The sequence below is a fragment of the Cnephaeus nilssonii genome (assembly GCF_951640355.1).
Source record: "Cnephaeus nilssonii genome assembly, chromosome: 14".
In the NCBI taxonomy this organism is placed as follows: domain Eukaryota; kingdom Metazoa; phylum Chordata; class Mammalia; order Chiroptera; family Vespertilionidae; genus Cnephaeus; species Cnephaeus nilssonii.
Genome location: NC_137085.1, coordinates 22,084,225 through 22,660,940, shown reverse-complemented (window position 1 = coordinate 22,660,940; position 576,716 = coordinate 22,084,225). Strand labels below are relative to the sequence as shown.

Below are 576,716 nucleotides of genomic sequence, written 5' to 3'. Positions count from 1 at the left end.
AAAGTTACTGATTGGAAACAACAGTGTCTGTCTTGTCAAGACAAGCCACTACCTCACTCTCACCCCCATTGAAATCATGGGATGACCTTGAGTGCTGCCTTGGCTAAAGCTTCAAAAATGACTTACCATTGCTACATTACAGTCCAGCAGAGTCCAATGGATACAAATATGAGCCACATATATAACTACTAACTTTCTTTTATTTATTTATATTTAACTCTATTTAAAAAAATCACTTACCATTGAAACCAGTGCTGTATTTGACCATGGTCTCTTGTGTGAGCACACCAAGTAGAAGCAGGAGTAGCACTAGAGCCACAGGTGCTCCTCATGGAGCTTTTCTATTGTTTACCCTAAGCATTGGCAAGACAAAAGAGCTATTGACTGATGCAGAGATGTAAGAGATACTGAGTTCAAGGGCATGGAGGAAGCCTCTATTTCTATTCCCCATAGCCTCCAGCTCAGTGCTGAGCACAGAACTATTACTTAGTATTTAATATTTGATATAAGACACTACCAACTCTCTTCAATAGTTTGCTTTAAAAATCTTCTGAATAAAAACATGAGTAAAACAACTTCTTTTCACTATTTGTTAATATTAATAACAATAGGGAGGAAAGCAAACCAGTTTTTGTTTTCTTTCTGAGAAGGCTTTCAGTAGGGCGGCTTATACACAAGTTAGTCTCTGTTGCCATCTAGTGAAAATAGAGGATTATAACAGTATAGAGCTTAAATTTAAACTCCATCTTTTTGAAGGGATACCTAATTCAAACTATACTTAGAAAAATGCAGGAGTACAGAGTTCACACCAGAGCTGCTTTCTATTTTACACAGGGCAGGCAAGTGTAGCCTTCCCTTGCTTGTTATCTTGTGCCAGTTTGCAGGAGCATGACTTTTGTGATGAACTATGTATTCATTCTATTCAGCCACTGCTATCTTCCAGGCACTACACTTCCAGAACTATTCAAAGGTCCGCCCATTTGTGTTTACTCTGTTCACTAACAGGCCTCCTTCTGTCCTTTTGGATCCATTACTACTACCTTTCATCTCTCTAGACTTTCTAACCCCTGGCTTTGCCCCATGTTCCTGGTTCAGGATGAAAAACGCCTTTCATTTTTTCCCAATTTTTTGGCCACGTTTCTTTGGCATTTCTCCTCAGAAGTTTTTTGGAAACATGATCTTTTAAAATATAACTTCTATGTCCGACTTAGAAAACCCTAACAAACCAAAAATTATACCGGAAAACAGAAATGATACTACTTTGAAATCCTCAGGCCATGAGGTCGGGGACAAGGCAATGCCATTTTTACTTTTTCAGGAAATGCAGTGCAAACACAGTTCTGTGCACTCAGCTGTCAACCATGAGCACTGTACCTGCCTGACGCATCTGTTTGCTATTGTCTCAGTTCAAGAAAGGTGCCAGGAAGTTTATCAGGAGGGTATGCTCACTGCCACCTAGAAAGAAAACTCACTCATACTTAAGAGAGCTGGTCAGTATGGATTTGCGTGGACAGATTACTTCACAGAACCCCCTACTTTCTTCTACCTCCAAGTACAAGCCTTAATACTAGACCCCAATTAAATTCCTGAAGAAGTATAAAATAGCCAGATGCCAACAGACCATACCCTCTGCTATGGGCTAAATTTTGTCTCCCAAAATTCATATTTTGAAGTCCTAACCTCCAGTATCTCAGACTATGACCATATTTTGGAGACAAGGTTTTTAAAGAGATATTCAAGTTAAAATGAGCTCATTAGGGTGGGCCCTAATCCAATAGGAATGGAGTCCTTATAAGAAGAGGAAATTTAGATACACAGAGACACCAGACAGATGCATTCAGAGGGAGGACCACATGAACATACACAATGGAGGCAGTCATCTGCAAACCAAGGAGAGAGGCCTTGGGGCATATCTCCTCAGAGGAGAAATTAAGCCTGCCAACATCTTGATCTTGGACTTGCAGGCTGCAGCACTGGGAGAAAATAAATGTCTGCTGTTCAAGCTGCCCAGTCTGGGTATTTTGTTACATCAGCCTACCAAACTAATACATTCTCCTCTGCACAAACCCTGTCTTGGTCCAATGCTCATCCCCCCTGGAAAACATGGCTCCATGGAGTCTTCAACCTGAGTAACAGCCTTACTGCTTAGAAGATGAAGTTGTCTTTCCCTTGATTGTAACTCTTCTTTGGGGAGGTGTAATGATTTTCAGTCAGACGTGTTTAGTTGAGGATGAATTATTGTCTTCTCTAGGGGAGATCAGTAAAGCATCAAAAACAAAACAAAACAAAACAAAAAACTCCCTCGACCCACATATTCATCAGGTCACTTCCCTCACAGTGTACCCATGCATAGGGGCCACCTGCCTCAGTGCCCTTTAACAGTACGTCTTTAATGCTGCTCCCAGGAACTTCTAGAACATGTCAAAGTAAAATATTAACTAAGCACCTGCAAGAACATGTTATGATCTCAGCCGAGAGCTCGTTTTCCTCATTTACACATGTTTTTTAAATTATGTTAACAAGATGTTCTAACTGCCTGAGTCAAGTTATACTGGACAGTGAACACCAGATGACGTTGTAATCCAAGTAATATGTATCTCTGTCTATCTCTGCTACAGAAGAGCAGTTGCAGTTTTAGGTGCCTGCAAAGGGAACCCATGTCTTGCTTGATGAATGGAGGCTTGCTTGATGAATGGAGTACTAAGGCTTGTTCTCTGGGCTGTGACTAAGTTAGTTTAGAGAAGAGCTGGAGGGTGGGTATTTTAGAGCTGAAGATGACCAAACACTTTTTAGCTTGCCTGAAATGTTTTTCAGACTTTGAAAGAGGGCTGAAATTAGCAACTGGGAAGAGAAAAACACTTCATTTTATACCCCACTGAGTTGAAACTCCTCAGTAAACCTATTAAAAATCATTTATTTCCTTTTTGTAGATTCTTCTGCCATGGCTGAACATAGCATATCATTGATCCACATCACCAACCATTTTGACACCTAATTTCGTCCTTGTTTTATGACCAAATTTTTCTCTTTCCTCTTGGTTTTAGAGCCAATTTCCTAGCTAAGAGCTGTACTCTTTGCCAGTCCATATCCACGACACAGAAGCCACTAGTACACACACTGCCTTGCTCATGATGATGGAGTATCTCAGAGGGTTACAGACGGCCACATAGCAGTCAAAGGCCATCATTCCGAGGAGCAAACTCTGTTGACCCCATTGCAAACCCAAAGAACATCTGCACTGCACATCCAGAAAAGAAAATGTTCCTTTTATTTGAAATTAAACTCGCCAATATTGAGGGAACAGAGGAGGATGTGTAGCAGATATCAAGAAAGAGAGGTTTCCCAGGAAGAAGCACATGGGGGTGTGAAGACGGGAATCAAAGATGCTCACTATGATCAGAACACCATTGCCAATCAGAATCACTGGATACATAACCAGAATTAGAGCAAAGTAAATGATCTCAAGTTTTGGGTAACCAGAGTCCAGAAGAATGAATTTTTTCACAAATGTTTTATTTGTTATATCCATGTCCCAGCTTTCAGGATATCAAAAGAAGATCTAACATAAAATATTTTCACTGCCAAGCAACAAATGTAACAGATGTCTTATTCTAGGGTGACATAGAAAGAGTGTTTTCTTTAACTTCTGTCATCTGCTCCTGACATATGTTGTTGTCTTCAACAGTGTGTGCCCAGAATACAATTATCCTGGGATATTGAAAACCCTCTGCCCTGTGTCTAATGTGTTCAGATCTACTAGGATCAGAAGCGAATTCAGACGCAACCTTTCTATTGATGACACCACACCCTAAGTTAAGTTTTCTAAGAAACCTTAGAATATTTCAGACAACAAACCTGATTTCTTCATTTAGTCAGGTTCAGTGAGGGAGTGGTGAGGAGGCAAAATACTGGAATTTTGAGTCTGTGTTTAATAGAAATTTTAAAAAATGTAAAGCAAGTTTGGTTATGAGTATTTGTCTACCTGACATTCTGTATCTCCTTTGAGTCAGTTAAATTGTGTGTTTTTATAGGGAAAACATTTGATTATAGTAAATTAAACCTTGTACACTGTAATTTAACATCTGCTCAAAGGTAAAGTTAGTTGTTGATCTCATAGTTATAGCCCGTTCTTATTATTTTGTTAGTTCCTATTGCAAGATCAGTGTGTAGGCCAACTATGCATAAATATGATGGAGAACCTTTGAAGAACAATAATAGTCATTCTTCATTTGTTTTATTCTGTGACTTCCAAGTTATTTGTAATTTATGTACCTGAGAAAACTATAATAATGTTTAAATATATTTGTGTGTAACACTTTTGATTTTACAAAACCCAAATTATTATTCTCATTATCTTTTTTTTTATTCAAATGTTAAAGACAGAATGTGGAAAAAGTGATCCAGTCTGTGAGTACTTCTTACCATGATGGAAGATTCAGGGCTGTGGGACTAAATGATATGTCCCCGAACACTCCATTACCTATGAAATGATTCTACAGTCACTCTATACGGCTTCCTAGGGTAAAGCAATGTTCCCCCAAGTGGGGTCAGAAATTGGCCAAGGGATGCCTTAGATAGGGACAAGAGTACTCTGATCGGCCCCAGCATGAATGCAAAAGAAGATACCAAATATGGCTTACCAAGAAACGTGGTGGTGATCCAGATCCAGCCCCTTTGGGGTTCAGGCCTGGAGAGCCTGTTGGCTTCCATTTCCAGAAAAATGTAATGACAATGTATCTTGGTCCACTTAAACCACTTTTCTTGCCAGCAGCTCCAAGCCTTGCCCTTCTAGGCAGAAATCCCCTTACCAGTTCAAACCCACCTTGAGCCAGTTCTGTCTTGTTGCCTTTGTTCTTCTCGCAGAAATTTAAATTGGTTACTCTGTGTATTGTATGAAAGAGGCAGGAGGAAAGGAGTGTGTCTGTCTTGCTTATCCTTCTGCACTAGAGCCTAACAAAGTGGCTGCACACCTTGGGTTTGGGCTAAATTGGTGAAGGTATACATAGAAAATTTTAATATACCCAAGTTATTCGTTTGCAGCAAGATCTGATGTTTTAAAAACTATCCTTCAGTCAGCACTAAAATAATGCTGCTGTATATAGACAATGCCAGTACAGAAGGTCACTCATTTGTACTCACATGAATGGATGTAGCATGAGGTGAGCTTAATGAAAAAGTACTTGGGGCTTAGAAGAGAAAGGTCTAGGTTTAAGGTTCTTTTCTTCTAATACATAGCCTCGGTTTTCTTATTTGTGAAGTAGTGATAAAAATACCTGACTTACTTTTCTCCCAGGTTCATTTTGAGAAAAATTCAGTAGCATATTAAAACTGCTTTATGAATTAATGGGCATTATGTAGAAATAACAATGATAATAAATCATAGTTATTTGGTAACAATAATAAATTGGTAGCCATATTTTCTCACATTATTCACATTTTGAATCCATATTTAATAATAGCTTAAATTATGGAATGAAGATTGCAGTTTCATGGTATTTAAGACTTACTTTTTGACTGATAATTATTCCCACCTCCTAAAAGAACCAGTTACTTTCTTCTTAGTATTTATGTCAGCATTCTGAATTAAGGTCAGGTTCAACAAACAATGCCAGATTCCACAGATGTGGAAGAATAAATATTTGTAATGCAACAGTTGTAATTGCTCCCCAATTCCCAAAGCAATTTAAAGTTGGAAGGATAGCTCTGTGGAATGAAGAAACTTCAGGTGTGTCAGGGACAGTGTCCCACAGACCCAATTAAGATGGCTATTAGGAATACACTGTGACCGAACTAAAGCACAAAAATAAAATGACATTCTCCGACCCATGCACCTTGTGGAAACAAGAACAAATGTTCACCAAATTAACTTTATAAAATGTCAAAGCTTTTTAATCCAAAATATGCTTACTAAAGCAAAGTTCATTCAAAGTAAGTTCTTAATTCAAATGATAAGTTCCAAGGTGAAATGCTGGAACTGGAAAATGGTCTGGATATCTATCATAAATTAAACAGATATTTGTTGTGAATTAAATACATTGCCATTTAACTTTTTTGCTTACTTTATCTTCATTCTTTTAGAAAGGTTAATGTCATGCAGAATACTATCATCAAGCTTTTTTGGAATGAGATGAAATACAGATAATCAATAATATTAATAAATTTATAGGGCAAAAGTGAATTCAAATGTTTAAGGCCAACAAGTAAACTAAAAATAATCCAGAATGGTTAGTTTGGGGCATGAATTCAGATAGATAAATGGTATATTATCAAATTAAAGTGTTTCAAACAACTATTAAGCTATATTACAGATATTAACACAGATTCTGGCTGTAATTTTCCAAAAGATGCTATATTTCACTGCAAAATAGATGAAATCTGGAGGGCCATTTTCAGAAGGCAGGCCCATGCCTAAGCAGGAGACTCGCCAACTATGGACTATGGTTCCACATACTAACCCAGAACCAGCCCTGTTCCTCTGTGGACTTGGCTACAACACTGTTTGACCTTGATCGTGCCACCAGTACCATCTGCCAAAGGACCCATCAGGAGTCATGCCTCCCCATGCCACAGGTAACAGGCTCACCGACTTCACTCCTGGCTGTGGCCCTGAAGTAGCCATGACCTGGTGCCAGCTGCTCTTAGCCAACAGGAGCATTTGTCCAGGGACCAGGCAGGAGACACACTCCTTCTGTGCCCCATGGCAAGCCCGCCAACCTCTATCTGGCTGCAGATCCTGAACTGGCCTATAAATCTGTTCCAGTCCCTTGCAACTTCTGGCTGGGAAACTCCCTGCCCACCAGGGGCCCGCCTAAGAGATATGCTTGTCTAACTCCCTGGAGGTAGACCTGCTGACCTCAGTTCCTCTAGAAGGATCTAGAACCTGGCTCCTTCACCTTTGCAACCAGAAAGAAGTACTGTTCGCACACACTTTTTAGTCTGTGTCTCTGGAGGTAAGCCCTTAACCTCTGTTCTACTGCAGATCTTGAAAGGGTACCATAAACTGGCTCCAGCTCCTCACAGCCACAGTCTAAAAGTGGACCAGCCCAGGGCCCTGTTGGGAACCCTCCCAGCGACCCGAGAGCTACATGCAGCAGTGCACTTGATAAAAATCCCACTGTCTGTGGACCCTAAAGCAGACCCTTGTCCTAAAACTAGCAATATTGACCAAGGCCCTGGAGGCAACCTCATCCACCTGGGGACTTGAAAGTATATAAAATATGCACTTCACTGCTAATGACAAATATAAATATATACTGCAATGGTGGCATGTAAATCACTTTTATTACTAGTATATAAAAGATAAAAGTAGTATGAATTAACTGAAGCATAATAATCTCTATTTTGTAGAATTACTGTTTATAATTCTCTATTTTTAAATGATCCCTTGTTCTATGTAGTCAACTCTTGTTATTTTTTAGACAGTAATTCTGCAAATTAATGTTACTTTTTAGCTTGAGTGAATAATAGTGAAGATAAACTTAGCTGTCTGACCTTGCAGGCTAGCCATCTGATGTAAGGGGCTGATACTACTCCCATACTCTGTGCTCAAGGTTACAAGCTGCCTGCAAAAATAACTTATACAGAGGTCTTTGTAAAGTCTGCAGAAAGTCTGGAAAAAAAACCTTATTTGGGAGACAAAAGGGCTGGAAAGATATAAAAAGGGAAAACTTCCTCCATATTTTGCTCAGATTTGAAATATTTCTTTGAGCCTGCATGCGTAATAAACAGTGTAACTCCATTTCTGTTGGCATTGCTTGGTTTTTCTCTGGTCTTCTGTAACATAACTAATACCACAGAAATTTGTTAATAGAAAAACAATACAGAAACCTGATATCAATTACATGAAAGGAGGGAATAAATTGTAAAATTGCTGCATGTGATTGTGTTATGTTCATCTGAAGAGAGTAGTAAAGAGTAAAGAGAGTAAATCAATAATAATAATAAAAAAAACCTCCCAACAAAGAAGAGTCCAGGACCAGATGGCTTCAATGATGAATTCTGCCAAATATCTAAAAGAAATTAATTCCAGTCCCTCTCAAAATCTTCCAAAGAATTGAAGAAGAGGGAATGCTTATACAAATGCAGGGCCCCAGGGAGGAGGGAGGAGGAGAAGCACTAGGAGTTCAAAAGCCATCATCCACAGGGTCTGGTACACACCCTTCTGTACAGAACCCAAAGCAATTCCAATGGGACCCACCCGGAGGAGAGAGGAGCAGCTGAATGTTTTCTGCAGTGACAACACTTGCATTCTGGCGGAGCAATGGCAGAACAGCAGAATTTAGTGACCACATCATTTATATAGAAACCTGGGCCAACCCAAAGGAGATGGATTGGCAAAGAACGCAGCCTCTGCGTAGGAGATATATGGTCATGTTGTGGCTCTAAAACAGGAAAGAGTAAAATTAAGAAAATAAAATCAGCCCTAGCTGGTTTGGCTTAGTGGATAGAGCTGACTGACGCCTGTGGAATGAAGGGTCCCGGGTTTGATTCTGGGTAAGGGCATATACCTCGGTTGCAGGGTCAATCCCCAGTAGGGGGTGGGGAGTATGTGTGCAAGAGTCAGCCAATCAATTATTCTTTCTCATCACTGATGTTTCTATCTCTCTCTCCCTCTCCTCTCCTCTCTATAATCAATAAAAATATATAAAAAAAGAAAGAAAATAAGATTAAAGCTTAGCTATCATAATGGACCAAGAGATTATGGGAAAACTAGATGGAAAAAAAAAGAAACACTATGATAAATTTATTGAAGAGTTTCAATACATTGGAGAATGAAAAAAACCTGATTTTATTTCCTCAATCACTGTTTTTATCTCTCCTTTGAGAACATCTCAGACAGATTTGAAATGTTTCTGTTTATTTTGGCATAAAATACCTTCTTCCCTCTTTTAGATAGTTCTCTGCTAGTCTGCAGTCTTGAAAGTTCAGCAGGTCTTCATTCATGACAACAAAAGCCAAAAGCTCTTTTTTTGCAGGCACCCAAAACCTTAAGAGTTGTTTTGTAGCACACCCTCACTTGGCTTGCATTGGAAAAAACAGCTTTCCCATTCTTCCACAGGGACTGCAGGGAAACACCTCTCACCACTCCGTTGTGCACTCCCCAAAAGGTAGAAGTTTCTTCTCCTGGCCTGAACTTTTCTTTATATAGATATGGAGGGAAAGACAAAGGAGGGTGTGGCGTATTAGCAGAGTGACTTTTATGGGGTGATATCCAGCTCTTGTAATTATTAGTTTTGGTAAAAGAGGTGCTTAGTAGTAACTTTTAGTCCTCAACTTGGAGTCTTAGCTTCAATTCTGAATTTCTAGGGCACTACAAAGCTGGTACTATGCTGAGTCCCTTCTCCAGTGGAACCTGGTTTTAGTCATTTCCTTACTGCATGGTAAGATAACTATGGCTTACAAAGAAAGTCCATCCAATATCATTTAGGTAGTTTGTGTAATTACAGATTTTGTACTCTTGTCTCTCTACTTCCAAAGCTGTGTGTGATTGTTTTCTACAATATTTCCACACAGTATAACAGAAACACTTATTTTAGATATCACCAGGAGTGAGACGCTAATAGAATTCATTGTTCTTGTGTGATCTGGATCAGAGCATATTGGAAGCTGGGTTTATAGAGAACTATATTTATCAGTAATTCTTGCTGTACAGGTTTAGGGAAAGAGAAGAATAAAAATATTTCTCCTTCACTATGCTTTCCGCAAAAAGGTTCTTACTGGTTTACCTATGAGTCCATCTTTGTGCCTATTACACACAGACTTATATTTTCTGAATAGAAAATATTTATTGAATAGATTTTTTGTTCAGCAGATATTTCACAGCAGCTTTTACATCCTTATTTCTCAAGCTATAGATTATAGGATTTAGCATGGGGGTCACTACCCCGTAAAAGAGGGAAATAAGCTTGTCTGAAATTTGCAACTTGTCTTCCCTAGGCCGTTCTTGAGACTTGGGTTTGGCATACATAAAGAAGATGGTTCCATAAAATATGATCACCACAGTCAGATGTGCTGAGCAGGTGGAAAAGGCCTTATGCCTCCCTGTGGCTGAGTTCATTCTCAAGATGGTGTAGAGGATGAACATGTAGGAGAAAAAAATGACCAGCAGTGGAAGAACCAGGAACGCCATATTGGATATCACCATGGTGATAACATTGAGGGATATATCAGCACAAGCTAGCTTAAGGACAGCTAATATTTCACATGTGAAGTGATTGATGATATTATTCCCACAGAAAGGCAATTGCATGGCAAGAGACGTTTGCACCATTGAGTTAATTCCGCCGGAGAGCCATGACACAGAAGCCATCAGAACATACACCACCTTGCTCATGATGATGGGGTATCTCAAAGGGTTACAGATGGCCACATAGCGGTCAAAGGCCATCATGCCGAGGAGCAAACACTCTGTTGACCCCATTGCAAACCCAAAGAACATCTGCACTGCACATCCAGAGAAGGAAATGTTCCTTTTCTTTGAGTTTAAACTCACCAGTGTTGAGGGAACAGAAGAGGATGTGTAGCAGATATCCAGGAAAGAGAGGTTGCCCAGAAAGAAGTACATGGGGGTGTGAAGACGGGAATCAAAGATGCTCACTATGATCAGAACACCATTGCCCATCAGAATCACTAGATACATAACCAGAATTAGAGCAAAGTAAATGATCTCAGTCTTTGGGTATCCAGAAAGACCAAGAAGTAGAAATTCTGACACAAATGTCTGGTTAATTTTATCCATGTCATCTGCTTTCAGAAGGAAGATGCAATATAAAATGCATTCACTGCCAAGAAACACTTGTAAAAATTACCTGAACAATTCATTTTTTAAGAATGGATTACAAGGAGTATTTGCTTGAAGCTCTACCATCTGGTTATCTTCAACAATGTATGTAACTAGAATACAATAAAATTGGGAAAGATGGAAGTTCCAGCACCCAATGCCAATATATGAATATCTACCTCTGATCAGACACAGAAGTAATATTTCCTGCTGTTGAGGACATGACCCTGGGTTGAGATTTCTAAACTCTTGACTAATTACTAATTATAAGCCTGACTTCTTAATCTACCCCAGAAAGCAAGCAGTGGAAATGGCAAAACACTGAAAATTAGATTTGGAATTAAGAACGATGGTCAAAATTTCACAGCAACTTTGATTTTTTTGGTGCATATTTCTTTCTCAGCATGCATACCTTAGGTTAGTCAATTTAATTATAGATTTTATAGACAATTAATAATAACTTGAATGACATTAACTGAAATTTAACATGTTTAAACATAGTTGATCTCATATTCCAGCCCCTCTAGGTATCTTCTGTGAGACCATTGCACATATCAGCTCCACATGAATGTTATAGATAATCTTCGGAGAATATTACACAGTCTCTTCACTTATTTTATTCTGTAAAATAATAGGTAAATCAGAGTATATCTTGATAATTTATTCATTTAGTTCAACCTAAGAAAATTAGGTTTAAATATTTTATATAAATACATATGTGTGTATATGCACCACTTTATGATTTATGAAATATAATCTTTTATATTATTTCCATTTTTTCAAACATAAAAGATGGAACTTCTCCAAAGTTAACAAGGTAGCAAATAAGCAGAGCTCGAAGCTCCTATCAAGCCTAGTTCACAGCTTCACTAACTTTCATTACATATGAACCATCTGGGTATCTTGAAAACTTTAGATTCTGCTTTAGTGTTCAGGGCAGCTCCTGAGATTCTGCATTTATCCTGGGTGCCCAGGTGATACTTATGCAACAGGTCTGAACACACAGGTAACCTACACCAAATTGGTAGATTATGTAGATTTTTCCGATCCAAATAGATTTTCATTTGCTTTATGATGGATGGGCATGCCATCCTGAAAAATGACAAGAACATATTTTTTTGTTTTACAGAAAGCTCCATATTCACATCATGTTTGTAAACATCCTAAAGAGAAAATATTATTGAAAGACAAAGTTTTTTAAAGTAGGCTAAACTTTGCCAGATCTTTAACCCAGTCATATTGTCAGCACAAAAGAATAAATAAAAGAATAAAGTAAAGTGCCTGCCATTACCAAGCTGACAATTCAGTTGGATACAGGAAAAGTACATATGAAAAGATATTATAAGTATAATTACATTATGTAACTGAAACTGTGGAAAGTGAAACCCTGGATAAGAAGGAACTACTGTCCTATATATATATGACATGCGTTTAACATACTGGAATAGTCTCTCAGGCTAAAGTGAAAGTCTAGTTTGAAATTTTGAGCTCCTAATTAGAGCTGCAGTCTTTTCATTTTAAAAATGGTGATAAAAATATCTGCTTTACTTTTCTTGCTCGGATATTATACGGAAATAATGAGATAGCACAGGAAAATTGCTTTGAGAATTATATTAACAGACATTTTATAAATAATAATGAAATAATAAAATGATTCACATCTGTATTTTGCTGACAATGAAATGAATATTAAATAACAGCCTTACTGTAGATTGAAATACAGTTTCATGTTATTGAAGACTTACCTTTCTGATAAATTATTCCCACCTCCTAAAAGAACCAGTTACTTTCTTCTTAGTATTAATGTCAGCATTCTGAATTAAGGTCAGCTTCAACAAACAATGCCAGATTCCACAGATGTGAAAGAATAAATATTTGTAATATAACAGTCGTAATTGCTCCCCAATTCCCAAAGCAATTTAAAGTTGGAAGGATAGCTCTGTGGAATGAGAAAACTTTTGGGTGTGTTAGGGACAGTGTCCCACAGACACAAATAAGATTGTTGTTGGGTATAAACTGTAGCTAGACTAAAGCACAAAAATGAAATGACATTCTACCCACGTAACTTTGGAAACAGGGGCAAATGTTCACCAAATTAACTTTATAAAATGTGAGAGCGTTTTAACTCAAAATATGTTTACCAAAGTAAGGTGATTTCAAAGTAAGAAATTACACATTCAAATGATAATTACCACCCTGGCCGGTTTGGCTCAGTGGATAGAGCGTCGGCCTGCAGACTCAAGGGTCCCCAGTTCTATTCCAGTCAAGGGCATGTACAGGGGGATGTGCAGGAGGCAGCTGATTGATGTTTCTCTCTCATCGATGTTTCTGACTCTCTATCCCTCTCCCTTCCTCTCTGTAAAAAAAATCAATAAAATAGCCCTAGCTGGTTTGGCTCAGTGGATAGAGCCTACGCCTGTGGACTGAAGGGTCCCGGGTTCGATTCTAGGCAAGGGCACATGCCGGGGTTGCGGGCTCGAGTGCAGGAGGCAGCCGATCAATGATTCTCTCTCATCATTGGTATTTCTCTCTCTCTCTCCCTCTCCCTTCCTCTCTGAAATCAATAAAAATATATTTTAAAAAAATCAATAAAATATCTTTTAAAAAAAGAGAAATATTTCAAATGATAATTACCAAAACAAAATGCTAGAATTTAAAATGATCTAGCTTGGCTGGTGTGTCTCATCAACCGAGGAACCAAGAGGTCATGATTCCCAATCAGGGCACATGCCAGGATTTTGGGCTTGATCCCCAGTGAGAGGGAGGGGGTGTTGGAGGCAGCTGATCTATGATGTTTCTCTCTTATTGATGTTTCTATCTCTCTATCCCTCTCCTTTCCTCACTCTCTAAAAATCAATAAAAACATATTTTAAATGATCTAGATATTATAAACAGATATTTGATGTGAGTTAAAGGCATTGTCATTTAACAATTGTCTATGAGTTATTGTTTTTTGCTTAATCCCTTCACTTTTTCATCCAGCCCACAACCCCTGCTCCTCTCTGACAGCTGTCATTCAGTTCTCTATGAGTCTGTTTCTTTTTTTTTTTAATATATTTTATTGATTTTTCACAGAGAGGAAGGGAGAGGGATAGAGAGCTAGAAACATCGATGAGAGAGAGACATCGACCAGCTGCCTCCTGCACACCCCCCACTGGGTATGTGCCCGCAACCAATGTACATGCCCTTGACCGGAATTGAACCTGGGACCTTCCAGTCCGCAGAATGACGCTCTATCCACTGAGCCAAACCGGTTTCGGCAAGTCTGTTTCTATTTTGCTTGTTAATTTATTTTGTTCATTAGATTCCACATGTAAGTAAAAGCATGTGGTATTTATCTTTCTCTGACTGGTTAATTTCACTTAGCCTAATACTCTACAGGTCCATCCATGCTATCACAAAAGGTGAGATTTCCTTCTCTGTCACAGCTGAGTAGTATTCCATTGTGTAAATGTATCACAACTTTTTTATCCATTTACTAGAGGCCCAGTGCACGAAATTAGTGCACGGGTGGGGGGGGGGAGGGTGTCTCTCAGCCCAGCCTGCACTCTCTCCAATCTGAGACCCCTCGAGGGATGTTCGACTGCCCGTTTAGGCCCGATCCTCCAGGCTGCTGGCTCCCAACTACTCGCCTGCCTGTCTTCCTGATTGTCCCTAACCGTTTTTGCCTGCCAGCCTGATCACCCCCTAACCACTCCCCTGCCAGCCTGATTGATGCCTAACTGCTCCCCTGCCAGCCTGTTTGCCCCTAACTGCCCTCCCCTGCAGGCCTGGTCACCCCTAACTGCCCTCCCCTGCAGGCCTCATCACCCCCAACTGCTCTCCCCTGCAGGCCTGGGTCCCCCCCAACTGCCCTTCCCTGCAGACCCGGTCGCCCCCAACTTCCCTCTGTCGGCCTGGTCACTCATAACTGCCCTCCCCTGCAGGCTTGATCACCCACAACTGCCCTCCCTTGCAGGCCTGGTCCCTCCCAACTGCCCTCCCCTGCTGGCCTGATCACCCACAACTGCCCTCCCTTGCAGGCCTGGTCCCTCCCAACTGCTTTCCCCTGCTGGCCTGATCACCCACAACTGCCCTCCCTTGCAGGCCTGGTCCCTCGCAACTGCCCTCCCCTGCTGGCCATCTTGTGGCAGCCATCTTGTGTCCACATGGGGGCAGGATCTTTGACCACGTGGGGGCAGCCATCTTGTGTGTTGGATTGATGGTCAATCTGCATATTACTCTTTTATTAGATAGGATAGAGGCCTGGTGCATGGGTGGCAGCCAGCTGGTTTGCCCTGAAGGGTGTCCCAGATCAGGGTGGGGGTTCCCTTGGGGTGTGGGGTGGCCTGGGCGAGGGGCCTGTGGTGGTTTGCAGGCCGACCATGCCCTCTGGCGACCCAACCGGAGGCCTTGGTATCTGGGATTTATTTATCTTCTACAATTGAAACTTTGTAGCCTGGAGCGGAGCCAAGCCTTCTGCTTGCTCTGTGGTGGCAGCCATTTCTGTTGGGATTTATTTATCTTCTATAATTGAAACTTTGTAGCCTGGAGTGGAGGCCTAGGCCAGCCAGGGCTGCAAAAGCTTGGCTTCCTCCATCATCGGGGGCAACCCTAGCCTCCTGCTCTCTCCAGCTCCATGGCTGCCGCCATTTTTGTTGGGATTTATTTATCTTCTATGATTGAAACTTTGTAGCACTGAGTGGAGGCCTAGGCCAGCAAGGGTAGGTGGAAAGCTTGGCTTCCTCTATTGCTGGGGAAACCCAAGCCTCCCTCCTGCTCTCCATGGCTGCAGCCATCTTGGTTGGGTTTATTTGCATATTCGCTCCTGATTGGCTGGTGGGTGTGGCTGGTGGGCATGGCGGAGGTACAGTCAAATTGCATATTACTCTTTTATTAGATAGAATATCATATCAACACAATGTTATATGTCAATAAAAATTCAGAATAATGCCCTCGCCGGTTTGGCTCAGTGGATAGAATGTTGGCCTGGAGATGGAAGGGTCCCAGGTTTGATTTTGGTCAAGGGCACATGCCTGGGTTGCGGGCTTGGTCCAACGTGCAGGAGGCAGCCAATCAATGATTCCCTCTCATCATTGATGTTTCTACCTCTCTCTTCCTCTCCCTTCCTCTCTGAAATCAATAAAAATGTATTTTAAAAAAATTCAGAATAACACAAAAACATAGATTCCAAGTTTTTCTGGTTTGAAGAACAGAGAAAGAGTTTAGAGAAAGAGGAATTGAGCTCTAACTTCTTTCAGAATTCTTTTTTTTTCAATGGTCCTTCAGTGAAAAGTACCACTGTAGGCCAAAACTATAGACATTAAATCAACATATAATTTCATAGTAGACAAAATATAGAGCACATTTGAGAAACTAATGGATATGGTAAAATTGTCCATCCGCCTACAAGTGTATATTTTGTGTGTCCACCATGCTCAAGGCACATCTTTTTAAAAAAAATATTTTTAAAATTTAATTATATAGAGAGAGGAATGGAGAGGAATAAAGAGATAGAAACACTGATGAGAAACATTATTGATTGGCTGCCTCCTGCACACCCCCCACAGGGGATCGAGCCCACAACCCAGGCATGTGACCTGATAACAAATCAACCCGGTGATCTCTTGGTGCATGGGTCAATGCTCAGTCATAAGCTACATTGGCCAGGGCTCAAGGCACATCTTGAGATGTTGCTGTGATAGAGAAAGTAAAGCAGAAAGTTGTCTGCCTTTAAGTAGTTTTCAGCCCCTGCAGGAAAACTTGTTGCATATACGTATTATAGGCAATGAACAATATCTTTTTGTTGCTCAGTTACTCATTCTTTAAAAGAAAGATAATAATAGTATCTACCTCATGAACTGTAATCCTATCTAATAAAGAGGGAATATGCTAATTGACCATCACACCCTCACAACAATGGCAGCACCCATAGCCAATAAGGAGAAAATATGCTAATTGGCTGCCACGCCTTCAAAGATGGTGGCACCAACATCCACAAGATGGCGGCGCCCAGTCCCCTCAGCCCCGCCAGGGCAGCAGGCATGGCTGCTCTGCACGCCTGCCTCCGAGTCCCCCAGTCCTCTCAGCCCCCCAGCCACCCAGGGCTGGCCCGAGGCGCAGGCAAGCCTCAGATTTTGGCTGCCCAGCTGCCTGGGGCTATCCCAAGGCGCAGGCAAGCCTCAGATGTCAGCTGCCCAGCAGACGCCTGAAGTGCAGGCAAGCCTCGGATGGCGGCCGCCCAGCCAACGCCCAAGGCGCAGGCAAGCCTTGGATGGCAGCTGTCCAGTTGCCCAGGGCAGGCTCAAGGTGCAGGCAAGCCTCGGATGGTGGCTGCCCAGTCGCCCAGGGCCACCTGAGGCTCAGGTAACCAGGACCGGCCAAGGCTTGTGCTGCCGGCAGTGGCAGCAGGAGAGGTGTGATGGAGGTGTCGCCTTCCCCTGATTGTCGGGTTGCCTCCCAACCCTGAGGGCTCCCGGACTGTGAGAGGGGGCAGGCCAGGCTGAGGGACCCCCCCCCCCCCAAATCCAGTGCATGAATTTTCATGCACCGGGCCGCTAGTAAGGATTATATAAATCAATAGTATATATCTCATGTAAAGTGCATAAAATGGCCCCTTCTCCCACTCAGTTGGTATTGTCTGTTATTAATTAGCATTAGATTACAGACACCTGAACAGAATAACTTGTAACATTTAGAGTGACTAAAGAAGAAATATGTAGGAGATTAGAGAGAAATTACTAATTTGAAAAAGTAGGCTTATCTGAAAAAGCTTTAACCAAAAAATATTGAGAAAGGAGGATTCATTTCTGGGACAAAAGTTGAGTTTAAATGCAGACCCTTGTTATTAAAGATAAATTGTTTTTTATACAAATTTACATTCTGTTCCACATGCTTTAACTCTTACTTGGATCTAGAGGGAAAAATAAAGTTTAGTTTTAACTTTTTATTGAAATTTCATTGTTAGCTTAAGTTAATAAAATCTTCTAACCTAACTTTCCCTGCACTCATCGCAAAGTGGGGGATGCAATATTGGAAAAGCTCATTTCAGGTTCTCATTGTGAGCAAGGGGGCAGTGCTGCAAGTTGATTGCATCAGCTGAGGTCATAAAAGCTGGATTTGAGATATTCCCCCCCCCCCCCTTCTTATACTGGCTGGACAACATTCAGCAAAATATTTCAACTTTCAGAGTCTCAGGCTCTACATCTGTATAATAGTAACATTGTACTAACTGATGGTAATATTCTGAGAAAAATTGCAAATATTTGAAAATTCTATGCCAACAAAGGCAATATCTATGATTAATCATAGGACATTTTCAGATAATTTCAGGAAAGAAAAAACAATACTTACTAAAGAGTTTTTCTGTTTGAGTTTTTAAATCTTCAAATACTATGGTGATATAGACAGTGATGTAAATGTCTTATTTAGGTTGCATTGCAACAAGGATATACCAATTATATGATATAATTGGATCTAACTGCATTCTCCCTAGAGTTTTGGAAAGTTTTTAATTTTCCATGTTTACAGTCCTAACTTTAGTTTGCTGCAAATATTGGACCACTCCCTGGGCTCGCCCAAAAAAGAATATAAAATGTCCTGCTGTAATAATGGCTGGTCTTTTTGAGGATGTTTCTGGAGCTCAAAATCAAAAGAAACAGTTAGATAACCACAAAGTCCTCAAGAATCTACGGGTTATCATCCTTCCCCCCGCCGCCACCCCACCCCCTGAAACTAGAAACTCTGGGCCTGAGAGTCAGAACATTTTAAATAAACTCATCTATCCATTTACCTGAGGAATAAACTGGTAAGTACAAACTGGAAGAAAATAATGACAGCACCTGGCTTATTGTATAAATTTCACTAATATCTCCTCACTTTGTCCTGCAGATTATTGCAAAAATAGAATTTCTTAAACTTGTAAAGCGAGACAGCCATTAAGAAAGAAAACTGGTCTCAAACCAAGGAAAGGAAACCATTCCTCAGAGGTATATAAATGACATAATATTCCATCTTCTTTTCTTGTAAATATTGGTGTTTTTTTAAATTAAGGGTAAGATATCAATCTATAAGTATGTCTTTGATTTGTTCCTAAAAAAAATGTGTGTTCCCGTGTAAAATATTCACTTTAAATTTACATATAAATTTTATTGTGCTATAAATCACAATATCGATTCCTTTTTTAAATGCTTTTCCAGGGATCTATTTATGTTGCTACATAAACATCTGGTTCATTTGCTTCTCACTCTGTAAACTGTTGCATAATGCATGCTCACACGTAGTAGAAGCATTCCTCTAATGATGGACATCCAGATCACCTCTAACCACTTTTTGCCACAAACAATGCAATTATGAGTATCCTTATGCTATTCCCCTTATAGTCCTGGGCAAGAACTTATTTAGGACATATTCTCACGACTGGAATCACTGGGACCTATTGAACTTTAATACAGCCAGAGAGTTTTCCAGCATACCAGTGTACACTCCCACCAGATTCTACCTCCCCACATGCTTGCCAATGTTTGGTATCATCTACTACTTTTTCTAGTAAAAATGAATGATATCTCATGAACATTTAATGAGCATTTTTCAGATTTTCTAAGTGTGAGAATCTCTCCATATACTTGTCAGCGACTTAGAAAAACTCTTCTGTGAATCACTGATTTCTATCTTTTGACTAACTTTCTACTGGCTTAAAGCTTTATATTTTATAAGTTTTTTTCTCCACTATAAGTTCATATGAGATTTTCTAGTCTTTTATTAATTTTATACTTTTTTTCTTTACATGTAAATTGTTAATCCATCTGGTTTCCACCTTTATGTATGGTAATCTAAGAATCTAATTTTATCTTTTCTCATATAAGAGCATTTTCCTAACATGTTATACTAAGCTGTTACTTCCCCATTGCTTTGGGGTGAGTTTTATGACATGTTATTCCCATAAAGCATGTGTCTGTATCCGAGATCTCATTTCTTTTCCACCAGACTATTTAAATGGCCCTGAACCATTATCATAATATTTTTATTACTGTGGCTTACAGTGTGTTTCAAATATGGATGGTCCCCTTATTTTTCTTTTATAAATTTAATTGTTCAAGTTGTGTACTTTTATTCTTCCATATAAATTTTAGAATGAGTACTCATATTCCTCAAAACAAAATTAACTAAAATTTTGAATGTATTTAATTGAATATATAAATTAATTTGGGGGTGAAATGGCAGCCTTATATTTTTATACCATTTATTAACATGTTTACCCTTTCAATTACTCAGTCTATTAGGCTGTTATAATTTTTAAATGATTTCTGTAAATATTTTGCTCATGCTTTAAGATAAAACACAGGTGCTTCATATTTTTATTTTTATCATGTTAATTTCCATTATGTTTGCTAGCCATTTACTGCTAATATAAAGAACTATTGATTTTTCCATTGATCTTACATCCAGACTCTTACTAATTTTTTTCTCATTAGGTTTTATAAATTTTTCAGTTTCCTTTTATTGCTACTTCTGCCATTTTTTATCTTGTGATTTTGAACAGGATTACCAACTCTATGTTAAATAGTAGCTTTAAGAATGGGCATCCTTATTATAGATCTTAATTAAAATGTATAAACTGTCTTAATTATTACTAAACTAGGGCCCAGTGCATGATATTCATGCATGGTGGGGGTGTGGGAGGATCCCTCCGCCCAGCCTGCACCCTCTCCAATCCAGGACCCCTGCCAGCCTGATCGCCCTAACTGCTCTCCCCTGCCGACCTGATCCCCCTAACTGCTCTCCCCTGCCGGCCTGATCCCCCTAACCACCTCTGCCTCGGCCCCCACCACCGTGGCTTTGTCCGGAAGGATGTCCATTCTAATTAACATATTATCCTTTTATTAGTATAGATAGTAATTTGCTGCTGGTTTTTTGGTTTCCTTTTAAGATTAGGAAGTTAACTTCTGTTTCTGAACTTCACATAGTTTATATGAAAATTATGAATTAACCTTTACCAAATTTATTTCTTAAATCTCGTAAAATAATTGCTTTTTATTTTCTTCAGTCTAGTCATAATATGATTTACTAGTGATGTTTAGCAAATATTTAAGAAAAGCTAATAAGAAAAATCCATATGCATACAATAATAGTTCTTACTTCCTTGGATTGTTATGCATAAAATCACTTAGAAATATATATGGCATAGACTAATCAATACATATATTACTATTTTATTTTATAATTAAAATTATTAAAATGTAGATTATCAATATTACTCCATACTTAATGCATTGGTGTTCAAACTATGCCCCTTGGGAACCAAATTGAGGGAGGAAGAGTGAATAAGGTACCAAAAGATCGTGCTTTTTCCTTCCCTGCAAAGCAGTGTAATTTGACCAGAAAAATTCTCCTTTTAGTTTGTTTCCTATATTATGCTTCCATATAAATGTTATTTGCTAAAAAACAATGGTTGCATGTCACTGACTTAATTAAATGTATACATTTTTAATAAAAGTACTGTTATTACAGTTGATCCCTAAGTTATAGTTCTTACATAAAGTGAAAATAAACAAGTTAGGTGTAGCCTACAATACACAACAGTACATCACTCTATTCATTATTAAATTGACTTTGTAAATACTTTCAACTCATTTCTATTAAAAACATTTATTTATGTATGTATGTATGTATGTATTTGAACACAAAATTCCTCATCAAATTGAAGTAGATACTGGAGTAATATAATTATACTAGAGGCCTGGTGCATGAAATTTGTGCACTGGGGGAGGGTGTCCCAAAGCCCAGCCTGCACCCTCTCCAATCTGGGACCCCTCGAGGGATGTCCAACTGCTGGCTCCCAACTGCTTGCTGCCTGCCTGCCTGCCTGCCTTATTGGCCCTAACCACTTCTGCCTGCCAGCCTGATCACCCCCAACCACTCCCCTGCCAGCCTGATCAATGCCTAACTGCTTCCCTGCCAGCCAAATTACCCCTAACTGCCCTTCTCTGCTGGCCTGGTCACCCCTAACTGCCCTTCCCTGCCAGCCTGGTCGCCCCCAACTGCCCTCCCCTGCAGGCCTAGTTTCCCCCAACTGCCCTCCCCTGTAGGTCTGGGTTCTCCCTAACTGTCCTCCCCTGCAGGCCTGGTCATCCTCAACTGCCCTCCCTTGCAGGTCTGGTCCCTCCCACCTGCCCTCCCCTGCTGGCCTGATAGCCCATAACTGCCCTCCCCTGCTGGCCATCTTGTGTCTACATGGGGGCAGCCATCTTGTGTGTTGGAGTGATGGTCAATTTGCATATAACCTCTTTATTATATAGGACTAGAGGCCCAGTGCATGAAATTCATGCACATGGGGGAGTGGGGAGTCCCTCAGCCCGGCCTGTACCCTCTCACAATCCAGGACCACTGGCTTCTAACTGCTCACCTGTCTACCTGATGTCCCCAAACCACTCTGCCTGCCTGCCTGATTGCCCCTAATCACTCCTTGAGGGAAGGTCTTAAGGGTCTGTAGGGTTGGGGTGGCCAGCCTGGGCAAGGGCCCGTGGTGTTCTGCACTTTCCAACCAGGAATGTTTTAATAGGCAGTCTCCAAAAATTTGAACTGGAAAACCTAAAACTTAAGAGTGCTCAGATTTCAGGCATCAGGTGCTATTAGCAGGATTTCTATCCCAATTAAACTCTAATTCTGAGCTCTCAACAGTCTGGACAAACTGCCCTTCACTATCTCCAAAGTTTCTTATTCGTCACTATCCCATTTTCCTCTGCTTTCAACCAAAGTAACAAGAAAAACCTTTAATTCTGATCTTCCTGCCGCAAGGGAACAGCAAACCTCAATCGAAATAATTTCCTGCCAGAGGTCACATCCAAATACTGTGAGACTGAGGACTATAGGGCTGACTATGTACATGCGCAATAACAGGCTCATGTTCTAGCGGTAGGTGCCCAGGCATCCTCCACAATCCCACAATCCTCTGGTTGTATACTTCAGGTTTTTCTAGATCCTCTGTAAGTAGTGTTTCCTTCAGTCGCATTCCAACTTCCAGGGCCTCTAGTTGGAGAGGATATTTCTGTTCTTTGACATTGATAGCTGTTTACTATTTGGAATCAGTGAAGTTTCGGGAGTACTGCCGCTGCCATGAACATGTCAGACCCAGGCGCACTCATGAAACAACCGCCCATTCAGCCCACGGCTGGCACTTTCCCGGTTCGCAATGAGAAAAGTACTGTGCTGAGCCATTTTCCAATCAGATCTTCCTCTTCCTTCCCCAGAACACTCCAAACCTACTCCAGGCTGACCACCCCAACCCTACAGACCCTTAAGACCTTCCCCCCTATTTCTCTGACTTTCCCCCATCAAACTCATACCCTACTGTGTTGCCTAGGAGTGCCCCTAACCGCTTCCTGGGTGGCGGGGTCAGCTTAGGCGAGGGGCCAGGGTGTTCTGGTCTCTGGTTGTTCTGGTCATTCCACGGTTGCTGGGCTTTTATTATATCGGATGTCCTTTCAATAAGGCAACTGTCCTCAATGAGACTGTATGCATATATGTAATGACTGCTTATACCACCAGCACAAACATACTGAGCTCTAGAAAGAGACTTAACCACACAGCACTGCATTATGATTTTGATGGGCCCACGACACTTTGCCTTTATGGGCCCTTTCTTCCATGCAATAATATTACACTTTATATTTACATTGGCATGAAGACAAATATACTAATACTGTGTATTAAAACTTAAAAATTCATTGCTTTATTCAGATTTTAAAAGAAATAAAAACATTTTCATTGTCTCCTAACAGTATGGTAGGTCTACTATGCCTGGCGGATAAATCAGCCTTGTAGCCTTGGGTCAAGCATTCAAATACATACAGGATTCTGTCAGATAATATCAATTACTGAAGTCAACTGAGAATAATATGTTAATGGGCAACTAATATTCATCTCCAGTGACAAACGTAAGAGAGAAGGGTGAGTGTTCTTGTAGAATGGGGAACATGCTTCAAGTCCAATGCATCAGCTGTAACTGAGCGTGATGATGAAAATGGGTTCAATGTTCTCAGCATTATAATTTATTTTGCGATGAGCTAAAGAACAGATTTTTACACCATATCCCCTGCTTTTACAATGCTGACCTCTAATTTAAATTTAAAGCATAGTGTGGGAATCCCAAACAAGGCACATCTGTCTGCTGAAAACTATGGGCCGCTGATTTGCAGTCAATGTATTAAGAGGCAGAGCCAGTGGAAATGACAAGAAACTGGTTTGGGACCCAAACTTCCCATAATCAAATGTGTTCCCTCTTAACCCTGAGAAAATCAGATTAGGATTCCTGCTCTAGTGGTATGGGTTTGCAGTGTGAAAATAAACAAGTTAGGAGTTATACTGTTGCATCCAAATATAGAACTACATACAGTAACAGAATACGTTTCTTAAAGGAGGAACTCTTACCTACACTGTTTTAACAAATTTCTGTTCTATCATCCAGAGAGTCTGTTGGAGAAATGGTATGTGATATGGAAAGGACCAATGACTCCATATTGACAGAATTTGTCCTGGTTGGACTTTCTGCCCACCCAAAGCTCCAGACAGTCTTCTTTGTGCTAGTTTTGTGGATGTACCTGATGATCCTGCTGGGAAATGGAATTCTCATCTCAGTTATCATCTATGATTCTCACTTGCACACCCCCATGTATTTCTTCCTCTGTAATCTTTCCTTTCTGGACATTTGTTACACAAGCTCCTCTGTCCCACTAATTCTTGACAGCTTTCTGACGGTAAGGAAACGTGTCTCCTTCTCTGGGTGCATGGTGCAAATGTTTCTCTCCTTTGCCATGGGGGTAACAGAGTGTTTGCTTCTTGGCATGATGGCACTTGACCGCTATGTGGCCATCTGCTACCCACTGAGATACCCTGTCATCATGAGCAAAGGTGCCTACATGCTTATGGCAGCTGGGTCCTGGGTCTCTGGGCTCGTGGATTCAGTGGTGCAGACATCTCTCGCAATGCAATTACCATTCTGTGCTAACAATGTCATTAACCATTTTGTCTGTGAAATTCTGGCTATCCTGAAACTGGCCTGTGCTGATATTTCAATCAATGTGATCAGCATGGCAGGGTCAAATGTGATTGCTCTGGTTATTCCATTGCTAGTAATTGCCCTTTCTTACATTTTTATTGTTGCTGCTATTCTGAGGATCCCTTCCACTGAAGGAAAACGTAAGGCCTTCTCCACCTGTTCAGCCCACCTGACAGTGGTGATTATATTCTATGGAACCATTTTCTTCATGTATTCAAAGCCCAAGTCTAAAAAGTCTGTTGGTACAGATAATCAAGACATCACTGAGGCCCTCATCCCCCTCTTCTATGGAGTGATGACTCCCATGCTCAATCCTCTCATCTACAGTCTTCGGAACAAAGATGTAAAGGCTGCTGTGAAGAACATGCTGGGAAGGAAAAACGTCTCTGATGGACTATAAATGAATACTGATTTACACTATGTGACTCGCCATTCAAAGCTGTGGCAGACACAAAATTCAAATGGAGAAAATTACCATGTGAAAACAAATTTACTATCTCATTCAGAACCATACTATGAACATATTTGGGGCCCTGACTGGGTAGCTCAGTTGGTTACAGCATTGTCCAAATACACCAAGATTGTGGGTTTGATCTCTGGTCCAGGCACATACAACAATCAATGAATGCACAAATAAGTAAAACAACAAAGTTTATTTCTCTCTCTCTCTTTCTCTCTCTCTCATAAAATTTTTAAAAAGCAGGTCATTAAAAAATAATAAAATATTTTGATTTGGTTGCTGTGGTTACTATAAGTTTTTGTTCTAAGTGCAGAAATAAAACATACTTGTGGTTATAAAATACTATTATGGACAGACTGTAAACTGCTTGTGATTATGGATGCCTTTGTTCTTTGCTTGTGTTTTTCCGTTTTCTATATATGCACATGCTAACTTTAAAAAAATAAATGTTACTTAAAAAATACTATTATGAAAATACAAAACGTTGAAAATCTCTTAGGAAGCCCCAGCAAAACATAATTATTCTTAAACCTTCAGAAAACAATAAAGGCAAAAAGTGTTCTAAAAAGGAGTTTATAACCTAAAGTTACATTATTAGTTAATTATTCAAGTGATTATTAATCAGCACATGATATATATTCATTTATATATATATATATTCATTTTTAATTTGTTCATTTATTTACTATTTCTGTCTACCACACATATAAGCTTTCTGAGAGTATTCTGAGAGTAGGAACTTGTCTATTACCCTATATAACATTGCAAAGGCCTAGAATAGAACTTGACATATAACAGATGCTCAATAAATATTTTTCAATAACTAAATGAATCACATCTATAAAACTAGAAATGTATTTATGTCATATCTGAGGTGACAATAGTTATTCAAAAAGAAATCTGATCCAACTAGGTTGTAATGAAGACTTCTTTCCCACTCTGCATTGAATCACACAGCTCCTACGCAGAAGGAGAACTAGACAGAACTGATAACTGACAGAAGCTGCAATAAAAGGATTAGAAGTGGTGAAAGAGAGTCAAGTCATTCAGTGAACTGAGGAGCTGCAGGGTTTTGGGGGGATATGACAAAGATAACTTAAAATTGAGATGATTGTTATTGCTGAGGAGTGCAGCCCTGGGGGGGGGTGGAGCAGTGCTATTGGAGGAACTGAGTCACATCTCGTCCTTTGAGGAATCTATGGGAGTTTACGTTTAGAACACAAATCTGAAACAAAAGTCTTTAACTACTTCTAAATTGTAAAAGTAAGTCCATAATATCTTCCTTTCTTGTTAGAAGGTAATTATTGTTTCTTCATAAGATTAAATAAGTTCGTTCATGCATAGCACTAAAAAGTGCCTGAAACATACTAAATTCCAAAAACATTGACTGTTTTTTTATTAGTGGTGGGTGTATTTTAATGGGTCATAAAGCTTTGAGTATGCACAAGATTTTCATCCTTACTTTTTATGGAGCAATTTTGATGCTATTAAACTATTGTCTCTGAGCTTCAAATCCGCTTTGAGTTGGGATTCTCCCTCATTAGCTAGCTTCTGTTGAATTCTTACAAAAGAGTTGCTAGAGAGAGAATGGAAGGTAAGTTGGATGAAGATAAGGGACCTCCCTGTGTGTTTCTTGTTCCTGACAGCATCCGGCCAGCTGTGGTTCTTCACCATGACAATGGCAACTCCTGAGCTGCTTCCAGCATTGGTTTCAGTTTTCATTTCTTCTTTTCTATAACCCAGAAGCTACCAGTGCTACCTCCTCAGAGGTTTGAATATGTTTCTCAGCTTTTACTTCTGATTAATGAATAGCCTGTCAAGTCTTTAGCCTTGAAGATCTTTAAAGAAATAAAACACACAATTCTCTGCTTGAGAAATTTAATGAATGAGATAAGAGTGTAAGCAATAGATTTGGTTGGGCTATCATTTTCAGGCACAACTAAATAACAGAAGTTAGTGGGCAAGATATTTGTATTTCTTTTGCAGTTGCTTTCTTATGTCTAAAATGTAGATTATGAAAGCCTCATTAGTATACTCTAAAATAACATAATAATCATCATCATGTGAAAAAAATACTGAATAGTTATAGGAGACTCTGAAATACGTGTGAGAAGGAACAAACTTAGGACCTTGAGGAAAATATATCTTTTCTTTCCTAATGCATACCTAGCACCTACCTAAGTTCCATTCCTGGCACGTAGTATGTTATTTCTATAAATACTAGAGGCCCAGTGCATGAAATTCATGCACGGGGGTTGTGTGTCCCTCAGCCCAGCCTGCACCCTCTCCAATCTGGGACCCCTCGAGGGATGTCTGACTGCCCGTTTGTCAGACATCCCTCTCACAATCCAGGACTGCTGGCTCCCAACTGCTCACCTGCCTGCCTTCCTGATTGCCCCTAACTGCTTCTGCCTGCCAGCCTGATCACCCCCTAATCACTCTCCTGCCAGCCTGATTGATGCCTAACTTCTCCCCTGCCAGCCTGATTGCCACTAACTGCCCTCCCCTGCAGGCCTGGGTCCCCCACAACTGCCCTTGCCTACAGGCCCAGTTGCCCCCAACTTCTCTCCTCTGCCGGCCTGGTCACCCCTCCCCTGCAGGCTTGATTGCCCCCAATTGCCCTCCTTTGCAGGCCTAGTCCCTCCCAACTGCCCTCCCCTGCTGGCCATCTTGTAGTGACCATCTTGTGTCCACATGGGGGCAGCCATCTTTGACCACATGGGGACAGCCATCTTGTGTGTTGGAGTGACAGTCAATTTGCATATTACTCTTTTATTAGATAGGATTATTAGATAGGATAGAGGCCTGGTGCACGGGTGGGGCCCAGCTGATTTGCCCTAAAGAGTGTCCTGGATCAGGGTGGGGGTTCCCTTGGGGCATGGGGCGGCCTGGGCGAGGGGCCTGTGGTGGTTTGCAGGCCAGCCACACCCCCCGGCAAACCAAGCGGAGGCCCTGGGATCTGGGATTTATTTATCTTTTATAATTGAAACTTTGTAGCCTTGAGCGGAGGCCAGGGCAGGCCAGGGCTGTGAGAATCTTGGCTTCCTCCATCGCTGGGGGCAACTCAAGCCTCCTGCTCTCTCCAGCTCTGTGGCTGCCGCCATTTTTGTTGGGATTCATTTATCTTCTATAATTGAAACTTTGTAGCCTTGAGCGTAGGCCAGGGCCAGCCAGGGCAGGAAGCCTGGCTTCCTCCATTGCCAGGGAAACCAAACCTCCTGCTTGCTCCGTGGCCACTGCCATCTTGGTTGGATTAATTTGCATACTCACTCCTGATTGGCTGGTGGGCATGGTTTGTGGGCGTTAGATAGGATGTTAAATTGATGCATAAGTAAATAAGTGGATTAAAAACTTCAGAAGGGCCCTAACAGGTTTGGCTCAGTGGATAGAGCATCAGCCTGCAGACTGAAGGGTCCCAGGTTCGATTCTGGTCAAGGGCATGTACCTGGCTGCAGGCACATCCCCAGTAAGAGGTGTGCAGGAGGCAGCTGATCAATGTTTTTCTCTCATCAATGTTTCTAACTCTCTATCCCTCTCCCTTCCTCTCTGTAAAAAATCAATAAAATATATTTTTAAAATAACAAAAAATAAATAAAATAAAATCTTCAGAAGGGTATATATAGTTTTCAAAATAGTTATCAAGATCATATTGATAGTTTTCAAAATAGTTATCAAGATCATATTATTAGATCCTCATGATAACTGTTTAAGTAGTTAATATTTCCCCAACATTAGATAAAAGAAAACCTAGTTCCAAAAATACAGAAATATCTGAAGTCACAAACAGGATATAAAAGTCTTTGATTTGAACAAAACAACTGACAACTTTAACAACCGAACTAGTATGAAATACAAATTCTTCTAAAGTGCATATAAAATATACACAAAACCTGGTATTTTGTTAGACAGAAAGCAAGAATAACAAATTTTAGAGAGAGAGATAGAAACATCTACCAGTTGCCTCCCCCCATACCCCAACCGGGGTATCAAATCTACCACTTTTGGTGTACTGGACAATGCTCCAACCAACTGAGCCACACAGGCCAGGGCAAGAATCAGCAAATTTCAAAGAAATCATATTAAATATTCTATATTATTCCAATTAAATTAAAAGTTATTAATTAAAAAAACTCCATAACCTGAGTTAACAACTCTAAATGACTAATGAGTAGCCATGATATTCAAAAATATTTAACAACTTCTATGGCAAGTACTCCAATAAATCAGAATTGAATGCCTGCCATAGTAATGTATGCCAGCTCGATTTCAGCTTTGCTTTATAGATCAGAGAAAAAATTACAAAGAAAAATATTAAAATCTCATGCAACCAGACCTGAGCTTGTACCCACTAGTACCACAATACTGGTTGTTTACAGTTAGTAGTCATGCTGATTGATAGAGAGCTGTGACACAGTCTTTGTAAAAGATACCCAAATATCAATCCTGCTAGGAAATGAAAGATAATTGTATATAGTATATTAAATTTTAATAGATATTAAAAAACCAGTTTTTGAGGGAAATTTTCATTTTTAGTTTTTTATAGGAAACAGCTTCTTAATGAAGAGAGAATAAAGGAAAGAAAAAGAAAAGGAAGAGAAAGGTAAGAAACTATAAAATTTGAATGCAAAGCCAATACACAAGGCATTGTTGCTATATATTTACATCTTATTTTTATTAAATCTTCACAAAAATGCCCTGACCGGTTTGGCTCAGTGGATAGAGTGTTGGTCTGTGGACTGAAGGGTCCCAGGTTCAATTCTGGTCAAGGGCATGTACTTTGGTTGCGGGCACATCCCCAGTAGGGGGTGTGCAGGAGGCAGCTGATTGATGTTTCTCTCTCATTGATGTTTCTAACACTCTATCCCTCTCCCTTCCTCTCTGTAAAAAATCAACAAAATATATTTTAAAAAATCTTCACAAAAATGTTGAAAAGTAGATCTCCTTGCTCTTAATATATAGGTGAAGAGACTAAGACTCATAGAAGTTAAGATCATGCAGGTTCTAAGTGGTAAAGCTAGTTTTCAAAGCATGGTCTTGACTATGGAGACATTATTTCCTCTAGTAAGAAGGAAAATACCTGAAGTCCAGCTACACCCGAATCAGGAAAATTTAAGATATTAGAAGGCAAGAAAGTTAATATAGCCAAACTGAATTTAACCTCAGAATTTCTCCAAAGTTGTTAACTGGATATATAGGTGAATTCAGAAGACTATGACTGAAATCTCACCAGCACATCTATCTTACTAATCTATAGTCTATGCAATTAATTTAACTTCTCTGAGCCTCAGATTTCCTATTTATAGTGAGGATTAAATATGCCAGCTCAGTCATCTACTCATGACAGCACTTCTCTCACTCTAAAGAAAGGGTCTTAGTTTGAAGAACCAAAGAGCCAGGGGAATAGGGAAAGTTCAACTAAAACCACGGTTGCTCTGGTGATAGTGTAACTACATCTACCAGGCAGATGTAGTCTAGCCATCATATGAAATGGAAATTTAAACACTAATGATGGAAATTTAATTTGATGCCATAGATGGTGTGATTTTTGATGCAAATGTTATAGGTAATACCTTTTCAGGATATGAGAAAAGGTATTAACTCTATGTTTATATATATATATATATATATATATATATATATATATATATATATATATATATATATATAATTGATTTTTTACAGAGAGGAATAGAGAGTTAGAAACATCGATGAAAGAGAAACATAGATCAGCTGCCTCCTGCACACCCCCTACTGGGGATGTGCCCACAACCAAGGTACATGCCCTTGACTAGAATCGAACCTGGGACCCTTCAGTCCACAAACCGATGCTCTATCCACTGAGCCAAACTGGTTAGTGCTGTACTCTATGTTTTAAGGAAGAAAGAAGGAGGACCACTAAAAGGAGAAGCAAGTTGCAAGAGATAGAAAGAGAGGTATGGAATGTAGAGTCACCAGGATCACAAAAGGGAGAGCCTCAAGAAGCCTAAAAGGGAATATCCTAACTCTAAGAAAGGAAATTGGAGGTATGACCACTGGCGATACCAGAGATGTTCGAGTAGAGAAGAGGGACCATGACCCAGTTGGCTCAGGAATGGCTCCTGGAGGGCAGGCTAGAGAGTCATCAGTGGTAAGGCCAAAGCTGTCAGAGGATAATTTTACTGAGCCCAGATAGAAAATTATCATGACTGTGTCTAGACAACACCCATGCGTTTTCAGAGAAATGGGAAAAGAAAGGAAGGGCCCTCTTCCCTGTTGCAGATCAATTAAAATGAAGCAAACATGTCAGTGAGTAATGTTTTATGTAGCTCACGGAAGGGAATACATTCAACATCACTTAAGTTGCAGATACATTTAATTCTCATAAAACCCTGAAGATATATGTGATTTTCTACAGTAAGGAATGTGGAGTCCAAAAAAAGTTACACAAATTGCCCTGGGTCACATAGCAATAAGTGGCACAATTAAACAGACTCCGAAATTCATACATTTCCCATCACCATTATATATATATATATATATATATATATATATATATATATATATATATATATATATATATATATATCTGCTAAAAGACCTTCCTATCCATCTCTTTAGCAAATAGAGAATGATTTTCAGTTCTATATGACCTCTGATGCTGTAAAACACAATGGTTCCAAGGAGTCCAGTCAGCCTAGGAAGACATCATTTCTTTTCTACTTGTTATCTCATAACCTGGTAATCTCCTCCCACGGGAATATAAAACACAGTCAGATATTTACATCTAAGCAGAGAACTACATCTCAGAGGGCTTCATTAAAAGTTGACTGACTTACTTCTCTCTGATACCAAGATACAAATAGGTTACATAGGGATGGGATCCCATGTGCTTGCAACTAAAGTCAAGCTTGTTAAAGTAAACTTGTAACTTTTTAACAACATTCCCCTCAACACATTTTCTGGAGGGAATCTGAGGATGTTCCTAAGAGAGTCAATTCTCCTCCTTAGTCACAACTTCTATGAAAGAAAAAAATGTATGAGATCATCACAAGGAAATTCTAAAAGTGGAATCATTTTATTCTGTGAAGAGAAAGTAGTCCTCTATGCACTTGCCATCACCATGTCATTCATAAAATGTAATTAGATAGAGTAAAGAAGGCATATCCTAATGAAAACATTGCATAGAGGGGGTGATAAGCTGATGGGAAAGGGAATAATATATAGCACATACATTTTATTTAGTCAAATAGAATTTAAAAGAGTAGTCACAGTCCTCTGCCCTCCATATTGCTTTAGACTCAATTTGTTTTACTCAAGTGCATAGCAGTGAAGATATTTGAGTTTGTGACTCCTAGAAGACTTAAAGTCATGCAGATGGTTCATTTTTGTTCTGGGAAATGAATTGAGGGCCCATATAATTAATGTTGTGATTTTTAAAAAAAAAAAATACAGTTTTTGGAAATAGAATGATCTAACTTTTAAAGTACAAAGTTATTTTTTCTCCAATATTCATGGGTAAGGACACCATAAAGGAGAATCCTGAGTAGGATTCCTCCTACCTGGAGTAAAGTTCAATCAGTATTAAGATGTTTTTCTAACTCTGGATTTAAATAATCTATGATAACATTTAAATATGGTACAAGTCAAGTACTTAGGTCAGGGCCATTAAGATGATAAATGGCAACTAAACAAAAATGGTAAACAAATAATCATATTAATCAGCACACGTTTGAAATGCACCGGTCATCATATCCATTCAGAATCACTGTGAGATAATTAAGACCCTCAAAGAGCAACCTGCTCTATCCGGGTTCTTTTGGAGAACAACGAATAAACTATTTGCTCATCTGCATCTAGATATGTGAAATTTATTACAGCAATTTTAATATACGGATGCCCAAGGTTTCTAACAGTAGCTATATGATCAGATATCTATGAGATGGTTCAGTGAGAATATATCCGTACTGATTATAATACAAATGTGAGTAAGGGCACTAGGGCTGACCAAACCCCCTTATCTTTTTTGTTGGAGATTTCTTACGATTGCTCAAATTTGCAATGCAATTTTAGAGGACTCAAACTTGAAATATGTCTCAAATAAATACGTCATTTTTAACATTGCCTAGCACTCATCAGAACTACAAATGTATCTATCTGTCCCTTTGGCATCTGATAGCATTGGACACAGACATGTGTGGTGAGAAGGGAATCAGCCCATACTTACCTGCCAGGGCCTGTGTTCCTGTCTTCCCTTTTCTTCACCCACACCCCCAAGCCACACAGAGTTCCAGGAATGTAGGATGAGCTACCTTAGCCCTGGCTGCAATCAAACACCCAAAGATGAGCATGGGAATGACAGCCTAATACTTGAAAGTATGAATTCTGCTTTTTCCAAATATTTTGTTTTAGAGGAACCTGTGAAACATATGAAAGTCAGAATGCAACATTTCCTCTCATCTTCAGGAAAAAGTTACTGTCTAGAAGGAAGTCCTTATAAGATAGCAAGTGGTGGTCATTGCCCAGTTTACTATAAATGTGAAACTGTGCCCTAACAAGAGATGATATTCAAAAGAATATTTAACAAGTAAGGCATAGGCAACAACAAATCGTAACAGAAGCACAGCTGAAATGACGTTAGGCTGCCAGCAGAGGGTGGTGGTTTGATCACTATCACAGTTTAAGATGATCCATCCTGCTGCTGTTTGAAGACTAGACTGAAGGAAGGCAAAAGTGAAAGCTGATAGGCCAACAGGAGGTGTTACTGAAATGCCACCTTAAGCAGGAGCTCACGACTTATTGGAGCTGTACATTACTCAACTTTGTCTCCCACAGCCTTTGGTCTGCAAACATGCCTGCTGAGTTAAACTGACTTGAATACATTTATCAGGAAAAATGAGCTTCCTCTAATGTAGATGGAATTATTTTATATGACTTACCAAGGCTTTGTGTAATCAAATTTAGTAAGTTATATAATTTTATCTCATACAAGCAATCAGTATTTTCCCCAACTCATTAAGAAATAGATTAGATTCTTTGGTGGCAGTGGCTCATTTTGATATTCTTTCTATTGATTTTTATAGCTTCATATTGGAACACAATTACGTCTATTTTATTTACCTAAACCAACTAAAAGTGATTCTTTTTTGTATCAACAGTAGGCAAATTGTTCTCAAACTCACTGATTTGTAATTAAATATAGTAATGTTAACCATTTTTTATGGAGGGCCTATTAAATACCAAGAACCATGGTAAGTACTCTTTACCATGTAACAACCTTGTCAGCAATCTGTAAATACTTTAAAAGTTGTCACAAGAAAGGCATATATACTTATTTTTTCTTGTTTGAAAGGGAAAAATGAGTTGCATATAGAGTTTTATATATAAAGAACATTCTAATAATGACAATTGTGCCCAAATAAGCTGTGTGGCCTCACTGGGTTTGGGGAGAGAAATAAGATGAATGTCAAGCATACTTAGATGTTTTCTGTCATCTCATAAGGATTATAACTAGATTAATTTAAAGATGATTTCTAGCTCTACGATCCAATAATTTAGACTTTGACTATTTTACTGGCCCAATTGTATGTGTATGCATTTAATTATCTTTATCTCCACTCTCATAAGGATGAAATTTTAAAAAATCAAGTCAGCCCTAACTGGTTTGGCTCAGTGGATAGAGCGTAGGCCTGCAGACTCAAGGGTCCCAGGTTTGATTCCAGTCAAAGGCATGTACCTTGGTTGCGGGCACATCCCCAGTAGGGGGTGTGCATGAGGCAGCTGATTGATGTTTCTCTCTCATCGATGTTTCTAACTCTCCCTCTCCCATCCTCTCTGTAAAAAAATCAATAAAATATATATTTTTTTAAATCAAGTCATAAAAGAAAAGTCCATTCATATATTTTTAAAATATTTTTATTGATTTCAGAGAAAAAGGGAGAGCGAGAGAGAGAGAAGCATCAATGATGAGAGAGAATCATTGATCGGCTGCCTCCCCCACGCCCCGCACTGGGGATGGAGCCAGCAACCCAGGCATGTGCCCTGACTGGGAATCAAACCTGGGACCCTTCAGTCTGCAGGCCGATGATCTATCCATTGAGCCAAACCAGCCAGGGCAATATTTTTATGGATCATATGAAAATTAAAATAACATGTCAAAAATAAGGAGGAAATCCACAAGTTGGAAAAGTATTTGCAAAAAAAAATTGGAGCCCAGCCAGTGTGGTTCAATGGTTGAGTGTCCACCTATGAGGTCACAGTTCGATTCCTGGTCAGGGCACATGCCCGGGTTGTAGGCTTGATCCCCAGTGTGGGGCGTGCAGGAGGCAACCGATCAATAATTCTCTCTCATCACTGATGTTTCTATCTCTCTCTCCCACTCCCTTTCTTTCTGAAATCAATAAAAAAAATTATAAAAAATTGGAGAGAAAAGTGTTAATCTATGAAGAGCTTAAGCAAATTAAAAGGAAAACTATCAAATTACCAAGAGATAGATAAGCAAAGGATGTGGATAGACAACAAAAGAGAAAATACAAGTAACAAATAAACATGGACTGCCCTGGCTGGTTTGGCTCAGAGGATAGAGTGTCAGCCTGCAGACTGAAGGGCCTTGGGTTCGATTCTGATCAAGGGCACATGTCCAGTAGGGGGCATGAGGGAAGCAGCCAATGATTCTCTCTCATCATTGATGTCTCTATCTCTCTCTTCCTCTCCCTTCCTCTCTAAAATAAATAAAAATTAAAAATAAATAAAATAAAAAGCCTTAGCTGGTTTAACTCAGTGGATAGAGTGTTGGCCTGTGGACTGAAGGGTCCTGTATTCAATTCTGGTCAAGGGCACATGGATTTATAGAAATAGAGAGTAGACTGGTGGTTTCCAGGGGTTGGGGTTGGGGGGAGAGGGATGAGTGATGGTGGTCAGATGGTACAAACTTCCAGTTATAAGATTAATAAGGTCTGGAGACCTAATGTACAGCATGGTGACTATAGTTAACAATATGTATTGCATACTAGAAAGTTGCTATGAGAACATCTATTTCATACCTAAAAAAAAATTAAAGTTGCTATGAGAGTAGATTTTAAATGCTCTCACACCAAAAAGGCAACTACGTTGAGAGGATGCATACGTTAACCTTATTGGTATTGTGATAATCACTTTGCAGTATGTACATTCATCAAATCATAACATTGTACACCTTACACTTATAAAATGTAATGTAAATTATTTCTCAATAAAGCTGGGGGGTGGCAAATTCTTGAGGAAGAGTAACTTTTCTGAGAACTTTTGTACATATTCTGATTCCAGACCCAACTTATTTTGAAGCCATAAATACACAGACATAGTCAATGAATACTCCAAGAAATGTATGGAAGTTATATAAATTTCCAATCACTGGGTTGTGCACCAGAAACTATACTGTACCTCAACTCTAATTGAAAAAATTAAAAAAGATATTATGTTAAAAAAAGATTATCTTTATGTAAAAATAATTGGGTCTTTGGAATGTGCAGAAGTAGAGACTTTCTCTCTAGGGAAGCCTAGTTTCTGACTCACAACCTTAGGGACTGAAGAACTTTGTAAAAGTAAGTGCTAGACTGACTTCCAAAAGAAGCCGAGTCTCTCTCGAGTAAGTATCAACTTCAGGGCAAATCATGGAAAACTAGAGTTACATCATTAACCTTTATTTTTAATGTGTCTTATTTCCTTGACACCCTCTTCAGAAGATTCAAGTTTGCCTAACTATGGCTAATCTTTTCCGTGTGTGTGTGTGTGTGTGTGCGTGTGTGTGTGTGTTTAGGAAGGAGGAGCAACCTTCTTTAAAATTGAGAATTTTCTGGTCTCATCTAAAAAATGCAAATGAAATTCAAATTCCTGGGGATTTTTTCTATTACTTTATAGAGTGGATGGTGTGGATGACTTACAAATCCAGTCACAAGGTAAGATAGAGAAGTTTTATTAAAATTATCCCAAAAGAAAAATACCCTATCAATAAATACAAAAATTTCTGAGTTCAGGCCATCCTTAATGGTAGGGTTTTAAAATATATATATATAAAGAAAAAAATACAAAATCCCAGGCATCATCTCCAAGACCAGGATATTCTTTGATTTTTTTTTAAAATCCCAAAATAGTTTATGGAAGAGACTAGTGAGGAAGAGAAAGTTGCTTGCAATATTAACAGACCCTTATAAATAATGGGCTAATGACTACTATATTTGAGTATCCAATGCAATAGAATCTTAAGTAAAAATTATCTGCAGCAAGACTCATAAACTATGCTCAATAAGGGTTTGAGAAAATATGTAGTTAAAGGTGTTAATGGTAAAAAAAAAATAGGATTGGAATAAAAAAAATATGTAACAGAGGGCAGAAGTAAGCACACCTGTAAGTCTGAATCCCAAGTGGCCAAGGCTAAAGAAAAAATACTAAAAATGATGGAGTTCTCATTTATTACAAAGCAAATTCTGCTACCCTGGACCTTAATTCTCTCCACACTAGACATGAAAGGAACTTGGGGCATGTTTTTCATTTGAATTTATCATTGTGAACAATGTCTTCATAAGTGGAAGACAAGGTCTTCAATGTTTTCAAAAGAGGTAAATATATTTTGTGTGTATAATTATCATATGGATCCTTGCATTGTATTAAATTTTATTTTATTATAAGTTTATGAATTAGTAAACATTGTAGTATGGTGGGAAATGGAAGCTTGGGGATCATATAAATAAGAGTTTAAATCATAATTGTAGTATTTGTCAACTATAAGATATTTAAAATTGTACTTAACCTTTAAAAATCTCAAATTAGTTTCTTCATAGGTAAAATTTTAAGATAATATTTGGGCTACTTTGAAGGTTAAATAATAAAATTTATATGAAGTGCTTCATACTAGAACATCACATGTCAATTATTCTTCTCTTTGTGAGCTAAAATAGTACATCTTTCCTTGTGGCATATTAAATAAAAGATTAGAGTTTTCAAAATCTATAAATTGAGAGTTGGAAAATCCATTAATCTTTGTGTAGTATCATCATTGGTCTTAATTGATATTTTTAGAAAAGTTGGAGAGGATAACTGAGAATTTAGAGTGCAGATGGTATGTGTTTTTCATAGAAAAATCTTAGTACTTTCAAAACTAGATCTTAAGTAGCAAAGTCAATTTAAAAAAGCAAAATAAAAAACAAAGTAAGGTAGAGGCCCTTCTAGAAAGCTAGAGTTTGACTTCTGGCTTGGATTAAAAAAAGGTCACAAACTTTTGTAATTCTATTATAACACTGAAACAGTGACTGGATGAAGGCTCAGCATTAAACCACAGAATGGTGATTTCATATAAAATACTAGAGGTTGGGAGAGAGGGATTGGAGGATGGCTAGGATCCAGGCCAGTTCAGCCTTTACAAATAAGAATTTCATCCCTTAGGGACAATTCTTTTCTTGGAATCAATGGTCTGCAATCTCTTTTTATAACACATGATTAAGTCAAGAGCTCAAGTTTTCTTGGTGTACCTCCTAAAAACAATAAACACTGTTACCTGGAGGATTTTGAGGGCAGGGATTATAACTGTACTAGGTCCACCAGAAACAGTGCATTCCTATCAATAACTGGACATCAGTACAACTCAAGCTCACTGTACAGTCTCTAGACACCTAAGACAATCAACATTTCTTATACTGTTTTAACATTTTGTCTGAGTTCATCTTCCTAACATAATTGGATACCTGCTTCAGTGTTTTTCTCTTTTTTATTATTTTTTTATTTTATGCACATCTATTTTAGAATTTGGGTAATTCAGAAAAGCAGAAAAAATATCTCTAAGATAACCATTAATGTTTTGGATATTTCTTTCTAGTCTTTCTATTCTATCTAGGTTATCTTGGTTGAGGTTTTGGTTTTATAGACAATGCTGTAATTGTTATTTTGTTTCTTAATCATTTTAACATAATTTAAGCATCATTTTTCTATTTATACAAATTTCTCATAAATGTTATATTATTAGGTGCATAATGATCCATCAAATAAATGTACTAAGATTATCTAACAATTACTTTAGCATTAATCAAAAATAAAACTGTTTAACAAAAACAGTATCTAATAATGGCAAAGAACTAGAAAAAAATTGAATTATCTAATATATAGATCTCATGGAAAGTAACTTACTAGAAACTCAAAAATCTTAAAAATCTTCATTCCCTTGTTCCCAGAAATCCATTTTAGGGAAGTAAACGTAAGTGGAGAAAGTATTTCAGACAATGATATTCAACAGAGTGTTTGTAGATTGCTTCTTAAAAGTTACTCTAGCTTTATAAGAGTAATGAAAATAACTTCCTTTATACTGTCCATTACCCCTTTCCCCCCACTTGAAATCATTAAATCAGATTGGTGGTCTCTCTTATAAAGATTTGCCAGTGATTTTTTTCCAGCAACTATCTCAGGGCTGTTAGAATAGCAAATGCACACCATAATTTTTTTCTGCAATTTCCAAATAGAAATCAATTTTCAGGAGATGTTTCTAAAAAAGAAGAGGGGGCATTTGATCTGATTCACATATTGTCTGAAAAATCTTCAAGACAGACCCCAAACAACTTATGTTCCTGCAAAGCCTCTACAAGAATTTTATTCCTAGATTCAGAGTAGGTTGATATCCGCACATATAGGCAATCAAATTCCAATCTTTTTGTTTTATGTTGCACATTAAGTACTTGATAAAAACTGGTGATGAAGACAATGTTGATGATGAAGACAATACTGGAATAATTAAAGTAACAGAGTAATGTAAATTTAGAAATGATGTTAGGATAAAAAAAGGTCACAAACTTTTGTAAGTCTATTACAATAGACTCATTATAATGTTGAAGAAATAGGATTTTAATTTGCAAAACAATTTCTACTAGCTTTACAGATAGCTTTTCAATGTATTTTTTACTCAATCAGAGTTGCCACTCTATTACAAAATATTAGTATATTACATTACATTATATTAGAGTTTATGGTGTGATAGATTTTGCTATGCTTAACAATTCTTGGGTTTTCTTTTTTCTCTCATTGACTAGGAATATTACATTTTTTAATTATTTTTTGCAGTACATAAAGAGTTATATGATTATGATCTGGTTATTGGAAGCTGGACAAAAAATTAAAGCAAATTGAAGTATATGCTGGCCTACCCAACCCTTCTTACCCTCTTTGTAATGTGTGCCTACAAAGTAGGGTTCAGCTTGATTTATGTGAGAGGTCTCATTTCCATAGCCAACATGTATATAGACATTCTATTATGCTGATTAATATGTCTCACTATTATAAGCTGGAGTTTTTATGGAAAGTAGCATAACATGTTGGCAATTTACTATACCAGAAACACAGCCATTGTCTGAAAACACTAAGTAGAAACTAATCCACTGGATCGATTTTCCCCCATTAAGGATATTTTTAAAGCAATGCAAAATACCTTGAGGATGAAGAGATGTCTTCAAAATTATGTTCTTTAATTTATTTGCTATAAAGAAGGTCATCTACTAATATCTACTCTTTCATTTTCTCAAATTAAAGTCATTTGCTCCATGCTTTATGGTACACAACTCAGGTGCTTGAGCTAACCTCGAATTCCTGTTTTGAAAAAATATTGATCCTAATTACAAATTCAACACATGGAAGAGTAATGACTTTCATATGGGCAGAAATAAAAAAAAATTGTATGTAATTTGGTTGACTGTGTATCTAAAAAAATCTAAAGAACAAAAAATGTATTGCTACACACTAACACAGAAGTCTCACATCCAACTCTCCCAAAGTGTTCAGTTTTGCATTGTCTACTATTCAGTTCTACAAACAAAGCACCAATGGCACTCTGCAAAGGTTGTGGAGAAAGATGGTCTAAAATGCCTTACTATTCAAGTGAGTTGTGCAGAGAATCAGCATCAGCAGCATCTGGGAACATGTTAATAAGTGCAGATCTTAGAAGTCACATCAGGCCCACTGGTTCAGAATCTTTTACCAGGATTCTCTATGTGATTCACCTGCACTCTGACAGTTGGAAGCACTCCACAAGACAGGTAGCTCTCTCCCTCAGTTGCAAATTAGAATCATCTGGAGCATACTACTTAACACTATGCCTGATTCTCACTCCTTAGACAACTTGCATAATTTGGGGACAGCAATAAGCAAGTAGTTAAAAAGGGGGAGGGGAGCGAGGTAAAGTAAGAAAATGCAAATTTGAATAAAAAGTATGTTTTTATATACATTTCATTTACTATGTTTTTATACATATTTTGCCTCTATGAATTTTATTTTCCTTAGAGAATTAGAGTAATGATAAAATAAGTATAATGTATGAACATATTTGTAAATTATAAAACCCTAAACCAATTGTATTGTCAATGATTGACATTAAAAATAAATAGATATTTTTAACAGGTTAGCATGCTCTTTCCAAAATACTCATATTCAAAATGGGGCCTGTGGGTCCACTGAATCAGAGATTACAGATGTTTATTCAAAATTCAACTACTTCTTCCCTACCTCATAACTTGTGCATTACACTCTCAGGAATAGACTCCAGAAACCTGTATTTTTCATAAGCTATCCATGTAATTATTTCATGTCTTCAATCCCTTGCCTTACAAGCTAGAAGAGGAACTGGAAAAGCTAAACTCACAGCTGTTACCACTATTCCAGCTAGTGCTGATACTTGTTGGCCCTCCTACAATGATCTCTTCCTTCATATGTTAATACAGTACAGACTCATTAGATTAACTTGTAGTTTTTTCTAGATTACTCCAGGTATAAAATAGTGAAATGGAATTGACCAATTGGACAGAGATCGAATTCATTCTGCAGGGACTTTCTGAGTACCCAAGAGCTGAAAAACTCCTTTTTGTGACTTGCTTGGTGATGTACCTGGTGATCCTCCTGGGGAACGGCACCTTGGTCCTCCTAACTCTCCTGGATTCCCGCCTCCACACGCCCATGTACTTCTTCCTTGCTAATCTCTCTTTCCTAGACATTTGGTATACATCCTCCTTTATCCCCTCAATGTTGATACACTTCCTATCAAAGAAAAAAACCATCTCCTTCACTAGATGTGTTGTGCAGATGTCTGTCTCCTATAGTATGGGGTCCACAGAGTGTGTGCTCCTAGCAGTGATGGCATACGATCGGTTTGTGGCCATTTGCAACCCTCTGAGATACACCATCATCATGAGCAAGGCTCTTTGTATTCAGATGGCTGCTCTCGCCTGGGGATTGGGCTTTTTCAACTCACTGACAGAAACTATTCTTGCAATACGGTTGCCCTTTTGTGGAAAAAATGTCATTAATCATTTTGCTTGTGAAATATTGGCCTTTGTTAAGCTGGCTTGCACAGATATTTCCTTGAATGAGATCGCTATAATGTTGGGTAATGTAATATTTTTGTTTACTCCGTTACTGTTGATTTGTATCTCCTACATTTTCATCCTTTCTACTGTACTAAGAATCAATTCAGCAGAAGGAAGAAAAAAGGCCTTTTCCACCTGCTCAGCCCACATAACAGTGGTGACTGTGTTTTATGGGACAATCCTTTTCATGTATATGAAGCCAAAGTCCAAAGATTCTGCTTTTAACAAATTAATTGCCCTGTTCTATGGAGTAGTAACACCCATGCTCAATCCTATCATCTACAGCCTGAGGAATACAGAGGTGCATGGAGCTCTGAGAAAATTGGTGAGTAGACACTGGTTCTGGAGGAAAGGATGAGAAACTCACATCTTTGAATTCATGCACAAAACAAGCTCATAGATTGGAGGCAAAGGTTTTTAATACAAATGCAACAAAAGAAATAAAAGTTATATGTAGAGTCACAGAATTTGGAAATAAATTTCAAAATAATAATCTACCTTCATCTTTTTTATGAAAATGTTGGAAATAAATTGCAAAATAATAATCTACCTTCATCTTTTTATGAAAATGACAAAAATGTAGGGACAACTGGTCTAAGAAGTAAGATTAAACTTTTAAAAATAAGGAAAAAATGAACTTGAGCTTTTCTAAGAAAATCCAGTACATATGTCTACTTAACAAGTAAAACACTTATTTTTCATTCCCCTTTTTGACAGAACTATTTGAGTTCATTTTTTTCTGTTTGTAATTGGTTCCTGGTTTTGAATTTATTTTCTCACTTGATTGTCACAAACAACCTCATGATACAGGCATTGCTGTATCCATCTTCCAAATGAAGTAACCAAAGCACAGAGAGGTCAAAATCAGTTTTCCAAGGTCACACTTCTAGGAAGTAAAAAAGTCGGCATTCAATCCTGAGTTCTTTGATTGTAAAGTCCATGGTTTTCCATAATACCATATCACTACCCCTGCTGCAGTAGTTACTAGATTGACAGGCATTAATATGTAAATAAGAAAGATATTTTTTCTACAATTTTTTACTTTGTTAGCAGGAATATGTAGATAATTAGAATAATATGCTTTGTGATTTTAATTGAGAATCAGGTTATCATATATCTTATTTTATACTAATGAGGATTCAGTGGAAAGGATGATACACAGGATTTTTAAAATTAATATCCATTCCCATTTGAACATTGCTCTTTACTTTGTTCACAAACCTTTTTATTTGTCATGATACCCCTATTACTTCTTCAATTCAGAGGTAGTCTATGCATTAACATTAAAAGGCATTTTTAAATATGGAATATACCATTAACCTTGACTCCAATATCACTTTTTCACTGTATTTTAAAAGTAATGCTAACCCCATCTTGCTATTTAATGTATTAAAATAAAAATTATGAAATATAAAAAATCTAGTCATAAGATGGTCTTCTTGACAGTTTAGAAGATTGAGTTCGCAGTTCCTTAAGAATGAATCTGAGACACCGTGGGCAGAAAAGGTGCCCGCAGCTCCAGCCTCACTTCCCTTTGTCAAACCCACCCCAGCTCCTGCAACACAAATGCCCAGCACACCACGGTTTGTGGGATACAATCCATACAGTCATCTCGCCTACAACAACTACAGGCTGGGAGGGAACCCGGGCACCAACAGCCACGTTGGCATCTTCTGGCATTACAATTCCAAAACCCCCAAGCCACCAGATAAGCCGCTGATGCCCTACATGAGGTATAGCAGAAAGGTCTGGGACCAAGCAAAGGCTTCCAGCCCTCACCTAAAGCTGTGGGAGATTGGCAAGATTATTGGTAGCATGTGGTGAGATCTCATTGGTGAAGAAAAACAAGAACATTTAAAAGGAATATGAAGCAGAAAAGATAGAATACAATGAATCTATGAAGGCCGACCATGATTCCCCCGTATATCTTGCTTACACAAGTACAAAAAGTCATGCAGAAGCCTCTTTAGAGGAAGAAAGGCGGCAGAGGCCATCTCACATGGAGAAAGGAGAACCTTACATGAGCACTAAGCCTGCTAAAGACTGGATGATTATGATGATGTCTTTTCAATGAAGCATACAGCCACCGCTCGTTTCCAGAGAAACCACAACCTCATCAGTGAAATCCTTAGTGAAAGTGTGGTGCCAGATGTTCGGTTGGTTGTCAAACAGCTAGAATGCAGGTCCTCAAACAACAGGCCCAGTCCTCAATGGTTCACCAGCGAAAACTAGAAGCTGAACTTCTTCAAATAGAGGAGCAACACCAGGAAAAGAGGAAATTCCAGGAGAGCACAGATTCATTTAACAATGAACTTAAAATGTTGTGTGGTTTAAAAATAGAAGTGGATATAGAAAAAAAACTGCAGCTGAAATTGCACAGGCAGAGGAACAGGCTCGCAAAAAGGCAGAAGGAAAGGGAGAAGGGAGCAGCAGAGCAAGCTGAACACAGGCAGAGCAGTGTTGTTCCTGAGGAAGAACAAGCAGCTAATAAGACCGAAGAAAAGAAAGAAGATGAGAACATTCCAATGGATATAAAGGAGACACATCTTGAAGAAACGACAGAAAGTCAGCAGACTGGTGAAGAAGGCACGTCTACTCCTGAGGACAAGGAGAGTGGATGGGAGGGGGGTGGGCAGTATGACCGAGGAAAGAACCAGTGATAGTAACACTGGCTTGGAGAACAACTGTGCAACAGTGGAGGAGCCACCACCAGATCCAATACCAGAAGATGAGAGAAAAGAACAAATGTTGCCTTGTTTTATGTATTCTAAATCCTTTTGTAAATGAAAAATTGTTTTTAGTTTAAGAAAAAATACTAGTCATATGCAATAGAAGAATGAGAGATCCATGGCGATCTAGTGTGTGTGCTACTGAAGATGATTCAAATCAGGCAGAGCAAACCATAAGACTAATGCCTGTGATCCTGTCAGAAGCCTTAAGAGGTCTTCACAAGTGAAGGCATCCTCATACGCTCATAGATATTTGGTGAAGTCAGTTTCAGAAAAGTACCCACTTGGAGATAGTAAACCCAAGGCCAAATAACAGAGAACATTATAAGGGATGCAAGCCTTATTTAGGAAGGCTCCTGATAGAAACAGAGGTTTGTGAGTTCCATAGATCATATTCACCCTGCCCTTAATGCAGGCAGTAAGGTGAAATCTCTGAGGTAGAATAAGTGATTATGACTAGATGGAATTAATAAGCTTAAGTCTTATCACTGTGTTTGCTGTTGCTTACATTCACTGCCACTCTCCTTTCTGTTTAGCTCCACTCTCTCACCCTTCTATTAAGGATTATCATAGGATAACGATTGGTCAGTCCACTGACCCCAATCTATCTACCAGTCTTGCAGTTGTCACCCTTTAGACAGACTAGATAAACCTTTGATATGATTTTCTCACATGCCGTAAAGTTAATCCCAGAAAATCTCCCTCCCGTCCTTTTCTTCTACACCAATGGGCAGCCCTCAACCTGGATTTAAACCATCACAACAATCCTACTGACTCTGGTGACAACTCCATGATAAATAGCAAATAAGTTTCGCACATTAACCTTGCATTTAGTCATCTGGTCCAGAGGGGATCTACGATACTATGAAAGCTGCTGGGTGCACATTTTTTAAAGTCCTCGAATATTGTGGTATATACAATAAGATATATTCATATGTTTCAATAGTTTACACCAATTTAGTGGGGTTGGGGTATTGTAAATTCTCTAATATAGATACCATGTCTTTTCTAAGTACTAATGGGTTTATTTATACCTGTGGATTTAAGGAACCAGGTGTCAGGAAAAAGCACAAACAAAAGAGTGCTAGTAGTTTCACTGAAATACCCTGTGGCTTCTTGGAATTCACAAAATAATGTCAGCACTCTAAGACCAACATAACACTAAACTCTCTATTTTTCTTCCAGACTGGCACTCCTCTACCCCACTTCAAGATACATTTGTGCATACCTTTTACATTTGTACACAGACATTCACATCACACACATACCTGTCTGCATGAACAAACATACTTATACATGTAAAACACAGCCACGCATTTATAGAATATGAAATTATTTCCATTAAATTTAGCTATGCTGAAAAATAGGTTGTATTCGTTTGCTAACTCCCATAACAAAATACCAGAGATTTGGTGTCTTAAACAACAGAAATTTATTTGCTCATAGTTCTGGAGGCTAGAAGTCCAAGTAGGGTGTTGGCTGGTTTTTATTTCTTCTGAGGTCTCTCCTTGGCTTGCAGATAGCCACCTTCTCCTATGCCCTTTCCTCTGTGTGTGAGCATCCCTGGTGTTATCAATGTGTGCCTAAATTTCTTCTTCTTACAACAACACAACTCAGGTTGTAGGAGGGCCAAAACTAACAGCCTCATCTTAACTTAATCACCTCTTTAAAGAGCATATCTCCAAATGCAGATACATTCTGTGGTACTTGGAAGTTAGAGCTTCAACATGAGAGTTTTAGAGGAAAACAATTCAGCCTAAAATAGAGGTTAATCATAAATTAGCTTTTAAAATCTATAAGAGTTATTATATTAGTACTAGAGGCCCAGTGCATGATTTAATCATGCACCTGGTGCACCAGCGGGCCGGCTGTCCGCCGGTGCACCAGGCCTTCCGAAAGCCTCCGGCGCGGCGGAGGCTTTCGAAAGGCCTTGTGCCGGAGCAGACAGCCGGCCAGCTCCCCTGCTTTGGCTTTTTATCGCGGGGGAGCTGGCCGGCTGGCCGCCGGTGCACCAGGCCTTCTGAAAGCCTCCGGCGCAGCCATGACACAATCAGCTACCCCGGCCACCCTGAGTCCCGCCCTCTGCGCCTCCTGCTGGCCCAATCGTGGGTGTAGCGGAGTGATGATAATTTACATATTACCATTTTATTATGTAGGATGTTACATGTACATAATTTTGAATACTCAGTATAATAACTTTTAATGTTTATTTCAAAGTTATATTTATACTCTATAACCCAGAACAAAAACTGAAAATTTTCATCATAAGACTTATTTGTATAAGATTTCAGATATGTCTACTTAAAATATATCTATATTATCTTAGAGTCTCAGTGGTTAGTCAAGAAAGAGACTTGGGAAATCACATATCTCATTTAAAATGAGAGCCTGCCCCCATTACCCCAATGTTCTGGTGTGTACTGACCACTAAATATCCCTTAATGTTTATCAATATTATTTGTTACTATGGATTAAAAGAGCACAAAGAGAGTTCCTAATTAGCAATTTTCTCACAGCCGCTTTTACCTCTTTGTTTCGTAAACTATAAATGATAGGATTCAACATGGGAGTTAATCCAGCATATACCAAAGCCATAAACTTATCGATTTCTTGTGAATCTACACCGGAGGGCTTCAGGTACATGGAGAGAGCTGTCCCATAGAACAAAACCACCACAGTTAGGTGGGCTGCACATGTTGAAAAAGCTTTGCTTCGACCATCCACTGAGGTGATTCTTAGGATGTTGGAGAGAATAAACGCATAAGAGATACAAATGAGAAGCATCGGCATAGGAAGAAGAAGTACACTGATCACCAGCATGATTAACTGCACTTTGGAAGTGTCCCCACAAACCAGTTTCAGGACAGCCAGAATTTCACACGTGAAATGATCGATGATGTTCTTTGCACAGAGAGACTGATGTAGCACAGACACAGTTTCCACCAGGGAGGTGAGGCAGCCTGCCACCCAGGAGCCAGCTGCAATCTGCACACAGACCCTCTTGTTCATGACGATGGGGTATCTCAAGGGGTTGCAGATGGCCACATAGCGGTCATAGGCCATCATGGACAGGAGCACACACTCAGTGGAGCCCATGGCAAGAGAGACATACATCTGAGTGGCACATCCTGAGAAGGAGATGGTGTTCTTCCCTGAAACAAAGTTTGCCAGCATTGGAGCAAGAGCAGAAGAAGTGTACCAGATGTCCAGAAAGGAGAGGTTGCTGAGGAAGAAGTACATGGGGGTGTGGAGGCAGGAATCCAGGATGGTGACAGAGATCAGAACAATATTACCCAACAAAGTGACCAGGTACATCAGCAAACACAGCACAATTATGATGATTTCAACTTTGGGGTAGTGAGTAAATCCCAGAAAAATAAAATTTGAAATGACTGTTAAGTTTGTCTTGACCATTTTATTCCTTCTTGTTCATCTGTCATAGTGAATAAAAGTATACATTGTATATACTTAAAATTTTAAACTCTACCAACTTTTAAGGGGTTTTTGTTAGGGGTACTTTAAGAGAATCATGATCCTGGCAATACCTATTTATTTATTCATTCATTCAACAAGTACTGCACACACTATAAGTCACTGAAGATCTAAAGCTACTCCCAGGCAACTCACAATAAAATATAAAACACACTCAAGTAAATAAACAGTTATAATGAAATGACATAAATATGCCCCAGGGTACCAGGCAAACATGAAGTAAGAATCATAATTCTATGTTGGGAGTGCTCAGTGAGACAGTTTGAGAATTAGTTTAATAAGGTATATTGGACCTACTCAAGATAAGGACCAGGGGAGATTTCTAGGCAAATAAAAGATGCAACAAGAAAATATTTGGTTGCATTTCATAAAGCTGCAAATTGTGTAATATATTGGATGGATATGCTACACACTACAGAATATAAATAGAAGATAGACAAGTAAGTTTCCACTCACTGTAATACTAACTGATTTCTCTCTTCAAGAAGGCATTTTTGTGTGTGGAATAATCATGAACCTGTACTTTCTTAGAAAGAAAATAATTTTACCCAACAAGTAAGTATTTTATAATGCAAATCAAATTACTTACAATATATTTCACAATTCATCACATATGGCAACACGCTTAAAAACTTTCCTACAAGATAGAGTTCAAATGAAAACAAACACAAACACACAAGCCTCACATGCTCATCATTGCCTACTCCTCCAACCTCATCTCCCAATACTCCACCTCCTTACTCTGGTCTGAGGCAACAACCAGCTTACCATGCCATTTTATATTTTTATGGCTTTAATTTGCAGTTTGTTCACCTAGAGTGTCCTTCTTTTCTAACTCCAATCTTGTCTTTCTCGAATATTTTATCCAGTCATTAAAAATATATGCCATTGTCTCAAGTACACTTTATTCTTTGTACATACTTATGTGTCACACTGAACCACAATCATATGTGCACAACCACTGGACTGAGTTTCTCAAGAGCTTGTTCCCCACAAAACTACCAAGTAACTCGCAGTTAAGATTTTTAATGATACAATGCTACTTTGAACTTGGTAAGTTTTGAATACGTGTTAAAATAAGTGGACACTCAGCATCCTCACCGTCCTGACTGTGAATGGACACTCAGCACCCCCACAGAACATTTTCGCTATAGTTCTATGTCAACATAAAAGCCTGAAGACTTAACTTGTAATTTACTTTTGCAATAAATTATGTGCAACATTCAAAAAAGCTAGTTTCCTTAAGAAATAAAGATGAGCTCTTATCTTTAAATATTTGATGTACAGTGTGTGTGTATAGGGTTGGGGAGGTAAAAAAAATAACCACTTGTACTCGCAGAAGTAGAAATGTTTTCCAAACAATCATTTTCTGCAATGGAGCACCATCTTCAGAGTGTGAGATCTGGGCTCTCAGTCCAACCATGCTACTTACTGGTGTGCAAAATTAGGCAAATCGCTTGATTTCTTTGAAACTTGGTTTTCTTTTCTTTCTTTTCTTTTTTTTTTTTAAAGACAGACCCACTGGATCATTTCCCCAGTGGATCTTGTCATGATGCTTTTTAAAATTTATTTTTTATTTTATTGATTTCAGAGAGAATGGGAAAGGGAGAAAGAGACAGAAACATTAATAATGAGAGAGAATCATTGACTGGCTGCCTCCTGCACGCCCACACTGGAGATCAAGCTTGCAACCCGGGCCTGTGCCCTGACAGGGAATCAAACCGTGACCTCCTGGTTCCTAGGCAGATGGTCAACCACTGAGCAACAAAGGTTGGGTGAAACTTGGTTTTCTAATCTGTACAAGAAGGGTAATCATTCCTCCCTTGTGCACAAATCAGAGATCTAGATGAACTACTTTTATATTCTCCCTCCATCACCCCCTCCAATTCCATGGCTTCTCTAAAATTTCCAACAATCACAAGGGTCTATGATTTCATGGCCTCCCTGGCCTGCAGAACCATAATTGTCTCTATGCTGCTCCAGTGCTGGCCCACACTGACTCAGATTAAATAACTCTGCACCTCTTCATAACCCATTAAAATTTCAAACAACAATCCATAGGTGAATATGAACACTTTACTGATTCACCGGGAAGGTGAATGCTAGACATTTTTGGTCTCTGAAGTCTGTTCTGGGCAGCACACACCCCTACTTCCATTGAGGGTTTCTCTATTGGTCTTTCCCTAGCCAGCATGCGGTCTTCTTGCTCCAGCTCTGGGTCCTATCTTCCCTCTCCTCTCACTCTCTCCACCACTCTCCTGCTCTCCCTTTCAGAAACAAAACAGTGAAGTCCTCTCATGCATATTGAGTCCCCACTCCTTCCCTTACCCTTATCTCACATGTTTGCCAGATTCTAGATCTTTTCTCTTTTTCTAAACATGATTTCTAACTACAGTGCTAAAATAATTAAATGTTTTCCTGCAAACTCCCCCTCGTTAAAATGTCAAAGCCAAAGTAGACTTGGAGAATTTATAATCCAACACTCTCAATTTTTTTGTTTTTGTTTTTTCCTTTTTATTGAATTTATTGGCATCACATTTTAAAGTTGACAGATGCTTGGAGGGGTTTAATGAAATGTTTAAGATAAACGAGAAAAACTAGGGCATAATAATGCTAAAAATTCTATGCTACAGGTTGGGGTAAAAGTAGGTTTACAGTTGTTCATATGGAAAATAATACAATAATTAATAAAAATAATGTAAGAATAAACTTGTTTTGTGCACTCACAACTGTAAACCCACTTTTGTCCCACCCTGTATATTCATGACTCATTTCTTCAATTCAATATTTTCCTACCAATTAATACTTCTTTTTAAAGTATCTCTATTCTGGTTTCCTGGCCTACCTGAGACTCATTAACAAATTCTGTAAATACAAGAATACAAAAAGTAGATGGATAATGTCAGTGCCCATTTACCTCAGCACTTGTGATGAACATCTTCCTTTGGTCAATGTATGCTTCAACATTTAGACTTAGTTATCTTCAGCACAGTCTCTTATGAATCTGATGCAGGGCTCCAAAGAGCAAAAGATTCTTAATGTTTTAAATTACACTAATACTTTACAAAAACTATATTCAAGTCAGCCATGCAGAAGTATTTTTATTCAAAATATTGCAGTGAGAAGCAATATGGATACTCATAGTTTGCAAAAATTCAACCCAAATCTTGCCTGATTCACAAAGTCTCAACATATATAGTTCCTATTAATTAAAAATTTAAAAGTAACTTCCTAAGAGAAGTCAGGACATGAAGATTTGTTCTGCCAAAATCACCACCTATAATCTGCTCCAAAAAAAACTTCCAAAGAGTTACCCATGGAACTAATATTACTAATATCTCTTGTTGCTCTTAGGGACCTTCCAACTCCCTTAACAATTTAATATTGTGATTCAGAAGCAAAGTTAAGAAACTTTCCAGTTCTCAAGGGTGTGATTCTCCAAGTTCAGGACCAAAATAAATTAGGCAACTTTAAAAAATTATTTTAAGTCATTTGGCCCAGTAAAAGACCTGGTTCTTGAGCAGCATTTGAGTAAGCAGAACTGGAAGAGACTATTTGCCCATTCCATTCATTCTATAGATTGCCCTTGAATTATACAGCAAACATTGCAATTAATAGAACTATAGAAATGCCTTCCCATGTGGCCTCTGAGCTTGTAAAGTGACCCATTTATTTTCAGAAATCTCTCCAAATATCTGTTACCTGAGTAATAGAAGATAGACATTCTTACTGAGCTTTTAAAGTGAAGAGAGCATTGATCAATCAGATAAGTTATTACTATCAAATGTTCCATGAATAAACTAAGTTCCTAATGCAATGTTTGTGATTCTTTATAAAGATTATATAATAATACCTGATGGTGCAATTCATTAGAATGAGTATTGGACTTAAAGTAAAAGAGTTATGGATTGAGTCCTGGCCTGTGTGGCTCAGTTTGTTGGAGCATCAACCTGTGCATGGAAAGTCTCGAGTTTGATTCCCGGTCAGGGCACATACCTAGGTTTCAGTTTCGCTCCCCAGTTCATGTGCATACAGCAGGCAAACAATCAAAGAATATCTCTCATATCAATGTCTTTCTATCTCTGTCTCTCTCTCATCCTCCCTCTCTAAAATCAATGAATGTTTTTAAAGTTATGGATTGAACCTTAGCTCAACTACAATTAGCTAAGTGATCTTATACAGTTGTGGTACATTAATTGCATTAATGACCCTGGTTATTTGCTTCTTCCTAGGTCCACCTAGTCTGATTTCGGCCCTAGGCACTTGACCTGGTTTGGTCATATAATGCAAGTAGAAACTTGTAAAGCACTTGCACAATTAAGTTAGCCCTCTCCCTTCCATCTTTGCTATTGTCATGAGAATATGTCCAAGTTAGCCAGCTGGAGGAATTGGGTCACCTTAGGTGAGCCAGCTGTCAGTCAATCCTCAACAAATTAGTGAGTCCCAAAACAAGCCAACCCACAGCTGATTTGAGATACAAAGATAATCTAGCAAAGATCACCTGGCTCTAACCCAGATAAACTATTATCTCATAGAATTTAATAAATGTTTATTTTGGTATGCCACTAAAATTTTATGATTATTATGTTGCATCATTGTATCAATGTAACATTGACATAACAATAGATACTTATATTACCTATCCAACATTGACTCACTTGGACCTTTACCCTTCTTAAAAGAATCACAATTTTATTCATTTTTCTATCCTATTTTCTATCCACAGAATGTCCTAATTAGTTCAAGTCCCCTACCTTTCTAGAAGCCTTACATTTTTTACCTTTGATAAAGACATATACAATCCATCTGGAATTAACTTTTGTATGTGGTATGAGACAAAAGTCAAGATTTATTTTTTACTATATGAATACTATTTGCCTCAACATTATGTATTGAAAAGAGTCCTTCACCATTGCACTACAGTGTTACTTTTCACATAAATTAATTGACCATTTTTCTATGGTTCTGTTTTGGGCCTCTTGTTCTGTTCTTAAGATCTATTTTTTTATTGACTTTATTAGGGTGACATTAGTTAATAAAATTATATAGGTTTCAGGTATACAATTCTACATCATTTGTATACTGAGTGGTCAGATTATTACGATCTCTGGACGCATAATAATCTGGCTAATCAGTGTGTGCGTGTGTGTGTGTGTGTGTGTGTGTGTGTGTATTAGAGGCCCGGTGCACGAATTCGTGCATGGGTGGGGTCCAGCCAGCCTGGCCAGGGGGAGGGGACATGGGCAGTTGGCCAGCCTGCCTACTGGCCAAACTCCTGGTCCAGGGGACAATTTGCATATTAGCCTTTTATTATATAGGATATACAATGAGTGGCCAGATTATTATGCGTTCAAAGATCATAATAATCTGGCCACTCAGTGAATATTGTATTGTGTGTTTACCGCCCCAAGTCAAGTCCCCTTCAATCACCTTTACTCTCTCCTATTTCCCCCCAATGCCCCTTCCCTCAGGCAAGCACCATACTATTGTCTGTGTCCATGAGTCTTTTTTTTTTTTTTTTTTTTTTTTTTTGCTTAAACCTTTCACACTTCTCACCCAGCTCCCAGCTCCCTCCCCTCTGTCTCCATTTTATTACTTTATATCAGGGGGTCCTCAAACTTTTTAAACAGGGGGCCAGTTCACTGTCCCTCAGACCATTGGAGGGCCGGACTATAGTTTAAAAAAAAATATGAATAAATTCCTATGCACACTGCACATATCTTATTTTGAAGTAAAAAAACAAAACGGCAAAAACACCCACATGTGGCCCGTGGGCCATAGTTTGAGGACGCCTGCTTTATATTGTTCATTAAATCCCACATAGTGAAATCATGTGGCACTTGCCTTTCTCTGACTAGCTTATTTCAATTAGCGTAATACTTTCCAGGCCCAGCCATGCTTTTGCAAAAGGTAAGATTTCCTTCTTTTTTTATGGCTGAATCATATTCCATTATGCTTGGATACTTGAAACAGATTGACAAATATTAGAAGGAAGGGAGGTGGGGGAGAGGACTGGATAAAAGAAGGTGAAGAGATTAGCTAAAGAACATATATGCATAGCCATGGACACAGACAAAGTATGGTAAAGGCTTGGGAGTGGAGGCTGGGTACAGGCGGGCAAAGGGTTGGTAAAGGGGGAATATCTGTAATCATGTTAACAATAAAAAAAATCAAACGTAAAAACCATCTTACAGGTAAATCTAATAACAAGGTAGGTTAATAACAAATTCCTCTTGGATTAGCAACATACTTCATGGATAAAGAGCCACTGAGACAGAGGAAAATTGTAGCTCTATATTACCAGTGAATATTTGACTCAGACATTATTTACATTTAATTTTCAAACAGCTTTAAAAATCAGTTATTTGGTCCCAAGTCCAAAGAAGTTAGATCCCACGATCAGAAGGTCTTTGGAAAGAAGACTATCACAGATATATTGAAAGCAGAAAAGAATAATAATTTAATGCTTCATAGTTAAAAATGAACAAAAAGTTATAAAAATACGAGTATTTCGGAACCAAAACATTTAATAGATTACAGCTACATAGACAGAAGAAAATCACCATTACATATTTGAATAAATTCCAAATAAAATACTTCAGTAACTACAGTATGAAAATTTCTAATTTTAGCTGAGTTTTAAATATCTGAAACCAGGTTTCATTCTTTGTTGTAAAGAAAATAAGAAGTATGAAACTGACTTTGGAAATAATTGTATCAAAAATATTTTAAGGTTTTAACACTTAGTATAACATTTTTTGCCTAGAAATTTCTCTTCCTATTACACTATCCCTCTACTAGCCCTCACAATCAAGCTCATCATTAACAACAACAAACTATAATCACTGACTCCACTGCCAAAACACTGAGGTTTACTTGCTTTCATTATGCACCACACCAAGAAAGACTATTTTAAAGCTTGCAAGCATTGAGAGATAAATTTGACACAGTAGCAAGAACCTATCTTTCTGACTCTTTGATTTCCTCGTTGTGATTATAAAAATTACCTGTTTCCCATTTACTTGGTAAAAACTTTTCTTCTAAGTAGATGTTTTACTGCCTCCTTCACATCCTTGTTTCTGAGACTATAGATTAAAGGATTCATCATGGGAGTCATCACTCCATAAAACATGGATATAAGTTTGTCAGTAGCATCCAAGTCATCTGAATTGAGTGTCTCTTTAGACTTGGGCTTCATGTACATGAAGAGAATGGTTCCATAGAATATTATCACCACAGTCAGGTGGGCTGAGCAAGTAGAGAAGGCTTTGCTTCTCCCGTCAGAAGTGTGGATCTTGAGGATGCTGGAGATGATTAATGAGTAAGAGATGACAATCAAGAGCAGGGGCATCAATGTGAACAATGTCGTGGCCACAAGCATGATGAACTCATTGTCTGAGATGTCAGCACAGGCCATCTTCATGACAGCCAGAATTTCACAGGAAAAATGATTGATGACATTATTCCTACAAAACGTCAATTGTACCACAAGTGTAGTTTGTACTGCAGAGTTGATAACCCCTGCAAACCAGGACCCAGCTGCCATGGGCACATAGGATATCTTACCCATGACAACAGGATATCTCAGAGGGTTGCAGATAGCCACATAGCGGTCAAAAGCCATCATGCCCAAGAGCACACACTCTGTTGTCCCCATGGCCAAGCCAAGGAACATCTGCACCGCACAGCCAGAAAAGGAGATGGTCTTTCTTTCTGAGAGGAAGTTCACCAGTGTGGAAGGAATGGAGGTGGTAGTGTAGCAGATGTCCAAGAAGGAGAGGTTCCCCAGGAAGAAGTACATAGGGGTGTGAAGGTGGGAGTCCAAGATGCTAATTAAAATAAGGGTGCCATTGCCCAGAAGGATGACCACATACATTATTAAGATTAGCACAAAAAAGAGTCGCTCAAGCCTTGGGTAACCAGAAAGCCCCTTTAAAAAGAATTCCACCAGAATGGTTTGGTTTTCCCATTCCATTTCACTTTTTCTCTTTTACCTGTAAAAATTCAAATATTTTTTAAAATAATTATTTACTATGGTAACTCCAAGTTCACCTATGCATAAATATAAAAGTCTTCCATGAACCCAATAAGAAAGAAGAAAGAAATCAGGGAAGGAAAGAAGAGAAAAAAGTAAAGGGAGTGAAGAAATAAACAATTTAGAAAGAGAAGTATGAGGGGGAAGCTATTGTATCAATTACTCTTTCTGTTCCAGCAACTTCATACATTTCCTCATTTAAACGCCACAAAAATTATCATTTTAAAGATAAGAAATATATTTAAGCTAAACAAGAGAGTTTATTTTAGCCTGCAGTCATATATTTAAAATTAACATATAGCAAAGATCAGACTCAAGCTCAAGCTTGCTTGTCTTCCATAATTTATTTGGTATTTTAATGAGCTATAAAAGCAATATGGAATGCATTATATCAGAGATTGGGTTAACTTGGAAAGGCAATCTAGGTCCTGGGTCAGGGAAACTCAACAGTAACCCACTGCATAATAAAACACTAAAATAAGTGTATCAATCTAATGGGAGAATGGTTAGCAATAAACCCAAGCAATGTTTATTGACTGCCTCATTGCCCAAAAAACAGGTGCAATTTATGTAAAGCCCAATAATACGAAGTCTTTTTGTTACAACGTAAATATACGTTTTTGGTGAGATATAATTTTTAAATTTGTATTTTCTAAATAATTAGACAATAAAATTGATCTTTGACTATTTCAGTATTCAGTTCTATGAATTTTAAAACATGTATAGATTCATGTAATTATTACTACAATCAGGACATGAAACTCTCCAATCACCATAAAATCTCCATTGTGCTCTCCCTTAATAGCCACCATTCCATCCACTCATAAATCCTGGAAAAGACTAATATTTTTCTATCCCTACAGTTGTACCTTTTCCAAAATGCCATATAAATTGGAAATATGTGACCCACAGGTGTCTGGCTTCTCTCACTTAGCATAAAGCCTCTGAGATTCATCCAAGTTGCTATTGCTGAATAGTATTCCACTATATGGATGTACTATAGTTTATCTATTTACCTGTTGAAAGACATTTGGGTTGTTTCCAATTTGGGGGAATTATGAATAGAGCTGCTGTAAATATTCATGCCCAGATTTTTGTGTGAACAATTTTCATTTTTCTAGGGCAAATATCCATGAGCAACATAGTGGATGATATGAGATATACATACCTAAATTTACTAGAAACTACCAGTTTTCCATAGTGGCAATCTCATTTTTGCACTCCAAGTGTATGAGATTTCAAGTTGTTTTCCATCCTCATCAACACTTGAAATTGTCAGTATATATATATATATTTCTTACACATCCTAATAGGTATGCAGTGATATTTCATCATAACTTTTAGTTTGCATTTCCCTAATGACTAATTTTTTGTGTAATTTTTTCCCTCTTTATTTTCTCTATAGTAAAGTGTCCTTCATATATTTTGATCATTTTTAATTGGGTTGTTTGTTTTCTTATTGTTGAGTTTTGAGAGTTCTTTACATATTCTGACTACAAGTCATTAATCAGACATATAACACATATTTTGTCTACAAGACTGTGATTTGTCTTCTCATTCTCCTAATGCAAATACATTTAGTTGCCATTTTAACTAGTTGCTTCTTAAGTACAATTGAAAGAAACACTATGATCAAAAGGACATCTTCCAAAAGTTCATTGACACCTCTTATCCTGGGTGAATCCTTGTGGAAATAACTACTGTCATCATTCAGGGGTCAGAAAAGGTAGGTTTTGCATTCAAAAAGCTTGACTCATAAAGTCTCAGGCCATTCCTTTTAATTTTTCCTCAGAAATAGAGCTTGCCCACCTTCTCCGCGCCCCCCCCCCCCCCCGCCCCGCCAACTTACACACACTAATTTATAGCAACATCCTTATTCATGGACACAAAATCCATTGAAGGTGTTCTAATTCATTCACAAAGCAAATAGGCACTTAACATGTAGACCATTTCTCCTTATTCAGCAAACTTGGCAGAAATTTTAGGTCTGAATTTAATCCTTTGGGAGTATTTCAACTAGCTTCTAATTACCTATATTACCTTTTGTCATTATTAGGGCACTTCAACTTTTATTCTATTTTGTCCTTATTTCAATCAATTCTACCTTTTATACTTTGAGATTCTTTCATACCCTAAAAATATGTGCTTCTTTTACTCTGAGTCCCAGATCACCTTCTTAATGCTAGCCACCCAAATCCCAATTCCCTGGTAAATGATAACTGAAAAGCAATTTCACTGTCTCACAAAGCAAGCTCACTTTGTCTATTAAAAAGAACATGTATGTTTTACTGAAATTGAGATTTTTACTGACATATAGATGTGCTTTAGAGCAAGTTTTTCTACACAAAGTTTCTATAAACAATAGAAAACTTCTAGCATGAAGTCACAGGATGTTAAAAATATTAAAACTCAGTAAACACAATTACCCCCTCCACAGCCCCAACCACAGAGAGGAGTAGGCAGCTATCAAGCTTGGAGGGAAACTTGCTGTGAGATGGCTTTCACAAGTAACAGAAGCTCAAACACCACACTGCCCAACAAGAGGGTGTGGTGCAAGTCTTTGCTGCAGAATCAGCCACAGGGGACTCCGCCTCCTATTTCCCCAATTCTGCTTCTTCCCAGCCCTATCTTGACTGGGGGCCTGCACCAGCTGTCAATTCAGGCCACACTTCTCCCCTCAGTCCTCACTGAAAGCCTTTGTTCAGTGGATTGGATCAATGATAGGCCTCTGCCTTTGTGCAGAGCACATGGACACACACTCTACATGGTTTCTATATGGATTAAATCTGTCTATGGCCAAAAATGACCTCAGGAGTCACTCATCCATGGTCCTTCTGCTTACAAGGCCAGTAGCTAGTTATGTGACATTGTGCAATTAACTTCTGTCTCAATATCCTTACCTATAACAGGACTTTAATAGCATCACTGGGGTGTTCTGAGGAGAGTTAATAAAACAATGCATATAAAGCACCTACCATATGGCAAGCACTATTTTGGTTTCCTTCATCTTCCCTTGACTTACTCTTTTTTCAAGTCCTTTTACACTTCTGTCCCCAGGTTTATGCTCTTACAAGAGTACCTTTAAATTTTTATAATCAGACCTGTTAGGTATCTCTCTTCTTACTCGACCAACCTACTAATGTTCATGACATCTATGATATGACATGGACGCATATTATACAAAACTCTACTCACTTTGCAATGAAGGGCATTATACAACTATAGCAAAGGCCAATGCCATTTAAAATATGGAACTCAAGGGGTTGACATTGTTTTGAAGAAAGGCTATTTCAATTCATTCATCTAAAAGTTAAATGAAAGTGTGTGTGTGTGTGTGTGTGTGCGCGCGCACGCATGTGTGTCATATATTATGTCTAAAGTCACCATAGGAATACATTACCAACAACAAGAAAGAAGAATTAAAAGTGCTCAAAGTAATTCCCAAAATACTCATGCAAACATTAACTATGAAAGTCAAAATTATTTCCTGTTAGCTAAGAACTCATTGTTCTTCACTTCCTTTTTGCACAGATCAAAAGATGTATGCAAGAGCCAGTAATGAAGTTTTCCAAATAGCATTCTCAGTGTAGAGGCCCCAGGACAGGGACTGTCTGCTCATGATTAGCACTGGACATACATTTGCTAACTGAACCAAAGGGAACTGAGTTAGTGCTATGAGGTATATTGTTACAGAATCACAACTTTGGTGACACCAGCCTCCTTTACATTTTGGATCAAGGGTACAAGTCTGCTGCCTATTTTACAGCAACCTTATTGCACCAGTGAGAAATGACAACATTAGACACGAAGGCACTTGTACTGACGTAAGGAACCAGTAAAGTATATTCTGACTAAATGAATCTCTATTCCCTGTAAGATAAATTCTAGACCTAAATATCCATCTTTTGGATATTTAAATTACTTTGTATTTCAAATTACTTTTTGGTCATATTTTTTCATTTTTTTTCTTTATTTTCTTACTATATCGAAGAAAATCCTCTTAGAATGTTTTTAGTCCTATTCTCTTTAGACTCTCTATGGTAAAAGAAATATTCTATCCCAAAACGCATAGCCTATTTCAACGCGCTTCATTGGACTGACATCCCCTTGGATTTGTTAGTAGTATGTTTTCAGCAATTACCTCTAAATGGAAGGTCGACTCACCTCCTAGGTTGCAACACACACCAGACTGTTTTGCCTTGATCTTCTATTTGCAGCCTTTTGTACAAAATTTTCTATGAGGTTGATGAACTTCTGAAGGTGTTACCATTGAGGTGCCAGAGTGTCACCGGACTTGTAGTCTGGAAAACATTGATGGCAAAGTTACTATTTCAAAATTGTTTTAAAACCTATACGGTACAACCAATATTGATTACAAAGGAAATGTATTTTGGTTCTGCTAGTTCAAAGTAAGAGGAAAATGAGTCTGAGAATCTGGAAGATTTCATTTGCCCTTCCAGCCCAGGTTGAAATATTGCTCCATTCTGAAGACCCAGGAAATTTTCCAAAGAATCTTCTCCAGGCTCAGGAAGGCCATTTAAATATTTCTTGCTCTCAGGGACTTATGCAATTTTCTAAGCCATAACTTCAAATTGCTTCAGAGGAAAGATGCTCAAAACTTTTGAAAACTTCAGGAATAATCCCTAAAGACTTAATTATATTAGATTCATTACTGTATTTCAAATAACCAATCGGAAGTCTTAAAGACGTGTCTTATCCCATTCTCAGTCTAATCTCAGATACTTGCTGGAATCCTCACTCCAAACATATTCTAATGGCTTTGTCCAGACTTTTGTTCATGCTACCATACCTTATTGACAATATAGTATAAAGACCTCATTCAGCTACATTAATTCTTGGTTATAAATAATAAGAATGAGAATAAAAAGTTATGTGGTTCTAGGTGTTGTTATAAGCATTTTTTATATATTGATATTTAATTTGAATTTGTTAAACTAGTGAGAGAAGACAAAAAGGGTTTTATTTTACAAAATAATCTAAAAATAATTGCATTTTATTCAAACTCAGAATTTTCATGTGTTTGTGTGAATATGAGTAGCATGTTGAAATTCATAATAAATTCAGAAATGTGGGAACCATACAATGAAAATGTAGGAAGACATTGAGCTATTCAGTTTTCCTATTGTAAATCTACAACCTAACCTGTAACTTAGTCCCACTCCATACTGTAGGAATCCCCAAAGAATTCACCTAAACAGATACACCTGTCACCCAGATTAATTGGCATAAAATCACCATCTATCTAATTTAAACAATTACAAGGAGCTCTCAATCATATTCTATATCTACAAGTAGTGCTCTCCTTTTCTTGAACTGCTTCACTCAAATAATGAATGCCATTTGTTCACCACAAAACCACTAATCCAGGAAAAATAGAGTTTGACTAAAGGTCTAAAAATAATGGTGGGGGAAGGGGGATCATAGCACTGGACAGGAAACAAGTTAAAACTGGTGTTCAACATCATTGTTTCTGAAATTCAGTGACCTGGTCACAAGGCATTGCTTCCTGGACATCTTTCTAACCTTTCTTCTCAAGAGCAAAGTTCTTTCCCCAATCTTTCTAAGCTTTCTTCTCAAGAACAAAGTTCTTTTCCCATTCCATCCTTCCCCCCAAGTCACAGGGGATCCTCAAAATCCTATATCCAACATTACTTAAAAGAAACACCCAAATAAATCACATCAGAACGATGTTTCAAGGAATGAAATTTTTTTTAGTTTTCTTGGCAGAGAAGAAATTTAATTAATACTTTATTCAACCTATTTTATTAATGCTAGGAAATGGAGATAATTTTATAAATCCAAATAAGGCCCCTCACCAATTATTTTTTAAAAGCTATAGTTATCTGTTATGACATCACCTAGGATGTAGAAAATATCTTAATGGGCATGCTGTACAACTCAGAATCAATGTGTAATCTCCAGGCCTAAAGTTGCTTCAACAGTTTAAATTGAGATTTTCCTTTTTTTTTGTTTGTTTTACTATAAGTTAATTTTTCTAACATAATTAGGTACCTGTTTAAATTTTTCTCTTTTTTTAAATTACAGTTTTCTGTTATCCATATGTATCCATATTTATTTTTAGAAATTTGGAAATTTCAGAAAAAATACCATGGTTAATTTTAGGGGGATATATCTTTCCAACCTCTATAATGCATGTTTCCTTGGTTTAGGTTTTGCAAACAATGCTGAACACTAGTTTTTGTTTTTCTTTCAGTTAAACATAAATATTTTTTATTAATATAAATTCTTCAAAAATGTTATTTAATAGTTATAAATGATTGATATACTGTCATGATTTCATAATTCCCCATCATCAAAATAGACAAATATGAAAAACGAGTTCAAATGATAGCATAACAATGATGGCAAGATTATCTAAAAGGGCAAGTTCTATGGGAAATAAATAAAAATTTGTTACATACTAGTCTTATTTTTTTTTTCATTTCCTTTATCCAAACAGATTATGGCACTCCATCTTGTATAAGAAGACAAAGATGCAGGAAACATCTCAAAGATATTCAACACAGTATTCTTTTGAAGGACAAAATGTTTAGAATTCATCAGTTCCTTCTTAAAGGAGTTACTCTAGCATTATGACAGAAATACAAATAATGGCCTCTACTCAATTAATTAGATTTTTTAAGCATCAAAAGAGATGGGTGGCTTCCTATAGAAATGTCTGCAAGTAAAAGTTTTTGGCAGCAATCATTTTAGGGCTGAGTACCAAATATACTACCTTAGTCACAGCATAAAATAATTACTTTCTCAAAATAATTTCTAAATAGGATTAAACATTTTGGAGAAATTAAAAGAGAAGAAATGGCATTGGACCTGATTCATACCTTCCCTAAAACAGCTTCAGTGTAGACTCCAGACTACTGATGCTTATTCAAAGCCTCTGTCAGAGATTTATACACAGACTAACAATAGGTTGATTATGCTCCTGTGGTAAATCAAATTCCAATCTCAAATAGTACTGAATAGGAGTATATATTGGCCTATCCACCTCTTCCTGCTCTCTTTGTAAGTCTGCATAGTTTGGCACAGCTTGAATTGAATAAGAGTCCTCCTTTCCATACTCAATACGATTATACACTTCCTTATATACCGACTAAATGGCCTGAGCATTGTTTCCTCAGAGAGCCACATAAATTGTTGGCAAATGACTATCACAAGGAAAATCCTATATCACCTCCACAATCATTATATTAAAATATTAAGTAGTAACTCATCCATTAGATCGATTAATTTATTTATCTAGAGATATAGTTTGTAGCTATGGTAGAATACCATGAGGATACAAAGCTGTTTTTAAAAGGACATTCTGTATTCTTCAAGGAAGGAACAACCTAAGACAGGCACAGTCGCCGTGGGGCCATCAGGAGAGAATTTGGGGATCAACAGAGGTGGGGCACAGACCCTCACCCCCCCAACATTGCAGGGGCCTGAACCCTAGCCCCTTCTGAGGGAGGTCTCCTGCCCCCATGGCTGCTTCATGCTTCCCATGCCCAGCTCAGATCAGGACCCAGGTGATCGACAGAGACTTGGCCGACAGCAGTTGCCCTCTCACTCCAACAAGAATTGTTTGAGTTGTCTTGTACCCATGGTGTGGGGAAGTGGGTTTATGATATCTAAATCCAGCCTACCACCAGGAATGCTCAGGACCTACTCAAGAAGGCAAATAATCCTTTACACTAATATTTACAGGGTAAAATAAGATTGTTGTTAGAGTAATAAATTTGACAGTAAAAGAGTAGTCAAGATTTCAGGCAAATTTAAATTGGCTAGTTGAAACAAGCAAATATGCTAGAAAAATTAATTGTACTGGACATAAAGGTGTTCCTAAAGTGTTAACTAAAATTTTTATTGGTAGTTCACCTCATGATAAAATTGCGCACCATGTAATGAACCTAAAACAGTAATATTATAGTGCAAAAAATTAAAATTTAAAAGCCATCAAGACTACATTATAAAATTTTCAAAAGCCTCCTAACATTTAAATCAAGAAAGGGGGGGATAGTAGAAGAATACCATGTAAGGAAAAATATCCTGTAAGTAAATTACATCTAGAAAATTAATACTTTAGAAAATTAATTGTAAGGCTAAAAAAGCAAGGCACCCATGAAAAACACACAAGGTGTCAAAACAAGCCAGAGGAAAATCATTTGGGCAAAAAATGAAATAGGATGCCAAGTCAAATTTATAGAAAATATTTCTTTATTAACTTTTGGTTGAGAATATGATTGTATATTTTCAGAAAACAACTCCGAGACCATGTGGATTCCAGCAACAGAGAGGAATCGACAGGACTACTCCAGCCATGAAGACAGAAGAGAAGCAGTCCAGAGATGGAAGACGCCTACGTCGCCTTGCCATACTAGCAGTTAGCAGCTGGGCGTCACTGCAGGTTGCCAAGGACCAAACCAGAGAGAGTCGGACCTGCATTACCACCATTTGTCCACCACCCAGAACTGAAATGTCATTGCTGACATGTACACATAAGGAACTGTTTGACATTGAAATTGGGTCTCAAAAGAACTGTTGGCCTAGAAGGAAACTCACTACAGACTGATTCATTTGCCTGTCAGCATAACTATTATTGCTTTTCTCATTTTCGGTTCTTATAAGTATATTTCTAATAGCACATGATCTCACTCATCTAGGGGAAATAATGAACAACATAGACTGATGAACAAGAACAGACCCAGAAACAAGGAGGCATGGATCAGACTGTCGGGCCTCAGAGGGAGGGTAGGGGAGGGTGGAGGTTAAGGGGAGAGATCAACCAAAGGACTTGTGTGCATGCATATGAGCCTAACCAGTGGTTAAGGACAACAGGGGGGGTGGGGGCATGCGTGGGAGCGGTGTGGGATGGGAATGGGGGGATGAGGACAAATATGTGATACCTTAATCAATAAAGAAATTTAAAAAATAAAATCAATTAATCAACCTCAAAAAAATAAATAAATAAAGGCTATATACCAAATGAAAAAATAAAAATAAAATAAATAAATAAAAGGACATTCTGTGATTCATTTACTCTAAACAGGAAGGTCATTTGCTAATATTTATTTTTTAATTCTGTTTTCAAATTGAAGACATTTGCTTCATGCATTTTTATGAAAAACTCTGGTGCTTTAGCTGACCCAAAATTTATTATTTTAAAAATATTGGCCCTAACTGAAAATTCAACAAGTCTAATTACTTTCCTATGGACAACCTATATGCAATTTGGTTGCTTGTATATCTAAAATCGTGAAGAACATGAACCCATTTGCAATAAACTACACAGAAGTCTCACCTCCAAGTCTCACTAGAACATTCCATTTCACACTGTGTACTACCCAATTACCACTCTATACACAGTTGAAGCCGCAGTGATGCTCTCCCAGGTTTTGAAGAGAGACAATCTAAGAGGCCTTGCTACTCTGTGTGCTCTGTGGAAAAGGAGCCATCAGCATCACCCTGTAACATGTTCACAAATGCAGAACTCAGGATTCACCTCAGCCCTAGTCTATCAGAATCTGTATTTTTCAAAGACTCCCGATGTGGTTTATATATGCACTAAAGTTTGAGAGACGCTCATTGATTGAAAATCATCTGGAGAGATTTACAGGAAGATGTTGGGTAAACGCCTGTACTCACTGTCTCCCACAACCACATCTAAATTACAACTAAAAAATGATAATAAAATAATTAATTAATTAATTAATTACAACTAAAATACAGAACAACCATCATCCAGAACATCATAAGAGAGAATCACTGATTGGCTGCTTCCTGCACGCCCCCTACTGGGGATTGAGCCCACAACCTGGGCATGTGCCCTTGACCGGAATCGAACCTGGGACCCTTTAGTCCATAGGCCAACACTCTATCCATTGAGCCAAACCAGCTAGGGCAATGTGTGGCTTTTTTAATCAGGAGGTAGGTCATCTCTGCAGAAGCCACCCAGAGGAGTAAGGGGTCCCAGCCCCACACCAGACCCCCAGCCCAAAATCCCAGAGCTGGGAAAAGAAGTCCCTACAGGCAGTAAGAAGAATGGGCTGTAAAAACCAGTGCATACTGGGGCTCGGTGACACAAAGGCTGCTGGAGACCCAGCTGTTTCTCTTAAATGGCAGGCACCACGCACAAACTGAACTTACAAGCTCCCACTTCCTCTGAGCTTCAGCACTAGGGCAAGGTGCTAGGGAACACAGACACATACGAGGAGGAACTGGATTGTCTGGCATGAGGGCAGGAACTCAGGATGGCTAGCTCCCAGACAGAGGTGCTCTCAGGGATCATTGTTCCTATGCTGGCACCACCCCAGTTGCAGAGCTGACTGGCAGCCATTTCTGTTTGTTCCACTCTGGTGATTCCCTAACACCCCACCTCATCCAATTTACAACTTCAACCAAGCTGTATGCAGATGAATGGCCTTTCCTTGCTCAGGGTAAACTCTCTCAAACAAGCTGCAACTGGATCAGGGATCCCCAAACCTATCAATAAAAGGCCCAAAACCCAGCACCAGCACCAGCCTGCCTTGCTTCATAAGTGGGCCTCATCTGGGCACTTCCAAACCTGATACAAAGAGGAGGAATCTGCAGATCTCTCTGTATCTCCTGCTGGGTGGCCCCAGACAATGGCTGACTTTGCACCTCCCTGGAGACCCAAGAGCCAGTGTACCTAGTGGTCAGTATCAGACCATACCAGATTACAATTCTACACATCCATAAGTGACACACGCAAGGGGCAGACTCATTGAGCACCAAAGCCCCACTGAAGCAAGTTCTGCCCCATAAGGGTGTCTCCTGCACAGCAGCTCTCCCATTGTAGTCGCAACTGGTCCCCACAGCCAATTGGCCTGGAGGTCAATTCCTTCCAGTGGCATCAACAGCAATCAAGTCTCAACTACAACAGGACTGTGCTCACAGCCCACAAAGGGGTGCACCTAGAGCTCCCAGCTCAGGTGACAGGGGAGGCTGAGCCACTGGGCTCTATAGAACACCTACTACACCAGGCCACTCTACCAACTCAAGGAGACATAGTGCCAGAAGCTAATTCCAGCATATCATAAATGCAAGAAGTTTCATCAAAAGGTTGATGAAACTTGGAGATTCAGCAGGGCTGAATCACATGTTATTGCCTGTTGGAAATGGCTGAGGGCATTTCCCCAAACCTGAAAAGGATGCATAAATGTTCGCTTGCTGCCAGACAGCTGAGGGCATTTCAATCTACATGTTATTGCCTCCTGCTGGCCAAACACCTGAACAGCCAAAGGCAGTCCCCCCAATCTAACAATGCCTACTGTATACCAAACTTACCTTTGATATGTATATCTATTTTTCCTTAGGACAAATTGTGTTAATAAAGAACAAGGGGTCTGGAGATTCAGGAGGACTTGGTTTCTTTAGCTAAGTCTCCTCTGGCTCCCCAAAATGGCTTCCAAAATTATGTTTCGTCTCTAGATTCCTGAACCCTTCTAGATGCTGGACAAGACCCCCCGCAATATAGCAGCTCTACCTAATACATAGAAACAAACACAGGGAAGCAGCCAAAATGCGGAGATAAGGAGGCATGTGGCAAATTAAAGAAATGGACGAGAGCAGACTACTGGATATAGAGTTCAAAACCATGGTTATAAGGTTACTCAAGAATCTTCTAGAAACCTCCAAAAAAGTGGAAAAGGACTAGTTAGAAATTAAGCATACACTGACTGAAATAAAAAATAATATACAGGGATTCAACAGTGGAGTGAGCAAATCAAGATTTGAAATATGAGGGAGCAAAAATCACCCAACCAGAAGAGCAAAAAGAAAAAAGAATAAAAAAATATGAAGATAGTGTAAGGAGCCTCTGGGACAACTTCAAGCGTACCAACATCCAAATTATGGGGGTGCCAGAAGAAGAAAGAGAGCAAAATATTGAAAACCTATTAGAAGAAATAATGACAGAAAACTTCCCCCACCTGGTGAAAGAAATAGACTTACAAGTCCAGGAAGCACAGAGCCCCAAATAAGAAGAACCCAATGAGGACCACACCAAGATACATCATACTTGAAATGCCAAGGGCTAAAGACCAAGAGAGAATCTTAAAAGCAGCAAGAGAGAAGCAGTTAATTACCTACAAGAGAATGCCCATACGGCTGTCAGCTGATTTCTCAACAGAAACTATTCAGGCCAGACGGGAGTGGCAAGAAATATTTAAAGTGATGAATAGCAAGAACCTACAACCAAGATTACTCTACCCAGCAAAGCTATCATTTAGAATTGAAGGTTAGGTAAAGAGCTTCACAGACAAGAAAAAGCTAAAAAAGTTCATCACCACCAAACCAGTATTACGTGAAATGTTGAAGGGTACTCTTTAAAAAGAAGAAGAAAAATATGAACAACAAAATGGCAACAAATACATACCTATCAACAATGGAATCTAAAACTCAAACGAATAAAAAATCTAATGAACAGAATAAACTGGTGAATAAAATAGAATCAGAGGCAAGGAAATGAAACAGACTGATGATTCTCAGAGGGAAGGGGGTTGAGGGGACAGGAAGAGATTAAACAAAGATCTTACATGCATATATGCATTACCTATGGACAAAGACAATAGGATGGCGAAGGCCTGGGGTGGGCAGGAACCCGGTAGAGGGGGGCAATTGGAGGGGAAAAGGAGGACATTTGTAATAATTTCAACAATAAAGAATTTTTTAAAAAAACAGTTAAAAAAATATCTAGTATGCAATGCTTTCTTCCTTGTTGCATTATCCCTTCTTTCCCACTGTCCCCTTTCATTTGTTTCTTAGAGATGGCCAAGCCCTTTCAGTTTATTCCATTTAAACTACTCCAAATCTACCCATTACTCTGTTCAGCCCAATAAAGACCTAACATATGAAAGCAAACAAAATATCCAGCTTAAAAGGTAGAGAAAGGATAAAGTTATTAATATTATTTAACATTTTTGTCCCCAATTTATGTGTCAGTCTATATCCCTCAAGACTGTGTGCTTCTTGATCATGTTTTGTTTTTGTTTCCAAGTTTTTTAGGTTTTTGGTATCACCAAAAGTTAGCACAATGCCTGAGATAAAATAGGTGGTCAGTAAAAACTGGTTGATTGAATAATCAAAATAAGGAATAAATGACTGAGTGACTGACTGAACAGAAAGCTCACATTCTATAGGAAATTCATGTGACTGAAAAAATGCTTATCTGTAACACTCTAAACCCATTATCACCATGTTCCCAGAGAACTGTGCAACCAAGTTCTTTAGAAATTAAGTAATTTTTTGAGTCATTTATCAGTAACAATGGTTTTCACTCAAACATGCCATGGTTCATCCCTATTAAAAATAGCTTCATTTTTCTACTCTTGTCTCCCTGTACCATGTACACAGGCCAGGCACCTGATGCCCTAAAGTCCTCACCCTTTCCCTGTAAATGATCAAAGATTCTCCCCAATAAGAATCATTTAATGTTGAGTTCATATAGTACTCTGCCCCTTCACAAGGCACTTTCAACTTTCTTCCTAAAAAAAAGATGAGACTAGAAAACTAATGCATGTAGAGGATAAGAGGTTAAGTTAGTAAAATAATATTTTCCTTTTACACAGTATTATAAAGTCCATCATTCCTGAACTAAATTATTTTATCCGTGAGAAAGTAGATGGTTGGGATGAGAATCCTGTTAAGGTCGCCGAAGGAGGAATGCATGAGGCCAAAGTGGTGAGGGATTATAAATTTATTAGATCATCTGGATACCAGATGGGCTAAGCCCCAAAATGGTGCCAACACCCAAAGATGGGGAGTCAGAGGTTTTTAAAGGACTCTAGGCAGGCTTTTTCTGGGTGGAGAATTCTCTGTGCAGGTCCGGATTCTAGGAAAGTCCAGAGGGGAGAATAATCATTTTAGCAAATGGAATGTGGTCTAAGCAAGTGGAATGTGGTCTAAGCAAGTGGAATGTCCATTGTGAAGTGGCCTAAAGGTCAGTTCCCAGGAGAGGGGGCATTGATTCAATTATTTGATCAGACCTAACAAATCCTTTTACCCACAAATTTCTGTACCTTTTCTCCTTAATCCAGTCATGAAGGGAAAAGGTAGGACCTAGATTTCTCTCACATTTAAATACCAGGAACAGAAAAATGACTTTCAGGGATTAATGGTACCACCAACTCTTATTTTTGTTTTGGAACCTTCAGGTGAGAAGGAAACCTGCATTCAGAGTAAAGGAATTTTTTAATTAGCATTCACGTTCCCTGTGGGGAGCATTTCTGACACAGTATATTCTTCACAGCTGCCTTCACATCTCTGTTCCTCAAACTATAGATGAGAGGATTGAGCATGGGTGTCACAACTCCATAGAAGAGAGAGATGATTTTGTCTGTGACTTGTCCTTTGTCTGCACTGGAAGAGTCATTAGCCTTGGGTTTTGCATACATGAAGAAGACGGTTCCATAGAATATAATCACCACTGCTAGGTGGGCAGAGCAGGTGGAGAAGGCTTTGCGCCTTCCCTCTGCAGAAGGAATCCTCAGGATGGTGGACATAATCAAAACATAAGAAACAAAAATGAAAAGTACTGGAACAACAAGGAAAATCATATAAGCAACAGCCATGCAAATAACGTTTATTGAGATATCAGCACAGGCCAATTTTAAGACAGCTAAGATTTCACAAGTAAAATGATTAATGACATTATTCCCACAGAAAGGAAGCTGCATGGCAAAAGAGGTTTGCAACACAGAATTGACACTCCCTGCAATCCAGGACCCAGCAACCATGGGCACATAGGAAGTCTTGCTCATAATGATGGGATATCTCAGAGGGAAGCATATAGCCACATAGCGGTCAAATGCCATCATGCTGAGAAGGACACACTCTGTGGATCCCAGAGCTAAGGAGAGAAACATTTGCACTCCACATCCAGAGAAGGAAATAGTTTTCTTTGAAGTTAAGCTGCTGAGAAATAGGGGAATAGAAGAACTGGTATAGCAAATGTCCAAGAATGATAAGTTACTGAGGAAAAAGTACATGGGGGTGTGCAGGTGGGAGTCAAAGACACTTACGATTATGATGACTCCATTTCCCAGCAGGATCACCAGGTACATACATAGGACCAAAACAAAGTAAATGGCCTCAAGCTCTGGGTAGCCAGAAAGCCCCAAGAGGACAAATTCTGTCACAGAAGATTGATTGGTTTTCCCCATGTTAATGTTTTCTTTCACCTAAAGGAATTCTGTAGCAGCCAGAAAGTACATGGACCTGTTAAAGCAGTGTCTGTAAGAGTTGTCTGCATCCTTAAGTGGCTTCCTTATGGATAATATGGACCTAAAATGGGATTAGTGGATAGGATAAGAATGTTACTATCTTCTAAGCTAAGATCAGTTAGACTTTTACACTTCATAAAAGAGGCTTTAGCTAAAAAACAAACAAACAAACAAAAAACAACAACACTAAAAAACAAACAAACCCTTGTTAAAGACGATTCAGACGGCACACTACCAGGTTAAATTATATTATGTATCTCACATTATGAATTTGAAATTATTTTGAATGCAATTTTACTATAACATTTTGACCAAATCTAAAACATATAAAGTATTATTGGCCACCATTATATATATATAAGTTTTTCCTCTACAATGAATATATTAACCTTAACAAAAATCCCTGTTCTTTAGCTACTAAAACAAAATAGTATATATAAATCTTGTTTCAATGGTAACAACCTCAGTTTAGAAGAGTTCTGTGATTAGGAGAACAAACCAAAAAGATATATTTTTAGAAAAAGAACTTTTGGTTCTTTCTAACTTGAAGGAAATGTATACTTGCAATCTCTTAAGAACATTAATTACTGGCATTAGTGGTGTTTGTAAAAGAAAACATTTTTAGATAAAATTGTTATTCTTTGTCTTTTCCAGTACAAATTGGAACATCTACGTAACTATCCTATCTGATACACATAATGAATGGCGAGTTGTTCTCAGAATAACTCTAGCACGCATTTCTCCGTCTAGAGCCAAACCATAAATAAATGTATAATCTAAGAATTTAAGTGACAGGGGATTTACTCTTTTACTTCCAAGTATGAGAAAATACATTTTATCTTCTCCTTGCACAGAAATCAGCTCCCTCCACTCTAACCACTGCCCTTCTGATCTTCCTCTCACTGCATGTTCAGACTACCCATAATAAAAAGGTTTAAGTCACTCAAAATATCATTCAGCATTAGCAATATGTTATAATTATTTGTATCCCACCTCACTGGAATATAGAGCATTTCTACATTAAAATGCCAGAAACAGAAGTCCTACTATTTTATGAGATGGTTAGTCTCATACGTTTCATCTCAATAAGTTCAGTAAGATAACTCAAGGAACTATCTGCTTCTCAGTTTTCATTAACATTAAGTATCTGCCATTGCTATTGCTAAAAAATAATAATAATTTACCAGTGACAAAATAGCACTGACTTCCAGTAACGATGAAAGGTGGGCTCTTTACATTCATTATACTAGGAGGCTCCTTTAAAGAACCAGCCAACAGAGTACCAGAGCAACCTAAAGTTTGTGCTGCTCTGCGGATGTTCCTAAATCCCAAAAGCAATTTAAAGTTCACAATGCGGATTGAATAGAATTTAGAAACTTTCTGGTACTTTTGGGATGAAGTCCCTTGGAAGCAATTAATACAAGGTTGCTAATACAATTTAATTGAAGTGTAACTCACAAAACAAATAATTCTTCTGACTTTACACTGTCCGGGAAGAACGAAGTTAAAATGGCTACCTAGGTCAAATGGTCAAGATCTGGAAATTAAAACTGACTATATCTGATAGAGAGATGCGTTAGTAATCTGTGACACTTAAGTCAAAATGATGCTTTGTTCTTAATAAATTATCTACTGATATCCTTTATTTTGACCTCTAAATCCTGTAGTCTCAGCGCCCATAAACTGTTATCACTGGTCACTCTAAAACAGCCAGAATAATATGCACAGTCATTTTAATTTTTCTCATTCATGTCCTCTGTTCAAATACAGGGTGGGGCAAAAGTAGGTTTACAGTTGTGAATTTGTGAAATAGTTTATTCTTGTATTATTTTATTATTATATTATTTTCCATACAAACAACTGTAAGCCCTACCACCCTGTATATACACAATACCCCAAAGTTATCCAACCTGTCCTTCAGTCATGCCCACATTGACATGAGACACACAGAACAGACCACATCAACAATTTCCATGAGATGAGCAAACCATACTTTACTTCTGAACAGTACAAGAAGTTCCGATTGAAGTGGATAATTATGTCATGACTATCTTTTGAAATCAATCATTAAACATGAAGTTTATGAAATACTCTTCAGCATTAAACAGTAAAAATCATTATGTATACTGTTAAAAAGAATAGAATAAAATTAGAAAACAGCACTCCTTTTTGTCAGTGGATAATAATCATAAAAAGTTGTTGAGCAAAAGATGCAACATAATCTTGAACAATATGAAAGCAACTTATGCCATGAAAGATGGTATTCTATGCTTCAACAAATCAAGTTTGAAAACCAATTCTCAGAGTTCTTAACTTTATGCAAATACAGTTTCGGTATACTGGCTTGCAATGCAAATGTTGAACATGTTTTTTCATTAATGAATGTTCAGTGGACAAAGGAATTAAATAGTTTTGATGTGACCACAGTAAAGCTATATTACAATGCAAATATAACTGCAAGAAGTTTTATAAGCAAATTATGTAAAACAAAATAATGCTAGAGTAGAGCCAAATAATTATAGAAATATAATTAAAGAGGTACTTAATATAGATACTTATAATTTATTTCCGATAAACAGCAAGTAATTTTTAGTACAAGTATTTCCTATGCAATAATTTTCTTGTATCCCAGTGTGCATATGTGAAGGCAATTAGAAATAATTCAAATTTAACTGGGCGTCATCTATTTTTATTTGCTAACCTGGCAAACCTAACTTCCTGTGACTGGGACTCACATGAAATCCAGTCCAAGCCTGGGTTGCCCACCTGTCATCATTGCCAGTTCTGGCCTTTCCTAGAACGAAGGTATCTAGGAACTACTGTGAGACAGTACTGTTTTTAGAATTTTTCAATGAGAAAGAAGAGAAAATATTTAGTGTATTTCTCTAAGCCACTCTGGTAGACACAGAATTTATTCTATTGTCTCAAAGGTACCTTCCCACCACATAAATATGACTATAGCTTCAACACTCTACCCCTTTCCAGGACAAATATGGTACGAAGAAACAATTAGGATGAACTTATTGAGACTCATGATTAATTACTGTGCTTCAACATTTCCAAGCCCTAGTCTATCATCTTATCTCCCTTCTGATTTCATTCATTCAGTGTTTACTGAGATCATCTTGTTCCGGAGACTCTGTCTGCTTCTTCCCTAGATACCATGCATCACTTTAGTCCTCTGCCAGGTACTACAACCCATTACAAGAATGGCAAACCAATGTCTAGGGCAGTGATGGGCAACCTTTTAAGCTTGGTGTGTCAAACTTCGCCAAAAAACTGAGCATAACTCGGGTAGTGTGTCACTTTGAGGAAAAAACATTATTTCGCGATATTTATAGTTTAAATAACATAAATGTATAATTGTTATATATAATTGTATTTAATAAACCAAAAACTAAATATTTAACTTACTTGCTTAGTGACTTCTTTGTTCATCCGTCAGTCAGTTTCTTTTGTTGGTCTTGATATTATTTAGCTTGTGTGGGGTGCCGTGAACTAAGATAAGTGAGGGGGAGGGGGAATTCTTTAACTAACCTGCCTATTAGTGACTTTTTTGTTGCTGAATTTCATTGGCTAAATCTTCAATTGAAGGTTGGTATTTTGTACACTTCAGGCCCAAGCAAGTGCTACTAACTTCATCTGTCAATCTGTTTCTTTTGTTGGTTTTGATATTATTTAACGCTGAGAATAAGGCCTCACAAAAGTATGTAGAGGGAAAAATTGTGAGTAAAGCCATTGCTATATTTTTCAGGGTGCTAAAAGTGTCTGGTAGTCAGTTCCAGGCACTCCAAATTTCCTGTTCGTAGTGGCACTCCTCTTGATTCTCCAAGCGGCACCTTTCCAGATTCTCAAGCTTTGACCTCAAGTCAACAAACACCTGAGCCCAGATACTGTCTTGAAATTCTGCAAGTTGCATCTCCAAATCATCAATTTGCATCCATTGGAAACCATTTAATTCCAAACTACTGTAGACTACTACATCAGGATACTTAATTATTTTCATGGTCTGTTCTAGACTTCTAAATTGACTAAATCTATCACTAAACTGGTCAAGTAATGAGTCTAAAACATGCTGGTACTTCATATGCAAGAGTTCCATTTCATTTTGTACAGCTGCACTGGCCTTCTCAAAATACTTTGTTACTCGAGGAAAATACTTATAAGTTTCAGTTTCTACATCTCGCTTGAAAATTTTAACTTTACTTTCAAAACCTTTTATGTATCCAAACATAACGTCAATACTTTTGCCAAAACCTTGTAACTTTAAGTTCAGTTCATTAATATGAACAGAAAGAAAAAACATCAGGGTGTTGACCCACTTATCATCATTAAGCTGAGGAAAGTTTCCCAGATCCTAATCGTCAAGAAATACCTTAATTTCTTCAAAGCACTCCACAAAGCGCTCAAGAACTTTGCCTCGGCTCAGCCATCTTACATTATTGTACATCAGCAGTCCACTGTAGGTGGAATAAACCTCCAGTAAAAGTGCCGAAAATTCTCGCTTGTGAAGGGGGCGAGCAGCTATTAAATTAACTATTTTTGTAACAACTTACATTAAGTCGTTTAAGTCGGTGAATCCTGCCTTGGCACATAAAGCCTCCTGATGGATAATACAATGAAAAGGCACAATCGGATGTCCAATAGCTTCTGTAAACCATTTGACAAATCCGACTTTTTTCCCCACCATATTTGGTGCCCCATCTGTCGTCACTGACACAACTTTAGAGATATCAATGCTTAGATCACGAAATGTTTGTATAACAACCTTACATATTTTGCTTCCTGATTTACTTGTTGACACTGATACTAACTTTATCAACTCTTCTCTCATTGTGAGACCATCAGAATATCGACCAATAATGGCCAACTGAGCATGTGATGTGACATCAGTAGTTTCATCAAGAGAGATCAAAAAATATTTACACTTCCTTATGTCTCTCTTTAATTGATGTTGTACGTTTGTGTTCAGTCTCATTATTCGGTCTTTTATGATATTTCCACTGAGTGGTAACTCAGATATTCTCTTAATAATTGCATCTTTATTCTGCATATCGTGAAATAGAGCTGGTGCACATCTTAGGAGAGTTTCTTTAATAAATTCTCCCTCACTGAGTGCTTTTCCATGCTGAGCTATAGAGTGAGCAATGCTCAAACTTGCAGATGTTAAATTTGTAGAGCCTTTCATAAATTTAAGGGTGGAATTAGATTGGCTCTTATAAAGGTGTAGCTGACTGGAAATGTATTCCTTCCTTTCATCCTCACTTTTTTCCAAGAGCTGGGAATGATTAGTTTCAAAATGTCTATTTATATTCCATGTTCTGCTTATTACCGTTTCAGTACATAGAACGCAAAATGATCTGCCATTTTTTTTCTATAAAGCCATACATCTCAGTCCATGTCTCTTGAAAGGGTCGGCCACTGCTACTACCACTTCCTTTATTAACCTTAGTTTTTTATTTTTTGGGTTCTCCATCAGGGGGGGCAGTGACAGAAGATAGAATTATAGATGGCTTGTTAGGCCTGCAGGCAATTAGGGGTTAACTAGCCTAACTAACCACAAAATGGTGCATATAACTGTCTTTTAGGAAAGGGCAGGGTTAATAAGGATGCACAACAGTAATAGTGGTGAAATGGAGTCTGCACTATGGAGCAAGATGGTGTTCCTTATGTGAATTAAAATGGCTGCCGCTATTTCTAATGGCGGGAAACGGCACCCATAGCACGCCACAAACCCTTCCCTCTCCCAGCCTCCCCCTCACTTATCTCAGTAATGATGGATTAGAAATCCATGACACCCCAGAACAGTAGATAATGGTTGCTGTGGTTAACTGTTATTTGGTTACTGGTAATGGCAGGCCCCCAGAGATGCATCCCCCGCTGTGTTCTGCTGCTCCCTGCTCTGCCGGCGGAAGTGAGGGCAAAGATCCCGGCTTAACGGGAAGTCCCAGAACTAGACGCTCTGTGCCGGACTTCTGTTGTTTTGGCCTACAGACCTTCGGCACAGAGTGTCTAATAGGGGAGGATGAAACATTTGCGACTAGTTAGACACTAACTCCAAGACTCTAATCGCAAATGTTTCATCCTCAGGAGCAGCAAATGTTTCATCCTCGGCATGCGGCCGCCTCAGCGGCCGCGTGTCATCAGAAATGGCTACACGTGTCAGTGCTGACACGCGTGTCATAGGTTCGCCATCACTGGTCTAGGGTCTTAATATCTGGGATCAGCTCCCCTACTGCAAACTGCCTGACTATTCTTCAGAGTTTGCCGTGGCTTCTGCCTTCACAATGCTCTCCCTCTTGCTGGGCCATGCATCAATCCTCACTTTCACCTGGAGTGGCTGGCACACACTTCTCTGGTTCCCTAACTCCCAGGCCCCTCTGTATCTCTTACTTATATGGCATTCACATGCCATCTTCTTATCCCTTTATGAGGCAGCTGGTACATCTGTCCATTTCAGTCTGTCTAAAGACAAATTAACAACATAATTAAGGACCAGACACTTAATTTGGCTCCAACCTCTTCTGTCTCCTAAAATAATTTACTCAAACATGGTTACCGTATTTTCCGGCGTATAAGACGACTTTTTAACCCAGGAAAATCTTCTCAAAAGCTGGGGTTTTATACACCGGAAAATACGGTACCTATATTCCCCCCCCCCCCCCCCCCCCCCCCCCCCCCGCAAGCCACTGTCCCAGTCCTGGAGCTGAGAGTGAGTACCGTATTTTCCGGCATATAAAACCCCAGCTTTTGAGAAGATTTTCCTGGGTTAAAAAGTCATCTTATATGCCAGAAATATGGTATATTTTATCTAAATTGTGAACAAAATTTTAATTTCATAATAAGCCTAGAAAATTTAGTTTCATCACCTTGAAGTTATATAAGAGCAATGTTTCATACATTTTTTGTTGAACGAACACAGAACCTCATCTAGATCCTCAGGCTAAAGTTTATCAAAATGGTAAATATTCACCATAGTACAGCTACATTATGATCAGTGTATTCACTCATTTCATCATAAGAGTCTCTCTCACAGACTCATAATCATTCTCTCACTTGCTTGTAGCATGTTCTCTTAACAGGAGGGCTTTGTACCTGGCAGGAAAGAATCTAGAAAGACATAACATGACAGATTGTAGGGATAGTCAAAGGCAAACAAGTAACTACCAATTAATCCATGATATAAAGAACAGAACCAGGACATCAAATTGTGATTAGTTCATTAGAATTTAAATGGGATATCCCAAAGCCAAGCAGTGAAAGGATCAGAGGTGTGATTTAAATTAAGAAAAACAACAACACAACAATTAATGTGATTATGTGGTTAATAGAAAGAGATGGAGGCATGGGAAAAATAACACAGGACAATCTAATGTAACTCAGTTCAAAGATAGGTCTCAGTAAGAAGGCTGTTTATTTCTTATTAACTTTTTAATCTAATTAACCATTCAATAAAAAGGTGATATAGCCCAGTTCTGAAAAGAGCAAACTAGCATAATCTGATTTCTTCCTCACTCAAACATGGAAATGCCATAGAAATAAGATAAAAAATGTATCAATCTGAAGAACAGGATCTGTTCTAAGAATTTTATCTAATAAAAGAGTAATATGCAAATTAACCATCACTCTACTACACCCACAAGCCATGCCACCAGCCAATCAGGAGCAAGTATGCAAATTAACCCAACCAAGATGGCTGCGGCCACGGAGAGAGCAGGAAGCTTGGGTTTCCCCGGTAATGGAGGAAGCCAAGCTTTCCGCACACCCTGGCAGGCCTAGGCCTCTACTCAAGGCTACAAAGTTTCAATTATAGAAGATAAATAAATCCCAACAAAAATGGCAGCAGCCACGGAGCTTGAAGAGAGCAGGAGGCTTGGGTTGCCCCCGGCGATGGATGAAGCCAAGCTCCCACAGCTCTGGCCTGCCTTGGCCTCCGCTACAAAGTTTTAAATATAGAAGATAAATAAATCCAACAAAAATGGCTGCAGCCACGGAGCAAGCAGGAGGCTTGGCTCTGCTCAAGGCTATAAAGTTTCAATTATAGAAGATAAGTAAATCCCAGATACCAGGGCCTCCGCTTGGGTTGCTGGGGGGCATGGTTGGCCTGCAAACCACCACAGGATCCTTGCCCAGGCCGCCCCATGCCCCAAGGGAACCCCACCCTGATCCAGGACACCCTTCAGGGCAAACCAGCTGGCCCCCAGTGCACCAGGCCTCTATCCTATCTAATAAAAGAGTAATATGCAAATTGACCATCACTCCAACACATAAGATGGCTGCCCCCATGTGGACACAAGATGGCCTCCACAAGATGGCCAGCAGGGGAGGGCAGTTGGGAGGGAACAGGCCTGCAAGGGAGGGCAGTTGGGAGTGATCAAGCCTGCAGGGGAGGGCAGTTAGGGGTGACTAGGCCAGTTGAGAAGGGAAGTTGGGGGCGACCAGGCCTGCAGGGAAGGGCAGTTGGGAGGGACCCAGGCCTGCAGGGGAAAGCAGTTGGGGGGGACCAGGTCTGCAGGGGAGGGCAGTTAGGGGTGACCAGACCTGCAGGGGAGGGCAGTTAGGGGTAACCAGGCTGGCGGTGGAGCAGTTAGGCATCAATCAGGCTGGCAGGGGAGTGGTTAGGGGGTGATCAGGCTGGCAGGCAGAAGCGGTTAGGGGCAATCAGGAAAGTAGGCAGGCGAGCAGTTGGGAGCCAGCAGTCCTGGATTGTGAGAGGGATGTCCAACTGCCCGTTTTGGCCCGATCCTGGTAGGCTCTTGCTCCTGGTAGGATCGGGCCTAAAGAGGCAGTCAGACATCCCTCGAGGGGTCCCAGACTGGAGAGGGTGCAGGCTGGGCTGAGGGACACACACCCCTGTGCACGAATATCAAGCACTGAGACTCTAGTAAAACATAAAACAAAATAATAGAAGTGAAAGTCATTTGCTACATCTACATTTTAAAAGATCAAAATTCCCTGAGTCTTGTCCTTTTCTAAACCTTGAAGGTGGATGGACACAAATAGATGGGGAATTACTCAGCCGTGACCAATTCTTTCTGGTAGGACTTTCCCAATACTCAGAGCTCCAACTTTTTCTTTTTGTGCTCTGCCTCAGCATGTTTGTGGTAATCCTCCTGGGAAATAGCCTCTTCATTATCATCAGTATCCTAGATTCTCACCTTCCCACCCCCATGTATTTCTTCCTTGGAAACCTCTCATTCTTATACATCTGTTATACATCATCATCCATCCCCCCCAATGCTCATCATGTTTAGGGATAAGAGAAAATCCAGCTCCTCAGGTGGCAGTGCTCTGCAGATGGTTGTCTCTCTTGGTTTGGGCTCCATTGAGTGTGTACTCCTGGGTGTGAAGGCCTATGACCAGCATGTGGCCATCTGTAACCCACTGAAGTACCCCATCATCATGAACAGGGTGCTGTTTGTGCACATGGCTGCATGGTCTTGGATCATAGGCTGTCTAAAATCCTTTGTGAAAAAAGTACTAACAACAGCATTGCCTTTCTGTGGGAATAACATCATTAACCATCTTACTTGTGAGATTCTGGCTCATCCTAAACTCATATGTTCAGATATTTCCATGAATGTGCTTATTATGACAGTGGCAAGTATTCTTGTATTGATGACTCCTCTACTGTTAATTTTCATCTCCTATGTTTTCATCCTCTCTTCCATACTGAGAATTAATTCTGCTGAAAGAAGAATAAAAGCCTTTTCTACCTGTTCAGCCTACCTGACTGCAGTCATTTATACTATGGGTCAGTCCTTTTTGTGTACATGAAGCCCTAGTCAATGAACTCAAAAACATCTTGATGAAATCATTGGACTGTCTTATGGAGTGGGAACAGATCAAATCTTTTGTATTCACAGATGAAATCAAGGGAACTTATCTGCTTGTAAAGTTCATATTATTTTCAAGACAGAATGCTCATTAAAATCTTCGGAATAGTGTCTTGTCTAAGATTTCTAACTGTATATAGTTCTGCCCAGGGTCCCATAAGGGTGCGTGGTTTTTCCTCAAGATGAATCTCTCTTCTCTCTGTGATCTTTCTCCTCTCTTTCTCTCTCTCCCTCTTTTCTTTTCTCCATTTTCTCCTCCTTCTTGTCCTTTCCTCTCTTCCATCTACTTCATTTCTCTCCCTTCTGTTTTTCTGTCTCCTTTTCTCAGTCATTGTGATTGAACATCTATTGTTTTATTTTCCAGCATCCCCTCTTGTAGTAAGATTGTATGTTTTTTCCTTTTGACAATTAAACGGTCCCATTAGGAACACGTGGTACTAGATGGGTATGACCCTACCCTCTGGAAATAGTGAAAAGCGTGGAACAAAAGCTTAAGCAATTAAAGAAGCAAATCGCTCTGGTCCAGCGATTCATTTAGCATAGCAAGTGAGTCCTGCCAGGCTAATTACACTCAACCCAAGAATGTTGTCTCTCAGAAAGAGATGAGAAGCATTCTTTCTACTACGGTTGCTAAACTAGTCCACTGTAAATGTGGAGTCAATCTTTACCAACATGTGCGAAGAACCCGAGAGGCAAAGGAATATTGAATGATGGAGGGAGGGTGTGTCTGAGCCTATTATTTTAACTCCTTGATCCAGCTGTGTCTAAAGTTAGATTCAGAATTATTCTTTTTAATTATACTAAAGGCCCGGTGCACAAAATTCGTGCACGGGGTGGGGGAAGGTGGTTCCTCAGCCAGGCCTGCACCTTCTTCATTCCGGGACCCCTCAGGGGATGTCCAACCAGCAGTCGGACATCCCTCTCATAATCCAGGACTGCTGGCTCCTAACCACTCGCCTGCATACCTATCTGATTACCCCTAACCACCTCTGCCTGCCAGCCTGATCACCTCCAACTGCCCTCCCCTGCCAATCTGATCGCTTCCTAACTGCTCTCCCCTGCCGACCTGATTGCCCCCTAACTGCTTGCTCCCCTACCGGCCTGATCGCCCCTAAGTGCTTGCTCCCATGATGGCCTTATCGCCCCTAACTGCTTGTTCTCCTGATGGCCTGATCACCCCTAACCACCTCTGCCTCAACCCCTGCCACCGTGGCTTTGTCTGGAAGGAGGTCAGATGTCCGGTTGATCCAGTCTAATTAGTATATTACCATTTTATTAGTAACGACTAGAAGCCCGATGCATGAAGATTCGTGCAAGAATGGGCCTTCCTTTCCCTGGCTGCCAGCACTGCCTTTCTGCTCCAGCCCTGGAGACGCCTTCCTGCCTTCCCAAGCTGCCCAGAGGCCCTGAGCGGCTGGGGCGGTGCAAAACGCATGCACTGTCGCCATGGTGTAGATGCAAGCTTTCCGCCCCGCCCCCCGCCACTCAGCACCTGCGTATGCAAATTAACCACCATCTTTGTTGGGTTGATTTGCATACTCACTCCTGATTGGCTGGTGGGCATTGGTCAATTAGCATGTTACTCTTTTATTAGGTAGATTAGGTAGATGAGTCAATAAAACACTAGTTTTGAGTTGAATTTTCATCACTTATACTCAATCATATGGCCCTAATTAAAGTATTCCTTTGTGCCCTGCACCCCTCTCACATTTGAGGCAAAAACTAAAAACATGAGGATATATTACCTAGGTGGTCTCAAGTTCTCTAGCCTTCCTTTAAGAACTAAATAATCTAATTTCTAAACTGCAGGTATTCCAACCATCTCCCTAATAATTTCTGAAGAGTGATAACATTTTCCTAGTTTTTGGTGTGCATGGGTATGTTTTCTTTACGCCACACTACTGTTCTAAATTTTCCCTCTCTGGTAATGTTGTATGCTCTATGTTGCGTAAGCTCTCAACAGTACCTTTTATCCACAAAGAAGAGATATTGAGTCTCCTACATATCCACATTCAAAATGCCACTCTGTGTAATAACTTTAGTTAGGCTTGAAAATAAGATAGAGAAATTATTATCAGTTAGAAAAATAAACCAATATTAAATATTACTGTTCTTGATATCTTTTAGCCATCCCCATTCACAGGGTCCCCCTTAAGTCCATTTTCCTCTTTAGCTCCTGTTCTGCTACAAGATTGATAGTGTCTACTCATTTCCTTCTTCCATAAAAATCAGCACTTCTCCCAGTAAAAAAGAATGAATACCTGACTCAAAGCACCCCTCAACATGGTCCTTCCCAAAGTAAAGAGTGAATTTACCCCAAAAACAGACTGCAGCTTCTACTCTTAGAGCTACAAGAAAGAAATTCAGGGAGTTTTAAAAGAAACGTTTGTAATAGATCAGGCCGAGTCCAACAAACCCAGTTATACATACATGTAATAACTTGTTGGGCTTATAACTTGACACTGATTAAAATAAAAAATTAGCCCAGCTGGTGTGGCTAAGTGGTTGAACGTCAACTTATGAACCAGGAATTCTCGGCTCAATTCCCAGTCAGGGCATATGCCCAGGTTATGAGTTAGATCCCCAGTGGGGGGGGGGGGGGGGGCTGTGTGCAGGAGGCAGCCAATCAATGATTTTTTCTCATCACTGATGTTTCTATCTCTCTCTCTCCCTCTTCCTTCCTCTCTGAAATCAATAAAACTGTATTTTTTAAAAAGATTTACTCTCTTAGCAACTTTAAAAGAAACAATACAAGAAACCAAGATGGCGGCATAAGGTACACACCTGTATGTGCTGCCTCTCATAACCACACCAAAACTACAACTAAAAGACAAAATAACTATCACCCAGAACCACGGGAAAGCTGGCTGAGTAGAAGTTCTACAACTAGAAGGAAAGAAAAAAGCACATTGAGACTGTGTAGGACGTGCAGAGATGCGGAAAAGCAGAGGTACAGAGGCACGTGAATCAGGCTGACGACTGGGTGTGCTGTTTTTTTCAATCGGGAAGGAGATACAAGCTCCCGACTGCTCTGAACTCCAGTTTCCGGAGAGACTCTGGGGACCCAGACTCCTACGGGGAGAAGCTGGTCAGGTCGGAAAATGAGGGTAGCTTTCTTGCAGAGGTGCTTGTAGGAATCATTGTTTACCACGCTGGGGCGCGTGACGCAGGGAGGAATGGAGACACAGAGACAGCTGACTGGCAGCCATCACTGTTTGCTCCACCCTGGTGATTCCCTGAGACCCTGCCCCACCCAATTTACAAACCTACCCAAACTGTGCACAGCAGATTTTGCATAGGAATGGCCTGCCCTTTCGCAGCTTAACCTAACAAACTGCAGCTGGTTCAGACAGGCCCAAAACTTCCAAAACCCAAACAAAGAGGAGAAATCTGCAGATCTCCCTGTAGCTCCTGCTGGGTGGCCTCAGGCATTAGCTGAATTGCACTTCCTTGGAGATTCAGGAGCCAGTGTACCTAGTGGTCAGTGAGAGATGACACCAGATTTCAACTCATCACATCCATAAGTGACACACTCAAGGGGCAGACTCAGTGAGCACCAAAGCCCCACTGAAGCAAGTCCTGCCCCATAAGGGTGTCTCCAGCACAGCAGTTCTTCCATTATAGACACAGCGGGTCCTCACAGCCAATTGGCCTGGAGGTCAATTCCTCCCAGTGTACAAACAGCAATCAAGGCTTAACTACAACAAGACTGTGCACACAGCCCACAAAGGGGTGCACCAAGAGTGTCCACCTCAGGTGATTGGGGAGGCTGAGTCACTGGGCCCTATAGGACACCTACCACACAAAACCACTCCATCAACACAGGGAAGCAGCCAAAATGCAGAGACAAAGAAACATATCACGAATGAAAGAAATGGAGGAAAGCAAATTACTGGATATAGAATTCAAAACCACAGTTATAAGGTTACTCAAGAATCTTCTAGAAACTTTTGAGAAACTTAGTGAGACCTTCAAGGATCTTAATGAGAATGCCAAAAAAAAAAAATGGAAAAGGACCAGTCAGAAATTAAGCATACACTGTCTGAAATAAAGAATAATATACAGAAATTCAACAGTAGACTAAAGGACCCCAAGAATCAAACCAAAGATTTGAAATATGAGGAAGCAAAAAACACCCAACCAGAAAAACAAAAAGAAAAAAGAATACAAAAATATGAAGATAGTGTAAGGAGCCTCTGGGACAACTTCAAGTGTACCAACATCCGAATTATGGGGGTGCCAGAAGAAGAGAGAGAGCAAAATACTGAAAACCTATTTGAAGAAATAATGACAGAAAACTTCCCCCACCTTGTGAAAGAAATAGACTTACAAGTCCAGGAAATTCACAGAACCCCAAACAAAAGGAATCCGAAGAGGACCACACCAAGACACATCGTAATTAAAATACCAAGAGCAAAAGACAAAGAGAGAATATTAAAAGCAGCAAGAGAAAAACAGTTACCTACAAGGGAGTACCCATATGACTGTCAACTGACTTCTCAACAGAAACTATGCAGGCCAGAGGAAGTGGCAAGAAATATTCAAAGTGATGACCAGCAAGAACCTACAACCAAGATTACTCTACCCAGCAAAGCTATCATTTAGAATTGAAGGTCAGATAAAGAGCTTCACAGACAAGAAAAAGCTAAAGGAGTTCATCATCACCAAACCAGGATTATATGAAATGCTGAAGGGTATTCTAAGAAGGTATTCCTCTAAGAAGAGGAAGAAGAAGAAAAGTAAAGATAAAAATTATGAACAACAAAGTGAAAACAAATACATATATATCAACAAGTGAATCTAAAAATCAAGTGAATAAAAAATCTGATGAACAGAATAAACTGGTGAATATAATATAATCAGGGGCATAGAAAGGGAGTGGACTGACAATTCTTGCGAGGGAAGAGGATGTGAGAGGTGAGGGAAGAGATTGGACAAAAATCTTACACCTATGGATGAAGACAGTGGCGGGGGGTAAGGGCATGGGGCAGGGGTGGAAGAATTGGGTGGAGGGGAGCTATGGGGGGGAAAAAGAGGAACATCTGTAATAATCTGAACAATAAAGATTTACTAAAAAAATTTTAAAAATAAATAAAATTTAAAAAAGAAACAATACAGCATAGTCACTGTGGGAGATCAGTACGAGTCATCCTGGATTACAGGAGAGCAATTAAAATAAATAAGCAAACTCTAACTATTCATTCTGTTACCCTGTAGCAGTCACTTAGCTTCTGTGAGCTTCTTTTTCATTGTTTTTGTTTTTATCTGTAAAATGGAAATATCAACTTCATAAAGTGAATGAAAGAGAATAAGAAAGGACTAAGTAAAAGACATATCCATCACTTCTCCTACATTACATCAGGTATATTAAAATCTGCTGTTATTTTGTCTGTGAAACAGGCATCATTCACATTCTGAGAGAAAGACCAATAGGAATGGGATTTATGATTTGAGAATTTTAAGTAAATATTTACTAAAAACCTCTTTAAATGAGAGGACAGCTACATAGGACTGAAGAAAAACTCAACATAGCAAATAAGGGCCTAACTCTCATTAAGGAAGTAATCATAAAAAATACTCTAGTAACATGAATCTATCAACATTCCTCTTTGAAAAAACTTACAGGCTCAGAACCAATGAATATTCAATAAAAAATACTATGAAATAGGATTTATACTGAGACAGCCTGTAAAGTTATGACTTTTCACTGTTTTCAATTTTTATTTTGGGCTGAATGGGAGCATCAGATGGCTCCAGGGGAGTTGGAAAATTGGGATTTATAATTTTTAATGTCCAGTGTCTTTATATGAGAAAACCATCTTGAGTATGAAGCCTATTTTTCAGAGTACTATTAAGCTATCTTGAGACATAAACGTAGAATGTTTTTCAGATGGAATTTTCATCTGAGTAGTGCTGATTTTCATAAACTATGTGTCTGTCAGCCTTCATAAGACATAGAGGGACATTTGAACTTAAATCATGAAGTGTGTTGGGGAAAATCCTAGGCGATATCCTGAAGGACCTAACAAAGGGCAAAAGAGATTATAGATCCACTGTGTGTGGACACAGCCTACAAGCCCCTTACATTAATGCTCTGGTCCTCAATACAACATTGAGGATAAATGAAACAACAAAGTATAAAGATGCTGCAAAAGGAATCAATGATGGCCAAGGAAACCTAAACAAATGAAAAAGTGAATTGATAGGTCAGCTGCTGGGTATCTGGGACAACATGTGGAGGTGAAGAGAGCACTGGACAATGGTGTTCACTTCACAGAGGAACTCATAAAAAAAAAGTTATAAACTAAGTGTACCAGTGCTTAAAGCTAAATAATGTCTAAACCTATACCTACAAAAGAAACCAGATATTTAGTAACACAAATATAAAACAAGTAGCACAGGCCCAGAAATACTTCTCCCCAACTCCAATTGCAAGGAATAAGAATTATTCAAAACAATAGACTTAGAAAGCCTATTTGGGGAAATGATTCCATTTATTAATGAGAAGTTTTAAAATATCACTGGCTCTAAATTTATTTTCAAATGCAAAACATAAGAAAAACCAGTTACTATAGGATATCTAAAAGGAGATATCATGAGTACACATTAAACTCATATGTTTGTGAGTTTTATTAATAATAACAATTTGATTTGTTGATAGAAACGTTAAATAAATTCTGCTATACTTAATATTGAGCTGCTCACAAACCTTTCCTGCTATTTATTCTAGTAAGGCTTGCAGCAAAGAGGCTGATACAGAAGTATTACAACATGATGACAAGCTCAAGAAGCCTCCAGTCTTTTTTCCTTCCCCACAGCATTTAATTCAATATTCATTACACAACAGGAACTTCCACAAATACTCATCTATATGAGAATGAAACTTTTTTAGGATTATTGATTGAAAACAATTATTTTTTATTACCAATTACTTTATTAATGCCCAGCTGGTGTGACTCAGTGGTTGAGCACCAACCTATGAACCAGGAGGTCACGGTTTGATTCCTAGTCAGGGCATATGCCTGGATTGTGGGCTCGATCCCCAGTGGGGTGTGCAGGAGGCAGCCAATGAATGATTCTTTCTCATCATTGATGTTTCTATCTCTCTCCTTCTCTCCTCCTCTCTGAAATCAATAAAAATATTTTTTAATTATTTTATTAGTAACAAAAAGAAACAAATCCATAAACATTATGATGATAATTCGCCTTTACTCAAATGTTTCCAATACATAATTCTGTATCACACCCACATGCACAAAAGGAACTGTAAGCTAACTCCACTCTAAATAACTAAAGGTTCAGTTATAGGAACTCAAAACAACAAAAATGGACCTCTGCACATTTGAAACCTAATTAAGGAAAAACTAATCTATACCACCATCTAGTGGCCTCACAATATAGCACTAAGAAAGCACTTACCCAGGATGTGTCACCAAAATACAAGCTTCCAGCTGGGCTAGCACTGGATCCACCTCTTCTGCTTTCTTCCGAAGATTTGCACGAGCCTGACTTACGAACAAAACCAAATAGGAACACCATTAAGTTGAGTGTTGCTTCTGCCCACATCATATAATTTCTTCCACCCTTTAACTGACACCTATTTGTTATGTGAGGTATAAAAACACATCTTCACATTCATCAAACCAAATGGACAATAATAAAAAATTTGTCAGAAAAACCTCACCCACTTTAATTAAGGGTATAAGTATATATAAGACAATTTGGCACTATTTAGTAAAGATAGATACATATTTATGACGCAGCAAGTCCACTCCTAGGTATATATGCTAGAACAGTGTTTGGTAACCTCCAGTACATAGATCCCCAAGAGTCTATGGATAGAATTCAGAGGGTCTGGAAATTTGGATGGAAAAAAGTTACATCTTCATTGTCACCAACTTCTAACTGAAAACAAGCATTTCCTTTGACTATGAAATATAAGCAATAAATCACAATATTATTAATAGGACCTGTGACTTTGTGGCCAGTAAATAACATAGATATTGTCAAATTCCATTTAGAGTTGTTGCAAATATCTAAAATTATTATAGCTGTTAAGTCTAAGGATAGATCTTGTTATTTAGTACCTTAATAAAGAAGCATGTCTATTTCTTTGTAAAGAATCATTTAGTTATATACAAAACCCTATGTATTTATTAACCATATAAAACTATTAGGATTCCATAGACTCACAAAATTTCAAAAGGGTTTATGGCATACAAAAATGGTTAATGGAAACAATAAATATCTACTTAAAAATTCAAAATATCTTTGTCGATAGTAGTCAAATGAACAAATAAAGATATATACATACAATGAAATTGCATACAGCAGAGAAATGTATTAATTACTGTGACTGCATCAAAATACGTGACTTTCAAAAACCTTATGTCAAAGCTAAAAATCCAGTGACAGAATAATAGTCTGATTCCATTTATAGAAAGTTAGTATTCTGATTCCAAAATAGCCAAAAGCAAAACAATATATTATTTATAGTTACATACAAATGTAGTTGAATTTTTTAAAAAATGAATGAAATTATTAATATAAAATTTGGAGCCATGGTTACTTGAGAGAGGTTAGGAAGGGTATTGTAGGGAGGAGAATGTGACCAGAAAGAAACATGTATTGGATTTCTAAGTTAGTGACAGTATTTTTCTTAAGCTTGATGGCAGGGGCACAAGCATTCACTTTATTCTTTTCCTTAAAAGTGTACAGATATATTATTTATATTTTTTCACCTATGATAGGTGTTTCTTGTTACTTACCTCCTTAGATAGGCAACCTCAGTCCACTCAATCTAAAATAATGACCCTATTGTTTTATATCACCACATTACCCTACTTTAATAAGCCAGACTTATCTAGCTTTGGACTACCTGTCCTTTGGACCAGTTGCCAGAAATTTAGAATATACACAATAATTTTCAAAATGCTTCCTCTAGGTATCTTCCAGGCAGTTTAGGGATTTTAATTTTTTTTCTGCCACAGAAAAACATTTCTTTTTAAATACTGTTTAGAGGCAATTTTCCACCACAAACCCCAATGTACCACTTAGCAACAGTGAACTTGAGAAAATTCTCAGAACTTCACCTTTCTAACTTGGAGACAAAGCTTAACTCTCAGAGTTTGTAAGATAATTAAAACCTGTGAGAAAGTGAATATGACACCTAGCAGCACTCACCAACATTTTTCCTAAGTTGCAGTTACAAAATTTAATCTTCACTGTTAAATATTTTCATCTTGAAAATTCTGCCATTTTGCTGGCTGGATGCTGTTGATGATGGAGCTCCACGACGGCAAAGCCACAGAATAGGAGAAACCTGGGTCCTTAATTCACCACGTGGGAAAGAACTGCCTACCAATGAGGAAAACACATTTTAGTTTCTTAAAGAAATAAAATCCTATTGTGTTTGAGACATACATTTTGGCATCTATTTATTACAACAGTTGAGCCTATCCTGTTGAATATACTCTTTAAAAGTTGAATCACGTTCATGAATACCAGAGACAGCTGAAGGGATCAGAACCAGTCCTGAACATAAAAATTAAGCGAATGGCTACCTAGAAAATACTGAGAGATCCAGCCTCCTTCCCTCCTCAGTTATAGGAAATTGGCAATAGGGCTTATAACACACAGATGGGACCATGGAAGTTTCCTCACAGGGGTAACTGACTAGACCAGTGGTCGGCAAACTCATTAGTCAACAGAGCCAAATATCAACAGGACAACGATTGACATTTCTTTTGAGAGCCAAATTTTTTAAACTTAAACTTCTTCTAACGCCACTTCTTCAAAAGAGACTCACCCAGGCCATGGTATTTTGTGGAAGAGCCACACTCAAGGGGCCAAAGAGCCGCATGTGGCTCGCGAGCCGCGGTTTGCCGACCACTGGACTAGACTAAGAGAAATGACTTACAGATAACAGACAGGGATATTTCCCCTCAATTAAATAGCCCGGTCAGCCAACTCCGCAGTGAAACCCACTATTTGTCAGGCCCCACCCATACTAAAAGAGTTTTCCAAATTTTGCCTACTTCAAAATATGAGCTGATAGCCAAGGATCACAACAAAAATATTTTCGGAAAAACACTAGCGTGTAGGCAGAAAACAGATCAAATGATAGAAAACATAATAAAACATAAAAGAAACAAATAATGCATGGAGAAGACCTGATATAATAATTAAAAAGTGAACACCTATAATGAACGCCCTCATAGACAGAAATACTGAATCCACGAAACAAAAGAGGATATTATTTCTAAAAAGAGAGTGAGAAATAAATATTCTGGAGAAGGGATAAAAAAGGAGATTTTGGGAATAAATATTGTGAAAGCTGAAGTTTAAAATTCAATAGATGAGTTAGAAGGTAAAATTGTACTTTACGCCAAAAAACCTAGATCCAAAAAGTAGAGGTGTAAAATAGTGGAGGCACAATAACATGCTGACAAGAAAAAAGTCCAAGAAACACAATAAAACTTTCAGGATTGAAAAGTGTCCAAATTAAGAGGGTACACTGAATGAGGAACAATGGATATTGTGAAATTTCAGAACACTGGGACAAAGAGAAAAACATAAAAGGTTCCAAAGGGAGAGAAACAAGTCACATAAAAAAAATAGTATTCAGAATGAAACAAAAGTATACCTAGAAGCTGTAATAAAATGGAGAATTGCCTTTAAAAATAGGAGGAAAAATTATTTTCAATGTAGAATGTTATACCTACCCAAAATATGAATCAAGAGAGTTGGCAGAATAAAACATTTCTAGAGATGCAAGTCTCAAAAGTCTAATTTCCATGTACCCTCTCCTAAAATTAGGAGGAAAAAGGAGATACAAAATCTTAGAAAGGTCCAACCTAAGGCAAATGAGATTCCCCAGGTCAGTGAAAAGAGATGCATCTTAGAGAACTAGACCACACTGGAGCAAGAGAACAAAGGACTCCCAAAAGATAACTCTGGGTGAAACTGAGAAGCTGATAAATGAATTTAATCATATTGAGAAGAAAAGTATCTTTTGGCAAAAATAGTAACAAAATGTTGATTAATAAATGATAGGTATAAAGAAAACAAACAAAAAAAAAGAGGAAGAAAAAAATAGCCACCCTCCTATTGATTAAGATCATAGATCTAAGCTAGTGGTTGGCAAAGGGTGGCTCGCGAGCCACATGCAGCTCTTTGGCCCCTTGAGTGTGGCTCTTCCACAAAATACCACGTGCGGGCACGCACATACAGTGCGATTGAAACTTCGTGGCCCATGTGCAGAAGTCGGTTTTCGGCCTGGGCGAGTCTCTTTTGAAGTGGCGTTAGAACACTCAAGGGGCCAAAGAGCCGCATGTGGCTCTCGAGCCGCTGTTTGCCGACCACTGGTCTAAGCCACTCAGCAGTGACTTAAACTAGAAGATGATTTCTCATGTAAAAAAAAAAAAGTCCAGAGATGGGCAGTCCAAGGCTCCTACTATGGTGCTCCATGGTGTCAGAACCTAGGCTTCTTTTATCCTGTTGTTCTGCCATTTTCAGCATGTGGCTTCTACTTCACCATTCAAGAATGTAAGCCATGACATCCACATCCCAGCAAGCGGAAATAAGAAAGGGACAACGAGGGGAACAAACCCTCCAACACTGCTTTAAGATCACTCACAGTAGGTCATAAACACACTAACGTCCCATTGGCCAGGACTTAGTCACATGGATGGATCCAGGCGCAAGGGTTCTATTACTAATTTTTAAAAACGGGGGTTGAGGGGGCAGAGACTATGGATATTGGAAAATGGTTAGCAGTCTCTACTCACTCCCTCCTGCACTTTCTCCATATTCTAGTTTGTTTTTCCTCGCAGCATTTATTATTCCCTGACATATTCTCTCTCCATATGTTTATCTGTTTCCCCCAACCTGTAAGTTCCAAAAGGGCAAGGGGCTTTTTGTCTTTTGTTCACCTCTGTATCACAGTTTCTGGATAAGTGTCACAAGCATAGAAGGGATTGAATAAATATGGCTTGAATGTGTGAATGCATTAATACCATGTTTGCCTAACAAAATACATTTAAACATAGAGATCCCCTCTGGGCACGGATGATGCTTTCTTTTGTCTTGCTTGGTTAGAAATGAATGCCAATCGACTGGAAAAACGGAAGCGCCCCCTCTGAGAATTACTCATTTTAACCTTTTGCACTCGGATGTCGAGTGTGACTCGACACGGTTAGCATTAGAATAAAGGAATTGAGAAAAAGGCAAGCGAGTGCAAAGGGTTAAGAAGCTTCCCTTCCTCTGAACAGGTGTTTCAAAGTTGGCACAAACCACAGGCGATGGCCATGCAGGAATTCACCCGTCTTCACAGTGTAAGCAGGTTTGTTTCCGGGTGCGGTAACTACTATAATTCTGTGTTTAGTTATGTACTGTGTATAATAATGTGATTAGTAAGAAAAATGTGAACTTTAATATAATGCAAATTGATGTAACAATGAACTAGACTTCATGGAAGCATCGTCAGGTGTGGGAAAAGAACCTGATCCTCATTTTCCAGGCAATAGACATATCTACGACTTAAAATATCAAAGAATGACAGAAAATGCCAGGGGGGGGGGGGGGGGGGGGGCAGGGAACAAGCCTTAGAAGAAACGCCGAAATGCTGCAGTGAACTCTGGGGACCCATGATAAGGGGCAGCAGGGAGGACAACATCAAGAGGTCTGCTGTTTTGCTTTCAAGGCTTAAAAACTATTTCATTTCAAACGATGTATGTTTGAATCTGACTTTTTCCGCATCTAGTTCGGCGCCCCCACTCCTCTGAGCCCCGAGAAACACAACCTAGGTCATGATGGGGAGCCTTACAGGCAAGTTCGAGGTGGAGGGGGCGCCGGGAAGGGTGCCCTCAGGAAGGACGGTGAAGGCGCCGGTCTTCGCCTTCATGTGCATCGTCCCGGGCAATGCCCTCCACGACTCCGAACGCACCGCAGGACCCACGCGCGCCCCCGCACTTCCTCGTCACACTCCCCGCGCGAACATTCACGAATTTGCGCCGCTGCGCCAAGGAGCCGAGGTGAAGGAGCCGAGGTGAAGGGGCCGGAGGGCGGCACCGGAGCGACCTCGGCGTTCAGCCGGTCCCGCGTCACCTCTCACGTTCGGGGGTCAGGGGGTTTTGGAAAACAGAAGGGCCCCCCCGCGGTGCGTGGCGACACCCGCGGCGGGGCCCGGCGGACGGGGCGGACCGGCCCGCGCACCTCGAGAGCGGGAGGCGGAGCCAAGCCCCCGCGCCCGCGCGTCCGCCCCGAGCCTGCGTCCGAGGGCTGTCCAGGCGCTTCTCCAGGTCGCGAAGCCGTAGGAGGAGGAACCCAGGGAAGAAGACCGGCCGCTGCCCCTCGCCGCGCCATGCTGGTCCTCCGAAGCGGCCTGACCAGGGCCCTGGCCGCGCGGACCTGGCCGCCTCAGGTACGGGGCGCGTTGACGCCCCCCCGCCGTTCCCCGGCGGGAGGGGGAGGGACGTCTGCGGGCCGCGCGGGACCCGCGCATGCGGCCACCGGGCTCCCAGCCCAGACCTGGGCCCGCGCATGCGTGCATCCTGCACCGCCAGCCCTGCAGCCCACTGGGTGCTGCCCTGGAGCCCCAGCTACTCAGGGCCAGGGACTCCTAGCCAAGGCAGGTTGGGGCAAAAGTAGGTTGGCAGTTGCTCATATGGAAAATAATATAATTAATAATACTCTGTGTTTTGTGTATTCACAACGGTCAACCTTTTGCCCACCCTCTAAAATGAACTCCTTTAACCGTAGGTAAGTAAGGTACCAAGTAGATTTTTGTGATTCAGCCTTAACTGTCCGGAATTGGTCTAGTCTGTAAATCTAACCAGAGATATTTTTCCTTTTGATGTTTATACTTTTCTCCTTTCTCTGTGGCCAGGATCCCAAGGGGTTTAACCTAGGGCAGTGGTCGGCAAACTGCGGCTCGCGAGCCACATGTGGCTCTTTGGCCCCTTGAGTGTGGCTCTTCCACAAAATACCACGTGCGGGCGGGCGCGCACGTACAGTGCGATTGAAACTTCGTGGCCCATGCGCAGAAGTCGGTTTTCGGCCTGGGCGAGTCTATTTTGAAGAAGTGGCGTTAGAAGAAGTTTAAGTTTAAAAAATTTGGCTTTCAAAAGAAATTTCAGTCGTTGTACTGTTGATATTTGGCTCTGTTGACTAATGAGTTTGCCGACCACTGACCTAGGCAATGACTTTCTAATGAAGGCTTAAAAAGAGCCATGAATGGCCCCATTCACCCAAGATTAGCAATACAGTCTTTATCCTTCTGATTATCTACTGGGGAAGGGACAATAATTATTGCTTACAACTTTATTCTGAACTCTATTAAATGTCGTCCTGCTGTTCTTATAAGTGAACTCGAAATTATTGCTGCCGAAAATGAGATGGAACTTGAAAGATAAGGGAGCTGGAATCACTCACAAATCCTTCCCCAGCATAGTTCTTCTCCTTTGTGACACGCAACAACAATCACCGCCCCGGAAGCACACACACACTTATCTCACTGCTGTTCAACCTTTCACTGGGCTTCCCCCCGTTTCGGTTTCTCCTACAGAAGGTACAACGTATGTACCTGTTACAGGACAGAAAGAGTTTGTCCACCCCTTGCTAGCAGAGCCAAGAATTGCAGTGGAGAAATATTGTCTATTTTATTATGAATGGCAACATCCAGGAGAACGGGAAGATAATGTTCAAAAGCCCGAACTCCCAGATGGCATGTAGGGCAAACTCACAAGACACTATGGCTTTAGGGGTTCCGCGTCGTGCTGGGAGCTTGTTGGCCAGAAGTGAGATAAGTCACATCTTCAGGTCTTGAGGACAGCTCTGAGGTTTGTTTGTGTTTTTTTTTACACCATCCCTCTGCCTGGTCCAATGGGAAAGTAGCCAGGGGGTGGGTGGTTCCACCTTAGGGGTCAGGACCTGAAACAAAACTTAGGCAAGATGTTATCTTTAGCCAGAGGTCTGGACCTTGTGACCATTAGTCAGGTGTGGACTACTACCTTCTGCTGCCTTACAGGTTGCTAATTAACCGGGAAAGGCCAGGTCTCTGAGGGGGAATAGACAGAGAGATTAGTTTTAGAACTAAGACTTAAAACTAAATGTTATCAAACTCAGTTTCATACCTTTGACCACGTATTTGTTTTCAAATACAAATTCCCTGAGAATCAACTTAAAAAGCAATTGTTACAAATACCCCCACTGTCCCATTTTCCAATATACTTGATCCATAATACTTTTTAAACTATAATACTAGGCAGTTGTTTATTTGTATCACATTCTCTTATTAGAATTTAGTTAAAATGACACAAAAAGCATGTCATCCAAAAGTAGGTGCAGCTGCAATTGTTTTGGGTGGGAATACCTGCTTTCCAAGGAAGCTTAGACACTTGGGCAATAGGAACGTCACTTTAGTAGACAACAACGGAATGAACTAATATCGATCATTCAAACTATAACATTTTACACAATCAAATAAAATACATAGATAATTATGTGTTTTAACAAAAAATATAGGGTGTCCCCCCAAAAAATGTATACACACTTTAACAGCTGATAGTTCAACTGATGTTTCTTTCTTTTCAGATTTAACCCATTGGAATTAATAATTAGTCAAAGTATGTATACATTTTTGGGGGACACCCTGTATGTCAGAGAAAGAAGTCCACTGATTTCATTTGACATACTAGATAGTCAGTATAATTTGTCCATAATTTACTTTGCACCAAAACTTTTAATAGGTAATGCTGATTCATCAGCTTCAGAAAATTGGCACATAATAACAAAAACTACAATAGGATGGATTTGTAAATGCAAATGCCATTTCCAAGTGTATGCATACACCTGTGCATGTACACACACATATGAATACACAGAGGATCATTTCTAGTAGGGCATTTCCTACCTAAAGTTCAGTTCACTCAGACTTAGGGGTACTAAATTAGAACAAAAATTTATATAGTGAGCATGTAACTAATACAAAAAGAACCAATGGTTCTTAAGGGATATTTCCACCAACCTGGTGTAATTGGATAGATGAAATGCCCTTCAGATTCATCTGTAATTAAACCTAATAATGATTCAGACAATTCCAGCCTGTTGTTTTTTCCTTTACAGCATTCATAAAGAGTTTTCTACTAGTAAACACATTTTTATCATGTCTGCCAGCATATGTTCATATTTTATAAAGTTCACTTAAATGTATAACTGTAACACCTAGAGCAGGGGTCCTCAAACTTTTTAAACAGGGGGCCAGTTCACTGTCCCTCAGACCGTTGGAGGGCCGGACTATAGTTTAAAAAAAAACTATGAACAAATTCCTATGCACACTGCACATACCTTATTTTGAAGTAAAAAAACAAAATGGCAAAAACACCCGCATGTGGCCCGAGGGCCATAGTTTGAGGACGCCTGACCTAGAGCATCAACTAGAGATAGAATATTGGCTAAATAAGGTAAAACATGTGTAAATTTATTAGAATCCTAACTGTAGTTCTTGAATAAAGGACTGATTAAGACTCCAGTGCCTCATTATGATTAACTTTTCATGAAAAGATGGCTAATGGTGGACCCCTGCCAGGAAACAGTAGCTATGTATTTACCATACTCTGTTGACATCTCTTTAAATAGTTGTTTATGGAGAGATGAGAATAGAGGTACAAGCATGAACTATGATAAGTCTAATGAGTGTCCCTTGTTTCCAAATTCAGATTTGGTTGTAGCATAATATTATAAGCCCTGCCTTCCCCAAGTATTTGAATTTTCCATATCTCTTTTTAGGTGTACTCATCTTTTGCCACGGGACCTAGACAAAGCGATGGAACATTCTATGAATTTCGTACCTATTCTCTTAAGCCTTCAAAGATGAATCAGTTTCTGGAAAATTTTAAGAAAAACGTACATCTTCGGACAGCTCACTCTGAATTGGTTGGATACTGGAGTGTAGAATTTGGAGGCAGAATGAATACAGCATTTCATATTTGGAAGTATGGTATGAGTCATCAGCTTAAGTATTCAGTACAGATTTTCATTCTGTTAGTTGTTACATGTGTCTTAGTTCTTGGATCTACGTTACCATAAATACACACAGGTTAAACTTTAAAAAAGCAGAACAACAACAAAAAACCATTGGTTACTCCTCCCAGTGCGAGGTATACCTGACAGCCTCTTGCTCAAATCCTTGTGTTACCATAAATGGCATCTCATATTTCACATAATAAAATTGTGAGCTAGATTTTAATTCTCAGAAAAAAATTATAAAATGGATTATTATAAAGATGATTTCTGAAAAATTTAAATCAGTAATTGTAAAAGCCCAAGTGGGTTAAGATCATAAAAGGAGAGAAGAGTTCTTTTTATTTATTATTGAAGCTACAGCTGGATGTCAGGATTTTAGTGGAAACAGTTGAGATATTTAGGAGCTTGAGGGTGGGTAGGAGAGGTTGATGTGGATGATAGTTAACTTCTAGGCATCACCCAACTCTGAGATTTAATAATTTGTTATGTTTATGAAACCACTTTTGTCATTTGTACACCCCAGGGTTTTAGGGGATTCAGTATTATGCTGCGCAGAGTTCTCCCGCTATGGAAGGTGACCTACCCCTGGTTTAGAAGAGGAAAGAGACTAGGTCAGTGGTCGGCCAACTGCGGCTCGCGAGCCACATGCGGCTCTTTGGCCCCTTGAGTGTGGCTCTTCCACAAAATACCACGGCCTGGGCGAGTCTATTTTGAAGAAGTGGCGTTGGGAGAAGTTTAAGTCTAAAAAATTTGGCTCTCAAAAGAAATTTCAATTGTTGTACTGTTGATATTTGGCTCTGTTGACTAATGAGTTTGCCGACCACTGGACTAGGTTATAGGAATCCCCAGAATGTTCGGTACTCCAGTGTCAAATCTTTGTGAAGTGCACATCAAGACTTGATGATATCCAAAGAACTTTTAATAATTTCATTTAGTGTTTGGTCATATAAAGTACTTTATTTAGTATGAAAGGTGCTCATTCTCTACTTGACATGGCCATTGGTTAGGGGTTTTCCCTGTTGTAATAGAACAGACCCAATCAAAACACAATTTATGCATTGATGTGCAAACAAGTAGAACTGTGTTTCATTTAAAAATTACTTAGGGTCCTAGTTTAACTGACTTAAGCTCTGAGGTAGATGTTATTCCTCACCCACAGCATAAACCATGGAAAACTTTTACTATCCGTCTTATGAGGCCCTAATAGTAAACATAGTCCATATAGTTAGTAAATACATATACCTGTTTGGGTAACAAACAGAAGAGAAATAATACTGGGTAAAACACTAGGTGGCAATAAGTAAGATAATCAGCATTATTTCTTTGGAAGCTATTTGTTCAAAGAAGATGAAGCTGTAAACTTGCATATTTTTAAAGATTTTTTTGTTTTGAGAGAGAGAGATAAACATCAATGTGAGAGTAAAATATCTATTGACTGCCTCCTGCACAGCCCCACCAGGAATTGAGCCTGCAACCCATGCATGTGCCCTGAAATCGAACCAGCAGCCTTTTAGTGCACAGGATGATGCACAACTAAGGGAGCCACATCGGCCAGGGCTGTAAACTTGCATCTTAATTTCATTTATGTTACATTTAAGACCTGACCACCATCACCATCACAACCACCAAAGGAAATAGTATTTTCCTAAACTGGCAATATAAATGTCTCAAAGTATTAAGAATAGTTAATATAAATTGAGCTGCCAAACACTGTTCTCAGCTCCTTTCATGTATTAATTCATTTCTTCCTCATAACAACCCTGTAGGTGTAGATATTATAGCATTATCTCCATTTCACAGATAGATTCGGTAACTTACGGAAGTCATACAACTACCTACTAAGCGGTAGAGCCTATAAAGTCCACTCTATGGTGTTATCATTAACTGTTTCCATTTCGACACCCCTTTTAGGCCATGAGAAACTTGGGATAGATGTCCCATCTCTTTGGTGAGGGGAGGGGTATCCCAGTGATTTAACGCAGTGTTCCTATGTGGCCTTGATGAACGTGTGCTGAATTGAATACAATCCAAAACAATGTCTAGATCAGTGGTTCTCAACCTTTCTAATGCTGCGACCCCTTAATACAGTTCCTCATGTTGTGGTGACCCTCAACCATAAAATTATTTTCGTTGCTACTTCATAACTGTAATTTTGCTACTGTTATGAATCATAATGTAAATATCTGTGTTTTCCGATGGTCTTAGGCGATCCTGCTAGCGGTTCTCAACCTGTGGGTCGCGATTCATTAACAGCAAAATTACAGTTATGAAGTAGCAATGAAAATAATTTTATGGTTGGGGGTCACCACAACATGAGGAACTGTATTAAAGGGCCGCGGCCTAGAAAGGTTGAGAAACACTCATCTAGATGATTTTAAATAGAAAGTTTTTATTTTTCTTACTCCTTTTCTTCCCATAGATAATTTTGCTCATCGAACTGAAGTTCGGAAAGCCTTGGCCAAAGATAAGGAATGGCAAGAACAATTCCTCATTCCAAATTTGGCTCTAATGGATAAACAAGAGAGTGAGATTACTTATCTGGTACCATGGTGCAAATTAGAAAAGCCTCCAAAAGAAGGTAAGTCCATTCCTCCTAGTCACTTTGAGTTTTGATGTATAAAATACTAAAGATTTGAAACTATAAAAACTAAAGTTTCTTAGGGGGAAAAAACAATAAGCCATTATTTTAGAGAGTAATATATTGTGATTATAGATGTGAAATGAATTTGAGCTCTTAGCTTCTCATTAAAACAATGAACATTAGCAGTGTTTTTCCAATTTGGAAGGAAAAAAAAAGCTCTTAACGTTTAGGTATGAATATAAAACGTTGCCATGGTATGGAGAGTAAAGGTTGAGAAGTTGGGGATTTAGAGCAAACAAGTATAGACAGTGAAGGATAATATATGAAATGTTGTCATAGTTTAGTATTTTAGTATTTTTTTACACAAATTATAGCTACTTAACTGTATCTTTGCTTATAAGACTGGCTGGGGGAATGAATTAAAGTGTTAAGCTCTATTACTATATTTTAACTTTGTTGTTTTCTTATTTCTCAGTTTGAACATAATTACTAAAGATTTGTCTTCTTGCTAATTTAACTTCCTTGTAGACTTTAAGGAAATACTATTTACCTCAACCTAGTTTTAAACAAAGGTCAGATTTTTTTAAAAGCATAAACTAATTTTGTAGTATCATCTTAGATTACAAGAGATTTGAAAAGTCTTATTTGGCCTGGCCAGCGTGGATCAGTGGTTGAGCATCGACCTATGAACCAGGAGGTCACAGTTCCATTCCCAGTCAGGGCAAATGCCGGGTTTGTAGGCTCCATCCCCAGTGTGGGGTATGCAGGAGGCAGCCAATCAATGATTCTCTCTCATCATTCATGTTTCTACCTCTCTCTCCCTCTCACTTCCTCTCTGAAATCAATAAAAATATATTAAAAATAAAAAGAAGTCTTATTTGGACCCTTGCCCACTTAGCTTTCAGCATTATCTAAATGAACTAAGTGGCTTCTAGAACAGGGTCAAGTCTTGGTTCTCTTCCTCTGCGTTGTTTATAATTCTTTAATAGTTTTATAATTTTTCCCTTTTTCTTCTCAAATCTACTTGTCCCCTAGTTCCTTTCTCTCTATCTGCCCCATTCCTCTTACCACAGATAAAATGCTTTCCAAGTGTTTACCTGGATATTCAGGAACAATACAACTGTCTCCTCCAATTTTTTAGTTTTTTATTTTTCTCTCAAAATCTCAGATACCACTTTGGGTCCATTGTTTGCTTGCTGTTCCTGTTAGAAATGGAATCCTAAAGAGGGAAATTATACAAACAAAAAATGTATTTTCTCTCAGAATTGGAGGAAGAAGGAAATATAGGTCAGAAACTACTTTTCTTATTCATTTCTTACCTGAAAGTGTAGACTTGGGCAGCTCAAAATTCTTAATCCTCTAACAAATTCTCAATATTTGCTTTATTTTATAGATTAAAAATATTTCAGATAATAGCTTGCTATAGCTTCCCTTTGGTTTTGTATAAGTTTAACAACTGACCCTTAAACATGGACAAGGACTTTCTAAACATAGAAGCAAGGAAAAATAATGCAAAGAATTCATAATGTGTCCACATAAACACATATGATCCTTGAAATTTGTATACATATGTTAGCCTCCCACTGGAGCCATACTCACCTGATGAGAAATTTCTTGAATATCTTTTGTAAAATACTTATTTTTCTTTCTTCTCTAGGAGTCTATGAACTGGTTACTTTTCAGATGAAACCCGGTGGGCCTGCTGTATGGGGTGACACATTTAAAAAGGCAATTAATGCCCATGTCATTCTAGGCTACTCAAAACTAGTTGGAGTTTTCCACACAGAATATGGAGCACTCAACAGAGGTACAGTTGTCCACTTCTTCTATGAAATTGCAAAATGTATTGGTGAACTACTAAGTCGCTTGGGTCAGTTTGTCTCACTTTTTCATTCTGGCATATATTTTAATTTTTATTGACAAATTTTTAAGTTTTTCTTTTATTTTAAAGGTTGAAAAAAACACCTGTTTTACTTCTTGTCTATATAGAATGTTAACACTTTATGAAGCCTGTTTCAAAGCTGAATGTTGTTTTCCATGGTACATCAGAATGATAAAATTAAAATCTGCAAGGAGCCTCAAGAAAATATCTGTTCTTTATCTCTTTTTTCCCCCTCTAAATATACTTTTATTGGTTTTTTAAAAATAACATTAGTTGGGGGTAGAGATATTGCCTTAGAATGAAAAAATATTACATATTTTTAAAATACTAAAAACATGGACATGCCCAAAGGGAGAAACAAACCTTTTCCACCACTGTAAAGATAGTACTGTTAACATTTTGGTTTTTGTATTCCTGTGTTACTCATATATATAAGAAGACCAAAATGTAATCTTATATATATATGTCAGATGTAATGCATATGCATGATTAATAATGACTCTAAAACTCTGGTGTGAGGCTATACATATAGAAGAATAGTAATATGCTGAGTATAAATCCGCACATCATTTCTGGAGGACAGTGTATAACACGTACATTGTACACATATAAGTACATATTAGATATATTCTTTGGTCCTCTCAATTTGAATTTTGGGAGTGTATTTTGAGGAAATAATCAGATCCATACTGTTTGGCTTTGAATCCCAACTCCACCACTTATAACTTAGTGATGTTGAAGGAGTTACTCTACCTCACTATGCCTTCCATTGCTTATCGATAACAACCTACCACCTAAGATTTTTATGAAGCAGATCTGGCACAGAATAAGCACAAAATAAGCAAAGATGTTAGTAGCCATCTTTGACATTGTTAGTATTATAGATACACATGTAGGTGCTACTCAAAGGAGGTTTATATGCCAGCATTGTTTACAGGAAGGAAATATTGGGAACAATGGTAATGGCACATACAAGGTATGTATATAATGTACTTATAGTACACAGATAGACATATATGTCCATCATATATATAATTTATCAGTAAGACCCTAATTTTATTTTGCTCACATTTTTTAAAGAAAAAAAAAAGACTAAGCATTAATAGAGGTTTTCTCTGGGCAGTTAAAATTATGCTACTTTTTATTTTCTTCTTTGTATCATCCAAATTTTTCATAATAAACACTTTTTTATAATATTGTAAGGTGATTTTTTTAAAAAAGTAAAATGGAGTAGGAAGGAATGAAACCAGGGTCCAATCTTGATTGTCAATGTCTTTAGTTGTATTACTTTACTTCCCCTGTCCAGCCTTCTCTTTCATCTATAAAACCAGCTTTGAATCAGTTTATAAATGTCTCTCCCAAATCTGTGACCCCTCTGAAATTGATCACTAACATACTCAGTCTTCCTTTTTTGATACTCACTTTTTTGACTTAAAGAATAAGATTTGACACATCTGATTAACTTTTCTGCATTTCTTCTTTGTAGCCACGCCATAGTCTTTAGAATCTGTTTCTGGTTTCTCTCTGTAGTTCATGTTCTCTGGTGGAATGAAAGTGCGGATAGTCGTGCAGCCGGGAGACATAAGGCTCATGAGGATCCCAGAGTCGTGGCGGCTGGTAAGCCATTTCACTGGGCATTACTCTTAGGGAAAATATGATTTAGTCAGTAACTTTATATGCCTTCTTATATGATGTATTTTTTTCCAGTTCGGGAATGTGTCAATTACCTAGTGTCTCAGCAGAATATGCTTCTGATTCCTACATCGTTTTCACCATTGAAATAATTTTCCACTGAAATACAAAGCATTTCAAGAACTGTCTTAAGATGTGTCTGCTAATGGTACTTAAATACTCCCAAGGACGTCTCTTATTTGAAGAAGGTGGTAAGTTAATTCGCTATGTCTCTGCATTTTTAAAGCCACCTCTGTTCTTTGTCATTGCCACCTCAGAAGGTAGTTCTGTTCATTGTCCCTCCCCATGGCATTTCAGTAGCTATACTGTAGAAATAGTTACCACTATTTATGATCTTGATTTTTTCATTTTTTTCAAAATATCTCTTATTCTCTATTTTGACTACCCTTTGCTTTAAAGCATTTTCTTATATTTAAATGATGTCTTTACATTTCTATGCCTGACCGTATTTTAAAATTATTTACATGCAATGTCTGTATTTTCAACATGTCTGTTTTTTCTGAGATTTAAAAAAATATTTTGCCCAGTAAAATTTATTTTGTAATAGCAAATGGGATTCGTAAGAATATCAGATCAAATGTATTTCTTTACCTTGGGAAAGTGCAGTATCATTGTGTCATCTGTGTCAATTATGGTTTTCACATTAATTGTTAGTCACTCTAATTTGGAAAATAATGTAATTCTCAATGTTAAAAATAACTTCAGAAGACTTGTTTCATATGCTGAAATGTATACATGTATAGTTAATTTTATTAATTTTGTTCATTTTAGTTGACTAACAAAGATACTTGGGACATCTATTTGTTTTAAAAGAGATTTTGTGGTCATGGAAATGCTTGCCCTAATAAAAGCCTACATATCCATTCTGGGTTTTTTTAATTTGCATTTTATATTTATATTATCTTCTCTGGAGTTTTCACTGTGTTCCTGTAGGGTATTGACACAGTAATATTTACCAGTATAATTGCGAGTGTTAAGTTCCATGAAACCAGCATGGTGGTAATCCCAGAAGGAGGGTTTCATTAGTATCACCACAGACATGCTAGGGTTTTCCTAGACACGCGTGAAATTTCCATTTTAGTTGAGTGCCTCTCAGCCTTCTAAAACTAAGTTTGATACTTCTAAGTTCCCTTGATTGCCTATATTTACAGCTGTATTATTTTACATTTCTAAGATATATTGGAAATAAAATCGTAAATTATGAGTTGGCTAAGGGAAATCTGAACAACATTCAGTGTGTACGGTTTCTGATTGAAGAAATGTCTAAAGGATTAAAAAAAAAAAACAAGCCCTGGCCAGTTTCTCAGTGGTTAGAGCATTGGTCCACAGCCTGAAGGGTCTTGGGTTTGACTCCGGTCAAGGACATGTACCTCAGTTGCAGGCTCTATCCAGGTTCAGTCCTAGGCCCCGGCAGGGGGGCGCATGTGAGAGGCAACTAATCAATGTCTCTTTCTCACATTGATTTTTCTCTCTCTGTGTCTCTCCCCCTCCATTCCACTCTCTAAAAAAAAAAAATCAATGGAAAAAATATCCTCAGGTGAGGAGTAACGACAGCAACAAAAAATCAGAAAGGTGAGATGTTGCTTAGGTGCAGCTTATCTACATATATAAAAGCCTAAGCAATAGTCCGACCATTTGACAGTCTGACTGGTAGCTATGACACGCACTGACCAGCAGGGGGCAGACACTCAACACAGGAGCTGCCGAGCTGTGGTGACTTGGCAGCTGTTGTTCTTGGGTGATGCACCTGGAACCAGAGAGGAGGGAGCCCGATTCCGGGATTCATCACCCAATAACTGCCCTCTAGCAATCTGGGACCCCTTGGGGGATGTCTGAGAGCTGGTTTCAGCCCAATCCCTGCAGGCCAGGCTGAGGGACCCCACTGGTGAATGAATCTGTACACCGGACCTCTAGTACCTTTATAAGAATTCAACCTTGGCTGGGTGATTCAGTTGGTTGGAGTGTCATCCCGTGCACCAGCAAATTGTGGGTTTGATTCCCCATCGGGGCACATACCTAGGTTGCAGGTTCAATCTCCACAACATCAGTGATTCTTTCTCTCTCTCCCTTCCTCTTTAAAAATCAATAAAAACATATCCTTGGGCGAGGATTAAAAAAAAAAGACAGGAATCCAAATAAAAGCTTTATAATCCAGCAATTGTCATGTTTTCTGCTTTCCTTCAATGCAAGACTCTCTACAGTGTTGTATATATTTCACCATTTTCCCTTCCCTACCTCTTATCTTCCCTGAGCCCAGTCCAGGAAGGCTTACATCCTTGTCAATCACTGAAACGACTCTCCTGAGGGTCACTGAGGACCTTTGTGTTACCAGATTCAATGGTCTCTCGCTGCCTTTAGCGGGCTCACCTCCTCAGCAGTGTTGGTCACAAATGACTCTGCCTTCCTCACTTGATTCTGAGCATCGATCTATGGCATCATACTCATTATTTTCCTCCTCCTCACTGGCCAGTCCCTCTCTTTCTTTTGCTGGCTTCTCTTCTAAATGTGATATGATCTGAGAGCTCAAAATATATGCTCAGTCAGTCCCAAAACTTAAATACCACACACGTGCTGATGATTCATACATTTTTATCTTTTTTCTTATCATTGCTTCTGAGTTCCAACCTGAAATACCAGCTGCCTTTTTAACACAACCACCTACCTCGTTCGGGTCACAAACCAAGTCACTTTGATAGCTCTCTTTCCCTCAGCCCCTACTTGCAGCTTGTCAGCTCCTCAATATTCCTCTTCTTCCCTGTGTCTGTTGCTTCTAGCCTCCATCATCCTCTTAGCCTTCCTACTGTCCTTCCTCCCCATCCAGCCAGCATTCTTTCTGAAAACAGATTAGGTCCAAACACACACACACTGCAGAGACGCTGCAGTCTCTCGCTCCCCAACTTGCCAAGCTTTCTCCCACCTGGCGCTTTTGCACCAGGTGTTCTTCCTTCTGGGAATGTTCTTCCTGCCCACCTTCAAATGCTGGCGCCTCCTGCTCCTTTTAATCAGATCTGAGCATAAATGTCACTCCTCACTCTGGGGGGCCATCCCTGGTTGCTCTCCATCGTTATCCCGTGACCATGTTTCATCATCTTGGTACTGACTGCTGCCTGAACTCATTCTGTTTGTCCACACATCCATTGTGAATGTGAACATATTTTCTGCACTGAAATTTAAGTTCATTACAACACGAATTCTGTCTTCTTTGACACTGGATCCCGAACCTAGAAAAGTATCTGGCACACAGTAGAGGTCCATCAATATTAGTTGAATTATCGTAGAATGATGCCATATGGATCAGGATAATTTTAAGTGATACCCAGCTTCACCAAGAAGAACCCTCTGCCAGTTACTAGCTGTATAACTTGGGACAAGTTCCTTGTCGTCTGAGCCACAACTTACTCGTATGTCAAATGGTGCTACTTACGTCATAGGGCAGGTATCAATTGAGGATTAAATGAGGTGCCTGACAACGCAATAAACAGTTGGAAAAAGGTAGCTAATTTTCTGTTATACTTTTTCATATTTAATGTATTCGTTAGTTTTCCAAAGGCTCCAGATTTGTTTTTCAATCTGTAAATGTTTATATTGGCTTTTCTCTGGATAAGAGAATGTTTTGGTCAAAACTCATGGGTAACATTTTCATCTAAATTAACTCTTCATTTTCCAGTAGTTTGTTCCTCTCCCTCCATCAGTTGCATAGAAGCCGCTGTAATGTGACCTCTGGAGGTGGGGGGGAGAGGGGGGCGGGACGGGGAAGACAAAGTGGGGACGCTTATGCTGAGCAGTCAACCAGAGTTCACATCCGTGCCTTCGGCAGAGGACTGTTCAGAAGGGTCACAAATAGAGCCACACCTCCACTGCGCTGCCTGCCAGGGGGTGTCGGACAGGCGTTCTTCCAGGACCAAAATAAGCAGACATTGTTTCTGAGACATCAATTGCTCACGAACTGTAAAAACTGATCCACACGGCTCATCATAGCACCACGCGGTCTCGGGTGCAGACGGCACCGCTCCTTTCACAGGAGAAAGGGTCTCTGACATTAGTCTCAGTGTCCCTTCTCGGCCCACATCCTTCTCCTTCCCCTGCGCGCTCGCCCTTCCACCAGCCCAGCACCTCCCGGGTACACTTGCCACAGGGTGTCCCTGTATTTTGGCTGAGTAAACAAGAGAGCCTTCAAGGCTGCCTTTGTAGCTTTCTCATCGCCACATGGAGAAATGAGGTTTTGTGAAATAGGCTTAGCCTCAGAGGGTTTGCAGAGATCACCGCTTCATCACCATGAAGTAGGACATGTTTATCGAAAAACCTTTTAAACTTCATCTCGGTGACTTTCTTAACTGAATCGTGAAAATGCAAGACACCCTTTTTAAAATTTCCGGGTAGTCCCCTCAGTTCTCTTTTGTGGTGACTAGAACATGGAGCCTTTTCTAGAATTTCTACTTGGAATCCAAATTGCTTTAACAGTAGGTGGTGCTCCAAATGCACAGAAATCAATGTGTATAGATCAATGGAACCGTCACAGCTTTATTTCTTCGTGACTCATTACAACACAGAAATATGCTTTTAATACTTCATATAAAGTTATAGACAATACAAATGTTTTTCTTTTTTTCCCCCTTTTAATGAAAATGATTTAACTTAGAAATCTATTGTGAAACTTTTGTCTAGTTTTGCAATTCTCAGATATTCCAGTGCAAAAATAGATCCCATTACAGACAACATAAAGTGCTTGGAATGAAGGGCCAATGGTAAAGAAAAAGCACAAAAACATAGCTTCATCCGAGGGTATAGGAAGGAAGAATAGAATACCTAATCCTATGTAAATAGAAACATTCTATAAAAGGGATGCAACAATTTTAAAGAGAATTAGAGCACTACTCTATATAGTACTATATTATTACTAGTAAGTAGTAACAAGGGTACAAATTAATATTTCAATGTCAAAGTGGTTCAATATTATATGACACATGGCTCTTTGGAAAAAATCTTTCCTGATATATACAACCACACAAAGAAAACATAGACAAATCCCTTTAGTTACTATACAGTGGATGAATAATGTGCAACATTTAATAACCACAATGCATTGCTTTCAGTACAGATAATGAAATACAGTAGTTTGAGGTTTGGTTGTTTGTTTTTAACAATGAACTGAGCTGGGCATTTAGGTATAGAGGGCTCTGTTACTGTCTTCTTTTGTAGTTTTCATGTTCACAGTTGTTCATAACGTTTCCAAGATGTCCAAAAAAGGCAAAAGCAGAAATCTTTGAACACTTGAGAATTTTCTGAAACTCACATAGTTACAGTTCCACAGGGAATATATAGAGATTTTACTTGAGTAAGAATTGGTAAAAATGTTTACTATATAATTAGGTTTACGTAGGAAAACTCAAAAGGTTTCTATTTGGATAGCCTAAGAGGTAACAGTATTAATGAAATTGATGGTAACTGTAGATTGTTTCTAGCTTCAGAAGATATCTTTTCAAATCTATATTGAAACGTCCTTTTTTTTCCAAAATGGTTCAGTGCCTTTTGATGTTTTTTAAATATGGCCTTGAAGTCAGAGTAATTAAAGCAATGAGTTGCTTATGGATTTGACATAGGAGAAAATTCAAACATGATTCTATTAAAATGGGAAAACAGAAGTTTGATTCTGAGAAAAATTACACGAGAAACTAAATTATGAGTTTTACATCATTATAGATAGCATAAAATACATTGGATGATCTCTAGTATTTGGAAATATGCCTTCATTACTTGTTTATCATTTTAGAAAACAATATTGGCAATAATTTCTTAAAATCATTTTCTTTTCCAATCAATAAGTTATGTGATAACATTCTGTAAATTTTAAAAGGAAAATAATATAAATTAAAAATAGATCTGAAATCTTACACCCTTCGAGTTAACCAATTTTAGAAAAAAGTGACAGTGAAAGACCAATTGAACTTCACCAAACAGTGGTTCCCTCCTATTTTTGTTGTCTCAAGACAGATGACATTAAGCAGTGGTAAAATAATATTTTTTTAAGTATTTACTACCTAAAAAAATAAGACTGGTTGGAAAAGTCTGACATATACTTCATGTGGGGGCATTTGCTGCTTTTATTTATTTTTCCGTGATAGGTTAGTGATTGAAGAGATGAAAAATTTGAGACTGTATGAATGAGGTGTCTAAGGTCTTCAAAGCCAATGCTTTGAAGAAGGTACTCAATGTCATAAGCACAAATTGTCTTGTTCAACAACTTTTAAAACTTGCTGTGTTCTCCGGAAAAATACTCATTGTTCAAGTCTTGTGACCCTCGTGACGTTTAAACACTCTTGGCTTTTGCATTGTTGCTATTTTCAGAAAGTGGGCTGCCCCGTTGCCTTCCATCGGGCTCCCACGACCACAGCAGAACCACCTACATGTATTTGTAAACCACTTAGCTGCATAACATGGCACAGGGGATCTGAGACTTGGTTTCTCCCCACCCCATCTATCCAGCCATCCATACTCATTCAGCTGTAACACAGGCTCCAAAAAAAAAAAAGATACAACAAAAACCTTGATTAATGAGCTGAGATTATTTAAAATGATAGTAAAGAAACTTAAATGTAATGTCATGAGATCTTGACCCTCACGCTGTTTTCTGGTCACGAGGCACCAGTCAGGTGGTCACCACAGGCCATATTCTAAGGTTTCAAAAGTCACTGGTAGAATTTAAAATTCCAAATAACATTAAAAGCACGAAGACTTTTGTCAAAATACAACTCCACATTTTCATACTCCAGAAAAAGCCAGAAATACTACTACATTTTGCTGAACAAGATCTTGAGATGCAGTGTACCGTGTTGGCAGACAATCGGGACGAGTGGACACAGGCCTGCCCAGGTTCAAACGCACCATCGGCACCATCTCCTCCATCCCTCACCCTGGCCCCGGCAGCTTATCTCCCCGATGAATTGGGTGCTGGTTCTTACCAGGACCTAAGTACATTTAAGGAGTCCCAGCAAGATGACCCTAGAGACCCATGGCTCCCAGCGAGGGACAATGTAACAATGAAGCCACTTGTCTGGAGCCACCCGCAATTTGCATGTTACCACCAACCAGAGCAGCTCATCAACGAGGGAATCAGAGCAGGACTTTCCCCCACACGTGGCACCATTTTTGTCACCTGATATTTGATGATGTCGATAAGACTCCGAGTAGCACAGCTTTCACCGCCCTGGTGCTTCAGGCTTTCTGAACACCACTTGGCACTAGCAATGCCGGCGCACTCGCTGCCCTCCGCGGAGGAGGCACCGGGAAACCAGTCTCCCGGCATGGCACGGTGGAATGAGCGAGGGTGTGCATGCATGCCTTCTGATGGGGGCAAAAAATCACTGGCCATGATGACTTGATGGATTGTTGTTGCAACCCCGGTGAGAATACAAAGGAACCAAAAAAAAAAACAAAAACAAAAAAACAGTATGATTTCAAACCCATATGTCCTCTGGGTTCCATACGAGAGGTTCACATAGACATAAAGTAATACACTAAATTCAAGTCTTTTTCCCTCGAGAGCCATAGGAGACGTCGGCTACAAAGGCACTGCCCCCGGCATGGAATTCTGTGTGGATTGCATTGAACTGCATTGCATTGAAGAGGATCAGTACAGTATCCAGTTTACTTCTTCCCACGGAAGCGTCCGGCTCTTTCCTCTGGGCTCCTCACCCGGCGCGAAGGAAGGACAGTCCCTCCTCTCTTTCAGCCACCCTGCAGGCACAGGAGTCTTCACACGTAACTTTCTTTCACTTTCTCATCCTTCAGGAAAGATGTGAGAACTGCAACGTTCACTACTGTCTGGTTTTTGTGTAACGACAGGTCCTTTAAGGGATCGTCGTCACTTTGGTCCTTGGCAAAGTTTACAAATACCTGTCAAGAGAAAGATGGACCTTTATCGATACCCCTCGACTTGCTCTCTCTTTATTTTAGTCGTGTTTTTCCCCTCTGGGGATAGTAGGGCAGGTAGGAGAATACGAGACTGCATAAACACATTAACTAGAAAACGGCTTGAAAAAGCATTAACCCTTCAAAAATTAAAAACCCTCTATACTGACCCCCACCTCACCAACTGCTCAATCATCTATTTGCTTTGGCTTATACAGGCGTGATGGAAGGGAAGAGGGACAAACATGAACACTTACTGAATACCTACTAAGTGCCAAGATCTGTTTGCTGTTACTTAAATGGGATAAGGCACCCATAGCAGGTACTCAGTAAATGGTAGTTATTAAGATGATGATTACAAGCTATTCTCCTAACTACCCTATGCAGTAGACAGCACCATCGCCCTTTTCAGATTCAGAGAGGTTTGGTAGAAAACTCAGCTAGCAGAAGAGGGGGAATTCAAACTCGTCTAGTCTGTACTGCTCTAGGGCCCAAAATGGGGCAAGGAAGGGAGCAGGACTCCTCTCCCTAGAAAAATAAATCCATTGTTGATCTTCCACGCTTACTTGGTCAAGTGTTGTCTGCGAAACAGAGTAGTCCTCTATGTGGAGGCGCTTCTTGCTCTGGGAGAGGATGCTGAAGATCCTGGCCAGGGACGACAGCGAGGACGGGAGCTGGTACTGCAGCATGTTCCGGTGCTTCTCCTTCAGGACGCTGCCCGGGAAGGCTAGCCCGAAGAACTCCTGGACAGGCTTCAGGTCCGGGTTGGACCCTGCTATGCGGACAACTATCGTATACCCATCTCCAAACCTGAGAGCAGAAAAGCAAAGTCCAATTGGAGGATCCTCAGAAAACTTATCAAAAGAATAATTAAAATGAGAGGTCCCTGACAGACCCAGAGTAAGAACCAGAGAGAAGGAACTAGTCACCATTTACTGAGGACCTGCTCTAGGTGGGGTACCATGCTGAGGGCCTTAGACACATGGCCTCACGTCACCCTCACCTGGACCTCAGAAGCCTGACAGTTGGGACACTGACACCTGGGGGGTAGCCACTCCCCAACACAGCGCTCACAGTGGAAGGGCCGGGACGTGGACCCATCCCGTTTTTGACTCCAACTCTCTGCTCTAACCAGACTGGCATGTAGACATTTCTCTCTTTCATCTATGATAACGAAGCGCCTATCCCTTAGGAAACGGACTCTCGGAGAGCTTCAGTAACTTGCCCACAGCACACAACCAGTGAAGGTGAAGACACGATGTGAGTGCAGCTCTGTTTGACTTCAAAGCCCTCATTCTTCCCACCACACCATGTTGCTCAATTTGTTTCCCTTTAGTTTAGAGCCACCATTCAAAACACTCACACAAAAAATAAATAAATGCAAGCTTTCTCAGCAAGGTGCTGCCCCAGAGAAATGATCTTTTTTACCTATTTTTCAGATGTTGGACGCTACCGAGGCACCTGAACTTGCCATTGACCATAATTGCCATCCTTGTGCAAAGAGCTTCACATTCTTCCATGCTGTGGGAAAACAGAACCAGGTTTCAGCTTAGGGTGATGTGCCTCTACCCATTCGAACATCACCAGGACATCTGGCATTTCAAGAAATGTTCCCAGCCTCCTAAGGCATAACGGCGTCCTGTTACAAACACAGAACGATGTAGGGATAACCCTGTGCACTGCAGTGCCCTGTTCAATTGTGGGAACGCTAGAAACAACCCAAATGTCTACAAAACACAGTACAATTAAATTGGACTACTCTCCAGCTATAAGAAATGACTTGGAATAATGTTCACAATATATTGTTGAATGCGCAAGAGCAGTATTACACTAAGCTTGCATTTTTGTTTATGAATCACCCACACAGGCACGCACACTTGTGTACATAGGTTTGCGTAAGGAAACAGCAAAGATATATTATTGCCCAATGATAGTAACAGTTATCTACAAGTGATGCAATTCTGACGATAATTGTTTTTGTCTTTGCCTTTCTGTATTTTCTAAGTTTTACACGGTGGTCATTTGTATCAATTGGAATTTTTAAAATCACACAATGGAGAAGCCAGGCCAGGCCTGCGCTACGGACCTGTGAGAGGTGAGCACTACCGATCTCCCCTCCTTGATGATGCTCAGGGCACAGTTCCACAGGAACCGCCGGGCCTTGGGGTCCATGCCTGTGGTCGGTTCGTCCTGTAATTAGAATAAAATGAATCCTATTACTTGCTGACAAATAAACATCGAGGACAGATTTGGGGTTAGATGCAGAAGCACCTCTGAAACAGCCTAAATTTTAACTCAACCATGCCAGTTACTTATGGATGGCCCAAGAACCAGACCTCACATACCAGAACCAGGTCGTTTTTATAAATGTCTCCCTGAAGCAGGAAGCTCCACCTAAATTTATCTTCAAGATTATTTTTTTAGAGCGAGAAGAAGGAAGAGAGGGAGAGAGAGAGAAACATGGACATGAGAGTGGAAACCTCAATCTGCTGCCTCCTGCACACGTCTCACAGGGGATCCCGCTGCAACCTGGGCACGTGCCCTGACCAGGCATCATGCTGTGCAACCTTTTGGTGCACAGGACAATGCACAACCAACTGAGCCAGGGCTCCGCTTAAGTTGTTATGAAATTAAATTTCTCCAAATAGACAGAAATGGGAGGAAAGAGCCATTTAGTTTCCATTCTCTTTCAGGAAAGGGCCATTTAGTTTCCATCATCTTTTCATGACTGACAAATATATACTAAAAATGCTCTTTGTCTGAAATCTCTACTGAAGTCAGTATAAGGTTTTGGTAAATAAAATGCCTTCTCTCCTCTTTTTCTTCTAGCTCACTCCAGCTCACCCCGTGTTACTGTACTTGATAGTCGTCGAGAAACAAATTTCAGGTCCAAATGCCTGGATAACATTAAAGCCTCAACCCCAGGCCTCTTCCTGCAATAACGTCAATGCTCTTCTCGGTAGAAGATAAAGGGTCCAGAGCCACTGTCCCGTCTAGTCTCCTGTTTCCCATGTATCTACATGCAGGGAATGAAGGCTCAGGTGCTAGTTGGGGGACCTGGAGCTGTGCCCACACTCTCCATTCTCAGGGGATAAACACATAGTCGGTAAAAAAAAAAAGAATGTTCCAGCGAAAAGTCAAATCACACAGGCAGCCCCAGCCACACTTGTCAGGGCTCTCCATGCCAGAGAAACAGGCCCGGGAGCCTCTCTCTTGGGGAGCATCGGAGGGCCTGGCAGAGCCACCCCGGGGTGTGTCAAGGAGAGGAACAACAGGCCCCCCTCTGCTTCCCTGAGGCCGCTCTGCTGTTCCTGGTCGGGGGCGGGGAGCTTGTCACTGGCGAGCCGGTCAGGCAACATCCCTGGACATAACGGGGTTTAGAAAAGTGATGTTTCCATTCGGGCCAGAACAGTTTTCACTGAGTCCCACTCACCAGGAACACCACAGGAGGCCCGCCGATCAGAGCCATGGCTGTGGAGAGCTTGCGCTTGTTGCCGCCACTGTAGTTGCCAGCATACTTTTCTCCGTACTTCACCAGGCCCAGCTTCCGAATCGCCCACTCGCCGACCTAGAGCAATAAAAAGCTCCTTGACATCTGTCTGGTTTGGTAACGTGACCATGTTTGCTTCCACTGCACTGAGTAAGACCAGATTCTGTCATCATGACCTGGCAAGAGCCACAGAGCCTAAGACAGGGAGAAGGGCACTTCCTCCGTGCCCTGCAGCATGGGCCTGCCCACAGCTCCCCACCCCCCATCCCCACCTTCACCCCACCCACCCCCGCCACCACAGACTCCCACCATGAAAGCAGGGGCAAAGAGCCAGCACTCCCCACCACTGTGTCCAGGAAGAAAGACAGCATGAAGCCGAGGGTCATATGTGAGTCAAACCACACGGTATATTGTCAGGATGCCAGCTGAGGCAGGCTAGCTTGCTGCTGCCCACGGTACCTTGCCAACTTCCTTCTCTGGGACGCCCCTCAAGAGGGCAAAGAACTCCACGTGCTCTCTCCCAGTCATCAGCTCCGTGATGGCATCGAACTGCGGGCAGTAGCCCATGTTTTGATGTACTTCGTGGATGTTTGATAAGATACTGCAAAGGAAAACAAAACTGGTCAGGCTTGGGGCATTTGGAGATACGCTGGTCAGACGATCCTGCCTAATGTGCCTATAGAGTACGCATGTGTGTGGCAAAAATACCAGTGAGCACACCTGCTGTAGGAACAGCCTTTCTGCCCCCAGGATGCCAGCCCCTCCTGGCAGTCAGGGTTCCTGCCTCCATCCCGCCCAGTCCTTGCACCTGGCTCCCCCAACAATCTGTAGGCTCGGTCCCATTTTAGAATTCCTGAATCCATTCCAACCACAGTGCCAAGTGTATGACCAATAACCTAGTCACACGAACTTGACTTTGTGGTCCAGTCCTTTGTACCAAGTGCCTTGTTTCTCCAAAGTCTCCTTCATTCAGATCCAGAGGAGTCCCAGCAACTCCGGGTGTGACCTCCCTCCGCACTCTGCTGCCCCATACATGACGCGGCCACAGCATGTTCCAACCCATTGGCCCTGCTCAATATCCCACCAAGGCACCCTCCTGGTTTGTAAGGCGACAGGAAAAAATACATCTGCAGACACAATCTGACATATATTGGAGGGTTGGCGGTGAGGCACTATAAAGCCAGGATCGGGTTAAGAATCCGTGACGTGGGAGAAGCTCAGTGTCCACATCCAATCTGATAGCTGCACTTCAGCCCCCGGGCAGCCCTTGAGTGTGCCCTTTCGGCAGCATCCATTCCTCTCTGCACGTCTAATTAGGACTCCCAGATCCACGCTTTTTCAGAACTATGACTGAGGAGCCCATGGACACTCCCTGGCACTCACGGCTACACTGCCCAAGCCAGCTCTTCCAACCAGTCCCTGTGATCGACCTTCGTGTGGCCACTTATCCCCTCCACTGTTATCCGCCCCAGGAGCCCGGTGCTAGGAACACGCCTGGGGGAGCAGGTGTGCCGCCTTACGGCTGCTATTCTAGAATTCTGTTCTCTTTAAACGGCCTTCACACGGCTACGGAAAAACCGCGCAGAGACAGAGGAGGAGGTCCACAAGTACATTAAGTTCTTTCTTTTCCCCTCAATTTTATTGGCCAGTAGCCCCCGTCCATTATTTTCAACTTGTGAGTCATCGCCCACTAGTCGCTTGAGAAATAAACTGATTGGGTCACAACGAGTATTTTTTAATGACATGGTAGAGAGAAGAGTAAGAATTATCAGAGTGTACTATAAGTAGTAAGAGGAGGTATTGTTTTATGAACCTTTATTCTGTGCTTGTTTATGCCTTTGGATTTACTGGGTTTAGGTGTAAGATGTATTTGCTCGCATGGGTCATGGTCAGAAAAGGTCAAAAGGCACTGCCCTGTACCAATTGAAAAGCCTAGAGGAGCCCCACGGGTCTCGAGTCCTCCAGGTGACACGGTCTCCGGGCTTCTGACGTGGAGCTGGACTCCCACTGATCAGACTGCCCAGTGACCGGCACATTCTCAGGTGACAGCCTATCGGCGGCCCCCAAAACTGAGACAACTGTTAGCGAGGGCAAGTGCATACCCTTTTGCCTTGTAGGATTTTTCCCCAAGGAAACCACCACAGACGAGTACAAGGACGTACTTACAGAGGGAAAAGCAGAAACTAATAAATGTCCAACAATAAGAAATCCAGTAAATAAAATTCTACATCTTAGAATATGTAACCCTTTTGGAAGTAGTTATACTCAGTAACAATGAAAACTAACTTTAAAACTCTAGATACAGTATGATTCAAGTTTATAGTCCATTTATATGTATATAAAAATAGATTTGGGGTGATGGGCATGTTCTAAGCGTGGATTGTGGTGATGGTTGCAAAACTCTGTAAATTTATTAAAAATCATGTGTTGTGCTCTTAAAACAAGTAAGTGTTATGATATGTAAATTTCACCTGAATAAAGCTGTTAAAAAACAATGAGACGGAAAGGAGAGACAGAGGAGTTATCTCCAGGGACTGGGATTAGGCATGATTCTGCGTTTCTTCTTTACACCTGACTGTATTCCACCATTTTCATAAACTCTATCTATATAGTACTGTTGTGACCATAGAACGTAGGACGTATTTAAATAAGTAATAAAAGTCTTCGTAGCAAAACGCAGACCCGTTCTTTCCTCACCTATTTTTGTTAAGGAAAGCGTCTCCTCTGGTAACAGTGCTGTCTCCAGTTAACATCTTGAAAGTTGACGTCTTCCCAGCCCCATTAACTCCCAGGAGCCCGAAGCACTGGAAAAGATTAGGTAAACTGTGTAACGAATTACGGAAACTCTGAATCTAAGTGACCATTACGAAATATGGTCACCTCAGCTTAGCTTGTATATAGCATGACCCCACCATTCTCAAATATCAATGAAGAGTCAAATATTTTCTTTGTCTTGAGAAATCACATGGTCACTTAAACAGGTATTTTATGACGGGATCATTTTACTAGTAAGTGTGGGCGTATTCTGTAATATTATCTGAGTCCTTAAGTTGAGGCCAAAGTTACTGAGTAAAAAACAGTAATGAAAGCCAACTTGTCAAATTTCACTAATCTAGCTAAAGGGCATACAAGAACACAAACATGAATGAAACAAAGAAAATATAATTTCAAAAAAATCTATTTGAATTTCATCATCATCTTGAACAGATCACAAAATCACATGCTGGGCATGCATGTTTTTCTTACACTGCCTGAGGTTATCCAAAATCATTCTCTTTTGACATATGGGGTCCTCATCCCCCCAATGACTGATTGCTTCACAGAGACACAAAGGGAGAAGGAGCCTTTAAAAGCCACTTTGACCCCTTACAAACATTATCGTTGGATTGGGTAGAGGCTGTCTGAATTAACAGGGATAAATACAATGTAGAGAAAGTGCCTGTACCTCTCCAGGAGGAATGCCAACACAAATCCTGTCCACAGCAGGCTTCCTCTTCCTTCTATACACCTGCAAACACAATGCAAAAGGTCACGAGCCACAGTGACTCACGGCGATCCCAGGCGGCTATGGAAGAGGGAACGGCACATCACGGGATAAACTCATCGACGAGACTAAGTCACATATAAGATGTGCTAAGAGCCTTGGTCTTTGGTCTGTCTCTGTGGCAACTGGCTTCTGAATGACTCTAAAGCTCAAAATACGGGTGAATTTCTTTTTATTTTCAATCTAATATTTCACAAAACATATTGGTCGTTAGTGTCTACATAATACTTCATTTATTTAATATACAAAGAAATTATATATTTTTTTAAAATTAAATTCTACAGGGTAAAAAAAATCTGTAATCGCAACATTGCAAATATTGTACATAATACAAAAAAAAGTGGACTTTGGGGACTCTAGCACCTAGAGAGGGTGAAACAGACCTTCCCTCCTGAGCAATGGAGACAGAACAGCTTTGTGGACCATGAAACTCAAATCAACCACTCAATCGCCCTACTTAGCTTTGACTAGGTATACAACATTAGTATGTTTTAGTAATTAATACACAAATAAGCGTGAAAAATAAATACACTAAAAAATGAGAATGCGCATTACAAAGGTATTCTCTAATGCAGAAGTCCCCATGGTGTGTTTTAAATAAAGTTAAGTTGACAGAAGCTGGGTATAGATGCGCATTTTGAGAAGCAGGCTCCTTTTACTAAGCACGTCACCAAGAAGTAGTTCCCCACATTAAAGCCAAAGCAGTTACAGACAAGCTGTCACGGCCTGTGCTCACTGCCTCACCTTAGTCAGCTCCTTGATTTCCAAGATGTCATTCTGGCCTCCCCCGTCGAGAATCCTCTGCCTTTCCCGCCTGACATCTTCGTCCTCGTCATTCAGAGGAGGAAGCTTTGCATTCACAGGTCTTAGGGGGGAGAGTTAAGAAAAGTCAACCTTTCCAGCGATTTTTCAAGATAAAGATCATTTCTAAAGCAGTCCTATAAGATCCACTCTCCAGTTCCCAGGACTGGCGGGGTTGGGGCCCGGGGATGTCCACTTTATGAACACAGTTTGATCATCTGCTCTGAGTTCAATTCAATCTAAACGCCATTGACAAGTATTTCCCGGTGCTTCTTCTCTGTGACCCTCAAACGGGGGCTCCAAGAGTTCTGAGGAAAAGCTCACCTGGGCCGGATGAAGAATCTGTACTGGATCAGAACAGTGATGAGGAAGAACACCGCCCCCTCCACGGCCATGGCGAAGAGGTTCCGTCCCACCAAGTCCCACGAGAGTGGCGAGACGAAGCGGTTCTCCCCTGGTAGACACAATGCAGAGACCCAGTCAGAATGGAAGCACCAGAGACCACGGCCCTTCCTCAAATTCACCCCTCTTCCTGGAACACCAATGGGTATCCCCCATGACAAGGAGAAAATACATAAGGGAGTGACCACCGTCCAAGCCTGATTTAGGGGAAGTTTGGGGGAAACATACTGTGATTCAGTACTGATCAGAGTTTCAGAGCAAAACGTGTATTAGATCTGTAGCATCATCTAAGATATGTAATGTCTCTTTTTTAACGAGCTGCCAAAATCCTTTGTAAAAAGGCAGCAATCCAGGGTAATTTTTACCATCAGTATTTTAACAGATTATAAGTTCCCCAAAGAAAGATTAGAGAGCACTTTACAAAGATGCCCCTCTCAGTAGCATGTAATGTAACCTAGTGACTCAATCAAATCACCTAGTTTTATATAAATATTCCTTCAACTTCCTTATACATCTCCTTTGTACCTCCAAATTGGAAAAAAAAAGAAAGTCTCTGCCCTAAGTCCCTTAAATAACATGACCCATCTAACTGACATGAGCCTGCGGATAAAGAATAGTAATGTGGCCATAGGACAAATACTTCTAAAGACCCTAAGGTAGAAAGAGCTGCAGTAATTCCCTTTGTATAGACTATGTGAAAGATAATGTACGGCCACAGCCCCAGACCCATGCTTGTCCTAATGAGCCCGAGTTTGCATCTTTCCTTGGGATTCGCTGCCTGTGTACCACATTCTCAAGGCTCTGGTTTGACTTTTGCAGTGACTTTGACAATCCCAACCAGTGGCATTAGGCACTGGATTCAAGCTAAACGCAGTTTTCTCCCTACCTCCGAAATAGCCCTCTCACTTCTCTCAGGCACAAATGGTCCTGTCATAAGACCCATCCCACGACCAGCTGTGCCCAGCCCTGTCAGTCGGGGGGGGAGTCCTATGCCCAGCCACCAGCCTCGTTCTTGAAACAAAGGCCAGAGTCGCAAGGCCCGTGAACGCTGCCACCTCTAGTACAACGCCCTCCGACTACTGCTGGCACTCACCGAACCTTTCCAGGGCATCAGCCATGGCCTGGTTTTTCACCATGTCAATGAGCCCCCGTCCCAGGCAGAAGTGCGGGAAGATCAAGAACACAGACTTCAGGATATCATTGATGTTATTCAGCTTCTAAAAAAAAAATAAGACAGAGGGAGACTGAATGTCATTGGTGGTTTAAGCAAAAACGTATCCAGGTCAGAGGTATGGGCGTGGAGAAGACATCCGGTTCCCTGAGGTCCAGGTGAGCCTTTGATTTCAGATCCCGGTAAGCAGCAGCAGCCGTAGCTGATGATATGCAGCTTAATAAAACCTTTGCTCGCTAGAAAATTTGGAATGATCCTATGAGTATGGAGAAATATGAGCCAAGTTGGGAAACATGGCTATGTTTAATCAGAAGCAAATCCACCAAAACATTTGCTTAGCATTTTAAAAGCAAACTGCTCATGTCTGGGTCAATAGTTCAGTTCCAGGATTTTGTGGTCATTTAAACAATGCTTCTTGAACACATCAAGCCAGCACTAGCCAGCTATCAAACAATTAAGTTGCTATGTGCTGGATGCACGTGCTAGGACACAGGTGAGGCCAAGGTCAATAAGAAATAGTCTTTGTTCTGAGGAAGAGTGACAGGAAACAGGAAATTACTACACAGTTGGGTATGTGTTGTATGGAGCATGAACTGAGGGCCCTGGGAGCACAGGGCAGAGAGAGCACCTCCCATAGGGAAGGGAAAGAAAGGCCCGCATCGGAGCTCAAGCAGGAAGGGTCAGCCAGACACTAGGGGCCCCTGGGACAGAGGAAGGGATTTTAAGCCAGGCCCACAGGAGTGCGGTGGGTTGAAGGAGCAACTCGGCTGAGATTGCAGCCTCTTGGGGAAGAGGATGCACCTCTGGAAGGTCCTAAGTAAGTGCCAAGTTCAGGTGTTGGGACCAAGGCGACGACAGGAATGGACAGGGACCCTTGTTTACGGGATCTGTAACTGGAAGAACTGACAAGGTGACCAGTTGAACGTGGGAAATAAACAAAAGCAAAGCACGCAAGATGACTCAAATGTCGCCAGCTCGGGGGACTGGGTGGATGGCAACGCCATCCAGTGTGACAGGAAAGGCAGAGAAGCAGTAGGTTCCAGGGGGAAAGATAACCAGGACATGTCGAGCCTGGGGTGTCTGTAAATTATGGAGATGGAGCTCTGCACCAGGCAAGTGAGAATGCAAGGCTAGAGTTCCAGGGAACCTTCAGAGCTAAAGGCACAGAATTGAGAGAGAACAACATACAGCACCGAGAGATGCTGGTAAGAGCCTCCGGAAGGAATGGTGCCAGCCAGAGACGGCACCGGAAGTGGAAAGCAAAGACGGAAGGTGAAAAAAGATCGGAAAAGCGACACGTAGGCAGAAAGGAGTATAAAAGAACTTGCCGAAGGAAACGGAAAGGTTTGATGAGAGAGCTATAAGGAAAAGGAAGCCGAGGAAGAGAGAACCGGATACAGGACAGAGTGGTGGGTGGTGTGAAACCACAGACGCGTGGAGTGGGATCATGATTTAAACACTGTCCCCCGCTCCCGGAGATGCTCAGCCCAGCGCAGCTGCTCTCCCTGCAGAACTCACGTTGTCGGTGAAGAGCTCCAGCACGAAGGTGGCCACGCTGCCGTTGATGCCGATGAAGAGGTTCACGCTGGTGAGGACCACGTAGGCGGTGCTGGGGATCTTGAACACGAAGGAGGCGGGGTACATGAGCGGTGTGATCGACCACCTGGGGCGGCACAAAGACAAATGTCCACTGGGTGTCCCCCGCCTTCCCTCTGGCATTGGGCACCGTATGCCTCACCCACTGCTGCCACCCACCCAGGGGCCCCTTACCCATACAGCAGGAGCAGGAGGGCTAGCACGGGCAGGTTGGTGGAAGACACGTAGGACTTCTGCTGGAAGCAGATGAAGATGATGATGACCAGCGTGGCAGGGACCACATAGTTGCACTGAAAGTGAAACAAGGAAATCGAGTTCGCCCCTACGTCAAAGATACAGCACATCCCAAGTCTTCACTATCGTCGGACAAGAAAGGGCAGTGAACATATTGGAGAATAACTCTGAATTAATAAAGCCGCATAAACTACTAATCAATACACTGAACAATACATTTTGACAAGCATTTTACCCTTGGCTGATTTTATAAACTGAATGCCCTTGCTGTCTTTCCAAGAGCTGAGCCAAGGTGTCACGCTCAGTAAACTTACTGAACAATGGATCCCCGGTCAGAGTAATTTCAATTTCCCAGGCAGCAAATAAGCTTCCATTACTCTTCCCAAAGATGACTGTGTCAGTTTCATCATTAATGCCATGTTACAGTCTGCCCAAGTTCAATCTCACATATAATCTATTTATGAAGTAAGTGCTCATAATGTGAATGTCAGAACTGCTTCATCACACTGAGAATAAACTTAGAGTCTGTCCTGACAGAGTATCAAGAATTAAAATGCACAAATAGGGAGCACCTGAGATCTGGCTTCCCAGCCTATGTCGTGTCAGTTTGACACAAATAAACTCATATAAAAATTATCTAAAAAAATAAAAATAATTTTTAAATGCACAAATAAAGACCTGACCACGAGACAATTGTGAGAATTCATAGCTGGCAGAACAGAGCACAGGGAGGGATGTGCGAGCAGGCTTGTCAGATGCAAGAATTTGCAGCTTCAGACCACAGGGCTCTGCTTCAGTCTCTTCTACTCAATGTGTTTACCAACAACTTAGATGAAGACATGATTTGAGCAAACTTCAGAGGCTCGAAAGCAGGGGAGGGACAGATGACACACAGGAAGGTGAGTGACATTCCTGAGTTCGGGACTTGGTCTTTCATCTCTGAAGCTCCTGTGTGTGGTGGAGTCAGACACGCAGTGAGCACTCAGAATGTGTTGACTGAATAAAGTAATTACTGGGTCAAGATAAAAGCAAATGGACACTAAACAAAATGCAGTTGAACAGCGATCAACATAAAGTTTGGGCTCAAAAAACTCAACTGCATTGGTATAGAGGGAAAGAGGCCCGTTTAATAATACCTGTCAACTAGAGATTTCAGTTCACTACCCAACGGCTGCCAAGACAGTGCTACTTCCAAAATGCGATGCCCTTGGACTGTGTAATAAAGTCAGGGATACAGATCAACTCCCTCTAGGCTCATAGCCACTCAGACCGCAGCCTGAACACAAGGCTAATTCTGGGTTTTACTTTTCAAAAGGGACATTAACAATATGGAGCATGGCCACACAAAGGCAGTGAAATCAAAAGAATGACACGTCCGAGAGGCTTGCTCATCATCATCACTCACACGGGTACTGTGCTTTAGAGATTACACAATGAGTCCTCAGAGATCGTCTTATCCGGGGAAGACTTGGGTTCAGTGAAAGTTGTCTTCACTTATCTGAGGGGCTATCTGGTGGGAGAAGCATCACGTGTGCTCTGTATGGCCTACAATTAATGGAACTCAGAGGGAGACATATTTCAACTCCACTTTCCGAGAAGTGGAACTTAGGAATTATTTGAAGTCCTCCATATTGGTCTGAACAAAAGCAATGCATTGTAGCTGGCATGAAAACGTATTTGCAATAGGTGGATAAGCTTCAGGTAAAATGTGTCGAGTTTTCAGATGACAGACAGATTTCCTAGTAAGACAAAGAACACCCTGTACCTATCAGACAAGTTACAGGCACTGGAGTTTGGACTGGCTTCCCCGTCCATGTCTGTTTGAAGAGTTTTGCATTAGGGATTAGGTGGTGGTGATACTAACTGCCGTCAGAGTGGACAGATTTCCTCTCGGGTGTGGGATGGGCGCTGTACTTAATGCTCCTTAAGTACACTGCACTTAATTACAATGCCTCAGTCATTTTCTTTCTCATTCATCTTCAGATGAGCAAGGACACCGTAACAAGAGCCAGAGGCTGTCATCCACGCGTGGCCCCGCCCGAGATTTACGCACAGCAGCACGGCGGCGCCCTTACCATGTCCCAGACAAAATTGGAGAGCCAGTAGATGACGGGCTTCACCCCGCTGATGAACTGCAGGTGCTTCGCCTTGCTGACCCGCTCCTGGATCAGGAACACGACAAAGCTGGCTGGGACGAAGGACATGGCGAAGATAACACAGATGGACACGAGGACATCCACCGATGTGGTCATCCTGAGAAAGAGGCAGTGAGGACATGAGGGGCCACTGATGCAACTGAAGACTCCATCAGGAGGAAACACGGACACGGACACACACACACACACACACACACACACACACACACGGATGCACGCACACAAATATCTGAGCATAGCCCAGGGAAAAAAATAACCTGCTCACCAAATATTTTATTTTCAGGGCTAACAATTATTATTTTCAAGTAAAAAAAATAAAATAAAACAAAAGCAAAAACCCTCCTAACCTGACAATTCCAATGCAACACTCATTGCACTGAGGTTACAAAGAGCCAGTGTCATGATGAACTATTAATGGGAGTCAGAGTGGCCTAATGACCTTATAAGAGCAATTAAGTTGTGAATTTTCACTCACAAAGGACAAGTGTAGATTGAACATTAAATAAAGCAGAAATTTTAGTGTGATGCCATTCAAATAACTTCATTTCTGGCTGTAAATAAATTTGAAAACACCAGTGTGTGGCCTATCAGTCTAACACATCTATCAGATGCTTAGAAGAAGAGCGGTCTTATAAGCTCAATAAACAGGGTTTAATATAAATTACACATGTAAATGTTATATAAGCTTGGTATAAAGATCCCAGTGACATATATTGATATTTTATACAAGTTAAGCAAAAATAATAACTGTGCCATGCCCCTTATACCGGAAAGGGACCCAACATGTGTTGAATATAAACCAGATGCTAAACTTGGCAACTTACATGAACTGCCTCATTTAACACCATACATCTAGAAAGTTTAGAAACCAGATTCAAACTCAGATCTCCACAATTCCAAAGGCTCTATACACTTTGCCTAGTGTGTATTGGCTTTAACCTCGCACACATACACACAATTCAGGAATTAAAAACACAAGCTGAGAAAAGTACATTTCACCAAGTTTAAAACCAGCGAAAGACAGTTGATGGCGGGCTTCTGCTTTTTTTATTAAACACTGTATTGATGGCCAGTTAAAATATTTGGGAGATGTTATTAACAACTTACATGAATCCACTAGATGTAATGGTTTTTACATATATGAGTCATTTATTTATCTTTGGCACTTTAATCCCTGCCAGCCAATTCCTAGACTGATTATATTCTGTCCAGACCCTGGACCAACCCAGACATACCCTAATGTAAGTGTTTCCCCAGCTGTTATACAAAACCAGCATCAGGGTTCCTTCCTCCATTCCACCATTACCCCCAACACCCTCTCCTGCCCCCACCTGGTCCATGGAGACGTAGCTACTTACAGAGCCACTTCCGAGAGCTGCTGCTTGGTGAGGTTCAGGGGGTGGTTGAAAGCAGTGATCCCGTACTGGCTGGGGTTCGCCCCCTTCTGCAGGTTGGCCCGCAGAATGGCGTTGTTGATGACATTCAAGAAAGAGCTGATGGCATGCCACCCCTTGTTATTGAACCACACCTGAAATAAAACACAGAGGTACAAGGTAATGCTCCCAAACCCTGTTCTTGGAGGTGGGTGTGCCGCGCGCGCCTGTAAATTTCAGAAATCTCAGTCATGCACAGAGACAAAACATTATGGTCAGAGAACGTGGCGAAGCAGTAAGGGCAACCAGGTGTACCAAGCACTGACCGTGTGGCCAGGCACGGTGCCGATTACCCTCTATGTTTAACTCATTTAATTTTCATCACGGCTTTGAGAGAGCCTGAGTACTGTCTCCATGGGAGAGGTTAGGAAACTGAGGCTTAGAGGTCACAATGGTCCGCCTGCTGTGTCCAGGGGCAAAGCAAACTCTCTGAATCACTGCATTGCACGTCCTCGCTGGTGAGGCTACTAGACTGCTCTCTCTGCCGTGCCTACCCAATCAGTGCGCTCAGGAGCTGAACAGAGGGTTACTGTGCATCAAGAAGCTACTGGAACAAAGGGCTTTACCTTGACATTGTTTTTCGTGTCCAGTCCTGTCATGAACCTTCCCAAGCTGCTGAGAAATCGTTCCGAAGAGCTATCCTGTGGACGACAGAACCTGCCTCAGCTCAGACGGCTCGCAGGAGCAGCAGGACAACCTTAGGACGGGCACCATGACTACCTTGTTCATTAAAAGAAAAGCTGAGCCGAAACCTGTTTGGCTCAGTGGATAGAGCGTCAGCCTGCGGACTGGGGGGTCCCATGTTCGATTCCAGTTAAGGGCATGTACCTTGGTTGCGGGCACATCCCCAGTAGGGGGTGTGCAGGAGGCAGCTGATCGATGTTTCTCTCTCATCGATGTTTCTAACTCTCTATCCCTCTCCCTTCCTCTCTGTAAAAAATCAGTAAAATATATTTAAAAAAAAAAAAAAAAGGAAAGCTGAAGCCACCGAGCAACGAGGGGCCAGAAATCCAAAGCACCGATGTTGCCATGAGCCACGAGTCTCAAAGGAACCACCGGGAAGCCCTGTGACTCAAAGTCCCAAGACTCCCACGTCTGTCTCTAACTCAGGGGTGGGGAGTCTTCAAAATGTTCCCCTGGCGTCATCCTAGGGCCCAGGGAAACCCTCGTGAGGTCTGGGCCTCAAAACAGAGATACAGACTCGAGGACTATCCCTGCGTCTGTGATCCCAGCGTCCCCATCATCTGACCCCCTCAATTCTTAATTAAAAATGGGAAACCCCAGGCACAGAGAAATGAAGTGAATGCTCAGTGAGTCCTAACGCCTGCTGAACACTTACAGAAAAGGATTCGTTTCCTGTTTAACAGTGACCACTTTGGAAAAGTATGCTTGATGTGAAGTTTGCTTACCTACTGGCTAAATTCATAAATTTAAGTTACTGGGAGAGACCTGGATTTGTCTTTGGTCTGTGCTTTCAGATCCTAACTGGTCACTGAGTCCCAGCTCGGTGCTGGCTGGCATAAGACGCTAACTACTCAGGACGACTTTGTACCCAAGTCTTACACAATGAGGTGCTCAGTGATCGGATGCCCCTGCCAACTGCTCCCCTGTACCAGCAGCTCTGGGCCCCTTTCTGACATGTCCTGGGAGGGACACCGTACCTTGGCCAGGTTCAAGTGTTTCTTTATTTGCCTGATGGCATCGTTAACTTCTTGACTTGGAGGAAGCGCGTGAGAATTGCTGACGCCCAGGGAAAAGCCGCCGTACCTGGAAGAACAGCCTGAGGTTAAAACACAGACAGCGCAGGGCACAGGACCCTGGACACCACATGTTTCCCGCAGGCGAACTGCTTCCTCACAGCAGGACCGAAGTTAGACCGAGAGGAAGTTACCACGGGACTCCTCTAGTGGATTCCGGCAATCTCTTCCCTTACCCTTAGGGTTCCTGCCCAAGTAGGAAGGGTCTGGGCCTGCCTAGAGACAGAAGCAGCTCCTCCCACCCTGGTGCTCAGGCCTGAACTTGGGTCTCAAGACAAGCAGATGGGCCCAGCCAGTGTGGCTCAGTGTTGAGCATCGACCTATAAATCAGGAGGTCACTGTTCAATTCCTGGTCAGGGCACACGCCTGGGTTGTGGCTCAATCCCCAGGAGGGGGCCTGCAGAAGGCAACGAGTCAATGAGTCTCATCATTAATGTTTCTATCTCTCTCTCCCTCCCCCTTCCTCTCTGAAATCAATAAAAATACATTAAAATATTTTTAAGTAAATTAATTTTAAAAAGTCAAGCAGACAGGAAGTCAGGACAAGGAGTGAGGACACGGACCAAGAGTCCAGAGGTTTACCATAATGAGCCCAGAGGCCTGGGCTCGTTCCTAGCATGAGGACAACAGGAGGGGCCCCGTCTGCTCTGTTCACAGTTCTGTGGGGCCTGGCCCTCAGGAAAAAGGCAAGGAGGAAAAGTGGAAAGCAGTGTCAAAGAGTCACATTGTGGGGCAGCCACACAAAGTTGCCCATTTTTCATAAGATGTTAATGAACTTCAACGATTCTTCCTTCTTTTCTTCCCTGATCCCACCTGTTCCTTCAAATCCCAGAGGGACAGATGGGTTGAAATACAGTGAGGATATATGGTGTTGATGCGTCTTATTTCATCCAAGAGAACCCCTGGGAATCTGGTTTGGGGGCAAAGTGTAGCTAGTGGAGGTTTTCCCCTCACGACATTGTGCTTCCTGTTAAATCGCACCATAAAAAAATCCTCTGTGCCTCCTCGAGGAGATCAGTGTGCCCGGCATTCACATGCCTCTGCAGCGGCAGCTGGCGCTGAGCAGAAACACTGAGGGCAACGCAATCCCAAAACTAACAACTTCCCGGGGCCCACGATTCCTGCATCAGAACCACCCTCCTGACCGACAGGAGGTCCAGGGAAAGCATGGGAAGAGGTCAACTCACCTAAACTCGTTCACCCAGATCTTGTTCTTTAAGCTGCAGAAACCAGAGACAAACCAAACATCAGTTCAGAGCAACACGGATCCTATTCCTGATGACACAGAAGGAGTCAATATCTACCTGAGGGCTCAACAAAGGGATGGAAATAATCCTAGGATCAAGCTGATGGTGTAAGTTTTTGCCAATGGGAAGAAGCCCTAATCGGCATGTCATTTTTCCTCCCATTCTTAAAATCTTATGCATATGAAAACCATGCCTTGGATTAAACCAATTCAGAAACCAATTTATAGACAAAGGTGTGATCAAACTAGAAACTTCTAAAATTCAAAGTCATGCATCAATTAGGGATGACATAGGGAGAGGCTGTGTCTCTTTGTTGGAAACTCACAGTCGCTGTCATTCAAGCACACCCTTGTCATTTAGAGCCACTGAGGACTCCGAGAAGCCCAGCTGACCAAACCAGTGGGAAGCGGCAGCGGGTAAATCAGGGTGGGGAACATCCAGCCTGCGGGCCATCTGAGGCCCACAGAATCACTTGGTCTGGCCCTACCAAGGCACTGACTACCAAGGAGTGAGTCAATTAAATGTTTGACCAAATATAACAGGCTCATTTTTAAGTGGATAATTTTGTATGGCCGGTGACTGAAAGATGTTATAAATATCCAAATGGCCCTTGGCAGAAAGAAGGTTCCCTGACCCTGAGCTACGTAGTCAGCGTTAGGCTGCGAGGCCGCAGGAAGCTCCATGGCTCTTCCCCACTCCACGGCCCAGGCTGCCATGCATCCCAACCATGAGCGGTATTTATATTTATCATTCATTTAGTCCTCACAACAAACTCATAAGAGCAGCATTGCTTTTACATTTGACACACCAACTGAGGATTTAAAGGGATAACTGGTTTCTGTTCGTCAAACAGCTAGTTAGTTAGTGGCAGAATTAGAATTTGAATCCAGATTTATTTTCATTCTGGAACCAGGTAAACTCAATCTTGAAGCTGACAACCAAATGCTCATAATACTTCTCATCTTGTCTACTTTGAAAGTGCATCCTAAGCTTTCAAGACAACATCAGGCAAAAATATGATGTTTCCCCCACTACTCGGCCTACTATCTTTAGGTCTTAAATTCCTCTGATCAGTAATGACAGAGCAAGGACTGAGTTTAGCAGAGAATGACCTTTTGGCTATGATCTGCACGTATGTCTTCACCAGGTAATCCGAGATGTTTCTCCCCGTCAGGTTCTGAAGGATGTCCTCCGTGTTCTGCTTTCTCTGTTGTTACAGAAAAACCAAGCACATGCTTTTATGGACCAGAATTGAGACCAAAAGCAAATCAAGGGCTACATTGACACATGTCCCTCAGAAACACACCACTAGGCCCTGCCCACAATGCCCAGGTACCCCAAGCCAGCCCCCAAAGACGGATTCCTTCTACCCCTGACTCAGGCCATACACTTAAGCCACTCCAAAAAGTTCCCCAGGAAATTATTCTGGAAACCATAGACTGTACAATCTATTCTTCACAGTCACAAAGGTCTTTAGGGAGCAGCATCACTGACGATGCTTGGTGAGTTCTTTGTTCAGTGGTGTCACACGGATGAATAGATTAGCTATTATTTTAGAAAGACGCAACCGGAACTCACAACCTGGATGCCGATAAAGCAGCAGACAGCTTTCACAAGGAAGCCTCATCCTGAAACTGTTCTCAGAAAAAAAAAAACCAGCTCACAATTGCGTCCCATGCTCAGACTCTCAGAGAATGTCAGACTTAACAAGACCCTCAGACAGTGATGGGCCAGCGTCCCTAAGGCAGAGCCGGGGAGAAAGGGGGGCCTGTCCTGTGACACCCCCACTCTGGGAGAGGGCACCATGCGTGTCTCCCGTAGCCCATCGGTCCAGAATGTTGTGTTCTGGTTTTAACGCAAACAAGTCTCTTCAAAATAAAGAAACAGGCTAAGCTCACTCAGATATAGGAACAAGGTGGTTCAAGCCTCCTCTCCTCAAAACTCACATGCTTTTCCCTGTGACAAGAACTAAGGTCAAGATTGAAAGAGACACTCCTGATATGTCACCCCGTCCTTCTTCCCCAGCACACCCTGCGCCCCTGCCTGCTCAGTCACACCTGGTGAGGGACTCACCTGTGGAGGAGGCAGCCCCCCGGCCCCCAGGGGACACACGGGCAGCATCTTCTTGATTTTCTCGCTGCTGCACTGGCAGGTGGGTGAGGGGTTCTCCATCGTCCAGTTCCCGTTCTGGAAGAGGTCCGTGATGGTCTGGGGAACGGGGGCCGTGGTCCACTCCTCCTCTCCCACCAAGCAGGGCACGTCTCTGCACAGGGAGGACAGCAAGGCCAGGTCACCCAGAGGGCCTGGGTTTCCTGTCGCCTCAGGGGCACAGGATCCATCAATAACACCTGCAGACATGCATCGACCCCTCCCCATCGATTATCCGATCCCTCCAAAGACTTGTAAGCTGTGAGCTCACTTCACCGATATGAACAACGGAATGCAAAGAGGGCCTAGATGCTCATCTACGGAACTCCAGTCGATCCAATCCACCAGCATTCAATCACTCACCCACGTGTTCACTCCAAAATACTCAATGAGCATCAACTCTGTGCCAGACACTCTTCTGCGTATTTGAGAGTCTGGAGTGAACACGAAAAGTCCCTGCCTTCATGGAGTCTGTGTTCCCATCGAAGAGTTAGGTGATGATTAAATACCATCTTAAATGGGAAAACATGTAGCAAAATAAAGGGAACGTGACTGGTAGGAAAGGAGTTGCACGAAGAGGTGGTACACTTTGGCCAGAACATAAAGGCTGAGCCAGGGAGAGATTTGGAGGGAAAGAATGTGACAAGCAGAAGCAGCAGGAAGCACCGGTGCAAAGGCCCTGAGGTTCCTGTTGAAGGAGCAGCGGGGGGACAGTGTGGCTGGAACGTGATGAGCTATGAGGCAGAGGAGGAGGCAGGAGCCAGATGACACAGGCCTGGAAGGGGTCTCAGTTTTATGCTCAATGTGCTGATTAGCTGTAGACAATGTCAAGATTCACTTTATGTTTCAAAACAAGTAGAGAATTGGGGCGGGGAGGGGGGGTGCGGTATTAGAGCAATTGGTACATAGAGAGCTGGGTTGTTGATGCCCAACTCGCGCTCTGAATTACTGTGAGATCATCAACACATCACCTGCCCTCTCAGGGCTTACTTTCTCCAACAATAAAATAAAAACATAGAATGACTTGTTTCAATAAGTCACATTTTCACAAGTCATTTCCTATCCCTTCCAGTTCCAAACTTCTACAATTTAACGCACAGCCACCATCCAAACGAACGGTTCTGTGGACTGCGCTCTAGCTCTCTGTGCGGTGCCCCAGTGAAATGGAAACTTCCAGGGAAGCCCGGCTCCCTCCTCAAGTTCCCTTCCTAACACCTACACACAAGGAGTGGCTGAGGCAAAGATAAATGCCCCAGGGAGGTGGCCCCGCCAAACGTCCCTCCTGTCCCTCCATTCCACTACTTTCTGAAAAACCTGAGAGTGCCCGGAGTGGGGCCCCCACATCTGACTGCCCCCAGCACACGTTCCATGTTGCTGGGCCTCACGGCGGGGAGTCCTCTGATGTCGGGGCCCTGCCTCTCCTGTGCTGTTGGCGAGATCTCAACCCAGACTTTGCTCCCACGAGTCTTCCCAGACTGGCATTGAGTCCACACTGCTCAGCTGGCAGGAGCTGCATCCATCCACCTCTATCACCATCTCCTCTCATTCTTCTATCTCGCCTACAAAACTGTCAAGTGGAATCTCCTCAAAAGAATCGTGACATCCAGATAGGATGCCTCTTGGTCCTTCTCCACGTGAGTCATCTTGTTCTTTAGGAGCTGATAATATTGGCTGCTAGCATTTACCACCCAGTAAGTAGTAACCAACATTTAGTAAGTATCCAATTAATAAGAGATAACAAGTACACAATCGCTATACTTGGAAGCTGCTCCAAAACCCTGCACACCCAGGTACCGTGCTCACTGGTCCGTGACTCTGACGGGGTCTGTATCTGCCCTTTAAAACCTGGGATTGAAGTTAGCCCTTTCCCAGTATTTCTGCACCTTCCCACACTCTCCACAACTCCTCAGTGTGTGGTAACACCCTTACCTGCAAATTCTACCTGAGCCTGGGAACTTGGAACCACCTCTCCCCTCCGTGGGCTCCCAGAAGCTCACCTCTGTCCACTGTCTTTACTCACAACCATCGCTGGATGGACCTTCCCACATACCTACTTCGTCTATGGGTCTTTAACGGAATTTATCTACATACTGTCTCTTTTTCTTCAAGGATTTTGAAGGAGGATACAATAAAAATAGGGAACTCTAAAAGGAGAAAATGTCACTTTTATAAAACCCCATCACCTTTTCAGCTGTTAAAGTCAAGAAGCTGACAACAAAACTGCAAATTCTATATATTGGCATCCTGTCTCTGCGTTTAGGTACAGGATCTGGGGGGGAGGGAGGAAGGGAAAAGCATTGGAGCAGTAAGTATAAAGTGCTATTTAAATTAAATATTCATTTATAAAGCAGTAAACAAACATCTGCAGTAATTTGCTTTGCAGGATGTTAGGATATGCTCCTAGCCTGTTATGTATGTTCCTAGATGGTCTTATTAGATTACTATATCAGCTTTTTGAACATTAAAAAAAATAATGGGTTGTTCATGCCCAACTCGGTTCAAAGGGCAAACGATGGTAGTCACGGTGTGGCATACAACTGATAAAAAATGCAGTGCACTCGAGACCAAACCAGGCGGCAAGCACAGGAAACCAGAGCGGAGGGGTGCGTAGCTGAAAGGCACTCACGGGATGGGGTTCCCCTCCATACAGCGGGTCCCGAAGCCGGGCTCTCGGGTGAGGGCATTCAGGAGCTCCTGGGTGCCCAGGTCCTCGGGAGCATCGTTACTATGGGAACAGAAGAGGCAGCCAGTTCAGCGATTCATTAAAACCATACATTTGAAGGAGGAAACTTTTTAAAAAACAAATGCTTTATTAAGTAATTCCTGTGTGCCAAGCTCTTAAAACAGCAATGAATAAAACAGAGCCCACCCACAAGGAGCTCAGACTTGGGCCATACACTTGATATCACGGTAACATACAGCACTCCAAAGTGGGGCTTGTGTAAATAAACTGTATGTACAGAGGTGTGCGTATGTGTGCGTGCACATGCGTATACACACATACACATTGACATACATATTTTAACAAAAAGCAAATGAATTCATTGAGGATCCATATTTCAAAAATACTTCCACAATCACCCAGTAGGTACAGACAGCCAGGATATTACTCCAGGTGGACTTTACTGGCTGCATGTTTGCATGGACACCGGATCACACAAACAGTAAAGGGCTCAGATTACAAACGCAAAGCCAGTCCACGCTCCACAGCCCTGGGCAATCGGCGTCAGCAGCTGGGAGAGGAAAGAATAAAGTGACCTGCACTAGGTAGGAAGGTGGGGTCACAGAAAGAAAGACCGATTCCCATGTTTACATATTTTTTCTGTCTTTTTTTTTTTATATAGCTTCTCTTTTACATCACTGAAACAGATCTACTGCTTAACTGCTTCCCAGATCTACCTGTCTACAATTACTAGAGGACTAAAGAAAATTTTTGTGTAAGGAGATGGAGAAATTCCTTGGTCCTTTTGTTTGAAGCACTGGATTGCTATAGAGTAGCTGGCATTTTTGTCCAAAGCACAAACAATAGCTACTATCCACAACTAAAAAGTCTAGATAATAAATGCACGCATTGTACTGTGCAAAAAAACAAGAGCGTTGACAGTGTCTGGAAGCCCTGTGTTAAACCACAAAATGAAAATCCAGATGTAGTACAGCTCGATCCTAGATGTTTTGCAAGGGCTGATCATTTACATAAAACGCACGCCTGTTCCTGACAACAGCGGTAGGAAGAGGAAAGGAGCTCAAATGTGGCAACAGGGGACTGACTGGCTTATTCCTTCAGCCTGTGTTCACTGCTGTTCTTGGCATATACTATTAGTGTGCATAGAGGCTTCAGCCACAGCTGGTAAAACCCATTCCACTGTGTGATTCTTGAGCCCGCCTCCCCCGGCCCTCGGCAAAGCAGACACCGTGGTTTGCTCGAGCTTTCCTCTCTCCTTGGGCGTAGAAGGCAAACACATACCTGACGAATGTGTACTGTTCGTTGTACATCCAGGGCTGAAGTTCCAGGCTGGGGTACTTGCCAAAGGGTGGCACGATCAAGCTGAACACCAGGGCAATGCAGACAAACACAGCCGGCAGGACAATCTATAACCAGCGGGGAGAAGACAGTGTTAGAAAGGCAGCCACGGGACAAGCCTCCCAGACCAGCCGGCACGCAGGTGAGTACCAGGCCCATGGCCAGACTCCACCGAGGCGCTGTCGGAGGGTTGGAAGCACGGAGCCTGAAAATTAAACCTCTTCCCTCCAGGGCATCCCTAGAAGCTGGCAACCCAAGGCCAGAGGCTACGGCCACCTGGCAGAGGCATCAAGCTGAGAGTAAACAGTGGTCACAGGTCAGAGTAACTCAGAACTTTGGGTTCTACCTTCTGCCCCTGAAAACCTTGGAAAGACCACGCTGGGCCAGGAGCCCAGCTCAGCTCAGAGGAAGGACAGGGAGCCAGAGACCTGAAGCTGGTTCTGTCCCTACAAGTGCATCCATGAGAAGTCACTGCCCCCTCTGGCCTCAGTTTTCTCATTTATAATCTGTAGACTCAGCTTAGCTGACCCATTCAGACTCATATTGTGATAATAAATTTAAAAAGCCACTCTCCACATTGTCTCCATTGAAAGGGAACAGCAGCCACTGTCTCCCCCACGGCCTCACAAGTATAATTATCTAAGTCCTTACTCAACCACCTCAAACTTTACACTCGTACCTTCTCTGAAAACAACGACTTGTACATACTTTGTAAGTAAACTCTAAGCTCCTTCTACTTATTCCTGAGAAACGTATCCTTAAAAAAAGAACTTAAAGATTCAAATGATACCCATGGTTTTAATGTTCTGAGGTTTCAACGCTAAAAATTATCACTGAGTGAGTAATTCCATGGGAAAGTACTGTAAAGAGAATTACTTCATTTAATGACCATTACAACCCTAAGTAGCAGTGTCAATATCACCAATCAACAAACAAGGTCAGTGAGGCTCAGAGAGACGGAGAAACTTGCCCAAGTTCACTCAGCAGAACCAGAATTCAAATCCAGGAGGGTATGCTCCATTCATACTCTATATTACCCACACCGCCTGTGGGGAAGGATCTCTGCAGACTCCTTCTCTATACTGGATTCTCTAGAGAGCAATAACGTTATCCCCTCTAAGCAAGTGAGTCAGCATGCAGACGCTGCCAGGCAGGCAACAGTGTAAGGAGGCTTCTCCATCAGTAGTTTCCGACTGGTTATCTTTCCTATCAGTTTGCAGTTAAGCATCATTTAGAGAAAAACCAAGTTTCCAATAAGTTGACATGTCAAGTGCATCTGGTCATATCATCATCGCTCAAGTTATGAAAAACTTCGTCCTAGTTATGCTCTCCTCTTCAATAAGTACACACACACAAACACATACAGTAATCACTAATGTGAGGCCCATTCTAAGCACTTTCTCATTTTAATTTTCATGACAACCATGGCACAGGTACTATTATTATCCCCATTTTACAGATGAGGAGATTGAGGCACAGAGAACTAACTTGCCAGCAGATCCGTGAGTGGCGAGAAGCAGCCCTGGGGTGGAAATACAGATAATCTGGCTCCAGCCCCCATCTCACATCCTTGGCCTGCCACAGCCCTGCTCACCTGAGCGAAGAATCCCTTCCGACTCCGTCTGGCAATCAGCAGCCTCTTCCACAAAAGGGCCACGAACTGCTGCTGAGTGAGCTTCCAGCCCTTCACCTGGTAGGAGCCTTTGCCATCCATCTCGCTGAGCAGGTCTGTTTCTCTGGATTCTGCAAGAAGCCAACATGAAGGTCACCTACTATCTGAAGCACTCCTTTCTCCCACACCTGCAGCAACCATCTTGGAGGTTGAGTTTGAAGGGGAAAGTATCTCATGAGTAAAGGACTTTCACATCCAAGAAAATGCTAGGACTCCCAAGTGTGCAGCCACAGCAGGCTCAGCCTTCTGTTCTCATCTGAGGAGAGCAGACAATGAAAGTGCCCGAGACAACGAAGAGATGTGTTCACACGTGACTGGGCGTCACAGCCCGTTGTTCAGATGAATCAGGTCATCCTCGACTGCTTACGGAATACTCTATGAAACAGGCTGTGAACACAGGCGGACACACTGGAGAACACACAATGGCCATCTGTCTCCCACCTATTAGACTTCTGGTACAAGGTAGACACAGTCAAGTGACCTAAGTACAGACAGTGTCTGAAGTCAGGGAGAACAGGAGAGTCACACTCTCGCAGGAGCAGGGAGAGCCAGACAGGTTTCTGTTCTTAAACACTCCATAGAAATGCTCGTCTTCAACCAATGATTTCCTAACTGTCACCTTACCAGTATCTGCTTGATTTCTTGCCTCCCTTTCTCCATCCCAGTCAAACACACAGGGAGACACACTCACCCCAAAAGATCTAAGTCTAGGGCACGGGTGAGTCTAAAAGCAAAATCACCTCTCTGGGTCTTTCAAAATCATCCACGCATTCAATGAATACTTATTGATTCAATAGCTCAACACCTAAGTATGCAAGAAACTGGGATGCCACAGAAAAGATGCTAAGTGGACTCAGAGAATCGATGGGCATCTTGGGAGGAGGACCCCAGCTCGGTGAAGGCAGTGATGAGGGTGGGCTTTCTCCTTCAGGCTGGACGGCAAGGCCAACACTGGGAAAGGGAGAGTGGCTTTCCTCCTTTTCCCACTTCCCTTGGGACCCTGCAGGCATCTACCATCCCGGCCACCAAAAGATAACCCCAGAGAAGCACACACGAGGGAAAGTCACTTTCAAGATGTGGAACACAGATCTCGCCCACACGAACCTGGGTCGATGTCGGAATCATTGGGGTCCACAGCGTCGTCCTCCGTGAAGGGGTGAAGGCAGCTCTGCCTGTCCCCGAAGGCCCGCCGGTTGCGTCTTGCCGGCAGAGTGCCATCTGAAGGCGAAGGGAAGGAAGGCCCACGTTTTATTTTACTTATTACAAAATCAACTCTCTGCATCTGTAACGAACGTATATACTAAAGATGGAAATGCCATACAACAATTTAAAGGGAAAGGCCTAGCCCCCGTGAGCTGAGCAGCCTGCGGGAGGCACAGCCCAGCGTGCAGCCCCCAGAGGGTTACCTGAGGTCTCGGCGTCCACTCCACTCTCTTCAGCCACTTTGAGGAATATCTGGAAAATAAGAGAAAGTGAGAATATTATAGGCTCCGTGTGATGACGGCAGCCACCGCTGCTGTGATGATTACATTATCGAATGGTTGCTAGGCCCTCAACGCAGGAAGGAGAAGCTTCACTTATTAATGCCGCTTGGTCAGAGTCACTTGGCAGAGAAGCCTTTTTTACCGAAGAACACAGCCTCAGTGGCGAGACTGTCAACCCAGACAAGACAATGGTTTTCACATTAAAGCTACGGCCTCAGGACGCTGCAGCAGAAGAAATGCGTTCCCCACCGACAGAGAATGAGCCCAGTGGCTTCCTCCAGGCGTATGGCCCCAAGTCTTGGAGTGGGCTAGAGCCGTGACATTATCCAGGACAGAATGACCAGGAGACGGTGGGTTTCCCTGCTCCTGAAATGCTGGGGCAGGGATCCAGACACCAGAAGAGAATCTCAACTTGACCAATGATTTCCAAACGGATCTACAGACCGCTGCCGCGGAAGCACGCAACAGAGGCACCGACAGCAAGGACTTCCCTCCAGAAGGTCCGATTCGAAGCCCTGCGGCTGAGCCTGGGGGTTCTGATCATCGATGATATCCCCAGAGGACTCGGCTGCACAGTCAAGCTTGGGACCACTGGGCCTGACAACTTTATATCCCTTCTAGCCCTCAAGGCCTGGCTGGGATGTGTGTCCCAAAAAGGAATATGGGCTCTAAAGCCCAAAACCCCTTTTCAAATCCTAGCTCAGCATCCCTGAGTGTCTACTTTCTCATCTTGTTATGAGGGTTAAATGGAGTTACACTGACTTAAAAAAAAAAAAAAAAAGACACCAAGCTTGGCACTTGGCACAAACTGAGTTTCCATGAATGCCGGCCACCTCCTGGGCATGGCCGTGCCGCGGTCACACCAGGGAGCAATCCTAATACTTCTTTCCCACTACCGCCCACTACAAGCTTAAAGGGTTCACGGGGCCTGACACCGCCCAGGTGCCAATGACCTCAGGACTCCGTGAGCAGTTCCAGGGTAACCTGCTCCCAGTGGAAACGCAGGCTGCGTGTCTGGCCTTCGGCCTGCTGGCCCTGCTCTGTTCTGACGGCTGGGCCCTGAACTTACTTCCTCCAGGGTCGTCTCTGAGATGCCGTAGCTGGAGATGCCCAGGTCCGAGAGCCGGTCGTCGATCTCGTGGAAGAGTTCCACAAAGGCTCCCTCTTTGGCAGCTTCGTAGGGCAGCACATAGGTCAGCTCATGCCCAATGTCTTCCACCAGCCGGGCCTCGGCCACGTGCTTCCGGATGAGGTTGGAGATGATGGAGACATCTGTGGGGAGCAAAGCACACAGACGGCTCAGCCAGCGCGGAGGCCCCACACGGAGGGCCGGCCATTCCCTGCCTTCTCCCTCTGCCTACCCCTCAGAACTCCACTAGCCACGCTCTACACCTGTCTCAGACTCCTAAGTCATGCCACATGTTCATCTCTGGCCGCGAGTTCCTGGGGGCAAGAACTATGTCTTTGGAGCCCCCAAACCAGGTCCATCGTAGGTTCAGTGCATGGGTGGGTGGGCGGATAGACGGATGACTCAGCTTGAAAGCCTGGTTTCTATTGCCTACGCTCTAGGATTCTTCAGTGGAAAACTTGACTAAACAAACTTGAAAAGATTCTTCACCCTCCCCTAGAAAGATCCTTATATCTATCTCAATAGAAGCCTAATCAGACAGTCCATGGAAGGAGTCTCCTCCCTGGAGAATGCTGGCGATGAGGACCGGGCAGGGAGGGCCGAGGTACAGGCTTCTGTTGCGTCCTCACCACTGGTGACACTGGCCCCCACACCTGCTTCCAGAGCAAACCCAGCAAGCTATTCCCGATCTCCTGGGCTCTCAGCCTCCCTAGGTCCTGAGCTCTAGTCCCTCCCCAGTGGCTTGGCCCTGAGCTCCGTATCCCTGGTCTCCAGTGTCCAGCCAGATTCACCCCCCTCAGGGATCCCTTCACCCCCAATCATCTCAGCTCACTAGAGCCCTACCCTGTCAGCTCCCAGACCAAGCCCCAGGCTTCCCAGCAAGCGTGAGGCCAACCCGCCACCAAGCTGCACCCTCGCCCACAGCCGCCCGGCCCGGCCCAGCAGCAAACCTTGAGTCAGCGCCACCAGCCTCTGCACCTCTCCTCCTCTGCCTCCACTCTGCCCAGCTGGGGGAAGCTCAGGCACCACCTGAATAAGAAACCCCAGAATCCTTACCGATGGTCAGCGTGTCACTTTCATGGTCGCTGCCCAGGCCAGCATCAGAACTGCTTTGAGAAACACTGTCCTCCTGATGGCAAAGAAGGAGGTGAGAATGGGTCAGGGACCAGGCAAGGCACAGTCACCACCACCTTCGCCAGGGAGGGCTCCGAGAGGCTCTGTGTGTGAGAACTAGATTGGAAAGCTTCTCCCGAGAGGCATGCAACGGGGCGGCCAGGCTTCTGGGCCACGGTCCGACGTGTGTGCCGAGGGGATGGCCGCCCTCCTGGAGGTGGGACGTCAGGATGCAGCGCCATCCACAGAACCACAGCCACCAATGGTGCCGTGAGCAGACCCTTGGCCGGCTGAGCATGGGAGTTACCTGGCTAGATGTCTAGTCAGTGCTTCTCAAGCTCTCATGTGTGTTTAATCACCAGGGCACTGTGACAAAATGCAGATTCTGAGTCGTCCTGGGGTGGCCCAAGTTTCTGCATTTCTAACGAGCTCCCGAATGTGATCCCAGTGCGGCCGTTTTTAGACCACACTTGGGATAGCCTGGCACTAGGGAAAGGCAAGTGGACGGGAGCTCCAGGTTAGGATGTAAAGGTTTTAGGTGCCATGGGTTTCAGCACGTTAATCTCAGGCATGTACTGTGGTCCAGAGGAAAACGTACTTGGTTATTGGGTTCTGGTCCCACCTCCATTATTTAACTTGAATAAACTACCAAGTCACTATCAGCCTCCCTTCCCTCATCGGGGACAGTAATCACAGTATCTTATTCCCAGGGTTACTTTCCACTTTGAGATGATGTTTTTTTTAAAAAAAGAATGTATAAGTAACAGCAAACGCTACAAAGAATTATCATCATCATTTTCTTTTGTGCTCAGAGTCTGCTACACTGAGTATCTGGCATGAACTCGGTGCTCACTCAGTAAATGGCTGCTGATGAAAAGGTGAGGTCACTGCGATGGCCAGGCCATGACAGGAACAGCAGGGCCTCCTGCAGCCACGCAAGTCTCTTTTCTCCAACATAACAGAGTCCTCTAAGGACCTCCTCCATCACCCAGCCTACGTGCTTCCACAGGAAAATGCAAAAGGGACTCAACGGAGCTCGCATTATGGGACCAGAGGCCTCCCGAGCCTTCCACGTATGCGGTATGATGTGATGCCAAGGGAACCACGGCGCCAACGTGGCCGAGTGGGTAGAGGGAGACAAGCCATTCTCAGCCAGCAAGTCCTGACCCCCCGAACCCGGCCAGCCCCCGCACCAGCCCCGCACACAGGCGGCAGCTCACCTTCTTCAGGTACGACACGGTGCTGCTGCTGTTCCTGCAGGAGCTGAGGGAGGACTCCACGTCCTTCTTGACCAGGGTCAGGTAGTAGCCGGTTCCCATCTGGTTCTTCAGGAACAGGGAGGAGCCCACGCAGCACAGCTTCCCGTGGGAAATGATGGCGATCCTGTCCCCCAGGATGTCCGCTTCATCCATGTGGTGTGTGGAGAGGATGATGGTGCGGCCTGTGGCACAAACACAAGGACCCGGGACAGGTGAGACCTGTCGATGGGCACTGACTGCAGTGGCCAGAGCTAAAAGGTTAGCAGGGGTAAGCATGGGAGAAAGACCTGGCAGCCTGGTGGCCCGGACCTCTAGATGCCCAAGCTGTGGGCAACAGCTACCGCATCCTCATAAAAATAAAAATGAACATTTGGGGGCGACGACCTGCCAGGCAATGTGCTAGGTGGTCTATATGCATTCTCCTTTAACTTAATCCTCCATGGGGTAGGCTCTACTGTTATCACAGGTAAAGAAACTGAGGCAAGTCAACTGACTTCTCCTAGGCCTCAGGGCCAGCCAGGGCTGGTTCCAAAGCTTGTACTCCTCATTGTCACCATAAGGTGGCAACCTTACACATCAGCTAAATCGCTAAGGAGACTGCCGATCAAACCCACTCATTTATTCATCCACTCTTTCGACATACATAAATGTAATGCACCATATTGGGGACAGGGATGAAAAAAGACACAGCCCCTGCTCACAGGGACCTCAGTCAATAGGGGACACAGTTATATGACACGTGGGTAATTTTTTTACTATAGTTGGTGGTGGGGCTGTGGGAGCCCAAAGGAGATGCCCTTTATCCCGTTTCCCTTCTTCTTGCAGGCCCCTAGGTCATAAAGCATAAACTTTAAGCATCCTATAAACCAGGCCTCCCCCTACACACAGGGGGGCGCACAGCTTTAAGAAAACGAGTTCTGCATTTTCCTTGAGAGGCAATTCTGTTGCTCTAGCAAGAACAGCCATTAGCTATGGCCATCCTCCTCGAGCCTCTTCCTCCCTTCTTCCCTCCCAGCCCACAACACAGGATAAATGCACATCGTTTACCTTGTCGGTATTTCAGCAGGAGCTCCCATATTCCCCGGCGGGAGTAAGGATCCACGCCGGCTGTGGGCTCATCCAGAATAACAACCTTAGATCCCCCAACAAAGGCCAAGGCCACAGACAGCTTTCTCTGCATTCCACCTGCAAGCAAGAGAGCGGGAGGCTGAGGACAGTGAGCCAAGGCAGAAGGGGTGAGAGAAGAATGGAGGAGGCACGCAGAGCATCCGGGGACAGGCCAGAGAGAGAGAGAGAGAAGAGGGGAGAGGGGAGGGAAGGCAGCTCTAGGCCTCACCTGACAGCTGATTGGTTTTGCTTTTCAGTTTGCTGGGCGGCAAACCGACATCCAGGGCCATCTGCTCCATGTCCGCTTTCACGAACTTCTCGGAGAGGCCTTTCAGGCGGGCGTAGAACCAGATGTGCTCTTCCACAGTCAGCCTGGGGACAGAGGCAGCTCAGCCCGGGCCCTGCAGGACGCTCCGGAATACAGGGCCCTCTCTGGAACCCCGCCAACCAACCGAGAAGCTGGCTCTGCCTTAACCGAGAGCTGCCCCCCCTGAACTTCAAAGGACCTCAGACCCCCCAGAGAAGGGAGCCCCTGTGGAGGGCATGAGCGCGAGCTGCTCACTTCACCTAAGAGGAAATTGGGGCCCAGAAGGATAAAGTCCTTGGCCCAGGTTCCAGAGCCCAGGTCTTTCTCTGCTCCACCACAGGGCTCCCTGGGGGACCTCCTATTGCTGGTGGGGCAACCCAGCATCGGGGAGGGCTGTGGCAGGAGAAAGGATGGGCCCATCGACCCTCCAGAATGACAGCGATGGACAGCACCATTCCCCAATCCCTCATCCTCTGGCTGGGCTGATGGAACATCTCCCATCCAACAGTTTGCCTCCTCCTTTTCCTAAAATTGAGGGACAGCCAGGTCTCAACATGTCCAGGCAAGGACACCACCAAAGAGCATAAGACGCTGAGGTCCTCCTCCGCCCCTGACTCATGACCCCACACATCCAGAGAGGCTCCGCCCTCCTGGGCCGCTGGTACTCACATGTCAAAGAGCACATTGTGCTGGGGGCAGACCCCCAGGTTCTGCCGGATGGTGTTCATCTCGGAGCGAATGTCTTTCCCCAGGATGAAGGCGGTCCCCGAGGTGGGAGGGAACAGCCCAGTCAGGATGGACCTGAGGACAGAAATGTTCAAGTCCAGGAGTCAGCGTGAAGCCCCGCCTCCCCAGAAACGCTCCATTCCCGGCTGCACAGCCAGCACAGAGCAGAGGCCTCAAGCTTCCCACCCCCGACTCCTTCCTAATGGACTCTGACACCCCGCAAAGCAAACAAGCCTTCGCGTTAGTGACTGACTACGAGTGGGCCACGTATTGAAAGTGACCGTCTCAGTATGAGCATTTTTTAAATGAACTCCAGTTTGCACTGGAAACTAGTTTCGGACATGGATTCTGCATGCCTAAGATCATGAGCACATAAGATGGATGAACAACAAGAAAGTATTCGAAGATAAAAATAATTTTGTTTGTGTGAAGCGGTAGGATTTTTGTACGCCTTTTAAAGATTTTCTGCCGTGTTCCTAACATATTGGCTTTGCATTAAAAACAGATAGAATAGGAAAAGGCGGGCACCCCCGGTGACATGTCCTTTGCAATGGTTGAGGGGCCTCATTGAAAGCCACGAAGGCTAATTCTGGTGTTTCCATGGCCTTCGCGCCCTTTGGGAGCTTCCCACTAGAAGGTCCGTGTAGGTCCAGGGAAGACAAGCATACAGCCAGCTGCCCAGCTGCTTCTCACAGCTGCTTAGAGACAGAGTTCCTGGAAAATGCTACCTCCCTCCAACGCATCTAATCTTCCTTGTCTCACATTTCTGGGGAAAGCAGCTCCAAAAGAGAACCTTGCTCAGAGCTGTCAGAACTTCACCTTCCAAGCACACTGCCGCGAACTGAAGGGGAATGGTCAGGAAAAGGCCCCCAGACTGTTTTAGGCTGAAATCAATAATACATAGTAAATCCAGCCTTTGGAAAGCACTATCTGATTAGATAGCATTTTTACACTCATCCTCTCCTTGTGTGTCCTGCCCTTACCCCAGTGACCAAGGCAGTGTGTGCTTAGGGATGAATTTCTAACGGTGCTCAAGGACCTCCCTGGGGCTGATTCTGAGAGAACCACACCCTCTTACATGGTGGTGGTCTTCCCGGCTCCGTTGTGGCCCAGAAAGGAAGTGATCTGGCCCTCATAGAAATTCAGGGTCAGGCCATCGACAGCCACCTTCATGCCATCTCGGTAAACCTTCATCAGGTTCTGAATGGACACCCCCAGCTTCAGGTGGCTGGGTTCTTCCTCCATGCAGACTGTGAGAAGACAGGAAACAGGAATGAATGCAGAAAGCAATGACGCGTGGCCTGTGAAGACCAGCAGCTGGGCTTGTACTTTAAGAACTGTCCCCTCTCCATGCCCCCTTCTGGTTTCCCAGGAAGGATGACGGGCTATAAATACAGGGGTGCACAAAAGCAGGCTAATGATAAAACATAAATAATACAATAGTTGATAAATAAATAATAGTACAAGAATAAACTCCGTTTCACGTACTCACAACTTATAAACATACTTTTGCCCACCCCTGCATTTATTTAGGGCCCATTTGGGCACTGGTGTTGGTGTTGGGAACACAGTGATACAGGAGGATCAGTCCTGTAGGGGGAAAAGACCTGACAATCAGTTAAAATATAAGATGCTAAAAGCCCTTTAAAAAACACATTTGACGTGCCACGGCACTTGTGGTGTCGCCATCTTGTGGAATACTACTCAGCAATGAAAAAGAACAATCTGTTGATACACATCACAACTTGGATGGATCTCAAGGGAATTATACTGAATAAAAGTCCAATCCCCAAAGATTACATATTGTAAGGTTCCATTTATATAACATTACGGAAATAATAAAATTATAGAAGTGGAGAAGAGAATCTTGATTGACAGATGTCGCAGGATGGGGAGGAAGGGCTGCGGCTATGAAAGGGTGGCAGGAGGGAGCTTGTGGTGAAAACACAGTTTTGCATCTTGACTGAAGCAGTGATTACATGAACCTATACAAGTGATAAAGCTGCACAGAACTAAACACACACACACACACACACACACACACACGAGTGCATGTAATACTGGTGAAATCTGAAGGTCTGTGAAATGGACCAATGTCAATTTCATGGTTTTGAGATTGTACTATAGTTATGTTAGGTGTCACTACTGGAGAAAACTGGGTGAAAGGTACAAGTTTCCTTTTGTAACTTCCTGTGAGTCTACAATTATTTTAAAATAAAAAGGGTTTTGGTTTTTTTTTTTAATGCTATGAAATCTCAGAGGAGGAAGTGACTGACTACCTGGAAAGCTAGTAGGGGTCCTCGGGGGAAGGGATATTGAACTAGATCTTGAAGAGCAAGTAGGAATTTAAAAGGCGGGCAAGTTGGAGAGTTCTCCCGTGAGAGAAAACGGCATGCAAGGCAGGGAGCTGTGGAAGAACGTGAGACGTTCCGGCAGCTGTGAGCAGCTCCAGGTGACGGATACAGAAGCTAGGGGTAGAGAGGAGGTTGGGCAAGAAGACCAGGCTAAGGAACGCCACACTTGACCACTGATGAGGAGGAGGAGGACGCAGAGGGGAGCAGCAGAAGAGGGACTTATGAAAACTGAGGAAGCCACAGTGAACACACAGAGAGAACTTCCCTCCAAGAACCTGAGCAAAGAGCCCAGAAGGCAGAGCCTTTGCTGAACTATAGGCGTCACCACCCGCAGGTCAGAAGCCACGAGAGGATTAGGCTCTGGGTAAACGAAGGTGAGAACATTAAGAAGCACAGGCTGAGCCCTGTGGCAGCCACGTGGTGTCAGCCTACACTGGTTCCTACAGCTATCACCATGGCCAGGCAGGCAGTGAGATGATGGTTCCACAATCACAGTTGTATTTCTCTTCCTGCTACTTATTAGGATAGCGTGAAAAGTGGAGGGGTGGTGGGGAGGGTGGAGGAGGAGGCTTAGAGTCACTTCCCAAGAAGCCAAGAAAAGCCCCCTCAGGGACTCAGATGCTGACTCTCTGACAAGTGGACAGCACTGACACAGAAGCTTGGGAGAACTGGGGAAGGGACAATGGAGTGGTTTTAGACTCTTGCCCCCCGCAGTCTGTGGGGACAGCAGCACTTACTTTCAGAGGCGCCCTTCTGGCTGGAACCAGGATGGCTCTTCTCATCGCTTTCCTCACCTAACCAGTAGGACTTGGTGCAAGGAAAATACCAGGGCCTGGGGATTCCATACTGGCCTGAAAGCAAAGCACAGGCATGAATCAAGCTGGGCCACATTCCAGCATTCCTGAGCTATCCCAACCAGACCCTCTCTCTCCTTGCACTGCCTTCCTTGGGAGACAGGGACGGGCTGGAATGGGAGGGGGGGAGGGGAGCTACCATTCGATGAGACCTACTTTGTATGACATAAGTTTGCACCTCTTTGAATCTCCCAACCACCCCATGACACAGCTATCGTCCCCATTTTAGAGACAAGGAAACTGAGGGATCATTCCTCTACCCAAGATCACTCAGCCAGTAAGTGGAGGACTCAGAATTTGAATTCAGATCTGTATGATACAAAATTGCATATCCTATGCAGGAAGTTCAGGTAGGGGTAATAATCATTTCACGTATACCTACCCACCTCCCCTTAGGGGAAAATTAGAAGGTGAACCAGAAAGAGTTAAACCTTGCTCTCTCAGAATTTGATCTTACACGAAAATGTATCCAAGGCAGGTCTTGGTCAGGGAGATTTATTAAGGGAAGTAGCGAATAAATTTTTATGAATGCTAATTCGATTAGATCACAAGCCAGGGCTGGGAGCCAATGCATTTGTTATTCACAAGCTGTGCTGAGAAAACAGAGCCTCCACCAGTGGTAATTCTGGGGATGCAGAATGAGAGAACTGGGTCAGCTCTGGGAGCAATCTCCTGGGCCAGCTGACCCAGAGTAACCCAACTGGGTTCACCTCCAAGCACCGACACTTACCAGCTGTGTGGCCACAGGCAATTACTTAACTTCTCTGAGTCACAGTTTTCTCATTTGCAAACACTGGTTATAACAGTAACTCCTTCATTGTAGTCTTATGAGGATTTTAAATGAACCAAAGTATATAAAACACTTTGGACAGTGCCTGGCACACAGAGCTCAAGAAATAAGGGCTAGCCAGCTGGCGTGGCTCAGTGGTTGAGCATTGACCTTTGAACCAGGAGGACATGGTTTGATTCCCGGTCAGGGCACATGCCCAAGTTGCAGGCTCAATCCCCAGTATGGGAGCATACAGGAGACAGCCAATCAATGATTCTCTCTCATCATTGATGTTTCTCTCTCTCTCTCTCTCTCCCTTTCCCTTCCTCTCTGAAATCAGTAAAAATATATTTTTAAAAAAGAAAAAGGGCTATATCGGTAGTAAGAGTTGTACTTTTAGCATCAGCTGCTTCTCCTTGGTCTGTGTTTGCCATAGGTCTAAAGCCGTAGCCACTTTCCAGGGAGCCCCCGGCCCTGCAGAAGTCCCAGCAACAAGGGAGACAAGCTCTTCAGCGACAAGTCGCCTTTCCCTAGCAGAAGGCTAAAGCAGGGCGGAAGCTCGGCGTACCTGGGAAGACAGCCTCGATGTACCACGTCATCACCCCATAGAGGAAGGCGTCAAACAGCATCATAGAGACCGAGGTGGTGAGGTTGAAGCCATCTTCCTCCACGGGGCTCTCGAAGAGGTTGTCCCACTGCACCCCAATGCCCTGCTCCTCGAAAAGGGCAAAGTACTCACAGCCAAACCCAAAAGCCACGGGGGAGAGCAGGCTCTGTGAGAAAGAGGCGAAAGTCACTTATCCATCTGTCTCTTTTTTCTAACACTTCCAATGTAAATTTCACCTGGAGAAATTTGAATGTACAAAGTGGATCAATTATAAGACATGGAAGTAGTCATCTACAGGGTCCCTCTGGGAGGGGGAGGGGGTAGCCTCCTTGGCAGCATATAAAATGATTCTATTTATAGCCACTCATTATGCGCACACATTTCGGAAACGCGATATGATGAAGTGTAAAACTTTTAGAATTTTATGCTCCCAAAGATGCCCCAAGGGCTCAACAATCCTGCGCCCCACACATACACTCATCCATCATCAAGATCCTCCCGAGCCCTCTGCTCAGCAGTGATGCCTCATGTCAGAGCAGCCTGCCTGGGGCCCCTGATATTTAAGGGTCCAAACTGAGGCACCTGGAGGTGACTCTTAGAAGTGATCCAGGGGACAGCTGGCAACTCACCGTTACACGGGCTTACACACCCTTGAAGGCCCCTCCTACCACGTACAAGGGAAGGAAGTGTTGAGGGCAGGGATCCGTTTTTTTCAGTTCAGAAAACGTTACTCAAGTGAAACCCCATGCTGGACCCAAGGAGCACAGAGTCAAGAAGGAGCCACCTGTGACCTCAAGAGGTTTCAGTTCTATCTGTAGCTGTGACTTATGGTGAGCTTACATGGGGGTGGAGATAAAAGGTGGAAACGGCATCTGCTGTCTAAAGGGGCTCCCCAATGCCATTTACCCACAGCTAGGTGTATGGTACAGCCTGGCTCTGAAAAGTTCCATCTGATTCAATTCGACCATTCGATTCACTGAGAGGACTAACGGTAAACAATTTCATGAGACGCAGCCCCCGCCTTCAAGCAGTTTAGAATCTAGCTCTGAGGTTCACGTCCCATTGGAAAGACTCTCTGAGCCTGGATTGCAGCACGGAGGTGAAGCCCAGGGGTGGCTGGGACAGCGGCGACTATAGAAAGGCCAGAGTCACTCACCGCGAAGAGCTTGAGCGTGAAGCCCACGTAGTCCTGCCAGGCCACACACAGGACGTAGGGCAGGTACAGCATGAAGTAGATGATGCCCCCGCAGGCTGCCGCCAGGTTGGCCCGGGAGAAGATCGTGCTGATGAGGAAGCACTGCAGGATGGTCACCACGGCGAACACGGACAGAAAGACAAACACCACGCTGGGGTCACTGTAGGGCAGCAGGTTTCCCAACTGCAAAGGAAGAAACCCAATAAACGTGCTGCTTCTTCAACCAGCAAGCACATCCTCGCATGACCTGCGGGAAGAAGCAGGGCTCATTCCCTCTCCGCTTAGAGACGATATTGAGGAACGGTGCTGTTCGTTTTTCTGATGAAGAAACCGAAGCCTAGAGAAGGGAAATGACTAACCCAGGACCACACGGCAAAATAGTGGTCGTCAGGACCAGAACAGAGTCCAGGGTTGATACTCATCAAAGGTTTATCTCAACAATTTTGTTCTTTGTTTCTCAAAGCAATCTGACCTGGCTTTTTCTTTTAAAGGACTATGACTCCTGGCACCAAGAGAGTTGTGAGAGAGATGGCAACCCACACGACTTCCCCCTCCAACAGCCAAGGAAAATGGCCAGGCAATCCTAACATCCCCCTTGACAACCGGCCATGGATCCCACACTCCCACAGTCACCTGAACTCGCGTGGACCTTTACGTTTATCTGCAGGAGTTGGGTGTACCTGAGCAGGACCTGCCAGCATGCAGTAGTCCCCGAGCAGCGCCCATGCACCTGCCACAGGACCCCCACCCCCGCCAGAGCTCTGTCCCTCACAATCAGGTCCCAGAGCATGAGAGGGGTTTGCTTTTAGCAAGAACTGCTCTGCCACAGGGTCAGATGACCTCAGTGAAGTCCGTAACCCTCCTTGGCCTCATTCCCTTGTACGTTAAGTGGATTTAGTGAGGATATACTAAGACAGCACCTGTGATAAGATTTAAACAGTGCTTGGCAATCAACAAGTGGGCATTTGTAATGAATAGTAACTAGTATTACACTGAATGTTAGTTCCTATGCCGTTGCACTCCCCCCTCTTTAAAAACATTTATTTTTATCTGATGGGTCCTTAACTGAAATGATTGTGGAGAAAGAAAACTGGCCTACAAACGTAATGTATGTGGTGGATATAGAACTGTGCCCAGAGTCCCATGGGGGGACTTGCCTGGCTGTCAGCGAACAGCCTCCGGGTACCAAATCCTCTGGGTCTGTCACTGCTGCAGAGAGCACCTGGCCCTGGGGAACACACACGTTCAAGGACTAGATGAGGGGCCTGGGGCCAGGGAGGGAGGCCTTGGGGAACCGAAAGAGCTGGACATTTCAGCTTCATGAGGGACAACTCTGACAAGCATATAGGCTCCCAGTGCCCATGGGGTTGGCCTTGCATTGCCATTCAGTTCCTCCCTTTGCCCAGTCCTGCATCCTCCCCAGGGATACTGATCCCTAATGAATATTCATATGCCAAACTGTTTCAGCCTCTGCTTGCAGGAAACCTAACCTGTAACCATGTGTCCTGCTGACTACAGTTTCTAGATATTCCAGCGGAAGCACTGCCCAACATGAGTAAGGCAATGACCAGCTTTCAAATGCTGCCATGAACCTCTGCCCAGCAGACAGCATGGCACAAGGCAAGTGTGTACTTACCTGGGAAGCAAGCACCCTGAGCTAATGCTGCTTAGCTGCTACTCAGCTGGGCTGACCTTGGGAAAGTCATTGTCCCTGCCGGGGCCTCGCTTTTCCCAACTTTAAATTGGGGGCATTGCAGGAGATGGCATGTCTGACCCCTTCCCTCCCAAAGAATATTTGCTTTTCTCCCCGTCATGCAGCCCATGCTGGGAGGAGCCAGGGGGCAGCCTTACTTTCAGGATGACCACCAGCAGGCTGGCGCTCACGAGCAGAGGGATGAGGCTGCTGATGAACCAGCTGAACCAGAGGATGCCATTATCCAGGCCCATGATGCGCATGGTCTCCTTCAGCCGCGCCTCCTTCTCGTACACGATGCCCTTGATGATCACAGCCACCGAGTAGATCCAGGCCAGTGTCATGAAGAGAGGCATGGACCGGCTCATCACCCTCAGGAAGCTGGGGCCCCAGGGAAGGGAGGGGGGAGAATTAAAGACAAGTGTGAGTCAGACTCATGGGCCAACGCCTCCAGGCCTGCATGCAAGAGAAAGCACCTCGACTGAGCCAGAGATGGCAGGCCCTCTGCACCCGGACACACAGAGTGCTCACTGCATGAGCAGTGCAATGCAGTGATAAAAATCAGAGCAACAACGTATTGCCAAAATAAACTTCTTTGGGGGCCTGCTTTAGTAACTAGGTAACTCTGGGATGTCATTAAGCTAAATGTGGGTGATTTAAAATGACAAAAAACAAAAACAAAAACAAAAAGTCCCAAACTCATTCTCTCATGAACGTTCTCAACATCTCCAAGGTTATCTCATCGCACTACTGACTTGCCTTGCACAACCACTATGACCGATGGTGCAGAAACACACATCAGGAAGCTCTTGTCAGGGGTATTTCCAAACGAGAACAGGAAACGCAGTGAAGCAAATGGGACACAGAATCTGGTCCCTGAAAACGGAGGTCCAAGGCCCAGCTGTACCCCTTCTGCACACACGGCTGCGAGTCAACAGCAAGGCTCTCACTGCCTCCACTCCCAGCATCCTCATCATAAGACATCCTTTCCAGAGTGAAGCTGGGCTGGGGGGGGGCGGGGGGGGCTCTTTGGGAAAGTCTTCTTTGGGGAAGTTCTGGCTAATCTTTCAGAAATTAAGAAACAAGATAGTTCTGGGTGACATGGCAAAGCTAGAGTGAGCCACGCAAGGAAATAGAATTGTCCAGTGCAAAGCAGAGAGCAAACCCGAGGAGAGGCACCCTGCTCCTTCCGCACTCTGATCTCTACACACACACACACACACACACACACACACACACACACACACACACCAGCAACAAAAGAGCACAGACATTTTCCAATTGGGAAGAGGCATCGCCTATTTCAGAAGCCTGAGCTGATTATACTTCTCCCCATGCTCTTTCACACAAAAATCATTAGATCCAGAGGCCCAGCTCCCACCATGAGAACTTGGCAGCATAGTAACTAAGCACTAAAAGATTATCTTAAAAGTCTAAGATAAAAAGGCCTTGTTCAATTTTATTTGGGTTGTTTCAAAATGTGGTTTCCCAATTATGGAGAGGAAGGAGATATGTTTGCACACAATGAGCTTTTTTCTAGGTCTGGAACGCTGTCCCTGTGTTTGGGGAATGTGTGCATGTGTTTGTCATGACATTTTAAACATGCAGATCAGGAACTTTTAGAGATAAGTTACTTAAATGACTCTTGGGCAGGAAAGAGGTTCAAAAGAGTAGAGTGTAAAAAAAAAAAAAAAAAAGAAGTCCTGGTAATTGTGGACAAGAAGGGAAGGAGGATCGACAGTGTGTGCATGTGTCCGTGTCTCTGATGTGACTCAAACTGTCAACTGCCTACATCTGGCATCTCATTTCCTGAGATCTTCACAGAATTTCAAAAACAACTTATGACCAGTATCAACACCCACATAAAATAAATAAAATCAAAGCGCTCTTTCCCCTCCCTGGGTGTGTGCGTGTCTACACGCCACTTGGGGACAGTGTCAGCTCGCTAAATAAAGAAGGTGGCTTCCTGGAGACTTACATGTCATCAACGTAACAGGGGTAGGGCATCTGCTGCACGTAGACCCCGGTTTTCTTCTCGGTGCCCGTCAGCACCCGGATGATCGCCTGCTCCACCACATCCTGCAGGTAGGCGAAGCCCCCCCAGACGTACCGCATGTCCTCAAAGGGGTCCGCCCGAGGACCAGGGTCCCAGTACCTGAAACCGAGCCGCAGGCTTGGGTCAAACATTTCGCAGAACCACACAATAAAAACGCAATCACCCACAATCCCATCACCGCTGCCAGCCACTGTTTTTATTTTTGTATCTTACCTTCTGGTGTCAGTTGACATGTACACATATTTTTAAATAGATACCAGAAAACGCATACCACTTGGTTTGTTTTCCCCCTCCACTGAATACCTAACATCGCATCTAGTAGACATACCACAATTTACCTGACCACTCCCTTCCATACTGATTGTTTGCCCCTTTTTGTAAAAAAAGGATAATGCTAACTTGGGGAACCCAAAGTCTATTTTTCTCCTTTTTTTTTTTGTTCTGTTGATATAATTCCTTGGGATTAATTCCCTTGAGTGAGAATGCTAAATCAAAAGATAATAATGTTTTCTAAAAAAAAGATAATATTTCATGACCTTTGAAATAACTGTCTCCATCAACAAATGTGGCCATTGCACCAAAATTATGCCACCCGTTTGAGTTTCTACCAAATTAGTGGGTAAAAGTAAGTACCCCTAGTCATCTTAGCTGCTCCTGACTTCCCCAGGGCTGGCTGGTGTGATGGGACTCAACTCACCCATCTTTGATCTTATTCGTCCTCTCCACATTGTCAATGTCCATGCGGATCTTGTACTTGACGTGATGGGGCAACTCAACACTGTCGGGGGGAATCCCAGTGAACACGATTCCAGCCCAGAACTTCCTCTCATCCAGCAGCTCCATGGACTTGTTGATGAGCCAAACTTCTGTTGCGATGGGTTCCACCTTGTTCAGGTTGACACACTGAAGGAAGAACAGCTGCCATGAGAAGTCTGGTGGCCAGAAAAACAAGCAGTGGCCCAGGCAGACCTGACCCTGAGAGCAAGAGGCTGTGTGGCTTTTTTATCCTCACTCTACAAATCTTCCCTGGAGCCATTCTCCAATATGCAACTGAAATGGGTCATATTTCTTAACTGAAATTTAGAGATAAGTTACTTAACTGACTTTTGTGTGGGAAAGAGGTTCAAACAATGACCATGCCTCCTTTTCCTCTATGTTTTCTTAACAATTTTGAGTCATTAACAACTAACCAAATAAATAAACTTGTCCCTATTAAGTGACATCATTTTTAAGACTAAATTTTTTAAAATGTAATCTGTCTGATTAGATTTCAGGTAAATTTCATAGAAACACTCATGGGTCAGACAGAAAAAAAGCTCGAGTTAGACTTGTTTATTTACGTATTTGATCATTCAACTGACATTTACTGAGTGCCTTTTGTACACCAAGTCCTATGTTAGGTTTGAGGACACTGCTGTAAATAAGTCTGTACATTATTCCTAAACATCCCTCCAATCTGACTTACTGCACCATCTCAGAGGGGGAAAACACAGCATGGCCTTTTCTAAATGCTCCACAGAACAGACCCTCACCTCCATGAAGCGACCTATGGTCTGCACCGCACCGTTGGTCTCATTGAAAGCCTCTCTCCAGGTGTACACAGAGCCGTTCTCCGACTGCACGTCCTCTGGGTACTTGGCCAGAAACGCCACGATATCTTCGGCTGTCCAATCTAAGCCGGCCAAGCGCTGTTTCCAGAAGTGGTCATTGCCCCTGCTGTTCAGGAGTGTCTGCCATTTCAATGGGAAATCACAAGCAGCAAACATTACAAAACCCTTCACGTACGTGGTCTCCTTCATTTATCTTCACAGCAAACTGCGAGTTAAATAACAGTGTCCCCATTTTAAAGATGAGAATGTTGGGGTTGAGCAATAAATGAATACGATTTTAACCAAGACTAAGTCACAATGCTCATAGCCATGGAGCTGAGACTCAAAGCCAGACCAGTGTGAATGCAGAGTCCCTATGTTTTCCACTGTACCAAACCACCTAGCTTAGCAGCAGTAACCACAGCAACAACAGTAATCACACTTACTCCGCACAGTTACTATACTGAATTATTTATCCGCTTTGCCTCACGCAACTCCACGATGAAGGTACCTTTAATAGCTCCCATTTTACAGATGGGAAAACCTACATTTAGAGCCGTCAAGTCCCTAACATAAGGTCCCTAATAAGTAGCAAAGTTTAGCAAAGTCGGGATATAAAACATGGGCTCTCTGATTCTACTGCACCTTCCCAACTGCATTGAATTACTTTCCTCTCTTGAGACCCCATCTGATGACTCCTCATATAGACCACATCTCTAGTGTGAATAAAGACAATCCCACTTTTGCTGATTAGTCTGGGAAAATAATACCGTTATTAAGCCAAGTAAAATATGATCTTTCCCAACTGCAAGACACATGGGTCATGATGCAAAGGAGGCCTATCTTCCATTTCTTGCTCCCTAGCTGGTTGGGCCCCAATGTGGGTAAATGTGGAAAAACAGGAAAAAGTAATTTGGTGCTCAACCCACAGCTACTTTCTTTTTTTAAATACATTTTTATTGATTTCAGAGAAGAAAGAAGAGAGATTAAAGCATCAATGATGAGAGAAAATCATTGATTAGCTGCTTCTGCCCGCCTCCTACTGAGGATCAAGCCAGCAACCTGAGCATGTGCCCTGACAGGGAATCGAACCGTAATCTCCTGGTTCATAGGTCAATGCTCAACCACTGAACCACACCAGCTGGCGATGGCTACTTCCTAAATCAGTCTCATTTCCACTAACATGAGCTGTTTTTCCCACGTGGCTTCATATTTACTATTTTAATGGAAGCATAATGATTTCATATATTACATTTACTATAATTTCACTGACTGTTCTCATGCTGCTAAGCGTTTAGCCTATTTCTAATTTGTCACAATAACAATTATTATAGCAATAACGTTTCTGTCCTACAGTGCCTTCTTCCTTTTAAAATGATGTCTGTAGGATACATCCCTGAGGGTGTGTGGAATGGAGGTACACAAAGTAGCACATTTTTTATGGTTCTTGCAATTTTCATCCCAAATTGCTTTCCAATAGGGAATAACAATTTATACTGTCATCAGTAACATATGTATTTTTGTTAAAATAAATAGATGCAAAATTGTACCTCACAAATTCTGAAACAACTTTATCCGGAGACTTGAACTGAACGAATGAGGGCTGAGTGGAGACATGTGGTGTTTGGGGTGAGACCTGCCCTGCCCAGTGTGGATTCTGAACAGTACTGACAAGGAAGCAAGACTAGAGAGGTGAGCCCAGTGAAATCCCCTGACCACATGGCCATTCTAGGGTACATGAGGGGACCCGGGGACCTAATTTCACCCTGAGGAGTGGTAGCCAGGGAGAAAGCAGGGTCTTGAGATGAAGGTGGCAAAGAGCAGCTAAAAAGGAGACCTGTTTAGTATCGGTGGATTCCATGATGCAACAGAGAAGTGATTCTGGATCTGTGGGGTGATGCAATGGGTGCAGACAGAGCCCCGGACAGCAGAAAGATAAGAGCTATCACAGAGTAGAATGGTGGTTGCCAGGGGCTGGGGTGGGGGAGATGGGGAGATCAAAGCGTACAAAGTTCTAGTTATGCAATCTGAGTTCAAAGGTACACGCTATACCAACAATAAATACTCTCGAATTAAAATTTGCTAAGCAATCACTACGTGAGATGATGCATATGCTACCAATTGTGGTGATCATTTTACAATTATTATAGCAATAACATTTCTGTCCTACAGTGCCTTCTTCCTTTTAAAATGATGTCTGTAGGATACATCCCTGAGGGTGTGTGGAATGGAGGTACACAAAGTAGCACCTCAAGTTGTTCACTTTATATATATATTTTTGCTTGTTAATTACACCTCAATAAAAGCTGAAAGAAACAAGGGAGGACAGGAAGGAGGGAAAGAGAGAAGGGGGAGAAAGAAGAGAGAGAGGGAAATAGAGCAAAAGAAGGAAAAGAGCTACCCCAACAACAGCAGAGACCTCAGTCATTGCCTGATGTACCAGACTCCATGAGGCTGTGGGGGGTACAGAGTTTGAGAAGCCCAAGCCTGGAGTGTGAAACAAACATTCCTTCATAGAGAAAGGAAAGTCGGAGGAGGCTCCTTCAATTTCCACCCACAGGCTGGTAAGTCCCTAGTCAGTTTCCAGCCAAACCACCCCTGCTCTCCAGGCCCCAATATCTGTCAGCCTAATGGACATCCCCACCATCCACCAGCCAGAAGTCAAAAATCCCCCTAACGCCTCCCTATCCTTCACCCTCTACATTCAAGCAGCCCTCAGGCTTCACCTCCTGCCGACCCTGGCCACCCACTTGGCTGGCCTCCCTCCTGGTCTCTGCCTCCATCGTGCCCCTCTTTAATCCACTTGTCACATTGGAGTAAGACATCTACATCTCCCCTTGCTTAAAGCCCTTTCAGAGTCCCCTGGAGCTAAAGTCAGGGTCCTCCAAACCACACGCCATGCCTTCTCCCCAGCCACAGCTCTCACATTCCCTCTTGCACATCCTGGGGCCTCCCAGCAGGATCCCTAATGGATGCCACAGTGACGTGTACAAGGCTTTGTCCCAAAGAACTGGGAGCCTGGAGCTGCTGGAACATCCAGGCCAAACTCTCCATTTAAGAGCAAGAAAAGCATCTACCTGCCTCCAGACCCAAACTCACGGAATCCCTTCCCACTCGTGGGATCCTCTGACTCGGGAGGAGAGAAGTCCAACAGGGAGAAGTGCAGGTTCCAAGGAGGGGACCAGGAAGGGAACCAGGGAGAAGAGGCCTGGGATCACACGAGGTCCAGTCACTGTGCATGGCTGCGCCACAGAATCCCTTCACAGAGAAGACTGGAGCCCAAGTGAGAACCATACTTGACGGGCATGAGCTGTTACTATTATGAGTCAGGAATTACTCAGTAAATCCATAAAAACGGCTGCTCATGTTTTTCTCACTAAAGTCCCTTGGTTTTGGAAAGGCCCCAAGTTAAGAATTCTGCATAGATAACAAGACCAGCACAACCAAGATGACTCCAGCTTTGCCATCAGGGGAAGGCCCCCTGGGTACTGCCCCTCCCAGGGCATCTGGGGACACTCCTATGCCTGAGAAAGTTCCTTCCAGATAGGTATCAGCTCTCAAACCCAGCTGCCCCTCTGATCGATGATGTGTCAAGACAAGAAACCTGGCAAAATCCATCCCTGCTTCTTAATGGCAGCAGACACGAAAGGAAGCGCCTCCAGTACGTGGAGATAGAAAACAGCCTAATGATCCTGGCTCAGCCCAAGGCAGGGATGATGTGATTAAATGGCACTGGGGCTCGAGCGGAGGAGATACTCTGTTCTTGCTCAGACTCCTCTGCTTTTGAATCCAATTGTCTCCAGAGCACTAATCCCTTTCAAGTGCAGCGGAAGCACTGAGTGCAGTTAGCCTCCATGTGGTAATGGTGGCTCCTCAGAGCAGGTCTCTCGCACCTGTCTATGCGTCAGAGTAGCCCTTTGCTCCCACACCCATGTCCAAGTTCTACCAAGACACAAGAAGGCGAAGCTGGCTCTAGAGCCAGAAATGAAAACAGCCAGGGTCCTGCAATCACCAAACGCTTGCTCCAAACACCAGCCCTCAGTCTCTTAGAAAACTGATGTCTGACCGCCAGACGCATGGATGCTGATGTGCAAGAAACAGGGTTGCCGGTGCTACATCACCTGCAGCTCTACAAAGGTGACAGCCCTGTGGCTTGAGCTTAGCTCAACACGTCTACACTAGTTAAAGGTAAAGAATTCTCACCTAAGCCACTTCTGGGTAAGTGACTAGAAACTCGCCTCTCTAGCATCAAGCAGGCACACGGTCTTCAAAGGACACTCACCCGGACAAGGTCCATTTCTGGGCTGCTCTCCATGAAGGTCCAGAGCTTGGGGCTAAGCTCTTCCCACATGCCTTTTATATCATGAAACACAGCCAGTTCCTGGAAGGTCTTATTCACCTGGAGTGAGGAGGGGAGCCAGGGAGAGCAGGAAGAAAAGAGGCAGAGACATGAGAAATGCAGCTGCTCCCTGAAAAGATGCTCATCCCAGCACCCTCTCTCAGTCCTCTCTCAGCCCTTCCCAGCCCCAGGAAGTGCCTGCCGGCAGCGCCGATTCAAATACACAAGGCTGGAGAGCCGGACCTCAACAGTCAGCCCCGGCCTGGGTCAGACCCCAGGTTCTCACTCTTTGGAAATCCCAGAAGAGCCAGGATGTGCTCAAGAGACTCCATCTGGAACCACCTGCGATTCCAGCAGGATTCTGGAGAGAAAACCCTGGGCCTGGCCAGCTTACCTCAGCCATGACCTGCCTCGTGGCTGGAGTGTCAGGTGTGTACAGGATCTTCCCAACAAGCAGAGGCTTGAGAGCTTTCCATATGATGCGGGAGAGAGGACTGGACTCCAAACTCTTCATCACATCGTTGCAGTAAGGACCTGTGACGGTGAAAGGCAGATGTTCACATGCGTGCTCACCGACCTGTGGGAACTAGCAGGGCTTTGGAGCCAGAGAGACAGTCCTGGGTTCAATCCCTGCTCTACCACTTAATAGCTACATAATAAATAACAGCCAGTCTGAGCCTCAGTTTGCTCCCCTGTAAAAATGAAGTGCATTACAGCTATCTGGAGAGCCCTTAGAACAATGCTTGATAAATAATCAGAGCTTATTATAACACTGATTATGGGATGCTCACAATGGAGACAGATCTACACTACAAAACAAGCCTGCATACCCCTAGATTCATACTCTCATGCCGACCCTCGCCAATTTGTTTTCATTGAAAACACAGGGCTGAACTCAGAATTTAGTTTTCACATAAAAATCAAATAATTACCACAGGGCGGGGGGCAGAGGGGGGACATGTGTAATACTTTCAACAATAAAGGTTTATTAAAAATAAATAAAAAACAATTCCCTTTCATTAAAAGGTCTCATCACAAATATAAGTAACCAATGTAAAAAAAAAATCCTTAACCTGAGAAATCTGAAGTTAAACCAGACACTAGGGTTTGATTTTCCAGAAAGATTCCTAATCATGTTTTTAAATTTCATTCCAGGTCCTTTTAGATACCAAGTATCCTCTACATGCTGCAAAGACAATATAATTTTTTTTAAAAGAGGATTTGCTCACAAGTCCACCTGCTGGGAAAATGAGGGTTCCCTTGGGTTGACTTGCAAAGCGAGGAGCAGAGGGGATGGCATTTCAGAAAACTGCCTGTAACGCCATCCCCTCCGGCTTGCAAAGCCACTGGGCTGTCTGAGGGCTTTACTCCAGCGGTAAGGAGAGGTTCTTGGGTTACATGTAATGCACAAAAAGCTGCCTCACTCGCTGTCTGAAAGACACACCTGCGGTTGGAAATGGAGAAAGCCTCGCTTGCATCAAGTTTTCAAAGGAAAGGATGCCATTGTTTAAAACTGTAACACTGGCTCCTCGCTGCCATCCAAACTGCCCGGGTGTGAGCAGCAGATATGGAGTTACAAGGTTCTTTAACACCGCCTTGCAGCTAAGACCCAAAACAAACACCTGATCAAACGCCCGGGCCTGATGGGAGACACACGCCATCACAGACAGGTATTTCCGAGGCTGTGTGGTTTACCAGGGGTGGGCGGGGGGATCTGGGCATAATCTTGGCTCTTGTGGATTAGTTAGGCTTGTGTGGCTTTGAACAAGTCACTTCACCTCTCTGAGGCTGGAGAATGTGAGGCTATAAAACCTTCCTTGAATGGTTACCATACGGGTTGAATGAGCTAACAAGCAGGATGCATAGGAAATGTTCCCTCCAGGTTGACTTTATGTTGTTATTATTATAACTGCTGTGTTTTTTTTAAAGTTTTTATGATAAAGCATATCTCAAGGGGAAGGAGAGAGGAGAGGGAGAGGGGAGAAAAGCCTTCATTATTCTGGGAACCACACTCCTACGTTTCCCAGAAAACTGGGAAATTGGCTTTCAACTATTTCATTCACTTGATAAACACACTGTGTATCTGAGACGTGCCAGGCCCCGAGCAGTGGGGACAGGTAGTTAACCAGGAAAAGACACTAGGCTCTAGGTGCTCAGTGTGGTGAGCAAACAGACACATAAACATCCAATGCTGCACCAGAGGATGAGGGTTAGCATGAGGGAGAGGGGACACAGGGCTGCCTGAGCCTACATTGAAGGTGCCGGGGGCCAGGGCCTGGGCCTGCAGACACTCACTTGTAGAATTGTCATAGATGGCCCCAGCATCCTCCTCAGTGCCATTGCCTCCAAAGAGGGCTTTGTAGTTGTTGTCCTCATACCAGTTGAGGGACTTGATCTTCAGGCCCCCACCCTCGGGGTGGCCACAGACGATGCGGGAGACAGCCTGGTATATCTGGGTGGAGGAGATGGAGCTGTTCACGTTGGTCAGAAACATCACCTCCTGCCGCATGTCACTCCAGCTCTTCATGCTGAACAGCTGAGGTCAGGGATCAGGAGGGAAAGGTGAGGGAGGAGGAGAAAAGGGTAGAGCAAGGGTGGGAGACAGAAAAGAGAAAAAAAACATCTTATTTTCTCACCTTTCCAAAGCCACATCCCAGAACATATCTTATATGACCTCATCTCCTCAGAGCCTGTGAGGGGGATGCCAGAACCATGCTACCCGGGTTGCGGTTTACCACCAGCGGCATCTGTATACTCTGAGAGGTCTTGAATGCAGACCTGATCTACCTGTTATAGTTCAAACCTGCATTTTCATGAGATGCCCGGTGATCCCCAGGCACAGTAAAGATGGAGAAGCACAGCTGGGCAGTGAGTGGAGCCGCTGGCAATGGGCAATATTTCATTCTGATTATCTTCTGGTGTAGGAGAGAATGCTTTCTCTGAACAGCTACGTGCTCATATACATACATCAGGAACTGCTCACACCCTCGATCACTGACTCATTTCTAAAACACCCCCAACCTCAGTGTGGAAACTAAGGGGCCCCCCGCCCCTTGGGAGAAAAGTGACTGTGTGTGCCGCCCCATCCTCGTTTCAGTTAAGTGCTGGGTGATGGAAAAGCATGAGATGGGAGACCTGAGTTTGCATCCCAGCTCTGTCTCTCATTAGCTTACCGCCTTACAAGAGTCACCCCTCTAAGGCCCAACTTATCATCAAGACGATGACAGTGTGGTGGCGAGGAATAAATCACATGACACACAAGAGCGGCCCCTGCCACAGAACAGCCCCCGCGAGCGATGAGTCAGACGCTCCAGGCAGCCAGGGGCTGTGTCTGACTTCCACTCGACAAGGGCTTTGTCTCCCATACAAATGGACTCCCGCACCTTGTGGAGTTCTTGGCCCCAGTGCTCTTATAATTAAATATTTATGGAGCACTTTGTATTTCCACACATTTCACAGTACATCATTAACAGATCCCTCATTTCCTTGTAAAGTCACTGCATGTCCTCACCACCTGGAAGACCAGCTGGGGGGTGGGGAGGGGGGACTATGGGACCTGCACACGCCTCAGAGGAGGCCTAGAATCAGACTCCACGCCCCCAGGTTTCTGTCTCACGGAGCCTGCTGGTTCCCATGAGTGACATGGTCCTATAGATCCTGACCGCCTCCTGCCCCCAGAGGGGAGCCAGGCACAGGTGTCAGATGTCACAAACGTCTGTCCCTCCAGAGAGGGAGAGCAAGCAGGTGGCCAGCTTTTCCTCACTTTACCTTTTCATAACCTGCATGAGGTGTACAGACAGGGAGGGAGAGTCGGCCAGACCACTTTCCCTTTTGTCCGCGAGTGGAACAGCCATGGAGATCTTTAAATAATAGTGAAAGCCCCTCGCTTCTCTTCCCACAGGCGGCCTCACCGCCACCTCCCGCCGTGCCCCAACCAGAAGAACACTCTGCCTCCACATGAAACCAGCACGGAGGCACTGTGAGTGACGAGGTTACATCGGGCTCTCCCAGCACCTGTGTGAGGGGCACAGTCCACACTCCTCGGTGAAGCACTCCCACGCACGGCCCACGAAAGGTGGTGTCTGATCTTCCCTGGAGTGAGTGAATGGCTGACTGACCTGCTGCCTCTCAACCCACTGCCCTGTGCCCCCACCATGGTCTCGGGTCTCTTCTCAGTTTAACAGCCAGAACGCAAACAGTCTCAGACGCTAGGTCACGTCATGCCCGCCCCTCTGCTCCCAGCCCTCTGCTGGCCTCCCATCTCACTCAGCACAACCAGGCCTACGTGGCACTCCCCTCCTCCTCTGACCTCTCACCTCCTCCTCTGGCCTCTCACCTCCAACTGCCCTCTCACCTCCAACCACCCTCTCACTTGCTCACTTTGCTCAGGCTACACCAGCCTCCTTCCTGGTCTTTAAATACATTCCTTCATTGTGCCCTACACAAGGGTCTCTGTACCTGTGGTTCCTCCTCTGTGGAGTGCTCTTCCTTCTCCATTGAAACGCTGACATTTCCTGCCGGTTCAACTGTCACCGTATCAGAGAGGACTTTCCTAATCACTGCCTTTAAAACAACATTTCATCATGGTCTCCCTTGCCTGCTTTATTTTTCTTCCTTGCACGTATCCCTGTGATCACATCATACACCGACCTGTCTCCCACCCGACCCGAGACCCAGGAGAACAGGGAAGTTACTGTGTTCACTGTTGAGTCCCAACATCTAGCGATGCCAGGCCCCTGGTAGGTGCTGGGTGGATCACATACACTGCTCCCTGCCCTGCCCCCCAATCCTATCAGGCACAGCCTCCCTGTCCCCTGTCACCCAGACATGAAGCTCACGTCAGCTTTGACTCAACACCGTCCACTCAACTGCCAAGTCCTGTTTATATTTTCTCTCTTTAACGAGTCTCCTTCCTATTTGATACCAGTTACCATCAGAGTTCATCAGACAACAAGTGGGCTAGAGAAGCAAGAACATAGGCTTTGGAGTCCAACAGTCCTGGGTTCTAATCCCAGTTTTACCAATTAGATGACTGTGGGCAAGTTCTCTAACTTTTCTGAGTCTGTCATCTATACAATGGGCACAATAAGACCCATTCATATTTGTCACATGGATTGTGCAGGAAAATTGAGTGAAACTGCATGAACCAGGGGAGCTGCTCAGAAAATATTGGCTCCCTTTTCCTTCAAGGGTTGTGCTCTAGTCAAGACAACCAACTTTTTCCCCAAACACTGAACAGATAAACAAGGCATTTATTTATTGATTTATCCTCTCCCAGCTGTCCCAGAGAAATAGCAAGTTAGACAATGGGTAGCTTGTGGTCGAAGTGACTTGAAGGTTTTACATGGAAAGGAGCAGATGGCCCCTGCTTGCCCTGGACCAGGGAGCAAGCTGCCAAGAAAAATGTATATTGCTCAGTTGGAGAGTTTCGCCACGTCGGCAGTGGGAACATCACATGCTTTTAATTATTATTTTTTTTTAACCCCCGACAAAAGGCAGGCCAGTGATGTAAGAGGAAACAGCTGTACCCAGACCCTGAGCTTAGAGACAGCCTCCCATGTCGCAGTCCCTGCTCTACTTTCTGTACGGCTGGGTGAGGACCTGGAGGAGTAGTCAGGTCAGGGCACGTCAATGTCAGCTAACGGGACCCTAGAGAAAAGGCTATGGACTTGCCCGGCAATGTCTCCTGGAAGAATCCCAGGTGACCCAGCTTCTCCCCTTACAGAAAGGTCACCAGCATTCATAACTGAAGTAACCAATGGCAGCTGGAAGGGGCTTCTTTCCCTGAAAGGGACCCAAAAACCAAGCCTCTTCAGTCAGACACACATGAGCATAATTAAAAAAAAAAAAAAAAAGGAGAACCAAAAACAACATACTAAAGGGGTGACTGCTTAATCTTGGTGTTTTCTATATTTTCCAAACATTACCCATTTTCCACAGTGAACATGCAATACTTTTATTCCCAGAAAAAAAAAAATGGTATTTGAGAAACACCAAAAAATGACTTAGAGAAGCAACTCAAAATAAGGCTGGACCAAGTCTGAGAAAATGTCCCCACAAGTCAGTCCTATCCAATGTCCCCTGCCCTCTGCCTTCTGCCCACTGGGCTCAGCTCCTCACACACTGAGCTCCAGACAACCCCTCCTCCCCAAGTCTCATCTGCAACAAGGCTGGGTGTCAGAAAAGCCAGCACTCACTGGCCAGGAGGCAGAGGAAAGGTGAACTGCTTTTGTGAGCACCTACAGGCCCTCGGATCCTATGACAAAGCTTCTTCTTACACATCTGTCAACCTGTGGGCTCAACTCAATGTTCATCAAGAGACTATATGCCCAAAGTGGGATCCCAGAAGCCAGATGTTTACAGGGGAAAGATGTGATTTAGGGATATCCACGTTATTCCCTTTAGTTAGCAAACAAATATTTTGGTAAAAAGAGTATCTAGCCTTGCAACTGCAGAAGAAATATGGAGAAGTTGCTGGTAAGACAAATGCAGCACATGGGGGGCTGGGCGGGGGGGGGAGCCTCTTTCCAAAGGAGTTATTAGCAAGGGTTGGGAATAAAAATAGAAGAAAGTTCTAGACTAGCTATGGGGCCTTTAGCCACTAATTAGCTCTGAGACATCTATGAGTCTGTTTCTTCATCTCTACAGTAAGGAGATCAAACCACATCACTTTAAACATCACCGGTGCCTCTAACACTGCTTGTACATTTCATATGATATTTAAATTTAAAGAAAACCTTGTTAGTCAACTTAGGGTTAAAAAAACACACACACACAAAAAAAAACAAAAAACAAAAAAAAAAAAAACAGCGACAGAGGATGGTCTGCCTCCTGGTGCTGGAAAGGCACAACTTACCTCTTGGGCCAGAGTCCCGAGACTATCCAGCAACATTTTTGTGCCTTCAGCCAGCTCCTGGCTCAGGAAGGGAGATATAGAGTCTAGTCCTGACTGGAATGAGAAAAAAAAAAAAAAACTTGGTTTTTAAACTCAAATGTAAACCTGAAATCTCTATGGAAAATAAACAAGTTAATTAAAAACATTCACAACCATGAGTTTAAACACAAGATATTTTTACTTTATCTTATTGATTTTTAGAGAGAGAAGATGAGAGAGGGAGAGAGAGAAGTATTGATGTGAGAATGGAATATCAATCGACTGCCCCTACATGCCCCTTATTGGGGATCAAGCCTGCAACCCGGGCATGTGCTCTGACTGGGAATAGAAGCAGCAACCTTTTGGTGCATGAGAGGATGCCCAACCAACTGAACAACACTGGCCAGGGAATAATTTTTCTTTTTAATTCAATGAAAGATAAGCAAGAGGAGGAGGAAAGGAAGAAAATAAGGCAGGGATGAAGGAAGGGCAAAGAGCATAAGGGTGGGCTGAGTATATATCAGATCTGAAAGACGTAACTTCCTTGAATAACATTAACCCCAGGAAACAGCCTTGAAACTAGGCCACAAAATGAAGTCTGAGAACCAAGTACCTGCACTAATATTAACTGTGGTTTCCTGCTCAGATTTGTTTGACAAAGGCCGGCAAAGCTTGCCAAATCACTTTTCCAAAGAGCTCCAGTAAATAATTCAGTTTGGAATTCCTAATATTATTTCTCATAACCAAAAACACCCCCTTGGCTATGAACTCATACAGGTCCCTACTGACCACTGGAGGCAAGTGATTTTCTCGTATGAAGTAAGGAAAGGGGGTGGAAAGAGGAAAAATAAAACCTTTAATGAAGAACTGTACATTCTGTGTTGAGCAAACAGGAATTCATGCATTATTCAATATTTTTAGATCATAACTAAAGACTGTAATAGCATTACAGGAAGAATACACAAACGCTTGTTGTGTTACTCAAAAGCTCCCACCTACTTCTATGAAATGTTTTCATCACAACACAGTGACAGTTCCTAAAAACATGACATTCTGTCGTGCTGTCCCCAGAAGGACAAAGGCCATTGTGTCCTCTCCTTTCTGGGTCTAACAGATAACTTCATTATTTTCTTTCTCTCCTCACTAGCTTAATAGCTAAATTAGAAAAGACTGAAAATTTAAAAGGCAATTTGACTTTAATTTCTGGGCTGGTGTTTTATTTCAGCTCAGTGTTCAGCATAGTTCCTGGCACATAATAACGAGACACCCAGTAAATGTTTGTGGGGGGAAAAAAATCAAAGGGAAGGGAGAGCACATTAGGAGGGCTAGATGGACTGGTGTGAGTCCTGCTCCAACAGTCATTTAAATCCACAGATTTACTCTGTTTTGTGTTCACCTCAAGTCATCCACCCTCTAGAGTCTTTTAGTGGTTCCCTTACTCTAAAGATGAGGCCCAATCGCCTAACATGATCAGCTCATCTTTGCCCACCTCCGCAGTGGCATGCCTTACGTTCCTTCTCCCATTAAACTCCCCATAGCTACATCCACTCCACTCAGAGCTACTCAACCATGTGCAGGTCCTCTACATGCCACCGCCTCCTCTCTCCCCTCCAGACGCATACAGAGGCCATATCTTCTGCCTGGAGCCTTCTTCTCCTGTTCTCTTCCCGGCTAACCTCTTTGGTTTCAACCTAGAGGATGCTTCTCTCCTGACCCTCAAGGACTGGATGAAGAGGCCGCATCAGGGCCTGCACAGCACCGAGCAGAGGGGCTTTCGCTCTGTAGAGCATCTGCTCCTTGCTTGGTCTCTCCCATCTACTCCCCCACCTGCAGGGAAGCTCGGAGAACGTCGTACCTTGCTCAGCACGGCCTCCCTGGCCCAGTACATGGCCCAGATCAGGGCTCAGTAAATATTTATTGAATGAATGATTATGTTTATTTATAGAAGAGAAGACTGGGAGGGATTACTACTAATGCATTGGAAGTCACCGCCAACTAGAAATAGAAGACAGAATGTCTGTGAAATAATAAAAATGTAATTGAAAACCCTTTTCAATTGATAAAAGTCTTATCTACACAGAAATTTTTCAGGGACTCTACTATGAAATAAAGTGACATGTGGATGTGTTTTCAATATGATGCACAATTTTGCTTTCCTCATGCCAATGCATGTTACCAAGTGTTTATGGGAACATTTCAAACTTTCTTTAAATACTCTCATAAAGTAGACTAAAATGTCTCCTTCACTGTGCCCATATTCAGAAACTCCAGGTCAGGACTAGGGTTTATGTTGTAGCTCAGACTGAAAGTAAACCATGTGCCAGTCTGGGAGGACCCATCTCTCTCTAGAGAAATTAGGTGGCACAAAGTCCTAGAGGATTCCAATTTCTATGAGGAACATCTCTTTCCAGGCATATCTTTCTTCCAGGGCTCTTTCCCTGGTTTTAAGAGAAACTACAGACAAATCGAAGTGCTATCTGGTAAGAACACTGGATGTTAAATTATGTTGTTGGGAGGGGCAATTCCCCAGAGATCTCACAAAACCCCCAGAAATGCACCTGTTCTGGAACTATACACAACACTCCAAAGACCAAAATGATCAAGTTCACCCCCCATTCTTTGAATAAGAATGAACAAGTATTCTCATGGACTGCTTTTCTGAACTATTGATTCCTAGACTTTGTTGGCATTTGCGGGGAGGGAGGTAAATGCGATTTTGTCACTGGTTAAGCTAATTATTGAATGTGCTTCCATCCAATTCCAAGGCTTAACCACTGTGACAGCTCACAGTGTCTCCTTTCTGATAGGCTTTTTAAAATAAATAGATCTCTCTCTTGCCAACAATGGTTTTGAGCCTTTAAAAAAAAATGTGGAGAACTCTTTCTTCACATGAACTCATATAATCTCAAATTTTAATTTTTCAGAAAAACAGGTCTTCTCTGATTGAAACAGGCACAAGGGACCTTGGGCTTAGACTCAGAGCCACACCCAAACTCACTCTTCCTCCGTTTACCCTTCGGGAGATAGCCCAAAAGTTTGCAAGAACAGTTAGAATACCACTGACTCCCAGCCAGCTCTATGTTTCTACAAAAACAAAGTCACATTGTCCAAGGAAAAATTTCACATTCCACCAGAATTAGTGCTTGAAACTTGTCCACACAGCACGCCTACTCACCAGGATGGGCTTCAGAATGTTCAAGTTGGAAAGAAACACCTGCTCTGCGGCATCCAGCTTCTCCCCTGGCAGGCTGCAAAGACTGGAAACGTCTTGGTCACTAAGTTGGATCACCTCTTCTAACTTTGATCCACTGCACAGATTGGTCAAACGTAACTGGTAGCCGTGCAAAAAGACCTGGAAGCATTTCATGCCAAGAGAGACAAGCAGGACTGGGTTACAAAGATGGGAAGGTGGGTCCCTGAAGCCTTTTGGGCGACTTCACATCGACACAGCTCTGAAGAACGGACACCCCTGCAAAAGTCCAATGCACCGGGTCTCTTTCATGAACTTCGGACTGGGTCCAGGCACGATCTGCCAGGGCACCGAAGACTTGCATATTGTGTTGGACTCATCGTCCATCTCCCACTCTCCTGTCCTTGAGAAGGGAAATCCTGAGTCCAAGTCTTTTCTCAAAAGTGGGACACATGATTCGGTGACTAGGAATCTAGAGTGTGAACTCCTGAAACCACTTTTATTAGAGAAAAACATTCATTATTTTAGAACTTACAATATGTTCAACAGGGGTTGGGCTGAATTGTAGAAAAAGAAGCATTTATTCTATTTATTTGTAGGTACAGATAATTAACGGATGCAAAGAACTCTTCAAGCAATTTCAGAATTTGGAACTCTTCTTGCCGGGGAGCAGAGTACCAGCAAGCCAAGCTTCTCATCTCATTGGGACCAGTTCTAAGTCATTCTTATCTGTTCATTATAGCAGACCCCCCCTCCCCGCCCCCCCCCCCCCGAGAACCTCTGCTTGGCCACATTTTTACTTAATGAGCTTTTCTGGGCCTGCATAAACTGAGCTTCTGGTATGATCCTGACTGTCCACTAGACAGCAAGTCCAATAAGAGGAGGGGCCTTGCTTTTCCTGCTCATTTATGGGTCCCTAGTCCTGTTACATTACCGACAGTAACGTTTGTGGAATAACGAATGGATGATGCAGACTCTTTCTTACTCCGTTACTACCTCCCCCGTTCGTTTAAATCAGTGCAGCTTGACCTGCTTGTAGTACAACCTATTGTGAGTGGTGAACCTCAAGCTTCACAAAACCCATGCAGCTTTCTGATGCTGCAGAGCACTTGGCCTGCCACGGTCTCCATTACGTTTTCACCGACTACCGGGTGCCCAAGCGCACTCCAGTCTGACTCCTTTCTCTAACTGTCCTTGCCTTCAGGCCGCCGGCCTCCCTTTCATGTCTGTGTTTAAGAGTTCAGGCCACATGGAGAGTCTATCGCCACTCAAGGGCCACCTCCATACTTAGCATACCCCCCATTTTTTAACTGATCGGACGTGACATGACAGATACGGAACTGGCAGGGGGCAGTGGAAATCCTGCTACACGCAGCTATTTTCCTAGGCCTGCTCCCTTTGGCCCACCTCCCAACCACACAATTGCTAAACACAAGGCATATTTTCCTAGTTTCATCAGGGCGAGCGGTAAGCACATTTTTCTGATTTTTAAGAGTTCGACAGCATGTGCAGCAAAGATCTTGTTTTCGGGCATAAACATTTGCACTGCTTCTGCTTACTGTGAAGACAAGCTAGTATGCAGGCATGAGACGGGGTGAGGAAGCCGTTCCCCTTTCTGCCAGAGAATAAACACGGGAAGCCTCTCTGAAAATCAATAGCCATGCAAGGGGGTCTCCTACCCGCTCCACGGGAGCTGTCTACCTAGCGATGCCCGAGGAAGGCTTCTAAGAATGGAAGGTTAAAAATCTATATAAACACTAACATTACTTCCTGGTTATATAAATTAAGAAAGGGAAAAAAAAACAAACACATTTTCTCCTTACATACCTTTCTGTAAAGGAAGCATTAAGTTTGTGTTTTTTTTTAATCTGCAGACAGAGCTGCTCCAGATCAATAATCCTCAGCCCTGCTTATTGTCTCAGAACTGTGAGATTTCAACGAAAATGCTTAATTCATCTTAACTTAAAGTCATCCCCCTTTTAGGAGGAAGTTAGCAACAAATGCCAGTTGACAGGCAGGAAATCAGTTTTATTTCAACCAGCTGGCCCCTGACAGCAGGCTGCAGGTTCCACTCTCTGAACGGCTTGGCAACGCCAGCCTGCGCAGGGAAGTGAGAATAGGTGAATTTGAGCTAATGCCCTCCTTCAGCGCCGTGATGCGGACAGGGGCTTATGCATTTCTCTCCAGGCTCCCTCGAACAATGATGCATTACCATCAGCCCCACCGAGGCAGCCGCAGGTGGCAGCTTACCTCGCGCAGGCTGACATCGGCCCCCAGCATTCTGTCCACAGTAGGCTCTGGCAGAGAGAGGTTGTGATTCAGGAATCCAGAGAAGGTTTCATTGTCCACCAGGAAATCCCGCAGCGTCAAACCTGCAGAGAAATGGTGTTTTGTTTTCATTTAATAAGTAATTCCAAAAAAAAAAAATATGTCAGCACAATGAGGCGAGTGGAGAAAACTATCATAATACCGATTGCCTCGTTTTAAACCGATGGACAACCACAGGCTTCTGGCGTGAGCACACAGAGCAACGAGGTTCGGGAGCTTCGCCATAAGGGAGGGACACGATAAGGTTGCTTTCTGAAGACGCGGGAAGCCACACTCAGCATGGGCTCCTGGGCTCGACAGCGCTGTGCACACCCGCACAGCCTGCCCTGGCTTTCCAAGGAAAAGACAAACCCTTCAAAGGATCTCACCCATCCCACCTGAGATCTGTGACACTAACCCCTGTGCTCCTGCCTCCCCGCTGCATCTCAGATTGCTCAAATCAGAGGTATTTAAAGTCGTATTTCTTCAAGCCCCAGGGCTGATTTCCTCGTAAAAGGGCAGCGGTTCTCAGGCTTGAGAATCACTTGCAGGGCCTGTTGACAAAGCTTGCTGGTCCCATCCCCAGAGTTCCTGATTCAGGGGCCTGGGAGGAGGCTGGAGAATGTGCTTTTCTAACAAGCTTTCGGGTGACGCTGATGCTGCGGGGCCAGGGCACCCACTTTGAGAACCACGGGGGTGGAGCATTACTCATATCAAAGTGCTTCCACCGACATGGTCTCAAGTTTAATTCCAAACATGGAACATGTGACACGGAGCTTCAAAACCCAGGTCTGCGGCGCTTTAAGAAAACACCTAAGTGTATATTTAAAAAATCACCTGTAGTAACGATTGGATTGCTGCAGGATTTCATACCCTTAAAAAAAAAGCCCTCCAGGTGCATTTAGAGAATGCTCTGGCCAGAAAGGCAGATGTTAGTCCCCAGGGTTGGAGGCTGTGCACATGGTGCCTCTTGGGAATTTCAGATCATCTTCCTGAACCTCAGCTTCATGTCCAAACTGAGGTTTCTGACCAGATAAGATACTAGGCAGGGGCCTACGAATCTAAAATACCATCGTTTTCCCTGCCCTGTTTCATTTGATTGTCCACTTCTCCTTCTGCTCGCTCTCTTAATAACCCAGCTTCTTCCAATACAGAGAAAGCCAGCTGATCATGAGCACGTGGTGGGCAGTCATCGCCTGCAGCCTGCAGCCCAGGGGCCCAGGCACCGCCTGACCTCTAGGGAGCAAACCCCGCAAACCAAGTCACTTAACTGAGGAGAAACATGTTAGATCTGAAAACCCGCTGAGGTCTGAGGCTTAAAGAGAACAGGAGCTGCACCTGGGAGTGAGGGCTCATATGCGGGGACGCGGTGGGAGGGCCCAGCAGCCCAGCCAGATCTCATCAGTGCTGTCCGGTCCAAGTGTGTCTGCTTACGCAAACTTGAGGAATGCAGATTATAGAAAGGAATTTAACACAGGTCCCATCTCTAGAGAAGTGAGTCTCTGGCTACATCTAGCTACTCCTCATGTTCTTGCCCAAGTTAGTGTCCTCCTCGGAACAGGGATACGTGTAGACAGCCACCTGCGTGGTGCTCACCATCACGTATGACGTGATACTGTTACCAAAGGCTCACCTCTGTGGTTGTCAAACCTCAGAGCACCTGAGCTCCACTTAGGAAGCATGCTGCTGAAAGGCCGCTGCTTGGGCCCACTCCCCAGAGATCCTGGAAGAGTGGCTCTAGAATGGGGCCTAAAATCTGTAATTTAATAGGCACCCCTTCGACTTCTGTGCAGGGGTCCTGGGAACTGGGCTTCTAGGAATGGTGTTTTATTCATATGCCAAATCCACTAGACTATGCCTCTGAGACACACAATATGTGTTTTATCTCTGTCACAGTGCCCCGATCAGGGCCTGCCGAAGAATTACTGGTCAGGATATGGTGGCTGAACAATAAATATCTGGAGATGGCATTAGGACTAGGAAGGCTCCAGAAGTATCTGGGCAGCACCACAGCAGACTTCCTTTCAGCTGAGCAGGTCCAAGAAGGGCCCCGCGGTGTCAGGACGACACCTCCCGGCCACATCCCAGGAGTAAAGAGGATCCCCAGAATCACACTCCCAGGGACACACGGTGACATCAGGGGTGTCCCGGTGTCCCTGTGTTCGGGGTAAACAGGAAGGGATGTAGGAACACTGGTGGCTTCGCCGGGGGCGTGGCATGGGAGCACTGTGGGACAAAGGGAAAAGCTCCACGCTGGGGTCAGACCTCTCTGAGCCCTGGCCAGGACAGAACACACACATGGGCTGACTGTCACTGACCAGTCACGTGGACAGGGTGCTGGGGAATTCAGAACAGCCTCCTCCCTCCCGAGCAGGGCGGCTGAAGCAGGGGAGGCCGACCCTGGCTGCCCTTGCAATGGGTCTAGGTCACGAGCAGCACTCTCAAGACCAGCGAGTGTGCTCATCGTGTTTATAAGACTCTTCTGCTATGTCAACAGGCTCTGAGGATGAGAGCAGCTGGGTGTGATCAAACTCCAACCGCCTATCAGTGAATCCCCTGGACGAGACATGAGAACCAAGAAGCTGATTAAACAGTCAGCGCATCCTGGCAGGGCATGTGCCGAGGCGTGAGGTCACTGGGTGGGGAAGCAGCAAGGAAGCCAAAGACTCCTGGCCACAAAGAATTTGCATTCTGGTCACGTGGATACCACACACGTGGACACTTAAGAGTCACACATCACCACCAGCAGCTGCAGCCGGCGTGGACACGGAAAGGCAGCGTGATGTGGCGCACAGGTTCTCAATCTTGGCTCCCATTAGACTCACATGGGGAGCTTTACAAAACTCCCAGTGCCCGGGCCACACCCCCAACCACTAATCAGAACTGGGGCTAAGACCCGGGCATCGGAATTTTATACAACTCCCCAGGAGATTCCAGACAAGGTTGAGAAACAATGGTATGGTAGAAATTAGGATGAGAAGGAAGAGGAAGGAATGTGGTGCGAGGCCAGAGGGCTGGCTTTGTATCTCTGGTCTCAGTTCTCTCCCTTATGTGGCCGGCAGGAAAATGAGTGGAGAAGCCAAGAATATGGAGAAAGCCAGATGTCTGAAAGCGTCCTTCTCCTCTCAGCCCAGCGAACGCCTATCCCTTCTTTATGACTTGGGCCATGATTCATCCCTCCAGGAAGCCTGCCCTGACTTCCCCACCCATAGCTGGGTTAGGTGGCCTTCCTCTGTGGCCTGATGGCATCCTATCTTTTCCTCGAGCACCGCGCAGATCAAGGTGCAGGTGTCTGAGCACACACCTCTCTCCCCAGAAGAATGGAAGGGTCCTGAGGGCCAGGGCTCTATCCTGGCATGCAACGGTGCCTGGCACAGAGGAGGCCCTCAGTAGCTTGTGGGTGTGTGAAGAAATGAATGAACACAAATTAGTGAATTAACCAGTGAACTGAGATGATCTGGGAAACAGCCAATCATGGAGAAGTAAATTCACCTTGCAGAGGTTAGGGAAGAGTGGGACAGGACCTGAATGTGAAACCAACCAGATGAAGGCAGCACTAGTTTCTCTGAGCCCACTCAGCTGCATCCGCCCAGGTCGAGAAGACAGCCAGCCAGGTGGTGCAAGCTGGAAGCAGGGAGTGGGGAGACGTCAACAGAACCAATGGGGGTGACAATGGCATTTACCTCACTGGGCATTAACCCTCACTGGGGGTTAAATGAGAAAATGTAGCTGAAGTCCCAGGATAATGCCAGGCACTGAGAAAGGTACTCAATATGGCTACTATAATCATCACCTTCAGGAAAGGCTGGTTTCATTAGCTTTATTGTGCGTGCACGTGCGTGAATGTGCGTGTTCAAGTGCATGTGCGTGCGTGCGTGCGTGCGTGCGTGTGTGTGTGTGTGTGTGTGTGTGTCTATGTTATGTATTTGCCTGGCTGAATTCCTGAGTTGGACAGAATTGTTGAATTATCTCTGCTGATACTATCTATGAGATAAAGGTTGAAGCTGCCTGATCTGTCTATTCAGAACTTGACTGAGGAATTTAAAAATCTAGCATTTGACAGAGAATCAACAGGAAAGATCATATCTACAAGGTCACTACAAGGGTTAGCATAGGTGTAAGATGACAGGTAAGAAAGACCAGTTATTAGAGGCAAGACAGGGAACATTTAGTGGAAAAGGCAGTCTCTTAGCCATTTAACTTGGCCCAAGTGAGTTGACGCGACCTCAGTTTTCTGATCTGTAAAATGTGGGATAAGAAGATGACTTTGGAGGTTTTCTCATCGGTGGTATTGAAAGGTACACTTGGGGTAAAACGAAGTCAGCACTGGATGTAATGTCAGAAGATCGGAATTCAAGTCCTAGCTCTGCTGTTCCTTGACTGCATAACCATGAACCTCACCTTTCCCCTCCTCTGAATCTCTCTGGGCCTCAGTTTCCCTAAACATAAAATGGGACTATTAACGCTCACAGGCTGTTGTGAAAACCAAGATCAAGAAAGTGAAAGTAGTCTTTTGTAGGGAAAGAGCTAAGGAGCCTCCGTTTTCCACAGGTGCCTGAGAGGGTCTGAATGCTGTCCCAGAGCGCGGCCACCAGGGAGCTGGGCTGGTCACTAAAGTGTGAGCCCCTGCTGCCTGCAGAGAAGACTGAAACTCACTCTCCAGCAAAAGGCCAGGAGAGCTTTCCTGCTGCAGTCTCTACGATATGGACCAAAATAAGTGATCCGCTGAACTCAGCCTCCTTGGTTTGGGCTAGAGGAGCAAATGGTGGTCTGTCCAGTTCCCAAGAGCTTCCTTTGGGTGTGGGGAGGTGGGCAAAGGAAAGGAGGAAAAATAAAGTCTGGACCTTGAAGTCTCAAGAACAAAACAAGTGAAATGTGTTATTTTGTGGATTGAGGAAGAACAGGACAGAATCCTCAGTTTCTTGCTAATTCTCTAGGCCAGGCCTCTCTGACCAAGCCAAGGAAACACCTTCAAGCAGGTAGAGGGGTGTGGCAGGAGAGGCCCTGCACGGGGAGGGGGGGGGGCGGTGCTGTCGGTCAGTGTTCCTGGGATTCTTTCCAGCCGGCCAGAGCGCTGCAGGGAAGGACAAGAGAAGGAGGGGGCAGGAGGAGGAGATGGCAGAGGACAAGGGAGGAAGGAGGAGGGGAAGAGGGAGGAGAAGGAGAGAGAAGGGGGGAAGAGGGAGGAGGAGAGGAGAGGAGGGGGAAGGCGGGAGAAAGGCAGCAGGGAGGCGGAGGAGGGAAGCCCTCAGCAGAGAGCTGGGGTTACTCTCGGTCAATGCCCTCCAGTCCCCGGCTCAGGTTTCAAGATTGCTGTAGTCTCTTTTGTTCAACATGAAAAGGAACCACAGCAATCAGCTGCTGGAGAAGTGGGTGGAGGAGGCAAATGAAAAAAAGGAGAAGTGGAAAAAGAGATCACGTCAGCATCCACGGCCCAGACACTCTTCTGAAAAGGACCCCAGGAGGGTCTCCCAGCCTCGCCCTGCCCCCATCAGATGGGGAATGGGCTTGAGGGGCCTGGGCCAAATTCCAACTCTTGGCTTTTCTCAGCCTAAGCTTGTCTGGCGTTATAAACAAGACTTTGAAGCATTTCTCTGCTAAACAAGCGCTGGTAACAAACACACTCGGGTTTCTTCTTGGCGGTTTTTTGTTGTTGTTTTGGTTTGTTTTCTGGATGGTAGGGCTGTGTTCCCTTTTTTAAGGACAGCGCCTGCCTGTTTCACTGAGATGGCTGGACCCCCTGCTGGGAAGACCAGTCTTCCTCCGGGAAGGTCAGGGCTCTGGAGAAGCAGGTCAAGCAGGTGGCCTGGCTGTCCCCTGGGGTGACTCCTTGGCAGATGAGAGAAGGCCATGAGCCTGGGGTGCACCTAGCCTCAGGTCCTCCCTGCTGGGCATCTCAGCCTGGGTACCCAACCCAGAAGTTTCCCTCTCTACAGTTCACTTGCTCAGGGATACTAAGATCTCAGGTTCCAGATTCTGGATAACCTGGTTCCAGAATGTTCCAGTTATGTGGCCTTGGAGAGGTGGCTTGGGCTCTCGGAGCCTGCATTTCTCTGTAAACGGAGGTCTACCTTATAGGGGTGTAGGTATCCTGAATGCTGACTCGTTAGGTATGAGAAAATACAAGCTGAAAATTAAACAAGTTCAAAATAAATGTGTTGATAAAGTCATGACGACGACAATGTTGCAGTGGGTTCCCAAGAGAAACCAGAAAATTTAGGGTTATGCTCTCTGAACCCTTTGAGGCCAGAGTCTGCTCTTGAAACCAATGGGAGTTCTGTGAGTTTAGGAGCCACATAGTTCTTAAAGCATTTTACATGGTATGTGAACTTGCATTAGTTCAACTAACTTTTAAATGCCCACTGACCCCCAAACACTAGTGCTAGTGTTCAAAGCAGCATGTTGCTCGGTGCTCCTTGAAGGCAGGAGCCTGTGATGGAAGAGATGCTCTAGAAAGACACGATCCTTCCCCTTGCTCCCAAGAGGGGATGGACAGAGGGTGGATGAACAGAGTTGTGAGCCTCCAGCCCTCCCTGCCACGCCAGAATCAGTCACCAATGAAATCGAGGACATCACGCATCTTTCCCCAGATCCATCTACTGAGGCAGGAGCACACTCGTGTCTTACTAAGATGTGGCCAAGGCGGGAGAGGGAGTTGGTAGCCCCTGGAATGAGGATTCACATCAACTGATAAGAACCTGAATAGTAACCAGGTCCTCAAAGAGCCCGTGGAGACTGTGGCCCAAAGGAAAAGGGTGACCTGCTCACACGGGCCAGGAGCACTCCTGATGCAGTGGGGGCAGCAGGCAGAGTGGGGCTGACTTTGGGAGACAAGTGCAGGACCTAAAACCAAGATGAGTTTATGGGTTGGGGGCTGAGAAGGGATTCTTTCCAGGACTGGACTAAGGAAGAATTGTTAACATGTGTCATGTATAAATAGCTTAGTTTCTCTTCTTTTAAAGTTAATACAATATTTTAAGGGGAAAGGTCATGATGTGTGGGTAGTGGAAGTTGATTAGCATTCACTGATCATCAGACACGTGATATGAATTGTTAAGTCCCTAAAACAAATTTCCAAGAAATATATTATTCTCATTTTTCGAATGTGAAAACAGACCCAGAGAGGTTAATATCCTGTTCAAGGTTACAGAGCAAGCAAGTAGTAATTTGGAACCCAATCAGCTCTGGCTACAAAGCTTTGGCTCTCTCTACTATATCAGGAAATAAATAAATCTCTTTACCCTTTAAAAAATGCCTCATCATGTTTTTGGCATCAAGCTCATGATGCTACCCTTACTTCTCGGTATAAGACAACATGGCAGCACAGTGTGGTGGGAAGATGCTGACAGACCTGGATTCAATTCACAACTTTATTGAATGGTCCTGGGCACCAGACGTAACACTTCCCAGCCTCAGTTTCCTCATCAATAAAATGGGGATGATAACATCAACCTGCTAGTGGCGGTGTAAGTCTTGAAGGCAACACTATATTAAAAATGTAAAAGGGCATCATTACCTGATGCGACTTCATCCGCTGGACAAAGTGTCACTCTAAGATCGCCCTGCCCTTTCGTGCCCCGGGACAGCAGTGATAAGAGGGCCGGAAATGGGAAGTTCTCAACTGGAAACAAACTGGATTCCCAAACTGCTCTTCGTCACCCAAGATTGTAAATATAATCTTATGTTTATAAGATGATAAATAAATCTTAAACTGGAAAAGCAAAAGTCGAGAAATAATGTTTTTTCCTACTGTTCTTGATGAGGGCAATGCAAACTTTTTAAAGGCAGTCCAATATTGCGGGGTACACGCTGTCCTGTCGTCAAGTGCAATTGTGCCCTCTAATTCTTGCCTGGGTAACGTTGACCTTTGACTCGATTTCGTTCAGGCAGGATTTCAACACAGCCCCGCAGCAAGCGTGGCAGCCACCGGATTGCAGCCTGGCTGGGAACAGCCCCACAGCAGATGGAAAGCGAGGGCCCGGGGCTCTGGGAGCAGGCTGGCTGTGACAGATCCAGGACAACTCTCACACGTTAGGTAGAAAGGTTTCAAAAGATGAAACCCTAAGACCCTAAATCAGAACTTGGACAAGTGCATACAGAATGTGAATTGCGGTCACCCAAAGATGTAAAGGAATTTCCAGTTTGATGACACGATATTGACACATATGTCATGAGCTCTTCCAACAAGATGACACACAGGGGACCCACAAGGACAAAACACAAAGTTTGGGGCTGCAACCTCCCCTTCAGCGGCTGCTCCCGGGGAGGGGCGGGTTCAGGCGGGGAAGGAGAAGTGGCTGTGAGTCACAGGATGTTCTTTCTGGATGGGCCTTGGGGAGCGGTCCACCCATGCCCGTGACCCATGAAGCAGGGAAGTGGAGGAAGTCTGGCATTGCTCTTGCGGAAGCCCTCTGGTCTCCTTTCGGATCCCAGCCCACGAATGCCTAGTATCCTGTTTCCTTCGAGACGTTTCTGGCTTCACTGGGCTGCTCTCTTTAGGATGTAGTAACAGCAGAGTATGAAAGTCCGACGGTGTAGCCCTTTTCCTGCCTCTTGTCAGCTGTACTTCCTTAGGCAAATTACTTAGGCATAAAAAGGAACAAAATTCCCTGCCTCGCATGATGGTTGTGAAAATGCAGTGAAGGAAAGTACAAGCCTGGTGCTTCTAAATGCTTTATCGTTATGGGCTCCTTTATTCCCCACAATGTCTCTGAGAGAGGTTCTGTGAATGTCTCCACGTTGAGGAAACTGAGACAGAGATGTTAGGGAATGACCTGGTAAGCAGCAGAGCCAAGATCTGCACCAAGACAGCCTGGCTGCCAAGTGTGTTCTCTTCACACCAAAGTGGACTGCCCAGCAGATGTTTACATGATGACAATTCTACAACCCCTTTCCCTCAACACTCTGCCGTGGCCAACTACACTGCCATGTCCCCAAAGCCTGCCTGCCCTCTGGGGATCATGCCTTTTTGAGACTCAAAGATCAAAGCAGAATCAAAGGTCCATACAGTTAGTTCTCAGTGTTGCCAGTAAATCCAACAGCCAGGAACTTGTGACCCTTTCCCCTAAGTAAATTCCAGCGTAAGCCTCGGGACTTATTTCACAAAAGTCCTACAGAGCACATCTGAAAGGCCGAGCAAACCAGATGCGTACCACGAATATACAGAAAATGGCAGTCACGCCACTGACCCAAAAATCTAGCCGAAGGGATGGGCAAGCTAGAGACTCAACTCAGAGATCAGAGCGGGGGAAATCATTCCCTAAGTCTAGAAAAATAAAAAATTGAGGGGAGAAAGGGTGGGAAAAAACGAGAGCTGTCTTTAAATATTTCAAGGGAAATAAAATTAGCCTCATGCTCTAAAAGGTATAGCAGGGCAGTGGATATTTTCTCATAATGAAAGCTGTCAACACCCAAAAAGAGCTGCCGTGTGAGAGGGAGGTCCCCATCTGGGGAAGTGGGTGTACGGGAGAGAAGGCTGAGGACAGCGGGGCTTCAGACATGCTGATGGGGACAGGGCAGGAGAGCCAAGCGCAGGCCTCTCAGCCAGCATCTGCATGGCACCCCCCAGCCTCTGACTCTCTGAAACCCAGAATGCTAGTCAAATCCAGCAAAACGTGGCTGACTTCACCAAGGAAGAAGCAACACTTGCCGCATTTCCCCCTGGGCTGAGGCCTGGCTCTGTGCAGCAAGACAGGCAAAGAAAGGAGGCAGCGATGTAAGAATTGGCTACAGGACAGAAAAGGAGAGTGAATGGAGAGCTAAGCACTGATCGGATACAATCAGAATCGGAGATCTTCTCTCTTCAGAGCTGAGCAGAGGACGTTGTTCGAATGCAGTTTTGGCTTCTCTTGCCCACCCGAACTCCTATGGTCAGCTGCTCAGAGAAGATACATAGTTGTGTCTGAGGAAGCCCCACTAAGATCTGAAACTCTGTTTTAACAGCTCACCCCCATCAGCCCATCTATTTCTCCAGCCATGAACTTGACTAGGGGGAAGATAAATTGAGCAGAAGAGCAAGGCCAGGTACTCAGAAATGCATCACTGACAGACACATAAGAACAACATTTTCTCCCATTTATTGCACACCTACTATGTGCCAGACACTTAAGACTTTACAGTTTACATTACAAGTTACCTATTCATTCATAGCTGAGGAAATGAAGGCTCAGAAAAGTTAAATGGCTTGGCCAACATGTCTCCACTCCAAAATAATCATAGCTCATATTCGCTAGATGTTTCTCATGTTCCAGATGCTATTTTTAAAGCAATTAAATGTTATATATCATTTATCCCTCCAATTAATCCCATGAGGTAGCTTCCCCTATTGTTCCCATTTCATAGATGAGAAGCCAAAAGGGCCCAAGGGACTTACTCACAAAGTCACAAAACCACAAAGTAAAATAGCCTAACGGTCTTTCAACTCTTTCCTCTGGGCCACACTGCCTCTGCAGTAGAAGGATCACCCGGGCTCTGCCTCCGGTCCACCAGGCGGTGCCCTTCGTTAGATGAGGAAGGACTGATGCTTTGCTTGGTGTTTGCATCTCTCTGTGTCCTGCGCTGGGACAGACACACGTGTGCAGGACCAGGGGCCTACAGGACACGGAGACAGCATCCAGGAGGCCTGGCCACGCAGCCAAACGCAGTCCAGCTGGAGGGCCCTCGACGCTGACTCTAAGTGCCAGCGCACCTCTACCCGACGTGAAGCGACACCTTCTCCGTGCCACCAGGCACAGCTTCGCTTCCCTTTGTGGTCAGTCCCGCACCGCCCACTGCCTCTTTCCCTGCCCAGGGGGAGGACAGATCTGTCTGTCGTCCAAGTCTGGTTTAAACTCTAACACTTTACACCGTTTCTTCTTTTGCCAAGTGGATCCCAAACCGGGAGGCCTTTCAGAGAAGGCCAGCCCACCCAAAACACCAAACTAAGTAAAAAGAACTATCCTTGAGCAGTGGCAGCGGCTGGCCCATGATGGGGAGTAATTGATCACTGACATTGTTTAGAACCACCAGTGCATGGTGATGATAAAAAGAAGACTGACTTTCACTGGGCTTCAGTATTGCTTTTCAATCCTCTGCAGACCATGCACACCACCGTGGTCTGCACCCAGGGGACTGCTCCCACACTCCCTGCCGCCTTGCAGGCCACTGCCCTGGGGGCTCCACGACTTCTTCAGCCAACACCTTGGCCAACAAACTGCCTGCTCCGCAGACACTTCCTTAATAGCGTGCCCAGCACTTATCCAATCAGAGATCAAGATTTCGCTTTTTAGAGATCAGAGTTCAAATGTCCATCAGGCTCAATCAAATGACTAGGGGGAAGATGAATTGCATTTTCCTTTTAGAAGTAAATGCTTGCTTTCACTTATCCATATCAAGTTGCAACTTTAATTGCTCTTATCTGCACAGAAATATCCCCATCTATAAATCTGCCATTCACTGCAACCATAGGGCTGACTCCGGAGAAATAAAGTTGGAAGCACCCTGCACCCCTAGCTGTCCTAACGCCGGGCCTGTGCCATTCCTCTCTGGGGGTTTTCTTCTGTCACCTGGAGGAGGCCAGGGCACTCATTGTTTTCCCAGTTTCTCCTGACACGCCTCCTGCAGAAAGGCCTACAGCTCAGCCACAGAGGAGGAAAACCCAGCAGGGGAGAGTTAGGAGGGCCAAGCACCAGGCTGCCTGAGCTGCTCTCTCCCTGGGGCAGGTCAAGTTCCAATGATACACCGATACAGAGCAAGGCTTTGGCTTACTTGAGCTGTTGTTCTCGATCTTCTGCAATGTTCTCAGAACCTTGTGTATGTCCTTCATGCTGGTGTCTCTCTGGCTGTATAAAAGCAGCCGCTGAGCATCTGAGAACAGGCGAGACACACTGCAGGGAGGACAAGAGAAGCACAAAAGCTCTGTTAGGCCGGCTCCCTCTCCCACTTGAAGGAAACCTGGCTGCCGGGTTCTCCACTCCTGCTGCTCCCCATGCCCAGCTTCCCTGATACCCTAGGCTTCTAAACACCCCCCAGCCCAGCCCCAAATGCTCCTCCCCACGTGTCCACCAAATCCTGCCACCTCCTTCAAGGCCCAGCCCATGTGCCTCGTCTCCAGGAAGCCCTCCCTCCCACACACACACACACACACACACACACACACACACACACACTCCCCCAGGGCCCACTTATCCATGAGACACAGTGGGCATAGTACCTAGGACTCAGGCTATTCTTGGGGTCCACAAAAAAAAATTAATTTCTTTTAGAAGCAGAATAAAACGCCAAATACAGAATGAATGTGTATAAGATGAATCCAGCTTGGGTTATATTCACCTTTAGATGGACACACTTATAAAATAAAGTTTTTAATATTTCTGCATAGAAGGGGCCATGAAAAGCACTCCTTCCCAACTTAGCAGCCAGTTTTTGGAGGAACACTGTCTCTCCACACCCCCTAGTGCCCCCAGCCACATGACTTGCAGCTCCACAATCTTACATCTGGCAGCAATTCTCCCTGCCCTCATTCTTCGGACTTCATCGCACAAACCTTGACGGAAGCAACTTCACTCAAATCCAACCATTCAGAATTCTCCAGAGGTTGCGAAGGGAAGAGAAGAACTAACGGACAAGTTTGGGAAAGAAAACCTGACCTGGTACTTACATGGACTCGTTAAAGTTTCCGACAACGCCAGGAGCCTCACCAGGAGTTGGGTACCGGAAACACGGGTTATTGGCGTTGCAGATAATCCCCTGGACCCAGGGCAGCGTTCCTGCGGAGGGCATGGCTTTGTTTGGAAAGTGGCCTGTTGACATAGACAAGAAAAGCACAGGAGAAACATCAGTTCTTTGAAGCAGTTTGGGGACTTGATCCTTATCTCTATTGGCTCCACACCGTCTCATCGCAAATCTGTCTGTCCCTCCCCCAAGTCCCAGAGACCTGCCACCTCCAACGAATCCGACCCTGAGTTGGAAACCTGGCATCAGATAGCGATTCTTGATCTACTTAACATCATGTGTAGAATGGGATTCGTGGCACAAACCTTGGAGACAGGGGTAGATTAGACCATATGCAGAAAGGGGCTGGTGTGCAGCTCGCACCTGATCATCAGTTCATCTCCCACGGTCCCCCTCACTCTTCAGAGGGGCCCTGAGGATGGCCTAATCCAATGCAATTCCTTCATTCTCTAAGGAGGAAGATGCAGTGGCTGGTGAAGAATAGTCAGGGAACCCGTAGGTAGGACTGGGGGTGGAACCCACAATTACGTCATCCACATCCATGCTCCTTCCCCCTTGTATTGGCGCCCCCCTGTGCACCTGAGGCCTTCTCAGGTTCCTCTGTACTGTCCACTGTTTGGTGTCACCTCCTCTGCCAGCTCACAAGCTCCTCAGAGGTACTTAATAAACAGGCTAATTGGGGTCAGAGGTCATCTGCTGCTCGTGTCCCTCATCGAAACCATGAGCCCCATTCAATAGGTCATCTCCTCACTCTCCTTTCCCTTCATTATGGGGGAGCATGTGACCAACAGCAGGCCTGGGTGTACGTGGCTGATCAAAGGCACAGTTTGGTTTGGGGCAGTCTGCCCTGGTGCTGCTTCTAGGATATCATGATAAATGTGCCCCGGAGCAGGAGTCCTAACCTGAGGACCAAACATGTGCGAATTCCTTTGGACGGAAAGGCCACGCTGTAGCTCCCATCATATTCTCAGCGTGTTCTGTGACCCCAAATCGTCAACAACCATTGAGAGCCATGGCTCTCTAGGCAGCAAAGAGCTGTGGGCTGCACAGACTTTGGGGTCAGACCTACTGGGATTCACATCCAGTCCCTGCAATACACGAAGCGGAGACTTTGGCCAAGTCACTGAACCGCCAACTCTCAGTTTCCTCATCTGTAAAACGGTGATAAAAATACAATCTACTTCACAGAGCTGCAGGAGGCATCCCAGGAGTTCTGACAGGCAAGCATGCAGCTCAGTGCCTGGCGCGGTGTAAAGGCTGTCAGGGTTACTGAGGCACTGCGGTGGTGAACCTACAGTCGTCCTCACTCTGCTACTGTCCTGCTAGGAATACTCCAAATCTCACAGCCACAACCTGCCTCCCAAGCAGGACCGCTCTTTTACTCATCCTACTATTTTCACACAAATATGCTAACGAGTCCTCCCAGAAGCTAACCCACAGCCAGGACTGGCCACCCTGCATTTCAGTCCTGGGGCACTTCTCTCTGTCCTTTTCTTCTCTTCATATTCCATGGAGAGTCAGCATCCTCAGCAAGGATGTAACAAGATCTGATCCCTGTGGCTACTCCGCAGGGACTCTGGCCTGTTCAACATTTACTCAGTTAACCTCCTTATCTCCCTGGTAATAGTTCAAGGAAAACCAAACAAGGTCCCTTGCCTGAGTCAGCTGCTCCTCATGCAGGGAGATTTATGTAACCCAACCAAGTACTCCAAGGACCACAGGAGTCTCCCCTTGATTCTGCCACTAACGACAGGGTGGGTGTTGGTCCAACAGCACAGGGCATGGGAGGTGAAGGTATTTCGGGCTATACCTGGTGGGTGAAGCAAAGACCCTTCCCTGTGTGTTGTGTCCCACCTTATTTGCAAGCAAAAGCAAGAAGATGACTTGGCAAGGGGCACAGGATGACAATCAAACAGCATAAAGAGTCCCAGGACCCAGGAAAGTAATGACGGCCTGGATGGCTCTGGGTCAAACAGGGGAAGATTTATGGGGAAGAATTATATGCCAATCCTCTGTTTCCAGAGACAACACATCTCTGCAAGATTCGCCTAAGCAATCTACCTTCCAGCCAGGTCCCCAGAATAGTAGGTGAGGTGGCAAGAAGTGCATAGGTGCTCCCAAAAGTCTTATCTGCCTCCTATAGGTATGGAAATTCCACAGCATTTCTGAAATTCTATGACATAGATTCAGATAACTCTGGGTTAAAATTCAACAACTTGTTCAAGATCACAACCTCGGCAGGTGTCAGAGATAAGAGATAAGAGGGGCAGACCCCAATTTCTGTCTGATCCAAAGTCGGCCTGTTCCTACTACACCATCTTGCCCGCTTGGGATCATTCCAGAGAGAGAACAGCCAAGCAGGTGAAAAAACTGAGTTTTCCCATCAGTGGGGCTTAGGGCAATGCTTAAATAAAACCAAATATGCAGTTACTCATCAATCTTTGGGATTCCAAAAGAGAAGTCAGAATTACCTCCCAAGCTCTCAAACTGAGTGTGTATTTCATTTTATATTTTTTCCCTTTCTGGTGAAATCTGAAAATCACATCTGGTAGAATGTCCTGAGGTTGTGTGGCATTTTTTTTCTAAAACTTGAGTATATGTAATGTGTGCTAGCAAATTAGCAGGTAAATGACTGCCTCGATGTGCCGTGGACCAGACCAAGAACACAATTAACAGGTGACCCAGAGCCACCCCTTTCCTGAAGAACAGTATCCTATAAGTCCATACATGATAGAAACATGATATATTATACCATTACATATCCCATAAGTCCAGGAGGCTGGCAGGGTGTGGGGAGAGCTGGTTAATGGTAGGGAAAGTTATAGGAGCAATGGAACAGAGGTTCCAGCTAAACCTCCTACATAAATGTGGATCATTTAGACTGGGACATTTCCGTAGTGTCAATCCATCCAACGTGCCCAGCCAGGAGAGAAAGACGTGACTGTGGAATAACAACAACCGCTAGCATGGGGATTATTATAGAGATGAGAACACTCAGGTACCAAGAAGCTAAGTCGCCTGCCCAATGTGATATACCCAGGAATTGCTGAAGTCAGGATTCAAACCCAAGTAACCTGACATCTAGAGCGTGTGTCCTTGGCCACTACTGTATTCTCTATGCTCACTGTAAAGGCTACGATCAAAACACAGGATTTGGGAGTCAGAGGACCTGAGCCTTTTACTTCATCTCTGTCACTTATTAGATGTGTGGCCTTGGGCAAGTCCCTGCCCTTCGCTGAGCCCCAATGAACTTATCAAGCAAAGGGTAATAATCAAGTCTATTTTACAAGGTTGTTATGAGAATCAAATAAAATAATATTAGTCGATCTGAGAAGCTCTACGCAATTGCTGCTTAGAATTATGTTCCATGATTTGCACCTGTGTAATAAAGACAGCTGATGGGGCCTTTGTTAATCACCACTTTCTGAACCATCAGAAAGGTTATTTTACTTTCGTGACTTAAAATGTATGAAACAGACCTTGGCTATTATTATAGTTACTATTATCACCATTCCCTAGGACTGAAAACAGCTTCCTGAGTTCAAGACTTATCCAAAAATTGAGAGCCTAGCTTTTCTGTGCCAACCCATTTATAGTGTTTCCTAAAGATAGTGTCTCAGGAGAGGTCAAAGTTAGCCCATGCCCATGGCCTGGATTCCTCTTGCCGGTGGAGAGTCTCAGGCAGGATGCTCAGATACTCACATTCATGTTGTTCGTAGGGTGGGTAGCTCAGCCGAACGGAGATCAGGATCAGGAAGATAAATAGAGGCCAGGCCACTTCCAGCAACAACTGGCACTGAGAGGGAAATAAGACGGAGCACTGTGAGTTTAAACAGTAATACAGATGCCTGACACTTTCAGGCTTTGGGAAATCCACAGAGATGTTAACTCAGCAATTGATCAACTTCTCCAGTCTCTCCCACCATTCTCTAAGCTTTCATACCACTTTACTGTCTGCAGTTCTCACCTTGTGACATACTATTCCATACCTCTGTGTTTCCCTTAAGAACGGGAAGATGCTGCCCATCCTGCATCATCTGGCTCATTTCTGCTCATTCTGCAAGTCTCAAACAGACATAATGTCCTTCTCCTGAGCTCCCACAGGAGCCGAGCCCCTGAAATCATCTGATTCTACCACTGGCTTCTTCGCAGCAATATGAGCACCCTGCAGGCAAGCACTGGGTCCAGTCATCTCTGTATCCTCAGCATTAGCACAGTTTCAGGTACACAATGACGTTCATTTATTGAAAGAGGAAGGCCAGGGCCACCGGGCCTTGCTGTGCTAAATACACACCACCTCTGTTCTTCAAATGCACACAAAGTTGCCCCCCACGGGGCTGAGAAGAGGGCTCCAAAGGACAATGGCGATTCACACAGCTAAACCTCCTGCATAAATGTGGATCATTTAGACTGGGACATTTCCGTAGTGTCAATCCATCCAACGTGCCCAGCCAGGAGAGAAAGACATGACTGTGGAATAACAACAACCCCTAGCATGGGGATTATTATATTAATAATTCCACATTGACCTCCACACACCCAGAACTGGAAAGAGCTGGGAAAAGTGCAAAGCCCTCCATCCAGCAAGGTCTGGTCAACATCTTCTCCAGTGGGTAGAAGATCATTAAACGTATAAGTAAGCCCTATCCACAGGTTAAAGCAATGAGGTTTCTCTAAAGGAAAACCCTGCCTCAATGAGTTACCAAGGGATAAATAAAGCACGGGGACAGGATGGAAATCATTAGACAGAATTTAATTGAACCACTGGTGTTCAGACAACTACAGATGCTCCTCTACTTACAATGGGGTTATGCCCCAATAAATCGGTTGTAAACTGAAAATATTGTAAGTCAAAAATGCATTCAATACACCTAACCTACTGAACATCAGACCTTAGCCTACCTGACTTAAATGTGCTCAGAACACTTACATTAGCCTATAGTTAGGCAAAACCATCTCACTGTAGAGTGTGGGTTGTTTACTCTTGTGAACGTGTGCCCAGCTGGGAGCTGCAACTTACTGCTGCTCCCAGCATCCCAAGAGAGACCGTACTGCATATTGCTAGCCCAGAAGAAGATCCAAATTCAAAGTATGGTTTCTACTGAATAGGTATCACTTTCGCACCACTGTAAAGTCGAAAAATTGTTAGATCAAACTATTGTAAGTTGGGTACCTGAAGAGTCTCACCTCTTTCTTCCTCTCATTGCTAGACTCTGGTGTTCTAATTAGGATGAACACCAAGAGCCCAAAAGAGTGATGAGGCCTGTGGTTAAGAGTAATTACAACTGTGGCTTCAGCACCATAAAGCCAAGAGACACTGGTATGAAATCCCCCCTCCCTCTTCTCTTTTAATAGAATTATGTTCGTCAACCTCAAGACCATATATATTTTTTGTAGAAAAATCAAAATTAAAAAATGTTTAAGTGTATATAAACCACCCCAATCCTACTTTGCAGCAAGAATTCCTACTAAATTGAGCTAACAATGATTCTCTGTTAACATTTTTGTTTTTTATTCTATGCATACATAATTTTTTTCTATAAAATTGAGATTAGATATCATATATAGTTTTGCATTTTGCTTTTTTATTTAGCATCATACTGGGAGTGTTTTCCATTATATACAATATTCTCCTAAAATATGAATTTTAATGACCACTTAATATTCTACACTGTGAATGGACTGTAATTAAGTTAACCTTTCTGCTGATTGCTGGTGCTTCAGACTGTCTTAGAGCTTCTCTTTATTATTTATTGTTGGATTTTTTGGAATTTTAAACAGACCATTTTTAATTTGCAAATGCCTTTGATATGGTTCCACATTAACCTTTTTTAAAAAATCTTCTATTTGAAAAGCAATATAAGGGTGATAACAGTGTATGTCCTGAGGTGATAAGAAAATGGGTAATTTTTAAATGCTTTCCTAAATTTTCCATAAATGGAACAAACAAAAAAAACACACCACCATTAGCCTCTAACTATGAGGACTAGTATACTATAGACAGCACACCAGGAAAAATATAGAAGACAAATGGGCCCCTATTTGAAAGAAGGCATGCTGTGACTAGGGTCTCCAAGACCAAAGACGGGCTGGTCTTGCTAAGTAGTTCCATACGTGATCCCAAAGAGGCAACACACACTGAAACCTGCAAGCTCTCCAATGACATTGGGCCTCTCCTACCTGCTGAGGGGAAGTCCCTCCTGGAGAGGGGCGGAGGGTCCCCAGATACTCTCTGCCTTTATCAGCACTTGGCACAGCAGGGACCCTATGTCTGTGGGAGCTTCTCCCCTAGTGTCACTTTCTTCTCACGAGGCCTACCACACCCTGAGAGCTTAGCAATGCTTGTTGAGTAAGAGAATGAACTAATGTTTATAAAATAAGGAGGATGGAAATACAAAGCAGTGGAGCCCTTTGGGAAAGCAATTTGGCCAAATGTATCAGAAGACATATTTATCCCCTTTGACCAAATAATATCACTGGGGCTATGACCTATAGAACTAAATTCAAAATGTCAAAAAGCTACATATATGTACTTGTTCACTGAAACACTATAAATAAAAAAAAATACTAGAAATAATTGCACAGCACTAGGGAGATGATTAAATTATGGTACATCTACTCAATTCAGTAGGCAGTCATTACAACAATGTTTATGAAACACAGATACTATTAACCATATAATATTAAGTGAAAAAAGCAGCACACAAAATTATATCTATTCCAAGCTTACAGCTGAATAAAATCACAAATATTACCCAGACAGGAATAAAACTTGTCAAAAATGGCATAACTGGGGATGAATTCAGAAAAGAATAATCAACTCAGAAAAAAAAGAAAATGAAGAGAATGAGTAAGATTGCATCAAACTTAAGCTCTGAAACTACCATTTGTGCTTTCAGGATGAATAGTAGCTACCGTTTATGCAGTAGGCACACTATATACAGATTATTACATGAATCCAAGGCTAAAGCGCAAGGGAGGGTCATCATAGGGCTGGTCCATGGCAGGGTTGAGATTAGCAGCCACTTCTGTCCAACCCCAGAGGTTACATATAAAATTCTATTTGACACAGGAAGTGGCCCAGGTGGGATGTGACTGCACTAGGAGGCATGATCAAAAAAATCTGCAGGTTCCACAGAGGTAAAATGAACTCATGGCCTATAGATTTATTATAGCTACAGCCAATACTGAGTGCCTACTGGGTACCCGGGATTTTTATACATCCCATCTCTAACATTTAATTCTCACAATAACTCTGTGAGATCGGTTGTACGATTACCATTCCAGAAGTGAAGAAACAAAGGTTCAAACCAGTTATGAGCCACAGCCTGGTAAGGGGAGCCCACCAGCACTGGCACCCAGACCCACTGACCCCTAGAACTGTCCGTTTGCATTCATCATGCCTCTCCTAGAGCCATGTTTGGGCCACACACCCGTTAAGACGGCTCACAGATCTGATCCAATGAATCAAGCCTAATGTTCCTGGGCATCTCTGCAGCCCCCACATCTAGGACCCTGTAGGGCAGCAGATGCTCAAAATAGTTGGTTGATTGGCACTGATAGCAAAGGGGAAAAAATCTGCCAGTGGGTAAGAAAAAGAGGTAAGAAAAAGTGTGATAATAACAATAAAGGCACACACTTAAACAGATCTTACTAAATACCAGTGTTCTAAGTACTGTACATATATTAACTCAACCTTCAAACAACCTCATTAGTACTATTATTCTACTCCTTTTACAGATAAGAACACTGAGGCTTAAAGAGTTACTATATTGCCCAAGGCAACAAGGTTGGTAAACAGCAGAGCCAGGATTCAAAGCCAGTCTGGTTCAAGGGTCCCTGCTCTTAGCCACTAAGCACCACTATTACGAGAGTATCTAGATTACTGATCTTTCAAACTCCTTGGTAGCCTGAGTTACTAAAATGTATGAATGAATGAAGAGATTGCCTCCAAAGCTCATACCACACAAACCAGAAAACTCATGGAGAGAAAAAACTTAATCCATGCCCTTTTACTCGGCACCTCTAAAATTATACCTGTCATTCAACACAAAAGTCACCTTACAAACTCAGGGGGATGTTCTAGGCTCTTTATTTTATTTTATTTTATTTTATTTTATTTTATTTTATTTAATCCTCACCCAAGGATATGTTTTTTAGAGAGAGGGGAAGGGAAGGGGAGAGAGAGAGAAGCATAGATGTGAGAGAGAAACATTGATCGGTTGCCTCCTGTACTCGCCCCAATGGGGTTTCACACCCCAAACCTAGGTATGTGCCCAGATTGGGAATCGAACCTACAACCTTTTGGTGAACATGACGATGCTCCAGCCAACTGAGCCACTCGACCAGGATAGGCATTTCTTTTCCTAATAGTCTCCTTCTAGAAACCTAACTGCCAGGCTTGCCATTCTGGCTCCACTCAACATCCAAGTAAGATTTCTCCCATCCCTAGACTTAGCACTTTTCCTTCACATAGTCCCTCAGAAATAGCTTGGAAATAAAACTGATGCTTTACTGTTATAAACCCCTATAGAAAACTCTTCTAAATCTTGTTTTGGTACCTACCCACCCACCTCCACATCTCTCCCTCTCCCCTTCCCCCCCCCCCCCCGCCCCCGCCCCCGGGAGAGGAACATTGTTTTCAAAAGGCATTTCTCACCAAAGTCAGACCGTCAGGAGCCTCCCTTTCCTCCCTTTCGTGTTGGGTGTTAAAATAGTACGTAATTCTGATGTTGAAGTGATTGCTACACTGAGTGGCTCTGGGAGCACCAAAGGCATCACTTTGTGCCTTCTGACTCGTTACTCCTCAGCTCTAACATGGGACGCTCCGAGCGAACACCTGGAGAGCAGGTGCTATTCTCAAGAGCAGCACTATTGACACAGGTAACTGTTGAGGGGACTCTCCTGTGAACTGTAGGATGCTCACCGCACACATGTACTCTACCAACCACCCCCGCCCAGGGCAGTGACAACCAAAAGATGTCTCCAAATATCACCAAATGCCCCTGGGGCATTACATAAGGATAGGATCCTTTTTAGAACTTGGTATGGTAATAAGATTTAATGGGAAAGAGAAAGAGATGAAATTATCAAAGACTGTTCTGAGAGGCAAAAAGGGAGTGTGGGACAATGAGTTGCCCCACATCTCAGTGTCCAAAGTAATAGCACACTCTGTGCTCTATCAGCATCAAAATAAAAAATATGTACCAAATGACTAAACAACCCCCAAATAGCTCCCTAATGACATAACAGTTTGATCAATGTCCCAAAAATAACTAGAAAAGGAATCGCTATTTAATAAAATTTGCTAGGATGATATGATATGAATGTAAAGAAAAATCATTTTTAAACCCATCCCTGATACCATACACCTCAATTAAGTCTGTGTAAATTAAAGTGAAATCTTTAAGGTCAAATCAGAGCAATGCTAGAGGGAAAAACATTTTTTTAAAAACCCAGACCTGCCCTCTCAGAAGTATGTAGCCTCATGCATTGATGGTGGCCTTTTAAATTGGTTTAATCCTTTGGAAGGACATCTGATCATAGACTTCAAGGGCCATTCCCCTTTGACCTAATAATCCTGCTCCTGAGATTGTGGCTTAAGGAAACAATACAAAAGTAAGAAAAGACTAGATGTATAAAATCTTCAAAGTAATTCATTCATAATAGCAAATGCTGGAAACCATCTAAATGTTGGCAACAGAGAATAAACTTAGAAAATAAAAACTGTGGGATAGATTATTGTAAAGCTCCCAGAAATGTCAATGGACGCAGCCCCGGGGTAAATGTGGGGCCATGAGATGGAATTCTTCCTCTAACCTCTAACACTTTACTAACCCATACTACGTTCTTCACTGTGAAGCAGGAGCTGTAATGCACATCTCTCAGGATCGCTGTGAACATCAAGATAACGCATGTAAAAGTGCTTCCAAAACTACAAAACACAGCCTACGCATCAAGAATCATTATTATAAATATGAAGATTATTTGGAAATTTGGGAACAGACACACCGAGTAACGTTCAAGGAAAGAAAGAAACCATAAAATGGAACACGTGAATGTAATGACTTCACTTGTCTCCCTGGGCTGTCGTCACTCAAGTCCCCTTAGCGCCGAGGACCAGGCATAAACTGACCCTCAGGGACTCCTTTTGCACATAAACTAAAACTCAACTGCCCTTTGCCAACTGCAAAGCCCTGCATGGCCTGGCCCTGCCGACTCCCAGCTCGTCCCCAGCCGGTCTGCATTCGCGCCACCAGTGCCACTGGCTTTTCTCTTCCTTGACTCGGGAACATGTGTTAGGCCCCGTGGCCTTCACACTCTGTGTCTCTGCCGGGAATACAGTGCCCTTGATCTCTGGGATCCTGATGTTCCCCTGGCTAATGGCTGCTAAAACTTAAATGTCATGACCTTCCCTTCTAAATGAAGTCCCTACCCACAGCCTGGCAGTATCCAACACAGAACCACAGTTTGTCTTCATGACACTTATCACAATGTGTTATTATATGTTTACTTACATAATGTGTTTTATACCCGCTTTTCTCACTTCTTTAAGGACAGGAATCACGTCTGGTTCACCACTATGTGCCCAGTTCACTGTCCCACATGTAGTAGATGCTCCATAAACATTTACCCAAATGAAACGATAAATGGCTATTTGTTCTAATGTTCTCCATTCCACGGAAGGGGAAACTAAAACCTAGGAGAAATGAGTTTCCCCTAAACCCAATGGCATATGGTGGCCAACCTGCAGTCAGAATTGAATTAGAATTAGATAATGATTAGAATTATTATTTGGATTTGAACTATCACTGCCAAAGACTAAGGACAGGGAAGAAGTGTATCAAGTTAAATGGAAATGGGGAGGGGATATGGAAGTTTTCATCTAGTCTGTAAAATTCTATAATGGCTCTTAAATAAAGAGTTTTAATTTTTGATAGCTTATTCCTATCATTAAACAATGCCCAAATACTCTAATGTATGCAATAACTAGAATTATCTATTTTCCCAGCCACGTGGCCATCAGATCTATCTAATTGAGAAAATATTTAATAGCAAAGGCAAAAAAAAGGGGGGGATGGGGGGAGGTGCAATATGGCCGTACTCTGTCTACGGGACCTTGGCCTTTGGCTCAGCCTAATACCAGATGAGGATCAGAAAAACTCTGATCCCTCTTCCTGTCCCCCAAGCCCTGTTTGTACTGAATGACCACCACCCACACAGGTTAACCGTTACTCTGAACCCAAACTGAGCTTTGCACCCAACTTTCGCAACTCAATTTCAACGTATTCTTTGCCCAACAAGAACAGCAGAAAGCTAACCCTGGCTGATGGTCCCCATGATTTTGCACAAAGGGGACACCGGAGAGAGGTCCCCAGAATTCATCAGCAAACAAAGACACAGAGCAAAAAGGCAAACAACCGCCTCCCAACAGGGGAGCTCAGGGGAGTACTGGCAGATCCCAGCTTCTCCATAGTCTTTCTCTTCTTCCTGGCAGCAGCACACAAGGCCCCTAAGCAGGGGAGCCTCCTTGAGACCTGAGAACTGATAGCCCATGTAACACGTGCGCCACTCACGGAGCAAATACTTACTGAGCATACCCCTGATGCCGGGCTCTGGGGCCACGTGTGTACACTGCAGGATGGCAGGAGAAGGGAAATGAGCAATGATTTCCTGTCCACTGTGGGCAAGAACGATCATGGAAACGCACACTTCTTCCCCACCTAATGGGAAGGACTGGTTCTGACGAGGTGAGCTAACCCAGTGGCACCAAAACTCTTAGCAGGTTCCAATGTTAAACAGTATCATCTAGAAATCCAAGCCAGGTGCACTGGAATGTCGCTACCAGTCAGAACTTAAGATCCAGGGACATTAAACCTTTCGTGCAAAGCCAGCCAAGCCTGCTTTAAAAAAGGAGGGGTGGGTAGGGCGGGGAAGGCCGGGCCTATAGGAAGTTGGTTCTTGTGCTACTTCCATGGAAGACCCAGCCTGGACTCCTGTCCTCTGGCCCAAACCCCAGTTCTGTCGACTTCCCGTGGAGCAGGCCAGATCTTTCCAACTCTGACAATCTAAGCACCTGGGACCTGAAACAAACCACCTTTCTTTCTGGCTCAGCAAAACGCAAATCTTTTATAAATCAGGAAGGGAGATGACTAACTGGACCAGCCAGCAGGCAATGATATACAATCTAAGAAAGCCCTTTTATATCAGGATGCTGTGTCCCTACTTCTTCCTTCAACAGGCACTCTGGCATAAGACTGAAAATTGCCTTGACTAAGCCTGCCTATCTCTCCAATCTTAACTCTCGTTAAACCCATGCGCTACATTGAGCAAGAAGCAACACGCTCAAGACCAGCGGAGACAGGTCCGTTCTGGATGGCCCCACCCCCACATCCTGTTACAGGACTCTGATTCCTTGGCTGACCACAGGGAAATTCCTTCCCTGCTTTGTGCCTCAGTATTGTTATCTGTACAATGGAGGCTTGGACTGTACTACCCTGAAGACCTCCTTTCATTGCTGAGATGGTATGATTCTTCCCACTACTCACTGGCTAATGGACACACCACAGCAGAAATGATTTCCTATCACGCGGGCTGCTACAACCAGGATGAGAAGAGGCAGGAGATCGGAACCACACAGTAGCTAAGAAATGAGGATGAGAGATGAATTTGGGAACACCAGAATCTGGGAAGAGCCACAGAAGGCAGGGGGAAAGGTGAAGGAGTCGGAAACTTCAAGATCTTGAGAGGGAGGATTAAAAAAAAAGTTACCACTGAAAAGCAATTTGACATAGCGGTTTAGAGCGCCCACTCTGGAGTCAGAAGGCCTGGGCTGGAACCCGACATGTGCTTCTGGGGACCCTGCAAGTTCCCCAGCCACAACAGGGACATGAGTACTTCACGGAGTCACAAAAAGACTAACCCAGTTAATAACGCACTACTGAGTGCCTAGCACATGGAAGCTCATTCTAAGTGTTTGCTTCCTCATATAATACTAGAGGCCCGGTGCACGGGTTCATGCACCAAGTGGGGTCCCTCGGCGTGGCCTGCGGGGATTGGGCCGAAAGCAGCAGTCCAATGCCGCCTGCCGCTCCTGCCTGCCGCTCCGGCTCATCCCAGCCCCTCTGCGGCTCGCGCCCAGTCAGTCCCCATAAAGAGAGGCTCACGCTAGCCAAAGTGAGCCCTGCGTATGGCTCCCATCAGTCAGCTAGTGGCATTCCCGCTGTGGGAGTGCACTGACCACCAGGGGGCAGCGCCTGCGTTGAGCGTCTGCACTCTGGTGGTCAGTGCGCATCATAGCGACGGTCGTTCGGTCGCTTAGGCTTTAAATACATAGATTAGGTCTTATATTTTACCATTATTATTATCACTAAGACAGGCAGGATATGTTAGATACACAGATTCTAGTTCCTACTCTCTCATTAGTGACCTTGGGACTCAGGTCCCCACTAGTAACGTGAAGGGCTAAACAAAATCACTGTTCCTCAAAACTAGAATCTGTTTGTGGGGAGATTGAGGGGTGGGACTAGGGGGTATATTTTCAATGGATTACATGTGAGTTCCCTATGAGAATTTCAACCATGCTGTGTTTTCATTTTAATGGTCATATAAACAAACTAGAATAACATATCTGGATTTTCCAAATGCCTATTTTATAACCAAGTTCTGGCACAAGATTTCAAAGCCTAAGTTTATATTTGTGTTTGATTGTGTTGGCACCATAATTGTAGCAGACTAATGAGGAAGGAACAGATTCAGACGTGATTTATGAATGATGAGATTGGACCAAATGAAAGCCAAATGGTATCAAGTGAAGGTCATGGGAAAAATGGTTGGAGAACTGAACCCTCAGAACATAGGCTGTCCAAACTCACAGGATGGCACCACAGCATCCCCTACCATATTCACATCACTCCTCATGGTTTGGGTTTGGCTAAAGCCGTGGTTGGCAAACTGCGGCTCGCGAGCCACGTGCGGCTCTTTGGCCCCTTGAGTGTGGCTCTTCCACAAAATACCACGGCCTGGGCGAGTCTATTTTGAAGAAGTGGCGTTAGAAGAAGTTTAAGTTTAAAAAATTTGGCTCTCAAAAGAAATTTCAATCGTTGTACTGTTGATCTTTGGCTCTGTTGATGAATGAGTTTGCCGACCACTGGGCTAAACAATGTCAGCTGTCTTACCACATTCCTTTAAATTGCATTGGTTTTGCGATTTGGTTTGCATTTAATTTTTAAGTGATCATATGGTTTATAATAGCATATACAATAAGGGGGGAGGTGTCTAGTTTCACATATGTACATATTTAAGTAACATTATAATTAAAAGAAATTTAATGAACACAAACGGACCTTAACATTTTTATTTTAGAAAAGGTCCAAAGAGTATTCTAGTCTGAGAAACTATATTAACTCCAAGGTCCCTCCTAGCTCTTTGAGTCTAAGAAAGATGATCATTTTGGTTACGTTAAGCTCCGTTAACACAGCCAAGTGGGGATGCGGGCTCAGAATTCAGGAAAAAGGCAGGGCAGAAAACAGACTTAGATGCTAACTACAGAGAGGTACAGCTACCCAGGAGAGTAGATGGGATTTCTAAGAGTGTTCAGAGATAGAGAAGCAAAGAGCCCGCACTGAGCTTCCAGGAGTTCACCATGCCTTACAGCTTTCGTCTCCCTCTGTGGAAAAATACCCTTCACCTACGCATTACAGATGATCTAAGAATTACCGCCCCATCCAGGCAGTGAATGGCTTATAACCCTCCACAGGAATAAAACAATGTTCCGTTTTATTTTCCTCCAGGCTGGCAGTCAAAGCTGAGAGAGTCCACACTGGCACTAAAAGATCCAGTCTCTCTACAAGCTGGGCCATTAACTCCCTTCATGCCCACTCTTGGAGAGCCACATGGCCCCCGGAGCTGTAGGAAAAGGAGGCGAAGGAACGGCTGGGGGCAATTCTGTGCCACGTTCCAGAGGTCGGAACTCACGCCTGGGCACTAGCGTAAACCCAAAGCTAACATTTCTGCCCTCGATAATAAGTGATAGAGCCCACCAGGGCCACATTCATTCAATCACTTTGAGAAAACCAACAAGACTTCCTTTCCTCTCTTCCAATCCCCAAGTCAAAACCACGAAGTAAAACATGGGAGAATGCCCTCCACCCCAAGAAACCCAAGCTTACTGTTTGTCTTCTTCTGTAAGTGAAGTTCTTCCACAGCAGCAGCCTGAGCTGAGGCCAGCACGCCATGCTAGCTCAGCTGGCACCCACCGCAACCTGAGCGTGGCTGGGAGCGTGGAGGCAGTGGCCAGAGCTCACAGCAGAGACGCTGTGGCTGGTCATTAACTGAAAGATAAAGCAGGCAGGGAGAGAGCTGTCAGTTATTGCTGCGAAGCCAGACGTACGCCAATGAGGGCTGTTGCTCCAGCCTCCTCACCTGAGCCCTCAACCCCAGCCCTGCGTCATGACTGCTTCCCAATAGGTCCCCAATAGGTCACGAGTCCCCGACTTCCGGCCTTGGGGCTTCTCCAGTGCACAGGGATTCTGGCAGTTTTCTGGGGGCAGCCTGGGAGCTAGCTGCTATAATCCTAATCATTTTCGCTCCACGGGTGTGACCATTTGGGGATGAAAAAACACACGTATGCAAACAGATTGAAGTAAGCAATCTGAGGTGGTGGACACACTGAGTGTGGAAGTGGCGGCCTGGCATCCCAGGGACCTGGCTCCCTTCTCTGCGGAAACGCCTCCCCTCACATAAAAAGTCAGCGGCATTTATAAAGTTTGCCTTGAACCTGGTCTAATTCATGCCATTTCCTTCAATTCGCTCAAACAACACTGTTGAGTCGTTCAAATGATAAACAACACCACTGGCAAAGCGGTTTCCCAATCTGGAAAGCCCCCGTGTGTTTTAGGATGGCTGTGAATAAACACCGAGGCAATGCTGCTGACACCTGGCTCCCAGGTGGTGAGGGCAACCCCCGTGCTGCGTGTCTTCGCAAAGAAAAACAACATCCCGTGGAGAAACAAGTCAGCTAAGGCGGGTGGGGAGCATCGCCTGGGAGACTGACAGGCTCCCACTGCCCAGGCATCTGTACCCTCTGGCCTTGCTCCATCTGCACCTGCACGAAGGGCCCAGCTGCTTGCTCCTTGCCAGGTGTCGCAGGTGCCTCCGTGGAGGCCTGCTTGGCCGCGCTAGGAGAAGGGGAGGTGCTCGTAAACAGGGGATACAACATTTCCACGTGTCCCAACTGCCCACGCAACAACCGTACTCACTTAATGCTGGAATAATCCCAAGTAGTCCTACGACAGTTACAGTTGGGGGAGGGGCAGAGAAACGAAAAACAGAAGAAGGGAGGGATACACAGGCTAAAGCTGGGCCCTGCTGGCACTCCACAGCCATGAACCCTCGGCGGAAACCAACTTGACTTCTAAAGTGGCTGTCAGTCAGTCATCGTGGCGGGTAGTGGAGTGAGGTGGGAGTGGGATTTAGGCATGAGGAACAGTCAGCAAAAAGAGCTAAGCATGTAGTGACCACTTGTGGACACAAAACAAGGTGGTAGGCTAAAAGTCCATGAGTGCTAATCAGATCTCAGCGCAAAGGCCAGCCCCTAGTAGGCTCTTACCCTTTTGTCCCCCACTCCACAAACACTTGGATTAAAAACTTCTAGAGAAGAAAAGCGAGTGGAGGGAATTCGCAGTATCTGTGTAAAAGGCATGACCCATTCATCCATTATGTATTCAAATTCATTCCTTGGCAATCCAACAAATTAGGAGTTCTTCTGATATACTCAAGACATGTATATATCCTAAAAGTTCTCACTCCAAAAAGAGGAAGAGGTAAACCAGCACCCAGTTTGCAATTTGTTGTTTAAAAGATAACTGGCCTCTGAGCAGAGAGAGCAGGGTGTCATTGTGCCTGTAATCCCAGTGTTTTCCGAAGTAGCCTAGGACAGGGCTTACATTCCAGAAACAGTGAAATAAATTATTAGCTAGTTTTTCTCCTGCAAAAGCGACTCTCCAGCAATCGCTTAGTTGATTCAGAAGCGACATGAATCTTTTCAGATTTCCAAGGCAACAGACAATGAGGAGGTTAGAACACAAGTTTGTAATTTAAAAAGGGAAAGTGTAACCTAGTACAGAAAGCCCAGAGGTGCATTAGCCCCAGCTTCCCACCTATGTACCCTTGCACAAGCCTTTCGGGAAACAAGTTCTTTTCTCCTATCTTATCTTTCTCTGTTCTATTGGTATCCCCCCGCACAGAAATGGCTACATGCTGTCCAGACATTCTTTTCTATTCCATTATTTCTAGCAAATCCATCGGGTGGGTGTCTGGAAAGGTAGGAAGGGCAGAGTAGAAAAGACAATATAGAAATATCCTAGTGTTGGAGTCCAAAGCACAGAATTGCCTCCGCTACACCTGAGTGGAGAATCTCAGAAGGAGGGAAGACACACCTCTATAAAAGGCTCGCAGGAGGAGATGTGGGGTAGAGTATTTTCCTAAAATTTGAGTTTGTGGGTTTGTAGATGCTGGTTCTGACCTAGGGACCCTCCAAGGGACCTCAGATAGGGTGAGCAAGAAGTAGCCCAGAGCGGCAGTAGAAGGTTCTGCTCTGGCTTTGCTGGGTGCCAACAGGCAGGCTTCTTGCCCCAGTTCCCGTCCCCCGTTGGCATGGCCCTGGCCACCCACGTAATTCCCTCCTCCCACCTCAAAACGCAGTGATCACGGGGAGGAGCAATTCTGTCCAAAGAAGCGGGTTTGGCAGAGCCCAAACCCCTCTGCTCAGGTAACTGAAGCCAAGGGGACATTTCTACATCAGCTTCCCAAAAAGCGAGAGAACAAACAAACTGAAAGCTATGAAGAAGGCAGTACTGTGTACTAGATTTCTCAATGTTTCAGAGCTAGCGGCACACTCACTCCTGCCCTTCTGCACATTTCCAGTTACTGGCTGGAAAGGATCCCACTTCACAATCACTGCCAGTCCACAGGCCACTCTCACTCGCACCGGCCGCGTCGATGCGCTCCCTGCCCCCAGTCCTACCTACCCCACTCCCATCCATTTACCACAGAGCAACCAACGCTAGTCAACTGCACCAAGTACATGAAACACTCCCCCACTTAAAACCACCATCCGAGGATCAAGTTCGATCCTCACTGTAGTTTACCTCGTGTCCCTGTTGACTCCTCGCTCGACACTCCCCACCTCCTGATGCCTGGAAAACTCCTTACAGGCTCTGACTGGGCCACACTCTCTCCTGTCCCTGGGGCTTCCTGGTGTGACCCTGGTCCTAGCTTAGGTCTCCATTTAGCTGTCACTGGGTCAGGATCCTTTCCTGGTCCCCTCCCGGACACTGACACCCGTGCTCTGCGGACAGCCTGCTTTCCATTGCTGCGTGTCTCCCACATTCTGAGTGCCAGCAGGGGCCACTCCTGTCCCTAGTAAGGAAAACAGTAGCTGGTACAGAGGAAGCACTCGGGGACTGTCTGCTTAATTAATTAATTAAGAGGTGGACATGAGAAATAGGGTTTCAGACTCTAAGGGTGGTGGCATGTCTGGGCCTGCAGTAACCGATTTCTCAAGCTTGATTAACTAACTCGGGCAAATTGTCCCCAGAGAGGGAGCTCCATGTTCAGCAAGCTTCCACCGCACACTCGGGATGGCCACGGAGGACTGCTGAGTTTCCCAGGTGACTCCTGCGGCGTCCAGGGAAATGTAATTGAATCTAGGTCAGCTTTCCACAAACAGCAGGTATAGCTACGCATGGAGCAGGCCCTCCAAGGCCAGGGGAGCCACGAACATGCTTTTGGCCACGCTTCATGTCCAAATGCTCCCTGTACTCTTGCCAGGTCTCGTTGTTAGTCACACAGGTGGACCACCCTTGTCCAAATTTAACAGTTTCCATACCCTCACCTTTCTTTTGTACCTGGAGGAAGTGACTGTTCAAACTTTGGCCAATGTTTGAAAGAAATTTTCACTTCAAATGCCATCTTAAAGCTAGTCATATCTAGAAAATACAACAGACTGCTAAAACATGACCTTCTAAAATAAAGATGCTCAACATCATTAGTTGCTGAGTATTACTTGACCATAAAAAAAGAATAAAATCTTATCATCTGTGACAGCCTGGATGGACCTAGAGAGTATTCTGCTCAGTGAAATAAGTCATTCAAAGAAAAACAAATACCATATGATTTCACTTCTATGTGGAATCCAAAGAACTAAATAAACGAACAAACAAAATAGAAACAGACTCATAGTTACAGAGAGCAGACGGTGGTTGCCAGAGGGGAGGGGATATCGGGGACTGGGTGAAAGAGGTGAAGGGATTAAGAAGTCCAGATTGGCAGTTACAAAACAGTCATGGGTATAAAGTACATCATAGGGACTATCATCAACAATATTGTAGTAACTTTGCATGGCGCCAGGGGGTACTGGAAATACTGAGGGAACACTTTGTAAAGTATCTGATTGTCTCATTACTATGCTGTACGCTTAAAACTAATACAAAATAATACTGAATGTAAATTGTAATTTAAAAATAACATTTAAAAAGAGAAGAGAAAGCAGACAGAATCCTCCCCCTATTTTTAATTGCTTTTGCAATAGACCTACAGATTTTCCTTAGGCTAAAAGGAGAAACCCCAAGCAAAACCGGGTTTTGTTATAATAAAAGAAAAAATTAATTTAATTTTTAAAAACCCCAATGAACTACCACCACACACCCACTGGAACTACTAAAATGTTTTAAATGTTAGTGTTAGCGAGTATGTGAAGCAATGGGCACCCCATACACCACTCGTGGGAATGGAAAATGGAACAGCAACTTTGCCCAACAGTTCCTGTAGTTACACACAGACTGAGGCTACAGCCCAGCCGTCCCACCCTAGGTATAACAGTGCCCCTTATCCGCAGGGGAGGTGTTCCAAGACCCCCAGCAGATGTCTGAAACCACAGATAGCACCAAAGCCTTTAGACTATGGTTTTTCCTATACATACATACCTACCGTAAAGTTTAATTTATAAACTAGGGACAGTAAGAGATTAACCACAGGCACTAATAATCAAGTAGGGCAATTATGGCCAGATAGTCTAGTACAAGTTATGTGACACTACTGAGTAAAATAAGGGTAACTTGAACACAAGCACTGCCATACGGTGACAGTTGATCTGATACCGAGATGGCTACTAAGGGACTAACAGGCAGGGAACATATATAAAGTGTGGGTATGCTTAACAAAGAGATAATACATGTCCCAGGCCTTACAGAACAGGATGGTGCAAGATTTCATCATGCTACTCAGAATGGCAGCCAACTTAAAACTTATGAATTGTTTTGTCATGGAATTTTCCATTTAATGTCTTTTGGACTGTGGTTAACTGCGGATAACTGAAACCACGGATAATGAAACCACAGATAAAGGGAACCACTGTATTTACCTGAAAGAAATGACAGCGTATGCTCACATAACTGTACATGAATTTTTGTAGAAGTCCTATACAGAACAGCCCAGATTGAAAACAACCCAAATGCCCATCAACTAGTAAATACATTACAATGGAATACTACTCAGCAATAAAAAGGAACAACCTACTGATACACGCAGCAGAATGGACCAATGTCAAAAGCCTCAGCTAATAGAAGCAAGCCAGACACAAAAAACTACATCCTGCAGGACTCCACTCATTCTCACATTCTGCAAAATGGAATAATAGAGACAGAAATCAGATGAGTGGTTATGGGTGGGGGAGAGGACAGACTGTAAAGGAGCACAGAATGATGGAAACATTCCACATCACAGTTTTGGTAGTGGTTATATAACTATTCCCATTTATCACCGAACTGCTCACTTAAAAAGGATAAACTGAATTGTATGTAAATTATATACATCAATAGCCTGACTTTTCCTCCCCCCCCCCCCCCCCCCGCCCCCGCAACCAGAACAAGAACTTGCCTTCCATTATAATACTTAACATTCTCCACAAGTCCAATCATACCTCGGAAGACCTAAGAACTGGATGGTGTAAAGCTTGATTATTGTGTAATTCCCCAGGAAGGTGAATAGTGAATCAAATATTCACCATCTATTCATTGAACAAACAACTGTAACCTTAACTTTACAAGACTTCTATTCGCCACAAATACTGATTGAGTTCCTCTTATGTGTCAGGCGCTGTTCTAGACACTGGTGATTCAGCAGTGAACAAAAGAAGCCAAGTCCTTGCTCTCAAGGAACTCCAGCAAGGAAGTGGAGAATTTACAAATAACAGTGGGTGGTTACAGCAGCGGGTGGTCGGAATAATGAAGAAAAATAAAACAGAGTAAGGGGACAGAAAGCAATAGGGGGAGCGTGACTCCTTTCTGCCGAGACACCCTGGGGACAGTGAAACAAGAGGGTAGGCCATATGCTACTTGCAAAGGGGTCTCCAAGTGACAGCTGGAATTGTGAATTGTTTTAACGTTTCCCTAAACCAAAACGGGAAATGCCAGAGAGACTCAGTGATGCTGGCAAAAGAAAAACATATCCGTTCACAGGAAGCTGGTGTGAAGGGGGAAGTGAGGACCCCCGTCAGCACCTACCACACTGCCCCTCCACCCCGTCTCACCAAAACGACGCGCCCTTTTGAACCTCACAGGTAAGTTTCAAAGAGAGATAAGAAATATAAAAAAGAAAGGAGAGGGGGAGAGGAAGACATGCTGAAAGCACAAGATGGGGGGGTGTTTTTTCCCCCACTTAGCAAAGTAAAACAAAAAAACAGGAACTACTTCCCGTGACTACCTCTTCTTTTTAGATGGAAGCTCAACCCTAAATCTAGAGGGCATGGCCTCACATGCCCGCAGTGGTCTTAAACAAATTAAGAGTTCCTGTTAGCAGTGCCAACATGAGCATTTTTTTTATTACATTTCCTTCAACATTAAAATCTTGTATTAGGAGATAGAAAGAATTTGATGGATTTTGGAGACCCGCTCTCACCCCACACCTGCTCCACTCTACAGAGAAGCTGAAGCTCCCCAAAAAGTAAGTGTCTTGCCCAGAGTCACCCCCTAGAGTAAGAGCCGGCCCCTAGGTTTCTCAGGAAATAACTTCCAAAACAACCGTTGTATGCCCTTTCCCACCACGGTATTTCTCCCACAACAGTTTGTTCTTCTGAATAGTTCACAACCCAGAATGTGCGGTGAGCAACTCATTTTCAGCCATCAAAACAGTGGCTTTATGAGAGCCATTTCTCGAAACTCCAGATTAATTAATAAGTGTGTGTATGCGTGTATTCTTCTCTGTCAGGCAAATTTCCAGATGGTTACCAGAAGTGAGACTGACATTTCTGACATCTATCAGTATTTCCCTTGATGGATCTGTTCCTACATGTCTTCTATCAATAAACAGCTAGCCAGGAGCCCACAATGCAGGAGAGAGATGTAAGGCAGGATTTAACTATATCACATACAAACGAAAATGTATTGGTGCTGAAGCTCAACCGATTGCCTACGCATGAGATGTGGATGCAAAAGCAAGAATTACAGATTTGTGCATCTCATCTCCAGAGAGGTGCGGAGGGTCCTGGAAGCCCAACAGATGTGCTTGCTTGGGGAAAGGTTTTTTCTCTCATAGCCTCTGAGCATGTGTGTCTGAGCATATAGCCACATTCAGGAAACAGGCTCATGAGGTAACTGGAAGTCAGAAGACCAGGCCGGAAGATGCTTACTGCACCCATGACTGAAGACGTGGTTGAGGCGGTGGGGATTTCAGTCATCCTGTGATTCCCCCCCGCAGTCTGACTTGTCAGCTTTATTAAGCCTGAGGCTAATTTAACTGCCTCAGTTTAACTTTTCTGGCCTCCAGGTGCTATTCAGCTCTCGAGCCTTGAGGTCATCCTTACTAACCCTTAAATTCCCCTGCACATTCCCAACCATCCTGTAGACCCACATTTTAAGTAAAACTGCCCTTATAGTTGCCATTAGGCCATTAGAACCCTGCAGAGAGACCAAGAGCTGGTCCTCAGTCACCCATGGAATTTTATTCTACTTAAGTAAACGATAACACTTAAATACTCAAATTTGAGGAGGCAATGAGTATAAGAGGTCCTCCAAGAATAAAATGAAACCATTCTGTCGACTCTGCTATTGCACTACCCAGTTAAATAATATAGATCCAGTGAATTTAATCAATGCCAGCACTCTGTAATTTAGAGGGACTTTTTTGAAATTACCAAATGCGTCACCTCTACTTGGTTATTAGTGGCAATACATTTATAGATAACTGCACACTCTTCTTATACCCTGGGATACATTATTCAATTTCCTGGACAAAATTATTTGCTAATAGCTAGTTTTCAAAATGAGGGCTATGAAATAAATACATAAAAACTAAAAGTTAGAAGAGATCCACGAATACTGTAGAAATCTGTAACTGGCCTTTGAGATGCATTAATTTCTCAAGCATCAACAATTCTATTTTAAAGAAGACTCAAGAAATTTAAATCTACTATCATGTCACTGACATTTGTAAAACTAAAGATCCTACTCAACACTCAACACTCCAGTTTCTACTTGCTAAAACAGTCTTGGGACTTCTCAAACTGCCAAGGGCCAGGGTTTCTGAAAGCAAATCTGTACTGTAACCCAGTTCTTGTCTCATCGTAGAATTATGGAGAAATTCTAACAAAGGGTTAGATAGCCCTTCTTCCTCCTGCTGATTTCCGCTGAGCACACACACACACAGCAACCTTCAAAGGAGGGCTTCACCAAACAATACAACTCTTTGCCTTTTCCCTGGTTGGGGGTACGCAGAGCATAGGAAAAAGAACCTCTCCCCTAGAAAAGCAATCAACCTGTCACAGAAAGTAAAAATTCAAAACTTTTCAACCACAATCAAAATGCCAAAATAAGTGGGACCTGCGGAGAAGGAACTACTGGTCAAACACCCTGAGCTATAGAAGCACCAGCAAAAAAAGACTCCACCAACAGCCCTATAGTTACAGATAAACTTGGTCGGATAATGTTCCCTGCTGTTGCAGGCGGGTTTTCCAAGAGAATTTTAGGAAAAAAGGCTTAGTGAATATATCAGCAAAAACTGTTTTGTTTGGCTTACATCTCTTAGAGGGTCAACGTCTTCAGACATACTATCATCTCCCAGCCCAAAGGGTTTATTTTTATAGAAATCCCAAAGGATTTGGGGGACACACAAACCCAAATCCCTCCGCTGCCTTCCCTTCGTTTGCCCCCCTACCACCATGCAGCAAACGCCCCCAAACATTCTTAACGCTTTTTATGTTCTAAAATTAACTGGCCCAGTAGAAAGAAGGGAGGTTTTGGAGTCAGAGAAAACTGGGTTTGAATCCTGACTCTGCTACTCAGCAGCTCTGGGACCCTAGGGACTCTGAACCCCTGTATCCTTTCCATAAAATAGAGCTAGTAATGTACATAAAACATTTAGCCAGTTCCAGTAAACAGTAGCCATTATGATTAGTGCAGCTGACTTCACAGGGTAAAGCACTCATCAAGGGTGGGGCACGGAGTGGGCGGTTTATTAAAGGAATCTCTCTTCCATCTCCTTTGTCCACAGAAGGTACTACACACACCCCCGAGCCCCAATGGCCTTTCCAGAACAAACTGAAGATCTTCCCAGGGCCCAGCTCAGTGGAGGATGTGCGAGGGTTACCCTGATGTTCTAGTACCACCTCTGTCATTGTTTTACCATAATACCCCCTTTGGGGGGCTCCCACCACTCACTCCTATTATTCCCTCCACACTCATGGAAGTCAGCCCCCAGGTTCCCCGGAGGCACACTGCCACGCTTCCTTCCAGTCTTCAGCACCTGAGTTTTCCTCTCTACCCTACTTACTCCGGCCTCTATGTCAATTACCTATTTGGCCTTATAAATTCCTTCCTCTGTTCAGCTCTCCCTATAATCTTCTCCAGAGCACCAACGTATCAGGTGCTCCCTGCTAAACTGTGAGTCATGTGCAGCGAGCTAACGTGTCTCAGCATCTTCTTATCCTCTGCCACGCTGAGCCCAGTGCCCAGGAGGACTCAGTGCTCCGCAAACATTTGTAGAATGAAGCCCTCAGAAGTCAGACCCCAGGGATGGGAGAAAAGAGTAAAAATAGGTTCACTACAGTAACAAGTCAGAAATTTCATTAAAAGTAAAGGTTCGGGTAGCCTAAAACCATGACAAATTTTCCAGCTGTGTTCAAAGCAACACGAGTTCAGGCAGGAGTGCATGTCATCTGGCTTTTCTCAAAGCCGCTCTAATTTGTTGGAAAGGACATTCATTTTCATCGACTTCACGTGAGCAAAGAGCCTATCATTCACTGGACTGAGGCTCTAGAGCCCTTGGAAACATGCTAATAAGAGCACCTCTCCTAGGGGCTCAACCCCAATACCAGACTGTCAGCTTTGGTCAGGAACACTGAGCTCTAACGTCATAGGCTCAAGTCAAGAACTGGCTTCATGAAGCCTATCAACACCTGAATACAAGTTTTCTACCTCAACACTATTCCCTTTATTTTTGCCCAAACCAGTTCTCTAATCTCCGGGCTCTTGTCCAGTTCTAGTTCATAGAGTCTATGGCCAAATCCAGCAACCTTCTTCGGAAGGTCCTCTTTCACCACCCAGCTCTTGGGGAGGGCAGGCATGTGTCATGTGAGCCGGACACCTCTGTTTCTGCAGCCTGGTGAGGTAGGTGAGAATGTAGTCAGGGTTCCAGAATAGTCAGAGAAGCACAGGATCTAGCCCTGCCCTCCCAACTTGATAATTGAACTCCTCTGTGATAACCAAAACAAACCACTTTGCCAGCTGCCTGGCTAAATTTAGGAGAAGAAAGAGGAATAAAATCACAAGTTTAAATCCACATACTTGTGATTTTGAAAAACAAAAACGGAAGGATGTTAGTTCTTAAAAAAATAAAATTGCTGGTAATATGAACTCCATTACTTGAAGTCTGGGAGGATTCTCCCAAAAGAAATAGATCTGTTTTATTCCAATACCAGAGGCCCGGTGCACGAGATTCATGCACTGGGGCAGGGGGAGGGTCCCTCAGCCCGGCCTGTGCCCTTTCACAGTCCGGGAGCCCTAAGGGGATGTCCACTGATAGCTTAGGCCAGCTGGGGAGTCAGACATCCTTAGCGCTGTTGCAGAGGCGCTCGCCAGCCTTGAGCTGGCTCCTGGCTGAGCGGCACCCCCCCCACCCCCCCACCCCCGGTGTGAGAGCACACTGACCACCAGGGGGCAGCTCCTGCATTGAGCGTCTGCCCCCTGGTGTCAGTGCACATCATAGTGACCAGTAATTCAGCCGTTCGGTCGATTTGCATATTACCCTTTTATTATATAGGATTATCATGATTCTGAGTATGCCTTCTAGAAAGCCCTACTATCATTGAGATGTTCACAAATCAAACATTTTCTATGCCCGATTAGTAAGTGCTCAAGGAAAGGTGAAAGGACACTCAGGGGTGGAATTCCTGACAGCCTCCTTTTTCCAACCGTGGTTTTACAGGGGCATTTAAAAGTCCAAACGGTTCAGTCTCCCAAGGGGCCATTGCTAAGTGTCTACATCAGGTGAGTGCCAGGGAGTCCCCAAGTGGAGCTCCACCTAAGGACAGTGTCCCGCAGCCTCCAGGGCACGTCCACTCCCCTTAATGGAGGCCATTTGAACCAAGTGTCAGAAAACCCTCCATTTGCTCAGCAGAGGAGAAAACCATGTTGTGATCATGTGAAATGTGACTAGAGTCAGAAACTGGAAAATGGTCTAACACCCCTCAATTTACAAATCCTGCAAGCAGGGCTGACAACTGAAAAAACACTATTTGACCAAAGGCTTTCTTTATCTTGAACTCAAGTTCCTTACGACAATTAACACAATCATTGAAGGTAAAAACAGGGGGGGGGGGGGGGGAATCCTGCCTCGTATCACAATCAATCTTATCTGGCCGAAATTAACAGAGTTCTGCACTTTTGCGCAAAGGAAGTGGTTCTAAGAAAAGACTCGTCCTTCAGGACTTTTGTGATTTCCTTCCAATTGGAATCTACAACCAAAAAGCAATTTTTATTTGAGAGAAAAAAACCAGGTTGAAAAACCCCTTAAGATTCAGATTGGACCAACAGAAAGAATAAGTAAATGAGGCCAGTCCAATATTTAAGGATTCGGGCTCCATTTTAAGCAGAGAAGGATAGACTTCCGTAGATGATTTCTTTATCCTCTCCTAAAAAAGGACACTATACTATTACCCAAAATTCTGGTGTAAAGAAGCCTGGATTAAAAAGGCAAGAGGGCAAGATTTTAATTTTCAGTCAATCACAAATGGGGAGTGAATTTAGGCAAGTCGTTCTACCCCTTTGAGCCACAGAACAGACAACCTCTCTTTATGACAAAGAGGCTGCACCAGATGATCTTCTGAGTCTACGAAAACTGCCTGCAGCTTGGGTATCGGACCTGAGTTTGAATCCTGGGCTCTGCCATGAGCGAAATGTGTAAACCATGAATATGTTATTTAGCTTCTCACTGTGTCAGGTGCACCAGCTGAAAAATAGGCCACCTCAATGTTTCCCCAAATGCGGGCGAGTTATACAAGATGAATTTAAGCGTTACTTAGAAAATTTTAGGAGATGGCCAGGCACAGAATTAAACACTGAATCATGTCATGAGAAAATTCTGTTCTCTTCAGCACTTCCTTAGCCGTTAGAGAAAGGTTATCACATTAAAGAGAATGGTTTTGATTGGTCTTCTCGTCCACACCTCTTTAGCACAGGCTAGTTCCCCTGCTCAACAAAGGAAGAGCATGTCTCAGCTAGCCAGTGCCTTAGGAAAGCGATTTTATTTTATAGATAGTTTTTTAAAAAGATAATGTGGTCTTTATTGTATTTATTTTTAAATATATTTTTATTGATTTCAGAGAGGAAGGGAGAGGGAGAAAGATATAGAAATATCAATGATGAGAGAGAATCATTGATTGGCCGCCTCCTGCACATCCCCAACTGGGGACTGAACCCGCAACCTGGGCATGTGCCCTTGACCGGAATCGAACCTGGGACCCTTCAGTCCACAGGCCAACGCTCTATCCACAAACCAGCTAGGGCTGTAATTATTTTTTAAATTACCTTCTATTTGAGACAAATGATACCAGTTTCCAATTTAGAAGACCAATATAAAGTTAACTTTAAAAATATATTGGTAATTACAAAAATGAGAGTCAATTTAAGTAACTTGAGTGGCTTACTTGCTATCTATCTCAGGGTTACAGTGAAGATTAAACGAGGAATGTAGGGGGAGACTGCCAGGTTCTTGTCTCAGCATTAAGAAGGGTTCAGCAATCTGGAGAAAGGCTGTGTGTAGATTAAGTAAGAGTCCAAAGACAAAAGATAATTTTGAAAGGCATTGGGAGTCTTGGGGGAAGTGCCCTCTAGCCACTCCAACAGGTGATTACATATGTGACTCAGCCCTTATTGAGCCCCCAAGTTTCATCAACCTTTTGATGAAACTCTCGTAATTGTGACATGCTGGAATTGGCTTCCGGCAGAAGACCTAGTCCACACGGGGCTCTCATCTACCCATGGTCGATGGGTACAACTTCAGCCAGTGAGGAGCATGAGTAGAAGGTACAGTGCAAACAGAAGCGACCACTGAGAATGGATGTGACTTTCCAGAACAACGAGGAGCCAAGAAGGTGTTCTAGAGGTAGAACTCAGAGAAAACCTATAGAGGGAGATTTAGTTAAATACTTATTGAGCCATACTATGTGTTAATCAATGGTGAGAAAACCAGGTGCAGTTCCCTCAAGTATGCCACACAATCTCGGACAAAGCTGTGAAAAATGGTCAGAGTCTTATTTCAAAGAGCCTTGAATGCCAAGCTAAAGGTCATTATGGTGGCAGATCCTTAAAATACTGGCATTTGCTCAGCACCTAGTACTTTATATAGTGCTTGAAAAATATTTGCTGAACAAAATGAACTTTAGTTCAATGGTATTTTTTGTATATTAACACACTTAATGTATGTATTTTATAAGTATATTTTAAATATTCTATCTTCCTCTTCCCTCTCTCTTCCAGTACCAGAGATCACACCTCACCCCAGCAAAGATAAACTGCTACCTCCATTACAAGGACCTACCTCTGGGAGTGGACGAAGGTCTACAGGTCAATCTAAACTCATTAGTCTGAGGATTCACTTTCTCTCTGCCTTTCCCAGGAAGGCTACTCCCACCACCAGTGTTCCCTTTATGTCAAATTTGTATCATTTAAATACAAGAGCCAATTCATTTCAAGCTGCCATACCCTTGCAGATTTGTTTTCTTTCCAGCTTGGTTTGATTCTTGGCAAAAACAATTATTCCCAACCTGGCATCCTATAGGAATTCTGCAAAGCAAGTGTAGGTAAGGATATGAAACCCAAACAATTTAGCAGCTCCTTTCTCCTCCCATGCCCCTCCCCCCAGTCTTGCTCCTTTTTCTCCCTTCTGCTTCCTTCTAGTCCTAATTTATTATGATTTCTGAAACAACAAATTCATGGCAATGCTTTAAAAAGCTACTCTCAATGAGTCAGATATTTAGAAATATCCTTATAAGGTTAATCCAATTCTCTAGGATGAACATTAACATTCCTTTCTTGGAGGATAAATGAGTCTTAGGAGTCAGCTTTTCTTTTTATCACACACTAGAGGCCCGGCGCACGAAATTCGTGTGCAGGTATGGTCCCTAGGCCTGGCCTGTCATCAGGGCCATCTCCCCCAGCTGTCGGCCCTGCCCCCAGCCGCCACCCACGCCCTGTTCCCCATTAACCCTCAGGCGATCGGAGCCTGAAGGCCAGGGGGGAGGGACCGAGAGGTGGTCAGTGCACCTCATAGCGACTGGTCGAGCAGTCGTTCCACCATTCGGTCAATTTGCATATTACTCTTTTATATATATAGATTGGCTTAACAAGACTGCAATATAAGTTTAAGAAGCAAAGCATATACCCAAAATGGAGATGTCCAGGATGGAGAGCCCAAATGAACATTTTATTCCAGGGAGACTCTCCAAACGGTGAGTCGAGGGTAAGATCAATGTTTCACTGTGTCTCACTATACCATGTTTGCTCTATTGAAATTTATTTAGATGAACTAACTCCTTCCTTTATATTTCAGAGGAGAATTTCCTTTTGGTCCTATGACTCAAGTCTTCATCCACCTAATGCACATAAATAGGCAATTTCAACAACTTTCTTTCCTTCTTCCTCTCCTCCCATCATCTTTCTTTCTTCCGTCATTATTCTCATGGGAAATCCTTTTATGCATTCCCTGGATGTTTCTCCTCTATCTTTCAAAACCTGTTACACTAATGTCCCTCAAGCCACAATTCTGGGCAGCTCCAATCAAAGGATCAGCTTCCCTTTTCCTAAGTGCAGACCTAGAGTTAGAGGATGTAAAAGCCTGAAGGGATCCTTAAAATCCAAGTACTTCAGCCTCTTTTATTTTAAAAACCAACAACCTAAATCTCAAAACAGTAAAATGACTTGCCCAAGGTCACATGGTTCCTTTGTATGTTACTGGGGTTATATGCAAAATATAATTATATGTAAGATTGTAGGTATTTGTAATTAAATGTAAAATTTGGAGTGTACATGCCTATGTTTATTTTTTCTGAAAACAGAATGCATAACTTTCATCAGATTCTCAAGGTAATAAAAATTCTTACCTATTAAATATAACTATTGACTGAATTATATATATATAATTCTTTCTTCCTAAGAAATGTCCCATACAAAATACAGTTATCATAAAATATGTTGACTTCTAGACTAGCCAGATAAAATGCTTTAACTTCCAAGTGTTTCTTGGAAGTTGGATTTGGCATAGAAAATGCTGCAGTTTTCAACACACACACACACACACACACACACACACACGCACACGCACACGCACACGCACACGCACACACACAGAGAGAGAGAGAGAGAGAGAGAGAGAGAGATAGGGAGAGGGAGAGAGAGGATGAATAAAAGGTCCTATACATAAAGGTTATTTTGGTTTCTAAAAAGTATTTAAATTCTAAATTACTTGGTGAATTATCTCATTATTATTTTAAAAATAAATTAATGTGAAAATCAGAGTACATGAATGTGAAAGTATCTCAAATCACAGCTGCCTCAAAAAGAGAAATGAAACTGAATGGAATCGGAATTGTTTGTTCTAACAAAGTTAGCGGGCCTAGATAATTTAAGTATGTACTAAAATTTCTCAATCATAAACCTAACCTTAACTACAGTTATTTCTCCAACAATTCTATTTCTAATGCTTTTCTATAATTATCCCATTTTAATTATTTTACAATATAGAAAACAAACATTAGTTTCCCATTCTCTTTGTTTGACTCGTTCAAGTCAGCACTTATTGAACATTTTCCATATCCCGTTTCAAAAGGGTTGAATTAAGGACTGGGGAGAATGAAAGACCTCCTCCTGGAGAAGTATACGCTCAAAAGGAAGACAAATAAATGTTAATGATATCAAAACACAATTAAATACATGACGTGAACGGTGCTGTAACCCAAATTTATGGGAGTAAAAGAGAAGGGGACAGGTTCATTTTAACTCTGTTGGCAAGGAGTGAATCCACGAGAGTTTATGGGAAGGATGGGCATTTAAATCAGATCTTAAAGTATGTTTTCAAAATGAAAAAAGGATCTCAAAGTTTATTTTGTTTTAGGATCCAAGTCTCATGCATTTTCATTCTAAACACTCTTTAATACAGTTTATCATCTCAATGCAGAGTAACAGAAGGCTCTATTTGAAAACAATTTTACATAGATTTTCATTCTCTGCCTTCAAATACTCCTAAAATGCACCTCTCTATCAGTATCTATGCTGGTTACCTATGCAGGGAACTATTTTCAGGTGAAACTATCCAATGAAAAGGGAAATCCCTCTGACTCTTGTCCGAACTTCAATTGTCAGACTTTGATATTGTGACAGGTCCTACCCTAATCTTGATAAATCCATGGGAGCCAAACTGAGTGGGATGCAACCTCAGCTGCACTACTTACAATCTCCATGATCAGGCTACCTAACCTGTCTATACCTCAGTTTGTAAAAGGAAGGTAACAGTACCCTCCTCATGTGGTTCTCTCATGAGAATGAACTGAAATATCACACGTAAAATGCTTAAAACATCTAGCACACAATAAATCAACAATATACATGTTTTGGCCAAGAAGAAATTTTTTCTAAGAGTTTATTTCTAACTTGCTACACCATTTCCCATCCTATTTCACTTTTATAAAGTAGACTTTGAAACTGTATTTACTTTCAGAGATGTCTTTTAAAAAGGCTAAATTTGGTTCTTAGACAGTAATGGCAGTAACAGAGAAATAGCTTATTTCAATGGCCCACAACACAATTACGGATACAACAGGCAGGAATTTTATTGTATTATAAGCAATTTTTAAAAATCCCTTTTTTCTTTTGTTCCTTATACGAGGAGAGAGAAAGAGAGAGAGACTGATCAGTTGCCTTCTGCATGCACCCCGACCAGGGATCGAACCCACAAACCAGATATGTGCCCTGACCGGGAATCAAACAAGCAACCTTTTGGTGCACGGACGACGCTCCAACCAACTGAGCCACGCCAGCCAGGGCTGTTCCTTATACTTTAACAGCCAAATACTCTGCCATTCCATTTTCTGTGTATTGTACACAGAAACATTTTGAGATCATATATCTACTCACGAATATGTGACTGAAGCAGCAGCTCACTTTTCATTTTAAACCAAGAACTGGAGTTGAGCAAATCTTGTCTGTTTTTTCCATGGTGTTGCAATCCCTATGCAACCAATGTCCCAACAAGCTGAAGAGAATTTGGCTGGCCCACTCAGAAACAAGGGAAATACGATACAGGCTGTAGAGTCTGACAAGGACTTAGCAGATGAACATACCAGAACACAGTGAGCATCCTTGGAAAGGCCTCTGCCGAAACTGTACCACCTCACTGCTTAGTATGAGAGTTCCAGAACTTGAGCTCACTGGTCAGGTTCAAATCTTAGCTCTGCCACTTGCAAAATGTGTGGTCAGGGTCAAGTAAGTTAACCTCTCAGTTTCTTAAGCTACAAAATAGGAATGATAAGTCAGTTCGTTGTGAAGATTAGTGTTCGAAAAGCATTTGGAACAGTACTTGGCACACAGTGCTATTGAACTGTCTATTAAATAAACAATGCAATAACTTTGGCATTTATGATTACTGATACATGCAGATATGAAGAGGGTCTCAATTTTTAGTATAGGCCCTTTCCTAGAAGAGCTAAGTAAAACAAATTTTCAGAAAAATCATTTAAAAGTTGATGCTGGAGTAACTGACCATAAGGAGCACTATACATGCATTATTTCTTTAAGTAGCCAGTAGTAAAAAAAAATGTATTTGAATCTGAGAGTATTCTAGAAAAATACCACATGTCTATTGGTATTTTCTAGATACCCTAAAAGGTTCATAATTAAAGAATCTAAGGCAATGTCCATTTAACTATTTTAGGAGCTAAAAGTTGAAATCTTGTACACATTAACTATTTGTAATCACTATAAATATAGCATAAGCAACTTACTTTATGGGAGGGAAGATCCCTAAAATATTTAACTGGAAAAATATGCCAACTTCTCTCCATATAAGGTAAATACTACAGAAGATAAAAAGCTGTGCCGCTGTTTCATTCGGTTTCATTAATTTTTAATAATGTAAACAATGAGGCTTCCTAGAGCAAAGGTTTAAAACAATTAAACCCAAATCACCCAATCCTAGACTAATCACTGTCTCACATGACCAGGCCCTAAGTCAAAATGTGTTGGGTGTCCATTACAGGCCTCTAATTTATATGTAAATCAAAATGCTTGTAAGGGTTGAGATTTCAAATGCTCATCAGGAGGGGAGACACACCTATCCCTGGTGTCTCCATTACAAATATGTCAGGCTTGTCCTTGGCAAGGGGGCTCATCAATTATCCTGACTACATGCACGGACTGCGGCCATCAAGAAGGCTGGTCACACTGATCCTACCGCTTTTGCTCAAGTAGATTCCGATTTGCTCTGTGTGGCCAATGTTTCCCAAATTCTCCCTGTCACGATTTAATGCTCTATAGGAGCATCTGGGGAATGGGCTGACTTTGGAAACTTTGTACTTGGAAATGAGTATGCTCTCTGAAGAGGCTCTACTCCAGACATTTTCCGTGCTTTCACACTTTCTTGGATTTGCGAGAAGTGTCTCAACAGAATGATACGAACAACAGAAAGAAATCTCCATTATATTTGTGGTGGGTATGAGAAAAATGGGCTGAAATAAAAGAGATGAGAAAATAAGCACTTTTTTAGTTGAGATTTAAGTTTTGTCTGAAAACAAGATCAAAACTTGGGTTTGGGGCCCCCAACTACTGTTAAAAGAATCAGCAAAACTTGGCTTTTGAAGTTGGAAAATTTTGTGAGGTGGTCCTTTTGGAGGCGGAGGGGCAGGGAGAGGGGGGATCCGGCCTTAGAAAATGACTTGATTTTCATCAACAAGCAAGTTTTTTATTAAATATCAAATTTGTCCTCTATTACATGAATGTCTATACCATCCTCTCACTTTGTGAGGTGTCACTGAAAAGCCTTGGGTTTTAAATGATGCAAAAGACAAGGGTAAAAAAAAAAAATCTTATTTCCTTTTGTCTAATAAGTGCTGGGGGGGGCGGGGGGGAGCACCTACACACAACCCTGGCACAGGCCCAGGCCACAAGAACCTTCCGAATTACCAAGGTCTGGGAGTCAGGAAACATTCTAACAAAAAACAACCAGAAGGGCTTTCATCTGAACCCCCAGGGTTTCCTTCACGGGATCTCAGTGGGAGCCCGCTAGCAACAAAGCCTAGCAGAGCCCGGCCCCACTCTAGCCACAGGGCCAATTCCCAAGCCACCCGGCCAGGAGGCGCTGCGGGCCAGTCCCCCCGGGCCACCCGCAGCCCGAGCCCAGCCCTCCCCACCCCCACCCCCACCGCGCAGCCCAGCCCAGGCGCGGAGCTCCCAGTTCTGCACCGCCCGCCGGGGTTACTCTCGGTCATTCCTCTGCACCATCTCGCCCCAGCTTCTCCATCCATGCCCGGACTTAAGCTGCCCCAAGAGACTAGCAGCAAAGGGCAGGAAGCTGGCGGGGGCGGGGGGCGCAGTGCAATGGGCACCTCAGCTCCAGGTTTGTGCAGGCTCTCCTTCTAAATCTTGTTTTTTAAAATAATAAAGCTCGTCCTGCTGCGCCAGGGACACCAGCTCCGGTGAGCGCACGGAGACTGTGAGCAGGACCCCCAAGTCAAACCAAGTGAGCAATATCCCCAAAGACCCCGTTTGGGGCACCTCCCAGGCAGGTTCTTAGTCTGAGGGCGCACGGGGAGGACCCCCGGGTCAGAGCCCAATTCTGACCAGCTTCTTAAGCACCGACTGGGGGCTAAGTGTAGGCATTCATCCTGGTGGGCGCCCGCCGACCCGCACCCAGAGGCGTTTCTAGCCGGCCCGGGCACTTCCAAACAAAGGGAGGCGCTCGGGGCAGGACCCGTCACTCTCCCCACTCGGGCAGCAATGCTCCCAGCAGGACCAGGAGCCCCCCAACCCACTGCCCGCGAGGTACTGCGCCCGGGTCTCCCAGCCCAGAGATGCTCCCCGGGCCACCACAGGGCGAGCCCGGAGAGCAGCAGCGACGCGTCTTCGGGTCGCCAGAGCTCGTCCTAGAACGACATCCTCACATTTACGCTACCCCCGCACCATTTCAATGCAAGAGGTGGGGATGTGGGGGTCCGGACTAGAGTCCCCAAATCCTAGCGCATCCCAAAGCCTCCTCAGCCCCGAGACAAAACAATAACGCCTAGGTCACTGCAGAGCCTCTTACCTGTTTTCCACTTTTGTGTTTTCGTCTCTTTTCCCCACTCCTTGAAAAACCCTTCCGGAGAAGGGGAGGGGGGGGACAGAAAGAAAAGGGAGCGGAGCGCCCCGAGAAATGGGCTCTGGTGGCCCCGGTCCCGCGGCGACCCCTGCCTTGCCCACCCGCGCCCGGGGGGAGATGTGCCGGCTCGGCTCGGCGGTCCCGGCCCCACTCTGTCTCCCTCGGAATTACCCGGCTTGTGCCGCGACTAGTTCCTTTTATAGATTCGGCTGCGCTGAGCGCAGAGGTTACTATCGGTCAAAGCCTGTTCTCTCCCTCCTTCCCCGCCCTCTTCCCCCGGCCTGTGTTTTTGTAGCTCAGTCACTCAGCAGAAAGCACGTGGAGCCGCGCCCCGCCCCTTAAACGGGCGATGGCCCGCAGCTCCCCGCAAGGCTGCCGGCGAAAACTGGGAGACGGGAGGTGCTGCAGGCATCGCCCCGTCCTCGGTCTGCGCCCCCCGACCCAGCCAGAGCCTGGCAGCCTGGGGCAAGCCGGAAATGCGGGGCTTGGGACTGCTAGGGAGACGGTCTCTCTTGTTCCCAGAGGACATCGCTTCTCTACACTGCTTTTTCCCCCTTACTTTACTCGGTGATTGGGAACACGAGGCTGAAAACCACCCCACAACAACCCTTTAGTCTTTCTTTCCTTTCAAATGCTTAGGGTGAAGGGGGAAGACGGACAGTCCTCTGGAATTGACTGGGTGTTTTATTTATTTTATTTTTTTCTACCACAAACCCTGACTTTGATATTCAATAGGCAACCTATTGCCTTTGGGATTCCCAGCCTGGGCCTCTCAGGTCACCGGAAGGGCCGATGAAAAGGGTCCTGCTCCTCCTCTTCATAAACTGGGGGAGGAAGGAAGCCCACATGACAGAACCATGGGGACCAGCCCCTTTGTATGTTCAATGTGTTGGTCTGCTCCCAGTGATACATACACAAGGCTTGTATTTTGGCTTCTGTAGATTTGCAAAGGGCAGCTAGAGACTCCCATTTGTGTAAAATTATATAACCACCCCAGATCTCCAACTTCTTCCTCTAACTTTGGCTTTTAACAGTCATGACCAACATCGCCGCCCATAACATTTGAGGGGCAGAGGCAAGATTTCAAGTGGAGGCCCACATACTTATGTCTAAATATTTAAGTCATAAATCGAACCTTGGAAGCAACCTGGAAGGCAGGTTCCCATTCAGACTCCTCACAGTTTGATCTGAGTTTTGGCAGGAATGGGGAATGGGAGAGCCTGCCCCAGACCCCTTCTCTTCCCACTTCCAGCTCCATCATATTCCAGAAGAGCCTCCAGTACATGCACGTGGACCCCCGCTGTACAAGCTTCCTTCGTGCATGCAGTCAGTCAGGCCACAACTTGAGCTCAGATGCATGCACCTGTGAGGAGGCCCATGCAGACCCTGGGAAGTACACTTTGGGACTTTAAGGTCAAGGAAATCTGGGGTTCCAAAACTCTGGTGTCATGGCCCTGTGGCGCTGTGGGCTGCTGACACTTAGGAAGGGATGGAGTTTGTGAAGGACCAGAGCCCAGCTTTCCAAAGCTCAGGGTGCAGGAGAGAGGTCCCTCTTGCCCTGACCAAGAGACTGGGTTCTGGGGTCACATTTGACCAAATCACATTTGATCCATAACTTTCTACCTCCATTTCTTCATCTGTAAAATGGAGAAAATATGTATTCTCTCCCTGCCTTATTAAATGAAAATAAATTTTGTTCATTTAAGCTCCTTGAAAGAATGGTATTTTAAACAAAGAGGATGTTATTAGGTGACTATTAATGTCATTTTCAGGTACCAGCCATGGCCTATAAAGTTTTCCCATGTCAAACTCTTAAAACTCCAGGTCTAGCAAAAGTTAAAAGCAATCTCTCTGGACCAGCCACAGTGGCTAACTGGTTAAGCATTGACCTATGAACCAGAAGGTCATTGTTCGGTTCAATTTCAGATCTGGCACATGCCTGGGTTTTGGGCTGGATCCCCCGTGGGGGGCGGGCAGGAGGCAGCTGATCAATGATTCTCTCTCATCATTGATGTTTCTATCTCTCCCCCTCCCTTCCTCTCTGAAATTAAAAAAAAAAAAAAAAGCAATCTCTCTGACCCTCTATATATAAAGAAAAGCTCCTAGAAGAGGTGTTGCCATTTCAAGTGTGACTTGGGGACAGTGACTAGGCCTCTCTGATTCTCCATTCCCTGCACCATGCCCACCCACTGATCACAGCGCGTAAAATTCCACCACCAAATTATTCCTTTTGGAATTTTGAAGGCTATGGTTCCCAAGAACACCCCCACTAAGAGTCATCCCTTAGATTGCTCTACTGGGGATTGGGCAACAGTAATCCTGTACAAATTAACACAAAGATAGGATGCTGGGGAAAGAAGGTGAGCTCAAGAGGAAGATGAAAGCCCCAGAGAGAGGGCAGCCATTGCCGCTAACTATATAAGTCAATGGCCTCAAAGCCAAACTTGATCATTTTTAACTAAGAACAATCTGCAATGTCACCTCTTCATTGCATGTATGCACACACTGTATTGTTTGAAACCTGTTTACGAGTCTCACTGATTTCTACCAATAAAAGAGCCCAAGCTCCCAATGAGGCTACATGAGTTGGCCAGGTGGTACAGGGGCATAAGTCTGATGACACCGAGCCCATACTTCGCAAGTGTGACAGAGTCATATGACAAAAATACTGACTTCCAAAAGTTAGAGCCTAAGAGAAGGTGTCCCTTGAGAAAGTTTCCAAGTGTGAATTCTCTCCCTTGAATGTCATAGGTGGATTTGTTCCTGAGTATGCTTTCATGAACTTTCCTCCAGCTCTTTAGATTCCTGCTAACACCAACACCAAAACTCCGAGTCTCCACCCCTTGACCCTTTCCAAATAAGTAAGAAGACCCTTCTTTATTGCTGTTTGTCGCTCTGGAGAAACTGATTCTGTAAATATAGCCCAGGTGGGCTGAGGTTCTGTTCAGAGATGACCCTGGCATTTTCTAATCACAGAATTGCCCTTCAGACAGCTGTGACCTTGAAGACCTTGTTAGAAGTCATGGAGCTACAGAGAAGCACGATTTTATTATGCCATTGAGACCTTTAAATTAGGGATTACCTAAAAGGCTTTCTTGGAGATTGCTTTGATATAAAATATCTGTTAACTGGTCTACATAAATGTACATATACACCATGTTTAAAATATAAATACTGTTCACCACACATGTAGTTTTCGTTGGTATGAATTCTGTTTGGTTCCTGGAACTCTGCAAAGAATAGAGCATTACAGGAAGTCAATGAAGAATAAAGAAGACAGTGTTCTAAAAAACAGCATCAAGTTGAATTTGTTACAATTGAAAAGAGTTGATTGCAGGATTTTTTTATTGTTTAAAGTATTACATATGCTAATTGCAGGATTTTTTTTGAGCATTCCTGGAGAATGAGAGGTGCCTCAAAATAAAATAAAAAATAATAGGTAATCCTTCTTTCATATAAGGCAGAATAAAAGCACCTACAGTTCATATTTGAGTCAGTTTAACACCAATACATGGTTAGACACATAAATGTATCATCAAGCAATTGATGTTCAAAGTTTAAAAAATGAGGAATCACCATTACTTGTGGAGTAAACCATGTATCACATAGACTCTTAATACCTACAAACTCAATTTAATTGGACCAATGCAACCCCTTCTGTATTGATGTGACTCCGATTTTGACATCTAAGCAAGATTCAAAACCATTATTGCTTCTGGACTTGAGTAAGATGTTTATTCTGCTTGTCATTGGGATCAACAATTAGTCTGAACTATAGACGAATTTTTTAAAATTATTTTTATTGATTTTAGAGAGGAAGAGAGAGGGATAGAGATAGAGACATCCATGATGAGAGAGAACCACTGATCAGCTGCCTCCTGGCATGCCCCTTACTGGGGATCGAGCCCGCAACCCAGGCATGTGCCCTTGGCCGGAATCGAACCTGGGACCTTTCAGTCCACAGGCCGACGCTCTATCCACTGAGCCAAACTGGCTAGAGCTATAGACGAATTTTTGATAGAGTCCCCTGAACTACTAGTTCATCGGTGAGTTATAACTCTTTTTTTAAAGCCATCTTTCCAACCTGCCTCCCTGCACATTTCCTTCCCTTAAGAGCCAAACTGCTGGAAAGACTTGACTCCCTCCATTCATTCCCTCTCCAGCCCATTTCAGGCAAACTCTTGTCCCCACCACTGAGTCTGGTCTGTCCAAATTCATTAGTGACCTCCTTAAAAAAAGAGTCCAAGTGCTTTTTTTTTTTTTTAATCATTAAAAAAAAAGAGAGAGAGAGACGTGCTTAATTGGTACGCTGATGACCTCCTTTAAGTGCCTAGGCCACCTGATCTCTGGTATCTGACACTCTCGACCACACCTTCCTTTCGGAAACTAGTTCGCCTGTTGCCTGAATCTGGCTCTCTTCTGCCTCTCCTGTCTCTCGGTGAACATTCTTTTCCTGACTCCTCTTTCCTTATATACATACTAGAGGCCCAATGCATGAAAATTCGTGCAAAGGTAGGCCTTCCTTCCCCCGGCTTTCCTCCGGCACCCGGGACCCAGACTTCCCTCCTCGGGCTGCCAGCAGGCACCCGGGACCCGGGCTGGCTTCCCCCGGCCCCAGCTTAGTTAGGAAGGACGTCTGGAAGACGTCCGGTCTAATTAGCATATTACCCTTTTATTATTATAGATGTCCCCCCCCCCCCCCCGATACTGGTTTCCTTTTTATTTCTACGTGCAGCACTCCCATGGCCCCACTTAAACCCTGCATCGCCAGCTCTCACCTCCTGCTGAACTCCTGGACGCACGCAGAGGATCCAGCAGGACCAGCAGTGTGCTCAAGTCTAGCTCAGCTCAAAAGAGCTACATGAGTATATCTCTACCCACCTCAGCAATAAGTGCCTCCCCTGGGCTACTTTAAAACTGGACAGTGGTGGGAATCTTCACCCCATTGGAAATGGACACAATCAGGGCTTCCTTTTCTTTTCCTTTTTCAGAAAGCCAGTTGTTGACATTTACCAGCACAACACTGAACGGGACATTCTGCAAATAAACGCCAAGTATATTTTTAAATCTTCCCTTTAAATCTCCCTCCTCCACCTGCATTTCAGTTTTTATTTCACTTAATGACATCATCATCCACACACTGACTAGGGGAAATCATAGTCATAGTTGCTTAGCTTTTCATCTCTCTGTCCCTATCCTTCTCTTCTCATTCTAAAAAGCACAAAAGTCAGGTCGATATCTCTTAAATCTGCCCCTTCATGTCCACCACCATCCTTTCCTTCCTCCCCACCTCCACCCTCCCCACCCCCCGCCCCCGCCTAAGCGCAAGCCAAATGCCTGGGCTTCTGTACTGCAGTAACCTCCAAACTGCTGTTCCTGCCTGCTTTTAGTTTCTTCCCCTTCCTATTTATCTCCCCTGCACAGTGGAGCGATTTTTGCTTACAGGAGTTTGGGGCTGAGGGGGGAGAAGGAAGCTAAGCAAACGAACACACACCCAAAACTAATCAATTCTTTTTCTCTCCTCAAAGCTATCATTTTCTATTGCTTACAAAAAAAATGGTTTGGGGCAGAGGAGAATAGGAGATATCTGTAATAGTATAAACAATAAAAAATATATTTAAAGGGGAAAAAAAGAAATGGTTCCTCAAATTTCCTTAAGAAAACTTACAAAGACCTTTGCAAATATGACATTGGGAGGCCTTTGAAGACTAATTGTAGGCCCCACATCCCTATCTCATCTCTACCCAGCCCCCCTTTCACAAACTCTCTGTGTCTCTGCTCCTATAGTTTCCCATTGCTTGGAAATCCTTCTCATCTCCACCCTGTCCTCCTGTTTAAGAGTGTGTATTGAAAGAGATGGATGGGATTAAATAACTAATGCTGTATTTTATTACTCAGAAGCAGGAGGCAAAGAGACAGAAAAGACAAAGGATATAGAAACCACTTCCCCCGTTAGATGGAAAGTACGAGATAGGAAGTAGATGAGAAAGAGAGACAGAGAGAGAGAGGAGAAATATTACAGATATTTTTTAGCTACTCAAATTAATAGACAAATAATACCCTCAGCTCAGATCCATTAGTAAGTGTAACAATAGATGTAAGTTTGAAAAGAAAATAATTGGACTCTGTGGATTAAAAGAAACCAAGCATTTATAATAACAGAAGTGATGTATCTGCATTCTTCTCTCCTTATTCAGAGTGCTTTTTGACACTTGTTAAGAATTCATATTCCTGGCTGTGATTTCTGGGATGAAGGATTGTTTTGTTTCTTAGCCAGGAGCTTTCCTTCTCTCCAACATATTAATAAGAGAATAAGGGAGAGAGAGAGAGAGAGAGAGAGAGAGAGAGAGAGAGAGAGAGAGAGAGAGAGAGAGAGAGATCCTAGAAAATATTCCAGATTTCCCTTTTTTCTTAGGCCCTGAGCCTCTCTTTTTCTCCTTCAGCACTTTGGGGACGATTCCTTCAGAGTAGCATGGTCTTCCTTTGTGGTTCCCCTCGGGGTCTTGTATCGGGTCTTTGCCCTGTCCTTCTGCCAGTACCCTTCATCACTTCTGCAATGTGTCTAGACAGAACGAATTGCCTCCTCAAAGACTGACTGCCCAGATGCTGCGCTGTGACCACACCATGGAAGCAGGCCTTTATTTCCCTTCTTTGTTGCCATGCTCCCGGTGACTGATGTCCAGTGAAGTCTGAGCAATTTCTTAGCTGGGCACGTGTCCCAGAAACTGACACGTGCAGAATCACCCCTGAGTATGTACATTGGTGGAGAATGGGTTCCATTCCCAGAGGCTGGGGCTTCCCACAGAGCTGACCCTAATGCTGATTTCCTCTTCATTGACTCCACTACCCAGCAGAGCTCAGCAGGAAGTCCCCACATCTGTCTACTTACCACTGGGAGTGGGCCACCCTGGACACACTACTAGGAAGGGAAAAGAAAGCTAAAGTGAGGTCTAGTCCTAAGACATCTAAGGAAATAAAACGGAGGTTAAAGAAAGAGGGAAATGATATAAAAATGAAGATCACAAAAACTGAGGGTGCCAGTGGTATGTGAATTGGCCCCACATTCTGCCGGGCAACTTAGCAATATGCATTAAGAGGCTTTGGCCCACTCATTTTACCTGGAGGAATTTATGCTAAGGAAAGATACAAATATGTGGTCAATGATTATGTTCAAAATGTTTGTCACTATGTTATCTGCAAAAGGGAACATTTAAAAAATACTTAATCATCAAACAGCATGAACATTCTAAAGTAAACTGATATATTCACATGACAAAATTCTATGTGGTCATTAAAAATAATATTTTTAAAGGCAGTGATATGGGAAACTGCTTATGATAAATGTTAATTGAAAAAGCAAAGCTATAGTTATGTGTATATATGATTCCTATTTGGTAAAAGTAATTAGTAGTATATTTCTACTCTGTGTAACTGACTATATGTGCCTAGGAAAGAATGAAAAGAATCCCATCTAAAATTAACAGCTATGTTTTTGTGGATGGTGAGATTAAAAGCATATTTTTATGCATGTTTGTATTTTCCAAAATTTCTGGGATAAACATATGCTATTTTTTAGCTAAGAAAAAATGGCATTAAGAACAGAGTTTGTAGATAAGCAGTGGAGGAGGTAATTTACAACTGCAGAAAGGCAAACCATAAATTACCACATGGAAACAGTAAACCCTAACATATTTTAGAAGAATGTATACACAGTAATGAAAAACAGAAGAGAATGTGGAGAGATGAAAATGATTAAGACAACTAGAACTTTGGGGTAAGTTTATAAACTTAAAAAATAAAATGGAAGGATTTTAAACCAATCCTAGGGGTCCACTGCTGAGTGAAAACTCATTTATGTAACGTAGCTGTGTGTCCTCAGGCATGTCACCTCACCTCTCTGGACCTCAGTTTACTCATCTATCAAATGGAGGTAATAATGGAATCTACCTTATGAGTATTAAATGAATTAGTACATGTGAAGCGCTTGTACTGTGCCTAGCATATAATAAGTGCTCAACAAATGACAGCTATTGTTATTATTACAATTTACTATCGTTATTATTACTACCCCAAAACAACAATATAACTGTTCCTCAATGCCCAATAATAACTTAATAAATATGGCTTCTTTCCAAAATTCCAATTTGTGGATTTTTAAATTGATGTTTTCAATTTGATTAACCAATATAACTACTTCATCAACTTGGAGTTCAAATACAAATATGGCCATATCTCTTTTTAATCTTTTATTTAACTACTCAAATCCCCACTTGCCTATTAGCAGGAAGTCCAAGATCTCTTTCTTGAGATTTCCCTTCCCCGGAATTGCTTAAGAGCCCTGGGGGCTTCCTGAGGGAGCTAGAGAGGCTGATGGGGCTCTAATTCTTACCACCAGTTGCTCTGTCACTTGCACACGCAATACCACTGAAGACGTGCCTCAAAGTTCACCACGGGAATTATGTCCTGACCTTGGAACAGCCTTCACCGTACCCTGCTTTTGGACTCCAATGTTTATGCACTTCAGTTTTTATCAGAATTTGCACACCGGCAGCCCATGGTCGCATCCAGCTCTCTTGACTCATTGTTTGGGTTAAAGTATATTGGAATTTTATTTGAAATAGTTGACAGTATTGGAAATATCACACAAAAATCTTTATTTCTTGCTTCTATTGGAAAGATGGGGGGACCTGACCACAGGAGGCCTATTTCTACAGAGTAACAATTATCTGACATGAAAAGAAATTCTCTTCAGATGGAATATGCCATTTGCATTTTGTCCCATTCTCCACGAATACCTGATTTTCTGAGACAGCCTGGCTTACCTAAGTGTTGGTGAAATTTAAACCTAGCTGAGAGATCTTTGACGATACAGCTGAACTCTCATCTCTGCATTCATAAGAATCACATCTTTCCTTAAAGATGGTACCCAGAGTTCCTACTTTTGCTAGTTTGCTTTTTTGTTGTTGTTAATCCTCACCCGAGGATATTTTTCCATTGATTTTTAGGGAGAGTGGAAGAGAGAAGGAAAGACAGAGAGAAACATCAATGTGAGAGAAACTCATCGATTGGTTGCCTCCTGCACAAGCTCTGACCAGGGCCCAGGCCGGGGAGGAGCCTGCAACCAAGGTACGTGTCCTTGACCAGAATTGAACCCGGGATCCTTTGGTCCGCAGGCCGACACTCTATCTACTGAGGCAAACCGGCTAGGGCCTACTTTTGCTAGTTGGGATTTGATTTTTTTTTTTTTTTTAAGGCACGCCATTATATTGGAACTGAACACAACTCGAGTCACAAAGCAACAAAAGGCATTACACCTCTAATAAAAGCAATACCAAGTCCTCAAAAAGTCACCCTCCACCAGTATGAAAGGCGGAGTAAAACCAGCAGGGAAGAGTCAAAGGGGTCAGAAGCAACACTCTCCTTTGGTAACTATAAAGGAGACCAAAGAATAGATCCAAACCCATCAGAGCCCAGAGTTTGATCCAAGACTCTTTGTTTATTGAATTAAACCCTGGAGATAAACAAAGGAAGCAAGATTTAACAAACAGGCAGCACTCCACTGGGGGTGGGCAAGAGGGCAAAGCTGGAGAAGAGATGGACCAGAAACACATGTGGGCAGCTGGGAAGACAAAAGCATTCCCAAATGAATCTCCAGTGTGTGAGAGAGAGTTTTGAATGACCTAAGATTCAATGAGATCACGGCAATTATTTCTTCTGCAGACAATTAGTTTGTCACCTCATATTTCTATGAAATTACCAGTGTGTCATATAAAATATGATACAATGAAAACTAACTTTGCAGTTTCACACTCTCGTTTATTTAAAACCATGCAAAGGCAAACAGAAATGTGAGACTGAGACTTCAAGGAAACTGTAGAGTCATAGTAATTTGATTCTAAAAACAGATGCTTGACAAGAAGTTATATTTAAATCAACCATCCAATCTATCAGGACATAATTTCTAAATTTAGTAATAGATAACCTTTCTATTTTATCCTCCCAATCACCTATGCCTGGAATCATAATTTATGCTAAACAAGATACATTCTTTTATTTTTTTAACCCTATAAACACCTTGAGGTTATATTCCTTTGGCCCAAGAGTTACATTTTAAATACCAAAGACAACTCCTCAAAAATGAGAAAGTGTTAGTAACCCACACATATTGAAGGTGAAAAGTTAAACAGTGGAAATAATATTGCTGGTGTCAGCAGTCCTAGAAATACACAGCTAAAAGCTCTCTTTTATAATATATTTGCAAGGTACTTTTGGGGTGTGCATGACATTTGAATAATGCTTTGACTTGAGAAAAAATTTTTATGGTCTAAAACCCAAACCTTCAAACTCTGCATGTTCATTTTAATAAATTTTAAAAATATATAAACAATAGATGTTCACATTATAACAAAGGTATTAAAAAAAAAAGAGTATGAAGAAGTATAAAGAGGAAAAGCCCACTACCGAGAGATTACTTCTGTCAATGTGTCTGATGTACATTCTTCCAGAATTTTTTCTATAAATCGATATATATTTAGACATATACTTCCCATGTCTAAAAACAACTGCATGCAATATGCTATTTGTAAACTGTTATTTCACTAAATATTATGGACAATTTTCCATGTAAACAAGTATATATTTATGTCATTTTAAATACATGTATAATATTCCATTGCACATATATGTATCATCACTTGAAATCAAATCCCCGTAGAGAGATGTGTAGTTTGTATCCCTTTTTAATACCATAATAGATATACCATCAACATCTTCGTACTATCTTTGCACACATGCCCAAAGATTCCTTAGAATGAGTATTTTTGTAAAATTGGTATTATTAAGTAATAGAATAGAGATACTTTGCATTTTTATATATATAGATAACTTCCTTGGCACCAATGTATAAACAGGGTATGAGAATGCCTAGTGTTTTGTTGTTGTTCTTTTTAATTTTCATAGAGTGAAATTTACTTTTTTTTCTTTTGATATAAAGGTCTCTGAATCTCAACACATATATGGATTTGTTACCACCACCATAATCAGGATACAGAACAGTTTCATGGCCCCCAAATCTACCTCATTCTATTTCTTCCCCCTACTTCTAAACCCTTGGCAACCACTGATGTATTCTGTTCCTATAATTTTTTGTCCTTTCAAGAATATCAAATCAACAGGAGCAGAAATAGAATCTTGGGGACTGTTGTAAGATATTACTAGGAAATATTAATCATCCTCTGTTAACCATGATTGTTTTGTTCTGATTAAAGAAAACACAGTCTAACCTGGCTGGGAGTTGTATGCGGGACCTGGGAGCTCACCTAGAAGTGCTGCCCATCTTCCCCATCTGGGCGCTGCCTATTATCATGGAAAGATTAACAGCCTGGTTGCAGAAAGGAAACAATTGAGTCCCCCTGCCCTTTGCAAACCCCCAGGGTTTCATGATTGGCCCTGAAAATAAGGGCATGACTTGTACATATGCTTTATCATCAACAGCATCATCATTAGATTGGTTGTTTAATTTATGTTAGTATCACCTCATCATCAAATAGTCAAATATGTACTAGTGTAACGTGTCAACAACCTTATGCAGACAAGTCAAAATAAGGGAAAGGATTGAGAAAAATGATTAGGATAATTAGAGCGAAAAATAAAGTTCTTTACATAGCTTGAAGGCAGAATCTCTGAATGTCCATAATTATCTCATGATGGTAACACTTGCTTTAGGCATTTTTTTTTTCAGTAAACATTTCTGGAGGACCAGCTAGGTGCCACACACTGCGCCAGGCGCTACCATGCTTTTGAAGGAGCCCACAGCTTAGTGAAGTGACAGAGAGACAGAGCAATTACCGTATTACCTGAAACAAGCTATGGTGAAGGAACAGTCAAGGGTTGAGGAAGCACAACGGAGCAAAAACCCAGTCTGCAAAGTCTGAGAAGTTGACATTCAAACTGAGTCTAAAAACCAAAGGATTTCTCCAAACTTTGATGCAAGAAGAGCTTTCAAGGAAGGGAATGTAAAGGCATAAAAGCACGGGAGTTGAGCAAACCAAGATGGGTGGCTGGAGTCTAGGAACATTACTCAGTGAGGGATGGCAGCACACAAGGTAGAAGGTTGGCCAGGCCACCTGGGGAAGGGCAGAGAGCCATGCCAGAGGCTTAGATTCACTGTGGCCCCTCTGCTCTTTCATCCCCCAACCCCTCCATTCTGTTTTCCTGAGGTATAACTGACATATAGCACTGTAGAAGTTTAAGGTGTACAGCATAATGTGTACTTGGATCGTAGCTGATAAATAGTCAGCATTCAATAAATATTAGATAGTATTACGATTAGATTGTATTGGCATATTCAGAAATTAATAATATGCTTTAAAACATTTCTTTCCCATCATGTACTTTCCCATTGACCCACAGATTAGACCACATGTGATTTTTGTTTTCTTTCAATAGTCCTGCTGGGTGACCCCTCACCACTGTCCACTCTCCACAATAAGTTTAATGAACCTCCATCATCTCACATAGATTTTTTTGTTGTTGTTAATCCTCACCTGAGGATATTTTTTCCATTGACTTTTTTAGAAAGAGTGGAAGGGAGGGGGAAAGAGAGAAATAGTGATGTGAGAGAGACACATCAACTGGATGCCTCCCTCACGCACCCCAACTGGGGCCGTGGATTGAGCCTGCAACGGAGGTATGTGCCCTTGACCAGAATCAAAACCAAGACCCTTCAGGCGCAGGTTGATGCTCTAATAACCAAACCAGTTAGGGCAGTGGTCGGCAAACTCATTAGTCAACAGAGCCAAATATCAACAGTACAACGATTGAAATTTCTTTTGAGAGCCAAATTTTTTAAACTTAAACTTCTTCTAACGCACTTCTTCAAAACAGACTCGCCCAGGCCATTGTATTTTGTGTAAGAGCCACACTCAAGGGGCCAAAGAGCCGCATGTGGCTCGCGAGCCGCAGTTTGCCGACCACGGAGTTAGGGCATAGATTTTTTTTTTATTTTTTTCCCTTATGTCCCTTCCACTTCTGACCTGGCCTAAAATATGCTTATAGTTGATGCTCCTTTCTTCACTTGCCACGTGGAGGGAAACACCGCTGCTCTTGAAGCAGTAGAGATTAAGTGTGAACACTGAAATCAAATGGTCTGGTTTCAAATCCCAGCCTTGACCCTTCAGGGGCTGAGTGACCTTTGGCCAAGTTATTTACCATCTCTGTGCCTTGGTTTTTTCATTTATAAAGTGAGGATAATAGTATCTGCCCCACAGATTTGTGGTGAGGATTAGTGAGTTAATATATGTAGAAGAACTTGGAACATAGCTGATAGTCAGCATTCAATATATATTAGATAGTATTGTTATTAGATTATATTGGCATATTCAGAAATTATTAATATGCTTTACAACATTTCTTTCCCATCATGTAGTTTCCCATTGACCCAGAGATTACACCACATGTATTTTTGTTTTCTTTTAATAGCCCCAATGGGTGACCCATTCCTACTCTCCACTCCCTCCACTCCCTCCACTCCCTCCACCCTCAGAAACATCAGTCCTTAAAAATTACCTCTGAAGCAGAGCACCATTTGCTATTATCAGATCGGTCTTGTGTGATCACTGTCTAGCCAGGGTGCTCATCAGAAATAAATGGACAGTTCACACCCAGCTAAGCTGTGTCCCCCAGAGCATGGCCTGGGCTGGGAGAGGCCACTGACTTGGAGAAATCTCAGCCCGGGCTCCCAGATTACAGATGGCACTGTGGAAATGGACTTTCTACTCTCAAAAGCAGGGACCACAGTGATATCACACCTCCACTGGAGGCGTTCCATTTAACTTTCTGAAACAGCAACATGCCAAGTCTGTGGGGAGTAAAATAATAAGAAGGTGTCAGGTACAAAGCACGGGAGAGAAATCAGAGGCCAGGCAGGAAATAAGCAGAGAGCTACAAGACCTACTTTCGAGCTCGTTCCAAACTAACTACAAATGGGTGCAGTTAGTTGCCAGTTTGGCAAATTTGTCTTTCCTGCTTAAATTTATGATCAAGAACTCAACCAAGGTATGTTGGCTTGAGGACAATAAAACAGCTGTTTAAGAGTTGTCTCTTAAGATAAAGCCCCAAAGCAGACACTCATGCAAACACTGTGACTGACCCTGCCCTTCAACTCTGCAGTGTTTGGTGATAACCTGGCATTTTATCTGGGAGCACTCTGAGAGAAAGAGGACCCCAGGCCACAGCCACCTTCAGAACTCCAAGGCAGGAGCCATACGAGGGGACATTCGCTGGGCTTCCGTGTGTCCAACAACGCTTTCTGGAGAAAGAACTCTGGTTATCGTAACATTAAAAAGAACCTCAGCTTTCATCTTGCCCAATGAGGTCATTGTAAGATGAAAAAAGCCTGAGGCACAGAAAAGTCAAGTGACAAGCCCAAGGTTCTTGTTGGTGACAGAGCTAGAGCCCAGGTTAATTGAATGCCAGGCTTTTTGCTGTGCAGGTTGTTTAAATCATGTGGATGCCAGCAAGCTTACAGCAATCACATAGCTGAAAATAGCCCAGGTCTCACCTGCCTGGGAGCACAAAGTGGGTCACATGAGCAAAGTCTCCTAAACTTGGTCAGCTCTGTGCCTCGACCTGCTCATCCAGGAACTGGTGGTCCCTGCCCCAAACTCCTCCCCACCCAGGGTCTTCCGCTTCGTCCTGCTCAGGGGCGGTCTGCAGTGTACCAGCCTCTTACAGGAGATCCGGCGGCCCAGCCCTGGGTCTTCCCTGCCCTGGGTCTTCCCTGATGCTCCACTGAGTTCTGCGCATTTTGCAGACCCATCTCCGACCCAGAACGAGCACTGGGGGCTGGGGCCAAGGTGGGAAAGGACAGCATGGGACATGCTCACTCATTGTGTGCTGCCTTGAGCCACCTCGGTCCCAAAGCAGGACTGTGTGTACCTTAAGCTTTCTGTCTCTTTCACGAACACAAACTCTGTTACTTGCCCTAGCACCCTTCCCACAGGGGCTCACAACGGTGAGGACAAAGTGAGGGAAAAGGTTGAGGTGATTACCTACACCAGCGGTCGCCAACCATTGGTGGTCTGTGGGGTCCGAAAGGTTGGCGACTGCTGACCTAGACCATGCCTGCCTTCCTGTCCTTCCAGGGTATTTATCTCCCCTCACACCAGCCCTGATGCCTCTCCACCAAAAACAAAACAAACAAACAAACAAAACCCCAGGAGCAACCACCTCTTGCACATCCCTCCTTAATCACCCAAAAAACAAAAGGTGCCCATGTGTGCATGTTTCAACTTGTACAAAGAAGGAAGTAAATGCCTCACCCTGAGCACCAGAGCATCTGTGTCCCAGCTCCGTCTCAGAGAAGATCTGCCTTTACAGCTACAGGAATCATATCGTAAACTTTAATAAAGTATTTGTGGGGTGAGGGGAGGGGGCCTGCCTTGCTTAGCTTAAGCTTCCTCAGAAGTAGAAGCTGAGAAGGAAATGGGGGTAAGTACAGCATTTGAAAGACAATCCCAGGATGCACCAGTGAGAAAGCTGGGAAAGTGAGACAAGAAAAGGAGAAACTTCAGTAAAGGGTGTGTTAATATGTAGGTTATTAACTATGAGCTACTGGGGCTCAGAAACTGTGAGGCACTTGCCTCAAAATCAGAGCCAGGACCAGGGTAGGCTGAATGAGGTGCCCAGGGAGCAAAATTTAAGGGGCACTCACTCTCAAGGTCAGCCCAAGTTCAAGTCATGCAAAAACCGCCAGCCCTGCTCAGCATCACACCACTGGAGGATGGGCAGACTGGAGCGTTTACCCACTGACTTCCCTCTCTTGTTGGTTGATAATTATCCCCTGCCCCAGGGGGCTGATGATTCCGCACTCCTGGGCTGAGCCTGTTGGAGCCTCTGCAAGCTCCTCGAGGTGCCAAGAAAGGCCTGAGGCAGAGAAACTGCGGGTGCTCAGGGCTCAGAGCTGGCGGTGCTCTGGAAACTGTCTACAGCAGCTGCCAATGCGCATGGCTGGACCAAGTGAACAGGAGCAGGGCGTCGACTGCGTCTGCTACATGCCCTGCAAGTACCAACAGTTTCTTGAATACACATCAAACTTATAAAACTCATGCACAGAGCCCAGTGTTGCTAAATGTTTGGGCCTCCTGTGCCTCAGACAATGGCTCAAATCTCACAGCAGACTGAAGGCAAAGACATTCTGCACTTGGAGGTACAGAATTTAAATGGCTGGAGCCCAGATTTCAGACATAGGAACTTTAGAAAATTAACACAACTTGCAGCAGCATTTGGGTCTTGATAGCTGCTCTGGAAAAGAGGTCTTTCTCTTTCTAGTTCCTTCTTTCCAGGGCTTTGACACTTGAAGTGGTTTTCATGTGCATCTTAAAGGACAGGCAAGCACATACCTATTTTAGGCAAAAGTCATAGCCCTAGGGATTGTGTTGGGGGACTCCAAATGGTGGTATTACTAGTTTGTTTGTTGTTATTTGGGGGTGGGGGGGGAGAGATTCCTTAGAGACTCCAAAACTGCATAGACCAGTTTCTCTAGATAATAATTATTTAATCTCTTATCTGGGGATATATAAATCTATCCCCCCTCCATACTAAGTTCTCTACACTGCTGCCACAGTGTTTTTATAAAGCACAAATCTGATCATGTCACTCCTGCTTAAAATGACTTCAATGACTCCCTCTTGGCCTGCAGGATAAAGCCCAGACCCCTATAATGATCTACAAGGTCTTCCATAGCCACCTTTCCAGCCTCATATCTTATCACTCTCTCTCACACTCTGCATCCAGCTCTGCCAAATTACTTCTGTAAAGTGGCTTGGTTCTTTCTTACTTTCCTCTACATGTACCACTCTTCCCACCACACTGCCCCTATTCTCCTGACGAACCCCATCTCACTCCTCCGGAATTAGATCATGTATAATTTCTTTTAGGAAGCCTTTCCTACCCCCCCCCCCCCCCCGCCCCATGGAGTTCCGTGTAGATCCTAGGTTCAGTGCTTATCCTTTCCACTTAGCACTGTCCCCACTGCATGTCACTGTCTGTTTTCTTGTGGTCGTTTTACATGTCTGCATATCGATAGTTGTTCAGTGAAAAGGTGGAGTCTAATTCCCCTCCCCTTGAACGTGGACGGGTGTTTGTCACGGCCTGGAGGAATGGAATGCATCAGAAATGATGCTGTGTCCTTCTGAAGCAAGGTCCGAAAAGGCCATTCAGTTCCTGCTGGCTTCTCTTGGGATACTCATTCTTGGATCCCAGTCACTAGGCAGTAAAGAAGTAGAAAGACTACACAGGCAGGCCACATGTAGGTGTTGTAGCCACAGCCACAGCTAAGATGTCAGCCTACAGCCAGCATCAACCTCCAGACAGGTTAGTGAGCATGCCGCCATCAGGTGATTCCAGTCCCCAGCCTTTGAAATACCCCAAAAGACATGGAACAGAGGTGAGTTGATGCTCTGTACCCTAGCAAAATTAGAGATTTATAGGCAAAATAAATGATTGATTTTGTTTCAGCATGAAGGTCAGGTGGCTTTTTAGTCAGCAATATGTACTAGGAACACTTGTCCATTTTCCCAGTATGCTCATGAAGATAAGGACAGAGGCTAGTTAACTAATATATCTGCAGAACCTGGCCAATAGTAGGTGCTCTATATGTATTGAATGTGGATGAGAGAATAAAATATGAATCCAGCTTTTGAAAGGCAAGTTCCAAGAAGGAATGAGCTTCACTGAAAAGATGGAGGCCATCTTTGAGATTTGGGATTTGTTTTGAGGAAAACATGTACTTATGACCGAAGTCTCATTTCTAAAAGTGGGTTTCTATTCACTGCACCACTTCCATTCATGAGAAAAGAAACAGTATGTCCATTCTACACATGACTAAAGGTTTGTCTCAGTGTCCTTAGCGATGGAACTCAGTTGCCCAGAATGAGAAAAATTATATCCTCCTATAAAGGCCTGGTGTCAAGAGTGTACAAAAGTGAGTCTGAGAAAAAAAATACATAAAATATTACATTTACTCTAGATAAAGGGGGGGGATCTTTAAAAGACTATATAAAATTTAAGGGTTATGAATTACTGATCAAAAGCAAGATCCTTAACCACTCCCTTAGTTTTTCAGGGCCTTTCTTTGCTTTCTTGGGATAACTTATAGTTATTGCCTGTCAGCTCCCTTCCAAGAATATCACCGCTCACCCTTTTGTTCTATACATAACATCTTGGCTCTGATCTTTTACTAAAAACTTTTTCCATGACTATCAGTGGTTATTTGTGTGTGTGTGTGTGTGTGTGTGTGTGTGTGTGTGTGTGTGTGTGTGTATGAGAGAGAGAGAGAGAGAGAGAGAGAGAGAGAGAGAGAGAGAGTTAGAGTTTGTGTGTACTGGTAGCAGCTTTACAGATGAACACTTTTGGTAAAAGTGGACAAAGCACCCTCTTCAAGTACAATCTTGTCATGCTGTGTTCATTTCACAGCCAAGAGGCACCTTCTCTGAGGAGAACCACAATGTCCCCTGTCAGTCTGGCTAAGCCCAAGCGAGACAGGCGTGGATCATTTGGTTACTGAGCGTCTCTGGGGGTGTCTGAGTGCTTCAAGCCACACTCAGAAATTGCTACAGGAATCCTGAAGATGTTGAATTCGCCTGAAAGCCTGACCAGAAAGAATAAGAACTGCTGCTAATTGGAATTCACAAGGGTAGCTGTTTAGTGAGTCAGTGCATCACAGAAGAGGACGTTAGTTACATATCCCTCCTTTGAGACATATTTTTGGCAGAATTCTATTATTATTTATGACTTAGATTCCAGTTTTCACTAAGAAGGGACAAGAGACATTTTTGCAGATGGAAGACACGACACTGCTTCGGAACCAAATGTTCAGCTTTTCTCCGACACCAATCAATATGTAATCTGAGTGCTAAAGTTATTCCTAATGCAACATTATATTTATATATATTCAGCTTATTAGGTTAATGAGGATAAAACAAGGCTTTAGAAGTTTATTTTGTTTTCCATCGTCAGTCACAAGATCTGTCCCAGGTCCAATTAATACATTATTTTAATTCCTTCTCCATATATTCAGCAAACATTTGGAATCCCCATAAGGGCCACGAATTGTTATTCACTTGATAAACAAAAATGAGTGAGGCAAAGTTCCTGCCTTTGGGGAGTTTAAAGTTTTATGAAAAAACTAAACTTCCAAGGGAAAAATCTTAGGAAGACTTAGAAGTACATAGAACCTTTGCTTATTTGGTATTCAATAAATCACTGAATGAAGAGATTTCATAGTCTTTATAAGCACATATTACATATACAACAAAAACATTCTTTAGTGCTCAGTGGGTGTGGCTCAGTTGGTTGAGCATCATCCCATGCACCAAGAGGACGCTGGTTCAATTCCCAGTCAGGTCACATGCCTGGGTTGCGGGCTCAGTCCCCTGAAGGGGGCTTACAGGAGGCAGCTGACTGATGATGCTTCTCTCTCATTGATGTTTCTCTCTTTCTCTCCCTCTCCCTTCTGCTCTTTCTAAAATCAATTTTTAAAAAAACATATTAAATAAATAAACAAATAAACATTTCTTTAGTTACATCAAGCAAGTCACAATACCTTTTGGCCATTGTTCCTATCCTCCTGAGCGGGCTTAGGGCATGGTCCAACACTTAGCAGTAGAAGAATTCTTTCTCCAAGTTAACAAGTTAGGCATGTACACATTTCATTCAAGTTATTGATAAACCTGGAGGACAATTAAGAGTCCTGATGTGCCACTGTGTGTCTCCCTCAAGGTTGCCCTTGGCCCATTAGCTACTTGTTTCACTAGCAACATATCTCCCGAATTATCACTCAGGTGAATTTTCTCTATTTTTGCCCTCAAGGAAACACTTCAATCTTATTGAAAGCAATAAGATTCCTGATTTTAAGGAATTTCTCTCTTCTATCAGTGTCAACCCTATCACAAACGAGAACAAGGTTAGTTTGGCATGGCTGGCTATTAGCAAACTCACGCTGTTTCCTTTGCTATGTGCGTGCAAACCATCTGTTTCACCATCTGATGCCACTGATTGTACACCAAACCCGCCGGTTCAATGAATATAAGTTAGATGTATTGCAAGCAGGACTGAATTTTGTTTTATTTTTATTACTTAGGTATGACATATTTGGGTAAGACTTTGTACTATATAATACATTCCCAAATATATATATATTAATGCCCTGCCAACGCCCTGATTTGATCACAACTTGAAAGTTGAGAAAATATGGGGAACTTATGCATATGTTGCCCCACAAGTCACAGTGCCACTATCTGCGTTATTGTATTTATATCGTGTTTTGCTCGGTGGCCTTCATTGCTCCTAATACTGGTGATAAGCACAGTAATAGAGCCCAAACCACCAGGTGTACACAGCGGTTTGGCACAAATGATTTAGCAATTGGTAGGAAAGCCATGATGACATAATAGAAAGAAGATCGCTGCACTATGATAGCACCGGCGAAGCAGCAATTATTCCAGTCCGGTATGGATGCGCAATAAACACAACCAGTGAAGATGGAGAAGGCAGGAAGCAGCCTACATTTCACTCCATCTTTACCCCCAATAGGTAGGGTTATCCATTCCATACTTCATGGGATAGAACAAAACAAGCCCATATCCCCAAGCCACTTTTGAAAAACTAATAATAGCTGAGGAAAATTCAAGGTAAAAATCCAGCTCTGGTACCATTCATTTTTATATTTAATGTTCTGGATCGTGAAGAGCAAGTGCAGAAAGAGCAATGGAGAGGGTAAGGCAACTAACCCATGCTGTACCCAGGGTTGGTTTGTCAGACACGTGGAGTGTGTGTATATTCACACAAGCCCATAGCATTGGTTTTCCTTTGCATGCCTCACAATGTTATGTTGCAGGAATTTTACCATATATTCCTATGTAGGAAGATGACCTTTATAAATGAGGGCCTTTAGAGTTTTTCTAATTTTCATGTGCCAAGCTGTGCTTCCCACACCCTTTTTGTCTGTTCTTTAGCAGGAAAATCCCAATTGAACCCCATGGAATGGGTTCTCCTCTTCAATTCAGACGATAGTTATAAAGTTTTTAGAAAAACACAACACTGCCTCTTTCTCAGAATATTATAAAGCAAGTCTCCTCTGTACACTTAAGCTCACTAGCCTCACCATACAGGAAAAAATTGCAAAGCTATGCCCCAAATTCTTTTTACTTTTTTTTGGACAGTCTGTCTTTATTAATATTATAATTCATTTAGTAATGGATTAAATATTTAAATACAAAGATGGAAGAGATGGAAATTGCTGCTTTAATTAGATACTATATTGGTGTTTGACCATTATTTCCCAGTGGTTTTCACTGTTTCACACTCCTTTTATTTATTTTTTTTCTCGTGTTCCCTTTTATTTATTTTTATTTTTTTAGTGTCTGAAGTTTTACATTTGTCTTCTTTTTCCCCAATTGACCCCCGAGCCACTCCCACCCCAGGCAAGCCCCCACCACCTCAGACCTGTATCCATTGGATATGCTAATATGCATGCATACAAGTCCTTTGGTTGCTCTCTAACCCCCCCCCCCTACCATTTGTCTCTGGATCTACTCTTGTTCATCAGATTATGTTGATCATTATATCCCACATATGAGTGAGATCATGTGATATTTATCTTTCTCTGACTGGCTTATTTTACTTAGCATACTGCTCTCCAGGTCCATCCATGCTGTTGCAAATGGTAAAAGTTCCTTCTTTTTTATAGCAGCATAGTATTCCATTGTGTAGATATACCACAGTTTTTTAATCCACTCATCTGCTGATGGGCACTTAGGCTGTTTCCAAATTTTAGCTATTATAAATTGTGCTGCTATGAACACAGGGGTGCATATATCCTTTCTGATTGGTGTTTCTGGTTTCTTGGGATATAGTCCTAGAAGTTGGATTACTGGGTCAAATGGGAGTTCCATTTTTAACTTTTTGAGGAAACTCCATACTGTTCTCCACAGTGGCTTCACCAGTCTGCATTCCCACCAGCAGTGCACGAGGGTTCCTTTTTCTCCACATCCTGGTCAGCACTTGTCATTTGTTGATTTGTTGATGATAGCCATTCTGACAGGTGTGAGATGGTATCTCTTCGTTGTTTTGATTTGCATCTCTCGGATGATTAGTGACTTTGAGCATGTTTTCATATGTCTCTGGGCTTTCTGTATGTCCTCTTTCGAAAAGTGTCTATATAGATCCTTTGCCCATTTTTTGATTGGATCGTTTATCTTCCTTTGGTTAAGTTGTATGAGTTCTCTGTAAATTTTGGAGATGAAACCCTTATCGGAAATATCATTGGCAAATATGTTCTCCCATGCAGTGGGCTTTCTTGTTGTTTTGTTGATGGTTTCTTTTGCTGTGCAGAAGCTTTTTATTTTGATGTAGTCCCATTTGTTTATTTTCTTTTTAGTCTCCATTGCCATAGGAGCTGTGTCTGTAAAGTTATTGCTACGACATATGTTTGCTATTTTGCTGCCTATGGAGTCTTGTAGGATTTTTATGGTTTCCCATCTTATATTTAATTCCTTTAGCCATTTTGAGTTTGTTTTTGTGTATTGTGTAAGTTGGTGATCTAGTTTCATTTTTTGCATGTATCTGACCAAATTTCCCAGCACCATTTATTGAAGAGACTGTCTTGACTCCATTGTATGTTCTTGCCTCCTTTGTCAAATATTAATTGAGCATAATGGCTTGGGTCGATTTCTGGGTTCTCTGTTCTGTTCCATTGGTCTATATGTCTGTTCTTGTGCCAGTACCAGGCAGTTTTGAGAACCGTGGCTTGGTAATATAGCTTGATATCTGGTATTGAGATCCCACCTACTTTGTTCTTCTTTCTCAGGATTGCTGTGGCTATTCGGGGTCTATTTTTATTCCAGATGAATTTTTGGAGAGTTTGTTCTAAATCTTTGAAGTATGCCGTTGGTATTTTAATGGGGATTGCATTGAATCTCCCCAAATTCTTAAGCAATTGAGGGTGATGACCAAAAGAAAGAGAAACAAAAGTTGCTTCAATCAGGAAAACTATTTTGAGAAGCAGTAGGAAGATGTGAAGGGTCTGGCTCAGTAAATTTTACTTAACTAGAATATTCAAGGAATGGGCTCTATTTTGTTGTTGTTGTTGTTTGTTGGTTTGTTCTTATTTTAATCCCCTAATTAAAAAGTTGCTATGTTACCGTATAATTCATTTTGCATATCATTCTGGAAAAGGCTAAGACTACAGGGACAGTAACTTAGATCACTGGTTTCCAGGGACTGAAGGTGGGAGGACGGGTTGACTATAGAGGGCAGCACAGAGGACTTTTGTGGGTGATAGAACTGTTCTTCTGCATCTTAGTTTTGGTAATGGTTACATGACACTGCATTTAAAAAACAAACAAACATAGAACTGTACACTAAAAAAGTGAATTTTGCCTTATATAAAAATAAATGAATGTAAAATTTTAGGTTGTCATGTGATATAGGAGAAGGACCCCTGGACTGGGATTCAGGTGACCTGCGTTCCACTTCTGCTAACTCCATTCCCCTCCCTAGCACTGTACAGAAAAGTTATTTTTGCTTTTATTCTTATTAGGAGCAATCTTTCTAAAATGATTCTAGGAGCCTGTCATCCCTGCAAAAGGAGCAGAGACGACCCAGTCTTTCCCTCCATCGTGGCCTCAGCCAAGTCACAATTTTGTAAGAAAACTGAAGAGCGTGATCCAGCTACAGTTGGGTGGACTGGGTTCAAGCACAGATGAACATCAGATACTGTGGGTGATAATTACAGAAAAACGTAGATTTCAGAAGCTGACCATTAGCTCAAGAAAAGCTGCAAAATCAGATCTAAAAATTCAAAGGCCTTGGGACAGAATTCCAGCAACATCAAACTAAGGAACATGGGCATTTTAGTTGCTCATAAGTTCTAGGACTTTCTCCACCACATCCACAGCCAGGTGGAGGGCCATCCCCACCACGACCAGCTCTCCCAGCACCATTTCTACCCGTCAATACCATCAATACCACAGGAATTGCTCCACTTCCTCCAACCACTTTTATCCTACTAAACGGCATACCAATCCACCACCATCACCTTTGTTCAGGAATTTCCTGCTCCAGGATCACCACCTGCACTAACAATGAAACAGTAATAAATAGATAAACCTGAAAAATAAATAAATACAATTATTCCAGAAGCTGTGCCTGCCTTAGAAAGTAGAACATACAGGGGGGAATGTCAACTATGTTTGTCATGTTTCAATGTCTTCGGGATCTGCATATTCCTGGACACAGAAGGTAGCTACTGGCATAGCACCACAGCTCTTCCCAGCTGAATACTCTCCCTTCCTGGTCTTTATACCTCCACAAGCCATCATATTTTAATAGATTTAACTTAGGTATTAATGCATTATTTATTCATACATTTCATTATAAGCACAATTAACAATTATGTTTTCAGATACACGTCATGAGTTCAATAAGCAGGCTCCTGAGAGAGCAACATATGGTTGGTTGTGATTAGATTCAGCAACATAGAGATGTCTATACTGAGTCGTCCTCCTGTCCATATTCTCTGTAGCTCTTGGCTCTGCTTCTGTTTCCTAGACAAGCTCTTGTGATAGAGCAGGTAAATCCTACCATCATAACAGTCTTTAGTGTATGTTTTTAACTACTGCATCCAAGTGCTCTTTGTAATAACAACTATTTCTTGTTATGCTTTTCCAGGTTTGGTAATGATTTACCCCAGCATTTCTTTTTTTGTTCGTTTAACTTTTTTAAAATATGTTTTTACTGATTTTTTTAGAGAGAGAGGAAGGGAGAGGGATAGAGAGATAGAAACATCAATGAGAGAGAAACATTGATCAGCTGCCTCCTGCAGGCCCCCTACCGGGAATTGAGCCCGCAATTGGGCATGTGCCTTGACCAGGAATTGAATCAGTGACCTCTTGGTTCATAGGTGGATGCTCAACCACAAGCCATACAGGCTGGGCTACCCCAGCATTTCTATATGATTAGTTCTAGGGCATTTTCATGCATCTCATGTCCAATATCTGCTCTCTTTCATCAGTGTATCAGTATTCTCTGTCTTTAGTGTTGGTTTCTTGGACTATCTGATTGTTTGATATTTTATCAGTTTTTCTTATGTGATTTTGGGGGGGGAGTTCAAAAATTGATTCAAAAGTATACAGTTTAGCCACATAAGCTTCTTATAACTTGTAATTATGTAAACTGATACACTGGATGACAAAATATTAGTTGACTATAGTTATCAGGTGAAACTTTGCCCAGTAGAACCTTGAGGAGGCATGTCTAAGCATTATAAATACATATAGGAAGATTGCCATATTATCACATTTGGTTTGTTTTAGGTGGCACCCAAGTTGCTGTGTCTGGCAGAGACTTTAGATCTCTGCAAAATTTAAGGGGAAAGGCTTCCAGTCAGGAGTTACCCTTGGCTCTCCCTTCATCATCCTTCACCTCCTACTGGTTGTTATGTCTTGTCAACTCCCTCACCTCTCTGCCCTACTCTTTATTCCCACGTCCCTGTCCTTAGACAACTTCCACCCTCTCTATTCCTGCACCACAGCAACTGGTCTAAGGAGCTTGGTGCATAGAAAATACTCAGTAAATATTGGATGGATGGATGGATGGATGGATGGATGGATGGATGGATGGGTGGGAAGGAAGGTTGGAAGAAGGAGGAAGAGGAAAAGTGGAAAGAAGGAAATAGTTCTTTTTTATATCATGTGGATTGAGTACTTGAAAATTAGAAATTACTATACTGTGACTCACATATAATCTCCCAGCTCAGTAGGCAAATGAATCCAAAGATATAAATTCTCCATCCCCCGTGACCAAGGATTCCACTATTCATGTGCTGCTGGTAGTCATTTGATGATTAATATTATATTACATTGTTCTACCAACAAAAGACAGAGAAACAAATAGTATTCCCACATGACCTCCTGGAAGGATGATGAGGTATCCAATGCCTTTTGCTGACAGCCTCCCTTGACCCCCCCCATGTACACGTGGCTCCACAAGTCATTATGACCCTCAGTAACAGTTGCCTGACTGCCTGTTCTACACTAGAAAGCCTCACCACATCACTTATCCAAGAGAGCTGTCTTTCTCCTCCATTACCTGGGAGCCTGAAACCCCTGCCTTGGAAAGTCGTGCTAGCCAAGAGAAAGGCAACCTGAGCTATAATTGATAAACTAACTAAAGAACAAGCTGGAAGACAGAAGCCACGCTCAAAATCATCACTCTTTTTTTTTTTTTTAATAGAAATTTGACTCTTGACATTGAACTGTACTGATCATATCTTTGTTGACTGAGAATTTTTTTTTCTAAACTGCTACCTTTATTTCAGTGGTGTTATACTAGAACTTTATCATGTTTATGCAGGTGAATGATTTTTACTTTACAACGTATGAGGAAAAGCCCCATAAAATGAATTCAAGTGTGTACGTGGGTGGATGTAATTACCTTTGGGTTTTGTCTTGGTAGAGCTCTATACTATAGTCTAAACATGGACTACATTCCCTTCCCTGGGTGCAACTCTATTGTAACAAGTTATATCTGGCTTTTTTTACCATAGAAAATCAAGTGTTTAAAACTACCGGAGAAGGCAAAAAGCCAATTGACCAAGGTAAAAGCTTAGCAGACTTTCTGTAAAGACAGAGAAACACGTCCAGTTGGCGTGGCTCAGTGGTTGAGTGTCCACCTCTGAACCAGGAGGTCATGGTTTGATATGCAGTCAGGGCTCATGCCCAGTTGCAGGCTCGATCCCCAGTGTGGGGCTTGCAGGAGGCAGCCGACCAATGGTTCTCTCTCATCACTGATGGTTCTGTCTCTCTCTCCATCTCCCTTCCTCTCTGAAATAAAATAATATATTTTTTTAAAAGACAGAGAAACACTTTCCTACCATCTTCAGCCAAGGTGTGTAGTGCATGCCCACTGCATGGCTGGGAGATGGGGATATGGGGGAAGGGAGTACCCTATAGTCCTGCGCTCGAGGGGTTCCAACAATCTGGAGGTTATAAAGGTCTGAGCAATGACAATGTGGCCAAAGAAGAAGACTGACCAGCCCTGTATAACTGGTATTACTTTAGTTTATAAACTCTATGGGGTAAAGACAGTGTCTCTTTAAAACTTATTTACTAGGTGTTCAATAGAGTACTGTGAAAATGTGGGTGCCTAATTAATAAACCTTGTTTGCTGATAAGTGGGAAAGCATTCCAAGGCTATACACATCACTTGAGAATCCAGGAGGACCTGTGCTTCCAGGTATAAAGGTGAAGATGGTAAAGAGCAAATATGTCCTATGAAGTGTTCATTCCAAGTGCTCTTGTTTTTTTTTTTTTTTTGGAAAAAAGATTGTATATGTTTTTTCAATAGCCAATTACAATAGTGACTGTGTACTACCAAAATAATAAGAAAACAAGAACTAAAATATTTCAGTCAAACTAAATTTTCACATCTAAGTATCTTTAGTAAAGCAAGATATAATATGTTCTCTGTGTGTGGATGTCTTGCCATTTCAATCTTTAAAATGATATAAAAAGTACCTTTTTTAAAATTGAGATATAATTGACACAAACATTTTATTAGTTTAGGTGTACAGCAAAATGATGCTGCATGTGAATATATTATGAAACTAGAGGCCTGGTGCACGAATTTGTGCACCAGTGGGGTCCCTCAGCCTGGCCTGTGACCTCTCACAATCCGGGACCCTTTGGGGGATCGGCAGTTTGACATCCCCCAAGGAATATAGTAGTGGACAAAGCAGCAAGTGGCTGGGGAGGAGCCCGAGCCCCAGCCAGGTGATGTGCCACTCCCGCTCATACCAGCCTCTCTGCACCTGCCTCTGCCTCTGCTCAGTAGTGCTGCCACGGAAGTGGGGGAGGCTCGGGCCACCACAGCTGAGTTCACCAGCCCTGAGCCCGGCATTTGGCGCTCATTGGTCAGCTGAGCAGCACTCCCGCTGTGGGAACACACCGACCACCAGGGGGCAGCTCCTGCATTGAACGACTGCCTCCTGGTGGTCAGTGCACATCATAGCTACCGACCAGTCATCCAGTCGTCCTGTCACTTAGGCCAGTGGCCGGCAAACTGCAGCTCGCGAGCCACATGCGGCTCTTTGTCCCCTTGAGTGTGGCTCTTCCACAAAATACCACGGCCTGGGCGAGTCCATTTTGAAGAAGTGGCGTTAGAAGAAGTTTAAGTTTAAAATATTTGGCTCTCAAAAGAAATTTCAATCGTTGTACTGTTGATATTTGGCTCTGTTGACTAATGAGTTTGCCGACCACTGACTTAGGCTTTTATATATATAAATGATCAACACAATAAGTCTAGTTAATATCATTACCATACATAGTCACAAAAATTTTTTCTTGTGATAAGTTTTTTAAAAAAACATGTTTTTATTGATTTCAGAAAGAAAGGGAGACGGGGAGAGAGATAGAAACATCAATGATGAGAGAGAATCATTGATTGGCTACCTCCTGCACGCCCCACACTGGGGATCTGTGGTATTGAGCCCACACCTGGGGCATGTACCCTGCCCAAGAATTCAACCGTGACCCCCTGAATCATAGTTTGATGTTCAACCACTGAGCCACACCGGCTGGGTGTGATAAGTTTTAAGAATTAGTCTCCTAGCAACTTTCAAATATGCAAAAGAGTATTACTAACTATAGCATTTATTTTATCACTGAAAGTTTGTATCTTTTGACCATCCTCACCCATTTGCCCATCCCCAAAAGTACCTTTTCTAAAACTGAAAAACAATTGCAGAGGGTAAAAGGGAAACCTTGTTTAAGAATTTGGCTCAGGTGCCTTCCCACTAGTATCTGGGACTCCAATAGTGTAATCTTCCCATTTTTATTGGAAAATGCCCACAGAATAATGAGGAGTTTAACTGCTTAAAACTGCAGCTTCTACCTGCATCCCCTACAGATCAGTAGTAGAGAGCCCTGCTCTTAGCTTGCACCCTCCTGCTCCTAGATCTGCAACCAGATTTAAGCTCCTCAGTGCTAGCTAACCATGCTACCTCTACTAGTCCCATGGTGTTGTAAGACTATGGAGACAGAAAGCTGGGCAGATTGCTGTCAGCAAGACCCCTACATGCCTTACTTCTTGGTGCCAAGGGATCCTATAGAGAGTGATGAATGATTGGATTGAAGTATAAGGAAAACTCAGAAAGTTATGTGAAAATATGTGTAACTTCAGTTCACCAAACAGGTCAGTGAGTCTTTTTCTTTTAACGGATAATTTCAAAAAATCCTATCTAATAATAGAGTAACATGTAAATTACCATCACTCCGCTACGCCCATGATTGGGCGGCGGGAGGCTGGGGGGCGGGACTCGGGGTGGCCTATCCAGCCATTGAGAGGCACGGATCCGCTGCCACTGAGGGGGGCTACCCTGCTGTTGAGAGGCACAGGGGGCGGGAGTCCTGCCCCCTGCACCTCTCAACAGCAGGGTAGCCCCCCTCAGCGGCCACGGACCATCAAAAGCGTGGGAGCTGGGTGCCTGTCTGCTCCGGCACCAGCGAACAGGCACCCAACTCCACCGCGAAAAGCGAAAGCGTGTAGGGGACCCTACATGTGCATGATTCAATCATGCACTGGGCCTCTAGTAAAGCAATAAAATGTTACAGACATGTTTGAAGCTCTCCCTCCAATGTTATTTTCTTCCCTCCCCTTGAATTTGGTGTTTATTGATTTTTATGTGTTTTTATACTTTCTCCACATATGAAAGTGTCCATCATCAATAACTAGTATGTTTTGTATACTCCAAACTTTATAAGTGATATTATACTGGCACTGTACAATACATCATTCTGTAACTTGCTTTCTCAAACAAATTATGTATTTGAGATTTATACATGTTGATAATGCAGTTCTCATTTATTTTCACTAAATATTTTCATATCATATTCCACTGAATTAATTTATATACTTGCCCACTTGAGGGACATTTTCATTGTTTTCTATTTTTAGCTATCATCAGTACTACTATGAACATTTTCCAACATGGCACTTTATGCATTTGTACAAGAGTTTCTATCCTATTCTCAGAATATATGCCCAAAGTGGACTTGCTTTGTAACCTTGACTTTTGTGATACCAATTTACACTAACATTAGCAGTAGTTAAGAGTTTCTGTTGCTCAATATTTTTGACAACACTGAATATTATTGGTCTTATTAAATTTTTCTATTAGATAAATGTGAAACGGTGCCTCTTGTTTTAATATTTCCCTTATTACCAGAAAGGTTGAGCACCTTCTCATAATCAGCCAGTTTCCTTCTCTTCTTCTCAGAATTCCCAGGCCCAATCTTTATTTAGTATCATATTGTATCATAATATTGCATCGTTTGCCTTTGTTTTATTGGTTGTAGTACTTAAATGTTCTGAATACTCATCTTTGGTAACTCTTTCAGTTGTAAATGTCTCCCCAGTGTGTGCCCTGACTTTTCACTTGTTTTCTAATGTACAGAAGGGTGGGGTTTTTTTGTTTGTTTGTTTGCTTGCTTGCCTGCTTATTTGTGTTTAATGCAGACAGATTTACCTATCTTTTCCTTCATGGTTTGAAATTTATGCGACGTGTTTAAGAAATCCTTTCCTAGACCGAGTTCATAAAGATATATAGGAAACCATCTAAAAGTTTTGAAGTTTTTCTTTTTATATTTAATTCTCTAATTCACCTAGAATGTATTTATTAATTTTGTATGTTGAGAGAGAGATCTTTGTGTGTGTGTGTGTGTGTGTGTGTGTGTGTGTGTGTGTATGCTTAATCAATTACCCCAAGCACCACTGATTGAACAGTTTATCTTCTCCTAATGATCTATCACTTAAGTCCCTGTGTATGCACAGGTCTTGTTCTGTTCCCTATTCGCCTGTTCCAGCAACAACACCACATTGTCTTGCCACTACAGTTTTATAAGGTGTTTTGAGATCCAGTAGAGTAAACCTTTAATATCTAGTAGAGGCCCCACCTTTTCCACATAAATTATATTTAATAAGCTTGACACACACATAATCTCTAAATACACTATTTATTTTATGTAAATACACATACATTAAAACACTATTGAGAAATTGATTTAGGTTGTATTAAATTTATAGATTTGAGGACAATTGGTAGCTTTATAAAATAGAATCCTTTCATCCATGAATATGATATATACCTCCATTTATTTAAATGTTTTTCAATAAAGTTTTATACTGCCTCCCATTAAAATTCTGTGCATCTTTTTTTTAGATTTATTCTAAGTGCCTGAGGTTTTTTGTTGCTACTGTAAGTGGTATCTTTTGTCAAATGGATAGTTGTCCTTTGTTGATGGTGATAGAAATAAAATTTGATTACTGTATATTGTACTCATTTCCAGCTGCCCTCTCTTAAAAGTGTTAATAATTTGTAGGCTCTCTTAAAAATTTCTTGCACACAATAGCATCATCATATGTCTTAGCTTTCTTGTCTTACTCTGATGGCTAAGGCTTGATAAACTGACTGTTTAGTAGAAGAGCTGATAGGCAGAAAACTTGTTCTGTTCCTAACTATAAACAGAACACTTGAGAATGCGGGGGAAATTTAAATATTACCAAATATCACGAGTATTGCTTTCACCCTATTTAATGTTTCAGAATGTATGGAGGATTTGTTCAGAGCACAATAGCTGCTCTGGTCATCTCAAGAATCACAATACATCAACCACTATTTCCAACCTATTGCTGGGTACCCCCACACAAAGAACAAATAAAAAAGAATGTGTCTTGTTAATATTTTGCCAAGTTGGCCAGTTTTGTATTATCTACAATGTCACACTAAACAGACTGAATGTATACAGAGCATAAAACTCAACAGGCTGAAGCTGAGACATCCAAAAACATAAAGAAAAAAACTAACTCAAACTATTCGGGTTCTGAACTGATTCCCTCTGAGGCCTTTAAAATGTACTTGTTTGCCAAAAAAACACAAAAGTTTATTGTTAGAATGTGGAGGTGGTTTATTAGTGGCTGTAAGAAATCAGGGTTAGAAAGAAATAGGGAAGTTCTTCTAGTTTAGTGTCTTAAACCAACAACATCTTAGGAGGAAAGTAGGGAAGTTCTTCAATTTCAGTGCCTTAAAACAAAATCTTAAATCAGTTTTTTATCACAGTATTTATGTAACAGAGCGAGATGCTGCCTCTCTTTGACTGTATTTCTCCCATGGCCTTCAGCAAAATAGGTCCTGCTACAGATGTGCTATTTATTACAAAGGAATTCTGCTTGAGGTTTGAGCTTTTGGCAAAAAATTGCAGGAGCCTCAAGACTTGGATTCAGATCAGCAGAGGTCAACAGACTGGGGAACAAAGAGTTTTAGAGATTCATGCTCTTCTTTGGAGCTTATCAGCACCTAGGGGTCACAGACCTCTTGCCCCACCCATTCTCCTTTCTCTTGACATAAAAGAAGCCTGAATTCTGGGTTTCCTTAAGATGGATTTAGGAAGCTTTAAGGATCCCCATCTTCTCAAGCTGGCGCCTTCTTGATCAATAAACCTTTCCTTACTCCAAACTCTGAAGTTTTATTCCTTCTTTTTTTTTATTTTAAATGATTTTTATTTTCAAGTTCTGAAGTGTTCAATCTTGGCCTTTTGCAGCATCTGACACACAAACCTTGAATTGGTAACGACTCTTGTTCAAAAAACAACTTAGTCGGGAAGGCCTAGGACTAATGGCACTATTCTCTTTTTATTTTTTAATCTTTATTGTTGAAAATATTACAGATGTCCCCCTCTCTTTTCCCCATCCACTCTGATAATGACGCTATTCTGGTAGCTATTCCTCAAGCCCTTTAAGAGTTGCCACTTTATGCTTCCCTATAGCAAGAAGCAGAGAGCAGCAGTTTTAAACCTCACTGCTCTACCTTCTATTCAAAGATGAGGTTACAATTAAAAGTAGATTTTAAAATCTGCTTTTTAAAACAGGATTTCAAGGGTGCTACATTTTATTTTATTTTATAGATTTTATAGATTTTTTTACAGAGAGGAAGGGAGAGGGATAGAGAGTTAGAAACATCCATGAGAGAGAAGCATCTATCAGCTGCCTCCTGCACACCCCCTACTGGGGATGTGCCCGCAACCAAGGTACATGCCCTTGACTAGAATTGAACCTGGGACCCTTCAATCCCCAGGCCAACACTCTATCCAGTGAGCCAAACAAGCTAGGGCCGTGGTCGGCAAACTGCGGCTCGCAAGCCACATGCGGCTCTTTGGCCCATTGAGTGTGGCTCTTTCGCAAAATACCACGGCCTGAGCGAGTCTATTTTGAAGAAGTGGCGTTAGAGGAAGTTTAAGTTTAAAAAATTTGGCTCTCAAAAGAAATTTCAATCGTTGTACTGTTGATATTTGGCTCTGTTGACTAATGAGTTTGCTGACCACTGGGCTAGGGCAAGGGTGCTACATTTTAAACAAAAGTTAAAACCTAGAAGTAGAAAATTTATCAAATCAATAAATAAGCTTATTACTTTTCCAGGATGATTTACCACAAGATTTCTTTAAACAGCCTCTCCTTTTATTATTGGATAGAGAAAATAAGTGAGTCTGTAAACATCGGTCACTGTCACCTGCAAACCAAAAAGGGAAATAATATTGCTCTGACATAATAGGGAAAATAATTTGTCTTACAGAAATTGAACACACAGAAGCTATTTTTCAGCTTCTCATTTACTAAATCTACAATTTTGTATTTGTGAAGTAGAAGCAACGAGCCACTGACCCTGAGAGACACCTCTAAACGGGCTTAAGTATTGTTTATTTGTGTTGTGCTGTTTGCTAGTTCACCTACAAACTGGCCAATGGAAAGACACCACCACTTTCCCACTCTGCCCAGCTCCCAGCAGAAAACAAGGGCTCAGAGGCCACCAGCCCCAGCGGTGATCGCCGCTTTAAGCCGCAGGGAGCTTCGGGCCCGCCCACAAGGAGGAGGAGCCTGCGCTGTGCTTGCTGGGAGTTGTAGTTCCAGGCCCGTGTGCTTCTTGACTGGTTTCTTCCTGCCCCCACCTCACTCAGGCCGCCAACGGACTCTAAAGCTGCTGTGTATTGAGCATGACACACAACCCAAGATAAAAGGAGAAAATCGGGGCGCCGTGGATGAGTGTCTAAAGAGCATTTAGCAGCAGCAGCAGCAGCAGAAGAAGAGTAAGCGGCGCGCATGCGCGGGTGACTGGTTGGCCCCTGCTCCACCCGCGTGTCTCAGGGCCGCTGGGGGTACAAAGGGAAGTTTGATATAATAAGGCTTGCACGTCGTGGTTGTTAGCGGGGAGATGCGGGAAGCTAGCCGTTAGGGGTTTTTCTCGTCCTGTCCTGCTTCATCGTGCCTTTGGGGATTATCCCACCTCCTACCCTTTCCCAATTTGCAGAAATGCAGTTTCCCCACCCTCACCCCAGCCCCAAGCCTAGCCTGCCGTCTCTCTCCATGGGAAGCCTTCCCCTGCTGTGTTGTGAAATCTACCAAAGCTGCTCAGCCAAGGCCTTTTAGCCAGCCTGGAATTCAAACTGTCCCCTCCCTGCCAAATCCAGGTCATGGGAGGCCCCAAAAGGCTTGAGGTGCAGGCCCTACAAAGAAAACCCTACAAAGCAACCCTCGTCTGTTCTCTTAAATTTACTGTTACCCCGTCCTCTTCTTCCCCAGCAAAGCTGGGACCTTCTGGGAGATAGATTAGATGGGTGGATAGATAATGTCCTTAAATTTGCAAAGGGCTTTCATAGCTTCCTTTGCTCTGGGAGGTTATGTGGAAGGACAGTGAGTGGCTGAAGAACTCAGGAATGTAAAACACCCTGTATTTCTCAGAGGATAGCTTTAGGCACAGTCCATTGTAGATTCGTTATTTGTCTGCCTTTCTTGAGAGTCTGCAGAACTGTTTTGTTCACCGTTGTGTCTGCAGTGCTAACACACAGTGACCTCTTACTAAATGTCACATGATGAAATGCATGAATCCATTGTCTGCCCTTCAGGTCTGTACCCCAGGTCTGTTGGGAGAGTTGAGAATGAAAATAGAGATGCAGGTTTATATAAGGATTGGGGGCAAGAAGGAAGAAGCACATAACTGCCTGGAGAGGTTCCTCTCGTGGAGGAGGCAGTATCTGCTAAGCTTTGGAACTGTCCCTCTTTGAATGAGCTGATAGGAAGCTATCACATCAAAACCTCCATGTGAGCTTTGCCTGCGAGAGAAAGGGACTGATCCAGAGCTGAGCTGGACAGGAACACAGATGCTACCCTCTTCCAGGTGATCATCTGCAGAAGCTGCACTTTCCAGGGACCTGGCTTTCTTCAAACATCAGAATGCTCTTTGTGGACATGCCTTCTGAGCTCACAGCACATTCTTTTGTAACTCCTCAACAGTGGAACATCTCGTCCTTCAGAGATTTAATATTTGGAAAGAGCCAAAAGTCATTTTCGATGCAGGTCTAGAAGATGAGGAAGACAATCATGCTGCATACTAGCTGAAATTTGGGGCAAGTTGTGTGTTTTGTTTTTTGTTGTTTGTTTTTTTATTTTTCATAGGGCCTGCATTCTCATCCAGGAGTGTGTGGAAGTTTGGAGTGTATATATATTTTCTTGACGGATCATGTCTTTAGCTTTTATCAGAGTGCCCAAGGACTCCATGAGTCAACAAAGATTAACAACCACTACCAAAGAGTCATGAGATCATTTCTTCTGCGGCTTGCAAGCTGGCTCTGAAGGAGAGTTTTGTGTTAGGAAAGAAGAAGGCAAGTGTCAGCTTCTCTTGTACTTTGATGTGTGGTCTCAGCAGATTCTAAGGTTCCCAGAGCCTCCGTGTCTCCACATACAAAGTGCACGGTAGAACTGGAGGTGGGGGTGGGGGAGCGAAGGGGCTAGGCCCAGAGGTCACTTTTGGATTGGAGCCTGGAGGCCCATTTTGTCACAGGGCCCTCCAGCCATGTAGTGTCACTATTGAACTGGATGCCTTAAAAACAAGTTGGTCTCCTAACTTCAAAAAAGCTCTGAACACCCAAGACCCACCCTTGAAGAGAGAAAGTTGTGGATGGAAGACATCCCTGCCATGTGAATTTGTACGGTGGTCAAAGTCAGGGACAGACACATGGAGTGAACTGAAATTCTGCTTCCATAGGCTTTCACTACTGTTCAATTGTGTGTGTGTGTGTGTGTGTGTGTGTGTGAGAGAGAGAGAGAGAGAGAGAGAGAGAGAGAGAGAGAGAGAGAGAGAGCGCTTTCTGCCTTTGGCTCAACTTGTCTTCTCTTTCTGGAATTCTGTCTCTCCATTATTTGCATCTATTGAAATCCAAGAAGGGGGCACTACTTCCTGAGGAATGCTGTTTTTCTTTCTAAGTACATGCTTTTCTTTTTCTGGTCTCCTAACAAGTTCCTAACCATCATTTAAGGCTCTTGGACACCTGCTCCACTGTGAACCTCTCCCTGACATTCCCTCCAGGTCCTCCTAGGCTATTATTATTCACCTGGTCCAGGTGAGTAAGAACAGTTATTGCTCCTTGACATTCCATTTTTTTGCAGCTGAGAGCTGAAAAGCCCTCTATAATCTGGTCTCTATCTTAAATACATCTCCAGTCTTGTTTCTTTTTCAGTCTTGTAGTACATTGTGTTCCCCTCCGAAGCCTTCCCTGATCCCAGAAAGTATTAACTGCCCCTTCACTCTCCACCTTGTGACTTTGTCATTTTTAACATACCAGATCTTGGTACGTAAGACACTGTATTGAAACGTTTTGTTTATGCACCTATCTCCTGAACTAAACTATGAGTTCTTTTATAACAGGGACCATGTTTATTTCATCCTTGAGCGTGGAACTTAACAGACACTCAGTAAAAGTTGAATAAATGAGTGAATGGCCAAATGACATAGTTCGTTTACATATGTGTCTTTCCCCCTCTATTATTCTTTGAGGTTAGTAATATTGGCTCATTTATCTCTTGTTCTTAATAGCTAGCTTGGTGTCTATAATAGGCACCCACTATATCCTTCCTCTCCTTTGAAACCTGGAGCACTTTCCTTGTGTTTATCCTGTGGCATTTTCTTTAGCTTGTACTATTCTCGGTATCTAATCCTCCTACTCCATGGTCAGCTCCTTGAAGGCAGGAGTTGAGCCTTACTTCCTCTGGTGCCTCCTGCAGTGCCTACCGCAGTGCTGGGCAAACAACACGTGCTCAAAGTTGAGCTTTTCTGATAAAGATGAAGTCCCTGTCATTCAGAGCTCCTATTCCAACAATGAAATGCCCAAGTACATGAGCTATACATAGCAACTTTCCCAACCCACCATTTTACCTCATGCATGTTCAATGTTGCCAACTCCTAGGTGATAGGAAGGCAAAGTAGAAAAGACCATGGTTCACATTTGTGTTCACTGCAATGCTCTATATTAGTAGATGCCCAGTAAATGTTATTTCCATGTTAATAAAGGACATAGAGCCCATCAAGAATGAATGGGCCCCAAAATACAAAAGAGGTGAAAGATGAAAATCACATTAACCGATAATGATCAGTGCGTATTCCCTCACGATAACAGCTTTAAAAGAATTAAAAGGCATGCTTTTTTCCCATAAAAGACAAAGTTCAATGAATGCATTTCAACATCAAAATGTTAAGAAGAAAAAAAAGTCCCTCTGATTTTGCCAGAGCTAAATAGAGAAAAGCAATCCTCAACTGTGGAATCTATTAACAGTTGTGGGAATTTTTCATCCATTCCCTTTTTGTGTGGTCAACCACTTCTCTTCCACTTCTCTTCCTCTCTTTCTTTTTTCTTTCCTTCTTTTTCTTTATATATTTTTTTTATTGATTTCAGAGAGGAAGGAAGAGGGAGAGACAGAAACATCAATGATGAGAGAGAATCATTGATCTGCTGCCTCCTACACACCCCTGACTGGGGATCAAGCCCGAAATCTGGGTATGTGCCCTGACCAGGAATTAAACTGTGACCTCCTGGTTCACAAGTCGATGCTCAACCACTAAGCCACACTGGCTGGGCTCAATATATTTTTAATGAGCATTAATTATGTTCTAGGTACTCATTCTTCTAAGTGCTTTATACTCGTAATTTCTCATAATCCTCTTTACAACTCTGTGATGTGAGTCTTAGTATCTTCATTTAAAATGTGATAAAACCAGGGCTCCAATTCAAGAAGTTCCCTCAGGCCTCACAGCCAGTAACTGTTGGAGTCATAATTTGAACCCAGGTCTCAAACTCTGAAGCTTGTATCTTCGTACTTAATCCCTACATTAAAATGCTTCTCTCTACAGCCCAATGGTTCTGTTCTCACACAGCTTACAATGAGAAAGACAGACAGTAAAAGTAAATCAAATACAGGATCAGAGGTTAGCAAAGGATGACACTGGAATACGGAGAAGGCCATCTATGTTGGGGGTGGGGAAGAGTAGGAGGATCAGCACTGGCTTCTGGGAAAGCTGAAAGATCAGTGGGAGTTGCTAGATCAAACCAGGGACATCATCTGGATGAAGTATAGCAAGTACAAAGGCCTGGGGGTAGGAAGCAGCCTAACATACGCAAGGAATAGTATATACATATTTCCCTGGGTAAATATCTTAGTAATTTTGTTTTCAAAGCTTGTTTTTTGTGGTGTTTTTTTTAAGATAGCTCACAGTGGCTACTTGTCTCTGCTTTGTCTAAAAGTGCTGAAATGTAAGGGTAGTGGTCATTAAAATGAATTAAGGTTTTCATGTTGATTTCAAATGCTCTTGAGGGGACCGGTGCATTCTTATGTGCAGGTGACACAGTGAAGAGGCTGATGCCATGGTCCTGCTGCCCAGTGAAATCAGATAGCTGTGAAGGTACACAAGGATCCTTTAGGGACAGAGAAGTCCAAAATGTGAAGGCTATGCTTTTTTTTTTTTTTTTTTTTAATGCTTTCTTAATGTAGTGGTTTTCTGTAAATTTTTTTATTGATTTTTAGAGAGAGAGGAAGGGAGATGGATAGAGATAGAAACATCGATGAGGGAGGAAGATCATTGACTGGCTGACTCCTGCATGCACCCCCACTGGGGATTGAGCCTGCAACCTGGGAATGTGCCCTGACAAGGAATCAAACCACTTGGTTCCTGGGTCGACGCTCAACCACTAAGCAACACCAGCCAGGTCGCATTATACTTTTTTAAAAAGGTGTTATTCTTTATAATTTCCACCTGATATATAAATGTAAATCATCTTATTCTTATGTCAATTGTGAAATGATTTCACTAGTCACCCCAAACACTCAAATTATATTAAGATCTAAGGTGGTAGGTCCATGGGGATCGATTATACCAGGCATGTCAAACTGGAGGCCCGTGGGCCACATGCCTCATTTATTGGCCCGTGTTAACCTTTGAGTTTGAAATGCTTGGATTATACCAGGCGTCCTGAAACTACGGCCCGCGGGCCACATGCGGGTGTTTTTGCTGTTTTGTTTTTTTACTTCAAAATAAGATATGTGCAGTGTGCATAGGAATTTGTTCATAGTTTTTTTAAAACTATAGTCCGGCCCTCCAATGGTCTGAGGGACAGTGAACTGGCCCCCTGTTTAAAAAGTTTGAGGACCCCTGGATTACACTATTCTCTCTGATTTTGTATACTTTTAATGTTGTTAAACACACACACAAAATTAACTTTCACAGCTGAAAGTCTTCTTCAAAGAAAGGAGTTATTAGGCCATTGCTAGCAAAAAAAAAAAAAAAAGATGACTGGTTTTGGGGCATGGAATCTAGACCACCAGCACCATGGTCAGGTGGGAAAGACAACATGCTCATCATCTCAGAGTTTTGCAAGTGTTTTTTTTTATTATTATTATTGATTTTTTACAGAGAGGAAGAGAGAGGGATAGAGAGTTAGAAACATCGATGAGAGAGAAACATCGATCAGCTGCCTCTTGCACACCCCCCACTGGGGATGTGCCCGCAACCAAGGTACGTGCCCTTGACCGGAATCGAACCTGGGACCCTTCAGTCTGCAGGCCGACGCTCTATCCACTGAGCCAAACCGGTTTCGGCTGCAAGTGTTTTTATACATCAAGTAGGGAGGAGAAAGATGTGAGCCACTCTGAAAGGATTTGCATTCGCCATAGGCAGAGGGGATGGGGACGGTGAAGTGGGGCTGGTTCTGGGGTAGATGCAGAGTGGGCAGCAGATGCCACAGTGGAGTCCCTACAGCTCCTGTGTAAAGAAGGAGCGGAGGCTCCTGGAGTTCCAGGTACCTGGCTAAAATAATCTGTGGAAGTAGCACCTGGAAATTAACCGGAAGTCCCAACAGATACACAGGAACGTGAGCAGTCTTTTGTCAGAGCTGATCCACAGCTATTAACAGGCTAACTATTCTGTCTCTTTTTCTCACTCTCCGGCTGCTGTCATTTTAATTTAGAACATTTCAGATTTTTCTCCTTGTCAGTGTTTTCCATAATATATATATTTTTTAAATTTTTAAGTAGGCTTTCTTTTTTAGAGCAATTTTAGGATCACATGCATACAGCCCTCCCACTGTCAACACCTTGCACCAGAATGGTTTTTATCCATCTAGTCTTTAAATCAGATATATCACAGATGCTTTGTTTATTTGTCAAGTATATGGTGAGCATTTCACTATTTGCTTAGCATTTTGCTAGGTCTCTTTGCTAAATAGGCATAATCCCTGCCTTTATGTTGTTTATAGTCAAGTGGGAGATAGATCCATTAAAGAAATAATTTTACCAAAAAAATCTAATTGCAAACTGCGATGAGGAGAAGCAGAGGCTGCTACAACTATGTTTCCTATGAGAATTCCCTTAGTATGGGTGTCAGGGAAGGCTTTCCCAGAGAAAGTAAACTGAGATCTGAAGGATAAGCAAGCATGAACTAGGCAGATGACAGGGAGAGCGCTTCAGGCAAACAAAGTATCTGCCTGCAAAGATCCTAAGGCAAGAAGGAGCCTAACATATTTTAGGAGCTGAAAGTTGACGGACAAGGACAGAGATGCAGCTGGGGAGTCAGGTGGAGGCCAGAACATGTGGGTGCTCTAAGCTGTGTTCATCTGTCTTCACCCTGAGTGATGGGAAACAGTGGGTGGGTTTTACATAGGAGCTGACATGAAGGGTTTTGTTTTAAAACAAAGGCCCTGAGTGCCTCCTGAAGAATGGATGAGAGGAGAGTAAGAGTGGAACTAGGGAGACTTGCTAGGAAACTATGGGAATAGACCCAGAGATGATGGGAGTGTCAAGTGGAGAGACAGAGAAATGGACTGGTGCCATGAACGTTTATGAGTTGGAATCAACCAGATTTGGTGTTTGCTTCGCAAAGGTAGGAGGGTGTTGGGATTCTAGGCTTGTAAAACTGGATAGATTCTGGTGCATTTACTAGTGCTGAGGTGGGAAGGGTGAAGAGAACAGCAGGAACTTACATGGGCTTTATAGCTTTTTTTTTTTTCTATTCCAAATAATTACTTTGTAGTAGGCACTGAGCTAGATGATTCATATTCGTAGGAGTACTTTTACCCGATGCAATAGGGACTGGCAGTAGGTTGATTCCCATACTACCACAGCTCACTGAACCTTAAGGGACTGTACTTACTGTCCTTTGTTATCATTCCAAGTGCACATCGTTTATTACCTATGCACAGCCATTGGCATATGGCTAATTGAAGCTCTAAGCATTGTTTCCAACTCCCTTCCCAATTATTTTCTCATGTGACTCACTGGGCAACTCCCACGCTTTTTTTTTTCCCCTCTCTCAATTCTATACCTACTCCAAGGTAACTTGTTTGACAGGTTTATCTAGACATCTCTCCCACCTCCCACCCCCACCCATGGTCAATTTCAAGTCCTCTTGATCAGAGCCGGTGGTCACTGGGCAAACATGTTCTCAAACCATACATAGCAGAAGTTCATCTTTCATCCATTATCCCAAATCCTTCATCCCATGAGCATCACAATTGTTCTCCCCTGGCCTCACTTCCCAAAGCAACGCAGTGCTTAAATCCCACTGTCACAGGGAGCCACCCCCAACCCCCACCTTCCATTTCAAAGCCCTTATCAGAACAGACTATGGCATTATGTCCATCTTCTCCTTCTTCTAGACAGCCTCCTCTATTTTTCTGAGGCCCTTCTGCTATTGATTCTCTTTAATAGCAACCGAGAGTATAAGGATTTTTCACATATGTTGTGCCATTCAATCCCACAACACCTCTCCCAAACCTGGCCTGAAGTAGTCATCTAAATATTTGATGAATTAATGAATGAACCATGTTGCTGGGGTGCCTTATTTGGAGAGGGATCAGGCCCCAGTTTTAAGATTAATTTTAATGTTTTCTTAAATTTTCATAAATAACAGCTCATCTATAACCTATTACCAATTTTAAACCATTTATAATAGTACATAGTTCATTCTGTATAAATGACTGCACTATACAGACCTGTTACTCTCAAATGAATTAGTGTTTGAATTACAGGGAAAAGTGTACCAAAATAAATAAATAGCAACTAAAAAGGAAAAACTGAAAGTATTATTTCATGATGCCTCCAAAAGAGAAATCCAGATTTTTAGCCTTGGCTGCCCATCAAACAAACTTCAGAGCCTTTTCTAGGGGTGCACTGAACAGCATGTTTCAGTCTAGATGGTACTATATTATTATTTTGTGCATTCAGAAGCACTTTATATTTCCAAAGTGCAGGACAATCACATTCATTTGTATTTTTGCAAAGCCCTCCTGTATGGTAGCTCAGCATTACTGAAGCCAAGCATAAAAATAAGTGTACACTTATCGGAAAGATGCTGATAGGATCCAAATGAAATGTCAATGAACACTAATGCACAATACTCAAAATGTTAGTTTTTCTAGATACATTGCAGCAAAATTACCAAAACCTCTTTTCATATCATGTGGATTTCTGACCCCAAAAATAAACCCTAATTTTGGGGAAAATAAGTGATTATTATATTAGATCTTACTTTAAATGTTAGGTCTTACTTTAAGACCTAAGTACACAGAAGTCTAAGTTTATGAAGGTTATGGTTAAGTCAGTATTTAACATAGGATAATTCATTTGCAATCTTGGCCGGAGCAATTTTTTAAGTCAGATTAAGGTTAAAATTAGATGATTTTGTGGCAGAGAATCTGAATTATTCAATTAAATGCATAGGATTGCCTCAAATTGCCTGAAATTTACCATTTTAAAGATCAAAGTGTAGTTAATTAGCCAAAACATTCACCTATCCTCACCTATCTTCAGATCAGTACTCTCTAAGAACCTGTTCTGATGGAAGAAAGAACTCCAGTACTTAAAGGACTCAAGGAAAGATGGGGCAAACACAAGTACGCAGGTTCCCCTGTCATTGCTTCAACAAAGTCACATGTGGCCCCAATCTCCTGGTTCAACAGGGCCTCTACCTCCAGCCTCTCACCCTTGTTTCAGACAAAAAAAGGAAAAAGAGGAGGAGGAAGAGGGAGAGGAGGAGGAAGGGGAGAGCACAGGTAAGAAGAAAGCAAGACTTTTCAGTAACTTTCCAGCAGACTCCCCAGCAAGCCCTGTAGCCTCACTATTCCCGTTCCTCCCCCACCCCTCCCCCGCCCCACCCCCAACCTGCAGTGGCACAGGAGATAAGAGAATAATGTGTTTGTTTTTTTAAAAAACTGGGCATACTGCCATCCCAAACAAAACTGACATTCTGATAATAATGAAAAAAGGACAACAAATGGCCATGGGTTGAAGGAGGAACAGTACTATCCACCACACCAGTTGTTTTTGTTTCAATGTGAATAAGAGACACGTGAATACGTGAAGCAGAAAGAGAACATGCTGAGTGGTGACCAGAGCGATTGGAGGAAGAAGAGCTGGGGCTACAAAGCTTTCAAGGAGATTGCCACCCCTTCATGCAGCTTCTGGGGGTTTTAAGATTTGAAGGCAGAACCACGTATGTAAAGTGCCCCATGGAATTGTGATGAAGGTGAGAAACGCTACATAGAGTATGTTTTAAATTCCCCCCAGTGTGCACAAGGAGGTACATTCAAGGATGTTCATTCCAGAATTATTTGTAACAGCCAAAATTTGGAAGAAAAAAAATCCCTAAATGTCCATCAATAGAAGGATACATAAATTTTGGTTAATTCATATCATGTGGAATACTTTACAACAGATAAAATAAGTACAATTTGACAAAGCTAGGTGGTAGGTATTAAAGTATTTGTTATATAGCTCATTTTGTTTTTCTGTGTGGTTGAAACATTTCATAATTTTATAACTTAGCAAAATAAAACAAAGCTTGGGCAGTGTTTCCCAACATTTTGGTCCACAAGTCACCTGCATCAAAATAACTGAAGATGTTTGTTCAAATGCAGATTCCTGAGGCCCCTCCCAGGCCTAGTACCAGAAGTTCCAGACGTGGGCCCAGCAGTCTGTATTCCAACAAGGCTACCAGGTGATCCCTAGAGGACCACCGACACAGGGTTGGTGTGGGGGAAAGAGTTTAATGGAACAGAGGTATAGAGAAGACCTCTGGGCTGGACAAATGAGTCATGTGGAGCATGGGGGAGGGTGGAAACTATCCTATATCCCACACCCAGGCTGTCACAGCATGACACAGGCCAGGAGGGCAATTCAGTGGTAAACAGGACCTATTCGCTTAGGATTAAACTATGAGAAATGAGAACCCAAGTATTAGTGGTTTAACCAAGCAACCCTTGCATTTCCCACTCATGTGGAAAAAGTCAGCAGGTAATCAGCTCTCCAGTGTCAGGAATCAGGTTTGTTCTGTGCTGTTGCTCTGCCCATGTTCGGCATGCCACACCCACTCACGGCCCAAGAGCTTCAGCCACCACAACTACAATACAACCAACAGGAAAGAGGAAAAGAGAAAAAAAAAGAGCACATCCCTTTCTGGGGGAGCACGTAGGCTAGATTCTCCTTTTTCAAAGTGTGGCCCTGGGCCAGCATAATCTACCCGCCACATTTCTCCTGAATCAGAATCTGCATTTTAACCGATCCCCCAGAACCGAGGCAGAGGAAGGTGAAAAACTGAAGAGGCTTGTAGCACAGAACGGGGCCGAGAGGCAAGAGTATCTGGGTAAAGAGGTGGCTGGGCTCCTGGGAGTCAGCGAGCTCCCCATGGAAATGAATACAGTCAGGCCAGGAGTTGAGGGTTCAGGCTTGACTCAGGGAGGTGAGTGAAGAGATGGCCAGCAAAGGAGAGAACAAAGAAGAGGAGGAAGAGAAGCACAAGAAACTCGAAAAGAACAGGGCCTTGAAAACATACTTTAAAAGAGTGTCAGTAAAATACAGATTTCATTGCCCTGCATTGTGGACTAAGCCGTACTTAATCCTTGAGTGGTAGGAACTGATTCCCACTGGAGGTGATGTTCACTTGCCAAGGCCACACAGCTGGATATTAACACAGTTTACAAGAATACTTTGAAGCGACCTGGCCAGTTTCCAAAGCACTATTATATTCATCATCTAATTTAATCCCATAATGACTCTGTGAAGTTTACAGAAAGTGGCTATTTTAACTTTGCACCTAAGGAATTCCAGGACTTTTGCTTCTTGGTCCAATTTATTTTTTCTCTCAAATTTTGTTTCCTGATTTCCTGACACGTGATAATAATGAAGAAGGGATGGGAGTGTGCGGGGGTTTGCTGACCCTGAATTTAACTGTGTGAGAGTCTAGCCTGTGACCGGCATATAATAGACCCTCTTATATAACTGATATTGTTATTATAATTACGACGACTGGTTTTGTTCAAAAGGAAAGTAATATTACAAAAGCAGCTTATTGGAATGAGGAGCACAGAAGCCAGCTTTGGAGGGGAAAATTGAGGATACTGTGTAAGCAACAAGGGAAGGACTTCTAAACAAAGCATTGGAGCCAGAAAAGCTGAGTCTACTTGGCTACTTATTAAAATGGTGATGTTGGGCAAATTATTTAACATCCCCTTGTTCCCACATCATCCTTTTCGAAGTTGAAATAAATAATACTTGATTGAATAATATAATGAGGGTTAAATGAGATAAAGTACATAGGATAATAAGCCCAGTGCTCCGAAGAAAACGAATGTTCAATAGTTACAGCTATTATTAAATCTGGTTATGGGTGGAGGAGTAAAATGAGATAGCAGTTAAAGCAGTAGATTCATGTGGTCACTAAGGTGAAGCATACAGTAACCTATGTAACTGCTTTGGGCGTTTATCAGTTTATAGACTTAATATCAACTTTAAATTTAGAAGAGGATGCTCCCTCTTCCTCGGGCCCACAGTCTTGACACGTTGATTGCCATGAATTTGCCTTCAGATGATGCCACTTTCATGACTAACGGTTCCAAGTTGTATATTTTTAAATCCTGTATTTCTCACAAATGTACTTGGTAACTCTGAATCTAGCAAATGGATGTGAAACCAATAGTCATAGTTGTTTAAATGTTCACGGAGGCCGAGAAGTCAAGGGGAAATGGCACTGAGCTCTTACGGTCTCATTAATGAGCAGCTTTGGCACAGCTCATGGAGGTGACAGATGCTCTGCTTCCTAGAACCTTTTTGTTCCACCCTGAGAATCTATAGTTTCCTTTAGGATATTGATTTCTTGCTATAGAGCAGGAATGGCTATTAAGTAGCCTTATTTGGGAGTTGGGAGGTGCCAGCATGTGAGAGGGGAAATGCATCAGTACTTAAAGGAAAGTTGATGGGACGGGTGGAGAAGGACTGGAGACAAGGAGGTAGCCTATATCTGGGAAATTATTTACAATTTGACTGATGGACAGAAAGACTTGCCAGAGGAAGAATAGAGGGAGCAAGTGAAAAAAGCATCCAATCACAGGAAAGCCCTTTGATGGATGAGGAAGATACTTTAATAGATGAGAAAGCACTTTTCCCCAGTGGCCAGCTGGCTCACCTCATCTCTCTTGGCTTGTAGCACAGTGGAAAGATTCAGGGTAACAGATTATGGAATATATAACAGTGAACCAGCTGATGCAAACTAATAACACAATGAAGCGTTCTTCTTCTCTGTTTTGATGAGGGGCTATTGTTTTCTCTTTTGGGGTGAGGTTGGATCTTCACTACCAAAATAGCTAGAAATTGAGTTGACTATTTATGAACAATGTCCCAAACACCACTTTTCTCAGCAATAGAAACAGCATTCATGTAGTGTATTTATAGTTTCAAAGCATGCTCACCTGCATTGCCTCATTTTACCTTACAAATAACCTTGTGAGGTAAGTGTCAATATCCACATTGTATAGTTGAGGAAATTGAGATTTAGAGACAGTAACTAACAGCAGTACCCATACCCAGCTGTGTCTTATACTACCTTTCTTTGGCTCCTCCAATAAATGTCCATGTACGGCTATAGTTCCCACAAAGGGCTTTTGGGGGACCCATCTCTGCCAAGCATACCCTAGGTTTCAATATTTTTCCCTTAAGCTCAATTCAATGGCCTTGACATTTTTCAAAGGCCTTAAGGGCCCAGTTGAGGTCATTTGGGGACCTGAAATGACAGCGAGTGCTAGGAGTGGGACAGAGCAGTGCAGTTCTACCAGAAACTAAGATACAGCTTCCCTGGGCTTCCGAGGACCCGTGTCCTCTGTGCCTCACTGTTCCTCTGTAGCTCACACCTCCTGCAGCCTCTCCCATATGTCCCCCTAGAGCCCCTGGGATGCCCTCCAGCCATCCGATGGATCCCATCCCTCAAAAGGCCCTTTTACTTCTACCTCCCTCTGGACATCTCAGCCAGTGGTTAGGAGAACAATCGCTTATTGCAAATTACTATCTCCTTGAGAGAATTTCCAATATGGGAACAAACAGGCCTGGGGAAAGGGGGTCATCCTTAACCACACCAATAGTATCCATGGGCAGGAAGCCTCCACACTTGCAGCTACTTTTCTACTTCCTCTGATAACATCCCGTTTGGGGGAACCTCTTCCATCATCAGTTATCAATGAGCTTAGAATTGTGCTTTGATGGAGAAGAGGGAGCTGCCTTGCCTAAGCTTGGCAACGCAAAGTAATGCCAAGTACAGCTCCGTAGACCGTAGGAGTTACTAGCTAGTGAACAGATTTGCCTGCATTTGAGTTTAGGCAGCACCATTTGCTAGCTGTGCTATATGGAGTGGTAATGAGAATTAAAAGTGCTAGAAATGTATTTAGAACAGTTCCTAGTACTCAGAAAAGCTATATAAGGATTATATAAACTGAATTTTTAAAATTGCCTACTTTTCAGCTCCATACTAGGTTATTTACATCTGGAATTCATCTGGAGTTATCCTGACCCTTCAGATGCAGATAAATGGTTTACATCTCCCTTTCTGCAGATTATGGAAAAACCTAATAATCTCCCCAAGAATTCTTGGAATTCCCAAGTGTGTTTCACATTTCTTGATTAGCTCAGGCTCTAAACACCAGCTTCTTCAGAATTACTTTGCTCAGGGGATGTTTTGTTGTTCTGCCCAGTGTGTCCACAGATGTTTAACTCAAATTGATAGTCACGCAAAATTTATCAGTGCCCACGTGTGTAGCAAGCTTCACTGAATCTTTTAGGAAAAGAACGGTGCAACATCCCAATCAATTTTAAAGTCAGCATCAGTCACCCTATTCTTTATAAGGCCTTTGACCATGTCCACATCTTAGAATCCAGCCTCCCGCCTGGTTCCTTAATTCCCCTCTCTCATCCTTTCCCTACTATCTCTCCTCCTCAAACCTTCACTCCCAGATTGCCCGAGACTCCAAATTCTTCTTGTTCTATTATTCCAATAAATCCATTAAGCTCACCCCATCCTACTACTTAAAAAACAAAAACAAACAAACAAAAAAAAAACAGCTAAAACTTTAAAGGCCACCACTTCAGCCACACAAAAACCTTGATGACAATTTGAAATTATCCTTTTTAAATTATTGGCAAAGATTAACCTCATCCTTGTTTGTATGGATGGGAAATGGGGAGAGGGTGGTTACTAAACATACATTATCTCAATTAGTTCTCACAGCAATGCAGCAAGGTAGGTCTGATTCTCCCCGTTTTATAACTGGGAAAAATGAGGCTTAGAGAAGTTAAGAAATATACCCAAGGTCACCTAGGTGGGAAGGGTTGAACAGAGTCAAGATCATACGGGTCTGGCTGGAATCCCTCACTATTTTCACTGTACCACACACAGTGCCTCATACATTGTGCTTGGCCTTGGACTCTAGTGTCCCAAGGTGGTGGACAGGATCAGAGGAGCCAAATGCAGCTTCACCCTGGGCCCTTCATCTTGGGCAAACCCCAGCTGTGCTCCTGGCTGCTATCTTAAGTGTCCATGTCTTCATATATGGTGCCCAGAACTGAGTCCAGTCTTCCAGGTGGGACTGGACCAGCACACAGGAGAGCAGTCTCCTCCACTGTGTTCTTTACCTTGGATTTCTAGTCGCACAATCTGAGGTCCCTTTGGTTCCCTGAACCCACATTTCATTGCTGATTCATCCTGAGTTTCCAGCCAAAGGAAACCTCTAAAACAAAGGTTCTCCTTGAACCCTGGAGTTAGTCCCAGGGTGAATCCTTGCTTTGCCATTTCCTGTGAGACTTGGAGAAATTACATCTCTTTTTTAGCCCCCAATTTCCCTGGATGTTCTAAAAGAGACAATAATATTATTTACTTTATAAGATTGTTAGAAAAATTAAATGAATTAATGCATGTCTGGAACATTATAAAGTTCAATAAATATTAGCTGTACTAATAACTCTATATAATAAAAGCCTAATATGCTAAGTGTCTGACTATTTGTTAGACCATTCGACCAGTCACTATGACACGCACTGACCACCAGGGGGCAGACACTCCGACTGGTAGGTTAGCTTGCTGCTGGGGTCCGGCCCATTGGGACTGGGCGAGACGGGCTGGACATGCCCTGGAGCCCTCCCACAGTCCCTCCCCGGCCCCAATCATGCACCGGTGGGGTCCCTCGGCCTGGCCTGTGCCCTCTCGCAATCCAGGACACCTCCGGGGATGTTGGAGAGCTGATTTCGGCCCAATCCCCGCAGGCCAGGCGAAGGGGCCCCACTGGTGCAAATCTGTGCACCGGGCCTCTAGTTATTATTATAAATGCCCATCATCTGCCCAACCTCCACACATACGTGATCTCTCTATATCTCCCTTTCCCCCACTCCACATGAGCCTGTGTCTGTGTGTACACACACAAACCCATTACTGGAAGGCTCTCCTAAAGCAGAAGGCTTCACCTTAGAAACCCAATTTAGTTTTATCACATGATTCAGTTTTATCACGTTAATCATGTGACCTTAAGCCAAATGTTCAACCTCTTTTAATGGCAGTTTCTTCCTCTGCAAAATAGAAACTATAATTTTAGAAATGTAAAGACGTTCCATATTTGTTACCTTATTTCCATTCCCCAAATAAATTATGTTAGTTTCTTTTTTAACTAAGTGCAGGACTTTATACTAACCTCTGGTAAAACGTATACACTCACTTAGGATTTATCAGACTAACATTGTTCTAAATGGTTTCTCTATGTCCAGCCTTCACACTTTTTTCTCATGTGATACATTTATCTGCTCATGACCTTTAAAAATCTCTTCATAATAAAATGATAGTATAGGAACCTTATGCCCCCCCTAGTCAAAAATTTCCTTTTATTAATTAAGAATGAATCTGCACCAATTGGCTGCATTGTAAACTGTGCTGGGGCAATAGCAGAGTCAAAGAAATGTAATTTGGAAGAAATGTTAATGTCTTGAGACAGTTATCCAACCTTTCAAGGAACCTAGAAAAACCTCAAAATGTCCAATCATGGAACATACTTGTCACGCTGATGGTAATTCCCTTTACAGCATTCCCTGCTGGGCCTGTCTGAAATGGAGAAGACACGACATTATGGAACTGAGGATCTTAGGGTTCATCACCTAGCTGTAATGCTGAAGGACCTGGGGTATCGCCCGGACTAACCCCTACATCTTATAGGTGAAGATATTGATCCTAGAGAGAGGCAAGAACTTATCCCAATTCACTCTGGACATGGTGTGTGTGTGTGTGTGGGGGGGGGGGGGGTGAAGGGGGGCGCGGGGAGGGAGGTCAGCAGGAACCAGAGGTAGGGAGAGAGTGCGACCGGCCACAGGAAGAAGAGGTAGATTTTGCACATAGCTAATATTTTTCCATAAAAAAATTGATACTCATGTTTTACATTTTAATTCACACCATCTTTATAATAATATTAAGGCCTTTTAAGCATGTATCTTCCTTGGAAATTTTCTATAAACATAAAACACATATCTCTATTTGTCTTCTTCTTCCCTTCTAGTGTGTGAGGGAGGTTCCTTTACAGAGATCTTTCTCAAAAGACCACATACAATCGCCAAACTACGGACAGAATCTAATACGCACACATCTAGTTCTTATTCCTCATCCTAGACCGCGTTCCCTACCCCTAATTCGGTGGGATGTCAGGAGAGGCAGGGCCCCGGGAGCAGAAGATAACAAGGAACCCTGAAAACCGTTATTGGGGGTTGTGTGGCTGGGAACTCAAAAGCTCACCAGACGGTTTTTTAAACAACCCATTTCTGTGACTGTGGTTGCCCAGGGCGCGGGAGTCTTTCCTGCCCCAGCACCCGCACGCCCCGCCCCGTGCCCGGCAGTAACCCCGGGCGCTGAGCTATCGTCCACGTAGTCAGGGGCTGGAGAGAGACAACCGAGAAAGTGCTCCTTTTCCTCAACCCTGCTCCTTAGGCCGGGGCTCCTCCCCGGCAAAAATGGGAACATTAACTTTGCGCCCACGCGGCTTTCCCGCGGACGGGTGCTCAGTTCAAAAGCCTGGGACTCCTTCCCTAGCTGCCTTTTGGGGAAAGAGGAGATTTGGGGAGATAGCAGAGCTGATAGGGACCAGCTGGGGGGAGGGGGGTAGGCGGGGGTGGGGATGGGGCGGGACAGTGTAAAGACAGCAGATGGGGGCGGGCAAATAGAAGTAAGGGGGTGTTTCGGGCAAGGGGGCGCATTGGGGTGACGGCTGAGGGGGCCACGGTCGCCCGTCGGGCCAGAGATTGTGCCCAGCCCTGCCAGACCCAGAAAGTAGGGCACATCCTCCCAGCCCACACCCTTTATTTCAGAGGGAAACGGAAACCACCAAAAAGGCACCATTCTGCTAGCTCCGTGGTGGGGAGTGAGCTGCGCAGGCGCACGGGGCTCGGCGTCTGCCCTCGAGTAACCCCGGGCGCCGGCCCGGCGAACTAGGTGAAAGGTAACTAGCAGGCGCCGCTCCTGGCGGGCGCCCAGGGCGCCTGTGCGGGCGGGCGGGCTCGGGCCTGGGCAGCTCGTCCTGTCCTCTCCAAGGTTCTCCCAGTCTGTATTTCATCCTGCCGGGGCTGTGGCAGGGCCAAGGCTCAGGCGATGGGCGGTGGCGGTGAGGGGCATTGAGCAGACTTGGGAAATTCTTGTCACTCAACGCTCAACTGGGAAATTAAGTCCAGAAACGGTACAGGGTAAAGAGCCACTTACTGAGCCCATCGGTGTGCCCGACACCCTGCTGTGCGTGTCACTCACTGCGTTATTTTAATTCTCGCAACACTATGAAGGAGGCAATGTGGCCTCCTATTTACAAAAGAGGAAACCGAGGCGCAATGAGTTCATGTAACTTGCCCAAGTCATCCAAGCGATAAATGGTGCCGATTGTGGGTTTTGGTTCCCCCTTTCCTCCCCCCAAGTGCTAGTAACCGACAAAGGTGACACATTTTTCAAGCACCCTTGCAGGCATTACTCGTTCCATTCTGAAACCTATGAGGTGGGAACCATTAGTATTCCCCTATTGCAGTTGGGGGAACAGACTCAAAAAAAGTTGTTCTGGCATCACAAGGAGACTTAGAAGAGTTGAGATTTTTGTGCCTCGTTTTAGAGGGATGGCAAAGTCAAAGCTCAAGCTCGGATTCCCCCACCCTGGAGACCTTGGGTGAATATGAGAGATTCAAGCTCTATGGGATGAGTGGCCTAGGCCAGGAAGAAAACAAAAAAGAAGTTCTCATCCTGGTGGTTTCCTTTGATTGCCGGTTTCCATTACAGAATTACACAGTGACCACGGCTTCTAGGAGATAGTTGGGTTGTTAGCTCCCTGAGAGCAGAGGCAGAACGCACTGCTCATGGGTTTGTTGAACTTGGTGTTTACTGGGTGAGTTTATAATGGAATGAGCACATTTGCAACCCCAGATTACCCTAGAGGGAAGCTGCAATTGTGTGTGGCAGAGGGTGAAATGACAGCTTTTGTGTGTGTGACTTTTCCTGGACTAGGATTCATCCGGCAAACACACTTAGCACCTACTCTGCGGTGCGCACACCTGGGGAGCAGAGTGGGAGCTTCAGTGGGCAGGAATGCCCTGCTTCTCCCGACTCTGGGAGCCTGCCCCTTACATGCATGTGGAAGCCGTAACGTTTCCTAAGAGGCAAGAAGTGCATCACCCAGGGAGGGGCACAGGACCAAATCCCATCCCCACCTGCCCCTCAGTGCCCCCTCCCCCCCCCCCCCCAGCCTTTCCTCAGAGTCACAGAAACCAAAGCAGCTCTGCTCCTCTCCCCAGGCGGCCTTGGCAGCAGGGAATCAGAAAAAGCTGCCGAGTAGCCCGTCGGCCCCCTCCCACCCTCATCTCTTTCCAATAATCCCCTCCCTTGAGTGTCCCGTCAGGGAGTTGGAATTTCATTGCCTTGTGACCCAAAACTGTGTTCAGCTCAGGCTGAAACAGACAAAGACTGCAATTGGACTGTTTTTTGCCCTAATGTAACCCTGCCTCGCAGCCTCCCTGAGGCAAGGGGAGATCATGTGCTGCCCAACACTCTCAAGATGCCACTGTGAGCTGCCTGCTGGGATTGGCAGAAAGAAAGCTTCTCGGAGACTTACATCATCACCCTACTGAGAGTCTTGTGTGTTGAGAACTTTGGCCTCACTGGCCCTTTGCTAGACACTTTCACTTGAATTCCCACTTACCCTCCAAAGCCCTGTGCAGTAAGTGGTGTGACCCCCATGTCGCAGAGGATAAAACTGAGGCTCTGAGAGGAAAGTGATTACCCCACATCACACAACCGGTGAAAGGCATGGCTGAAACTCAACCCACCCAACACCCCAATGGGGTAGGCACTTGGGCTGGTTGGGAAAACTGTCCTTAGGTTTCTCTTTTTCTATCCTAATTATCCTAAAGATATTTCAATAAAATGTACAGCAAGTGAAATCCCATGCCTTACACACAGTTAAAAAAAAAATGAGTGACTCTGTTGAGGAATGAATGAGTGGCTGAATGAAAGTAGAGAATAAGATGGGGTGAAGTGCCTAGGATATTGCCTGGCACCTGGTAGACAATAAGTGTATCCCAAATGAATTAATAAAGGAGGAAGAATAAGTCAACGGATAAAGTATGGAAGAATTTCAATGTGAGGTACAAATACTTTAAGGAAACAATTTCCCAGACTTAAGCTCACAGATAAAGTTTATGGTCCTGTTGGAATTTGAAATTCTTCTTTTTGACTTACTGGTGAAAGGTTTACTGGTGCCAGGAGGTTATCAGTAGAGATACAGAAAGTAAATACAGTCAAGCCCTGGTCCACACTCCCCTTCCTATTGAATTGCCTCTCATGGGGTTTCTATGATTTGTGCTGCTGGCCTCTACCAATAGGAAAGGCCTTTCATTCCATTTGGTAGAGATAGTACTCGTTATGAAGCACTACATAGTTTATAAAGTCATAAGGTAGGGTCCTTGCTCCCAAGTGGGAAAGCATGAGATTTGGAGTCAAATGCCTCAGGTTTGAGTCACTGCTCTTCAGCACACTATTTAACCTCAGCAACACTTGGTTTTCCCATATATAAAATGGGTGCAAAATTACCTCACAGGGTAATTGTAATAATCTAACAATGTAAAAAATTAATAATATAAATATGTAAAAAGGGAGGGGTGATAAGTGACAAAAGCTATTAATTCTATTCAGAGCAAATATGGGGAGTGTTGTCCCAGGCAGCGAGCCCCCCTCCCCCACCCCTCCCCTCTCTCCAGGGAAAGGGAATGAGGAGCTGTACACGTGAGGCCTAAGACAGATTCTGGGCTGGAGGGTTTCCAGGTGGCATGGAGCCCGGAGAAGAAGAGTTGAACTGCCCTGCCCGGGAATAGTGTAGGAGCTAAGCAAGTACCTCTGGGCCTTGGGCCTGAGCCTTGGGCTTCTCTACCTCTTCCCTACTGAGATATAGATATGTCACTTGAATCCTGCAGCTGCAGGAGGAAGGAGCATCTGGAGCAGCTGAGTCCGTGGGAACTGCTGTGTCTCACTGTGATCACCATGTCACTGCCCTGCTCAGTTCAGCCTGAATTCATGGCAGCCGGCCTTTATTGAGTCTTTCCTGGATGCCAGACTCTAAAAACTCAGGGCAAGCCAGATGCAAATATGGAATGTGTAAACAGAGCATTAGCTGAAGGTTTAAGAGGGGAGAAACTGAGCCCACAGCGGAATGAGAAATTCCCAGGAGGTACCCTTGGCTGAGATGTGAAAGATGGAGCCTATTTCCCCTGAGACAGAAAGCAAAATGAGTTTACACCTTTCGGCAAACAACCAGAAAGCCGGTAGAATCCCACTTTGGCCATGCCAAATTCTCTCTTTGATTTACCCAGAGATCTTATGGGGCTGGAAAGAAAGCAAACACTAGAAATACATCTTGGTCATCTTAGGATGAGAGTGAGCAGCTGAGGCTTTACAACCGAGGTTTGACTTTACCAGCTCAGTGGCCTTGTTCAGTCACCTTCCCCCAGCCAGTTTCCTTGTCCATAAAATGTGCGGGGACTGCATGAGATGATGAAGGTGAAGTAGCCACCGCACTGTCAGGGGTGACGTGATCCATTCTGGATACATGGCAGCGTTTTCTTCTTCCCCACCAGATGGAAGGTCAGAACTCAACAGGGCTGAGCTCATTCATTTGCATTACCTCACAGCCTCTTTTTAATTATAGGCCCAAGAAAGCTATTAGAACATCCTCCTATTAGGCTCAGAAATGTCTGCTTTCTTCCTTCCTAGCCATAGAAAACGTGTGCAAGTGTCGACCCCTTGGGAAAGAAGCAACTCTGTTAATTAAGTGTAACCCTGTTCTGTCTGAAGACTATAATTACCTTCTGTGTGGATGTCTTGCCTTGAGACTTCCCTTGCTCCCCAGGGTAACTGTCAGAGCTCAGCCTCCTTCGGGTGAACATTCAGAAGGCCTGGGATCTTCCCCTCCGTCTGCAGAGGACAAGGCTGATCCCCGCGGAAAGCTGCTGTAAATAATTTCTCTGCCTAGCCTCGTGGCAGTTCCAAGGACAACAACACAGAGGAAAGCCAACTCTCTGAGGCATTTCCTGAAAAATCCAAAATGCTCAAGTGTCAAGGAATTTCCCCACACAGCATCCAAGCCATTCTGTTTTGTCCCATTTCACACTTGAATACACTATAGCGAGTACAGGAAATTTTAATTCCCATAGGGGTTTTTTCCAGAATTAATTGTCACTGGGAAAAACTGTCAAGGCTATAAAAAAGAAGCCAGAAGTTTGAAGTCAAGCTAACCCCATCTCAATGGTTCCTTTGGGAAAACCAGCAGGTGGTCATTTTGAGAGATTAGAAGCAGAACCAGGTGACTGGGGTCCTAACTCAGTTTCTACCTCTGATACACATGCAGCCTTAGCTAAACCATTTCCCTTCTCTGAGCCTCAGTTTCCACGCCTGTAAACTTAGAGGTTTGGATAAGCCAATCCTTAGGTTTCTTCCTAATTATCAATCCCCTCTGGTACATATTTGGAGTTCTGCTATCTGCTCCCAATGCAGGGAGAGTTTTAAAACTAGAAGTCAATATTTCAGAAACCTCAAGAAAAAAAGGCCTGTAAGACACTAACATTTATTGAAATCCAAGCAGAAACGCCAATCATAACCCACCAACAAAGTCCAACTTAGGAAAATACATACTTGAGAAGAATGAAAGTATGCTTTAGTTCTTTGCCAAGAGTTAAACTAAATTTAACTTTTTTTTTGCTAAACTTATTTATTTTGCTATGTATTGAGTATATTTTTTAAAGGAAGCAAGCACACTTTATTACTGTGCCAATTTTTATTAATTAGGGGAAACACTGAATTTATTTGCTTACCTTTCTGCACATATTTGTATATTAGATAAGTAATGAGGACCTTTACAGTTATAGTTAGGAATAACAATGAGTATGTTTATGAATTAACTATTTTTAATGAATAAAACTAGGAAATGGTTGAGTTGCTGTAGTGGACACACCATGGGCACCCTGCTGGTACGTGCCTATTCACAAGTCTCTATGGATGTTCACTGCTGATGGCTCATGGAAATTGCCTCCAAAGAATGGAAGCTGACTTTCCCAGGAGGTTATACTCTCCTCACCCCCAACCTGCAGCCAAAAACTGAGTGACGTGGGGCTAAAATAGCTGGCATCTCACCTCAGGGTGAGTCTGTGGTGTGATTTATGCTCCAGAGCTCCCCTTGGCTCAGGATAGGCTCGACTTTACCTAAAGGGACATCTTTACCTGACTCCTTGCCCTTCCATCCTACTTCCTCATTCCCTTACAAATTTTTTTTGGTGAGCACGCCCTCAGTAAATCACTCACACCCAATTCCCTGTCTCAGGCTCTGCTTCTAAGACACTTGACCTAAGACAAGAATGTGCTGTTATTATGAGTGGCCGGTAATGAAAACTAGATTTGAATGTCTTCCATTCATTCATCTATTCCATCGATACTTAATGAATTACCTAGTGTGAGTCAGACACTGTTTCAGGTACTGGAGATAAATTTAATGGACAAGATAGACATTGCCTCTGAAATAAACAATAATACTGTTTGATAGTGGAGAGACATGTCATGATAAATAAAACAGACAAAATAATCAGTTTAAACAAAAAGTGAACAAGATATTTAGGATTATTATAATTCAGGGGTTCTTTTTAACTGTGTTTCTAGATTGTGTGCTATGATCATTAAATAAGTGTTTAAAATTCAGTTTTTCCGTTGTATAAGCTTTAGACTCAATGACTGTATATCAAGAAATCCACTGTATAGATATACATGTACCTGTTCTTAAAGACATAAATAAACAAGGCTGTTTATTGCAACATTGTTTATAATAGCAAACAAAGAACTAACTTAAATATCCATCAATAGAGGATTAAGTCAATTCTGTTCCATACATAGTAGGAAATACTCTGCAGCCATGAAAAAGAGTGAGGTGGCTGTATATTTACTAATGTTGAATGATTTCTAAGATGTATTTCTAAATAAAATATAAAACTGTGTTTGTAGTATTCTTCCATTTGTGAAAAAACGAATATAGATACACACAAACATGTACACATAAACACACAACTTCTATACCATAGAATCTCTGGGAGGATAGACAGGAAACTGTTGATAGTGTTGTTTCTGTGAAGAGGAAGCAGGTGTCTGGATTTCCTTTTCATTTCAGATTTAATTTTATAAATATGTGCATGAATTATTTAATAAAACCAGTTAATTAAATGTATTAAATACTTAGTGAGGAAATCTTGTAATATACAGAAAAATAAAAGTCACTTATAATCCCATCTCTAAAATAAAGCATTATTTATATTTTGGTGTATTTCCTTTTTATTTTTCTTCTATTTAAAGACAAAGTTTTTCTTATAAATGAGATCACAATGTACATATATAGATTTACTAGAGGCTGGTCCGTGAATTCATGCACGGGTAGAGTCTGGCTAGCCCACCCCGATCGGGCAGATGGGGGGCGGGGACAGCTGGGGGGAGGGGTCTCGGGCAGTTGGCTGGCCGGCCCCACCCCCTGGTCGAACTCCTGGTCGAGGGGACAATTTTCATATTAGCCTTTTATTATATAGGATATCCTGATTTTTTGACTGTTTTATATCCTGAGTATTTTCCTACATCAATGAATTTTTTCTAAAATATTATTTGTAATGGCTGTTTAATTTTGTACTTATAAACATACAATAATTTTTAATCATTTTCCTGTCAATGGCCATTGAGATTGTTTCTTCTATTTTGCTGCTCTATAATGCTACTAGACAGCTGTGAATATCTGTTTGTCCATATATCTCTAATTGTTCTCTTAAAATAGATTTCTAGATGTGTACTTACTGGTCAAAGGAAATGGATATTTTTTAAACTTAAAATAATAAAATGTTAAATTGCCCTCCTCATAGTTTATATTCATTTATAATTCCCCCAAAGGCATATTTAAGTATGAATGTGCCCTCAGGAGCACTGAGTATAGTAGACCCTTGGTATTCTTGAGGTCATCATTTTCAAATGTCCCCTGCTCAGGAGCTTCCCAGAAGGCTCATGACATGTAGTCATGAGAGGATTGGGAAACTGCCAGGATGGCTGAGAAGGTCACTTAGTGCGCAGTGAGTCCAGCTGAGGGCCCAGGCGGCAGTCAGTGTGGAAGCTCTGCCGCAGGGCCTTGCTGACCTCAGCCTGCAGTGTGACCACTTCTCATCACTGCCTTCGTCGTCAGCACTTACTGGGCAGCAGTGGTCATTGGCACCCATCATCATAACTGAGTTTCGGTGCATCAGGCAACCTGATGGTTCGCTTTGTTTCAATAATGATGCAGTATCATATCAGAGCACTGAGATTATTTCTGTGGCAGATTTATTTTAAAAGCCTTACCAGTTACATTTGTGTAATATTTATAGACTTTGTTAGGGGTCTTTTGGGGTTACTTCAATTTCTCAGTTCTTCTTTAATGCACCTTTTGGAGGAAGTTGTATGCTTCAGTAATATTTGACAATTTAGAATTTCCAAATTCCAGAGATGTCAAGGGGCTTCTGTTATTCCAAAAGAAATGAAATGGTAATACTTGATTGCTTTCAATGTCCACACGACCCATGACAGTAGTGCTTTTAATGGCCTCATCCTATACCTGTCATAGCACGCAATCTGGGTGCATTTGTGACCTTTATGAACACGGTTCTAATTGTCCTGATACATGCACAATCCTACAATCTGGGAGTTCCAAGTTCTAGTACTGGTTCTGGCCGTGATTAGCTGGGAGTAGTCAGGCAACTCACTTCCCTGAGTTTCAAGTTCCCCATCTTTAAAAGCGAAATTTATTCTCAAATAGCAAACCACAACTGGACCTTAGAACCTCATTTGAAGTCTTAAGAGGTAGTAATGAGTATGCACAAACTAAAGTATTTCTAATACTGTATTTTATTAGAAACGTAATTATTACATAGAAACCCATTAGGTTTGACAGGATAACAAAGAGGGCCCTTTTCTTTCTTTGGGTTGTGATAATGCAGGAATCCTCACAACTCTATGAGGTATGTACTATACTTATCATTAACTTACAGATGAGGAAAAGGAGGCACAGGGAGTTAAGGAATTTGCTTAATGTTGCATGGCTAGTTCATCGTGGAAGGAAGATTCAAATCCAGGTAATTTGATTCCAAAATTAATAGCCACACTGCCTACTGCTAAGTCTAATTACCTCATACTAATTGGAAGCTCTGATTGGCAGTAATATATCTTTAATGAAAGTGAGAAAGTGAAATATTAGTAATTAATAATTAGATACAGTTTACTATGCAAAAATTTTCCAGAACCTCAGGTCTTCAGAAAAGAAATGCTTTCAAATGTTATGAAAAAACATGAAGATATTTGACCAGCACTGAATTCTATGATAACCCCAATTCTCTTATAGTTCTAGTGTTCTGTGAGATTGAGAAAGAAATACGGATATTAAATAAAAACACAATAGAGTATACAGATATAAAATTATAATGTTATATACCTGAAATTTATATCATGCTATTAACCAATACTACCTCAATAAAAAGAAAAAAGAAAAAAAAAAACTCCATGAAACATTATTCAGAGTGGTGCATTTATATCCCAAGAGTATTCAAAACACTATTTCTTTGTTAAATGGTGCAAACAAGTTTAATCTTAAAAATTGATAATCCAATGAGAGTCAGTGGACTTGACTATTAAAATATCATAAAGTCAAATGCAAAAGGGCATTAGAAATGCAATTTCATGGTTGACTTTTAACACATTAATATTGTGCTGGAGAACAGTCACACGGAGTCCTACACAGTGCCTATCACAACATGCTTTATGAACACTCTATTTCCCATAACAATCCTGAAAATTTGGTGGCCTGGAGAATTATAGTCAACTTGGATTATTTAGTAGCAAGAAAGAAAAAATATATAAGAGCAAGGGTGGGGTTTATCTTATTTACCTATCAGGAATTGCTAGCATAGAGCTGGTACATAAAAGCTCAGTAAACATTTGTCCAATAGATGAAAAATTCACCAAGGTGCTGCTGGACCCTGGAAAAATGTCTATTCAGCTGCCCTATATCCACAATGTAAGTTTAATAAAATGTAATGCCAACTAATGCAATTTATTCTACATAATTAATATTAGAAGTGCCAATGTAATTGCCGCTTTGGTCAGACAACTTATTAAAAACTCTGTGACCATCTATATATATATAAAAGTCTAAGCGACTGTTATGACGGAATGACCAGAACAACCGGTCAACCAGTTGCTATGATGCTCACTGACCACTGGGGAGCAGATACTCAGCACAGGAGCTACCCCCTGGTGGTCAGTGTGCTCCCACAGGGGGAATGGCTGGCGAGCGCAGCTGTGGCAGCTGGAGCCTCTCCCAACTCTGTGGCAGCACTACCGAGCGGCGCCAGCAGGCACAGTAGGCCGGGATGAGCGAGAGCGGCGCGGTGCCCAGCCCCAGTTCTGGGTCCTCCCTGGCTTCCTGCCACTTGGCACACTGTTACATCTCTTGGGGGATGTCCGACTGCCGGTTTAGGCCCAGTCCCCGCAGGCTGGCCTGTGGGGATTGGGCCTAAACCGGCAGTCGGACATCCCTCTCACAATCCGGGACTCCTCAGGGGCCTAAAGCGGCAGTCAGACATTCCCCGAGGGGCCCCGGAGTACAAGAGGGCATAGGCCAAGCTGAGGGAACACCTGCCAGTGCACGAATTTCATGCACCAGGCCTCTAGTAGTAATTATAATCTTACCATTGCATTCCTATTTTACTTTATCTTCTCATCAGTTCTAATGATCCTTGTCCTGTTCAGAGTTTGCATTATATTTTGCACCATATATAATGATTCAGATTCTTATCCTGATATGCTAGATTCAATAGAGAGGCCTGAACTTGGAGCCAAGTTGTGAACTCATGTTTTATTCAGAGGAAGGTGAATGACTTCTGGTAACCCTGACTGATGTTAACGTTGGGAGCAGCCCCACCCTCCAATTCATTGTGCAATGGGGAAGTGGTTTGCTGAGCAGGCCTATATAAAAAAGGCAAAAACTGTATTGTACATTCAATGTGTGAGTCATATTCCTTGCTCCTTGCTCAAGAAGAATTGTATCTTAAACAAATGATGGAATGTAAGTGCCAGACACTGCTGGGATTTTGGAGATGAATAAGATGTGGTTCCAGCAATCACATGACTGGGGCATTGCATGAGGGAGTGGGAGGGTATATTAAAAAAATAAATACACAAATAACTATGATTCAAGGCATAATGTGATCAGAGCACTCAATTCCCACCAGAGGGGAAAAAATTGTTTCTAGTTAGAGGATCAAAAGACTTTGAGAGAACTGTTGTTAGAATTAGAATTCTCTATTTTCAATAGGCATTTATTGAGCTCTGCTGTTTGCCAGACTCTGTGCCATGTATGGGGAATTCAGAGAGACAGGTGGTACATTTGTGCTCATGGAAAAGCTCTCAGCCTAGCCAGGGAAGAGAAACAGAAAGAAAAATCTTAACCATCCTGGAAAATGTTCTTTTAAGAGAAAGAAGAAAAAGCCTGTGGAGCCAGAGGATTAAGTAGTTAGTCTTGTGCCTGTGTGAGGATGTCCCAAAAAAAAAAGTGGTAAATAAGAGTTTGTGAGAACGAACATTTGACCACTGAGGCACTTACTGTTTTCTCCACTTTATGGATGGACAAACTACAGCTTAGTTTCGGTAACTTGAAAATTGCCCTGAAGTCGCATAGCGAGTAAGCAAAGACGCAGTGAGCATTGAAATCTGGGTTCTGTTGGCTATCTCTAATTGCCCCAAAGGAAAGAGAAGAAAGTTAGAACAAGCATTTATTCTGCTAGCTTGATAACAAGCCAAAAAAACAGGACAGGCACGCTCTTCTGGGGAAATAATACCCAGTACAGATTCTGCAGTGTAGACCGCCTAATGGTTCAGAATATAGCGGAATCAGAATACATGTAATCACTCCTGAGATCGGATGTTTGATTGTTTCCATTAAAGTTTTGTGATTAAAAGGAGCTAACACCATTAACACAGAAAAAGGGAAAGGCAGTATGGGGAAGAGGAGGGTGGCTATTTAGATGTAAGGATAAACAAGACCTCCCTCTAAAGTGCTTGATGGGCATTGAGGTCATTGGGCTTTATTTCGAGTGTGGTAGGAAGCCAGAATGTTTTGAAAACATAAATAAAAAAATTTATAATAAACTCTAAAACTTGAATGGGGACATAACCACTGATAATATTTTGTTGTATTTCCTTCCAGTTTTCTCCTATATATATAAATCAGGTAAATAAATATATTTTGAATGTTTTAGTCTTTTAAACTTATGATCATACTGTACAGGGATTTGTAACTGATATTTATAACTTGTTATTTTCATACTAGAGGCCTGGTGCACGAAATACATGCATGGGGGGGGGTCCCTCAGCCCAGCCTGCACCCTCTCCAATCTGGGACCCCTCGAGGGATGTCCCACTGCCCATGTCCCTGCCTGCCTTCCCATGTAGGGCAGTGGGACATCCATCTCACAATCCAGGACTGCTGGCTCCCAACTGCTCACCTGCCTGCCTTCCTGATTGCCCCTAACCACTTTTGCCTGCCAGCCTGACCACCCCCTAACCCAGTGATGGCGAACCTATGACACGCGTGTCAGCACTGACATGCGTAGCCATTTGTGATGACACACGGCCGCTGAGGTGGCCGCATGCCGAGGATGAAACATTTGCTGCTCCTGAGGATGAAACATTTGCGAAATAATGTTTTTTCCTCAAAGTGACACACTACCTGAGTTATGCTCAGTTTTTTGGCGAAGTTTGACACAACAAGCTCAAAAGGTTGCCCATCACTGCCCTAACCACTGCCCTGCCAGCCTGATTGATGTCTAATTGCTCCCCTGCCATCCTGTTTGCCCTCAACTTCCCTCCTCTGCCGACCTGGTCACCCCTAACTGCCCTCCCCTGCAGGCTTGATTGACCCAACTGCCCTCCCTTGCAGGCCCGGTCCCTTCCAAATGCCCTCCCCTGCTGGCCATCTTGTGGTGGCCATCTTGTGTCCACATGGGGGCAGTATCTTTGACCACATGGGGGCAGCTATGTTGATCTTGTGTGTTGGAGTGATGGTCAATCTGCATATTACTCTTTTATTAGAGAGAATAGAGGCCTGGTACATGAGTGGGGGCCAGCTGGTTTGCCCTGAAGGGTGTCCCGGATCAGGGTGGGGGTTCCCTTGGGGCGTGGGGCAGCCTGAGCGAGGGGCCTGTGGTGGTGTGCAGGCTGGCCATGCTCCCCTGCGACCCAAGCGGAGGCCCTGTTATCTGGAATTTATTTACCTTCTACAATTGAAACTTTGTAGCCTGGAGCAAAGCCAAGCCTTCTACTTGCTTTGTGGCTGCGCCATTTTTGTTTGGATTTGTTTACCTTGTATAATTGAAACTTTGTAGCCTTAAGCGGAGGCCTGGGCCGGCCAGGGCAGGTTGAAAGCTTGGCTTCCTCGGTTGCCAGGGGCAACCCTAGCCTGCTCTCTCCAGCTCCGTGGCTGCCGCCATTTTTCTTGGGATTTATCTTCTATAATTGAAACTTTGTATTCTTGAGTATAGGCCTGGGCCCGCCAGGGTATGTGGAAAGCTTGGCTTCCTCTATTGCTGGGGAAACCCAAGCCTCCCTCCTGCTCTCTGTGGCGGCAGCCATCTTGGTTGGGGTTAATTTGCATACTTGCACTGATTGGCTGGTGGGTGTGGCTGGTGGGTGTGGCTGGTGGGTGCAGCGGAGTGATGGTTAATTTGCATATTACTCTTTTATTAGGTAGGATAATTTCAAATGTTATCTACAGAAAAGTTATAAGACCAGTACCAAGACTCATAACTTTACCCAGATTCACCAATACATTTTGCCTCATCTATTTTATTATTCTATGTATGTATATTTATATTTATGCATATTATCTGGTATGAACCATTTAAGAGCAAGCCAAGACATCAATGTGTATTTCCTAAGAATAAGGACATTGATTCTCTTATATAACCATAGTACAGGCGTCCTCAAACTACGGCCCACGGGCCACATGCGGGTGTTTTTGCCATTTTGTTTTTTTACTTCAAAATAAGATATGTGCAGTGTGCATAGGAATTTGTTCGTAGTTTTTTTTAAACTATAGTCCAGCCCTCCAACGGTTTGGTGTGGTTTTGCCCTTGACATTATTTAAAGAGTACAAGGTAGTTATTTTGTACAATGTCTCTTTATTTGGTTTTGTCTCATCAGATGCAGGTGTTGCCTTTTTGGCAGTAATAGCATCAAATTAATGCTGTATCCTTATCGGTGCATTTCACCATGAGACAAATGATATTGGTGTGTTAACTTCAATGACTTTGTTAAAGTGGAGTCTGCCAGTTTTCTCCACTCTGACATCATCATTTCCCCCCTTTAAAACAAACAAGTGATTTATGAGGAGATACTTTGAGACTACGTAAATATTCCATTCTTTATTAACCTTCAGCCACTAGTTTTAGCATCCACTCATGATTTTTCTATTTCTATCATTCCTTCTATATTTGTTAGGCATCCTACTTAAAGAAGAACTCTCTGCCTTTCTCATTTTTTATTTACTCATTTATTGATATAAATATGACCTCATATATTTTAATTTTATTTAATGGGTTACAAACCCATTATGGTCATTACTTATTTTGATGCATACATTGTGTCATATTTGGCCAGTGGGAGCTCTTTAAGTTGGCTTCTGTGTTCTTTTATGTGCTCACTGGTGTTTAACCCTTTCCACTCGCTTGCTTTTTTCTCGATTCCTTTATTCTACTCGGGATTTAATTTTTTAAATACCCCAGATTTTACAAAGCGCGGCAGTAGAATAAAAAACTGGAGTTTTTTTTCATACAAACTTATTTATTTGGATTTTTTTATATTTCAAATTATTGATACATTTAAAGAGTAATTTTAATCTCAACATCCGAGTGCAAAAGGTTAAGAAATTTCTTACTTTCTGGTACAAGATGATTCATCTTATGTTTCTCTGACTCAATTCAAGAATCTGCTCTTTCTCCAAGGAGCCTTAGTTCCTCTTATTGAATACACTCTCAATGTCCACAGTTAACATTTTTAACTCCCTCCTCAATGCTGAAAAAAAAAATTGACTTAGAGATGGAATGCAACTTTACTTACAAAAATTGCTATTAAACTTCTGCTTTAAGGCGTTCTAATTTTCTGTGAGTACACTAAAAGTGAAAAATAAATGTGAATAAAATGTAAAAAAAAATGTAGTACTGAAATAAATATCCTATTGACACTGTTAAAAATAGAATGCAGGGGGCAATGGGCGTATAAGGACACATATGTGATACCTTAATCAATAAAAAGAAAAAGAAAGAATGCAATATCACTGTGTAAAAGCTATAGTTAGGCTGCCATTCCTATACTGAAAGAAATATTCTGTTGAATGAATTAGTCAAACTTTCAAGATTTTAATATATTCCAATTGTTATTCCTAAACTAAATTTGTTCTGTTTCAGTGTATTAGTTTCCTAGGTCTGCTGTATGAAATGACCACAAACTAGTTGTCCAAAACACTAGAAATTTATGAAACCTTAAAGAAGAAAAAGGGTAAAAAAAAGGATAAATTATTTTAAAAGTCAAATTATAGAATTAATTAAAAAGTATAATAAAATATGCAGACGAGTGTGCTTATGTTTGTATTGTACATGTAACACAGTCAGGACAGCCTGGAGACAATGGAGAAATTAAACAAGTATGATCTCAGGGCCCCTTGCTTCCCCCAATTTGTGCTTCTTCCTCCTCCTTGTCCCTCAGCCTTTTTCTAGCCCTAGCACCTTGCCCTCATCTTGCCCTTTGATGATTGAGAATCCTTCTAGAATAGCTCTGTCCAACAGTAATATCATGCAAGGCCACGTATATAATTTTCCCTGTCCTACATTTTAAACAGTAAAAAGAAATAGGTAAAATTAAGTTTAATAATATGTTTTATTTAACCCAATATAGTTGAAATCTTATCAATTCAATATGTAATCAGTATTAAACACTGTTAGCAGCCTTAAGCACCACACACTTTACATTTGGCAGGTAGTCTCCCAGGGCATCGAAAGTGGGGCCAGAGCAAAGCTGTGGACCACTTCGGGCAGCCACAGGACTGCACCAAGCAGTCTTTCTCAACGTTGCAGATTCAATTCCCTCTTTTGCTTCAGACCCTGAGTCTTGACAACCATTTGCCATCACCTAAACCATTTATTGTTGCTGCAAAACTTTCTTTGTCCAACACATCTGAAGGAAATGTGACACTGCTAGCTATAAAGTGGTTATTATATCAGTGATTTCAGAGGGAGAAGATGGTGAGATTTTTCAGAAGAAAAAAGCATGCCCTGGGCTGCCATGGCAGGGATATAAGAATGCTGAGGAGACAGGAGAGAGAAATAAAATTCATCAAAAGCCTCCTAGATGATTCTTCTATACCCAGTCAGGAAGGTGTTCCTCCCTCACCTCTATGCAGTAATTAAAAATCAACATTGCTCTAAAGACAGAATATTAGTCCTGTGGGTCATCTCCTATGAAACTACCTACCTACCCATAGCAATTGCTAACAAGGCAGCCACTCGTAACACCTCAAATCTCAGTAAGTCCAACATATCCTATGGGGACACTTGAAAACACAATGTTAAATTTCTTAACACCCGCTGACCCAAAAAGTCCACTTCTAGGAATTAACTCTAAAAGAAATGGGAATAATCTATATAGAAAGAGCTTTATACACAAAGATTTTCATTAAGGATGTACATATATTCATGAAAAAATGAAGTAGACTAAATTTGTAGGAAGGAAATGATGATAGCTGTTAACTGACTGAATGCTCACAGCATCGGGCTCTGTGCTCATCAACGCATCGAACCTGTTTAATTCTCACAACAATCCAGTGAGGTTGGTATTTTTTTATATGTAGTTATTGTTTCACAAGTAGGAGTTCAAGGCACATTGTAGCAAAAACTGAATGCAGTCTGTGTACCGATTAAATATAATAATTGTGAAGAGCTTGTAATGACATGGACAATGATTAGATAGCAATCTTAAGTGGAAAAATAAATAGATGGTTTGATATCAATTATATATGATCTGCACTAAAGAGGACTTGGAAACATATTACAATGTTACCAATAGCTGTCCTGGGATGGTAAATTACCTTCTTCTTTATAATTTCCTATATTCTCTAACTGTCCACAATGAACATGATGGATTTTGAGTATTAGCAAAAAGTAAAACAAAGTGTTTAAAAGTTAACGTTATGTACACTAAAGCATTACAGTGAATGTCACTGGGTGAGTAGAACTGTAGTTTTTGTTCTTTGTAGTTTCTTATTTTCTGCTAATCAACAGTCATTGTTTTGAGAAAGAAAAAAAATTAAAAAGAAAAGGAAGAAAAAAGAAATGTCACTTTAGATTCTGTAAGTCCAATAATTCATTCAAAGCATTTAGGGTTTCCTTCCCCACTCCCTTTGCCACCCAATTCTTTGTAACTTAAAATAATAGACCATTATTAGTTTTTGCCTCATAGAAAGTCATCCCTTTCAGCACTGTGAGCCACTAACAGCAGGAAGTCACATTCACCATTCACCAAGCTGTGCATTTGCAAAATGCATGAGATCAGGAGTCAGTGTGAGCAATATCCCTGGTCTGCAGAGCATCATAAATGTGGGTGGTATAACTGAGGACAAAGAAATGTTCAAGTCTTTGAAAGAGAAGAGTGTTCAATTTTCAGAAGCCAACACAGAAGACTTAAAGGTTTCCAGAAATAAGAATATATAATAATAAAAGCATAATATGCTAATTAGACAATACAGGCGAACGACCTTCCAGATGAAGCTGGGGCTGCGAGGGCCGAGGCAGCCCTTCCATAAGATCCCCCCGCCTCCATTCCCAGCCAGTGGGATACAGTTTCTGTGACACAAAAAAGGGCAGACCCTGGGGTCACCCAGCCCTGTCATTTACACCACCAAGGAACACGTAGGTCTTCCTCCTCCTGCAATTGTCAACACAACCACCTTAGCCTGAGCCCTGGCAGTCTAGTACCTGGATAATTGCTATGCCCCCCCACCCACCTTGTTTCAACACTTCCACTCTTTCCTCTCTCTAATCTCTTCTTTATAGAAAAGCCAAAGCGATTATTTGAAAGCATTGATAAGATCATTTCACGTCCTGCTTAATTAAGCTTTTGATGACTGTCCCATTCTATGGCACATAAAATGCATATTCCTGTCCATAGCCTAGGAAATCCTACAGAGTCAGAGCTGCCTTCTCTCCATCCTCATCCTGGACCTCCCTGACCTCGCCAGCTCCCCTGCAGCCACCTGGGAATCCTTGCATTCCTCAGGCATGCCGAGCTTTTTCCACCACACAGCCTTCAAGTCAGCTGTGGCCTCTGCTGGAAGAACTCTGCCTTCTCTTTTCATGGTTTCAACTAAATGTCAGCTCCTTTGAAAGGCCTTTCTCACCATCCAAGCGAAGAAGCCATCGTCCTCCCGCCCCTGCCCCCAATATCCTCTACCACTGCACCTAACCATTTCCTTCACAGCACTTGCCACAATTTGTAATTACAATCATATGCCACTTTATGACAGGGATACATTCTGAGAAATGTGTCGTTAGGCGATGCATCGTTGTGTGAACATCATAGAGTGCACTTCCACAAACCTAGATGGGGTAGCCAGCTCCACACCTGGGCTATATGGTATAGCTATTGCTCTTAGGCTTCAAACCTGTACAGCACATCACTGTACAAAATAACACAAGATTAAATCAAGCACAAGAGAAAATGATACAATCAAGAGGTGCAGTAAACAAGAGATTTTGAGGCTGCTGCCAGCACAACATGGCATTCTGATTTGCAGTAAACTTTTTTTTTTATAATTAGAAAGAGAACCCTCTAAAATAACAATAAAGTATAGTGCAGTACATATGTAAACCAGTAACACGGTCGTTTATTATTATCATGTATTACTTACTGTACATAACTGTATGTGCTGTACTTTTATATGACTGGCAGCACAGTAGGTTTGTTCACACCACATCACACAAACACGTGAGTAATGCATTGTGCTATGACGTCACGATGGCTACCATGTTGCTAGGCAATAGGAATTTTTCAGCTTCCTTATAATCTTATGGGACCACCATCAAATATGTGGTCCACTGTTGACCAAAATGTCATTATGCAGCACATGACTGAATGCATGTCTACCTTTGTTTTCTTGTTTATTGTCTGCCACCCAGAGTGTAAGCCCCATATCTGATTTACTTACCATGGTATTCTTTCCCAATGTGACTCCAGAAGAATGCCTGGCACTTAATAGGTCTTCCTGGAAAAAACACAAAAAAACAATTTGTTGAATGAATGAATGAACTCAATTCTATTGCTTATTCACTGTATCCCTGCATAGTTTACTTAATCTGTCTAGGGCTCACTTTCTTCATCTGTACAATGAGAATACTAGTTACCTACCTATCGATAAATGCTTCTAAAACGTCTAACACAGTAGCTACAGGCTCTCCCGAAATTATAGCTCTCATGATGAAGGTTATTATGGGCCGGGCAGTTTATAGAGAAATCCGTTTTCATCTTGTGAACTGACAGGCAGAGTTTGTTCCTCTAACTGGTGATGTCATTAAAAAAAGCACAGTGCCAGGCACAGAGTGGATGCTTGATAAATGTCTGATCAATAAATCGATTGTAAGCTGAAAACTTTAAAATTCTAATCTTTAAAAAATTCACCATATGCATTGTTTATCATTTTAAAAATTGAATACAATTTAAATGTCAATCAATAGGAGAGTAGTTAAGTAAGTCTGATATATCCACATAATGTAATTGTGTCCCTACAAAGATCGGGATATAAAAACCATTAATTTTTGACATCTACAGATGAAATCATCTAGGCATAAGGAAAAGAGGAACCTTGACAATAAACACATGAATTTACTAAAGAAAACAACCAGTATACTTTTTGTACTGATATGTCCAGTTTGGCTGTGAACTATCTTCAGATTTATAAAGGGAGCTTAAGGTAAAATGAACATTATTCTAAGAATCTAGGGTTGGCTTCTCCATGCAGGCTCTGGAATGAAATAGCTACTTGACCTTGGGTGAATCCTGCCTAATTTTGTAAAATGAAAGGCTTGGCTTAGATGATCATTAAGGTTCTGCTGCTTCTAGCATCTGAGAGGTTGACCCTTTGCTATCCACAGCTCTCATTGTCAACCATCATTTGCTAATTACATAGCAATAGTCCCTCCTTATCTGCTGTTTAGATTTCACGGTTTCAGCTAACAGCAGTCAACAGCAGTCTAAAAATATTAAGTGTAAAATTGTAGAAATAAAGAATTCGTAAGTTTTAAATTGCGAGATTCTGAGTAGCGTGATGAAATCTTGCCCAGGACACGATCCTTTTGTCCAGCACATCCATGTCTATATGCTCCCCACCCATTAGTCCCTTAGCAGCCTCAATTATATCACAGTGCTTGTGTTCAAGTCACCCTTATTTTACTTAATAATGGTCCCAAAGCCATTATTACAAGAGTAGTGATGCTGGCAATTCAAATTGCCAAAGAGAAGCTCTAAAGTGCTTCCTTCAAGTGGAAAGGTGAGTACAGTACAATAAAATGTTCTAAGAGAGAGAGACCACATTCACATAACTTTAATTATAGTATATTATTATAATTGTTCTATTTTTATCATTAGTATGTAGGTAGAGGAAAAAACATAGAATATATAGGGTTTTGGTACTATCCATGGTTTCAAACAACCACTGGGGGTCTTGGAATGAATCCTCCATGGATAAGGGGGGATTGCTGTAATAATAATGGCTTATCTACATTGCTTAACTACATGAGATAATTGCTAATACTCTTATCTGATAGTGGAAGAACCCACTGGGGCCTATAAATGTACAAAGAGGCATTAATCTACCACCCTACTTCTCTATCATGCAAAATTTGTTTGCAATCAGAGCATGAGCTCAAATAACTGTGTGATTTAGACTCCCAAATTCAGAAATCTTAAGCTATCTAGGTTCATACTCTACAGATAGTAATTTACCAAATAACTACCAATTCTTACCAGTGACATTATGTGATCATTTTATTACCCCTAATGTAGCAATTACCAAGGACTCAAACCACAACCTGTAACTTATAGCAGTACAGAATGGTACAAAGAATGCAGCGTCAGCGTCAACCAGGATTGAGTTCAAAACCCAGCTCAACCATAGCTGCTATAAGATCTTGGGAAAATCCCTTAATTTTCTGTCAAGTAAGAATAAGAATGTCTCTCTCACTTATATTAACTGACATTTATAAGGCACCAATTTTATTGCCTGGTATGCGGTTTCCTTTTCCTATTGACAATTGGGATCTGCTATAGTTTCCATTTATGGGAGGACAGATGGAAGTTCAGAGCACCCCCGCCACAAGCCAACTCCTGAGAAGTCAGCATTTTCTGGTTCTAAATCTTAGTGTGGCTGGCTCACACCTAGGCTTCATGAAGAGCCATTCACTTTTCTAACATTTCTGAGCACGTACTCTATTCCAATCACCGATCTGGTTCTCAGAGGTTAAAACGGGAGTAAGATACATTCCTTTAATGAAGTTATAGGCCAGTGAGGAAACACTAAAAAACAACAACAAGAAACAAACAAACAAAAAAAAGTAAATAAGTAACACACCCTCACCCCAAATGCAGCATGATAGGTAGTATAAATGGGGGCATTAAGAGTACCCTGGGAGCATTAAATCCCACATGAGTATTTGAGACAGGGCTCATGAAGGAAGGGACATTAAACTACCTCTCTAAAGATAAGTAGGAATTCGCTACGTAGAGAAGGGAATTCTAGGCAGAGAAGTAGTACTGTCAAGACCACAAATGCTCTAGTGACTAAAACTGGGTATGGGGTGGTACAGAGAGTGACATGTAGAATTCTGGGAGGTAAGACTGGAAAAATGTATGTGCTGAGGCAGACCATCATTAAAATAATTACTCTGGAATTAGGGTATTTCCAGAACAGGAGCAGAGAGAAGGAATTGCATACACCAGATGATTGTAGTAATCCAGGCCAATGAAAAGGTCTGACCTTAAGCACTGGCAAAGGGAATGGAGAGGGGGAAGTGGATTCAAGAACCATTTAAGGAACAAAACAAAAAGGATTTGTGTCATCTGCCTGAACTGTGTTTGCCTGTTTGCTTCTTTGGCTGAACTGAGCTGCTTATTATATTTAGGGCCATGTCTTAATCATCTTTGTCTCTCCTGTCACAGTACAGTATCTAGCAGTGGTACAAGTAAATGGTGAGGAGCTATCTACTGAATGAATGGTGCAGGGTGAAGGAGAAGGAACTGTTAAGGATGGCTGCAGATTTTAGCTTGCATATTTGGATGACTGTTTGAACGAAGAAAGTAAAAGAGGAAGAACAGCTTGGGGTAGAGAAAGGACGTGAGTTCAGTTACCATGTATGAGGTAACTATGGGACAACCCACAGTTCGATATCTCTTGTTGGGGCTCTTGAGAAAGCTATGAACTGGAAAATAGGTTTCAGGGTTATAGGAGAGGGAGATGCTCAGAGGAATGGGGTGGAGAGATCAGACCTCCCAAGCATAGATGGAAATTTGAGTCTCTCCTCATAGACTTTCTACCCTTTTCTCCTTTTTTTTTTTTTTTAAACTACCTACCTTTGCTTTTCCCCCCTCCTCTCATCTGGGTACCAGCCCAACCCTCCATGGATATCATCAGATTCAAATTCCCTATGTGGTTTAAGGCAGTGGTCGGTAAACTCATTAGTCAACAGAGCCAAATATCAACAGTACAATTGAAATTTCTTTTGAGAGCCAAAAACTGACTTTTGCGCATGGGCCACGAAGTTTCAATCGCACTGTATGTACGCCCACACGTGGTATTTTGTGGAAGAGCCACACTCAAGGGGCCAAAGAGCCACAGTTTGCCGACCACTGGTTTAAGGGAAAACACCCAAGTTGGTTCTGCAAGGCTTCTATAACTCCCTCTTCTTGCTCATGATACAGTCGTTATAAAGTCTAGATATATTAGAAGACTTCCATCCACCCTCTCCACCAGTCCTCTCCAGCCTTGGCACTCCCAAAGTTTTCCAGTTACTCACAAGGAGTAACATCATAATGAGAACGGGGATGCCTAGTTTCATGGGAGTAGGAATCACAACTTGTCCAGAAAAGCAAACTATAATTCTAAAAATTCCTATACAGAGGCAGGAAAACTGATGTTTACTAGTAATGGCAACAACAACAAAAGGCCTACTGCTCCACTTTCCTTGATAAATTAAAAAATGAGCCTCCCACTTCAAGTTCTCTCGGAGATGGCAGCTTTGAAATAAAAAGTAAGACTATTTATCCCTATCAATTATAGGTCCCCATGTAATTTTCTAGCTCATGAAAATAATATAACCTTACATTTAGCAGGAGCCATTTTACTTCAGCAAAAAATCACATTGCTTTAATAAATTTATTCCACTGCTCCTCAAACCATCTCTTTCTGGCAAGGAGAAGGCATCGGTGTTTTCTCTAATTTTGTTGGACAAATCTAGCCACAGAGTTATCAAACAGTGGTCTAAGGTCACATGCCAATCACATAAAATTAACATCTCAAAACTTTAATCAGAGGCTGAACACCTAGTTCAGTACTTTACTCACTAGGCCAGGCCACCTTTCATTCCACCAGTGTTCCTGAGCAACTACAATCCCATAAAAATCACCTTAAAAGAGTCTTTTGATTAGAAAAAAAACAAAACTCTTAAAAAAAGAGCATCTAAAAGAAAGAGCATGTAAACATTTTCACGCATTAATTTATTTAATCCTATGATTTTACTCATTTTACTGATGAAGATACTGAGTGTTAGAATAGGTTAAATAATTTGCTTAAAGCTAAATAGCCAGTTAAGTAAAGGAGCCAGAATTTGAATCCAGGTCTGAATGATTAAGTCCAAGTTCTTGACCACAATGCAATGCTGCTCACAATGTCATGGAATTTCAGAATTCGAAGCAGCCTTATTGATTATCCTTCTCAATCCCCTACTGCAGACATGAATGATCTTCTACATCTCTGATACCTAATAACTCAAACTTTACTTGAACATCTAACGGTAGGAAATTCACTAAGAGGGTATGTTGTCATTTTAGGGCAGAGAAAACTCACTTCCCTGAGCCTTCTTCTACTCACTGGTGCAATTTCTGGATAAAAATGGAGCTGTGTCACCAAAGGACTTTAGAAATAACAAGATAAGGAAAAAGAGGCAACTCCAAGGACAGCACGTTTCATTTATGTGGTTAATATGCAAACAGATGCACCTTTCTACTAGTTTTACTTCTCCCTGATCTCATGAAGCCATCAATCCAGCAACAATTCAAAGATGGTAGCCAGTGTGTAAGGTTACCTGAAATCCTCAGGACCAAGAAGCAAATAGCCAGTTCCTGTGTCATGAACAACTCACAAACCCTGAAGGAATATCCAGGGACATGTGGAGCTCTTCTCAGCAGTGGGTGTCCGAAACCGTTTTCCCGTCACTTCCTCGGGAGAACTGGTGGCTACAGCCTCCAAAAGCTCCCAAACTCACCAATAGGAAATGAATATTTTTTGAAAGCCAGCTGGCCTCATTTGAAAGTTAACTGAAACATGTTGATGGGAGTATGAAGACTCTCTGGTGACTCATAATTGTAAGATCCAACTAAAACCCCACATTTCATTTACCCCTTTGGCTCTGGCTTTCTTTAGAGCCATTAATGTGCCCAAGATAGAACTTAGAACAATACGCAGAGTGTGTATAAATGTGCAATGGCACATAATAGACCTAATAACTCCGGGATTGGGAATTAAAATTAGTCCTTTTCCAGTTTGGGTGTGAGGGTCTTTGAAGAATTTTATCTAAAATAGAATAATTGCCAATATGTTAAAGCTATATGATTTGCTTAATAGTTACAGAGTTCCTGTTTGGGGACAATAAAAAAAATTGGAGGAATAGTTGTGATGGTTGAACAACACTGTAAATGTAATTAATGTCATTGGATTATATGCTTAAATGGTTAAAAATGGTAAAATGACAAATTTTATAAGTACACATTAACACAACTGAAAAAAAATTAACAATGTAATATACCAAAAACAAGTGAATTTTACACTTTAAGGGGGTGAATCATATAGCATATGAATTATATTTCTTCATTTTCTACAGAGACTCACAGAAATCCACTACAACTTAATAAATCTTAGTGAATAAAATTGTAAATATTACTGACTTATTAAGATTTTCTTGATTTCCCAGACTGCTGGAAGATGTCTTAAAACAGAAAATTTCTGAATAACTTCTCTTTAATAATAGCTATAAGACCACTTGAATTTCAAAGAAAAGGAGAGAAGTTGCAGTTCCCACAGAGAGGAAAACATGCCCACTTCTACCCACTTCACTTCCCCCATAACTAATCCTCTCCTTTTGGGCCTTTCACAAAAGAATCCTGAGGTCTTTGGTCTTCAAGCCTTTGTCAGATGAGTGTCACTAGTCCCTAAATGGTGTTGACCAAAAAGAGGCCAATGAGTACAACTACTTCTGAGTTGGAGTCCTTCTAGAGAATCACTAATGTATGGGTAGTCATAGGAACCCCCAAAACTTCCAGCTACCATTTTCTTTATTTCTGTGTGTTCTACCTTATTCTCTGATTGTACCGCTCTTTTAAAAACATAGCACTTTGCTCTTGTTTAAGGAATTCAGTATCTTCTCTTCCTTCTTGGAAAATTTTAATCCTAAATTTTGTAGAGGATTATTCCATACTAGTGGCCCAGTGCACAAAATTCGTGCACTCGGGGTGGGGGGTCACCCAGCGTGGCCTGTGCCCTGTCACAGTCAAGGGAAAAGTGTGGGAACCCTGTGATCCAACACCCCAAAGAGGTAGGCCTCTGCGAGCCTCATATCCCTGGGCCCGGCACCGAGGGCAGGGACTTGAGCCTCACGTCCCCAGGGCCGGGGGCGGGGATGTGAGCCTTCATAAGCTTCACGTCCCCAGGGGTGGGGACACAGCCTCACGCAAGTCCCCTACACTGCAAGTCCCCACTCACCGGCATCTGCTGCACACACAGCCTCCTGCTGATCGGTCGTTACTGGTGAGGGCGTCACAACCATTTGCATATTAGCTCTTTATTATATAGATATTGTCTTTTCTCCCCTCTACTTGGTTTGATCTCTCTTTTTGTTGTTTTTGTTTTTAATTCTCACCTGAAAATATGTTTTTCATTGATTTTAGAGAGATAGGAAGGGAGAGGGTGAGAGAGAGAAATGTTGATGTGAGAAACATCTATCAATTGCCTCCTAAGAGCCCCAACCAGGGATTGAACCCACAACCTATGTATGTGCCCTGACTGGGAATCAAACCTCAACCTTCATTGCACAGAAGAATGCTCTAACCAACTGAGCCACATTGACCAGGGCTGGTCTCTCTCTCTCTCTTTTTCTAAAATCAGTTCTTTTCTTAAATATATATATATATATATATATATATATATATATATATATATATATATTGATTGATTTTAGAGAGAGGAAGGGAGAGGGAGAAACATCAATGATGAGAGAGAATCATTGATTTGGCTGCCTACTGCACAACCCCTACTGGGGATTGAGCCCACTACCCAGGCATGTGCCCTGACTGGGAACTGAACCATGACCTTTTGGTTCATAGGTCAATGCTCAACCACTGAGCCACGGTGGCTGGGCAAAATTTACATTTTATTTGTCTTTGCATTTCATTGACATTGAACATGTTTCCACATGTTTGTCACTTGTTTTTCTTTTGTGACTTGCTTGTTCTTGCCATTTTTCCATTGGGAAGGTCAGCTTATTTTACCCTTTTGAACACTACTAAATAAACTAACTTTCAGTCTGACACATATATGGCTAATTTCCCCATTTGTCCTTTTTCTTTTATATGCTTGTGGTGTCGCTGGATATTTAGAAGATATAGTCTCCCTAGCCTTATCTATCCATCTTTCCCATTATGGTTTCTGCCTGTGGCGTGCATTCTTTTAAAAGCCTTCACTCCCTCTCACACCTGCCAGAATATTTACCATTATTTCCTTTTAATACTTTTACCCTTTTATTTACTAGTACCTTTAATTCTTTAATCCACCTGAATTTACTCTAGTATGTGGTGTATTAGTATTCTCCAGAGAAACAAAACCAATAGGGTGGGTGTGTGTGTGTGTGTGTGTGTGTGTGTGTGTGTGTGAAGTTGATTTAAGGAAGTAGCTCATGTGATTGGGGGGTTGGTAAGTGCAAAATCTGCAGAACAGGCTGGTACTGGGAAACCCAGGAAAAAGTTGAAGTTGCAGCTTATGTGCAAGGCTGCCTGCGGCCCAATTCCCTCCTCAGGGGCCCTCGGTCTTTTTTTTCTATTAAGGCTGACAAGTGATGGGATGATGGCTCCCACATTATGGAGGGTAATCTGCTTTACTCCAAGTCTATTGATCTAAATGTTAATCTTATCTAAAAAATTCCTTTCCAGAGATATCTAGACTGGTGGTTGACCATCTTGGCCCAGCCAAGTTGACACATAAAATTAACCATCATAGAGTGAGTCAGAAATCTAATTATCTTTGCCCTACTCTTTCTGAAAGTTGGCTCCATGAAGCCCTGATTCCTTAATATTCTCTTCTGTTTTTCTGGGGTGTCTAAAAGCAGGTGTTCAACAAATTTCCTTTCTTTTGAGCCTAGCCTTTTGGTTTCTAGGTCCTGCAGATGTCTTTCAGGCCCCTAGACCTCAAAACACAAATAGAGAAGAGCAGCGGGGCAGTGGGTGTGATCTACTGTTCTTTTGTCTCCATCCTGATATCTGAGGGATATATGTATATATATATATATATATATACTCAATTTATAAATTCAGATGCCCCTTTAAAGGTGATTAATCAGGTCTGATTTTGTGATCCCATTGAGATTCACATTATGCTCTGTCAGCTCCAGATCCCCAGGCTTGGAGCCCCTGCCCTGGCAGGAATTTGCAGGTGAGGAACCCTAGCTACGAGTGTGAAGAATCACCACTACAGCATCATCCCTTGAACTTTGGAGGGTCCCAAATGCCAATGCCCACTATGTGGGGACCAGAATGGACTGAGACATGGCTAGCATGCCAGGCTGCCTGTCTTCCAGTCTTCCAGTCAGGCAACTTGGCTAACCGACAGCAATTGCTGCCTGATCTAGCTTTTAGAACTGAGGAACTGGCACAGATAAACGCCTGCTGACTTGCTCTTGGTGCCCTCACTTGAATTTTAATTCTTTCATTGTACCACAGAACATCTTTTTGAGAGGCCCATAATAACCAGACTCTTCCTAAAGCAACAGGAAGGCTGAATTATTCATTGTGCCTCCCTGATCTGGTTGGATTTAAATAAGGTGGTGTTTACTTTCTAAATCAGTAAGAAGAAAAGATATGAATGAGGTTCAACTCCCTTTTCAAAAGTGCAGGCAACAGTTCTAAAATGCCTCCTGCCATCTAGGTGGTACAGATAAAGCTTCTTGGGTGCCACAGGAGCAAACTGGACTTTGGGTGTGCGCTTCCCAGTGAATCAAGGCACTAACAGCCCGGGAGGCTCCATGTTTGTGGCAGTGTGGCTTGTCTGTGCCATGAAAAAGGGTTCTGTTGCTACTTCGATGCATGTATAAGCCTTTATTGAGATAGCAGGGGTCTCGAGGGGAAAGGAATCCTGTTTTCTGTATTTTTAAAAAATCCTTTGAAAAGCTGGATCTAAGGAGCCAGGCCACGTTGGAAATGTAATTATGATTCTCAGCAGGCTGCGAGAGTGCCAGAATAATGGGTTTTATATAAGCCATTTATTCATTCGTTCATTTTTTATTCATTAATTCCTTTACTGAGTGTCTCTGGTATGTACCAGGCTCTGGGTAGGATCCAGTCCCTGTCCGCAATGAGCTGAAAGTGCTTGTATGGGGAGAAGTTGGTGGGGGTGGAGAACTGGGGGCAGGAAAGATTGACAGGTAAACAGGTTATTAATACAATGTGATGATACCTAAAACAATGGTGGAGACAACTACCAAAATTCAGACGGGGAAGTATTTATTAGCAATGGTGCCGGAGAAGGGTGGGAAGGGAAGGAAAGGCTTCCCAGAGGATAGGAAGGCTTCGCTGAGACTTGAATATGAGTAGGAACGTGTCAGGCAGACGAAGGAGCAGGCAGGAGAAAAAAGAAAGGGCACTGAAGTCAGATACAGGAAAAGGTATAAAATCATGGGGCCTACAACAGCCTGGTGTATGCAGGGTACCACAGTTCGGTGTGGCTAAAGATTGGGATCATGGGGAATGGGGCAGCAAAAATGAGACTAGAGATATAGTCAGGAGCCAGGTCTATAAGGACCTTCAATACCATGGAATATACATCCCCTTGAGCAAAGTGTACCATAAGCTGCACCCTGGAACTTGGGGTCATTTGGCAGAAACCATGGCTGCCTATCATCTCTCTCTCTCTCTCTCTCTCTCTCTCTCTCTATATATATATATATATATATATATATATATATATATATATCTTCTTCAAGGCCTACAGGCCAAGTAGACCCCAAAAGAGCCAAGACTATGGCACAGTCATTGCTTCACCTGGTTAGTACACTAATAAAAAAATAATGAGTCAGGCACAGATCCAGGGCCAAAGCTCTGCGGCAGCACTGGGGCTCTGCCTCCTTATCACTACCCACCCACTGGATACAGCTACGCAGCCACCGCCCATCTTCCTACATCTTGCCTTCAATGTCACAGGAGATATGCCTGCTGTCTTCTGGATATTTTGTGCTCACTCCATCTCTGCTCAGCTATTCTAATGGCCTTAATCAAGAAAAGGAAATTAGATTACTACCCTGGCATAACCTGCTTTGCTGAAATGCTACTGGTTTAGAGGGACGGCTGCTTAATTTGTAAGCACTCATAAGCCACTAGTAGAATAACTTCTTATGAAATTGTGCCTAAGACTGGTACCACACTCATGAATTCATAGTTGCTAGAGGTGGGAAAGAGGGAAGAATTCATCGCATTTCCTAAAAATCAGGACATTTGCCCATCCCTAGTCCTCTAGCATGATTCCTATTTCTAGGAGTCCCTCAGATCAGCAACAGTGGTACTGTGGTCTCACCAGCAAATCTCCCAATAGCTTGGACCATGATTTGTTTAGGCCAGGAGACATGGATTCTTTTAGGACAGCTCCTCCCCCATTTCACCCCTCTCTGGGGCTCTAGTCCCTCTTATCAGTTAGTCTCAGTCTTTTTAGTAGAAAGAGCCTTGCCCTTGACAGAGAAGAAACAGCAAAATTAGAATTATCCATTAGTCTCTCTGGTTCTTGCACAGCTGCTATGTGTTCTTTGTGAGTGCAAAAATTTTCTTTTAACTTTGGCTGGCTCTGAGCATATTCCATACATTTTGTTCCAATGTTGAACATTCCCCAACATCCAAGGTGCACAGAACAAGTGCTTCCAAGGAGATAACTGATGGGCCCTAAAACCAAACATTTGAATTCAGTCTGAGTCTCACGAGGGATTTAGTGCTTCAGGAGTCCTCTCGGGGTGATATATCATGAGGGAATCTACAGGAGCAAGCGTCTGGCAAATCAACCTTGACAGGAAAGAGCCTTTGAACTCACCCACTTCTGTGCAGCTCCACTTCAATATGTCTCTTTTGTATTACTTGAGTATAAAGATAGGTTTAGGGTTGAAAAGATGGATTATCTCTATGAGCCTCAGTCTCTTAATTGACAAAATGAAGAATTCTGGTGACGTTTAAGGTCATTTCCAATTGGAAAGTTTTACGGCCCCAGAAAATTTAAGGAAAAAGGAGAAGAGAATTATAAATTCATGAAAGACCTATTATAGACTCGGCATTGTGTTAGACTCTTAACCCCTGTGACTTCATTTAATGTAGACAGTAATGTTATAAGCTAGCCCTATTTGGCTGGTAAGGAAGCTGAAGTATATAGATATTACATACCTTGCCCAAGGTAACACAAATTAGGGTCAGAGTAAGAATTCAAATATTAATCCACCTACATCACTAATTCTCAGCTGGGGTGATTTTGCTCCCCAGGAGACATTTTGCAACATCTGAAGACATTTTTGGGGGTCATACCTAGGAAACTGTTACTGGCATCTGGTGGGTAAAGGTCAGAGATGCTTCTAAATGCCCTACAATGCACAACAGCCCCCTACAACAAGGAATTATCTGGCTCAAAATATCAGTGCTGAGGGTAAGAATCCTAATCTAGATAGCAGACCCAAGTGCTATGCAAATAAACTAAGTCATTTTTTTAATTCAGGAAATATCAGTCATTGCTATTCACATAGTTTTCTATCTAAAGACCCCCAGCCACAGAGAAGAACATATTCCCCAAAAGGTCATGGCCACTGTCCAAGCCTGAGAATTTGCACCATATTGAATAATATGCCCATATTTGTGGGGTATAATACAAAATATTTCAAAGGCTTTTCTCCCAAATCTTAGTTAAAATCCTATAGGATACACCATGCTTATCCTTATCCATATCCATTTACTCACCACTCATATGCCAGAAATGTGGGAGTCCCACCTCGAAAAGCATGGCTTTAGGTGACAAAAGGGAATCAACTGCCTATTGGCAGTTGCATCTCCTGAAAGTCTCTGACAGAAATAATTATAGCTCTGTAAAAGTGTTATAAAAGAAAAAAAAAGAGAGATAAATGAGTAAAATATGAGAAAGACCTCGAAATTATCTACCTCGGCCATTTCATTTTAGAGATGAGAAACCAAACCCCAGAGAGAAGTAAAAAACACACAGCAGGTTCAAAGGACACATAGCACTGAGCACTAATTAAAAAATCATCTCATGAACAAATAAACAAATCAGCTCAGACCAGTAGCCCAGACCTGATGTACAGTCCACTGTGGCAGACCCTGTCCACCGCCTATCCAACAACCACTTCCACACACCTCCTTCCTTGACACGTAACCCAGATTTGATTCCTGTATTAAGCAGATAGCAAAGTGCTCAGGGAAGGTAAGACTGAATCACCTAAGCTAGTCATGCTAATCTCATTCCTAGTTGGTGACTGGTTCAGGAGAGGACCCATAACATGGCTATGGCCAGTGAAGAATGGAAACTAGACTTTTGGTGGTGAGCACACTATAATGTATACACATATTGAATTATAGTGTTGTACACCTAAAACTTTATATGATAACGATTGTTACCTCAATGAAAAAAAATAAATTATTTTAAAAAGTGAGTGATTTTATGCAAAGGAGGCCCATATTTGCTATCACACCCAACTTCCCACATTGAAAGCTTTCTTGAGAGGACAGGATGCCTGCAGCACTCTAAGGCAGACTTTTTGTCAACATGAGGCCCCAAATCCTACACACTGTGGATGCAGAATAGAAAAATACAAACCCTAGCTCTATGATAGCGTGGAGCTACTTAACCAGACTTGGAAATGCCTGCCTCCTGTCTTGTTGATAAACAACAACAAATACCTGTAAGATTTAAGACACTGCTAATTGGGGTTTCTGTTGTTTGCAGCCAAAACCATTCAACCAGTAAAGCATGATACTTGGCTCCTGGTACTGCCACCAGGTACTGAAGTGATTTCAAGGATGTCTTCTTGCTCCATTTAATATTTAAAATTTCAGTTTGGAAGTTAATCCCACTTCCCCTAGTGAGAGCTAATAATTTCACTCATTGCGGGTGCAATAAAGACAATAGAGTATGGATACAATTTGGCCTGGATGGACTATAAGGCTGTGCAAACATGAGCTTCTCTAACACAAGTTAGCAGAAGGTAGTTATTAAGTGTTGGATTTGGCGTTAGACTGCCAAGGTTCAAAGAGCTGCTCAAACACTATGTTACCTTGGGTATTTCAGCTTCCGTTTCCTCACTGGTAAAACTGGGATAATTTATACAAGAAATAAATGACGTATCTGTGTACCTGTAAAGCACTTAGGAGAGTGCCTGGCACACAGTAAGGCTTACTATATATTTGTAATAATGACTGTGCTGTCATTATGTAACCTTGACTTTGCAGGCAGAAGTGGTACATCAGTCAGGGATTTCAGCTGCAAACAAAACTATTTGACCTAATTTAAGCAGAAAAGAGGTTTGGTGAAAGCTATTAGGAAACTCACAGAAGGCCTGGAAGGGTTAAAGGGTATGTCTCCGGAAAGAACCCACAAATCATGCCCCAGAGCTGCCCCAGAGAGACGTAACTGCTGCACCACTGGGCAGAGACACCTCAGCAACACAGGCAGGCCCCGGAGGGCACTGCCAACACCTCTGCCTCTGACCCCATAGAAACCGCATCCACTTGGACCACCATCACCAAAGTGGATTTCGTGGCACCAGCCTCCAAAAAAATTCCAGTACCTCTGATTCGTGAAGTTGGATTACTGTGTCTGGATCCTGGCTGCAAAGGAGACTGGGAAGATAAGTTTCTGGCCTTCTCTTTCGGTGGGCATGGGCCTAAAAGGTGGAGAATTCTCCAAACCAGTAAGTACAGAAATTAAGGGTATGCAGACTTTAAAGAATAAAATTAGTTTAATTGTCATCCTGATGTTGTCAGGAAGAAGTAAGGGGGTGGGGGATGTAATTTGGGAGCTCTACCCTTTACCCAGTTACCCAAACAAGAAAATTCACTACCACCTCTTACCTCCCACATTAAGTCTTGCCAGTTTTACTCTTGAACTCTCTCTATTGTCTGATCTTTCTCTCCATCCCTTCTGCCCTGGTTTAGGCCCTTATCAGTTCTCACCTGGACTGCTGAAACAGCCACCTAACTGGTCTCCCCACCTCTAGTCTGATTCCTCACACTGCTCCAAAAGTGTTTGTAAAACACGTCTGAGCATATCCCTCCTCGCAGGACAGTATGGGAAGGCCTTCATTACCAGACCCATTGGAGATAGATGATTGGCAGATCAATGGATAAATAAAATAGAAAAATAAAATAATGTTCAGAATATTATAGTTTTAAGATAGAAGCTTTTGTAATTTCAATTCTCAAACTACTCTTCATGCGAGCACAAAATCCATAACCTTAACATTTTAGAGAATGATTGCGCTGACTGATACTTTTAATACTTAGTGTCAGCAGCTGAACATGTGCCCATTACCAGGAAGCAACCTGCCTAAGAAGCCCTGTAAAGCGCTTTGAGTTTTGGGAGGAAAAACTGCTGGAGTGCAGGGTTAGGATGATCAGAATGAAGACTGTGTTTGCCTTCATGCTCAGGACTCACAGGAGCAGTGATTTCTGCCTGTTTTGTTCACAGAGGTATCCCAAATGCTTAGGAGAGTGTCTAATATACTGTATAGTAGGTGTTCAATAAATATTTGTTGAGTGAGTGAATGAATAAAGGCCTGGTAGTCAAGATCAAGACTTTCTCCAAATACACTGAATTTTACATTCACTCCAATTCAGGACTAGAATTCTCAGGATTAGGAGGATCTAAAACCAGTTGTTTTAGTAATTCTGCTGGTCAGGGAGGACCTCCCTGAGGAGGGCACATATGAGCAGAGACCTGAGTGATATCAGGGAGGGAGCCACGAGCGTCTGGAAAGTGTCTAGCTCCCTACCCTCCCTCCAACCCCACTATCCTAGCAGTTCAATTATTAAGGCACAAAAGTGTATTTTATTCTCCTTCCCAGCTCCCCTTGGAGATACACCCTAATTTCCAGTACAAGACATATATCAATTAAGTTGGTTTCAAAATCCCAACTCAATGCCCTGTGGCCTTCCTGAGGTTCCATAGCTCCCCCGAGGGCTCCTGGATCTTATGTAAGCCTAGGTGTAAACTTGGCCTAGGTGTTCAGCAAAGTCCTTTCCACAGTGCTGCCCATCCCACAGGCACACACACACAAACCCACTCCTAAAACAATTCGTGGCTATTAAGCAACTTCACTGAAGATGAGGGGTTAGGGGAAAGGAGGCTGAAGTGGTTTCCTCACTTAAAAACAAACAAATGACATTAAACATGTGGCCTCTCTACTTAAAATGACTTTTGGGCACCCCACTGTAGGGTCTCTCTATTGGCCCGTCACCCACAAGTCCTTTATACCAACTTCCCAGCTTCCCCCAGCCTCTCCCTCCCCGCAGCCCAACCCCTACTTTCTCTGTTCCTCGCCTCTTCATCCCTCCTGCCTCTTTGCTCTTAGGAGCAAAAGAACATATTCTTCTTGTTTCAAGCAGAGCTGTGTGGCCAGCATCTTTTACTGTTTTGATTCCTGCTCTCTGGACTTCACATTCAACCCAGAGAGATTCTGAAGGCATTTCTAGAAAAGTGTCACCCAGAAGCAAACTCATGGTACCAGCTAATTGATACATCTTTTGACTTCGTGACACCAGATGAGCACAACATCCGTTCCACTGTGGGGACAGACATGGAGGAGCCCTGAGGAGGGGCATCCGAGCCAGGCTTGGAGGAGATGCTGAGAGAATGACTTTGCAGTGGAGGTGACAACTGAAGGAGGAATAGGGGTGAAGGGAGAGGGCACATCCCATGGAGCTTGGCAGATTTAGCACTCGCAGAGCAGTACATGCATGTGGGGAGGTGAGCCTAGAGAGCCAACCCAAGATGTTTAATGCCTCAGCTAAAGGGTTGTAATCACATTCAGAAAGCAATGTGGAGCCAGTGAAGGATTTTGAAGGATAACACAAATAGATTTGAACATTTTTTTCTTTCTAAAAATCAATGGATAGAGGGGAGAGACCCTGGAGGCAGAGTTCCCAAGCCCAGGATGGGGGAAGGGACACATAGTGCCAGAGATGGAGAAGAAGGGACGGACTGGACACAACCTGGTGACTGACTGGGCAGTGGGTCAAGAGGACACGAGTGAGGACACGAGGATCAGGATCACAGCAGGTTTCAGGTGGGCAGCTGGGGAAGGGTGTGGCCATCCTCTGGTGGGCACCGAGAGAAGCACAAACAAGTCTGGGGGCAGCTGATGGGTCAATTCCCTCTAGTCCTGCTGTGTTGCAAGGCTCCAAGCCTACCAGACATTTGCTCTGTCAGCTGCAGGAGCTGCGTGCCAGCTACAGTTGGGCACCTTTGAGGCATTTCCTCTGCTGGCTGCTGGCTAGTGGTTTGTGGCCTCCCACAAAAAGGGGAGGCTGCAGCAGCTGAGCAGAGGGAAGAGGGCACTGTGAGGAGCTCTGAGCTGTTTATTGGCTGTGACCCCCGGGCAATTCAGTTACCCTCTCTGAGTCTTAAATTCTGTCTGCCACTCCGTGATGGGAGAATGCTTATGTCAAACAAGTGTTTTAAGGATTTCACATAATGCATGTGAAGTGACTCTGTAAGTATAACATCCTCTCAGGGGAGTGAAGGGAACTAAAATTTGTAGCTGTATGAACTGAGGTTCTCTACCCGCCTCCACTCCTCTCAGGGAAGACCTAGGGGTCAGGGAGGTGGTTTTGTGGAAGTTTTAATCCATCTTCACTGACTCAGAGTCCCTTTGTAGGGAAAGTAGGCCCAGAGGGGAGGAGGATGTGCCATTAGCATGATAATGTCAAGGTTAATATTTCACAACATTTAGGGGCATTCACTTTAATTGAAGGAATTTCATGTTGTGCCAGACTGAAAGATCTTCATAAGAAAATATTTCCTTTATGGACATTGGCCTTAAGATTAGTCAGGAGGAACATGGGCTCAGTTGTTACTATCAGAGAGAAACCAAACAAATCCAGTCCTCCCCCTCCCCGCCCCTGAAGCCTAGCCCATTGCCCACCATGCGACTCCCTTTAGCATTAGCAGAAGCCAGGCAGAGAAAACCTGTGTTCACACACAGGTGCAGTGCAGTACAGAGTCCCCAAGACACAAGGGACAAGGACTGGGACTCTGTCGTGAGGGGAGGTGTAGAGTCTGGAAGGAGGAGAGTGTGGGCATCACATAGGGGACATCTTAAAAAGGAGGTTCAAAAAAATAAAATAAAAAGGAAGTTGAGGGAGGAGGACAAGCGAAGGTTGGTGACACAAAGTTGGGGGAACAAGGGAGCACGCAAGTGAGACCTCCATTAAATGCCAAACAGTGAAACTTGTCCCCACCCTAGGGTGCAGTCCAAGGGATGCCGTAGGCAGAGCCCCAATCTCTGTCTCCCCTCCTGATGCTCTTTGCAGGGGCTTATACAGCCTTTAGGAGAGAACAGCCCCAGCCTGTCTGTTTTAGGAAGCTGGCCTCACCCATACCTACTCTCCTGGCAGGAGCTCCCCTGCTACCCTTGAGGATTCCAGGCACAGAGGGCTAAGGAGAAGCAAGTGCTGGACCAGTCTCTCATTCCCCTGCTTCCCTGCTCCCTGGTTTGGTGAAAGACACTCACCATGGGACAGACGGGAAGACTCTGACCCTTCCCCCAGGACAGTTGGCACACTGAGGCATGCTGCCTCCCTGTGGGGATGAAGAGGTTCCGAGGAAGAGTCTTTCAGACAGTACTCGAGGGAGCAAGAACATCACAGCCATCCATGTATGAAGCCCAAGCACTTCCTGCCACACCAGCAGTGCACATGTGTGCTGACCGGAGAACCAGCCCTGGCACATTTGCCCCTTTCCAGACCGAGTTGATGCTGGTTCCCTTTCCCCTAAAACTCCCTCTCTAACCCCAAACACATGCACACCCTATAACACCAAGTTCCAGCCCAATAACTGGAAGTGGCCTTCCCTCAGGGAACACAACTGTACAGAACACCATCCCTGGCCCTGTGCTGGCTCAGGGAAGGGGGGACCCTGAGCTGCTACCCACAGGCGCTTTAGGTGTCATGAGGAGACAGTCCTAGAGGCAAGCGACAGTGACCTGCTCCCAAGGAGCATCTCAGTTTGGGGGTTCTGGAATCCCTCCACCAAGACCCAACAATCCTCCACACTCCATCCTGGGAAGTGGGGACCAGGGAGGAGGGAATACTCCCAGGTGGCAGGGGGGCCAACAGGGAGCACTAGGGGGAAGAGGAGCAAAGAGTCTCCTTGTGGCCCCGCTTATCTCTGCTCCACTAGGAGCCTCATGCCCTCCCCCTGCCTAGCTGCTTGCGATGAAGGCTCAGCCCCTGGAGACAGTGAGTGCGGCTGGAGGAAGCTCGCAGGGTGACCGCTAGTAACCCAGCGGCATGTGACAGTGGCCAGCTGCCAGCTGGCTTCCTCCCGGAGGCTTGCAGCTGGGTGGCAGCTCTGAAGTCAGATGAGCAGTGGCTTCTGGGCCATCTCCAAGGGATGGTGAAGTGCAGGGCCTATGCACCCAACTGCCTTCTAACACACACTTAGGCCACACGCTAAGTCCAAGCTGGACTTCCTAAAACCCCGAGGTCTCAGGCCAGCTGGTGGGTCTGGACTAGAGCAAACAGACATGTGAAGCTTACTCAGCCCTGGCTGAAGCAGACGAAACAACAGTTCACGGAGCTGTTTCCACTCCATTACGTCATTTTACCTGCCCAACAAGCCAGAGGAGGCTTCTGCCAACGTGGACCCTGGGCATGGCACGCAGCCTCTTCGTGCCTCAGCTACCATCTTTGTGGAGAGACTAAAAACACCTATGTCACTTTCTAGCTATAGGTCCCTGGCAATGAACTTTACGTAATGGTGCTTCAATTGTTCTCATTTGCCAAATGGGGTTAAAAACAAACCAACCTCATGGGATAGTTGAGAAAATTAGTAAGTTAAATAAGTCAAAACAATGGCTGACAACATAGATAGTGCTCAGGAAACACTAGCAACTATTATTATTTTTGTTGTTATTAAATATAGGATTGTTATGAGGATTCATAAAAGAATAGCAGCTGGCATTGGTTGCATATGAAGCATGTTTCTGGCACTGGGCTGAGTCATTTATAGGAAATGCCTTCTGGATAATGTTGAGTACACTACCTAACATGTAGAGGGCCTCAATAAATGGCAGCCATTATCATAATTCACCCTCCACCCCATTTTACAGTGACAAGACTGCTGAGAGGTATAATGACTTGCCCGCAGCTACAAAGCCAATAAATAGAAGCACTATGCATGACTTGAATCCAGGTCTTCTGGGAGAACCAGATCTCCATACTCCTACAATCCGCACCTCCTCCTGCCTGATCCTCAACACCTGCTCTGTCGCTAAAACTGGCCTCTCTTCGGGGCTCTCACTCTCTGGAACACATCTGTGTCTTTCCTGTCCTCCCCTGCTTCCCCCAGGAGCGTTACCTTTACTTCTCTCTCCTAAGCTCCAAGGGCCCCTTCTTTTGCCTCTGTAACTAGTTTTCCTGGGCCCATTTCTTCTACAGCTAGCTAAATAAATAAATAAATAAATAAATAAATAAATAAATAAAACAAAAGGCTGCCAGAGGACGCATCTGCTGCTCAGTGGGAAGGGACCGGGCTTCACAGCACACAGCTGCCATCAGCACCTGCACTGGGAAGGGCGGAGCTCGCTTCCTGGTGGCTCTCTCCTTTCCGGAGCCAGAGCCAGGGCCCAGCAAGCGCGGACATGGGCTAGGACAGTGGTCGGCAAACTCATTAGTCAACAGAGCCAAATATCAACAGTACAACGATTGAAACTTCTTTTAAGAGCCAAATTTTTTAAACTTAACCTTCTTCTAACGCCACTTCTTCAAAATAGACTCACCCAGGCCGTGGTATTGTGTGGAAGAGCCACACTCAAGGGGCCAAAGAGCCGCATGTGGCTCGCGAGCCGCAGTTTGCCGACCACGGGGCTAGGGGATGAGATGGGGCCATGGACATTCCCAGGAAGCAGACCTGACCCCAACTCCAGCTCTGCCCTTTTACCCAAATGGCCCTCTGCTGGATTCTGCAGCAGAGCCCACCATCAAAGAGCTCCAAGTCCTCTCTCAATTGAGCGAAACCACAACCATGCGTTTGCCTCCATGTTACACGTCAATGGCAATGTCTCACTACAGACGTGACTTCTGAACTTTGGGAAACTCACTTCCCCTCTCTAAACCACAGTTTCCTCAGCCGTAATACTGAAATACTGAGACCCAACTTAGTACTCGTGTGCTCTAAGGACCGAAGAAGAGAATGGGTGTCAGAGCCAGGGCCTGGCACCCAATAGCACAGCAGGAAGAGAGTTAACACACTCGACAAATGCTCACAGGACAACTGAAATCTGAGAGCCCCGAGCACCAAGGTGGCACACCGTAGAGGGAGAATGATCTCCATGGGGTGGAGAATATGGGGATGTGAGACTTCGTGCTCCACTGAAGAATAAAAGCGTGTGCCTGCTGCAGGTGGCACTTTCCTAAGACTTTACGAAACCCCACTTACCACCAAAAGTAAAGAAGCTATGTGGCAGAAAGTACAACATGGCAGCCAGGGGGAGATGTGAACAGTGAGGTGACAAGGAAGCAATGAAGCTGTCTGTACATTTGATACTCAAGTATTCATGCATGAGCTGGTCCTTGTCAGCAGGCATGTGCTGAGAAGGATCTGGAAGCAGTGGTATGCTGGGGCCGCCATATATCTGCTCACAAGAGCCGACTGTTACATTTCAGTACTTTCGCAAACTGGTTGTTAAACATGGTTATTTTACTATATTTTACATTTTATTAACATCAATAGTGACTGTGTGAAGGAAATACTATGTCTTAGTGTGCTTCTGAACATCTCTCTTCCCAAGTCCATGTTCAGTGATATTACATTTTAACTTGAAATCAGCCGTAGAGTATTTACACCATAGAAATGGGCAAACCTACAAATCATGATCCCTTCCTTACCCAGAGAGCTGGCTGTTAGACACTTACCAGCACACCACTGACAGAGCTTCCCACTGTTCCAAGGCTTCCAAAGGGATGGGTATTATGAGATTTTGAGTCCTGCTGTGTTTAATGCTTCTGTGGTGTTTCCTCTGTTAATTAAATTTCTATTCATAACTTTGTATTAAGAGTGCTTACAAGGCATTTCATGAGGCTAATAGTCCCAAGAGTACTAAAAGGGCACATTTCTGAAATGACTCATATGATATGGAGGGTGGCGGAGGGGTCTTCAGCAAGTGTGCTACTGGGAAGAGTATGCAGGAAGACATCGAAAAAGAAGCTAAGCCGGGCTGGTGGGCTCAGTGGTTGAGCTTCGACCTGTGAACCAGGAGGTTATGGTTTGATTCCCGGGCTGGGTACATGCCCGGGTTGCAGGCTTGAACCCCAGTGTGGGACATGCAGGAGGCAGCTAATCAACAATTCTCATCACTGATGTTTCTCTCTCCCTCTCCCTTCCCCTCTGAAATAAATTTAAAAATATATTTTTTTAAATCCTTGAATTACAAAAAAGAGAAGATAAACTTAGAGCCTTCTCTTGTTCTCCTTAACCTTCAGAACATGCCTGCAAGTGAAGTGTTCAGTTCATTAAACAGTTATTCCATACTCACCACAGTCAAGGCATTCGCCAGGGGGAGAAGGAGGAATATGCACAGTCCTTCCCTATTCTCAGGAAACTCACAGGTTGGTGAGGTGAGCACTCTCCCACCATCACAATAAGGCCTATACTGACCTCTGTATTTTAAATGATAGCCCTCCCCTCAGCATTCCTAGCCCCCTTACTCCCCCCAATAACACTTGTCACCTTCTAACATACTATATAATTTACTTAACTTTTTATGATTGGTTTGATTGCCTTTCTTATCCCTCTGGAATGTATGCTCACAAGGGCAAGGATTTTGGTTTGGTTTGTTCTAATGCCTCACACATAGGAGCCCATCAAAAAAACATATGTTTTAATATTTATAGCTAATATATTAGAAAACACACTGAGTCAAATTCTAATTTCTGCTCCACCATTTACTAGGTGACTCTGGGCAAGTCACTGTACCTCTCTGAGTTTCAGTTCCTTATGTGCAAACTACAGGATTTGTACAAGGCTGCCTCTAAACACTCACAGTTCAATGAGTTTTTCTTAGACATGCCAGTCAAGGCATGTCTGCCACATCCAGCCACTTCTACAGCCACTTCTACAAGAAACTATTTTTCTGGGATCCCCAGCATGAGTCAGCCATGCTCTGAATTCCACAATGCAAACCTAGGGCTTCTTTCAAACCCTCAACTCCTTCCTCCTGCCATAACAGCATGAGTACCTGACCCCAAGGCAGACAGAGGTTTATTATGTGGCCCAGGAGAGGGATCTTTCCAGATAGGGGAAACCCAATTCTACTCTTAAGAATTTAAATTGGGAAATATAGATAGAATCAGGCAGTATACTTAAGAAACTTAAAGGTCACAAGTCTGAAGGAAACAGGAGAGGCTACAATTAGCCATAAATGAGCCAAGTTAGAAGTCAGCAAAAACCATGAGGTTGAGAAAAGACAGAGTATACAAAGCGGAAGTCAGTTTTTTGCAAGAAGAAAAGTGGGCAAAGGAAACCCAAGGGATAATCTGTGTGGCATTTCATGGGGAGCACTTTAGAAAAGATCCTCAAAGTCTGCTGCCAAGATCCTTAAAGGTGCTGTCCACTCTCCACCTCCAATGCCATGCCGTTTGGCCCTCTTCAGCTGCTGTTCTTGCATTTCCATTAGACTGTCTCCTTGTTGTCCTGCAGACCTTACTTGCACTAGCCTGACTGAGTCTCTATGTGTTACAACCAAAAGAACTCAATTCAGAGATTGAGGGCAAACCCCACAGAGAGGCTCTGCCTCATTGAGTTGCATGTCCTAAGAACCTGTGTCAATGGCTTGTGCGATTCTGTACTTGTTGACCTCTCAGCGGGGTGTTGCTAAAAAAAATGAAGTAGTCATATTTAATACAGTTTCCTTACAAGATCTGAACAAAAAATAAGATAGTTTGGGAATGGAATAGGAATAGGAAGAAAGAGAATGAATGTTTATTTAACTCCCACTGCCTGCCAGGCAGTATACTAAGTGCATGTCAGTTAATCTTTGTTGCAACACCGTAAGGTAGGTAGCATGCCCATTATGAAATGATAAAATGGAATTTTCAAAAAAGTGATATTTTATTTCTTCTTTCCCTTTGGGGACCTTGAAATTCTACTGTGATTGTCTTTGAATTCCAGTTTTGATTCCAAGGTCCAAAGTGGAATAAAAAAAAATATGGAGAACTCCTCAATAATATTCTTTCTTCTTCTAGTCTCTAGGAGTACAGGGAAGACTAAAAGCTGTCAATGAATTAGACCTGATGAATCTGAGCAGAGCTGAGAAGTTCCTCAGAGAATTTAGAGAATATAGAGACCCGCTACCTAGGGCCCATTTAAAGCCTAGGCCTAGAAGCAATGATTAGATACTGAGACTACAAGACTACAGACAAGATGGTTAGATCCAACAGAATGCTAATTCTCAGTAAGCTGTCACTCTATTATGTATCAGATAAATAACTCTTTGACACTAAGATGCCTGTGACTTCCTGATGCCTTGCCTGCTCATGTACCATCAATATAAGCTAGGATGGAAGTTTGAGAAAAAATTAAATGAACGTTCATTGTCGTTCTGGAGATAACATGACTTGATTTTCAGTGGTAGTATTACCAACTCTCATCCCCCTCTCATTTTTACTTCTCTTTGCCTTTCTCAACAACCTAATACTATATCTACTGACGTTTCTGCCTGGGGGGTCAGCTTCCCAAATCAATTTCTACTTCTGACAGGAGCAGGAGGGATTATCAGTGTTCCTTCCCTCAATCCTATGAGTTTAGAAATTAGTCATAGTCCAAGATCTAGTGTCCTAGCCTCAGAACTACTAGTCTCTAAAGACCCAACAAACCAGAGATCTGCATGATTAGCAATAATAATGCAGGCTTTGAAGTTAAAGAGACTTAGAGTTAAATTCCAACTCTGCCACTTTACCTTGTACAGGGACAGTGCATTAATCTGGATAGAATAGGTAAGAGTTCTAAGAACTCAGCAACTTAAAAAAAATTATTTCTCCTCACAATACATGTCCAACATAGGTTAGTGGAAAGCAGGCTCAGGCTGAAGGAGATTCTATCTTATAATGTCACCATCACAAAATATGGTCTTCAGGGTACTAAGATGGTAGAAAGAAGGCTAAAGAGTCAGGTTTTTCACCACATCACCCTCATCCTGGAAATGACACTTTTATTTATGGTCCACTGGCTAGAACTGAGTACCTGAAGGGATGAGAAAACATACCCTTCCATACATGCCCAGGAAATGGAGAGAAGTGGATATGGCTGAATAATTGTACAACAGCAAGCAACACAATATGTGGCACAACTGTGAGATTATTTTCTTCCTTCAAGGTTTTTGCAGGTGCAACAGACCAAGGATCAATTAAGCTAAGGGAAGACTGTGTAGCTCGAATAACCCCTCATCAGAGGACTCCCCACTTCTCCATTACCCTCGATGCTATCCACAATGAACTAACTCAGTTCAACAGCCTGGGCTTATATCCATGGCCTTTCTTCCTGATCAATCTTGTCCTACTGTCCTGCCCGATTTTCTGGCCTCCACCTTCAAGCTTAAGCCCTGCCCTGAGAAGAAACTGTAGGACTGGAGGCTTCATGTCTCAGTGAGTCTTGCCAGGTCTCCTTAAGACCAGTCAATCAGTGTTAATAGCAGTACAGCCATCTTAGATCCTTAAGCTTCTTGGGAAAGAAGGAGTCAAACAGCCCAGCTGCCCTGAAGAAGTGATCAGATATGTAGAAAAGGATTATGTACAAAGATGTTCATTGAAGCATTGTTTTATAATAGCAAAACCATTGGGAATAACCTAAATGTCCAGCAAAGGGAATGTTTATAAATATGAATCATCCACTGATGGATATACTGGTTCTGCCTTCTGAGTTCATCAGGGTAAAAAGAAAAGAAAAACTTAGATTATTTATTGTGATTATTTATTATTTATCTGGGAGCTTCTCTGTCACTGTAGGTCACAGTGTGACCTGCTCTCTTTTAGTTTGCCCTGCAATTATACTTTTCCAAATGAAATTTATTGGTTAATTTTGGGTCAGTTCCATAGGGAGCATCTCTACTGGGCAGCCCATACATGGTTTGGATAGACTTTTCCAGTGCAGTGGTCCCTGACCCAATCAGCTATGTTTAGGGGAGCAGCCAGCTCTCCTCTCAAGTAGATGAGGGTGTGTGTATGTATGCGTGTGTGTGTGTGTGTGTGTGTGTGTGTGTGTGCGCGCGCGCGCACGCGCGCGCATATGTCTAATGTTTTGCCTTTAGTAATGAGGAACGTGCTACAGTTTCTTCCCAAATCTTCTTCCTTTAGCTATGGCCCTTCAGCCAAATCCAGCCTCCCATATGTTTTTATCAATAAAGTTTTATCAGAACATAGTTTTGACCATCATTTACATATTATCTATGACTGATTCTATACTACAATGCAGAGTTGAATAGTTGCAATGGAGACAGTATTGTCCAGAAAGCCCAAAATATTTACTATCCAGCACTTTACAGAAAAAGTCTTGCTGAATTTTGCTTTAGTGCATTGAGAGCACACATGGAGGTCAGAAGAATGATCAAAACTTTAGTGTGTGTTCCACATCCTATATTTTGATCCAGGGTCCACAGGCCTGGAGATTCCAGAATTGGCACCTCTTCTTTATTTAATTGTTTTCCAACTTCTCAACAGACTCAGAGCCTTCATTCTAGACTATCAGGCTGCCTCATGAGGCTGCCCCAGACTCTATGGGTGAAGGACACAAAGGGAAAAGGGGCTTTCTGTCACGGTGGATCTGATTCATTCTCTTCCTGGAGTTGTACTGCCTGAGACTGTCCTGAGACCCAAAACTTAGAATACACTAAGAAGGGGGAGGGAAGAGATCATGTCACATTTGCAAACACAGATATAAAAATCTGGAAGGATGTGTACCAAGAAATTCACTGTAATATCTCTGAGTTATGAGATAAAGGATAATTTTTATTTTTTTTTGCTATAAATTTTGATATTTTATGATTTGTTGCAATGAGCAGTCATTGCTTTTATAACCAGAAAACAATAAGTTATTTTAAAAATTATTAAAAGAAATAATCAGGAGTGTGGCAGGTTGAAATCTGGGAGAATCACATGGGAGACATTTCAGCAGGGTCAAAAATCTGGGTAACAATTAGCCAATCTCAGTTTGTTTTCTTAACTTAAGCTCTTCTGAGAAAGAGCTGAAATCTGGCAAGCCAAATATTTTCAGGGCATGTTCAGCCACATGGCCCATAAATTTCCCTGGTCCTGGCACTCTCTGCTTCTCTGAGAACTCCTGTGCCCTCTAGGCCTTTAAAAGCAGCCTCTAAGCCTTTTTCTCCATTAGGCCATGGGTTCTCTTTTCAAAGGCCACAGACACTGATTCTGCAGAGCCGAAGAAGTCAGACAGACATTGGATAGACATGGGCTCTCTGCTATTTAGCTGAGTTTGGATCAGTTACTAAACCTCTCATGTATAAAAAGGGAGGTGATCCTACCTTCGGTGGAAGAAGAAATTACCCATCTTCTGCCCACTTACCGCCCCCGCCCCCCTCTCTCAAGTGGAGCAAACGCTAATCTGAATCGTGGACAGTGACTGGTGACTCCCCTCTCTCTCCTCTTTCTCTGGGGTAAGAGTGGGCAGAGGAGCGGGATCTGCTCCCATACAGAAGGAGGAACAGCCATCTGGTACTCATTCTTTTGATTTCCTGGGAAGTAGTTGGTCAGAGTGGCAACATCCTAAGATTCAGGTTTTCATTTAGAGAGGAAAAAAGTCTTCAAAGGTTGCACCTTACTATATTAGAGGGATTTACAGTAGGTTTTCAACACAAGCCTAGATATTTTCTTCATATCAAAGAATCAAGACATGCTTTTTACAAAATTTGAGACGATGTCACTTCAATCCATTAACTGTACCCCTACCGTTACTACTCCTTTCAGTACCTACTTCACAGAGGTAGAGAGAAGACTAAATAAAACTAAATAGGATAAAGCAGCTCATACAGAGCCAGGTGTATAATAAAAGCTTAACATCACGGAATATTTTCTTTCTCCTCTTCCTTCTTCTCTTCCTCCCTTCATTCTGCTCCTCTTCATTCTGATCTTAGGTCCCTTCTAATCACAATAGCATGCATTGCACTGAATTAAAAACACCAAGTTTACTAGACTGTGATTGCCTAGGATGATAACTATATTTTTCTCATTCACCATTTAATTCCCAGAGCCAAGCACAATGCCTGATATAGAATAGTTACTCATTTACTATTTACAAATTGAAGGAATGAATAAATGAAAAAAAAAAATAATGACATGTCACACTGATTTTTTAAACCTGTTACTCCCATAGTATTTCCTACCCCAATTAATAGCAACTCAATCTTTTCTGTTGCTTGGGCCAACCATATAGTTATCCTGATGCCTATCTCTACTAATTCATATCCAATCCATCAGCAAATCTAGTTGACTGACGTTATATCCAGAGTGCAATCATTCCTCACCACCTTCACTACTACCGTCACTGCCTGAGCCAACATCTTCCCCAGCATTCATTTTCAATGCAACAGCTAGAGTGATCCTTTAAAAATATTGGTCAGGTCAGGTTACTCCCATGCTCAAAATGTTTCAGTGGTTCCTCATTTCACACAGAAGGTAAGCTGAAGTCCAGTTCCAGAGTCCCAGCCTGAGAGTCAGCTTTCTAGGGGTGCTCCGGGTACCAAGTGTCTTAGTCTGGGTCCCCCTCTTCAAAAGCATAGCCTGCGACAAGAGCTGTCAGGGAGCAAGAGTGAGGAACTGGAGGGAGAGAAACAGAGAAAGGAAAAGCCAACGTGTTGAGTTGGTCACTACTTTGAGCAATCAGAGCTTAATCCTACCAGAACCTTTGGAGGAGGAATATAGAATGTGACACACAAGAGAAAATTTTCCCAAGAAAGGAACGGGGGCGAGGGGGATATTTACCCATCAGCTCCCATTCCCCATTGTCAAAAGTGTTAGGACTTTACACCTCCAGGCTGCACACGTGTGAGTGCACAGGCAGATTTCTACGGGGACTTGGGAGGCAGGGGCGGCAGAAAGCAAGGGATGCTCAGTGCAGAGGCCAGAGGCTGGGAGTTTACACCTGTGCAAAGCTGGTTGCCACAGCAATGGGATAAAAAGTGGGCCAAGTGTACAAATTTTTTCTTTAAAGGGCCAGATAATAAGTATTTTAAGCTTTTCGGGTTTCATATGGTCTCAGTCACATATATTCTTCTTTGTTATTCTACAATCCTTTAAAACATGTTTTAAAAACAATTCTTCGTTGGTGTGCCTGGTGAAGACAGGCCACAGACAGACTTGCCCAGGAGGCTGCACTCTGCCACCCCTGGCCACGAGGATGTGCGGCCCATCCTGGGTCAGAAGCCTTCCCTGACCACCTGATTTATGAGTGTACCTGGTAATTATCCCTCTCAACTCACCTTCTTGCTAGATTTTTCTCTTTGGTATTTATCACTTTCGAAAATGTTATATAGTTTACATATTTATTTATTGTCTGGATGCTTCAGGAGGAAGTAACCTCCATGAAAGCCGGGTGTTTAATCTGGTTTGCTCCCAGCAGTATTCCAGCATGAGTGCCCTGATCCATAGCAAATTCCCAAGATGTTTTTCTTAAATAAATGACACAATAGCATGCTTGTGTTTAGCACTTTACAAATGATGTGTCTTTGATACACATGTTAATATCCATTTTTGTTTCATTTTTACAATCACCCTTTCAGGTAAAAAAAAAAGCAGGTCCCATTATCCTTATTTTGCAAATAAAGAAGAGAGGTTGAGCAATGAAGATAGGATTGGGAGAGAAAAAATCAGGGACTTTAGATCATATAGAACTGGCTCTGAATTCTGGCTCTAACACTGGGTGACCTTGCGTACGTTATGTAATCTCACTGCAACCAGTTCCTTATCAGTAAAATGGAGACGATAATACTTGCCTTACAAGGCTGTGTGAAAATTAAATTAAATAACACATTTGGGAAAATAGTGACAGAACTTAGTATAGAAAGTCATAAATTCACTATTTTGGGGCAGAATGGCGGGGAAGGGCTTGCATCTTTATGTGCCAGTCTTCAGGAAGGTGATGAAAACCCATCTGCAAATTCTAGCTCCATCCATAGAAAGAAAAGACACAAATGCACATAACTATCCACAGGTTATCATTTACACTACCTACACTACTGCCCTCGGGCTGAGTTTTGTTTGGCTGGTTAGTCTGTTTTTGTCTACTAGTATGTTAAAAGGCAGTTTGGTTAGGCAAGTGGTCAGCTTGGTTGCAATATAAGCTGATTCTTGCCAGTTGTCTTACTCTAGCTTTGATGCATTTATTGAACCTGCCTGGCCCCTGTAGGCAATTTGAGTTCTATACCCCCGGCTTAGTGTTAAAGGGTTTTTTGGCAGCAGCCAGACCAAGATTTGAATCTTGACACCAACACTTATCTAATCTCTCTGAGCTTCAATTTCCTCATTTATATGAAACAGGGGGCATTTTTGCCTCCCAAATCCCATGTGCCCTAAAGTAGAACACTTAAGCCCCAAGTTTGCAATATTCCTAGTCTAGTCTCTTTTCTGATTTTCCAAAGAGCCTGCAGATGTATGAAAGAGCCAGTTCTGTTCTCGAAACTGCAGTCTTGTCGACAACAGAAACCTCAGCATTCCAAAGAGTTGCCTCCAATCCTTGCTGCTGCTACCACCGGTGCCAGAATAATACCCCTGCAGCTTAGTCCCCAAGGATGGCTGCCCAGGGATCCATTACTCTGGACAGTCACTCCCTTCCCTTAAATCTGAACATGCCTGGAACTACCTTTGACCAATCCATGTGGCCAAAGTAATGCTGCATGACTTCCAAGGCTAAATTAAATAATAATAATAATAATAATAATAATAATAATAATAATGTCATTTCTCTCTGGCTCCCTTAGAAAACACCTTCTGGAAGAAGCAAACCTTCATATTAAAATTCCAACTACTCTGAGACAGCCATAGTGTGAGGAAGTCCAATCTACCCATATGGACACTCCCTGTGGAAGAAAATCAAGCCCCTGGTAGGCGGCTCCGATTTACTTCTATTCAACAGTCAGCACCAACTTGCCAGGCAGAGAATGAGAAGCCATTTCGATGTCCAACTCACTTAAGCCTTCAGATGGCTTAGCTCCGCCCACCAGCTGACTGTGGCCACATGACAGAGCACCACTGAGAACTCTCCTACTGAGCCCAGAACAATGAGAGGCAATACAATGGCTAATTATTTTAATCTACTCTGGTTTGAGGAGATTTTATAAGCAGCAATAGGTATAGGATTGTACATACTTTACCTGGCACATCTGATGCCATGTGGCTAGGGCCAAGCTTCGGCTTCCAGTTGCTTCTTTCATTGCTGGTGGGACTTCCTACTTGAAGACACTGCTCCTCAGTAGGCAAAGGAGGGTGACTTTTCTTTCTTATTATATTTGGACAAGGTTGCCCCAGGACAAAATTGCCTTGGGCTTCCAATGTTATAAATCCTTCAAACCACTCCTCCAGCCATCTCCCTAGGACCTAAGCCTACCACTGGGACGGCTGAGTGGGAACAAGTTCTAGAATCCACTGCCAAACTGTATCAAGCAAGGTCACAAGAGAAAATATATGGTGCTTTTAAATTAGAAAAATGTAGAGTTTTATAATAAAGATTTTTTTTCAAGGAGTGCATGCAGAGGACCCATAAGGAATAGTTGAGTAACTCCAGACTAGTCACCCCACAGGAATATTATAACTTCTATGCCCATAAGGATGTACACCAAGAGAGATCTAATGTAAACTATGCCCTTTGGGTGACTATAAGGTATCAATATAAGCCCTTCAATTGTAACACATGTACCACTCTGGTGAAGACCGTTGGTAATGGAGGAATCTGTGAATGTGCAGTCAAGAAGTATATGAGAAGTTTCTGTTCATTCCTTTCAATTTTACTATGAACCTAAAACTTCTCTAAAAAAGTAAACCCAAGTAAAAATTAAGTTGTTCCATAGCTCATTGGTGTTTGGTTTGTTTGTTTGTTTTGCAGCCTTCTTTTCTCTGAGTATTTCACTTTAGATATTTTCTTTTGCTATGTCTTCAAGTTCACTAATCAATTTTTTTTTTATTGATGTCAGAGAGGAAGGGAGAGGGAGAGAGAGATAGAAATATCAATGATGAGAGAGAATCATTGATTGGCTGCCTCCTGCACACCCCCTACTGGGGATCGTGCCCACAACCCGAGCATGTGCCCTTGACTGGAATCGAACCTGGGACCCTTTAGTCCGCAGGCCAGCGCTCTATCCACTGAGCCAAACCAGCCAGGGCCACTAATCAATTTTTATGTAGTGTTTAATTTGTTGTAAATTCTATGCAATGTATTTTTCTTCTCAGCTATTATAGGTTTCATCTCTAGAAGTTCCATTTGGGTATGTTTTTATATCTTCAATATCTCTACTTAATATCATGAATTTTTACTATAGCTTCTTTAACATATGAATAGAGTTATAATTAACTTTCAATTCCCTTGTCTACTAATTCTATTATCTATGTCAGTTCTGGTTCACTGTTTATTGGTTGATTTTTCTCTTTATTATGAGTAATATTTTCCTGCTTCTTTGCATGTTTAGTATATTTTGATTAGATGCCAGGCATTGTGAATTTTACTTTGTTGAACAATGGATATTTTTGTAGTCTTATAAATATCCTTGATCTTTGTTCTTGTGAGTCATTAAATTACTTGAAAACAGTTTGATCCTTTTGGGCTTTGCTTCTAATCTTTGTTGAGAAGGACCAATGCAATGCTCATCTTCAGGGCAATTATTCTCCATTACCGAGGCAAAATCATTCTCAAAACTCTATTTGAAACCTGTAAATTATGATGTTCTCTACTCTGGCTGATGGGAATAGAAACTAGTACATCCTAACAGTCTTAGTCAAAATCTTGGCTCTACCACTGGCTAACTATACCATCTTAAACTAATCACTTAATATATTGAGTTTCAGCTTTATAGTCTATAATGTCAGGAATCAAAATAAATAACAGATAAAACCTCTTATCAAGGGCTATTAGTAAAGCCTATTTATTTTTCCTCTTTATTAGTTTCCCTCCTTCCTGACAGTGAAACTGTTATCCCCAATTGTGAAGAAGGTCTCTGCTTTTTGAGGACACATCTAAAATATTTCTTCTTCACTCTTAATCTACTCTTCTAGCATTATGTCCTACTGTTCCTTTCTTTTATTCATGGATAATGAGTATTTATATTCCTCACACTGGGTTGATAGCTTAGGGCAGTGGTCGGCAAACCGCAGCTCGCGAGCCACATGCGGCTCTTTGGCCCCTTGAGTGTGGCTCTTCCACAAAATACCACGTGCGGGCAATTGAAACTTCGTGGCCCATGCGCAGAAGTCAGTTTTCGGCCTGGGCGAGTCTATTTTGAAGAAGTGGCGTTAGAACACTCAAGGAGCCAAAGAGCCGCATGTGGCTCGCAAGCCATGGTTTGCCGACCACTGGCTTAGGGGATTCAAACAGGAATAAGACATGGTTCTACTTTCCAAACTTACAGTTAAGAAAGTGTGTCCAGACAACAACATGGTGAAGGCTGGGGGTTGGGGGGGGAGGGACTGGGTGGAGAGGGGCAAAGGAGGGGCGAAATGAGGGACATCTCAATAGTGTCAACAATAAATAAATAAATAGTTTTTTTAAATGCACAAAGGAATTGAACAGTTTCCAAAGAAGACATATAAATGGCCAACAGCCACATGAAAAGGTGCTCAACATCATTAATCATCAGGGAAATGCAAATCAAAACCACCATGAGATACCACCTCACAGGGCAATTATCAAAAAGACAAGAGATAAGACGTTCATGAGAATTTGGAGAAAAGAGAATTCAATTCTTGTGCACTGTCAATGGGAATGCAAATTGATGTAGCCACTATGGAAAACTACTATACCATCCAGCAATTCCTTTTCTTGTATTTGTAGAAGAAAAATAAAAATATCTTTAAAATAAAGTAAAAAAGAAAGTGTGTCCAGTACTCTGGCCATTCTGGGGTTCCTTCTCCCTGGGATGCTCTCAGGCAGATGAGATCAAGTGCTTGAAGCATTCTGAGAAGAGGACAGGACTGGAAGGTGAGCTAGAGCTCAGAGCTACCTGAGTACTGAACTTCATAGGGTCAAGTGAGTGGACAATGAATGGTGTCCAATGGTGAGGGCAGAAAACATCATCCACGCATGTGTTCATGGAACAGCAAGGCCACAGGTATTATACTAGGGAGCAGGCAGTCTAATGGGGGTTGGCCAAATAACTCGGACAGAAGAAACCAAAGCTACAGGGCCATGGTTCAGGAATATTGTGGGAGCCCAGGGAACATCATGGAAGCGTTCAGAACTGAAAGGGGTAAAACCAAGCTCCTTCCTCTTGTTCAGATTGGCCTGGACAATCTGAGCCTTTAAATACAGTGATGATTGAGCCAGCTGTCAAAAGCTGAGAATAAAACGGACGCTTACAATACTAGGCTGCCCCTGAAAGGCTGTCTATATATTTCCCATACTTATAACCCAACTTATATCACTCCCTAACAGAAATCCAAGAGAACATGATTTACTTCTCTTTTGAACCTTGAATCATCCTGCCCTGAACCTCTTAGAGAACATATCACATGTTGTTTTTCATTTGTAAACATGATTTTGCCTCAGTCTATATGATAAGCATTTTAAGGACAGTGATTACTTTTTTTATGGGTTCTAATCCCATCTTTGCATTGAGCTTCATAAAGTTGAACAATTCCTTTAGCCTCTCTGAGCCTGGTTCCTCATTAGTAAAATAAGCATAACAACACCTGCCCTGCCTGTACCTCCTGAGGTTGTTGTAAAGCGCCATCAAAGCCAACTTTATTCAGAAAGAATATATGTACCCCTATGTTCATAGAAGCACTATTTACAATAGTTAAGATTTGGAAACAGCCCAAGTGCCCATCAGTAGATGAGCGGATAAAAAAGCTGTGTACATTTACACAATGGAATACTATGCAGCTATAAAAAAGAAGGATCCCTTAACTTTAAGACAGCATGGAGCGACCTGGAGAGTATTATGCTAAGTGAAATAAGCCATTTAGAGAAAGACAAGTATCACATGATCTCACTCATATGTGGAATATAATGAACAAAATAAACTGATAAACAAAATAGATTCAGAGACATGGAAGCATGGAACAGACTGACAAATCTCAGAGGGAAGGGGAGAAGGGATGGGAAGAGATTAACCAAAGAACTTATATGCATGTATGCATAACCTATGGACACAGACAATAGAGTGGTAGGCTTGGGGAGAGGGTCAAAGGGGGACAAAAAGGGAACACCTGTAATACTTTCAACAATAAAGATAAAAATTTTAAAAAGCCAACCTTATTAATGTATTTTATAAATGGTGATGTGTAAGGCAAATGTGGCTTCAAATAGGGATACTAAGGCACTAAATATTTAAGAAACTTCTTTAGTAGGTCTCTGAGCAAATAATGGCAGAATTAAAATGAGGCTGCCCATCCCATTCCCAACAGCAAAGATAAGAGCATGCGCTCTGGAAACAAACTGCCTGGGTTTTATGCTGCCCCTATTCCTTATGAGCTTTGGGCAAGTTACTGAGCCTTTCTGCAGGCACTAGTTCTTATTCACTTTCAGATCTCCCAGGTTCATAATTGACATCCAGTGTTAAAGACCAGAGCAATGTCTAGGGAAGGATCTTACTGACCCTGTCATGTGCATGTCACCTAATCTCTCTGGATGACTAGTTCTTGATCTATATTTTAAGGCCTTGAATTAGATGAGCTCTTTTCAAATTCTTTTATATAATACTTGAAAGTTCACCTAATAAATCATTCTTAAAGGAAGTAGAGACAATTATTTCAGTTAAAAATAAAAACTTTAGTGAGTACAAGTATATTTGAAGAGTAAAAATCTTGGTAGCTTAGTGACCTTGGCAAAGCATTTAAGCTCCCTGAGGCTCAATTCCCCCTTCAGGGGCTACATCATAGAATTGCTGTGAGGATTAAATATTTAAAGCACCTAACACAGTGAAGCACAATGGTAGACAGCAAAGCCAAACAATAATTACAACTTAGCTTTAAAAATTAATTTTTTAAAAAGGATTTTGAAAGCTTGAAATCAGTCTTCATGGATCAATATGTTGAAATACTAGTCATTCACATTTACATTATCAGCCACCAAGATTTTCCCACCCAATAGCAATCCACTCCTCTCTTTCTGTGTGTCACTCTTTCTTCTGGAATACCTGCCCTTCTTTGCCACCTATGAACTTATCCATATCAAATGTCACCTCCTCCAGTGTCTTCTCCACCTCCTCTCAGCAAATAGAAGCTTCCCATTACCACACACATTGATGACAATAGTCATCATGTGTCACTTCAAATACCACATATCTTTATGACTACGTCTCCTCTACTAGGTCATGAATGCTTTTCAAGGACAGGATGAGCACAGGTCATCCTGTCCTTGAAAAGCATCCTGGCACATGGCAGGTGCTCAACATATTTTTTTATTGTTTGAACATATGAATGAAAACAAAATATAATTCTTCTGAATTTAGCTGCTACATGGTAAATTCACTTATTTATAAGAAGAAGAAAGGGCAAGTTAGAGGCCTTGTGTAATTCTACAGGCTCAGGTGCAAGCTAAAAAAAACCTAATCAAAGTTTTTCAGAAATGCAATCTCAGATAGAAATAGGAAAGGGTTTAGTGATGGTTACTCAATGCCTTGTGACCAGAAAAACATCCTAAAATAGAAGAGTTCCATATATACATGTTGTTTTATTGAAAACGTAAGAAAAGCTTCCAAACTCTTGGGAATCACATGGCTCCTCTTTTCAAGTCAAGGCAAACAAGAATAAGAACAAACTCAGGGTTAGTAGACAATAAGGGCCACCCAAACACGCTTAAAGTTTCAAATAACTTTGATAGAAAGTCATGATTTGGCCTATATTTTTAAAGAAAATTATAATTCTGTTGCTCAATTGTGGATATTTGAAAACTTAAGCTATATCACACACATTTATATTCTGGGATCTAGTTTCCCAAAATGTGCGGAGTTCAAGAGTTTAAACAGAGCAGGTTTACAGCCTTCACTGATTACCATGGGGACCCTGGGTAAGTTATTTTACCTTCCTGGGTATTAATTTTGTTCATTGCAAAATGAGAGCATTGGAGTGGATTATTTTCAAAGTCCCTTATAACTCTCAGCAAAGTAACAGAAAAGGAGAAGCACAGGGTATCATTTGGAATAAGCAGAATTGACATCTGCCAACATGATATGTTTTCCGAGTCAAGAAGGAAGAGCCTCCTTCCAAAAATATCTCTGTTCTGGCAGGACCCAAACCCACAAGTTAAGTGGTAGGGAAGCAGTAGAAGACACAGAGGCTTTGCAAACAGCCAGACCTGGGCTCCAATCCCAACTCTGCGGCCAGCCTTCCATCAGTGAGGATGTTACAGTCTCTCAGAGCCTCTGTTCACTTCTCTGTGAAATGGTGATGCTAAGTCCACACTCTGTTATCCAGGGTAGGTCAATGGTGGTCAGCCTCCTTAGCCTACAGGGTTAGTAATGAGGAAATGGGTAATGAGTCCAGATGATCAGCCTCTACTCCAACAAGAAGCAGGATGAGAGGGGACTGGCTGCTTTCTGAGCTCCCCTAGAAGAATGGACTTACTCTGACAAGCCCAGCCCCACTGGAAAAAATGAAGCCCTCCCAGATCCAGCCAACAACATAATTACAGTTAATCATGTCCACATAATGGAGAGTTCACTATAATTTTGTTTTTCTGAACCTGTTAATAACTCCCACTGGATTGAGAGTTGACTGTAATGACATGTTAAAAGGTGATTTTATGGGTAATTTTCCTTTGGTCAGAAATACCACAGAAATCCACTTCAATAATTTTTAGAGCCTAAGGAACTAGGTCTCAACCAGCACGTTTAGAGTTGAAAAGAATCTGACGGCCAAGACACTCACATAAGCACAACACCCCACCTGCCCCCAAAGCATTTTGGGAAATGTGCTGGGTGGAGAGAAAAAGAACTACAAACATGTCAGCCCTCCCACATATGGCTTTGAACAGGATAAAATGAGGTGGTTTCTGCCACGTATCTAACACGATTTCTAGACCTGTGAGTAACTTATTACATGGTAGTTACTATTATTAATCACAGCTGATCCGTGTGGTGCCAAAGTCTATGAGTGTTTTGCTATGCCACACTGCCTCCCAGCCAACACAATGGTGTCTGGACTTCTTAGATATCTCACTATGCATTTTTTAAAGGGTTAGCACACAGGCTCTAATACATGTGTATTTCTTTCTATAATAACCACATGCTACTTTACATGTTAAAACTTATACCAGATAAACATTAAAAAATCCAGAAAAGTATTGTTAAAACCTTTTAATCATCTTCATTTCAATAATTTCTAAAAAAAACAAAAAACAAAAAACACCCATAAGCAGTGTGTTTGATTCTGCTTTGCTATTTTTAGAATTTTGCTTTAATATTTTTGTATCATAGCAGTTTGAAGATCTGCATCTAAGTTCAGTTTATATCAGCACACATTGTAATGGTTGTCACGGCTGGAAAAAGAACTTCACATGGAAGTCCCAAATAAAACCAAAAGAAGTCTCTCACTGATTGTACTTACTAAATCATAATACTCATTTTTCAATCCCAGTCACCATTTATGCAGAGATTTTTGTTTAAGTTTGGTTAACAAATTTCTACCATTCTTCATGCCAAAAAATTATTCCTGCAAACAAATTGGAAGGGATTGCCTATTTTATATTTTTTAACAAACACGTTCAAAACCCACTAAAACTCTTTGGAAATTATTAAACCTACTAGTGGCCTGGTGCATGAAATTTGAGCACGGGGGAGGGGGGGCGTGTTCCTCAGCCCAGCCTGCACCCTCTCCAATCTGGGACCCCTCAAAGGATGTCCTACTGCCTGTTTACAGGGATCAGTCCTAAACTGGCAGTCGGACATCCCTCTCACAATCTGGGACTGCTGGTTCCAGCCACTCACCTGCCTGCCTGCCTGCCTGCCTGCCTGATTGCCCCTAATCACTCTGCCTGCCGGCCTGCTCTCCCCCAACTGCCTCCCGCTGCTGGCCTGCCTGCCCCAAATGCCCCCCCCCCCCTGCTGGCCTGCTTGCCCCACTTTCCCTCCCCACTGGCCTGCTCACTCCAAATTGCCCCCTCTGCTGTCCTGATCACCTCCAACTGACCCCCACTGATGGTCTGCTCACCCCCAACTGGCCCCCCTGCTGGTATGTTTACCCCCAACGGCCCCGCCCCCCACCAGCCTGATCACCCACAACTGCTGTCCCATCCTGGCCTGATCACCCCCTGGCGACCCAAATTCCCAGCCCCTCCTTTTTTTCTTTTCTTTTTTTTTTTTTTCAGTGCCTCCTTGAGCGGAGGCCAGGGCTGGCTAGAAGCAGGTATCTGGGATTTATTTATCTTCTATAATTGAAACTTTGTAGCCTTGAGCGGAGGCCAGGGCTGGCCAGAGCGGGTGGGAAGCTTGGTTCCTCTATCGCTGGGGGCAACCCAAGCCTCCTGCTCGCTCCAGCTCTGTGGTCGCCACCATCTTGGTTGGGTTGATTTGCATACTTACTCCTGATTGGCTGGTGGGCGTGGCTGGTGGGTGTAGCAGAGGTATGGTCAATTTGCATGTTTCTCTTTTATTAGTGTAGATGAGAAAATTCTTTTTCCATGTTTATTAAGTATGCAGGTGACAAACATATATAATTTCTACAACTAAACAGTGTAACAGTAGCAACATTCCCCAAGAGCCATTTTCAAAAGTGCACTCTGGGTTTCTTTTAAAAAGCAGTTTGTTTCTCACGGTTAAATGTCATTCTAACCTTAAAGAGACAAGCTATTTATCTGCACTTATTTTTCTTTATCTGCTGGGTTGCACCTTACTGACAACCACATGTCATCACATAACAGGTGGATAAATTAGAGATGTGTCTTTAACTTTAACATTTGTAAGTGCTTTGACACAAGATAAATAATGAATCTGTGTTTATGGCTATTTCTTGCTCATTATAAAGCAGGGGCCCTCAAATCCAGGCCATCCCTGTTTGTAAAAATGAAGTTTTATTGGAACACAGTCACACTCGTTCATTTACATATCATCTACAGCTTCTTTCACCCCACAGTGGTGGAACTGAATACTAGTTGTGAAAGAGACCACATGGCCTGCAAAGTCTAAAACACTATCTTCCTCTTTACAGAAACAACTTTCCATGCCCTGCTATAGATCGTTACAATTTTTTTACTATTAAAGTTGTTGTTTCACAAGATTCACCACACCTATCTTCCTGGAAGTTTAAACACGATGGCTTTGAATTCTTTGCTGCAGTAGCTGCCTATGAACACTGCAGTGATTAAACTCTTATGGTTCTTTCCCTCTGCCTCAAATAACATCACTTATTAAAGAAGTTATTTATTTATAATTAACATATTCCTTCCATAATATCTTTTTCTTAGTAACGAGAGAGAATAGTTTTCCATCTATTTCATTATTGAAACAGAATGTGGCAAATATCATACACTGAGACACCTTAGAAACATCTGTACTTTAATCCAACCCTATCAGAAACGTCCCACACTGTCAAATCTACCCTAAAGCTGTTTCTTCTGATCTGTAGGGGTGCTTTTAGTGCATCTTCCAAAGATATTTGCTGACAAAGCAACGTAATTTTGCTTATACTTTCAGACAATTTTTATTATAGCAGAAGAAAAAGAGTTTTCTTAATAGGTTATAGCTTTTTAACTTCTCTTCTTAAGCAAAAACAGTAGCTAGTGAAATTATGTTAAGTGAATTTGAGCACCACCTGAGTAAAACATTACTGTAAAAAGCTGACCTTCACGCTCTGGATATTTCATTTCTAGATGTCACAGTGATCGTGACAACTTCATGGATAAAACTCAAGCACAGTGCGCCCTTTGGGTCAATGTCTATTGTTAATGATATTCTATTTAAATCCATAGTTCGAAGAGGCTTTATTAAAATTTCTAATTTTTGGACTTCTTTTTGTCCGATTAGACTAGATCATCATTTTATCTCCTAACATGGCTGACAAACTCGTAACAGGAGCAGAAGTGTTTAGTTGGCCATTTTTTCCTTGTTTCCTTGTGTGTCCATTATAGATATTATATTCAATTCACAATTTCTCAACTGATATCTTTTGAGCCTTTTATTCATTTTATGAAGGTTACTTTAGCTACAATTACATAATATACTGTTCTTGGAATCTGCGTAGGCCCATGTAAACTGCAATATATCTCAGTGTGCTGAAAGCCAACACCCACAAGAAAACAACTTGGGCAAGCCTCTTCCCATGCGTGGAGGCCTCACAGCACCCTGTGAACTGTACTTGACATTTGACTTATGTGAAACACCAATATCAACCTATATATCATATATTAGCAAAACTTAATTTTTCTTCTTTTCTAGATAAACACATACGCAGGCCATGTTTTTTTTCCATACCCAAGTGGATTGTCTTGTACACTCTACTATGGAGACCACTGTACTATACAATGATTCTGCCATTTTAAAAAAGATAATTCTCAGGTCAAGGGAAGTGAGAGTTATTCTGTTAACACTTACTGAGCAGTTACCATGTTAAAAACAACACACATACACAAACACAAACACACACACACACACACACACAAACAAACAAACAAAAAAACAGTATATCAGGTGCTGTATGAGTGTTAGAAAGATGAATCTAAATAAATCAGACATGGATCCTGCCTTCATCTCCAATCACTCATTCCTTTATTCAGCTACTCAGCAAACATTTACTGATGTCTTCCCATTCCAGGGATAGTGCTAGGCATAGGGTTTGGTGGTATGGTGACTTTCACTTCAGACATGGCAAACTATTCATGAATTAGCTTGAATAGATTGCTCATTGTCATTGTTGGGTAATTACCTCTCTCCTCTTGTGAGACACTGAACCATGCTGAAGCTATAGGACCAAAGACACCATGAATGAGACGTGCAAGCTCTGCAGAGAGAAGAGGAGTGGACCAAAGAAGAAAAGAGGGACCATAGGATCTCTATTTCCCTTTTCCAGACTCTCTAAGGCCCAGTTTTACTTCATTTCTTCTCCATAAACATCTATAACATTGCCTCACTGTCCAAGACATAGGGTATTATAACAATGTGATAAACATACCATTTTACATGAGCTAATTTGAGTGTTTCTCTTCCTTGCAACCAAACAGTCCCTAACTGGGAATAATTTTGTTCCAAGAAAGGAGCTGCAAACAACAAACACTAAGAGAAGATTAAGAATGATTACTGTAGAAAAGCCATGATACTCTTCTCCCTTCCCATTACCACTCTCTACCCTAGATAAGGAGCTAAAGGTCTAAGATACACAGTGGAGAATCAGTCAGTTAAACTTTTACCTTGAGTCTCTTAAGCCAAGTATCATTAGAAAGAGAAAAAGAGGAAAGAAAAATTCTGTTCCAGGTTGCCTGACTTGAAACAGACTGAGGAAAAGATCCATTTATTTCTATCCCAGCTTGGGGGCTCTGGTGTGGAAACTCCTCCCCATCATTTCTCAGAGGGCCTAGGGGTCCCCGTTAGTCTAATAATTCTAGTGGAAAACTACAAGGGGTAGTTAGCCAGCGGCAGAAACAGACTTACAGTATTCACTGGTAAGCTAGGCATTGCTTCTGCCGAAAGGAAAGCCTTTGTGGATGTCTGATGTAAAATGATCAAGGTTTCATAAAAGAGTGAACACTTGATCTTCAGAAGTCCTGGGAATAGGTAATGTAAGGTTTTCAATCCTATGAAAACAGCACAGCCAGCTGGCAAGTTTTCTGATCCAATATGACTCCAGGACACAAAGACAAGTTCCATCACAAAAGTGCGCTCAACTCACTTACCCTGATTTTTTGGTTGGTGGCCCCACTCTTGAACCACATGTCTTACTCTGGGCCAGTGGCCTTTCTTACTTCCTCAACACACCCCTTTCATCTGTCCACACCTGAAGGCTATTCCCTCTTACACACACACACACACACACACACACACACACATACACACACACATACACACACACATACATGTGTACATATATAATTTTTTTTAGAGAGAGAGGAAAGGAGAAGAATAGAGAGAGTGAAACATCGATGAAAGAGAAACATCATCAATTGGTTGCCTCCTGCATGCCCCCAACAGGGGATTGAGCCCGCAACCTGGGCATGTGCCCTGACCAGGAATCAAACCGGTGGCCTCTTGGTTCCTGGCTTGACGCTCAGCTGCTGAGATACACCGGCTGGGCTCACTTTTATTTTTAAAATTGATTTGAGAGTGAGAAACATCGATGTGAGAAACATCGATTGAGTAGTTGCCTCTCATATGCACCCTGACCAGGAATCAAACCCACAACAAAGGTATGTGCCCTGACCAGGAGTCGAACCTGCCACCTTCTGGTGTATGGGATGACATTCCAACCAACTGAGCCACAATGGGCATGCAAGTACTTTTAAAACATTAGTCTTCAAAATACTATTGCCTAAATCTCTATTTCCTGAAGAAGAGGGAATATATAGAATTTTCCCCCTATATTGGGAAAGGTGTCCACTACTCTAAAATGATTGAATGATTTTTTTTCCAATTAAAAACAGTAAAGACAAGAAAGTCTGAGTTTCCATCTAAATACAAATTAAACATCAATCAAATAAAAATATGTAACTTTTTATTGCAAAGCCTTTTCTATCTATAAACAGTGCTTTGAGTTCCACTAACATAAATTCTTTTCTTGAAAAAGACTAGGTATTGGAATGGGGGTATCTGAAAGGAACCAGAAGGACTGAAAAAGCTTGACCTCTGGGCCTTGAATAAGTACTTCACTTGGGTAAGATTTCTTCTAGTAGGGAGAACCTAAAGCTGCCATACTGTGTGTCTAAGAAACTCATTCCTTTGCTAAAGAGGTGAATCTTTGCTATCCCTGTTCAGTAGGAGGTGGTATTTATCATAGAAACATTAACACTGCATATTGTATTCCCTTTTTTTCTTAGTTCTAAATTGGCATTTTCCATTGTGGGTAACATATTCCTCAATTAGATATGGGTTGCTGAACCAAGAAAAAGTTGTGTTCAAAGCTGCCTGAGGAGGAGGATTCCCCAGAGATTCGGACTTGGAGTTAACCAGCTGGTAAAGACGACAAATTGTTTTCCTCTGGGGAGGGGGAGAGTGTATTTTAGGGATCTGTATGATGGCTGTGTTATTTTGGCCTAGAACAGACTTGAAATACTACTGATGGGAGGGGAGTGTGTATGAGATGGGGCAGTCAGGGGTAGGCTGTAGTAAACTGTGGTGACTTAGTTTTCCTCCCAGGCAGCTTTCACACGTTCCTTCAGCTGAGATTGCACTGCCCTGGCCGTGCACTGGGAAAATGATCCAGATCTGGCCAATTCCCCTAGCAATAGCAATGGTTCAAAGTGCAGCATGTGATGCAAGCAAGACCAATTAGAATCCTTCATCGGGTCTGAAACAGAGACTCTGGGAGAAAGGTGTTTTTTTTTTTTTTCTCCTTTTTTTTCTGGGGTTCCTAGGCTAAGACTATCAGCAGCCATGTCCATATGGAAAAACAGGAGAGAACGACGCTAACATGCAAAGAGGAGCAAACGCACGTAGAGAGGATAAGGAGAGCAGGAGAAAGAACTCCTGGTTGTATGGAGGCCTTAGTTCTAGTCCCTGAGGCCCTGATGCTAGCAGTTCTCCCTTCAGTTCTGTGAACTACTTCATCCTGACCTGTGATCCAGTCAACCACACCCTCCTTATCGGTGGACACTAGTTTAAATGTGGTCTCTATCACTTTAAAGAGCCTTGACTAATAACTGCCCAGAACTACGTGGTACTTAGAGAAATAACCAAACAAAACTTGAGTTTTGTTGTTGTTTTTAACTAAAATTGTAGTACATGCCTAGGGCAAAAATTCAAACAGTACACAAGGGTACATTATGTAATTATGGAATAAGTCTTCCCCCTACTACCCCCAGAGCCCCTCTGCAGAGGCAAAAACTGTTAACAATTTCTTGTGTATACATCTAGGAATTTTCTGGAATTAACTTTATAGTGCTCTAAAGGGACAAGGAGAGAATGAAGGGAGTGAGATGTATGATTCCCAGATCTAGCTCAACAAAGCAGAGATGTATCAACGTTATGTCTGTTTTTTCCCTTTTCTGAATATAATGGGTTTAAATTTGCAGTTGTAAACTGTCTTACCATGAACTTTTACATTTTAAATTTTTAAGTAAAATCCCAACAGGGAAATAATAGTTAATGAGTTTTGTTTTGTCATCATGTAGGCTTTTTTACAACATACTTTAAGACACCCAACATCTTGAAACAATTAACAAAACCACTGAACTTCATAGAAAGTTGGTTTGTTTTTTTAAGGCCTATAAACACAGAGGGATTTATTTTTAACTCCATAGCTATGCTGCCTGGTTTAAGATTCACCACCACCCCCACGCAAAATAGTCAAAAGGTCAATCAATGCTGCCACTGTGGTTTTATTTTTTGTCTTTAAATTTGAGAGGGTAAAAGAAATCACTGGAAGACCATATTTAAATAGCAGTGCTGATTCAAATATATTTTGGAAGTAGCTACACAATACGTAAAAGTATACCAAAAATAGATGCTACACAGCATTGTGAATGTACCATTGAACTATATTTACTTTAAAATGGTTAATTTTCTATTATGTAAACCTCACCTTAATAGTTTTTTAAAAGATGGTGTTTAAGGGAGTTCTACAGTTTGCAAAGTAAAACAAAATTAAAAGATTTTTTAAAATCACCCTCTCTGACAAAAATAAGAATTAACCTTTGTTGAGAACCTACTCTCGGCAAGCCCCTGTACTAAAAGCTTTCCAATAAACAGTAGATGACATAAAAAAGTAAATGACTGTAGTATATTACATGATAGGCATTATGAAGAAAGAAACAGAATAGGATAAGAAGGCTTAGAATAGACAGAGGGGCAGGGGACATATTAAAAAGGTGGTCCTGGTAGACCTCATCGAGGAAAGTAACATTTAAGAAAATACTTGGGCCAGCCAGTGTGGCTCAGTGGTTGAGCATCGACCTATGAACCAGGAGGTCATGGTAGACTCTGGGTCAGGGTACATGTCCTGGTAGCGGGCTCAATCCCCAGTAGGAGGCGTTCCAGGAGGCAACCGATCAATCATTCTCTCTCATCATTGATGTTCCCATCTCTCTCCCTCTCTCTTCCTCTCTGAAATATATATATATATATATATATATATATATATATATATATATATATATATGAAAAACTCAAAGAATGAAGAGGAATTGGTCAAGCTGACATCAGATTTCTGGGGGAAGAACATTTCAGGAAGAAGTAAGAGCCAGTGCAAAGACCCTGAGGCAGAGACATGTCTGACACGTTCAAGAAACAGCAAGGGCAGCATGGCTAGAAAGGAGTAAACAAAGGGGAAGTCATAGGAGATGAGATCAGAGAGGTAACTGAGGGTCTGAAGCTCATGGCGGCCATGATGAGGACTTTGATTTTGACTTGTTAACTGGGGAGCCACAGCAGATTTAGGAGCCATGGCCGAAACAAAGACTGTGTTGAGAATAAACTGGAGGGAGGGAAGAAGAGGAAGAATGGTAGAATCAGAGAGATCTAGCAGGAGGCTATTTCTGTACCCCACATGAAAAATAATAATAGTTATACCCAGAGAAGTAACCATGAATATAGTGGGAAATGGTCAGATTCTCAATTTATTTTAAAAATGGAGCTCATAGAATTTTTGACAGAGTGGATATGAAGTGTGAAAGAGAGAGGAGTCAAGGATGAGTTCAAGGTTTAGGACTTGAACAACTGAGAGAGCTGCCATGCACTAAAACGAAGCAGGTTTGAAAGAGGGATGGAAAGTGGGAGGGAATGGGACAGGAGTGACAATCATAAGGTCAGTTTTGTACATGTGGATTTGAAATGTCTACTAGAAAAGCAAGTGGAGATATCTCATAGAAGCAAGGTAGCTTGGACAAGCCTTGAGCTATCCAGTCTGTCAGCCTTCTCATGAAGCAATAATATTGAATTATGGTGATATTGGTCAAACCCAATGTTTCTTTCTCCCTAAAGAGTAAGGTCCTGACTCTGATCTACTGTCAAACTGAAACATGTTTCTTCCATCCTTCTCTTTACTTTGCATCTCCATACCTGTATTTCTAGATGGGGACATTAATTTACTTGAGCCAATTTGTATTACTTTTTTAAAAGATGCTACTGCAACTTGCTGCTATTTTAAGAAAGTTATGACTAAATCTTTTACAACAATTATGTTAAAAGATTCTGTGGCAATTGCCAAGGTGTACTTTCCCTGTGTAGGAGATCTAGCCCAATGAAGTGTGATAGTTCCCAAGAGGAACCTGGACCACTATGGCTAGGATATACCTGACATGAGTTAGACCAACTATATTTGTTTTCTAAGATGCAATATTTTGAATCTGACTGAATGTGGGTAAGAAAATTAGAGATAATAGTGATAGAATAAATCAATAAAAACCACCCCAATCATTAATCCTTAGTTTATCCCATTAGTTTCAAACTCTCCTCCACACTAAACCTCTTCAAGAGTACAACAAGATAAAACTAAATGGATTTTTAGCTTGGGTATGCACATGGCACTATGGGCATCTCACAGCCATGCAGAGCAGGCCAAGAGAACAAAGCAAAATCCTGATCCTTCATGTCCACAATCAGATCTTTAGCTGGAAGAATAGGTCCAGCTGCAAAGGGAAGTCCCAGACTGGTAGCCAGATGGGTGAGGCACAATGGCCAAAGGACATGGCAAGCCCAAGCATGACTGAAGCAACAAGTCCAATCAGATGAGTGGAACACAATGAAGAACAACCCAAACAGCCTATCTGTAACCTCCTCAGCAGACAGACAGGTGGGAGATTATTTGTAGACAAATTGTCCATGGGCAGCAAGAGTCTGGTATACAGATCCAGGTTCCTGCCCCAGGTAGAAGGGTTAGCAAGTGCTACATAGGATGTCAGGGCCCAGTCCCGAGCTGAAGTCAGAGCCAATGTCCAATCCTAAAGGGAAGAGTGCTTTGGGACAGGAGAACTAGAGATCGGGATTTAGTCAGATCTGTAGCTTGGACCAACAATGGACAGGGAAGAAGACAGATGTCACTTGGGAAAACATGTCACTAGCCCATCAAGCCCCACATTCAGGTGGATGACTAGCTACCAAGTCCTACCAATGTCATTGAGGTGGTTGATCTACTTCCTATATGAATTGGTTTGGACTCAGATATGAGGGAGGGAGGGAGGCAATTAGAAGTGAAAGCCATGAATGGACCCAAAAGGGAACAGCTGGGCAACATAAAGACATCGAAGTTGAAGCAGGAGACCAGTAGGTTTAAGTTATTCTGCTTGATCAGGCACCATGCCCACCCTCTGATAGAGGTTCCAGTGGGAAAGAAATGACTACAGTTGAATTACCCACTTGGAAACCTAAGGGGTTGACATTAAGAAATAGTCATTTATTCCACCAACATTTATTGAGCACCTACTATATTCATAGCGCTTGCTTTGGAGCATGCAAAGAAGCCAAAGTCATGGTGTCTACCCTCAAATATCCCACAGTAGAACAAACATGATAAGAGACCCACAAAAATAACTACTATATGGTAAGTCCTAGCCAGATGCTACAGAGCACAGATGAAAAATGAGGACCAGCCAAAACACCAAAAAAGTCTCGTAAGCTTCTTGAGAGGACACCATGGCCGTTTTGCCTGGACAGCACAGTTCTAGCCACTGCTCTATCAGAGATTTCAGTCGCCTCTGGGTGGTGCCAGCTGCACCTAACTCCAAGTCTGAAGTCATAGCCATTTCGACTCTATCTACATGCCCCTCAACTACCTGAGTCTTGTGTATTGTCATCCTATAACAGAGGGAGCCCAGGAGTTTGCATAAGAGGAATGAATTCCTGACTGACACTTACTAAATAAGTAGCCATAGCCATATTTCCTGACCTGCCTGAACTTCACTTTTATCCCCATAAAGTATGAGTAAAGACAACACAACTTCAAAGGGTTATTTCAAGGATTAAGTGAAATAATATATGTGAACAGGTTTTGTAAACTGAGAAGAACTGGAAAAAGATTTATCATTTTAATGGGGTCCCAACTTGAGCCTAAACTGGGTTTCAGCCCTTCCTGGGTGTGTTTGATGAACTGGTGTGGGGAGCATCTGGGAGCGACTCCAAGTGAGGATGAGGAAGTGGTTGGGCTCACATGCCAGGAAAAGCGACAAAGACAGATGGGTAGCACATGGGAAGCTTCAGACTTTGCCTGGCCCAGCCCCACAGCCGAGAGTCAGAACTCAGCAGAGGGAAGGGGCCCCTACAAAAGCTGAGGAAGCTGTTTTCAGAAGGGGACATTATTCCTGCCACTTAGGGGCTGATGCTAAACTAAGATGCAAAATGGAATAGGATTGAAGGGGGGGGGGGGCGGCGTGCTCTTCCCAGTACAGAGAGCACTCCAGAGCATTCCCTGCCACGTAGTACCTGAAGAGTTTCCACATGAGGGGAAAGTGTTCTTGGGTAGACATGAGCACATAAGGCGCACACTGCAACTCACCCCCAAGCTGCCAGGTGATCAGGGATAATGTCCATAGGGCACAAGTGGAAGAAAGGGTAAAGTATTTGTGCATGGCTGTGAAATGCTCCTGGGGGATGAAGTTTCAGGGGCAAAAGTCAGCAAAATATAGGTCATTGCTGCTAATATGACCCTAACAGTATACTCACGGGTTGGTGAGGCCTAGAGAAATTCAACTCACATTATTATTAAGTCAGGCTGAATGTTGGATGCCATGTGAGTTCGGGTACCAATAGCTGCTGTTTCCAGTGCTTCTATTACCTCAATCTTTCAGGGAGCCTGAGAATGGAGCTAGAAGCTCCCTCTCTTGATGAAGACCAGCCAGGCATTGGAAAGCCCCCAACTCGTGCTTTCAACTAATCCTGCTCAAATCAGCGGCAGCATCCAGCATCCATTTCTCCTGGCTCTCCTTGCAGTATTCCCAAGTCTGGATGAGGAGGGAAGGGCTGGTGGAAGGATGTGTGAGATTATGGCATGGAAGCTGCATGGTGGGGTGGCAAAGTAGAAGAGACAAGCAACAAGTGTACACCAGCAAGAACACGTAAAATGCCCTTCTGAAGTGGAGACGAGCTGGGAGGACAGTGAAGGGAGCTTGGGGCAAAGGGGAGCAGAAAAGAACAAAATGCACCCGCTCTAAAGAAATGGCAAGAGGTCTGGCCAAGCGTGAGTATGCTCGACTTTGCCTCTTTCCCTGCAGCCCACTGCCATTAAGTCTAGAATTCTGGCCCAAGAATCCTGAAAGGCACCTCAGACATGCCCAGCATTGGACACACCACACAGATGCCTGCATTCACTCAGCAAGGAGAGTCAATAATTCATCCAAAGAATGGGGTTCCAGCAGAGTTTTAAATAGTAAGTAGGAGCTGACCAGGCAGGAAAGGAAGTGATGAGGAAATAACTAACTTCTTAGACCTTGCTATGTGCCAGCCGATGTGTAAAGAGCATTTGGGGCAGAGAGAGTGGCAGGTACCAAGTCTTAGAAATGTGAAAGTGCCTGATACACTGACCGAAGGTGAACTCTATAGATAATGTTTAGTGCATTGTAGGAACTGTCAAAAGATAAGCCTACAAAGGCAAATTGGGACTGAACTAGCCTGAAATTTTAAAATACATATATATTTACACATAGATCTGAAAAGATATATGGGCCAATATATTAACACTGGTTATGGTGGTGAAGATTCTGGTGAGTTTCATTTTTACTTTTTTTAAGTATCTAGATATTCCTTTTCTTTTCCTTATCTTTTTCACCAATAAGAAAAGAGGTTGAGGAGGTGGGTGTGTCTGAATACCATGTTAGTATGACCTTGATTCTGCAGGCACTGGGAGCCACTGAACATTCTTAAGGGACAGACTGAGGTAGCCAGGTGTGAGCCATCAAGAGCTGCTTCAGTGTCATCTCTCAGGGAGTCGCTGCATTCCCCTTTCCCTGGGACCTTCTCCCTGTGCCACCTGCAGACCCAGAAGTCAAGGCTGCAGGAGTAGACCTCTCAGTTCGTGAGATGGGAGGTGGCCAGCAATGAGCAGAGGCACGGTCAATGCCAGTGCATTTCTCTGCCCATGCAGAGCTCCCCCAGACTTGACAGCAGGCACAAAACAACCTGGCTCTGCCCCAAGCACAAACACAAGGGGGGAACAAGGACAGGTGGCAAAGCATTCACAAAAGCTAGACAAAAAGGCAGATTTTTTTCCCCTACAATGTAGAAGCTTTTATTACTAGAAAATAAAATCCTGTCTGAGCAAATGCCAGGAAAACGATTAAGGGCTCAATTTAGACTGGGAGGCTTGGCTGGGCACTGCTGAGCAGAGAGCGAAACAATGTCCGCCCCACTCTCTGTGCACATCACGTTTGGGGGGAGCGGCCCAAGCCCCAGCCAGGTCTTTCGCCACCAGTTTTGCAGAATTGCAGTTAAGCTTTGGCCACCGGGTTTCAGTTAAAAGGCCTGTGTGGACGGAGGATAAAAGGCTCTGTGTGCAGGCCAGCTCCTGCATCTGAGGACTGAGAAGAAAGGCAGCCACGGTGGTGGTGGTGCCAGACCTCTTCCCTGTGGTTCTCAGGCTCCCCAGCCTGACCCAGGCAGGCAGGAGACGGTGAGGAGTGTGGGCTGGTTTGGGAGTCAGACAGGCCTGGGTTGAAACCCCAATCTACTTCGTATGAGGCCTTTAGGCAAGATTTTAATTTCGCCAAGCCCCAATGTCTTCATCTATAAAGTGGAGATAATAATTTATAGAATGACTATGAGGATAGTATGACATGATATATAGAAAAGCACCAATAAAGTAGGTGCTTAGTTGTTGGTCGATTCTTCCTCCCCCCCCCCCTTTTTTTTTTCCTCCAGGGCCTCCTAAACCAAATAATTGTGGTGCAATTGGAAAGGCATGAGATTGAAGGTGGGAAAACTAGTCTTCAAGTTCTCATTCCACTACTAAGGAGTTGTGATGACTCGGGCCAGTCCCTAAATCTCTCTGGGCCTCACTTTCTCCTGCTGAAGAATGTGGGTCTTGGATTAAATGATCTCTAAGGGCCATTTCCATCTCTGACTTTATTTTGTTTTTCAGGAACATTTTTTTTTCAATTACAGTTCACATTCAATATTATTTTGTATTCGTTTCAGGTGAAAGCATGGTGGTTAAACAATCATATACTCTACAAAGTGGTCCCCTGATTTCCAGTACCCAGCTGGCACCATACATAGTGATTAACCTATGCTGTACTTTATATCCCTATGACTATTATTTCTGACTTTAATATTAATTATAATAACGACAACTGCTAACAGTTGCTATGTGCCAACACATTACCATTTTCTTATCAAGTATTATCCTGATTTTAGGAAAAAAGGAGGTATGGTTTATAGGAGGAGCTTGGGAACTGGTCCCAGACGGCACAGTTAGAAAGGACAGGCTAGAAAGTGCTTGCCCTGACTTACTTTTTTTTAAAAATGATTAACATATCTACAGTGTTCCAAGTCCTTTTACTGAACAGGTAATAAAATCCAACCACTGTGCAGGTTCTAGGTCAGGTTTCAACAGCTGCCAATTCTTGAAACGATAGCTGGGGGTTCAGACCTGGAGAATACTAATCCACTTGTAGTGGCATGAAATGTGCCCCACAGAGAGAGAATCTTCGTATCAGGCGGTGGGTAGAAGGCCATTCCTGGGGCAGCCAATCAGGCCAAAGAGAGGGCGTTGTGGTGGAGACCCCGGGAGCCAGGCAGCTATCAGCCAAGTAAGCAAGCAGTGGGCACCAGGGCAGCAGTGAGGCAGGCAGAGGCCTTTCAGCCACCAAATGCGAGTTTGAGCAGAGACGCAGGCCATTTGGACCACTCCCCTGGGTAGTAAGTGTGCAAGAGGGAACGTTGTGACGTGGCAGCCAGCTGCTATCTCTGGGGACTCACTGCCCGAGTCTGACTGACAACAAGGAGACTCAGGAAGAAACAGCAAAGCCCAGCAATCATGGCCCGCCTCAGAGCCCAGCAAATCCATGAATGGTTGAATCCATGAACGGTTGCTCTATATCTGCTGTCTACTGCTCTATGGCAAACCACCTCCAAACTTAGTGATTTAAAATAACAAAGATGGATTCTTTCTCACAGTTTTGCGGGTTGGCTGGGCTCCGATGGGCAGTTCTTCAGCTCCACGCAGTGTCAGCTGGGTTCACTCCTGTGGCTACATCCAACTAAGAACTCAGCTGGGGCTAGAACATCGAAGATGGCTTCACTCATATACCTAACGGTGGGTACTGAACTGAGGCTTTCTGCTGGGACACCTCAGTTCTTTGGTTAAAATTTGAAACTTAATTTTTAAAAATAGTACCACTGGTAATTCCAAAACATGAAATACTTAAGTAAAAGCTAAGAAGTGGAAAACACTGATGAAAGAAATGTTAAAGGTGTTAAATACATGGAAAGCTAGACCATGTTGCTAGATTGGAAGACTCAATGTTGTTAATGTCAATTCTCCCCAAATTGATTTCTACATTAGTGGAAATCCCAACATTATCCCAATCAAGAGAGCAAGTTTTATAAGCTGATATTTATAAGTAGGATATTTATAAGCTGATTCTAAAAAGGGCAAAGGAACTAGAATAGCCAAAACAACTTTGAAAAAGAACAGGAAGTGAATAGTTGAATAATTAGTATATTCATACAATGAAATACATTTGAACAATAGAAATGAATGAAAGATTGGAGTACCCAACAACTTGGGTGAATTTCAAAGGCCTTCAATATTCTAAGTGAGCAAGATAGACCCAGATTTTATAAACTGTATGATTCCAGTTATATGTCATTCTGGAAGAGGTAAAAATACAGGAACTTGATATAATAAAGACCACATGGTAGCAGGGAGAGGATAGATAGATCAATAGAACAAAATAGAGAGTCCAGGAAAGAAGAAAACACAAAAACATATATGATCAACTGATTTTTGACAGAGGTATGAAGGCAATTAAATAGAAAAAGGGTAAACTTTTTAACAAATGGTACCAAAACAACTGGACATCAATGTACAAAAACATGAGTCTTGACCAACACCTCACACCTTCGCAAAATTTAACAAAATGGATTATGGACATAAATGTAAAATATAAAATTAGCAAACTTTTACAACAAAACACAGGAGAAAATATTTGTGACCTAGAGTTAGGCCAAGAAAGCACAATATATAAAATAAAAATATTCGTAAATTGGACTTAAAATGTAAAGTTTTTGCTCTGTTAAAGACATTGTTATATCATTCTGAAAAAGGCTCAGGGAATTTAGGGAAGAAAATTGTTTACATTCTGATTGTGTTAGTAGGTACATGACTCTGTATACTTGTCAAAATCATAAAAGTATACACAACACCAAAAGTAAATTTTACTGTATCAGTATTTAAATAGCATAAATAAAATTCAGCCAAAAAATATCATATCAATATTCCTCCAGACCCACCCTACAAAAAACACCAAGTATTATCCCCACAGAAAAACAAACATTTTTAATAAATTAAGTATTAATAAAAAATTGATATTTAATCAAAGAAGTACAATTTTTCCTCTCCAATATATACATTTAAAACTTCTAAATCCTGGCCAGTTTTACTCAATGGTTAGAGTGTTGGCCCACGGACCAAAGGGTCACGGGTTCAACTCCCAGTCAAGGGCACATACCTGGGTTACAGGTTCCCCAGCCCCAGTAGGGGCACATGTAGGAGGCAATCAATTGATGTGTCTCATGTCTATGTTTCTCTCCCTCTCTCTCTTTCTCTCTCCTCCCCTCCTCTCTGTCTCTCCCCTCCCCCCAACACCCTGTACTCCCTCCTTTCCACTCTCTCTAGAAATCAATGGAAAAATTATCCTCAGGTGAGAATAAAAGCAAAAAAATCTTCTAATAATATCCACTACTGGCAAAGGTATGATAAAATGGACATAATCACGTGCAATGAATGGGTATGTGAATAAGTACATCTTTTTTTAATTGAGGTATAACTGACATATAACGTTATATTAATTTCAAGTGTACAGCATGATTCAATATTATTATGCACTAGAGGACCAGTGCACGAATTCGTGCACCGGTGGGGTCCCTTGGCCTGACCTGCAGGGATGGGGCCGAAACCAGCTCTCCGACATCCCCCAAGGGGTCCCGGATTGCGAGAGGGTGCAGGCCAGGCCAAGGGACCCCACTGGTGCACCAGGGTGGGGAGAGACCGAGGGAGGGCTTCAAGGAGTGTCTGTCCTATTTCACCCAGTCCTGATGGGCTGGACCCCAGCAGCAAGCTAAACCACTGGTTGGAGCATCATAGTGACTGGTCGAACGGTCAGACACTTAGCATATTAGGCTTTTATTATACAGGTTGCAAAATGATCACCACAATAAGTCTAGTTAATATCCATCACTATAACATAGTCTCAAAAAAAAATTTTTTTCTTGTGATGAGAACTTTTAAGATCTACTCTCTTAGTAACTTTCAAATATGTAAAACAGTATTATTAACTACAATTACCATACTGTAATTTGTACATTCTTTTTGGAAGGCAATACAGCAACATGTATCAGAGCCTTAAAAGTGTTCTTACCCCTTGAAAAAATAAAGCTATTTCTAGGAATCAATCCTCAGGAAATAATCAGAGATTCTGATGAGGACCATTATCTTTTCTGCTTTGAAATGCTGTCTCCCACATCACAGGGACAGATGTGCAGCAGGTCCTAAACAAATGTTGCCCGACTATTTGATGACAACACTCTCCCATAAACATCTGCTTCCAGCCAGAAGCCTAGTAGGAAGAGAAGCCTCTACTGTGTGAGCCCGTTTGGTCGGGATGCTGCCTTTGTGTAACAGCATTCAATGGCTGCCTACACTCGCTGGGAATGACAACGGTGGTGGTTACATTCCTAATGAGTTAGCAAGTGACCCCCTGGCCGTGCCCATAGAGACTGCAGGGGTCCTCATCCAGACTGACTGCTTCAGAAGAGACAAACACAGGATAGCAGATAGGACACAATCAAAGAGGCAAGAGTCAGTCCAGTGGACACTGGGGACTGATAGGAAAGCCAGGGAATTATGGCTGAGAGAATACGTTAAGATGGAGAAAGATCCTGGCATAGGACACAGGGTCTAGGCCTTGGCTCCAGACCCCACCAGTGATGCCCCCATTTTAATAACAACTATTCTCCTTAATCTCAGCTAATGGTCCATGCAACCTCTTGCTCTGTGTTATATAGGCACTGCAACTCCACTTCCGGCTGAGTGCCTGCATGTGGTATACAGGGACCCTTCAGTCCTACTTCCTGGGCTCATTCCTCTGCCCCCAGGCTCCTCCAGTCCCCACCCTACCCACCATTTACCCCATGCACACCTCTCACACTTCCTCAAAGGATTTAACAGGCACTGTGCAGGCTTGCTGGATGGAACCAAGTTATCAAGGAAGCGAGGAATCTTTCCATAACAGTGTCTCTTAGTTGGAGAACATTAACTTTGTATGTTGACTCTAACAGCAACAGTGACTATTCTTAACATTTATTGAGTAAGCACCTACTGTGTGCTAAGGCGCTGTGCCCAGTGTTCTACAGGCATTATAAATTATTACAACTCAATTCATACAGCAACACTATGAGGTGAGTACTGGTATGATCATTACTAACATTCCTATTTTACACATGAAGAATCTAGAGCTCAGAAAGGAATTTTCTGCATATTAGGAGAACCAATGTACACAGACACTGGGGCGGTGGGAATGGCTGGGTGGGGGGTGCGGGGAGAGGGTCAATTGGGGAAAAAGGAGACATATGTAAAATTTTAGACAATAAAGAAAAAAGGAATTTTCCCTGGACAATAGAGCCAATAAGGAAACCAAAGATTTAATTTTGAATTCATTCATTTAACAAGTATTAATAGAGTGCCTACTATGTTCAGACTATGCTAGGCTACAGTGCTACAGGGTGAACAACACAGATCCAGTCCCTGACCGCGAGAAACTCATTGTCTAGTTGGGTTAACCCCTATAGCTGCCCTCATTGGCCACAGAGAAAGGATTCAAAGCCATGTTTTCTACACCCAAGCCCAACCATATAATCACAACACCATCTGCCTCTCTTACTGGAAACAGTCCCTCTGTGAGAATCATGTTTCTCTGATACATACCATGTGCTCAGTGTCAATATCTATATGACCAGGTGTTGACGCTGAGCACGTGTTGTATATCAGAGTACAGGCAACCTTTCCTAAGGCTTGTTCAAATGTCACTTTCTCAATGAGGCCATTCTAACTGCCTCCTCCTATTAGCACCATGAACCCATCCTTCCCTTCTCCCTTTTCCCATCATACTTATCACCTTCTTTTATAATATACTAGTACCAGTGGCCCGGTGCACGAATTCGTGCACATTGAAAAGAAATTAATTAGAAGAAATATTTTAATATTGCTATTCGCCCTTTCTCTATAATTGAAGTGTCAACCAAATTCACGATAGACAATGACAGATGGAACACATAAGTGTGATTGGTGCCAAGGAGAGATTTATAAGTATCGTGCATGCACAAGTCAACTTAGCCTTTTATATTTATATATGTGTAATAAATTTGCTTAATTAGACTTGCTTTCTGACGTAGCTAAACTTTTTCCAGCCCAGTGAAGCACCCCAACTTCTCTTTCAGGTATTTGTCAGCAACACAGCAGTAAATATCAACATGAAGCAGATTATTATTACAGATCACACAGGGAGAACAAAGGGTAAAATATTTAACTGCAGCAGTGTTTGACTATATTCTGTGCAGCAAAAAAATCTGAAGTCATTTTCAAGGTCCACCATTTCTTACTTCTTTTCAGTTGGGTCAAGTTTCTAAGCTTTCTAAATCTCTGGCTAATGAAAAGAAAATAGGATTCCACCGAGTCTCCTATCTACCTACTCCAGGACTTCTGTGAAGATTAAATGAGATGAGGTATGGGAAAACGCTTCACAGACATTTGGTTAAAGTGTAAGATGTTTCCATCTAGCTATAAAGCTGAAGAAATTGCAAGGAGGCTAGTTGCTAGGGAGAGGAAGCCGGGTGTTGCTACGTGATGTGACATCATTACCCAGATGGACACTTAGCACATTAGACTTTTATATATATATGGATTATTTATTATGCCTGTTAGTTGGTATGTGTCTCCTCACACTTTAATGTAAGTTCCCCAAGGGCAGCGAATCCTTACCTGTTTTGCTCACTGAGGTACCTCAGTGCCTACACAGCCTGGCACACAGAAAGTACCCAGTAAGGATTTTTTTTGTGTGAATCAATGGAGGTAAAGATTATGGACAGGTTTAGTAGACAGATGGTGCTAATTAGACAGAGACCAAAACAGGGAAAGAAGAATTGAGCTGGGAACCAAGTTCCTAGTCGGTAGGATGAGAGTTAACTTCCTGGCAGTTAAGAGAGGTGTGTTGCAAGAACCGGAAAGGGGTGGCCAAAGCAGATCACAGCCTGGGAACCAGAAGACCCTGCAGGAGGTGGAGTGGCTATGCTTTTCAGTGCTCAGAAACACATCAGATATTTGACAGCCAGGAAGCCAGGGAGGATCAGGAAGTGCATGGCCATCTGTGTTCTATAAGACTCCAGGGAGTCAGGGGGTCAGATGAGCAGTCAGGGGTTGGGGATCAAAGCAGACCAAGGCTGAAGTCCAGGAAGTCTGGGAGGGCAAGATACCCATCCAACAAAACTCAGAGAAGATCCTAATCCTGAGGCAAGGATTGTGGGAGCTAAGCTTTCTTTCAAGTTTTCTCCTGGGAGGTGGATGGCCTTGAGGGCTGCAGGAGGAGCAGGAAAGAGTGTATGGCTTCATGGCATTCCTCTGCTAGAAAGAGCTGATTGTACGTATCTCTTCCCAACTTCCAAGTTCAGTGGTTTGTAGCATGAAATTGGCCATGGTTGAAGTATTTCCACCATAGAATTTGACAAATGTTATAAATTAGGGATCATTTGCTTATTCTTGGGTAGCTGGTTGTTGAACATTTACCAGCACAAAGCTGGTATAGTTTCTTATGAAACTAAGGCTGCAGGGAGCTTTGTTCTTGGCTAGAAGAGGGGGATAGAACTGCATGTACGTACTGAAGTTCAGGCATACCCTTGTGCCCTTAGATAACTGCAGATACAGCAAGAAGCCAACTTAATAAAACCCTTCCCTAGGGTTTTCCTATTCACTATAGAATTTACACAGGGACTCTTTCTCTTAAATTTGGAAGCCAGAGACTCATTTGAACCCATTTATTCATTTATTTGTTCATTCAAAAAGTACTGACAGAGGATCTCCCATGTGCAGGCTAGCACTAGATCACAGAGGTGACAAGACAGATTTGTTCTTGCCCTCATGGCACTGATTACCTAGCACAGGAGTGCACAAATTATGGCCTGAGGACCGAATGTGACTTGTGACCTCTTTGAATACGGCAAGCCTTCATTCACGTGAAGCATGGTTTTTATACTGTTAAAGAGTTGTGAAGCCCTAGCCTGTTTAGCTCATGGATAGAGCATCGGCCTGGGCACTGAAGGGTCCTGGGTTCAAGCACATGTCCAGGTTGCGGGCTCCATCCCCAGTAGGGGGCATGCAGGAGGCAGCCAGTCAATGATTCTCTTATCATTGATGTTTCTATCTCTCTATCCTTCTCCTTTCCTCTCTGAAATCAATTTAAAAAAAAAAAAGAGTTGTGAAGAAGGAGGGGGGAGAGGAGGGCCATGATGGACAGAGACCATAAAATATTTACTATCTGGCCCTTTACAGAAAATGTTTGCCAACCCTAGGTCTACCAGCTGAGATAAACCTTATTCCTTTACAGCTTCCCTAATCAACCATTAATAGGGCAAGATTTGAGCCAGAACATGGCCTGAGGAAAGAACCAAGAGTAGAGGAGGCGATGTTGACTGTTATAAGGACGGAGGCTGGATGTCTCCTGGGCTACAGCTCAGTGTCAGCCGATGAGAAATGTGTATCTGCAAATATTTGGCTGGGTGGGCCAGTGGCTGAGACTGAGGCATAAAAGCTGAGTGCAAGGGGAGGATAAGCTGGGGGTTAGCCCAAGAACGAAGGAGGAAACAAAGTCAGAGACCCTTACTGGAGTGAACAGTGACAGTAGAGAGCAATAACAGCAGCAAATGCTTCCAGAGTTCCTGCTATCTACCACATGCTACTCCAAGTACAATACTCATATTAACACATTTAATCCTCCCAGCAGTCCTAGGGAGGTTGATCCTATTATTATTCCCATTTGACAGATGAAGAAACTGAAGCACAGAGAGCTGAAGTAACTTGCCAACAGTTGCACAGTTAATAAATAATAAAGCCCAGAATTTAAATCAAGATAATCTTATTTTAGGACCCACGTTCTTAACCACTACACTACACTGTCTCTCAGTCAGACTGGTGGGGGAAGGAAAGAAAGCAGGTGGAAAAGGAGAATGGGAAAGAGTGTGGTCATGAGCTGCATCTGGACCCAAAGGATGAGCAAGGAAAAGGAGGCCACAGTCAGAAACAACAGTAAGCACTTCCCTAATCCCTTGATATTCATGGCTAAGCTTTCTCTGTGCCAAGCTCTATGCCACAGGCAGAGGGTACAGAGGTGAGTCCGACTTGGTCTAGAGGGGAGGCAGTCACCAGTGAATAGACTGGATTAAGTCCCACATAGCACTATCAGGACCCAGAAGAGAAAGAAGCTCCTCCCAGAGAGAGCTGCACCAGTAAGCTTGGAGCCAGGTGCCAAAGAGGGATGCCAGCTTGCGCTGCCCAATGTCACCTGGATGAACCACCTCCAGAACAGGAGGGGCCCCACCAACAGGTCCATGGACCATGGGAGAGCCCAACAAACATCGATGTGCCAGAGGAAAGCAACAGAGGCATAAATCCTGAAGAAAATGGTGGGCCGAAAGCCCAGTGGCTATTAGAAATGGGGGAAGGGAGGCAGCTGGGAAGCCCAGATCAACCAGGAGTCAGGATGGAGCAAGGAGAGATGGATCAAGGGTACTTAGGCATGTCTGTGTCTTTTATTTTTTAATTGAATGTATTGGGGTGACATTGGTTAATAACATCATACAGGTTTCAAGTATACAACTCTAAACACATCATCTGAATGTTGTATTGTGTGTCTGGGTCTTCACATCATGATGCTTTCCATACCTCACAGCATTATCCCTAACCTTATTTCCTAATGGCTGACTCTCCACCGGCCTTAAGAACTGGAATTTACTGACTTGAGTGCCCCCCAGAGCTGGGGAAGACAGGTCTAGAGTTAAGGCTTTTTATGCTAAAGCTCCTCCCATTCCCTTTCTGCTATCCGGCTGACCTTCCCAGGACAAGTTAGCCTTCCTCTGAAAGGAACAGTGTCTGGCTCCTTTTCTTACACACGTTTCTCTCCAGAAACATTCCATCGGAGCTTAAGGCTGCTGGTGGCCAGCAGTGTTGGTGACCTCACCCTTCTCCCTCTGGGAAATGAAGTCTCAGCAGTCATTAAGACCAAGATAACAGTCCAAGCTGTCAACAGTTCCTTGCAGGGCGGAGAAATGTCAGGACTGTTGGGTGTCTGAATGGAGCTGGAGGTCCTGGGGTTAATGTAGCAGGAAAAAATGACAATGTAAACAGATGCAGGCTAGTCCAACAATGATCAAGTCACCAGGGAGCAACTCTCAATTAAGACTTGTTGACTTTGCTCTAACAATAGGAAAGGTGGTATGCTAACCCATAGCCCTTCCTTCCTGGTTTCCAGCATACTGATCAACATGCATGACTGTCCACACAATTGCTGCCATGCTCTTGTATTGGACACACGTGGGACTGTTTGCCTAGAGCCCCTCCTCCTGGGAACCATTCCCCCTATCCATGCTGTATCTTCTTATGTGGCCTTGTCTTCTCCTACAAGTTTGATAAGTGAGGGCTGGGCACTTAACCCAAGGTGGGCCAATCAGAGTCCTTCCTTGGGATTCTCCCAACTAGAATCAGAGAACTGGTCTCTCTTTGATGGTGGAAGTTAAAAAAACATAAACTTTAGGAGCTTTTATATACATATTTCCAGATGTATCTATAGACATCTTCCCAGAATAATTTATAATATATATTAATAAAAAATTGATTTGTGCTATATAAATATGGCTCTTCTCACTTAGCAATATATCCTCCATTGGTTGCTTTGAGTGCTAAATTCCTTTATTATATTTTATATATCATTTAATTTACAAAACAAATAAATTTATATGTGCCTTTTAAAGAATTTTATTCTAGCCCTGGCCAAGTGGCTCAGTTGGTTGGACTGCTGCCCCATGTACCAAAAGGTTGCAGGTTCGATTCCCAGTCAGGGCCCATACCTGGGTTGCAGATTGGGTCCCCAGTCAGAAGCGTATGAGAAGCAACCAATAGATGTTTCTCTCTCACAGCAATGTTTCTCTCTCTTTCTCTACAAAAAACACACACATATCCTCAGGTGAGGATTTAAACAAAAAAATTATTCCATAGTTCAGATCATCATTTTCCTAAATGTGTTCTACACAACAGAGAAGAGGCCACATCTCTTGTAGAAATTAAAGGTTCTTAGGTATCCCACAATGAAATGATCAAAGCTAAATGAAGTTTACTCCAGGAAATATCTTCTCAATGAAAATTCATCAATAATGGTGTATTTCTAATTGAAATTAATGTATCCAGACAGAGAGAGTTCAAAACACAATGCTGATCAAAATATCATATCCTAAGGAAATCATGGACTAAAGCCCCACTTTCTGGGACAGTGGTGAATGCCCATCACCAAATGAGGCCAGATAAGGCCAGCAGTGGTCATATGGCCACTCACAAGGACATACAGACCAGAATTCAAGGATCTGCTTGAATATGGATATGGAATTGTTAAGACTCCATGAACTTTAATTGACAGCATTAAAAAACCTTCTTTCAGGTCCAATTACTCATTTGCCGCCCTTAAATAAGCCATTTCTCCTTTCCAAGACTCAGTTTCTTCATCTGTGATATGAAGGGTCTTCAAAACTCTGAACCACAATCTCCGAGCACCCTCGGGGTCCCTTCCAACAGAGACATACTCAAACCCCTACTGGTCTCCTGACTTCCACAGCATCCCTGAGGACCTCTGTTCTTTCTCTTCGTCGCGGAAGGAACAGTATGAACAAACAAAATCATCAAGAGTTGCTTATGTGTGCACACAAAGGATGAACCAAACAGCAGGAAAACGCAGAAAGTAGGTGAAAGGTGAAGTTGTTTTGCTGAATTGGTGTCAGAGGTCGCAACTCCACAGGGAGGATGAGAGCTCCACTAACGCTAACATTTGCTCTCAAAAATCTGTTCACAGAGCCTCCATGCTAGCAGCCCAGCCGCCCATCCCCCAGCTGGCTTCTTCTGAAAGGCCTAGAGGCAAGGAAACTGTTGCTTTTCTGCCTTTTTCTCCAGAAAAACAATGAGAAGTGTGTGGTTTTTACCTTTTCTTAACTGAGGCTCATCAGGAAGAGATCCTCCTCCCACCTGAGAAAAAGCCTCCAGCGGTTCCAGTGCAGCACCAGTCCCCACACGGGGCAGCTTCTCTGAAGTCCAGGGGGTCTCGTTGTTTTGTGTGCTCCTCGGGGCATAAAGAAATGAACTCCCTGCAATAAGGGGTCGTACCTGGGATACTGTGCAATGTGGAATAAGATCTCTTTGAGTAGTGGTCGCTTCTTGAGATGACCTCCCACCCACCCTCTAGACCCGTGGTCGGCAAACTGCGGCTCGCGAGCCACATGCGGCTCTTTGGCCCCTTGAGTGTGGCTCTTCCACAAAATACCACGGCCTGGGCGAGTCTATTTTGAAGAAGTGGCGTTAGAAGAAGTTTAAGTTTAAAAAATTTGGCTCTCTAAAGAAATTTCAATTGTTGTACTGCTGATATTTGGCTCTATTGACTAATGAGTTTGCCGACCACTGCTCTAGACAAAATATCATCAAGATCAATTAAACCTGAATTTAAATAAGTTTGAGTAAGGCAGAGCTGATTTCCTGGCTGTACCTGGGGCCGGGTCCTCTGCTCTGAAACCCTTAGGGCTCCTCACCAGCTGCTGTCTAACATTTTTGGAGCCGTGCCTGAGGCCCAGTGTTTCCTTGGTCCTGTGTCTCTCTCCATGGAGGCTGTCACTTGAACCTACTGCAAGCTTAGCTGGTTCCGTCTCCATAATATCCGTATATCTACTTTAGAGAGAACCTATCAGGCTAATGCCACTTGTAGTGCCTAAGGCAGAGAATGGGTCTTCCCAAAAGCCTGAAGAAGCAGTTGAAGGGCTGTTCTTGCATCTGCTAGCGAGTAAACATTTGTAGCTATAACGGAATTCTGTCTATGAGCTCACATCACCTGGTATGGAGGTTGTAACCCCGCTGTAACCACCAGAGGTAGGGAGACCAATTCAGCCTGGCATGTCCAGGACTTTGCGGTTTTAGCACAGCAAGTCCCATGTCCCAGGAAACCCCAAAGTGCCAGGCAAACTAGGACATCAGTCACCCTACATATATCTACCAAAAGAATTTACCAACTGCTGAATAGCAAATGATTGTATTTGAGCTGGAGTAAAACATTGTTTCCCTTAAAACAGCTTCGACAGGCTTGAGTTTCCAAAAGGACTAAAGGAAAAATGAGACCTAGGGCCTTACTACTCAAAATGTGGTTCATAGATCAGCAGCATCTATATCCCCCAGGACCTTGTTATAAATGCAGAGTCTCGGGCCCTGCCTCAGACATGCTGAATCAAAATCTGCAATGTATCAAGGCCTCCAAGTGAGAACCTGCAGAGGGCTCCATGCACCTTGAAGTCTAAGGGGCACTAGCCTAGAGAAACTTACCTCAGAGGGTGTCCTCTGGCCGGGTCTTTAAGTCACTGGGAGCGAGTTGGCAGAGTGAGGGAGCAGAGGGCACCAAGGCGCAGAAGATGGCAACGTGTTCATTGCAGGAGTCATTTGTTGTTTCTCGATGGGAGGGATGGGGAAAACCTGGGAAGGCAGGTTGGGGAAAGGCTGTGGAAGTTCTTGAACGTTAGATGGCAATACTGACACTGTATCTTCCCTGCTCTTTCTTCTCAAGGCTCAGCCAACTACTAAACTCTGTTTATCTTCTGAAAGCTAGAGCCACCTTCCCCCTGGCCTAGTCTGGCAACAGCTGGACTCCCACAGTGCTAGCTGAGACAGGTGCAGCAGGCTGTCTTCAAGGATGTTGGCATTTATAAATACATTATTCTTTGCTACTGAAACTTATCATCACAGGTTGAAGTGAGACTTACTATGTGCATTGGTCAGGGGATGATCAGAGAACCAAGGTGAGTGATAAAGAAAGGATTTCTTATAGCAGTTAGACCTTAAGGTAGATTGGCATAGTACAAAGCAACCACACTGTATTCCTAGGATGGCTGGTCAATTTTGAGAACTTCACGCAAAAAAACAACCACCACAAACCCTCTTATTCCATATACTGAAGCTCAGTAGTCCTCTCTGGGGAGCCTTTCCTTCAGTTTTCCTCTCTCGGGGATGTACCGCATGCTGCCCTTTGTACACATCTGTATTAGAACCCATATAACCTGTGTTCCAACTATTTGTGTCCGCCTCCTCCCTCGACTCTGGAAGCCTCGTTGAGCCAAAAGCTATGTTTCATCATTTTGTATCTCCAGCTCCTGGCATGGCTCCTAGCATATGTAAGGTCAGATCGTGTAAAACCACTGCTATTTTAACATCTTGGATCCACATAAGAAAATGTGATTTCATGAATATCAGAGTATTAGGAGGCACTGGTCAGATTTGTTTGCCACAAATTCTGGTTAGTATCAAGGAAAGAAAGTACGTGGGTTTTTGTGAGCCCTCAGGCTCCTTATTACAAACCTCAATTACCTTTGCACTCTTGGCTGTGGAGGTGCGAAGGAGTGTCTTCAACAGGCCACACACACAGATTTTAGACCCTTTTCATGTTTCTGGAGCCTGGCAGTGTCTCCACACAGAGGATGAGTGATTCTCCAAGGGGTCAAATGCACAGTTTTCCGTACCGTTTTAGTGTTTTGGGAGACTGGCAGTGTCTCCAAAGAGCTGATAAGTGGCCGACTGCAAGATGGATGAGATTAACTTCTTAGATGGCAAGTGTCCAAGATGGCTCAGAAAGCAGCTGCCAAACTCCACTTGATTTTCAGTCCCAGCATCATGGGACGGCAAGGAGCCTCAGAGGTCATGGATCACAACCATAGATCACTTGGAACTGAAAATGAGCAGAGGCAAAATAACTTTTTTAAAAAAAATCAGGATGTGCTGGTGAACGGGAATTTTAAAAAATAAAAGGAAAGCCAGAAAGGAAGCTGGCACACTAGCACTAGGCAGGTGCATCTGCCAAACACAGCCTTTGGCTTCTCTTCATACACCGTAAGAAGTCTAAAATTATGAGGTATATCAGGCTCCACCCCCAAATGAACCCTGTGGCCACCGTCTGAAGTTGCAGAGAGACCTGAGTTGGTGGGTCAGGGGGAGGTTGTTCTGAACCTTCGAGAAGGACAAAGCTCCAGAGAAATGTGATCCAGGCAGATGTTCTTCTACCTGGGTCCAGCCAGCGATTCCACGGGTTCTGGCCTGCCTTTCCTTCTTCCCCCTTCCTGCTCCTTGGTCCTCAGCTCCTCCTGACCATCCTGCACTCTATCTAACCTTATTATGTGATGACCTCACTCTGGATCTCTATCCTGGGTCCTGCCTCTCGGGCCTGCCCTGGTGACAGGGACAGAGAAAGTGAACTAAGAGGAGTTGGTTGCTATGCTTATATGGGCTATGTCACTTCAAATTCACAACACAATGCTGAGAGGTAAGGATTATTAGCCTTCTTTTAAAGAGGAAGAGAAGTTGGGTGATTTGCCTAAAGTCACAGAGCTGCTAAAGGATGAAAGAGGAATCAAAGCCCAGGTGTATCACTCTCCAAGGCCATATTCTTCCAGTAGGCCACACTGCCTCTCTCCCCGTTTCCTGCCCACCTTTTCTAGAGTCTCATTTGCATGTTCCCCACCCCTGATTTCATGCTAACTCCAACTTATCTCTTCATCTCCAGCATCTTCCCCCACTCAAACTCCAGCCAACTCACAAGGTATTTTCTGATACAAGAGCTGCCCATCATTGGTAATCCACAAATGAAGTGAAAGCACACCTAATACACCTCACTTGCCTTCTATAGTCCCCACTTCCCCACAGGAAAGGTCCAAATATCTCATCATGGCATGAATGCCATTCGTATTGTGGCCCCTCCCGGTCTCTCTGGCCTTACCTCTCACCTGATCCTTCTGTCTTCTCCTTTTTAAACCAGATTTCAACTACACTAAATCTCTTCCCTAAATAAGCCTACTTTAAAGATCAAGGAGCCAACAGGTTGGCCTGCAGTGCTTACTGTAATAAGATGGAGAGCTTTTCATTATCTTGGCATCTGGTACTAGAACTTCTCTTTGGATAGAACCTCCTTTACTGAAAGAATTTCTTGATAACCCTCATTGGTACAGAAGTTAACATCCCAGGATTCTAAGCGTGGGTAGTTTTCAGGTTGGGTTTTTAAGAAGTAGATGCTGAGATGGAGTTTGGGATGCAAGATGTGTTTATTAGGATAACCCAAAAGTACATCAACTGATGGAGAAACAAAATATATTTATATACTACCTTCTGGAATATTATTTGTCCATAATAAAGTACTGATGCATGCTACAACTTGGATAAACCTTGAAACCATTATATTATGTAAAAGAAGCCAGCCACATCAACTTAACAAAAGGAAGATAAACTATTCAATTAAAAAATGGGCAAAGGACATAGACATTTTTCGAAAGAAGACATACAGAAGGCCAAGAGACATATGAAAACATGCTCCAAGTCACTAATCATCTAAGAGATGCAAATCAAAATGACAATGCCGTACCATTTCACACCTGTTAGAATGGCTATCATCAACAAATCAACAAATGACAAGTGCTGGTGAGGATGTGGAGAAAAGGAACCCTCGTGCACTGCTGGTGGGAATGCAGACTGGTGCAGCCACTGTGGAAAACAGTATGGAGTTTCCTCAAAAAGTTAAAAATGGAACTCGCATTCAACCCAGTAATCCCACTTCTAGGAATATATCCCAAGAAATCAGAAACACCAATCAGAAAGGATATATGCACCCCTATGTTCATAGCAGCACAATTTACAATAGCTAAGATTTGGAAACAGCCTAAGTACCCATCAGCAGATGAGTGGATTAAAAAACTGTGGTACATCTACACAATGGAATACTACACTGCTATAAAAAAGAAGGAACTTTTACCATTTGCAACAGCATGGCTGGACCTGGAGAGCATTATGCTAAGCGAAATAAGCCAGTCAGAGAAAGATAAATATCACATGATCTCACTTATGATGAACAACATAGACTGATGAACAAAAATGGATTCAGAGACAGAGAAGCACTGAACGAACTATCAAACCTCAGAGGGAAGGCAAAGAAGGACAGGGGTGGCGGGGGGGATGTAAGAGATCAACCAAAGGACTTGTATGCATGCATATAAGCATAACCAATGGACACAGACACTGGGGCGGTGGGGGCTTGTCCTGGGGGATGGGAGTGGCCAGGGAGGGGTCAATGGTGGAAAAAGGAGACATATGTAATACTTTAAACAATAAAAAAAGAAATTAATAAAAAAAAATTTTAAAGAAGCCAGCCACAAAAGGCCATGTATTGAATGATCCATTTATCTGAAACTTCCAGCAGAGTCAAATCTATAGAACAGAAAGTACATTAATGATAGCCAGAGGTTGGGGGAGGGGTTAGTGGGAAGAAACTGCTAACAGGTATGGATTTTCTTTTGGGGGTTATGAAAATGTCCTGGAATTAGATAGTGGTAACGGTTGCACAACTTTGTGAATATACTAAAAACCACTGAGTTGTACATTTTTAAAGGGGTGAATTTTATGGCATGTAAATTATAACTCAGTGAATTTTTTGTAAAAAGAAAACATTTTAAAAAGGGCATGTATTAGAGATCAATACCTGTGGAAGGAAGGACGGGGGAGCAGGATTGGCCAGAGGAAGGACCTCACCTGTGATGCAAGCCCAGCAAAGCCTCAGCTAACAGGCTGGGAGCTCGGCGCCAGCAGTGCCCATCAGAGTGTCTCACAGGAGGCTGACATGGCTGAGCCTTTAAACCTCCACCTCTCTCAGTCACTGGATGTGGGTCACCCTGGGAAAGGTGTCACCTCAGGCGAGGAGGCAGCCTGCAGCTGAAGCAGACTCTGAAAGGAGCTGACAGTGGGACTCGGTCTGCTGACCCACTCCCTGGAGCTGGGCAACCAGTTCTTCTTAGAAGGGGGTCTGGGTGTGAACTACTGGGGGTCTGGCCAGTAGGGAAGGAACGTGACAGTTGTTCCAGAGAGGAAAGAGAAGTAGGCAGAAGAAAACGGAGTAAGTGAAACAGCCAGTGAGGTGACAGAAAGCCCTGCAGTATGCAAGGGGATTCTACTTTATAACCGCTCACATCTTCATTAAGTGAAGGCACAAAGTACAGACCCTCACCATTTTTGTCAGATAAGAAATTCTACTCTAACACTCTACCATTTTTGCCCTGAGGCTCTCATTTCTCCCATAGCCCCAGCGAGCTGAAGCATTTATTCAACTACATTTCTTGAAAAGTTTCATAGGAAAGTATCACTTTTTCCTTCTCTTCACAGACTTGTCAAAAGAAATTAACATTGAGGCATCATTTATGAATTAGGGTCAACACTAAGCTTAAAAAAAGCAGTGAAAGTAAAAACGAGAGGAAGTCTACCATCTAACCAAGTTGGACTTAGTATCAGCTTAGTATTTCTTTTTCATAGAAAGCACATCTGGAAAAGCTGCAAGAAGGACTGCATTTCATGCACTGTTTCTGGTTAAGACAAGAGCAATGGAAAAACGGGCAGGAATACATGTAAACCCAGACATCTAATAATAAAAACATGCTTTTGCAAAGGTGCTTTCCATATATCATCTCATTTAGCCCCCCTCCAAGATTCCCTAAAGTAGAGAGGTCAGAATTATTGTTACAATCATCATTTTATAGTTGAGTCAACAAATGTTCAGAGTTTACGTGATCGGCTCGAGTTCACATAGCAACCAAGCAACAGGACTAAGACTTGCACCCAGAGCTAGCGACTCCAAGTGCAATGCTCTTCCCATGATGCACCAGGCTGCAGCACAACTGTCACCACTTCACTGCCCTTCCCTCTGTGACCAGAGAGTAACCACGAGCCATCGAAGGGAAACCTGCTTAGCAGTTCAAATGCGTTTCCCATGAGGCAACAGCCATTTGAGAATTCACTTCTTGGAGGAAGTTTTTCATTAATTAGCACGACTTTCAGCCAACTAACGGAACTGAACTACCTTCTAATATCCCTGAGAGATACAAGAACTCTTTTGTGTATGGCCTTGAAAAAGTTAATCAGTAAAACTCCAGACAGGCAACCAATGATCATTTTTAACTCCAGCTGTGGCAGAAAGAGGAATTTTAGATAGCAACATACAGGAAGAAAATAGTGAATAAAGGGCTTCTATAGAACAGAGTAGCATTCAGCCCAGCAAAAGTCACTAAAACAACACTAGGAAATCAAAGGCACCCATGGGCAGAGATGGTGAGCATATTTACACCTGTGGGCAAAGTGATACATCCAGCATTGATATGCATTGTGCAATCTACACTAATAAAAGAGTAAGATGAAAATTAACCGTACCTTCATGACGCCCACCAGCCAATCAGGAGTGAGTATTCAAATTAACCCTACAAAGATGGTGGGTTAATTTGCATACGCAGGCACCGAGCAGCTTGGGGCGGGGTGTTCCGCACCACCCCAGCCGCTCCGGGCCTCTGGGCAGTGTGGGAAGGCAGAAAGGCGGCTCCGGGCCGGAGCGAAAAGGCAGCTCTGGCCGGAGCAAAGGCAGTGCCAGCAGCCAGGAGAAGGAAGGCCCATTCTTGCACGAATATTTGTGCATCGGGCCTCTAGTTAACAATAAAGAAGGGACAAGATGCCTTGGACAAAACATATGTTTGAGAAACTGTGTCTCAACCAAGGTAAGTGGATTTCTTTACTACAAGACTTCCCAAGAGGTGAATAGCTTATCAGTAATTTAAGAAATAGTGAATTTGCACCATAAAATACAGTTGGTGTAATTTATAACAACTGCAAAGAAAGACTTGTCATTCTGGACAACTAGTTCAGATATAACAAGAAGTACATGGCTGTTTGCCCTCATTTTTCATGCTTGACCCCAAGGCAGGCATGACTAGTCATGACACTCTCTACCACTGATTGCAGATATATATATATATATATATAGATAGATAGATAGATAGATAGATAGATATAGATATAGATATAGATATATAGATATAGATATAGATATATAGAGATATATAGAGATATATGTATAAAAGACTAATATGCTAAGTATCCAACCATCTGACCAGTCACTATGATGCACACTGACCACCAGGGGGCAGACGCTCAATGCAGGAGATGCCGAGCTGTAGTGACTTGGCAGCAGCGTTTCTTGGGTGACACATCCCAAAACCAGAGAGAAGGGAGCCCAATTCCTCATGGGGCCGCGCGATTCCACCTTCAGCATGGGTTATATTGTTGCTGGGGCACTGCCGGTCCCAAATCTGGTTTACTGTATACTTGCATTTGTATTCCACACCCTGTACAACAGCAACTTTGCAGAGTGCCCTCTCACACTCCGGGACCCCTTGGGGAATGTCGGAAGGACAGTTTCTGTCTGATCCCCGCAAGCCAGTCCGAGGGACTCCACCTGCCGGAGGGATCCCGCTCACTCCGCAGATGCCCTTTGAGCCACAGCACCACCCCAGGTGTGGCCAGCCAGGGAGGGACTGCACGAGGTTGGCTCTAGGGCGTGTCCAGCCCATCTCGCCCAATCCCACCCTGCCGGCCACCTTCTAATTAATTTCCTTTCAATGTGCATGAATCCATGCACTGGGTCACTAGTAATGTCATAATCTTTTAAAACCACACTCCAAGAAGCTGTTACAAGTTAGTCGTAAATGCATTATCAGCTTTGAAATGAAAAAGTTGGGCATAAAGTTGCATGGGATGAAGAAACAGACTAGATATTCCTCAGGGTCAACAGATGAAAAGGGTTCAGACCAGGGAAACCAGCTAGCAAATTCTCACAGCCGGAGTTAAGGGCTGGGGACCAGATCCCATTTGTCATTGTATCCTCAGCACCTAGCACAGTGCCTGATATGGTAGACTCTGGATGTTTGGTGAGTTAATGAGTTAACACCAAAAGTCACATGGTAGTAATGATTTCACAGAGTCCATATTTACTACATATATTAGCCATTAGGAAAAAATATATATAATTGTTCCCTATTATGGGTTCAGTTTCTTTTTTTTTTCCTCAGTTTTTTTTTTATTAAGGTATTATATGTGTACATATAATTGTCCCCCCCCCCCCCACCACCCTGGGTTCAGTTTCTTTCTGAGCTATTCTTTCTTCTGTGTTTATAAGTACCCAAACAAAGGACCTCATCCAATATGGTTTCTTTTGTATTGAGTTTATTGGAGTAGCATTGGTTAATAAAATTATATAGGTTTCAGGTGTATGGTAATACAGTTTAAAGAAGCAGCAGGAATCACCAATGGACCATGATTTGAATTTCAAATCTACACTTATTTGCTATATAACTTTGAAAAATCACTTGACCTCTTTTATTCAGTGTCTTCAATAAAAAGAGAACAATAGTATGTGCCTTGCAGGATTGTTATGAGGATTAGGGATTTATTATGCAAAGTACCTAATATAGTTCCTGGTTCTTTTTGTTTTTCCTGGTTCTTTTTCAATTTATGCCTCTCCTTGTTTCCAGAAATTTAAAGTGGCTTGAAATGTTACCTACAATAAATAAATAAATCTAAAATAAAGAGGTAAAATTTTCAGAACAAAGGGAAAACAAGCATCAAAAAAAATGGAGTAAACAAGCAGTTAGTTATAGCATCTTGCACACAGTAGGCATAAAATAAAATGGTGATGATGCCACGTGATGGTGATAGTTTATACTAATAACACTAGAGGCCCAGTGCATGAAATTCGTGCACGAATAGGGTCCCTAGGCCTGGCTGGCGGTCAGGGCCAATGGGGCCTTCCTTCCTCTGGCTGCCAGCTGCTGGCCAGGGCCTTCCTTCATTCTGTGCCGCCCCCTGGTGGTCAGCGCATCATAGCAGGTGGTCAAATTCCCAGTCAGTCCAACTCCCGAGGGGACAATTTGCATATTAGCCTTTTATTATATAGGATTAGTTGTCATTGCTGCTGTCATCATCTCTGCCTGGGGAAGTCCATTCATCCTTCAAATCCCCATCTGGGGACTAGGCCTACCAGACAGTAAACATAATGCAAAACCACAAAAATTAAAATATTGTGGTAATGGTACATGAATAGACAGACCAATGGAACAGAATAGAATGTCCATAAAAGATTTTACTATATGATAAAGTGGATATGTCTGTGCATAAAGTTTATTATAAAGTTTAGTATATGATAAAGTGGCAAGATTTTGAAATTCTCAGATACAGATGTAGAAACTAAAGCCATCAGAAGTTAAATAATTTTCCAAGCTCACACATCTAGTAAATTCTACAACTGGGATTTGAATGCAGGCATTCTGATTCCAGAGCCCATTTTATTAACAACTAAATGACAATATTTTGTTAAAAAAGCAAAGTGCAAACCAATAAGTATAAGATACTACCTTTAGGGTAAAAAGAAGGGAGAAAGAAAAAAACTTATTTATGTTTGCTCATGTATGCATACAGAAATTCTGAAGGACACACAAGAAGTGAACAGCAGTGGTTACCTTTGGAGAAAGTGGGGATGGACAGAAGAGTAATGGGGCTAAAGGAGGTATATAGTATATTCATAAAATTATTTTAAAATATAAGGGCATATATATATATATATATATATATATATATATATATATATTATATATTATATATTAATGTATAACCTGATCCAAAATGAAAATAAGTGCAAAAACAGAAAGAAAATCTCTCCTTGGGCAAACCTTTTCTGATCCCCCTCCCAAGCACAGCAAGCCTACCCTCCTTCTATGTCCTCTTATCCCTGTGCCTACATTTTTTCCTGGTACATACCGTGTTACACTGCCCTTATTTATGCTCTCCGCCCCTGCTCACCAAGCTGCCAGCCAAGCTGGGAGCCCTCCGAAGGCAGGGTTCTGCTTCTTTCCGTCTGTATCCCCAGCAGGGAGTACGGTCCCTGATGGGTGGTGGACAGCCAGCATGGGGAAGTGGAAGTGGGAAAAGAGAGAAGTGCGGCCACGTTTGTGGTATTAGCACCGTGCAAAGGGGAATCATCTGGGGCTGTCGTGTAACAATGGGAATCTGAAGAGGAAGTGAGGAGGGAGGAAAATACAGCAATCCTTGCGGAAAAGGTGTACCCAACCCAGCTAAGGCAAAGGGGTAAAAAGGGTACTAAGGCCAGTGTGAGTAGGGGGAGATGAGGAAGGAGAACCCCTTGCTGGAGAAGAGGCGAGAGCTGAAAGAAATGGAAGATCAAGAAATGGAGCATGTGCCCTAGCCAGTTTCCTCAGTGGTTAGAGCATCGGCCTGTGGATTAAAGGGTCTTGGGGTTCAATTCCGGTCAAGGGAACGAACCTTGGTTGCAGCCCCGGTTGGGGCACGTGCGGGAAGCAACCAGTCAATGTGTCTCTCTCACATCGATGTTTCTCTCTCTGTGTCTCTCCCCATCCCTTCCACTCTCTCTAAAAAATCAATGGGGGGGGGGGGGAGAGAAAGAAATGGAACACAAGACTGAGACCACAGAAACAAGACTGAGATTCCAGAAGTGAGGACTCCCAGCCTCAGAAATTCAGCTGTAAACTCTCTGCCCCTCTGACGACTGAAAATGGGACAGAGGGTATGGGAAAGATTGGCACGGAGGAGACTCTCAACTCGTGTATGGCAGCCACACCTGTGGTCTATTGCTTTCTGCTCATTTAAACTCTGCGCACCCTCATCTGAGGCTGAAGGCAGATCCACATTGGGTCAGGGATGTGTTTTTCCCAGCAGAATAAACCCAAGATTCCACAGGCAGTGAGACCACACACCATCACCACCTCCCACCCCCTGCAAAACCAGGCTTCTGTGGATACCTGTGCCATGTCCTAATACTATGATCCATAGGAATATACTTCTTTATTGGATTGTGTCAATCATCAAAACTGCACTAATTCATTCATCCTTATTTTAGAGATACACACTGGAATAGGTGTAAGTGAAGTGAAACAATATTTGGGATTTGCTTCAAAAGAGTAACAAAATAATATTCTTATTGTTTACAAGAAGCTTGGGTTGTCCAAATAACAGCCTTTAGGAAGAGAATGTGCTCTATGTGAAGGGTGCTCTCCTCTAAGAGGCAAGCCTTAAAAGAAGTCAAATCCTGGCTAAGTATAGGAAGTATTTGCAGAAGGAAATTTTATTTCATTGCCTCAGCCCTCAGTGACATTAGCAAATATTGCAAAGTAATGAAAGAGGTCATTAGGAAGGAACTAGAAACAGCTTCCAACGTTATGGAAAAACAGTCTGACATCTTAATTACATTCTGCCACCTAGTGACAAAGGACATTTAACATACTTGCTTAACCAGGCTCCAAGAGCAGAGAGGGCTGCCCTCCACGACCTGGACAGGAGAGCGTGGCTGGCCATGCGGGGACGAGCCAGATCCCACAGCGTTTGGCGCTCGGCGTCCTCTCTGCGTCCGTGCCCCGCTCTAGGAGACACTGCAAACGTGGTCAACAGCCCAAGACGCTGTGCAATCGCGCCTCATACACTGCACCTGGAGCCAGAAGGTCCACCCTCTGCCACTCAACACGGTCCACGGGCCCCTTTGCATCTCCTGCTCTTTGCACAGGGCTTCAAGGGGAAACAAAGAGCAAGAATGAAAAGGCCTGCGAAACGGGGCGTTTAACCCTGAAGTTCCACCGGGAGAAGGAGCCGAAGAGATGATCTTCGGTGAAACGGGGTAACTTTTAAATCTCTGAGCTCACACAAGAAGATGGTCACAAAAATTCCTACTGATTCCCAAATACAAATGGAAGGAATGGATGTTTTAAAAGTGCTTTCAGGTCTAATCGCAAGGCCTCTGAGGCATTTCTGCTACAGAGAGCTTCTTTGTCTGGCTGAAGGGGCGCCCCACAATGCATTGCTAGGCAGTTAGGTGGTAGGGGCAGAGCCAGGGCGGGAAGTAGAACTGTGGCTGCTCTGGCACTGGACACTATAGGGTTTCTTTAAAAATAACAACAACAAACAAGTTTTATTGATTTTAGAGACAGAGGAAGAGAGAGGGAGATAGAAACATCAATGATGAGAATCACTGATAAGCTGCCTCCTGCATGCCCCCTACTGGGAACTGAGCCCAAAACCCAGGTATGTGCCCTGACTGGAAATCAAACCAGCGCCCCCTTGGTGCATGGAACAATGTTCAATCCACTAAGCAACACCCGCGGGGCCCATAGGGTTTCTATGCAACTAACAGGATCGCAGGGATTCCTCAGAGTCTCCAGGTTCTCCTCTGTCATTCAATAGCCGGCTCAGTTCATTTGTGGAAGGCCATTGGTGTTGCAACATTGGCGTTTGAGAAGAAACTTGATCTATGCAGAAACTCTTCGTGGACAAGATTAGAGAATATAAATTTAAGCAACTGGCATCTTGAGGACCTTTTTATATTGACCCGGAGGCTCAGCAAGAGCTGGAGAAAGGAGATTTTTAAGGTTGAACAGATGTACCTTAAACCAGACATAAATATATTCCCTAACTTCAAATTTGAGGATCCCATATTCGAAAGCATTGAAAAACCCCTATCTGGATAGTTGCACAACTAATTAGTATCAGACTAGGCTTATAGTTCATAATTGTAAAAAAAAAAAAGTGCATGCAAAGTTAATTCTCTTAGATTTATTTCCATCACCCCTCTCAACACCTCCAAAGGATTTAAGGGACTTAAAATAAGAATATACATAATGAAATTTCAAATTATAAATTAAAGCAGGAACCAAAAGTATGCAAAAGCAGAACATAAACATAATGTAGTTCATTAATAAGAATCATATTGGGAGGATTTGTTACCAAAAATATTGATGTTTTAGGACAGTGGTCAGCAAACTCATTAGTCAACAGAGCCAAATATCAACAGTACAACGATTGAAATTTCATTTGAGAGCCAAATTTTTTAAACTTAAACTTCTTCTAACACCACTTCTTCAAAATAGACTCGCCCAGGCCATGGTATTTTGTGGAAGAGCCACACTCAAGGGGCCAAAGAGCATGTGGCTCGCGAGCTGCAGTTTGCCAACCATGATTCTAGGACCTTGCTACTCAAACTGAAGTTCCAAGACCAACAGCATCAACATCACCTGGGAGTTTTTCAGAAATGCAGAATTTCAGGCCCTACCCCAGACCCACTGGATCAGAATCTGCCTTTTAATTCCCAGGTGCCCTGTATGTACATAAAATTTGAGAAGCACTCATCCAGCTCCCCCACACCCAGCCCAATGAGGACAGATTCAGGAGCTCTCAGGTGGAGCTTAGGAACCTGTATTTTTTAAGCACCCACAGCTGATTCTTATTAGACAAGTTAGGAAATCTACTACAGGTGAATATCAATTATAGTTGTGTGCCTCCTAGTATACAAAGTAAAATCAGAGAAAAGTAAGCATAATCAGTTCCTCTGTGGGAAACCAAGCATTTTAAGAATGTTTTCCTGTGGGGCCTTACAAATGAAGAACATAATGACCCAGTGGAAAATGTTCTGACTTTTTTTTTCCTACCAAATGTTGAAGCAAACATAATTTGGTAAATTTCTTTTATTGTTAACAAAAGCTAAAAGTTTAACATTAGAATAAAGCCTCAGAGAAGGCTGTTAGTCTAAGTCGGGAAATTACGACCCTGCTTTGTAAATAAAGTTTTATTGGAGCACAGCCATGATCATTCATTTACATATTGTCTATGGATGCTCCCATACTATAATGGCAGACATAGTAGTTGCAACAGATACCATATGGTCTGCAAAGCCTGTCCTTTACAGAAGAAGTTTGTCACCTCATGCTCTATCTGAATTACCCAGGGGAGAGCATGGCTTTCAGTCTTCCACATCGCTTCTCCCAGTGGGCTTCTGAGAGGAATCAGAGATTGTATGGTGATGAAGGTATAAGAATTCATTTTGGGGGTTAGTGGTTGGTAAACTGGCATTGAAAAATTCTTATTTGTTATGTTTGCCAAATCATATGGTATAAATCAGGGTTTCTCATCCTCAGCAGCTTTGGGCTGGATAATTCCTTTAATTCCTTTTTTTTTTTTAAATCCTTGCCCAATGATATGTTTATTGATTTAGAGAGAGAGAAAGAGAGACACAGATGTGAGAGAGAAACATTGATAGGTTGCCTCTTATATGCACCCCAACCAGGGATCGAACCTGCCACCTAGGTATGTGCCCTGACCAAAAATCGAACCCACAACCTTTCTGGTGTACAACGATCCAACCTACTGAGCCATCCGGCTGGCCAGGGCTGGATAATCCTTTGTCATGGGGTGCTGCTATCCCTTGCACTGTAGGATATTGAGCAGTATCTCTGGCTTCTACCCACTAGATGTCAGTAGCAAACTCCTAGTTGTGACAAAGTACATCTCTAGAGATTGCCAAATGTCTCCTAGGGGGCAAAGTCATCCTCATTGAGAACTGCTGGGGTAAATACACCTGCTCTGACCAATTTCAAGCTACCAACTTGACATCACTGACCATGGACGGGGGAAGAGTTGTACACAGTCTCAGAAGCCAGAGAAAACCACTGCCAGCATCCTGCAGGAGAACGTACTTGCACAAGCATTAATGTTGTTGTCCTATTTAAAAACTGAGGTACCTAGCCAGGATCTCCACCTGAATCAAAAGTTATCTCTTCTCCAGAGATGAACCTACTGGCAAAATTGCTTTGTTTTGTTTTTCTTCAGGAAATGGTTTGGATCCCTCCATACAAAGTTATGTTCCACAAAGCATGGTTGAAGTTATTCTGAACTAGAAAATATCCAAAGCAGATGTTACCAGTCACCCAAAGGTTATTAAAAACTCTCAATAGTATATCAGTAAAGCACATGGTTTCCAGTGGATTTGGCAGGATGAATTAGCCCCAAGAAAACTGGAAGGATGGACTTGTTATATGGATTTGGGTTCTGTTTTATTGTGATTGGTGTTTTTGTTTTGTTTTGTTATTGATTTAAATCAATTGACTTTTGGGAAATGTCTGCCAATTTTAGTGACATTAGCTTTGAAATTCTTTGCACCAAAACCACTGACAATGGTTAATTACTCAGCCAATTATTGAGGTCACTCTTAGGCCATGACATTAAAACCATATTATCAGCACCCAAGAGGACACTTACTCTCCAGTTCTGGGAGGGCAGGCATCTGTTTTTATCTACAGTTGCAGATCATTAGGAATAAGACAATTTCTATCAACCCTGAATTCTATAGGAGTATTAAAATGCAGACTTTGTAGAATCGTCGATAACGTAGTGTCTATATTGAGCTGGTGATACTTAGAGTGGCAGACCAATGGAAGATCAATAAACGCTACAGTTTTATTATTCTTGCCAGATTTCTGTACAAGTATCATTCTGCACAATGATCAATGTTATCACTTCTGGGATTTCCTTTCCCCTTCCTAGTGATGATTAAAGAGACCAAAGGCAGTTTCACTCACAGAATCATAAAAATGTTATCAACTTTGTGATAGCCCCTGGTAACATCTGATTGACAATGTAACTGAGCAAACCCATCTCTAAATTCAAGATGCACATACCCACACATGCGCATACACACTGAACCATCTACAAATTTGAATTTCACCTTCAAGCTGAAGCTACTACTTTTTGAGGGTCTCATCTGGTTATTTCTCTTTTTGTGGGACCTTGGCATCTTGTGACATATTGTTAACACTTCCTCACAAGCATTGAAAAGTATAGTATCTAGGTGAATCTAGGTGCTCCCAATATCTTGACATCAAGGTATTACTTAAATATCCTTGTCTTCTCCTATAGCAAGCAACCATAAATAAGATATATTTCAAAATATATGCATCAAATTTGAAAAAACTGAAGAATCCTAACTTGAATTAGAGAGTACAACTGCAAAAAAAATTACAGAAATTCTAATTACCATAAGGTGACCTTATACAGTGATTTTTACATACACGCATAAGAGCTATAAATGCACTATAGATTAGGATATGATTGCAAGCTCTGCCCCTTAAGCTGGGTGAGTGCAACTCACCCCAAATCCATTAGAAATCACCTTTGTATAGCTTACCTCCAAGAAGTAATGTAGTAAATATGCCTAAAACCCATTTACTCTGCATATAAAATTCTGTCGTGGAAACCCAAACAAGTAGTTTCTTAAGAATGAAGCTGGCACAAAGATTGAAGGAAACTACAGCAAACCACCATAAATAAAAATGTAATCTTAAGGGCTAGAAGGCTTCCCTTTATAAAAATCCAAGTGGCTTCTGTTTTGAGTGCATTCAAATTGAATTGTTCTTGAGGAGCTAATAATGAAAAGTGTTTGATAAAGATCAGAAATCACCAACAATAACAGACTGGAAAAATACAGCAAAATAAAATATTTACTTAGGGCTTTAATATGGGTTTGAGAGAAGTAATTAGCAGACCCTACCAAAAAAGTAACGCAAGGTCTACGAAATCTGAGGGAGTTGGGAAAAATGATTTTTCTAAACATCAGTTGACATCTTTACTTCCATTGTTTCCATAATTATTGTCAATATAGATACTCAAGTCCAAATTCAACATCTCCTGGAATTTATAATACTCAAATTTTTTAATGGTTGTATCAATCATGATACAATAGGTTGTATGGTGGTAACAAACAACCCCAAAATTTTAGTGACTTAACAAACATTTATTTCTCACCTACATGATCAAACTTGTTTTGAGGGGGGTGGGGATGTAGAGGGGAGGGGTATCAGCCATCACAATCACTCAGATGACAGAAGTTTTGTCTCAACATGTGCTTTCACCATCTCCAGAGAAGCAGGAAGGGAATGTGGGAATTGCACACAACCTCCTGAAGATTCTGTGCAGAAGTCTCCCATGCCACTTCCACTTGCATTTTATTTGTCAAAGCAAATCACATGGTCACATTCAATATCACGGAAAGTGATGCCAGAAAGGAGAACTGGAATGATGGTAAGCAGCACTAATGACCACCAAAGTCACAGGGTGTACCTCAAGATATAAATGTAATGGCTCCTTGAATCACCTCCCACAACTTCCCCCGTTCAGCTAGGCAGAATTCTTTGTATATATAAGGCAGATAGAGAGACTTTAGGTGCCATAAATCCTCATAAACTTCATCAGAACAATTCAAATGTGCTGCCAACAGATAAAATCTGAGTCCCAGTTAAATGTTCTAAGGAATCCAACAGTAAAGGGGAGTTTATTACTCAGGAATTTTGGGGCTCCAAGAGATAGAAATCCAACTATCATGAGCAAAAATGTTGTAACCAAAATCAAAAAGAGCTTTGGCATACCAGGCCTCAAAGTGAGACTGGATTCCGGGGCTTAAGTTCTGTTAGTCCTCCTTCCCTCTGTTTTTCATCTCCACTGCTCTCTGCTTTGTCAGCATCTCTTTCTCAATCTGGCTCCTCCAAGCAGGGGAAGGGAAGGGAAATATGACCCCAGGGACCTCTAGGCTTACAACCAGAAAGGAACTGAGAGCTTTCCTCATCAGCTCTACTTAGAAAGATCCTAGGAAAACCACTGAAGTTGCGACACAATCAGATGGGCGCTTTACAAAGATTGCTCTGGCTGCTGTTTGGAGAATAAATTGGATAGAAGCAAAAATGGAAGCACCACTTGACCCTGTTGGTCAGTTCCTTAATGAGATTCTCCCTTTCCTTGCTTTCTGTGACACACAAACATTATGGGTCTCTCTGATAGTGGCTAAGAGGCCCTTTAAGTTCATTTCTGTTGTTACCACACATCGTCTCGTGGGTTCTTCATTAACTACAAACACGGGGGACAATAACCCAGAGTATCGCTCTTCTGATCCTGAGGCTGGGACCCAGGTGGAACATTTCTGAGACTCATCCTGGGATCTCCTTTCCCTACTTAAATCCAAACCTTAGCGTTTCAACGTGCTTCTCTCCTGAGCCTGCTGCTACCACTCTGCTCAAAAAATATCCACAGCTCCTCAGATTCACGGATTGAAACACAAACTTCTCAGGGCCTCCACAATACTGCCTCACTATCCTTTCCCAAGCAGTTTTTCCATTTATATCATACACATAGAGGTGGATACTTTTTTATAAAAGACTAAAAATATTCAGCTGGCCAGTGTGGTTCAGTGGTTGAGCGTGGACCTATAATCCAGGAGGTCACCGTTCGATTCCCAGTCAGGGCACATGCCCAGGTTTCAGGCTTGGTCCCCAGTAGGAGGCAGACAGTCAATGATTCTCTCTCATCATTGATGTTTCTATCTCTCTCTCCCTCTCCCTTCCTTTCTGAAATTAAAAAAAAAAAAATTTAAAGACTAAAAATATTCAGAAGTGTACAGAAAAGCATGCAGTAGCCCTCCCCACCCCACCTTTGTTTAGCCTCCCCAGTGTCCTCTCCAGAGGTGACCCCTCTCACCGGGTTGGCAGGTCTCCCTTCCCTGCTGCAGTGACCTGGGTCCCGGGCAGGGCCTCCGTGGTAGTCCTAATGTCCCTCACCCACCCCTGAAGATCCCAAGTGGCTGAGGGAACAGTTAGAGCAGTGGTTCTCAACCTTCCTAATGCCGCAACCCTTTAATACAGTTCCTCATGTTGTGGTGACCCCCAACCATAAAATTATTTTCGTTGCTACTTCATAACTGTAATTTTGCTACTGTTATGAATTGTAACGTAAATATCTGTGTTTTCCGATGGTCTTAGGCTCTACAGCAGTGGTTGAGAACCACTAGCAGGGTCGCCTAAGACCATCGGAAAACACAGATATTTACATTACAATTCATAACAGTAGCAAAATTACAGTTATGAAGTAGCAACGAAAATAATTTTATGGTTGGGGGTCACCACAACATGAGGAACTGTATTAAAGGGTCACGGCATTAGGAAGGTTGAGTTTGAGTTAGAGGGATCACGATTTTTTCAGCTAATTTATTTTACTCTGGTAATAGGCTGGATGTTACAGCGGAACTAACGTCTAACAACCAGATGAGAATTCTCAACGTCCAAACCAGACTCAGATGCCCAGACAATCACTGGAGAGTGGTGCTGGGCTGCAGCTGCCTCTACATCGAGGTCCCAGGCGGCGCTCTGCCCCAGGGGAGCAAAGACAGCTTCTCAGTTCTTCTGGAATTTTCGGAAGAGCAGTGGCATGCTGACCACATCTTCATTTGCTACCATAAGAACTGTGATGACAGCCGCTCTGTTCCATACCTTCAGCTTTATGGGCATCAAGGCTGTGAGAGGGGACATGGCTTGTCCCCAAGAGACCTGACGCTTGCTTCATGGCCTACACATTGGAGAGAGAGTCTTCTGATGAGGACGAGGAGCAGCTGCGCCGCTGTACCCCTCACCTTTGCCACCACGGACAGGTCATTGCAGATCAGAGACCCTTTGTGTGCCTCTCTTTGTGCGGGTGGTGTGACCCACTGCTGCACTGGGGTGCAAATGCCAGGCCTGCTCCCCTCTTCTGGGTTTGTCCGCATGTTGTAATTGTGCAAATAAATGCTCACTCCAAATCAGCAGTGTATTTCTTGAAGTTTCACAGTTTGTGATACTGAAGTATTTGCTTTCATTCTAAATGAAAATTTATATTTTACTTTTTTATTCCTGGTTAAAGGTGATACAGATTATCCTTGTACTTAGAGCAGGAGTTTCTTATTTGAAGTTTTGGAAACAGTTTTAGGTCTTAACTTGGAAAGATAGGTGTTAACCTACCCTTCTTTTGCTTTCAAAAATCCAAATAAAAGTGTTTACATCTATAAATAAATAAATAAATAAATAAATAAATAAAGGCCTAAAATGTTCCCAAATTTGGTGAAAAATATTAAGCCACAGATGCAAGAATGTCAACAAATCCCAAGTAGAATAAACAAAACACAGTTAACAGAGTTCAAAGCCAAAGATGAAGAAACTCCTTATCAGAGAACATTCGGAACTGTTCTGTAGCATGTAGAAGGGCAAGCCCAGCTGGGGAGACTTCAGAATTCCCAAGGCACTGGTCTAATTTAAATAACCCAAACTTAGAGAGGTCACTGGCTCCTGAGGTAAGCCCAAGCCCTTTGGGTAACTAGCAGGTGCTTCCCCCAAAATGGGAGGAAATTTAGATGTTGACAGATTAAAGAATGAAGCCTTAATACTCTCCCCCAGAACTTAACCTGCCCACACAGTCTCTGGGAGAGCTGGCCAACCACTGCTCTCCCCTGACCCCCATGCCACCCAAAGGCTTACTTTGTGGCAAAGAGTAGAGAAAGCAAGCATTCCCAATGATCTATTAATTCAGGAAGAGAGAAGGGAAAAGGGGCTGAGCCACCATGTTCAGTCCCTTTGCCCAAGCTCACAAATTACCCTTCCTCTCTTAAGAAGAACGAGAAGAGAAATAGAAATATTCCACCTTGGTTGTGGAGTAGAAATGTCTTCCCCTCTATAGAAACATGGGGAGTGAACAACAAATTAGTCCCATCTCCCAACCAGATCATCAATTTCTTAGTCAGGAAACTGACGTTATAAACTTCTGCATCTATCACAGTTGAGAGCAGAGAACTGAGCATATGATAGTGAGCAAACACGTGTTGACTTGACCATTCTACACTTAATGCATGTGTGTGTGTGTGTGTGTGTTGAAAACTAAACGTAATTTTAATATATTCTAACCTTACCTAACATTTGAGCAGTCTGTAAAACATTTCCATATACATGATCTCACTCAGTGTTCACAGCAACCTGTATAATGAGTGAGGAAAATGAGGCCCAGAGGGGTGGCATAACCTGCTCAAAGCCACTCAGCTAATAAGAACCAGAATTGAGACTCAAATCCATGTGCTCTGTCTCAGACCCAATTCTGTCTCTGTCTTCACACCACGATGGCTTCCCTGTTCCTATTTGTTAAGCATTGTGACCTCCTTCGCGAAGAGAAGGATGTTGCTCGTGAAGTCTGAGGCAGCAGCTGGATCTCCGGCTGTCTGGATGCCTCCACCAGGTTTGGCAACAGCTGTCTCAGCTTGACATCTCACTGGGTTCCTGTCAGAGCCCCACCTTGGGGAATGACAAGTTTAATGAAGAAAAATCCAACCTTCCACCTGAACTCCTAGCTTTGCAAATGCAACTGACATCTGACAGGTTTGGAGGCCCTCGCTGCAGGGAATGGGGTGACCCCAGCCTCGCGGCTCATAGATTATATGTTTGGCAGCTTCCTCTGCAATTGGCTGGCAACATTTGTGCCCTCTCCTGATCTTACTTCCTGGTCCCAACGCTAATTCAGATGCAATCTGAACAAACACTTTCTGAATATTTCCTACATGCCAGGCGCTGGGGATATATCAAAAGATGAGTAGCACACCATTCCTGCCTTGGGGGCACTCAAAGGCCTACGGAAGGCTCAGAAACTTTACACTACCAGCATTTCCATGGAGACACTACCCACTGCGACAGCAAACGGGCCCCTTTTGAAAAGAAAAACTCTAATGGGACTGCTCAAAAAAATTAAATACCATGTTTATTTCCTTTGGCAGGAACAACAAATTTAAATGCCAGCAAGAATCTTAAAAAGGGCAAAAAGGGGATTGATTCCAGAGCTGTGGAAGGAGCACTTTGAAGTTAGTGTTTGGGAACCAGAACCTCATTTTCTTTAATCCTAAAAAATGAAATAAAATAATAACAGTGATCCGCCTGAGCAAAGGCCACATGAAAGCACGTGGTGTCTTAGGGGGAAAACAAGCAGGGCCATATATTTGGAGCACACGGTACAGGAAGCAAGATTAGAAGAAAAGGTGGTAATGAGGTTCAATGTCATGTCAATCATGTTTAGAATATATTTTGAATAGAGCCATAGAAGATTGGTAAGTTGGGCTTGGATTAGCATGATGAGGCATGTGATTTAGAAAAATGGTACCAGCACTTAGGAGAGGAACAGCCCTGGGGGACTAGTCAGAGGGGATGTAGAATGTCCCAAGCAAGAGATGAGGAGGGCCTGAACCAAGGAGGGGGACATGGAAACTCGAAGAATTGGGAAGACCATTTGGAAGTGAAATAGTCACGTCTGGGTCAAAGAGGTATAAGATCTGTAGGTATGGGACTGGGCACTGGGGAAGGTCTGACCTGAGATAGGGAACCCAGAAGAGGTAGAGAAGGAGAAGGTCCAAGGAGAAGTCGCTGTGTTTGGTTTAGGACAGATGTGCTCAATGTGAAGTCCATGCAACATCCAAGTGAAGCTACTCAGTGGGCAGACAGGAACATGGAGCAGGCTCACAGATGAAGCCAGTAGCTGAAACTGCCCAGGAAAAGAACATAGAGAGGAAGGAAAACAGGTGAACGACAAGTCCCTCAGGAACACTGCCATTTAAGCGCCAGATCAGAAATTGAAAACAGGAAACAGAGAGTGGTGGAGATAAAAGGAGACCCAGGAGACAGCAAGGGTGGCGAAGAAAGGGTGAGCAATAGTAGCAAACATGGTAGAGAGATCGCAGATCAGAGCTAAGATGGGACCTCTGGATTCCTCCTGGCATTGAAAGGTCATTAAATTTAGCCCAGCAGGCATGGCTCAGTGTTTAAGCATTGACCCATGAACCAGGAGGTCACATGTCCTGATTGCAAGCTGGATCCCCAGTAGGAGGCATGCAGGAGGCAGCCAATCGATCCATAATGGTTGTCTCTCATCGATGTTTCTCTCTCTCCCTCAACGCTCTCTTTAAAAATCTATAAACATTTTTTTAAAGAAAGGTCATTAAATTTAGAAGAGGAAAAAAACCCAGGAAAGATATAGATGAAATAAGATTGGCAAATGTTGATCATTGTTAAACCTGAGTCATGGGTACAACAGTGTTTATTATAATATCTCTACTTGTGTATATGTTTGAAAATTTTTTCCAAATAAGAAGTTGAAAAATTCAAAACAAATGAGCACATACAAAGAGTAAAATCAGATGTCATTATTGGCTTCTAAGATTAGGGTTTCAGTTGAATATGGAGTAGCAAATGGGAAAACAAAGAAGAGGGACAGCTGGTATTGAATATCATATTTTGAACTTCACTGGCAAATGTGATAGAGTGTTGGGGTGGAACTGGGCCCTGTGCCTGTATCATTCATTCGGTGTCACCACAGGAAACAGATGACACCCAAATTGGGATGATTCCCCATGGGTTTAATGGAGGGAATATTTATGTGTAAGAGCTGGGAGTAAGGAGAGCACAGAAATACTGCAGTGACTCCGGTGCCCCACCCTTTATCATGCAATCTTGGTGGAAGGCAGCAGTGAGCATGGATTTCTCAGAGGCATGTGGGTTGACTAGAGCTCATCTGGCTCAGCGTGGGCTCTGCTTCAAGCTGGTGTCCAGCTGGGCTTGGTTCCTCACTGCAGATGGAGCTCTGGGCTATTCCAGATGGGTTCATCCTGGGGCCCGGGCTGGAGAGACAGCAGTGCCCAAGGAAAGCTCTTCTCATGGAGATGGCAGATGCACAAAAAGGCACACAGAAACACACAACAGGTCCAAAGACCTGGGCTTGAAACTGGCATAAACAATTGGTTTCACCCACATTCCATGGACCAAAGCAAGTCATAAAGCCAAGCCCAAGGGCAGGGGAAATACCCTCCTCCTTTTATGGAAGCAACTACAAAGTCTACATCCAGGCTAAGAGCATGGACACCCGGAGGGGCAAAGAATGGAGGCCAATAATCCAATCAATTGCAAGGGTCAAGGGAGGGAGAGCTGAGGACTGAGAACAAGGCCTGAGAAAAGGGGCTCCCGTGAGAGGAGCTCTGACCTGCCACCAGAGACCCTGAGGTGAGATCCACAGGGAGGGCGCCATGGGGATAAATGTCCTGACCTCCCCAGGTCTCCTGCCCAGGCATCTCACCTGCTGGACCCAGCTGGAAGCCAGAAAGAGCCCTCCGATGGGGTCCAAACAAGCCCACCTCAGGGCAGGTAGCAGTGTGGCAAAGAGCGGCAATGAATCTGCAGGGACAAAAAGAGGATATGGGCACAGCAGTGGCCAGCTATCAGAAAACAAGCAAGTGGGGCTGAGCTGCAGGCAGGCTAGGAGAGGCTCAGCACCAAAACAAACCCTCATCTTCCTCCAGGACGGCCCAGGAGAATGGGGAAGCTGGGGGCTGAGAGGTTGCAGCAGATTCTCTGAGTGGCCTGCACTGCCACTCTGGGCATCTGATCCAGGGGCAGGCACCAAGCCCTAAGAGAGAGGTTTCTTCCCTCCCTCAAGGAAGAGACACGGCTGGGGGTGGAAACTGGGCAATTAAAACTGATTGCCTGACTCAGCAACAAAATCAGGCTGCGACAGTTAATGGTTGTCCGGGGAAGGCAAGTTGCTGGTGGGAGCCCTGAGCAGGCAATCGGTGCGAAAATGATGCTTGAGAGGACCATTCTGAGTCCAAGGGCTCAAGAAGTCACCTCCCAAAAAGGCACCTTTTATTGAGACCCACCAACACTCCCCTGCTAGGACACAAAGCAGCTTTTACGGTCTGTGCTGGTTATGTTTCTGGAGACAAATTAATGTAGAATGGAGCCAATGGAACAATAACGATTGACAGCCTTTTCTAAATACAATAAATGTGTTATAAGCAAAGAATCCTTACTATTGGGAGGTGGGATGAGCCCCTCAAACTAAGTTCTACGTTTTATACGTCCAGAGCCCCAAAACAGGGCTCACATACCTTATTAGGCCACAAAAGAATTGAAGTAGTGCCCCAAGCAGGCATGAGAAAGGCAGGTGTTAGATTATAGTCATCAAGAGCATGGACTTTGGAGCAAACTGCCTGGATTCAAATCCCAGCTCAGCGGTTTACTCAAACCGTGAGCCCCGGCAAATTAGCTTCTCCATCTATAAAAGGGAGGTGACCATAAACCAGCCTGGAGCTGTTGTGACTTTAACGAGCTAATAGATGTGCACACTTGCTAGAGTAAGATCCAGCCAGCATCCCCACCCTCTGGCCCTTCACTCACCCCTGCACGGGTGGGAGCCTGGGGCTAAAGTGAGCCAGCTCTCTCTGGAGCCTCCCTTTCACCTTCATTTCCGCCCAGCACTGGGCACCTCTGAGCAGAAATTGCTTGGTCCCCTGAGGGGCTGAGGTTGGAGCCCAAGGGAAATTTATTTTCTCCCGAGTGCTCCTTCCATCCCATCAGGCACTGACTGAGGGTAGATGAGGATAGTTAAAGGAGTGCAGAGTCACTAGCAGCTAAAGGAACTCGGCCTTTTCATGAAAGCAAAGCATCACAAACCGACCAGGATGGCTTTAGTCCAAGGAAAAGGAGGGGTTTGACAGAGGCAGTCAGTCCCTGTAACCCAGCCCTTCAGTTGCTGCGTCTCCCTGAAGCTCTCTCTCCCTGGGCTTTCATAGGGTGGGACTCTCTCCTCTGTGTCTCTCCCTCTTTTTCTCACTTCTTTCTTTCTCCTTCTTCATCTTTTTCCTCTATCCCTTCTGCCTCTGCTCCTACTCCCCCACCTCTCTCTTTAAAACTTGCTTCCCTAATGCAACAGGACTGGGTCCTAGGAGTAAGAGACACCCGGAGTCTGTGCACAGAGGAGCAGCCAGGGAGAGGCCTCACCAGAAACCAACCCTGATCTTGAACTTCCAGCCTCCAGAGCTGTGAGAAAATAAATGTTGTTTAACAAAACAAAAAACCTGCTTTACATGGGTTTTTACATGGGTTTTGGTGCTCGGTTATCTGTGGATCCATAGTTCTCAGTACACACACATGTTTTCCTCTCAATTACACCACCTGGGATCTCTTTCAGCCCTGTCACTAACACTGTGCGATGTGCAGCAGTGATATTAATAGGAAACACGTACACTTAATGTGTATCACTCACTCTTGTGAGTGCATTGGGTATAAGATTAACTCACCTAGTTGTCAGGGCAACCGATGCGTGGAGACTTTTATTGTCATTAGCTTTGTCTGTGGTAAACGAGATGACTAGTCACCAAGTATTTTGGTTTCCCTCCCTGCAGTGCTCCTGCCTGTAGCAGACTTAAACATCCCCACCCTGAGGGACTAAGGAGTGACCATATGATTTTATTTTGCCAATAAAATAAGGGCAGATGTGTCACGTGTCATTTATGGGAAGAAGCTTTAAAAGCGAGTGTGTGTTCTGCTGTGTTCTCTGCTCACTGTGCCGTGATGCCTGGCAGTGTGCCTGCTGGGGGCTGCTCTGGCAGCCTCGGTCTGAGGGTGAAGATGTCCAACTGGTGAAGGACATGCATGGTGAACAAGAAGCACTTGTCAATGCCTATCATTGAGGTTTCTGGAGTTGTTTGTTACTGCAGCACAACTTAGTCTCTCCTGACTGACAGTACTCATTTTCAGGTAAGGAAGCTGAGCACATTCAGAGTGTGTCAGGGAGCCTGGCTCGGTCTGAGCTCTTAACAACTACTCCCTATTATCTCAATGACCCTCAATTCCTGGTTTATGAGGCAGGGTGATCTGTACCTTACTTGAAAGCAATGAGTGCTATGTCTTTTTCAGTCCCATTCATCTGGCTTTCACTTTAGCCTGCTTTCTTTGTAGCTTTAAACATGTTAGGCTGGTTAAGCTCAAGGAAAATGAGGAGTTCACAGCTGTCTATGGATGTTTCCATCATGTTTATAACTAGAGATCCTTAGTTTCCATGTTCCCAGCTCAGGACACCCTGAAGGAAAGAATTCCCAAATCTCCACTCTCCCCACCAAGCTTCCTACCCCTGGTATTTGGGAAAAGATGGCAATAACTGTTAGTCTTTATTTAGTATCCAACAACCATACAAATAAGATTTCTAATTACTTTTTTAAATATATATGTATATATTTATTTATTTCAGAGAGAAAGGGAGAAAGAGAAGAAACATCAATGATGAGAGAGAATCATCGATTGGCTGCCTCCTGCACGTTTCCTACTCGAGATCAAGCCTTCAACCCAGGCATGTGCCCTGACCAAAAATTGAACCATGGCCTCCTGATTCATAGGTCGACGCTTAACCACTGAGCCACGCTGGCCAGACCCAGGATTTCTAATTCTTAAAGCCACAATATAAAGCAGGAATTATTCTCATTCTTGACAAGGAAATTGAGGTCCAATCACACTAAATAAGGTGTCTAAGGTCGCACACCTAGCATGTTCAGGCTCCTGGTTCCACTTTAGAGCCACCTGGCACGAAGGCCTGTGTTCTCTCCACCAGTCTGGCTGTTGAAGCAAGCTCTGCTCCGCCTGGTTTTCCAGTGCTTTCTCTCATCGTTTGGGACCTGGAGGTATCTGAGCCTCATTATATTCTATGCTAAATAATAGTTAAAATGCTTCTGAAGAAGGAAGTCAAGAGGCGGTGCGCTGGATCTAGGCAAATTCCTAGGTAAGCCTTCATGTAACAGAAAGACAGAGAGGCTTGAAAACCAACTAAAACAGCCTGAGCAGTTTGAGGTTTTGTATTTTAATAATAAGGCTGAGCACAGTGCTGAGGAGTCTTTGATTCAACCTTTCTGAGCTCTCAACTAAACTGTAATGAAGCAAACCTCCAAGGGAGGCATCCCAATTAGCCCTGTTTTCCAGATGATCTGACCAGGACCCCGAAGTCTGATTTCCTGTCCCTGATGCTCATCTTGGAACAAAATTATCCCCATTGAGAAGCTGTGCACCAAATACCACATGTACAAACGACTGCCTAATTTTTCCTACAGGCTGATGTTGGACCATGGATCATGGCTGTGCTGCAATAATTTTTTTCCCCCTGATAATGAGCCAAATTATAATCTAAAGCCAGACATTGTCAAGCCTGGGCTCTTTTTTCAAAAAATGTATTATCATAATAATTATTATTTGGTACTGCCATCTGGGTCACACTTTTAAAAAGAAAAGGCTTTCTTGTGCTTCTGAAAGCTACTTCTTCTGAGATAGTGTGTCCTCAAGACACCCCACAGCATGACCTCACAAATAGCCTTCTCCAAACACGTTCTCCTGTGTGATCCTATTTTTCCACAAACCCCCTAAATCATAATACCCGTGTATGTGCTCAGAGGCCACTTATAAAGAATGCCTGCAATATGCCAGGCCCCTTGCCGGATGCCCTAAAGAATGAAAGCTATATAAGCCACAGGCCTGCTCTTACCATTCAGTCTAAAGGGCGTTAAATAAAAATTAGGACTCTTATGTTAACCACTGGAAATCATGTAGGGTCTTTCACTTTCTGGAAGGAAATCAAGGTTCCATTCACTCTGCCAAGCCTCATTCTATCCCTACAGTCAAGGAAATGGTGAGGATATGAATTGATCAGGTTTAATATTTCTTGGACCACAGTGTCAGGACGTGGTGTTTTTAATGTGAGAAGGAAAGAATCTAGAGTGCTCAGGTCCCCTGGGACTCTTCCTGGCCTCTCTGCAATCTCCTCTCTCCCTAGACTCGGGGAGTAAGAGAGGCCTGGGGCTACCTCCCCCTAGGAAGGACCTTCTGTTTCCTGGAGTGAGACCACAGTGCAGCCCAGGGGGAGGCCACCTCGGCTGGCAAAATGCTTTCTTGTAGTTCCTCAGGAGATGACATTAGGGCAGGAGTTAGTAAGGGGTGTAGTAAAGGATAAAGGGGGTCAACTATATGGTCGACTTTGATTGGTAATCACACAATGCAATATACAGATGATGTAACACAGAACTGTGCATTGAGACCCATAGAATTTTATTAACCAATGTCACCCCAATAAATTTAATTTAAAAGAAAGAAGAAAAACAAAAGAATACGCCTGATAGGATTTGGCAGGTGATTAGCTAATGAGATGAGCCAGGCTTCTTCCCCGGAGCTTGTGTGTGGATGGGGGAGTCAAACAGCACACGAGGCCTGGGGTTTGTGGGAGCAGGTTGCTGAGCAGAGCAGGGGTGCTCCCTGGCATGCCTCTCTGGACCATGAACTGAGCCGTGGGAGGATGTGATAAGCTGCCTCTTTTTCTTATCCTGTTATTGTTCTCCTCATAAGCTCTTTTTCTTACCCTGTTATTGTTCATGTGGTGTTACTGTGTGCAATAGGTTTCTCGCTGCATGTTTTAGGGAAATTTGGATGTGGTGAAACTGTTAGCTGGATCTGCTTTATTCTAAAAAAAAGAGACTCCTGCCCTAGGTCGGCATCAAGATTTCCACAGTTTTATGAACCAGGAAGCCCTATGCTTTCTCAGAAAGGGAGTGGTACTTGCACATGCCTGCTTTATCAGAGTGCTACACCAGAGGGCAGTATGGTGCTCTGTTCTGGAGAGGCCCTTTTTTCCTAGTGTCCAGCTGAGTAATGGGTCTTCTCGGGCGTTTTCCTGAGGAATGAAAGAGGAAGGGAGGTGTACTCATTTTCTACTGCTGTGTAACAAACTGCGGAATGTGTAGCTTAAAACAGCACCCATTTGTTAGCTCAGAGTTCTGTAGGTCAGAAGTTGATTGCATTCACAATCGCCAGTGGGTGGCAACAGCGGGTGTGGCTGGCTAGGAGGAGTCATCCAGGAAACTAAGCCTTTTACAGTCAAGCCATAAACTTGGCTAGTGAACTCGCACGCTACAGCCACTTTAATCAAGGGGGGAAAGGACAGGAGTGTTTGTAAAGAGCTAAAGAGCGCCAGGGAGCAGCTGAATTGGGATTTTCCTAGGTTTACACGCTTTCCTGGGTGTTTCTGAAATTTGACTTCAGATCAGAGTTTGATTTCCTGTGACAGGATAGTTGGGACTGCGTTCAATTCATCAACACACTAAAATTTTTCTAAGTCTCAAAAGAATAACAACAAACGTCCTGACAAGAACTTTTCTTCTGTGGTCTAGACTCCCTTGAGGCTGCTCTTTAACTGTTCTCTTTTCCAGGTTCCCTGGAAGAAAATGAACCTTGCAGGGCTTCAGAATAAAAAAGCAGCCAGCCTGGGCTGGAGTGACTCAATTGGTTGAAGCATCACCCAGTACATGAAAAGTTGTGTGTTTGATTCCCGGTCCCAGTTGGGGTACGTGCAGGAGGCAACTTATTGGTGTTACTCTCTCACATCGATGTTTCTCTGTTTCTCCCTCTCTCTTACTCACTCTCTCTCTCCCTCTTTCTAAAAATCAATGAGGCTTAAAAAAGAGAAGAAAAAGCAGCCAATCATCCACAAATCCACAAATGACAAATGTTGGTGAGGATGTGAAGAAAGGGGAACCCTTGTACTCTGTTGGCGGGAATGCAGATTGGTGCAGTCACTGTGGGAAACAGTATGGCGTTTCCTTAAAAAATTAAAAATGGAGCTATCATTTGGCCCAGCGATTCCACTACTGGGCATATATCAAAGAATTTCAAAACACTATTTCGAAAGAATATATGCAACCCTATGCTCATTGCAGCATTACACTCATTTCAGTAATGTTTACAATAGCCCAGAAGCAACCCAAATGCCCATCAATAGACAAGTGGATTTAAAAGCTGTTGTACATATATACAATGGAATACTACTCAGCCATAAACAGAACAAAATTTTACCGTTTGTGACAGCATAGATGGACCCAGAGGGTATTATGCTAAATGAAATGTCAGTCTGAGGAAGACAAATACCATATAATTTCACTTATAAGTGGAATGTAAAGAACAAAACAAATGAACAAAATTGAAACAGACTCATAGACAGGACAGACTGATGGCTGCCAGAGGGGGAGGGGGTTGGAGGACTGGGTGAAAAAGGTGAAGGGATTAAGAAGTACAAATTAGTAATTATAAAAAAGTCATGGGGATGGTAAAGTACAACATAAGGAATATAGTCAATAATATTGTAATAACTATGTATGGTGCCAGGTGGGTTTGTAAGTTATATACATGTCTAATCACTATGCTGTACACCTGAGACAAATATAGTATTGTATATTAACTGTAACTGACCAACTAGTCAGAAGAAAAAGAGCGTGTGAATGGGCTCTTCAGGGAGAAATAGCAAATGCTCCTCCCTCTGCTCTCTTAGTGATGGTCCCACATATAGGACACGGTTGTTAATCTACAGCAGGAAGGGGATGCTAAATCTGGTGAGAATGAAGAAGATAGTGCAACGAGGGAAAAGGAATTAATCTATTAAAAAATAGAAGGAAAATAAATTTTTAAAAAGGGAAAAGCAGCCAAAATTCTCCCTCCACATGTTATTGCTTTTGCAATAGATCACAGATTTTCCTTAGGCTAAAAGGAGAAAAACTGGGTTTATTTAGTTGTACTGTCCCAGCCTGTAAGACAGAGAATTTGAAACCTGCCTATCCTTACCTTCTCGGACAGGCTGCATTTCCCCATCTTAAAGAGTGGAAGCAGCGGAAGGATGTGTGTCCTCTCTGGGCTGGAGGCATTTTTTTTACAGAACTTTGTTAACCAGTTAGGAAGCTTTACTTCTCTCTTGTTATTTAAGATTTATGGGGTTTTGCTGTTCAAATTCGGTGGAGGATCGAGTGCATTTAAGTAATATCTTTGGTTCCAAGATGTCAGGAGAGGCTGGATACCTCTACTGACTCCTTGGGATCCAAGTTACCAACTAGTCACAAGAGAAAGAGCACGTGAATGGGCTCTGCAGGGAGAAATAGCAAATGCTCCTCTCTCTGCCTCTCTCGGTAATGGTCCCACTTATAGGACACGGTTGTTAATCTACAGCAGGAAGGGGACGCTAAATCTGGTGGAGAGTGGAGAAAGATAGCACAATGAGGGAAAAGGAATTAACCTATAAAAACTTGGTGGGGAAAGGCTTATTACTTTGAGTTGACTTTGAGACATATCATTGCCTACTTCGTTCGGTGCCGCCAGCTGGCTTCACATGGACCATAAAGTCTCCCAAAATACTTTGTGTAGGACTGTTGTTTGTCTTCATTAATTTATGCTGGTGACTCCAGGTGGGACATCACCCCGTAAGGAGAAGCGGAGTCCCAGCACAGCCATCTAGCCACTCATTGAGTTACCAATGCCCAAATTGTCACACATAGCCATTTACCCACTCCTTCCTTTTTGGCAGCCTTCCCTGTGTCTGAGGCTGCACCCTACTTCCCTATCGAAGCTGACTATGTATTTCTCACTTTTACCATGCATTTCCACTCAGCAGCCAAGCTGTCCCGGACCAATGACACTGTCTAGTCAATATGCCTAGCACATAGCAGACCCTTAAAATTCATTAACTGGATCCAATATTTCCTCCTTTACTTCCAAATTAACATTTTCTCTCAGCTGGATGGGGCTTATTCCTTCTTTGATCTAGATGCAGTTTTCTCTGGACTTTCCATATGAGTACAGAAGACAAACTATCCCCACTTTTGAAGACACAGCCCCACCGAGGTGTCACATACGTGTAAAGATCCTAGGCATTCATTTTTCTAAACCCACGTGGAGGATAGTTATACATTAAGCTGTTGCTCCTCGGTTCCTAATGGACAGTGGGCTTATTTAGGGCATTGCTGACAAGTAAATTGTCAAAGCTCATTACAATTTTCCTTATTGATATAACACAGCCTCTCTTCTTCAGGTCGACACCAGAGAAAACACTTTAAACCTCTGGACAGAGGAGGGCACTGAGGAAGAGAGAGAGGGGAGGAGAAGAAAAGGCCAAAGGGGAGGTAGAGTCTACTAGGAAAAAATGAGACTATGCTGAGAAATAACCCCAAAGCAGAAAAATGCCAGGTATGGAAAAAACATTCTTGGCATCCTTGCCTTTCAAAATTATCTTAGCCTACATGTCCAATATTAGAGGAATTATAATCTATTCATCCAATGGACTGTTGGGCAGCCATTAAATGTTTATTTTGAAGAATGTGTCCCAGCAGAGGAAAAATGTTTATGAAATGAAGTGATAAGTGGGGGAAAAATCACCAGAAAATCATTTTGTGCTGAAATCTACTTATCCATTTGTGTGTCTGAGGAAAGTGTAAGTTGGGGCGGAGGTCAGGTCAAGGCTAGAACCCTGAAGAAGACCGACATCTGTGGCATGTTGAAGGAAGGGGCACCTTCAAAGAGACAGAAGAGATAAAGCAAAGAAACCAAGAAAGGGAGTGAATTAAGAGAGCATGTGCAAAGCGTCAGCCACTTTATATACATTACTACATTTAGTCCTCACCAAAAGTGGGAGATCCTGTTATAGCCATTGGCAACGAACAAATTTTGAGCAGTTTCAAGAGAAAATGAGCAAGTTGGACAACATTGCAGGGTAAGGAAGAGATGGGATTTGAGCTGAAGTCTGCTTTACCCCAGTTGCTTCCCTGCCATGTTAGAAATACCTTCTGAACGTACATGAGGTCATGGGTTAAGAGGGATCAGTCAATTGTATTTTCTTTCTTTTTTTATTTTCTTTTATTTTTATTGAATTTATTGGCGTGACATTAATAAAATTATATAGGTTTTAGGTATACAATTCTATAACACATCTTCTCTATATTGTATTGTGTGTTCACTACCCCAAGTTAAGTCTCCTTCCATCACCATCCACCTGTGTTTTCTATTCAGTAAGTTCACCTCTGATACAAGAACAGTGGAGTAAAGAGTGAGAGAATGGACCCCAGGATGATGGATTAGTGTAGGGACTGCAAACTCCATTGCCTAAAGGGCAGGTACGGTAGAAGGGGAAGCAGAGTGGCACACTGGAGCATGCACACTGTCTAAAGAGGGCAGGAATGCAGGAATCTCACCCACTGTTGTCAGATATTCTCATTTGTTTAGAGACACCAGAATTCTGGATTTAATCTTCCTTTGTGAAATTTTCCATTTTTAAATGTTGGGATCTAAATAAAAACACTTTACACACTGTGCAGACAAAAGAAACCTATGGAGTAGATTGGGCCAGGTTTAGACCAATATCCCTCTGAAGGTAGTTTGTCTTCAGGAAGCACACCTTCAGTTGTGCTGGTTCTACACAGAGCCAATCCTCAAGCTAAGAGGAAATCCCTGAACAGGTCTTGGGTGGGGGTACCTTGCTTTCCATCTTCCTTTCCCAGCTGGTCTCACTGGGCCAATCACTCAACTTTCCATGATGAATGCTTTGTTGGGTGCTGTTCCATGGAGTTAAAGGAGCATGGAGTGTCTCTCATCACAGCCCTTCTTTTCTAGGAAAATAAATGGCCAGCTCCCTGGAGTTGGGGATTTTTTATGCAATGACTTTCCTCTACGAGATTTATTGCAGCAGCTTTGCAAGAGATTTGTAGTAAGTAGTGTTCCGGCTGTAGGTCTTAAATCCTCAATGCCACAGCCATAACTCTCCAGGAAGGAAATGATAGAAGATCACAGTGGCTAATATTGCATTATGATGATACGGTCTCGGCTGAAATGATTGCCATCTTGCTGCTGCTGTCTTATTTAGGCATTGTGAGCTCTTCAAACGTGCTTGAGGTATCTATGGGGTGGGGCAAAAGTAGGTTTCCAGTTGTGAGTGGGAGAAACACAGATTTTATGTGTATTGTTCTTTATTAATTATTGTATTATTTTCCATACGAACAGCTGTAAATCTACTTCTGTCCCACCCTGTATCCTCGTGGTGCTTGGTGAGATCCAGAAGAACCTACAGAGGAGATGAAGAGAGCAAGCATTTATCGAGTGTCTTCCAGTTCCCTTTTCACTGAGGCGCGAAGAAATTAAATAATGTTCCCAAGGTTTCCAGCAGCAAAGCCTCTCTGATTCCAAAGCAGATCTTGTCTACCACGACAAATGGAACGTATTTTTATATATAAGAGAATGTCTAATGAATCCAAGTTGATAGGAGTGAAATGGTGAAATATTTTTATCAGTTTAGGCTTAACCTGAATCTATTTCACTTTTAGACTTAGCGGATAGTGCATGTCAAGCCCAGGAGATAAAGTCTCACTGACACCATGAGGAAACAATCAGACAAACCCAGACTGTGGAATAAAGATAAGTATCCTGGGCATTTCAAAGAGTCATTGTAAAGGTGAACAATGTCAGGGTTATCTTCTAGATTAAAAGACATAGAAAAGACAAATTAACGAATGCAATATATAAACCTTAAATCCTGGTTCCAAGTGGAATGATATAAGATGTCTTGGAAGCAACTGAGAAAATGTGAATACGGACTGGACTTTAGATGATATTAGAGATTATTATTAGTTATCTCAAGTGTGATAATGGCATTGTGGTTATACAGGAAAACAGCCTTATTCTTAGGAAATATGTGCTGAAGTATTTAGGAGTAAAGTATCATGATATCTCCTCTTTCATTTCAAATGACTAAGAAAAAAATTATGTAGGTGTAAAATAGTATCAATTGCTGAATGTAGATGGTGAGTATGTAGTTATTCATTACACTTATCTTTTAATTTTCCTGTTCATTTAAATTTTTTCATAGTATAAAGTAAAAATACACAAATAAAAAACTTGATTGGGTTAAGCTGCCTTAGAATAATGGAGAGGGGGCTGTCTTGAACAAGGTAAAAACAGTTTGAAATTCCTTTAGAAGATAAAAATTATGGCCCAACTTATATAGCTTAGAATGTGTTCATTATAAAATATATTTTTAAAGGACAGTTGTACATAACTACAGCCACGTAAAAATACATTTGCAGATGGATAAGAATTAGAAATGTACCCATTAGGTTAATGGAACTAGAGGTAAACTTTTGTTGTTGCTGTTGTTAATCCTCACCCAAGGATATTTTTCCATTGATTTTTAGAGAAAGTGAAAGGGAGGTGGAGAGACAGAGAGAGAGAAACGTCGATGTGAGAGAGACACCGATTGGTTGTCTCCCACATGCACCCTAACTAGGGCCAGGGATCGAGCCTGGAACCAAGGTACATGCCCTTAACTGGAATGGAACATGGGACTCTGCAGTCTGCAGGCCAATGCTCTGTCCACTGAGCCAAACCGGCTAGGGCTGTATAATCTTTTTCACTAATATAATCTCAAAAAGTAAACTCATAAATCAAGACAGAATAAAATCATAACTCATGCTCTGGTGTGGGGTTATACATGAATATTTTTCTTTTAAGAGCCAATCTTGAAGCCCATTGAAAAGAAATGTTCTGTATTTTTATAATCAGTAAATTTATTGAATTCATTGTATTACTAATAGCAAATCATCATGGGAACTTCAGCTTCATAGTTTTAGGATGGTTGAAAAGATCTGGGGAAAAACAACAATAAATGAAATTAAATAATTAAAATTTTAAAACAACTTCAGAAAGTTAGAAGTTTGGTTCATGAATGGTCAAATAATTTCATTTAAATTATAAGAATAATTATCTAAAACAGGGGTCAGTAAACACAGGTTGGCCATGGCCTCCTGTTTTCATAAATAAAGTTTTATTGGGACCCAGCCATGTTCATTCATTTATATACTGTCTCTGGCTGCTTTCCTCCTACAGCAGCAGAGGTGAGTGGTTTCAAAAAAGACTGTGCGGCTTACAAATCCTAAAACACCACTATCTGATCCAACAAATATTTTGCCCAGCCCTAGTCTAAAAATATATATGTAAATGAGAATATGGAAAACTAAAGTTGATTTATTATGGTGAAGGGATTGTGATTTTTTTATTCATATTTTAAAATTTTATACCATTGTTACAATGTGGTTTTTTCATTAAGTATTTTTAAGAAAAAAACAGGGTGAGGCCTATTACTATTTTTATAATGCATAAAATAGTGATGGGGGAGCAAACAGCAAATACATATTACATAGTTATTAAAGCCTGACATGGAAATTCTAATACTTACAGTTGAGGATTAGAAACAGAGGGAAATTACCAATGTAATTCTCACAGAATTGTTCATAATAACAAAATAGTGGAAATAACAGGGTAACTATTAAATAAATTATGGTGTCTATATGATGGAATATTATATAATCATAAAAATGATACCTTTTAAAAAGTATTACTTTTGTAACCAGAAATAAATATTTTCTGTCAGGTATTCACTGGCAATGAGAAATGTTCATGATAGTGATATTTAAGTAAAATTAATTACAGAACATTTCAAAATATCTATAAGCATTTCCTACACAGACTTACAAATATATAGAAAAATATCTGGAAAATATAAATTATACCATCAATAGTGGTTAGGAAGTGGTATTTGGGAAGACTTTTCTTTCTCCTTAATGTAATTATAGAGTGTTTAATTTTTTAGTGAGCTTGTACAGAAAAAGAAGAACTATATATATCCATCTTTTAAAGTAACACATTAAGCCCGGTTTGGCTCAGTGGTTAGGATGTCGGCCTGCGGACCACCAAAGGGTCTCGGGTTCGATTCCTGGTCAAGGGCATGTACCTCAGTTGAATGTTCCATCCTCCTTGTGGGGGAGGCAATCAGCAAATGTGTCTCTCTCACATCAATGTTTCTCTCTCTCTCTCTCTCTCTCTCTCTACCTTCTCCTCCCTTCCACTCTCTCTCTCTAAAGATCAATGGAAAAAAAATATCCTTGGGTGAGGATTAAAAAAAAGAATAAAAACATATTAAAAGTTTTTTAATGACCTAGTAAAATGATTATGAAAAGCTGAATACAAAATTACAGAGAGAATATGATCTCAAGTTCAGAAATAAAATGTGTACAAGAAAAGGACCAATAATAATGACTTCTACTATTCAACTCTACCAGGTCCTCTATTCTGTTTCACACTTTCTGGTCTCCTTCCCTCACAGCGTCCCAAAATCTGATATGTCATTTCAACTGGACAGGTGAGAGAGAGAGAGGAAGAAGACAAAAGCACTCAAGCATATATTTCCTGCAAGGCTCCTGATATTATGGAAAGGATGAAACACCCAAGTCCTTACAGTGGCCAACACATGATCTGTACCCTCCTACCTCCTGACACACACACTGCTCTGACCTCATCTCTTAACACTCTCTCCATCATTTACATTTCCTTCAGGTCCCCATGTAAATTTCATCTTATCAGGGATACCTAACTTTGGCTTTCACCAATCTATCAACTTGCTTTTAAGGTATAATTAAAATACGCTTTTTTAAAAACCTGAATGAAATTATCCTAAAAGCTAAAAGTTATGTGATTGTCAGCTCCCAAGATGGCCTTCTGATTTTCATATCCTTGGATAGTCCCTCCCACAATGAATACAGCTGACCTTCATAACCGCAGGATGCGGCAGACAGGACAGACTGTAGCTTCCAAAGTTAGATCACAAAAGACATTGGACTTCTGCTTTGCTCTCTTGGATCATTTGTTCTGGGGGGAGCTACAACGATGCCATGTAAACACTCAAGGAGCCCTATAGAGAGACCCATGGGGTGAGGAACTGAGGCCTCCTGCCAACAGCCAGCATCAACTTGTCATCACGTGTGTAAGCCATCTCGGAAGCAAATTGTCCAGCCCCAGTCAAGCCTTCTTATGACTGCAGTTTTGGCCAACATTTTGACATTAGTTTCATGAGTGAGCTTGAGCCAGAACTACCCAACGAAGCCACTCCTGAATTCCTGACCAACAGGTACTATGAGGGATAAAAAATCCTTACTGTCATTTAATACACTCTTTTTGGGTAGTCTCCTCTCCCATGATTCTCTTATTTTCCATCCAGAACTTTACCTAAGTCTCAGGGTAAAAGACAGTTCCATTTTTGGCCCCTCCCTCACCTCAGGATAAATAATTAGCAATAAATGATATGCTCACTAACCTAACTCTTAAGTCCTTTTAATCCATGTATCTCTAATTCCTTTAAGTGATACACCTCTCCACACAACTCTACACAAACTCAGGCAAAGAAGTAGACCATTATCCCTGTGGTTTGTCCCAAGTACCATTCTACATGTCTGGTCCACTTGGTCTTTGCTTTTCCTACTTCCCTGTGTATCTAAGGCACACCACTCTCTATTATTCAGTGAATGATATCCATTTCAGGCCTATGATGCTCTCATAACAGGTTTGGGGCAGATGTCAGCCTCCACCCTCTCCCTTGATTCTCTTATTCTCTATCCAGAACTTTACCCTAAGTCTCAGGTAGAAGACAGTTCTATTTTTGGCCCCACCCTCACCTCAGGATCCAGACAATCTAGAGTGCCATACCTCCCCCTCCCTGTGTGTGGGGGAGGCATTGAACAATTTACATAGGTGCTTATTTGAACCAGTCTCCCTCAACCTGCTAGGTGGGTCAAATTTTGCAACCCAAACTATTGCAATGATAGACAGAAGCCCCATCTCCACAAAGAAATAACAATTTCCAGGTAGAAGAGGATCAGTCTTCCCACTTCCCCTGATTTTTCATCAACAATGTTCTTTAGTTCTCTCTCAGCACCTTACTGCCTCCATCAACTAGATGAATTTTCATCAAGAAACATTCTCAGTATGTATAGCATGAGCCCCTAATTCTGGGAGACAGCATGCATATGTATCTGTATGTATGGTATGTGTATCTGTATATCTCTCTGTGTGTGTATGCTGTGTATATGTATGCATGTGTTTTGTGTGTCTATATGTTTGTCATGTATCTCTGTCTCTGTGTTGTATGTTTTATGTATGTCATGTGTGCATGTGTTGTGTGTATCTATTATGGTGTGTGTGTGTGTGTGTGTGTGTGTGTGTGTGTGTGTGTGGTTGTGCACACATCCAGTTACATCAGCCTGGGGTTCATACAATTTCCCTACACAAGGACACATAATGTACAACTTTGATAAGTGTACCATTGTTATGTAAGATGTTGGCATTAGGTAAAGCTAGATAAAGGGTATATGGGTATACAGTAACTCTTCTGTCATTCTAAAAGGGTTCAAAAAACATTTTTTTTAGAGTTATTGCCCAGATGAGCAAGAAATCCAATCTTCCCCTCTTCTAAAACTTTCCAAGGGCATTAACTTGGGCCCAAAGTCACCATCCTGGTTGTGATGTTCTCATCAGCAGATTCAGAGTCAGGTCTTTGCCTCCCCCACTACAGCTCATTCGGACAACTCTCTAACTTGTCCAATTGGCATTTCAGTTTGCTAAGCCAACAGTGTGACCACCAGCTATCCAGATCCTCTTTCCAAACTGTTTTTTCCTCTGTAAAATGTATACTAAAACATTTTACAGAGGATAAAAATAAAAGAGAATTCTTAGAAAAAGACAAAGGAAAAAAGCACAAATTGGCAGCCAATTTAGGGCAGAACTGCATTTTTAAGGGACTATTTTAAGGGAGGAGACAGGTCTCCTGCCTGGCTTTGATTATTCACATCCAGGCAGGGCTGGTTTCGGGTTGGGCTCAGAGGAGAAGGAGCAGAAAGCGGCCTGCTTGGGGGACTTGGGCCTTCAGTATTCAATGTTGCCATGGGCTTGACATTTTACAGATGGCTATCTTGGGTTTAAATATTCCTCCCCCTACCATACTCCACAAGTCAATTAAGACTTCTTCGGAGAAGAGTGGGTCTGCCTGGCCCTGCTGGACTGGAAACAAAGGGATCAGCTCCTTGAGGGGAATGTGGTCTGTCTTCTCTCTCAGCTCACTAAGCAACCTGTTGACAAGCTTATAATTACCAGAACTATGCGCTCCACAGTGAATGTTCTTGGGAATTTTAATGATCGAAGTGAATGAATATGCTTCAACATTTGGAAACGTGCTTGAGAAGAATAATTGCTTTAAAGTGTTTCATAAATTGTTGCTAGGAGACCACATAAAGATAGGCTTTTTTACTTACAACTTGAAGTTCAACTGGCAGGAAATTCTCCCCATTCAAAATATAGATAAGCAAACAGAGCAATTCAGAAATCTACTACTGGCTATTAGAGAAAATCTTTCACCTGAAAGAAAATGGACAACAGGAGGCAGGAGAGTGTTGATGGCAATTATGGACTTGCATCTCAGTTCCTTCTGGTTATATTATCTTGAGCAATTCTTTTAATGTCTTTTATTCTCAGTTTTACCATCTGAAAAATGGGGCTATCAGCTCGTAGGATTAGAGATAATGAACATATGAATGTATTCGGCACTTAATATTTAATTTGTTTAATTATTTACACTCACTTGTTTCAAAAGATTTTGAGGTAGCTTACAAAATCATTTCCTATCTTAGATCCCCTCTGCCTCCCCTCTGTCCCATCCCCCCACCCCTCCACCACCACCAAAAGTAGCTCCCCCGCCCCCTCCTTCCTCCCCCCCAACACAAGGAATTTGGTATAGGTGGCTTATTTGGCAGGTATTACTGGAAGTTCAAGTGAGACTGTGAAGGAAGTAAGACTGGGAAGGGAGAAAAGTCAATAAATCAATGAGCAGGGAAGTCCACTATGAATCAATTCTGCTAAGAACTCTCTGGAGGACTAGAGAGAACACATCTCAGAATTCTCCCGCTGAGGGATGGGGAAGCTCTGGTATTTATCCACTGACTCTCATCTCAGTGGTTGAGAGATGCCCCTGGGACCTGAAATAACCAGCACCTTCACAATGCCATAAGCGATCTGATAATTTCTTGTAGAACAGGAGAAAACCCTCAGGAAGAGAAGCAGGGAATACCGGGCATGTGAGGTGGGAACCTGCTAGTGTGCCCATGGACTATCCTACTCCAGCTGCATGTGAACTCAGAGGGGGCCAGAGGGATACGGGTGAACCAACAACAGAATCTGCAACACTTAGGATCCAACAAGGTAGAATTAAGATGAAGAAATTGGGGTCAGATAAAAAGTGGTACTCCATAAATGTTGCTGAATCTAACAAATATTTTGTAGAAATGCTGGCTGTGATGACTGATAACATTCCCCCCTCCCTCTTTTTTTCCCCCTAAACTTCTAATCAACAAAATAGCCTGGAATTTGGGCAAGGGTTCCATATTAGTGTGGGCAATAAGTGGTTCAACAAATCCTTTATATATGGCAGTCCCTTGTTGATCATGTTCTCTAGGAGGTCTAGAACATTCTTTTGTGATGCAGCTGTGGCTGGACTTCAGACTTCAAGCGTTAAATTTGAACTCTTGGCACCAAATCGTATTTGGAAATTACATTCCCCTTCCACATGGGTCAGGAAGGAAGTACTTTAGCTACTAGTAGTCCCTCTCCTGCCTGACAGCTGGTTGCTATCTACATCACTAAAAAGTCAGGCAGGGCTCAAACTTAGCACTCCTTAGTTTAGAAGAGCAAAAGCAGTGAAATGTTATTCTCCAAAGTTTTCTCAGCATGTCTGTTCACCCATCTCTGGGAAGAGACTTAGCAGCACCATGATGCCCCGCAAAGGAATAAAAAGCCATGTTGACAGCATAGACAGGAAGCAAGGGGATAGAGATGGGGCAATAACCCAGGAAGAGGCAGTTCCTCACTCCATACACCCAACCTTGGGCTCCCCTGCCAGGAATCAGGAAGATGAGATATGGAAAGGAAAGAAGGACGTAAAGGGAAAACAAGCAGAAGAGAGACGACCAGACAATCATTAGACGCCTCCTGATGGAAGAACACAATCCACTTATGAAGGCTAAAAAATTGAACTACAGTTTGATCAAGCTTTGCAGAGGACAGAGTAACATGTTATGTAAATGCCACCACAGGGCTGAATGAAAAATCCAGACTGTGGGAAACTCTACAGAATAAACAAACAGATTTTTTCAATAAATAAAAGAGAAACCTATAGATTAAAAGAGTCCTAAAAGATATATTAACTAATTGCAATGTGTGAATCTTATTTAAATAATGAGGATAGTTTCTATCTTAATTCACACAAATGATTTAAAAATTGAGTTTCTGAGAAAAGAAATTTGAATACAGACTGAATATTAAGAGTCATATGATATTGTTAATTATATGAGTCATGTGATAATGGAAAAAGAATCTGTATCTTTTAACAATACATAATTAAATATTAGTAGTGAAGTTATATAATTTTTGGACTATTCTTTTTTTAAATATATTTTATTGATTTTTTTTTACAGAGAGGAAGGGAGAGGAATAGAGTTAGAAACATCGGTGAGAGAGAAACATCGATCAGCTGGCTCCTGCACACTACCTACTGGGTATGTGCCCACAACCAAGGTACATGCCCTTGACTGGAATCGAATCTGGGACCCTTGAGTTTGCAGGCCGATGCTCTATCCACTGAGCCAAGCCAGTCAGGGCTTAGACTATTCTTTAAAAAGAACACAGGAGGTAGAGGTAGGTAAACAGGCTTGGTCATGAGTTGATGATGGACACCCGGAGCTCTTAAACTATTCTGTCTACTCTTGTGTATGTTCGGGATTCTCCACAATAAAAAGGTAAAAGTACAATACAAAACAACAACAAAACCCATTAGGAAAATGCGCTACCTTTAGGACATTGCCAAGAGGCACATGAAGTCTGTTTCAGCAGGGGGTGTATTTTTGATCCGAGGATGTGTTCTGCTTGTGAACAAGCTCTGGTTTGCCAGCTCTATATAGGATCAGGATGAGGTCCAGAGTGGAGGGAGCAGGATGCAACAAGACTGACACTTGATATTTGGGATCCAGCTTCCTGCCCTATGGCCCATTACTAGCCAGACCATAACACCTATGTCTGATTCCAGAACCCACCCTCTTTAATGCTTCTCACCCATAGGCCAAATTGCCTACCACCGAAAGGACACTGGCCTGAGTAAAATCACAGGTCCATTTGAAAACTTTATAAATTGTTGATTTCCATTGTCTAATGATCCTCTGACTCATGGCTGCCCAAGCTCTGGGCACCATGCCCATTTCTCCAAGCCTACTGGTTCCCTAAGCCTGTAATTTAACAATATGATAGAGTAATTCTCCTTTTCCCTGATTCTACCCAGTGCTTCTTCTCTATCACAATGAGGGGTGGTGGAAAGGATAGGACAATGAGTGTGTGTGTGTGTGTGTGTGTGTGTGTGTGTGTGTGTGTGTGTGAGAGAGAGAGAGAGAGAGAGAGAGAGAGAGAGAGAGAGAGAAACTGCCTTAAACAAAAAAAAAAAAAAAAAGAGGGAGGTAGCATTCAGCTTTAGTCTAGATAACCAAACTCAACCTCTTCATCAATCTCCACAAGATAATCATGCAAACTAAACATCCCATTCATTTGGTATATTTTACCAAAGATTTGCGCATCACCACTGCGGGAAGCCACCGATTTCCCAATACTGTCATAAGAGTGCACCAAGAAACCCGGAAGGCTGACGGACCTTGGGCGTTAGCAGGACTAAGGCCAAGCACCATTGTTCTGTTGAGATAGTGGTGGCTCAAAGCAATTTCCTGACTTAATAGCCTCAAAGCAAATGTTTACTGAACCTTACTGATCTTTACTGATCTTTATTGACCTTAGAGACAGTCTGTCTGCTACCTGTTCGCCGTGCTTTACTGAGGGCAAGATGTGTATCTAAAATTGAATAAAAAGTGGATAAGGCCAGGTTTCAGTGTGCCTCTCCAAGAGAGAGGTCTCCACCTGGCCCCCCATGCCTTCTAAATTCATATTTCTTGTGTAGTGTTTTCATTTGTACGTCGGCCCCTTCTTCAGATCCTGAACCCCCGCTGCAAAAGGTTGTGGCACACCACGAAGGGTTGCATCGTGCAGCAGACATCAATCTGGAATTGCATTGTGTTTGTGCTTTCTTCCCTCCACCTCCCTGCCCTCCCTCGTGTTGTGCCCTCTCTTAGGAGCAATACTATTCCTCTCCTGGTCTCATGCAAAGCAGGTTGCAGACATATTTTCTTGATGTAGAAGGCCCTTGGGACTTCACCTTCCACTCCAAATGTCATTTCAATGTATTTCTTCTCATCAAATAGAGAGCTCTCCCTAAGAGAGTCCTGGTGGCCAACATTTTCTCTGTTTTATTGCTCACAGGTCTGCTATTTGGAGGACGTTGGGATAAAGCCCAAACCTCAGGCCCAAACCAGAAGAGTGGATGGTTAACAGAGCACAGGGCTAAGGAGCCTGTCAACTCATCCCTCTGAGTCACCACGCTGCCCAGAACAGTGTCCGGCTCACGTAATGGCTATTTGATACTGTTTGTGCAATACAGAGGAGTTTGAGTGATTAACCAGAGTCTCTCACAAGGCAGGGAAAAGATCATACACAACATTTGGAGAAAGGCAGAGCCTAGGAGGGCCTAGCAGATCCAGATGCCAGGCAAGAAGGGGTGAAGGGAGTCATGTACATGTCCTCCCTTGGTAGAAGGTAGTTTCCTGTCCCTAGAAAATGTGTCCATTTCTCTGCATTTAGTGTCTCCTAAAACTACATGTTCCTTTTATGTCCTTGTTTTTTATTTTATTATTTATAACTACATATATCCTTGTTTTTTATTTCATTTGTTTTGGAAATAGAAGCCTGAGCTATATAAAAAGAAATCAAGATGTTTTGAACTGACCCAAACTAAGTAGGTCGTTCACTCAACAGCCTCCAGGCTCTTTGGGTAGACATCAGTCGCCTTTGGTGCTGACATGTGGGTGGTAGCCTACAAACTCTACATTACAACCTGTACACCAAGTGAGGTCTTAGACCAAATTCTGCCAAAGCCACAAATGTTTACTAACCAGCAGGTACAAGAACAATCTTACAATTGATTCTTGAGGCCTTGGGGACCCACTCTCTGCCTTAGGCAATACAAGTAATGCAAGCGTAATAGTCCTAAGGTGGACACAGAATGGTGATAGGACTGGCAGCCTTTTATAGAGTCAAGTCACAGCCTTCGTGAAGGAGAGATACACAGGACCAAGGAACGCTAGACCCCAATCACTGTACAAAAAGTCTGACCACTGAACTTGCTGGAGCCATATACTCATCCATTCAAGAACAGTGGGGCTCATGTCTTGGACCATCACTTATTTTTACCTACTCAAAAATATTTCTAACATTCCTTATATAAATTAAAAACCTTCCAGTAAGATTTTGATAAGACTATTTGAAGTATTATGTAGCCAACTTTGGAGTGTTAATTCCTGGTGAGAGAACTTTAAAACTAGCCACTCTAATATATAAGCATGAGTTCATATGTATTCATTGATATTGAACCACATGTAAAAGGTATTTGTAAAGTAAATGACCATGCAGACAATGTAACATTAAAAAATAGTGCTGCTAGTGGTTCAGTTGGTTGGGCGTTGTGCACCAAAGAGTCGCCAGTTTGATTCCCAGTCAGGGCACATGCCCGTCCTCTCTCTCTAAAAATCATAAAGAAATCTTTTTTTAAGTACCTATCCCATGATGGAACAGGAGTTGTAAAGTTACAAGGAGAAAGTAAAAGCCCCCTCTTGGTAGGGGCACTAGCGGGAATCCAGTAGGAGAATCTCAGGGAAAGGTGGAAGGTGCACATATGGGGCTGGACTCTGCCTTGAAGGCCAGCTGATAAGCAGAACTTCCCTCTGCTTAAATATCACATGGCTTGTGTTTGTTTTCATGCTGGAGGCTGTTCCATCCTCTCTGGATTTGAAAGAACTAATTTCAGCTCTCCCCCTGTCAGAAGGGACGGTTTATTCTCCTGCTGTCAGCAAATCTGATTGCACCTGTAGTTACCCACTTGCAGCCACAATTAGCCATAAGCACTCTCCAAATATGGCAAAAGCAGTTAAGCATGCCTGCAATTAAGTAATTGTGGGCATCATTAGTTGCATCGTTAGTCACATGAGTAACTTTTATGGTCGCCATGGCTACCTTCTGATACCAAATTACCCATCCAATGAGGGAGCACTGGGGCTAAAAACTGACCCCTCCTTTTCCAATGTTGTGATTTTGTGTTATTTTCCCCCCCTAATTATTTCACATAAATGAATGGGGAATGTTTGCAAATACAAATTATTTATGTCAAACCAAAAATAAATGGTCACCCTGGGTCCTGTGTATTATCCATACTTCTTCTTCTTTTTTTCATTTAACATAAAAGAAATCAAAGCTAACTTTCCCCCCACCCCCAGGAGAATAACTCGCTTGTGGTATCTAGGTGACAATGCAATCTTTCATTTGTATATTATGTTCAATAAAGGTTTTATTTTATACCAGAGTTATCATTCTCCAATTTTAATATCTGCTACAAATTTTCAATTGGAGACCTTTACTTCCTGTTTGAATTGAAATGATTAGATGTTTTTTTCCCACAGACAGTTTTAATCTGAAAGGGAAATGGGCTCAGAGCTAGGAAGATAGTTCCTGCTTAGAGAATGATGATCTGTGAAAATGTCCTTAAGAAGTGTATTCTTAATGAATCACCAGCCTGAAAATGAAACATCATATTCTAAGAAATCTATGTGCATATAGTAGAGCAGAGTAAGGTAGAGAGGTGCATGTTTTCATCAATATTTATTCATATAATAACTTCAAGATGCTTGATATTTCAACATATTAATCATCCCTCACTAAGCAGTGTGTTTCAGATCTACACATCCCAGAGATAAGTAGCTAGAGAACCTATCCACTCCCATTTAAGTGTTTAGAAAGTATGGAATAAATGACTGAATGGCTCATCCTCCATCTATTGGGCATACATCTATTGGCCTCATGTGCCATTTGAAGAGAGTAAAGATTCTATCAGGCTTTCTGACCGTAGTGACTTTGGACAAAGAAGAAAACCTGTCTCTAGAGCGTGCTATCCATCAGAACTTGCTGTAATAATGGAAATATTTTCTATCTGCACTGTCCAATATGTCAGTCACCACCTACATGTGGCTAGTGTGTGCTTGGAATGGGACTAGAATGACCTGATTTTAAAGTTTAAGCTTTAGCGACACCACCTCTAAGCTATATGATCTTAGATAAAACACTTGTTTCTTATCCCAAGTTATGTTTTAAAAGTATCATGCTAATGATGGTAGGGTGGAGACTGGAGAGAAATCAGGGAAGATCACAGTGAACCAGCTTGTCTTTCTGTTGCCTGGGTGTCTACTGTCTGTACAGTAGAAGACTGTTCAGGTGAGACCACCAAAAGAGAAGTAAGATAGGAAAAGTTCTTACACAAATTAGGACTCCCTTGACTACAAGTGGCAGAAAAACCCAACCTAAACCTGCCTTGAGCAAAAAGGAATAGATTACCAAGGGGTCATATCTTAATCCTTAGACCTAGTGCTGGCTTTGGGCAAGTGGATTTGTTGGTGGCAAAAATGGCACCAGGTGCTAGACCTTTGGAGTCAAACTAAACCTCAGTTCTGCAACCTCAAGCTATAAGAGAAAGCTTATTTAGAAAGTCACAGGGGCAGAAAAGTGAGTTGTAGAAGAAATGGGCTCAGGAAACAAGTTACAGAGGCAAAAAGAGGGGGTCCTTGGAGCTTAGGAGGGAGAAATGTAAAGGAATCATGCCTGAGGGTGGAGAAGAGGGGATGGGAAAGGCACCCACACGCTCCTGAGAGGGAGAGTGCACTGGGTCCTCCATCCTAAGGGCTTTTATGAGTAGGGATTTTAAGGGTGGTCCCAGGGAAGGATCTCAATAGAATATTCATCAGCTTTCTAGTCATATCCTTTAAAGGCCATGGTCTCCATTGATTGCTTGATGCCAGGGCAGGGGGTCATAATTCAATGCAGCTGATCCTGATGTCAGCCATGGCATCCCTTGTCTGCTTTTGCTGCCTTTCTGGGCCTGAACCTAAAACACAACTGAGGCCTAGACCCTAATCCTTAGAGGTTAATGCTTAAGTGTGTGGTGTGCAGGGACCTGCATGGGAGTCGCATAGGTCATTCTTCAGCCCCTTGTTCCTCCTCCGAGGGGGTCTACTGCATGACTAGCAGTAACATGCCAGGGAAGGAAAAGTCAGGGGAGGGTCCAAACCGCATGACCAGTGATATGAAAGGTCAGGGGGTCTAAACCGAATGACTAACAATGTGCTAGGGGAAAACAAGGTCCTTGTTTTCTCAGTTTTGCCCATTGGTAGGCACCTGGGGCTCTCTACCCTGGTGACCTTCTTTACCTGGCCCACCGTCCTTGCTCTGCTCATGTCTGCCTAACTGCCCATCACAGAGTCAGGCTTCATTTGAAGTCATCTGGGTCTAGTTTCCTCTAATCTCTTGGCTCTGGCTCTACTATGCTTGTTTCAGCCTTGGGGTGTATGTGGTAGCAATACAGCAGCAACAGGCCAAATCCCTATAAACTCTCAAGTCTACCTTCAGGGTAAAACAGTGATCCCCAACGTGGGGCACATGCCCCACAGGGGGACAATTTGATTTTTAAGGGGCGCAATTTGAGAATGAGTTATTAACAGTGAATTTTTTGCATTTCTTATGGTTCTAGTGGTATCATATACAGTATATAAATATCTATTGTGACATATTTATGCATTTCAGTTCTCTATTATATGTTTTGAAACTTTATTTGCTATTTTTTCATATCACTTCATATTATTTTTAACAATTTCTTCCTCAGTACTTCAACTGTCCTTTTGTTCTTTTATTTTTTTTCTTTCATGGATGCCATGGTCTTTGGAAGCTTGTTTAGACCAAGTTAACGGCCTTTTAGGCTTCTTCCACATGACTAGGAGTTCACTTTTTGAATAATAAGAATTGTATGTCACAAGAGGGGCATCAGGATTTTAGAGATGCTTAGGTGGGGCATGGCCAAAAAAAGGTTGGGAAGCACTGGGGTAAAGAATGAGAATATCTGTCGCATGAGTCTTACAAAGATCCTTCATTATGGCTCACTGACCCTCGGAAACCAACTCGCTGTGAGTGAGTGTGTGAAGTCCAGGTCTCTTCTGTTGCTCAGCCTTGCCCAAGCCACAGAGGTGGTGAATGGAGGAGGGAGCTTCCCAGAGGTAAAGCAGAGTACTTCTAGGAGGAAGGTGAATTTTTGCATTGCGGCAGAAAACAACCGATGTCCTCTAGAGTCCTGCTTCCAGGACTTTGAAAGAATGAAGCTATGACCCCTTGAGTAATCACAGCAGCAATGAACGTAATTATCCACTTTCAACAGACACACCCTAACACTGCCGGGGAGCCATCTGTTTCTAAGCAGATACATGGGGTAGCCACCAAAAGTTACCTTATTTTGGAAATGTATCTGACCTTCCACCTTCATACATTGTACTGCTTATATAACAGATCAGACTTAAGTCTTTTCTACCAGCTGGATTCTAGGATTTTGTATCCTTCAGGGATTGTGCTAAGAATGGACAACAGTTCTTCAGAGATTCAATTTCCACTTGATTGAATGACTTGAGTGGCAGAGATCCCAAAGGTCATTCATTCATGCTGATAATGCTGCCTGAGAACCCAAAACGCAATGTCGGTTTGCTTTCTTTACTCTCTACTATTCTAGGGGGAAAAGGAAGAATTGGGCAGTAGAATAGCTATTATTAGTTTATCCATTTAATAACAATTATGCCACTACTATGTAGGTAGTTGGTGCTGGAAGAGCCACCAACATCGCCAGCTACTATATGAGTGTTGTGGGTAAAAAAAGCACTGGGCATCAAAGACTTGAGTTAAAGTTCTGACTTTGACAGTAATTATCATTGTTCTTTGGAAACAAAGGCCTTATTTGGAAGATTTCGGAAAAAATCCCTTGAGCTGAAAAACTCTCAGATTCCATAAAAGGTTAGATCTCCATTAGCATGACTAAGGCTTGCTGCCTGACCTTTGAGAAATAAGAGAAAGAATACTCCCTCACCCTCAGAATTCTCCACACAGTCCTCCTCTGGGATTCAAGCTGAGAGCATCAAATTAAAGTAGGAGACACAAAGGGAGCTTTTCATTAACTCTTAGAAATTGTTTTCTCCTTGGGACCAGCTTATTACAAAAGACTCCTCAGGAGCTGGGACACACCTCTACTGCAGGGTGGGGCTCAGAGAAGGATGGTCTTGCACTGTGAGCAGAATTCACCAGCTGGATGGGTGTGGGGAAGAACATTCCAGGCCTTTGATAGGCTGAGGTAAGGCAAAACTAGAGGTGGGAGGCTAATAGCAACAATGGAGATAATTTGCTCCTCTGGAACCTCAGTCCTGGGAGTGAAGAAGGGATGGTTCTCCGAAAGTAATGAAACTGCACTGGCCTTTTATTTTTTATTCCCCCCTTCCCCACCCCCCCTCCGCCCAGCTTTGACTCAAACTGGCCTCACCCAGCACTCTGACTCACCCATCTCCCTCTTAATCATTAATCAGGACAATGAGGTTCTTGTTAGGACTATAGGGCAAAATAATCCTAACAGCCTTTTGTAAGTTTCCCACCACAGGATAACAAACACCAGGAAAAAGTTGCTGGACCCAAGAAATCAGACCATATAAGGAATTAAACTGTCCTAAAGACACCTGATTGCACATCTGTATTCCATCCGAATTCCAAGCCCACCGATTCAGCTCCCAGACCCACTGATGACAAGAGCTTCCTTCCAGTAACTGCATATAAGGATCAAACTCCAGCTCCTGGGTGCCTCCATCACTGACCCAATGTCTGCTTGGCTTGGTGCCATGCAGCCCTTCCCTTTGGATATCCCATCTCTATCCTCTTCCCTTAAATAAATTCAATTTTTCTTTATCCACCATATGAGGTGGCTATTTAACCTGCCTGAGTACCACCATGCTAACCTTTCAGTTCTGGTCAGTATCCAGTAGTCTTAGGAAAAAGGGTCTACTGACCACAGAAAGAGAGTTTTCAATCAAACTAAAGACAGTATCTTGGCCTCAGTTGTGCTTTAGCTCCGTACCCAAGAAAGCGAAATGATACGGGGAAGCAGAATCTCAACGGATTGAGGTAAGGCTCCAGAGAATGGCAGTTTTGCACCTTGTTTTATACACTGAGTGGCCAAATTATTATGATCTCTGAATGCATAATAATCTGGTCATTCAGTGTGTGTGTGTGTGTGTGTGTGTGTGTGTGTGTGTGTGTGTGTATATATATATATATATATATATATATATATATATATATATAGAGAGAGAGAGAGAGAGAGAGAGAGAGAGAGAGGGTGGGGGTGGGGGGGAGGGGCTGGTGCATGAATTCGTGCATGGGTGGGGTCCGGCCAGCCTGGCCAGGGGGAGGGGACATGGGCAGTTGGCCGGCCTGCCTGCTGGTCGAACTCCTGGCCGAGGGGACAATTTGCATATTAGCCTTTTATTATATAGGATATACACTGAGTGGCCAGATTATTATGCGTTCAGAGATCATAATAATCTGGCCACTCAGTGTACATTACAATCAGAAGAAGGTTACATGAAAACCATTGGTGATAGATTAGGAAGGCGGGAGAAAGCAAAGCAGGGAAACCTCTGGGATTGGATAAAAAGTAAGATAATAGACAAATTTCCTTTACTTAGGTGGGTGCAGGATAGTTAACAGTCAACAATTAACTCAATAACAATGAGGGTGCTGTAAGCAGCAGGAACGGCACTAAGTGTCTGGCTGGTGGGGTCAGACCAAACCTGGGTTCAGCAACCTCGGTATTTGGGTTCTGGTTAGGAAAGAATTCAAAGTCCAGACCCAAACTGTAAAAGAACATGTACTGGGTGAATTACAGAGGTAGAAAAAGTAATTCCTAGAAGAGATGAGCTTAGCAAACAAGTTATGAAGTTAAAGGAGGGCCCTTGGAGCTGGGGAGTGAGGAAGCTCATGGTAACGTGCCTGGAGAAGGGGAGGGCAAAGGTAATGGAGAGGGAAGGGAAAGGCGTAGGCATGCTCCCTGGAGGGAGAGCACACTGGGTCCTCCATCCTAAGAGTTTTAAGAGCGGAGATTTTAGGGGAGGTCCCAGGGGAAGATCTCAATAGAATATTCAGTAGCCTTCCAGGTGTGTCCATTCAGAGTTGTGGTCTCCACTGATTGATTAGCTGGCACCAGAGTAGGGGGTACATTATTCAGTGCAACTGGTCCTGACGCCAGCCAAGTTGTCTCTAGTGAGGAAAGGTCAGGGGGACCACACCTCATGACCAGTGATATGCTAGGGGAGGAAAAGACACTCTGGGGGTAAGGTCCCACCCTACAATTGATTGTCCATTGCTAGGCTTTCCATACTTGTGACCTTCTGTACCTGGCCCATCGTCCTTACTCTTCTCTTGTCTAACTGCCTACAGCAAGGGGATTCGTGGTCGCTGCAGAGCAGTGCCTGTGCTTTGAGGGGTCGGGAAAAAGAAAATTACTCTGACATTCCAATGATATTTTATATAGATGCAAAAAGACAATACACAGGCTCAGTTAAGGTAAAGATTGAACTTTGTCAGGGAAGATACCATCCTAGGACATGACTACTCACCATAAACTGCTTTTTACTTTAAAACGTTTTAATTTCAGACCATCCTTTGTAGTTACTTTAGGTTTGCAAGACTGCCATACAGGCCTTCCCTGAGCTAGTCAGGTTTAGTATATGGCCCCTTTTCATCCATGGCTGATATCAAAACCAGATGCACTAAGCAACCAGTAGAGACCATGACCCTAACCCCCTTAGTCTCCATGATTTGTGAGTCTCCCCGCCCCCCCCTCCCACCATATAATTCATCCCTAGAAGCAATTGGGGAGCCAGGTCTTTGAGCATTAGCTCACCTGTGACTCTGGGCATGGAGCCATCTTCTTAATGAATAAATCCTTACTTTCTTGGCTGCAAACTCCTGTTCATGTCTCATTGGGCTTTGATGTGTGTAGGCAAACAAACCCTTCAATCCACCAACAGCAACCACACTTTTTCCAGGTTGGCTTTACATATCTACTAGTATAATCTCAAGTTAGAGAACTGGAGTTCCAGAACCCTATGGATACCTAAAATCTCTTTGAAACCACCCTGTAAACAAACTGGAGCAAGAGTTATCTGGTCCCCAGGGTTCTTGGCCTGCCATGCCTTGGAGAGCCTCCACTGATATGTGGCACCTGGGTGGAAGAATGGAGCCCCTGACCTCTCAGCCAGTCACCAGAGCTGTAGGATAAGAAATGGTGGCCTGTGTGGGGGTTCAGAACGAGCCACCCCAAAATGTGCCCCCGTGGTATGCAGACTATTTTGAGCTTAAGGCAAATTTAGCTTCAGGCTCAAGAGAAACTTCTTCCTCTCCATTTAACTACCTTGAACTTGAATTAGGGGCCTTGCCCGTAATAAGAAATTATCAGAGACAATCTCTCTTTGACCTACCTACACAGCAGGGCAAACTTTTATTTACTAAACAGTCGAGTTTTCGTAGTCTGCAATGACCCTTTGAAGCCCCCAAAGTTCACTACCTAATCCCTAGCTCAGAATATCTGATATACCTTAATCCTCTATCTCTGAACCTCTCATGTGTGTGGGGTTCCCACATGCACATAAGATTAAATCTGATTTTCTCTTGTCCATCTTTTTATATTGATTTGATTTGGCCAGCCAAAAGAATTAGAGGACGGAAAAGGTAATTTTTCTCCTTCCCCACAATTGTTTCCCTATATCCCTTGACTGGGAGCTGGAAAAAAAAGAAACTCCATTTTCTTTTTTTGCATTTTAATTTTTTTATTCGTTAAGGTATTACATATTTGTCCTCATCCCCCAAAACTCCATTTTCTTGATAATACTTTCCCCAATCAGAGCTTGTGTCATCAAGTTGAGACGGGATGTGGAGAGGGAGTAGGTTGTGCCACAGATTCTTGCTGTTCTGATCAAGATATAATAGATTTTCTTTAATAAAGATTTCTTCATTTGCCATATTTCTTAGGACAATTTCCAGAGATTTTAATAAAAAAAATTTCCACAAGGAAAAACTTTATTCAGGTGAACAGTTTGCAAAACAGTAAAATGCAAAACCAAGAGAGTGCGCTCCACTGAGACAAAGAGGAGGCTACATTTTTTTTTGACATTTCCCTCATATTATTTTATTTTATTTTTTGTTAATCCTTGCCAGAGGATATTTTTCCATTGATTTTTTAGGGAAAGTGGAAGAGAGAGGGAAAGACAGAGAGAAACAGATGTGAGAGAAATACATCAATTGGTTGCCTCCTGCACAAGCCCTGACCAGGGAGAAGCCTGCAACCAAGACACATGCCCTTGATGGGAATAAAACCTAGGACCCTTTGGTCCACAGGCCAATGCTCTATCCATGGAGCCAAACTGGCTAGGGTGGGGAGGCTACCTTTTATAGAAAAAGTTCCCGACAAAGCTCCCAATTGATCCAATTTTATGCAAATGAGGTTTCTAACTGGTCCCATCTGATTAGTCAGTATCATGCATTCTAATTGGTCATTATAGAGTAGTTCTGATTGATCAATATATATGCAAATGAGGGTATATTGTGCAGTCCTGATTGATTGGGGTACGATTTAGTCCATTGGTTGAAAGATGAAACCAGGGCTTCCTTGACTCAGATTGCAAATAAGTAGGGCATAGTGCAGGAAGCCAAGAATTCAATCTGAGGTTCTTCCCAGTATACACAGTACACTAGGAGCCCCTGTCAGCAAAATGGCTGCTGACTCTTATTATTTATAAAATCTGGACCCTCAGTTGACCATGGAAAGTCCTTCTCAGCATATAAATTCCTTCTTGGGGTTCACATCAATGAATCTTTCCTCACAGGGAAGAGTGGGTCCCCAGAGCTCCTCATATCACTGTTCTAAAAGTGAAACCCCTGGGGATTTGAAAAAGGAATTTTAAACATGATCTAATGATTCTTCTGGCTATTGGGTAAAAAATGGATCAAAGAGAGATCAGAGTGTAAGCAGGAGATAAATGGAGTTAGAAGATAGATGGACTGCCCAAATGAGACACAATGGTGATGAAAGTGATGGTGTGGAGATAGTGAAATGGACAGGAACCATATATATCTTTTGTTCATTATTACAATCTCAGCACCTAGCACATTAGAAGATAGATACTCAATAAAAACTTGCTAAATGAAAGAATGAATGACAACTGCCAACTTTCTGCTTTGGAAATAAATTTACACATTTTCAAGCTTCCCATCATTGACTTTTCTTTTACTCTGATTCTGAAAAGACTTGTTCTGTAAAAAAGGATGAAAAGTTATAGTAGGAATTCTGGTATATCAAGAAGCCTTTGTGTATTCTCAGATGGATCATCTCATCTGAGGCAGGAAAGCTTCACAGAAGAGAAGACATTTGAGGGGCGGGGGTCAATCGGGGGAAAAGGAGACATATGTAAAACTTTAGACAATAAAAAAAAAGAAGAGAAGACATTTAATCAGGGCCTTGAAGGATAATGCTAGTAATGCTATAGAGGAAAAGTTCATATGTGTGTAGGGGTGGGGGGTGGGGGGGTGGGGGGGTGGGGGGGCAGGGCATGGGGAGACAAGGAGGACATGCCAGACTCTGCTGACTACTTTTTTTTTTTTTTAGAGGAAAGAAGCATTTTAATTAGCAGAAAGTCTCTGGAATATTGGCTGCACTTATTAGCCTAATAAATTTATCTTTGTCCTTTCCTCAGTGTCCTTAAATGTAAATTAAGGCGGTGAGTGATATGATCTGTGCAAATCCTGCCAGCTCTAACCTTCTAAGAGCCTGTGCACCCATGAATGGAAACCTGCAAGGAATAAATTATGAAAGAAACAAAAGCTCTTTCTACCAGATATTAAACTTGAACTAGAACTAATGCACTTATTTGGAATATAAGTTTTTTTTCTCTTACCCTTGAACATCACACATGTGGAAGTGTAGTTTAGAAGAAATCAGAAAAAAAATGATATTATTGCACAAATAATTATTATTTTGGTCACTGGCAGAGATTTTGACAATTCAGCAACATTTAAATGAATAAACACTAGTAAAATCTGCTGCCCTTTTCCTGTAGTTGTTTGATTTCTAATTCTAATTTCTATTTTCAATTGAATTTTAGTCATATATTGGAAATCAATGGATCCTCTGAAAATCTTATGAAATATATGGGACACAACATAGTAAAATACACGTATCCTCCAAGTAGTGCATGAGACTCGAGGAGGTTTCCTAAAACTTAAAGGCCCAGGGTTCCAGATTAAGTTTATACTATGATTTACAATTTACAAAGGACATTTTATTTTATTTTTTTGTTAATCCTCACCCAAGTATATTTTTCCATTGATTTTTAGAGAGAGTGGAAGGGAGGGGGAGAGACACAGAGAAACATTGATGTGAGAGAGACACATTGATTTAGTTGCCTGCTGCATGAGTCCCTACCAGGATCGAGCCTGCAACCTAGGTACATTCCCTTGACTGGAATCATACCCAAGACCCTTCAGTCCAAGGGCCGATGCTCTAACCACTGAGGTAAACTGGTTAGAGCTACAAAGGGCATTTTAAATCTTGCTTAACATTTATAACTCCATCTTGCATAACACTTATTTGCTCCATCTTACATATGAAAAAAATTAGATCTAGATTACTTTTTCCAGGAAGGTAAGAGAAGGCACTAAGACAGCTTACTACAAACCTCCCCAGTGCTATTGGTCTCCCAAGACAAGGAGAAGGGAAATCAGAGCCCAATCTTGCCCAAGACTGATTTCCTAAGAAGAGACCCCTTCATCCCAAAGAAGTTGGGGCACCAAAGGGTTATCTCTCTCCCCCACTTCAGGAGCTATAAGAAAATTGCCTTGTTGCTTAGTCCCAGGTACAGGAGGGAAAGACTAAAAGTTGCAACAAGTTACACTCAAATTTACAGTCTACATTCAGATAATTGAATTTAATTGATCCAAAAAAGTTGCAATTTCTGAATTTATTTTAACATGATCCCAAATTGGCAATGTCTTTGAGCACTTGGCAGAATCAAATGTATATCCTCTCTAGAGGAAAACACCTTTGTCCTAGACCCTTGAAGGGTCCCATCTATAATTTTTCAAATATAAGAGCAACACATGGTAAAAAAATAATCAAGCACACAAGCATGGAACTATGAACAAGAACCTTTAAAAATAGTAGAACAAGCAGAAATAGACATTCAGATATTTCTTCTAATGTCAAAATTATGAGATCCAGGCTATACCCACTATGTTGTTGTTTTAATATATGGGAAATGGTATTTAAAAGAAAACCATGGAAAAAGTAATCTAACATATTTGGAAAAAAAATAAGTGGAGGGGGGAGGACAGGAGTGGGATGGAAGCGGGAAAAAGGAGGACCTATGTAATACTTTCAACAATAAAGATGAAAAGAAAACAAACAAAAAACACACACAAAAGTAAAATTTTAAAAATAAGAATGCCTATAAATAAAATTTATAATAACCAAAATTAAGCCCTCAGTAACAAATCTATATATATAAAAGCCTAATATGTAAAGTGTCCCCTTGGGAGTTTGACCTACTGGGAGTTAGATTGCTCGCTATGATGTGCGCTGACCACCAGGGGGCAGCGCGGAATGAAAGGAGGCCCCAGCTGGCAGCTGCTAGGGACCCTTCCCGTGCACGAATTTCGTGTACTGGGCCCTCTAGTTAAATATAATTGTATACAGAATAAATGAACTAAAAATAGGGCCAAAGAAACTACCAAGAATGTCACATGACAGATAAATATACGGAAAAGATGAGCATTAAGATACTTGTAGGATAGGAAGGTCTGATGTGTAGACCATTGAAGATCCAGGAAAAAGAGAGAGAATGGTTGTTTTGTCTCTTACATAGTTTTATTTTTTATTATAAAATTATTCAAACATAAATGAAAAAGTAGAGAGTATAGTGAGAAGGCAAACCCCTATTTTGTAAAAACTACTGTTTGGAATTCTCTGCTGTTGTTTTAGACAGACTCTTATTCTAAAAAATAACTTTGCTTTCTAGCCTGCTTTAGCCTGCTTGAATAATGAGGAAGATAAACTTAGCTGTCTGACCTTGTAGGGCAAAGACTAGATATGCCCATAATTTCAATGCCATGCCAGGTGCATTTTTTAATTGGATAGAACTGTGTTGTTTTCAAGGCCAGCTGCGAGATAACCACTAAGTGCACATAGGGCTGGCTCCTTAATAAAAAGAGAAGTTCTGCTTGTAGCCTTGCTTAGAATTTGAATTCATTTTCTCTAAGCCCACCGCGGTGAATAAAGTGGATCTCCAAACTCTCCTGCATTGTTTGATTGATCCGAATCTCTGAAACAATAGTACTAAAAACCCCATATATTGTCACCCAGATTCCATGATTATCAAGATTGTGCCACATTTTTTCATTTTCTCTTTCTCATTATGTCTATGTATTTGAAAGCCATTCCCAGAGATTATATCATTTTGCCCAAGGTAATATTTGAATATTGAATAACAGAATTTTCCAAAACCAATGAAAGATATCATCCATGTAGATTCAAAAAGTTCAACCATTCCTAAGCAGAATAAAATCCACATCTGGATACTTGGTACAGAAACGACAGAATACCAAAGAGAAAATCTGAAAAGCAACCAGGAGCTTACATAACTTGCTCAAGGCCATGTAGCTAATAAATTACAATCAAACCTCTTTTCGGGGTGATTTAGTTCTAAATTCCACATCTCTCCTCAATACTACATTAAGCCTCTACGCCCCTTGCTCAGGTACCATTCAGAGAGTTGATCTATTTACATCCTCCTTCAACACTGGGACCAGAAGAATGAATATCCAGTCCTTTACTGTTCTGTTTTTACTAGAGGATTAATTCTAGGCAGGGGTTTAGAGCTCAATGACTTTGTGTCTTCATTAACAGATAAGGAAAGTGAGTACCACGTGTTGAGACATGTTGAGGATCCACAGCTAACATATCATTGCCCGGATATTCAGGAAGCTTATTCTTGTGATAAAAACTGCTAACCATGCCCAAAATTTCTGAAGAGAGCTAGTTACAGAAGGAAATTTTTAAAAGATGGGAAAAAATATTCCTTCTGATTGGAAAAAAAGCTGGGCTGTGTAAATATTTATTTCTTTAATTTCCTATTGAGAAAAAGGAATTGGATGTCCTTTAAAAACAGCAGTCAAAGAAGTAAATGAATGTCTTCTCCCTGAGAGGTTAGGAGCAATCAAAGAACTGGTAGAATTAAAGCCACTAACAGTTGAGAGTTAAAGGGCACATGAGAGAAGACAATAAAGAGACATGTACTTGCAGTGTAGTCCAGACATTGTTGGAAAGTGTGAGCTGTACAGAACATTTCAATCAAACTGTGTACGAAAGATCAGGATTCAGCGATTGCTGAGTTGACGATTCACTACTATTTTTTTGTTAAAATTCTCATTTATTCATTCAATAAATATTCGAGACATTAATTATGTCTCTATATTTTAAAAATATTTGTATTGATTTCAGAGAGGAAGGGAGAGGGAGAGAGAGACAAAAACATCGATGAGAGACAATCATTGATCTACTGCCTCCCTCACATCCCCCACTGTGGATCAAGCCTGAAACTCGGGCATGTGTCCTGACAGGGAATCAAATCATGACCTCCTGGTTCATGCGTCGACACTCAACCAATGAACCACACCGGTGTGGCCATCAGTTTATTTTGTTCATTAGATTCCACATATAAGTGAGATCATATGATATTTATCTTTCTCTGACTGGCTTATTTCACTTTGCATAATAATCCAACATTTTAAAAATAAATTTATTAAAAATTTTTGATTTCACATAGAAATTTCACATTCTTATTATAGAAATTTCACAAAATATTGCAACATATATACAATAAAATAAAAATCATCGATAATTCAGTAAGAGTTAACCATTGGTAATGTATTACTGTTTCCTCTTCATCTTTCTTCCATGTACATAAATATGTTGTTTACAACTATTGCTGTGATAAATATCCTTACTCATAAATCTCTGAAAACAATTCTGTTTATTTCCTTTGAATATATTCCTAGATGTGAAGTTATAAAGGTATAAAATAGCAGAGTTGTCAGGAGATTGGGCTTTTAGTCAAACAGATCTGTATTTGAATACCTGCTTGCCACTTATGAGCTCAGGCTTATAACCATGGGCTACTTATATAACTTCTCTAGATCTCAGTTATCTTGCTCTGTAACAAAACAAAACAAAAAAAACAGTAAAAAAAAAATGAACCTACTTCATAGGTTCATAATAAAAATTAAAATAATGGAATGAATGTGCAGCTTCTGGGACACAGAGAGTAAGTGATCAATAAATTATTATTACCATTGTCTTTGGATAACATGACTAGAGGCTTTTATTGCCATTTGTATACTTTTTAAATAATTTTATATATATTTTAAATTAAAAGGCATCTATTGCTATTATTACAGAAAAACATTACTCTTTTGAAAAGATAATGATACTTCTTTATTGGGAAATTAAGTCATATTTCCATGTCTTTGTTTTTTTCTCTCTATGAAACACAAAAGAAAGACCCTAGGAATCTCTCTGGTTTTAAAAGGCTTGTAGAGAAATAGTAACAGTTGATGCATGTTGAGTGCTTACTACTAGTATATGCCAGGAACTTCGCAGTGGCACACCAAGGGCAGGCAGTAGGAATGGCTGACTCTGGTCAAACAATAGGAGGTGCATTGTCTTAAAGAATTTTTTTAAAAAATTAAGCCCAGTTTGTCTGCTTTTTATCATCACCATAAGCCCACGATTTTAAGATTTATTTTAAGAGAAAGAAAGGAAGAGAGAAAGAGAGAGAGAGAAACATCAATGTGAGATCAACACTTATCGACTGCCTCCAGCACATAACCCCAGGCATGTGCTCTGACTGGGAACTGAACTAGCAACCTTTCAGTGCATGGGATGACGCTCAGCCAACTGAGCCACACCGGCCAGGACAATGCCCACAATTTTAAATAACTCAATGATAAAATGCTTTTCCCTAAAACACCTTTGGTTGGTCTACCTTCAAAATCATTGTTTTTTGTGTTTTTTTTTAATTGATATTTTTAATTGTTTAAAGTATTACATATATCTCCTTTTTATTCCCCCATTGATCTTTGCCCAGCCTTCCCTACTCCCTGTTGCATGCCCTCATCCCACCCCCCACCCCCACCCCCACCCCCCGTGTCTTGTGTCAATTGGTTGTGCTTATATGCATGCATACAAGTCCTTTGGTTGATCTCTTTCCCCACCTCCCCAACACTCCCTAGTCTTCCCACTGTAATTTGACAGTCTGTTCGGTGCTTTACTGCCTCTGTATCTATCTTTTTGTTCATCAGGTTATAATGTTCTTTATTTTCCATAAAAGAGTGAGATCATGTGGTATTTTTCTTTCATTGCCTGGCTTATTTCACTTAACATAATGCTCTCCAGGTCCATCCATGCTGCTGCAAATGGTAAGAATTCCTTCTTTTTTATAGCAGTGTAGTATTCCATTATGTAGATGTACCATAGTTTTCTAATCCACTCATCTGCTGATGGGCATTTAGGCTGTTTCCAAATCTTAGCTATGGTGAATTGTGCTGCTATGAACATAGGGGTGCATATATCCTTTCTGATTGGTGTTTCTAGTTTCTTGGGATATATTCCCAGGAGTGGGATTACTGGGTCAAATGGGAGTTCCATTTTCAGTTTTTTGAGGAACCTCCATACTGTTCTCCACAGTGGCTGCACCAGTCTGCATTCCCACCAGCAGTGCAAGAGGGTTCCCTTTTTTCCGCATCCTCACCAGCACTTGTCGTTTGTTGATTTGTTGATGATTGCCATTCTGACAGGTGTGAGATGGTACCACATTGTCGTTTTGATTTGTATCTCTCGGATAATTAGTGACTTTGAGCATGTTTTCATATGTTTCTTGGCCTTCCTTCTGTCTTCTTTCGAAAAGATTCTATTTAGGTACGTTTGCCATTTTTTTATTGGATCATTTGTCTTCCTTTTATTAAGTTGTATAAGTTCCCTATAGATATTGGAGATTAAACCTTTATCAGTGATAACATTTGCAAATATTGTCTCCCATACAGTAGGCTTTCTTATTGTTTTGTTGATGGTTTCTTTTGCTGTGCAAAAGCTTTTTATTTTGATGTAGTCCCATTTGTTTATTTTCTCTTTAGCTTCCATTGCCCTAGGAGCTGTATCGGTGAAGAAATTGCTTCGGCATATGTCTGAGATTTCTCTGCCTGTGGATTCCTCTAGTATTTTTATGGTTTCCTGTCTTATGTTTAAGTCCTTTATCCATTTTGAGTTTATTTTTGTGTATGGTGTAAGTTGGTGATCTAGTTTCACTTTTTTGCATGTATGTGTCCAATTTTCCCAACACCATTTATTGAAGAGACTGTCTTGACTCCATTGTATGTTCATGCCTCCTTTGTCAAAAATTAAGTGAGCATAGTGGTTTGAGTCGATATCTGGGTTCTCTATTCTATTCCATTGATCTATATGTCTGTTCTTGTGCCAGTACCAGGCTGTTTTGAGAAAAGTAGCCTTGTAATACAGCTTGAAATATGGTATTGAGATCGCTCCTACTTTGTTCTTCTTTCTCAGGATTGCTATGGCTATTCAGGGTCTTTTTTTATTCCAGATGAATTTTTGGAGAGTTCTTTCTAGGTCTGTGAAATATGCTGTTGGTATTTTAATAGGGAGTGCATTGAATCTATAGATTGCTTTGGGTAGTATGGACATTTTAATAATGTTGATTCTACCAATCCATGTACATGGTATGTACTTCTATCTGTTTACATCTCCCTCTATCTCTTTCTTTAGTGTCCTGTAGTTTTCCGCATATAGGTCTTTTACTTCCTTAGTTAAGTTTATTCCTAGGTATCTTAATTTTTTTGGTGCAGTGGTAAATGGGATTGCTTTTTTAGTCTCTCTTTCTGTAAGTTCACTATTTGTGTATAGAAATGCCATAGATTTCTTGGCGTTAATTTTGTATCCTGCTACATTGCCGAATTCATTTATTAAGTCTATTAGTTTTCTGATGGAGTCTTTCAGGTTTTTTATGTACAATATCATGTCATCTGCAAATAAGGACACCTTTACTTCTTCTTTTCCAATTTGGATGCCTTTTATTTCTTCTTCTTGTCTAATTGCAATGGCTAATACTTCCAGTACTATGTCAAACAGGAGTGGTGAGAGTGGGCATCCCTGTCTTGTTCCTGTTCTTAGGGGAAATGGTTTTAGTTTTTGCCCATTGAGTGTGATGTTTGCTGTGGGTTTATTATATGTAGCTTTTATTATGTTAAGGTATGATCCTTCTATTCCCACCTTGCTGAGAGTTTTTATCAAGAAAGGGTGTTGGATTTTGTCAAATGCTTTTTCTGCATCAATTGATATGACTATGTGATTTTTATCTCTCAATTTGTTTATGTGATGTATCACGTTTATTGATTTGCGGATATTGTACCATCCTTGCATCGCTGGGATAAATCCTACTTGGACAAGGTGTATGATCTTTCTGATGTACTGCTGGATCTGATTTGCTAGAATTTGTTGAGGATTTTGGCATCTATGTTCATGAGGGATATTGGCCTGTAATTCTCTTTCATTGTGTTGTCTTTATCTGGTTTTGGTATTAGGGAGATGCTGGCTTCATAGAAGGAGCTTGGAAGTGTTCCTTCCACTTGAATTTTTTGGAATAGTCTGAGGAGGATGGATTTTAGTTCTTCCTTGAATGTTTGGTAAAACTCCCCTGTGAAGCCGTCTGGCCCCGGGCTTTTGTTTGCCGGAAGCTTTTTGATGACTGCTTCAATTTCTTCCATAGTTATTGGCCTATTGAGATGTTTAGATTCTTCCTGATTGAGTTTTGGAAGGTTGTAATTTTCTAGGAATATGTCCATTTCCTCCAGGTTGTCCAGTTTGTTGGAATAGAGTTGTTCATAGTATTTTTTAACAATCCTTTGTATTTCAGTGGGGTCTGTTATTCTCCTCTTTCATTTCTGATTTTGTTTATTTGGGTCCTCTCTCTTTGCTTCTTGGTGAGCCTGGCTAGAGGTTCATCAATCTTGTTTTTCCTTTCAAAGAACTAGCTCTTGGTTTTGTTGATCTTTTGTATTGGTTTTTTGGTCTCTATGTTGTTTATCTCCACTCTGATCTTTATTATTTCCTTCCTTCTGCTTACACTGGGCTTTTCTTGTTGCTCTCTTTATAATTCTTTGAGTTGTAGGGTTAGGTAATTGATTACCATTGTTTCTTGTTTTTTGCAGTAGGCTTGTAGAGCTATGTACTTCCCTCTCAAGACTTTCGCTGTGTCCCATAGATTTTGGATTGTTGTGTTTTCATTGTCGTTTGTTCCCATGATGTTTTTTATTTCTACTTTGATCTCTCTGGTAACCCAGTCATTGTTTAATAGCATGCTATTTAGTCTCCATGTGTTTGATTTTTTTGGATTGTTTTTATTGTAATTTCTAGTTTTATGCCACTGTGATCTGAGAAGATGCTTGATATGATTTCTATCTTCTTGAATTTGAAGAGACTTTGCCTGTGACCCAGCATATGGTCTATCTTTGAAAATGACCCATATGCACTTGAGAAGAATGTATATTCTGTGGCTTTGGGGTGAAATGTTCTGAAGATGTCGATTAATTCCATCTGGTCTAGTGAGTCATTTAGGATTGATGTTTCTTTGCTGATTTTTTGTTTAGAGGATTTGTCCAATGGTGATAATGGGGTATTAAAGTCTCATACTATGATTGTATTGCTGTCAATCTCTCCCTTGATATCCTCCAGGAGTTTTTTTATGTATTTGGGTGCTCCTGTATTGGGTGCGTATATGTTTACCAGAGTTATTTCTTCTTGCTGGATTGCTCCCTTTAGTATTATGAAGTGGCCTTCCTTATCTCTTTTTATATCCTTCACTTTGAGAACTAATTTGTCTGATATAAGTATTGCTACTCCCGCTTTTTTTTTCATTTCCATTTGCCTGAAAAACCTTTTTCCATCCCTTCACCCTGAGTCTGCGTGCGTCCTTTTTTCTGAGGTGGGTTTCTTGTAGACAGCAGATACATGGGTCGTGTTTTCTTATCCAATCCGTTACCCTATATCTTTTGTTTGAGGCATTTAATCCATTTACACTTAAAGTTATTATTGATAGGTACTTGTCGCCATTTTTTTTTTACCCCTGTGCTCCTTCTTCACTTCCTATTTCTTTCTTTCTTTCTTTCTTTCTTTCTTTTTTTACAGCAGACCCATTGGCATTTCTTGCATTGCTGGTTTGGTGGTAATAAACTCCCTTAGTCCTTTTTTGTCTGTGAAGCTCCTGATTTCACCCTCAATTTTGATTAATAGCCTTGCTGGGTACAGTATTCTTGGAGTCAGACCCTTCCTTTGCATGACTTTGTATATTTCATTCCATTCCCTTCTGGCCTGATGTGTTTCTGTTGAGAAATCAGTCGCTAGTCTGATGGGGGATCCTTTGTAGGTAACTTTCTGTCTCTTTCTGGCCGCTTTTAAGATTCTTACCTTGTCATTGGTGTTTGCCAATTTAATTATAATGTGTCTTGGCGTCGGTCTTTTGGGGTAATTTTGCTTGGAAATCTGTGAGCTTCTTGGATTTGTGTGGGTTTTCTCTTCCCTATATCAGGGAAGTTTTCTGTCATTATTTCTTCAAACAGGTTTTCTATTCCTTGCTCAGTTTCCTTTCCTTCTGGAACCCCTATTATGTGGATGTTGTTTTGTTTCGTATTGTCCCAAAGTTCCCTTAGGCTCTCCTCCTGCTTTTTAATTTTTTTTTCTAGAAGCTGCTCTACTTGTGTATTTTTCCCCACCTTGTCTTCTAGCTCACTGATGCGGTCCTCTGCTTCTTCTAGTCTACTCTTGATGCTTTCTATTGAGTTCTTTACAGCAGCAATGTCATTTTTCATTTCTTCTTGGTTCTTCATTTCCTCTTGGTTCTTACACATATTGTTGAATTTGTTTTCCATTCTTTTCATCCACGTTATGAACATTTCTCTGAATTCTTTCTCTGACAGGTTGCTTGCCTCCATGTCATTTACTTCCTTTTCTGGTGATGCCGGCTTTTCTTTCATATGCGGGCTGTTTCTTTGTCTCCCCATGATCTCTCTTCTCCGGGTGTCTGGTTATGCAGTTCTCTCTCTCCTGCATTGATTTAAAGGCACAAAAATACAACACAACAAGGTACAACGCACAAGGCACTGAACACAAATGTATTCACGATATTAATAAACCCAAGTAAAAGTGACCACCAGAGTAAGGCGAATTAGAGGACAGAAGAGAAAGGAGAAGAGAGAGAAAAAAATAAAAGAGTGCAAAAATGAAATTGGGAAAAGGGAAAAAAAGTAAGCGAAAAGAGAGAATAAAAAAGAAGAGGGGAAAAAACAATATATATGGGGAGAAAACGCCAATAGAACAGCCACTAATCCCAACACATGCCAGCAACAAGTACCTGGAGATGAATGCAAACTACAAATAACAACTAATATCAAGTGAGGCGGGAGAAAACAGAAGCAAAAAACAAACAAAAACAAAACAAAAAAAAAACAAAATGAAAAAGCAAAACAATCTCACAAACAAGCACAAAAAAATCGATATAATCAATGATGAAGCAAACAACAACAAAAGGACAGAGAGAAAAAAATTTTGGATAGTGATGAAAGAGAAGAGAGAGGTGTGTATGGACTTGGAGCAGGGGATTGGAAATTAGATATATAAGTAGGGTGAAATTTTAACGGGGTAAAAAGAAGGAATAGGGAAAATCTAAAGTAGAAATAGGGTAAGAGAAATAAGACAACAAAAGGGGAAAAGTGAGGAAGCGAGTGTTGGCATAAAGGTAAAGTTGAGATAGAGTAAAATGATGCTAAAGGAAAGATGAAAATAGAATGTAGAACACTAATCCCAAAGTAAAATAAATAGAAAGTAAAATGACACTTTTTTTAAAAAAGTAAAATAGTAGTAGTAATAATACTGATTGAAAATAAAAATGTAATAATTAAAAAGGTAAAATCAAGTAAGGGAAAAAGAAAAAAAATTAGTTTCTTAAGTAAAAGATGAAAAAAAAAATGTGCAGTAGTGAATGTCATTCACTTACTCTACTGTTCTGTTTGGCACGCCTGTTTCCTAGTTAGGACAGTATTGAAGTTCCCTGCATTCCACTGCTCCTCAGTGTGGTAAGCCAGTCCTGATTTTTAAGCAGGCAGTTTACTTGTGTTTACATTTACACAAGAGTCGATTTGTGCTTCAACCCCTGGGTGGCAGTGTTTCTGGCTTGACCTCCGGGTCTATAGGTCCTCTCTAGCTAGTGTTTAGGTTTGATTTCCCTGTGGCACCCAATACCGGCTTGGGGGAGTGTGTTGCCCCAGAACTGGTTTTCTGATGGTTATTCTCCACTCTGATCCCCAGGTTCCAGAAAAACAACTTTCTCCTGCAGTCTCTTAGAGTGTCCCCAATTGGGTGATCCTGTGTATTGGGCCCAGCAATCAGAAGCAAGGATTCAAAGAGGGGGAAAAAAAAAAAGAGTCAGAGTAAGAGTGCGAACTCCAGGGCTGCGCGCAAGTCTGTGCAGTCTTTTTTCCCCTTGGGTCTAAGCAGCCGGCACACTTTTAAAATTTTTAGGCTGTCCTTTTGTGCCCAGATCAAAATGGGTTGCTTTTTAGAGTTCCCTTCTGTTAGCAGCTCTGCGGACCCCCTTCCACATTCACGGATCACGCTAGCCCCAACAGCCACGGATTTTTCTAGGCGCAGACTTCCCCAGGTCTCCAGCTCCTGCCATGCGCACGTTTCTCTCTCCTGCCAGGAACACAGACCTCACCCTATCCCAGGCGAAATCTGACCTTTTTGTGAGGGAGTGTAGAGCTCCTCTGAATCCGCGTGCTTGTGGCACTTGGGGATCGGTGTTCTCGGGTTCTCAGCTGTTCAATGGGTGCCGTAGTTGTAGATTCCACGGGCTTCTCAGGCTTCCGATAACATCCACTTTCCCCTTCAAGATGGCGCGGTCTCCGCATCCAAGCGGGTCGCTCTGGGAGGGGACCCAGCAACAGTGGGGGCTGCCTGGTCAGGGAAGCCCCGTTCGACAGTCCCCCACAGTCTCCTGGAGTATATCTATCCCTCAACTCACCAACAAACACTCCCTGTGCGACCACACACTCTCCCTTTGCTTTCTCGCTCACACACTATCTTGCAGTCTGCCTTCCCATCGGCAGCCATCTTCTTACTCCCAAAATCATTGTTTTAATAATATGTATATACCTATGTAATAAAAGCCTAAGTGACCATTATGGCGGTACAACACCAAAATGACTGGTCGCTATGATGTGCACTGACCTCCAGGGGACAGACGCTCAATGCAGGAGCTACCCCCTGGTGGTCAGTGCTCTCCCACAGGGGGAGCACCGCTCAGCCAGAAGCCGGGCTCACGGCTGGCGAGCTTACCAGCAGTGGTGGTGTCGGGAGCCTCTCCCTCCTCCACTGCATGCAGCAGTAAGGAGCGAGGTGTCCCGGACTGCGAGAGCCCCGGACTGTGAGAGGGATGTCTGACTGCTGGCTTAGGCCTGATCACGATTGCTGGGGGGATCGAGCATAAGCCAGCAGGCAGACATCCCCCGAGGGCTCCTGGACTGCGAGAGGGTGCTGGCTGGGCTGAGGGACCCTCCCACCCAGTGCATGAGTTTCATGCACTGGGCCTCTAGTATTACATATTATGTATATATAACTTATAAGTGTATAAGTTTATTATATAACATGTATATATAGTACTTCACATTAGCAAAAGTTTATTACTTATCTCTTAATAAACATTGTATTCTGATGGAAGTTAATCCAGAGAACCCCTAGATACACAGTCAACCCTGACACATGTGGATACAGCTTCATGGGTTTGCTTCAAGAGTAAGTTCATAATGGTTAGGAATTGTTCAAGTTCACTTAAGGAATTTGTTCGTGTTTCCAACCCCTGTGGTAGGACCTGTCCCTACATTTAAATTGTAAATATAAATAAACCATGATAACACAGTGGTTCTAAAGATGAAGAAACAAAACTGGATTACTTTACTTCAATCACATTCTATGTGACAATTTTAAAAAACACTTTTAATTGATTTTTTGTGTGTGTGAGAAAGGGAGAGGAATAGAGAGATAGAAACATCAATGAGAGAGAAACATTGATCAGCTGCTTCCTGCATGCCCCCTACTGGGGATTGAGCCCGCAATCCTGGCATGTGCCCTGAACCAGGAATCAAACTGGTGATGATGGTTGGCTCTAAATCACTGAGCCACATCGGTTGGGCAATTTGTTTTTTAAATTAAAGTTTAAACCTAAAACAGTAAAACTGCAAGGTGTAATTGTTTAGTAAGTGTATATTTCAGCTCAAACTGTGGAGAAGGAAAAATAACTCTCCCTCTACTCTTCTAGGTCCTTAGCTGAGACACCATGTAATACAAAGACAGATTAACAAGAGAAAAACAAACAAGTTTAATAGCATGTTATATCTCCTGTATACATGGGAGATACCCAGGAAACGTGAGTAACTCTGAAATGGCCAAAGTCACCACCTCAAATATCATCTACAGCTAAAGACAAAAGAAAGATGTTGGGGGTTGGGACGCCACTTGTAGAGGGTTACCAGGAAAGCACAGTAAACAAGGGTATGTTTTTTATGCAGATTTGCCAGTACCTTCTTCCTTGATAAGAGTTTCTAGGAATTTGGTCATCCCCTCTTCCCAGTACAGTGAGGGAGACACCCTTACAAACAGAGATTTCCCTTATACAGGTGTCTCTTACACAAGGGTAACTTCTACCTGGTTTTCAGAGCTTGCCCTGTGTGTGCTGTTTCTTTAAAAAGAATTAGGTTAGTTCTCCCATCCAAGTACTAACCAGGCCCGACCCTGCTTAGCTTCTGAGATCAGGCGCATTCAGGGTGGTGGAAAACAGTATGGCGTTTCCTCAAAAAAATTAAAAATGGAACTTCCATTTGACCCAGTAATCCCACTTCTAGAAAGATATCCTAAGAAATCAGAAACACCAATCAGAAAGGATATATGCACCCCTATGTTCATAACAGCACAATTTACAATAGCTAAGATTTGGAAACAGCCTAAATGCCCATCAGCAGATGAGTGGATTAGAAAACTGTGGTACATCTACACAATGGAATACTATGCTGCCGTAAAAAAGAAGGAATTCTTACCATTTGCAACAACCTGGATGGAGCTGGAGAGCATTATGATAAGCGAAATAAGCCAGTCAGAGAAAGATAAATATCACATGATCTAACTCGTTTGTGGAATATAATGAACAACATAAACTGATGAACAAAAACAGAACCAGAGTCATAGAAGCATCGAATAGACTGTCCAACCTATGAGGGAAGGCGGGAGGTAAGGGGGTAAGAGATTAACCAAAGGACTTGTATGCATGCATTTGAACATAACCAATGGACACAGACCTGGGGGGTTGGGGCGGGGGGAGATTGAGGGCATGTGCTGGGGGTTGGGGACGGCCAGGGAGAGGTCAATGGGGGAAAAAGGAGACTTATGTAATACATTAAACAATAAAAAACTTAAATTAAATAAAAAGAATTAGGTTAAAATAATCACTATGCCAAAGAAGCATATTTTGGGGGAACAAATTCTGCTGCCCTTCAATACAAAATGCACATTTAGATATTAAATGTTAAATTTATTCTTTTAAATTGTTAATTACTTTAAAACTAAAGGACAAATTAAGAAAACGATCATTACTGAAAATAATGTTGTCTAAAGGAGTGAATTTAAAAACGATCTGTTCCAGGTGTCAAACATGCCAGGTACACCATTTGTGACCTTGCAAAGTGCTATCCTTCATTTAATAATCACGATGCAATGTCACAGATGAGGACACAGGTGCTCAGAGGCTACGTAACCTGCACGAGGTCCTTCAGCCAGTAGTTTGCTGAGCTGGTTATCAAACCCACATTTGTCTGATGCCAGAGTCCAAGACTGCAACCCGTGTGTCAGGATGCTGGTTTGCTGATGCTAACAAGAAAGGCTAAGTAAGAAATAAAAGTTGTGGCGCTTCAGGCTCCTTTTGAAAAAGGAACCTTGCTTCAGGGAAGCTCATTACTTTTGCCCTGAATCTTGACTCCTAAAATTGTAAATTATCTCTACCAATACTCTTCTAAACAATTACCCAGGGGCCTTCTGAAAGAATTTATGCACCTTCCCACAGGAAATCATTAATTGTCCTTTCCCAGGAGATAAAAGCCCATTAAGCTTACAAATAAGACTTGTTTTTCTTATTACCTGGTCACTTTAATTTTTTTTTTCTAAATAACATTAAAATAACATAAAGGACCTATTTTCAGAGTTTAGAAGAGGCTGCAATGATAAACAGGTTTATACCTGAAGGCATTGGCATTAACTCCATATTAATGTGCCTTGATATTTGCTGCCTAGAGAGGCACCAATATTTACAGTGTTTTTAAAAGCAAAACAGCTCTTAAGCCACAATTTTTAATTCTAATGTGACATTATCCTTTCCTTTCACCTGAAGTCATGAATGAATTGTGCTAAGCAACACATGAAGAAAATTGCTGATAGGGAAAATGGACTGGTAACATAATCAGAACTTCAATGCCAGAAGTGTTGGGATCAGGTTACTGAAGTCTTTCCTCTGGCCAAATTTCAACAAGAACTTGGAATGAAAGGTCTCACTATGGAAGTATTTACATCCTTGGAAGGCACTTGTATGAAAGAAAGAGGGGAAGGAGGAAGAAATGATAAGAATTCAGGCTTAAACATTTGTTAAGGGGATGTTGTATGTCAAGAAGTTTCCCATTCTTTAAATCTTCATAATTATCTAAATGAGTTTTATTCATCCCTACTTTCTAGATGGTAAAACTCTTCTTAGCAGAGAGGCTAAGGGCCTTGCCCAAGGTCTCACAACAAAGTCAGTGGCAAAATGGATATGCAAACCTATCTCTGTGTCAAGGCCAGGGATGTACCTCTGATGCTTCAGCTGCCTTCCACACCATGGGCACTTCTATCCCCCAAATGGCATGATGAACTTATGAGAAGAAAATGCAATGGTTAAGAGCATGGGCTCTAAGAGTCAGATAGCTTCGGTCTAGATGCCAATCTTGCCACTTAATAGCTATGTGTTGGTGGGCAAATGATTACCTTGTAAAGCTGTGATAGTAATGCTTACCATATATCCCATTTCTTCTATGTTCCTTCCCCTTACTGTTATATGAGGATACGTGACTAATAGTAGCTAATGAAATGCAACCGAAAGAATGTGTCATTTCTGGGCTGAAGAGGTGTCAAATCCATGGGTAATTATCCGTTCCTTTCCTTCTCTCTGATAAGCTGAAAGACCTCAAGTTACACAGGATGCAGCTAAAATATCTTTGAGTCTCCATAAGCCTGGGTAACTGAATGACTATGTGGAGCAGATACTACCATCCCACCTGTCCCCAACTGGGTCAACTGCTGTGTCATACAAACTGTGAAGGAGAAATAAACATTTGTTCTAGTAAAGCACTCAGAGTTGAGGGTAAATTTATTGTAACAACATAATCCAGTCTATCAAGATGATTTGTTACACCTCATTTTCCTAATCTCTAAAACAGTGATAAAAGATTGTACTTAATAGAATTATTGTGAGGATAAAGTGAGACTTCTTATAGTCTAGCAAGAGGCAGGAGGAAAAGGTTGAATATATGTCAATCTTGGTGAATCGTTGTCTCTTTGTTTTTCCCAAAACTAGTGGAAAACGGAGTACATAATTAAAGGTGCCTTGCCACCAACCTCAACGTTCAGTTACTTCTCACCTCTAAATTTCCCTCTCACCTCTAACTTTGGTTATTCAATTGTTTGACCCAAATTTATGTTTGACCTCAAGGCAAGTTATAAGAAGGGGCAATCTGGATTTTCTCTAAATCCAAACTGAAAATAGGGTATACTTTTTTTTTATGGATGGACACATACTTTTTAAAAAAACATATTTTTATTGATTTCATTCCTTTCTCTAAGCCTCACTTTTAAAAAAATATTTTTGATTGAAGAGAGAAAGGTAGAGGGAGAGAAACATCAATGATGAGAGAGACTCATTGATCAGCTCCCTCCTGCACGCCCAACATGGGATCAAGCCCGCAACCCAGGCATGTGCCCTGACCTCTCCTCGTTCATATGTCAATGTTTAACCACTGAGCTACGCTGGCCAGGAAGGATATACTTTTTATGGGAATGGAGAGAGGATGGTTTGGAGAACCTTGGCATAGTCTCTTTTCCTGAAGAAGCCATAAATAAGACCCTATAGGAGGGAATCTAGGGAGGCTGGTGATAGCCATGAGATGGCCCTTAGGGAGGGGAACAGCATGTCATTTTTACTTTAGCACTCCTTTTAAATGTCTTTCTACATCCCTGTAACCAGCTGAGAGGGAGGAGTAAGAGAGCAAAGCTGTCAGAACAGCAACATCTTCATTATGGAGATTAGAAATATTTTATACAATTGACACAGCCTCTACTAAATTACATAGTATTAGGGAAAATGACTCTGTCTAGTGCCAATGAGAAAGGAGCTCAGAGAAAAAGAGCAGGTGGATTTCAACAGTTTGTCCAATAAAATAATAATAGCTGGGGATGGGGAAACTACTTTAAACACCAGGCTAATGCTACCATTTTCATAGCCTGACAGAAATCTTTTAACAGGACTTGAGGGAAGCTGGGAATGACTGTTGCTAGTCCAGCCAGACCTCACAGCCGCCACTGCCCCACTTCCCTTCATCTTGTTCTGCAGCACCACACTAGGAAACAGAATATTGGGAAGTGAGTTGGTGGTCAAATCAGGCTTGATTCCCAGGTAATCTATTCCCTTCATTCAGCTGGAGAAATATCAGTTAGTAATCCCAAAGTGGTTGGGATTACTAACTGATATTAGTTGGTATTCTCAACAAGTTCAATGACCTACTATGGCCTAGTAATTTCCTGCCAGGCATAGGCATAGAAACATCTGGTCCTATAAGAATTGAGGCCCATTGAGGGCATCCAAAGACTGAATGCTTTGAGCAGAATATTTAGGCATCATTTTTCTGAATTGAGCAGCAGAGTTAATGCGTAGGGGCAACAGCTCTAGCACCTACTGTTTTTATTTATTTCTTTCTTTTAAAATATATTTTTATTGATTTCAAAGAGAAAGAAAGAGAGAAACATCAATGGTGAGAAAGATTCAATGTGCCCTGACCGGGATTCGAACCAGGACCTCCTGATTCATAGGTCAACGCTCATGCCAGCCAGGAGCACCTACTGTTTTTATTATTTAATCTAGCCTTCCTCTACACCCCCCCCCCCCCCCCACTATCAGCATAGTGACCTCCAAATCCTCTGCTCTTCTCCTGTGTGGGAGGTGCAAACTCCAAGGCCTCTGGGAGCCAGGGGGTAACGCAGCTGGGAGAAGGTGGCTCCTGTCAGAAGAGACCTCAGAGAGTGCTGGGAACTGTGGCAAATTGGAGAGCTCACGACAAGATCACCCATCCCACATGCTCTTCTCATGATATGACATGGACATTTCTTCCACTGGGGATGATGGGTGGTGGTAGCATCTGCAGTCCATTCCCTTGAATCTGAGTGGGGCTGTGACTATAGCAAAAGGCATGTTATCTGCTTTCTGAGGCTGGGCTATAAAAGATAAGGACGCAGTGTCGACCTGGTCCTCTTGGAACCCAGCCACCATGCTGCCAGGAAGCCCAGGCCACCAGGCAAGGCTCCATGTAAGTATTCTGGCTGACAGCCAACAGCCAGCATCAACCACGAGGCCTGGGAGTGAGGAAACTTTGAGATGACTCCAGCCCCATCCCTCTCTTACTGCAACCACATGATAGCCTCCAAGTAAGAACTGCCTACCTACCTGAGTCTACTCAGTCCCCAGAACTGTGAGAGATGATAATATATGATAGTTTTAAGTCACCAAGTTTTGCTTTACTTGTGATGTAACAATAGGTAACTGGAACATTCAACAGATCTTATTCATTTCTAAGACTTTACTCTTGCTTATGACATTTTATGCCTACAACTCTGCCACCCTCTCCCCCCATCTTCACGTATTGAAAACCTTCCTGTTGATCAAGGACCAGCTCAATGCTGCTTCCTTCATGAAACCTTTCCTAACTATCACATTTAACGGCGCTCTGCTTTCTCTGTACTCTGGATACTTTGCATATTTTCACCATGATTAATAAGTCATTTGGGGATAACTTCCTTCCCCCATCAGTCATTTTATAAAAGTACGGTATTTTAATATAGTTTAAAAACCAGTACATGCTTTTGTCAAAACTACAAACAATACAGAAGTCTATACTTCAGAAAGTGTCTCCAATCTGTCTTGCTCTATCTCACTCCAATTTACCCCCATCTCCTCTCCAAAGGTAACTGCTCCAATAGAGTGATATATACAGTATTCCTCACAACCTCTTCTACACTTGTGATGTAACAATAGGTAACTGGAACATTCAACAGATCTTTCGCACATTCGCACGTGCGAGCACACACACACTATTCACTGAAACAGGATTCCATCACGATACTGTTTTGTAAAGTGCTTTTTTCAGTCAAAGGTGTATTGTAGGTATCTTTCTTTCAATTAATACCCATTGACCTCATACTTTTTAATAGCTGTATAGTATTTCCTATTTAACCAATATTCTATTTATAGAATTTATGTTTTCCCCCAAGTTTTCCTTATTGAAAACAAGAATGTATTGCTGTTAGATACATTCCTTGGAGAAGAATTGCAGCAGTTAAAAAAAAAATGCACCTTTTAATTTTTGGTATAAATTCTTAAAATCCTCTTCAGAAAGAGGTAATGATATCCCCATCAATAGCATAGAATACTGTGACATTCTCTGACACTGAATATTATCAAGCTTTTAAATCTTTGCCAACTTGTTAGGTGAGGGATGAAAGCTCCTGATTTTTAACTTACAGTTTTGTTATTAGTGAGGTTGAGCAGCATTTCACATTTTATGAGTCCCTGTATTTCTTCCACCATGAATTTTGTCTGCTATGTGCTTTACCCATTTTTCTATGGAGTTTTTAAGTTTTCATTTTTTTGTTTGTTTGTTTTTTAAAATAGGAGCTTTTTAATATTATCTATATATATATATATAAAAGCCTAATATGCAAATTGTCCCCACAGGAGTTCGACTGGGAGATCAATCGCTCACTATGACATGTGCTGACCACCAGGAGATGGCGCGGAATGAAGGAAGGCCCTGGCTGGCAGCTGGCACCTGGGGAAGGGAGGCCTCAGCCGGCAGCCGTAAGGCCCCGATCGGCCCTGATCATCGGCCAGGCCTAGGGACCCTACCCATGCACAAATTTTGTGCACCGGGCCTCTAGTGAATAATAAATGTCTTAGTCTGCTCAGGTTGCTATAACAAAATGCCATAAACTGGGTGACGTATAAACAACATCAATGTATTTCTCACAGTTCTGGAAGCTGCAAGTCCAAGATCGGGGTGCCAGCATGCTTGAGTTCTGGTAAGGCCTCTCTGGATTGCAGACTGCTGACTTGTTGCTGTGTCCTCACATGGTGAAAGGGGCGAGGAATCTTTCTGGAACTTATTTTATAAGGCACTAATCCCATGCATGAGGTCTCCACCCTCATAACTCAAGCACTTCCCAAAGAGCCAACTGCTAACACTCCCATTTTGGGGGGTTAGAATTTCAATATAGTAAACCTTGATTTTGGGGACCTAAATTTAATGGACTTTGGATTTAACAGACAAAATTTCAGGCCCATATGTTATATGTGAAAATCAAAACCCTGTTAATTTTTAAATGCTTATAATTAAACTAGCAGCCCAGTGCACAGATTTCTGCACATTGAAAGAAAATTAATTAGAAGAAAGATTCGTGCAGTAATTACATTAGTGAAAAAAATTACATGTCAAAATCCTATATAATAAAAGACTAATATGCAAATCGACCAAACGGCAGAACAACCAATCGCTATAATGCGCACTGACCACCAGGGGGAAGACGCTTAATGCAGGAGCTTCCCCCTGGTGGTCAATGCGCTCCCACAGGACGGGGGGCGGGGAGGCACCGCTCAGCCACAAGCTGGACTGACAGCTGGCGAGAGGCAGTGGCAGTGGTGGGAGCCGTCAGTTGGACATCGCCCGAGGGCTCCCAGACTGCGAAAGGGCATAGGCTGGACTGAGTGACCCCCCCACCCCAAGTACACTAATGTCGTGCACCGGGCCTCTAGTAGTATATATAATATAGCATTATAAAATTAAAACACACATGCGATTGGTGCGAGAGCTTTATATGTATCATGCATGTGCAAGTCAACGTTTATTTTTAAATTGCTAGTAAACATCATATGTATTGGCCGGTCGGTCGGTCGGATGGTCAATGAATAAATCACAATGTGGTTCACACTGAATGTCAACAAAAACAACCAAATTCACGATCAACAATGACAGATTGAAACACACACATGCGCCTGGCACCAGCGAGAGCTTTATATGTATCATGCATGTGTGAGTCAACGTTTATCTTGAAATTGACAGTGCGCATCATATGTACCGACTGGTCGGACATACGTCCAGTCGGTCACATATATATAGATTAACTGGTTACTTTTTGTTATTAATTCACTGTTATTTTAACCCTTTGCACTCGCTTGCTTTTTTCTCGATTCCTTTATTCTAATGCTAACCGTGTCTAGTCACACTCGACATCCGAGTGCAAAAGGTTAAACAAATTTTAGTGAGTAGGCCATTATATTGGAAAATACACTGTAGTAATTGCACCGACATAAATAGTATATATCTACAACTATAGTCTACATATTTAAATCCAAGAGTCACTACTCCTAAACAATGTTATAATCATACCACATCACAGGCGGTAGGTAATTGGTTCTGCATGGTGTGACTTTCTGTAGCAGTCTTTTAATGTTTTTATTGATTTCAGAGAGAGGAAGGGAGAGAGAGCAATAGAAACATCAATGATGAGAGAATCATCAATTGGCTGCCTCCTGCATGCCCCCTACTGGAGATTGAGCCTGCAACTTGGGCATGTGCCCTGACTGGGAATCAAACCACAACTTCCTGGTTCATGGGTCCACATTCAACCACTGAGCCACACTGGCCAGGCTCTGTAGCAGTTTTAACATCTGCTGTCCATGTTCTGATGTGCGCTAAGCCATGGCCCAGCCGTGTGCATTTGTTTACTCTTGGTGACTGGTGAATGCACATGTTTACTAGACCTATTCAGTATAAATTTAAAATTACAGTAATTCACATAGAAAACTTTTCTGTGAAATTAAACTTTTCATACATAATTAACTTTAATTACACAAACGTGCCTACATAAGTAAAAATAGGTAGACTAATTTGTCAATTTTTAACATATGCACTAGGAAAACCTACTTTATTATGTAACAGACTTTCACCTTTAACGGACACCTGAATTAGCCCATTATATCGAGGTTTTACTGTATATGAATTTTGGGGAACACAAACATTGAGTCTATAACAGCAAGCCTTTTCTATATTGCTTTGCAAGTATTATTTATCTGTTTGTCCATTGTATTTATTTATGGCACCTTTTGCACCTAGAATTTAAAAAGGTTTTATGTAGTTAATCCTATCTGGTTTTTTTGCTAAGCCACTAGGAACAGGGTGTTTTTTTAAAAAAGCCTTCTATATATTTCCAATATTATATAAATAAATATATATTATTCCAGATGTTTTACAGAAAAAGCCAAACATTGAAAAAAAGCAATCATTAAATAGCTCAGATAATGCTTTCTTTGAGACATTCTTATGTACTAACAAATCTAAATTCTTAGGAACTTATTGATAAAATTCATGTATTTCTTGAAGAAATAATTATGACACATTCCTGTATACCAAGCTCTTTCCTAGGCTTTTGGTATACAGCGGGACTTGTTGAATGGAAGTAAGAATATAAGGGTTAACAGGCAAAACACCTCATGTACCATTTTTATAAACAAAATGAATCAATCTCTGTGGATCTCCCCTGAGCTTATATAGTTTGTGGACTCATTCCTCTCATTACATTTAATCTTTGCTCTAATTTTTGAATTAAATGTCTTTCCGCCTCACTAAAATATAAATGACTTAAGGGCAAGGAATGTTTCTCATTCACCTTTGAATCCCAGGTATCCAGCTAGGTATTTGGCCCATTGTAACAGCTCAAGAACTATATTGTTAAATAAACAGATTTCCCTACTTTATAAATTGTCTCTCCTCAAATGAACATTCATAATCCTGCCTCCCTCCCCTGCTTCTTTGCCCCACCACCCCAAATAAAAAACAACACTCGTTTTATGTTAAAAAACAGCTCAAATCCCCAAAGACTGATGTTTGCATATGTGATACTTGATCAAACACACTTAGTTCATAAGAAAGATTCAATTTAAAATACTGGATAACTACAGATAAAAAATGTTGTTCAGAAAAGTAAGAGGGGAATGCTATATCCCTCTAAACACAAATTCACTGCAAGCATTTTTGGAGAACTTAACAAATCTTCTGATCTTGTAACGAAAATCTAAGTGAAACCATAAATAAAAGTCAGAGTTGTTCATTAACACTGGAGAAACATCAACTTACAAGTGTGGGCAGAAGCCAAGTTGCAGAGCTAAGGATTTATGATTCTCACCTGAGTTTTGCTGGGAACAATGTGGTCATGTTCTGCTATATGCCCGAGTTCAGGGAAGCTCTTTTCAGGGGTTTCTAACTTCAGGGCTAAACTGGGAGGCTGAGATATATTTCCATCTTCTGGAATAGAGACCTGCTCCTGCCTCTCTGGAAGTGAATGAACAGTTACAGCCCTTAGTTACAATTAGTTTTCCCTTTTGGAGCATTTCCCAGGGGTGAGTGATATGTGAATGCCTCAAGGAGGAAGTTGTGAGGCAGACCTGGAAGCTGGGGCTCTGCATAAGCAAATGTGCTCTTGTGGGATGCGGCTGTGAACACAGTATGTGCTAAAATGTAAATAACACAGCAAAAGCACCAAATACCCACCTCCCTCTTTTAAACCAGAGGTCTATTCTGAGCAGTTATAGACATACACACATGTAGATGCATTTATATTTCTGTTACGCAAAAACCTGAAATCACGTGAACAATGAGTCAGGCTTTATTACTGTTGTCGGAAAGACCGTTAGCACAGTGCTTCCCCCGATGAGTGACCAGCACCAAGCCCTCCATCAGAAGCTGGAAACCCTGGAATTCACATGGCCAATTATGCAATACTAGACCACTGGGAAGCATTTCTGGCTGGCTCAGCTGGTGATCCGCTTTTACCCTGCAGCACCAAGATTGATAGACCTTGTAATTTTATCCTGGTTAGTGCAGATGCTGTGCTTAGCTAAGTTTTTATTTTTAAAAACTCTTTTTTCTCAAAAACAACAAACAAAGACCTAGCCCTAGCCAGTTTGCTCAGTGATTAGAGCATCGGCTTGTGGGGGTGGTCTCAGGTTGGATTCTGGTCAGGGGCATGGATTGCGGGTTCAATCCAGGACCCCTAGTTGGGGCATGTGTAGAAGGCAACCAATTGATGTGTGTCTCTCAAACAGATGTTTCTCTCTCCGTCTCTCCCTCTCCCTTCTACTATGTCTAAAAATCAATGGAGAAAATACCCTAGGGTGAGGATTCACAACAACAACAACAAAACCCTAACTTGTTCCCAAGTGGCTTGTCTTCCTGACACCTCTTGGTGGTGAGAGCAGTACCCTGATCACTGGCTAGGGGGAAAAGAAATCTCAAGATTTCAGAATTCTCAGGAGTTTAACTTCACTGAATGCTGTGTGTGCTTGTTTATGAGAATGAATGAAAAGAAACAGTATTTTGGCCCCCTCTAAATCACTCCTTTTATGAGGCTTCTTTGGGTGTGAGGGGGATGGGAAAGCGACTTGTTCTTAGAAGGTACAGAATACAAATTCAGGAGTGTAGTTTCCCTCATGCTAATGATGAGGCATAATTTTAAAACATCACATTCATATGCATATATGGGACATACATATATAATTAGTATATTTACAAAGTACCTTGCAGAACCTTAGAACTAGGTAGTTCCATTAACCCTTAAAGGGAAAGTTGGAGTTCAGCTCAGTTAAGCACAATGGAATGTGCTCCCTTTCCATTAGATTCAACATTATCATCCAGGTCTTGGAAAGAGACCTCCAAAGAAATGAAATACTTTTTCTTTTTTTCCTGAAGAACTGTAACAGTCTGTTCCGTATTTATCTATTTCTGCAGTTTTAATTACAAAATAAGCACTAGCTACTACAAGGAATAACTACACTAGCCAAAAAGATTTTTTATAATCTGAGAGAAATGCTCCCATATTGACTACACTAAGAAAAACAACTCCCCTTGCCTTGATTATAGAGAAGGAAGACAGATGGCTTCTTGTTTAAGGCTGTAATTTTACTTTCAGCCTCCTCCCTCCGTTAAAAACAGAATGTACTTTGAGGCTTTAAGAGGAAAAATCTCAAGGGAAGGTTTTTGTTTTTTTTTTTATTCCTGGCTACACTGAATAATTCAACACACATTTGAGATTGCCGAGGGAGAGACAAAGGAGAAGATGTTTTCCCTTGTTCTCAGGGAGTTTGCAATCTAATTGTGGAGAATTGGGGCTGGAGCCATTCAAGTTTTATTTTATTTTTTCAGTTTTATTTAAATGACTGACTGTTACTGGTAGCACTTAGAATTCACCACCCCAGCAGTATGATAGGCATTCTGATAAAATTCAAAGAGAACACAGGAAGAACGGCAGAGGAAGACTTAATCACCTCAAGCAGGACTTGTTGAGTGCTTACTGATGTTATCTAATCTTGACAACCTTTGGAGGTCATCCCTATTATTCCCATTTCACAGAGGAGGGTTAGGAAGTGATTCATCCAGTCACAGACCTAGGACATGATAGAGGAGCACATCAACCAGGGTTTCTCCTGTGGCCTTTTCTTTGGCTGTGCCCAGGTTCCCATCTTTATTTGCTTAGATTCCCTTTCCAAAGCCCATTCAAGTCAACTTCGTTCTGTGCTATTCCTCCCCCTTAGACTTTGGGTAATCCTTAAAACTTGCTGTCTTTTATTTGGTCAGGCCATCTAGAGTCTCATGGCTTTGCATCTTTGCAAATAAACTTTTTTTTTTTCTTAACTGATTCTGTCTTGGAGACATTCTTTGACAGGATGAAACATGTAAAAAGGCTTGTAACAGTGCCTGGTACAGGTGATTCTCTTACTATTACCCACGGTCTTTAGTTTTATCCGTGCCACCTAATAACTGTTCTCATCTCACACTATTTCCCAAGGACTCTTTTGGGGCTGCACATTTCTTGAAGGCAGTGACCACGCCAACTCTAACTTCTCGCCACGCTACAGTAACAACAGGTCCCTGTAAACTAGCAGAAACTTGTCGCTTTTGTTCACCTCTTTATTCCCAGTGCCTACAAGTTACTGGAACTTAGTATGTCCCCAGTAAAATTTTAAAATATGAATGAATTAATACTTGATTGTTGTGGACTACCCTGTACATAAGAAAGCGTAGTTCAGAGCCAGTATGGCCCTGGATAACTTTTTTGGGTGCATTTCATTACGCTCTCGTTTCAAGGCTCAGTTTCCACATCGGCAAAATGGGGCCAGTAGCAACAGATGCTTGCTCCTCCTCGTCTTCCATCACTTACCCCTTCTCCGGGGAAGGTTTATTATTGTGTTCGCTTTCCTCAGGATAACAAGCGGCCGTCGGAGCAGAATAAGCCATCGAGGACTTCGAGTTGCGCTCCCAGCGGGGACAGTGAGCAACTCCGCGTGCCTGGCCCCTGTCTCCCGGGCCCGGAAGCAACCCGGCCCCATTTCTGCTGCGAGCCTGCACAGCCCTCGGGCGCCCTCTCGCCCGGAGCCGACGCTCTGCCTCGGTGCCACCGCTAAATGGGCTCGACACCGCGCAGGCTCCGCAGAGCGCCAAAGGGCCCGGCCTTGTTTTGGCCGCCGCCGCTCGGCCGCCCGCGCGGCGCAGCACTGGGGGCGGGGAGTCTGATGGGAGACGCGCGCGGCGCTGAGGAGGCAGCGGCCCGGGAGAGGGAGCGGGAGAGGGACTGGGCGCGGGAGGCGGGAGGCGGGGGACAGGGGGAGGCGCCGCCGCCGCCGTCGCCGCCCGCCCCTTTCCGCTGGGGAGCAGCTGCCGCAGCAGGAGCGGAGCAGGAGCCGCGCAGCCGCCGCCGCCGCCGTGGGATGTGGCCGGCGCCCGCGCCCAGCCCCGCTGCCTCCTGAGTCCCCGCCGCCGTCCGAGCCGCCGCCGCCGCCGAGCCGTGCGGGGCCAGGCCGCGCCCTCCCCGGGCGCCCGCCGGCTCGCATGCCGAGGGGCTCCGGGGCGTAGCTGCGCGCCCGGCGCCGCCTCCGGGCTCCCCCGGCCCCGCCATGGGCTGCTGCAACTCCGCCTCCTCCGCCGCGCAGGTGAGGGCTCCCGCCTCCCGGCCGCCCGCCCGGATGCCTCCCCCGCGCCCACCGCGGGCGCCCGCCACCCACTTGCCTCCCCGCAGCCCGCGTTCCTCCCCGCAGCCCGCGTTCTTCCCCGCAGCCCGCATCCCTTCCCGCAGCCCACCTGCGCTCCAGAGCCCCCGCCTCTCCGCCCGCCTGTCCCGCAGATGCCCCCGCGCTGTCTCCGCGGCTGCCTACCCGCGGGCGCCTCTGCGCGGCCCCTGGGCGCCCGCAGCTCTTTGCCTCCCGTTCCCGACTCGGCCTCACCTCCCAGTCACACCTGAGCGGCCCGTCCCGCCCGCCCGCAGGTAGAAGCAACACGGGCGCCTCCTCTCTGCCCCAGGTGGCACCCCCGTCCCTAGCCCTCTGGGCCTGGCCCCTCTCCTCCCAGCTCGGCGGAGCCTCCCCCCTTCCTATTCACCCACTATTTTCTGTGCTTCCCGGAGGAGTGCCCCCAGCATGGGCTCTTCACCCCTCTTCCCCCGCTTCCAGCTTCTGCTCCCTTAGATGTCCCTTTTCTCCTGCCTGCCGCCCCCCCGATCGGGTTCGGGTATTTAAAACGGGTCCCGCAGCCCTTCCACGGCCCGCTCCCCGTGTCCCACCCGCTCGCTTCCCACCCCATCCCCCCTCTGTGCCTTGACCCCGGGCTCCGCGGCCTCTCTGCGCACGGAGGCCCCCGGAGCGCCGGGACTGGGCCGGGAAGGAGATTGGGCACCTGGGGGGGGGGGGGGGGGTGACGGGAGCGTTACGGAAACTCCCTCTTTGTTGCCAGCGTAACAGGAGGAAGAGGTGCCGAATTTAGTTTTTCTGTGGGCACTGGCTGACTGTTGTCGCCGAGGGCTGAGATGCAGAGATTGCTCCTCGCTTCTACCCTGCCCCCATCCAAATTTCGCCAACCTCCCTCTCCCTTGCGGATCCCAGCCCTTAACCTGGGGATGGAAATGTTTAGACAACTGTGTAAGGATCAAATGTAATAGGACTTGACTGCTGGCCACTAATAACTGAGAGGACCTGTTTGTAAATTACCCAATTGAGTGGATTAGTGAGTGTATTTACAAATACGATAAAAAGCAGTCAGGAATACTGCATCAAACTGTCTGGTGGTGGTGTATGAAAAATAGGCTCTGACAACGCCTGGGATGTAATCACACAGTTTGATTAGCGCAGAATTTAACGGTGGGCTTTGATTTGTTTATTTGGGGGGGGGGGGAAGATAAGGGCTTTTGTTTTAAGAAATAAAGGCTGATCGGTTCTTAGTGAAGAAAAATTCTAGTTTGGAAGAAAAGATTCCTCCAGAGATCTAGCATCTGTGATAATGCCAGAAGTGTTTTGCTGCTGCTAAATGACTATATATAACTCAGTTTTAAATAACCTGCATACTTGTTCTGAAAATCTGCGATCTGTTAGAAAAGGACTAGAATTGCAGATGAATGGAGGACATTTATGTTTTATCAAGTACCCATCCTATTTGTCCAGTTCTTTTTTCTTTTTTCTTTTTTTTGAGTGTTTGCTTACCCGTGTGTTGTTGTTTTTCACAGGCCGATTGGCTTAGTTAGTTAAACCTCCCTATTTAGTTAGAATAGCAAAGAAAAACTATTATGTGGTGGTACTATGAAGGAGAGGTCAATAGACCAGAGTTTTCTTATTAGCAAATGACGGTGTAGAATTGCACAATAGCTTTCAACTGGTTGGGGATATTTGGGTGGAGGAGGGAATCAAGTTGGGTATTTTCATCTAATATTAACTTAAATGTTGTTTTCAACCAATACTGCCTTTCTTTAAAGAACTGGGTAACTTGACATCCTCTTTTGATGGTGAAATACCTTTAAAGCAAGAAAGTATTGATAATTTATGGATGGCTTGTTCAGTGACTGAACAATTAATTTTGGGAGGGATGCTGCACCAAAACTCTGCTCTGATAACAGGTAGCGAGTGAGTCTTGGCATTTGTCTGCCTCCCTATTATACTTTTCAGGACGCTGTCACATACATTCTCTTTGCTTTTTTCTCCACTTGGAGCCACTGTTTCCTTCATGCCATGTTCTACAGACAAGATACATGTCACACACCCCAAGGGGTGCATTTTTTTTCCTGTGAATTCCTATAACCAATCAGCAGCTGTCACATGCCTTTAAGTTCAGCTGTAGGGACTTGTAGTGTTCAGTGGAGCATTGAGAAGCAGGTTTTGTGCCAAAGAGCTCATCCTTCCCTCCCCCACCCCTCCTTACTTGAGATTTTGGCATCATTCTTCATTTGTGAAATGTTACCAGTCTGCTGACATTTTAATGCCCCTTTCAGGAGCATCACCAGCTTTAGAATAATACTGTATCTATGTGTGTTATGCTGATACACAGTAGGGACGCAAGAGATGCAATCTTCTCCAGTTGAGAACCTGCACACCACTTCGAACCTCTCTTAGAAGCAGAATATGTTTCTTTCATCCCTTCTGCTGGATTGTAAGCTCCTTGAGTATAGGAGCTACTTTTGTTTTCCCCATCCTCGGAATCCACCGCAGTGCCCTCTATACCTTGTACATAATAGTTGTTCAGCAGTAGTCAATGAACAGAATTATGTACACAGATTCGAACATCTGGCTGCCAAGTAACATTACCTATGAATCCAGCCCTGATCCAAGTGTTTGACTTTCACGGGCTGGTTGACTAATTCCACCAAGCATCCTCTTCTAGAACTGTTTAAGATTCGCTTACCTGCCTTTCTCACATTCCTTCCTATTTTGTCTATGATCGTGTCCGTTTGCAAAGTTGAGTAGGTTTTTCCTTTTCTCCTGGGAGCTTTGCTCAATGCTTATATTTCCTTTGGAACAGGGGCTATAACACCTTAAAAGAGCTTGTCTGCAAACGCTAATGATGACCTGCAAGGCACATCAAAACACTGTGCTTGGAGGTAATCTGCATTTCAACTGAAGCCTTTCTCAGTGGCACTCACTGTCAGCAATGTTAAAACCCTGGCAGGTCTTATCAATGTAAATATCATGTTTTTTCTTTTTCTAGTAGAGATTCACTTTTTTATTTTCCCCTGCTTTGTTGTAGAGAGAGTTTATGGTCTTCCAAACTGTTTCATCTCTTTATAGTCTGTCCTGGTATTATTTTCATAATTTGCCACCAGAATAATTATCCTGTTTTAGGATTTAGATCAAAGGAAAGTGTCACCATTCTGTGTTTACTTGTATTTTATTGCTGAAGGAGCAGGTTATTGGCAAAATAATTTGTACTGTATTGGGTGTGTACATCTAAGAATCTTAAGCGTGTCTGATGAGTCACGGCTCTTATAGGACTCTTAATTACGTTTCCTTTTTTTTTAGTGACCACTACAAGTTGTTTGCTAATATTAATACTTGCTCAAAACAAGCCAACACATGATAGTCTTTGCCTAAAAATCTCTTTGAAGAGAACATAAAAGTGATATAGTGTTCTTGTGTGTTTTTTGTGGGGTTGTTTTTATTTTTAGACTAATCCTCCCTAAGACTCTTAAAATTTATTCCCAACTCTCCATAATTCATTGGTTCTGTTCTAACCTGACGTAATTTCTACTCTTATAATGTTAAACTTCAAAGTTCACTTGTAAATCTCTACGTTTATGAAATGTTCTTTCCGATTGACAAACCAGTTTAAATGAAGGAAGCTTTTGAAAGGTTACTTAGCAAATTGCCCTAAGTCTTTGTCGTTAATGGCTAGGTCATTATTTCTCACAGCAGTGCCTTGGAGGCCAGGATAGTTTGCAAGTGCTCTCAAGTTCTCTGTCCTTCCCTTCTAACCTTAGGAATTGTGGGAGGGACGGAGGACAGACAGTCTCTCTGATTGAATGAACAAACTGCCCATCTGTTTGACTTCAGGAGAAATTGTACTTGCCTACTATCTTGTCCCATGGTCTTTAAATGTATATTGCTATACATTTAACTCTCTTTTTTCTAGCCTTTGTATCGTGGGAGTAATGAAAAACAATCAAGTGGTTCATAAATACTGGTTAAATTTTGAGTATGTTAACTGTTCCTCAACAGATTTCTTTTATAATACTGTAGTCTCCATCTGCTTTGTGGAATTTGAAGTCAGATGATAATGAAATGTGAAAAATGTAGTGGGAATTACCAACAGAGACTAAGTTGTTCCACTAAAATATGTCCAGCAAAGTAGATTTGCTCTACTTCGGAACAAAAAAGTCATGGCATGAAGATAGTTTTGTTTTTGTTTTTTTTTCTCCTTTATAATACTGTACCGGTAGCAAATAAGAGCAACTCCTCAAAAATGTAAATGAAAGTTAGTGTTCAAATTGGCTGGAAATAATGTAAAAGTAAAGTATTGCTATTTTTCACAGCCATTTTCATGTTTTAATTTCTACAGTAACTCTGAACGTCCATTGTACAGCTAAGGAAATGGAGACTTGGGGACTGGGAAACCTGGCTGACGTCACAGAGCTTCTAGTGACCCAAACTTCACCTCAAGTCTTCTGACTCTGAGTGCTCTTCTGTGTTCACATGCATGCTTCCCAAATCTTAAAATTGCAGCTCACTTTATCTTTAGAAATGGTCCACTCAATAAAATTTTGAATGAAGGAATTTCCAAGTTAAATTCATACCACTATTTTGAAGTCCTTGCAGTTACTAGCTGGGGAGCAACAAGTACAATATAGCAAAACTAGTCCAGTTAGAATTTTCCCAGGCTTAACAAATACCATCAAATACTCTTTGATGTATTCTCTCATTAAAAATGTTATTGGCTGGCCCTGGCCAGTATGGCTCAGTTGGTTGGGCATTGCTCCCTGCACCAAACTGTTGCCAATTTGATTCCTGATCAGGGCACATTCCTGGGCTGTGGGCTTGGTTCCCTGTTAGGGGTGTGTGGGAGGTGGTGGACCCATATTTCATTCTCACATCAATCTTTCTCTCCCTCTATTTCTAAAAATAAAAATTTTAAATGTTACTGGCTGGGGAAGATTATTTATAAAAATATATTCTGGTAATTGGTTAATACCCGTTTTCTATTGCCCTCCCCCCCCCCCCCCAAGAAAAATATTTTAATTTTATAATGTTGGCTCAGATTTTTGAGACTCTGGGGGGATATCAGAGAAAAACTAGTCCTACTATCTCACTCTTCTGTTGAGCTAAACAAGAATTTGGAGATACGAAGTAGTCTGAGGCAGAGATACCTTAAAGTGAGGTAGCTAGGACTAGAACCCTGTTTAGTCTCTTACTCTTGATCTTTCTGTAGTACTGGTCATTCTTAATGTATTAAGTCTGGAAACACTTGAGAACTCAAAAAGCACTGATGCCAGGTTCCCACTCCCAAAGATCCTGATTTTATTTGTTCAGTACTGCCTGGACATCAGGATTTTTTAAAGTTACCCCAGTGATTCTCATGACCTGCCAAGGTTGAAAACTGCTGTTCCATACCCTTTCTTCCCCCTTCCTTTCCCCCTCCTCTTCCCCCTTCCCTTCCCTCCTTCTTCCCTTCCCTTCCTCTTTCCTCCCCCTCCCCCTCCCCTTCCCTTCCCTTCCCTCTCCTCCCTCTTCCTTCCACCTTTCCCTTCCCCTTCCCCACCCCTCCCCTTCCCTTCCCTTCCCTTCCCAATATCTCTACGACATATGTCTGATATTTTGCTGCCTATGGATTCTTCTAATATTTTTATGGTTTCTTGTCTTATGTTTAAGTCCTTAATCCTCTCCCTGGCTGCTCTCACCCTCCTACTCTCTGTGTCCATTGGTTATGCCCATATGCATGCATACAAGTCCTTTGGTTGTTCCCCCCCACCCCCTTCCCTCTGAGGTTTGATGGTCTGTTTGATGCTTTTATATCTCTGGATCTATTTTTGTTCATCAGTTTGTGTTGTTCATTATATCCCACATATGAGTGAGATCATGTGATATATATCTTTCTCCAACTGGCTTATTTCGCTTAGCATAATGCTCTCCAGGTCCATCCATGCTGTTGCAAATGGTAAAAGTTCCTTTTTTTATATATATAGCAGCATAGTATTCCATTGTGTAGATGTACCACAGTTTTTTAATCCGCTCATCTGCTGATGGGCACTTAGGCTGTTTCCAAATCTTAGCTATTGTAAATTGTGCTGCTATGAACATAGGGGTGCATATATCTTTTCTGATTGGTGTTTCTGAATTCTTGGGATATATTCCTAGGAGTGGTATTACTGGGTCAAATGGGAGTTCCATTTTTAAGTTTTTGAGAAAACCCCATGCTGTTTTCCACAGTGTCTGCACCAGTCTGCATTCCCACCAGCAGTGCACAAGGGTTCCTTTTTCTCCACATTCTGGTTACCGCTTGTCATTTGTTGATTTGTTGATGATAGCTATTCTGACAGGTGGGAGATGGTACCTCATTGTTGTTTTGATTTGCATCTCTCGTATGATTAGTGACTTTGAACATGTTTTCATATGTCTGTTGGTCTTCTGTATGTCCTCTTTCGAAAAGTATCTATTTAGGTCCTTTCCCATTTTTTGATTGGATTGTTTATCTTCCTTTTGTTAAGTTGTATGAGTTCCCTATAAATTTTGGAGATTAAACCCTTATTGGAAATATAATTGGTAAATATGTTCTGCCATGCAATGGGTTCTCTTGTTGTTTTGTTGGTTTCTTTTGCTGTGCAAAAGTTATTTATTTTGATGTAGTCCTATTTTTTTATTTTCTCCTTAGTTTCCATTGTCCTAGGAGCTGTATTGGTAAACATATTGCTAAGACATATGTCTGATATTTTGCTGCCTAAGGATTCTTCTAGTATTTTTATGGTTTCTCATCTTATGTTTTAAGTCCTTTATCCATTTTGAGTTTATTTTTGTGTATGGTGTAAGTTGGTGGTCTAGTTTCATTTTTTTGCATGTATCTGTTCCATATCCTTTCTCTAGGTAATTTCATCTCCTCCTGTAGTTTCAGTCACAGCCCATATGCCGACAATTCCCAAACTGAATTATTGAAATACTAAATTGAAACAAACTGTCCTAGCCTCTGATCCTTATAGCCATCTGATTACTTAGCACTTTCACTAGGGTATCTTGTACACAACTCAAACTTGGCGTGTCTAAAACTGAACTCAAAATGTGTACAACACACATACTCCCTTTTCCCAGTATCTCTGGTTCACTGAATGATACCATGTTCCTAGCATGGAAACTGGAAACCTGAATCATGTGGGGAACCTGCCTTTCATTAGGTTAGCAGGTTCTAGTCATGACATCTTGCCTCTTTAACCTTCTAAACACCACTGCCGGCACCCTAGTCCAAGCTTCTGTCGTCTCTGGCCAGAATCTTGCTTACAGATCTCCCTCTGTTCATTCATGCTCCCTTCTAAGTTTTCTCCATACTGCAGTTGTAGTGATCTTTAAGAAAATACAAAGCTGATTGTGTCCCTCTCCTAGCTGAACGACTTTAGTGTTTTGGGATTGCTCGTAGAACAAAGACTAGAATCCCAGACCCTAGCCAGCAAGACCCTCTGCCTGCTCTTCTCCATTCTCCAGTGTCATCTCACGCCATGCTTCTTCTTTGTGCTTCGACCTCACAGATTCTTCTGTCAATTGCATTCCTTAATTTAGGGCTTTTGCACATGCTGTTCATTTGTCTAGAAGGCTCTTTGCTTTTCTCCCCTGCCAGTGGCTGGCTACTACTCATCCTTTTAAGTTTCAGCCTAAAAATTCCTTCTTTGGAAAAGTTTCCTTGATCATTCAAACCAGGCTATATCTCATCATTAAACTCTCACAGCCTTATGTATTTACCCCTTGAGTACTTAAAGCAATAAACAAATGGTTACACAGTTAATATTACTGTCTAAACCAGAAGTTGGCAAAACTATAGCCCATGGGCCAAATCTGGTCAACTACCTGCTACTGTGTGTCTTGCAAGCTGATGATACCCTGAATGGCAAGCTGGAACTCTTGTTGCAGGTTCTTGTCCTACGAAGTTTGAAGAATAAAAATTCGCGGACTAAAGGATTTTAAGCAAAAGTGTGGAAATTTATTGCAAGCATATACAAACTCCTCCCTCCTGGAGAGGGGTCCCCAAATGTGAAAAAGTGAAAAACCTGTTCTCTCTCTCCAAAATGGGAAAAAAAAACAGTGAAGTCTCTTTGTCTAAGGGTTTATAAATGCTGGCAGCTTCTCTGTCTATATGGCTACCTTCTAATTGGACCCTTCCCCATCTTATGTCCCCCTTGCTTTTCCTAATTGGCCACTTTCCCCCTTTTCCCTGCATGATATCAGTTTCAAAGTTTTAAAGCTCACCTGGTGCCTTCCTCTTCTTCTTCCCCTTATCTTGTAACATTCTTGTAAACAACCTCCACCCATCACCTATACATTCCTCTCCATGGACCCCCCCTTTTCCCTAACTGCCTCTCCTGTCTCTAAAATTTTCTCACTAAAAATGGTATCTGTATTTCTAAATGGTTGAAAAAAATCAAAAGAAGAACATAATTGCATGAGAAATGTATTTAATAAATATTATATGAAATTTGAATTTTATTGTCCACAAAGTTTTATTGGAACACTAACGCTCATTCATTTACATATTGTCTATTGTTGCTTTTATCCTACAAAGACAGAGTTGAATAGTTAGATGTGAAAGAGACCTTCTGACCTATAAGTGTAACTATTTACAGAAAATATTTGCTAACCCCTGGTCTAGACTCAGCTGACAAACTTTCCTCCCCTCCCTTCCCCTCCCATCTGATTTGTTCATTGCTCTTATTTTCTCTGCTTAGCTGGTACCTGGTATATGATAAGTGCTCATTCAATATTTGAACAAATTAACCTCTATGGATGGATGTGGATGAGCTAGCAGTTCTGATGTTTTGAAATTCAATACAAAAAAAATTAAAGGATAAATACTTTAGAAGATTATGAACAGAATTTTCAGAAGTAATCTTAAGCAGCTTCTATGTTGCAGGTGTACATCTACTGTATGAAGCAAGTGTACTTATTGAGGTATTAGTTACCAGGTCAAGGTGGATGGGAAAAGACTAGTCCACTTCAGTAATGAGCCATTTGGATTTACAGTGCTGGTGTTTTTATAGCAGATGCACATGATGGGACTTTATGTGTAGTGTTATAAAGAAAAAGTGTTTGATGTAAGCAATAATAAAATAGAAAATTCTCACCATTATTCACAATATCTATTACATAAAGAGCTTTCACAGTATAAAAAGTGCATCTCTGCAACCAATAGTTAATTTACAGAAGGGGAAATAAACTAATATTTAAATATGTTCAGTCTTACTGATAATCAAATGAACTCAATTTAAAGCACAGAGACACCCTTTTACATCTGTAACTTTGGTAAAAGTTAACAGAATGATATTAATTGCTCGTGTGGTTTTGACTCAAGTAGACTTTATTGATTTGCTGAATAAATTGAAATGACCCTGTGGGGACACTGTTTGACAACATACATTGAAAGCCATAAAAAAAAGTTAACATCCTTAGTAATCCAAAAGTAAAATTCTATATGCAAGAATCTTTCCATATGGCATTATTTGTAATAGCAAAAGAATTTAATTTTAAACATAATTGTTTCTGGTGTAAAATTTCTTAAAATAAAATTCAGTTGAATTTTGTCTATTATATGTGTCTCATTTTGCCATCATCCCCAACGAAATGATCCTCCCTCAATGGATGAGTGACCTTTTGCTGTCCTTGTAAGAAATCCTTTCCCTATTGCTGCTCGAAAGGGCTCCTAGAATTCAGAGAATTGAACCCCATCTTCTACTGGCAGGAGTATGGACTATATAACCAGATTGTAAGGTTTTGAATTTCAGGCCTGTCACCAGCTGGGTTACGTGGATCAAGTCCTTAACCTTTGGTGCCTCAGTTTCCCCAGCTATAAAATGGAAACAATCATAAAACCCACCTCATTGGCCTGTAGCAAACTGCACAACCCATGAAAATACCTTAGACATTACAATATTAATATAAACTAAATCTCTTGGATGTCCTCATATCCATTAATCCTCCATAAAAATGAAATTTAAAAATCCTGTGTATGGGATTTGGAAAAAGGCCCTGACTTCCAAAATTTTTAAGCAATCAGGAAGATGACTGCTATGGGTGAAATAAATAGCAGTAATAGTAAGGACAAGTTAAATTGGGTGGTTAGGAGTTCAGGGAATTGGGGAAATCAAGAAGGGTGGACTATTTGAAGTCTACTCTTGGAAATGACCTTTGATCTGGCCTTGAAGGATGGGTTTAGAAAAAATAGGAGGATAGTGAGGTTTCAGTAGAAAGCAGGGAGAAGAGAGGACATACAGTAAAAGGAATGGTTTGAGCAAAGGCAAGGAAGCCTTTAACTTAGTGCATGTCAGTTTCAAAAGTAGTCCAGGCTGGAGTAGAGAGGAGAGAGGTTACATGCAGGGAAGGCATTCATTATTTCAAGGGGAAAGAAACAGGCTGACATGGAGGGTTTTTCAGAATGATTGAAGGAAGATTCACCTGACAGCGTAGTCTGTGCCTGAGGTGGCAGAAGGGAAAGCAGTTGTTCACTAACTGGAACCAAATAGTGTAAATGGGGAACAGAGAAGCGGCATTATGCAGTTGAAATAGGACAGACTTTCCTGACTTAGTCTGGATATGTGGGATGAAGGAGACGGATAAAGCCAGATTAGAATGCCACATAATTGGAAAAGGTCTTGTAATTGTTAGACATGGGAGTTGAGATGGAAGCTAGTATCTGGGGAGGAGAAGATGAATTCAGTTTTACATAGCCTGAGTTTGAGATGATACGTTAATACCTCCATGCAGCAATTTCCCATAGGCAATCGAAGACCCAGCACTAGGTTTCAAAAAAGGCTTTAGGTCATTTGCGTAGAGGAGATGCTTTTAAGGGTGGGTGGTTTCTGAAGGGAAGGGAAGTGCATGAAATAGGAGCAGAGAACTAGGGAGGGAGTGCAGGGAATAGTGACCAGCCATTAACGGGGTTATTCTGCACTCGTTTCCCTACTTGTCTGCTCTCATATAATTTCATTTTACTTCCGCAACTCAGATGGGTACCAGTGTTAGCCCCATTTTACAGATTAGGAAACAGAGGCTCAGAAAGTTCAGCTAGCTTGCCCAAGGTCCCCCGATTAGTATACACCCAGAGCAGTTGAAAGCCTTCCATGTCCTGCTGCACTGCAGTTTCCTTCTCTCTGCTGGACTGAGAAATGCTACATTTAAGTAGCATATTAAATGCACCTTGGATATCACTTCTCTGTCACTTAAATTCAGAGATTGTGTGTACTATTTACTCTCACTTTAAAGAGTATGTATATGTGTGTGTGTGTCTATAATGGGAGGGATGATGTTGCTTTTAAATCAGTGCACCTCAAACTAGAGGTCAAGGTGTGAAAATTTTGGAGCAGAGCCTGTGTAAGTGGTGGTTATAAACTTCAGACTTTGGGAACCCCTGACCGCTGTGCATTTCTCCTGAGCCTTTCTGTCCTTTCTTCTAAGAACTTAAGTCTGAACAAGTCGATCATGGCAATAAGTTTACTAAATGTGACTACTGTTGTGATCTTTCCTCTTAACACAGATTCTTGAGAATACAGTTTTAAATAAAGAATATGTGTATAGCCCAGCTGGTGTGGCTCAGAGGTTGCGCATCGACCCAGGAACCAAGAAGTCACCAGTTTGATTCCCAGCCAGGGCACATGCCCCGGTTGCAGTCTCCATCCCCAGTGGGGGCGGTGCAGGAGGCAGCCGATCAACGACTTCCTCTCTCATCGATGTTTCTATCTATCCCTCGCTCTTCCTCTCTCGCTAAAAATCAATAAAATTATATATTTTTTAAAAAATAAGTGTATATATTTAGTCAGATTTTGGAGATCCATGGACTCTGAAAAGTTTAATGTAGTTGCTGCTGACGTTACTTAATAATGAATACCAACAAGGCTCCGCAGGGCTGTTAGGAAAGAGAAAGGTGAAGAAAACGGCCACAGTGAAGTTAACTGTAGCACAAATGATTAGCATTGCACATTAGGATCAAATACCAAGGCAGAGATTTTTCACCACGGGCAAAAGCTGATTTTTTTTTTTTTTACTTTTTACCAAACTGCACTTTAAAAAAAATCAGCATATTTATGAGAGTTTTATCCCTTATTTGTTAGGCCCTAACTTTTTTCACATCTCCTTTGCATGTGATTTTGTATTTTCATGACAATTCTAAAAACATCAAGTGTTTAAAAACAATTGTAAGACAACAAGTTTTTCCCGGCCGCTGTTGCTCAGTGTTTGAGCGTTGACCTCTGAACCAGGAGGTCATGGTTCGATTCCTAGTCAGGACACATGCCTGGGTTGCAGGCTTGGGGGGCATGCAGAAGGCAGCCGATCAATGATTCTCATAGCCCTAACCAGTTTGGCTCAGTGGATAGAGTGTAGGCCTGTGGACCAAAAGGTCCCAGGTTCAAATTTGGTCAATGGCACGTATCTTGTTTGCAGGCTCCTCCCCTGCCTGGCGGACCCTGCTTAGGGCCCGTGCAGGAAGCAACCAATCTATGTTTCTCTCACATCGATGTTTCTATCTTTCCCTCTCCCTTCCACTCTCCCTAAAAATCAATGGGAAAATATCCTTAGGTGAGGATTAACAAAAATAAAATAAATAGAAATAAATGAATCTCTCTCTTCATTGATGCTTCTATCTCTGACTCCCTCTCCCTTTCTCTATGAAATCAATAAAAATATATTAAAGACATCAAGTTTTAAGTCTAGTATATTAAATGTTTTTTGAAACTAGCCATACATTTTCAACAAGAAAAACAGTAGGGATTTCAGTTATGAAGATTTGGAAATAATTCTATATAATAAAAGGCTAATATGCAAATCGACCGAAAGGCAGAACAACCAGTCGCTATGACACACACTGACCACCAGGGGGCAGATGCTCAATGCAGGAACTGCCCCCTGGTGGGCAGTGCGCTCCTACAGGGGGAGCGCCACTCAGCCAGAAGCTGGGCTCATGACTGGCGAGCACAGTGCAGTGGCAGGAGCCTCTCCCACCTCCGCAGCAGTGCTAAAGATATCTGAGCCGTCCTAAGCCATCAGTTGGACATCCCCCGAGAGCTCCCAGACTGCGAGAGGGCACAGGTTGGTCTGAGAGATGCGCCCCTCCCCGCCCCCACTGGGCCTCTAGTACTTTAATAAGACACTTCATTTTAAAATTGAATGCAGTTCTAGTTTTGATGATAGTTTTTCAAAGTTTATACTTAATCTGGGAAAGTAAGCCAAGACCAAGTGGTAACACATGTGACCATCAAACAGAGCAGGGACCCTCCTGTGGGGAAGGAACACTTTCCCAGGAACTGCTACTCACCAGGCTCTACCCTCAGTGGATGGTGTGCTATGTGCCATCCCATTTAAGGATACAGATGTTCTCACGTAAGGTACTTTAATCTGTTAACCCAAGGAGGTACTCCCAAAGCATCAGGATGCTCCTCCAAGCTGGTCCTCCAAGGAAGGCTCTGAGGTCAAGAAAAATTTGAGAAGTTCCTGCTCATTCCATACCACTTCCCCAATACCTCCCCTTCCTCTCCCCATATGCATATTAGCATATTAAGGGCTCTTTGCTCCTTATCCACACCTCCAGGAAACCAATTTAACTAACTTTGCTTATCTGGCCTTCATTGAATTTAATTTGTCCTTAATTTTTTTCATTATATCTTGAACTATTCTTCTGCAGAACACATTTTAAGAAACAGTGCTTGAAATACTCCTTCTCAAGTACATTCTTTTTGTTGTTGTTGTTAATCCTCACCTGAGGATATTTTTCCCATTGCTTTTTAGAGAATGTAAGGAAGGAAGGGAGGGAGAGAGAAACACCCATGTGAGACAGACACATTGATTGGTTGCCTCCCACACCCCTCCATCGCAGGTATGTGCCCTTAACCAGGAATTGAACATGAGCCACTTTTGTGGGCGGCCAATGCTCTTACCACTGAGCAACACAGGCCAGGGCTCAATTACATTCTTCTTATTTTAAATCTTTACTGTTGAAAGTATGACATATGTCCCTCTTTATTCCCCCATTGACCTCTTCTAGCTTGCGCCCTCCCTCCCCGCCCCCCTTCCAAGCATTCACTCAATTACATTCTTTTAAGGGGCAACTAGAATGTTCTTGGATCTGCAGACTTGAAACAGAACTTCAACATGCTCTTTAAAATATTGGCAAAATAATGTACATACATTTCCAGTCACTCAAGTATATTATAATTTAAAAGCCTTTCATGTGAACTGTTGCTCAGGTGAGTAGTTTGAGGTCTCCAGGAAGTTAGGGAAGAGTCAGAGGTTTACACAAAGATCCTTCAAGTTTGAAACTAAAGAACCTGAACTGCTGTGTGACCAGCTGCGCCAACAGCAAGAGGGAACCAGCCCTGTGTGCTGGGGAGTTTCCTTCTTTCCCCCGGGTCTGCGGCAGGGATGCTAGGGGCACTTGAATGGCCTAGCTCTCCCAATGGCCATTCAGAGCTGGGACCTGCTGATCGAATGCTGGATATCTTTTGCTGAAGAAAGAATTAAAGACAGAGATAATGTTATATGGGCTAAGCAAATACTAGATCCTCAATAAATGTTTATTGAATTAATTTGTGGGGGATGGGGTACTCAGAAACTAAAATTTTAGTTTATGATGCTAATGATACTTGTCAAAATTACTATTTTATAAGAAAACGTAATCAGGAGTGAACCTGAAAATTAAAATTAACCACTGTTTGAAATGGTTTGAAGTTAATTCTGCTGGTTTTAAACCCGACCCTGCTAGCGTGTGCTCCTACATGATAATGACACTAGAGGCCCGATGCACGAAGATTCGTGCAAGAATGGGCCTTCCTTCCCCTGGCCTTTTCACTCTGGCCTGGAGCTGCCTTTCGGCCTTCCCATGCTGCCCAGAGGTCCGGAGAGGCTGGGGTGGTGCGGAATGCCTGCGTCGTCGTGCCTGCATATGCAAATTAGCCTGCCATCTTTGTTGGGTTAATTTGCATACTCCTGATTGGATGGTGGGCGTTGCGAAGGTACGGTCAATTTGCATCTTACTCTTTTATTAGTGTAGATCTTGGTGAAGATGTTAATACTAGCCAGCCAGGGAGAAGGGAAAAAAAAAAGCATATCATAAGCTAGCAACCTCTGAGCCCTGTCAGCACCTAAATATGCTGGGTAATCAGCACTGGTAGATTCACAGATTTATAAGAATGAGGCTTCCCTTCTGCCAAACCTCCTGCTCCCTTTGTATTTTGCTGGGCCGCCCTGTGGAAGAGCACAGTGAAAGCTCTTCGGGGCCACCTCCATGCCTTCCTGGGAGCACAGTGGGTAGAGATGCAGATCCTACATTTTCAAAGGAAGACCTGAAGCGTGGAGAAATGACCCCTTCTTGTGTCTGGAGTGCACGAGTGCGGAAGCTCCAAGGGTGGTGGGAAGGCACTGAAAAGAAAATGTAAAAGAATCAAGGATGTTGATAGGATAAAGAGAAAAGTCTTGGCCCATCGCGTGTTTCGGTTCAGTTGGACATTGATTGACTAGTGTGCTGCTCAGGCTGCTAAGTACCGGATTCCATCAAGAAGGAGGCTTTCCCTCCAGAAGTCTACCGTCTATTAAGGGAGACGGGACAGAGGGGTGGAGGGCCTTCCACAGAGTGTCAGAGCACACCTGAATCTTTCTTCTTTTTTAATCCTCACCCGAGGACATGCTTAGAAGGAGAGAGAGAGAGAGATCATTCGATTGCCTCTTGCATGCTCCCTACTGAGAATCGAGGACCGAGTACACAACCTGGGCATGTGCCCTAACTGGGAATCGAACCAGTGACCTGTTGGTTCATGGGTTGACGCTCAACCACTGAACCACACCGGCCGGGCTCTGGTGGCTTTCTTGCTGGTCATCTACATCTGTTGACTGAGTCACAGACCTGTGTCCTTTCACCCTGTCAGGAAGCCCAAGTGCTCTTGTCATGGCCCCAGAGTCTCATTCCTGAGTGGGCGCTGTGCCCTGTTGTTTAATGTCCTCTGGCCACTGAACTACAGGGTCCCGAGTGATTATTCACGTCATCTCTTAGTACTACTCGGACCATCGTCCTGTTTTTCTCCCAGCTTTCTTCCACTCTTCTACTCTTTTTTAAAAAAATATATACTTTTATTGATTTCAGAGAGGAAGGGAAAGGGAGAGAGAGATAGAAACACCAATGATGAGAGAGAATCATTGATGGGCTGCCTCCTGCATGTCCCTACCTGGGATCGAACCTTAACCACGCCAGCTGGGCTCTTCTCCTCTTTTAAAGTATGTGTACCTCATTTGCTCTCCAAAATATTTTAGATGATTTATAAACAAATGTAAATACATAGAAGACTTTTGAAATGAAAAGTCGAAAGCTGAAAGGGTCTATGGAGGTAGGGTAAAAGGTCCTAACGTGCCTGAGCTTCCTTATCAACATGTGCTTCCAGTCCTACCTTCGCATGGTACTAATTCAAAGGAGATTTATTACATGGAATCCTTTCACAGAATCCCAAACTGGAAAGACTTAAGAAGAAGTCTGCCGTCCGATCAACCACTAAGGTATCATGTTCACCAAGTGGATTTTGTCTGGGCTCTGCTTACATACCCACCATCTAAATATTACATGACTCAGCTACGAAGAACATTTACATAGTCACTGCTTTTTGAGGCAGTTCATTCTATTTTCAGACAGTTATTAGAAATTCCTTTTTTTTTGCACAGCTGAGCTCTGTGTCCATGTAACTTCATTGTTGGTTCTTATTCTCTAACCATTAACCAGATAAGAATAACTGAACAACTGAAATCAGCCTTTAATGTGTGCCATGTTTTGTGTGTGTGCGTGTATATTTTAAACCTAACTCAGTTCATACAACCATTTCTAAATGTCATGTTTCCAGACCCTGTACTATTCTGGACCACCCAGAGCCCCCTTTTTTCTTCTTATGCTTTGATTTTTTTAATTTAATTTTTATTTTTATCAAAGCTACCTGCATACATTTTAAAGAGTCAAACATTTCTATCAGGATTGTTAGTATCTTTTTAAAAAATCCTCTTTTTTTTTTTTTTTTGTCCTGAGGCCATCCCGCTTTTAAATCTTTGAATAAAATCTTTTGCTTTTCCCTCTATACTAAAACACACTGCCCCCTGATTCTTCGTTTTCAGCCTTGCTTTTGGCCTTCACTATGGAAGATGAAGATCAATTTCCCTTCCAATACTATTCTTTGTCCCTCTCCCATGTCCATATACTTTCAGTCTCCCTTATTCTTCTGCTGTGGATATATCATAATCTTGTTTGGTTCAATGTTCAGTCTTTATGACTTGGGAAATGTTCTTCACAGCTGAGTCATGGAATATTGCATCATTCCCACATAATTTTTTGTTGCTCTAGAGATAGTAGTTGACTTGTTTGGCTGTTTACCTATTTTTCTATGTACTTAATGACTCACTGACCTCTAAGTTCCTTCCTGGTTCTGTGAATTTCTTTCAGAGAGCTCAGATACCTTAAATACTCTTTCAATTTCAGTGTGTGTGTGTGAGTGTGTGTGTGTGTAACATCAATTTCAATTTTTTTATGAGATCTCTGCTACAGCTCCAATCTGGGCTGGCTCCTTTTCAGTCCTGCTGCAAAGCTGTCTATTTGAGATTTCCCTTCACATGATACTGTCTGTCTGTCTTTTTTTAATTTTAATTATTGTTGACATACTATCTTTCTTGTGTTGGATTCCTGATTACCTGGATCTTATGTACTTTATAAGAATTCATTTTTTAAAAAATGTTAATGGCTGTGTGGCTTCCTTATTTTACAAATCTGTATAAGGAAAATTAAGGAGGAAAAGGAAGAAAAGGTGAAGTATTGTTAGAGGAAGAAACCTTCTATTGTGCCTTCAAACTAGACGGTCTGGAAGGAGTGCAGAACATCTGTATTTTTGGAATGAGACCAATGGATCGGGTCAATATGATGCATTGAACACAGGCACTTATCTCTGCTCCTCCCCCTAACTCCTTGGCATCGCATAAATACAGCTCCAGCTCACCAGGAATCCAAGGCCCAGGGATGCGGGGAGAGGGCATGGGTGAGAAGAGAGGCTGAAAACATCAGGACTGATTGAACACTGTATCAGTAGGTAGACCCTCAGATCACTTCTCCTACCAAGCAGCTTAGGTAACACAATATTTTATTTTTACATTCAATACTTTACATTTTTACATTCTATACTTGTTCTATGGTCCATTTTGAATTTGTTTTTGTGTAAGATTTGAGGTATAGGTTTGATTATTTTTGGGTTTTGGTTGGTTGGTTCGTTTGCATATGGGTGCCTAACTATTCCAGCACAATTTGTTGAAAGGCTTTACTTTTTCCATTGAATTGTGTTTGAAACTTTTAAAAATGTCACCCATATATAGATTCTTGGGTCCATTTATGAACTTTCTATTCTGTTTCATTGATCTGTTTGTCTTACCACTAATACCATCTGGCATTTGATAATGGTAGCTTTGTAGTAGTGTATATTGAAACCAGGTTATGTGAGTTCTCTTTTTTCTTTTTGAAGAACTATTTTGGCTGTTCTAGTTCTTTTGCCTTTCCTTACACATTATAGAATCGGCTTGTCAGTAGCTACAAAAGTTCTGCTGGGATTTTGATTTAGCTTGTGTTGAAACTATAGATCAATTAGGGAAGGATTGTCAAATAATATTGAGTCTTCCTGTCAGTGAATATGGTATAATGCTCCATTTATTTAAGCTTTTGATTTCTGTTCTGGTGTTTTCTTGGTTTGTTGCCTTGATTTGGTAAAAAGACCTATTTTAATAGCTTATTGAGAAAAGATACATGAAATAATTGTTTTGATACCTTGAATGCTTTTGTTCTTACCTCATATACATTTAATATTTGTCTGGATATAGAATTCTGGTTGGAAATTCTTTTCCTTCAGAATTTAAAATGTGTTGTTCCTTTGTCTTCTTGCTTCTATAATGGCCACTGAAGTCTGATGCCATTCTGGTTCTTGATTTTTTTTTTTTTTTTGGCATTAAACTTCTTTTATTCTCCCAGGAACCTTTTAGGATCTTCCTTGTAACCCATGCTTTGATATTTTTTAGTGATGCGCCTTTTGTGAATCTGTTTTCATCCATTATGCTGGACCCAGGGTCTTTCAATCTGGAAATTTGTGTTTTGTAGTTGGGAAAATTTTCCCAAATTCTTTCTTTGATTCCTTCTCATCTGTTTCCCTGTTTATTTTCTTTCTTTAAAATATATTTTATTGATTTTTTACAGAGAGGAAGGGAGGGGGGTAGTTAGAAACATCGATGAGAGAGAAACATCAATCAGCTGCCTCCTGCACACTCCCTACTGGGTATGTGCCCGCAACCAAGGTACATGCCCTTGACCAGACTTGAACCTGGGACCCTTGATTCCACAGGCCGACGCTCTATCCACTGAGCCAAACAGGTTAGGGCTGTTTCCCTGTTTCTTAATTTTTCTGTCTTTTCTTTTATTTCTAAACTTCTTGTCTTCTCCTTATTCTGATAGACTTCTTCAATTTATCTTTCAGTATTGCTATTGCATTCTATTTCTGCTATGAATTCTTAATTTTCTAGTATATTTAATTTCAATATCTTCAATTTTTTTGACATCATCTGTTCTCTCTCTCTCTCTGTGCATATGTATGTGCATTTGTTTTAAGTTCACTTCTCTGTGTATCTGCATCATCTGTTTCTTCCAACTTTATTCTGTCTCTGCATTCTTGATAAAGTTTCCTTAAATGTCTGGTGGTCCTTGGCTATCTGCTTATTTAGATATCTGTTATTTAGATACAGGTATCTGTTATTTAGATACAGGGCTCTAAAAGGTTGTTTGAAAGCATTGTATTCATTTGGGAATGGGGTTGTTGACTCAGTTCATTGTAGAGTAATCTGGCTGGCCTGTTTCCTTGGGAGATGCCTCGTGTCAGTATCTCTTCTTGGTCTTTTCTCTTGGAGTGGTCAGATTTTCCTAAAGGTGCCTGCTCTAGTCTCCTGGAGGGCATTAGTCTGGCTGTAAGCATTCTGGGGCCCAGGCAGGGAAAGAAGGTTCCAATGGGAGTTGCTCTCAGTATTTAACATGCGAATTTCCACTTTTGTTTTCCTGAGGTACTCCTAGCTCTTCTGGGTAGAAGAGGGCCAGCCAGTTAGTTGCCCAGCTCACAGAGGGTTTAATTGCTCTTAAGCAGCTTTTCACTAATCCTCCCATTTTTAGCCCCACTGTTCCTTCCAGTTCCAGGGATATCTTATATCACTAGTTCTCAGGTTGAGAGGAGTTTTGTGGCATAAATTGGTTTGCTTCCTGGCTTTTCCCACTGTTAACTCAGAAATTAACGTTTTGGACTTGGCTGGGTCAACTTTCTCCCACAGAGAAAGTTCCAAATATTTTCAGTCCTTTACTGTCATTTTAGTGGTGTTTTAGAAGAAGCAGAGTAAAATGCATGTATTTGGGTAGCATTTACTGGGAGTACTATCCAAGTCTCTCAGCTGTGTGAGTCCTAGTGTTAACAGTTTTATTAAAGTGGGGCGCACAGGAACTCGTTAACTAGATGTGGTCAGTCCTTTCTTCTGGATTCTTTTTTTTTTTTAAATATATTTTATTGATTTTTCACAGAGAGAAAGGGAGAGGGATAGAGAGCTGGAAACATCGATAAGAGAGATACATCGACCAGCTGCCTCCTGCACACCCCCCACCGGGGATGTGCCCGCAACCAATGTACATGCCCTTGACCGGAATCGAACCTGGGACATTTCAGTCCGCAGACCGACGCTCTATCCACTGAGCCAAACCGGTTTCGGCTTCTTCTGGATTCTTAATGTTGCCTAAGGTGGAATTTGCCTTTTCAACAACTTCACTTACATTAGCTTGCAGTCCACCAAAGCCTTGTCATTTTTTTCCCCCTTCCTTGTCCTGATGTTCCTATAATGTTGAATTTTTAAAACAGAAGAATAAATGTTGGTTTTCCCTAGGAAATTTTAAACTCTTGATTTTTTGGGGGGCCTAGTTTTATAAGGCTGTCATGAGCTTTTGGAATTCGGACTTTATTATCCAGTATAGTTGCTATTCCTTTCTCAAGTTTTTATTATCCAATAATTTGGTCAGCAAGCCAATTATGTCTTCATATTCATTGGGGCAAGGGCTTGTTGAGTGTGGGTTTCACTTAGTGTGGTCTGTCTGGCCTTTTTCCTTTGGGAACCTCCAGTGTCATTATCTTTGTCCTTGATATTGTTATCTTTTACTTATTATTAAAAATATTTTTTATTTACTTTCAGGACCTCTCTTTTCTCAAGACCATTTGAGCCCTTCCAAATATACTTGACCCTTATTTTAGTTCTTTTTCCCCCATCTCATCCCCAGAGATAGTTTTAGAGGTGGGAATCAACAAGTATTAATAAAATTCAGGTCTATTGTGTACTTTCCAGCCTCCATTCTCCTGACTATCAAATAAGAACATGACATTAGCCAGGTATGGCTACATGTGCTGGCTCTAAGTGTTCACTTTTTCTTCCTCTTCTAAGTGCCCATAAACCCTCCTTTGATCATCTGTTCTGGAATTTTACTCAGAGTTGAAGGTATGCTCAATTGCAAAGCTTATGGCATTCACTTTTTTCTCCTTTCTAAAAATCGGGGTGCTAATGTCTATGTTGCATTCCTCTCTCATTCTCTGCTATTGCTCAAAGGTTACTGACGCCTGATCAGCAGGTTGCACGAGTCCTCTTGGTGCTCAGGCATGTAACTTGTCTGGACCAACCAGGTGTGAACTCTTCCTTGGGAGACAGGAGAGGCAGTGTTTTCAGAATACTGCACTGGTCTAACATGGAGGAGTCACTCTGTAAATACTTATTAATTTGAAACAGCGTAGGGTTCCTTCTGAATTCCCTCACCTATTAGGGCTTCGGTGTTTACAGACCAATTAAAATAAATTTTGGTGATACTTGTAAGGGTATGCTTTCTTACTTGTGTTTAAAGTGTCAGATTTATTGAAAAACTAGTGGCCCGGTGCACGGATTTGTGCACATTGAAAGGGAAATATTTAGAAGAAATATTTTAATATTGCTATTTGCCCTTTCTCCCTCAGTGCCTGGGAGCCAGGCGGCAGCCCCACCCTCCCGCCGCTACTGCTGGTTGCCATCTGCAGGGCGATCAGCAGGGTGATTGGGCCCCCACCTGGCTCCCTCAGTGCCTGGGAGCCAGGCGGCGGCCCCACCCCCCGCTGCTGCCACCGTCTGCAGGGTGATTGGTGGGACAGTTGGGCCCCTGCTTGCACCTGCATTGGCCTGGCGATGCCCGCTCACCTGCTCCATCATCCCGCCACAGTCCCGCTCTCGTCAGGGCCCATTGGGCCAGCAGTGCCTCCACTGCTGCCTGCTGCCAGCATTGCGTCGCCAATGCCCGCCATGTTCTGGTGGTCAGTGCACGTCATAGCGAGCAGTCGAACTCCCAGTCGAGGGGACAATTTGCATATTAGGCTTTTATTATATAGGAAGTCTTTTAAGAGTACTTGCTTGTGTTCCCAGCATTATGCTGGGCTTTGGAGAAATAGCAACAAATAAGACAGCTCCTGCTCTCACGGAGCTCACCACCCACAGAGGCGGAGAGGATTAGAGGAGTGCTAACAGTGAAGTTTTGTGCATGACCCATCCTGTGCACGTGTTATGGCGACATTGAAGGTCATTTACGTGATGCTTCCCATTTTTCCAAAAGTTTTCTCTTAGGACTGCCTCTTTACATGCCACATATGACATGTGCCAAGTTTACTTCCACCACCCTAGCTCACTATTGTCTCATATTTAGGTGTCTGCAGTCTTTTCTCCACACAGCAGCCCAAGTGACCAAAAGACTAATTCAGATCCCATCTCCTCTGAGCTTAGAGCCCTCCAGAAACTTTCATCACGCTTAAATATAACATCTAGACTTCCTCTCCACCTTAGTCTGTCTGTGTTTACCTCTTCGCCTCCCCTCCTGGCATTGTTGTCATTCATTACGTTCTGGCTGCGGTCACTGTTTTCAAACATGCCTGGATTCTTCTCCCTGCCTGGCTCTACCCTCAGATCTGTCAGACTTGCTTCCTCAGTTCTGAACAGCCCTCTGCTCCAGCCTTGCCATGTGCTATTTCTTTACCTGACTGTGTTTTTCTTTAAGCTGATCATCACCTGAAATCATGTATGTATTTTTATTGACTTTCTCCCTTTATAAGCTCCATGAGGTTTGTCTCTTACCGATGGCTGTATCCCCACTGTTGGACTAGGCCTTGGCACCTCAGAGATGGTCAGCCAATGTTTGTTGAATGAATGATGCATTATAGAATCAGTTAACATCATTTCTTCTGCCTCTCCCTTTTTTAGTTCAAAGCCCTTCTGTTGAGACAGGCCAGTTTCTCAGCAAAGACATCCTTCCAGACTTAATAAGGCGCCCTGTGGTAGAGTTAAGAGCTTAATCTACCTGTAAAAAACGAAATCCTATTCTTTGATGCCATCTGTGTAACCAGTAGTTCACTTTCCACATGCTTCTTAGTCCTGTTGGAATAATAGATAAAAAGACCCGCCGTGGCTTTAAGTCCTGTGGTTTCATAATTCCTGGGTACTTTTCTCAGATTTCAGCTACTGTTTTTTGTTTGTATTTGTTATTTTATAATCTTGACAAGCTTTTTTTTCACCTCTTGGATTTCTCCTATAAGACCTTGTTAGGCTTGTTAATTTTTTGTGTAGCATAACCTGATGGTTTTCTAGAAAGTTCTGACAAATCCTTGGTCTCATATTTATCTTTTAGCTCCTCTGGTACAGGTTTTTTCATTTCTTTCTTCTTCATCTATATTCCCTGGTATCATTTTTTTAAAAAAAATCTTTCTTTAGTTTCAACTGGGCAGGGGAAAGGCATTGTGAAGGAAAAGGAATAGGATTTGGTCTTGAATGATAAATAATAACTTCAGTGGGACATAGTAAAGGGACTCTAGCCTGCAGGAATGGCATCAGCAAAAACAGAAGTGTAAACTGCATAATGCGTTTGGCAGAGTGGTTTGGGATGTCTGGAGTATGTTTCTATCTATCATGTGAGATCTGGCTGAAAGGTAGATTGTGACCTTCAGGGCTAGCCTGGGGATTGTGGAGGGTATGCACTCTGGCCTCAGTAGTTTTGTTTCTAGAGTAAGAATTGTTTTGTTCTTTTTATATATTGGCTATTTGAAGGTGAGGGACTTTTACTTTTTTCCTCTATCATTAACAGCATATAGCCAGTGTTAAATGTTGAGCTAAATGAGAGGGTTTAATCTTCCCAAAAATCTAGGAGGCCAGACTTTTTCTAGTGAATTAATCTTAGAAAGTATATATGTAAATTGCACACCTTATATGAATTTGCACTGTGGATACTCATTTTTTGTCTTCGTATTTCCCATATCACTTTTCCCATTTATAATATGTGATCACGACCAAAAGCAGTGCTGGCATCAAGGAGAGGGGCCTGGGAGGTACTTAGCTTTCTTCGTATCTCTACCAGATCCTTATTCTTTGATAGGAAAGTTAACATTGACATAATCTTCAGTGCAGTGATGTGCAGAGGCATCGTCATACACCCCCTTCCAGTCAGAGAACTACCTCTGTGTCCCTCAAAGAAGAAAATCTAGATGCACCGTTAAGAACAGCCTTTCGTGTTAGGTGTAACTATCCTTTTTACAGATGAGAAAACCAGTTCATGAAGGTTAAGGATCTAAGATTATTTAGCTGGTAAGCAAATGAGCTAGAATTGGAACAAAGGTCCAGTGTTACTTTTCCTTCCTGTATTTTTTAGGCATCCCAAATTTCCCCGTAAGGTTAATGAATGGACTGCTGGCCAATTGGGAAAAGTGCAATTTGTGCAGCATTGGCCAGTGCATGTGCATAAACATCCCCATCCATTCAGGGATGTGGGCCTATTCAAAGCCTCTGGTCTTCCTTGTGGCACATGCAGGAAAAAAGATAATAAATAGAAAATAAATATTTTATGCCACATTAACTATTATGTTAAAATAATTTCACTCAACATGTTTAGTTTTTCATGTTCTTGCCTGTATTTTACAATGATGATGTAATTCTAAAAGGGGCTTTTTCCATTTGGCATAAACTATTGCTATTGACTGATAATTTTAATTAGAATTAATCAAAATTTGTTTCTGGGACATATATAGTGTTGATAAATTAGAGGTAGGGGTGTTATTCCTTATTGTCAACATGGTTAATGTGGACTATGGAGATGAGTCCACAGACTACATCTGGTTTCATTAATACTTGTCAGCTAGGTTTCTCCTTTTTTTGCTTTTTTTGGTTTGTTTTTCAAGTTCTGATTGAGTAGGTGCCCATTGATTTGAAAAATCCATATGTAAACTCTGGATGCTGGATTCTTATACCATATCATGATGGATGATTTGTGTAAATTGCAACTGAGTGAGTTCCAGTCAAGCAGTGGGACTCTAGAAGATGTGAGTCCATTGCTAAAAAGTGTTCTGCATATATTGCCTCATTCTTTACCTGCAGTCACAGAACAGTAATAGTTTATACTATTGTACATATCAGTACCATAATTCATTCATCAGTTTGGTTTTGCTCTAAAATTACAGTTCCTATTTTTTCCCCCTCAATAGAATGTGCCTACTTTGGGGGGAGGGGGTCCTTGGTAATATTACTAATAAACTATGTTTCCTGGCCCTGATGGCCTTTAGAGATCAAACAGCACTTTTGAGTTGTTGTAAGGGACCCTTAGCCCTGTTGTCTTCTGTATTTTATCCACATCCACAGTCACATGGGAGTGAATAACTTAGATAGTTCTCTAAGTTATTACTTCTTTATGCACACAAATATGTTCCACAGTGCTAAAGGACAGGGTAAGGTAGGAATACTGACATAGATGTTACAGATAAAACAGTGAATAAAGCTAATAAAAGATAGGATATATCAGTAGAATTTTGCTTATGCTCATTTTAGCAAATTCTTATTCATGTATTCATTAGATAAACCACTAATTCTTATTTAACTGGATGTTTCCCCATAAACGATACAAAGCTTTTCCTTTGTCACTTTTATTCTATTTAATAGTATATCTTTTATACCATCATTAAATTCAAAATTCCCCCTCAACTCTACCCTCAGTTTACTCATCTGGCCTTTGCCTACTTACCAAGAATTGTACTAGAGATATACTTTTTGAATAAGCATCTTTACTCTGCCCTACTGCTTTTTTTTATGATGTTCTCCTTTCTTTGGAATTTTCTCTTTTCTGTCCAAATCCTGTCCTGATGAGCCAGTTCATATTCCTTTCTTTCATCAAGCCTTTCCCTTTAGTTCACACCGATCAGTCCCTTCTCTGAACACTTAGCATTTAATGATACACTAGCCTGGGTATTATCTCAGTGTTTCATGTCATGTACTTACTAGAGGCCCGATGCGCAAAATTCGTGCAAGGGGCTCAGCCCTCACAGCCGCGGCGGCTTGCCTTGGCCCTTGCAGCCCTGGCTTTGTCCAAAAGGTCATCCGGAAGGTCATTCAGCTGTCCGGTCTAATTAGCATATTATGCTTTTATTATTATAGATAGGAATATTGACTTTCTGAAAGTATAGAGATGAGGCCCTGTCATTCTGGTCATGAAACAAGTCCTCATGGCCAGAATTTTAAAAAATATATATTTTTGTTGATTTCAGAGAGGGAGAAGTAGAAACATCAATGATGAGAGCGAATCATTGATTGGCTGCCTCCTGCACACCCCTTATTGGGGATGGAGCCCACAACCCGAGCATGTGCCCTGACTGGGAATTGAACCGTGACCTCCTGGTTCATGGATTGAGACTCAACCACTGAGCCATTCTGGCTGGGCACAGAATTTAATAAAAGTAACACTTAACTATTTATCAAGTGTTCAGTTTGCTAAATGTAGTGCTATGTATTTTACACATATTATCGTTAGTCTCACAATATTACAGATGAGGAATTAGGGAGACATTGGTTTAGTGAATTGCGCCAGGATCAGATAGCTTCTTTGTAGTAGAGCCAGTATTTGTAAACAGGTTTGCCCAGCATCAAAAGCTGTGTTCTTTGTACTATGCAAAAAAATATATATTTGTATCTCTGATTCACACATTTGTGTGTGTGAATCACTGATAGAAATAAATAAAAGTCATTGTTTCTCCCGACATGACTTTCTTTTTTTGACAGACCCTGAGCACTGCTACCCCCATGGCACTATCACGGGCCCAGGTGGTGAAAGCTAATAATTTAGCGGTATCTGTCCTCAAAGCTCTTAAATCTAATGGGTAATATAGACATATATATGTTGTTACTTATATGCAAGGCCTGTGCTTTTAAAGTCATAAATTATATAATTTGAAATCCATACATCTGTGGGCCAATGTGAAGCTTATTGAATTCTTAACAATACTGATATAAATAGCTCTATAATATTAAAATTTAAAAATTAATTTAAAAAATCAGTTTGAAAATAATGAACTTATTACCCCCCAGCATGCAAAGTCACACACAGGCCTGGAGCTAGTCATAAACATTCTTGTGTTGTTTTTTAAAAATATGTTTTTATTGATTTCAAAGAGGAAGGGAGAGGGGAAGAGAGAAACATCAATAATGAGAGAGAATCATCGATCAGCTGCCTCTTGCATGCCCTCTCCAACATTCCCCCCACCCCTTCCCAGGATCAAGCCCACAATCCGGACATGTGCCCTGACCAGGAATCGAACTGTGACCTTCCGGTTCATAGGTTGATGCTCAACCACTGAGCCACACCAGCTGGGCAGTCATAAGCATTCTTGATGTAATGATAGGAAAGTGGCATTTATGAAATAACCATACCCTACAACTATGGGGATATAGTCAGGATATTTTAGTTCATCATGACTTTAGGTTTACATCATAGATGGTAGCTTCAGTGTTGATTTCAGCCCTTTCATGAAAAAGAATGTTTTTACAGCATCAGAGATAGTAAGCATGCTCCAGAGTTGAGTTCATGTCAGTTTTAAGACTGCTTTAAGCTTTGTAAATTCGTCTTCAGAATGCCATGCATATTGACTTTTTGTTGGTCAAATTTTGTTTTTACCTCTTGTGTTTTTGTGCAAGTGTGAACCATGCCAGCAGGACAAATGCTTCGTAATTCAGGCTTGTCCCTGAAGGGCGCACTTCAAAGGCAAACTCAGACACTGATAGTGTGCCTCTTCCTTTCAAAAATGGGTGAATTTCTTTTGGAATTGATTGATAAGATTCTCTCATTTCTAAATTCAGCAATCCATTGAGTGTGGGGGCTGGTCAGCTGTGGAAAATGAATGTAGTTTCCAGTTGCCCGATTCACCTGTCCAGTTTGAGTCGGACACTTGTATTTCCCTGGTCGTATCAGCAGAGTTCCTTCCCCCCCTGCAGTTTTGGTGCCCTGTGCTCAGATGTCTTGTCACATCATGGAAGAACAATCTCGAGAGTCGCCAGGGGGCCTGACAAATCGGGCCACTCAAAGCCGTTTAATTCCAAGTGTCCTTGATCTGCGGAAGCTGCTCAGTAAATCTCTTGAATAAGTTCTCTCAAACCTAGACATATGACTGCATTAAAATAAACTTCTCTGCACGGCTTCACCTTCTTCCAAGTATTCCTTGAATTTGTACCGATGAAGGCCGTAACCTCAAGAGCCATAATTTGTTACTTCCTTCATCACATCCTGCGGTGAACCTGATTCATTCATTTAGTAAGTAGTTATTGAGCATTTCTACGTGCCAGGAATTATTGTAGGTATTGTAGGTTATTGAGCACCACGCTTTTCTAGTGGACAAGACAGGTACATAAATAAGTAAAATATACAGTTTAGCAGATTAAGATACGTGCTGCTATGGAGAAAAATACATTAGGAAAAATCACAGGTGAGCCGATGTGACTTCTCCATTATACCAGCATCATTCATCTGTTTGCCAGTGAGGTAATGTGTATGAGGTAATGTGTTTCAAAGGAACACATGTGGCAGAATGGACTATACTGCTGATTTAGGACTCCTTAGAGCTGACACACACATCAGGACCGAACTCAGATCTGCCTCCTTGGATAGTCTAGAATTTTTCTGTTTAAAATAGGGTATTCAGTAGAAAAACCATAAAATTATATTAATAGTATTTTCAAAAAACATTTGAAAAAAAATCAACATCTGTTCCTTTAATAAGTTATTTAAGCACAGCAGGTGTGGCTCAGTGGTTGAGTGTCAACCTATGAACCAGGAGGTCACTGGTTTGATTCCCAGTCAGGGCACATGCCCAGGTTGGGGGCTCAATCTCCAGTAGGGGGCGTGCAGGAGGCAGCCGATCAATGATTCTTTCTCATCATTGATGTTTCTATCTCTCTTTCCCTCTCCCTTCCTCTCTGAAATCAATAAAAATAGTATATTTTTAAAAACGCTTTTAAAAAAGTAGAAACTAAAAACTATATCTTTATTTAATAAGATTTACTGTCTTAAACCAACAGCCAGTATCGTACTTGACAATGACGGATAACTAGAGGATTTTCTGTTTATTTCGGGAACACATAAATAAGTCTTCTAACACCATTAACATTGTTCTAGAAGTTCTGACTAGTGCAATAAACCACAAAATAAAAATAAGTATAATGATAAAAAAGGAAATAAAATACAAAGGTCAAGAAAAGCAACTAAAAATCATCAATAAGGGCTGTATATGGTAAGTATAAAAAATTAATAGCTTTCTGAAATATCAACAATAACCAGTTAGAAACATATAATGGAGAAAAAACCCCATTCACCTTAGTCACAACAAATACAAAATACCTAGAAAACTCTAACAAGAAATATGTGCAATTGAAATGAAAAAGACTATAAAACTTTTCTTGAGATTTATAAAATAAAACTTGAATGAACCAAAGGGACATATCTTGTTGCTAGATGTAAAAATTGGAATACTGAGATATCCTGTTTTTCAATTTATTTGTGAATTTAACATGATCTGAGTAATAAAACATATATATTTTAGAGAGGCTTTACAAAATGGTTCTGAGCCATAAACATAAAAGAGAGGTTAGTATCAGATAGTAAAACTCAACGCTATAGCAGTTAATAGTGTGTAAGTTTCATACAGGGGTTATCACTGTAGGTGTTGGAGGTAGTTCTTGGGGTCTTGGCTTGTCACTTACCAGGAATGTGACCATGATCCAGTTATTTAATCTCTTTGAGCCTGAGTCTGCTTGCCTGTAAAGCACGAGATTATGTAAATAAAAAGCTAAGGATATTGCTGGAATATGGAAAGTACTCCAAAAATGCTCACTGCTATTGTTTTGTTGTTGACACAAGAGTAAAATAAGTCAGTGGGAGAGAATAGTCTAAATAGAGACCATAGTATAAGTAAGAATTTGTTATATACTAGAGGCCAGGTGCAAGAAAATCATGCACAGTTGGGGTCCCTAGGCCTGACCAGTGATCAGGGCCTATCGGGGCCGTCTCGCCCAGTCCCGATTGGGGCCGGGGCATGCCGGCTGCCGGCTGGGGCCTGGGGGCCTGCTGCCAGCTGACAGACGGGGTCTGCCAGACAGGGGGAGAGAAGTGGGGAGGGACCACGGGAGGTTTGCCAACTGGGGGAGGTTGGCTGACCATGGGAGGTTGGCTGTGGGAGCGCACTGACCACTAGGAGGCAGAGCATCTGCCCCCTGGTGCTCAGTGCATGTCATAGCAACTGGTCGATCAGTCGTTCCAGTTGTTCGGGAGTAACAGTTGCTTAGGCATAGATAGATAGATAGATAGATAGATAGATAGATAGATAGATAGATAGATAGATAGATTAAAGGGGCAATTTTGAATCTGCAGACAATTGGTTAGCTATTTAATTAAAATTTTTTGGATAACTCACTATACATGAAAATAAATTTCATGAAACCATAAGCAAGTAGGATAAAAAAAAAAAATCAAGTAATTGAAGAGTTTCTAAAACCAGTGAAAAAAAGTCCGAAGTCAAATTCATTTGGCTCTCTGTTTAAAAGAAAACTCACAAGTTGGATGACAAACAGGCTCACGAAGTGGTGTATTGGTAAATATTTAGCAATCAGCTCTGCAAGGGAAGAAAGAAAATGCCCAGATTTGTCACAGTTGCAGATTTCCATGATATAACTACTTCAGGCTTCCAAGGTGAAGTCGTGAGCAGGAGTTGGGAAGAGATGTGCTTCGTTGGCTCTCAAGAGCTGGTGCCAGCTGGCTGCAGCCCACTACTTGCACAGACGTGGCAGAGCATGCCGAAAACCGCCTAGAGAGCCCAGGCAGACCACATTCCTGCTTGAAGCTGACTTCCCTGGGAAGCATAAAACAGAGATAATTGAGAATAAAAATCCACTGTGTTTCATCATGGAGGGTACCTTGAGCTAGACCTGTACAAGCACAAGGATGCTGGACTCATAAAAGGTCTCTGGGGTAGAAAGAGTCTTGTAAGGTGGCTGGGGTCAACCCTGGGAGCAGCCTCCTTGGGGCCAAATCATTCAATGGCTGAGGACTAAGGGAAGAGGTGTTGGTAGGCAAATGCTTAGCAAAAGACCAGTTAGACCAGAACAGAGGGTGTTTTTTCCTTGGTTTCTTCTTCTGAAGCCCATATAGTAAGTACTCTTGGCAGTGGTGTGTGTGTTTTGCTGCCTTCCTCTTTCTCTGCATATTTATATTCTCATCTCTATTTGTTATTTTCCTTAAGATACTGTTAAATTACTATCTATAATAGTTTTCATAAGTATGGTCACCAGAAAGATCAGTCGTGGGGGGAGGGGTGCTGTACAAAATTATGAATGCTTGTGTCTAGACAGTGATAAGGTGACCCAAGTGGTATTTTTTAATAGACCAGGAGGCCAAAGATGTGTCTCATCGTGGCCAGGGATGAGATGTTTCATGGGCTTGTCAGGAAGAGAAGCTGCAAGGTTTGGAGCCTCGGGGCCCTGTGTCATGTTGATTAGATGCAGGGATTCCATTTGGGGCATGCACTTTTACTCCACGATGCACTACTAGCTGGTCATTTGGTAAGCCACTCTTACATGTGCTATCTTAGAATGGATTGTATTTTTGTGTGATCATATCTGTAGTTCTAACAGAAAATTGGTTTATTACAAAGTTTACTTTGAACAATGAAGAGATACCATATTGGACTGCAGAGAAGTGGAGACTTGCTGAATATGGGAGCAATATTGTTAGAAGTTGTATAGTTTGAAGCCTGTGATTTTGAGCATCATTACTTTGGGCAGTCCAGAAAGAACCAATTGGTATGGGGTGGGATAAGAAAGTAGTTACTTTTAAGGTGTTAATGAAAATTAATGGTGCGATGTGAGAGACGTAGTTTTAACAGATACATAGAGGACTGCCTGGTGGGAGGACAGAATTGAATTCAGACCAGTCGAAATATAAACAAGGTCTGCATGAGCTTGAGACTTGGCCTGGGAGATGGACAAAAATGGATTCTTATGAGTGGGATGTTTTTTATGACTCATTGGGCGTGGAGATTTACAGATGCTCATGTTTTTAGAGCATTTACTCAAGGTTTGTCCGTGAGCAATAATTTTTCTTGGTTGATTTTTTTTTTTAAAGAAAATTTAGTACCTGTCATTTACAGGGCTATTAATTTGATGATTCACTGTTCCTTCTCATTTATTTGGGTGTTTCTTGTCTTTGTGTGTGTGTGTTCCCTCTAACCATTTTAGAACATTATCTGGCTTCATTAATTGAGCTTCTCCTGAAAATCTTCGATGATTGTGGAACCATTGTACCTCAGGGTAGGAAGGGACTGTTACAGTCTTCTAAGCCAACTGTCAATTTGATGCTTGGATCCCCTGTATTATTCTTTTCTATCATACTTAAATACTTGATGTCTTGACTTTTAGTTGAGTTTACCAAGAAGTAGAATTTGGGGGCTTTATGATAATATAATAGTCTCAGACCTAGCAATCATTTGGAGATAACTAATTATTCATACTTTGGGGTGGTTGAGGGCCAGCTGGTTAACTGATGCATAAATTTTGGCATCATTCAGTGGCCCCTACTACAGGGTACTCTGACCTCTAACTTTAAACCTTGGGCTGTGGGTGAGATGTAATTGGACTTGGGACTGAGATTTTAGGGCCCGGCTGAACCCAGGACTCTCCTGTTCCTAGGGCTTCCTCAGTGACTCTGATCTATTCATGGGCAGGGAGAGCGTGTTGATTGGTGGTGGTATAGAACTATCCCTTTGCTTCCAAAGCTCAGAGCTGCCTGTTTGTAAATTATGCTGAAATGCTGGGAGAAGTTCTCTGGAAAGGTTCTAAATTATGCCTCTTTACTATTTTCTGCTTATAGATTTAAATGCAGAATACTTGGTGTGGTTCAGGCTTAACCAGGGAAGCCTAGCTGAAGGCTGTGAGGAGGCTTTACCAAGTATCATATATCTTAGAACTATCTCACAAGTCACCAAGCCCCAGAGCTTTGGAGACTCAGAAACTTAATTTTGCCAGTACATCCTTCTGTTAATAGGAGACTCACGTGAGCTAACATCGTAAGACATGTGTCAAGTCAGGAGGCTGATTTATTAAACTGACATACCGACCAGAAATTTTTTGTCAGATCAGCTAGTACTAAGGGAAAGCCAAATTATTATTATTTAAGAGTTATCATATTTATTTCGAATAGAAAAGTAGTATGGTTAGATTTTTTTAATCCAATCCAAATATGGAAATGTGTAAGTAGAAAGTCCTTTCTGATCTCACCTCGTGAGATGACAATTGTCAACAGCTCAGTCGGTATGTATTCACCCAGACTCTTCGCACATGAAAGAACTCTTTTGCTCTGTTGATTTGCTTTTGTGTAGCTCTCGAGTCATCAACTTGTGGGAAGCCAGAGGGAAGTCGGGAGGCTGCCTAATGACACGGAATCAGGTGAAGGGGGGTGCGCTGGATGACTCAAGGAGCAGCAGCCTCCCGACTCGTCCCTTCAGCAGTCTGGAGTCTGTTGCCCTGGCAGCCCTTCCCAAGAGAGTTGCAAAGGGCGGTATCAGTGTGTATCTCTCAGATTGTTATTTTTTGGTGTAACTGGCCAAGCACACATCCTGGCACCTAAAGGTGCTAACTAAATAGCAGCTGTGCATGTACTGCCCTGTCCAGTCCCTTTTTTCTGGCAAGTACATTCTTTCTGTAGCTGTGTTTATACCACAGTCTAGTTTTGCCTCAATGTGTGTGTCCTCTGGTCTGTTTAAGATGACTGTTCTATCTCTACTTTGATCTATTTTATCTTTTATTTCAGTTATCTGCAACCTTGTTTCTCATATCCCTGTACTGCCTATAGAGGGACTGAAATATTCTGGGGAAATCAGCACTTTCCCTAGTTAATTCTTGTAACTTCTGATTTCTCAGAATAAAAAATTGCAGTCTTCCATCACATTTCTTTATTACTCAACTCTTTGCCTTAGTTAAAACTATTCTGCTTTTATTTTGTTGTATACATAGTATAGCTATGTCAAAAGGGTTCATATTGAGTCTGTCATGAAATCAGCAGAACTCCACATGTGAAGTGGACAGTGTAGAGCCCTTTGAAGTGTTTTGGGTGATTTCTTTTATATATCAACTTTATTGAGATATAATTGACATAGCATACTGTTCACACATCTAAAATGCATACTATTCAATGGTTTTTAGTATATTCACAAAATTGTGTATCCCTCACCACAATCCATTTTAGAAAAAAATTTTTTTTAACTTTAATGGGTATTTGGTCACTTAAGAGTTCTTAGGCACTACTACAGAACTGAACATATATTTGTTTCTGTGCAAGATTGCTGTGGATGAAAACATCTTCATCGACAAAGACAATGTCTGACTTAGATTTAAAACATAAATTTATTGAATTTCTCACCCATTAGCTGTGTTATGACCAGTGTAATTTTTTAGGTTCTTCTCCATAAGTCAGTATAGTCTTCATAAATCAGTTTTTACCTGTTCCATCATGGAAGGGAAGCAAGATTAGAATGAGAATCCTATATTGCTTTAAAAAAACGATGGTTACGGTATAGCAAGAAAAGTCAGGAAACCCAGTAGCTCTCTGAAAATGGCTATACTACAACAGGAGCAGGTGCAAAGTAGAGCTTTGGTCCCAAAAATCTGTCATTGGTATCTTCACATACTTGAAGAAGTTCTCACACTTGTAGGATGTGATGAGGAAAAATGAACCCCATAAAAACTGTATAACTTTAAAACATTACATAGTAACTTAGAATTAAAAACATTGCTCACCACTGATTCAGAAAAAAAGACAAATTAGAAATATTGTTTTAAGATTGCAGACAAGGCTTGGCCTATATAATTCTGGTCATGTTTCATTGATAATAGAGGTAAAAGATGCTGTTAGCTCTGTTGCACAACAGGATGAACTTGGCCTCTGCCCAGTAATTGTCATGTGCTCGTGTGCAAGTAAGACAGTGACCGAGAAGTGTGATGTAAGGACATCTAACAGGCCCACAATGATTATTTTTGAGGCAGTTAGAGGAAGAGTGAAGACATTGGCAAGAACCTCCCCATGATCTTTCTATCGCTGTATAAATACATAATTTACAAAGCAGCGCTAGGCGTCATTTCCCCATTTCCCCTCAAACGATGCATATTCGTGGCTTAGCATAAAGTTCACGAACTAAGAAAAGGAGTTGGGCACAGATGCCTGCATTTTTCCACTCAGTACATCTTATTACCTTTAACTTCCTGCTAAAATCATGCTTTTATTTTTACCTTTCAAATATGAACCGCCATCACCAGGCTTAGCAAATGAAACGGATTACGTATAGTAACTGTAAGTAGTTTTGCACTCCAAATCCTTGACAGAGCTTTCCCAAAGGACAGGCAATGTCTTTCAGAAATCCTATTACAAGATTTTATTTGCAGGTACTTATGAACAGAAAGCTAAAAGCCTCCATGTTTTATTGCTGCCCAACTTCATCAGGTCTGCTCACTCTATTGAAAATTGTGGCAGAAATGATACACATCAGCTCTTTTATTCTTTTGTTACTACTCCGCACAAATAAAAGCATATTGGGGAATTTAATGAGGCAGTATTCCCTGGGAGCGAGCTTTGAGGATTTGGAGTATATGACTATTTGTCTTTAATACTGGAGGTGTTTGTGTAAAACAGATGGGCGTGAACAAAATCAAGTCCTCACAGACAGGCCAGCGTTTGCCATGCATGTACTTCAGTCACACAAATGTCTCGGCTTTGGAGATGCACTCAGTGACTGCTTCCGAGTGTGTCAGCTTTCTGAGTGTGTCAGGCAGTAATTGGGACGATAAAGATTGTAGCAGAGCTGGAACTTTGAGGCTGTTTTTGGAAGGAAGTTGGTTTACCCAGAAAGTAGAGACTGTGATGGGTCAATAAAAGAAGTAGGGAAGGGGGATTTGATGATCCAACAATTTAACCCACACTTCCCAAGGATGCATTCTGGGAATCTGTGCTGCGTGAGCGGCCACATCTCATCTTGCTTTGGCCTTCACATGCAGCATGGATCTGTACGGCAGAGATCTAGGCACACTCGAAGGATGGCATTTGTGTGCCTGTCAGTAGGTGTAAGCTTCAGGTTATTGTAATTCCTAGCCAACCAGTCCAGCTCTCCTTTGTTCCTGGCCTGTAGGAGTAAAAGCATGCATCGAGGTTAATATTGATTCTGCTTAAATTTCTAAGCCTCAATACTTAATTATTAGTAATGCATACTTGCAAACTGATAAAAACACAGAAATGTGAGCAGTCCTGTAGGTGTGAATTTCTGGCCCAAATGCTATTGGAATCGACTCTGGTTTGTCTCCCCACTCCCCCCTCTTTTTTTTTTTTTTTTAACACTGCCTGTACATCAGTTCTCTCCCTCTGGACCAGCCTCCCCGATTGCCACTTATCGTTGCCTTCAATGTAAGAGAATTCAGTTCTCTGGCTTATCTGGGGAAATGACAAGAGAGCCTGTAAGTCATGTAGCCCATCAGCAATTCCAAGTTGCAGCAACTCCAGATGTATGTGACCAGGTAGTACTAACTCAGTGGTAGCAGAAATCTCACCAATGGTATCAACATGAAAATACTATTCTACTAGCTTAGTAAATATAGCGCTGCACTGAATGTGTCATAAAACAAAGGAAGCTATATTTCCTGTTTTCCAAGACCGAAAGGCCCCTGCCTAAGGGAGCAGCCGTAACGTCTGTAGTACAAAGAAATCTTAATGGATACGACTTGAGAAATGGCTGATCTGTGTGTGTGTGTGTGTGTGTGTGTGTGTGTGTGTGTGTGTGTGTGTGTGTGTGTGTGTGTTTTAACCCCGTGGTCTGCAAACTGCGGCTTGCAAGCCGCTCTTTGGCCCCTTGAGTGTGGCTCTTCCACAAAATACCACGGCCTGGGCGAGTCTATTTTGAAGAAGTGGCAATAGAAGAAGTTTAAGTTTAAAAAATTTGGCTCTCAAAAGAAATTTCAATCGTACTGTTGATAATTGGCTCTGTTGACTAACGAGTTTGCCGACCACTGTTAACCCAACCGAATGTTCCATTTGTTTACTACTAAGTATTTCTGAGTGGGATAATTGTTATTTGGCAGTCAATATTTCCCCATCATAGCTAGCAAGAATTTTTAGTGTGTTCTGGGCATAAAACATATTCTATTTAATTTATTTATTTATTATCCTCAACCGAGGATTTTTTGTATAGTTTCTGATAAGAAGTTTGCTTAATCTTTGGTTCTCTGTATGTAATGTGTCTTTTCTCTTTTTGCTGCCATTAAGATGATCTCTTTATCTTTGATTTTCACCAGGTTAAATATAATATATGCAGGGTGTGTGTGTGTAAGCGCCTTCACACTCTTCCATGCATGTGTGTTAATCCTGTTTGTATTAATCCTGCCTGGATTTCTCTGAGCTTCTTGGGTCTATGCTTTGATTTATTTTATTATTTGGAAAATTCTCAGCTATTATTTCATCTAAGATTCCCTCCACCCCATTCTATCTTCTCCTTCTGGGATTCCAATGACACATACGTTAGATGGTTTGGTATTGTCCTATACTTCTTGGATGCTCTGTTCTGGATTTTAAATTTTCACTTTTTTGCTTTGTGTTTAACTTTGGATCATTTCTATTGAATTATCCTTGAGTTTATTGATTCTTGGCTGTGTTTAGTCTACTGATGAGCCTGACCGTGCATTCTTCCGGCCTGTTACCATGTTTTTTATTTCCAGCATTTCCTTAACTCTTTCTTACAGTTTCCATCTTTTGGCCAGAGTCTGAGGACCCAGGATTCACAAATAGATTTTCCACTTATTTTCTCTAAACTTAGGGTTTCTCTTTTACAAAAAAAAAAAAAGTGGAATATATAATAATAACTAGCAGAATTGTTTTGAGGATCAAATGAGGTTCCTTGGGCAAGTCTCTTCTTTCCCTTCCCCCGGTCTGTGACTCTCATGAAAGGCTTGGACTGTGTCATTACTTTGGTCCTATTTAGTTCCTAATTGTATGACTCTGTGAAGCGAAGGGGACTTAACATTTACTGACAGCCTGTATTAATCTCATGTAGAACTTGAGAAGCAGATAAAAGTCACATTTAAAAAGTGCTTTTGCAAAACATTTTACTTTTGCCAGGTCTGTGTGGATTTTAATAGGAGGAAATAGGCAGCATTAAATCCAGTTGCCACTTGGTTAAATCTGTTAAAGAATCATTAAAATTTTTCAACTGTTGGGTTTCCTGACTCGTTTGAGATATTTTATGGTTCATAAAACATCTCACTTTCTTCTCCTGTGCCTACTTGAATTTAAAATTATTGGATTGGCTCCCAAATTTTGCAGGGTGAGAAAAAAACTCATGGAGGTTTTTGCTCTTTACTGACTAGTGCAAATGGATGACATTCTCGTCGGGTTTGGCTTTGCAGTCACAGACTTGGGTTCATATTCTGATTGCACAGCTGTGAAGCCTTGTGATCATTTCACTTCTGAGCCTTGATTTTCCGTATCTGTGAAATGGGGACGATATCTACATCAGAGAGCTGTTTTAAAGGTAGACTACACAATGTGTGTAAAGCTTTGAATGTAGTGCCTAGTCAGTAGTAATCAATAACTGATAGCATTAAAACAGTAGCTAAAATGAAATTTGCTACCATTAAGTCAAATTTTTAGTTAATATAAGGGGAAAGCCAAGTTTTATATTCTTTTTATTCCTCTTACTGGGAAGATCCACTTAGTAAAAGGATAGTTTAACAATAGGAAGAGGGTTAACTGAAAAGTGAGTGTTGATGAATAAGACTGATGGCCAAGAATTAGAGCTTTACCAGGTGGCAGGTGCTCACACCTAATCCTCAGAACAGCCCTGTGAAGTAAGCTGCCTCTGCTCTGAGGAGCTTTTCTTGATCTGATTGGTGGTGACCACCCCCCCTCCCTCCCTTGGGTTCTTCCACTCGGTACTATGTCACAGTCCTTTCCATATACTCCTCCCTCCTCTCCATTTCTCATCCCCACTTCTGTATTTGGCCCAGAAGTGGCCCACAGTAAGTTGAATTGAATTGCTGAGATATAGAATCCTCTTGGGTATTTTTCTGGTCAAGGCTGAAATTCCACTTTCTTTATGTTTTAGATGAAAATTAAAGCATTGAAAACCGAATGTTGGCCCCAGGCGAAAATACTAAGAAAATAGTTGTGGATAAAGAAATCAATCTGAGGTCCTCTGCCCCCCAATATATACTGCTTGCTAAGATAAACAAATAGGCTGTCTTAAAGTAGCTATTACTCTGGAAATTACCTTGGAGTAAATATTATGCATTTCAGAGAGGTGTCCACATTCTGTGTTTCTAAGTAATTTTACTGTAATGGGTATTATTCAAGATTGAAATTATTTAATACAGAGAAACATTTATTTATTCATACTGTGAGAAACTGTCATCCAAAACACAGCTCATAATATAGGCATTCAAGTTGAATAACAGGAATAACGTCAAATTATTTTTGCAGGTTTTTTTCTTGTCATAACAAACATATTCACAAAACTGCATTCCTGATCATAGATTTTTAGAGTTGGAAGGAACCTATGAGGTCCAATCTAATTCCTTCCTGCCACCCAGAGGTATAAAGCAATTTATCTCAAGTCATGCAGCTAACTAATGACAGAGCCAGGGAGAGAGCAGTGTCCCTTATCCATTTGCCATAATGCTACGTTCCCCTGGAAAAAGCTGCCTACTCACTCTTGGTTTTTAATGCTGGAGTCTTGGGGTGAGGTTTTTTTTTCCATGACTAACTAGTGTTCTTTGTTCTTGTGTGGGTGTCTGGGAGCCAGCTATCAAAAGTGGTGGAATGTTTTTTGTTGTGGTTGAACAACTGAACCGTGTAAGGCACTCAACAAGGAAAAGGCATTTATCTAGTCCCCACTTAAGGGGTCAGAAGGAAGTGGTTGGAGTTCAAACTCTCTGCCCTCAGTGTTGACAGGCAGGTATTTTAAGGTTGAGTTTCTTAATCTAAATTCCCTAAATGTTTATGAAAATTATGCAAATATATGCTTACCTCCCCAGAAATGCATCTGCAGCTTTCATCAAGTTATCAAAGGGTACATAATGAAAAACTCTTGTTTTTAGAGGGAGGCAAACGTAAGCAAACCGGGTTGAGGACTGGTTTCCCACTCTTAGACGCTACATTCTAATTATACTAGAGCGTTTCCTTATCTCCAGCCCCTTCCTCTGCACCCCTTCCCACTGGCAAGCCCTCCCCAGATGGCTTCCTGGATCTTGTCGTGGAAGCCACTGGAGGCTCAGCCTTCTTTTCGCAGGAGCTTTGCCCATAGGTTTCCCAAGGCTCCCTTCTCTCTCCCTCTGCTTTCAGGAGAGGGTATGAGACTCAGGGATTTTTGTTTGTTGAAAAGCTCAAGAGTGTTATTTCAGTTATTATATCGTGGTTAAAAGGAATTTGTGAGCTGACTTGAGAACCTAAGACAGTTGTTATAAGAAAAAAAATGTAAGTCGTGACCCGGGGCCCAGTTTGTTAGAGCATCATCCAAAAGGCTGTGGGATCCATTCTCAGGGCACATGCCTAGGTTTCGAGTTCGATCCCTGGTTGGGGCATGTGCGGGAAGCAGCCCATGGATGTTTCTCTTTTACTTTTTACCCCTCCCTCCCTCCCTCTCTCTCTTCCTCTCTAGACATATCAATGGGTGAAGATTGAGAAAAAAATATATAATTAGAATTCCAATCTAATACTTTGAAAATTAACTTTTATTTATTTTAATTTGTCTTTATTGTTGAAAGTATTACAGATGTTCCCCTTTTTTTCCCCATTAATCCCCCCACCCCTACCCTAAAGCAAATTAACTTTCAGAATGCCTCTAGTTCTTTAGTTAGGCAAACTCTGTGTTTCAAATAGAAACTGTTGGCATTTTCCAGAAAGAGAATGAAAATTTATGGATGGATGATGATTTCGGAGTTGCCCAGATCTGTCTGTAAAGTTGTCTTAATTTAGTTTTTTTTTTTTCCTCCCTGAATTTTATAAGACTTAGAAGAACCTACCTCTGAATAGGAATTCATTTTAATGGGCTTCCTTCCTAGGAAAGAACATATGGAAAGCACTTTCTAAATTTTTAAATCTAGCATCCAGACACACTAAGAAAAAGCTACCGCCAAAATTGAAGTTGGAAGAATTTGTTCATTTGTTTATTCATATGAAAAACACCATACTGCCCTGCAGGTGTGGCTCAGTAGTTGAGTGTCGACCTATGAACCAGGAAGTCACGGTTTGATTCCCAGGCAAGGCACATACCCAGGTTGTGGGTTCTATCACCAGTCGGGTGCATACAGGAGACAACTGATCAATGTTTCTCTCTCACATCCATCTTTTCTTTCTCTCGCCCTTCTTCTCTCTCTGAAATCAATAAAAACATTTTTTTAAGAGGAGATCTCGGTGTAAGCGGTAGGTTTGTGCTTTCCTAATTTTAACGACATTTAACATTTACCATTCCCTTATTTTATATTTTCAATTAGAGCTCCAAACGAGAATGGAAGCCCCTGGAGGATCGTAGCTGCACAGACCTACCATGGCTGCTGATTTTTCTCCTCTTCTGCATTGGGATGGTAAGGAAACTCACAGATGATAAGAACTTGAACTCATGATCCAGGGGAATGATGGGGAGTCGGTTTAAAGAGGGAGCCTGTTATTTATTTATTTATTTATTTATTTATTTATTTATTTTTCATTCCTCCTGATACTGCTCATATAACGAGGTCATAGGGTACCACCGAAGCAAGTTATTTTTCTGCCATACAATTTACTGGTACTCTCTGGTACCCCTCGGTTTGATCCCTGGTCTGGGCACATACAAAGAAACAACCATGGAATGCATAAATAAGTGAAACCGCAGTTCGATGTTTCTCTCTTTCCCGTCTTCTCTCTCTCTAAAAATCAATTTAAAAAAAATAGAAGCCATCAAAAATTAAGTGATCATTTCAGAAAGCCAGATTTTTGTTTTTTAAATCCTTACCTGAGGTGTTTTTTATTGATTTTTAGAGAAATGACAAGGGAGAGAGAAATATCAGTGTGAGAGAGAAACATCAATTGGTTGCCCCAACCAGGGATTGAACCCACAACCTTTTGGTGCCCGGGACAACCTCCAACCAATTGTGCTACGTGGCCAGGGCAGAAAGTCTGATCTTGGTGGGGTGGTGAACAGAGCACGGGCCATGGAGTCCAGGGTCCTGAGTATTTATCCAACCTGGTTATACAAACGTGACAGCTATTTTTGTGTCAGTTCATTTTCTTCTCATGTTCCTTTGTATAAAACTAGAGATTTTGCTAGATGGTATCTACAGTGCTTCTAGTTCTGACATTTTTTAGTTCTTCCTAAATGGGGTGGCTGGTTGCTCACTGCTCCTTCCTCCTTCTGCCCACACAGGCCCCTGCTGCCTGCTGTGTCTGCTGTAGTAAGTGGCATCTCTCAGTGGAGATCAAGGAACCTGGTGACTTTCCAATGGGTGTAGAGGTTGTAGGAGCAGAGTCCCTGGTGCCAAATGTGGGAATGTCCTTCTCCAAAGTGCAAACCCACTCTGCCCTGCGGTAATTTCTGATACAGGCTTCAAAAAAGATAGAAAACAGCTGCTTTAGAGCTAATGGATGTTTAGAGCTAGAAAAGACTTGGAAATCCTCATCTGGTCTGTCACCCTTAATTTGGCAGATTAAACACATCAGACCCAGAGATGGATATGACCATCCCGAGACAACACTGCTAGGGAACGGCAGAGCTGGGAACAGAGCCCCCGTCTCATAACTTCCAGGCCGGCGCTCCTTCTGCCGCCTGGTTCCTTCTTCCCCAAGGGGGCTGTGCAGACAGTACTCCTCTGTCTCCTAGTCTTCACAGCTCAAAACAAACACGCTATCTCGGGCAGCCCCTTGTCCACATATGCGTAGTGTTTTTAAACGCCCCCCCCCCCCCCCCACTTTTCCATACCTTTTCTAGAGATGCTTTGGGAAAATCTTATTCTGTGTGTCTCTGTAACTGCCCACCTCACAAATACCATTTGAGAATTACAGAACAACCCGAATCGTGGCTTCTAGGCCTAATTATAGGTGCCAGTTCTGGCCCTGACACAAGGAAAAGAAAGCAGTACATTTTAATGAGATGGAATAAATCCAGCAAAATTTTAAAAAATGATAGACAGCTCAGTTTCAGCAAACCTAGGATATTTAGAAAAGTCAGAAATACCACTTCCTAACTGAGGACTTCTAGTGTTCAAGAGTCCAGTTAGTTTAGTGGCGTGGCCACGGCAATGCAGCATGCATGAATATATGCACGGAGACTGTGGGGAAGAGTCTTTGCTAACAGGATGAGTCCACAGCTTGTCCCCACCCCCCGAATTTAACCCAGGGACAGAGAGCAGCTTAACCTTTCAAAATTAGGTTTATGAAAACATGTACCTGCCACCCAGGTAGATGTTTTGATTTTCTGAGCTAAAATAATTCAGGAAAGTGCAGTCATTAATGTTAACAGGCTGGCTTGGGAGTGACTTGTGAGCAAGGAGCTGTTTGTTTACTGAAATGGTTTAATGCAGTGGTAGTTAATATAATGTTGACTTTAGTGCGATGATAGTTAAGACCCACTGTGTGTACTTTTAAATGCAGGCATAGCGTTGTTTGTTTTGAAATGATTCTTTTAATGGATTACTACCTTCATCAAATTTGAGCTAACATCAAATTTTGCCATGTGAAACTAGAGAAATCTCCAAGTTCTGTTGCCCAACAGTAGTTCTCTTCTGAGTATTTATTTTATATGTGTGTTTTTTCTTTTGGATTTTATTCTGTTATTAATTTAAAGAGAAACAGTCCAACAACCATTGAGAATTAACTTATGCTAGAGGCTTTCCTATATGTATTTACCTCATTAAATTCTCCCAGTTATCCTGAGATAGGGTTATTCCCAGTTTACAGACAGGGAATAGCAAGGTTAAATATTAGTTTGTCTAAGAATATACTGACGGTAATAAATGGCAAAGATAGAACTGGAGCTTTTCTGCTCTGTTCTTTTCACATGTGGCCCAGCAGCTGCTTCTTTCAAAGTCTCCTTTCTCAGTCCTCCTGTGGCCTAATATTCAAACCATACCTTGTTCACTACCTTTACTTGGAGCTCTTTGCTCTCTCCTTGATGACTATGCTCCTGCTCTGAAATGTTTTAAGATCTTGCCATCTTTCACTCATCCTCTCCAATAAATATTTTTATTTATACATGCTCACTTTCTTTTCATCGATATTTGTACTTTTATTTCTTCCCTTTCAGGGTTTTTCCACACTTGTCTAGAACTTAGGGTATTTTTCAAAGTAAATTTCTATCAGTATTTCTTGCAAGCTGTCACCTTCCACATGAGCTTCCATCAGTATTTTGAAATTATTGGACATAGGTTGTGGGGTTACCCTGCTCTAAAAAAAATTACATGTCACATTGTACTTCTAAAGGTTTATTTTTTCATTAAAGTAGTAAAAAATGGTGCTCAACCTTAGTTGCACGTGAGAATCAGCTGGGATCTTTTAAAAAGTGCTCGTGCCGAGGCCCCACCTCAGTGATTTAATCTCTGTGATTCTTATGCTCAGCCAGGGTTGAGACCCCCTGACGTAGGCACTGATAAGCCACTGAAGAATTCTGAGCAAGAAATGATAAGATTGGGTTTAGGAAGATAGCCCTGGTGGGCAAAGTTAAAGATGCTTGTGCAGCCATTGTAAAGGAAGAAGGGATTCAGGCAGACCACTGTGCTGGCTGATGCAATAGTCCAGATAAGAGGTGAAAAACCGGAAATAAGAAGAGAAAAGAGAGATTTTAAAAGTAGAATTTGGAGTCATCAATATTGCAGGCAAGGAGAGAGAGATTAAAGATGACTAAGAGGCTCTTAATGTTAGAAGTTCAGGGTAGGGCTTTTTAGTTCAAGTCCTACATTATCTCATCGGTTCTCATAATACTTGTACTTTTTTAACTTTTATATTCATAGATATTTGTACTCCCCCCCCCCCCTTACTTTCAGGGTTTTTCCATACCTGTCTAGAACTTAGGGTATTTTTCAAAGTAAATTTCTATCAGTCTTCTTTCGAGCTGTCCCCTTCCACATGAACTTTCATCAGTATTTCAGGCTTCTGTACACATGAGGTAGCAAGAATGGGGTGGATAAACAAAGTGGTACTTTATTAGAAGCTGAGCAGACACCTGATTATTATATCCAATAAATACTCCATTGTAAAATGACTTGTGGAATAAAGTTTGGGCTAAGGGTCCTTCCCATCTTGGATGGTCTCACTTAATTCTGTCTCAGGGAGAAGAATATGTGAGGAGAGAAGAGGAGAGAAAAGAGTCAAGTCAGCCCAGATCAGCTTAACAGAAAAGACAGGAAAGAGCCCTGGCCAGTGGCTCGATTGGAGCATTGTCCCATACACAAAAGGTTTCGGGTTTGATTCCCGGTCAGGGCACATATTTAGGTTTCGGGTTCAATCCCTAGTGGAAAGCAAGCATGTCAAACTCGCAGCCCACAGTACTTGACACAGAAACATATTTCATTTTCAAAACTGCTCAGTGAAGTAGACATTATCATCATCATTCCCATTTTACAGGTAAGGAAACAGAGGCACCCAGCTGTGTTAAAGAGCTTGTCGAGATCACACAGGGGCAACACTGAACACAGGAGAGAGAGAGAGAAAGAAGGAGAGCCTTCGAGAGAGAATCCCTTTTGTTGCCTGGAACGGGGGACAAAAGAAAAAGTTGTTCAGAACATGGACCTGTAGGACACACGTCACCTGCCAGTAAAATGTGGTCCGATCAATATTTCAGACACTGAACAAATAGTCGAGCAACACCGCTTCCTCTGGTGTAGAGCTAGGAAGCTGGGGCGCGGCCAGGAGCTGTGGAGAGAGAACTGACACAGCCTCTCACTCCTCTCTGACACGTGCAGTCTGGTGAATAGGGATGCTCCAAAAGGAGAGGGGGTATATGCAGGAAAGGGAAGTGGTTTGGCGCAATGAGAGGATGGCTTCGGCACATAAAATGTCTGGGTAAGGAGAAGCAATTGGAAATGCAGAGTTGGCATTTGGGGCAGTGATCTGGACTACAGCTGATGTAGGCGACATCATTGCAGAGTTTGTCCCTCCAGACTGCTCTTGAGGATCTTTTCCGTTCTATAGCCTGGGTCTGGTTCCCAGAGCTCGGGGTTTCTACCTCATTGACTGTTGTTGAGAGCAGCACAGAGCGAGAGACTCAGACTCACCGCAGTGTTTTGTCACCTGTGTGATGGTCTGTGCTTTGCCAGGAACATGGAATAGGAAGAACAGCATGCCCAAAACTACCTTAGACTACCTGATCCAGATGATTACCTACTTTCTGTTAAATCCTCTGTTGTTTGTTTGTTTGTTTTTCTTTAAAAAATGTTTTAAAAATTATGGTAAAATATGCATAACAAGACTTATATAATGTATATTTTAAAGTACACAGTTTTGTTAAATCCATTTTAACTTTTTAAGCATACAGTTTAGTTAAATCCATTTTGATTTTAGTCTACTCTTGTTTTTTTACTTCCTTGGTCACTGTTGTGGACCAAATGGATTTATACTTACTTCTCTCTGCAAGTATACCCTGAAAGCATTTACTTTGTACCTACTTTCCCATAGAATCATAAAATTGTGGAAGCAGAAAAGGCTTTTGAGATTAATGTAGTCCAATCATTGTTACAGGTGAGGTTGGAAACTGAGGCTCAGAGAATTGAAAGTGACTTGCCCAAGATCATGAGTATTTGCAGCAGAGCTGGGTTCAGTCCCTGGTAGTCCTTGTGTTGTTTTGCTTGTTTGTTTGCTTTGCTTAAGCTGCTCACAAAACTGAGCTCCCTGATTTTGCTCCCTCACCACCCTATTATCTTCTTCTCTTTTGAGACATTTCAGGTTTTCTCGGGTATACTTTCTTGTATTAAAGCCCTTTTGTACCTTGCATGAAATCTTTCATTTGTATGTGTGTACTTAACAAATGTTTATCGAGTGGATATTTCCTAACTTCCCATCATTATTGTCTTCCACTCGCCTCTTAGAGTAATGCATCCTACTTAACTTTAAAGAAATCTAGCAGGTTGGCAGAAATTTTAACTCAACTCTTTTTTTAGTTTGTTTGCATGAGCAATAGTTCTGCATCGGGCATTCTAATCCTACCCTGTCTGCTGGGTCTAAAAGTCTTCCTTGTCTCAGTGTTCTCGGGAGCAACAGGCCAAATATTGCTCCCAGGTTTGACAAACTGGCTGTCAGGAGACTGATGCTAAACATTGGTTGAGATATAGTATTAGAAGGGTTGGAGGTGGGGGGGAAGGAAGAACCTGGATATAATTTAATTAATTTCTGGGAAAGGGCTGTAAGCATAAGTCTTTTTTCCTCTCTTTTTATTTTGAAACATTTTGCCATATTCATACGTCATACTCCCTCTACCCCTCATGTTTTTGTTGACCTTTTTGTTTCAAAACTAACCTAAGGCTTTCTACCTTTCCATTGCACTGTCAAGGCTACACGTGTGAACTTCAACATGCTTGTGAAATAAAATATGCCTGTTATTTTGACTAATCATGAATGAAACTAAGCAGAAGCTCTTACGTCGAGCTAAACCTTGAGATATTAAGGGAAAATGAGCACCGTTTATGATCTAGCAAATTGTCTTTCTCCTACTTAGCAATAGGCACTTATTAGTCTCCAGATCTTCCCTGAGACCCACCCTCCCTGTATGCCTCCATCTGATTTGAGGCACTTCTTGTTTGTCATTAGAAGTGTCTGCTCCTCCTCTCTCTCTCAAGAGCAGTTCTGAAAGCACTTCAGTAACTCCGTCACTTTTAGATGTTAGCCATGGTTTTCTCTTCCTTACTAATAGGCTTGCTTTCTCTCTGTGATTGCTCCCGATTGTCGTAGGATAAAAGCTTTCCTCATCTCTCTTATCATTTGCTTTATGAATGTGATTTCCTTCTGTTGAGTGCTTGCTCCCACCCTACCCCCTCCCTCTATGAAGGCATTACATTACTGTGTTCTGTAAAGCTTCTCGCACTATTTTAATTTCATGTACGATATTAGCTTTCTCATCTGAAACTATATTGTTTCCCGTATGTGGATTTCAGGATCTCTTTTTAAAAGAGGTTGTTTTTTTAATTATATTTGGCCTCGTTCCCCATTATCAATGCTTGTACCATATGGGAAGTCCCTGGGATAACCATCATGGTTTCTTTCTAGCTTATTATCTCACTCCTCTCCTTCCTTCCTCCCTCCCCTGAAGCTTCTCACCCTCTCTACTCGAATGCTTTTGGGAGCTACATGGCCGATAAGAAAATACGTTAGTGCTCCATTTTACCATATATTTGTGCCATTTATCACTTATACTCTGATTAAAAAACAAACAAACGCAAACCCACAAAACCCACATGTCCAACGGTACTATTAAAAATAGAAGGGGAAATCACAAATCATTTAAAGGAATCTGGAGAAACCAAGATGGCGGCATAGGTTAAACACCTAACCTACAGCCGGGCACAACAATATCAAAAACACAACTAAAAGTCAAAACGGACATCATCCAGAACCACAGGAAAGCTGGCTGACTGAAATGCCCACAATTAGAAGGAAAAAGAAAACCACAAGGAAAATCAGAGAAGCCGTAAAAGCTTGAGGTATGGAGACACAGGCGGAGACACGAGCCCGCGAGCGTGCGGGGAAGACGGAGCCGGAGAGGAAGGGGCGGCTGACGGCCTGGCTGGCGTTCGCTGGCGGGAAGGAGATAAAAGCGCCAGATTGTGCTGAACCCCAGCTCCGACTGCACTGAACCCCATTTCCCGGCGAAACCCTGGGAAGCTGGGCTCATGCTGGGGGAGTCTGAGCTGTGGGACGGAGACACAGAGGAGCTGCGCCGGAGCCGCGCATGGGAATGCGCGCAGAGGAGGGTCTGTTGCCTGTGCCGCTGGATTGCCCTAGCGGGAAGGAGACAAAAGCTCCGGACTGTGCTGAATCCCTAGTTCCAACTGCACTGAACCCCAGTTCCGGGAAAGACCTGGGGAAACCAGGCTCATACTGGGGAAAACTGGGCTGTGGGGCAGAGATGCAGAGAGGCGGCGAAGAACAGAGCACCGGAGGCGCGCAGGGGATTGTGCGCGGAGGATGGGCTGTTGACTGTGCCGCTGAGTCGCCCTGGAGGGAAGGAGACAAAAGCGCCAGACTGAGGTGAGCCCCAATTCTGACTACACGGAAACCCAGTTCCGGGAGAGAATCTGGGAATCCAGATTCATTGGGGGAGAGACTAGACTGTTTGGCAGCGCGCGAAACTCCAGGGCACTTTTCTCTCAGAGGTGTTTGCTGGGAGTACGGAGGGACACAGGAACCTCATAGGGCGGGGCTGACAGGAAGCCAAGGCGGTAGGCTCCGCCCTGTAACTCCGCCCCATCCAAGCTGAACACAGAGGCTTTTACAATTTTGCAAGTCTAGTTGAATGGGGCTGTCTCCCGGCATAGACACAGCTGATCCTCACAGCCAATTGGGCCGGAGGTCACATCCTCCCAGTGTACCAACAGCAATCAAGGCTTAACAACACCAAGACTTTGCACTCAGCCCACAAAGGGGGATATCAAGAGCGACCACCTAGGGAGATTGGGGAAGCTGAGCGATAGGGAGGCAGCCAAAAGGGGAAGGCACCGAAACAGGTCACGAATATAAGGGATGCTGTAATTCCTGCTGAGGGGCCACAGGCAGTAGCTGACCTACACTACATTGGAGACCCAGAAATGAGGGCATCTAGTGGTCGGTGTGAGATGACAACAGACTTCGACCACTCCCATAAGGGACACATTCAAGAGGCAGACGCAGTGAGCGCCGAAGCCTTGCTGCACCAAGACCCAGCACATAGGCGTGTCTTCCGCACAGCAACTCTTCCTTTATAGACACAGAGGGTCCGCACGGCCAATAGGCCTGGAGGACAATTCCTCCCAGTGACACCAACAACAATCAAGACTTAACTATACAAACAAGGACCAAGATGGAGGCATAGGGCAGAAGCCTGATTGCTGCCTACCACAACGGTTTTGAGACTACAACGGGAGAGCAGAGCAGACACCATCCAGAACCACCGGAGGGCTAACTGAGCGGATGCTATACAACTAGAATAAAAGAGAGGGGTACGCGGGATGAAGCTGATGCCGGTGACCCAAAGACCACACTTTAAAAACTACGGCTCAGGCGACACAATGGTGGCCTGGAACGTGCTCGGTGCAGTTCCCCCAGCGGTCTCCGGCTGAGGGGAAGGCTTCACTCGCTGCCGAGCACGGACAGACGAGCCCCTGGGAGACATGGGGCGGGAGACTACGCGCTTGCTGACCTCCGAGTCCTTCAAGAATCTCAACACCCCGGAAGCGGCCAGGTGCGCACGCTCGGCGACCGGCCACCGCTGCAGACCCAAGGGCCGACGCAGCCACCCCGGACCAGCCCGCCGCCACGCACCGGGCACACCGGAGCTTCGCCGAGCCCGCCGCCCAACGAGTTCTGCGGTGGCTGCCCTGGAACTCTGAGAAAATGGCCGAAGGAATTGCTGAGAGGGAATTGACCAACAGGAATTGGGATCAAGAAGACGAAACCCCGCTGGGTCCCGGATCCGGGTGAAGCCGCGTGCCCCTGGGTATGGGTGAGGCTGGGAACTGGGTCAGGGTGAGGCTGGGCCCCGGGTCCGGGTGAGGCCACGTGCCCCTGGGTCCGGGCGAGGCCATGCGCCCCTGGGTCCGGGTGAAGCTGAATCCTGGGTCTGGGCGAGGCCGTGCGCCCCTGGGTCCGGGTGAAGCTGAATCCTGGGTCCGGGCGAGGCCGTGCGCCCCTGGGTCCGGGTGAGGCTGAATCCTGGGTCCGGGCGAGGCCGCGGGCCCCTGGAGCCGGGTGAGCCCTGGGCCCCGGGTCCGGGCGAGGCCGCGGGCCCCTGGAGCCGGGTGAGCCCTGGGCCCCGGGTCGGGGCGAGGCCGCGGGCCCCTGGAGCCGGGTGAGCCCTGGGCCCCGGGTCCGGGCGAGGCCGCGGGCCCCTGGAGCCGGGTGAGCCCTGGGCCCCGGGTCCGGGCGAGGCCGCGGGCCCCTGGAGCCGGGTGAGCCCTGGGCCCCGGGTCCGGGCGAGGCCGCGGGCCCCTGGAGCCGGGTGAGCCCTGGGCCCCGGGTCCGGGCGAGGCCGCGGGCCCCTGGAGCCGGGTGAGCCCTGGGCCCCGGGTCCGGGCGAGGCCGCGGGCCCCTGGAGCCGGGTGAGCCCTGGGCCCCGGGTCCGGGCGAGGCCGCGGGCCCCTGGAGCCGGGTGAGCCCTGGGCCCCGGGTCGGGGCGAGGCCGCGGGCCCCTGGAGCCGGGTGAGCCCTGGGCCCCGGGTCCGGGCGAGGCCGCGGGCCCCTGGAGCCGGGTGAGCCCTGGGCCCCGGGTCGGGGCGAGGCCGCGGGCCCCTGGAGCCGGGTGAGCCCTGGGCCCCGGGTCGGGGCGAGGCCGCGGGCCCCTGGAGCCGGGTGAGCCCTGGGCCCCGGGTCGGGGCGAGGCCGCGGGCCCCTGGAGCCGGGTGAGCCCTGGGCCCCGGGTCGGGGCGAGGCCGCGGGCCCCTGGAGCCGGGTGAGCCCTGGGCCCCGGGTCCGGGCGAGGCCGCGGGCCCCTGGAGCCGGGTGAGCCCTGGGCCCCGGGTCCGGGCGAGGCCGCGGGCCCCTGGAGCCGGGTGAGCCCTGGGCCCCGGGTCCGGGCGAGGCCGCGGGCCCCTGGAGCCGGGTGAGCCCTGGGCCCCGGGTCCGGGCGAGGCCGCGGGCCCCTGGATCCGGGTGAGCCTGGCCCCGGGTCCGGGCGTGGCCGTGGACCCCTGGATTCGGGTGAAGCAGTGCCCCTGGGTCCAGCCGAGACCAAACCAGAGGGAGTCGGACCTGCATTACCACCATTTGTCCACCATCCAGAGCTGAGGGGTCAGTGCCGACATGTACTCATAGGGAACCGGTGGACATTGATATTGGGTCTCAAAAGAACTGTTGGTCCAGAAAGAAACTCACTACAGACTGATTCATTTGCCTGTCAGCATAACTATTATTGCTCGTCGCACATTCAATTCTTATAAGTATATCTATAGTGACAATGATTTCGCTCATCTAGGGGAAATGATGAACAACATAGACTGATGAACAAGAACAGAACCAGAAACAAGGAGGCATCGATCGGACTATCGGGCCTCAGAGGGCGGATAGGGGAGGGTGGGGGGGAGGGGGGAGAGATCAACCAAAGGTCTTGTGTGCATGCATATGAGCCTAACCAATGCTTAAGTTCAACAGAGGGTTGGGGCATCCAAGGGGAGGGGTGTGGGATGGGAATGGGGGGATGAGGACAAATATGTGACACCTTAATCAATAAAGAAATTTAAAAAAAAAAAAATAAATAAAAAAAAAATAAAGGAATCTGCAACACTAGGTACTTATCAAGCATAAGAAGAAAATTCCTATGAAAAGTGAAAGAACATAACCTCAATTATGTAAGGACTTCGCTATTTTAGACTAGTATTGAAAGAAGATTGTAACTGTGGTCTGAATATTTCCGTGTAGTAACACAATTACTGACAATAGTTCTCAATTTTATCCCCCAAGAAATTTTTGTTCCAAAATAGAGAACTGAAGGGGTTTTTGTTTAGTTAACCTCTTTAGTCTGACTTAACACAAATTTACCCCTAACAGCTACCATATATTGATTACCTGCCATGTATCAGACCAGTTAGGGCCTAGATATGTATTATCACTTTTAGTTCTCATCATTATGTTGTGATATAGGTATTACAATAGTCCCCCCTCCCCAGCCCTGGCCAGTGTTGCTTAGTGGTTGGAGCATCAGCCTGAGCACCAAAGAGTTCAGGGTTTGATTCCTGGTCAAGGGCACATATCTGGGTTGCAGGTTTGAGTCATGGTTGGGGTGTGTGCGGGAGGCAACCCATCAGTGTGCCTCTCTCTCACATCAATGTTCTCTCTCTCTCTCTCTCTCTCTCTCTCTCTCTTTCTCTCTCTCTCTCTCCCCCCCCCCCCCCCCCCCCCGCCCCCTTCCCCCTTCCTTCCATTCTAAAACCAATGGGAAAATATCCTCAGGTGAGAATTAACAAAACAACAACAACAAATAGTCTCCCACTTATTCACAGGGGATACCTACCAGGACCCCCAGTGGGTTCTAAAACTGAACCCAACTATACTATGTTTTTTTTCCTATATATGCATACAGTTTCACTTACAGGAAATACTTTATGGCTTCTCTCTGGCATATCCGAATTGCCAGCATCACTACTCTTATACTTTGGAGCCATTCTTAAGCAAAATAAGGGTGATTTGACTACAAGCACTGTGATACTGTGGCAGTTGATCTGATAACCAAGAGAGCTACTAAGTGACTAATGGGGAGTGGACAAAAGGATGATTCACGTCCCAGGTGGGATGGAGTATGGAGTGAGATTTCATCACGCTACTCAGAACAGCATGCAATTTAAAACTTATGAATAGTTTTATTTCTGGAATTTTACATTTAATATTTTCAAACCATGGTTGACTATGGGTAACTGAAACCTCGGGTAAGAAACCTCAGTACTCTGTGTTAGGGACGAAGAGGAGACACTCTTAGTAGGTAATTGGGTCAAAGTCACACAGGTGGTTAGTGGCCGACTTGAGGGTGAATCAGGTCTTTTTGGTTCCCTTCCTATTGCTTTGTGATGCTTTTTGTTAAAGATCCCTATTGGAGAGTTTAGCCATTAACTTCTTGAATTTTGTCCAAGTTCACACAAGGAGAAAATTGATCAGTGCAGGGTTATCTGACCCACAGCCCATGGTCTTTCCATTATAGCATGTTCTCATTTCTAACAATAATAGCTAATATTTATTCACCTCTTATTTATCAACCTCTTAATATTTGTTGAAATCTTACCACTTTACTGGATTATTTCATTTAATCCTTACAGCAGCCTTATGAGCTACCACTATCTCCATTTTACAGGTCAGTAAATTGAGGCACAGAGAGTTAAAATAACTTGGCAAGGATCAGAGAGCAAGGATAGCAAATCAGGGATAGTCACTACTGAGTCTACTTTCTTACAAAGTGTAGTTTCAAGAAGTTTCTACTACCAGAGCTATACACTCTACTCTCCCTGCCTCACTTTTCCTTACTGAAATGATAAAAATAGAGATTATTTAGAAAAAAAGAATTTGTTCACCTTTTCAGGGGAGCATGTTCAAGAGAGGACTACTATTCTCTGAGGAACTGCATATGAGTATAGTTCTTACCACTGCAGGCCCGAGATCTTGCAGGGCTACTTGGTACTACTCATGATACTTGGTTATGGTGGGTAAACAGTGGCCATCTCTGCCTTCATTAGCCACTTTAATAAAGATAACAACAACTCAAGCTTGTAATGACCAAGAATATGTCCTAACCCCAGTCTTCCCTCCCAATTCAGTGTATCAATGGTGATCCACCCTACTGCCTATACGCCCAGCAGCCTGCAGTGGAATACAGGCGTTACTGCTTTGTTTTGGCCAGAAGCACGCACTCCTCCACTTAGCAAGCCTAGTGCAGCCGTGAGGCATCTGCCCTTTGCCTTTGGCACTGTGCTGAAACATGTTCCCATGAAATGAAGTGGCCTTTGTGGCACCCGGACCCGGGCCTCACTCTCCTGGATTCTCCAATATTAAGAGCATGGCAGTGCTTCGTCGTGTAATTCTTTGGCTTATAAACAGCTTTATTGCAGGAAGCAAATAGAAGTTGTGTGCACTGAAGTGATAATAATTCAAAACCCACAGACCTATTGTTCTTTGGTGTGTTTTTTCTTCCATCCATTGCTATTGTTTATTTAGTAGGACTCCTTTACAACCAAAAAAAACTAAAAAAAGAAAGAAAGAAAGAAGAAGAAGAAAGCTGGGTTTAATTCTGTCCTGTGTCCTTGGAAAAAGTATTGGACCTCTCTGGGCCTCAGTTTCCTCATCATGAGGATTAGCTAGCTATAATGTATGGTAAGCACCCAGTACAGAGCCTGGCATAGAGCAGATGTTCAATACAGAGAGGCTGCTATTATTAGTATAAAATGCAAAGACGATCTTATGATGTAAAAGCTTAGAGATTTCTTTTGTTATGCTAGTAAATAGTGTTTCCCGGGACTACTTTGTGCTGCTTATGTGAAATTCTAGGAAAACAGTGGAATAGTGTTTGCAACAAGGAAAGAGCTCTTTGTTCCTTCAACAGACAAAAGAAGCTCATTATCGTATCAAGTAGTGACTGTTGCTATTGAAATGATTTATTTGTATGTGTGTTTTTTTCTGTTTTTCTCCCTAGGGATTTATTTGTGGCTTTTCAGTAGCAACAGGTGCAGCAGCAAGACTAGTGTCAGGATACGACAGCTATGGAAATATCTGTGGGCAGAAAAATGCAGAGTTGGAATCAATACCACACAGTGGCATGGACCACACCCATCGGAAGTGAGTAGAATGTTCCTGAATGATGAACACAATGGAAATTTTGAAGGGGGGCAGGGAGAAGTCTGCTTTTCTTATTGTTTTAAAGATATCTTTCTGAATATTATTTTTACATGATTCCTGTTGATTTTTTTTTTTATAACTGTCCACTTGAATCATTCCTGGCCTATAAATACATTTTCCAGGGAACAAAATTAGCCGCCATGTTAAAATGGGGTACCTTGAGGTTTTAATGAGGAAAAGCTTGATTTGAGTGAGCTGCTCTTGTACTTGTTTTCCCGTTAGCTTTATGGTTGTACAGAAAAGAACATGATATTTTTCTTCCTACAATTATACTTGATGGGAGACAGAGGGATGATAATGGATTTTGAAACATTAAAGTTATAATGAAACATCTTGCAATGCATAATTTATAAGTACACATCAATCCAATTTTATAAAAGATGCATTTGTTTTGTCAGACATTAAAATTTGTTTTGGGTTCTCAAGGTTCATCTTTTGGATTTCATGAAATTTCTGACTTAATGGTGTGTTTTTTTTCTTCAAAAGAGCTATTATTTCATTTTTAATGTCTCGGGGGAAAACGTATTTTATCAATCGTTATTTATATATGATGTCAGTATATTTGTTTAAACTATATATTTATATCTCCATCAAAATTTATTAGACAGGTCTAATAAATAAAGACAGGACTTCAGAATTAACCAAACTAATTTTAAGGTAACCGGTTAACCAATTCAATTAATGAACTGTATTGGAAAGGCTAAGGAGATTAAAAAAAATAGTTTTTAGGCTGTATTTTTATTATGAAGCACTTTCCAGGGTGTAATAACTATATTTATTATGAGATAAACATGTTGGTCAAATCTGGGTCCCTACTGGAAAGTGTAAGATTAATTTGATAATTTTACAAATGTGAAGAAATCCTAATAGTTAATCACATCTTAGAGATATTCTTCCATTTAATGAAGGAATAATAAAGTTTATATATATATATATATATATATATATATACACACACACACATATATATATATATATATATATATATATATATAATTTTATTTATTTATTTTTCAATATAGTTTTATTGATTTTAGAGAGAAAGGGAGAGGGGAGAGAGATAGAAACATCAATGATGAGAGAGAATCATTGATCGGCTGCCTCCTGCACATCCCACACTGGTGATCGAGCCCGCAACCCAGGCATGTGCCCTGACCAGGAATCGAACTGTGATCTCCTGGTTCATAGGTCAACGCTCAACCACTGAGCCATGCCAGCCAGGCCTACATAAAATTTTAAATTATAATAATGAATATTTGTGGAGCACACCAGAGTCAACAAGCATATGACACCACCCTGTGAGGTGCATGTAGTGGAAGCTTAGAGATACTGAAATGACTTTTCCAAACATCTGGTGGGCAGTGGAATATCCAACGCGGACCATGACCTTTCCTCTTGTGTGCACCTGCATCCCGTGACAGGAGAAGTCAGACTCTCAGGGCAACTTGAAGGGTTGCTTCCTTTATCCTTTCCGATTGCCTCATGAAATTCACACAAATTTTAGGCCTTGTGTTATTTCTTATAGCAAGACTATCCCTATATTTTCTGCTTTTACTTTTTATTTTGAAATAATTTTAGTTTCATGTAGAAGTTGCCAGACAAGTAAGAGTTCCACATATCTTTTTTTTTTTTTTATGTAGCTAGTGTCCATGCTGTCAAACATTGTTTAACTCTTTAATGCTGTTGACATGTACCAAACATAAAATATTACTGTTTTGGTAATTCAGGAAATAGGAGGAAAGATGGGCTCTATCCCTCAGGTTCTGCTCACATGAGGTTCTAATTATTTTTGTGGCTCCCTTTACAACTTGCTGATGACTCCAAGAATATTCTCATTATAAGGTTTGTGCAAATGTCACTTTTCACACTTAACCTAATAGAGGTTCATTTGGTCAATTTTTAATTTCAAATCCGTGGATTATTCTATGTACATTTTGACCTCTTACAAAGAGACTCTGCTATTATTACAAAAAAGTGGTTCCTTTTCCCTGAATGCTTAACATAGTCAAGAGCCATTCATGGATGGCTGTAGGGGAAATAATTTCCGAAGTACAGAGATGCCCTAACTCATGTATAGGTTTAACATTTACTAGTATGTTTAATCTCTACTTGCCTCTTCTCTGCACATGAGCATTTTAGTGTTGACCCATCTAAGTATTTCTATCTATAAATTGTACTTAAAAAAAAAAAAGAATGGTACATTTTGAACATATGTTTCTCAGGTAAGTCTGAGTTTGGAAAGAGGCAGAAAATCTTTATGTTTGTTATCTTTATTCCATCCTCTCCTTTTTTTCTGCTAAATGCATTGGTTTTCTCCTTTTTCACTCATTTCCTCAGCTATCGTTGGCTTTATTATGAATGCCCGGACCTTCTGTAGCTATAGAATACATAATTTTACACCTGTTTTGTCTGCTATAACCTCAGCTTGATCCCCATCTCCAGTACCTAGTACTTACTAGGACTTCCATACATATTTTTTGAATAAGTTAATGAATGAGTCCTCTAAAATCTTGAATACAACTAACTCTTTCTTGCCTTCATGAATATTGTTTTCACTATCAGAAAAAAACAATTTCTCCCATTCTTCATATGGCTAAATTCCACTCATCCTTCAGTTCTCAGTATAAATGTTACTTCCAAAAAAAAAGTCTTTTTTTTTATCTCACAAATTTAAATCAAGTATTTAAAAATACTCTCATTGTGTCCGGTAATATGTGTAAGAATACATTTATTTTGTGATTATTAACTAAATGTTTGTCTCTTCTAAGTTCCACAAGAACAGAGATGAGGTCTGTTTTGTTCATTGCTATATCCTCAGTACCTAGAACATAGTAGGCACTCAATTAAATGTTTGTTGAATGAGTAAATACATTTATTTTCTTTTTAGAATATGTCCTAAGAAGTGAATTACTGAGTCTGAGGGTCTGAATAGTTTAAGATTATTAATGCATATTTTTTAATGACTTCCCATGTAAGCTGTTCCATTTACATTCCCACCAACAATGGGAATAAGGGCTTATTGAATTACAATTGCTTTACCTTTGCTAGTAGTATTACTAGTTTTTATTTTTAACTAATTTGATCAACCAAAAAATGTTTCTTTTGTGTGTCTTTGATTATTCATGAGTGTGAACCTTTTTTCCCCTCATGTGTTCGTTAGCGTCTCATGAAGACTTGGGCTAGCATATTCCTTCCTGGTCTTACCTCTAGTCTTCCCCATCCTTTATACTGTGATAAGAGTAAGTTCTTTAAAACACCTGATTGTCATTGCCCTGCTAAGGAGCCTAGCACATTCCTTCCTGGTCTTACCTCTAGTCTTCCCCATCCTTTATACTGTGATAAGAGTAAGTTCTTTAAAACACCTGATTGTCATTGCCCTGCTAAGGAGCCTTTCTTTTAGTGTTGTTACCTATAGTATCAAAAAAACAAGCCCACTCAACTCCTGCCACTCCAGGCCTCCCATGATTCAGACCCTTCTCTCACTGTTCCCCAGTGTAGTAGTGTTGATATTCAGTTGACTCTGCCTCTGTGTTGTTTCCCCTACCTCTCTGCCAATGAATTCTGGAAAGACATAAGGTGGGTTTCATAACCAGTCTCTTTATGAAATATTTCAAAATTAACTTTATCTGTCGTGATCTTACCTTTATTACCTGAACTTCCCTGTTTCACATTTGTTTTTCTGTTGCCTCTATGTTGTTCTCTAATTATATTCTATGTTTCCACCTGTATTAATTATCAGTAGCAAGGTAACACTATTACCATAAACGTAGTAGCTTAAAATGGGATGCAGACACATTACTATCTCACCATTTCTGTGGCCAGGAGTCCGGACATGGCTGAAGTGGATCTCCTGCTTCAGAGTCTCTCCCAGGCTGTAGTCACGGTGTGAGTCAGGGCTGGGCTCTGCTGGGAAAGTTCCCCTTCCAGGAAAGTTCCCCTTTGTGGTTGTTGGCAGCACAGCCCTCGGGGTTGTTGTACTGAGAGCCTTAGCTATTTCCTGGCTGTCAGCTAGAGGACTCCCTGGCTGTGTGCTGGGTGGGCCTCCCCATGGGGCCTAAACCACTCCCTGTAGCGGCTCACTTCAAAGCCAACCAGGGAGAGCATCCACAGAGAGTCTGCTGGCAAAATGGAAGTTACAAACTTATATAATGTGTTTATAGAAGTGACATCACATTCCCTTTGCCATATTCTACTATTTAGAAGCAAGTCACAGGTCCCACCCAAAGTCATGTCTTTTATACACGAGGGCATAAATTCTAGGACGTAGGGATAATTGGGGCATTTATCCCTAATTATCTGCCACAGTGCCCAACTCAGTCTCCCTGGACACCGTGTTTTGTATAACTCGTGGGTTCGAGCACCCAAAAGTTACTTCAGAAGGGCTTAGTGAATGGCAATAAATAGGAAGGAGGAAAGTCAGGAGGGACGGGGAAAGGAACGCCTTTGACTTGTTCTATCAGAAAATTTAAGATGCCAAGATGACGATAAGAATCCTATTAATAGTAAAGAAAAGGCAGTATTTTATTTTCTTACTTTAATTTTAATGTGCTCTTTTTCGCCAAATAATATTTTTGACCTGATAATTTGTTTCCTATAGTAATAAGTATATAGAGCAGGGGTCCTCAAACTTTTTAAACAGGGGGCCAGTTCACTGTCCCTCAGACCGTTGGAGGGCCGGACTATAGTTTAAAAAAAAACAACTATGAACAAATTCCTATGCACACTGCACATATCTTATTTTGAAGTAAAAAAACAAAACGGCAAAAACACCCGCATGTGGCCCACGGGCCGTAGTTTGAGGACGCCTGATATAGAGGAAAATGGCAGATAATATTTTATGAGAAACAGGAAGGCCCTGTCTTCATAGATTATGTTCCCAAAGTTGATTTTTAAATTGGTTGCTTAAAATGTATAGAACTTTTCTACATAGAAACAATGCTTTACATAAGGTTCTGAGAATGGCTCGATTTAAAAAAGCTCATTTATCTTAGAGCCATAAAGTGCCAGAGGTGAAAGGGACCTTTAAGCTTGCCTAGCGCGTAGCCTCCTTAAAACATCCTATCAAATATTTGTGAGAGCCAGCCACAGCCTGGAGGAGAAAATGACTTGTTTTGTAGCTCAGCTATGGTGATTAGTGGTAATGGTACCACATGGCATGAGTATGGCTTACAGCCAGTGTTTCTTTGGTCTTGGGGAGTGGGGTGGTGATAATAATATATTTTGAACTCAGGTTGACAGTTCCAAAAACACCTCTTCTGCCACATTCTAGATTGCCTACAATTTTCCAAACCATAAAGCTAGCCTTAAAGTGTAGGTATCAACTTTTAGACATACAATGATGATGAAGATGATAATTATAGTAATTATAGTAATTGCTCCCAGACAGGAAGCCTTCTCCCCCCCCCCCCCCCCATCTTCCATACCAGTTTGGTGTAGAATTATGTCCATTGACATGGAATCCTATATAATTAAAGCCTAATATGCTAAGTGTCTGGTCGTCCATTCAACCAAATCAAAGCCTAATATGCTAATGATATTCTAAGGCTGCTCAACCACTCACTATGATGTGCACTGACCACCAGGGGGCCAACAGTCAAACAGTCGACCAGTCACTGTGATGTGCAATGACCACCAGGGGGCAGACACTCCTACCGGTAGGTTAGCTTGTTGCTGGGGTCCAGCCGATCAGGACTGAGCGAGACAGGCCAGACACGCCCTGGAGCCCTCCTGTGGTCCCTCCCCAGCTGGCCAACTTCCCGCATCCCTCCCCAGCCCTGATCGTGCACTGGTGGGGTCCCTCAGCCTGGCCTGCGCCCTCTTGCAATCCAGGCTGAGGGACCACCCCCCTTGAGTGCACAAATTTCATGCACTGGACCTCTAGTATCTACATAACATTATTAATAGAAAAATAGGTTAAAAAGCAATATAGATTGTATGATTTTTATTTACATATATAAAAATATACATGTGCATAGATAAGTATAAAATGACTTGTAGCCCTGCGCATGAATCCGTGTGCCAGTAGCTCGCTGCCGCCCTCCTGTAGCTCCCTCCACCCCATCCCACCCCCGCCGCTCCCTTATAGCTTGCTGCCCTGCCCCCTCCTGTAGCTCTCCACCGCTCACTCTTAGCTCACTGCCCCACCCTCCTGCTGATCCGTGATCCCGTCGTTACGCGTTCGGTCATTACGCTTCACAGCGTAATGACCATATGCATATTACATCCTTATTATATAGGATAAGAAAATGTCAAGAGTGTGGTTAACTAGTGAATTATGGATGGTTTTAATTTTCTTTTACACTCATTTATTCTTTTAAGTTGTCTGCAATCAGTATATATTGAAGAAAAAGACACCCATAGTCAATGTCCTTGAAGGGGTTGCATTTGAGTGAGGAAGACAAAACACACAGATAAAGCTATGACAATGCAATGTGGGTCAGCCAATGAAAGTGTTGTATAATGAGAGCTGGGTGACTCTAGTTTCCTGGGTTCCTAACAGCAGGCTGGTGGGGAGAGGAACGTAAGGCAATTGGGTGGTAACATTGGGACCACCGCTGCATTAGTTTCTACTACTGTTGTAACAAACTTAAGTGGCTTAAAACAACAAAGTTCTGTAAATCAGAAGTCTGTGCACAGTATGGCCCAGCTGGTTCCCTTCTCCAGATTTCACAGGTCTGAAATTGAAGTGTTGTTAGGGCTGCCTCCCTTACTAGAGGCTCTGGGGAATGAATCTTCTTCCAGACTTATTTAGGCTGCTGGCAAAATTCAGTTTCCTTGTGGCTGTAGGCCTGAGGTCCCATTTCCTTGCTGACTATCAGTTAGGAGTTGTTCTCAGCTTCTAGACACAGCCTATATATTGTGTAGCTATATTCTGTGGGTTGTCATAGTCCCTCTCCTTCAGGGACAGTGGGTTAAATCCTTACGCTTCAATCTCTCTGACCTCCTCTTCTTCACAGAAGCACCTTGGTTCTCAATTGTCCTTGTGGGTTGAAAAATCTCTTAGCCAGTGATGGGTGGAGGGGGGCCAGGAATTCGGGGACACTGTCATTTTAAGTAGGGCCTTAGTGCTCCGTTTTGGTGGGTTCAGAGAAGAGCTTGCATTCTAGCAGGGGAAAATCAAATAAAGTACGTCTCTGGAAGGGGGGCACACACAGTGATGATGGAGGAAACCTGGGGAATGAATGGTCCCGAGGGTTCTTGAGTAGTGGCTTCAAGCGCCCATCTCTAGTGGCGATGGAATTTGAGTTAGAGCACCAAGCTTGGTTCTTGTTAGCTGAAGAGCATGAGCTGAGGCTACAGGTTGGAGTTCTATAGACCAGGCTAAAGCCCGGTGAAGAATGGCAAAAACAGGAAGGAGTCCCGACTCTGTCTTGTGGAGTTGCAGAGGTTTAGGAGGGAGGTGAGGTAGTGCCTTTATTCACTGTGTTAATGCCTGAGATTTGCAGAGTGTTTGGAGTATTCTTCAGAGCAGCCCAGTAGATCACTTGCTTCTTCCCACACTCAGGGATAAGTCTGAACAAACGGAGACACTCTAAGCCTTTGACAGTTCTGGCTTTGCTTTGAGGGAATGTGCTCTCCCCTCTGCCTCCTGTTAAATAACTCTGACTTCAGCATTAACTTACTTCCTCACCTAGTTTGGCTCAACATGAAATAGAGCAGCCTGTGTCGATACTTCACTTGAACTTGCATTTGTGGGCTCATTTCTCCACAAATTTATAAGCATTTAGAAACAGCAGCATTTATGAGGTTCTAAATGAAAACTTCCCATATTTATTCAATTTTTCTTAAACTTTTATTTTTCTCTTATGTCAAATTTTAGAAGTTGTAAAAATGAGAGCTAAATGTTCAGAAGGTGAATTTATGGAGGCTTATTTGGAATATATTTTTTTCATTTTGTAACCACACTACTCTTTAGCCTAACATTTTTTTTAACTCTTTACAAAGGTAATATCTGTATTACAAGTGTAATTCTGCCTCTAGAATAATACTTGCTAAGGATGATACTGCTAGCAATTTGAAAGAAGAGATCCAACTGCATACCTTAGAAATTGCAGAAGTTGAAAGTCGAAATGTTTAGCAGATTCTAAATAGGGAGGTAAAAGCTACTTAACAGAATTAGATGACATGCGTGTGCGTACCAAAGCAAGGATGGGGTGGTTGGTTTTTCTCTGTGTTACCTGCCTGGGTGTGTATACTAGTCATATCTAAGGTAAACAGCTCAAACCAGAGTCTCACTACTAGGTTTGGTTCCAGGTTAACCAGGCAACTGTGAAGATTCTAAAAAGCTTTCATCAGTAGAAATGAGGTCATAGATTTAGATAATTATTAACTACTTCAACTATGAATTTTTATAGTCACCAGTTTACCACCTATTTCTGTTTAACTGGATATGAGAGTTGAGGGCAACTGAGAAATTAGAGTGTTGTACATAGCCCACACATAGCCAGTCTCACTTCTGACACCAAATAAGTTCAGGGGTCCACAAGACAACCCACAGGTTCTATAATTGCCAGAAAGCCTCTCAGAACTCACTGAAATCTCTTATACTCACAGTTACAGCTTATCACTGGGAAAGGCTACAGATTAAAATCAGTCAATGAAAGAGATACACAGGGCAGAGCTTAGTTGCTCTTCCCCAGAGAGTAGTCAGGGCATGTTCCCTTCCTGGCATTGATGTGTGACAAGTACACATGGTGTACTGCCACCTAGTAAGCTCACCCAAACTTCAGTGTGCGGAATTTTTGTTGGGGCTCCATTACTCAGGCATAGTTCATTGCCCACTAGCTGGTTCAGTTTTCAGCTCCTCACACCATGATCCAGAACTCCCAGTCTATAAGACATTGCTGATCTAAAATTGGTCAACCCACTTCCTGCATTAACCCACTTCCTGCGTTCTATCTGGTGTGGCCTGCCTTCCCCCAAATCACATTGTTAGGCTCTCTGCTATGACCTGGAGGCTGGGAACCCAAGATCAAGGCCCCAGGCAAATAAAGACTGCTGGAAGGTTTAGAGATTAACTCCCAGAAGCCCAGGGCAAAGTCCAGACCTCTTGTCTAAGCAGTTTTAAACTCTTTACTGCACACTGGGACTCCTTAGATTAAGTTGGATTTTATAAAGTATATTTTTTAAATGAAACTTAAAATATTTTATCTTAATACTTTTATTAAGGTATAATTTACCTATAATAATTTACCGATTATAAGTGTACAGTTTGAGTTTTGGTAACTGTATGCAGTCGTATACCCTCCACCACAATCCACACTTCTGCTGTTGTCCTTAGAAAATTATCTCAGGCCCCTTTGTTGTCAATCCTTGCCTGGCTCTGTCCCTAAGCAACCACGGATCTGCTCTCGGTCAGGATAGTTTTGCCTTCTCTAGAATTTCATTACATGGAATCATATAGTACAGAGTGGTCTTACATAGGGTTTTTTAAGCACAGCATAATAGTGTTATTGAGATTCATCCATGTTGTTTAATATATCGGTAGTTTGTTCTTTTTTAATAACTGAGTAGTATTCTGTCATGGGTATACCACATTGTGTTTATCTGTTCACTGTTTTTTGGATAGTTGGGTTATTTCCACATTTAAAATTATTTTTTTTCTATTGTGAATAACACTGCTTTGAAATTTTGTGTATATGATGTTGTATGGATATTTCATTACTGTTAGGCAGATCCCTAGGCTTGGGATTGCTTGAGTCACATGGTGAGGGCATGTTTAACTTTATAAGAAATTGCCAAACTGTTTTCCAAAGGAGTTGCACCATTTTGCATTGCCACTAGGAAAGAGGGGCGTTATAGTTGCTGCATCCCCTCACTAACATTTTGCATTGTCAGTCTTTTTAATTGTAACTGTTTTAATGTGTGTATAGTGGTATCTCATTGTGGTTTTAAATCGCATGTTTCTAATGACCAATGATGTGGAACATCTTTTGACAAGCAGAATATTTTTATTTTGATAGTCTAATTTATCCATTAGATACATTTAAAACCAATCACACAAAAATGTGTCTTTTTCATGGTTTATGCTTTTCATGTTCAAGCTAAGAAATTACTGATGTATCCCAAAGTCTCAAAGGTATTTTTTCTGTGCTTTCTTCTAGAAATTTTTTTATGTAGCTCTTATATTTATGTCTATGATCCATTATGATTTCATGTTTGCATATGGTGTGAAGAGGTTGAGGTTTATCTTTTCCTTCCATACAAAAATCCACTTTTCCATAATCTTTTATTGAATAGACTATCTTCCCCATTGAATTACCTTGGCACCATTGTCAAAGTAGATTTTAAGTCTGAAGCCATGAAAGAAAGCTGATGGAATTTCTATTCATGGCTAAAACAGTCTATCTAAAATTAAACAAAACAAGGATATCACATTTTTTATTGTGGATTGTTGTAAATAACTAGCTGCAACAAATCATATAAAAGAGATAAATTGAATGTGTGTAGGTCAATAGAGAGAAAAATAATGCTATTAACCAATTACAAGGGACTATAACCTGCATGTTTAGATTGAACAAAAATGTATCTTGAAATGAGATGCTTAAATCATGTGTTATAAAGCATACGCCTAACTGAATTTAGTCATTTATCAGTAGACAAAATATGAAAAAGATAGTACTTGTTTTATTAAAAACTAAAACCTGACAAAAATATGGGGTCAAATACAGAGAATTATAATATTTTAATAGAAAAGAAAACTAATAAGAGATAGATATATAATCTACTCCTTGCTGAGTAGTCTTAATAGAATAAAGATGACAACACTAACAAAGTTAATTTATGGATTTAATACAATAACAGTTAAGATCCCAATAGGATGTTGAATTGAACTTGATTGATAGTATAAATCACAGAGTAAAGGAGCAGCCAAGAACTTTAGGGGGGAAACCTTTTTAAAAATTACTCTTGTTCATAGAATAATTTGAGAGCGTTAGAATTAGATGAATATATTATAAAATAATTAAACAAGGGATAAAAGATCAGGAGCCATGCCAGGAAGTAGAGAAGAGATTAGACTAGAGATCTAGGCTACGTATAGTTTCTGAAGTTGAACACCAAAGTAACTGTGAACTTTCTGTCATTGATGGTAGAACGGGAAACTGGATTTCACCAGGGGTTGCAAATCCAAAGGCCTCTAGGCAGATACTGTAAATCACTTATGTGGACTGGAAATGAGACAAATGTTGGGTACTTTGGGCTTTATATGTGTGTGCCCCATAAAAGGAGATAGCTGCTACTCAGCTGTAGCTGATTTTTGGCATGTGGGTTGATGGGCCCAGTGATGCTAATTTTTCAAAAGAAGCTAGGAGCAATCTATTGGCAGAGGGAGAGTAGGGGTACACACAACCTATTGTCTTTGTTTGGGCTGCTTATAGCCAACAGAAACTTCTCTCTCTTGGTTCTGGAGGCTGGGAACCCGAGATCAAGGCAGCAGCATGATCACATTCTCATGAGGGTCCTCTTTCTGGTTCATACTGGCACCTTTCACTGCGCCCTCACATGGTGGAAGGGGATGGGATCTCTCTGGAACCTCTTTTATGTGGCACTAAACCCATTCACGAGCACGCCACAGTCATGGCCAAATAATCGCCCAAAGGCCCTTAAAACCATCATCTTTGGAAACTATAATTCAACATGAATTTGCGTGTGGGGACACATTCAGACCATAACACCTTTGGATCTTCTGGTTTTAAAATATTGGCAGTTAGTGTACTGGCCATACAAACCATGTAGGGGCGCGGGATTACTTGGTGAGGATCATGTATCTATAGTTGTCATTGTCTAATTAATGATTGTATAGAGGGAGCAAAAGGAGTGGGGTTTTGTTTGTGTGTGTGTTGTTGTTTTATTACTCCTCACTGGAGGATATTTTTTCCATTGATTTTTAGAGAGGGTAGAAAGGAGGGAGAGAGGGAGGAGTACAGAAAGAGAGAGAAAAACATGTAAGAGAGACACATTGATTGGTTACCTCCCGCATGTGCCCCACGTGGGGCCAGGGATCAAACCTGCAACCCAGGTATGTGCCCTTGACCAGAAATCGAACCAGTGACCCTTCAGTCTAAGGGCTGATCCTCTAACCTGAACACACTGGCCAGGGCAAGGAGTTTTGCATTTAATACCGAAACTATTCCAAAGTATATTATTAACAGGACTACCTGAATGTAGATTAATTACAGTGATGGAAACAAAATAGAAAAATCAGAAATAAACTGATAGTTTAATGTATCTACACTAATAAAAGAGAAAGATGCAAATTGACCGTACCTTCGCAACGCTCACCAGCCAATCAGGAGTGAATATGCAAATTATCTCAACAAAGATGGCAGGTTGATTTGCATACATATTATGACGACGCAGGCATTCTGCACCGCCCCAGCCGCTCCGGGCCTCTGAGCAGTGTGGGAAGGCGGGAAGGTAGAAAGGCGGCTCTGGGTCAGAGCAAAGGCGGAAAGGCAGCTCTGGGCCAGAGCGAAGGCGGTGCTGGCAGCCAGGGGAAGGAAGGCCCATTCTTGCACGAATCTTCGTGCATCGGGCCTCTAGTTGATTAATAAAGTAAAATAAAAACTGAAAGTAGTTGATGTTTAATAAAAGACATTGTTGAATGACAATATGAAGAAAACTACATATACATCTAATTTAATCTCAAGTCATGCAAAATAAATTCCAGATGAGTTAGATATTTTAAAGCAAACATACAGTACTTACCTTTGTTGTGGAGAGGAGATCATTTATACATTGTTGAAGCAATAAGATGTAAAGTAGTACCAAAGTGACCATGTTTGATCAAAAAGTTTGATTCTCTGGCCAAAACCAGTTTGGCTCAGTGGATAGAGTGTCGGCCTGCAGACTCAAGGGTCCCAGGTTCGATTCCGGTCAAGGGCATGTACCCTGGTTGCGGGCACATCCCCAGTAGGGGGTGTGCAAGAGGCAGCTGATCGATGTTTCTCTCTCATCGATGTTTCTAACTCTCTATCCCTCTCTCTTCCTCTCTGTAAAAAATCAATAATATATATATATATATATATATATATATATATATATATATATATAAAGTTTGATTCTCTGATATAAAGATAAAAGCAACACAGTGGGAATAGTATTTGTAGTTTTTCTATGATGGTAAGATTTTTCATGTAATTGGAGATAGATCTATAAAGGTAGATTCAGTAGACAGATAACCAATGATGATATACACTGGAGAAAGTCACAATAATATGTTTGGCCTAAAGATCTTCATTTGTAAAATGAGGATAATAGTAGTACTTACTTGCTAGGGTGTTTTGGAGAATTAATATGATAAATGATGCATACTCCTTAACACATTGCCTGGAACCATAAATGTTAACTGCTATTTATTATAATCCTCTTCATTATTACCATCTTCCAAAATAAGTTTCAAAGCTACATGTCAAAGCTTCTTCCCTTTTTTTAACCCAGATGGGCAGACCCAGCTATTTTAACCACCTCTGAATTCATGCAGTTTACAAAGCACTTTCACATATTCTGTTTCATTGATTTTCATGCCAGCCCTGGGAACTGTTTGAGTTTCTTCTCAGTGGGGGCATTCAGGATTCACTCTTCCGAAGTCACAGCTTGGTCTTTGTCATCACCCTTAACTGCTCCACCTATAAAATCAATTCACACTAATTACTGAAGAATTTCCCCATTCTGACCACAGCCTTCTCTCCTCCCAGCTTACATGTTCTATGCCCACTGGAGCCATTCTTTTACCTCTAGTCCAAATCATCATTTCTTCTTCTTTTTTAATCTTTATTGATTTCAGAGAGGAAGGGAGAAGGGGAAAGAGAGAGAGAAATGTCCCCTTTCTGTTCCTCAAACACTCCAGCACAATCTCACATTGGGGACGTTGCCCTTCTCTCTGCAACCTGGGCATGTGCCCTAATGGGGAATCGAACCATGACCTCCTGGTCTTAGATTGACGCTCAACCACTGAGCCACGAAGTCAGCATTTCTTAGTAGAGATTCAGTAGCCTCCTGAGCAATCTCCCTACTTTCTTGCTCACTTTTATTTTATTTTTTTGTATTTTTTTTAAATTTTTTATTGAGGTATTATATGTGTACATATCTTACCATTACCCCCCCCCCCACCCCACACCCACACATCCCCTCACCCCCCAGAGTTTTGCGTCCATTGTTTATGCTTATATGCATTCTTGCTCACTTTTAATTCAGACTCCCATTGCAGCTGGTGGACTTTCAGTGGCTTCCCAGAGTCTTTAGGATGAACTGCAAACATTCTAACATCTTTAATACCATTTTCAGGGCCCCACAAGATCTGGCTCCTGCTTGCCTGCCCAGCCATCTGTGTCTTTCATCACAGTCCATCTCAGCCATCCTGACAGTTTTCCTTTTCTCAGTTATGCTATGCTCTCACTTTGTAAGCCGCTGCATGCTCTCTTCCCGCCCTGCTCCCACCTCCATTCCTCCACACTTTGCTAACTCTTACTCATTCTTTAGGTCCTGGCTTTATTTATTTATTTTAAATATATTTTATTAATTTTTTACAGAGAGGAGGGGTGAGGGATAGAGAGTTAAAAACATCGATGAGAGAGAAACGTTGATTCAGCTGCCTCCTGCACACTCCCCACTGGGGAATGTGCCCGCAACCAAGGTACATGCACTTGACCGGAATCGAATCTGGGACCCTTCGGTCCGCAGGCTGACGCTCTATCCCCTGAGCCAAACCGGTTAGGGTAGGTCCTGGCTTTAGATTGGACTCCTACCCTGACTCTCCATTCCTGGGGCCCTTTCGATGCATCCTCTGCTGTCCTTTTCTCTACTGTTTCATTTACATGCTGTTTTGTAATTGCCTCTCAACTCTCCAGACTAAATGCTGGGAAGGGAGACACTTGGTGTTGGTCTTATTTATCACGGTATCGCTAGTGCTTATTTAGCCCTGCACCTGGCAGAGATGTTAATACATTTCTGTTGTATGAATGAGAGTATTTCGTTCTACCTAATATATCTTCTTCCTTCCTTTCCCTCCACCCCTGCCTCACTTGGCAAAATCTTACACAATCACCACCCACTTATTAATTCAACAAATAGGAAAGGAGCTTCTTCCTCACCCCAGGCACTATTTTAGGATCAGGGGATATAGTGATGAATTAGGCAGTTAGGGAGCCGGCGTTCTACCTGTGGAGACAGATAATAAACAGATTAAGTAAAATATGCAGTGTGTTAGTGAGCGTAAGCGCCGAGGAGAAACAAACGAAGCAGGAGAGATGGATAAGGCACACCCGAATAGAGAGTGCTGTTGGCATTGTAGATAGGTGCCTGTGGAAGGCTTCGCTGAGAAGGTGACCTCTGAGTGCCGACTTAAGCAGGTCAGAGAGCTAACAATCGTTGTGCTGCTTATCCGAGAGGGAGTAGTCCAGGCAGAGAGATGGGCAGCTCCCCCGAGGTGAGAGTGTGCCCGGAGTGTTTGAGGAACAGAAAGGAGCCGATGGGAGGTCAGAGGGTCAGCATTCTCTGTGTAGAGGTGTCTTACTCTGACCTCTGGGCATCCTCCACAGTTTTAGGTTGTTTTTAGCTGTCAGTGCTATGAATTTACTGGGAAAGCCCGTGAAAGTTTCTCTTCTTAGCAGTTGTCTATGAATCAAGGACTCTGGAAGAGACAGCAGTGATACTGAGACTTCAGTCCATGATACTGAGACTTCAGTGCTTCCTTGCACAGGTCCAAGCGGGGCATGCTTAGGCATTTCTTCAACAACTGCTATCTCTTTCTCAGGATATTTTTGCATTTTCCTCATTAGGATTGGGGAGGCAGTGGGGCATCGCTGCCATCGAGCTCATGGCTGGCTTCCCACAGCTCAGTCCTCTTCTGTTCTCTGGTCTGTGTTTGTAGTCTTGGCCGTTATGAACAAGGTGCAACTCTCTCAGCCACTTTCGAGAGTTACAGCTTTAAAGACACATTGCTGCTGTCAACTTGTTTCTCTCTACCCATCGCTTTGTCCCAGGAAGTTGAGGGCCAGCAAAGTTTTAGTTGACTATGTGTTGCAGGCAATTGGGTTGGGTCATTTGGGTTGTTCCTGCGTTCGTGTGCCGGCCCCAGAGCTCTGCCTTGTACACCCCTTTGTGGCACAGTTGGGTCCCACCCGATGGAATGACTGGGATTGCCTTGCTGGCACCCACATGGGAGAAAAGAGGGCTTCTCTGGGCAAAACTCCACTGTGGGTGGTGGACAAGTCCCGGCTCTCTACGGTCTATATTTAGCAATAGCTGAAGCCTCCATTAAGCTGTTTTCCTTTCGGTATGATTCACTAGCAGCACCATACTCTGTAGAAAGGGGCTATAAATTGTAATTGATATGAGGCAATAATTGGACAAATGATCAGACTCCATTTTTATTCCTCCCTGAGGAAAGCACGTGTCAGGAATCACTAATGCAGAAGACGACGGAGGGATTTTTCAGCCAGCTTCCCCGCGTTAGTGCTTCTCTCCTGATTAGAGAGGAAAGAAGCCAAATTCTGCAGGAGGCGGCCAGCAGACCCCGGATCTGCTTGCCACCTTTTGCTCCAAAGAGCCCTGCCGCAGAGAGTTGCCATGGCAGCAGGAGGCAGTTTAATGGCAGAGGCTCATCTCTGGAGGCGCGCTGCTGGTGCCCTCTCTGGCCTTCAACCCGAGGGGCTGGCTACACCAGGCAGCACCGTGCCATGGCCATTTGAAAGCACGTTGCCTAATGGAATCGAACTGTAAGATCCTCCAGATTCCAAGGACGGCTACCTCTCCTGCCCCCCGCTTCTCCTTGGCGCCTAGCCCTTTGATGTCCCGTCCCATAGCCCACCTTATCAAGTTATTTGCAGTTCCTTGAATAATGCTCTTTCATGTTTCTGTGCTTTTTACACATGCAGTTTCCTCTGTCTGGAGCGCTCCCTTCCCCAGCTGCCTGGGAAATTCCTACTCACTTTCAAAATGTGGCTTAGATACTGCCTCCTGCTCCATGCTTCCCCCGGGACCCCTGACCCCCCCCGTGCAGAATCGCACCCTTTCCTCCACCATCTCAACCTCGCCACGTAGCACAGGATTTTGAAATGACTCTGTATTTTTTGTCTTTTCTTCTCTAGACTCTGAGTTACTTGCATTCCAAAGTTGTGTGTTTTTTATGAATTTCGTATCCCCAGGGCCTTGCTCAGGAGTGGCCACCTAGTTAACACTGAAGAGTGTTTGTTGAATGAATGGTTTCTCCTCATTTATTTAGTCCTTATCATGGGTGTGTTGCATACGACAGGAGGACAGCACCATCGTGTCCAGAAAGGGCTTTGTCTGCTCTGGGGTCCCAGAGGATCGCCCTAGTTTAATCAGCTGACTTGATGGGTCTTTAACTGACACTCCATTACATTCATTCTCACTCTCCAGTGTGAACGGGCATGGCGGTGGTGGGAAGAGCCACACTTGGGAGTCGGTCTCCCCAGGGTTCAAGTCAGTTGCCCAATTTGTATGTCTCAGTTCTCTCTTGTTGAATTAGAATGTGTGAGGGCAGCGCCGAGGTTCCTTGTGGCCCAAAGTAAATTCTTGGTAAATCTTCCTTTCTTTACCTTCGCCCTGAATTCCGGGAAGAAAGTGAAAGCAACATGGAAGTTTCAACTAGTTTCTAGTTTTGAACCTTCTCGTGTATCGTTACCTACATCAGATCATTCAGTGCTATCTCCTTGCTCTGAGCACAGCTTCAAAGGTCAGCCCTCTTGTCCCTGTGCCTCTTGTCTCATTTCCTGAGCTGCTGTGAGGTAGTGCCCTTCCGTTCCTCAATCGCCCGGCTTTCATCTTTGGTGTATCTGTCCCCTTGAGTTCTCTGTGTAGATAGACATTTTTAAAGAGATTTACACTGAGTGGCCAGATCATTATGATCTCTGAACGCATAATAATCTGGCCACTCAGTGTATATCCTATATAATAAAAGGCTAATATGCAAATTGTCCCCTCGACCAGGAGTTCGACCAGCAGGCAGGCCGGCCAACTGCCCATGTCCCCTCCCCCTGGCCAGGCTGGCTGGACTCCACCCATGCACGAATTCATTCACCTGGCCTCTAAAACACACACACACACACACACACACACACACACACACACACACACACTGAGTGGCCAGATTATTATGCGTTCAGAGATCATAATAATCTGGCCACTCAGTGTATTTTGGAGAGAGAAGCATCGATGTGAGAGAGACACGATTGGTTGCCTCCCATACACACCCCGAAAGGGGAATGAACCACAACCTAGGTAGGTGCCCTGACCAGGAGTCGAACCCACCACCTTTTAGTGCATGAGATGATGCTCAACCAACTGAGCCACCCAGCCAGGGCTAGATAGATGTTTTATTTAGATATCTCTCCTCTCCTGTCTTTTTGGGGATAACTTAATGTATTTCCAGAATTTCAATTTAAAATAAATTTATCTTTTTCTCTCCTTTGATAATTCCCAGAAACCACTTTGACTATAATATATTTTTTCTTTTTCCTTAGTTTCTTTTTTTGTTTGCTTTATTTTATTTTTGTTTTGTTTTGTCTTTTTTCTTTTTTGCTGCAGTGTATATTTACATGCCTTAACTGCCATCCTTTATATTTGCTTACCTTACAGTTTACTCCAAGCATTTTTCTTCATTCCCTTAACTTACGTTATTAATAGGTCTAGTAAGAGATTTAGTGAGGATAGCAATGAAAATGTACTCTTAACTCAGTTATCCGTGCCAGTGGGTCTCCCCCCTGAGAGGATGGGGCCAAGGGGCCAAGGTGTGTAATCAGAGTTGCCTGAGATGCTTTTTCAGATTCATATGCCCCATCCCTTTCCCAACCCTGTTCCTGGAGGCAGAATGAAAGTAGGCTGAGAGTTTTAAGAAACTTTTCTAGAATGTTTTACAGCCTCTCACCTGGGGTCTGTCACCCTCTCGGTTGAGAAACACTCATTGTAGATTTGTTAGTTATTACAGTCTGGTCTGCCAATGCCATGCTTATTTGAGAGTTGGGTATTAGTTTTATTTCAAGAAAATAAAACTGCATATATAGTTCACTTTGTTTCCCTGGGTAAGGACATTTTCAAGTCAAAACGCAAAAAAAAAAAGTGTGGTTTTAATGAATCATAAGTTTGTTTGATGCAAGCACTTTTCCTATTCTGAAATATTTACTTAAATACTAATTAGTTAAAATATAACCACTTATAAATATGTTGCCATGGACTGGATAAACTTCAGAATGCTAGAAATAATATGAAAAGTCAACATAAGATTATGTTGACCAATGTCACCCCAATAAATTTAATTTGTTAAAAAGTCAACACAGAACAGTTTTAAAATTATCAATTCTGTTTGTAGGAAATATTTTGAGAATAGAGCAGATTAGAAACAGAATGAAACTCAGAATCAGAAAGACGAGATTTTCATTCCTGCTCTGGCACCTGCTGCCTGTCGTGGGCTGTGGAGTCCATCCTCGGGGTCTCAGTTCTGTCTTTGTGGAGTGGTGATGGCCTCTCTCTCATAGAGTTGTTGGGAGGCTCAAAGTCATGAATGTGACAGTTCCCAGCACCCAAACATCCCATCACTGTTCACAGAATCTGATTGTAACGCCTATAAATTATTCAAAACATCGGGTGGGTGTGTGCACACATGGGTTGTATGTATGTGCCTTGGAATATGTGAAATGTGTAAGGAATTAAGTTTACTATGTTTTTTGACTCGGGAGGTGGGTGATGGTTTTAAGTGTACTGGTTTATGTATGTGCGTGTATTTCCTAAGGATACCATTTAAAATCATTTCTATTTTTAGTCCTGTTGAAGTCGATTCTTACAAACCAGGCTAAACAACGTGCCGTGTCCATTTCACAGCGTTCCAGTCACTGTAGAATTCTTCTCTCCCTCCGCACTGGTTTCCTTGTGCTGGACCAGCTCTGGGGGCCTTCTTGGTCCTTACCAAGGCCAGTCACGCGACTGGCATGAACACTCCCACACAGGGTTCTCTTCCAAACGGAAATGGAATATTAGTAGTTAGTCCTGTTTTGTGTCCATACCAGAAAGTGTTGGGATTTAATGCCTTGCTATCAGATATAAACCTGTGAAAGTTTGTTTTCTCAATGATACGATCACTGCATAGATACACACGTTAGGTGCTTTGTGTGGGTTACCAACAACATTGCAGCAACCTGTAAAATAGGTGCTCGGCAGTTTTACATGTAAGAAAGCGCAGGCTCAGAAGGGCAAATGTGTTTCCCAAGGTCAGACAACTGTTAAGAAAGAGAACCAGGAAGCACGCTCAGGTTGGTCTGACCCCGGTGAGGTATAAGGCTGCTGCCCAGTCACTGTGGCATAGCCGTCAGGGTGATGTGCTTTAAGGTATGAAAGAAGCTGGAAATATACTGAGGGCACTTTTGGCTTTGGGTTGGGGAGAAGCCTGCAGGACAGTCAGACCAGGCATCTGTTCTCGGGAGGCTGAGAGAGGCACTAGCGTTGACCCAGCGGCCAGACCCTGGACGCCTCTGGCTTTCTCTCCTTCCCTCTAGCCTGCTATCCTGCTGTCCCGTGGTTTCTCCAGGTATTTCCAAGGCATCACTTAAAACTGTGCACCTCTCCCCACCCCAGTTCCACTGCCCACCCCCCACCTTCCCATGCAGAAGCGTAAAACGGGATTGTTGTGGGGATAAATGAGTTAATATGTGTAAAGGGTTTAATAAGGTGTCTAGTACATAGTAAGTACTCAACAAATGTTAGCTACCATTATTTTTTATTTTTTTTGTTAAAATAATAGTATTTTCGTGGTGGTAGTAAATAATCTAAAGGTTTTTATGACACCTTCCTCAAGGACCGGTGTGTTCCCTTGGCCAGGGGCTGGCTTTGTGTGGCTCATTGCACGGGGTCCCAGGCATGGGCATGCTCAGTAAGATGCACAGGACGGAGAGGGAGTTAGTAAGGGAGCGACTGTCTCCACACACAGGTTGGCAGAGTTTTCTCTGTGCTGGTTCATCGTCATCAGCCACAGAAGCAGTCCCACTTCCAAACCACACCTTTCTGCCTGGCTTCTTTCCTTTCCTTTTTTTCTGTCGAACATGAATGGTATTGGAGTCGTTAACAGGGTTACACAAAAATTATTTATTTTAGTTTCGCGGTTTGTAGCCACGCCTGCACGCGTCGTCCTCCTCCCCCCACTTCCCCGCAGCTCCTGTCCACTGCTCCACGGAAGCATGCCAGTCCGGCGTACTCCACCTGCAGGGGTCTCTCTAGTCCCATCCCCCACACACATACTGTTTTTTCCTATTTAATTTTTTTCTTTATATGTATTGACTTTATACTTTTAATTACATTTATTGGGGTGAATTGGTTAGTAAAATTCTATAGGTTTCAGTTGGTTTTATATTTTTGCTTTTCAGTTTTCTCACCTATTTCTTACGTTTTGTTATATTGCCTGAATTGAGTCATAGTTTGCATAGCAGCGGAGTTTAACAGTGTGGGGAAGGCTATTGGCAGATGCATGATTAACTTTTCATATGGACCCAACAGAATTGAACCCAGGGTTGGGGGTTCTATAGCTATAATCTTGCATGAGAGCATTTCTGTTTGTGCTCCCTCCCTTGACCCACAATATTAGGCTTTGCTTCTCTCAGTTAAGAAGATTTGGCTCTTACTTTCTCTTTGGGCAAATGATAACATGTGCAATCTTTGTCATCTTTTGTACCTCAAAACATTAAAAAAGCTATTTTAATGTAATTTCTGATTAATCTTTCCTTTTCTCAAATATGTACATTTGTACAGTATACAAAAGGGATAACTTATAATTTGGGAATTATTTTGTTTCAATGAAATGGACTATTATACTAAATAATATTTATTATAGTATCAATTCAAAAATAATTTTCATTCTTTCTAGACAATGAGAATTCTAAAAAGTAAAAGAAAATTAAAATTAATGAAAAAAAATTAATGGCTGTTGTTAAAATGTTCGTATATTTTCCTCTAGTCTTCATTCAACTTTATATATTTAATTTTATAATGCATTTTTATAATTATATATTCACTAGAGGCCCATTGCACAAAATTTGTGCACAGCCCAGGGGGGGCGGTGCCCTCAGCCCGGCCTGCACCCTCTCCAATCCAGGACCCCTTGGGGGATGTCTGACTGCTCCTCGCAATTTGGGACCACTGACTCCTAACCGCTCACCTGCCTGCCTGCCCGATCTCCCCTAACCACCTCTGCCTGCCTGCCTGATCGCCCTAACTGCTCCCCTGCTGGCCTGATCGCTCCTAACTGCCTCGCCTTGCCCCGCACCCAGGACCCAGGATTGCCTCCTCCAGCTGGTTGCAGGCACCTGGGACCTGGGCTTACCTCCCTCTGGCTGGCCGCAGGCACCCAGGACCCAGGCCGGCTTTGCCCAGGCCAGCCGCAGCCACAGGGGACCATGGGCGGGCGGTTTCCCCCCGGGCCACTGGCACCCAGGACCATGGGGCAGGCAGCTTGTCCCTCTCCCGGGCTGCAGCCTGGCTGGCCTCCATTCCTCTCTCCCCAGTGTTGAGTGTCTGAGTCATTACAGCATGATGGTGTGACAACCATTTGCATATTATCTCTTTATTATATATAGGATTAGCTAAAGTTTTATATACTCATTTTTATAATTAGACATTTTATATATAATTATATATTCATTAACTAAAGTTTATATATAAACTACAGTTCATGTTATATAGCAGTATTGCTATATTCCAGTAATTTTGGGGGGGTACAAGTTTGACCAAAAAATAAAAATAAAACCAATTATTTTTAAAGATGAAAATAGATCATTTCTAAGTATAAAATACACATGACAAATTTTAATTTTGAAAAAACAGATCATGAAAAAGGAGTCCTACAATTACTTTTCATCCCTGCTTTTAATAGTATATTTATAAGCAATTCTTTAAAAAGCTTATCTGTGATTAGATTTGTGAAATGTTCCCGCATCCATGATTAAATTTGTGGAGGAGTATGGAATAGATGTTCTTTGCTTTTAGGCTGAGTCAGATGCGCAGTGAACCAGAATGTATTTTGTGGAAATAGTATCTCAATATTTTTCTCCATGCTGTAGGTATGTGTTCTTTTTGGATCCGTGCAATCTGGACTTGATCAACCGGAAGATCAAGTCTGAAGCACTGTGTGTAGCAGCATGTCCAAGACAAGAGCTGAAAACCCTGAGTGACGTTCAGAAGTTTGCAGAGATGAATGGTGAGACTTTAGGCATCTGAGTCTACACCCCAGTCACTTATTCTCACTTAAATTTTATGTGTTTGCCTTCTAATGTAAGTTTGCCTAGTGTTTAAAAATAAAAGTCATAAAAAAATCGTAAAAAGAAAAAGAGACCTGAAAGTACTATAGACTTTCCTTGATATACAAATGTTATAGTCACCTAGGAGCTTGTTAAAACCAGATTCCTGGGCCCCACCCGGGAAATTCTGACTGAGTAGGTCTTTGGACACTGGAAATTTGTATTTTTAACAAATGTCTCAGGTGATTTTGATGTATCCTAATTGAGTACTTGGGAATTACTAGACTACACCAGGTAAAATTGGGGGGGGGGGGGGGTGTTCCTTCCTAAGTAACAGATGTTTATTATAGGAAATTGGAAAAGTTCAGAAAAGAGATAATGAAGTGAAAAACAAAGTTTCACCATTTTTCAGTGTGTTATTGTATATAATTTTGTCTTTTGCGTTTTTAATTTAACGTTATGTCTTAACCATTTTTCTAAGAATGAAGTTTTGAGAAACTTTGAGGTCAAACATATGAGAATTAGCTGTGAAAACAAGCTGTCAATTTCTTGAACTCTGGCTCTGTTCTCTTGATTTTCTAACCTCATCAAAATTCTCCCCAGATAATTTTTTAACCTCTTTTTGTGAAGGGCCACATACTAATAGCCCCCAAAGCCTGTGTTTTTTAACTTGCATGAGGTTTCATGTGTGTATTTTGTGTGTAGGAGTCCTCAGAGCTGCCACAGTCCTGCCCAAATGCATAGTCTAGCTCTAGTTTCTTCGAACAAGGGTTGACTCAGGTATAACTTCTAGCTGGCTGGAGAAACAACCTCGGGACACAGCTATACACACTAGCATGGCTCCACAGTCTATCTGATGGGGATGCTAGACGTCTGAGGGCAAAAACTCTACAGACTGGCCGTATTCCTGTCCGCTGCTAAATGCCCGCAGCATTAGGTAGTGGGAAGGGCATGGGATTAATTTGATCTGGATTCTACTTCTGCCTCTGTCACTGACAGGCTCTGTAATGAGAGACAGAAGGTGTAGCCTCTTTGAGCCTAGATCTCCTCATCTGATAAAGTATGGCTTTAAAATAATGCTCCCCCTCCTAAGTTGTTGTGAGGATTAAATGAGATGATGCATGAGGAATACTGGACACTTACTTGGTGGACATTGAATAAAGAGCCATCAACTACTCTTTAAGATCTCATTTTCTCTTCCCACATGATATCCTCAGATGTGTTGATGTGCTGAGTCTGATGCCAGAACTATCAGCCTTGTCATTATCAGGTTTCTTAGGGAGGGATGAGTTATTCTTTAAGGGGTTTTCTAAAATCTTAGACAGTGTGAGCATATACACAGTGTACTTTGGGAGGTGGTGCCATTGAGTGGTTAGGAGTGTGGGCTCTAGAAGTAGATTATCCAGGTTCACAAATTGGTCCTTCCATTTAAAAGCTGTGAGGCTTGGACAAGTTACTTAATCTCTCCATGCCTCAGTTTCCCCATCTATGAAATAGGAATGATATAGGTACCTGAACTACCTCATAGCGCTGTTATGAAGAGTTAATACATGAAAAATGAGTAGAACATTGCCTGGTAAATATCATTTTGCTACAATATGGATAAAACTTGAAGACATTATGTTAAGTGACATAAGCCAACTACAAAAGGACAAATACACTGAATGATTCCCCTGGGTAAGACATATACACCTTCATTTTATTATTTTTACCACTGACTTCTGAGCAAGGGATTAACATGAGCTGGAAGTAGAGAGGGACTTGAGGCAGGAAGACTATTACATTCCACTGGTGGAATAATAATAATAATAATAATAATAATAATAATAATGCAACAGTAGAATGGTGGTTGCCGGGGCTGTGGGGAGAGAGGAATGAGAAGTTGTGTTATGCATAAAGTGTTTGAATTTTGCAAGAAATGAAGAATTTTGGAGATGGATGGTGGTGATGGTTGCACAACAATGTGAATGTACTTAATACCACTGAACTGTACACTTAAACATGGTTAATACGATAAATTGTTATCATGTGTATTTTACCACAATTAAAATGTTCATGAAAGGGAAAGAATGACAGTTCGTTTTAAATGATAATTGTAAACCTTATTTTAAAGTTCAAGATAAAATAACATTTTTCTTACCAGAATGAAAAGATAATATACATCCTTTTCAGGGAATTTTATGTTTCCATGACAACATTTGGGAGTACTTTTTAGCACTTACAACTGTTCATTCATATGAACTCCTATTACCTTTACAAATCATTTAAAAGTTTACAAAGGAAAGCTCTTGGCTCCTGTAGTAAGAAATGCATTCATTAGGCAAATAAAATATTTCCTCAATTTTTGTTTCTTTTAGATAAAAAGAGGAGCTGTTTTCTTGGACATTTACGTTTGTGGACCATTCTGTCCAGTATGTCTGACTAGAATAGAAAGTTTGGAAGAAATAGCTGGAAATTAGATTGGTCATGTAATATGCTCTCATATTACAAAGAGTTTGGAAAGCAAGCAGAAGGATTTAGGTGAATATAAAAGTATAAATTCTTGTATGTGTGTTGGGTGGTAAGTGTACAAATGTGCATTTTATTATTATGGTGCATAGTTTATATGTGACATAAATATCACAAATACATAATGCTAGGGATTAAAATAACTTAAAAATTGCTCTAAAAAAGTGAAAGTTGCCAAATACCACAGGGACTGAGAATTAGACTTCTTTGTTTTATCATCTTCCTTCAGTAGTGCATGAGTTTCCTGGGGGCTGGGTCATACTCTCTTCATCTTGGAATATCCCAGCCCTAATATAAGACTTAACATAGTAGCTATCATAAATGTTTCCCGAAAGAACCACGGGCTGAACTTCCCCCTTCATCTCTATTGCCACATACTGATTTCCCATTCTCTCAGCGTACTATATAGCCTTTGCTCAATTCTGTATCCATGTGAGTTGCCACCAGCAGGTAAATTGTTTAGCTTCAATCTAACCAGAATTGCTGTGAAATCAGTTCTTTTTATTCACCTCTTAAATAATTCATCTTATGTATTCATTCATCTCTCTCACACATATTCTCCAAGTGATTATTCATTCCATTTTTTTTCTTTTAAGCCCTCTTGTTTTTCCTCTTTCCTAATCTTATTCCCTACAGAGAAACTGCAACCGGCCGGGGAGAGCTCATTTTCAGCAGAGCATGAATTCCATCAACTTTCGTTCCCTCCAGTTTCCATTGAACAGGTTTCTGTCCTCTTTATTATCATTATTGTTGAAAACTCAAATAATGTGTACATTGTAGGGAGTGGAAATAATCCTTCTCCCGCCGCTGCTAACTTCATCTCAACCCAGCCAGACCATGACAGGTGGCGAAGGGAAGGGAAGATAATGCCTGTTCAGCCGGTTCTCCCCTCCTCTCCCTTCTCTAATTCTGGCCCGACCACCACCTCTGGCCAGTAGACCCACCCTTCACTTTACTCCAGGGCCCCATTGTTATCATGGGCATCTAAGTCTGAGTGGATAAATCCTACTTAAGCCCTGTGTTGTGTTTGAGCAGACCACGTATTGGCACCTGCCTTATACCATGCACTGTGCCAGAGGCGTTGCATGTCATTTTAGCCTTTCCACTTGCGATCTGAATTCTAAACAACAGTTTAGAAATGAGAATAACCTGTGGTCAGGTTAGGGTGCTAATATTTTACATGGAATTCCTTATCATCTTTTGCACTATTCCTATCCAACTATTTTATAATGTATGTTTTGTTTTTCTGTAACCTAGGAGTAAACTGGCAGAAACTTTATTTTCCCTTTGTTTGTGCCCCGTTTATAGCTTGTAAGAAAGCACTCCCACTTAAGAGTGCTTCTTCGATGTTCTGTGGTTTGGGTCCATTTTGAGAGCTTTGTGACCTGCCATTTGGACCACGTTCAGATTTTGAGCAGAGCCATGCAGCTTGGTGCTTTCTTGGTGATCATCGCTTTGCAGTTGAAAATCTTGAAATAGTATGTGATCCATTTAGATAAAATTTGTGAATATTAACAATACTTTTGATTATCATTAACTAATCAGTGATAATACAACTTAAACCACAGAGTTAGTATGGATTCTTTTTTTTTTTGGGGGGGGGGTACACTGAAATCAAAAGATTAGACTTGTTATCAGTTATAATGAATGAAATAATCAACCCTACCAACTGATTTGATTGACTCCAAGTCAGAGATCAGCAAAGGAAGCTTGATTGTTAAAAAGTGGGAAAATTAAAAAGGTGAAGGGGTTAAGTAAAAAAAAAAAAAAAAAAAAATCAGACATAGACAATAGCATGGTGATTACCAGAGGGAAAGGGAGGTAGAAAAGGGCATAGGGGGGATAAATGGTGAAGGAAGGAGACTTGACTTGGGGTGATAAACACACATTACAATATGTAGATGATGTATTGTAGAATTGTACACCTATATAACTTTATTAACCAGTCACCCCAGTAAATTCAATTTTTTAGAAAGTGGGAAAAATTCTTACATTTGATAATGCAATTTAAACTAATTCCTCATTCTACAAATAATTAATTAGTACTTGTTAAGTATGTGCCAAAGAGACAAAAACAAGGTGTAGTCCTCATGTTTAAGGAGATTGCATCACAGTAGACAGTCACACTCCTCTTTGTCCTCCACAGTACTTAGGAGTCTTGCACATATATGTCAAAAATTCATTCACTCAGCAAATATTTATTGTGTGCCTAGTATGTGCTACTTAGTGGTTGGCTTGATATCACACCACCAGCTGGTTACTGGGTGCTTCTTGGGAGAGGGAGAGATAGAAACATCAATGATGAAAATCAATCGGCTGCCTCCCGCACGCCCCCTACTGGGGATCAAGCCTGCAACCTGGGCATGTGCCCTGACTGGGAATCGAACCTTGACCTCCTGGATCATGGGTGGACGCTCAACCACTGAGCCACTCTGGCCAGGCAGTATCTTGCTTATCTTGAATGGCATGGGAGGATAGTAGATAAAGAAGAAGAGAAAGGATGACTTCCGCATTTCATCCTGGGGATTTCATGGAGCCATTAACCAGGATTGAAAATATATGGAAGGAGGCAGAACAGATTTGGAGAGTGGGTGATAGAAATGTTTTGGGTTTTTACAAAAATATGTTGTTTTGGGATATCTATGGAACAATATATCTTTTGCCCAAGAGCTTATTGAATATTTATCTGATTATGATTATTAGGAATGACACAGAAGACGCATTATGGCCTAGAAGAATTTTACTTCTAAATTTGCTAGTGATTGCTCATAAGGCCTTGGAAGTATTAGCTTTTCCCCCATCTGTAATGTTTAGAGTGTGGTGATGGAAACATAACCTCTTAGGGGAGTTATAAGTGAATTGAGCTACAGAATAAATGATTGAATATTATAAGTCATTTGAAAAATTGTGGTAGTTAAACATTCTGGGAGCTATAGAAACCGTTTACTGAGATAAATGTGTATATACAAACGTTAGATTCCTGAGATCATTCATTTTGATGGCATTTGAATAACATAGGCTGAGTTGCATGGATTGCCTCTAGTATGGTTGAGATAAGCTTTTTGTTTTTTGTTTTAGACTTTTCATTACTCAAGTATGTTTTTTCCCTACTCTTTGCATTAGAAAATAAAACTTTGTCTTACTGCTTATAACCAAACCTCTTGTGCTATATTGTTTATACTTCCATTATTTAAAAAAAAAAAAAAGATAGATGCTACCTTAAAAATGTTCACTGAAAATGCATTAGCTAATAAACATGGAAAGAAAAACAGCAACTGTAAAACGTTTGCCATTACTGGGTTGTCTTAATATTCTTCATTGAGGCTTCTCTGTCCATCAGCCCTTCAAACGGGAAGCAGTATAAGGTTTCTTCTGATTGTTATGACTAGCACATTGTAAAGATCTTTCCCCTTTAATCTATTTAGTACAGGATCTATTTAGTACTGGCCTGTGTCCCAGAATACCATCAGAGATAAGGCTATTATCCTTTCATTGAGCATTATCCTAGGAAAGTATTTATAAAATTGAACTCTGTTGCACCTGCTGACCTCCTTTTTTAAATGGAGAGAGAGTGGGGGTGGAGATTATGTTCCCAGAATTCAGATGGAGCAGTGTTTGACGGCTCCGACGCAAAGTGCTTTAGTTGGGCCTTTTATATTGTGCAAATCGATTCCATCTTGGACTCTGAAAGAAATAAGTTGACAATTCAGATCAGGAAGTTGATCACATTGGGTGCTCTGCAGTTATTGGCACAGTTGCTGGTTTTTTTCATGTGCAATTCCATAATAGGACTCCCAGCTATTTTAGGGATTAATCTGAAATGTTTGCTTGCCATTGCTGTAAGTGGAGTCAAGTGGCATTATCTTCATACAGGAAAGACTAATTTCAGAAGAGGTGGGTTTTTAATATTTTGCGAACTTAAGTAGTCATTACAATGGAAAAGAATGCTTAAAAATAATTCCAAAAACTTTGTTTCCTATTGAGACTATCTTAAAAAGATGAAGAAACTTGAAGAATAGTGCCCTGTAACTTTCAAGTACCTCTTGAATTATCTTTATATAAAATAAATGGTACATGTATTTATGTAAGTATGCTATTACAGCCCACGTATTTAAACACTTGACAAGTTGGTTGCTGGTTTGGGGGGCAGCATTACTGAAGTAAATGCAGGTTTTGTGGCTTTCTAAAATCTTATTGTTTGATAGGACAAGATATAAATGAAATAAAATCACTTCCACTCGTGTTGTCCCAACAAATCTTTTTCTGTATTTCCTTCTAGTTTCTTCTCACATCCTTCCATGATGTTTCTGTAATTATTTCAGTGTTAAAATCCAACTTTTTCACTTCACATTATATTTTGCACTTTTCCTGTGGTGGTACATGATAAAAGTCCCTTTTTTCTATAACACAAATGCAAAGCTAATCCTATTTGTATTTAATAATAAAGTATTTGATCAAATTAGTAATCTGGTAAGAACGTCAACTAATAAAATATAAAAGTTTACATGATATAAGGCTGTAGGTCCTCGGAAAAATTAGACTATAGTTTAAATCTCCTCAGTTAACAATATCTATTGTACAATGAACCTTACAGTATTTTAGTTGCTATATTACAAAGTTATCAAGTTCTTAAAATATTTATCCATTTGGTGGATTGTATTCATCTGAATTTTATATATTGTGTAGATATATATTAGCCATATAGTCAGAGAAATAGATGGTTGCATAACCAATCTAGGATTGAATTTAAGTTGTTTTAAACTATCTGAAAATTGAGGATTCTTTTATCAGTTTAATCAATTTGTTCAGTTTATTTAATTATCATGTCTTGCCTTTTAAGTAAGAAAAAAGTAATGTATTATCTGAATGCGCATGTGCTCTATGCAATAATTTTAAATAGTAATGGGAAGCATAGGAAAGAGAAGCAGCATATGTAGGTGAATGTGGGTTTTGTGGTCAAAGAGATCTAGAGTTTAATCGCACCTCTACTGCTTAGTAGCTGTGCCATTTTGGGCATGTTATTTACCTTATTTCTTGGCCTCTATTTCCTTCTCTATAAAGTGGGTTTAATAATACATACGTGCCTTATAGGGTTATAGTAAATGATACAATTAATATTTATGGGATGAAAGGAGAGGCTTACCCCACCAGTAACTTCCTAAGAGTTCCCGGCATGTGGGAGGAGGGGACAGGTTCCCCTTCCCCACCACCACTCCCAGCCCTCCTCTGGAGATGAGAAACTTGGTGGGGAACAGAACCTTAGGAATGGGCTGCTTGGCCTAATCCTCAGAAGCAGTGGGGCTGGCAAAAACTCTTGGTTTCTTCAACAGGAGAATTTTATCATGTTTCTTTGGTTCATTTGTTTAGAGACATTCTTGGATGCAGTTTGGTCAGTTAGAATTGCAGTTGCTTATTTTTAAAAAATTATATATATATATATATATATATATATATATATATACACACACACACACACACACACACACACACACACACACACACACTATATATGACATATGGCAGGCAGCAATCACTCAATAAAGGTAGTTCTAGTACTTGTTATTACCCTTAATATTATCACTTAAAATTTGTATGTAAGTTACTGCAGGAGAAACGTTTTAAATGATGGAGGACCAATGCCATAGACCAAATCAGATTCTTTTTGATTATATAATGTTTGAAAGTTATATGTGTTGAATTAATATTCACATTCAAAATAAAATTAAGTGCCTTAATAAGAGAACTTATTCAGACTGTTTGCTAACGTTTAACTTTCTTTCAACAGGCTCAGCACTATGTCACTACAAACTAAAGCCTTCTGAATATACATCTGCAAAAGCATCTTCTCTGTGCCCCAAACTACCAGTTCCAGCGAGGTAAATGTTATCATATTTTTTTAACTTGTGACTTTTGTTTTCGTAGGTGGATTGTAAACTGTATGTTAGTCTGAGAAAAGGGTCGCTCGATGATACCAGTTGTCTAAGTCCAGTACTTTTACATCTAAAATTTTAAAGTAGTAGTAGAAATAAGAGCATCTCAATGAAAGAAAAATATCACATGATCTCACTCATTTATGGATAATAAAGAACATTATAAACTTGAACAAAAAGATAGATACAGAGTCAGTAAAGCATCAAACAATCTGTCAAATTACAGCAGGAAGGTTAGGGAGAGGTGGGGAGGATAAGAGATCAATCAAAGGACTTGTATGTATGCATATAAGCATAACCAATGGACGCAAAACTCTGGGGGGTGAGGGCATATATGGGAGTGGGGTGGGGGGGCAATGGTAAGATATGTACACATATAATACCTTAATAATAAAAAAATTGGAGAAAAAAAAGAAATAAGAGCATCTAATTTACATCTTAAAACACACACACACCCACACACACACACACACACACACACAGGCAAACAACTTTTCTCATTACCAGGTATTTTGCATTTCTTGTGGGGGCTCCCCCCTTTTTTTTAAATGCCTTAATATTTAAGTATACAAAATTGCTGAATCATACAATCTGCAGTAAACTTAGAAGCCAAGCCTCACAGTCCAGAGATTCTTTGAAATTGATCCTACAAATACTAACGAGGATTATTTTTCAATTTATTTTGAAAATTAAAAAAAATATATATATATGGCAGGGATTATTCTCCACAGTTTATTTCAGGCTATCTCCTTCAGGTACATTCTCTGCTATAGGCTGTTTGCATATCTTATCCAAGGTCTTATTCAACAAACATTTATTATTAAGTACCTACTGCATATAATGGATACAAGGATGGGGAATAATCTCACGGTAGTTGTAAGTAAAGCAAATTTTAAAATTATACCAGTAAATAGATTTATAAGAAAGGAGATAGCCCAGCTGGTGTGGCTCAGTGGTTGAGCGTTGACCTATGAACCTGGAGATCGGGGTTCAATTCCCAGTCAGGGCACATGACAGGTTCTGGGCTCATCCCTGGTGGGGGAAATACAGGAGGCAGCCAATCAGTGATTTTTTCTCTCATTATTGATGTTTCTATCTCTCTCTCCCTCTCCCTTCTTCTCTGAAATCAATAAAAATATATATTTTTTAGAAAAGAAGATAAATTTTCAAGCACTGTAGAAAATAGCCTCAGAATTAGGCATACAGGATTTGGAACATGTCTGATCTTCAGAACCTTTGCATGTATCACTAATCAAGTATGACATGAGTCAGCTTCTCTAGGAATACTGAATTGAACCACTTTTATTGTATCTCAGTATATTATAGCAAGCTGTTGTTTAAAATTTTGACAGTCATGTCTGTTTTTCTTTGGATTGCTTATAAGTGTAATTTGTGTGTTATTAACTTGAATTTGAAATTTTCTGTTGAAAAGTAGACAAAGGACATATCCATTAAATTGATTTCAGCTTTTAGTCTTGTCAAGTTGCTATTGATGTTAAAATTTTAAGCCTTTGGACATAAAAATAAAGGGACTATTTTAAAAGATATTAAATAAAAGGGATCTACAAATTATGGGCTTAGACTAATAGGTAAGGTGACTCCATTTGTGAAAATTGAGAATATTGGGGAGGCTATCATAGTAAAGAAATAGAGGTCCTTTGAATAGAGTCTCTAGAGAAAATTTATCAATGTAAGAAAAGCTATATCTTACTGAACTGTTAAAGCCTGTTTGAAATGCATATTTTGAGTAGTCACTATTTTAAGGCATAAATGTATTCTAAAAGCATGACCAGAGAGCCTTGGTCTGAGAATGAGGTTGCTCTGCTTCTATACAGTATGGGCAGCTCATACCACAAATTCTCCTCCACCTCTGATCTCTGATTCTACCATGTTGGGGGCTGCCTGTTTCTGATTATTTGAAGTGTTTTAGTCTTGGCTGCACAGATATACACATCTCACATACAGCATCCTAAGGGCATTCCCCAAAAGACAAAATCTAGTAAGAGGGGCTTAGATTTTAGAGATGGACAGACTTGGCTTCTAACAAGGTTATCCACTAATGTGTCAGTAATCTAAGATGCAATGATGAACCTATACCATCTGGAAACTAACTATATACTATGTTTATCCTTTATTTAAAAACCCTTATAATCTAAGTGTCTTATCACTTTTGTCTGAACTCAGCCTATTAGAAAATAGGAGAAGAAATAGTTGATAGGAGGAAGGTAAATTATAATTATTATTTACTATTTGGCAAGCAAAGTGAAAGGATCAGCAAACAGAATAAATTGGTTTTAATAAAACACTTGGGACGATACCTTGTTCCACACTAATATTAGATACCAAATCTAAAAAGTCGACTAAGATCTAGTCTCTGTCCCCAAGAAACCCTGTCCTTAAAAAAATTAGGGACATGATGTTTTGTACATGATGAATATATCTATATATACAAAAGCCTAAGCAACCAAAGGACTGAATGACCAGTCAACCAGTCACTATGATGCACACTGACCACCAGGGGATAGACGCTTAATGCATGAGCTGCCCCCTGGTGGTCAGTGTGCTCCCATAGCCAACCTCCTGCGCCCCCCCCCACCCCCCCACCCCCCCACCCCCGCTGCACCCCACACCGGCCCACCCCTATGATCCTGATCAGGGCAGGCTGCTGGCCAACCTCCCACAGCCCCTCCCCCGGGCCTGCTCACCTGGATGGGTCCCAGGCCCCAATCTGGGCAGGAGACAGCCCTGATTGGCCCCGATGGCTAGCCAGGCCGAGGGATCCCACCCGTGCACGGATTCATGCACTGGGCCTCTAGTATACCAGTATATATATATTGCTCTAGGCAAACTTGTGATGCAGGCAAGTGGCCCCTGGCATCTTTTATATCTCTTTTCTGTCCTCCTGGGGGCACCCTAGTGGGACAGAAAGAGTTGCACTTTGAGCCCAGATAAGCCTGGAAGTGAATTTTTTTTTTTTAAGTAAATTCTCTGTCACCACGTTCTCTTGGTCAGCTTGAGCAAGTCTCTTAACCTCTCTGTAAACAAAGTTTCCTCATACGTGAAATGGGAATTTAATACCTCTGCCATAAAATTGTAAGAATTAAATGCAATAATATGTGTTACACTCCCATTATTGTGCTTGGCTTTTGGCGTGGTAGTATTATTTCTCTCAACCTCTAGAGCAGGAGTGGGCAACGTCCAGGGGCCGATAAGGCCTGCGAAATCATCTGGTCTGGCCCTGCCAAGGCATTAGGGGTGAGTTAATTAAATGTTTGACCGAATAGAGCAGGCTAATTTTTAAGTTGATAATTTTGTATTGCCTGTGAGTGTTGTTATAAATATCTAAATGGCCCTTGGCAGAAAAAAGCTTCCCCATCCCTGCTCTAGCACCCGCCCCCCTTTACCCCCAAACTTCCTAGGCACCCAGGCACCGTCTGCAGCAGAAGGCAGTGCCCGTTTTAGAGAAGAGCAGTTGTAAACTAATTTTCAATAAAACACTAGTGCCATGTAATTGCCAGTGGTTGCTATTTTGAAGAGCTTTTGACTTTTAAAAACAAATGCCTAGAAAGGATCATATTTTACTCAAATTCGTAACTCTCTGTTGGTGACATGCTAAGCAATAAGGAGGCAATCTAGTCTGTATACTTACAATGCTTAAAGGTTTAGGTACAGACAGAGAAAATCGAAATAATAGGAACAGATTACATAAATTTAGTTTATTCATCAAACATGGATTTGGGTACCTCTGGATACCAGAAAGGATGCTGGGTGATGGGGAGTTAATAACATAATTTGGAGATGATAAACTAACAGCCAAGAAAAAAAAATGTTATCTATTTTTAAAATGAAGGATTCAAGGTAATTTTTTTTTTATTCAAGGTAAATTAACATTTATAACTCATCTTCTGTATGCCAGCTACCATATTAAGCTACTCATATATTGTTAGAAATCAGAATTTGAATCTAATATCTTGTAAAGTCTATCCTACAGTTTGTTTTTTTTGAGAGGGGGGTTGTTTGTGTTTTAAAGAGAGAGAGTACAGGAATGAGAGAAGAGAAAACAATAAAATAAAATGTATGAAAACCATTGCATATTGCCATTAGATTCTTGACTTACTCTTTTCCTACCTTTTCTGTGCTTTGGAGATATTGTCAGAATCCTCTATTTTTTTTTTCTTCGTTCTTAAATAAACCTCTTTAAGTAGAAATCAGGTGTAATTGTTTATTTATAACCTGAGGTGTGTTTTTTTTTAATTGAGGTAACATTGGCTTATAACATTATATAAGTTCCAGATGTGCAACATTATAATTCAACATCTGTGTGTATAGCATATCATGCTCACCACCAAAAGTCTAGTTTCCATCTGTCACTGTATAACTGACCCCCTTTACTCATTTCACCCTCCCTCCACACCCCTTGCCCTCTGGTAACCACTGATCTATTGTCTGCCTCTATGGGTTATGGTTTTTGTGTGTGTGGTTGTTTTTTTCTTTATAAAGTAATTGTGTGAGATGCCAACACCTATCTTCTCTTCTGAAGGCATATGGAGAAGAGATATTAGGCATACTTTGAGGGAGCTCATTAATTGTGATAGTCTGAGCTTAAAGGCAAATGGACAGTATGTTTGCCAAGGTAAGATACAATTTTCCTATGAGTGGCTAATTTTTTTAAAAAGTCTTTAAAAGACTCATTATAAATTCATTTTGTTCTTGTTCACTAATGTTCACTGTGAAACAGCAATATTTCCTAATGGAACAACATTGACTTCTTAAAGATTCAGTGTTCTGTGGGCTTCGAAAAGTAGTAAAACTTACTACAAATACAATTCTTTATGCTTATCCTCTTAATTGAGAAGCACAGAATGTGTCATATACATTAGTCACTAAAGCAGAAATGATCCTATATACTAGGTTCTCAGAATTATTACTTTCTAAGAGGTAGATGAAATCAGCTAACTCATCTAATCCTAAATTCAATAGATCACATGGGATTTAAATAGTAAAATACAAGACAAACCATAATGCCACTATTACATAGATTTTAAAATAAGGAAACAATTTAAGCATTCACTCATGGATGGTGGAATTATTTTGGGGGAAGAGTTGAGAAAAAGAATGACATCAAGGGATCAATTGCTTTTTACTTTAAAGCTGTGTTTAACTTCATTTCTTACTACTCTGTCCAGATATTATCTTCTCCTTTGCCTTCTATTTCTATTACTCTGTACCAGTGAGAGCAGATTTTGACCATTTTGACCGTCAGCTAAAAAGTGTAGTTAATCAGCTTGTGCTAATTTTATAACCTTCAAATTTAGAGCTGTCAGGATTTTTTTTTTTCCTTAACTGACATAGATTGAATGATAAGGCCAGGGACTATTGTTATTGTGCTTCATTTCTTTGAGGGATACATGTAAAAGTACCCTCTTCAGTTGCCATGGGTTTATATACATTATAAAAATGACGTGAAAGGGTAAGTTCAGAGCAGATATTACGCAGTCTTTCCTCTTTAAAAAATGAAGGATTTGAATTTTAACAGAAGAACCCTTTCCCTTTTCAAGTAATCTGTTCTCATTCTAAGTCTGAAAAGCAGAAAAGTACTAAGGATACTGTGTTTGCTGCTTCTGTGAACTTAGAATCATTCATTTCTGGGCGGGCATAACATTATTGTTATTATTGCTGTTCCTATCAGAAAAGACAGAGGACTTATTCCTACCCTTTCACCTAACAGATGGAACAACTGAGAAAGAGGGAGGTGGAGTGATGTGCAACTCTGTCATGTTAGAAGAATCGCCCAGGGCTTTTGAACCCAAGTCCAGGTTTCTTTCCTTGATCACAGGCTTCACTCTCTTTTAAAAATGGTGTGTGTTTCTTTGAGTATAAAAATACATCAACATGTTGCTGGTTTGACACAGCAGATAAGAGCATCAGCCTGTGGACTGAAGGGTCCCAAGTTCGATTCCGGTCAAGGGCACAAGCCTGGGTGGCAGGTTCAATCCCCAGTAGGGGGGCATGCAGGAAGCAGCCAATCGGTGATTCTCGTCATTGATGTTTCTGTCTCTTTCTCCCTTTTCCTTCCTCTCTGAAATCAATAAAAATATATATATTTTAAAAACATCCTGTTAGGATATGGGAGCTGTAGGTGGAGCCACCTCTGGCCGGGGGATCAAGTTCACTGTGGTTATCTGACAGCAAAAGGGAAACAGGAAAGCAGGGCCAACAAATGGGTGGGAATTAAGTATGAGAAAAAGACATCGGTAGTACCCTTAAGATGGATCTATTTTATGTTTAAGGTTGGAGGCAAGTGAGTTCAACAGAGGCTGCATCAGAGATGAAGGGGTAATAAGGCAAGTGAAGATGTGTATAATCATGGATCCAAGAGGACTTTAGTTTTGAAGGCTAGAGAACCTTAGTTAAACATAGGGTTAGACTTCCTTAGATGGGACATTAACCTGGTAGTAACAGTACCTAGACAGCATCAGGAAAAAATACCACGCACATATACACACAAAAATGAAAAACAGTTGTAGGTCCCAACAAAGTTACCAGTTTAAAGGTTTCTTTCCCCTAAATCAGCCTCTATTGACTTAGGAATTTATAGTTAATCTTATTTGATCTTTTTTCTTGTCCTATGTCTAAGTCCATCTCATTTAAAAGTATTCTGTAATTTAATATCTTTGTATATCATTAGTGAAACAACTTTTGGTGAAAAAAACACAATATGATTTGCATACCCGTAATACAGGCATTACTCAGAATGCTTCAGCTTTCTGCAATTTCTGCCAAAATATCAAATCCTTGGCATCAACTCTCACTAAAACTATTTTACTAACACCATTTTAGAGGTATACACAGATACACCCATTGATCACAAGAGGCAAATTTTTACAAATAAACATTCATGTCAAATTGTCACATCATTTTGGGATACATTTTACTGAAGCATAACTAAGGTAAGGCAAGATCTTTAAAATTATATTGTTTTATTATTCCATGAAGTTTACCAGTATGGAAGACGTTGCTTATTCTGACTCCCAGTGGTGCTTATTGATCAACATTTGAGAAAGGAAACCAGGATAGTATTTTGCTTGTGGTCATACAAAGTTGCTTTGCTGAGATTAGAAATCTTAGAATCTGATGCTCAACCATGTACTCTTATCAACCATGTACTGATTTGACCCAAATACAGTGCCAACCAAGAATAAGAACATACTTATATCATTCTAGTCAAAATGGTATATTAGAAGCGTGACTAACAGTCCTACAAATAATTCGGAAGATGTGGGATTTACATTAGCAATGGCTAAAATCTAACTTAATGCACACGTAAGTGTGTATTCGTGCATTGATACACACATGGAGCTGTCTTAGAATCCAAAGAAATCTCAGCTGAGGGCATGTTCATAGCACTTTCTTTAAAATCTCTTAGTGATTAGATATATACCATCCTCTCAGAAGCTAAAGTAGAACCATGTTAATAACAAACCTGATTAATGTCATGGTGCACACTTAGCTATGTTCCTTCACAAGTAAAACTGCAGTCCATACAAGCCTGAAGCAGCAGATTACCTCATTTTTGGACACTAATAATCTTAAAGTAAAAACATATAAAAAGAAAGCAAATAACCCCAAATCTCATAATACTACCAAATAGAGATTTTTCATTTGTTTATATTTTTGTCCTGATTCATATGTATATATCTTTTATACAGAGATGCAATCATCACATTAGATATAGATATATATTTTTGGTTATGTTTCCCCCTTGTGCTCTTACATCATCCTTATTTTCATACATCAGTATTCATGGTTATTGTTTTACATAGCTGCATATTATGCTGATTAAGTCATGCTCATGCCTCAGTATGACTTAGTTTACATGAGTTCCTAAGCTTGTGCCCAAGCATCTTTTTAAATCTAAGGTTTTGTATGTCGTTCTGATAGAGGAGACCATTCCATTAACAGGGGCACATTTCAAGGAAAAGCCCACATGTGTCTTTATTTTTAAATAGCTTATGGCAAAAATTCATTTTCAGTTCAATGAAGGAACCTTTGTAAGTGTTGTCATCTGCCCCTTGATGGATAGATGTGCAGGCTGAGGAGTTCAAGTGTTTAGGTTTGTTTCTGGAGGTTGTATCTGTGTGTATGTGTGTGTATATGTGTGTGTGTTTCTTTTCAGAAGGGGAGGGTAATGTCTTCTGTTGGAACATGCACTCCACCCTCTTTGATAAGGTTTGTGGTAAGAGTTGCATCACTGCCCATGACAGCCATCTTCATAGCATTAAGCTCACAGCTCTTAGCTCCCATATGACGTGTGGAGGGTGGAGTGTATTGCAGTCACATTCACCTTTCATTTGTGTGTTTGATGTGGCATTTATATTAAGTAGGAGTAATTTTTTTTCTGATTTTTTTTTCTTGTGTCACCAGTGCACCTATTCCATTCTTCCATCGCTGTGCTCCTGTGAACATTTCCTGCTATGCCAAGTTTGCAGAGGCCCTGATCACCTTTGTCAGTGACAATAGTGTCTTACACAGGCTGATTAGTGGAGTAATGGCCAGCAAAGAAATTATATTGGGACTTTGCTTGTTATCACTAGGTAATTGTTTTTCTCATTATTAGCTATTGCATAGTACTGCAGCAGAAGACTGTTTTGTCTTTTAACCAAAAATATGAATACAACTGGGGATACTTGTAAAATGTTTCACTTCCCATAGCCAAAATAACCGTTTCAGATTATATATAGTTATATATATCTGAAACTCATTTCTGTTCTTTTCCTCTCATTGGAGAAAACTAGTGTTTTCTCCAAACTTTGGTTACTAAGTCTATAATAACCTCTAACATTATAGCAGGAGGCTTCTTTTAACAAATCAATGCCCCTTTGTTTTTAGTTATGAATCTAATCTTTGGTTTATTCGCTTATAAAAAGAGGCCACATATTTCTATATATATTTCCATCAAAGAACATAGATTTCTGATTGATTACTTTTGAAGTGTTTAACCCTCCCCACCCCCCATGCAACAGGTCATAATATCACTCTATTGCTGGGAAAATTAGAAAATCTCCACTTGTTAGCCATTGAGTTTTCTCATCAATAAGTAGACAATATAATCAAATAAAACTGTTATTTTCAAGATGTAAACACCCTATATTATCGCAGAACTATATGTAGCCATATTAGAATTTATATACTTTTTTAATAAGGGAGAAGGAAACTGGTAGGAACCAAACAACCATTTCATTTTTTACGTAAAATGGTATTTATGCCTGTTAACAAGTATAGTCATCGGGAAGACTAGCTGTATTTCCATCTTGTCATTAGAGAGTCTTTTCTTTTTGCTTAGGGGTAGTACTTGACTCAGTTGAAAAAAGGTTGTCCATATGAAAAGCTATTTCTATGATATTGAAATGCTCCTATCTATTTTTGATTCCTGTATACTTTTTGCAAACGTGAGTACCCTAATAATGTTACCTAGTCACAGATCTTAATTTTTTTGGCTTTGTGAATGGCCCATAGAAGCTTGACTATTAGCCTGGTTTTATATAAAAACTAGAGGCCCGATGCACAAAATCTGCAAGGGGCTCAGCCCTCGCAGCCCCGGCTTCGTCCAGAAGGTCATCCAGAAGGACGTCTGGAAGGTCGTTTGGCTGTCTGGTCTAATTAGCATATTATGCTTTTATTATTATAGATTATTTGGTTTCTGAAGTAGTTGAATAATTCACCAAGGAAAAAAATTTAAACCTTAAAAATAGTGATAATAATGTTAAGTCATTGGAATTCCAGCTTTTTCTTAGAATGCTTCTCTTTTGAGGCTTAAGATCTTTGTCCATTTGTTTTTGAAGTGGGCCTTTAGATAATTAAAAGGTGAACAAATTATGATTTCAACAACAAATTTCCCCATAAAATGGGCTAAATCCCCCCACTTTGTTTTTTGAGATTTTTTTTACTTAATATTTTAGCATGTTGGAACTTAGCTGGGGATGGGTAGAAGGGTTAACTAAATAACTCAAACTTTGCTCAAACCCCAGTTGAGGAATGAGGCCAGAGGAATTTTGGCTTCAGTAGGCTTCAGGATATTATCCCATAGCGTCAGACCATCTCTTGGAATTTCAGAGGAGAAACAACCAGAAAAAAAGATAAAATACCATCTAGTTTATTGACCAACCATCAGAGAAATTGGTCCTAAAATGTATAAATTACTCAAGGAAGTGTAGCACCTAATTTAACTGCTCTCTCTCTCTCTCTACGTGTAAGAATTTTTCTGGTCACCAACATGACATGTCATTCTCTGCACTTTGTGTGTTGGCATGTGTGTTTGCATGTGAGTTCTGATGCCTTTCTATGGTGAATCCACAACAGTTCTGTGCTGTTTTTGAGTCACCATGTGCATTTGCATGTATTCTTTTCTGTGTTTATACACCCACCGTTAGGTGCCTTTGGTTTCAAGTGGCACAAGTACCAAAGTCAGAGTGCAAAAGCAACCTGTTTCCTTTGTTACCTAAATTGGGATCAGGAACCTTGTCAATAGCAACAAATTATTTCCATGGGAGAAAACAACTGAAAGAATTTATCTTTATATTTTCTAGTGTTTTCCAAATAATAGTCTACATGTTCTCTGTTTATCTTCCCTGCAGTTCTATCCATGATTTTGATGGTGATAATCAGGTATATATCAAGAGTACTTGTGTGGATCGTGACAATTCTGGTCATACTGGGGTCACTTGGTAAGCTGCTTATTTCTTTGTTTTTCAGTAATTAGAACTGAGAATTAAAGCTTGCTTCTGACACTGCCTCAGTTTGGAACTACTTTGAGTATTTAAAAAAATTTTTCTGCTTTGCATTAATTTAAACTGTAAAAAAGACTGATAAGTGGATTACATTGAAGTTAGGTCATGCTGAGATCAATAAATCAAATAAAAAGGTGAGGTAGTTGGCAAATGGAGATTATTTTTTAAAGGAGCTAACTTTTTTTTTTTTAATTTGGGGGGAAGAACCCAAGAGAAAAGACAGCAATCGAGGCTCTGTTTGGCTTCCGGCTCTTTAATTTTCACTTGATTCTTCCAATGTTCTCTGCCAAGCAAGTAAAGGAATCCTTTCCTTTTATCTGGCACTTTGTAAAGGCCTAAATCAGCCATTGTAAGGTGTTGAAGTTCTTTCTGTTTGAAAAGTGTTTCTGGCAGAATAAGGTGTGTGCGTGTGTGTGTGTGTGTGTGTGTGTGTGTGTGTGTGTTTAAAATTTATCATTTTTCTGTCTATTGACTTTCAATTTTGTTTACTGTTTGTAATGATACTTTCTGGGCCTTCTGTGTTTATTGTCTTTTTTTTTTTTAATTTCCCCTTCCCACTTAGAAATGTGATAACTACTCATGGTATCTAACTACTTCCGTGGTAGAAAATAGAAATATAGAGAAGAAAATAAAACTTTTAATTTTTACATGCTATATCTTCTTTTTTACAATTTACCTCTTGCTTAGGACACTCTTTTCTTAGTTTCATAGATTTTTTCTCTTCCTGTTTTTCTTTTGCTCAAATCCATCACCGGTGAGGCCTTGCTTATCCATCTTATATAAAATTACAATGCTTTCCCAGCACCAGCACCTTCTATCCCTCTTACTAGATGACTTTGTTCTTAGACTTTACATGCTGTGTTTTTACTTTTCCCCCCGATTTTTATGTTTCCCCATTGCTATGTAAGAAGCTTCATGAGGGGTGAGGGTGGGGACTTGGCTTTGTTCACTGCTCTATCCCAACCCCTAGAACAGGAGTTGCTGTTAGACATTCAAAATATTTGCTGAATGGATTGAATGAAGGGTTTGCCTCTGTCTTCAGTCCAGTTCTCGGAATCTCTGAACCAGCAATGGAGATAGAAGTTTCCATCCCTAGCACCCACCACTATCAAAGATTTTCTGCATTTGTTTTTACCTTTGGTGGGAACTACTCCTTTGATCTTCTTTTATTCATTGTACAAATATTTCATCCGCTGCATGACTGTCGGCACTCGGTGCTGGGGTGACTGATGTGTTCGCAGAGAAGATCTTTGTCTTTCTTGTCTCCGTTGCTGATTTCGATGTCCCTTATTTGCTCCCTCCAGGATCTCTAGCTTAAACCGACGCTGAGGCTCTCTTTGTAACTAGTTCCTCTTAGGTTATCTATCTACCTCAGCGTCAAAGTCAGTAATCATGACAGTTGAAGGAAGTGTATCTGATGTACTGAAAGATTTGTGAGTGTCTAATATGGAAGGTGTAGTGGAGTAATTGGAGCTCCCCCTATACTGGCAAAAAAGTTACAGCCATGCACCTCCCAGCCAAGTGGATTGCTGCTGCACTAGTCTCATGATGATACGTAGGAAGGATCCAGAAAATTGAGGATTTGTCAACACATTTTCGGATGCTAATTATTGCAAAAACAATTCTTTTTTTTTTTTTTTTTTTTTGTTTTTGTCTCCAGGTGGCACAGGTGTACTATGGTGGCTATATGCAAAACAAAGGAAGTCTCCCAAAGAAACAATTATTCCTGAGCAGCTTCAGATAGCTGAAGACAATCTTCGGGCCCTCCTCATCTATGCCATTTCAGCTACCGTGTTCACGGTGAGTATAGGTTCAGGTTTATGGTTTTATTTATAGGAGATCATTAACGGAGGAGAAACTCACCTCTAGCTATGGCATGCCTAACCTTGATCTCCATTAGATAAAATCTCTGTCCCACAGCTGGCTTCTCTACTTGATGAGTGCTACTGATAATGACGTTTTGCTCTGCACAGCCCTCTTTTTGAGAGGATTTTCACCTAGAATATTTACATTATTATTTACTAGTAGAACATATTTCTTATTGTCACAAGATAATGTAGTTACTTTTTTAAAAAGCCTTTCTTTTTACTATAAAAAAGTATGGTAAGAAATGTCACCTCATCATTTCATTTACTTGTTTACTAATTATTTCCCATTTTTCCTTGCAAACTTTTCTTTTTAACAACATTATTTCAAAAATATAGGTGAGCTTTGCTACCTAGCACCTGTACAGTAAAATTACTAGTTAACATGGGGTTAAATCATCTATATGCATATCTTTGGTTCATCTCCTTCTCTCTCAAAAGAGAAAAAAGATATCTCCCTCCACTTCTAGGTATAATCCCAAGCTTTTTTTAAAAAAAAACAAAAAACGTATTTTTTTAGTTGATTTTTAGGGAGAGAGATAGAAACATCATCGATTGGCTGCCTCCTGCACGCCCCCTACTGGAGATCAAACCCACAACCCAGGCATATGCCCTGACTGGGAATCGACCTCTTGGTTCCTGGGTCGTTGCTCAACTCTGAGCCACACTGGCTGGGCCCAAGCTTTATATTGAGCATTAGAAACAAAAAAAAAATAAAGCCATTGGTGTAAACGTATATGTTTGTTATTATTATGCAAATATTTATTAATCATCTTTTAAGCTCAATTATCTATACCAGGGCAGGAGGATAGAGGCTGGTGAACAAAGAGTGAATCTGGCATGGACCCTGTTCTTAAGGAGCTTTTGCCTTAAGTGGGAGATGAGGTACAGATACCCCCAGTGCTCCTGTGCTCACAGCATGTGGTCTGCTCCTCTATTTTTCTTTTTTTTTTGTTTTGTTTTTGTTTTGTTATTGTTGTTAATCCTCACTCAAGGATATTTCTTTCATTGATTTTTTTAGAGAGAATGGAAGGGAGGGGGAGAGACAGACAAACATCGATGTGAGAGAAACACATCAATGGGTTGCCTCCTGTACATACTCCGACAAGCACTGTAGATCGAGCCTGCAACCAAAGTGCCCTTGACTGGAATCAAACCTGCAACCCTTCAGTCCACAGGCCAATGCTCTAACCACTGAGCAAAACCAGCCAGGGCTGCTTCCCTGTTTTTCAAAGTGACAAGCACAGAACTATTCAAATAAAGGAGGTGTCTCATCCTGTCTGACAAACCACACATTTTGATTGGTAATGAGTGGAGAAAGAAAAAGTGAGACAAATTCTAGGATTTAATAAGAAATTGAGAAATCTTTTTATTTAGCCTTAAAGGACATTTTCAGTATACCGTTGAAAATGGTAAGTGCTGCAAGAGAGATGCAGACCGATAAAGTATTCCTGGGATTCAGAGAATGAAACTTGCACGATTTAGAATGAAGGTGTTACAGTAAAAATTTCCAACATTGTCCAGTTTCAGTTTTCACTGATTAACACAGTAACTAACCCCTTTCCCTCTATTCTCCCCACACAGGTTATCCTGTTCCTGATCATGTTGTTTATGCGCAAGCGCATTGCTCTCACTATCGCCTTGTTCCACGTGGCAGGCAAGGTCTTCATTCACTTGCCACTGCTAGTCTTCCAACCCTTTTGGACTTTCTTTGCCCTTGTCCTGTTTTGGGCGTACTGGATCATGACACTTCTTTTTCTTGGCACTACTGGTAAGAAGACATGTTGCTTCTTTCTCTTAGGGATGAATCTGATTCACATTAACATATTTAAAACATCAAAGAGATATAAGTCTTCAGACATTGATTGACTAAGTTCTAAATAGCCATCGGAACTAGCAGGGACTATGGTTCTTCAGTAACCCATTTTCTAATCCTGAGCTTTATCATCCTAGCAAAGTGGGTGTCAACCAGGTAAGGCCTGTAATTGCATCCTGGTTTTGAGATGGTCATGGATTTGAAGTAAACTCCTCTAGTCCCTCAGACATTTGGATCCATTCTAAGATGAAAGAATGAATGTGATGCCACTTTGGAATTGCCTTAAAACTCAGAGCCAAAGCTCAACTTGCTTCCTTGGGATTTTCTAGTTTGGAAATGACCAGAACCCAGCTAGAGCTCCTAGTGATGATTCAGTTCATAGACTCTCCGATTTGCTTGTAGCCATACTTTACATCAAAGGCTACATCTAAATGGAATTCATTGTGAGGAGCAGTGTAAGGTTAGTACACTTGTATGTGATTTCTCTGACCTTTCAGTACACATTCCGTTTTCAATTGAATAGAATATGAATTTCTGTACCTTGCTAAGAATTTAGGTCTGTAATTATTAGACAAGTAATAGCTCTGAAAAGAAATTTAAATATTTGCAAATTCATGCTTAAACTAAATAACTGATAATGTGGTAAGAACTATATTCAAACAGAACAAATTATACACACACACACACACACACACACACACACACACACATATATTAGAGGTCCAGTGCACGAATTCGTGCATGGGTGGGGTCTGGCTGGCCCGCTCCGATGGGGGCCCATTGGGCCGGCCGGTGGGGTGAGGGACCACAGGCTGTTGGCGGCCGGCCCCACCCCCGATCAGGATGTTGGGGGCCAGTCAGAGGGTGCTGATTGGGGCGCAGATCAGGCTGGTTGGCTGCCGTACTGCGCATTATAGCCACCGGTCGTTCCACCATTCCAGTCGCTGGGCGTGTGTGTGTGTGTGTGTGTGTGTGTGTGTGTGTGTGTGTGTATACACACACAGATTTAGATAGATATATAGATTTAGATATATATATGCATATATATATGTAAATCTATATATAGATATAGGTATAGATATAGATATAGATATAGATATAGATATAGATATAGATATAGATATAGACATAGGTATATCATGGCTTTGGGGCAAACAAAATGCTTAACTGGGTAATATTTGGCTTCACAACTTTTCAAGTGATAATTATTTTTGTCCCTTAATGAAATAGCACTGTGATTATAAGTTTGTGGTTTGGGTGTAGGGACCTGTTCTTGGAAAGTAAATCAATCTCTTAAATTAAGTAGCCATATTTGTGGTTTCAACTTTATGTGATTCTTCTTTCCTTCCTTGCTTTTTCCCAGGCAGCGCTGTGAAGAATGACCGAGGCTTTGTGGAGTTCAAGGTCTCTGGGCCTCTGCAGTACATGTGGTGGTACCATGTGGTGGGCCTGATTTGGATCAGTGAATTCATTCTGGCCTGTCAGCAGATGACTGTGGCTGGAGCGGTGGTGACATACTATTTTACTAGGTGAGAATTCATACGTGTCCAACAACTTAAGATCAGCTAAGCATTTGTGCCTGAAGGGAATGGAACTGAAGCTTGTCAGAGTGTCATTTCTTTAAGAAGTAATTGGAAGTGAACATGACAGAATGGGATAGTTGATCGTTCTGAGAGGTAGGAAAACGAGAGGTTGCTATTTTATTCTTTGCACTTTTCTAAAACTTTCTAAAAAATGAATCAGAACTGCAGGCCCTGATATAACTGAAATTATATTTAACAGAAGAATGAACCTTGTTGTAGTGCCTTATGTACTTTGGCTTTATATGAAAGTCCATCAAAGGAAAACAAGCCTCTTTAATTTGTTTGGATCAGAGCAATTGTGTGGCTCCCTTTCCTGACTGTGGAGCTGAATACCCGCTGTAGGCCTATTGTTTCTGTTGTAATGAGGTGCCTGGTTCAGGTTGAACATCTTTTTAAGTTCCGTTTTCTGATTGTACAATTAACGTCATAAGTATTTACTACCAAGAGCTTTCAAAGCACAGTTGTATTTAACTTAAAATATTAGAGCTTAAGAACCCCATGAAACTACTGTAGAGAAATGACACATTAATTTTATATGGTACATGTGTAGCATTTATATTAGTTATACTGTATTACTTTGACATTTTTGTCATAAACCTACAATAAGAAAAATGAACCCGTTTTTCGCTCCAAACATTCCTATGTTTCCCGCCTGGCCTAGGCTCTGTTTTAATTGTCTTTTTGGTCATTTTAAAAATAGGGATAAGAGGAATTTGCCATTTACACCTATTTTGGCATCAGTGAATCGCCTTGTCCGTTATCACCTTGGTACTGTGGCCAAAGGATCTTTCATCATCACATTAGTCAAGATTCCACGAATGATCCTTATGTACATTCACAGTCAGCTGAAAGGAAAGGTAAGGGGGAAAATACGTTCTTGGACTTTCCATGGGCACATTCTAGACCTCACTTCTGCACCCAATGACGTCATGTCCAAATCTGCAATTGTTTTCTTCAGATTCCTGACAAAGTGGAACCCAGCCCTTCCTCCCTCGCCCCCACCCCCCTTGCACTCCATATGCTCAAGCAAAATCCATCTCGGCACCGGTTTCCAAAAGTGTCCCTTCCTCTGTGTCAACTCAACACCTTCCTCCTTAGAACCTCTTCCCTCTCCTCGACAGTGGAAATAACATGCATATGAACATGGCTTAGTTCATTAACACCTCTTCCAAGAAACCTTCCCTGATTCCTCCCATCTCGCAAATGATGTCTCTCTCTGTTCTCCACTCTCATAGCACTAGTGCCTATGTCAGATTCTGATTCTAATCTTTTTGTGTATTTAGCATTTTCTTTCCTCCTCCTAGATTGTAAGTTCCTTGCTGGTCTTCTATACCTCACTGTATCTTATATGCAATAGGTACTAAGTAAATGTTGAACTGATTAAAAATAATTCAGTCGGTCCATTTTAAGGGAAAAGGCGAGTGGGTATGGAAGCTTGGAAGCATAGTTTGTGCTTCTAAACATTTTTTATTTTTTAACATTTGGAGTATTCTTTATGATGGTGTAATTCTTTGAGTTTTCAACAATTATTTCAACTTTTGCTCCTTTCCAGGAAAATGCCTGTGCTCGATGTGTGTTGAAATCTTGCATTTGTTGCCTTTGGTGTCTTGAAAAGTGCCTCAATTATTTAAATCAGGTAAAATGTTTTAAAAATAATTCTAAGATTCACTTTCAAAGATAGGTTTGTCGTTTCTTCTTCCAAGATAAAAGGATTGAGCTTACTTAAAAGGTGTTGGTTTTCTCATGGTGTTGTACATTGTGCCTTGATCAAGTATCTCTATTTCAATCATATTCTTATTTTTAAAAGTAGCACATGCACTTACCAAGGCTCATTATTAATTAATTGTAATACATGGATAAAATATTAGGGTTCCTATCTCGGGAAAGACATTTATTTCTTATGCCTTAATTCGTATCCTTTTATCTTTGATTTTCCCTAAGAATTTGTCTACTCTAGCCATGGTTCTTTAATTCTTTAAAAAAACAAAACTCTGAGTGGGCCAGAGCAAATAGGTCTTTAGGACACACAATGTCAGTTTTCATGGGCCACCAGTTTGTTGCCTCTGCTTTAAAGAATTTAGGGGATAATAGTAAACAAGAGTGTTGATATGGAGGAAGAGTAGGCCAGAGTCATTTTGCAGCACAATAGGAGATTCCTAATCCTAAACCATGCTCCACTGCCACACCGCACGCACGGGAAATACAGTTGGCTTCAAAAAAGTGCTTTAGATATTTTAAATGACCCACTTAGTATTTGCAGCATAGGTGTTAGTTTTACAAATAAACAGTGAACTGTGAGCCACTCTTTGTTTTTGTAGGTGCTTATCTTAATGGGACATGAAGGTGATTATATATCTAATCTAACAGGTAGGATTCGCTTTATGTAGAGAGATTGTTACAACCAGGATCTGTTTCTCTTGGGCATTGGATTACGCAGGCCTTGGTTTATCTGGCACTGTTTGAAGGTAGTACATTTCACACTGGAGAGCATCTGCTCTCTGGCTGATAAGCTCTTCGGAATATAAAGCTGTTCTCTATATGGTATGAGAGGAAGTTGAGAATATTTTTTTGAGCACCACTAGCTGATACTACAGTAAGCACTTTATGTACGTTATCACTTTCCACAACTCCGTAAGGAAGGCTCATTTCCCCTGTTTTTTAGATGACAAAATTGAGACTGGGCATCTCATGACAAATAATCACATAAGCTAGAGGTGGAGGAAGTTTTCAAATCTTAACTTCATCCAGCTCTTCCCTTAATATTACACTGCCTCTTGTATAAATATATACATGTTTTGTGCAACATAAACTATGTAAGTTATAGTTTATTATAGAGAAGAATAAGTAAACATCTCAAATTTTCATGTATCGTGCTGTAAGCTAAGACAAGTGGTTTTAAATCTATTTTAATTAATATTTGCAACATCAGCTTAATTCTGATGACCCCTAAAAAGTCTAAAAACTTACAACCAAACTGAATGAAATCTATGGTTTAAGTTTGACTTTGTGCCCCTTTCACCCCTCACTCAAAATAAGAAAGTTATCATTTTAATTGCCTTTTCCCTTATTTCATTTATAATGATCCACACATAGATGTGCACACATCCTATTTACCTTTTCCTACCATTGCTGGCTAGCTTGCCCTTATCACCTGAGTTATTATGTAAGATTTTAAACTTTAAGAGAGTTTCTAGATAATTAAGTGAAGAAAGGAAAGAAAGTGTGAGATTGTGGAAGCTGTGGTCTGGGACAGATGGCCACACAGGTGTGAGTTACCTGCATGGTGCCCTCTGTCCTAACATATTCCTTCCACATGGTCACTACTTTCACTGTATCCTGTCACACAGGAATGCTACCAGTGACCACATGGACTAATAGGCATCCTTGTAAAAAGATCCCTGGAGGGTGAGCAACTTTTGTCTTGTGCTGGGAGTTAATTAGTTTGAGGCCCCTGTCCTGCCTGAGCAGAGGTTGGGCAGGAGCAAAATGTTAATCAGTGATGCCCCTCTGTGTGGGTTAGCCCAGATCAGGAAGGCTGTCAGGGCGAAGCTGCAAAGGACTCTGGATTCCTTGAGAGCCTTCGCACGAATCCTTTTAGACTAGGAGGTACAGAAGCGGAGGGAAATGTTATTGACCTGCTGTGATCGGTAGCACATTTTTCATTCTGAAGAGATCATCTCGACTTGTGTGGATCACATGCAGCTCATCTAACTGCCTTGGGAGTGGGAGGAAACTCGTAAAATATCCCCTCAGTTTTCAGTTAGGTTGCACGCACAGATCTACAGGAATATTGCCAGGAAATGTCTATGGAGCCCATCCAACCCTGGAGTTGAGAAGTAAAGAAATGAAATCACTGCCTCCTTCCATGTCTACAAGTAAAAGGGCTTCTGCTCTAAATAAAAGTAGATGGAATGGGTGGGGCAGTGTCCAGAGAGAAGAAAGAAGAAGCAGAGGCGGAATACTAATAGTTCTCAAATAAACTGACTCTCCGGAACACTAATGAGGGCAACGAGAAAGCTTTTATAGTTTACGTTGGAGGTGTTGGGCCTGCTCTTGGAGGCAGCTGGTCTGTTGATGATAGGAGAGAAATTGCAGGTGGTGGCTCCTCTCTTGCTTCTGTCTCCTTTCAAGGAAAGTCGTACTCTAACTGCAGCAAGGAGAACCGCATAATTAAGAGAGTTGTCTGTCCTTGAGGGGGTGGGATTTAAGACACTATGTAGTTGGTTTAAATGGATTGTTCAGTGACCTTGATGCTTGACATTATAATGCTTTTTATACTTCAGGAAGCATCTCATCATCTATATATTTAATATGACATAGGGGATTTTCCTCTGAAAAACAATTAAATACAGTTGACCTCACATATCTGTGTGTTCCATATCCAAAGGTTTCATATCTGCATATTTAACCAGCCATGGATAGAAAGCATGGGGGGGAAGGGTGCTATGGTGTTGCTGACCTGTACTATGTGGTTAGTCCTGTGATGGCTGCATCTGTACTGAACATGTACAGACTTTTTTTCCCCTTGTCATTATTTCCTAAACAATACAGTAAAACAACTCTTTACATAGTATTTACATTGTATTAGGTATTATAAGTAATCTAGAGATGATTTAAAGTATATAGGAGGATGTGTGCATAGGCTATATGCAAATACTAAGGGACTTGAGCCCGGTCGGAATTTGGTGTCATGGGTGTCCTGGAACCAAAACTCCTGCAGATACCGAGGGGCGACTGTAACCGGTTCATTGGTCTCTTGATCATGTCTTAGAATAAGGGGAGGAAACATTTTTGGTGTCGTGGGCCATATAGTCTCTCACAGTTGCTCAGTTCTGCCATTGTAGCATGAAAACAGCCCTAATCAACATGTAAACAAATGAGCATGGCTATGTTTCAATAAAACTTTATTTACAAAGTAGGCAGCAGGCAAGATTTGGCCCATACACAGTCGTTAGAGGACCCCTGCTTTAGAATAAATTGCTAAGTGGGTGTGCTTTTTAGTGAGGACATAGGGAACTGGTGAGAACTGAGAGCTAGTTTGGGTTTTTTTGAGAATTGTTCAGATGAAGGCAGTTCTCCATGGTTTTTCAGAAGAGTTACTATTGCACAAGATCAAACGTATGGTTATTTTGATGTCATGGAGGCATTTAGCAGAATGTTTCAAAAGGAGCTTTGTAAAAAATGAAGAAATGTGGGCCACTGCAGTTAGGTAGTTAACTCTTTGGTGCCTGCTATCTCTTAACTGATAAGAAAAAACAGTGAGATAACAATAGAAGAGAGTCAGCAGCAAATGGATGCTGAGAAAAACTTAACAAAATGATTTCTTTAACATACTGTATATATTAGCTTTTGAGATAAAAAGACCTGCAAACATAATATGGTCATATATTCTGAGAAGAAATTACCCCATTCTGTGTGATGGAATTTCATATGTTAAAATCATACTGTGTTTCTCAAAAAAGCATGGTAATTTCCTACTGCTCCATTTCTGAAAAAAGTGTCTGAACCTTAAGTAGCCTCTACGCTGTCCAGTACTCCTTCCTTGGCCCTCAAATGCTCTGCATTTTTAATCAGTGAATTTAATCATATAATGGCAAATTAAATTTTTGAGGAGTCAAACGTCATCTCCATACCAGCATTAACAAGCTTTCAGTTGGAACATTCAGAAATTAAAGACTGTCTTTCCCTAGCTCAGTGTTGAAACTTTATAGACAGCACAGTGTAGAGCAAGCATGTCAAACTCAAAGGCTAACACGGGCCAAATAAACGAGGCATGTGGCCCACGGGCCGCAAGTTTGACACGCTTGGTGTAGAGTCAGCTCTTCCTGCCCAGCCGTCTCCTAGCCACTTGAACATTTGGGACCCACCAGTGATTTCTTGAGTTGGCACTAAACCAACAGTTCCTCAGGACCAAACATTTTTGTCACAAAATTCATATACTTTCCTAAGGCTCAGACATATTTGACATTCTAGCGCTTATTCACATTTCCCAGAAAATGTCAATGCTCTTCTCAAATGTAATGTAAAAAAGAAGGGAGGAAATCAGTCTGTGACTAGTGGGTCAGAGAGGACACGGGGCAGCAGATGCAGGTATAATTGAATAAAAGTATGTCATCTGGGACTCAGTGCTACAAGGGACAGAAAGCCAGCTCAGTCTGACCTAAAAAAGAGAGAGAGAGTGAGAAAGGGGGAGGGAGTGGCAGGAGAGGGTAGAGATTCTTAACAATGTATGAGCTTCTGCGACGGAAAAGCGCAGAAATCTGGCTAGTTCCTAATGATGTCAAATATTGTCACCAAGTGCAGGGACCTGATTTCTCTCTGCTCTGACTTCCGTGGTGTTCGCCTCATCCTCAGTTTCACACTGACCGCCAGCAGCTCTAGGCTCTTCCCATTGTGTTGGCAAAACATCCATGGCAATTGGTACCCTCAGAGCTCCTCATCCAGGAAGAGGAGAGAGCTGCTCTGTCGGGATCACCTATGGATGAAGAAGGAAACTTCTTTTTCCCAGAAGCCACAGGGGGGTGTCCTTTACATCCAGGGGCCCTGGTTCGTTTATATGCCAGTTTCTGAACCCATCCTTGCCCATCGCCACTGCTGAAGGTGGTGTCAGTTCCACTCAGACGCTAATCCAGTGGGGAAGGGCTGTTTCCTCAAATGAGAGTTCAGGCCCCGCTTCCAGATTGGAGGGGTATAAAGTAGTGGGCAGCAAACCACGATCGCTACAAGAGCTGTGAGAAGTAGACAGCAGAGAAGAAAGCACCAAGGAGGAGGTGGTAGGCGTTCCAGGTTAAACAGCACCGCCATCTGATGCCTTTACAATTTGTGTAGCTTCCAAAGCATCGCTGAAATGGTACTAATGCACCATGGGTATTCACAGTGACAGACCTGAGACATCTAGGCAAGGTTAAATTCTGTTTGATTTACTCAGACAAGGGAGAAGTTCATGGACATGGGAAAGGTAGTCTGTGTTATCACAAATATCAGTGTTTTCAAAGGACCAAAACTAAGTCTACTGAACAGTTCTTTTTACCATATCAGACTTTTTTTTTTTAATATCTCATATTTTCTTGTGGTTCAGAATCTTACTCTTGTACCTCACCAAAGCCATGGGTTTAATAGTGATATATTGTTACAAGCTATGTTTAATTATATCTTAACAAAGTAGGATTATATTTATTGATGAGAATATTGTTTTTGCCTCTACCCAGAATGCATACACAGCCACAGCTATCAACAGCACCAACTTCTGCACCTCAGCGAAGGACGCCTTTGTCATTCTCGTGGAGAATGCTTTGCGAGTGGCTGCCATCAACACAGTAGGGGATTTCATGTTATTCCTAGGCAAGGTAAGACCAAGTATATTACCTGAGATATACAGTAAATTTTCTAATTTCATAAAACATCTGGCCCACCAAAAAAAATATTAAAAGTAACTTAATATATAGCAAGCACGTACAAACTCCTTAATATGTGCTAGGCACCTTTCTAAGTACTTTATATGTGTATTGTGCTCATTTAATCCTCACAACAGATTTGTAAAGGAAGATCCATTGTGATTATCATTTTATAGGTGGGGAAACTGAGGCCCGGGGTGATTAAGTGTAACTTGTCTATGTTTTTCCTTACATGTTTTGAAGTAGTATTAAGTAACAGTCTGTGTAGTGGTTAGGGCTACTGCATCTGGAGCTTGACTGCCTGGATTTAAATTCTGCCTCTTTTACTTACCAGCTGTGCAATCTGAGGCAGGCTACATAACCGCTCTGTGCCTCAGTTTGCTCATTTATAAGTTTGGGATAATAATAATAATAATGAAGCCAAAACCTTAGGGTTGTGAGGATTAAATTGGTTAGTACGAGAACCTAAGACATTGCTCGACACATTATAAGTTCTCAATAAATGTTAGCTGTCATGATTGCTATATATAAACCCCTTTAAAATAGAGTTATATGTCTAGACTTTGCTAATATATGCATTATAAAGTAAAGTATAAAAGAAACTGTAAATACATGACAAATACAACTAGCAGCTCCAGGTGATTCTCTTAAACACTCCCTGGGGTATATGTACTACACCATCACTGATAGAGACCAGTACTTCTTACAGGCTATGGACTGTGTCAGAGTTACCTGGGGCACTTTTTTTTAATCCTCATTTCAGGGTATGTTTTCATTGATTTTTAGAGAGAGAGAAACATCAATGTGAGAGAAACATCGATTGGTTGCCTCCCATACACACCCTATTGAAAAATCAAACCCACATCCTAGGTAACGTGCCCTGACCGAGAATTGAACTGCAACCTTTTGGTGTACAGGATGACACTCCAACCAGCTGAGCCACCTGGCCAGGACATGGGGCGCTTTTAAAAAGCATATTGCTGCAATTAGGTCCAACCTATCAGACTTGGGGATGTACCAACTCTACAAGTGATTTCTAGTTGCCTCTAATAGTTTGAAACCCCTGTGTTCTCTGCTTGAATAAATGCGTGACACCCTTCGATTATATTTGGGAATAATTAGTACATTCTTTGACTTCTTTGCCTAAATATTAATAATTCTCAAAGGTTTTTCTCACGTGACAATATCCACCTTCCACCTCAACAGCTTTTTCTCTCAACATCTAAGTTTGTCTGGGCCCCACCTTCTACCTATAACTAACTTAACATTCCAAATGTGGCTTAACTTTTAGTGGCATAATGAGACCACAAAGAACCTCAGTCTTTCTATAGGGTGGATATAAAAAATTTGAGTAAGAGTATAAGAAAGAACTCATTCTAAAATTGAAGCCAAAAGAGTGGAAAGTGAATGTGATTAGCTCTCTGTGGAAATCACCTCAGAAAAGTTACTAGCAGAGAAGTGTCATAAGAGTTGGCCACAAAAATGGAGCGTGTGTGTGTGTGTGTGTGTGTGTGTGTGTGTGTGTGTGTGTTGGGGGGTTGTTTTCCAAATCTTGGACAGACCCAGATTTGCTCCCTAAAGTCATCCGATAGAAGGATCACTTTACAGCTTAACCAGTATGTTACCCAATGCATTATAACTCCCGGTTAAGTTCATGGTGAATGGGAGACACTTTGTTGTTGATAAATAGTAAAGAAGAGATGAAAGAGGAATTCTTGGTCTGACTGTCCTCAGCACTGGACAAGGGAAGGCCACGGTAGTTCTGGAGGACTCTTCCTTTGTTGTTTAAGGCTTGATGCTAGGCCGGTAAAGGGCAAGAGTGTGTCTGAGATTCAAAATAACCTATTCCTGCTTTGTATAAGTATCCACGTATTTTCAGAGTTTTTACCTGGAAAGGGCCCTGAAGTTGGCATCATTAGACCATTATTTGAGTGGTATCTGCTGACCTTGGGTGGGTTGGCTAGCATGCTTCCCAGTCTATAAAATGAGATGATAATGTTTTCCATCAACCATTCATAGGGTTGATGAACAACTGATCCCTAACCGGTTTGGCTCAGTGGATAGAGTGTCGGCCTGCGGACTCAAGGGTCCCAGGCTCGATTCTGGTCAAGGGCATGTACCTTGGTTGCGGGCACATACCCAGTAGGGAGTGTGCAGGAGGCAGCTGATCGATGTTTCTCTCTCATCGATGTTTCTAACTCTATCCCTCTCCCTTCCTCTCTGTAAAAAAAATCAATAAAATATAGTTTTTAGAAAAACACAACTGAAATAAAATGTACTGAAACACACCAAAAAAATGTAAAGTGTTGAGTATGAGGTAATGAGGCATCAGAGTAGGTGGTTCTTGACAATAATCAGATTGGTTATTTCCTTTATTTTCATGGATGTTTTTAGCAACCCTTTTTCTCACAGATAGTCCAAATCTAAACTTCATGGCAAATTATATTAAATTTGCCCCATATTCTATTTGAAATAATGAAAAGGCTCTTAGTGATGTTTGTTGCAGCATTATTTATATCTGAAAACAATATACATGTCCAACTGTAGGAGAATGGTTAAATAAATGTTATTTTGTTGTTGTTAAGTAAATTTTAAATCACCCATAAAATGAAATTATGTAGCTGAATAATTATTTATGAAACATTTATAATGCTACTATAAATATTAAGGAAGAGTTTTTAATGATTTGTTTATACAATGCTACTTCATAAATGTAAAAATGCTTAGGAAAAAATCTGTAGCAGTACCCTGAAATGTCGGTAATTTTCTTCTTCTGAGTGCTAAGAATGTGCATAATTTTTCCCCCTAAAAAAAGCGTACATTGATCTTACGAATTGCCACAGGTGCCAAATAAGGGAAGCTCTAGAAAACAAGCATAACATTTGGAAAACTTGATTATTTTTAATGTCAACAAGAATGATTTTTTAAATTTATATTATATGATCTACATGTATAACTCTGTGTGTATGTGGTACATATGGGTTATACTTTCCAATTTGGGATGGAAAGGACTCATGTTGACCATCAGATGTAAGTAGTAAAGAAAATTTTACATCTGCCAACGATGAAGAAATAATGGTTTCTACTGCAGGGTATTACATGTGGTCTTTGTTCTCTCTGCCTCAGGTGCTGATAGTCTGCAGCACGGGCTTGGCTGGGATTATGCTGCTCAACTACCAGCAAGATTACACAGTCTGGGTGCTGCCTCTGATCATCGTCTGCCTCTTTGCTTTCCTAGTCGCTCATTGCTTCCTGTCCATTTATGAAATGGTAGTGGATGTGTTATTCTTGTGTTTTGCCATTGATACAAAATACAATGATGGGAGCCCTGGCAGAGAATTCTATATGGATAAAGTACTGATGGTAAGTACTTCGAATGCCCTCTCCTGCTTTAGGGATGAAAAGACTAATGAAATTAAACCTGGAACCCTGGTGAGTGAGGTTGGTCTTGGGGGAGCCAGGGAAGAAGGCCCTCTTGGCACGGATGAGATCATTTAAAACCCACTCAGCTAGAGCAATACCCATTAATAGGCCCGAGCTCTCACTGTTCCATTCTGCTGCCCCCTCTCTGCAGTTAGACTTGAATTGACTTTTAAACCTGACTTTTAGCCCTTGAATTAGAATTAAAACATTGGGCCATTGACAGTCTAAGTGCACTTTCCTGTGGGGTGAGGCTCAAAGACAAAAAGTCTTAGTTCCCAGGTTGAAGTTAGTAACTCCCTGTATTTCTCTGTCTACCCCATTAAAACTCATTATCCTAAGTATGCCAGGCCAAATGAAAGGCATTTTGAAATGAATATAGATGAACAGACCCATGACTGGTAGATTGTCTTGTTTTATATTATTCAAGATCTGAACCTTCACACAGGTACATTCAGATTCTTTATGGTTGTGTAGCCTCTGCAGCTTCCCTATATTAGAACCTCATTGAAACCTTTTTTTTTTTTTTTAATTTAGAAATTATGTTAAACTAGAGGCCCGGTGCACAAAATTCGTGCACGGGGGTGTGTGTCCCTCAGCCCAGCCTGCACCCTCTCCAATCTGGGACCACTCAAGGGATGTCCGACTGCCCGTTTAGGCCCGATCCCAGTAGGATCCAGTAGGATCGGGCCTAAACGGGCAGTCGGACATCCCTCTCACAATCCAGGACTGCTGGCTCCCAACTGCTCGCCTGCCTGCCTTCCTGATTGCCCCTAACTACTTCTGCCTGCCAGCCTGATCACTCCCTAACCACTCCCCTGCCAGCCTGATTGATGCCTAACTGCTCCCCTGCCAGCCTGATAGCCCCCTACTTCCCTCCTCTGCCAGCCTGGTCACCCCTAACTGCCCTCCCCTGCAGGCTTGATCGCCCCCAACTGCCCTTCCCTGCAGACCCAGTCGCCCCCAACTTCTCTCCTCTGCCAGCCTGGTCACCCCTAACTGCCCTCCCTGCAGGCTTGATCGTCCCCAACTGCCCTCCCCTGCTGGCCTGATCACCTACAACTGCCCTCCCTTGCAGGCCTGATCCCTCCCAACTGCCCTCCCCTGCTGGCCATCTTGTGGTGGCCATCTTGTGTCCACATGGGGAAAGCAATCTTTGACCACATGGGGGCAGCAGTCTTGTGTGTTGGAGTGACAGTCAATTTGCATATTACTCTTTTATTAGATAGGATGGTTTAAATACTAGATACTACAAAATTAAAGGTGCTTTTTCTTTTTTTCATTTTCACCTGAGAATATATTTATTGATGTTTAGAGAGAGGAAAGGTGAGAGAGAAACATCAATTGGTTGCCTCCACCCACCCCCAACTGGGAATCGAACCCACATCCTAGGCATGTGCCATGACCGGGAATCAAACCCACAACCCTTTTGATGTATGGGACAACACCCAACCAACTGAGCCATCTGGCCAGGCTTAAAGATGTTTTTTAATAATACCACCTTGCTATTAAGTTATGAAATATTCCTATCTTAAGAGTGGATAATATTGAAGACTATCTTAATATTAGATATTGAAAATAACAAGTCATCTTCCAGGAGAATTAATTTAAATTAAATTTATTTATTTAAAATAAATGTGTTAATAAATAAACTAGATTTTTTTTTTTATTGCAAAATTTATCAAATGAGTTAACTCACCTATTTGGTACTGATTATCTCTTTTACCGAGCACATCGTCAACTAAATTTTGGGCATTTTCAAAGTGGAATTTGGCCCATGATAATTGCATCTCTTTTGTGATTATAGCATTTAGGAGAAGCGTTTATTTTTTGTTTTTCAGCCACTGATCAAAGCAGAGCAAAAAATCCAGTTTTTCTCCTTTTAGTTATCTCTGTAAGATTGAGGAGGGTATTTAACGAAGTGCTTTGACAGGAGAGGAACATTTTATTGGGGGCCAATCCCATCTCAGATACTTCTGACCACGGGTTCTGGTGGTTGCACCATTTTCCTGCTTTATGGAGTAATTCCAAGTCCAGGTAGACTTTTCTTTAAGTAGCTGATTTATGATTTGGTAAAAACAGTATTCTGTGCTTATAGTATCAGTGCTTTTTTTTACCTTCTAGGCTTGTTTTAAAGAGGAGGCTTATGGAGTAAAATGTTTTTGCTATTCCATTTAACCATGATATGGAAAAAGTAAATCAACAAATAAAACAAATTCTCCATATGGGAAAATAGTCTTTTTTTTTTTTTTAAGTTAGGTATTTTCTCTTTGGGCTAGAACTAACATTACCTCTCATAAGTGAGCTTGTCACAGTGAATGGATAGAAACATATATTACCTATCAACAGACTGCAGTTCCTCCTCACACACTTAGCAGCTCTTATGTCTGCTGCTATTATTGATGGCTATTGTTTTAGGGTCTCCACTGACCAGTATTGAGTCGGAAATGTGAATGTTCTTTGGAATGTGAAAGGACCTAAGAATTTTGCCATTTGGTTCCTATTTTGCAGGAATTTGTGGAAAACAGTAGGAAAGCAATGAAGGAAGCTGGTAAGGGAGGCGCTGCTGATGCCAGAGAGCTGAAACCGATGGTAGGTGGAGATGAGGAGGTGGCCGCCCTCCCCGAGTTTCACTTTCACTTCCTCTCTCTCTCTGTCTTCACCGACTGCGCCTCCTCGGGAGAAGCGTTTGCTGTCTGTATCACACAGGACGTGCTGCTCTTTCTGTTTGTGTGTCTACCCATCACTTGGATGGCAGAATTCTTGTCACGCCTGAGACCGCCTTCTGTAAAAGTAAGCTGAAAGGAACACTGCATTGTCACAATGAAGAGTGGTCATGGCAGGGTAGGGCATAGTCTCGTCCCTAAGGTGAAATTGCTGTTTCCTTTTTTTTTATTTTATTTCCTTTGTAACTGTCAGTGGCTAGTTTCCATTGGACTGAACATTTGGTTGTGCACTCAAACTGACGGTTTGAGTTTTGTCATTTTGGAAGGTGATAAGAGCAGTTCCTTTCAACTTGCTAAAATCCATACTCCCCCTCTTTTTTTTTAATATTAGTTTGTTTATGTTTCTGTCTTTTCCCCTTGGCTGACTTTTTCTTCTGTTGCCTGCATTGTACTTTCTTTGTTTCTAAAGCTATTTTTCAGTAGCAAACAAGTCTCTTTTCATCAACACCCACATTTTCTACTCAATAAGACAACCTGGTCTTCTCCAACTTCAGCTCAATTGTGAGAAGGATAAGTTACCTCTGGTCAGTGATACAGACATTCTACTATCATTTGGGGGGCGAGGGGCGGATTGGGGGAAGGCACCTTAAAGTTAATCATTGTAAGGAGACTCCTAAGCTGATAGATGTTCTCACCACTGCATAACAACAGATGTCTCTAGCATATATTGATCTAATTATTACATATTTTACAAATGTGTTGTTCTTAAATAGCATGTTTATTTCAAATATTATATAATTGTCTTAAGCAATTAATTTTAAATAAGCTGCCTTCTAATTGCATATAGTGTCCAAAAGTGTGAGGTAAAGTCTCTCTTTTCTTCTTTATATTTTAATAAATGGATTGATTCATAGTTTTCCAATGTAAGAACTATATAATATAAAACAAGCCCATTTAAGTATGTAAGAGTAAAGGAAATGGGTTAATTTAAGAACAGTGGAGGAAGCTATATATATATATATGCATGTATATATATATACATATGTATATATATGTATATATATATACATATGTATATATATGTATATATATATATATATGGAAAATAATCACATATTCAACCTAAATAAAAGTCTTAGCAGACTATCTAGATATAAATGCTTTTCTCTGAACCCCTTCCAATACCTATTTTGATATGTTCTTAATAGCGTTGATGATTATGAAGCAAAATTTCAGTGTTTAGATTCCCAAGGCACAGATCACTCTGATCATAAGTAAAAGAATGTAGCCAGTGGTTATATAGCTCTTACTTTAAAGTGTGCATTAGCCGGAACTGGATTGAGTGGGCAAGAGACGCCAATCAGCAATCCCGCCAGTCAGGTGCCTTGCCTCCCTACCCCTTCTCTCTGTACCACTCTTACTTCACGCAGGCCGAGGGGGAGGGCAGTGAAAATTGTGCAAGCCCTATGGTGGCATGGAAAAGTGAGGAAGACTTCTTTCTTACCACTGCTTGGTTGTCCTAATTACTCAGGAAATAAGGTTCCAAGCCTAAGACTTAAAAAAAGGTATAGAAAATCTTAAAATGTAAACCATCCTTCCCCCCCGCCCCTCCCCTGTCTTCCCAGTGGTTGAAGTTTCCATTCAATTATTGTGCAGTGATAAGCATTTAAAGAAAGGGAGAAATATTTGGAGGTTTGGGACTAGCTAGATTGACCATGTAATTGATTGGCATGTAGTTCTGTATTCTTGAGGGAAAGATAGAAGGATTGTGGTAGACCAGAATGCAAGTTTACCTAAACCCCTTATTCATAATTAATAATACTAGGTTATGTGGCATTCTACCAGAAGCCAAAACTTGAGAAATGTTTTCCCCCTCTAATTGCTTTCAGTTTTAAATTAATGACACTTAACTCAAACAGTGCATTCAAATCTTCATTCAGGTTTTGCTTTTATTTTGTTGTTGTTCATAAGTTCATTGCTTGCAATTAATAGCAAGTCCCCAAATACATCTTTTACGTGCATTGTTCTTCTGGTGCTTTGGACTTTGTAGTATTTGGTCCCTAAGAATGATGGTTTAAGTGGCGAAAAAAACTCCTCAGGAGAGAAGTGTGAGATAGTGCTCACAGGGTCGTTAAAGTCTTATCAGTACCTCTAATTCTTATCTCTTTTCCACAGTTTGCATGGTAAGAGTCTACCCCATACCTCCACCACCATCTTGTATGTGTCCCTAAAGAACTAGCTGAGAAATTCCCCCCTGAAGTTTTGGGACTGGTAGAATTGAGTATACTGCTTTGTATTTGCTTGATTTAATTGACGTTATTCCCTTAGATGAGAGTTCTTGAATGCTGGCATACCTAGTTCGTCATATTTGTAGAAACGCTATTGTTTGAGTTCACTGTCTACCTCCCTCCTTATGCGTTATTTTAATTTAGGGTTTATTTTTAGCCTATAAAATAATGTTCAGAAAAAAATGAGGTTTAAAATTTTCCTTTTGACAAGAGAGATCATTGAACTGGATGTATAAGTACTCCCAGTTTTCCTCTTGGACTTTTTTTTTTTTTTTTTTTTTTTGAGAGAGAGATTCTGCTAGTGAAGAAAACTTGGAAGGTTTGTGAGGTCTCTCTCTAAATCTTTGAAAATGGTTTTAGGAAAATTTACCAAATGTGATATAGAAGTTTAAGCAAGAGACATCTGGTCATCTGCAGGAAAGCATCTACAGAGGAAAGGGAGAGGAAAAAACCCGGGCACTCTAGCAGCATAGGCCAGAGAGGCTGCAGAGCTCGGAGATTTTTCAGAACAGCGGTGTGGTTTCCAGCATGCAATCGCATCACAGCCCCTGGAATATAGGCTCAGGGGAGAAGGATTCTCAGCTCCTTTTGCTTTGTTGCTGTTTGTGACCATCTATGCATTTGTAACATCGTTCATGATCTCCTTCTAATGTTCATTGTCTAAGGTGATACTCTGTGTGACTTTGTTTTCTAGGCCTCGGGAGCAAGTTCCGCTTGAACCTAGCCGACCTTTACGGAACCCATTGACATTCCAAACCAATATATACACATAACTATATGTGTGTGTGTGTGTGTGTGTGTGTGTGTGTGTGTGTGTGTGGGTGTGGATGTGTGTGGGTGTGTGTGGGTGTGTGTATATGTATATGTATGTGTGTATGTATATGTATACACACACACACACATAATCAGCCAAAATCAGAGAAAAGGAACAGGGATTTAATACCTTTTTTATGATTATTTTTGTCGAACATGTACTCCTTTCATACGGGTGGCTTTTACAAGGCAACTGCCGTCATTTAATGTTTTCAATTGTAATTGTCTTAATGGAAATGTTAAGATTCATATCTGATTAACATTTTTAATAACTTAGAGGAGATTTTAACTTTAGTTATTTAAATTAGGTAAAATTATTGTCCCGAATTCTCTGTCTAAAGTTTATTCAGGGGTGATTTCCCTGACAAGTGCATAAAATCAAGATCTTATTTTCCTGATGAACAAGTCCTAGTGGGACCAGACTAGGCGTATGCTTTCCGAGAAATAAGGAATTATTCCAGTTTTCCCCAATCAAAGAAGCCATGTCATTTTACTTTGAGAAACACATAAGAGGACCCACTATGGGAAGTTTCATAATCGCTCATGCATTTGTCAGCCAACATTAAAAAGTAACCAACTCCTCAGGTATTTGTAGTTTACCCTAATGCTTCTATAGGAGAGTAGGTAAAAAAGAAAAGGGTAGATGATCTTTCTTATGCAAACTTTTTTCTTATGGTTTGTCTTTTTTTTTTACTTTAATAGCATCTTTCACACATTTTGTGCCTAATTTGAGAGGAAGCTGGAGCACCCAATGAGTTTATGTAGCCTCCAAATTTCTGTGTATTGATTTGCAGATTAAGTAATGCTGGAGGGGATAAAGAAGGGAGAGAAACACTGAACACAAAATTGACCATTCCAATGGTTTAGGGCTAAATAGGCATTTTATTCAAATGCTATAAACTTGAAAAACAGAATGGAGGGTGCTCCTCTCCTTGGCAATTCATGAAGCATCCAGAATTCTACAATGTTTAACTGAAGAATTGGTTAATGTTCTGATCCTCAAGTGTTGAACGTTTTTGTTTGTTTGTTTGTTTGTTTGTTTGTTTGTTTGTTTGTTTTGGGCTGGGTTATGGGGTTCTGTTTGTTGGTTTGTTTGTTTGATTTTTCTATTCCTGAAGCTTACCAGATATGAATGGCTAATATTCCATTGTTCTGCTTATTGTAATGGTGAATGCTTTAAGAAAAAAAAAAGTGTAATTTGCTAAGAATAATTCATGATCTGTTTATGCGATAACTCCTTTTTGTTACAATTTTTTTAATAAAAGCTATTTTTGTTAATGTAAAGTAAATATTTCAGAGCAAATTTTTTAAACTTATTGCACTAAATACAGGCTCTGTACAGAAAAAGAAAAGCCTCAGCATTTTATCATTCCATGGAAGGAGAATCTTTTGAAAGAAAGCATTATCTCCTACCAGAATTAGACAGTGAATTGGACCGGTATTATGGAAATGCATACAATTAATGTCAGTAGGGATTAATAAGCAGCTGTTTGCTAATGTGCTTCCTTTCAAAGGGTTGGACCTTTAAATTGCTGCAAAAGGTAAATTTTATTTTTTCCTTTTAAGTATCTGTGTTCTTTAGCTAGGCTAAAATTTGCTAAAATGCCTTGGTTTCTTTTCAAAGCTCATGTAATATTTCTGATTTTTCAGAATATTTGCAATAAGAATCAGAAATTTTATTAAAAAAGAAAACACACAGTTAGGAGCTCATGTCTTGGCAAGATCTGGGAAACCAGCATTGTGAGACTCGCTATTTTGAAACAGTAATTCTCCAGAAGTTAACATCTAACATTGACAAACTGTATCATTGTACTATTTTATATCAGCAAAAAGGAATAAATATAATTATGTAACTAACAAAAAATTATCCAAATAGGTGAGAGAGCAAATCATCTAAGAAAATTCAGAATACCTTCTGTTTCGTAGCCACACAGATTTGGGACATTAAGGAACATTGGGAGCTAAATTTATGATTGGCAAAAATCTGGAAGATGGGTATCAAAACAGAAGACATTTGAGGAGCTAGCTATTTTAGGAGGTGTCCCTCCAGAGTGACCTGATGGAAGTCGTGAATTTGGAAATTGGGTTCTGCTCACTCGGACATCCCAACATCACGGACCCTTGCTGCTCCCTGTTCCAATTGCTCGCAATCTCAACTATTTGGAAACCGCCAGGAATGCTTTCTAATTATCATTCGCAACTAGAACTGTAATCAGAAAGAAATTTTGTATTTTTGTATAACTCGATTGTGTGCCATTTTATATAACAGGTCCTGTTTTACAAATAAATTTTGTTTTACTAACATTGTGTTTAGAAACTATGATCTATGTGTAACCATGTCATTTGAGTTCCAAATTAATTGCCAGGCTCTTTCCCCTGAGTAAGTTTGTGTATGCAGATATGTATATGGACTACACAGGCACACACATAGAGACATTTGATATGTAGAATATCACTTTCATCTGAGCTTCATCCTTGGATTCATTCTATAAAGCCTCACAGAGGCCTTTATTTTCTAAAGCAATATTGAAATGTTTTGAGGTTATGTCTGGATGTTCCTGCTGCTTTCTTCATCCATTGCAAGTCATCCCTCAGCGAGCTGTGGGCTGGCTGCCTTGTTGCTCAGTCCACTCACTGCCTCCATCTTCTGCCCAAGTGAGAACAATAGATGAAAACAAAAATTATCTGCAAAATGGGGTTACCTGAACCATTTTATAGACCATTTGACTCTGTGTTGTGTGTTGGTTTTTTTGTTTTGTTTTTGTCTTTTTCTATGGTGGATCTTCACAGTTGCATTCCGGACTCATATCTTACGGTCCTCTTAACTGTCCATGAGGATCCTGGTGGCCGGAGCATCATTGTGGTTCCTGCCACCAGATGATTAAGGGTCTGGTGCACAATTTGGAGTTTCTAGGCTCCTGCCTCAAAAGTAAGCTCTGCTGTAATGTAATATGGAAGGGGGAAGGTTACATTTCCCTATAAATTTAAGGGATCCATCTTCAATGGGAAGCTTACCAGTGCTTTCGGTAAACATTAGGAATTCTGGGCATTGAGATTGTATAATCCTTGCATGGATGAGCAGAGATCAAAGCAGGTCGTTGCTTTAAACCACTTAATGCAATGTTTAATGTTCGGGATTAAAGCTTTTATCCCATCCTCTAGCATAATCAAGTCCTAAGTCACTGTAATTTAAGTAGCTTAGTAGTGTGCTGGTCCCCAAACCTTTTCCATGTGGTTGAGGAGGAGGCACTCACTGAGTCTGTTTGAAAATCATGCTGGAAATAAGTTTTTCCTTTGTAGATATGCTCCTGTACTCGTCTAGTTTCTTTTTTCAGTAAAGGGCATTAATCTGCCAATTTTCAATACCACCGACCTTGGTGTCCGCCAAGGGCTCCTTTGTCTTCCTAGGGCAGTCCCAGGCCTAGCAAGGAGATGCCCCTTCCTTTATCCTGGTCCTGAGTTGCTTTTAACCAGAGGGATGCTTCTCCCACCCGCTTCCTCAAAACAGCTGAGGGAACTGCAGGCACCCAATATCTGTGAGGGCACATCGCTGCCCCTGAGGCTGCAACCATTTTCAATATGCACCATACTGACTAATAAAGGCCATTTCCAGAAATGCCCCCTCCACCCCACCACCCATCTACAAAGTGGATTCTGGGATCCGTTCCAGTACCAGAGCTGCCAATTACGATGACCTGAACATTATTTTATTTTCAGTCAGTAACCATCTCCTTTGAATTTTGGGAGTTTCCAATGGCCTTAACAGAGCCTTTGAAAAGTTACCTTCAGAAGGGTCTTGAAGCTTTCACCTCTCAGTGCGTTCTCTACTGCTTTCTGTGCTGCAACTTAAAAAAAGAAAAGAAAAGAAATCCTGAGTTGGGAGGCTTATCAATGCACCTGCCACAGTTAATTTCTGTATTGTTTTCATATATTCCACCTGACAGGAGTGCACTATAACAGCTTGCCTAGGGTAAAGATGTGGTCTGTGAATACATATTGGAAAATTGCAGGTTCCTAAGCAAATGCATAAAGCCGAGATTGTTGTATTATGTATTCCTAGCATCGAATGCCTTTGGCGTTAAGTGCATATCCGTGCGTCTTTGTGCACTACGGGTGCGTGTCAGCCCTTTGAGAAGCAGGCCCTGTTCAGATATGGTGGCGGCCTTCGGAATTAGCTCATCTCTGTTTATTGGCATAGAGCCCACATTTTGAAAAAGTGACCTTGAGTGTGCCAGGAGAAAAATCTAAAGCTAACAGACATAAAAAAACAAAACAAAAAGCTAAACATGTTGTATACACTTATAAACTTAAAGTAGCATACTTGCCCACATTCAAATTTTATAAATTTGAGCTGAATTCTTACTCTCTAAGAGGAAAATTTTAATCCAAGATTTAAATCTTTGAAAATAGATTTCTTATACAAAATTTGAATGCCAAGTTTTTAAACTTGAGAATTGTTGTGGAAAATTTTCCTTTTCTGTCTAAATTCTATAGTACTCTTCCTCCTCATCTCCCCTTGAGGATGATATTCCTATTTGAATTTTGCATGGTCAAGGATCACTTTTGTAAATTACATGGGCAGGATTTAACTTGGATATTTTCCAAAGGAATTCATTACTAAATGTGTTGAAAAGATAAATTGTTAGGGACCCAAATATTAGGCTACTCTGTTCAGTTTTGATTCTTAGTTTTATAACTTAAGTGATTTCCTGAGGAGTAAACTCTGCAGACTAGGGAGTTCAGAATAATACAGCTTTCAGGTGACCCATGGAAATATTGTCATTCCCAGAGATTTCGGAAGTTTTTCACTTTCCTTTGCTAAAACCTGAATTGCATGTTTGGCATTCAGAAGCAGGTTCCTAATCGTTTGAGGGGACATGAACCCCTTTGAGAAAGAAGCTTAGGAAAGCAACAGACTCGCTCTCAAATGCACATTGCCCATCTGTGAACATTTAAAATGCTACTAAGAATTTCAGGGCCCTCATAGGCCAGCCCCTCGAGGCCTAGTGAGCACAAGTCAAAGGTTTCTCTAAAGTTGGTTTGATCATGTGTTCTGAGATGAGGTCGTGATTACGCCTCCGCTGAAGGTATCTTTAAGATGGCACCCACCAACGTCTGATCTGCCATCGTTTTTATAACTTGAAGTCTTTGACTTAGTGCTAACTTTGGAAATAGAAACGGAATGAATAACAAGATGGTCGACACTGAATCTTCAGGACAGTAAGATTTCTTTCCTTGGAGATGTGAGGGTGTATATGTCTGGTGGGGAGGGCGGATTTTTGGCGAGGTGCCACATTATTTGCAGTGGACAAGAAAATCCAAAAGAAATGAATAGGAAATCCTTGTAAGTTTCAGATATGAAACAACCTACTGTTACCAGTAGATTGATGTGTAAAAACACATCAGTCAGCATGGCTGACAACAGTTAAAGTTGAACAGCATGAGCAAACTCAGTGTAGTCTAGCAGTTAACAGAGTTTCAGTGCAAAGTTGGTGGAGCAGATGCCGGGGGTAGAAATTCAGAAGTTGTTTTTCTCTCCGTAAATCAAGGAGGTGTTCCCTGTTTTGACTTTTCGGTGACTAGAGCAGCCTTGGACCACTGCCAATGGGACTGTCTCCCCTCCCCCATTATCTGCTCTTCTTTCTGTGGGAGCACGTGGATTTATTTGCCTCTGTACCTCACTATTAGGAAAGGGTCCTACAGGGAGGACCCGCAGGGCCTCTGAAAAAGCTAGCAGAAATCCTTAAAGGAGTTGGAAATATGGTCAGGCATCAAACCCATACCTACATTTTCAAACTGAAGAAAGCAGAGGAAATCCCATAACTAACTGGCTGGTGAAGGAGAGCGTCAGCTTCCGACCCCCTCACTAACCCCCAAAGGAGCTTTAATAAACTGTCCACGGTAGCAAATGGAGGAACCCCAGGTGGAACTTCCCATATCGGGTGGAAAGGGGCCCAAGTGCAGTGTAAGTACCTACATCTAACATGTCCTTTTGTTGTAGAAGTGTGTGATTTTTAAAACAATGTCCTGACCTCATGAATCTGATCCACACATCAGTTAGGAAATTCCTTTGAGATGGTTATTTTTGGAGGAATATGTATTGAGCTTTTCCATGTAAGGAAAAGGAAGCCTTGAAAAGAAGAGGAATAAATGGGAACAGGTCTGGGGTGAAGCTACTGCCAGCATCCTGCAGACCAGTCTACCTGCCACAGGAATGAGACCGTGATAGGTCAGCTTTGGGGGCTGATTTGAGACAGAGACTAAGTCAATTTCCCCAGGATCTGTGCTCAGAACGTCTTTTGGACCTGCTTGTTTTTGCTGGTTTTGGTTTTCAGAGACATCACATGAGGAAAGTTGCCTTTCTTCTACTCTATTGCCCTGGTTAAGGTTTTCTGATTTCTTCCCTCCTATAAAAAGGTACTGGAAGCTCCATAATTGAAAAGATGTTTCAATTATACTATCAAAATAGTCTTGACCCCTGACTGCCTGCCCTTTGAGTAGGTCCTGCATCCAATGAAGTAAGTTCAGTGGGTTGTTAGCTGATCTGATCACAGGAGTAAAAAACTTTGCCGCCAATAAGCAACAAGGTGGGATGAAAAGTGTGGAAGGCACCTAGCAAAAGGATAGGCTCTCTAGAAAAACAACCAAAGACAAAAAAAGCATATCTTCCGAAGACCAAAGGTCCAACTTCAAGTGTTTGCTGGCACAGCCTCTCTGGGCTCCTGGAGTTTAGAATAGGGCTCCTAGAACAAGGCAGCCATGCTTTAACGATCAGTCAATGCAATAGTGACCTCTCAGGCTCTGAGCCTTCACATCCAGTGTCAGGCCCAGCCCAGCACATGGGATGATGTGAACAGAAAACACACATCAGTGTGTCTCCATTTCTCACTGCTGTGAATCTGGCATGAGAAGTATGTTGTGGTGCTGCATACTTCTCCATCTGAGGCCTTTTGGGTCTCCCCCCACCCCCATGTGCATTCTATTTCATGGTGTCAAAACGAATTTTGTATCACATCCTGTCTTAGTCCATTACGAACTGAAGGATCACAGTGAAGCCTTCCATGAATTCTGTAGTTCAGGATCTGTGACCTTGGCATTATTTAGAGTTTTTCCTTATTGCAGTGTATTCAGGTGGGGAAACTAACATGTAGGTGCTTGAACATGCCCCACAGACCACAGTCGTAGCCCTAGTATTTGTGACTTGTCATCATTGACACAGTGCAGACTTTACAGACAGAGCCTAATGCTCTCAGAGGACTTTAAAAATATGTACATTGAGCAGTTAACTTTCTGGGGTTATCATATCTTGCTGGAAAATCAACTTCCAAGAGCTCTGAATTTGGATGGAGTTCCATCTGGCTTCAGAGTGCAATGAGCCTATATGAAATGGAGCTTTGAAATGTTTTTCTTGTGCAGAAATGAACTAGAAGAAAAAAGTGCTGATCTAATGCTAAGTTTTCTCTGTGTACTGACTCAGTTGCCAGAATTATAATGAAAACTGTATTTTAGTCTAACAACTGTACAGAATTTTTTATGTAATAAATAAAATTTTATAGGAAAGAGTGTCATTGTTTACTGTGTTGTAACACTTTCCCATGCCCAGGGTGGTGATTAATAGTGTAGGGAAGGAAAATAATTTTCCGCTTACCCTTCTGAGTTCTTAGCTGAGACCTCTGTAATCGAAGACAGATTAATGAGAGAAAAACACACAGAAATTTATTAACATGTATATCATGTGTACATGGGAGATGCCAAGGGAAAAATGAGTAACTCCCGGAGGTGGCTTAGAATTCAAGTTTAAATACCATCTTTATAGGGAAAGGGGAGAATAAATGATCTTTAGGAAAGATGAATGGGCCCTTAGAAGAATGGATGGGAGGTCTGATAGTTTGTGAGAAAGTTTGTCCTGGTGTGGTCTCAACCTCTAGTCTCCTCTCCTGTGATAAGAGTCAATCTTCCCTGGTAGATGAAACTCCCAAGAAAGGGATTGATGACTTTTGGGGGACCTGTCATTAGGCAGATAAAGAGAGTTCAGAGAAAACCTCGCCCTGCATTTCTTGTTTTTCAGATGACTACAGCTCAAAATAATCATTTTTTGAGGCGGCTTGTCCTGCTCTCCTACAGTCATATTTTGGGGGTGGCATATTCTGCTACTCTTCAATAGAAAGTAATCCTGAATAACATCTTGGTTTCAAATTTAGTCACTCCGGCCCTAGCCAGTTTGGCCCAGTGGATAGAGCGTCGGCCTGCGGACTGAAGGGTCCCAAGTTCCATTCTGGCCAAGGGCACATGCCTGGGTTGCGGGCTCGATCCCCAGTAGGGGGTGTGCAGGAGGCAGCCAATCAATGATTCTCTCCCATCATTGATGTTTCTATCTCTCTATCCCTCTTCCTTCCTCTCTAAAATCAATAAAGAAATATGTATTTTTTTTTAATTTAGTCACTCGGCTGCAAGGGTACCCTGGAATTTCCCAGCTATTCCTTTCTAGCATCTCTCAGTGTGGCCTAGGGTCCTTGAAGTATGAAATATAAATGCACTAAAAACTAATTTCTGAAGTATAAAGTTCATCCACTGCCGGGCCAGACTTCCTAGCTGGAGTCTGAGTCACCCTGTGAATGCTAAGGTTGCAACTGAATTCAGTCTTCAGGCACAGTAGGAAAGCCTATTAGATAAGGTTTACCATGGAAAACACTCCTGCCTGGTGCAGTGGCCTGCACATAAATTGAAGCTTGGATATGTGCTAAATTAGTGAAACTTTGGTAGGCCATAATTTAGGCAGTAATTGTGCCCCATTAAAGTTTGGGGGGAAATTAAGTGTAATCTATTTTCAGTGATATTGGGGACTAAGGAAGGGGTATTATGAAGTGGAAGATTTTTGGCAATACCAATAAACCTCTCCTGAGTTTTATAATTTGGGGTTTTTCTTGCTGTACAGAATGCTTTTTTTTATTTTTTAAAATATGTTTAATGATTTTTTATTTATTTATTTTTTTAGAGAGGAAGGTAGAGGGAGAGAGAAAGAGAAACATTCATGTGAGAGCAAAACATCCATCAGCTGCCTCCTGCATGCCCCCTACTGGGGCTCGAGCCCACAACCCTGGGCATGTGTCCTGACCAGGAATTGAACCGGCAACCTTTTGGTGCATGGGAAGATGCCCAACCAGTTGAGCCACACCAGCCAGGACCAGAGTGCTTTTTATTAGCAAATATGAGTATTGCCCTGATCATAGCCCTGGATGTGTATCTATACTATCTTGCCAAAAGAAGTTGTTATAGAATATGTGTAGGTGTCCTCAAAAGTAGGAGTGTTTGAGATAATGAAAAGTATTAACTAGTCCGGACTGTTCATTCTTTCTTGGGGGCTCATTCTGCTGCAGAGGCACACAATTTCTAGTTACACAGACCAACTAGTGATGAAAGAGCTTGTTGAAAAACCTCACATCTCCTGAAGTACCCAGAATTTGTTTCTGTCTTTTTGGCTATGGAAACTATATTCAACCTCAAATTTTAGAAAATAAAGAAAAATCTAGAGGATTTCTTTTTTTTACAAAGAATACTATTTGTGACTTCTAGGTTTATATGTCATTATGATTGACATTTGAGCTTCTTCAAATTGCTCTATAGCTCAAACCTCTTACAGATGTTGAAAGGTTCAGAAAGAAGCCAACATCCTATGAGGCTGTTTGGCCTTATATCTTTGATCATGTTTGCTGTGGGACTAACCTACAAGACCATGCCTCTTCACATTATTTTTTTTGTTGTTGTTATGGCAAGTAGCAGCGTAAGTAAAAAATGCTTCGTGCCTTTAATTTGACACTGTGCATTTACTGTCCAAATCGTGAGCAAAATAACTTGCAGGTGCACCTAGCTTAAATTTAGGATTCCAGAAAATGCAAAGCTCAGCTATTAGACCATTTCATGGGCTTATCAGCAGTTTCAGCAGAAGTCTTAAAGCTCTCTAGGTAGTCATAAGCTCCCCAGCTAGGTATGTCAGCCTAGAGAGGCGACAGTAAGGTTTGCCTTCAAGGCAAAACAAAAGAGCTTTCAAACTCATCCTATAACCTTACACAGGATATTAGGGGCTTGTGTTTGGTCTACTCTCTCCATCAGCTGGAAAGGATTCTCAGTTTATCACAGAATTAAACAATTGTAACACAAAAATAAAAATTGAATTACATAAAAAGACAAGTGAAAATTGAGAAAAGGAGATTAACTGTATAAGACACCCTAGGCTGAGTGTAAGACTGAACTCTAACTTTTCTGTCAGTCCTGCAAAGGGGAACTCAAGAAAGGTACATAGTTTTACGTCTAATAAAAAGAAGCATTGAGTAGAACTTCAACAGGAGGGACTGGGGAGGCATTAAAAATGATGTAAGTAATATGTAATGACTTGGAATAATGTCTACAATATAGTCAAAGAAAAATGGGATAAAGCAGTTTTTATAGCATGATCTCATTTATGTAAAATCAGTATCTGTATACATTTTTAAGTGACAAAAGATATAATCAACGTTCTCCTAACTAACCAATTCTGTAGGCACTGGTAGTTGATGGGTTAATTGAAAAAGTTGGTGAAGGAAGAAAATCATTATACATGAAACATTGTTTACAAAGTACAAGTAGCTATTCGTTGGCCAATCTTTGACGTGGGTGCAGTTCTTTTGCTGTGGCTCTTTGGCTCCTCTGAAGTCTGTTGTCTTTTTTGCACTAACCACACGAATAATGCAATCACCCCATGTAATAATGCGAGATATTGATTTCTTTAAAAGGGACCAAGAATTTAGAAATGCTTATGAAGCCAGCTGAGTATAGACTCCCAGATTTTTATAATTTCTTTCCAATGTGTATAATTCCCATGCATACATAATTTGAGACTGATATTTTTAGTATCTATAGAGACTTTCTGAAGCATTCAACTTAGTTTTCATAGAAATTACTCTCTTCATATTCATTTTTTATCCATATACATAATATTGAAATGAGTATACCATTAGAATTTAACAACTTCACCTGGTGTTATATGTTGGAATAAACACACCTGATTCCTGCCGAGCACAGTCCACTGATGCTGAGAACAGTACACGGGTCCCTGAGCGTAGGCCCGCCTGCTGTGGGCATCAGCCAGTACATTCCACAGAGGACTGACTGGAGGATGTCAGCTCATCTGGCAAGAGGGTTAAGTGCAGGTCTGCTGAGAAAACCACCCTTTTACATCAACATAAGAATTGTGATTATCTCTGTATTATGCGGTTATGAATAGTTTAAATGTTTTGCTTCTCTGTATGTTTAAAATATTCCCGTATAGGTTTATAATATGAAAAAAATAAGAGTTACATTAAGGAGAAAATAGCCAGGTATGTATAATAAAATGACAGTAACTAAACCTGAGTGATAATGGGACAATGGGGTAGAAGAGAGTGTTCCCAAAAGAAATCACATTATTTATGTGGATAAAATAAAAGTTAAGGATACACCTCAAATGAATAAGAAAAGAATCCATGTAATAAGTGGTGTTTAGGATGATTAGCTTTCAGATTGAAAACAAATCTAAGTCAAATCCAAATGGATTAAGGCATTTTCTTTTAATTAGACAAGGGAAAGGTCTGGGGAAGGAGTGAGGAGGACTTACTAAATTTAGAAGAATTAGAAAAACATAATAGAAACAATAGACTGCTGGGAGTTGGTGAGATCCACATCTCACATTTCCTGGAAAGTGTGATGCGTGAGGCCCATTTCAGATGCATTTACTATGCCTTCTATGGCAGTGAGCTAATCATATTCACTTTCATTCAACAAGCATTTCCCGAGACCTCCTCTGGTCAACCAGATTTATATTCTGGGAACTCCGGGTACAAATATTCACTCCCTGATCTTCAGTAGCTCACAGCCTAATGAGGCGATAGACAGCCGTAAGGGTTGTGATCAGTACAGAGTGCTTTGGGAGCACATAGGGAGGTGTTAGGGTCAATGGGAGAGGCTAAGTCTTGAAGGATGAGCAGATTTAGCCAGATGATACAAGGGGAGCCGGGAGAGGGGAGAAGGTTTCACCCAGAGGAATGACATGGGCAGTCATCGCAACATGAGGAAACACCAGTGGTTCGGGATGTCCAGAGCCAAGAATATGTGGATGTGCAGCCAGGGGTGACCGTGGAGAGGATACAGAAATCTGGCATGTGCATTCAGACCTAAACTGAGAGGTGCTGGGTGAATGTGATGGGATTGGAGAGGAAGCCTGAGAGAGGGAGGCTTGGGAGAGAGGACAGGGGAAGAGGAAGATTCCAGTGTGAAATCTTCAGGCCTGATGAGTAATTGGATTGGGAGAGGAGGAAAGACATCATGGAGGCCTACACTCAGCATGGCGTGTGCCACTTCATTTAAAGATCGGGGCTTGTGCCAGATGCTCACATTCATCCAGGCTCTGATTCTCGAGTGTACTGAATATTGGAAATAGTCACCTTTCTTCTCAATGTTGTCTGATGCAAATTCTCTGTAATGATAAGGAGTCCTTTGGAGAAGAGTTTGAGAGTCTGAAAATATTTCTCTGTGCCAACAAAACATTTTTCCAATCCCTGATGAATCAAATCTACATAATTTTTCATTTAAGAGACCCCAGTCTAACAATGGCTCGGACAGCTTAGGTAACCAAACACAAAGTTTTCCCCAATGGCTCAATCTGCTTTTCTACATTGTCACCTTAACATCTGTGTGCTTTCAAGCTAACAATAAACATGCTATGTATTTTTAGTGTGTGTATATTTATATATTTATGTTCCAAGTTTTTATAAACAGGCTTATACTAATAAAAGGGTAATATGCAAATTGGTCAGGATGCCCTCACAGTAACGACAGAACAGCAGGCTGCATGGGGCAACCAGACCGGCGGGGAAGGGGGGGGGCATTAGTGAGGGATGACCAAAGGACTGAACAGCAGGCTGCATGGGGTGACCAGACCGGCAGGGGAGGCAGTGAGGGGTGACCAGGCTGGCAAAGGGGGGCAGTGAGGGGCAACCAGGCCGGCAGGGGGGGCAGTGAGGGGCAACCAGGCCAGCGAGGGGGTGGGTGACCAGGCCAGCAGGGGAGGGCAGTTGGGGGCAACCCGGCTAGCGGGGGGGTGGCAGTTGGGGGCAACCAGGCTGGCAGGCAGAGGCTGTTAGGGGTGATCAGGCTGGCAGGGGGGCAGTTAGGGGCAATCAGGCAGGCAGGTAGGTAAGCAGTTAGGAGCCAGTGGTCCCAGATTGTGAGAGGGATGTCCGACTGCCAGTTTAGGCCCGATCCCTAAACTGGCAGTCGGACATCCCCTGAGGGGTCCCGGATTGGAGAGGGTGCAGGCTAGGCTGAGGGGACCCCCCCCCATCTCCCATGCATGAATTTCATGCACCGGGCCTCTAGTAGATAATAGGATTATTAAAATAAAAATAGAAAAGCAAAGACATAAACAAGAAGAAACAAATATGCTAGACACCGTACAATGACACATTAATACTTTAAGCTTCCTAGCAACTTGAAAAGAAAGGAAAACACCAATGTTTATAGAACTTTATTATTTGATGGAAGAAGGTATATGCATTCTTCAAGTTACTGTGAATGCACAAATAATCTTCATATGGCTCTCGAATTGGGGTTTGGGGGTGCTGAGCTAGTGGAGTCCAAGCATGTAACTTCCTTTTCTTTTTTCTTTCTTCCTTCCTTCCTCCCTTCCTTCCTTCCTTCCTTCCTTCCTTCCTTCCTTCCTTCCTTCCTTCCTTCCTTCTTCCAACTTCCTGATATGATTCTTTAACTTAATTGGTTTATTCAGATCTACTGCTATTAGTGCTTATAAGTTACATTTTAAGTATAAATAAAACAGAAAGGCGGTTTTCATTTATTCCAAAGACATTTACCAAGTCCTGTGTTGACTAAAGATACAGAAATGAGAGACCCAGTCTTTGCCTTCCAATACCCTACAGTCTGTTTAGGAGGCAAAGGAGTAAGCAGATGATTGTACCAGGTAATATAATGTACCAGCTGCTCTAACAGTTAACTCAGGAGCAGCCTGAAGACCACCTGCAGGTGGGAGGGGAAGGGACACAGAGATGTGGTAAGATGCAGAAGCCTCTTGGGAACAGCATGTGTCTGAATCTGTCCTAGAGACATGAAATTGGAGAAGTCAACAGGGATCAGAGCTTGAGGGTCTGTAGCCATACTAAGGGACTTGCTTTTATGCTGAAGTAAATGGGGACTCACTGAAGAATTTTAGGAGAAAAAAATTACTATGACAGCAGTGAGGGGAGCTTTCTCAACCTGATAGAGGATGTTTATGAAAAACCCACAGCCTACATCATACTCAATGGCAAGCTTTCCCCCTGAGAGCAGTAACAAGACAAGCAATGCCTACTCTTGTCATTCCTAGTCACTGTACCGAAGGTTCTAGCCAGGGCAATCGGGTAAGAAAAAGAAATGAAAGGCACCCAAATTAGAAAGGAAGAAGTAAAATTATCTTTCTTCTCAGATGGCATTACCTTATATATTAAAAAATCACAAATCATTCACATATACAATTAGATTAAAGGAATTAAGCGTTGTTGTGGGATTACAAGATCAACACAGGAAAATCAATTTTATTTCTATGCACTAGCACCTTTTCATGATTCTTCTCTGAAGCAACTACTACCGTGGTTTTTGCCTAACAGTGATTTTCTAATACCATCCTTCCTGCTACATTTAGTCATTGGTCTTTTATTGTAAGGAGGACTTTTCCCTTCTCTCCCACTTATTTATTTACTAGCGTTCCCGTTGCAGGAAAAATCCTGCAATAGGGTTTCCTGCTGCACTCTACCCCACCCTGCCTGCTCTCCTCCCTTGTCCCCCGCCCCGCGATCTCCGCCAGCCCCCCTGCTTTTGTAACTTCTCTGCCAGCCCGCTCTCCTTCCTTCTTCCCTGGCCCCACCTCCGCTCCTCCCTTCTCCCCCGGCCCACCTTCTTTGCCAGCCCGCCTGCTTTTCCCTTCTCCCCCGGCCCCGCCTCCGCTCCTCCCTTCTCCCCGGCCCCGCCCCTTCTCCCCCGGCCCCGCCTCCGCTCCTCCCTTCTCCCCTGGCCCCGCCCCTTCTCCCCCGGCCCCGCCTGCTCAACTTCCTTCTCCCCCGGCCCCGCCTCCGCTCCTCCCTTCTCCTCCCCCGCCCCCCCCCCCCCCCGGCTTGCTTGCTTCTCTGCAGCTTTGCTCCCTTCTGCAGCTCTTGGCTTCTTTCTAAGCTGTCGCGATATGCAAATTAGCCACCATCTTTGTTTGGATAATTTGCATATTCGTCCTGATTGGTTTGGTGGGCATGGCTTGGCTGGTGGGTGTGGCTTGGGCGTAGCGAAGGTGCGGTCAATTTGCATATTTGTCTATTATTAGATTAGATTCCTTAAACTATGGGTTATTTTTTTCTGTTGTCATCATTATTTTTTATGCCCAAATTGTCTCAGATTTGGCCAATGAGAGCCCATTCATGCTGGCTCCTGTGGACTTTTGACCCGT

At 42.2% G+C, this 576,716-nt stretch overlaps 10 protein-coding genes and 1 pseudogene across 13 annotated transcripts; 6 read left to right on the top strand and 5 right to left on the bottom strand.

Annotated features, from left to right (window-relative positions):
* Window positions 1–9,784: 9,784 nt before the first annotated feature.
* Window positions 9,785–10,738, bottom strand: LOC307111041 (olfactory receptor 13C3; the record flags this gene model as incomplete). The annotated part of the gene is made up of 1 exon (XM_079790735.1): window positions 9,785–10,738. One exon carries the CDS (start codon window positions 10,736–10,738, stop codon window positions 9,785–9,787), a length of 954 nt encoding a protein of 317 aa, XP_079646861.1.
* Window positions 10,739–24,252: 13,514 nt separating this feature from the next.
* On the top strand, window positions 24,253–25,215 carry LOC307110913 (olfactory receptor 13C8; the record flags this gene model as incomplete). Its single annotated transcript, XM_079790450.1, has 1 exon — window positions 24,253–25,215. One exon carries the CDS (start codon window positions 24,253–24,255, stop codon window positions 25,213–25,215), a length of 963 nt encoding a protein of 320 aa, XP_079646576.1.
* A 16,827-nt stretch (window positions 25,216–42,042) lies between these two features.
* On the top strand, window positions 42,043–42,981 carry LOC307110914 (olfactory receptor 13D1-like; the record flags this gene model as incomplete). Its single annotated transcript, XM_079790451.1, has 1 exon — window positions 42,043–42,981. The coding sequence occupies one exon, from the start codon at window positions 42,043–42,045 to the stop codon at window positions 42,979–42,981; it is 939 nt and encodes a 312-aa protein (XP_079646577.1).
* Window positions 42,982–43,424: 443 nt separating this feature from the next.
* Window positions 43,425–45,410, top strand: LOC307111146 (SWI/SNF-related matrix-associated actin-dependent regulator of chromatin subfamily E member 1-like; annotated as a pseudogene). The gene is made up of 2 exons: window positions 43,425–43,433; window positions 44,070–45,410. The product of its transcript is annotated as an SWI/SNF-related matrix-associated actin-dependent regulator of chromatin subfamily E member 1-like (transcript).
* A 2,396-nt stretch (window positions 45,411–47,806) lies between these two features.
* Window positions 47,807–48,811, bottom strand: LOC307110949 (olfactory receptor 13F1-like; the record flags this gene model as incomplete). Its single annotated transcript, XM_079790555.1, is given in 2 exon segments — window positions 47,807–48,781; window positions 48,785–48,811. Coding segments are annotated over 2 exon segments (1,002 nt in total).
* A 7,051-nt stretch (window positions 48,812–55,862) lies between these two features.
* On the bottom strand, window positions 55,863–56,819 carry LOC307110950 (olfactory receptor 13C9; the record flags this gene model as incomplete). Its single annotated transcript, XM_079790556.1, has 1 exon — window positions 55,863–56,819. One exon carries the CDS (start codon window positions 56,817–56,819, stop codon window positions 55,863–55,865), a length of 957 nt encoding a protein of 318 aa, XP_079646682.1.
* A 14,303-nt stretch (window positions 56,820–71,122) lies between these two features.
* Window positions 71,123–72,082, bottom strand: LOC307110875 (olfactory receptor 13C7-like; the record flags this gene model as incomplete). The annotated part of the gene is made up of 1 exon (XM_079790362.1): window positions 71,123–72,082. One exon carries the CDS (start codon window positions 72,080–72,082, stop codon window positions 71,123–71,125), a length of 960 nt encoding a protein of 319 aa, XP_079646488.1.
* Window positions 72,083–81,145: 9,063 nt separating this feature from the next.
* Window positions 81,146–81,927, top strand: OR13D1 (olfactory receptor family 13 subfamily D member 1; the record flags this gene model as incomplete). Its single annotated transcript, XM_079791296.1, is given in 4 exon segments — window positions 81,146–81,167; window positions 81,170–81,372; window positions 81,374–81,881; window positions 81,884–81,927. Coding segments are annotated over 4 exon segments (777 nt in total).
* Window positions 81,928–95,001: 13,074 nt separating this feature from the next.
* NIPSNAP3A (nipsnap homolog 3A) lies at window positions 95,002–106,040 on the top strand. Its single transcript, XM_079789636.1, has 6 exons — window positions 95,002–95,401; window positions 98,767–98,977; window positions 101,423–101,581; window positions 103,242–103,391; window positions 104,997–105,083; window positions 105,174–106,040. The coding sequence occupies exons 1-6, from the start codon at window positions 95,342–95,344 to the stop codon at window positions 105,248–105,250; spliced, it is 744 nt and encodes a 247-aa protein (XP_079645762.1). The 5' UTR covers window positions 95,002–95,341; the 3' UTR covers window positions 105,251–106,040.
* Window positions 106,041–109,653: 3,613 nt separating this feature from the next.
* On the bottom strand, window positions 109,654–440,310 carry ABCA1 (ATP binding cassette subfamily A member 1). 2 transcript variants are annotated; one of them, XM_079790446.1, is made up of 54 exons: window positions 440,149–440,310; window positions 437,119–437,264; window positions 358,612–358,969; window positions 357,577–357,723; window positions 292,892–292,948; window positions 201,572–201,733; window positions 190,104–190,197; window positions 186,328–186,469; window positions 185,436–185,554; window positions 173,634–173,755; window positions 171,369–171,545; window positions 168,176–168,268; window positions 163,615–163,855; window positions 161,714–161,853; window positions 161,263–161,379; window positions 156,924–157,121; window positions 156,089–156,294; window positions 155,314–155,490; window positions 153,494–153,716; window positions 151,604–151,825; window positions 150,409–150,613; window positions 148,955–149,068; window positions 146,942–147,113; window positions 145,807–145,938; window positions 145,060–145,202; window positions 144,771–144,908; window positions 143,685–143,905; window positions 142,408–142,480; window positions 141,292–141,494; window positions 140,145–140,193; window positions 139,843–139,956; window positions 138,661–138,809; window positions 137,010–137,134; window positions 135,672–135,770; window positions 132,971–133,160; window positions 132,010–132,104; window positions 130,838–130,870; window positions 129,555–129,660; window positions 128,460–128,534; window positions 127,819–127,988; window positions 126,380–126,557; window positions 124,245–124,360; window positions 123,993–124,137; window positions 122,397–122,520; window positions 121,226–121,355; window positions 120,845–120,965; window positions 120,002–120,064; window positions 119,254–119,360; window positions 117,016–117,157; window positions 116,500–116,634; window positions 115,153–115,256; window positions 114,495–114,587; window positions 113,633–113,876; window positions 109,654–113,051 (listed from the first exon to the last, which is right to left on the bottom strand). In XM_079790446.1, exons 6-54 carry the CDS (start codon window positions 201,635–201,637, stop codon window positions 112,911–112,913), a joined length of 6,786 nt encoding a protein of 2,261 aa, XP_079646572.1. In that variant the 5' UTR covers window positions 201,638–201,733; window positions 292,892–292,948; window positions 357,577–357,723; window positions 358,612–358,969; window positions 437,119–437,264; window positions 440,149–440,310; the 3' UTR covers window positions 109,654–112,910. The 2 variants fall into 2 exon arrangements, with proteins under 2 accessions (XP_079646572.1, XP_079646571.1); XM_079790445.1 differs by lacking the exons at window positions 142,408–142,480; window positions 292,892–292,948; window positions 357,577–357,723; ... (1 more) ...; window positions 437,119–437,264; window positions 440,149–440,310 and adding exons at window positions 142,302–142,380; window positions 222,246–222,529.
* A 182-nt stretch (window positions 440,311–440,492) lies between these two features.
* Window positions 440,493–563,522, top strand: SLC44A1 (solute carrier family 44 member 1). 2 transcript variants are annotated; one of them, XM_079790449.1, is made up of 16 exons: window positions 440,500–440,917; window positions 482,879–482,968; window positions 496,708–496,850; window positions 519,974–520,110; window positions 528,444–528,534; window positions 537,013–537,182; window positions 539,223–539,312; window positions 541,036–541,175; window positions 542,825–543,011; window positions 544,420–544,585; window positions 545,340–545,496; window positions 546,192–546,275; window positions 551,848–551,985; window positions 555,160–555,396; window positions 557,965–558,045; window positions 561,102–563,522. In XM_079790449.1, the coding sequence occupies exons 1-16, from the start codon at window positions 440,882–440,884 to the stop codon at window positions 561,123–561,125; spliced, it is 1,971 nt and encodes a 656-aa protein (XP_079646575.1). In that variant the 5' UTR covers window positions 440,500–440,881; the 3' UTR covers window positions 561,126–563,522. The 2 variants fall into 2 exon arrangements, with proteins under 2 accessions (XP_079646574.1, XP_079646575.1); XM_079790448.1 differs by lacking the exon at window positions 561,102–563,522 and having other exon boundaries at window positions 440,493–440,917; window positions 557,965–559,064.
* Window positions 563,523–576,716: the final 13,194 nt, after the last annotated feature.

Bases quoted from the DNA above. Each gene is read 5' to 3' on its own strand.
- ABCA1 (XM_079790445.1), bottom strand. From the start codon at position 201,637: ATGGCGTGCTGGCCTCAGCTCAGGCTGCTGCTGTGGAAGAACTTCACT. The intron at 128,535-129,554 runs GTACGGTGTCCC...TGTCGTCCACAG, and splicing joins AACACTTGAACCTGGCCAAG to GATAGCTCTTCGGAACGATT. The intron at 115,257-116,499 runs GTGAGTGGGACT...TTCTAATTACAG, and splicing joins GGCCTCCTGTGGTGTTCCTG to GACGAACCGACCACAGGCAT.
- NIPSNAP3A (XM_079789636.1), top strand. From the start codon at position 95,342: ATGCTGGTCCTCCGAAGCGGCCTGACCAGGGCCCTGGCCGCGCGGACC. The intron at 103,392-104,996 runs GTACAGTTGTCC...TTCTCTCTGTAG, and splicing joins ATATGGAGCACTCAACAGAG to TTCATGTTCTCTGGTGGAAT. The intron at 105,084-105,173 runs GTAAGCCATTTC...ATTTTTTTCCAG, and splicing joins TCCCAGAGTCGTGGCGGCTG to TTCGGGAATGTGTCAATTAC.
- SLC44A1 (XM_079790448.1), top strand. From the start codon at position 440,882: ATGGGCTGCTGCAACTCCGCCTCCTCCGCCGCGCAG. The intron at 544,586-545,339 runs GTGAGAATTCAT...TTTTAAAAATAG, and splicing joins GTGACATACTATTTTACTAG to GGATAAGAGGAATTTGCCAT. The intron at 545,497-546,191 runs GTAAGGGGGAAA...GCTCCTTTCCAG, and splicing joins ACAGTCAGCTGAAAGGAAAG to GAAAATGCCTGTGCTCGATG.